The sequence below is a fragment of the Aegilops tauschii genome, chromosome 2, assembly GCF_002575655.3.
Source record: "Aegilops tauschii subsp. strangulata cultivar AL8/78 chromosome 2, Aet v6.0, whole genome shotgun sequence".
In the NCBI taxonomy this organism is placed as follows: Eukaryota; Viridiplantae; Streptophyta; class Magnoliopsida; order Poales; family Poaceae; genus Aegilops; species Aegilops tauschii.
In genome coordinates, this window is record NC_053036.3 from 3,005,408 (window position 1) to 3,576,917 (window position 571,510).

General features: G+C 45.0%; 16 protein-coding genes, 4 long non-coding RNA genes and 6 pseudogenes across 44 annotated transcripts in view; 18 read left to right on the forward strand and 8 right to left on the reverse strand.

Annotated features, from left to right (window-relative positions):
- The window catches only part of LOC109751698 (putative disease resistance protein RGA3), an 11,618-nt gene extending 3,445 nt beyond the window's left edge, over window positions 1–8,173 (forward strand). For 3 of the 9 annotated variants that reach the window (XM_045232415.2, XM_045232410.1, XM_073507640.1), the window contains 14 exons: window positions 1–3,516; window positions 3,610–3,708; window positions 4,005–4,173; window positions 4,257–4,477; window positions 4,595–4,670; window positions 4,768–4,875; window positions 4,961–5,168; window positions 5,275–5,448; window positions 5,523–5,751; window positions 5,861–6,279; window positions 6,370–6,725; window positions 6,807–7,036; window positions 7,130–7,602; window positions 7,702–8,173. The exon at window positions 1–3,516 is cut by the window's left edge and continues 642 nt beyond it. In XM_045232415.2, the coding sequence (XP_045088350.1) occupies window positions 1–3,510 (3,510 nt within the window). In that variant the 3' untranslated portion in view covers window positions 3,511–3,516; window positions 3,610–3,708; window positions 4,005–4,173; ... (9 more) ...; window positions 7,130–7,602; window positions 7,702–8,173. Of the gene's footprint in view, window positions 3,517–3,609; window positions 3,709–4,004; window positions 4,174–4,256; window positions 4,478–4,575; window positions 4,671–4,767; window positions 4,876–4,960; window positions 5,169–5,274; window positions 5,449–5,522; window positions 5,752–5,860; window positions 6,280–6,369; window positions 6,726–6,806; window positions 7,037–7,129; window positions 7,603–7,701 lie in introns of all 9 variants that reach the window. The other 6 variants (XM_073507638.1, XM_073507635.1, XM_073507639.1 and 3 more) reach the window with 6 other exon arrangements.
- Window positions 8,174–21,964: 13,791 nt separating this feature from the next.
- On the forward strand, window positions 21,965–24,887 carry LOC109751706 (noroxomaritidine synthase 1-like). The gene has a single exon (XM_020310597.2). It carries the CDS (start codon window positions 21,965–21,967, stop codon window positions 23,405–23,407), a length of 1,443 nt encoding a protein of 480 aa, XP_020166186.1. The 3' UTR covers window positions 23,408–24,887.
- Window positions 24,888–45,730: 20,843 nt separating this feature from the next.
- LOC109751708 (wall-associated receptor kinase 2) lies at window positions 45,731–56,726 on the forward strand. The gene is made up of 5 exons (XM_020310599.4): window positions 45,731–45,892; window positions 46,003–46,107; window positions 53,071–54,109; window positions 54,214–54,372; window positions 55,534–56,726. Exons 3-5 carry the CDS (start codon window positions 53,107–53,109, stop codon window positions 56,514–56,516), a joined length of 2,145 nt encoding a protein of 714 aa, XP_020166188.1. The 5' UTR covers window positions 45,731–45,892; window positions 46,003–46,107; window positions 53,071–53,106; the 3' UTR covers window positions 56,517–56,726.
- A 38,405-nt stretch (window positions 56,727–95,131) lies between these two features.
- LOC109751700 (uncharacterized) lies at window positions 95,132–97,507 on the forward strand. Of its 3 annotated transcripts, none has more exons than XM_073507643.1 (5): window positions 95,132–95,325; window positions 95,410–95,475; window positions 95,582–95,674; window positions 95,760–95,879; window positions 96,661–97,507. In XM_073507643.1, exons 4-5 carry the CDS (start codon window positions 95,766–95,768, stop codon window positions 97,036–97,038), a joined length of 492 nt encoding a protein of 163 aa, XP_073363744.1. In that variant the 5' UTR covers window positions 95,132–95,325; window positions 95,410–95,475; window positions 95,582–95,674; window positions 95,760–95,765; the 3' UTR covers window positions 97,039–97,507. The 3 variants fall into 3 exon arrangements, with proteins under 3 accessions (XP_073363744.1, XP_073363745.1, XP_073363742.1); XM_073507644.1 differs by having other exon boundaries at window positions 95,132–95,311; XM_073507641.1 differs by having other exon boundaries at window positions 95,148–95,340.
- Window positions 97,508–99,009: 1,502 nt separating this feature from the next.
- Window positions 99,010–454,316, forward strand: LOC141020631 (putative disease resistance protein RGA4; annotated as a pseudogene).
- Window positions 144,449–151,752, reverse strand: LOC109751702 (cytochrome P450 87A3). The gene is made up of 9 exons (XM_020310586.4): window positions 151,486–151,752; window positions 148,586–148,910; window positions 148,280–148,429; window positions 147,693–147,944; window positions 147,083–147,172; window positions 146,857–146,935; window positions 146,127–146,233; window positions 145,436–145,569; window positions 144,449–144,702 (listed from the first exon to the last, which is right to left on the reverse strand). The coding sequence occupies exons 1-9, from the start codon at window positions 151,731–151,733 to the stop codon at window positions 144,612–144,614; spliced, it is 1,476 nt and encodes a 491-aa protein (XP_020166175.1). The 5' UTR covers window positions 151,734–151,752; the 3' UTR covers window positions 144,449–144,611.
- Window positions 176,225–178,572, forward strand: LOC109751705 (uncharacterized). 5 transcript variants are annotated; one of them, XM_073507650.1, is made up of 7 exons: window positions 176,530–176,694; window positions 176,957–177,050; window positions 177,186–177,265; window positions 177,352–177,435; window positions 177,530–177,646; window positions 178,068–178,197; window positions 178,284–178,572. In XM_073507650.1, exons 1-5 carry the CDS (start codon window positions 176,555–176,557, stop codon window positions 177,531–177,533), a joined length of 402 nt encoding a protein of 133 aa, XP_073363751.1. In that variant the 5' UTR covers window positions 176,530–176,554; the 3' UTR covers window positions 177,534–177,646; window positions 178,068–178,197; window positions 178,284–178,572. The 5 variants fall into 5 exon arrangements, 3 of the variants coding, with proteins under 3 accessions (XP_073363752.1, XP_073363751.1, XP_073363750.1); XM_073507649.1 differs by having other exon boundaries at window positions 176,531–176,694; window positions 177,956–178,197; XR_006670955.1 differs by lacking the exon at window positions 176,530–176,694 and adding an exon at window positions 176,225–176,489 and having other exon boundaries at window positions 177,186–177,435; window positions 177,956–178,197.
- LOC109751695 (pentatricopeptide repeat-containing protein At3g24000, mitochondrial-like) lies at window positions 203,142–204,593 on the forward strand (annotated as a pseudogene).
- On the forward strand, window positions 219,516–220,712 carry LOC109751694 (uncharacterized). Its single transcript, XM_040401202.1, has 2 exons — window positions 219,516–219,959; window positions 220,517–220,712. Exons 1-2 carry the CDS (start codon window positions 219,712–219,714, stop codon window positions 220,710–220,712), a joined length of 444 nt encoding a protein of 147 aa, XP_040257136.1. The 5' UTR covers window positions 219,516–219,711.
- LOC120974809 (uncharacterized) lies at window positions 227,897–229,374 on the forward strand. The gene is made up of 2 exons (XR_005770132.2): window positions 227,897–228,990; window positions 229,137–229,374. It is a non-coding gene; the product is annotated as an uncharacterized lncRNA (long non-coding RNA).
- On the forward strand, window positions 242,669–244,181 carry LOC109751693 (noroxomaritidine synthase 2-like; annotated as a pseudogene).
- LOC109751669 (disease resistance protein RGA5) lies at window positions 261,384–267,647 on the forward strand. Of its 3 annotated transcripts, XR_005770133.3 has the most exons (5): window positions 261,384–262,392; window positions 263,615–265,667; window positions 265,966–266,072; window positions 267,054–267,155; window positions 267,260–267,647. XR_005770133.3 is itself a non-coding variant. In XM_045232418.2 (3 exons), exons 1-3 carry the CDS (start codon window positions 261,542–261,544, stop codon window positions 266,056–266,058), a joined length of 2,997 nt encoding a protein of 998 aa, XP_045088353.1. In that variant the 5' UTR covers window positions 261,384–261,541; the 3' UTR covers window positions 266,059–267,647. The 3 variants fall into 3 exon arrangements, 1 of the variants encoding a protein (XP_045088353.1); XR_006669106.2 differs by having other exon boundaries at window positions 265,966–267,155; XM_045232418.2 differs by having other exon boundaries at window positions 265,966–267,647.
- LOC109751712 (uncharacterized) lies at window positions 309,569–310,594 on the forward strand. Its single transcript, XR_006670959.1, has 3 exons — window positions 309,569–309,791; window positions 309,896–309,964; window positions 310,058–310,594. It is a non-coding gene; the product is annotated as an uncharacterized lncRNA (long non-coding RNA).
- On the forward strand, window positions 337,472–342,786 carry LOC109751689 (uncharacterized). The gene is made up of 7 exons (XM_040401222.3): window positions 337,472–339,996; window positions 340,148–340,540; window positions 340,655–340,778; window positions 340,864–341,971; window positions 342,057–342,160; window positions 342,253–342,498; window positions 342,612–342,786. The coding sequence occupies exons 1-2, from the start codon at window positions 337,482–337,484 to the stop codon at window positions 340,498–340,500; spliced, it is 2,868 nt and encodes a 955-aa protein (XP_040257156.2). The 5' UTR covers window positions 337,472–337,481; the 3' UTR covers window positions 340,501–340,540; window positions 340,655–340,778; window positions 340,864–341,971; window positions 342,057–342,160; window positions 342,253–342,498; window positions 342,612–342,786.
- Window positions 350,161–358,191, forward strand: LOC109751678 (uncharacterized). Of its 3 annotated transcripts, XM_045232419.2 has the most exons (4): window positions 350,161–350,336; window positions 351,457–352,829; window positions 352,913–352,989; window positions 353,133–358,191. In XM_045232419.2, exon 4 carries the CDS (start codon window positions 353,160–353,162, stop codon window positions 354,270–354,272), a length of 1,113 nt encoding a protein of 370 aa, XP_045088354.1. In that variant the 5' UTR covers window positions 350,161–350,336; window positions 351,457–352,829; window positions 352,913–352,989; window positions 353,133–353,159; the 3' UTR covers window positions 354,273–358,191. The 3 variants fall into 3 exon arrangements, with proteins under 3 accessions (XP_045088354.1, XP_040257162.1, XP_020166154.1); XM_040401228.3 differs by lacking the exon at window positions 350,161–350,336 and having other exon boundaries at window positions 350,354–352,829; window positions 352,909–352,989; XM_020310565.4 differs by lacking the exon at window positions 350,161–350,336 and having other exon boundaries at window positions 350,354–352,829.
- LOC109751676 (cysteine-rich receptor-like protein kinase 10) lies at window positions 430,274–433,718 on the reverse strand (annotated as a pseudogene).
- Window positions 438,864–443,055, reverse strand: LOC109751675 (cysteine-rich receptor-like protein kinase 10). Of its 5 annotated transcripts, none has more exons than XM_073507648.1 (7): window positions 442,247–443,055; window positions 441,928–442,040; window positions 440,532–440,716; window positions 439,928–440,138; window positions 439,497–439,734; window positions 439,253–439,403; window positions 438,864–439,166 (listed from the first exon to the last, which is right to left on the reverse strand). In XM_073507648.1, the coding sequence occupies exons 1-7, from the start codon at window positions 443,053–443,055 to the stop codon at window positions 438,864–438,866; spliced, it is 2,010 nt and encodes a 669-aa protein (XP_073363749.1). The 5 variants fall into 5 exon arrangements, with proteins under 5 accessions (XP_073363749.1, XP_073363748.1, XP_073363746.1 ...); XM_073507647.1 differs by having other exon boundaries at window positions 442,241–443,055; XM_073507645.1 differs by having other exon boundaries at window positions 441,928–442,041; window positions 442,227–443,055.
- LOC109751674 (uncharacterized) lies at window positions 449,442–459,073 on the forward strand. Of its 2 annotated transcripts, none has more exons than XM_073507652.1 (10): window positions 449,442–449,636; window positions 457,090–457,182; window positions 457,289–457,357; window positions 457,511–457,596; window positions 457,696–457,735; window positions 457,826–457,983; window positions 458,073–458,155; window positions 458,241–458,320; window positions 458,418–458,492; window positions 458,592–459,073. In XM_073507652.1, exons 5-8 carry the CDS (start codon window positions 457,696–457,698, stop codon window positions 458,248–458,250), a joined length of 291 nt encoding a protein of 96 aa, XP_073363753.1. In that variant the 5' UTR covers window positions 449,442–449,636; window positions 457,090–457,182; window positions 457,289–457,357; window positions 457,511–457,596; the 3' UTR covers window positions 458,251–458,320; window positions 458,418–458,492; window positions 458,592–459,073. The 2 variants fall into 2 exon arrangements, with proteins under 2 accessions (XP_073363753.1, XP_073363754.1); XM_073507653.1 differs by lacking the exon at window positions 449,442–449,636 and adding an exon at window positions 454,793–456,909.
- A 1,160-nt stretch (window positions 459,074–460,233) lies between these two features.
- LOC109751677 (uncharacterized) lies at window positions 460,234–464,997 on the reverse strand. Its single transcript, XM_020310563.4, has 13 exons — window positions 464,803–464,997; window positions 464,574–464,677; window positions 464,365–464,482; window positions 464,178–464,259; window positions 464,019–464,089; window positions 462,857–462,898; window positions 462,582–462,706; window positions 462,402–462,495; window positions 461,777–462,021; window positions 461,591–461,696; window positions 461,397–461,502; window positions 461,061–461,147; window positions 460,234–460,670 (listed from the first exon to the last, which is right to left on the reverse strand). The coding sequence occupies exons 1-13, from the start codon at window positions 464,919–464,921 to the stop codon at window positions 460,518–460,520; spliced, it is 1,452 nt and encodes a 483-aa protein (XP_020166152.1). The 5' UTR covers window positions 464,922–464,997; the 3' UTR covers window positions 460,234–460,517.
- A 41-nt stretch (window positions 464,998–465,038) lies between these two features.
- On the forward strand, window positions 465,039–470,632 carry LOC109751679 (uncharacterized). The gene is made up of 7 exons (XM_020310566.3): window positions 465,039–465,164; window positions 465,239–465,509; window positions 468,293–468,447; window positions 468,680–468,823; window positions 468,975–469,084; window positions 469,199–469,349; window positions 470,222–470,632. Exons 1-7 carry the CDS (start codon window positions 465,162–465,164, stop codon window positions 470,306–470,308), a joined length of 921 nt encoding a protein of 306 aa, XP_020166155.1. The 5' UTR covers window positions 465,039–465,161; the 3' UTR covers window positions 470,309–470,632.
- Window positions 470,633–481,936: 11,304 nt separating this feature from the next.
- On the forward strand, window positions 481,937–485,690 carry LOC109751701 (uncharacterized). The gene is made up of 3 exons (XM_020310585.4): window positions 481,937–482,701; window positions 482,806–482,906; window positions 484,789–485,690. The coding sequence occupies exons 1-3, from the start codon at window positions 482,034–482,036 to the stop codon at window positions 485,490–485,492; spliced, it is 1,473 nt and encodes a 490-aa protein (XP_020166174.1). The 5' UTR covers window positions 481,937–482,033; the 3' UTR covers window positions 485,493–485,690.
- Window positions 485,691–499,498: 13,808 nt separating this feature from the next.
- Window positions 499,499–501,049, reverse strand: LOC109751688 (noroxomaritidine synthase 2-like; annotated as a pseudogene).
- Window positions 501,050–504,133: 3,084 nt separating this feature from the next.
- Window positions 504,134–504,753, reverse strand: LOC120974337 (uncharacterized). Its single transcript, XR_005769724.2, has 2 exons — window positions 504,590–504,753; window positions 504,134–504,443 (listed from the first exon to the last, which is right to left on the reverse strand). It is a non-coding gene; the product is annotated as an uncharacterized lncRNA (long non-coding RNA).
- A 20,838-nt stretch (window positions 504,754–525,591) lies between these two features.
- LOC109751707 (disease resistance protein RGA5-like) lies at window positions 525,592–534,004 on the reverse strand. Of its 2 annotated transcripts, XM_045232422.2 has the most exons (8): window positions 532,895–534,004; window positions 528,838–530,811; window positions 527,407–528,727; window positions 527,202–527,320; window positions 526,599–526,747; window positions 526,250–526,492; window positions 526,045–526,161; window positions 525,592–525,938 (listed from the first exon to the last, which is right to left on the reverse strand). In XM_045232422.2, the coding sequence occupies exons 1-3, from the start codon at window positions 533,611–533,613 to the stop codon at window positions 527,413–527,415; spliced, it is 4,008 nt and encodes a 1,335-aa protein (XP_045088357.1). In that variant the 5' UTR covers window positions 533,614–534,004; the 3' UTR covers window positions 525,592–525,938; window positions 526,045–526,161; window positions 526,250–526,492; window positions 526,599–526,747; window positions 527,202–527,320; window positions 527,407–527,412. The 2 variants fall into 2 exon arrangements, with proteins under 2 accessions (XP_045088357.1, XP_073363758.1); XM_073507657.1 differs by having other exon boundaries at window positions 526,045–526,492; window positions 526,579–526,747.
- Window positions 534,005–541,886: 7,882 nt separating this feature from the next.
- LOC123493429 (disease resistance protein RGA4-like) lies at window positions 541,887–545,845 on the forward strand (annotated as a pseudogene).
- Window positions 545,846–546,248: 403 nt separating this feature from the next.
- On the reverse strand, window positions 546,249–547,421 carry LOC120974810 (uncharacterized). The gene is made up of 2 exons (XR_006669108.2): window positions 547,258–547,421; window positions 546,249–546,635 (listed from the first exon to the last, which is right to left on the reverse strand). It is a non-coding gene; the product is annotated as an uncharacterized lncRNA (long non-coding RNA).
- Window positions 547,422–571,510: the final 24,089 nt, after the last annotated feature.

Sequence of the window (571,510 nt, forward strand, 5' to 3'; positions counted from 1 at the left end):
AGGGACACTGTAGAGCAACTAAAGCTTATGCGTAATGATGTTAAGGATATTCTGCAGACTTGTGGCCATAGAACTGTCCTAGACATTGCTCAGCGTCGTGTCACCACCACACCTCAGAGTGCAGAGCCAAAACTGTATGGGAGGGACCATGTCATGAATAATATCATACATGATATCACCGAGGGTCAATACTGTGACAAGGGTCTAACTGTGCTTCCGGTTATTGGTCCGGGGGGAATGGGGAAGACAACTATGATACAACACATATATAACAACCAGCAAGTGCAGAATCATTTTTCAGTCAGGATTTGGATATGTGTGTCGTTCAATTTCAACTTGGGTAAGGTGCTAGAACAGATTAAAGAAGATACCCTTACGGTTGAAGGTGAGAATGGGTGTAGCACAACACAAGAGCTGATTGAACACAGATTGAAACACAAAAGGTTCTTACTTGTATTGGATGATATATGGCAGTTTACTGATGTGGATGACTGGAAAAAACTATTGTTGATACTAGGCAAGTCACAAGAGAAGGGTTCCGTGATTCTAGTCACAACTCGGCAAAAGGAAATAGCAGACCAAGTTAAGAAAAGTGCAGAGCCAAAAGAACTGAATGGTTTAGAACCTGGAGAGTTTAAGAAGTTATTCCTTGTATATGTCTTTGATGCTGAGCAATGTCCAGGGGATAAACGTTTTTTGCTTGACACTGGAGATAAGATAATGGGAAAACTAAAGGGCTCCCCTCTTGCAGCAAAGACCGTTGGTAGATTACTGAGGACAGACCCTAGTTTGGCTCATTGGAAAAGGGTCCTAAACAGCAAACAATGGGCGAAACAGTCCAATGGAATTATGCTTGCCTTGGAGCTTAGCTATGGCTTTCTCCCTTTCCATTTGCAACGGTGTTTTTCCTATTCTGCATTATTTCCTGAAGATTACCGTTTCAGAAGCCGTGAGCTCATCAGCCTATGGATCGGACTAGATATTTTGACACCTTCTGATCAAAACCCAACCTTTGAAGGCATAGGTCTGAGCATTTTGAATGATTTAGTCATCCATGGATTTTTCAGAGAATATAAAACTGATGGTGGTCTGCGGTATGTTATGCATGACCTACTGCATGAGTTGGCATTGAAGGTTGCATCACATGACTGTCTTCGTCTTCGTCTCCCTGATGTTGGATCGGTAGAAATTAAGCCATCCACCCGACACTTGTCTATAAGCATAGAGAACTTGGGTGGATATAATGGTAAAAAATTAAAGAGGGAATTGGAAAAACTGAAGACAAGATTGAAGGTTGAACATTTGCAAACACTGATGTTATTTGGAGCGATGGATGAAGGTTCTGCTAAGATATTTGGTGATTTTCTCGGGGAAGCAAATGCTCTTCGTGTTCTTTATTTGCCCCTCCTAAAGTATCCCGTGGAGTCCATGGTACATAATTTTTCAGGACTTGTCCACCTACGATTCCTATGTCTAGGGTGTTTACCAATTAACATCTCTAAATTTTATCATCTAAGGGTTCTAGATCTTAAGTCATGGTCTAGCAGTGGTGATTTTCCTGAAGACACGAGCAACCTTGCAAAGTTGTGCCATTATTATACCCCAAGAGATGATAAGCTTCATTATGATATTTGTAATGTGGGAAAAATTCAGCTCTTGGAAAAGTTGAAGGTATTTCGGGTCAATAAAAAAAATGAAGGATTTGAACCAAAGCAACTAGAGCCACTGACCAAGCTATGGGAGCTTGGCATCTACAACCTTGAGAAAATACATACAAAAAAAGAAGCAGCTCAAGCAAAACTGATTGAGAAGAAATACTTGAGGAGGTTAACATTGGGTTGGGATAGTAAGCGATCTAGTGATGAGCCTGGTGTGGAAGCAATGGTTCTTGAGTGCCTTCGACCACATGAAAATCTTGAAGTGTTGTGCATTAGAGGGCATAGAGGCCCCACTTGTCCAACATGGCTGGGTGATGAGCTTGCTGTTGAAGCTCTACAATTTCTTCGTCTTGATGGTGTTTCTTGGAAGGTTTTCCCTTCTTTACGGAACATGGGGGATCTTTGTGAGCTTGAGATACAAGATTGTCCAGAATTCTCGTCTGTGATTCCCACCTCCTGGATTGAGAGTTTGCGTCGCATCACGATTGAATGTGTCAAGCTACTAAAGAGATTTGCATACTCAAAATCATCACATGGAGCACAACTGGAAATCATTGGATGGGGTGATCTGCAAAGCTTAGACCAAGTGTTAGTTTTCGATAAAGAAACAGGTCTTGAGAAGCTGACACTCGAGAGATGCCCACCTTTGGAGTTGAAGCACCTTCTGATGCTAACCTCGCTGAAGACACTGATTTTAAAGCATTCAGCTGGTCTGGCTGGTCTGGCTGGACCACTAGGAGGTCAGGGTGATGTGGAATGGCAGCTCCCTGTTGAGCACATCGAGATCTGCCACTTAAATGGTAATAGTTGGAATGAACTGACAGAGCTCTTCCCACACCTCCCAAAGCTCTCCAAATTGGAGATACGGGATTGTAAAAACATAACACAGCTGGTAGTGGGGGTGGATCTGCGACAAACAGCATCAGAGATGGGGGGAGGTGAAATAACAGCAGCAACAGAGGAAGAGGATGATGGAGTGCTGCTCTTCCCAGCTCATCTCTGTGACTCACTACAGAAATTGAAGCTCCTTTCCTACCCAGAGCTGGTCCTGGTGGACTCGCCAACTCTTGTTCCTGGAGGAGGATGGCTCCAATCCTTGCGATCCCTCCAGAGATTAAGCATAAAGTATTGCCCAAAGTTTCTATCCGCCTTCTCATTCTCCAGTCACATTTTCCCTTCCTCCCTGCAATTCCTGGAGCTTACGAAATTAGAAGGGATGGGGACACTAGAGCCTCTCTCAAACCTTTCTTCTCTTACCAGATTAGTACTGGAATTTTGTGGAAAGGACCTGAAATGTCAGGGACTGCAGTCTCTCCTTACCACCGGCAGCCAGCTCAAGGAATTGGAAGTCAGGGGCAGCCATAGATTCTTTGCTAATTGGGATCCAAATCCCAGACGGGCTGTGGAGGATGTTGAAGGAGGAGAAGAGCAGCCAACACAGCTTGTTGCATCCACGCTGCGGAAGCTTTGCACAGATGACGCAGCAGGACTCCTTGCTGCACCCATCTGCAGCTTCCTTTCTTCCTCTCTCACCAAGCTGAAACTTCATGGGTACGGGCCTGAAGGGATGGAGCGCTTCAGCAAGGAGCAAGAGGACGCCCTTCAGCTCCTCTCCTCCCTCCAGAAACTTGAGTTTAGGCATTTCCACCATCTTCAGCAAATCCCTGCAGGGTTGTGCAACCTTACCAGCCTCAAGATGTTATCAATCAACCACTGTCCTGCCGTCTCGTCATTGCCCAGCGATGGCCTCCCCAAATCACTGGAAAAACTAGATGTCTATGACTGCAGCGAGGTGCTAAAACGGCAGTGCAGGTGGATGTTGGGAACCATCCCCAAAACCATAAGAGGATGATCCAAGGTAACAAAAACATACTTTCTCGTGTTCTTCCATGTTGCCCTTTTCTTGCGACCCTGCTTAATAACACTGCATTTATTCCCATCCAATGAGCAGGACAATGCCTTGGAGTTCCCTTGTACATTCTTCTAGCCCTGTAGTGCTCTGCTCTTTCCATACATACACACTTGTCTTCCTTCCTGTACAAATTATCCGGTGAGTATGGAACTTTGCTCCTGCTGTACCATATTATTTATATCCACTTACGGTTATACTCACCGCAAAAAGTTAAAATGAAATCCACTTATACTCCCGCCGTATCAGATTTCCATTTTCTTCTCAGCGATAGTGAAAGTATTTCAGATTTATTCATCAACGCCCTTTATCTTTCCACAATGCGAGAAACCAACGTCACTAGCAGCTAATACCTTCTGCAAGTCTCTTTTCTTTTCTTCCTAGATGTAATTACCAATGTAATTTGTGATCATCACTTGTTTTGGTTCTCTGTGCAGGTGTTCGTTCGATCTTGTAGGCTTCTTCATATTTGCATTTTAAATTTGGGTTATCGTCATTTCATCAAGACGTGGTACGTGGTAGTCTACTTGCGTAATTTGTGTTTCACAATCAGAATAATGGAATAAATGAGAATATGAGTCAAGAACTGAAGAAACTCATATTAAGGTTATAAAATGTTTTCATCCACTATACGTTATTGTCAATACCAGGTGTTGATGCATTCTAATTTCTGATGGCTTGCTGTTCAGGTGTTCTTGTGCTTCTGATGGCTTTCTGCTACTTTGCTATCAGTACCACGTGTGTGTATATTTCTCCAAAGCTCATGAAGTCTTGATGGTGTATCTAGAAAGTTCAGTTTTAATGTTCAGAAGGTCATCATCGCACAATTGTGGAAATCAGTTGGTTTTCAGTGTTTTGCTACTGATAAAGTTTGCAGTTTTTAATCCAGTCCACATTCTACTGATACCAGGTATACTTGCAACCGATAAGGTTTGCAGTTTTTCACTTCAGTCAACATTCTAGTGATACCAGGTATTCTTGTATTCGTTATAACTCTTGTCGTTTAAGGAAATTTAATGGCCTACAGGATGTTGATTAATGTGAGGGATTCATTTGGTGCTCAACTGTTTACATCTGAAACTTGCCTAAGTAGTGATGGAAGTGTAAGTTCCTCACTCTGACTGTTCTATTACATATTTCAGTCAGACAACATGTACTGTTGGTAGCTAGTCTCAGTTATAACGGTGCTTGGTTTTGCAGATCAACCACTCAATAAAGAAGTGGCTGTGGTTCGCCCAATATGCCTCCAAGTCATTCACCCAATATGTCGTGCCTCTCCACGGTGTTGAGTGTTGCCATGGGTGTATGGTATTGTTAAGAATTCTGTCAAGCTCACAACAATATGCTGGAGAGATAGCTTATATCAATTATAACCGCCTTCAAAATGTTTCAGAGTCAGCTGCCAGGGAGGGTGGTGAATTGAGTTGCAACAAGTCCCCGGAATAAGAGTTATGCGGATACAGATGCGGTATGCTTGCTGGATCCATGCTAAGTAAGCAGACACATTGGCTAGGCTAGCAGGAGCGTAGCCTGCAGCTAGGCGGCATGTCTGAAGCCCGTCGCCTGGTAACGTCGCTCAGACTGCCTTAAATTGCTCCATGGTTTGTATTTTCCTTCATTTAGTACAATGTATTGCAAAGTGTTCGGACTCTGGCCGGCAGACCCGTGCCAAGCACTTACACATGTTATTTGCTGATGCTTTGCCAGCCAACATAACATGGAATGGAAGGTACCCTACCCTGCCTGCTGGCGAAATATTCAGCTTGTCCTTGAGCCAGTTTATCCCATAATCATGGTGGTATGCAAGGAGTGCCACACTCGTACTCGATGGCTCCAGCAATGTGTGCACCTGAAACACTGCAGAACATTGATTCATGTGAGGTAAATAGGCCCAAGTGATGTGCAACTCTGCAAGATACTGTAGCTATGGATGAACTGACATCAAAATATTTCAGAATTGGCTTGCAAGAAGTCCATGAAGTAGGAGTTATGCAGATCTATAGAGATGCAATATGCTTGCTGGAGCCATGCGAAGGAAGAAGAAGCAGAGTGACACATTGGCTAGCCTAGCAGAAGCGTAGCCTGCAGCTTGGTACGTATGTGATAGCAGCTTGGTACGTCGCCCAGAATTAAATTTCCGTGATGATTGAGCACATCAATTACTCAATGTGTGCACTACAGATGGTTAGTATTTTGTTCATTCGGTATTAGTAATATGGCAAATTTATTCTGACCCTAGCCGGCAGAACCGTGCCAAAGTAATAATACTCGCATTTCTTCCTTGTCGACGCAGTCATAATAATCCTGGAAGATTTGCCCCCCCAAACAAAAGGATGATTTGTTGGCTTGATGAGTGGACGTGGGAGGTGATCATCTCCCCTGCTTTTCAACCATACAGACCCGATGCTTGCTTGCTTGAGTAGTATCTGCTGGAAGGTTGTCTTCTTCGGCGGGCGGTAGACGGCGGCGGTTAACTGGCTTCAACACATTTCAGAATAGGCTGCCAAGGAGGGTGATGAATTGACTTACAACCAGTCTGTCGAATATCTGAAGCGTCTTCTGAAGAAATCGACGCTTGTCATGTTGCTAACTGAAGAAATCGACACTTGTCATGTCGCTAACTGAAGAAAATCGACACTTGTCATGTTGTTAACTGAAGAAATCGACACCCAGTTGTTCATGCCAAATTGAGCTCATGTTCCTCTACTTGGGGTAAACCCTAGCAGCCATGTCCTGGCTATCCTTAATTCGCTATGTTTCTCTCGTGATCATCCTGTGAATTCACTTACTTGGTCTTTGCAGATGTGAGCATGGAACGGAGGCACGATATTGATCATCGCCAAATTTAGCAATATAGTGAAGTCCCAAGATATCATCATCACTGGAGAAGGAGGAGAAGAGCACCATTTTTGTGCCATCAAGCAGCTCAAGATGCTCGTCAGATGATGGGCTGCTTCTTCCCCACCAGCTACATGATCTTTTGAAGTGTACATAAGTGCACCAATCAAATTCCATCCTAAGCATAAACTGGTCGCTCAGAAATTGCTGCAGTCGTTGCCAACAGCATCCCCCAAGGCACAGATCAAGTAGTTGTTGCAAGAAATATTTCGAAGGTGGCCCGTTCCGTGGCTGCTGCATTGTGCAAGAAAAATAGCACGGTCAGGCCTCAGTAGTTAATATTCAGATAGACGATGCTTTTTGCACTAACTAACTAACTAAGAATCAACTACTCTGTGCAGGTGTTGAGCCCCAAATACCGGAAGATGCAGCTGACAACTCGCAGTGCAAAGGTAAGAAGGAGATTATGCTCTGAGTAATTGGAGAAGGCTTAAATGTTGCTGAAATGTTGAGGGCACTGAAAAGAACCTGATCTATGATGCCATGCTCTCGGCGATATGCAAGCACTGCTATACTTGAAGTCTCCGGCAGCGGGTGTGCCTAAATACTGCACAGAGTTCGATGATCCGAGGTACGAGTAATAATTAAGTCCCCAGTGAAGTGCAAGAAATACACTAGCTAGCTCCATGGTGTTATCAGGTTAACTGAGTTGAAAACGTTTCAGAATTGGCTGCCAAGGATGGGGTCATGAATTGACTTGCGCAACAGGTCCGCGGGGTAGTGGTTATGCAGTTATGTGCTGGCTGGAGCCATGCTAAAGAAGAGGAAGCAGACACATTGGCTAGGCAAGGTGGCATATCTGAAGCCTGACGCCTTTGTGACGTCGCTCAGACTTGAATTGTCAGATTAATGGTCAGTTTGGTTAGTATTTCGTTTATTCAGTAGTATTAGTACATCTCAGACTATTCAGATTAGTACTTACACATTTGGCTTACTCCCACGTCCACTCCCATTCCGTGCGCGCACTCCTGGCGCCTGCTTACCTTACCGGAGCGCGACGGATGTGCCGCACCCGCAGCGCCGAAGATAAACCGTTCTTCCTTATCCACACGGTCAAAATAATCCTGTGACTTTGTAAACCATTCTTCCTTGTCCACGCTGCTAGTGCTAGCAGAGGCGTAGCCTGTGGCTGTCTAGGTAATATCTGAAGTCTGAAGCCTGCCGCCTTGTGGCACATAATATTCTGACCCTGGCCGGCAGAAGCATGCCAATTACTTACATCTCCATCCATGTCAGGAACAACCAGACTGCATCATCTTCTGAAGAAAGAAGTCGACACTTGTCATGCTGTTAGCTGAAGAAACCGACACTTTTCATCTTGTTACCTGAAGAAATCGACACTTGTCGTGCTGTTAACTAAATGAAGAAGTCAACAGCAACCGGGCGGGCTCATCGTCGACCATCTGATCTTCATGTAGCGGCGACTTACGCTTGTACGAGAAAAAGGACTGAAGACTGGAGTCGTCGCTATTTGAATTATTACCTTTGTTACATTATTACTGTCTCCTTGGTCGCCTGCTTTACTTAACCGTTAAAGTTACGTTTTACTGGTTGTATTGGGGGTAAAACCCCGGATCTATCTGAGAGCAGCTCATCTTCCTCTACTTTTGGTAAACCCCCAATATTCCTCTGAATTGACCTGCTGATAAAAGAACATGTAGCACTGCTGATAAGATTCTTGAGGAAGATGTGCTTCTCTGCTGCTCAAGCTCGTGCGTTTGCCTTGTGTATCAGGCGCATCACGCATCTGGGAGTGCCCTGAATTGACCTACCTACTTGGTGTGATCTGAGAATGTTAGAATAAATTCGAGACCACAGTCAATCTACCAAGGATCAAGCAATCACACGAGCACGACACCGAGATTTGTTAACGAGGCTCACCGATATGACTACATCCCCATCCCCAGGGCCTGACTACGGGCGCTCCTCCCTGTGAAACCGTCACAATACCGCACGCCGCCCACCCGAGCGCCGGCACACGCCGCCGGCTCCCCCTGCGTACCTGTGCTATTATGTTGGCATAGGTTACATCGTGTGTCTACCCCCGCTGTATATGAGAGGCCTAGGATATAAGTGTCCTACTTGGACACGACTCCATATTTCATCTAAACACAATACAACTACAAGTCCAACTGTAACCTACCTTGTACAATAATATTCGACACAACTCTAACAAACTCTACCTTGGCGAATATTCTCCACCACCTTGAATTCGTCCGTGCATCGAACCTCCATGTACATTGGACTTGAGATACGCCATGAGCACCACTGCTACTCCCAGACTCCACATGACTCCACCTGCAACTGTAGTCCCTTCTCGTCTTCTTCACAGTCAACACTCGAGCAAAAATTAAATTCCTCATTACTCTACTTTGTGCTCCCAATTTTCGGAGAATCCGTTCAACGCCATCACACACCGACCACTGTCTGCATGAAAATGAACAACTCACATATTGAACGCCACATATAAGAGTTACCTGAACTCAACGTCGCCGCTCTTTCTTGACCGTCTGTCTGAAAGTTGAAGGAATTTCACCGTCACCCTGTGTCACCCTGAGTCAAATTCGCAGTTGTCTCGCCCTTTTTTCCCGGATAGTCTCTGACATGTCCCACAGCTAGAGCACTCTGCCTCCTTCTATATTTGTCATCCGCACTTTGCCATGTGCACTGAACACCACAGAATATACGACCATGTACTTTCTCAGCTTTTGACAATTTCAGACTCTCCGCCACTTTCTCAGATTCTCCATGGTCAACTCCTGTCCATCTTCCGGCACCGATAGACCCAGTCACCAACTTGAATCCAGTACTCGTCAACACTGCTTCAGCACCCCTGCACAAATTGTCTGATCACATGTCTGACCACCAGTGCCTTGGCCTATCACTGTATCCCGTGCTTACAGCACGCCTCGTCGCTATCACCACGTCAAGCCTCTGTTGTCCTGGTCGAGTCTCTCGGGTAGCTAGCCGGAGAACCACCGATCATCACCGACCGATGCCGAGTATCACATCTCCATCAGACCATTGGGCCCCAATCCGATCCACGTGTCTCTCGCTATCCCACTGAAATAGGCTGCGATTCTCCGTGCACTTACGTCGTAGCCCCTCCATCAGCACAGAGTGAAGTCGTCCATCAGACTCCAGCTCCACCTTCAACATGACTCCATGTAGCTGGCCATGCTACCCTTGCGACATTATTAACATCGATCCAAAAACACTTAATGATAATAGATAAGGAGTGGAGTGTACTCACAGAGCCGCTAAATTATTTGGCACCGTGCAATTTCATCCCTCAATTTAGAAAATGTGCGTATAGATCACACCGAATTTGTTTATATGGTGGACATACGGTCCTAAATATGGAGACCACCGTACTCTATCGACAACCCACATATCTAACAGCTAATCATACGTAGGCATTGACATGTTTTGCACAAAACACCTCGCTCTACCTAAAATTCCCATCATCCAGTCTGCCTGACCGGCGAGGTCCATCCACTAGGTCGATACAAAATCATCTGCCATGGTGATGCATACCATGCTCACCGGAACCACCGTGAGAATGACGAACATCAACACTTGATCTGTTCCATACTTCCATACACAAGCCGGAGGAGTATTGGAAACACACCAAGGGATCTACTTCAAGGAGTTACTAACTGGAAACTAAAAGAGATGATGGTGTAAGAACAACAAATTGACAAGCAGGGTTATGACCAGAAGTGGTAAAATGCAGCAGCTATGCAACTAGTAGCGACACGATCACAAGAGTCACTTGCTCGCACGCCAGTGCAGTTTGGCCCACATACAACATATGTCTCACCTCGATATCTCTACGTATACATACACTACGCGCGCATGGAGTAGACAGCAACAGTTTTCGTCCAAAACACAAAAACGGATGTCCAGACACGCACTCAGAGGAGTGAGAGTGCTAGAAACTTGATCCGTGTTAATGCCCTAAATTTGCTCATGCATCAGGTTGCTTGTAACTTCTATCTCTTTTGGTCGGCATGGCAAGAGACATGAAGCACTCACTTTTATGTCTAGATTGGTTTGGGTAGTCCATGTATATATGCAGAGGCTGGGGGTCCGTGCTCACTACGTTTGTATCTTTGATGCTTCACTTTGGGTCAATAAAATCCACCCTTTGACGAAAATCTAGTAATTGATTTCTTTTTTCTATGTACTCTTTCATCACGTTTGCATGTTAGTTTCATCTTAATATAATTTTTTTGTTGCTTGACCAATTTTATGGCTAAAAATAACAACATTCCTTGTACATCATTAATATCATTAGATCCATGATGGGATATTCTTTTCATATTGTATTTATTTAGTATTTTAGGTGTTGATATCTCTGAATATAAAGTTAATCGAACTTTATAAGTTTTGACATAAGACAAAATTAATACAAAACGGCGGGAGTATGTGGTTGCAAACCAATAGGGCTTCCACCTTGTTTTCTCATATGAAATAGGGAATTATGTTGCTCGTGGAGAAACATAAATAATGGGTACACATGCATGGGTGAAGAGGTAATATCAGAAATCCAAAGCATACATAAACTACATGATTGTGTAAGCAACATGCTCACCGAAATACAGGGTGACTGTTCAGGGTGGGATGGACGGGGGTAACGACGGGACGCAAACCTAGCCGTTAGTTAGCCGATGGTGGTGGGCACGATGGCAGTGCATGTAAGGGAAATGAACATCTTGTGGGATCAGGACGGGGAAATGAATACACAAAATTACATTTCTGCCCTCAACTCATTTTTTGAGGGGAGGGGACCTCCCCGCGTGATTGATAAACAATGAAGTACCCCAAATGCCCCTGACTACGAGATATATTGCACAAAATCTGGTGTAGATTGCCTCGTTTGGGCCATCCAATCACAGGAATGACGGCCGACAATTGATTGATTGTACCGTACTCCCTTCAGTTCTTTTTAGTCTGCATATAAGTTTTGTCCTAAGTCAAAGTATCTCTAATTTGACCAAATTCATAGAAAAGAGTATCAACATTCACAATACCAAATCAAAATCATTAGATTCTTTATGGAATGTAGTTCCATTTTCTATATATTTAACATTTGTATATCTATATATTTTTTAAATATAATTAAATTTGATAAAATTTTGTAAAGCTTGACTTGACACGTGGAGTAAAAAGGACTGGAGGGAGTAAAAGAACTCAAATCCAAAGCCTGCATAACACATGCTCGATCGCGTACGCAATGTCCTTTTCATCTTTTTTTTTTTGAGGATGTCCTTTTCATCTCTTGCACCGTACATGCACGTACGAATCAATCGATGGCATACGTGGCTTGCAATTTACTTCAGCCCGCCAGCCACACCGTACTGCCGTACCAATGAGAAAATACAAGTCAGGCCGGACAATTGAGAAAAAAATAAGTTAGAGCCGTAGAGATAAGAGAAAATAAGTCGGCGCCGTACAAATACATTCTAACCTTGGCCATAGACATAAACCATGGCCATAAACCGTGGCCGAGACAGTTGAGTGGCTTGGCTGGCGACCAACGTTAACGTTAACGTTAATAAGTTGGAGTATATATGTGTATAGCATCGATAGATGTCATTCTCCATAGCTGGAGTAGAACCACACAGGCCATGCACATTTCTAGCATCTTCCTAGTTACAAGTGTCTCCACTGAACAAACTATTGCGATAGTGCACCACATTTTGCTAACGATGAGCACATGGCTTGCGAAAAGATGTTTTATTTAACAAAGGGTGAATTTTATTTGCTCAAATGAAGCATCAAGAAGATCTATAACATAATAAGCACACACCTAGCCTCTGCATAATAGGATGCGCACAACCAACTCAACACATACGCAAAAACCACACCGACAACTAGCAAAGTCATACGACCAAAAGCTATGCATTTTCATGAAAAAAAACAAAGTGATCAGATCAGCGATCAACAAATTAGAACTAAGACCATATCCGCACCAACCATAGACACCACATGGATGACGAGGATTTTCAAAAGCAACGCCTTTGAGAAGTGAGTGGCACTCAATCGCCACCATCCCGGACCCAACCACAAAGGCCGGAATCAAGATTTTCGCCCTGAAGAATCAGTCTGAGCATATCCAGGTTGGCTTGCGAAAAGATGTACGCACAACTCTGGGTTGGCTTTCATGTGTCGAGGCAGCGGACCGGGAAGTTTTACGGATCGCGACTATGTACTGCACTGCCAAATCTGCTTATCAGCGCACTGTCAAATCTGCTTCTGGCCAAATCTGCCAACTGCCACCCACTTTTGAACCTAATGAAGTGTAGTTATGTTGACACAAGTGCTAGTATAGTACCAATGGACTGGGATATCATCGAGGGAACTTGTCCATATAAGAAGCCATAGCCACGTCCATTTAAGTATAGATCTACTCCCTTCGTTTCCTAAATATAAGTCTTTGTAGAGATTCTACTATACACCATATACGGATGTATATAGACATACTTTAAAATATAGATTCACTCATTTTGCACCGTATGTAGTCTATAGTGCAATCTCTACAAAGACTTATATTTAGGAACAGAGAGAGTAGTAAGTAGTAGCATATCGCACACTACTGATAACAATGTCAATTCTGTTCATCTCCACATTGCTCCTGCTACTTGTTCCCCTGTACTTGAAACTCAAAGCTAGTTTTAGATCAAAGAACCCAGTAGTGCTTCCTACAAACTGGTCTATACGTACTACACATGTTCCCTTCCTTCATGGCCAACCTCCACAACTCGTATGATTACTTCACATTGGTCCTTGCCGGATCAGGCCACAGCTTCAGGGCACATGGCCCACCTGGGACCGGGATGCGCTACTTTGTAACATGTGACCCTGCCAATGTTCGACATATCTTCACGACCAACTACGCCAACTTTCCCAAGGGCGTGGAGTTCGTCGCTATCTTCGACATCCTGGGTGGCAACCTCTTCACCATTGACAGTGAGCCGTGTCGTCGACAACGCGCCAAAGTCAAAGGCGTGCTCACGAACCCACGGTTGGTTGCCAGTATTGCAACTTACTGCGTCAACAAGGTAAAGAATAACCTCCTCCCGTTGTTTACCCACATGGCGAGGACGGGCACTCCGTTCGACATGCAAGAAATGATGTCGAGGTTTATGTTTGACATGGCTGCTGCCTCTTCGTCCTCTCGATGGACATGCCACCCATGGATGCCGCAGTCGCCATGGACACGACCATGGAGGTGGGATTTTTTCGGCACATGATGCCAACCTCTTGCTGGAAGTCAATGAGGTGGCTAAACATCGGCCTTGAGAGAAAGCTTGATGCGGCACACATGCTGCTACGAGTGTTCGTCCTTGAGATGATGGGGAGGAGGAAGATCAACACATCTATTGGCTTAGAGACTACGAAAAGTTCCTGGTTCTCCGTATCTTCTTTCCTCAATAATAAAATTCCTAGCAAGATTTGGAGATAATGTTTGTCCTCTATTATTACATTATCTCTTCCGTGCTGCCAGCAATTAATGCAACCACAGGGATGCTCGCTTTGTGAGTCAACCACGTCTAGAGATCTCACAGAACCGGATCGGACCGGCCACTTGCACTAGTAAAAACTTTCATATCTTATATATAGTAAAGGGAATATAGTAGTAGTATCGAGGAGATATGAGTTATATATCGTGCCTCCACACCAACTGGAGCCAACCACTGAGACCGCACGAACTGATCAACTAAAGCTACCCTAAATAGACGGGATACCGGCTGATACGCTAGCGCGTTCCTCTGATATGCTAGCTGGACCATATGGTGCATGCATGTAGCTAAGATCACACCTGAGCTCCAGCCCCTCCGCCTGCCTCCTAGAAAATAAGCATATATATAGGGACGACACAAACGCCGAGGCACACAGCAGACGCATAAGCCTCATTGCTACCTAGACTAGTAGTAGAATCATACCAACCTCATCTCGTAACCACGCCCTGCATCTGTGATCGATCTATGGCATCCGTGGCTCGGACCACCGTGCTGCTCCTCCTCCTGGTCGCCGTCGTCATTCTCGTGCCCACTGCATCGGCGGCCGGCAGGATGCTGGCCAATCAGGTGGCCGGTGCCGGGGAACGGGGCGAAGCCACCAACGCGGCCCGCATCCTTGTTGATGCGGACGTCCGCGCCAGTGCCGACATCCTCGGCATCCGCACTGAGAGTGCCGTCCATGCCAAAGGCGGCGGCAAGGCTGATAGCCGCAGCAACATCAACACCGTCGACGCAGGCAGCCTCGGCGTCCACACCCAAATCCGCGGAAAAGCCGACAGCCGTGGCTTCCGCGGGCCATTTAACCCATGAACCTCATCAGCTAGCTAATCTGTTTCCCAAAGGGAGGTGCATGCATTTTGTGTTGGTCGTTGTTCGTTCGTGCATGGATTTGTGGAAGGTTCGTACGTTCTGGATGTGTTGGAAATATTTATTCAACTAGATGATTCCCCACGCGTTGCGGCGGGACCTCTGCTTGTAAACTAATGTAAGAAAACCTATATTTCTTTTACCATTGAAAAATTGACCCAATTGGGAATTAATTTATTTCAAGCAAGTTCTCATGAGAGCTAAATTTTAAGTATATGATTAAAAGTAAGAAAAGCTATATTTGTTTTAGCATTGAAAAACTGACCCGATTAGCAATTAATTTATTTCAAGGAAGTAATTATGAGATCTAAATTTGAAGTGTCTGATTAAAAGTAGAAATCAAGATGATAAGCAATGGCAGGTGCCAAATAAAAATCGACACATAGTAGAAACAATGTACAACATTATTTCCTAGTGAAGAAGCTTTGATCATTCATCTTTAATTTTGTAATTGGATAATGGAATAGACGACACTCATTCATCAAGAGCACACATCACAGAAAGAAAGAAAATATTAATGAGTGTCATGCAATGCATGCAGGTAGATTTAAAAGTCAACCGAATCTCGACTTAATTGTTCCACCGTGCTTGTTTTCTGAAATAGAATTCACTGTTGCATCTCATGCCTAAGTCTCGGTTGATGCCAAAAATACTTGTCACATGGCTCTCAACATAATGCCCTGAACAATGGAGCAATACTACCAAGGCATAACGAATGCTCCAGAACTTCATTGTGTAGCAGCAGAGCAAACATATAATCTACATCAAACATAAAGAGTAGAGGTCAGAGTATGTTAAGTTCTTATTATAAAATAAACCTGTTTAAATCCTCATAATGAAACTACATGAGTAAAAGCTTGAGAAAAAAAGTGATCACTTGTTGGAAATTAAATATCGAGCCAAACAAAGCTAGTACAACTAAAACGACACATTGGGAAGAGGAATAAAAGTAAGATGGGTCACTACGGTAATGTTAGTTATTAGTTCTACTTTTCACTGACTTTATCATATAAAAGGAAAGGAACACACACAGATTGCATCTACAATATTATCTAACTTGAGAAATATAAACTCTTAATGCCGCCTCTTTGGTAAGGAATAGGAGGGATTCTATTCAGATATTAGTTGAAAAATCGAAAGAATATGCCAAGAAAAATAGACAGCATGATTCAACTAACAATTTCTTCTATTTCGTTTCTTGGACCTTTTTTCATAAATGGATTATTTTTGGATGAGAATGGGGAGCAATGTGTCTCTTGATCTTCATCACCACATTCGGCTAATGCCTGAAAGATGAGCCAATTAAGAACACAACAAACACTTTATTTTCTCCCGAAGTGTTTTTGCTAAATCATGACATCATTAATTATATCCGGGGAAAACTGTAAAAGTAATTGAGAGGGAATAATAATATGTTAATGCGAACTGGAAGGTTGCAATTTGCAAGAAGGAATGCCACACCTCCGGCTGCAGCATAAAGAATGAGGATTGTAAGCAAGATATAAAAATATAATATGAGATAAATAGGTACAGCACAAACTGAGTCTTGACGATATCCATTGACTTGTTAACGATGGTGACCGCGCACTCGCTAGAACCTATTAATCCGTGAACAGTAGCAAAAATCATGATGTCCCACCAAGAACGAAATCAATCAATCCTGATGCATAAGAAGCAAACAAACCAGGCAAGCAAGAAACTTCCCGTGCATACTATAGCTAAGAATTATCAGGTCAAAGCAAATTGCCAAGGAAAATAACTTACCAGCCATGTGATATGTCATCTTGTATCCGATGTCACTTGACATGGAAGAGAGGCCGCCGAAGGGATCAATTAAATGTCTATAAGATTCGAAGGAAGATGCATGTACAGATCAGACGTCTTTGCCGCGTTTCTGAGGATCTGCCCTCTGTCTTGGGCCGTTCTCAAGACGACGGATCAAGTGTTTTTTCTTCTTCTGTTTCTTCCGTCCGCTAATGGCGTTGAAGAACATCTCATAGGCTGGCCATGGAATTAACAGCGAGAACAGGAACTCAGCCTATTTGTGGTTGCAATCTCATAGGAATTAACAGCGAGAACAGGAACATCTGACGGATGAATGCTGCCGTTTCTAGATTATTTGTGGTTGCAATCCAGCTCGGGAGACGGGGAGAGCGTCGGTCGCGGCAGAGGAAGAGACCGGCGGCGATCAGAATCCCAGGAGGGAGATGAACCGAGAGCAGGTAATAATACGATATGATAAGAGTCACATGGGCCCAACAATAAGTTCCCAATAGGCCACGTACAAAATATTGGCTGGGTCGGCCCAGGAGGAAAAATTGTAGGCTTTGCATAGCCCAGGCATAAGAAATCTGTAGAGTCGCTCAGGTAGTAAATCCGAGAGCTCCTGTTCGGCGCCTTATGCGCCCTCGCTGGCGCACACGGCCGCACCTTGTTGGGCCGGCCCATGAAGGAGGATCGCAGCGAGGTCGAAAATTGCAAAAATATGCGTTTCCTGGATTCGAACTCAAGTCGGTGCTTTCTTCTCTGAGTTTAGCTAACGACTAGAACCAATGGACATTCGTGACAGAAAACAGCGACAACAGTATAAGAACTGCATGGCCGCGTTATTTATTTGCATAATACCGTCTGTTATATCACTTCGATTTTTGAATTATTCTGAAAAATGTCGTGAATTTGAAAACACTCGCCATTTTTGAAGAAAAGTTCACAAACTCAAAAAAGTTCATCGATTTTGAAAAAATTTCGTGACAAAATTTCATCCATTTTGAAAAAAGACCATCGAATTTGAAGAAAAGTTCATCAAATTGGGAAAAACTTCATAGAATTTGAAAAAAGTTCACCGGATTTTAAAAAAGTTCATCATATTAAAAAAATCATCAAATTTGAAAAAAGTTCATAGAATTTCAAAAAAGTTCATCGAATCTGAAGCAAAAGTTCATCTATTTTGTGAGATGTACAAAAAAAGTTCATCGGATATGAAATTTTTTCATCAAATTTGAAAAAAGTTCATTGATTTTGAAAAAGTTCATCAAATTTGAAAAAAGTTCATCGAAGTTGAAATAAAGTTCATCCAATTTGAAAAAAGTTCATCGTATTTGAAAAAAGTTTATAAATTTTTGTTCAAATTTGAGAAAAAGTTCATCTATTTTAAATTGAATCACGAATTTTCCGAAAGTTTGTAGAACCAGGAGGAAGAAAAAAGAAATACGAAAAAGGGGGAAAAGAAGAAGGAAACGAAGACTACCAAGAAGAAAAGACAGGAATAGAGCAAAGTCCTCATGTGGGGTTGGTTGGCGGAGTGGTTACTGCCTAGTATTGTGAACCAGGACGTCTTCGGTTCGAGTCCCCGCGGCTATAGTGGGGATGAATCTCTTAGGTATATAGGATGTGGTTATTATTTATTTAACTTAATATATATGGGATTATTCATATTATTAATGTTTGTGACGTTGAGTAATTGATGCGGAATTTCACTTGAGGATGTGACAAAAAAAGTAATACTCAAGGTGTTATGGACGACTGTGATGGAATAAAGTAGTGGAATTAATAGGGATCGAGTCTACTGAAATTTTATATGTACGTACGTATTTTTCTCGGGAAATCATACAGTGTAAGAGTTGGGTTTGTTATACAGGATTGGCCCTGCGGGCTGTTGACTTACATGATTATAAGATTGAAAGTTAATCTCACACATACAATATAATCATGATACAAAGGCCGTGGCAAAGCCGACAGCCGAGGTTCCGTGGGCCATCTAACCCATGAAGCTGATCAGCTAGCTAATCTGTTTACCAAAGGCAGGGCCGTTGTTCGTTCGTGCATGCATCCATGCATCTGTGGATAGTTCGTATGTTCTGGACGGAGAGCTTTGCTAATAAGTAGCTAGCAGATAATGTATACAAAGATTTATATTTAGCATTTGGTTGTCAAATCTGCTAATAATATTTTGTTGAAATTTAATTGTGTTTTATCTCTAGAGTTGGGAAAATGCATGTATTTATCAGTTTAAATGTAGCTACTATACTATAAACAACACTAGATGACCCATTGCCTCAATTGGTATAGTGACCAACTGCAGCCTGGAACCTCAATTGTTTGCAAAATGATTATGTTCATACAATGTTTTATTTGCCTCGACAATAATCATTACCCATAGCTTTCTTTTGCGATCTATTTTTGATGACATGAGACTGCAGCCCGGAAATTAAGCGAACTAATTAAAACTGCAGTCAAGAAGTTAAGCAATGCTATGGGAAGCATGTCTAACAAAATTTTGGTCAATAAATTATTCCCTAAAAATCATTGGCATGAATAAGAATACATATGGGGGAGTGATATATATGAACCAGACTTGAATGAATAAATCGGAGTTAAAATATAAGCCAACAAATACCGCAAAGCAATCTATGAACGGATTTGAAGAATGTTTTTCATGAATTACCTGCAAGTGAATACATTCATATTGCATTTACTAATAATCTACAACAATGATCATTGCCCATGTGTTTTTATTAAAATTGTTGCCCATTAAAAAACAGTAAAACAAACTACCTACACACTTCCACAGTAATCCGGCATCCTCAGCCATTCGATCGATCTTACCGACGATCTATATAATCTTGATGTACGTGGTGCCTCTTTGCCCTGTCAAAAGCGTGTTTACTGGCTCGCCCAATGTAACCGGGGCAGCTACTCCGCTAACAATGTTCATTATATCCTACTCCACGAATTTTCTCACTACCAGGATCTGCCCCAAATCCCAGCCCAAGCTATGCCGACGGCCACCGTCGGCATATACGGAGATATCCCGACAGCCTAGGTCAAGCCGTAGGCGTAGAAAGCGTGGGCTCTTCCAACCCATAGATCGTCTAAACCTCACGACATCCCACTCCACCCCCTCTCCCATCCCCAAAACATACCGGGGTGCTCTCCATGACCCTCACTGGCGTCGCGCCATGCTCAAGGAATTTGATGCTCTTGTTGCTAAGCAAACTTGGTCACTTGTTCCTTGACCTTCTCGTGCTCATGTTGTTTCAGGTAAATGGATCTTCAAGCACAAGTTTCATTCCGACGGCTGCCTTGCTCGTTACAAGGCTCGATGGGTGGTCCGTGGCTACTCTCAACAGCCGGGCATCGACTTCGACGAGACATTCAGCCCCGTGGTCAAGCCGGCCACGATACACACCGTCCTCAGCCTTGTCGTTTCACAGGCATGGCCAGTCCACCAGCTTGATGTCAAGAACGCCTTTCTTAATGGCAATCTTGACGAGGAGGTTTACTGTCAGCAACCTCCCGGCTTCGTCGATGCTCGCTGTCCCGACTATGTGTGCCGTCTCCACAAATCGCTCTACAGTCTCAAGCAAGCTCCGCGTGCTTGGTACCAGCGTTTTGCTCATTTTGCACACCGGTTGGGATTCGTCGCATCCAAGTCGGATGTCTCACTGTTCATCTACAAGAATGGACGTGACCTTGCCTACATTCCTCTTTCTTTTATCCATATTGCTCCATAGATAGCAAGTTTTAATTAGTATAAAAAAACTAAATCAATGACTATTCATGATTCCATCCATATTGGATCAATTCTCTATACCACTTTGCAATGAAAAGAGGAATGTTTGTTATGGTAAAACTTCGTTTAAAACGATGTGGTAGAAAACAACGTGCGACTTGAAGGACATGTTCGATTGTGGATTTTGCTATCCATCATTTTCCATAGTAATGAAAATGCTCTTGGCTCGACATAGCCTGCTCTATTCGTTCCGAACCAAATTTGCGCTGGGTTTAAGTAACATATGTGGATGACATTGTTATCACCACCTCCATGGATCAGCTCCTTCGTCGTCTTACTCGGCAGCTTCACTCCGAGTTTGCCTTGACGGATCTTGGTGCCTTATCATTCTTCCTCGGCATTGTTGTCACACGAACAACGTCTGGTATGGTGCTCTCACAGCGACAGTATGCATTGGATCTTCTCCAGCATGCCGGCATGGTTGATTGTAATCCGTCGGCTACTCCCATTGACGCCAAATGCAAGCTCTCGGCCATGCATGAGGAAGTCAAATCGGAAATCCAAAGCATTATATGGCAGACTCGATTTCGTACGCAATGTGCCGATGGTTTATTTCATCTCTTGCCTCGTACATGCACGTACGAACAGATGACGTACGTGCCTTGCAATTTACTTCAGCCAGCCAGCCACACAGTACTGCCGTAGCAATGAGAAAAAATAAGTCAGGCCGGACAATTGAGAAAATTATAAGTCAGCGCCGTACAAATGAGAAAATATGCACGCGGCCAGACGGGTCGATTGCAAATATATTCTAACCTTTGCCATAGGCCTAAACCATTGCAGTCTTATGGTGGCCACATCGCTGGAGTGTGTACTTGACCGAGACTGTGGTGTGGCTTGGCTGGCGATCAACGTTCGACGTCAACCTCTTTCTTCTTTTTCTTGACGCGATGAGCAGCCGGGAGCCCCCGGCATCGTCGGGGCTCAGACGCCGGATGGTGGGCATGGAGAATTCAAGTCGGGAAGGAGACGCCACCACGCTTTCACCACTGGGCTATGAGCCCATCCATCCAAAAGTTTGAGCCAATGCAAAACAAAATCATAAGCATTTCAAATTAACTAAATGTATCAATATAAGTTGGAGTAAATGTATCGATAGATGTCACTCTCCTTAGTTGGAGTAGAATCACACATGCCATGCACACTTCTAGCATCTTCCTAATTACAAGTGTCTCTGCTGAAGAAACTACTCCAACTACTGGAGTATTACGACTGTGCACCACATTTTGCTAACTATGTGCACATGGCTTGCGAAACCATGTAAGCAAAAGATGTGGACAGGAATGACAAGGAAAGGACTGAAGAGCTAGGTTAGGATTGATTTAATCTCGAATGAAACTTAAATACCAACTTGCCAAATCTTCTTATCGCAAAATCTGCCAACTGCCACCTGCTTTTGAGCCCAATGAAGTGTAGTTATGTTGACACTATTAGTACCAATAGACTGGGATATCATCGAGGGAACTTGTATATATATGAAGCCATAGCCACGTCCATTATAAAGGTAGTATATCACACACTACTGCCAACAATGTCAACTATGTTCATTTCCATGCTACTTGTGCTACTTGTTCCCCTATACATGTATCTCAAGGCTAGCAGTAGATCTAAGAACACATCAGTGCTTCCCACAAACTGGCCAATATTGCACATGTTCCCTTCCTTCATGGTCAATGTCTACAACTTGCATGACTATCTCACCTTGGTCCTCGCGGGATTAGGCCACAACTTCAGGGCGCACGGCCCACCCGGGACCGGGATGCGGTTCTTCGTCACTTGCGACCCTGCTAATGTCCGGCACATCTTCACGACCAACTACACCAACTTCCCCAAGAGCGTGCTCAGCAACCCGCGGATGATTGCCAGTACGGAGGCATGCTGCCGCAACAAGGTGGAAAACATCCTTCTCCCATTGCTCGCCTACATGGCGAGCACCGGCACTCCTTTTGACGTGCAAGAATTGATGTCGAGGTTTATGTTTGACTTGGCTACTATGTCTCTCTTTGGTGTGGATCCTGGCCTCCTATCATTAGACAAACCACCCATGGACGCTGTGGTTGCTCTGAACGCAGTCATGGAGGTGGGATTTTTCCAGCACACCATGCCAACTTCTTGCTGGAAATTAATGAGGTGGCTAAACATCGGTCGCGAAAGAAAGCTCTGCACAGCGCACAAAGTGCTACAAAGGTTCCTCGTGGAGATGATGGAGAGGAGGAAGATGGAGATGATGGAGAGGAAGATCAACACATGTCATGTTGGTAGTGACGACGAACAAGATGGTGTGGATATTATGTCTTCCTACCCAGACTATGTTCACGATGACTTGTCCTATGCCAAGAACATTGGCTACATGCTTCCTGCAAGGGACACAATTGGAACGACCCTGACATGGATTTTTTACAACCTCGCCCAGAACGCAAACATTGTGTCAATCATCCGGAGTGAACTATCACCCATTGCATCATGCAAAGGAGCATCCGGTGTGGATGCCATGATGATCTTTGAGCCGAACGAAATCAAATCTCTAGTCTATCTGAGAGCCGTCTTGTACGAGACTCTTAGGTTGTACCCACCGACACCTTTCGAGCGCAAGACGGTGTCCGCCGATGATATTATGCCGAGTGGCCATGAGGTGCACACCAGTGACACCATCCTTATTTCTCTCTACTCCCTGGGGAGAATGGAGGGCGTGTGGGGTAATGACTGTCTCGAGTATAACCCAGATAGGTGGCTCTTGGAAGATGGAAACAATCTGAGGTACGTACCATCTCACAAGTTCTTGGCCTTCAACTTGGGCCCAAGGATATGCCTTGGGAAGGAAATTGCGGTTATGCATATGAAGACCATCATCGCCTCAGTGTTGTGGAACTTTGATGTGGAGGTGATGGAAGGGCAAAGCATCCAGCCCAAGCCATCTTGTATACTGGAGATGAAAAACGGGCTCATAGTTAAGCTAAAGAAGCGAGAGATGTAACATTAGATTTTGGTCTTATGTAAACGTACTTACGGACTACCCGAATTTTTTTATGTTTTCTGTAAAGAGGAAAAACGAGAGAGAGAGGGAACGAACGATTGGAATGAATAGTCTTCTCATTGATTGAAGATTAGGGGTATATATACCTAGTACAAAGGCGGTTTACAAAAAGAGGCAGTTGTCAAAGAGACAACCGACATAGCAGGGATTAACATATTAGTTAACTTAATTAATTAATTCCTAACACTCCCCCTAATCAATGCTTGTCCTTGTGAGTATGCATTATCTTGATAAATAATACTCCTTGTATGTCTTTGTCTTTGAGAATGTTCATCATCTTCATCTTGAGAAATCCATGTATAATCTTTAAAGTCTCCTCCAAAACCCTGTGGGAAAAATATGAGGAGAATAGTGTAGATATGTTGCTAAAACTCCTTTAAGCCCAGTGGGAAAAATAAGAAGGAGAAAACTGATGCAACAATAATGATTATTGTCTCTTGATAACTCATATGAGGAAAACCTTTGAAGAAGGAGAAAACTCATTAGTGAGTTTAGAGAACAATAAATATGCTTTGTATACTTTCCTTTAAAAACCAGATGGGAAAAAAACTTGAAAATATGGCATATAACCTTAAAAAGATATTGCCTCATTAAAAACTGTTATGAGAAACTTTGAGAGAAAACTCATAAAGGAAAAGAGTGCGATCTGATATGTCATTGAAAACTCCTTTAAAACCCAATGGGAAAAATATAAGGAGAAAATGATGTGACATATGTAAACACTTGTATCAATATTGTCTCATTAAAAACCTTTTATGAGAAACCATGAGGGAAAACTCATGAAGGGAAAAAGAGTACAATATATGCAATCTGATGATTGTTAACAGGTTATAGTTTGGGAGATTACTCCCCCTGAACTTTGCAAATCTCGAGGATGTCTCATACCAATTTCATTGACATGATCATGCCATTGTGAATAATCTGTTGGATTTTCACAGTATTTTCTTTGCAAATTGTTTCCTCACTTTTCTATAATTCATGTGGATAAGTGACCTTCGAGCAATGTGCTTTATGATATTGCTATTCATATAACCTGTAGGTAGTGAGTAACACAAGTGGTAGCATCTTGATAAAATCAAGTTATGTGATTGTTATGAATCTCAACCACATGATTTTGAGTGTGGTTAATCATTCTACCGAGACATGCATATTATGCGATTCTTTTAGATAAAGCAATTATGTCAGAATGATAAGTGGAAATAGTCATTAAAGTCTATTTGGATGACTTTCATGAGAAGACTATTACAGTGAATTCAGTCATTGATATGGCATTATTGGGATCAATAAAGAGCTAATATCATTACATCATATCATGGTCATATCTTGATTTTCCTGATGGAAATGCCCAAGATGTATTGTGAGCATGAGATATAAGTTCTTATTTCTTATATCGACCATATACCTTTTGGTGGGGGTTACACTCTGGACAAAGATAGCAAATCTAGTGTCAGGCCTTATGTAGTCTGCAATTATATGAGTGCGTTGGTGTTAGTGAGATGTAGAACTTTAGGTTCTGATATCACTACATTATCAGCCCTAGTTATGAATGGATTTGTAACCTATCAGGGGTAGTATGACCATATTGCATGTCTTTTATTGGTATGATATATCCACATTGAACTTCTCGTATATGTATTGGATATATGTAGACTGATATGTATTCTTGAGAGAATGCTCAAGTTGTAAACGTAAGTTAAATTTGGTTGAATCCAAATTTTCCGTCTTGAGATGATTTTGTGTATGTTTAGGTCTTGTATAGACATTGATGATGAGGTCATCAATATACACTGAGGTGATGAAAGGAAATCAAATTTGAGATTCCTTTATTAAACATGTAACTGATCATCATTATCGAGTAATCCTTTTTGAAGAAGGAACTCATTTAGTCTGTAGTACGATATGATTTCGGACTATTTGAAGTCATAGCGTGACTTATGAGGTTTTACACAAAACTTGTTGCGATTTGCTAATGGATTCAGAAGTATAAGCCCTTCAGGGACTTCAATAGAGATTTCCGAAATGAGTGACTCATGTGAGTATGTAGCCACTTCATCCATCAACTACATGGATAATATTATTATTTTTATTGCCAATGATATTTAGTATCGAAACATAATTCCACTCATACCAAGAGGTTATGTTACATCGTAATCGATGTCAGGTCTCTGCATGAACCCTTTTGCTACAAGCCTCGCTTTCTCACCAACGCATTGACTTGGTCTATGAATGAGAAGTTTTTAGTATTCCATACGAAAGATACTTATGAGGAGTAGGTATTACTGCGGTAAATACCACTCATTTGCAGAGCGAGAGCTATTCTTCATTATTTGCTTCTTTTTATGTGAACCAATATGAGTGCAAGAGGCACTCTACCATGGATTTTGGTTCAGGGCCCAAAAGGTTTTAGCAATTTGAGAAGAAATATATGTCGACAAATGTAGTCTTTAGTTTATATGATTCTAATGGAATCATTGAAGTTTGTGGATAATATATTCATTCCTTTTTAACTCCTTGTGATTTCCTACAACAAAAGGAGTCAAGGTGTTTCGATGTCCCGGCACCAGAACATTTGTGCACATTTATGCCGGGCTTTGGATGATGAGCATCCAGTGAGGTGTCTCACAACTTGATATTGAATTACATTTACTGGTTGAGGATTTGATTCCTCTGTTTCCGCGGAAGCATATGAGAAGTTATATCTCGTTTTATCAGATTTTCTCCCCCTCTTGCTCTCATTTGGGGAGAAGAGTGGTTTATCAGATACCACTCTTTCTGACAGTTTACTGCAGGAATATAGAATTTAGTGACACCTTGTCATTAGTAAATGTACGTGGCAAATTTGCAATGTGTTGCAAATATATGATTCTCTAAACTTCTAGTTCAGATTCTTTGAGAACGTGGATATAAGGATTGAATGTCAATGACATTTCTATTTTATTTCTCAGCATTCTTTGTGGTAATTATCTCCCCCTAATGCCGGAAAATATCCTTATTACTGATGCAATCAGCATACAGGCTATGAATAATTTTGATTGACGGATAAATTGTTATTCCTCACATAGATCCCTAGTTTTCTGTGAGTGCCCATTGATGTATGCTGGATTGGTGATATCGGTATGTAACCGAATTATCGCAGGTGGGAAATACTTTGTTGATTTCCACGTAGTTACTATAAGGGGAAAGTAGTATGATATGTAGTTGGTATGATTTAGATCATACTTACGGTGTGTAAGGCCGTATGTGTCCAGCAAGAGGCTGGTAAATTTACAATTCTTTAAAAGTGGTCAAGTAATTCATTTGACTATGTTTGATAAGAAATTTAGTTAAACCATTCTGGATATGTACATAGAGTACTGAATGCAAACTGAAAATGCTTGTGAAATGACTTCAACGATATTGCGCATTCAAATGGGTATATGCTTTGTTCGGGAGAATTTGCTCCTACTTTGATAATTTAAGCAATTTATTTGGTAAAATCATGGTTGTGTGTGGTAAGAGGCACACTTAAAAACATTTTATGAATGTGTATATGAGTACCATGAAGTATCTAGATTACCCTAGATAATGGTTCAACAATCCACATATATCTTTTGAATGTGTTCAAGGAAGAATAAGTGGCATGCTTAGAATTTTAAGGTGAGAGTGCCTTAGAACTAATTTCCCCTATGTCACATGCGGTGCACATAAAATCTGATGATTTGGGAAATCTGTAACTTGATAAGTTATGACCAACAGAATTGTCAATAATTTTCTAATCATCCCCAAACCAGGATGGTTAAGGCTACCAAACCAAATATTTAATGTATTAAGATCTAGAAAATTATTGTGTACGCAACAATATTGAGTATGAATTGAAACATACATTCAAATTTATCAAATATTGTATCCAAGGGATATGATATTAGACATCCTACCACATGTAGTAGTACAAGTATGGGCTAATATTATTTGGGATTATTAAGAGATTACTTGAGGTCTCCAATATATTGAAAAATTTGTTACGCAAACATATCATCGTTGTGAAGATTTCACCATCCTTTTACTATACTAGATTTTTTGGTTCTCTCCTTCTGCTGAAGATTTGAGAACAATCATTTACCAGAATATTTTCTGGTTGTAAGTTTGCAAAATTTCAAATTTATCCCAAACTTGTGGTGTGGTTTGACCATGTGTTTGAGGGTTTGGTAAAAATAGGTATGATATTTGTATAACCACACATTTGACAAACTTGAGAGTCGTCGTTGTGATCGTTTGAAAATGATATATTCCGTATTAAGAGGCAATTTTGTCTTTGGTTGTCTTCTAGCCTCCATTTTTAATTTGAATTCCTCAAGGTTCTAGCTCGTGACTAATTACTTGCTTAGTATTATCAATACTAGCAAGAATTTAAAATAATGGCGTACCTCCCGTTGGGTGAATTTGATGATTTAAGAAATTCCATGTTCCTCATTATGGAAAATGGTAGTACCATCATAAGAGGATGTAAATTAAGTGTATTGAGAACTTTTCAAGTAGATCCGCATATGAAAATATTTGATCACGAGATCTAAACTTGAAGTTGATTATGTGACAGAGTTGGATGCAATAGACTTGAGGTCTTCAAAAACGAATGGGTGATCATTCGTGATGTGCTCATGGCAGCATGTTTCTCTTAAGGAAAATATTTAAAGTGAATAAATACTCATCTATAATGTACTTAGTTTGAGAACTAAGTGAAGTTTGCGACATATAAAATGACTATGTACATATTTAGCTATCAAGAGACTAGCCATGGCATTTTTCGAACATGGGGTTAGTCACTATAAAATAACAACCAAAAATGTGATGTGGATCTTGTAATAGTGTTTGAGACACTCGATCTTTGCTATAAATTATGGTCTCCACCTCGATGTATGGATGACAATATCATCACAAATAGTAATATTTGTGTAATTTTCCACGGCTTATTCAAGCAAAATGATGCTGAAATAATTGATACTAGAAGAAAAATGCCATTGTAACATGTAAGATCTATATATATATTTTTTACTATGAGAATAAATAATTTTAGTGAACAACAATAATTGCTTCGGAGGAGCAAATTTTATGATAGCTGATGCTATACACTCATATGTGTAGACCTCAATTTATATAGGATAACACTTTGAAGATAATCACCGGATGCGGTGTAGATCTTGCAGTAATAGAAAATATAGTCTGACTTTTGTCAGTAGATGTTCATAATTCTATCACCTTATGTTATGCAAAATGTGTGAAATCACTTTGAAGGTAATCATCTGTCAAAGTGACATGATGTAGACCTTGCAGTAATAGTGGATAGTCTGCAAAATTTGCAGTAGATGCCAATATTACCTTACGATATCTTGAGGTAGTCACATATAATATTAATATTTGGAAGAGCACTTCGAAGGTAGTCATCTTGTTAAAATAACAAGATGTAGACCTCACAGTAGTGGTGGATAATCTGCAAATGGTGCACTAGATACCACCAATACCTTGTGATTCACAAATAACATTTGGAATAGTCACATTAATATTTGGAAGAGCACTTGAAGGTACACTAGTAGAAAACTGGGCTTTGCTCACAGGGCAATATTCACATTAGTCCCGGTTCAGTCACGAACCGGGACTAATGTGAGCATTGGTCCCGGTTCGTGCGGTCAGGGGCCTGCCAGGCCTCGTGGGGGCATTGGTCCCGGTTCGTCCGGACCCTTTGGTCCCGGTTGGTGGGACAAACCGGGACCAATGGGCCACGCTCCTGGCCCACCACCCTTTAGTCCCGGTTCATACCACAAACCGGGACTAAAGGGCTGGTCCTAGTTGCGGCCAGTGTTTAGTCCCACCTCGCCAACCGAAGGGCGCTCACACCAGTTTATAAGCCCGTCCCTCTCTGCCTTGTTGAGCTCCTCTCAAAGTGAAAATAGATGCCCTTATACACGGAATTTGACCTAAATTCACAGTAAATTTCTTTGAATTTCATAGAAATTTATTATGAATTTTCTCTATAGGCGCATATATGTTCATTTTTTATAGTAAATAAATAAATAAACCTAATAAAATAAATAAAAATAAATAAACCTTAATAAAATAAAACAAAATAAACTATAGTAACTAAAATAAATAAACCTTAATAAATTAAATAAAAATAGCAGCAGTAAAATAAATAAAAATAAAATAATTAAAGTAAAATACATAAGTAATTAGAAATAAAATAAATATGTTTTTTGTTGTAAGTAGGAACAAAACAAAACAAATAAAGCAAAGAGAAAACAAAAAACAGAGAAAAAAAATTATGCCACCTATTGGGCCACCACGGCCTGAATACGACTTGAAACCCATCCATGGGCCAGGATTTAGGCCCGCAGAAGGCCCAGTAGGCCCCACAGGCAAAGAGAACGGTTAGGCCCGAAAGCCTGTAGTTGAGAGGAGCTCGAGAGGGTCGGCGCAGCAGCGCTTATAAACCACTCTCGAGCTCTCTCAACTAGCGAGGTGGGACTAAACTTTTGACGCGGGGCAGCACAAGGCCTTTGGTCCCGGTTGGTGCCACCAACCGGGACTAAAGGGGGGCATTGGTCCCGGTTCGTGGCACCAACCGGGACCAAAGGCCTTTAGTCCCGGTTGGTGCCACGAACCGGGACGAAAGAGTTCCCTATATATACCCCATCGCCACAGCAGAGCGCTCGACAGGGCTCTGTTTTTTCTGGCCGGCGAGGGGAGGGCATTTGGGTGCTCTAGCTCACCTCCTATGCACATGAGGTGTTCGATGAAATGTCTGAGCCACACTAGTTAATCTTTCTCCTCTCGAAACTCGACCTCCGAGCTCCATTTTCCCCGAGATTTGTCTAGGTTTAGCGGTCCGTCACGTCCCGTCCCCGTCTTCACCGCCTTCGATCGCCCGCGCCGATCTCGTCGCCAGCACCACCGTGGTGAGCCTCTTGTTCTTATCTTCTTTCTGAAAGGAAAAAAATTCTTACTTTAGATAGTTACTTGTCTAATTTTGTTACTTTTATTATTCCTTCTTAATTACATAGTGCGATGGTTTTGGTATCCGCCCCCGTCGGCCCTCGTCCTGTCTATGATTCGGATGTGGTATATATTATCTTTTTATAACTATTTGGTTCATTTATTGTTTATGACAAATATACCGACCAACGTGACATAGATTTTATTTATCTAGGAGGTGGTTGAACCGGAAATTCTAACCAACCCTATTGTCGAGAGGTTAAATTTAGTTGAAGAAGAAAACAATTACTTGAAGGAAAAAATAAAAAAATTGAGGAGGAGAAGATGATATTGGAGTTGCATGTTGCGGATGTCGTCGATGATCACAAGATCAAGATGGATGCAATGCGCTTGAAGATTAGAAAGTTAGAAAATATGCCATTCATACCGAGGCTTGGTATCATTATGCCGTTGGATCAATTGTTACCTTGGTTGCGATTATGATCGCATTTGTTTTTGCATTGAAATGTTTTACATAGTTTCAATGTATGGTTTAATTAATTAGATGCTCTGGAGAGCTATATATATGTTGTTAGATGAGAACTATGTATGTACTTTGGTTTTAATGTGATGATGGACTTCTATTAATTTGGTCACTTAATTATCTATTCATGATTTTCTGTAATGGTTTTTGACACACTTAATTATATATAATGCACGCAGATGAACCGGCAATGGATGTACGGTGACAGACACACCTCCGAGTACATTAAGGGCGTGCATGATTTTCTCGAAGTGGCTGAGGCAAACAAGCAGAATGGTTTTATGTGTTGTCCATGCCCTATATGTGGGAATACGAAGTCTTACTCTGACCGGAAAATCCTTCACACCCACCTGCTTTACAAGGGTTTCATGCCACACTATAATGTTTGGACGAGGCACGAAGAAATAGGGGTTATGATGGAAGATGGCGAAGAAGAAGAGGACGATGACAACTATGTGCCCCCTGAATACGGTGATGCTGCAACGGGGGAAGCTGCTGAAGATCAAGAGGAACCAGACGATGTGCCCAATGATGCTGCAAGGGGGGAAGCTGCTGAAGATCAAGAGGAACCAGTACCCGATGATGATGGTCTCCGCCGGGTCATTGTCGATGCAAGGACGCAATGCGAAAGTCAAAAGGAGAAGCTGAAGTTCGATCGCATGTTAGAGGATCACAAAAAAAGGGTTGTACCCCAATTGCGAAGATGGCAACACAAAGCTCGGTACCGTACTGGAATTGCTGCAGTGGAAGGCAGAGAATGCTGTGCCTGACAAAGGATTTGAGAAGCTATTGAAAATATTGAAGAAGAAGCTTCCAAAGGATAACGAATTGCCCGACAGTACATACGCAGCAAAGAAGGTCGTATGCCCTCTAGGATTGGAGGTGCAGAAGATACATGCATGCCCTAATGACTGCATCCTCTACCGTGGTGCGTACAAGGATCTGAACGCATGCCCGGTATGCGGTGCATTGCGGTATAAGATCAGACGAGATGACCCTGGTGATGTTGACGGCGAGCCCCCCAGGAAGAGGGTTCCTGCTAAGGTGATGTGGTATGCTCCTATAATACCATGGTTGAAACGTCTGTTCAGAAACGAAGAGCATGCCAAGTTGATGCGATGGCACAGTGAGGACCGTAAGAAAGACGGGAAGTTGAGAGCACCCGCGGACGGGTCGCAGTGGAGAAAAATCGAGAGAAAGTACTGGGCTGAGTTTGCAGCTGACCCAAGGAACGTATGGTTTGGTTTAAGCGTGGATGGCATTAATCCTTTCGGGGAGCAGAGCAGCAATCACAGCAGTTGGCCCGTGACTCTATGTATGTATAACCTTCCTCCTTGGATATGCATGAAGCGGAAGTTCATTATGATGCCAGTTCTCATCCAAGGCCCTAAGCAACCCGGCAACGACATTGATGTGTACCTAAGGCCATTAGTTGAAGAACTTTTACAGCTGTGGAATGGAAACGGTGTACGTACGTGGGATGAGCACAAACAGGAGGAATTTAACCTGCACGCGTTGATGTTTGTAACCATCAACGATTGGCCCGCTCTCATTAACCTTTCAGGACAGACAAACAAGGGATACCACGCATGCATGCACTGTTTAGATGACACTAAAAGTATATACCTGGACAAATGCAGGAAGAATGTGTACCTGGGCCATCGTCGATTTCTTCCGACCAACCATCAATGTCGAAAGAAAGGCAAGCATTTCAAAGGCGAGGCAGATCACCGGAAGAAGCCCGCCATGTGTACCGGTGATCACGTACTTGCTATGGTTAATGATTTACACGTAATCTTTGGAAAGGGTCCCGGCGGACTAGCTGTTCCGAATGACGCTGAGGGACACGCACCCATGTGGAAGAAGAAATCTATATTTTGGGACCTACCCTACTGGAAAGAGCTAGAGGTCCGCTCTTCAATCGACGTGATGCACGTGACGAAGAACCTTTGTGTGAACCTGCTAGGCTTCTTGGGCGTGTATGGGAAGACAAAAGATACACCTGAGGCACGGGAGGACCTGCAACGTTTGCACGAAAAAGACGGCATGCCTCCGAAGCAGTATGAAGGTCCTGCCAGCTACGCTCTTATGAAAGAAGAGAAAGAAATCTTCTTTGAATGCCTGCTCAGTATGAAGGTCCCGACTGGCTTCTCGTCGAATATAAAGGGAATAATAAATATGCCAGAGAAAAAGTTCCAGAACCTAAAGTCTCATGACTGCCACGTGATTATGACGCAACTGCTTCCGGTTGCATTGAGGGGGCTTCTACCGGAAAACGTCCGATTAGCCATTGTGAAGCTATGTGCATTCCTCAATGCAATCTCTCAGAAGGTGATCGATCCAGAAATCATACCAAGGCTAAGGAGTGATGTGGCACAATGTCTTGTCAGTTTCGAGCTGGTGTTCCCACCATCCTTCTTCAATATCATGACGCACGTCCTAGTTCATCTAGTCGACGAGATTGTCATTCTGGGGCCCGTATTTCTACACAATATGTTCCCCTTTGAGAGGTTCATGGGAGTCCTAAAGAAATATGTCCGTAACCGCGCTAGGCCAGAAGGAAGCATCTCCATGGGCCATCAAACAGAGGATGTCATTGGGTTTTGTGTTGACTTCATTCCTGGCCTTAAGAAGATAGGTCTCCCTAAATCGCGGTATGAGGGGAGACTGACTGGAAAAGGCACGCTTGGAGGGGACTCAATAATATGCAGGGACGGATATTCTTGGTCTCAAGCACACTACACAGTTCTACAGAACTCTACCTTGGTGACCCCGTATGTCGATGAACACAAGAACAGTCTGCGCTCCAAACACCCGGAGCAGTGTGACGACTGGATTACATGTGAACATATCAGGACTTTCAGCAGTTGGTTGGAAACACGTCTCAGAGGTGACACCACTGTTTGTGATGAGTTGTACTCGTTGTCCAGGGGACCATCTTCGACTGTATTGATTTACAAAGGATACGAGATAAATGGGAATACATTTTACACGATCGCCCAAGATCAAAAGAGCACCAACCAAAACAGCGGTGTCCGCTTTGATGCAGCAACCGAGAGGGGAAAGGACACATATTATGGTTACATAATGGACATATGGGAACTTGACTACGGACATGATTTTAAGGTCCCTTTGTTTAAGTGCAAATGGGTCAATCTGTCAGGAGGTGGGGTACAGGTAGACCCACAGTACGGAATGACAACAGTGGATCTGAACAATCTTGGGTACACTGACGAACCGTTCGTCCTAGCCAATGATGTGGCACAGGTTATCTATGAGAAGGACATGTCTACAAAACCGAGAAAAAGAAAAGATAAGGAAGCGAATACATCATATGATGAGCCAAAGCGCCACATAGTTCTTTCAGGAAAAAGGGACATTGTGGGAGTGGAGGGCAAGACTGACATGTCTGAAGATTATGAAAAATTTCATGAAATTCCTCCCTTCAAAGTCAAGGCTGACCCAAGCATCCTGATAAACGATGAAGAATATCCATGGTTACGGCGCAATAAGCAAATGACACAAGCGGAGAAAAAGTGAAGACTTTCTCCCGCAACTATTATTATGATACCATGCCAACTTTGTAACAGACGAGTATGATACCATTGTCCGTTTTGTACACGAAGTGCATCCAGTTTTTGTTGTAACCCTCTCAACTTTCTTGCACATGCTATGTGGATGAAATGATGATACCATGCCAACTTTCAACCTTTTCAGAGTTCATTTGAAATGCTTTTTAATTTTAGGGTCTTACAGCTCAAAATAATTAGTAAATGCATGAAAAATAACATGCCAAAAATTAAAAACTATGCCACCTACTGGGCCACCACGGCCTGAATACGATTAGAAACCCATCCATGGGCCAGGATTCAGGCCCGCAGAAGGCCCAGTAGGCCCACAGGCATGTACAGAGAGGTTAGGCCCGTAAGCCTGCTTTAGAGAGGAGCTCGACAGCTCAGGCGCACCGCACCTTATAAACAGGTGCGGCTCTCTCTCAGCTAGCGAGGTGGGACTAAACTCCCACCACCACGCCGCTGTGCAAGGCCATTGGTCCCGGTTGGTGGCACGAACCGGGACCAATTCCACCCTTTGGTCCCGGTTGGTGCCACGAACCGGTACTGATGAGGCTGTGGCCCACGAGCACCTTTAGTACCGGTTCGTGGCAGGAACCGGTACTAGAGTTTCTTACTAAGCAGTTTTTTAGTCCCACCTCGCTAGCTAAGAGGCACTAGGAGCGGTTTATAAGCCCTGAGTGCAGAGACGATGAAGAAGAGGTGCAATGCTCACCTTCACGTTGCTTAGCTTCAAGCCTTGAGGAATAAGGTAGACTGCATGGAGCTATGTGTAGTGCAGTCTACACTATTCCGAAAGGCTTGAAGCAAATCAACGAGCATTGCGCCTCTTTTTTTATTTTTAATAACTTATTACAACTCCGGACTTCTTGTGTTACGACAAAATAAAATAAACTTTAATAAAATTTATGAAAGTAAAATTAACAAAGTATTTTCTGTTCAAAACATTATAAGAAACCTCTAGTATTATTGAAACTAAAATCATATAAAATTGATGCAACTAAAATTATCGAAGTATTTTCTGTTCAAAATCATTAAAAGCAAAAAGAATTTTCATAAAGAACTTTTTTTGATAGAAACTTTAATAGCAAAAAGAATTATCATAAAGTAAAATAAATAAGTAATTAGAAACAAAATAAAATAAAATAAATAAGTTTTTTGTTGTAAGTACAAACAAAACAAAATAAATAAAGCAAAAAAGAAAACAAAAAAACTAAATACAGCAAAAAGAATTTTCATAAAGAACTTTTTTTGATAGAAACTTTAATAGCAAAAAGAATTATCATAAAGTAAAATAAATAAGTAATTAGAAACAAAATAAAATAAAATAAATAGTTTTTTTGTTGTAACTAGAAACAAAACAAAATAAATAAAGTAAAAAGAAAACAAAAAAACTAAATACAGCAAAAAAAAATTGTTGGGGCGCTGCCCGCTGGGCCCTCCAACCCTCGGGTTTGCAAATACAGGCCCAGAAGGGCTAGAGGGCTCAACGGGCAGACCGCCAAAGGTAGGCCCAGAAGCCTTCTAGAGGAGTTCGAGACAGCAGCCGCGCCGGGGCTTTTAAACTGGTACGGGCGCCCCTCGGCTAGCGAGGTGGGACTAAACTTTTGGCCGCGACGCGGGCAGCAAGAGGCCTTTGGTCCCGGTTGGTGGCACCAACCGGGACTAAAGGGGTGCATTGGTACCGGTTCGTGACACCAACCAGGACCAATGCCCCCCCTTTAGTCCCGGTTGGTGCCACCAACCGGGACCAAAGGCCGCCGGTTCCCGCCCTTTGCGCTGCTGAAAATGGCCTTTGGTCCCGGTTGGTGGCACCAACCAGGACTAAAGGGTGGCATTGGTCCCGGTTGGTGCCACGAACCGGGACCAATGCCCTTGCTATATAACCAGGACTTGTGAAAATTTCACATCTCCCTCGCCTCCCTCGCCAGTTGCCCCCGCCGCCAGGCTGCCCAAATCGCTCGCGCGCTCCTCGTCGCCGTCGCCGCCGCCGGCCGCCATCCCCGTCTCCCCGTGCCCCTGCCCCCGCGCCCGAGCCCACGCCGGCCGCCGCTCCGTGCCCCTGCCCCGTCCCCGAGCACACACGGCCGCGCCCCTGCGCCCCGGCCCGCCCCCACCATTGTCGTCATCGCCGGCGCCCGCCCCCACTGCCGCCCCTGCCTCGACGCCGCCCCTCCTCCCCGTTCGGTCCGGCTCCGGCGACCCCCTTTCCTCCCTGTCCCCTCGATCCTCTTCATATAATTTTTTCATATAATTTTTTTTCATATGCATATGTTGATTATATGGATGGATGGATGATGTATGCTTTTTTCATATAATTTTTTTAGGCAGATTTTTAGAATTTTTTGTGTATGTATGTTATGTTTATATGTATGTATGTATCTATGTTCATATGTATGTATGTTTATATGCAAAGCATATGCAAAGAAAATGTATGAATGGTCATATGCAAAGAAAAATGTATGTATGGTCATATGCAAAGAAAATGTATGTATGTATGTTCATATGAAAGAAAAATGTATGTATGTATGTTCATATGCATATGCAAAGAAAATGTATGTTCATATGCATATGCAAAGAAAATGTATGTTCATATATATGATGATATATTCATGTATGAGTATATGTATGTATATATGTTCTCTGTGTATATATATGTTCATGTATATATGCAAAAGATAGATTTTTTAGAAAAGTTAGGATTTTTTTTCTGTTCATAGATTTTTTTGGTGATATTAATTATTGTAGAATATGCAAATGTTTGTATATTCATATGAACAATGCATTAGGCAAAACCTTTACTGTTTTTCGAAATTTTCTATTTGAACATTTTTTTATGAATGAGAGGAAAAAGGAAAATAAGAAGAGGAAGAAAGGAGAAGAAGAGGAGAGGAAGAAGAGGAGAAATAAATAAGGAGAGGAAAAAAGAAGAAAAAGAAGAGGAGAAGAAGAAAGGAATAGAAGAGAAGAAGAAAAAATAGAAAAAAATCTATTTTTTCTTCTTCTCTCCTCTATTCCTTTCTTCTTCTCCTCTTTTTTTCTTCTTTTTTTTCTTCGATCTTCTCCTCTATTCCTTTTCTTCTTCTCCTCTTTTTATTTCTTCTTCGTTTTCTTATGTTTATCGGGTATGTCGTTGTCGATATACCCCTCTCCCGATAACTTCAACACAAGGGGGGGTCGATATACCCCCTCCCCGATAATATTATTTTCCCATGTACGTATGTCGTCATTGTCGATATAACCCCCTCCCGATAACTTCAACACGTGGGGGGGGGGTCGATATACCCCCTCCCCGATAACATTATTTTCCGATGTATGTATGTCGTCGTTGTCGATATATATAACTCCCTCCCAGATAACTTCGACATGATGGACGGTCGATATTTATACCCCCTCTCGACCATGATAACTTATACCACGGGAGCACCCCCCGGCCCTCTCGCTCGACCAAAACTCTCGAGGACACCCAAACCCTAGAAAAAAACGATGTCGGTCTCATACCCCCTCCTGCCGCGCCCCTACCCTTGAAGCGTTGCCGAGGCCACCCCAAACCCGGAATAAGCTAGGTCTACGTTTGCACTAATATATCCACCTGCTGTCATGTTTGTGTAATAATTGCCATGTTGTAATATTTGCAGAAACAATGGAGCACGGACGAGACGAGCAAGCAGAAGAGGTGTTGGGGGACATAATCTTAGCCGGAGGTGATATCTTGTCGTATCTTAACGACAATGATGGTCTGGAAGAACAGGGTGAAGAAGCAGGCTACGGTGATCGAAGATTGGAGGAGGTAAGACATGATTATGATGGCTCCGGTGACCCAATGCTGGTGCAAGAAGGAGCCCGTGGTGACGGCTCCGGTGACCGAACAGAGTCCGGCCAGGTAAATATATTAGTTAAGCCTGTGCTGACTAGCTAATTGATGCATTCATTGTTTTGGTATGTACACATATTAATTAACACTCGTCTTTCTTCTTTTTTCTAGCGCTCCGGATCGAGCACAACTGCGGTAAAGAGACGAGGCCCGAAGAGAAAGTTGCGCTCGGATGAAAGGTTTGAGATCACAGCAATTGCGCGCGACGGCCAACCGATTGAACCCATCCGGACAAAGGATGCATTTGCTGCTCAGTGCGGGGTTCTAGTTAGGGACAAGATCCCGATCAGCATCCACCAATGGTATAAGCCTAAGAAGGAAGACCCTAAGGTGTCTTATGTCAATGATATGCAGAAAGATGATCTTTGGACTGAGTTGAAGGCAAATTTCACCCTACCGCCAGAGGAGGATCCGGAGAAGCCAGTTAAAGAGCAATTAATCAAGTCTCATGCTCTTAAGAAGATGGCATACCTATCCAGGAGGTGGAAAAATGAGCTGAAAACGTTTGTCGACAAAGAAGAGACACCAGAATTCATCGGCCGGTAGGAGAAGATCAGAGATCACTGGCCCGCATTTGTGGCCCACAAGACATCGAAAAAGAGTAAGAAGATGTCAGCGACAAACAAGAAGAATGCTGCGAAGAAGAAGCTTCACCATCGCACGGGGTCAGGTGGCTACCTCAAAGCCCGACCTAAGTGGGCCAAGGCTGAGAATGATCTGCTTGAAAAAGGGATCGAACCACAGACAATGAACTGGACAGACCGTTGCCGGACTTGGTTCTTCGGGGCTGGCGGAACCTTGGACCCTGTATCAGGGAGGTGCGTTTGGACGAACAAGCTTTTGAGAATACCAGTCAAGAAGATTCAGCAATATATCGATGCAGCGCAGGAAGGGATGTTCGTTCCAGACAGAGAGAACAACGAGCTCACAATGGCCCTCGGGAATCCTGAGCACCCTGGACGGACACGAGGCACGCCAGGCTCCGTTCCGTGGAAGGCTGGTTTTCCGGACGCGGGCGGTTACAAAAGCCAGGAGAGGAGGAAAAAAGTGGAGCAGATCCAAATTCAGAAGCTGCACGAAAGGGTTCAAGCGCTAGAGGAACGAGACGGCAATCGACATGCCGAAACTGCCCCCGAAGCTACACCGCCATCTCAGCGGAGAAGCAGCGTGGCTTCCACCGAGCTGCTTTAGCTGGAGCATGCGGCTCCTGCTAGCTACCCTGTGGATGCTATCACGGAGTCTCAACATTGCCACCTTATGGCGGGTGGCAGAACTTCAAAGTCAAGGCGGCTGTTGGCTCTGTTTTACCTCCTGAACCCGGCGCAACCTACCACTGCAGGCCGATTCCAGAAGGATATGCTAGGGTGATGGTGGATGAAATAACGGAGGGATTTGAGGAGCTCCAGCTTGACCACCCTACCGGTGAAGGGGAGACTCGGCTGGGTTCTGCTCTGAAGACTCCATGCCTATGGCGGAAGGAGCTCATCAAGCTTCCGAACTGGACGGCTCCGGCGAGTAGGGGCACTCCGCCTCCTCCTCCGGCGAGTGATCAGGGCACTCAGCCTCCTTCTCCGACGCGTGGCGGCACTCCGCCTCCTTCTCCACCTGCGCCGGCGCGCCAGAGCAGCCAGCCTCCTCCTTCTCCGCCTTGTGAGCAAGGGTGGAAGAGACCCGCCGCCGCTGCGGCTGCTCCGACGCGTCGTAGTCCTTCTCCTCCGCCTCGTAAGCAAGGAAAGAAGACAGCCGCAGCCGCTCCGTCTGCTCTGCCTGTGTCTAGCAGTACAGCTGCCGGAGGCGGGAGGTAATACAAATTCGGTCCTTCACTGAAGACACCAGAGAAGTTACCATACGAGAGGACCGAGGAGGAAACCAGGGAGATCGTGCGAGCCGAAGTGACAAACTTCTTTGAAGGGGTGAAAGCAAAGAAACATCCACCTCCGGAGGAGAAGGTAGATTCGGTGAAAGCAAAGCGCACTCTGGCTGCCCTGACAAAACCACCAAAGTCTCCGCCGAGAGGCAACTATGAGCGCATTCTTGCAAAGACATATGCCGAAGCGGAGTGGTCGGGAAGTACTGTCAGTGATAAGAGGTTAAAAGAACGACGAGCTGGGAAAAAAATTGCCCAGCTCGGCGAACAAGCGAACCAATCGTGCCCACCGCTCAAGGTGTCAAAAGACATCGTCGCTAATGATCCGAGGATGGTGGCCGGTTATAGCAATCTTGGAGATTACCTGCCCGACGATGTACAATATGAAACCATGGAGGTGGACGAACACAAATACCATTACGGGAAGCCTCTCGTCAAAGATGAAAGATCTCTAACAACGATGATGCGAAGATTACATGATTGGTACATGAAAACCTGCAGAGAGTCTGATGGGATGGATACTTTGACGCTGAGAGTTAAACCGGAGCATGACCTCGTTGGAATTGAACTGCTGAATGTTCCATTTGAGGATTTCTTCCAGTTTTACAATCAAAAGGCCCTCGATAAAACAACGATCACTTGCTACTGTCTGTAAGTAGTACTACTTCTGTCATTAAGTCTCTCTATATAGGTCAACTCTTTCATTGCATGTATTTATAATTATCCTCACTATATTATGCAGATTGAAGATCGCCGAATTGAAGAAAAGACAAATCGGTGATATTGGGTTCATTAACACAAATCTCATAGATGCATATACGGTTGAAAAACATCCCAAAGAAGCCGAGGCCAACTTGCTACAATCGTTGGTATTAAATCAAAACAAAGATATAATACTCTTTCCTTACAACTTCAAGTGAGTGTTACTGTCTTGTGCATATTCGGTTTCCCTTATTAGTCCAGGTTATGGTAATGTAATTGATGACTTATGCATGCATGCGCAGCTTCCACTATATTCTCCTAGAGATTAAGCTTGAGCAGGGAGTAGTAACCGTCTTAGACTCGAGACGAAAAGATCCCCAGGACTATGCGAACATGACTCAAATTCTCGAGAAGTAAGTTAAATCGATCATTATCCACCATATCAGCAACTTTGTTCATTTCCTGATATCAAGTAATTGTTTTCTTTGTCTGGCAGGGTTTGGAGAAAATTCACCACAAAAGCTCCGGGACTGCCGAAGAAGCTGCAATTTAAACACCCGAAAGTAAGTACTATAGTAGCATGTTCCGCGCATCTCCTAGTGATTCAAACGCTAGTTTCATCAATACCATTTAGCATGCTTGCTTATCAGTTTGACTGACCTCTATTTCTTGTAAAGTGGTTGTGGCAGGAATCCGGGAATAATTACTGTGGATACTACGTTTGCGAGTCCATCCGCTACACGACTTGTGAGCGGGGCTACACTGAAGAACAATATGAAGTGCGTAAGCAATAATATTCACAATTTTATTTTATTACCATCATTTGTGTTGAGTTTCATTTATTCATATATATGTATTGACCCCCTTCTTCAAATTAGATGTTTCGGAAGCGGGATGAACTCCTAGCACCAGATCGTATGCGAGGAATTCAAGAGGAATTGGCGGCATTCTTCCTTGACCATGTGATCGCTGAAAACGGAGAATACTATGTGGACCCTGTGTTCCTACAATTTAATTAGGAGATTGTATTGTAAGAGATAATTATTGTATATATATGTAGCCGGTAGTGTCGGATAGATATACGAGAACTTGTTGTTCGACCAATCTCTCGGAGAAGGAGAGGTGGTCGATATCACTTCTCTCTGTATGCATATGTTCATGACGATCTTCTGTTTCCTTCATTTGATTACTGGCTAGCGTGTCTAGTCCTCTCCATGCGTATATAGTACGTAGCGTCGACCAAGCACGGAGATAAGAGAGGACACTTCTCTCTATTAATTAGCTAGCTAACACAATATATGAAACACCTAAATTAACCCCCCGAAACACCTAAACCACCCCCTTTCAAAAAAAAACAAAAACCTCAGCTCCTGCCAGCTGCTGACGCGTGGATGCCTATTGGTCCCGGTTGGTGACACCAACCGGGACAAAAGGCCCTGCCTATTGGTCCCGGTTGGTGGCACCAACCGGGACCAAAGGCCCCTCTGCCTGGGCTGGCAGCAGCGGCCACGTGGAGGACCTTCTGTCCCGGTTCGTGTAAGAACCGGGACTAAAGGGTTAGGGCTTTAGTAACGACCCTTTAGTCCCGGTTCGAAAACCGGGACAAAAGGCCCTTACAAACCGGGGTAGAAGCCCTTTTTCCTACTAGTGGTAGTCATCTTATGAAAATGACAAGATGTAGATCTTACAGTATTGGTGGATAATCTGCAAATTGTGTAGTAGATACCACTATTACCTTGTGATTCACAAATAAATGCGGGTAGTCATATTGAGTATGACACTTCATAATTCATGTTCGAATTACATTTAAATTTGCAACAAATTTTTTTTTTGCAAAAATAATAATATATAGTTGTTCTCCTAAAACGTATGCCTTAGGAAATGTTTGCGGCAAAGACGTATATAATGTCTTAAATTCAGAAGGAATAAATTTACGCAAAACATGGTTTTGCATTAGTATTGCTGTGGTAATACATATAGATGCAAAACTTAATGATTTACATATTTCTGTAATATATGAAGACATGAGCTTCAAATGATATCTTACATGATGTAAATGGTGCATAATTATATTTTTATGCCATTTGGAAAGAACTTATGGAGTTATGGTCTAGTCCAAGAAAAGACGAGGCTTAAACACAAGCAAACACTTAGCACTGAAAACAGTAAAGTCAGAAGGCTATACAACAAAACTCAAACAGACTGATGTTTTATATTCGTAAAACACATTAAGCCAGATTGGTACTCCACTTAACGTCCTGTTAAGTCACTGGGCTGAACTGATAACTATACGTACGTGCGCCGGATGAATAGATAATCAAAGGGCTGAATTGAGAAGTCGCTGAAGGGATAAGATTGTCCCGTGCCGCCGTGCGTGCTTTCGTGGTAGCCATGGAAAAACATCGCGGCCGTGCAGTTACGATTCGCCTGTAGGGATTTTTCTTTTCTAGCCGCCGCCACCGTATGCATCGTTCTGATGCAGAGATCGGGGAGTCCCCCTTTTCGAAAAAAAGCCGCCGCCGCCGTTGAAGGTCAGGGCCGTGATCCGACCAGAGGGCTTGGGCGCGCGTGGGGATGCAAGGCTAGGTCGGGCACCGCTGCGCCGTTGTGCCCTTATCAAATATACTCTTATCATTGCTCTTCTCAAATTTAGGTATCAAATATACTCTTATCATTGCTAAATGCTGCTTATCCTTTGTGCTTCTTCACTATATCCCACCAGATAAGCTAGCACGAGTACTAAATATTTACTTGTTATTGCGAGGAACAAAAAGAAGGGATACCAAGACCCTTTTTTTTACTGCAAGGGTTATCAAGACTTGGTATGCTTTGCTAGTTGTTGACAAAACAAAGCACGTCAAGTGAGCGTATAATGAGAAATACGACGATGCCATTTATACATGTTCAATTCGTGTATTTTAATACTCCCTCCGTTCCTTTATGTAAGGTGCATTATTTTTGGCACGGTGATCAAGGCACATAATTATAAACATGTTACGACGAAATTACCCTTGGCAATTTGTTGGTTAATGGTAAGTAAATCAGTTAGTCCAGGAAAGTACGGAGAGATACTTTCCTTCTTTTGCTACAAGGAGAGATACAGATAATCAAGAGAGAAATACTTTTCCTTTTTCGAAGAGCTAACAAGGGAATTATAAGTAGTTAAAAGAAATGCATCTTACATTCTAAAATTTTACCAAAAAACAAACACACCTTATATAAAGGAACGGAGAGAGTATATTAGTGGTCAAAATCATGCATCAAAGACCGTGCAAAGTAAAAAAATGCCTTATATTTTGAAAAGGAGGGAGTATAAACAAAACGGAAGCCCACCGGGCGGGCCCTGTAGCAATTCCAGGCGTACCGGAGTGGGCCACCATTCCTTCCTTCCTTCTCTGCTCTCCTCTACTCCCCGATGATGGATGAGTCCAACAACAGACGGCGGCGACGGCGAGAAGAAACCGAACGGCGGGCAAGGACGGGGACGCGCCTTCTTCCGGTTGCTCTGCTCGCCGGACGGCGGGGTCGCCAGTCCGACCTCTGCTCCGTCCGCTGGAAGTGGAAGGAAGCGCAGTGCCACAGCCCACAGGGTCAGGTCAGCTCTCACCCGCCTGCCCGCCAAGTGTTTTGTGGCCGTGAGACATGCCGGAGATGGCCGACGCCGTGGGGGGCGTGAACTGGTGCCCCACGCCGCCGCGGTCACCGGCGCGGGAGGCCTCGCCACGGGAGGAGGTGGTGCAGGCACCTCCGGCCTTCCAGGCCGCCCCTGTGTACCACGCGCCGCCGTCGCACCTCTGGACGCCGCTGGCCTACGTCGACCTCATCAGCGACGACGACGACACCGGCGGCCACTGAAGATGGCGAGGGCCATGGCATCGACGGGCGCTGCTGGAGCGCGCGGCGGCGTTTTTTTAATGTTAATTATGGCAAGTGAACTGCTAAACTGGGCCGTTTTGTGGCCGTGACCGCCCTAACTAAGTTTTATGTTTATGAAACTGCGCTTATTTACTTTTTGTAGTCATTTCATTTCGTTTTTCTGTTTTTTTAAAATCATGTCCAAAGCGGACGTGATTTGGGGTGCGGCCGCGCGGTGGGCGCACGCACGACCCAACAGATCAGACCGGACACGGGCGAACCCATCGGCGCCCCAAAGGGACAAAATCCGGTCAAACCGGACGTCCGTTTGGGGTCGTGCGATGGAGTTGGCCTTACTACTAAACGCACAAGCTAGACTACATGTAAATGTGAGCACCAGCCAAGCAAATTGTTGAAAATGAAGCAACTCCCACAACACATTATTAATTAATCTGAACAGACAAATCACAGTGCTGCTGCTCCGGTGACCTTGACAAAAAACCTATTCATCTATAGTAAGCTACTCTCCCAATTATTACCGGACAACATCAACAGTGCGTCGTGTCCCATCCGGATCACATCAGATCAGATCGCTTTCAGCGCTTCTTTTTACACCACCACGCTCTGCCCTTTTTGCGCGGCCAATCAGTAGTACTACTACTCTCTCCCAACCGTAAAAACTGTCTCGTACTGTATTTTGGTACAGAGGTAGTAGCTACTCCTACTAGACTTGACCAACCATTCAAATTTGAAAACAAAACTCCTGTACAGTATCAGCCTGGCAGTGCCAAACATATGGAGAGAGCAAAATATTGCTACTCCTACTAGTAGTAGACAAAAAAAGAAAAAATAGTGTGCGTCCAGATCCATTCCAGCACTTATTACACCAACCACTCACTCCCTATTTCTCACTCTCACTCCACTGCTCCCCTGCTCTGCTCCGCTCCACTCCCCGGCAACTGCAAGCCCTGCTGCTCCACTCGCCGCCTCCTCCCCTGCCCAAAGCGCCGTCGCCTCCCGCACTCTTCCCGTCACCGCGGCTCCCGGATCCGGACCAGCACACCAGCAGGTACCCAACACAACCCTCGCCGTCTCTTCTCTCTCTCTCTCTCTCTCTCTCTCTCTCTCTCTCTCTCTCTCTCTCTCTCTGACTGAACCCAACACAACCCTCTTTCGCAGGTCGCAGGCAGCTAGGCGTCAGCGGCACCGGTCACCGACGGCAGAGGCAGGCAGCGTACGTCACCGGCGGACGGACGACCTTGTGCGCGCGCGTCAACGGACGCAGTACGTACTCATCCCCTTTTTTAACTTGTCCATTTCGATATCTCCTCTAGGATTCACTGTACGTACTATTTACTTGTTTTGTCCATTCCATCCCAACATTAGGGCCTACAAACGAAAACCAGAGTTCCAACACAACAGCTCTTCTGAATTACCTAGGAGTAGTATTTACTCTTGATTCATGTTGCTGCAGCCACACAAACCAGGTCATGGCGAGGTCAATAGCAGATTCCGATGTCCATGCACGTCTCACTTGAGGCAGAACCATTATTCCTTTACTGCAAATCTCTACTATTTTCTTTGATCTCCCTTCAGAGCTCTCCATTGCCTTTAATGGCAGGTCTCTCTCTCTCTCTCTCTATATATATATATATATATATATATATATATATATATATATATATATATATACACACACGTAGTTACTCATGGTAGCCGGACAAATTTTTCCTACTACCGGGTGTAGTTACTCCCACTTTTATTTCATACATTATACGTAGTATCTATCATATTGGAGAGTATGTACGCGTAGTATGTAGTATATAAGAATGTTTAGGTAGTATATATACTATTTTTTTGTAGTATATATCATATTTTGTTTATACTTTATTTCACGTACAAATATGTACGTATTTCACAAATATGATAAAACTATGAGCTCACTAGCAATTTTTTCATATAACTCACTTTGGAGTATCTTAGATATAGTATATGAACACACTAAAAATAATAAAGTAGAGTATATACTACCACATGGTAGTATATGAGAAATGAGTGTAGCTACATCCCGTAGTAGGATGCATTTTCCCTATATATATATAAACAAGGAAGGAAGAGATGTTGGGCCCTTCCTTGTGGGGTTCCTTCCATTTATTACAACAAATAACAAATGATTGGAGGACGATGCCAAGTGGACCCTCGAATTCAACGGCGGTAATATATGAGCAAGTCGGCTGTGATTTTTCGTTGCCTTTTTTCGGCGCAAAGTTCCTTCCAAGCTTGGACTCCACGGTCCTTCATATCTACACCGATCGTTTTGCTTCGGGGTTTGTGCAGGAAAGCAGCGTCATGAGCATGCAGCTGTTTGATAGAGTGTCATTTGTAGGCGTTGTCCTTTCCCGGAAACAATAATCAAAAGCATGATAGTCCCCTCGTGGCTCAGTCTCAGTGGGCGTTCAAAGCTGGTCAAGAATTCACAGGCTCACATGCCACAGCTTTGCACTATACTGTTCACACACACTCTCTCTTGTAAACTTTTAGTGATGAACATGCAGCACATGCAGGCCGAAATATGATAGGAGAGAAGAGAGAGGGAGAGATAGAAGAAAGAGAGGAGAATTAGGACTGTGAGAGAGAAGAGAGAGGAAATGTTTGAAGAACGCGGACTTGGGGAGACTGTACAAAATTCTCGGTGTGGGGTAGAAGGATTGTAAGAGATGGCGTAATTGAAGAGGGGAGAAAATAGAGCTCTATTGTCCGTGAACCAGATTCGAAATAAGCTTTCGCCCTCCTTTATAAATAAAGGCACAAACGGCCGAACGATACATGATGGTGAGGAAACCCTCATACAAGCAGGTCGGATTGAAAGAAAAAAGGCCGCGCCGCCAAACATGAAGAACAGGAGAGGCCACCCCTAACACACTACAACCAAGACAACTGAAGAGGGTCAGAGCCGCGCCGCCAAGAGAAACCACCGTGCCACGAGGATCCGGACACACCGAGCCATCTCTGGAGAGGGCTGACTCATCGTCGAGCCGGCCCCCTCGCTCCGGGCCGTGGAGCGCCGCTCCTGCCAAGAGACAGCAAGGACTGAGAACGGACACCACAAGGACACGTCTAAATGATAGACGGTCATCAACACCACCTCGCGCCAGAGGCAAAGATGCACTATGCCAGCGGGAAGGCAAACCTGACGCCATAAGCCATCTACAACCGAGAAGAACCGAGGGTCCACCAACGACGCCCTCAAGAGGGGGATGACACCGAGCGCCACTGTCGTCGAGTCCAAGAGATGGACTAGGATTTTCACCCCGGACCCCTGGCACCTTGAGGGGACCCATAACAACGCCCCCAAGAGGGAAGCGACACCCGTAGGTGCCGTCGTTGCCGGCGCCGGAGCGCAGAGCTTTCCGAGTCGTTGACACCCGAGTTGCGACACACGAAGAACCAGAACCGGCCACCTGCACCCGAGTCGCCCCTCCATGAGAGCCGGAGCTGGCCTTTGGCATAGCTAGTCCCGCCTTTGACCTGCTTCTGATGGGTGACATGTTTGGGGGCTGGGCTGGTGTGAGACGCTGCGCCAGAAAATTTGTGTAAGATGCAATATGTAACTAGGTAGAGGAGGTGAAACAAGGCATCAGCGATATCCTCCCTCCTTCGATGGTGTGTTAATTTGTTGATGCTACTTTCACATGGGTGGGACTGCCCCCCTTGAGTTGTGTGTTCTTAATTTGCTTAGCCGAAAGCATCCACTCCATACGTAGCAACCAGATTAGGTTATTAAAACCAAAAGCTCGCAGAAAAGCATGGCACTGATCGCAAAGTTGAGTGCACAACGAATCTGCATGACAAAGACGACGGATCTGCACGATCATTACCAATATCTCTTCTTTTGACCGCGCAACAGCAATATCTCGATAAACAAGAGATCACTTTATTGATCAAGAGATCAAGAGAGCACTATCTTTCTGCCAATTTGATTTTCGTTTGCCAGTTGTGCCTGGATGTAATCCTAATGGGCTGATGGCTTTGTTAATTCAAAGCTAGGCTCATTTTGAGACCCCATTCTAAAAAGAGACCACTTTATTGATTCTCACATCACATGGCTCTCCGACACCAGTATTTTTTTCTTTCTGTTTCGATGTTTAACCTAGCTAACACCCTTGTTATACAAAGAAAGATCAACAGTGACACGCCAGGATGCACGTTTATCACTGGAGAAACGGGAGTTGCAACTAATCCCCACGCACTTCCGTTATTCCTTTTTTATATATTTTTTGACAGATTTTGTATTTGGTAGAAATGCACAGAGCACTCTACTAGATTGATCGCCGAGTGCTCCATTTTTTTAAACTGATTTTGTGGCTGCTTGAGGCTATATTTTGCGACAACGTTTACTTGGTTGTCACACTGTGTTCCTAATAAGACTTTACAAAATATTTATTAACTCTCCCAATATCCACCATGTTTTTTTTTCACATTTCATTTTTGAATTTGTGCCACTCCATCATGTTTCTTCTCTTTCTAGTATTTGCTGACAGTGACTCATAGAGGCAACTCTGTACAATATTAATATGGATGAACATATTTTTATTTGCGTAAGCGGAAGAGGAATGCATTAGTTTTTTTATTTATACAGGAAAACAATTTATGGGTGCCCTTTTGTTATCTTGTAGGTAATGTGTCTCATGAGTTCAGTTAAATGGTTGTCTTCTTGATTGAACTCACAACTCACAATATGCGTGAGAATGAATCGGTTGACCATCTCCTTTTCAAATGTCGTTTCACCATTCGCCTATGGGGCTTGGTCAAGGCGTGGCTGCAACTCATTCACATTGACACCTCTACTTGGCCCCTGAGGCATTCCACCTTAGAATGGTGGCTTGGGTTGACTGATGCTTCCGTCCCCAACCGGAAGGCCATGGCCTCCTCACCATGCTCACTACATGGACGATCTGGAACGAGCGAAACGCTCGTGTATTCCGCAACATGGCAGCTCCGCCTACGGTTCTTCTCGACAACATCAAAAGGGAGGCATCATTTTGGGTCGCCGCCGGAGCTAAGAAGCTAGGGTCCATCATGCCGGGAGAGTGATTCTTCCGTGTATTGTTAAGGGGTGTTTGTAACACAAACTCTATTCTCTCTTAATTAATATACGTTTTCAAAAAAATATATACCTGCCAATGACAGCGGTGATGGATGGACGGAGGATAGGAAAGGGAGGCATTGACAGCCAGGTATAGCCGGACCATGGCTTTTCTATCTTTGATGAACATGTTCATCGAGAATCCGTAACCACGGGTAGATTAAGAGCATCTAGGAGCACAAGGCAGAGTATGGTATCAATATGAACGGCCTCCAACTCAGAATTATATTAGTTCATTGGACCCTCATATCTGGCGAACGTTCCTCAGGAACGGGTGGCATTTCGAACGATTTTCATGGCATTTTTAGTTGTATGTGGGGTGGCAGTTTCTGCAGAGCGACATGGCATTTTTTGGGATGAAGTCTCAAAACTGACATATTCCCACAAAATGTCATGTCGCTCTGAAGAAACTGATATCCCACACAACTAAAAATGCAATCAAATTTGTTCGAAATGCCATGTGTTCCTAGCGAATGTTCGTAAGGTAACATTGCCGTAGTTCATTTTAATTGGATGCACGTGATTTTCAAGGTATTGTGTAGGGTGGAAAAATCGAGGACGCTTGATTGTGGTTTCGTTCATGAGTGATACTCTACACGGTGGAGGAACGAGGTTGTAGGTTGAGATAAATGTGGCTCTGGCTGTCTAGTATCCAGACCAAGGTTTTTTTCTTTCTTGATTCCGGGTTTTTCCGGGGATGGGCGGGAAGATCCTGTTTCCGATAAATCTCATAAATTTCAGCTTTTTTGTTTGTTTGAAAGTATTCAAACAACTTTGCAATTATCTTTTTTTACATCAAAATATATAATACTTAGAGCATCTACAACCGGACACCCCATATCCGTCCCAAACGTCTGCGATGGCTGCCCGGTCAGTGTCCGAAAAAAAAGCCAGCCAACCGGGCTCCCCATACCCGGCCCAAACGTCCGGACGGACTGGCACTCCCCATATCCAGCCCATATGTGTGGTGGATATGGCCATGCCCGGACGCATCCGCCACGTCGGATCAGCACACTCTGGCCCACCCGACCCCACATAAATTATACCCTATCCGCACTCCGGACGAAACCTTTGCCGCAACCCACTCCAGTCCACTCCCTTCCCACACTACCAAGCTCCTCTCCGGCGAGCTTCGGCATCTCCTCCATGGCGGCCAAGATCTGACCCCGAGATGTTCGACTCTGAGGACTGGGAGCTCGTCCCTTGCATCCTGGAGGAGCAGATGGCCGTCCGCGCTGCTCTTCGACGCTCCCGAGAGGAGTGCGCCCTCCCCAAACCTTCCGCGAGCCGTCGGGCACCCGTCGCCCAAATGGCGCTCGGATCTGGGGCCGGTGGATCTCGACACGGGACCAAGGCCACGCCGGAAGTGGTGACCACGCATAGCACCGTCCTGATGTGCCGCCAAAGCCATTTAGGTGGCACCTCGTCCCCGCGGCGTCGGATAGCTCCAGCAGTGAGCAAATCCACCTCGATCTGTTCTGCTTCTTCGACCGCTCCCGCCACATGGAAGACGGAAATGGCAAAAGCAAGGGCAAGGGTGGCCGTAGATGAAGTTCTCCCATTGTCGCACTGTTTGTAGTTAGTAGAGCGTGTCAATTTTTGGTAGTCCGATGACATGTGTTTAGCTACGTACGTATGTTGCATGAGAATAATATGGATTTGTGGATTCGGTTTGATGTATCCAATTGTGGAGGACAAATTTTGTGTCTTGTCAGGTCACTATCCGCGGACGCTCCCGGGCGCGTCTGCAGGCATTTGGGGAACGGAATTGGTACTTCCAGTTGTAGATGCACTTAATATGATGAACATACATATGATCGGCAGTTCAACTGGGAGGCTCCGTGGGGGTGCGGGTTCGAACCCCTGTTGTAGCAAATTTTTCTACGCGCTGTTTTAAGCTTAAAAACTAGAAAAAAATATCGTATGGGATTTGAAATTCAACTCCCCTGATGATGTATTGTGCACGGTGCAGTTGGGTCATTCACATGTGTGGCCATATGCCGGATGCCCTACATGTCACATGTACACTAAGAAGGTGCACTATAACATCTTTTATTCGCAGCTAGAATGCTATTTATATCCCACTGATTAAAAATAGTACTACATTAGCCTGGTCTACATAATCACACCTCAAGGCAAGTTTGCTTATGTAGTAAGTAGTTAATGGGGAGAGAGGTGTTTGTGATAACATAATATGTGTAACGTAACATAATGCATCCCAAGGCAAAATGTGTCTACAACCTAATAAATGAAAGAATCCATGACACTTTGCACTATGAAGATAGTAAGATTAACAAGTGGCATATACATGACACTAGTCTGAGTTACTCCCCACCATGACTAGCCTTAAAGAAAAAAGGGCAGGCCAGGCTGCGTATCAGGCCTTTTCCAATGCAAAAGTGTTTGCATAGGGTGCTAGGTGCATTAAAACCTTTAACAACTAAAGTCCCCAATGCATAGGTGCTTACTTTGTTGTTGCTAAACTTCCTTCATTTAATTGTTTAGCAGCTAAACTCTTTCTTGTATAGGGCAAACTTCTTTCATTTAAGTATTTTGCATAGGTTCGCGCGCTTGTCATTGATTCTTGCTGGGTCATCCAACTCGTCTCTCTCCTCTTAAACATCTTGCCACATTAGAATTATTTTTTTGCCTATGTGGCATTGCTCAGCACCTGTACACATAGAAGACTGGAAGGGCCTAATACTAAACAATCCATGTAGACCCCACCCCGCCTTCTTTCTAGCCTTATTTCTTCCGATCCTCCGCCCGGCTGTTCTTGTCTGTTCCCCCGCCCTGCCTCCAAGCTCCAGCTCTAGCTACACACCCGCAGTGAGAGTGAGAGTGAGACTGAGAGGAAGAAAGAGAGAGACCACCGCAGCCACCACCGGAGGAGGTATGGGATGGGTGAGATCTTTTACTTCTTTATGTTGTTTCTGTTCTATTTTGCGATGATTTTCTGATAAATTGGATGATATGTAAGTATGGAATGTCGATCATTAAGACTTGAGTACTTATATGCAATGTGGATGATTGTCTTCTGCTCCGTGTTTATCAACTTGAGTGCTAACCAAAGTTTTTTCACGACTCCGTTTGTTGTCCAGCTAATTTCCTGCCTAATAGCAAGAGAAAGAGCAAGCATGACAATCCAGTACTCCTCCTATGTGGTGACAGTGACACTGCTGCTCCTAGTCGTAGCAGCAGCCAGCAGCCGGCAAAAACTTAGCATGGCGGCGCCGACGACACTCCCGGGCTGCCCGGACAAGTGCGGCAACGTGAGCATCCCATACCCCTTCGGCACCCAGGATGGCTGCTTCCTCCCAGGCTTCCAAATCATCTGCAACCACACCTTCCATCCACCCCGCGCCTTCTTTCCTGCTGAGTATTTTCGGTCAGGCCCTGACATGGTGTACAGCAAGCCGCTGATCAGGACCGAACACGTCTACTACAACAACACACAGAACGGTGATGACATGCCTAGAGGAATTTCATCATTCTCCCCAGTGGAGCTCATGGGCGTGTCGGTCGCAGAGGGAAAACTTCAGGTACGTGCCCCGTTTTGCTACAAATGCAAATTGAACGAGACGCACCACTCGTATCGGAATACTGTTCTAATATACTTCCCGGACCGGTCGCCGTTTTTCCTGTCGGAGCAAAGCACCGTGTTGATGGGCATCGGGAAGTACCCCATCACGGCAGAGCAGAGATCCGGGCCGTCTTGCCAGGCATACGTCCAGTCCTTGGACCAATTTGTCAACGGGACGTGCTCGGGGCAGGGCTGCTGCCAGGCCACCATGCTGCCGCAAACCCACTATGATACAGTGACCATGGAGAGCCACGACCATAACGACTGCACCTACGCCATGCTTGTGGACAAGTCCTGGTACAGCTTCACATCGCTGGACCTCGACGGTGATGTTTTCCTGCGGAGGAACAACGCCAGCGGGGTGCCTGTCGCGGTAGACTTTGTGATCACCAACCATTCCTGTCCACGGCATGGGCAGCAGGTGCCCGAGGGGTACGCGTGCACCGGCGACAACACCATTTGCGTCCAACTACCCTTGGACGACGACAATGAAGGGTACTTGTGTAGGTGCTCGCAAGGATACCAAGGCAACCCATACATACAAAATGGCTGCCAAGGTACGTATACCTATCTCCTCTTTTCTTCAGCCGTACGTACATATATACGTGTATGCATCAACTGAACGTATGTGCACGCATATGTCTCGTCATTTTGTCTCTAGACATTAATGAATGTGAGAAGCCGGATTTGTATCCATGCCACGGAACATGCAATAACAGGGAAGGAGAATACGAATGTGCCTGCCCTGCTGGAACAAAGGGTAATGCCAAAGAGGAGCAATGCACGGAAATGTTTCCTCTGCCAGCAAAGGAGGCCGTAGGTAAGTTATATATGCACCACTCCATGATCCACACTCCTTTTATATCATCAGCAATTAAACACATTATATGTATGCTCTAGTTTGGGGCGCGTGTTAGCATATAATCTTGTAAGTCAGGTTAGTTTATGCTGCATGGTAGTACGTACACAACTTGGAAAGCGATGAAATTGAGTCCGGCTAGTTGTCTAGGCCGTGTACGTGTACCTAGCGTGTCCAAGTCATGGTAAGATTTTAGTAGTTAAAGTGTACTTTGTTTAGTTTCTGTCCCGGTACTGATTGGAGTCCAGTCCTTGTAGGCTTTTAGGCTTTGTGTTAGGTCGGTGGCTGCTTATGTATTACATATGTGCACAAGAGCTGCATGAGATTGTTTGGTGGTGAGAAAAGGAGAAAAAAAAGAGAACAAAAGGGATAAAGAGAAAAGGAGTAAAAAAAAAGGCAAGACAAGGGCGCTTTGGCAAAAGTTTTCGTGTGCGCGTGTGTTCGTTGATTTTGATGCGGTCGGTCATGACGGCGAAATCCCAACAACGCGGATCTTTGGAACATGAGACCAATGCACCCGAATTGGAAAACCAGTTTATAAAAATTTATAAGGAGTCAAAAATCTCTGAAACTTTGTTGTAAGAAACATGACCTAGCATAATACTAGTGTGAACAGTTTCACAAAGGAATGACTCCCGTGGTATTCTTGGCAAAGAAAGAATAAAATTGCAAGTCCAACAAGTATGAATAGTACTAGCTCCCTCTGTAAAAAAAAATTAGTGATCTAAACGCTCCTATATTTCTTTACGGAGGGAGTAACTTTTATATATTAAAGATTTTTATTTCTGTCCAGAATACCACAATAGACATTCCTACGCAAAACATTGCACGTGGATATTACCCTAACTCATGTTTGTTACAAAGGAGTTTCAGAAAATTTTGACTATTTTTTGAATTTTTTTTCCTATTCCATGCAATAGGCCCCGAGACCCATTGGCTATTTTCTCTCTAGTTTCCTTCTATCGTTCACAAAAAAAAAATTACTTCTCTTATATCATTAATCAATATGTTTGATCACAACATATGACTCTGGTTTGCACCTAAACATATCCAGCTCAATAGTTTATTCGATATCAATCGACATCCAGTTTATGAGATATATAATGCAGTTTCTTTATGTAGGTGCAATAGGTTGTCTTTTTGTCATGGCACTTGTGGTGTTCTTTCTCCTTCTTCGTAGACAAAAGAGGAAGATGAAACAACTTTATATGAAAAATGGAGGCCCTGCACTAGAAAAGGCAAACAATATAAAGATTTACAGAAGAGAGGAGCTCAAGCCAATTTTGAAAAGTACCAATTTTATTGGAAAAGGATGCTTTGGTGAAGTTTACAAGGGTTATCTTGATAACCGACTAGTTGCAGTAAAGAAGCCTGTTGAAGGCATTGTAGCACATAACGAGCAATTTGCAAATGAAGTCATTATTCAGTCTCAAGTCATCCACAAGAACATTGTTAGGCTCATAGGTTGTTGCCTAGAAGTTGATATCCCAATGTTAGTCTATGAGTTCCTCTCCAAAGGTAGCCTTGATGACATTCTTCACAGCAACAGCAAGGTGCCTCTTGATCTGAATGTACGTTTAAATATTGCTGCTGAATCAGCGGAAGGTCTAGCATACATGCATTCGAAAACCGGCAAAATAATTCTGCATGGTGATGTGAAACCAGCAAATATACTCTTGGATGATGATTATGCACCAAAAGTATCTGACTTTGGTATATCAAGGATGATTGCAAGGGATAAGGAACACACTACATCTGTCATTGGTGATAGGACTTACATGGATCCAGTATATCTACAAACTGGACTACTGACAGAAAAGAGTGATGTCTACAGTTTTGGAGTACTACTCTTGGAACTTGTTAGCAGGAGGAAGGCCACTTTTTCCGACCATAACAGCTTAGTGAGGAATTTTGTTGATGCTCACAAAACAGAGAAGATACCAATTGAACTGTTTGACAAGGAATTTGTAGAACCGGGAGATTTGGAGCTTCTTGGTTGCCTTGCAAGGGTTGCCGTGGAATGCCTTAACCTTGATGTGGATGAAAGACCAGCAATGACAGATGTAGCAGAGCGCCTTCTCATGTTGAAGAGATCACGTAAGTAGTTATAGACATGACTGTATGTTTGCTGCGAGACGATTGACTTCCTTGCATGCTTGTCCCTCTGTTTTTGGGGATGTTTTTGCTGGTTCCCCCCAGCCGTACCTTTGTTAAGTTGGTAATCTCAGCAGCTGTATCCTTGCTCTCTGTTTGCACTCAGGCCTGTTTTAGGGCTTTATTATAAAGTTGCACCATTGTGGCTTTCGTTCCAAAAATGTTTTCTACAATATGTTGTTATACATTTTAGTATGAAGAATATGTATGTTGAACTTGTCCCACCAAATCCTGGGTGTAGAGGGAGGCGGCCACAAGTGCACTTTGGCATGTTTTGGAAGGGTAGCAGCAAAGGGGGCAGTTTGTATCTCTCTCTCTCTCTCTCTCTCTGATTATTCCTCTGTTTTCTTCCAAAACAGAAACAGAGGGAAGAAAGAAAAACAGAGTAAGCAAGAAAATGGGTCTGATCCCAAACTGACATTTCCTTTGAGCAACGGTGGGATGTGTTTGTACAAGTTTGCTGCTGGTGTGGAATAGTTGCAGTAGACTAGTTTAATCGCTGCGCGTGGAAAGACTTGACTTGCTGTCGGAGAGGGATCCCTTCCTTGATGAACAATCAGTGTTTGGCTCCGTCCGTTGATGATCGACTTTGGTACTGAGACATGGCTAATCATCATCACTCCCCTCTTATATACTCCCTCCGTTCCAAAATAGATAACCCAACTTTGTACTAAAGTTAGTACAAAGTTAGGTTATCTATTTTGGAACGGAGGGAGTAAGATAGATGCCCAAAAGCCATATGGAAACACGATAATACTGTAGCCTATAGCAGATTCAGTTTTCTCATGGATGCATGAAGGGGTTCTGTCTTCATTCTGATTGAATTTCTTTTATTCTCCACACATAATGCACCGAAATATGGATGTAGATGCATTGGGTTGTTTGGATTACAGCATATTTATCATCTCAACTTACATCTGAAACAGCAAACTACTACTTTTCATTTGGATAGAGTAGATCACACGAAACACCAGCACGCATACTACTTTGCAATACATACCACTGTAGGTTCTGTCAAACATGCTGTCACGTTATGGTACGTGGTATATGGCGCATCTACAGTTGAGCCGCACCTGGAGGTAGTTAGGATAGATAGAGATGAGTTGTTTCTTTCTCTCCAAGTTCTATCTTCTCCCTTAATATCTCCTGTAATCTAAACCACATTGTATGCGCTGTATGGGAGGTGCGTCCCACTATATTAACACGTACCCGTCGGCCTCAACAGGCAAGACGTTTCCAGCTATCGCACATGGTAGTCAGAGCTATCCTTTTCCCATCTAAGCTCCCTGCAAACTCCATCTAGCCCTAGCCATGTCTTCCTCCTCTGGCGCATCCCAAACCAGCCTCAATGGCCAGTTACCGAGAAGCTAACCCGCACAAACTATGTGCTATGGCGCACGCAAGTCATCCCCCAGCTGCGTGGCGCCGGTCTCTACGGCTACGTCGACGGCACCCAGCCGGAGCCAGCGAAACTCCCCGTCACCACCAAGGACGGCAAGGAGGTCTCATCGCCCAACCCTCTCCACCCAATCTGGGTCCGGGAGGATCAGCAGGTCCTTGGATATCTGCTGAATAACCTGACGCGTGAGGTGCTGCTCACGGTGACCACGGTCACCACCGCGGGCGCGCTCTGGACGACGCTCGCTGGGATGTTCTCGTCCCAGTCTGCCAGCCGCATCAACAACATCCGAACATCCCTCATCAACGCGCAGAAGGGGAACCTCTCCGTCGCCTCCTACTTCGCCGCCATGCGTGGCTACGCCGATGAGCTAGCTGCCGCAGGCAAGGCGATCCCCGACGACGAACTCGCCTCCTACATCATCCACGGGCTCGACGCCGACTATCAGCCTCTGGTCTCCGCCCTCGACGCTCGCGTGGCAGGGGTAACCCTTGATGAACTCTTTGCCATGTTATCCAATTTCGATCAGCGCATGGCTCAATTCCAGGGGGGCGGCGGCGGCTTCTTCAAATCATCCGCGAACGCGGCCACTCGCGGGCGGGGTGGCGGCTCTCGGTCGCGTGGCCCCTCTCGCAACAAGGGCAGGTCCAGCGGCGTTGGCAACCGTGGCGCTACGCCACCCCGATCTGGTGGCCGAGGTCGTCGCAGACGCGGCGCTGGTGGCGGCGGCAGGAACCGCCCGGACACCCCTCGGTGCCAGATCTGCGGCAAGGTCGGGCACACAGCAAAGGATTGCTGGAACAGGTATGAGGAGGACGACTACGACTCTCAAGATGAAGAAAAAGTCGCTGCGGCGGCCGAGGGCTCATATGGCGTCGACACGAACTGGTACGTCGACAGTGCTGCTACCAACCACATCACCAACGAGCTCGAAAAAGGAACCATGAAGGAGAAGTATCATGGCAAGGATCAAATCCACACTGCCAGTGGAGAAGGTATGAGTATAAGTCACTTTGATCACTCAATATTTCGTACCCCTCATCGCAATATCCATCTTAGATTTTTTTTTGCATGTTCCTAGTGCCAACAAGAGTCTTCTTTCTGTCCATAGAATTGCCCTTGATAACCATGTATTTCTCGAATTTCATCCTTACTTCTTTTTGATCAAGGATCAGGCAACGAGGACAATTCTCTATCGAGGTAGATGCGTTGGCGGCCTCTATCCGTTGATTACGGAGTTTAGAAGACCAAATAAATATGCTTTTGGTGCTATCAAGCTTTCGTCCACACGTTGGCATGATCGTTTAGGACATGTATCTTTTTCTTTAGTTAAAAAATTGCTTAGGAAAAGTAATCTCCCGTTTGTTGGTGAGCGTCATAATGAGACAATTTGTGATTCATGTCAGAAAGCTGAAAGTCATCAGTTGCCTTACCCAATTTCCAGCAGTGTTTCTACCAAACCGTTACAATTGATTTTTTTCTGATGTTTGGGGCCCTGCCCCTACTTCTGTTGGCAGACACACCTATTATGTTAGCTTCATCGATGACTTTAGCAAATTTTCTTGGATCTATCTTTTAAAGAAACGATCCGATGTGTTTCAAGTGTTCAAAAACTTTCAAGCGCTTGTTGAGCGAAAATTTGACAGCAAAATCATCGCTGTCCAGTCAGACTGGGGAGGGGAGTACGAAAAGTTGAACTCCTTCTTCCAAACACTTGGTGTCTCACATCAAGTGTCATGTCCTCATGCTCACCAGCAAATCGGGTCAGCTGAACGTAAGCATCGACACATCATCGAGGTTGGCCTTGCTCTTCTAGCAGGCGCCTCCATGCCACTAAAATTCTGGGATGAAGCGTTTTTAACCGCAGTCCATATCATCAACATGCTTCCTAGTCGTGTTATTGATAATGAAACTCCGGTAGAAAGACTTCTCCACACCAAACTAGACTATAAGTCCCTTCGTGTATTTGGGTGTGCATGTTGGCCCAACCTTTCGTCCCTACAACAACCGAAAGCTCATGTTTCGATCAAAACAATGCGTATTCCTTGGCTACAGTGCCCAGCACAAAGGGGTCAAGTGCTTAGATGTCTCCACCGGGCGAGTATAGATCTCCCGTGATGTCGTTTTTCATGAAACCAAGTTTCCATTCGCTGATCTCCACCCCAATGCTGGTGCACTACTTCGAGAAGAAATTCTTCTCCTACCTCCTCATCTCACTAGTTTTGATAAAGGGGGACCAAATATTGATGATCATTCGTTGACTAACTCACCTAATGGCATGCATGAGGTTTGTGTTGATGAAACAGGAAAAAATTGTGAAGAAAACAACCAAAACGGTGCAAAATTTGGGCCATATTTCATGTATCCCGTGGCAGGAGACAATGCGCCAGGGGACAGATCCTCCTCGGGATCAGCAGCGCCGCAGGAGACCAGATCCCCCTCGGGATCAGGAGGTGCAAGGGCGACAGGTGCAGGCGTGTGCACCGCCCCGCTAGATTCACGCGCCTCCACGACCGACACGCGGGCCACGCCTGACATGCGGGTCCCCCCCCAGGCGGCACGCGGTACGGCGCCCGCCCCGTCACGTACCAGCGGCGCGAATCCGCGCGAGCCAGCGCGGACGCGGACCCCGGAGCCGGTCCCACCGGTGTTGATCGACCGACCGGCGCGCGGACCCGAGCCATAGCGCCATCATCGCGCAATGATGAGCGGTCTCCCGCTTCGGGATCTTCTGCGCCAACTCTGGACGAGGCGCTTCAGGCAGCGGCCACAGAAGCTCCGGCCAACCCTGCGCCGACTAGAACTGCTGTTGGGTCCGCGGCAAGATCTCCCTCAGGATCTATTGCTGATCCACCTATGCAGCCCGCTGGATCCTCTGTGGCTGCGGATTCTGCTGCTCCCCCATCACGACGAACACGGCTCCAACAAGGGTTAATTCAGCCTTTAAATTATAAACATGTAACCAAATATGGTTTGGTTTGTTCCACAGGAGAACCAGATGAGCCAACAACCCTTGATGCAGCACTTTGCGATGATAAGTGGAAGAAGGCAATGAATGAAGAATACATGTCATTAAAGAAAAATAAGACTTGGCACTTGGTTCCTACACAGCAAGGTAAAAACTTGATTGATTGCATGTGGGTTTTTAGGATTAAGAGGAGATCTGATGGAACCATTGATTGCTATAAGGCTAGGCTAGTTGCAAAAGGCTTCAAACAGCGATATGGCATAGACTATGAGGATACGTTTAGTCCTGTGGTAAAAGCAGCCACTATTCGTCTTGTTTTGTCCATTGCTGTTTCCAGGGGATGGAGTCTCAGGCAGCTTGACGTACAGAACGTGTTTCTTCATGGTGTTCTGGAAGAGGAAGTGTATATGAAACAACCTCCTGGGTTTGAAAGTAAGAAAACTCCCTCCTATGTGTGCAAACTTGATAAAGCTTTATATGTATTAAAGCAAGCTCCAAGGGCGTGGTACTCACGTCTCTGTCACAAGATGCAAACACTTGGATTTGTTCCCTCTAAGTCAGACACATCATTGTTCATTTATAACAGATCAAATACATGCATATTTGTTCTCATCTATGTTGATGATATAATTGTAACCAGTTCATCTGATGAAGCAATTAGAGGACTGTTGAAAGACTTGAGTACAGATTTTGCGTTAAAGGATCTTGGAGACTTGCACTATTTTCTTGGGATTGAGGTAAAGAAGCATTCGAATGGACTTCACCTTTCTCAAGCTAAGTATGCAACTGATCTGGTTAAAAAGGCAGGACTACAAGGTTGTAAACCCTCTCTCACTCCATTATCCAGCTCAGAAAAGTTGTCACTTATGGAAGGTAAACCTTTGAGTCAGGAAGATAGCACAAAGTATAGAAGTCTAGTAGGAGCTCCTCAGTACCTAACTCTTACCAGGCCTGATCTCTCATTTGCTGTCAACAAAGTTTGCCAATTTTTGCATGCACCTACCACTGTTCACTTGACAGCTGCCAAACGTATCATTAGATATGTTAAACATACTCGGAGTATAGGTCTGAATTTCAGCAAGTCATCCTCTACTCTTGTCAGTGCCTTCTCCGACTCTGATTGGGCAGGCTGCCTGGATGACAGGCGCTCCACAGGAGGTTTTGCAGTATTTTTTGGACCTAACCTGATATCATGGTGTGCACGCAAGCAGGCTACTGTCTGTAGGTCAAGCACTGAGGCAGAGTACAAGGCATTAGCAAATGCCACAGCTGAAATCATATGGGTTCAGTCTATGTTGAAAGAGCTTGGTGTGAAGAGCAAACAAGCTCCATGCTTGTGGTGTGACAACCTTGATGCTACTTATCTTTCTGCTAATCCTGTATTCCATGCTAGAACAAAGCATATAGAGATAGATTTTCATTTTGTTAGAGAGAGAGTTGCTCAAAGACAACTTGACATTCGGTTTGTTCATTCCAAAGATCAAATTGCAGATGGATTCACAAAGCCCCTGCCCACAAAGAGTTTTGAAGACTTCAAGCATAATCTCAACTTGATGAAGTTGTGATTAAGGGAGGGTGTCAAACATGCTGTCACGTTATGGTACGTGGTATATGGCGCATCTACAGTTGAGCCGCACCTGGAGGTAGTTAGGATAGATAGAGATGAGTTGTTTCTTTCTCTCCAAGTTCTATCTTCTCCCTGAATATCTCCTGTAATCTAAACCACATTGTATGCGCTGTATGGGAGGTGCGCCCCACTATATTAACACGTACCCGTCGGCCTCAACAGGCAAGACGTTTCCAGCTATCGCACAGGTTCAACTAGAATTCAGCAATGTGCACGTAAGTACCTTGCCCATTCTAGCACTTGCCTTGTCTTGAGCATCCTGGCTTGGCAGCGGTTCACTACTCTGGCCTGCTTCGTCACCGACTTGATATGTTGGTGTCGGAGATGATATTGATATGGCTTCACATAGTCACGCAGCTTCTACTCGCCCCGTCATGAGCTCGTAGAGCAGCACCCCAGAGCTCCATATGTCTGCCTCTCTTGGTCACATACCAAATGCCTACCGTTAAGTTCGTATTGTTGATCAAACCCAGTCTATAGGGCAGTACACAGCTGCCGTTGCTTGGAAAAGAGCTAAATACTATGGTAGGCTTTCTCGGGTCCAAAAGGCTGATGTGGAGAAGGAGTATTAGGCTTTAGCTAGTAAAAAGACTGAGGTGGAGAAGTAGTGTTGGGCTTTAGCTAGTAAAGATGCTAAACATACTAGGATGCCTCACTGTACTCACATTAATCTATGTGAAGGATGCCACTCCACTCCAAGCAACAACAACGTGTTCCTGAACTTATTAGCTGCTGAACAACACCATATTGTGCAATGCATTCGATCCGTAGCTGGATTTCGTGCTCCCTACTGGAAGGGAAAAACATACTAGTATTTGTGCCCAGAGAGAGACCAGAGTAAATCACAGGACAACACCAGTGAGTGATGGAGCCAGGGATATTAGTTGAGATTTGAGAGCGAGGGGATTGATCCTTGCAAAAACGGACGGACGGGGTTATCGATGCAGTTTGCGCTTGCGGGACGGAGGTGTTTTGCAGAGAGCACAGGACGAAGGCTTGACAATGTCGTGCGCATGTGCTCCATCCATCCATTGGCAAAGGAAGCCACGTGCAGAGGAAGAGAAGAGAGGACGAGCCACCAACGACTTGGGTTTGATAGGATGGGATGTGCGGATGGCATGGTACGCGGATCTCATTTCCTTTTCCCCTGGGACCTCATTTTTTCTTGGCGTTGGAACTGATATATCTCCGTGGCATTTGTTTTTCGTTGCAAAGAAAGCCTTGGCTCAATGGTTGGGTAATGCGGGTATGCAGCCTAACGACCCGAGTTCAATTCCCATAATTAACTGGTGATGCACATGGGTTTTTGCTCGTTTATTGAGGATCAAGATTGGTGTGTGGTGAAACCACACATCAAGAAATATCTTACTACTCATTTAAAATATTCTGAGGAGGCCGATGGGGGCGATGCCCGTCACCTTCGGATGTGATCTGTGAGGCTTTTAATCGCGGATATTCGGAGGAGGAAGTGGCTACGATTGTAGATGACGTCGTGTCGCTCGACGATCCGGCTCGGCAAGGATTGCACCCTGAGGACAAGGTGGAGTTGGTTCGCCGGATTGTTCACTGGAGGACGGCGGCCTCCGCGATCCGGCCATGGAAAGGTCCTATACCCAAGGTATGTGTCAAGCCAATTACTTTGTCAGATTTCATTTTGCCGGATTCTTGGACTCGAGTAACTAGAAAGAAGAAGAGGAAGGTTCGGCCGGCGGCGGCGCCGGCGACCAGCACGACGGCTGAGATCCGGGCGGCCAGGGCATCTCGTTTGAATCACCTTTTGGGCCAAGCTGGGCATGAGGCCGAGCGGGCCGACTTGGGATCATGCATGACTGGGTATGTGGCCGAGCATGCGAGTCGTGAGGCGCTGATCGACGTATCTCGGCGGATCGGACCGGAAGTAGCTGGGTATGAGGCCCAGCCAAAAGCGGTTTCATATACGGGCAATCACGTAGCCGCATCCACGGTTTCGCCCTGTCGTCGTGATCGTAGTCCTGTGCCGCCGCCGCCTAGGGTTTGTCCACGCAGCGCCGTCCGCGGGTTCCCTACGTGTGGACCTGGTCCCGCCGCTCGTATCCCTACTCTCGCAGCCATGGCTGGGCGTGGAGGTGGTCCGCCGGGACTGAGGCCTCCGGTGCCCATGCCGGCCGCTGTGGGTCGCGGCGGTGGTGTGCAGGGGCCTAGGCCGTCGGCGTCTGGGCCGGCTGTGGTGGCGCCCGTGCCAGCCGCTGCGGGTCGTGGCGTGGGAGCGCAGGGGCCGAGGCCTCCGGCGCCCAGGATAGCCGTGCTGGCGTCCCGGAAGCAGCAGTCGCTGGCGCGTGCACAGCAGCCTCGGGCTGCGCTGCCGCCTCACTTCGTCGCGCGGCCGCCGCAGAAACGGGCCGGGCCAGTGCAGACGATGCACGCACCGCCGCCTCAGAATTCGGGGTTGCTGGCTGCGTCTCGAACTGGGCCACCTGTAACACCCTGGGAATCATGCTACAGTAACTCCCTGTGATTAAGCTAATCATGTTGCTAAACAGGGCTTGATCACATTTGAATCACCTTCCTTTCTAACTCCTAGTTCAAACTTCAAATATAATTAAAGTGAAAAATAAAAGTTTTCAAAAACTCAAACAAAAATGTTCAGTGGGTGCCAAATATTACACTGGTAATTATGGTGGAGAGAACACATTTTTATAAAATGCCTAAATGCTTTAAATGAAATAAAACAGAAAAGGGAATAAGCAAATAAAAAGAAAACAGAAACAATCAGAGAAAAAGAAAAAAAGGAGCAGGCCTCCCCCCCACTGACCCCCCCGGCCCAAACCCCGAACCCCCCCCCCCCGGCCCAAGCTGGGCCGCCACCCGCACCCCCGCGCCCCCGGCCCAGCCCACCTCCTCCCTCGCCCCTTCCCTGTTCCCCCGACCGGGTCGGAACAGGGGCGCGCTGCCGCCGCACCCCCTCGCCGGCGGTGAACCCCGCGAGAGGATAAGGGCGCCAGCGGCCCCCGCTCCCTCGGGCCTCTCTCCACTCACCCCGCTCACTCCCTCGGCCTCTGCGCCTCTCCCCCGGATCCGCGCCGCTCTCCTCTTCCCCACGCCCGACGCGCTCGCCGCCGTTCACCGTCGTTCACACGGCCACCGTACCCACCTCGCCGCCCCAAGGTGTCTCCAAGGACCGCCGTCGCCCGCTGCATCGTCTGGTGCATCCCGTTGGAGACCGGAGCCCCTACAACGAGCACACCGAGCTCGTCTTCCCCGCATGGCCGCCGTCGATCGCCGCCCCGTTTCGCCTCCGACGAGCCTCCCCGAGCACGCTGTCGTCCCCCTACAGCCGCGCGGTGAGCTCCTCTACCTCCTCCCCCTCTCCGCTAGCTCGCCCGCGCTCCGTAGCTGCCCCCCCACGCGCGCCCGAACGCCGCGCCGCGAGGCTCGCCGCCGGCGGGTCTCCGGTGACCAAATGGTCACGGGGTCAAGCCCGTTACACTCCCCGCCGTTTGTAGATGCCCCCCAGCCCCTCCGCTTTTTCGATAGCTCGCCGTAGCCATGTCTCCGTCGAGCACCCGTGCGCGCCGCCGCCTCCGCCGCTCGCCGGCGCCGATTCCGGCCAAGTCCGGCGAAGCCCCGGCCACCACTGGATGCGGCGCTGCGAGTTCTTTCGAATGGGCCTAGCCCCGTTCCTCCCCGAGCCCCGTAGCGCGATTCCGGCCAACTCCGGCGAGGGACCGCCGCGGTTTTGGTCGCCGGAGTTGCGCCGGCGCCGGCCGCCGACGTGGCTGGCCTGGTCCCACCCCCAGTGTCCCTGCCAGTGGCCCCCACGGGCCCCAGTTGACTGGGTTGACCCAGTCAACTGCTGACTGGGCAGGCCCAGTCACTGACATGCGGGCCCCGCCGCAAAAATTAAAAAAAAGAAAAGAAAAAGAAAATGTTTTATAAATAAAAATAATTAGTTTAATTAATCTCTCACTGACAGGTGGGCCCAGTAGTTAATTAACTAAAAAACTAATTAGTTAATCCTCTGTTAACCCACTATCTATGACAGGTGGGTCCCCCTTGTCAGTTTGACCAGTCAACCCGGACTGTTAACCGCTGACGTCACTCCTACGTCATGCTGACGTCATATCCCTTTTTCTGTTAATTAAATAATTCCAGAAATTCAAATAAACTTTGAAAATTCATATCTTTTAAACCGTAACTCGGATGAAAATGTTTTCTATATGAAAGTTGCTCAGAACGACGAGACGAATCCGAATACGCAGTCCGTTCGTCCACCGCACCTCCCTAACCTATCGAACTAGCAACTTTCCCCCTCCGGTCCGTCTGTCCGAAAACGCGAAACATCGGGAATACCTCCCGGATGTTCCCCCCCTTCACCGGTACCACCTACTGTCGCGTTAGGACACCCCTAGCACCGCTCATTGACATGTCACGCATCGTCATGCTTATGTTTGCTTTGTATTTACTGTTTCTTCCCCCTCTTCTCTCCGGTAGACTACGAGACCGACACTGCTGCTGCCCAGTTCGACTACGGAGTCGACGACCCCTCCTACTTGCCAGAGCAACCAGGCAAGCCCCCCCCTTGATCACCAGATATCGCCTACTCTACTCTCTACTACTTGAATTAGAGTAGTGTAGCATGTTACTACTTTCGATATCCTATTCTGATGCATAGCCTATCCTTGCTAACTACTGTTGTTACCTTTACCTGCAATCCTATCTGCTTAGTCTAGGATGCTAGATTTCCATCAGTGGCCCTACATTCTTGTCCGTCTGCTGTGCTACACTATCGGGCCGTGATCACCTGGGCGGTGATCGCGGGTATATACTTATACACTATATACATGACACATGTGATGACTAAAGTCGGGTCGGCTCGTAGGAGTACCCGCAAGTGGATCTTTGTGGCGGAGCGACAGAGCAGGTTGAGACCGCCTAGGTAAGAGGTGGGCCTGGCCCTGGTCGGCGTTCGCGGATACTTAACACGCTTAACGAGATCTTGGTATTTGATCTGAGTCTGGCCATTTGGTCTATACGCACTAACCATCTACGTGGGAGTAGTTATGGGTATCCCGACGTCGTGGTATCAGCCGAAGCTCTTTTGACGTCAGCGACTGAGTGGCGCGCGCCGTGTTGGACCACTTTGACGTAACCGCCGTGATCGTGTGGGTTGCTAGGTCTGCTCGCGGCCGCGTTCGCAACGTGCAGGTGTGCATAGGGCGATGGGCCCAGACCCCTGCGCGCATAGGTTTAGACCGGCGTGGTGACCTCTCTGTTGAGCCTAGGTGGGGCTGCGACGTGTTGATCTTACGAGGCCGGGCATGACCCAGAAAAGTGTGTCCGGCCAATTGGGATCGAGCGTGTTGGGTTATGTGGTGCACCCCTGCAGGGAAGTTTATCTATTCGAATAGCCGTGTCCCTCGGTAAAAGGACGACCCGGAGTTGTACCTTGACCTTATGACAACTAGAACTGGATACTGAATAAAATACACCCTTCCAAGTGCCAGATACATCCCGGTGATCGCTCTCTAACAGGGCGACGAGGAGGGGATTGCCGGGTAAGATTATGCTATGCGATGCTACTTGGAGGACTTCAATCTACTCTCTTCTTTATGCTGCAAGATGGAGATGTCCAGAAGCGTAGTCTTCGACAGGACTAGCTATCCCCCTCTTATTCCGGCATTCTGCAGTTCAGTCCACTGATATGCCTCTTTACACATATACCCATGCATATGTAGTGTAGCTCCTTGCTTGCGAGTACTTTGGATGAGTACTCACGGTTGCTTTTCTCCCTCTTTTCCCCTTTCTATACCGGATTGTCGCAATCAGATGTCGGAGTTCAGGAGCCAGACGCCACCGTCGACGACGACACCTACGGCACTGGAGGTGCCTACTACTACGTGCAGGCCGCTGACGACGACCAGGAGTAGTTAGGAGGTCCCAGGCAGGAGGCCTTGCCTTTTCGATCGTTGCTACTTTTGTGCTAGCCTTCTTAAGGCAAACTTGTTTAACTTATGTCTGTACTCAGATATTGTTGCTTCCGCTGACTCGTCTATGATCGAGCACTTGTATTCGAGCCCTCGAGGCCCCTGGCTTGTATTATGATGCTTGTATGACTTATTTATGTTTTAGAGTTGTGTTGTGATATCTTCCCGTGAGTCCCTGATCTTGGTCGTACACATTGCGTGCATGATTAGTGTACGATCAAATCGGGGGCGTCACAAGTTGGTATCAGAGCCGACTGCCTGTAGGAACCCCCCTTCCACACTCCTTGGCCGAAGTCGAGTCTAGTCATTGCAAAACTTTTACTAACATGGCTGTGCGGCTTACGGGCCCACGTCGCCATTGGGTGGTACTAGGATCTTTTACTCCTCGACCTTTACTCTGGGACTCTGAACTCTCTCCTACTCGGGTTAAACGAAATTACTAACTCAAGCACTAGGATCCCGTGACCGCGTTCACCCCTAAGATGGATAAGCCATAGTTGTTTCTTAGAATAGTATTTTGAACAATTCACACACTGTCATTTGACTCCTTTGAAACGTCTTTGCTTTCAGATGGAACCCACGAGGCAGGTTGTTCGCCACACGATGGCCATTGGTGCCTCGGGATCACCTGCGGTGCTAGCTGAGATGATGACCTATCTGGGTTATCGCTGGCACCCTGAGTTCACCGTCTACGAGGAGTACCAGGACTTTAACCAGGAGCAGTACCGTGCCATCGTCCACCTCTACTCTCGGGAGTACGACTCCACTACTGTGCTGCACACCGCACATGGTGTTGGTGTGACCATCGATATGGCTGTCCACGATGCAGCCTATGCTGCTCTGACACGTCTTCGTGGAGAGTATCGGGAGTTGGACACCTCCCCCTTCAGGCACATTGCTATCGCCTCTGATGTTGGTGCGGAGGGATACTACACTGCTGCCTACTCCACTGTCACCCGGGAGCCCTTCTACCATCAGCACCTGGTTCTGCATGCTGATGGGCTGGATCGAGCTAACCGAGCTCTTCGCCACGAGATGTACACCACCCGTCAGCACCTTTACCGTGCTCTGACGCTGCTGCACCCCTTTGTCCGATCTGGACAGGTACCGCGTGCTGCGATCTACCCAGCCAGGACCATGATGCCCCACGGTGTTGGTTGGCCAGAGGTGGGAGGCTACTCTCCCGCACTTGGTTCTCTTCTGCCACCTGAGCGTCGGGCTCTACACCTGAGTATCCGCGGCCCCCAGTCTGCTGACGTGGAGAGCTATCCGTTGCCTCACTACCAGCTGTCGGGCTACGATTACCTCCACAGTACCTCTTGGGACTGATGTAGACTTGCTTGTAGTATTAGTTTCAGTCGCCGCGAGCCTGTGTGCCGCCTATGATGTTTTAGTCTATGTCCTGAACTCTGTGTACTGAACTCTATGCATGACCCCTTTTGTAAACTATGCCGACTACTATGTAGTAGCTATCGTGCTCCTTTCAATTATGCATGTTTCATCATGAATGATTCTTGTCATTGCAAATTTTCTCAATGCTGAACTACCCCTGTTATATATTAGCAGGATGGTTAGACCAGGTGGTCGTGGTCGTGGTGGCGATGCCCCACCACCACCTGAGTACATGGCTGGTATGATCCAACAGTTTGAACTGAACCGCCAATTCATGGAAAATATGATGGCTCAGTTTCCTCGCCCCAATATGAACCAACAGCCAGCTCAAGTGACTCTTCAAGATTTCATACGCCTCAACCCAACCATCTACCGCAGCTCAACTCAGCCTCTGGATGCTGATGACTGGCTCCGTGACATCACCTATGAGATGGAGTCTGCTGATGTAGCCCCTACCAGCTATGTCAATTTTGCTTCCTTCTTCTTGAAGGGACCCGCAGCTCAATGGTGGGACAGCCACAGGCGTACTCTGCCAGCTGGAACAATCATCACCTGGCCAGACTTCCAAGCTGCTTTCCGTGCCCGCTTCATTCCTCAGGGAGTCATGGACCGGAAGAAGCGTGAGTTCCGCAACCTCACCCAAGGCAACAAAACTGTCGAAGCTTATCAGCGGGAGTTTCTGGACTTGTCCCGCTATGCTGAAGAAGACATTGCAACTGATGCACGCAGACAGGAGAAGTTCCGTGATGGCCTTCAAGCTGACATCAAGCTCGCACTTCTAGTGCATGACTTTGCCGATTTCGCCACCTTGGTGAATAAGGCCATCAATGTCGAGACTGGTCTGCAGGAATACCAGAGCTCTCAGAGGCGCAACCGTGACACGGGCTCATCTTCGGGCTCGCCCTCACAGAAGCGTAAGATATGGATCCCGAACAGCATGTATCGTCCAAATGCACCTGCTCCCAGGAAATCTTATGCTGCACCGCGTCTGCCTCCTCCACCATCTAGGCAGTCAAAGCTACCAGCTCCCCCACCTGGGGCTCCTGTTCCCACTCCCGATAATGGTCTGTGCTTCAAGTGTGGTCAACCGGGTCACTTTGCCAGGAACTGCTATCAGAATCAGAATCAACTGGCCCTTCCAGCAGCTGGCTGTGGTAACAACCAGCCCCGCAACAACAATGCTAAGTCTCATGGTCGTGCTCATGCCAACCACGTTGATCTCAGCGAAGCTCAAGACCAGCCTGCTACTGTGATGGGTACACTCCTCGTAAATTCAGTACCAGCATCCGTTTTATTTGATACAGGAGCATCCCACTCATTCATTTCAGCAGAATTTGCATTCCTGCATGGCATTAATCACGAAGAGATAAACACTCCGCTAGTGGTACACACCCCTGCGGGCCAATGTCAAACCTCTATGGTTAGTCGCGATGTTACTGTTGAAATTGAAGGACTGGAATTTCTTGTCTCTCCCATCGTACTGAAGTCCTGTAGCATTGATCTCATTCTGGGAATGAATTGGTTAAAAGCGCATACTGCTTCAATCGTTTGCACCACTAAGACCGTCCATCTGCTACACCCTTCAGATGAGATAGTTACTTACCAAGCCCATCTGGTGCAAAATGCCGAGGCAAGGCTCTATGCATTGAACGCTGCACCACTCGAGGGCATTGAAAACATTCCCGTCGTGCGTGAATTCCTCGACGTCTTTCCTGAAGAACTTCCGGGGATTCCCCCTGCTAGAGCTGTCGAATTCATCATCGACTTGAAACCAGGCACCACTCCTATAGCCAAGCGACCCTACAAAATGCCGCCGCATGAACTCCTTGAGCTTAAGGAGGAAATCGACAAGTCTCTTCGCAAAGGATTCATTCGCCCAAGTTGCTCTCCTTGGGGAGCACCTTCTCTCTTTGTCAAGAAGAAGGATGGGACAAACCGGTTAGTTCAAGACTACCGTCCTATAAACCAAGCTACCATTCAGAATAAATACCCTCTTCCTCGGATCAATGATCTGTATGATCAACTGGCGGGTTCGTCAGTGTTCTCTAAGCTCGACCTGAGGTTGGGCTACCACCAGATCCGTGTTCGCGAAGAGGATATCCCAAAGACCGCCTTCGTGACTCGCTATGGTTCGTACGAGTACACCGTCATGTCTTTCGGTTTAACCAATGCTCCAGCCACCTTCTCTCGTCTGATGAACTACATATTCATGGATTACCTCGACAAGTTCGTCGTGGTTTATCTGGATGATATCCTGATATTTTCCAAGAACGAAGAAGAACATGCTGAGCATCTTCGACTTGTGCTGGAAAAGCTACGAGAACATCAACTATATGCCAAGTTCTCTAAATGTGAATTCTGGCTACCCGAAGTAACCTATCTGGGGCATGTCATCTCTAAGGATGGTATTGCCGTCAACCCCGAGCGAGTTCAGGCTATTCTTGATTGGACTCCTCCCAAGAACGTTAAGCAAGTCAGAAGTTTTCTCGGTCTCGCCACCTATTGCCGTCGATTTGTCGAGAACTTCTCCAAGATCGCCAGGCCTCTGACTAACCTGTTACATAAGGGCGTCAAGTTCCATTGGACAGACAAATGTCAGGAAAGTTTCCAGGCACTCAAAGACAAGTTGACTTCTGCTCCAGTTCTAGCTCCACCTGATACTAAGAAGGACTTTGTCATTTACTGCGACGCTTCCCGTCAAGGATTAGGCTGTGTCCTAATGCAAGACCGCAAAGTGATTGCTTATGCCTCTCGACAATTGCGCCCTCACGAAGAGAACTACCCAGTTCACGACCTCGAACTTGCTGCTGTCATTCATGCGCTGAAGCAGTGGCGACATTACCTTCTCGGTAATCGTTGCGAGATCTTCACCGACCACCAAAGTCTGAAGTATCTGTTTACTCAACCAGATCTGAACCTCCGTCAGCAGAGATGGATGGAGCTTGTTGCAGACTTTGACTTCGGTATTTCCTATACTCCAGGCAAGGCTAATGTAATGGCTGATGCCTTGAGCCGCAAGTCTTACTGCAACCACCTCCAGGTTCATAAAGTTCAGCCCTCGCTTGTTGAAGAATTCAGGAAGCTGAACCTCCATATTGTTCCTCCGGGTGCACTCGCTCCCCCTCCTAAACAATTTGGCAAGGTGAACCTCCACGTTGTTACCCAGGGTTCCCTCAATACCCTAGTTGCTAAACCAGATCTCGAGGACAGCATCAAAAGGCTACAGGGGTATGACTCTGAAGCCCACAAGATTAAGCGCTACCTCGCAGAAGGAAAGCCCTCATTCTTCACCATTTCTGAAGATGGCACCCTATACTTCAAGGGCCGCCTAGTGGTGCCATGTGCAGAGAAAAACCTGGATATGACACAGGAAGTTATGAAAGAAGCTCATGATACGCCTCTATGCATCCATCCTGGTAGTACAAAGATGTACCAAGACATCCGTCAGAGATTCTGGTGGACTAATATGAAGCAAGACATTGCTCGTTATGTTGCTGAGTGTGACGTTTGCCGTCGAATCAAAGCAGAACATCAAAGGCCTGCTGGAACTCTGCAACCTATCTCTATTCCTGAATGGAAATGGGACCATGTTGAAATGGACTTCGTCACTGGATTTCCCAAATCACAGAAAGGTAATGATGCTATTCTTGTCGTCATTGACCGACTTTCCAAAGTTGCACATTTTCTGGCAGTCAAAGAAACGATCACTGCTAGCCAGTTGGCAACGCTCTATATGTCCAGGATTGTTTCACTCCACGGTATTCCATTGGTTATCAGTTCAGACCGTGGTAGCTTATTCACTTCAAGATTCTGGGCAAGTTTCCAAGAAGCAATGGGAACTCATCTGTCATTCAGTACTGCGTTTCATCCTCAATCGCAAGGACAAGTTGAACGCGTCAATCAAGTTCTCGAAGACATGCTTCGAGCTTGCGTTATTTCCTTCGGCAAGAAATGGGAGGAATCTCTCCCGTATGCTGAGTTCTCTTATAATAATAGCTATCAAGCTAGTCTGAAGATGGCCCCCTTCGAAGTGTTATATGGACGAAAGTGCCGAACCCCTCTGAACTGGTCAGAAACTGGGGAACGTCCACTCTTCGGTCCGGATATTATCCAAGATGCCGAAGAACAAGTCCGCATTATTCGCGAGAATCTCAAGACTGCTCAGTCACGTCAGAAGATTCAGTATGACCGTCATCATAAAGACATGGTCTATCAACCTGGCGAAAAGGCTTATCTTCGAGTCACACCTATGAAGGGTGCTCACCGCTTCGGGATCAAGGGCAACCTAGCTCCTCGCTATATTGGCCCATTCACTATTCTCGAAAGGCGTGGAAAAGTGGCATACCAACTGGAGCTACCGCCGAACCTTTCTCAGGTTCACGATGTGTTCCATGTGTCACAGCTCCTCCGTTGCTTCAAGGATCCAATCCGAGCTGTGGATCACGAAGTGCTCGAATTGCAGCAAGACCTCTCCTATAAGGAGCATCCGGTCCGCATTCTCGACCAAGCTGAACGCCGCACACGTCAGAAGGCGATCAAGTTTCTCAAAGTCCAGTGGTCGCACCATTCTGAAGATGAGGCCACTTGGGAACGAGAGGATCGTCTGCGCGAAGAATACCCCGCACTGTTTCCTTCTACCTCCTAAATCTCGGGACGAGATTTCTTGTAGTGGAGGAGATTTGTAACACCCTGGGAATCATGCTACAGTAACTCCCTGTGATTAAGCTAATCATGTTGCTAAACAGGGCTTGATCACATTTGAATCACCTTCCTTTCTAACTCCTAGTTCAAACTTCAAATATAATTAAAGTGAAAAATAAAAGTTTTCAAAAACTCAAACAAAAATGTTCAGTGGGTGCCAAATATTACACTGGTAATTATGGTGGAGAGAACACATTTTTATAAAATGCCTAAATGCTTTAAATGAAATAAAACAGAAAAGGGAATAAGCAAATAAAAAGAAAACAGAAACAGTCAGAGAAAAAGAAAAAAAGGAGCATGCCTCCCCCCCCACTGACCCCCCCGGCCCAAACCCCGAACCCCCCCCCCGGCCCAAGCTGGGCCGCCACCCGCACCCCCGCACCCCCGGCCCAGCCCACCTCCTCCCTCGCCCCTTCCCTGTTCCCCCGACCGGGTCGGAACAGGGGCGCGCTGCCGCCGCACCCCCCCGCCAGCGGTGAACCCCGCGAGAGGATAAGGGCGCCAGCGGCCCCCGCTCCCTCGGGCCTCTCTCCCACTCACCCCGCTCACTCCCTCGGCCTCTGCGCCTCTCCCCCGGATCCGCGCCGCTCTCCTCTTCCTCACGCCCGACGCGCTCGCCGCCGTTCACCGTCGTTCACACGGCCACCGTACCCACCTCGCCGCCCCAAGGTGTCTCCAAGGACCGCCGTCGCCCGCTGCATCGTCTGGTGCATCCCGTTGGAGACCGGAGCCCCTACAACGAGCACACCGAGCTCGTCTTCCCCGCATGGCCGCCGTCGATCGCCGCCTCGTTTCGCCTCCGACGAGCCTCCCCGAGCACGCTGTCGTCCCCCTACAGCCGCGCGGTGAGCTCCTCTACCTCCTCCCCCTCTCCGCTAGCTCGCCCGCGCTCCGTAGCTGCCCCCCCACGCGCGCCCGAACGCCGCGCCGCGAGGCTCGCCGCCGGCGGGTCTCCGGTGACCAAATGGTCACGGGGTCAAGCCCGTTACACTCCCCGCCGTTTGTAGATGCCCCCCAGCCCCTCCGCTTTTTCGATAGCTCGCCGTAGCCATGTCTCCGTCGAGCACCCGTGCGCGCCGCCGCCTCCGCCGCTCGCCGGCGCCGATTCCGGCCAAGTCCGGCGAAGCCCCGGCCACCACTGGATGCGGCGCTGCGAGTTCTTTCGAATGGGCCTAGCCCCGTTCCTCCCCGAGCCCCGTAGCGCGATTCCGGCCAACTCCGGCGAGGGACCGCCGCGGTTTTGGTCGCCGGAGTTGCGCCGGCGCCGGCCGCCGACGTGGCTGGCCTGGCCCCACCCCCAGTGTCCCTGCCAGTGGCCCCCACGGGCCCCAGTTGACTGGGTTGACCCAGTCAACTGCTGACTGGGCAGGCCCAGTCACTGACATGCGGGCCCCGCCGCAAAAATTAAAAAAAAGAAAAGAAAAAGAAAATGTTTTATAAATAAAAATAATTAGTTTAATTAATCTCTCACTGACAGGTGGGCCCAGTAGTTAATTAACTAAAAAACTAATTAGTTAATCCTCTGTTAACCCACTGTCTATGACAGGTGGGTCCCCCTTGTCAGTTTGACCAGTCAACCCGGACTGTTAACCGCTGACGTCACTCCTACGTCATGCTGACGTCATATCCCTTTTTCTGTTAATTAAATAATTCCAGAAATTCAAATAAACTTTGAAAATTCATATCTTTTAAACCGTAACTCGGATGAAAATGTTTTCTATATGAAAGTTGCTCAGAACGACGAGACGAATCCGAATACGCAGTCCGTTCGTCCACCACACCTCCCTAACCTATCGAACTAGCAACTTTCCCCCTCCGGTCCGTCTGTCCGAAAACGCGAAACATCGGGAATACCTCCCGGATGTTCCCCCCCTTCACCGGTACCACCTACTGTCGCGTTAGGACACCCCTAGCACCGCTCATTGACATGTCACGCATCGTCATGCTTATGTTTGCTTTGTATTTACTGTTTCTTCCCCCTCTTCTCTCCGGTAGACTACGAGACCGACACTGCTGCTGCCCAGTTCGACTACGGAGTCGACGACCCCTCCTACTTGCCAGAGCAACCAGGCAAGCCCCCCCCTTGATCACCAGATATCGCCTACTCTACTCTCTACTACTTGAATTAGAGTAGTGTAGCATGTTACTACTTTCGATATCCTATTCTGATGCATAGCCTATCCTTGCTAACTACTGTTGTTACCTTTACCTGCAATCCTATCTGCTTAGTCTAGGATGCTAGATTTCCATCAGTGGCCCTACATTCTTGTCCGTCTGCTGTGCTACACTATCGGGCCGTGATCACCTGGGCGGTGATCGCGGGTATATACTTATACACTATATACATGACACATGTGATGACTAAAGTCGGGTCGGCTCGTAGGAGTACCCGCAAGTGGATCTTTGTGGCGGAGCGACAGAGCAGGTTGAGACCGCCTAGGTAAGAGGTGGGCCTGGCCCTGGTCGGCGTTCGCGGATACTTAACACGCTTAACGAGATCTTGGTATTTGATCTGAGTCTGGCCATTTGGTCTATACGCACTAACCATCTACGTGGGAGTAGTTATGGGTATCCCGACGTCGTGGTATCAGCCGAAGCTCTTTTGACGTCAGCGACTGAGTGGCGCGCGCCGTGTTGGACCACTTTGACGTAACCGCCGTGATCGTGTGGGTTGCTAGGTCTGCTCGCGGCCGCGTTCGCAACGTGCAGGTGTGCATAGGGCGATGGGCCCAGACCCCTGCGCGCATAGGTTTAGACCGGCGTGCTGACCTCTCTGTTGAGCCTAGGTGGGGCTGCGACGTGTTGATCTTACGAGGCCGGGCATGACCCAGAAAAGTGTGTCCGGCCAATTGGGATCGAGCGTGTTGGGTTATGTGGTGCACCCCTGCAGGGAAGTTTATCTATTCGAATAGCCGTGTCCCTCGGTAAAAGGACGACCCGGAGTTGTACCTTGACCTTATGACAACTAGAACTGGATACTGAATAAAATACACCCTTCCAAGTGCCAGATACATCCCGGTGATCGCTCTCTAACAGGGCGACGAGGAGGGGATTGCCGGGTAAGATTATGCTATGCGATGCTACTTGGAGGACTTCAATCTACTCTCTTCTTTATGCTGCAAGATGGAGATGTCCAGAAGCGTAGTCTTCGACAGGACTAGCTATCCCCCTCTTATTCCGGCATTCTGCAGTTCAGTCCACTGATATGCCTCTTTACACATATACCCATGCATATGTAGTGTAGCTCCTTGCTTGCGAGTACTTTGGATGAGTACTCACGGTTGCTTTTCTCCCTCTTTTCCCCTTTCTATACCGGATTGTCGCAATCAGATGTCGGAGTTCAGGAGCCAGACGCCACCGTCGACGACGACACCTACGGCACTGGAGGTGCCTACTACTACGTGCAGGCCGCTGACGACGACCAGGAGTAGTTAGGAGGTCCCAGGCAGGAGGCCTTGCCTTTTCGATCGTTGCTACTTTTGTGCTAGCCTTCTTAAGGCAAACTTGTTTAACTTATGTCTGTACTCAGATATTGTTGCTTCCGCTGACTCGTCTATGATCGAGCACTTGTATTCGAGCCCTCGAGGCCCCTGGCTTGTATTATGATGCTTTTATGACTTATTTATGTTTTAGAGTTGTGTTGTGATATCTTCCCGTGAGTCCCTGATCTTGGTCGTACACATTGCGTGCATGATTAGTGTACGATCAAATCGGGGGCGTCACACCACCTGAGCATGTGGGCGCGGGACATGCTCGATTCCCGGCAAACCGCGGTGGTAATGGACCGCCTCGGGGACAATGGGGTGATGATGGTTACAATGCTTATGGTGATGGCCAACATCGTGGCTCGTCGGCGGCGGGCGGCGGGCGTGGATATGCATGGCAGAGTGATGGAACAACAGAAAGACCTTTTTACGGCCCCCCGGGAGGCTTTGTTGAGGGGGCATCTGGCCCAGATTACCGGCAGAGAGGTGGTTACCGAGGTCATCATGGTGGTCGCAGTGGTAGGAACCGTTGCCGTCAGACTCCACCGCCCGCCGTTGTTGATCCAACAGCCTCCTCGGAGGTGGCTGCTTCCGGACAAACGCCGGAGTTGTCCGGTCAGGTTATGGATGCGGTGACGGCGCTGTCTAATGCTGAGGTGCCTGAGACTAAGCCCATGGTGACGGGCACCGTCGGTGCTGCTGACAAGCCAGACGGTGATAGAGCTTCCAAGTGGGCTCGTAAAAAGGAGAAGATGTTGTGTTATCGTTGTAGTGAGAAGGGCCATTTTATTGCTGAATGCGTGACTGAGTTATGTGATACTTGCCTCATGCCAGCGCATGTGATACGTCTCCAATGTATCTATAATTTTTGATTGTTTCATGCTATTATATTACCTGTTTTGGATGTTTACAGGCTTTACTTTACACTTTTATATCATTTTTGGGACTAACCTACTAACTGGAGGCCCAGCCCAAATTGCTGTTTTTTTGCCTATTTCAGTGTTCCGCAGAAAAGGAATATCAAACGGAGTCCAAAACGGAATGAAACCTTCGGGAGCGATCTTTTTGGAACAAACGTGATCCAGAGGACTTGGAGTGCAAGTCAAGAAACAAACGAGGCGGCCATGAGGGTGGAGGGCCCCCCCTACTGGGCATGCCCCCTGTCTCGTGGGCCCCTCGAGCGTCCACCGACCTACTTCTTCCTCCTATATATGTCCATGGACCCCGAAAACATCAGAAGCGACCACAAAAAACTATTTCCACCGCCGTAACCTTCTGTATCCGCGAGATCCCATCTTGGAGCCTTCGCCGGCGCTCCGCCGGAGGGGGAATCAACCACGAAGGGCTTCTACATCAACACCATAGCCCTTCCGATAAGTTGTGAGTAGTTTACCACAGACCTTCGGGTCCATAGTTATTAGCTAGATGGCTTCTTCTCTCTCTTTGAATCTCAATACAAAGTTCTCCTCGATCTTCTTGGAGATCTATTTGATGTAACTCTTTTTGCGGTGTGTTTGTCGAGATCCGATGAATTGTGGGTTTATGATCAAGTTTATCTATGAGAAATATTTGAATCTCCTCTGGATTCTTTTATGTGTGATTAAGTTATCTTTGCAAGTCTCTTCGAATTATCAGTTTGGTTTGGCCTACTAGATTGATCTTTCTTGCAATGGGAGAAGTGCTTAGCTTTGGGTTCAATCTTGCGGTGTCCTTTCCCAGTGACAGCAGGGGCAGCAAGGCACGTATTGTATTATTGCCATCGAGGATAAAAAGATGGGGTTTATATCATATTGCATGAGTTTATCCCTCTACATCATGTCATCTTTCTTAATGCGTTACTCTGTTCTTTATGAACTTAATACTCTAGATGCATGCTCCATAGCGGTCGATGTGTGGAGTAATAGTAGTAGATGCAGAATCGTTTCGGTCTACTTGTCACGGACATGATGCCTATATACATGATCATGCCTAGATAATCTCATAATTATTCGCTTTTCTATCAATTGCTCGACAGTAATTTGTTCACCCACCGTAATACTTATGCTATCTTGAGAGAAGCCACTAGTGAAACCTATGGTCCCCGGGTCTATCTTTTATCATATAAGCTTTCATATCTACTTTTATTTGCATCTTTTACTTTTCCAATCTATATCACAAAAATACCAAAAATATTATCTTATCATATTATCTCTATCAGATCTCACTCGCAAGTGGCCATGAAGGGATTGACAACCCCTTTATTGCGTTGGTTGTGAGTTCTTGTTTGTTTGTGTAGGTGCGTGGGACTTTTGAGGAGCCTCCTACTGGATTGATACCTTGGTTCTCAAAAACTGAGGGAAATACTTACGCTACTGTGCTGCATCACCCTTTCCTCTTCAAGGAAAACCAACGCAAGCTCAAGACGTAGCAGCATGATAGGGGTGAGTGCCCGATACTGCATGAACATATGCCGAGTATTACCATTTATGGAGTTTGCTGTGCCGAGTTGATGTTCTTTGAGTCTCCTAGTGCGAGGGAGATCCCAGAGGAGCCCCAGAGCACAACCACGGGGGTTGTCAAAGTCACGAAAGGTGATGTGTCTGAGGGTCAGATAATGAGAGGCTTAATGGGTTAGCTCCAGGCAACTTTCAGTGGGAGGTTATCAGACTCGAGGCCAATATGTATAAGGTTGACTTCCCTACAGCAGATGACTTGCAGCGAATTCTGAGTTTTGGGTTGTGCAGAGTGCCTGGCACAGAGTGCATCCTCGAGTTTCATGAGTGGAAGAAGGTAGAGCCATAGGGTAAGCCTCTTACTCAGGTCTGGTTACGATTCTTGGGGGCTCCATCGAAGCCGCTGCAGGATGCTCGGGTCACTGCTAGCTTGGGGATACTGGTCGGGAAAATTGAGAGGGTGGATATGGCCTTTACCCGAGCTAACGGGGTGGCCAGATTGCTGGGTGAGTGTCCTGGACATTGAGTTTGTGCCAGACGTGGTTAAGTGGACACATAGGGGCCAGATATACAACCTTGAGATTGAGTTTGAGGACACCGATCTTTTCGCCAAGGCTCTGGCAGGGACTAATGTGGATATGCATAATAACGATGATGGTTTGGGTAATAAGGAGGCGCGAGTGAAGGATGTTGGGCGAGAGTTGTCCAACGGCCCGGGTTCCGCCTCACAGACGCCCGGGAATGGGGCTGCACCATCATCTACGGTGCCTATGAACACTCTGAGATTTGGTTCGGTTGAGCTTGCTTCTGCTCCTCCCCGACTTTGGAGCGACCGGCTGGAGTGTGAGCGGGCGCCATGTCCTTCGCTGGGGATGACACCTACACGACGGAGTAGTTGGCATACGATTGCCGACGACGGTTCTATGGACACAGATGAGGACTCCATGGCCAAGGCTATGCGGCGCAAGGCAGTGCAGAACCTCGACAACCAAGGTATTACATCGTCTCCCAAATCCTTTTTAGCCTTTTCCAATACTGCCATATTTTCTAAGTTAAATAATGTGGGTGTTAGTCTTGGAAAGAACGAGAAGGATATTTCTATTTCGACGAACGCTTTGAAACATTTGGAATATGACCGATTAAAAGTTACTCCACGTGTTTCTAGCAATTCATATACCTCTCATACCGACGAGGAGGAGCTGCATGCCACATCAGATGGTCAGCTACTCTCTCATTTAGTAGGAGCGGTTTCAGACGTGGGTCTAGATGAACCCGAGCTTAGTTCATTGATTGAACTGACATCATCTGGACGTAAATCAAAGACCGCACGTTCGAAAAAAGATAGTAAGACCCATAAGAGGGCAAAGTGTTCTAAATCTCCCATTGTTTCCTCATGAATGGAATGTTTTTTAATAGCAGAGGTCTTCGTGACTTGGCTAAACATCTATTCATTGCGGAATGTAATAGCGAACACAATTTAGACTTTTTGGCTATTTCTGAAACGGGAAGACGTTACTTGCTTTCAGGCGGGATGGACTTTACTTGGGTTTCACGACCACCTAGAGGTCGTTCTGGGGGCATTTTACTTGGCGTAAATTCAGGCACTATGGATGTTTTGGCTAGTTCGGATGGTGAGTTTCACGTTAAACTCCATATTCGCAACAAGGCCGACAACTTCACATGGACCCTTGTCGCCGTGTATGGGGCAGCCCAGGATGAGTTCAAGGCTGATTTTCTTCGTGAATTGGTTAATCTGGCGAAAGATAATCCATATCCCATTCTTATAGGTGGGGATTTCAATTTGCTTCGATTTCCAAATGAGAAAAGCCGTGGTAGGTTTGATAATCATTGGCCTTTCCTTTTCAACGCTGTCATTGACAGTCTAGATCTGCGAGAAGTGTCCATGATTGGAAGACAGTTCACTTGGGCGAACAGTCTTCCGGAACCGACATATGAGAAACTAGATCGCGTTTTAATGGATACTGACTGGGAATCTAAATTTCCTATGGTGTCTGTTCGTGCTCTACCTAGTATCGAGGCTATATCAGACCACGCACCCATTCTCTTAACTACTGGATTGCCACGACCACAACACAGACGCAAGTTCAAATTCGAACTTGGGTGGTTGCTTCGGGATGGCTTCCATGATATGGTCAAGGAGGTGTGGGAGAAACCGGTGGCCGGGCCTACCCTAATACATAGATGGAATAACAAAATACGTGCATTACGTAAATTCCTTGGTGGTTGGGCTAGGCATGCGGTAGGTTTCCTAAAAAAGGAGAAGCTTCATATTTCATCTATCATTGATGAATTAGAAGCTTTGGCAGAGGTTAGACCCCTATCTGAGCATGAAATCGAGATTAAGAATCATCCGAATGCACAGATAGCTAACATGCTGCGTGAAGAGGAACTTAAATGGTACCAACATGCTAACTCTCAGTTTATCCTGAAAGGTGATTCGAATACTAGATACTTCCATGGAGTTACCAATGGCAGACACAGGAAGAAAATTATTCATTCCCTACAACAGGACGAGGGCACAATTGAGGGGCCTGAACAACTGAAATCTTATATCACTAATTATTATAAAAATCTATTCGGAGCCCCATAGGAAGGAAACTTCTCGATGGATGAGTCCCGTACAGATAACATCCCCCAGGTCTCTGATGAGGAAAACAGCCTTCTAACAGCCTCATACTCGGAGGAGGAAGTTAGAAAGGCAGTTTTTCTAATGGAGCATAACAAAGCCCCATGTCCAGATGGTTTCCCCGCTGAGTTCTATCAGAACTTCTGGGATGTCATCAAACCAGATCTCCTTCTTTTGTTTAGCGACCTTCATGCTGGCCAACTTGAATTGTTTCGCTTAAACTTCGGTGAGATTATTTTACTACCTAAGGTTAATGAGGCCGAAAGGATACAACAATATAGACCTATTTGCCTCCATAATGTTAGTTTTAAAATATTCACGAAGGTTGCGACTATAAGGCTAAATTCAGTTGCTGAACATGTGGTTCGACCTTCACAGACTGCTTTTATGCAAGGCAGACACATCCTAGATGGAGTTGTTATCCTTCACGAAACAGTCCATGAACTACACCGGAAAAAGCTGAATGGGGTGGTACTCAAAATAGACTTTGAAAAAGCTTATGACAAAGTCAAGGGGCCCTTTCTTCAACAGACTCTCAGAATGAAAGGATTTTCTGCAGAGTGGCGCGCCATGGTCCATAACTTCGTTTCTGGAGGTAGTGTTGCCATTAAGGTCAATGATGACGTCGGGCACTATTTCCAAACGAAGAAGGGATTGAGACAAGGTGACTCGTTATCGCCCATGCTATTTAATATAGTGGCAGATATGCTAGCGGTCATGATTGAGCGTGCCAAGGTTGATGGCCAAATTGCTGGGATAGTAAATCACCTAGTTGATGGTGGTCTCTCTATACTTCAATATGCCGACGATACGATTCCCTTCATGGATCATGACCTCGAGAAAGCGAGAAATATGAAACTGATTTTATCAGCATTCGAGCAACTCTCGGGTCTCAGGATCAATTTTCATAAAAGTGAATTGTTTTGCTTTGGCGACGCTCAAAACGAGGCCCACCTTTACGCTGAACTATTCGGATGTAGGTTGGGCGAATTTCCGATCACATATTTGGGGATACCGATACATTATCGGAGACTCACAAATGCTGAATGGAAACACGTCGAGGAGAGACTGCAAAAAAGACTTAGCAGTTGGAAAGGTAAACTGCTGTCTCTGGGTGGAAGATTGGTCCTCATAAATTCAGTACTAAGTAATATGGTACTATATATGATTTCCTTCTTCCAGTTGCCGAAAGGAGTCTTACATAGATTGGATTATTTCCGATCAAGATTCTTTTGGCAAGGAGATAGCGAGAGAAGGAAATATCGACTGGCCAAATGGAGTGTGGTTTGCCGTCCCAAAGACCAAGGCGGGTTGGGCATTCAAGACCTTGAGGTTAAGAATAGGGCCCTCCTCGATAAATGGTTGTTTAAATTACTGACGGAAGATGGTGTACGGCAAACCCTCCTAAGGAGGAAATATGTGGGTTCCAAGGCGGTATCCCAGGTATACTGGAAGCCTGGGAATTCCCATTTTTGGGCGGGTCTAATGGCTACGAAGAAATATTTCTTTGGCTATGGATCCTTCTCGATTAAGGACGGCTCAGAAATTAGATTCTGGGAGGACAAGTGGCTAGGAGATACCACACTCCGGTAACAATATCCAGCTCTATACAACATTGTGCGCCACAAGGGTGATACTATTGCCACGGTAATGGAATCATTTCCGCCAAATGTGACATTCAGAACAGATTTAATTGGACCCAGAGTACAATCGTGAAACATCCTACTCCAGCGGTTGTCCACGGTGCAATTGTCACATGGGTCTGATGTTTTTCGATGGAACCTCCATAGGAATGGCCAATTCTCAGTGGAGTCAATGTATAGAGCGTTAATCCAGTCTGATGTGCCAGTTGATAATAACAAGAAGATCTGGAAGATGAAGATAGCTCTTAAGAATAAAATCTTTGCATGGTATCTTCGTCGCGGAGTCATTCTTACTAAAGACAACCTTATTAAGAGAAATTGGCATGGTAGTCCGCAATGTATCTTTTGTCACCATGACGACACAATAAACATTTGTTCTTCCAATGCAAATTGGCTCGTTCTATATGGTCAGTCATCCAGATAGCTTCTGACTTGTATCCTCCTTGTAGTGTTGCTAATGTATTTGACAACTGGTTACATGGGATTGATCACAGGTTTAGAACTCTTCTTAGGGTGGGAGCGCTTGCGTTATTTGGTCACTTTGACTATATAGGAATGATAAGGTTTTTAATGATAAAAGTACTTCTCCGATGCAGGTTATCTACAGATGTACCAGGACTCTTCGTTTATGGTCCTCTCTACAACATGTGGAGAATCGAGACCTGTTTACGGAGGTGTGTACACGATTGGAGGATACGGCGAGGGTTACTTTTACCCAACATGGGTGGCAGCATGATCTTAGGATTGGCCCACCTCCGTGTTAGGCGTTATACATACTCTACATGTTTCTTTGTATTTCGCCTTTTTATTTTTCGTTTGTGCGAGAAGACTTTATTTGGCTGCATGCATCATAGTATGCAGAGGCCGGGTGTAATGCTTAAACCTTTTAAGTAATAAAGCGTCCCTTTTCGAAAAACACTGAACGTGCTCTATTATTTACACCTCGAATTGTGTCAGGAGATCCTTAACCAATTGCCAACACTAAAACCATTAAGCTACTCGTGAAGGGCGGCCAACCAGCTATGCCACGTGGCGCAAGCTGGTTGGCCGTGGTGCGAAATCTTTTGCAGAAAAATTTAGATGAACATGTGGATTATTTTTTAAATATATTTTTTTAGATGGACATGAGGACCTCTGGTATTTTTTGAATGGAGGGTTATGCAAAGTGGCACTTTCTAGGTAGGTTGTGCTGGTATTTTTTCCTTTTTTTTTCTTTTTTTACCTCTTTTTTAAAAGAGGGTGAGGATCTTTTTAGATGTTTTTTTTGGACGAAAGCGAGGACTCTATGTATTTTTTTAAATGGAAACGTGCGCACATCTTTCTCTCAAGCGGTGCCACCGGGTGGCGCCCCTATCACTAGTCACAACCAATATGTGTTGTGAACGCGTACCATTGCTCACCGTCGGGGAAAACAACATGTACGTAGTCAGCATGCATGTTCATGTTTGTGTGGTTGTCAGTGTGGTTCAGAAATGCCATCATGAACCGTGAAGGTCAATGTTGGCTTTCAGAGCGACGACAACCACCATGGGCATGCCTGTGTGGTGTATGCCATTGCCAAGGGACAGAAGAAGCTCTGTCAGTGCGCAGATGTGGAGGAGCCGGCAAGGGCTTCTGAATTTGGCGATTCACTTCTCTGGAGATTAACAAGCTTTGCCTCGTTTATTCATTATTATTCAAAGTGATGAACAAGACATGTCAAGATGTGGGTTTCCTGACGTGCAAAGACCAGGCCCGAAGAAGGAATTTCTCACAATTTCCTGATTAACACCCCACATACCCGATTAGTGATCCTGCCTTTTTCCTGACGCCTTGTTTTTATTCCGGAGAAATGTTATATATAATCAAAAGTATTTTAAATATTATTAGGAAATTAATAAAGTTCATGAATTTCAAAATAACATTCACAAATTTACAAAAGTGTAAAAACTAACTAAAAACATGTTCCAAAATTAAAAAATATTTGCTCATTTTCAGAGTTCATTTGAAATGCTTTATAAGCCCTGAGTGCAGAGAGGTTAGGCCCGTAAGCCTGCTTTAGAGAGGAGCTCGACAGCTCAGGCGCACCGCACCTTATAAACAGGTGCGGCTCTCTCTTAGCTAGCGAGGTGGGACTAAACTCACCACCACGCCGCTGTGCAAGGCCATTGCTCCCGGTTGGTGGCACGAACCGGGACCAATTCCACCCTTTGGTCCCTGTTGGTGCCACGAACCGGTACTAATGAGGCTGTGGCCCCACGAGCACCTTTAGTATCTGTTCGTGGCACGAACCGGTACTAGAGTTTCTTACTAGCTAAGCAGTTTTTTAGTCCCACCTTGCTAGCTGAGAGGCACTAGGAGCGGTTTATAAGCCCTGAGTGCAGAGACGATGAAGAAGAGGCGCAATGCTCACGTTGCTTAGCTTCAAGCCTTGAGGAATAAGGTAGACTGCATCGAGCTATGTGCAGTGCAGTCTACACTATTCCGAAAGGATTGAAGCAAATCAACGCGCATTGCGCCTCTTTTTTATTTTTAATCATTAAAAGCAAAAAGAATTTTCATAAAAAACTTTTTTTGATAGAAACTTTAATAGCAGAAAGAATTATCATAAAGTAAAATAAATAAGTAATTAGAAACAAAATAAAATAAAATAAATAAGTTTTTTGTTGTAAGTAGAAAGAAAACAAAATAAATAAGTTTTTTGTTGATAGAAACTTTAATGGCACTAATAGAAAGTTTATATGTTTTCTAAAACTAATGGCACTAACAGACAGTTTATAATTTTGCTGACCTAAAAGCAAAAAGAATTAAAAAATAAAGCAAAAAACAAAAGAAAATAAATAATGCAAAAAATAGAACCAAAAAACTGGAAAAAAAATTTAAAAAACTGCCACCTATTGGGCCACCACGGCCTGAATACGACTAGAAACCTAACCTGGGCCAGGATTCAGGCCCGTAGAAGGCCCAATAGGCCAACAGAAAGCACAGTGTGACATTAGGCCCGTAAGCCTACATTTGAGAGGAGCTCGAGAGGGCAGCCGCAGTGGGGCTTATAAACCACTCCGAGCCCCTCTCAACTAGTGAGGTGGGACTAAACTTTTGGCCGCGGGCAGCGCAAGGCCTTTGGTCCCGGTTGGTGCCACCAACCGGGACCAATGCCCCCCTTTAGTCCCGGTTGGTGCCACCAACCGGGACCAAAGGCCGCCGCTTCCCGCCCTTTGGGCTGCGGAAAAGGGGCCTTTGGTCCCGGTTGGTGGCACCAACCGGGACTAATGCCCACCTTTAGTCCCGGTTGGTACCACGAACCGGGACTAAAGGCTTGCTATATAAGTCTACACTTAGGAAATTTTCGAGATACCTCGCCAGTTGCCCCCGACGCCGCCAGGCTGCCGTGCTCGCCGTCGCCGCCCGCTCCTCGTCGCCGTCGCCCCGCGCCCTTGCCTCGACGGGTCGCCGCCCGGTGCTCGTCGCCGTCGCCCCGCCCCGAGCCCCCCTGCCCGGCCCGCGCGTGCTCGCCGGCGCCCTCACCGCCCCCGCCCCGTCCCGGCCCCGCGCGCCGGTGCCCTCGCCGTCCCCGCCCCCGCCGTCGCCATCGTCCTAGCCGCCCCCGCTGTGAGAGCCGCCGCCCCGGCTCTGTTTTTTTATTTTTATTAGTTTAATTTTTTTGTTCATGTGTGATGTATATGTGTATGTGGCTATAATGCATATGTGAAAAAAAAATTGTATGTATGTAGATGTTCAAAATGTATGAATATATATGTCAAAAATGTTTTTTTGTTCATAGAAAGTTTTTTGTTCATATATAGAAAGTTTTTATATATGACGATGGATATATATTCGATATATATGAGAAATGATGATCCACATGGAAAAGTTTTATATATGCAAAAGTTACAATTTTAGAACAGTTTTATATATCTAGCTAGGAAGGGAAGAAGAAGAAAAAGAAGGATAGGAAAGAAGAAAATAAGAAGAGGAAAGAAAGAAGAAGAGGAGAGGAAGAAGAGGAGATATAAATAAGAAGAGGAAAAAAGAAGAAAAAGAAGAGGAGAAGAAGAAAGGAATAGAGGAGAAGAAGAAAAAATAGATCTATTTTTTCTTCTTCTCCTCTATTCCTTTCTTCTTCTCCTCTTTTTTTTCTTCTTTTTTTTTCTTTTTTTTCTTCAATCCTCTCCTCTATTCCTTTCTTCTTCTCTCCTCTTTTTATTTCTTCTTCGTTTTCTTATGTTTTATCGGGTCTGTCGTCGTCGATATATACCCCTCCCGATAACTTCAACACAAGGGGGGATAACTTCAACACGAGGGGGGGGTCGATATACCCCCTCCCCGATAACATTATTTTTCCGTGTATATATGTCGTCGTTGTCGATATAACCCCCTCCTGATAACTTCAACACGTGGGGGGGGGTGTCGATATACCCCCTCCCCGATAACATTATTTTCCTGTGTATGTATGTTGTCGTTGTCGATATTACCCCCTCCCGATAACTTCAACACGAGGGGGGGTCGATATACCCCTCCTCGATAACATTATTTTCCCGTGTATGTTTGTCGTCGTTGTCGATATAAAACCCCCTCCCGATAACTTCAACACGTGGGGGGGGGGTCGATATGTACCCCCTCCCCGATAACATTATTTTCCCGTGTCTGTATGTCGTCGTTGTCGATATATATAACTCCCTCCCAGATAACTTCGACATGATGGACGGTCGATATGTATACCCCCTCTCGACCGTGATAACTTATACCACGGGAGCACCCCCCGGCCCTCTCGCTCGACCAAAACTCTCGAGGACACCCAAATCCTAGAAAAAAACGATGTCGGTCTCCTACCCCCTCCCGCCGCGCCCCTACCCTTGAAGCGTTGCCTAGGCCACCCCAAACCCGGAATAAGCTAGGTCTACGTTTGCACTAATATATCCACCTGCTGTCATGTTTGTGTAATAATTGCCATGTTGTAATATTTGCAGAAACAATGGAGCACGGACGAGATGAGCAAGCAGAAGATGTGTTGGGGGACATAATCTTAGCCGGAGGTGATATCTTGTCGTATCTTAACGACAATGATGGTCTGGAAGAACAGGGTGAAGAAGCAGGCTGCGGTGATCGAAGAGTGGAGGAGGAAAGACATGATTGTGATGGCTCCGGTGACCCAATGCTGGTGCAAGAAGGAGCCTGTGGTGACGGCTCCGGTGACCGAACAGAGTCCGGCCAGGTAAATATATTAGTTAAGCCTGTGCTGACTAGCTAATTGATGCATTCATTGTTTTGGTATGTACACATATTAATTAACACTCGTCTTTCTTCTTTTTTCTAGCCCTCCGGATCGAGCACAACTGCGGTAAAGAGACGAGGCCCGAAGAGAAAGTTGCGCTCGGATGAAAGGTTTGAGATCACAGCAATCGCGCGTGACGGCCAACCGATTGAACCCCTCCGGACAAAGGATGCTTTTGCTGCTCAGTGCGGGGTTCTAGTTAGGGACAAGATCCCGATCAGCATCCACCAATGGTATAAGCCTAAGAAGGAAGACCCTGAGGTGTCTTATGTCAATGATCTTTGGACTGAGCTGAAGGCAAATTTCACCCTACCGCCAGAGGAGGATCCAGAGAAGCCAGTTATAGAGCAATTAATCAAGTCTCATGCTCTTAAGAAGATGGCAGACCTATTCAGGAGGTGGAAGAATGAGCTGAAAACTTTTGCCGACAAAGAAGAGACACCAGAATTCGTCGGCCGGTATGAGAAGATCAGAGATCACTGGCCTGCATTTGTGGCCCACAAGACATCGGAAAAGAGTAAGAAGATGTCAGCGACAAACAAGAAGAATGTTGCGATGAAGAAGCTACACCATCGCACGGGGTCAGGTGGCTATCTCAAAGCCCGGCCTAAGTGGGCCAAGTCTGAGAGGGATCTGCTTGATAAAGGGATCGAACAAGAGACAATGAACTGGCCAGACCGTTGCCGGACTTGGTTCTTCGGGGCTGGCGGAACCTTGGACCCTGTATCAAGGAGGTGTCGTTGGATGGATGAGCAACTTGCAATACCCGTCAAGAAGCTTAAGCACTATATCGATGCAGCGCAGCAAGGGACGTTCATTCCAGACAGAGAGAACGACGAGCTCACAATGGCCCTCGGGAACCCTGAGCACCCTGGACGGACACGAGGCACGCCAGGCTCCGTTTTGTGGAAGGCTGGTTACAAAACCCAGGAGAGGAGGAAAAAAGTGGAGTAGATCCAAATTCAGCGTCTGCACGAAAGGGTTCAAGTGCTAGAGGAACGAGACGGCAATAGAGATGCCGAAACTGCCCCCGAAGCTACACCGCCATCTCAGCGTAGAAGCAGCGTGGCTTCCACCGAGCTGCCTCAGCTGGAGCATGCGGCTACTCCTAGCTACCCCGTGGATGCTATCACGGAGTCTCAACATTGCCACCTTATGGCAGAATGGCTGAACTTGAAAGTCAAGGCGGCTGTTGGCTCTGTTTTACCTACTGAACCCGGCACAACCTACCACTGCCGGCAGATTCCAGAAGGATATGCTAGGGTGATGGTGGATGAAATAACGGAGGGATTTGAGGACCTCCAGCTTGACCACCCTACCGGTGAAGGGGAGACTCGGCTGGGTTTAGCTCTGAAGACTCCATGCCTATGGCGGAAGGAGCTCATCAAGCTTCCGAACTGGACGGCTCCGGCGAGTAAGGGCACTCCGCCTCCTCCTCCGGCAAGTGATCAGGGCACTCAGCCTCCTTCTCAGGCGCGTGGCGGCACTCCGCCTCCTTCTCCGCCAGCGCCGGCGCGCCAGAGCAGCCAGCCTCCTCCTTCTCCGCCTCGTCAGCAAGGGCGGAAGAGACCCGCCGCCGCTGCGGCTGCTCCGGCGCGTCGTAGTCCTTCTCCTCCGCCTCGTAAGCAAGGAAAGAAGACAGCCGCAGCCGCTCCGTCTGCTCTGCCGGCGTCTAGCAGTACAGCTGCCAGAGGCGGGAGGCAATACAGATTCGGTCCTTCTCTGAAGACTCCAGAGAAGTTACCATATGAGAGGACCGAGGAGGAGAACGTGAAGATCGTGTGAGCCGAAGTGAAGAACTTCTTTGAAGGGGTCAAAGCAAAGAAACATCCACCTCCGGAGGAGAAGGTAGATCCGGTGAAAGCAAAGCGCACTCTGGCTGCCCTGACAAAACCACCAAAGTCTCCGCCAAGAGGCCACTATGAGCGCGTTCTTGGAAAGGCATATGCCGAAGCGGAGCGGTCGGGAAGTACTATCAGTGATAAAAGGATGAAAGAACGATGAGCTGGGAAAAAAAATTGCCCATCTCGGCGAACAAGCGAACCAATCGTGCCCCCCGCTCAAGGTGTCAAAAGACATCGTCGCTAATGATCCGGGTATGGTGTCCGGTTATAGCAATCTTGGAGATTACCTGCCCGACGATGTACATTATGAAATCATGGAGGTGGACGAACACAAATACCATTACGGGAAGCCTCTCGTCAAAGATGTCAGATCTCTAAGCACGATGATGCGAAGACTACATGATTGGTACATGAAAACCTGCAGAGAGTCTGATGGGATGAGTACTTTGATGCTGAGAGTTAAACCGGAGCATGACCTCGTTGGAATTGAACTGCTGAATGTTCCATTTGAGGATTTCTTCCAGTTTTACAATCTAAAGTCCCTCGATAAAACAACGATCACTTGCTACTGTCTGTAAGTAGTACTACTTCTGTCATTAAGTCTCTCTATATAGGTCAACTCTTTCATTGCATGTATTTATACTTATCCTCCTATATTATGCAGATTGAAGATCGCCGAATTGAAGAAAAGACAAATCGGTGATATTGGGTTCATCAACACAAATCTCATAGATGCATATACGGTTGAAAAACATCCCAAAGAAGCCGAGGCCAACTTGCTACAATCGTTGGTATTAAATCAAAACAAAGATATAATACTCTTTCCTTACAACTTCAAGTGAGTGTTACTGTCTTCTGCATATTCGGTTTCCCTTATTAGTCCAGGTTATGGTAATGTAATTGATGACTTATGCATGCATGCGCAGCTTCCACTATATTCTCCTAGAGATTAAGCTTGAGCCGGGAGTAGTAACCGTCTTAGACTCGAGACGAAAAGATCCCCAGGACTATGCGAACATGACTCAAATGCTCCAGAAGTAAGTTAAATCGATCATTATCCACCATATCAGCAACTTTGTTCATTTCCTGATATCAAGTAATTGTTTTCTTTGTCTGGCAGGGTTTGGAGAAAATTCACCTCAAAAGCCCCGGGACTGCCGAACCAGCTGCAATTTAGACACCCGAAAGTAAGTACTATAGTAGCATGTTCCGCGCATCTCCTAGTGATTCAAGCGCTAGTTTGATCAATACCATTTAGCATGCTTGCTTATCAGTTTGATTGACCCCTATTTCTTGTAAAGTGTTGTGGCAGCAACCCGGGAATAATTACTGTGGATACTACGTTTGCGAGTCCATCCGCTACCATACCTGTGAGCGGGGCTCCACTGAGGAACAATATGAAGTGCGTAATCAATAATATTCACAATTTTATTTTATTACCATCATTTGTGTTGAGTTTCATTTATTCATATATATATATATATATGTATTGACCCCCTTCTTCAAATTAGATTTTTCGGAAGCGGGATCAACTCCTAGCAGAAGATCGTATGCTAGGAATTCAAGAGGAATTGGCGGTATTCTTCCTTGACCACGTGATCGCTGAAAACGGAGAATACTATGTGGACCCTGTGTTCCTACAATATAATTAGGAGATTGTATTGTAAGAGATAATTATTGTATATATGTAGCAGGTAGTGTCGGATAGATATACGAGAACTTGTTGTTCGACCAATATCTCGGAGAAGGAGAGGTGGTCGATATCACTTCTCTCTATATGCATATGTTCATGACGATCTTCTGTTTCCTTCATTTGATTACTAGCTAGCGTGTCTACTCCTCTCCATACGTATATAGTACGTAGCGTCGACCAAGCACGGAGATAAGAGAGGACACTTCTCTCTATTAATTAGCTAGCTAACACAATATATGAAACACCTAAATTAACCCCCCAAAACCCTTAAACCACCCCCTTTCAAAAAAAACAAAAACCTCAGCTCCTGCCAGGTGCTGACGCGTGGATGCCTATTGGTCCCGGTTGGTGGCACCAACCAGGACCAAAGGCCCTCCTGCCTGGGCTCCCCGCACTGGCCACGTGGACGGCCTTTAGTCCCGGTTCGTGTAAGAACCGGGACTAAAGGTCTAGGGCATTAGTAACGACCCTTTAGTCCCGGTTCCAGAACCGGGACTAAAGGCCCTTATGAACCGGGGTAAAAGCCCCTTTTCCTACTAGTGTTTGCTTTGTGCACCTGACTGGCATGCGGCAAGAATTTAAATTTTTTTTCTGATTAAAAACATGTTCAAGAATTTAAAAACAAATGACAAATTTTAGAAAATGTTGCGAATTTGAAATAAAATAAGGCTCTTTGTCTATATGGGCTCTATCAAATGCGTAAAAGATTTGCGCATGATTACATTGATATAAGGAGAGTTTTAGGAAATTCTCGCACACAAACCATGTTCACAACAAAATGGCGTGTATGTGCGCCTCTCGGGTACATAGGCTACGTCGTAGTAACAATGCGTCGATCCCGGGCGCGCCAGTGCGAAAACAATGATTTTATGGAATGTGTAAGAAGAACCCCATCAGAGTGAGCGTTTAGAATGGGCTACGATTAGGTTGCCCATCTTCAACACGGCAGCTTGTCCTTTTTACAGTTAGATAGATTCTGTGTTCACCCGTCGGTGCTCAGTGACGTACAGTAACTGATTCATACGCCTGCAATTTGGATGCAGCCTGTATTGGATTAGAATCGTCAACATCTCAATGCATGTTGACTTGGCCCCAAGGGTCCACCGGTCTGGCCCTCCTCCACATCCAGCAGTATGTTAGTTGGGAGCCACCCAGCCTCCTCAATGATCGTGATTCCTGGCCGTCAGATCTTTCTCTTGATGCGTTCTTGACCGTCCGATCTTGCTCGGGAGAGATTTTGCCCGTTGGATCAAGCCAGATCACTGCTACAATGAATAGTAACTTCCATCCACTTTTTCTTACTGGTTTTGTTTACTCCAGAATTACTGTCTTAACTCGCTGACGTGTGGGGCCTCTCTCCGGTGGGCCGCGCCTGTCGGTCGCTGTGGCTTGGCGTGGGCTGCGTGCGCCGATCGGCCGCGCGGGCGGTGAAAATATCTCCCCCCTGCCCGTGCCACCGCCTGTTAATTCGTCGCCGCGCGGAGGGTATTTTCAGGATTTCGTCTTCCGTGGCACTGTGTGACGCCAGTGGATTGGTCCCGCGGTGGATGGCATGCCTACTCCTCATCCCATTCGCCTCGTTGCTTCCCCTCCGCCGCACTGCTCCCGATTCACCCTGCTCGCTTCATCTCCGCCGCTCCCCCTTCCTTGCTCCCCCTGTGCTCTTGCTCTGGAGCTCGTCCACCTCCTCTAGCCGCCGTTCGTCCTCCTTGGTGCACCGTTCTCAAGTGATCTTCCTCCTTCTCTCTTTGCCTGTTTTCTTCACCCCTTTTCTGACGTTTCTGCCTGTCTTGCAGCTGGGTCGGTGGCGCGGCGGAGGATCCGTCTTCGGGGCCGGCGGAGAGGCCTTACAGATGGCTCAGGTAGTTATTTGATCCGTCGTTTGCCTGTTCGTTGCATCGTCTTATACATAGGTCAAACTTAGGGATTTACACGCTCTCTCGTCCACATCGTCTTATCCTCCTGCAGCTGCATCGTCTTCTTGGCGCGGCAGCGCCATCTTGAACCAACCTCCGCAGCGCCTCTTCGATTTGCCCTACGCAGCTCAATTCCATCGACCAGGTCAGTCCTCGCTTATGCACGGTCATACATCACGTTTATTTTCCCCTTTGGTCTCTAAATACGTGCCCGCATCTGGGGATTTCAGATCGATATGGCGGCTGAGGAGCTCCCTGTTCAGATCGCGATGGCCGCCGAGGAGCTCCCTGTTCCTGACTCGCCGCCTTCCACCCGTTCCACCGACAGCTGTCTGCGGGCGCTTGCACGGGTGAGACAACACCCATCGCATCCCCTCTCTGATTTTTCTGAACAACTGGAAAAAAACTGATTGAAAGAACATCTCACATCTGTCTCTGAAGAGAAACACATGTCTCATCTAGGGGCTATGCATCCTCGCAGCCAGCAATAAAAATGTAGTGATGCTCACGTTCAAACAGTGTGATGATTTAGAACCTATCTCATTGCCATGTAATTGGTGTAGTTGATAACCTTGTAGGTGTTTCCTCAGTTAATGTAATATTGTCTGGACCTTCTATATAGCTATATTTTCTTTTCGAGAGACCACATACTACGCCAATTACCTTTCCGTCTCTAAATGGTATCTGACTGTTACATGCTCTGTAACATGATCAAAAAACACCAAGTTGAGTTTGCTTCTCCCTTCCTTTTGGTGGTTAGGATGTGAAGTTGGAATAAGAGAGGAAAAGGGAACTGCACTAAATGAATAATTTCATCCTGGTGATGGTCTGTGCCTACCAAACTCAAATAATGCACCAGCACCGAATCGTTAGTTCGGGAGTCTTTTTGTTTCATCACAAGGCCAATTTACTCAGTGGAGCAACATGTTTCTAAACATCCTTCTTTCATGAGTTCAGTTTGCTTTTCATCTTACAGTAGCACTAAGTGTAAAATGTACAATGATACAACTAATCTAGATTTAGTTTGGTCAGCAAAACTTAAACTTATTGTTACCTGCTTTAGAAATCAACGCAATCACTTGTGAGATTATCCCTTTGTAAAACAATTATTTCCTTTTCTTTCCTCTGCAGGAAGATTACTATGTAATACTGATTCCCCATTCCCACATCTTTGCCCTCATGCTGCAAGCTCTCAAGTTGCCCCCTGCGATTTACCATCACAAGACATATCCGGGCAACGAGTCTCGTGTGACGGTTACTTTTAATTCGTCGTTACAGTTGTTCGATGGTTTGCTTGTCCCAACCTCGATAGCTGGTGTGGTCTCAAACAACTATGATGAAGCAGAAGACAGTGCTGCTATCGCAGCCATTAGGTTTATGGAGGAGGCATGTGGCAAAGAAATCAGGGACTATCACTACACCCACGTAAAGAAGCTGGAAAATCAAGTGACACACCTGGTCAAGTTGCTGGTTGCAGCAAACAAGACAATAAAGAAGGTCCGCAAATGATGGTACTATGCTGTCAGATACATGAGCTCGTATTCTACTCAGATACAGAATACGACAGCTGCTCGGCGCCTAAAAGGGCAGGACAACACCAAAGGGGCTATGAAAACAGCACTCGCAAGCACAGGAAAGTTGGCAAAAAGGCTACGTTATATTGGCATGAAATCGGAGCAACGCCTGGAAACCACGGATAGTATCTGGTGAGCTTCGGTCGGTACATCGTACCCAGCATGTTTACGGAGCATTATCTTTACCCTTTTGATGTTCTTCTGAACAAGAAATACATATCCTATGGATTCTTGTTGTTATCTTTGTAATGGAACGTACCCCCTGGTAACATGTTGCTACTCTCGCTTTGCTCTACACAAGACATGTATAGACTTTAAGTTTTAGTTCCTATCTCTATGTCGTAAAAAATGTTCCTGTGTTCTATCAATGATCGTATGAAAGCACTGATCTTGGTTCTGTCTTATTCTCCGATTGTTATCTTCGGTTCAGTTATGTTATATTTCTAACACAAATAGTTGCGTACACATGCGATACCTGGTTTCCTACATACAATTTGTACACGCTTTGTCAAAACGTTGTGACCGGCACCCTCGCGCCAAGGCGCGAATCCGATCTGACGCAGTACTGAATGCTTCCTCTCTATATGTACAAATGACCTGGTCCAATTATTATGGATCCTTTTTATCTGCTCATAATCCTGTGATACATCAAGTATCTATCCTTTGTGTGTACATAACTTGGATTATTGCTTGCTGTTACTACATCTTTGACATGATATGCTTAAAACCCTTTGGTCAGCAGCTCATCAGAATTGAGAGCCATCATAGGTATCTAAATATTCTTCTGGCACCTCATGGGTGTCATGCTATGTTGTATTTTGCTTTGTGCACCTGACTGGCATGCGGCAAGCCACACTTCGTATTTACTGTTTTGAACAAATCATGAGGTCAGATATTTGATGAAAGGCGCCGAACAATGCAATATATATATTGTTTTGGATTTCGCGGCTCAACCGGGCAACGTGCGCCAAGGCGCGATGCCTATCTAGTATATCAGAACTGATGAACATATTGCCGATATTCTCACAAAGGCACTGGGTCGAGTCAAATTCGTAGAAACGCGACAGAGGCTTTGAGGTAATCTCTAGGCACTAGGATTAATTAGGGGGTTAATTGTTGAGCTTATAATCCTGGTGTTGCCAGCTAGCTTAGCCGTGCAGTTCTTCAGTTAGCAAGTATATATAAACGGCCATACAGCATTGTAGGAGGTGTTGAAGGAGTGGCCATTGGTATCAGACCAGGTACGTCTAAGCTAATAACGACCCGTTGCTGTGGGCGACACAACTCTGGCCTACCTTCAATCAACTATAGGATTGGTTCGTTCACAAATCCAGTCTGAATGGAAGCGAGGTGCATGCATGTGTGTGTGTGGCCCAAAGTCCAGTCAACCAACATCAATATCATGATCCCCTTACACAGCAGCCACTGGTCAGAATAGATCTCTCTTTCTCTACATCGGGTGGTTGTTAGCACTCAACAACTTGTGTGTGTCTCGAGTTCATGTCCAGTACATTCTCCTGTGTTGAACACTTACAAGTCCTATGTGTTCACATTCTATCTTCACCTGCCCCCTCCCTCTCCTACTTATTAAGACCATCTCCAGCAGATCCCTTATATCGTGGTACCGTAAAAACATTATAAGGGGAACCTTAAACCTGTTTTGATGTATCGTGTAGGCTGTGGCGGAACAGATTCCGCAAAAAATTACTGTAAAACTGAATATTCCTCGTGGCCTTCTTCTTCCTCTCACCCGTGTCTTCCTGAATCCTTGCCACCACACACCACGCACACCACGCAGTCTGCCTCTGCACACGACAAACCAAGGGCCGCTGCACACCTCGCAGGCCGCCTCGCCCTTGCCCGGCCGTGCGGCGGAGCATCGACCAGAGCCGTGACTGCTCGTGCAATGGCACCACCTCGTCGACGACGCCGACGTACCTCCCGCCCACGACAGCCGCGGCGGCACCAGCTCGCCGCCGTCCCTCCAAAGGAGCAGCTGGTGGAGCTCGCGCCGGCCCGCTGGAATCAACTAGAATCCCTACCAATCAGGCCTGTTCGCCTGAAATTTGGCTGGAATGGAGACCGACACGATGGATCTTGGTCGGAATGGAGACTATTCTGGCGGTTGGACCTGGAACTTCCTCCCGCCAACCTTCTTTTTTTTTGAACCCGTTCTACGGTATTTTCATTAATATAGAGAAAGTACAAAATATGTTACAAATATATTACAAAATAAAGGGCATAGACAACTCAGCCTATCCCAGTTCTAGGCAACAAGGTTAAGCCCATTATAGATTTAAATCAGCCCAATCCTTAATCCTGCTCGCTTTGTCCTCTTTGGCCCTGAGTTGCACAGTCCATAGCAGGAGGCGCTGATCGAAAGATCTTGTCATTTCGTCCCACTCCCACACCGCCACGTCGTCCTGTCGTCCCAGTGTCTCCTCCTATTAACACACATAAAATGACCACTCGCGCCAAGCGCGGGTTTGCCCAGCCACGCCGTCTCTTCACCTTAACCACTTCCCCCGACATATCCCCCATCCCTGTCACAAACAAATCTTCTATTAACGATCCACCTTGGCACGATGCTATGCTCAATGAATTTAATACATTGATCAAGAACAAAACTTGGTGTTTGGTTCCCAGGCCTGCAGGTGTCAAAGTGGTCTCCGGCAAGTGGATTTTTCGGCACAAGTTACACTCTGATGGATCCCTCGCACGCTACAAGGCACGTTGGGTCCTCCGAGGATTTACTCAACGGGAAGGCGTCGACTACACGGAGACGTTCAGTCCTGTGGTGAACTCCTCCCTTGCTCATCTTCCCCGGATCCACATGTTCATGATGAACATGGTGAAAATGCGCAAGAAACTACAAAGTTTGAGTTTAATAGGGTTGATTTCTCTCCAAGGATGAAGGACATTGTAGAGAAACTGCAGCTTATGCGTGGTGAGGTTACCAAGCTTCTGCATGGTTGTGACCCTAGAATTGTCCCAAACATTGCTCAGAGTCGTCCCGTTACCAAAGGTCGGATTGATGAGCCAAAACTATACGGGAGGGACCCTATCATCAATAGAATCATACATGACATCACCAGTGGTCAGTACCGTCACAAGGGTCTAACTGTGATTCCGGCCGGTTGTCAGTCCGGCGGGAATGGGGAAGACTACACTGATACAACACATTTATCGCAGCCCACAAGTGCAGGATCATTTTCCCGTCATGATTTGGATATGTGTGTCACTCGGTTTCAATCTGGATAAGGTGCTAGAGCAGATTAAAAACATGCACCCCTGCAGTTGAAAAGGAAAAAATTGGCAGTACAACTGAAGATTTGATTGAGCAAAGATTAAGATCTAAAAAGTTCTTACTTGTATTGGATGATATATGGAAGATTAGTAATGGAGATGACTGGGGAAAATTATTGTCGACACTCAATAAATCAGAGGAAAAGGGTTCCATGATTCTCGTCACAACTCGATTTCAAGCAATAGCACAGAAGGTTGAAACAACGGGCCACTCAATAAAGCTCAATGGTTTAGAATATGAAGAGTTTAGAAAGTTATTCCTTGCATTTGTCTTTGGTGATGAGCAATATCCAAGGGAGAAACAGTTTTTGCTTGAGACTGCAGATAAGATAATGGAAAAACTAAAGGGCTCCCCTCTTGCAGCAAAAACAGTTGGTAGATTACTAAGTAAAGATCTTAGTTTGGGTCATTGGAAAAGGGTCCTAAAAAGTGAAGGATGGGAGAAGCAGAGTCATGACAATGAAATTATGCCTGCCTTGAAGCTTAGCTATGACTTTCTCCCTTTTCATCTACGACAATGTTTTTCCTATTCTGGATTGTTTCCTGAAGATTACAATTTCAGAAGTGACGAGCTGATCATTCTATGGATCGGACTATATATTGTGATACCCAATGGCCAAAACCAAACATTTGAAAACATAGGTCTGAGCAATTTAAATGAGTTAGTCACCCATGGATTTTTCAGAGAAGAGGAAACTATGTAGAGACCCGCTTCGGTACAACCCCCTACAAAACGTAGAAAGGGTAATATAGTCATTTCACTCTTTATATACATTTTCGTACAAATGTTCCGTTGCCCGCGCCATACATACGAGGAGCCCAATTATGTGCTAGCACCAACCGGGTCGGCCCATTAATATTTTTTAATATTCAAAAATAGATGGGGGTAGTAAGATTCGAATTCGTTACCTCCTTGTATTCATACAATGCCACTAACCAACTGGAAGAACAAATGCTGCTGTACAGACCATAACTTTTGTTCTACTTATTCTAAAAAAGTCGTGAACAACCTATGTACCCTTTTTTTGAGGTGAACAACCTATGTACCCATGCGTCCTCAGACGTGACGTGAACAAAAAAGGCCACGCCTTTTTTTTTTCCGGTTTTGTCTAGCCAATTTTTCTACTGCTTTTTTTTTTCTCAATCTCCTTCTTTATTTCATTTTCATTTTCTTTTCCTTTCTAAAATTCACGAAATTTTTCTACAATCCTGAAATTTTCATAAATTTGTGAATTGTGTTTCAAGTCCGTGTCTAATTTCTTAAACTTGTTAACTTTTCTCAAATCCATGATTTTTTTTCAAATACATGAACGATTTTAAAATCCACGAACTTGTCTCAATTTTTACAAAACTTTTCTAAAACCCATGATTTTTCCCAAATTCATGAACTTTTTCAAATCAGTGATTTTTTCAAAATCGATGACTTTTTTGAAATCCATGTTTTTTAAAATATAAGCATTTTTTCAATTTTCATGATCTTTTTCAAATGTCCTGAACTTTTCAAAATTTTAAACTTTCGAGGAGTTCGTGAACTTATTTTAGATTTTGTGATCTTTTTAAAATTTACGCACTTTTTAAAATTTATGAACTTCATTCAGACTCGTGAACTTTTTTCAAATATGTAATCTTTTCAAATTCATGAACCTCCTTCAAATTTGTCTGTTTACAAATTCGTGAATTTTTTGTCCGATCCGCAAACTATTTTCACATCCACCAAATTTGTCAAATTCATAAACCATATTCTAAACCTGTCAAACTGTTTTGATTTTTGAGTTTCTAAAATCCTTAAACTCTAACACAAAGGGAGCACAAGAATGAAGCAAGAAAAAAACTCGTGCGAACAATCTATGTCCGAGCGAGAGGAAAGACGAACGAGAAGAAAATAGCCAGTTCCTCTGCCAGTCATAAGCATCGGTCTTCAATGTACTCTTTGTTTAGGATATGGACTGCTACCATGAATATTCACCCGTTCCGAACTGGTAAGGTTCATACAAACAGTGCATATTCTTCAAAATGAGAGCATTGATGACTGCTGTATTTTGTAAAATTATTAATTTTTGTATTATTCGTCATGTGACATATTTTTTGTCATGTAGCATTTTTTTTTCAAATCCATCAAGTGGAACCAATTTTTTTCCGTAGTATTCTATCATCATGGCAAGCATCCATGCCATGTTTTATTGATTTTTGATATTTTATGCATTTTCTAGGGGTTCCCCAGTGAAAAATCCCTAAAATACTTACCGGACGTGACACAACGTATGTTTAATGTCCAAATTCGTTCAAATTTTGCGTGGAGTACTAGGATGACCATGCCTAGCTGCCTGCAAATTTTGGTGTATTTTGTGAAAGTCCACAAGTACATCATGTATACCGTAGGGGTTTCGGTTAAGTCAGAAGAGTCCGTCCCATAGCACTTTTTTTTACACATTCATCAAATAGGCCCAAAAATTTTCCACAATATTCTATCATCATGGCAACCATCCATGCCAAGTTTCGCCGACTTTTGACATTTAATGCATTTTTAGGGTTTTCTTGGTGAAAAATCCCTAAAATACTGACCAGACATGACACAACGTGTGTTTGGTGTCTAAATTCGTTCAAATTTTGCCCAAGTACTAGGATGACCATGCCAGCTACCTGCAAAATTTGGATATATTTTATTAAAGTCCACAAGTACATCATAAACAACATAGGGGTTTCAGTTAAGTTGGAAGAGTCCGTTCCATAGCACTTTTTTTTACATATTCATCAAATGGACCCAAACTTTTTCCACAGAATACTATCATCATCATGGCAAGCGTCCATGCCATGTTTCATATATTTTCTAGATTTCATGCATTTTCTATGTTTTTCCGCGTGAAAAATCCCTAAAATACTGACCGGACGTGACGCAATGCGTGTTTGGTGTACAGATTCATCCAAATTTTGTGTGGAGTACTAGGATGACCATGCCGAACTGCCTGAAAAATTTGAGTATATTTTATGAAAGTCCACAAGTACATCATGTACAACGTAGGGGTTTCGGTTAAGTCGGAAGAGTCCGTCTTATAGCACTTTTTTTTACATATTCATCAAATGGATAGTCTTAATACTCTGCGCTGCTCCTTCGTCATGACGGATGGGTGTGTCTAGTGGTTGGCTCATTTCCCTGATAGTGCATGGGTTGTGTGTTCAATACCTGTCGCATGCACAATTTTTTAGTGTTTCAGAGAGACGACTTGCTGTTGGGCCGGCCCATGCTACTCTTAGCCGCTGTTTATTGTCAGGGGCTGTCTCAAAATAAATTTTTGTCGCCGGCGTATTTTGTAAAAGGACCATCCTACCCTTTATTATGAAGGGGTATGGAGAGATCTCCTCCGTTAATGTGTTTAAGGGGGGTTGTACTGAAGCAGAAGTAGTTTGTATGATCTGCGTTATGTTATGCATGACCTACTGCATGATTTGGCATTGAAAATTGCATCTCATGATTGTCTTAGTTTAAGTCTCCCTAGTGTTGGATCAGTAGAGATTCAGCCAACCACCAGTCACTTGTCTATGAGCACATATGGTTTAGGTAAATATGATGCAGTGTCTGGTAAAAAATTGAAGAGTGAATTGGAAGAACTTAAGACAAGATTTAAGGTCGAACATTTGCAAACATGGATGTTATTTGGAAAAATGGATGAAGGTTTTGTCAAGATATTTGGTGATTTTTTTGGGGAAGCAATCACTCTTCGTGTTCTTCATTTGCCCATCATGCTTTGTCCCGTGGAGTCTATGTTACATAACTTTCCAGGATTGGTCCACCTACGATACCTATGTCTAGGGACAAGTAAGAGCCAGATGCATTTACCACCGAACATCTCTAAATTTTATCATTTAAGGGTTCTAGATCTTGAATTGTGGAATGGCAGTCGTGATTTTCCCAAAGACATGAGCAACCTTGCCAAATTGTGCCATTTTTATGTCCCAAGTGATGATCACATGAGCAACCTTGCCAAATTGTGCCATTTTTATGTCCCAAGTGATGATCAACTTCATTCTGAGATTTATAATGTGGGTAAACTTAAACTCTTAGAAGAGTTAAAGGTATTTCAAGTCAATAAAAATAGTGAAGGGTTTGAACCAAAGCAACTAAAGCACTTGACCAAGCTAAGGGAGCTCGAATCCTTGACAGCAACATGAATTTATATGTTTTTTTATCTCCGACTGGGAAAGAGGCATGCAGCTTCTTCCTCTGCTTTCTTTCATAGAAAAGCACTTTGTTTTCAGTGATTCCTGCACATCTGTTCTTCTCCCCTTCGACCGGCTCCGTGGCTCCTCTCCTCGTTGCTCTCCAAGGTATGCATATGTGCTGTTTTTTTACTTGTACATCTGAATTGTTTCAGGTTGCAGATGCATCTGATGGTCTCGGAATTATGTCTGTTTGCATCAACAATGATCTACATATGTTATGTTCGCCTGCTGCATCTTTGTTTATTTCAACAGTTGAATGCACTGGAGGAAGAATGTTGAACTGGACTCTCTCCATGAGGATTTGGAGAGCAGAAAGGAGTCGACATAGCAAAAGACCTGAACAAAAATCAAGAGGCAGAACATGATCACCCACATCCTACTCGACACACTCATGGTAATGACCGCTGTATGGCAATTCGGCGAGGTGTCGTTCCTCCTAGGGTTGCAGAAGAAACTGAGCGATCCTTTCAAGACCTTTGGGGATATGTTCAACCGTACCGTATCCTCAAGAGATGGGAGCAGACGATAAATGAGGCGTCGCCTCTGCCCCCGGTCAGCATCCCGGATGTTACTGATTTGCTGGCGCTAGCCATCGGCGGCGACAGTGATAGCTAGATCCGGGGGGTTGATGAAGGCTGATGGGATGCTAAAGAATGAGTCTGTGAACCAGAAATGCTCATATTGTCCATACAGTTTAAGATCTGTAAGGTCGTCTCCTGGTATCAAGTGGAAAGAAATGCAGTTTTGCCGGACTTGTAAAACACAAGATTCTATTGGTTCTTAACGGATCATGTTTTTAACACAGAGGAAATTTTAATGCGTTCCCCTATCCTTATGCACACTACCACTTTTCAGGTATCGCCCTTCAGCACTCACCACGGGTCTTGTGTAGGACGACTGTATTCCCTTGCTCGTCGTTCTTTGGTTCCGTGCTTTGGAGAGTCCTGGACTATCCCTTTTGGGGTTGTCAGAAGTCTCAGCTGAGAATATGTATGGTTCTTCTACTCGGCTGAAGAACGTGATTGTCTACCAAAAGAATACACTTTTTTTTCTTCTGTTCTGTACTTGGGTTCCGGCCTTTTACTTGTGCAGTTGAGCCGGCACACAAATATACTCCACACGAGTGTGGCTGTTCTTGGCCTGTTGTTCATGGGATTAATCATGTAGATGATTTCGGGCTGTGTCTTGTATCCGTTTTTTATCGAAAAAATGTATCTAGAACATACTCCGTAGTTATACTGAACAAGAGCCATTACTGAAACGGTGCTTGCAGAATGGTTTGATTCAACAACCTGATGAGTATAAACATGGTGATAAGGACTCCAAATCCGCACGCCTGCCTGTTTGCGGATCTGGCGGACGCTGCAGGCTGCAGCCAGAAATGCACGGTGTACGCAGCGGATTGGGCTGGATACTACAAGGGTGGTGATATGCAGACCGTGCACAGCACTGCACACAAATACCCATAACTACTCAGCTTACTACTAGTTAGATGATTTCAGTACATCTGCATTCTTGTATTGAAGATACACAACCTAATGCATTTAGATGACTAATGGGACAGATTGCCTTCAGGGGGGCCGATCCTCCTCTGCTCCGTGGCCGCTCTCTATCGTGTCTTCCTGATGCCTCTGCATCTGTTAACCATCTTGCTGATTACCCTGCACACATTAATGGGAGGTTAGTCGTATCGATCAAAAAATAATACACAAACAGCAGATGGATTGGAGGTCAAATGCAGCAAAACCTGCGTAGGTGAAGATGCAAATGCAGATTGCGACCATGTAGTTAAAGATACTACCACGGAGGATGAACCGTGGGTTCGTGGCGGCAGTGTATGCGAAGACGAGTGAACACATGTCGACCAAGGCTATAAACTTGAGCGCTCGCATTCGAGGGATGGTTCGGTAAAACATCTCCTTTGAAAGCATGAGCATGATCAAGATTGACATAAGGAAGGAAACGTCGGAGGCCAATTTAAACCGGAAATAATTGAGCCCGTAGTTGCGGATCATGACGGGCTCTCCAGCCTCGTGGCCTCCCGGCCCGGCGAGGTCGTCTTGCCAGAGCCCACTGGCGGAGCTATGTTGAGGCCGAGGGGGAGACTTGGACCAAACTCTGAAGGAAAAAAATTAGGAAGAGCTTAGATGAGATTTTTTTTAGCAATTTACAACCTCAAATACTCATGTTTTTGCATTGGCCCCCCAGCAATTTGTACCAAGCTCCGCCAGTGCCAGAGCCCCATGGGGGAGGCAATGCCAGGCGCGATCGCCGCAGTGGCGAACAAGCTTGTCAGAAGGACAAGTTGCGTCTTGCTTTCTTTGATCCACTTCCTTTGCGCGCGCAGTTCTTGGTCGCCGTTGCCGTCATCGTCAGGGACAGGTGATGTAGCGTGCAGCACTGCCGCCGCTGCAGCCTCCACCACCGCAGCCGCACGCTTCACGACATCTTCCGCCGCCGCTGCAGCCTCCACCGCCGCCGCGCGCTGCACGACATCCTCGCCACCGTGGACCGGCATGTCGATGACGATCTCCTCCGTTGCCATGTGCCATGAAGATGGGCGGGATCGTAGGTCGTGGGGGATTGGACGCGCGCGTGCGATGGTCTATATATATGAAAAGACACTAGCTTGACCGGTAGATGAAAAGACACCCTGTGGGCGGTGGCGTAGGTATATGGTCACGGAAATTGACACACATTATCAGTGGAAATTAACAACTGCCTTTTTTTCATGATAATACGTGTCTCATTCATATCTCAAAGAACAAAGTATAAGTCACGTAAATTAAGTAGGAGTACGTAGATTAAGCATGTGTGGCCTGCAGGTAGGCAACTGCCCTGCAGGTAGGCCTGTTACCCTGTGTAGTGAACTCAGGCAACTTTTGACTGGTAGAATAAGCAGGAGTACGTACGTATGTCCTGCGGCTGCCGCGAGTCCCCGAAACCCTCCCCGGCGATCTCGCCAACGGATCAGGCCAATATTTGTACAGATGGAAGGCATGCGCCGATCGAGATGATATACTCTAGCATGCGTAGCATGCATTGGTTAGCAATGCCACCAGGGCGGGCCGCTTAACGTGCACGCTTCCGTTGTTACGGTACGTTCCGCATGAACATAAATAGGAAAACCTCGCCGCCCCATTCTCTCCTTCTCTCTCGACACTAGGATATACACCCATCCCTCCCCAAGAACACGACGACATTGCGTTGCGACGTCGACGCGCCTCACACCCTCTCCTTCGTCGTCTCCACCCTCTCGTATTTCTCAGGTGCGTGCATGCCGTTCGCGCGCGCCATGCATATCCACCGACATCAAGAACATAAATAGGAAAACCTCGCCAGAATACGAACAAGAAGCAGGGCACAATCCAATCCTTCTAGAGCTCACAAAGATGGAATTTAACCTCCTCCAGGCTGTCCACTTGAAGGAGCTCAAAGCTATCTCTGAGTATGCATGGATTTTTTCAGGTGGTATAGTGATCTTAAGGGATACGTGGGGCTAAGTTTTGCTAGTGATCGTGTGGTGGAGTGCTACCTTTGGGGCTACCTTTTGTTCTACGAGGAAGAGCACGCGCTCCCACGAATGATCTTTACCAAGTTATTTTTGTTAGAAGTATAATTATGTTTAAGTTAGAGATTAGGAGTTAGAGGTAATGTTGGTTTAAACCATGTACAACTTGTCCCTTACTTCAAATCTCTCTCTCATATTGTACTTCTATATATACCCCATACACGTACACGGGTCAGATCAATACAACACAATATTCAGCCATCCTACAATTTCTACATGGTATTACAGCGGTTAGTCTCACGACGCCGATTCTAGGACCCTCCACCACTTCCGCAGCGTGCTGCCCCCGGGGAGATTAATCTTCTCTCCCCGGGGGCGCGGCACCCGATCGATCAAAAGATCAGATCGGTTCCATAGTTTAGACAAAATCAATTAGATTAATTCCAATTTTCGAAATTCCAGTAGATTAGATCTTATAGCCATCAATAAATCCCACGACTCCCAAAATCCGGAGAAAATTAGTATAGAAATCAATCGGTAACTCCATCCACTCTCGTCGTCGTCAGCTTCGCGGGCGTGTGCGCCTCCAGGCGCATTTACGGGTGCATCAACGCCAGAGGGCGAACATCGATCCGATCTGCACCAACCCCGCGGGCCTGACGCCCGGCCTCCGGCGCATCCACTCGAAGCAGTTCAGCGCCACGTCTCGTGGACCTCTGAGATCCCGATGGGCGTTCGGCTGCACGTCCCCGACATCGCCTCCAGGATCCAGCAAATCCCCATCGGCTACTCGGGACTTGGTTCGTCCGTCCGTCTCGGCGATTCTGCGCCAAGCCGCCGTCTGTTCCGACTACACACGTGTGTATGAGCAGGGCAGAGACAAGCGACTTGCTAATGCACTCAGGCGAGCTACACAGGTACCGACGGCGAGCGATCGACGCTGACTCCATCAACCTCCAGCGCGCGGGACTACAACGAGCGATCGGTGAACGTGAACCAATCTTGACGCCTCTCAGCCGGGCGTTTCGATCACGGGAGGGATTTAACTCCCATGCTATCTCAGATGCATGTATGCAGGTACTTGCCAAGGTGGGTTCTACACGTGCATGTGGCCAAGACTACGTCAACGTTCAGTCGTACCACGGGTAGAAAAAAGCCCTTTAGTCCCGGTTCGCAAAGGCCTTTAGTCCCGGCTGTGTAACCGGGACTAAATATGCGCGACTAAAGACCCCCCATTTAGTCGCGCCTCTTACGAGCCGCGACTAAAGGCTTTAGTCCCGGTTCTCGTGGCTGACCGGGACTAAAGGCCCGTCCACGTGGCCGCCAGGGGTCCGTCGGGCGGAGGACCTTTAGTCCCGGTTCTCGTGGCTAACCGGGACTAAAGGCCTCGTCCGCAGGTTTAGGGTTTTAGCCCCCTAAACCTGGTTTCTTTTTAATTTGTAGTGTTTTATTTCTTTTATATTTTATTTTGTGTTTTGTTTTAATTTTGATGAAGTTTCAGTACACATATTCTACGATACTATATACATGCATATGAAATTTCAAACAAGAAGAATTCAAGAGGAATATATAATATATATTCAATCTCGGGTGACCATATACAACTTCGAACAAGTTTCCATACACAATTAGGATGGAGGACCATATACAACTTCGAACAAGTTTCAATCTCGGGTATGCATATAAATGTCTGCGTCCTCGGTATAGTGTTCTCCTTTAGGATTGATGACTTCCCTGAAGAAAAATCCTGCTAATTCATCTTGAATTGGTCGGAAGCGAGCTTCTGGACTAAGCCTCCTCCGCAAGTTATCCGTCGCCTTCCGCACGCTATCCGATGCCTTCCGCTCAGAGGTTAGTCTCCGGATGTTCTCACAAACATAGTATCCACATAGATTGGTCCCCGGTGGCTGCTTATCCACATTAACTAACCTTCTGAAATCTAGCTCATGTTTGAATTCACCGACAATTTCTTCTGAGAACCGTCTCCAAACCCTACAGGGCAAAGAAAATTAAATGAACAAGGAAGTTATTAGTTACTTGATATTAGGAAATGAACGAAAGAGACCGATCGATATAGAGCTCAAATGATTGAAAATAATTACTTTTGCAGCATTTTTCTCATGTCGGCCCAACGCTTTGGATCCGAATCCATAGAGTCCATGATTAGAACTTTGGAGGTGTGAAGTTCAATATTTAGCAGAATCCAGTGGAACCTGCGGACACGTTACATGCACAGTCATGCATAACTCATCGATTAGACATACCATGCATGGAGTAAACAAAAGAGAATGGGCACAAGAGAGAAACACTCACCCAAAATGGTAAGGAAATAGAATATGACTTTCGAGTTGATGCTTTCTAAGAAACTTGTACAAGTCTTTCTCCACGTCTTCGGGGTGATATTGTAACACATGTCCATTAACGATATGTGGGTCAATGAACCCAACATCATGGATGTTTCTTATTTTGCATTCCCAAATCTTCAATCTGCATAATAGCGTACGCAACAATATAGTTAGGACAATATATATATATATATATATATATATATATATATATATATATATATATATATATATATATATATATAGTGCAGGCAATGAAGAACGAGATGAGGTAGAAATAAATCACTTACAGAACGTAGCAACTCAGCATAGATTTGTCGAGGTCGCGCAGATTGAACAGCTGGAACAATTCACTCATATGAACTTGTACAGAGTACCGTTTGGTGTGATGCTCCTCTGTAACATCCGCATAAATATATTCTTTGTCGGCCCATGTTATGAATTGCTTGTACCAACGTAGCAGATTTCGCATTTGTGGCGGTAGACTCTTCTCCCGCGCAGGCTCGACGAGAGGCCCATTCCGCACATATTGTAATGCTATCTCACATACTGGCGCATCCTCAAGGCCTAAGAAGGCACGAAGAGTCAAACCCATCTCGGACGCTTGTTTCATGGCACTCGCTACAGTCAATCCAAGTGCTGCCGCAGCTGCTATGATCTCGGGGTCCTCTTCCGGACCGGCTTTCACTATGAGCGGGGGGATCGATTGTTTCTTCTGCATCCCGAGCTGGTCAACTTGTTTCCCGCTTTTTTTACTTTCTTCTTTCTCCTCCTTCAATATTTTTGCTTGCCTACGAAGTTCATGTCCATAGTCGTCAGGCATATTCAGCTCGGCTTGGGACGGTGTCGTCAAAAAATCCTTAGCCCACTTCTTTTGCTTCTCAGTGAATACTTGCTTGGGCTCAGGCTCTTTTATCGCCTTCATATCCGCCTTCCATTTCTCATAATCATCAGACGCGGCCAATTTGGTTTCAGCTTCACTAAGTTCCCCAGGCCTTGGGAGGAGAGGCTTCAGTGATGGCTCCGGTACCCTTGTGGTCTTAGGTACATAAGGGTCCGGGTTAATAGTCCAGGAGCGGGTTTCCTTGCTGTCCCCCTGCTTCTGCTTCTTCGCCGGAGGTGGATTGGGGGGCATTGTACCCGCCGTAGGAGGATTGGGGGGCGTCGTACCCGCCGGAGGTTGTGGATCGGGGGACGGCGTCGAATGGCGTGAAGGAGGTGTAGGTGAACCACCACGACCACCACCACCGCCACCACCGCCACCACCACCATCGGAGGGGGGTGGACTTGCTAGCCTTGGCGCCTCGCCTGGAAACACCATGTACTTCTTTTTCCATAGAATGATCTGGCGCTTGACATCTCCAAGTCTTCTCTCCCCTTCGGGTGTAGGTTTGTCAATCTCCAGGTCCTCAAACCCTTGGACTATGTCTTCCACCGTGACACGAGCATAGCCATATGCAATGGGGTTGTTGTGGTGGAGTGCTCCAGGTGTACAGGGTAAAGCACTGCCGCTAGCTACCTTCGTGGAAACGTTCCCCACGGGATAATGCAGATCACATTCTTTCATCTCCTTTACATCATCCACGGGGTAGTGAGGCTCCGGTGCACGAATCTCGATCATCGGTGCACTAGCACCAGGCGGGGCATCCGTGGAAGCCACGCTGCTTCTCCGCTGCTGGCTTCCGCTTCTCCGCTTATGATTTTAATGCGGCCCTGCAGCCGATTTTTCTTTTACTAGTTCATGCACGGTCTGCTTCACCTCATGGAGTTCCGATGCAAACTTCGTCATAAGATCTGCATCCCGGTCCGTCTTTCTCTTACGGCTTCTGTAACAGTACGGGTCATTGTCCTGGGAAAACCCTACTTTCCACGGAACTTTGCCTTTGCCTCGTACACGTCCTCCGTGTTCATCATTCCCGAGGGCTGTTGTCAGTGCGTCTTTCTCTCTGTTGAACTTGATCAAGCCCTCTTGAGCTTGGGTCATTGCGTCAATAAGGGCTTGGGTGGGAGCAAACTGTCTCTGCCGGTGAACACACACCCCTGTCTCCGGGTCTAGCGATCCCCCATGCCCGTACCACCAGCTTTTGGCCCTTGGGTCCCATCCCTCTGTACCTAGAGGGATTCCTCGCACCCTCAGGTCCTCCTCCATCTTCTGCCACCTAGGCTCCGAAAGGCGGTATCCTCCTGGCCCCATAATATGATGGAACTTTTTCTTACTCGCATTATCCTTATTTTTTTTCGATATTTCCTTGAAATGCTCCGATTGCTTTTGCCTCACAAATTCTGGCCAATCATCTTTCAGTTTCTCATGTTGTCCATTGAAATCCGGAGTCTTGCCCTTGTTGACATAGTCACGGGTTAAATTTTTCTTGAAGTTCCGGAATGCTTCGCCCATCTTCTGAAGAGCGAACTCTTTAACTAGCCTCCTCCTCTGACGTCCACCCGGAACCTCGTTACCGAATTCATCGACTTTGTTGTATTCCGGAGGTAGAATGAAATGTTCCATAAGCTTTCTCCAGCAATCCTTTTTCGTTCTCTTGTCGACAAAACTGAAACCAAGACGTGCCTTCTTTGGCTCCTTCCATTCCTGGACGGTGATCGGGATGTTGTCTCTAACAACGACTCCGCATTGGTTGATAAACTTTGAGGTGTGCTGTAGGGGCTTGCCGGTTTCACTGACAAACTCAATGGCATATGTTTCTCCTGTTTTCATCGCCTTGGATTTGCCACGCTTTGTCGTACTCAATCCGGAGGGCTAAAAAAAGAAAGAGAGTCGCGCGCGTTAATACATATGTATTCACATTTCAGTAAGTTTGTATCACGAGAGGCTCAATGTATATATATACCTCGCCGGAGGTGGTTGCTACTTGCAGTTCGAGATCGTCGTTTGTTGACGGTTGACCTCCGTCGACAATGTCCGTTCCTTCACCTTCTTGATCATCGACAATCTCTGTTCCACCGTCAAGGTTCAGAAAAGAAGAGACTACATCCTCTTCTTGCTCATATTCTGAGCCCGGCACATAAGGAATCTCGTTGTTGATGATGCCCATTAGATAACGTTCAGCCTCCGGATCCCTAAGCGGCTCGGCTTTATCGTCCGCCATATGTCACTCCTGCATGTAGTAAAAATTCTTTAAGTATAAAGGAATTAAAAAATAAGATTAAGGGGACATACAGGAGGAGGAATTAAAAAATTAAGATTATTGAGCACTGCCAAGTATTTTGTTTTGTTTTCTTTGTTTTTCTTTTTGCTTTTCATTTGGTTTCTTTCTTCTTCCTTTTTTCTTCTTTTTTTCTTCTTCTTCCTTTCTTCTTCCTCTTTCTTCTTTCTTTCTTCTTCTTCCTTTTTCTTTCTTCTTTCTTTCTTCTTCTTCCTTTCTTCTTCTTTTTTTCTTCTTCCTTTTTCTTTCTTCTTTCTTTTGGTTTTCATTTGGTTTTCATTTTTTTCTTCTTCCTTTTTCTTTCTTCTTTTTTTCTTCTTCCTTTTTCTTCTGTTTTCTTTTGTTTTCCTTTGTTTTTCTTTTGTTTTTTTCTTCCTTTTTTCCTTTTTCCTTTTTTCTTCTGTTTGTTTTTCTTGTGTTTTCTTTTGTTTTCTTTTTTCTTTCTTCTTCCTTTTTCTTTTGTTTTCTTTTTTTTTCCTTTTTCCTTTTTTCTTCTGTTTTTTTCTTCTGTTTGTTTTTGTTGTGTTTTCTTTTTTCTTTCTTCTTCCTTTTTCTTTTGTTTTCTTTTTTTTCTTCCTTTTTCCTTTTTTCTTCCTTTTTCTTGTTTTTCTTCTGTTTTTCTTTTGTTTTCTTCTTCCTTCTTTCTTCTTCTTCCTTTTTCCTTTTTCTTTCTTCTTCTTCTTCCTTTTTCTTCTTCCTTCTTCTTCTTCTGCCGGCGCGCGGAGGACGGCAGGCAGGGGCAGCGGGCGGCGGGCGGCAGGGCGTCGGGCGGCGGGCAAGGGCAGGGGCTGCGGCGGGCAAGGGCAGGGGCACGCTGCGGCGGCGGCGGAGCGCTAAGGGCAGGGCACGGGCGGCGGCGGCGCTCACTGGGGACGGGGGCGGCGGCGCGCAGGGCTTCGGCGTCGGGGCAGGGCTTCGGCGTCGGCATCGGCGTCGGGGCAGGGCGTCGGGCGGCGATCGGCGTCGGGGCAGGGCTTCGGCGTCGAGAGAGGAGAATGAGAAGTGGCGGAAACTGCTAAGTGTAGTATATATAGACGTACCTTTAGTCCCGGTTGGGGAGGCGGACCGCGACTAAAGGTACCCTTTGACCGACCGCGACTAAAGGGTACCTTTAGTCGCGGTCCGCCTCCCCAACCGGGACTAAAGGGTTTTGGCGCCGCTTTCGTTCCCGCGCAGAAAGAGCCTTTAGTCGCGGTTGGGGACAACAACCGCGACTAAAGGGTACCCTTTAGTCCCGGTCCGCCTCCCCAACCGGGACTAAAGGCATTGTGCTGCTACGCCCGCGTCGAAAGTTTAGTCCCACCTCGCTAGTTGAGAGGGGCGTGCAGTGGTTTATAAGCCCCACTGCCGCTCCCCTCTTGAGCTCCTCTCCATTGCAGGCTTACGGGCCTAATTGTCACTGCTATGCCTGATGGGCCTACTAGGCCTTCTGCGGGCCTGAATCCTGGCCCATCGATGGGTTTCTAGTCGTATTCAGGCCGTGGTGGCCCAGTAGGTGGCATATTTTTTATTTTTTGCCTGTTTTTTGTTTTCTTTTTTGCTTTATTTATTTTGTTTTGTTTCTACTTACAACAAAAAACTTATTTATTTTATTTTATTTTGTTTCTAATTACTTATTTATTTTACTTTATGATAATTATTTTTGTTATTAAAGTTTCTAACAAAAAAGTTCTTTATGAAAAAAAAATTAGCTTTCAATGGTTTTAAAATCTTAAAAATACAATTATATATCAAAAAAATCAGAAAAATAAAACTAATTCATTTTAAAATCTTAAAAATACAAATAATATATCAAAAAAATCAGAAAAATAAAACTAATTCATTTTAAAATCTTAAAAATACAATTATATATCAAAAAATCAGAAAAATAAAACTAATCCATTTTAAAATCTTAAAAATACAAATAATATATCAAAAAATTCAGTTCATCGATCCCTTGAAGGTTTGACAAAAGGTTTGATACATCATTCAGTTCATCGACCAAATACAAAGTTTTGTACTATAAATTATTACACATCAATTCTTCCCTTGTGTCCCTGCTTGCTTACGATTGTGCCGTATCCATGAAGATTATAATATGTCTTGTCCTCCACTCCCACGATGTTTCTTTTCCCTGAAAGAACAATGTGGCGCTTTGGATCATCGCATGATGTACTGATCGTTTTCTTATCTTTCCGTTTCCTCGGTTTGCTACTCATGTCCTTCAAATAAAAAACCTGAGCGACATCTTTGGCAAGGACGAATGGTTCGTCAATGTAACCAAGATTGTTGAAATCCACCATTGTCATTCCGTATTGCTCGTCCACCTTTACCCCACCTCCTGTTAGCTTGAACCATTTGCACCGGAACAAAGGGACCTTAAAGGAGGGTCCATAGTCAAGTTCCCATATCTCCTCTATGTAACCATAATATGTGACCTTTCGCCCATTCTCGGTTGCTGCATCAAAGCGGACACCACTGTTTTGGTTGGTGCTCTTTTTATCTTGGGCGATGGTGTAAAATGTATTCCCATTTATCTCGTACCCTTGGAAAATCGTTATAGTCGAAGATGGTTTCTTGGCCAACATGTACAGCTGATCTCCAACATCATTGTCATTCATTAAATGTTTTCGCAACCAACTGCCGAAAGTCTCCATGTGGGCCTTTCTAATCCAGGATTCAGGCTTCCCCGGGTTGTCCGAGCGTAAAATATTCTTGTGCTGCTCGAAGAACGGAGCCACCAAGCTGGAATTTTGCAGAACTGTGTGGTGTGCTTCAGTCATAGAATGACAGTCCATACATATCGTTGATTTCCTTCCAATCGTGCCTTTTCCACTTAGTCTCCCCTCGTGCCGCGATTGAGGAATACCAATCGGCTTAAGGTCAGGAACATAGTCAATACAGAACTCAATTACCTTCTCATTTCCATAGCCCTTGACGATGCTTCCTTCTGGCCTAGCACGGTTACGAACATATTTCTTTAATACTCCCATGAACCTCTCAAAGGGGAACATATTGTGTAGAAATATAGGACCGAGAATGGAAATCTCTTCGACTAGGTGGAGCAGGAGGTGCGTCATAATATCGAAGAAGGATGGTGGGAACACCAACTCGAAACTGACAAGGCATTGGACCACATCGTTCTGTAACCGTGGTAGATCTTCTGGATTGATTACCTTCTGAGAGATTGCATTGAGGAATGCACATAGCTTCACAATGGCTACTCGAACATTTTCCGGTAGGAGCCCCCTCAAAGCAATCGGAAGCAATTGCGTCATAATCACGTGGCAGTCGTGAGACTTCAGGTTTTGGAACTTTTTCCCCGCCATGTTTATTATTCCCTTTATATTCGACGAGAAGCCAGACGGGAGCTTCATACTGCTCAGGCATTCAAAAAAAATGACCTTCTCTTCTTTGGTAAGAGCGTAGCTGGCACGACCTTGAAACCATTCCGGATGCCGGTCATCTGGGTCTTTCAAAAGTTGCTGGTCCTGCCGTGCTTCCTTTGTATCATTTGTCTTCCCATACATGCCCAAGAAGCTTAGCAGGTTCACGCAAATATTCTTCGTAACATGCATCACGTCGATTGCAGAGCGGACATCTAGGACTTTCCAATATTCTAGCTCCCAAAATATAGATTTCTTCTTCCACATGGGTGCGTGCCCGTCAACTCCCCGCGGAACTGATTGTCCGCCAGGACCCTTTCCAAAGATGACTTTCAAATCCTTGACCATATCAAATATCTCAGCACCAGTACGTTCCGCAGGCTTCGGCCGGTGATCTGCCTTGCCGTTGAAATGCTTGCCTTTCTTTCTTACGTTATGATTTCGGGGAAGAAATCAACGATGACCCAGGTACACGTTCTTCTTACAATTAACCAAACGTACACTTTCAGTCTCATGTAAGCAGTGCGTGCATGCATTGTATCCCTTATTTGTCTGTCCCGAAAGGTTACTGAGAGCAGGCCAATCGTTGATGGTTACAAAAAGCAACGCTCGTAGGTCAAATTCCTCTCCTTTGTGCTCATCCCAGACACGTACACCAGGTTTGGCCCACAACTGTAAGAGTTCTTCAACTAATGGCCTTAGGTACACATCGATGTCGTTGCCGGGTTGCTTAGGGCCTTGGATGAGCACTGGCATCATAATGAACTTCCGCTTCATGCACAACCAAGGAGGAAGGTTGTAGATGCATAGAGTCACGGGCCAGGTGCTATGGCTGGAGCTCTGCTCGCCAAAAGGATTCATGCCATCAGTACTTAGACCAAATCTTATGTTCCTTGCATCAGCTGCAAAATCTTTGAACACTCTGTCGATCTTTCTCCATTGCGTTCCATCAGCGGTGTGCCTCAACTCCCCGTCGGACTTACGGTCCTCTTTGTGCCATCGCAACGACTTGGCATGCTTTTCGTTCCTGAACAGACGTTTCAACCGTGGTATTATAGGAGCATACCACATCACCTTGGCGGGAACCCTCTTCCTGGGTTTCTCGCCCTCAACATCGTCACCAGGGTCATCGCCTCTGATCTTATAACGCAATGCAGTGCATACAGGGCATTCATTCAACCTCTAAACCTAGAGGGCAGACAACCTTCTTTGCTTCGTACGTACTGGCGGGCAACTCGTTATTCTTCGGAAACATATTCTTCAACATTTTCAGCAAATTTTCAAATGATGAGTCACCTACACCTTCCTATGCCTTCCATTTTAGCAAATCCAGTGTGCAGCCCAGCTTTTTCAGACTATTATCGCATCCTGGATACAACGACTTTTTGTGATCCTCTAACATGCGATCCAAATTCTCCCTATCCTTGTCAGTTTCGCAGCGTCTCCGTGCATCAGCAATGGTCCGACCAAGATCATCAGCGGGCTCATCATGTGCCTCTTCTTCACCTTCACCTAACCCTTCCCCACCTTCAGCATCATCCTCCATGAAAGTATCACCGAAATGATCATGATAGTTGTCATCGATATCATCCCCTTCTTCATCTTCTTCCATTCTAACCCCTCTTTCTCCATGCTTGGTCCAACAATTATAGCTTCGCATGAAACCGCGCCGAAGCAGGTGCATGTGAACCTCTCTTGAGGAGGAGTAACCCTTCTGATTCTTACAGACAGCACATGGACAGATAATAAAACCTCGCTGCTTGTTCGCATTTGCCACTACGAGGAAATCTTTCAAACCCGTAGTGAACTCGCCGGAGAGTCGGGGACCGTACATCCATTGCCGATTCATCTGCATTATTATTATATAAAGTATATAATTAACCATCATGCATTTGTTAAACTAACTAGCTAGAAATAATACAAATTAAACAATGAACTACACACATGCATATTTTATCAATGACACATGAAAGGTTCAAGTTGCTAACCGCGATCGCGGAGGAAAAATAAATGAGAAAGCTCAAGTGTGGCTCGGACACTTCATATCATGTTTGTTTCAGGCTCTCGGGCATTTCATCGAACACCTTGTGTGCATAGGAGGAACCAAAAGCAAACCCACCAACCCCTTCTGAATATTGTGAAGCAGTGAGCTGAGTGAAGTGAAGTGAAGTGAGCTGAGTCCTATATATAGGGATGGGCCTTTAGTCCCGGTTGGCCTGGCCAACCGCGACTAAAGGCCTTCGGGGACCTTTAGTCCCGGTTGGCCAGCCCGTCCGCCAGCTGGATGGGCCTTTAGTCCCGGTTGGCCTGGCCAACCGCGACTAAAGGCCTTCGGGGACCTTTAGTCGCGGTTGGCCAGGCCAACCGGGACTAAAGCCCCTCCCGTCCGCCAGCTGTCGACCGAGCGCGCTGGGCCCAGATAGTTGGTCGCGGGTCCCAGATAGTTGGTTGCGGGTCTCCTCCCGAACCGCGACTAAAGACCCCTTTTGTCGCGGTTCGATTATTTTGGGGACTAATGGGGGCGTATGGAAGCCTCTTTTTCTACTAGTGTACGGCTCACCTAGCAATCCTGCATCAACATCGTCCCACGACATCTGCATCAAGCCATCAGCACGGAATCACCTGCACAGAGCGATCTGCACCAAGCCAGCGCCGCGTCATCAAGCTGTATGACTACGCCAGGCTACAAGCCAATATACTTCGTCAAGCACGTCTACGAGAAGCGATCTCAACATGCACCATCCACACGCCAGGCCGGTGTGGAATGAGATGCAATCTTCATCGACTTCTCCGGTGCGACACTGCATCGACACTTGGTCGCCGCGGAGGGACGCCTTCAAGCGACGCATCATCGTCGACACACCGCTGCGACGCCATCGCTGACACTTCATCGCCAAGGTCTTTATCAACGTGGTCTTCATCATCATCATCATCATCATCATCATCATCATCATCACACCGCCGCCACCTCGTTCATAAGATGGACACCTAGCGTCCTCTGACAGACTTTTCTGCAAGACGCGACATCATCATCATCATCATCATCATCATCATCATCATCATCGTCAACACACCGCCGCCACCTCGTTCATAAGATGGACACCTAGCGTCCTCTGACAGACTTTTCTGCAAGACGCGACCTCGATGACGGCAATGACCGCGTCACGACGGCGGCATCGAAAGCGTCATCCACGACTGCAAGACTGCATCGACACGGCGTCACTATAGTGACGACCATACAAGGCCACACGGTTCTGGCAAAACCGGTGTGTGCTCGCTGGGCTTCCTCCGGTCTTGGCAAAACTGGTGGACTCATCGCCGACGACACCCTCTGACATCCGCAAGGTGCATCGTCCACATCTGCAGCTCCGTCATAGCGCATATTTTTGCGTCTCCGGCTTTGTGCGGCTTCATCATCCACGACGACCACATCATCGACCATGACTACCTCGACCACGGCTACACCACCATGATCGGCTACCTCGACATTAATGGCTACGTTTACAGCAACTCATCGGCAACAACTCTAGTCAACAGTGTCCGCCTCGTCACTTGCGTCCACGACACTCCCGCTGTGACTGCGGGAGGGAATAGAGGAGAAGGCAGGAAGGCAATAGAAGGGGACGCAGTCACTGCCCTAGGTGCCGACCCATCAGAGATGCAGTTGATGATGGCGCAACGGAGAAGACGACGGAAGCACAAGAGTTCAAATTCAGTCGTCATCCTCCGCTTCACTCCCGCTACGACTGAGGGGGGATAATATTGGTTTAAACCATGTACGACTTGTCCCCTACTCCAAGTCTCTCTCTCATATTGTACTTCTATATATACCCATACACAGGTCAGATCAATACAACACAATATTCAGCCATCCTACAGTTTCTACAATTTTTTCTACACATACTGTTGGATGACACCAATGATGTTGGTGCCACCCCTGAGGAGTATGGGAAGCTCGACGCAGCCATACAAGGGTTATCTCTCTCGCCAATCTCTATATCTGTGGTGAACAACTATTAATTCTAGCAACAATAGATGAATTTGTGTCACTTGTTTGAACTAATTAATTTGTCACGCAGATGGGAGGAGAGCGCCGTTTCTCTTGTTCCAAGATATCTGAAGAAGTTCTATAATAAACTGCTAATCTTCTTTAAGGAGTTCGATGATGAATTGAGACTCAACGGGAGATATTCGATTGATCACATCAAGAAGGAGGTAAAATTATGTACCTCAATAACATTTTTGATTTAGAAGACATATATTGATTGCCCATGAGGGTAACAAATGTCCCATCACAATCATGTCGTAAAAAGCTTTCTGGTGGCTTTTAAACATGTCTAATTAATTTTAGCCCGCAATGATCGTACATTATATATAATTTTTGTAGTAAAACAAGGTCAGGGTGATTCTTTTTCAACTAGAGAAACTAAAATAGAAAGGACCAAAACACGCCTCACGATTTTAGTTAACAGAGCTCAGAGATTACTCTTTGGCCCCATCCTCCCCTAAATGAGGTACTCGATGAGTTTTTGAGTTAGTACTGCGCGTAGGAGACTAGTAGTCGATGATGCTAAAGAGAAAGAAAATGTCTGTCTGCTTGCCTGACCATTTGCTTTTTCGATTGAACAACTTCTTCAACTAATGTACGTCTTTGGAACATAGAAATTTTATGATCTACTAATGATTCGAGATGTAAGTAGAAAGTGTAGCCGTTGAGAGACTCATTGCTTCGGGCATGAGGATCGTTGGGACATTGTCGTCGGGAAAGCATCTTAGTTAATACAATATTTATGGTTTGTTACCAAACAACAAAACCTTACATGTACCTCACAAAACAGGCAATGTTGTAATAATTGTCCAGTACTAGTTTGTGCAAAAGGCACATGGATTGGCTGTTAATTCGTGTAAAAAAACCTGTCATCTTGTTTATCTTGGGAAATCATTTCTATGTCTATTTATGAAAGAATATTATTATAAAAATAGTTGTGTGTTTAATTAATCGCTACCTTTGCTCGTGCGGATGTATGCAGTTCCAGCAGCTGTCTAGTTGTTATCTCCAGGAAGCTGAATGGTTGCACAAAAACCACAAGCCCAGGTTCGAAGATAGATTGCATTTGGGTGCCATGTCCATAGGTGCGACAGAGCTATGTGTGTATGCGATGGTTTGCATGGGTGATGAAATGCCGGAGGGAGCACTGGAGTGGGTACTTGGATACCCTGATGTCGTCATGGCATGCGCCAAGATTGGGCGCCTAGTGAATGACCTTGCTGCTTCATCCAAAGTACGTTGGTAAACACACATATATGTGCAATTAACCATGTTTATTTGTAATTGGCTAATCTCTAGTAAATATTGAATTAGATAAATTAACGGAAACGTTCATGCAGCCCCGTAACAACAGGGACGTGGCCAACTGCGTGGAGTGCTACGCCAGTGAGCACAAGGTTACAGAGGAGGTCGCCTTTGCTGCCATCGACTCGATGATAGAAGATGAGTGGAAGATCACAAACCAAGCTCGATTCAAACATGGTCGTGAGCTGCTGCCTGCGGTGCAACAGGTCATCAACTTCACTCTCAGCGGGCCGGTGTACTACGGTGATAGGAAAGATGCTTTCACCTTCAGCTCGCATCTTGAAGACATCATCAAGAGCCTCTTTGTCAATCCCATTCCCATCTAGCTACTACTCTGCAAACCTCATGCAGGCATGCATTAAGTATTTGTTTTCTTATGGACCTTCAATTTCTGTTTGTTTTCCATATCCCGTGTTTAATTAGGTCGGTCATGTGTCATGTGTGTACACGTAGGATGCGGAGGTCGGGAAAAAATATAGGCGTACACGAATTTTTGCATGTATGGAGCACGATTAATAGATTAGTAGTGTGTTTGGTTTGGCAAATCCATGGTCCAGTTCTTACTGAATCGTGCGCTCATATTGCTAAATTTATGTGGGAGAGGATGATTGTATCATTTTCTGGCTCTGCTCATATGTGACTCGGATTTTCAGGGACTGGTTGGTACAATATGTAAGCGAGCCCTTCAGTTAATTCGGTTCATCAGTTGATTGTTTTTCAATGGAGAAGTTATATTATATCCTTTCTTGTAATTCCCTGCGCTGTTCTCCCACTGAAACCGGGCCAACACTACTGTGGCTCATGCTCTGGCTTCGCGCGACCTGACCCTGGACCTAACTCCGCGGCTGTCCCACACGGCCGAATGCGAACTTGAGTGAACTACGCAATATTCTGGCAACGGTAAACGTGAATTTGCAGGTGGCTGACTGCAGAACTTCAAGGAAAGCAGGCAAGCCGCTCACCACTAAGCTGGCATACAAGGCTGAAGACAAGACCCACAGACGCCATCACCCCGGCCATCTGGAGAAACTACGCCCCGAACAAATGCAGAGTCTTTATCTGGCTTGCCAACAAAGACCGCCTGTTTACAAACGCAAGGCGCTTCCGGTGAGGTATTATTACTTCCACCGCCTGTCCCTTCTGTACGCAATGCGAAACCATCGAGCACCTAGTGTTCGAGTGCCGACTGCTACGCCCGCTGTGGGCGGAACTGGATAGCCTTTGCCCAGTTGCGCCGCAGGGGCTACTACACGCCTGGGACGGAAACTTCACCAACAAGACAAGATCGACTATTCTCATGGCGTCCTCTGGAATATTTGGCAGAGAAGAAACGCCAAAGTTTTCCGGAATCTTCACCTCGATCTACACACTACTGCTACCTCCGCGGCAAATGACATTCGTCTTTGGTCTCACCGATGTAAGAATGCCCAAAAACAAATTATGCTACGCGACTGGAGCTCTATGTTATTCCACTTAGCTGAGAGAATGTCGCCCACAGCAATATGTTTCTTCTTTTCCTTTTTCTCCTTCTCTAACCCCATGTACTTCCGGTGCTATGCACTTTGTAACACTCTCGATGGTCGCAATAAAGGTTCATGCAGGCGTAAGCCCGCCGCTGACGCGTCAAAGATTTTTTTTTGCCAAAAAATACTTTTCGAGCTCCAAATACTCTTTTACATTTGAGAAGTTTTATTATCACCTTTCTTGTAATTTTCCCAAAAATACTTTTCAACTCCAAATAAATAGTCCAATAACATTTAAACTTTTCTAAATTTTTACAATGGATAAGTTCTATTATCTCCTTTTTTGCAACTTTTCCCAAAAATAAATTTGACAATGGTCAAGCTACTGATATTAAGGTGATCAAATTTTTCCATACCCTGGTACATTCCTATCAGTACCAGGTGTTCCTGCATTTCTAATTTCTGATGGGTTGCTGCCCAGCTACTTGTGCCACTCTCTGATTGATGTTTTATCTACTTCAGTTAGACATGCGTGTACCATTGGTAGCTAATCTCAGTTATGATGTGTCTTTGTTTTGTAGATCAATCTCCTTGGAAAGAAGATATGGAGTTGGGGAAAGATGTAGTTGAAGGGCTACCGTACCAACTTGCCTAGGCTACAAGAAGCGTAGCTGCTGCAGCTAGGTATATCTGAAGCCTGTCGCCTTGTGATGTTGCTCAGAAAATGACTGCGATGGTTATTACTCCCTCCGTTTCATAATGTAGTGCCTATAGATTTTTACAAAAGTCAAACATTATAAACTTTGACCATGCTTATAGAGAAAAGTAGGTACATCTAGAATACCAAATGCACATCATTGAATACATCGTGAGTTATATTTTCGTAATGTACATGTTTGGTATTGTAGATGTAGACAGTTTTCTCTATGCACTTGGTCAAAGTTGGCAAAGTTTGACTTTCACAAAAATCTATAGGCACTACATTGTGGAATGGAAGGAGTAGTATTTTGATCATTCATTATTAGTATATCTCGTTTGCTGCTGCTTTGCCTGGCAGGTGTAACATGGGATGGGACGTGCCAAAATGTTTAGCTTGCTTGAAGTCCTGTCCCTCAGCAGTATTCCAGAAATCCCACTCCATGTGTGCCTGCTTATCGGAGCACGACGCCACTTATCATCACCAAGTTAAGGCGGTGAGGTCCCCAAGATATCATCACCAGAGAGGAGAGGAGCACCATTGGCCACACTTGGCGCCATCGAGCAGCTCAGGATGCTCTTCAAATGACGAGCTGCTTCTTCGCCAGACCATCCAATTCCAATCCAAGTTTGACTTCAGGCCTTCATGCAATTGACCTGTGATGTTGTGCAAACTGAACTTTCTCTTTTCAGGTGAACAACCCTTCATAAAAACGGGAAGATGATTGATGTTCACGACATCTTAGACATGCTATGTATATATATTATCATTGCCAAACATTCTATCACATCCATATTTACTCCTCGAGTTATAACGGCGCAGCGAGGCGCACCTTTCCTTACTAGTCATACTGAACTGTTACCATGTTTATCAGCTCTTACTATCTAGGATGAGAGGGCATGAGTTAAGTCATTAAAATTTTCAACAATTGCTTTCAATGTGTGTTCTGAACGCTTAGGTTCATAAAATTCAGGGGAAGGTGACTTCTCTGGCTCTGCTGGTAATATTCAGACCAACAAATGTAAGAGCTCTAGTCAAACTCTTAAGTAAGGCTGGCTGTATTTTTGTTATGTTAAGTACCCCCTCCGTAAACTAATATAAGAGCGTTTAGATCACTACTTTAATGATCTAAACACTCTTATATTAGTTTACAGACAGAGTAATAAAAAGGGATAGCCCGATTTAATAAAATCTCATTGTGTCACGCGATGTAGCTCGGAACGACATCTAGAACAACGGTGGTTTAGTGTCGTCGGCTGTAAAATCTTTCCCGTGTATGTTGGCGATGGTCTTGTTCTTCAACACATTTTAGGGCTCCTTTGATTCAAAGGGATTTTATTAGAATTTTGGAGGTTTAGAATCTGTATGAATTTTTTTTATGTTTACGTTGGTGATTCATATGACTGATTCAAATGTTTTTTTCTATGAGTACCTTTGCACTACTCACCATAGAATTTCTAGCATCCACTCATACCTATTTTTTTTAAAAGAGGAATATATTAATATCGCGTAGATACCAATTACACCCAGCCTCTGCACCTACAAGATGTCGCAATGACGTCCAGGATGCACAAAGCCAAAAAAGATTAAAAGAGAAAGAAAAAAAACAAAGGTCCCGCCACAATGATCGACTTCTCTCAGCAGCCGCACGCAAACCACCACCAAATACAACACTCAGAAAACATAAAAGGTCTCCAAAATCAGCGCCTCCAAGAAGGAAATAGTGCACAAGCACCATCGTTGCCCGATCCAAGATCTTAGGTTTCCACTCATACTGTCGTGGAATTGTCACGGCAGATGTCCTCGTGAAAGGACTTAGTCGTGGAGCCATCGCAACTAGGAAGCTTAAAGGGGTTAAATCGGGACAAAGGACACGAGGATTATACTGGTTCGGCCCCTTACGGTGAAGGTAAAAGCCTACGATCCAGTTTGGAGTGGGATTGCTTATGTTTCGATAACCAGGGAGCGAATCGCTTGACCTAGCTCTCGATCTAATGTTACCTGCCCTGAGCCGCCGCCGGGTCGTCCCTTTATATACAGAGGTTGACGCCCAGCGGCTCTCGGAGTCCCGGCCGGCTCATAAACAGTGTTCGGCTGGGTTTCTTAACTATTTTTGCCTTACAATACAAGTCATGTACATATGGCGGTTTATCACTACGGGCCTTAAGTCGCCTCTGGGCTTTGGGCCCTTAACTGAACCGCCATCTTCAACCTTGGTCTTGGGCTTTGAGTACACTCATAGGTATAACACGGCCCCTCCTGGGCGGGTCATACCAGTAGTTATATCCCCAACATTAGGCCCCAGATTGATTTGGACTGGTTCATGTCAATCTTCAACACTTAGAAAAAATCTTCTGCTTCTTGCTTATGAATTTTTTTGTAACCCGCCATGACGTCATCCTTAGAACCCGCAGTAACCCGCCATGACGTCACCTGTCATAAATGAACATTTTATCCGATATATCTCAACGGATCTTTTCTTTAATGACTGTCCCGAAAATCGAGGCGTCCTTGTAGGTGGAGAACTTAATTTTTCGGCCTCCTCATTTTTTGCGTCCACTTATCAGTCTTTCCCTTATAAATAGGCACGACTGGTCTTTTTTTATTCTCCCCCTTTCCATCGTCTTCTTCCTTCCGCAACCCCACTACCGCTCGAGCTTCCGCCGCCGCCGCAGCGCACCCCGTCTTCGTCGACCTTGGCCGCTGCATTGACCTGAATCTGTCCAGAGAACGGCGGCGCCCCTCCGCAGAAGATCTGCTGTTGTAAGTTTTCTCCTTCCCGCCCCTTAGATCTGCATTAGGGTTTCGCGGGTTCCTGTGTTCTTCATAGTTCATCACAGTATCTTCGTAGTTCCTCCTCCGCGGCCTCTTTTGATCCAAGAATAATATGGAACCCATGCGGTAGCTGTTTAGCATCCGTTTTTGGCGCTAGCAGATCCTCTTTCTTTGAACAGAACCTTCATTAGAACGCATGAACTCTGTAGTACCATATTTTTAGGTCTAGAAATATTTCTTTTCTGAACGGCCATTTGATCCAAAATAATAACTGTAGTTTGTGAAACCTGTTTATGCCATACTTAAGCAAAAATCTGGACTTGTTAGATCGCTCTAGCCATGGCGACTCTTATCACCGGTTTAAAGAGACAATGCTTATTTGATAACCTTGAACACCCATGACGGTTTAAACAATCTTAACGGCTTATAGAACCTATCGAGGCTTAAATAACCTTGACATAATTATCCTTATACCATTAGGCCCCTTCATAAGCCGCCATCTTGAATATACCTGTCGTATTTTTTCTTTCCGGCTTAAATTTAAACCGGTATTTTATTCTTTCTCAGGCCTTCATCACAATGGCACCCAAAGCTCCCACTTCTTGGAACTGGGTTATATCCATTGTCATAGACAGCACTCTTGATGATTATGTGAAAACCGGCTATCTGCCAAAGAAGGAAACCATGTCTTATCGTGCTCCAAACCCGGAGGAGGAATTCCCTCAACCCAAAGAGGGGGAAGTTATTGTTTTCACGGATCATATGAACCAGGGTTTCTCTCCACCCGGCTCAAAATTCTTCAGAGATGTGTTGCACTTCTTTGACCTTCGCCCACAAGACATCGGACCCAATTCCGTGTCTAACATCTGCAACTTCCAAGTATTCAGTGAAGTTTATCTTGGAGAAGAACCCAATATTTTACTCTTCAGAGAGTTATTCTATTTGAACCACCAGAATGAATGCGCCAGCGGCCAGAGCTTAGAACTTGGTGGTGTCTCGATCCAACGTCGCAGGGACGTAATCTTTCCTTATGCCAACCCGCCAAGTCACCCGAAAGACTGGAATCAGACGTGGTTTTACTGCGAAGACACCTCTCCGGCTAGTGAGAACCGTTTGCCCGGGTTTCGTGCAGTACGTCTTGGGCCCAACCACCCGCTTCCAGACAAAATTATAGCCGCCGAACGCAAAACACTCACCCCCACTTTAGCTAAGATCAAAGCTCTTCTGGGGAATGGTTTAACTGGCATCGACCTGGTCCGGGTCTGGCTTGCCTGGCGAGTTATTCCATTGAGCCGCCGCCCCGGCTTGCTGTGCACCTACACAGGCAAGAAGGATGATCCTATGCCGCACAGCCCTGATGACGTACCTGAAGATGTGATCAATGAGATGACAAAATCCCTTTTGAACGAGAGCTTGGCAGATTGCGGTAAGGTGGGCCCGGCCCCCTTTTGCGAAGCTAACCCGGCTCCAAAGGTAAACCGCCCATCTGAACAAATTACTTGAGTCTTTCAATATTTTACCCGTACTCATGCTTCTGTTACTCTCACAGGCGGGTGATAAATTCTGGAAGGTCAAATATGACCATGAAGCTGCAAAGAGAGCCAGGAAGACCAAGAAAGCCGCTAGGAAAGAGGTTGCCAAAAAGAAGGGCAAGAAAGCTACCGCCTCTGACTTACTTCAGCTAGAAGACTCTTCTGAGACGGAGGTAGCCCTTGATTCTCTTGGCTCCTTTTTTAACTATCTTATTGACACTGATTCTCAGCAGGAGGACACAGGAGCCAACCAAAACAAGGCTGAAGAGGTAACTATCCTTTCCTCCGCCGAGCCTTTGCCAAGACAGAAAATCCGCAGAGTAACCCGGAAAGTAAGATTTTCTCATCCCTTAGCTTATCAAGACCCTCAATTTCTTTTGAAGCAACAGATACACGAGAACCGGAGGCAAACCCGGACCAGCAAGGACGCGGAGCCCTCCTCCGGCTTGCCAAACACCCCAAAGAAGCGTCGGAACGAGGTCATTTCTGACATAAATCTCCTTTATCCTTTGGCGGGTCTCACTCGTCAACCTCTCAATTCCTCTGACTCGGATTATCAGGAAAGTTCCCCTTCTTCAGGCGACTCAATGCAGTCTAACTTGCCGGCTTTCAAGATTGCGCCAGGGTAATAATGACCTGTTTATCCTGTATTCATTGCAATTCATTGCATTTGCACTAACTCTTATGATTTTATGTAGTGGCCAAGCCAAACCCAGTAAATGGGGCAAGAAGAATAAGCCGGCTGAAGATACCATCATGACTGAGCCAGTACTTGGAACAACCGCGCCTGAATCGTCAACTCATGAGCCGCCGCCTGAACCGGCTCAAGACACACTAACTCCAACTGCTGATCCGCCTACTGAACAAGACGTCGATGACTCAGAAAACCCGGAGGCTCCTAGCCCGGTCAGGATGGACGATCCTCAAAATACTGACGTTGAGATCACCAGAACCAGCTTTGTTGAGCCGGGAAGACCAAACATACTGGCCAACTGCTCTGCCTTCTGCAACACCACCGGGTCAAACTTGATGTCACTGACTATAGTCACCTGAGCGTTGACGAGGTGTTTTCCGGCTATATGAGTCAAGTGCACAGCAGCCGTGACACTGAAATTAATCTGGTAAAGCAGATGCACCAGAAATTTGAGGTACAACCCTCTCTCTGCACTTACTTATCTTTACTCATGCCAACCCCCAAGTCTATTGCTTATGATAAATATGTTGTAGACTTAGAAGACAACTTAACAACATTAGCAACATAAATGGATAAAATATGTTAGAAATCCGGCTTACACTGTAGTCCCCAAGGGGCGGCTTAAACAGCATGGTTGAACCGGTCCTTCATATGATTATAAAAATGCTTGTAAGACTTTGAACAGTAATATGCATTAGCCCTCAAGTGCCAAGTATTGTTGCCTGCAAAGTGCTTGGGACTTACTTGTCATGAACCACCATATTAAATAAAACTCTTCAGTAAGCATTAGCCCCCAAGTGCCAAGTGTTGTTGCTTGCAAAAGGCTTGGGACTTAATATTGCATCATGAACGACCTAATTTTTGACCCGGTCTTTGTACAGGTCACCGTAAATTAGCTTGAATCAAAAGTGTCTGATCTGAAGAACCCCCTGGAGGTCCAAGAGACAGAAACTCAAAGAGCCGATTCCAAGTTTAAATTCAAAGTTTCTGAACAAGAAAAACTGAAGAAAGAACTTGAAAAGGAGAAGAAGGCCTGGGCTGATGAAAGAATTGCACTGATGAACCGAGCTGAGAAAGGAGAGGCGGCTCTGAAGGAAGCAACTGATGAACTATCCGGCTTAAAACGCCACATCTCTCAGATGGTCTCAGCGATCTTTGGTAAGTTGCCCTGCAAACGTTAAATTCTTGCAACTTTAAACTTACCATATAAAAGTGGATTTGACTCACCTTATAATGTCTATGCAGGCCCCAGGAGTTCAAATCTGAACCAAGATATGCTGATCAAACTGAAGGCTGTCTATACACTGGTGGAGCAACTGTATACCGGCTCTCAGCATGCCTTAGCCACAGTATCTTTATCAAATGAAGTGCCTACCCTTTTGGCGGATGTACTGAAGAAGCTTTCTGTGCTGCCCGAACGGTTCAATGAACTAAGGCGGTCAGCGGCGAGAGCCGGAGCGGTGAATGCTTTGAGCCGGGCCAAAGCTTGGCTACCAGAGTTAGACTCGGCCGACATTGCTATCGGTTATCCAAGCCTAAAGGAGGATGGTACTTCGTTTGAACAAGAAGACTTTACCGCTTGTGTGAATGAAGTACGCCCCGTGGCCACCCTGATAGCTGATGAAGTGGATCTCACCAAGTACCAGGCGGGCTATGACGAAGAGAACCGGATAATTCCAACGCCGCATTATAAAGTGATCAGCCTGATTCCCCCAATTCGTAACCATACCTTTGCCCATGAAGTTGACTCGGCTGGACTAGTTGATGATGAAGCTGAATTTGAAGCTTTGGACAACATTGACTGGTCATCATCAACCTTCCAGGAAAGGGAACAGGGCAAAGAAGCGGAGAGGGCTAACCCGGATGCTTCAGGCCAACATGAGAGCTAGTCTGCCGTGGCGGCTCATACCAGTGGTGTGCTGAAAAACAATATGAATTTTTGGGACTCGGGGAGTCATGTAATAGAATAGAAATAACTTTGATGTGGCGGTGCCATCGTGCACGTTTTTTACGCTGAGCACTATTAAGCCGCCATATTATATTAACCCGTGTTATACTTGTCATCTGCTTTCCTGATGCTTCGACCAAGTCTTTCAACTGTCCTGCATAGAAAAATAGATCACCAGATCCCTTGACGGCTTAACCGCCAGGCGGGTCATAATAACTTGAAACATTAAGATAGAAAAAAGAAAACACGAATGAGCCTGTTGTAACATATGATGTTGAAACATAGCTGTAATCCTATATCCGTAATCTTTCTAAATTTGTAGTACCGGCCTATATAACCCGGATAATGAGGGTGAAAACCCAAGCTTCAGAAACCCGTATTTCCACAGGTATGATGATTCTTATATTTTGGTGACTTATCAGCCAACATCAAGCCGGGTTAAATTTAACCACACTTGTATTTTTGAAACCTCAAAAAAGTCTCAAGTCAAATAAAAGTAATGTGCAAAGGAAATTTGAAACCAAATAGAACATAGAATAATCAAGGCTTCTGATTCGATACGATCAGTAAACCGCTCCAAAGGGGTTAAGCTAGGATTCGAATACGATCATGTAGCCCCCAGTGGCTTTGGCGTTGCGCCGATCAAGAGGGTACCGACAGCTATGTTCTCTTTGGTTCAAATATGACCTATGTTTGAACAGGAAGCCCCCTAATGACCTTGAGAATTTTTTAACGACTCTGATTCGAATACGATCAAAGTCGGTTCCCAAAAGGGGTTGAGCTATGATTCGAATATGATCAAGAAGCCCCCTAGTGGGCTCGGCAGTGTGCCAATCAAAAGCGTACCGACAGCTATGTTCTCTTTGGTTCGATTACGACCCATGTTTGAACAGGAAGCCCCCAAGTGATCATAATGTTTAACGGCTAGATTCGAATACGATCATAAGCCGGATCAGACGGTCAAGCGAGATTCAAATACGATCAGCCCCCAAGTGATCATGTGAGATGACAATGATAATAACAATGACACATTTACCTTTGAGGAGGAAAAAAGGACAGAGGTCCTGCTTTATTATTTATCATAATATATACATTATCAAAAAATATGTACATTATGAGAGCCGGTGGCTCAAGTATAATAAGGCCGAAGATGAGCGATATTCCATGGCCGGCGGGTCTCCTCCTCCGACTTACGTGAGGCTTTGTGCTCTCGAACATCGATAAGGTAGTATGACCCGTTGTTCAAGTTCTTGCTGACCACAAAGGGCCCTTCCCAAGGTAGGGATAACTTGTGTGCATCAGTTTGATCCTGGATGAGCCGGAGCACCAAATCACCTTCCTGAAAGGTTCTGGACTTAACCCGGCGACTGTGATAGCGGCGCAGGTCTTGTTGGTAAATCGCCGAGCGAGCTGCTGCTACGTCACGCTGTTCATCCAACAAGTCAAGTGCATCCTGACGCGCTTGTTCATTGTCCGCCTCAACATAAGCCGCCACGCGGGGCGAGTCATGACAGATGTCACTAGGGAGAACCGCCTCGGCTCCGTAAACCATGAAGACGGGCGTATAACCCGTAGACCTATTAGGAGTAGTATTGATGCTCCATATCACAGAGGGTAATTCCTCCACCCAACAACCCGGCGTCCGCTGCAAAGGAACCAAAAGCCGGGGCTTGATGCCTTTCAAGATTTCCTAATTGGCTCTCTCAGCTTGACCATTGGATTGGGGGTGAGCCACTGATGAAACATCAAGCCGAATATGCTCTCGTTGAAAAAATTCTTCCATGGCGCCTTTAGACAGATTAGTACCATTGTCAGTTATAATGTTGTGTGGAAAACCAAAGCGAAATATCACCTTTTTCATGAACTGAACCGCCGTGGCTGCATCACACTTACTAACTGGCTCTGCCTCAACCCACTTTGTGAACTTGTCAACCGCCACCAAGAGGTGGGTCTTCATATCTTTGGACCTTTTGAAAGGCCCAACCATATCAAGCCCCCAGACTGCAAACGGCCAAGTAATTGGAAACATCCTTAACTCTTGAGCCGGCACATGAGCACGTCTTGAGAACTTCTGACAACCGTCACATTTACTGACTAAGTCCTCTGCATCAGCATGAGCCGTCAGCCCATAAAAACCATGCCGGAAAGCTTTGGCCACAAGGGATTTTGAGCCAGCATGATGGCCACAATCCCCCTCGTGAATCTCACGTAAATTTTCTTGACCTTCCTCAGGGGAAACACAACGCTGAAAAGCCCAGTGACACTGCGATGATGCAACTCGCCATTGGCAATTGTCATTGACTTAGACCGCCGGGTTATTTGTCTGGCCAAAGTTTCATCCTCAGGCAATTCTCCCCGGGTCATGTAAGCCAAGTATGGCACTGTCCAATCTGGGATGATGTGAAGAGCCGCTACCAACTGTGCTTCTGGGTCAGGAACAGCCAAGTCTTTCTCTGTAGGTAACTTGACAGAAGGGTTATGCAGAATATCCAAGAAAGTATTAGGCGGCACCGGCTTTCGCTGAGAGCCCAGCCGGCTTAAGGCATCAACCGCCTCGTTCTTTCTGCGGTCAATGTGCTCCACTTGGTAACCCTTAAAATGTCCGGCAATGGCATCAACTTCACGGCGATAAGCCGCCATGAGGGGGTCCTTGGAATCCCACTTGCCTGATACTTGTTGAGCCACCAAATCTGAGTCGCCAAAGCACCTTACCCGGCTTAAGCTCATCTCCTTAGCCATCCAAAGACCATGGAGCAAGGCCTCGTACTCAGCTGCATTGTTAGTACAGGGAAACATCAACCGTAGCACATAACAAAATTTGTCACCTCGAGGGGAAGCTAACACGACTCCAGCCCCCGAGCCCTCCAATTGCCTGGACCCGTCGAAGTGAATAGTCCAGTATGTGTTATCCGGCTTCTCTTTAGGCATCTGCAGCTCTGTCCAATCGTTGATGAAATCCACCAATGCTTGAGATTTGATAGCAGTGCGTGGCACATACTTTAGACCATGAGGCCCAAGTTCAATGGCCCACTTAGCGACTCTTCCTGTGGCTTCTCTGTTTTGGATGATATCTCCTAAAGGAGCAGGACTAACCACAGTGATAGGGTGGCCCTGGAAATATTGCTTAAGCTTCCGGCTTGCCATGAACACCCCATAAATGAGCTTCTGCCAATGTGGATACCATTGTTTGGACTCAATAAGTACTTCGCTGACGTAGTAAACCGGCCGCTGAACCGGGTGTTCCTTACCCGCCTCCTTGCGCTCCACCACGATGGCCACGCTGACAGCACGTGTGTTAGCAGCCACATATAACAATAAGGGCTCCTTATCAATGGGAGCAGCAAGAACCGGTGGCCCAGCTAACTGTCTCTTCAAATCTTCAAAAGCAGCATTGGCAGCATCACTCCAGACGAAGTTATCTGTTTTCTTCATCATCTGATACAGTGGTATAGCCTTCTTGCCCAACCGGCTTATGAACCGGCTTAAAGCAGCGATACGACCAGCCAGACGCTGAACATAATTTATGCACGCCAGTTTAGCCAAAGAGGTGATTGCCTTGATCTTCTCCGGGTTAGCTTCAATGCCTCTGTTAGAAACCAGAAAACCCAAGAGCTTGCCTGCAGGAACGCCAAAAACACACTTGGTCGGGTTAAGCATCATCTTGTAGACCCGGAGATTAACAAAGGTCTCCTTCAGATCGTCTATCAAGGTCTCCTTCTCTCTGGGTTTCACCACAATATCATCCACATAGGCATGAATGTTGCGCCCAATCTGATCATGAAGACAATTCTGCACACACCACTGGCAAGTCGCCTGGGCACTCTTGAGCCCAAAAGGCATAGATACATAACAGAAGGCTCCAAACGGAGTAATGAACGCCGTCTTCTCTTGGTCCTTAACTGCCATTTTGATCTGATGATAACCAGAGTAAGCATCCAAAAAACTCAAACGCTCACAACCCGTCGTAGCATCAATAATTTGATCAATACGAGGGAGAGCGAAGGGATCAGCCGAACAAGCTTTGTTTAAATCCGTATAGTCCACACACATACGCCAAGTGCCGTTCTTCTTGAGCACGAGCACCGGAGCCAACAACTCTGGATGAAAGACTTCAACGATGAACTCATCCGCCAAGAGCTGGGCTACTTCCTCACCAATGGCTTTACGCCTCTCCTCGTTAAACCGCCGAAGAAACTGCTTGACTGGCTTAAATTTTGGATCAACATTAAGAGTGTGCTCAGCGAGTTCTCTCGGTATACCCGGCATGTCAGAAGGTTTCCATGCAAAGATGTCCCGGTTCTCACGGATGAACTCGATGAGCGCGCTTTCCTATTTAGGATCCAGATTGACACTGATGCTGAACTGCTTAGATGAATCGCCTAGAACAAAGTCAACAAGCTTAGTCTCATCGGCCGACTTAAATTTCATTACCGGCTCATGCTCTGTGGTCAGTTTTTTCAAAGACGTCATATCTGCTGGGTCAACATTATCCTTGTAAAACTTCAATTCCTCTGCTGCACAAACAGATTCGGCGTAAGCAACCTCACCTTCCTCGCACTCCAAAGCTATCTTTCGGCTGCCATGAACCGTAATGGTCCCTTTGTGACCTGGCATCTTGAGCTGTAAATACACGTAACACGGCCGTGCCATGAACTTGGCATAAGCCGGCCGCCCAAACAGAGCATGGTACGGGCTTCTGATCTTGACCACCTCAAAAGTCAATTTTTTCGCCCTAAAGTTGTACTCATCTCCAAAGGCTACCTCCAGCTCGATCTTGCCAACTAGATACGCCGACTTACCGGGCACCACGCCATGGAAAACAGTATTGGACTGCTTGAGGTTTTTATCAGTTAATCCCATGCGACGAAAGGTCTCATAATAGAGGATGTTGATGCTACTGCCTCCATCCATGAGCACTTTAGTGAATTTATACCCACCAACCTGAGGAGCCACCACCAAGGCCAGGTGACACGGATTATCAACCCGGGGAGGGTGATCTTCCCTACTCCATACAATAGGCTGCTCAGACCATCGCAAGTAACGTGGAACTGCCGGCTCAACAGCGTTCACAGCCCTCACATGAAGTTTCTGGTCTCGCTTGCACAAACTGATAGTAAACACATGATACTGTCCACTATTGAGCTGCTTTGAATGGGTCTGGTATCCCCCCTGCTGCTGCTGCTGATTACCCTGGCCAGATTGCTGGTTAAAACCACCTTGATTACCTTGAGAATTCTGAAAATTGGAATTTGAACCGCCGCCCAGGCCATGAAAGCCGCCGCCCTGCCCATTTTTACCGTCGAACATGTTGGAATTCTTGAAAGCCTTCATGATCGTACAGTCTTCCCATAGATGAGTGGCCAGCTTCTCCCTAGTGCCATGCCTTGGACAGGGCTCATTCAACAACTGCTCAAGCGTTGGGCCTGACCCGCCAGACCGGGGAGGTGGTCTCCCCTTACGTCGTTGATTGTTACCCTGCGCGTTGGTGTTGGCCACAAATTCCAAACTATCATCAGCCTTACGTTTGTTACCTCCTTGATTCGCCGGGTTATGTTGAGGGCCCTTGCCGTTGCCATTCTTCTTTCCCTTCCCTGTCTTTTCATCATCAGGCGCATGATCCTTGGTACTATCAGAGTCGGCGTACTTGACCAGAGCCGCTATCAGCGTACCCATATCATTGCAATCGCGCTTGAGCCGCCCAAGCTTCATCTTCAGAGGCAAAAAACGGCAATTTTTCTCCAAAATTAAGACTGCAGAGCCGGCATCCATCTTATCAGACGAATGTATTATTTCCTTGACCCGGCGCACCCAATGGGTTGTAGACTCGCCTTCTTCCTGCTTGCAACTAGTCAAATCCACAATTGACATAGGCTGCTTGCATGTATCCTTGAAGTTTTGGATGAACCAGGCTTTCAGCTCTGCCCATGACCCGATGGAATTAGGTGGCAGTCCCTTCAACCAAGTGCGGGCAGTCCCATCCAACATCATGGTGAAGTATTTGGCCATCGCAGCGTCACTGACCTCCAGCAACTCCATAGCCATCTCGTAGCTTTCAATCCATGCTCCGGGCTGTAAGTCAGCCGTGTAATTAGGTACCTTCCTAGGTCCTTTGAAATCTTTGGGCAAACGTTCGTTATGGAGAGCCGGCACCAGACAAGGGACACCTCCGGTCCTCGTAGCCACGCCTGCCTTGATAGAAGCCGTCGGGTAAACCAGAAGGGGCTGGTAAGCTGTCAGCTGAGCCGCCTGCTCAGTCTCTTCACGTGCTCTGTCTTGATCTACCGCGTTAAAGGCTCCGTTGTGCGCCGGGCCATACCCACCTGGCTGGTCACGGCGCCGGGCGTTGCTTGAGCCGGCCGCCGAAACCATGTGCCTGTTATAACTCGGACTCCGGCTTGGACGGGGGGTTGAATGAATCCTGTCCCGGCTATATGAATATGCCTCCTATTGCGCCAAAGCCGTCTGAAGAAGTTCTCTGACCCTGCAGGTTTCGACCGCCGTTGGAGAATTGCCCTCGATCGGGAGAGCCGCCAGTCGTGCCGCCGCAGCGATCATGTTTTCCAATGGGTTAGAATAATGACCCGGTGGTGTTGGTACATATTGAGGTGGAGCAGTATTCACACGGGGAGGCCCCATCACTTGTGGCTGAACCAGCGTTCCAACCCCGGGTGCCGTGACCCCATTCATCTCTTGCGGGTTATTGGGCCCTGCACCGGGTGTGTTGAAGAGGTTTCGAGGATCATAAGCCGGAGGGAGCCGAGATTGAGCCTTCTGACATCTCCTTCTCATGACCACATTGGATGCATTCTGATCCATTGTGAGCCGGAAATACTGCGCCTGAATCAGCCGAGTTTGGGCGTCCAGAGCCGCCCGCTCTGCAGCCATCCTGACTCCTTCCGCTGCCAGATCTTCCTTGGCCTGCACTATATCCAGCTTTAACTATGCCACTTCTGCATCATGTTGAGCTTGATCCGCTGGGATGACCGTGGCGGTTAACAGGGTGGTCATCCTATCCGTGAGATCCATCAGCACCTGAGCCGGCGAATGCACAGGGCCTCCTGCCCCGGCTGCTGCTGAGCCAGAGATCATTGCTGCCGCAGCGGTGGAGTCTTGAATAGGTTGCGTGCCGGCCATGAAGATTCCAACCCGGCTCGGCGGCTCAAAGGGGTCCGGAATACTGTTGCCATCGGAACAGCCACCAAGCCCGCCGTCTTGAAGTTGATACAATGAGTCCGTCTCACCTTTGGACGACTCACCATCAGAATAGATGGTTGTCTCACCGCCAGATGCAGATCCTTCAGAGAGTCCTCCGTGGATGCATCCCACGAAGGCACGCTTCAAGGCAGGCAGAGTCCGGGCGGGTCTCGCACGCTGAGCCGTCTCGACGAGGTCGGTGCAGATGTCCGGCTCAGAGCCCGGCTCACCGATCTTGCCAATGAAAACTTGGATTCCGCCGAAGGGGACCCGGTACCTGTACTCAACTGAGTCGGCGTCGGGGCCCCAGCCTGCGTCGTCGATGTAGAGCTTGCCGCGACGACTCTTGGTCATCCGGCCCATAGCGTATCCCTTGAGCCCTTCGAAGTTGCCCTTCAAGAACTCAAATCCATCGTGCGCTGGCCCCATGGTGGGCGCCAACTGTCGTGGAATTGTCATGGCAGATGTCCTCGTGAAAGGACTTAGTCGTGGAGCCATCGCAACTAGGAAGCTTAATAGGGTTAAATCGGGACAAAGGACACGAGGATTATACTGGTTCGGCCCCTTACGGTGAAGGTAAAAGCCTACGATCCAGTTTGGAGTGAGATTGCTTATGTCTCGATAACCAGGGAGCGAATCGCTTGACCTAGCTCTCAATCTGATGTTACCTGCCCTGAGCCGCCGCCGGGTTATCCCTTTATATACAGAGGTTGACGCCCAGTGGCTCTCAGAGTCCCGGCCGGCTCATAAACAGTGTACGGTTGGGTTTCTTAACTATTCTTGCCTTACAATACAAGTCATGTACATATGGCGGTTTATCACTATGGGCCTTAAGTCGCCTCTGGGCTTTGGGCCCTTAACTGAACCACCATCTTCAACCTTGGTCTTGGGCTTCGAGTACACTCATAGTTATAACCCGGCCCCTCCTGGCGGGTCATACCAGTAGTTATATCCCCAACACATACCTCTTTGAAAGAATTCTTAAACCTGTAGGATTAAGATGACATGATATTTCAATTCTATATTTTTCTTCTAACATGTTTTTAGAATCCTGTGAAACCGTTGTCCCAAAACCACATACCCTAAATACACCTTACCCAAGTCTCTGGGTTCTTGAGGCCCGGAAGGGAGAATGGTGGAGCTGTGGGGTTACTCCTTGCCATGATGGGCTAGGGTACGACTCGTTGCTGCCTCTCGGAAGCATTCCAATCACGTCGCCGTGATACACACATATTCACACACAAACAAACACAGAAGGCAATAAGTTATTGAGTTGCGATCGACATGGCTTTTCAACGATTCCCGATGACTAAGCCGTTCGGCAGCCTTTTCCGACGTCACACTCATAGCTAGTGTCAAGAGGAAAAGCCAACATTTTAAAAAAAACACCATTTTTTTGTTTATCTCTCTTACTCTTCGTGAGTTGGTTTTCATTTGGTCTTTCCAGTCGCTTGGTTCCTCTAACTTTGTGCAGGAGCGACTAAGTTTTTACGCGGATGAGAGACGGTGCCCACATGTATGTGTGCTAGTGATGCACCTTTGGCTCAACATCACCACGAGCGCTGAGGGGCATCACCGCCCTTCAAATGTCCTCTTCACCGACAACCTCTACAACGCCCATGGCGGGAGGGCCGGGTGCCAAGGTCCCCATTGCCGAACGGCCTCCTCACATGGCGCCAAGCCATGTCGCCAAGATGTTGGCAACCACACTACTTCAACCTACGTCGCTAACATCGAGGGCGGCGTCGCCCCTCAGTGTTAGCACTTCGCCGCTTCCACTACAACGACAACACCGGGGGCGACGCTAGGGCCTCGATCATTTGCGTTGAAGGTGCCGTCCCCGCATGACAATGTCTTCAACACCACAAGCCATAGGCATCGTCAACAACGGCAACACCCAGCCTCGAGCCGGGCTACTGACACTGAAGGTGGCCTCGCCCCTCAGTCGTCAGCATTACGGCAACTCTACAACAACATCACCGGGGGCAACGCTATGCCCTCAAACATCTTCGGCGACAACAGCGGGCGTGCACAACGCTGTCGTCGCTACACCAGGTCGGCCTTGTCACCGACCCATCACACTCGGCGATAGGGCGAGATATCGATGGTGTTCCGATGTCCCGTCCGCATGGCCACACCGAGCTTAATTGTGGGAACAGTATAGCGCGCCAGCGCGGCCAGCGCGAAGCTGTGAAACCCTTCAGTCTCGTCGGCTGGCACCGTGCAACTAAACGGTCCAGACTTGTCTGATAAAACTTTCAGCATGCGGCATGGTGTTTCGCCGCGAACTAAGGATGATGTGAGGAACGTTTGTTGACAGGCGTCGTGGCAGCAATATGACCCAACAAGGTACCTCAACCACTCTTTTGGCTTCGTCTCTGGCCAGTGCGGTTAGCGCGAAGTAGTTCAGTCTTGTCGGCTGGCACCGTGCAACTAACGATCTTGACGTGTCTGATTTTTTTTGAACAAAAAATCTTGACGCGTCTAATAAAACCTTCAACGCGCGGCATGGCTTTTTGCCGCGCACTGAGGAAGACCCGAGCTTACTTTGTTGCCAGGCGCCATGACAGCAACGTGGCCCAACAAGGTATCCCTCTCTATATTAATTTTTTTTTCTTCTCTTCTCGTTCTTCTCTCTCCCTTCTCAGTATTGGCGAAATCACCCGCCGAGAGCCGGAAGTGTATTTCTTTGGTATATGCATGTGAAGGGTGATCTGTGGCCAAGTATTTTTGCCTACCTGGCTCTGTTGCTTATACAAAGAAAAGAGACGACGTAGAGGCACACGAAGTAATCGGGCAGCACGTTGTCAAGTCATGCCTGGCTGACAGGTGCTACGCTTTGTCATGCCTGTTCGGCAGGTGCTACGCACGACAGATGGACGAGCATAGGGAGGGGGTGCTGTTGGGTGCCATGGTGGCATCGACGGATGGCCGGACTAGCAAGGATGATGCAGATCTCTCTCCTGAAGATGGGCCAGCGGTTCGATGATGATAGCAGCTTCTAAAACGTGTGCATGTGGTGTACGCTCTAGGTCTGCTGCACCGGCTGTTGATTCTGATATGTTATGTGGATGGATCGGCGACGACACTAGTTTTAGATATGAGGAGTGAGAGCACTCCACATTATCGCATTTGTAGGTGTGAGTGGTGGCTTCGGATGGCTTGATGTAAGTTCTTGTCAGACCTTTGTTGAATAAGTAATAAAGATGGCTGCATGCATCGATTGATGCAGAGGCCGGGGAACTTAACCTCCTTTTTAAAAAAAAACATAAAGGCCATTGCTATGAAAGAGCTGCGAGAGAGAAAGCAGTCGCGGGTGGATAATGTCCGAGAAGGATTGGATTGAGCAATGCATCACCCACCTCGCTCAAATTTGTTCTTTTTTTCTTGAGAAATCCTCGCTCAAATTTGTGAGCAACCAGGCCAGGCCACCTACGGCCTCTTCCCTTAGGGTGTGGCCGGCCTGCCCGTGCTCAACAACGGCAGCGTCGTCGGCTTCTTCGGCCGTGCCGGAGACGGGTACCTCCACGTTATTGGCTTCGACGTCCTCCCCGAGGCCAGTCTCGCATCTCTAATAATATTTATATTTAATGAACATTTAAAAAATGTCATGTAACATATTTTTAAATGCATGACTATTTTTTCAATGACATGAATAGTTTTTGTATGGTGCGGACATTATTTACAAACACTCGAACAAAGTTGTACATTTTCATGAGTATTTAAAAAATATGTCATGAACATATTTTTGAACATGTGAACATTTTTAGAGTATAACTAATATTTGTTTGAAAGGTAGTATGAACAGCTTTTTAAATTAAGTGGAAACATTATTACGTTTCATGAATTATTTTAATGCAACGGTTAATTTTCTTGAACATTTAACTAAGTAATTTTTGAAATATCTTTTTTGAGGGGATAAAGGGACAAAAGAAAAAGATAAAAGCAAATGGAACTAACTAACGACAGTTACTTCCCCGCAAAAATTAAAAAAACTAATGACAGTTACTGGATTGCAAGCTACATACCATTGTTAGGGCGAGGCGAACGTCCGTCTCGCAGTAAGCGAGGCGTAGCTGTCTATTGGGCCGGAACAGTACTGGCTCAGCTGTCTATTGGGCAGCGCTTTTTCTCGCGTCAGGGTTGGCCTCACCTCGCTACTATTGGGCCGGCACAGTACTGGCTCAGCTGTCTGTTCGTTCTTTATTCTCTTCTCCTATGTTTCGTTCCTTTTCTCTTTTCTTCTTTGGTTTGTATTTTGGAAATATTCTAGATATATATTCAACACTTCATTAGTTAAGTTTTTAAAAGTGTTCACTGTGCATTGTTAATAAAAATGTTTGTACCATTCAAAAACATGTTTCACATGAATTCAAAAAATGTTCAGCGTATATTTGAAAAATGTTTAACATATATCAAAAAAAAGTTCAAACATGTATTTTGTAAATGCTCATCATGCATTGAAATTTTTTCAGCATATATCAAAAAATGTACAGCATGCAACGTGTATTTGAACAATGTTATTTGCTAAATGTTTCACATTTATTACAAAATGTTCAATGTATATTAAAAAAAATGTTGGTGACATTAAAACAACCACGTGGTGCAAAAATATGTTTTTTGAATTTTTTTTAAATTAATACAATATAAAAAATGCTCACGTAATTTGAAGAAAAACAGCATAGAATAAAATGTTCTCGACATTTCGAAAAAAAATATTCATGAGTTCGAAAATATGTTCATGTCATTGTTTGTAAAAATATATATGTATAATATATTAAATGTTCAGGATTTGTTTTAAAAAAAATCGGTTCATCCACAAAATGATTGTGACATTTAACAATCTATTCATGCATTTAAAATATTATGCTCGTCCCATTTAAAAAAAAAGTTCATACAGTGTAAAATAATGTTGTAGGCCAAGACAAAGAGAATGAGAGGGCCGGTCAAGGCACCCATGGCAAGGGTGCCTGGACCGGCTGTCCCGCGGCATGCGGAGCGTTGTCTAGTGGCCTTGGAGGGCTTATTGTCAATCTGTATCATGTGATTTAGTACATGAGGGGGAGCGCTCGGTAGTCATGTCCCGGGGATGTAGCCACGTTGGTGAACTTTATTATCACTCGGTGTTGCCCTCGGAGTTTCTTTGTATACAAATGTTGGTTTGTCATGGTACCAACTCAGAACGTGCAGGAATATTTATTTATTTAGGTATACAAATTGGAGGGCCATGTAAAAACAGTTAGTCTGTGCGAGCACTGTGTTGGGTTGTAAATTAAGCGTCTGTTTTCCTTTCTTTCTTTCTCATGGCATGCTCCAAAGCAACACATTGACATACTACAAAATGATCATTGGAAAAGGTGGCACCTTTTCTCGTATTATTTGCCAAGTAGAAAATGCTACTGTACTTTCTTGGGGTATTTTACCCAATCGCTTTGACTTGATGATAGGCTCTCTGGGTCAATCAAAAACCGCACGTTGGCATTCTCTTTGGTGACATTTAGCATGTTCTGACTTAATGATAAGATCAACACACTGATTGTCCCCACCAGTGGAGTCAACACACTGGTCAGTACAACAGTTCTGCAAAGCCTCAGCTCACAACGAGTTGAATATACAGAGATAGCGAGGGCACTGTTCGAACTGAATAGGAGAACCTCAGTTCACTAGCACTGTTATCGCCATCACCAGCGTTGCGACCACACTCACCGCTTACACTTGGGAGTATCCAACGCTTCTACGGAAGAGCAAGCAGAAACCGCACATGCACTTCACTATAAATAAGCTTTTGAAACAAATAATGGTTTGACCAATGTTTATACATTATTATTCTAATCCATAGCCACACATGGACATGATAGCATACTAGAGATCTGTATAAACGACTATATTGTGAATCCTCCAGAGGCTAAGAGGTCTTGAACGTATTGAAGCATTGACATCCACGCATCAAGCTTTTGGGACAAGTTGTATGTGAAAACCATCAGGAAACTGTAGTCCAGGAGAAAGCGCCATGGTTCCTCCCTTGACCGCTGTCCAACTGTACAAGGAAAAAACAAGTTTAAAATTCAGAGAGTCAAGATCTATGTACAATATTATACTTTTGTACTATATTGTATTTTTTGTAGTGAACACATTTAAGACGATCCATGTTAATTACATCCATGGATGTAGCACTAATCTTAAAAACTAGTTATCTGCTAATAAACTTGCATGTATAACAATTCGTGCTTAGGATTCTATTGGCGCTAGCAACTTTGATAGTTGATTTCTTACGAACATGCATTTAAATGATTATAAAATTATATTGTTAAACTATGTTATATGAATACTTATCATATGTTTTATTTAATCAAATACAAATGATTTTTACCAATTAGTGTTCAATGATAGAAATTCGACTACACAGTTATGACCAAGCCATAAATTTTGGAGCAAGCGGTGGTAGAAAATGCATTTTACAGAAATAGAAACTTCCATGTAGGATATAATGACAACAAACAAGATCCATCTTCTATTTCTGCAATTGTCAGTCATACAAATAATATAAGCCTATTAAGGAAATATATAAAAATGGGTTTATACAACATAATTGTTCCGTTGAAGTTAAATTCACTCTCCTACTTCTCATGTTACCAACAATAATAAGGATGCTCCATTGGATGCAAGCAGAAATCTAGAACTACATGATTAAGCACTCACATGCCTATTGTTAAATAAGAAGCAATCAATACTAATAATTAATATTTTGAGTAGATGAAAAAGCAATTCACCTATATTTGGTGACTAAGCAATGCAGGAAGATGGCCATTTGTAGCTTAGCAAAGTCGGCACCAACACATAATCGTAGCCCGCCTCCAAAGGCCATGAACTCCTTTGAGGAGCCACCAGCTGGTTCAGTAGTATCCTGTGTACAAAGTTGTCACAAGTTTTAGAGAGAGTTGTTTTTTGCTACAATAAATACTCCCCCTTTTGTTTGAAATTTTCCTAGAACTCTCCTTTTTAACGCTTTGCCAAGAAAAATATTTGGGATAAAAGAACCAAACATTATAACTAGCCATGTATTCTGCAATATTTTAGTTCCTTGTCGAAAAATTGTTTTTTATATTGTAATTCCTTCCTGAAAAATATTTCCAGTACCCTCCATGCCTAAATATTTTTCTTCAAAAGGATAAACTTTACTTAGTTTGAAGGCTACAGGTCATGAGCTACTTTTCCTTTATTAGAAAGGTTTTGAGCTACTATTTTCTCATAATATATAGATTTTCAGCTATGTCGTCGATGCATGTTAACTAAAAAATTAAAATCACATTAATATCTATTACACATTGTGATAAAATATCATATACTTTAGAAAAGTCGTATATCATTCAACCAGATTGTGTTGCTTTATAGTAAAAACATATGCACTGGTTTACTAGAATAACAAGGAATATCCCTTCGAAATTGATAAATTTGACAAACCTTCCACCTCCAGGGATTGAACACAGTGGGATCCTTGTAAACCGTAGGATCCAAATGAATGCTAGAAGGATTAACCATGATCTTTGATCCTTTTGGGAGAGTGTAACCTACAGAAATCATGAGCATATATAGAAGACATATTAAGACATTTAGTTAAAGTGTTATAGCTACAATATATAGTCTCTCTCCCCCAATTTCTGATTACAAGGAGGGTGCACACACTCCCTATACACGCACAAACATATTACATGTGTCTACCATTAGAGAGATGCTCCCATATCTATGGTAAAACTGTGTCTACCATAGCTTGCCACAGAACTAGTTAAGGGTCACTAAACTTTTAACAGTTTAAAAGTTATCAAACAATATGAAATAAATATGGGAGCATCTCTCTAATGTAATAAGATGATCCGACGGAGGGATTGACAAAATATGCATCTATGTGTCCTCGGCAAAAATAATAAGCATTTCAGCTCACTGCGACATAAATATATACTGAACTATTTGTTTTTTTGTCCAGGACACATACAGTCATATTTTTTTAATCCCTCCGTTGGATCATGTTATATTATAGGTGTGTCGGTTCAGTATTTTTTTTCAAAAATTTTGAGAACTTTTGCACCGTTGAAACCCTTAACTAGTTCTGTGGCAAGCACTTGTAGAAAATCCTATTCCTATATAGAATATCCTATTGTCCTACATGTCTCATGTCTTTGAACAATCTTCTCACCTTTAATATGAACTTCCTCTATTGCTTTTCTAAACATTAAGGGAGCAATGTTAGCCAGCCTTAATGCCTCATGTATGACCTACAAATAAGAACGAAGCTGATGAAATAATACAACTTGTAGAAGTGCTCATGTCACTAATTACACAATAAGAATGGTCCAGTTTACATCATGTGTGTATGGTTGATGTCATGAAAAAGATAGGCCAAAGAGAGACAAACTATATACATGAGATGTAAATTTCATGGACTTGTATTCCTCCCATGTGATTTCAGAGTCAGGATCAATCCTTCTTTTCCGAATGTTGTTGTGCTCCTCCTGGAAAATATAAATCTAGCTTAGTTAGTCATTTGTGTACATAAGTTACCTGATTTCATATATAACTATTTTCTTCAATTGTGCCCGACTTAATTAATTGTCTATATATATGGACAAGAAGTCCTATTGGTATTATTAGATGTAGTTATATCCACATATATTTCACATGACCTAAGGATTTTGGACATAACTGGGTATCTAGTGGTAGATTGGTAGTAATAGGAATATACAATACCACTTAGTTGTGACTACTTGTTGGTGGCATATGAGACAGAGGTATAACTACAACCAAGAGTAAGATGGATATTTCATATATGGATAATCATGTATATATGTTTAATAACCATGTACAGAAGTATAAACGCTAAATTAGTATATTGTGTGTAACAGAATGCACATACGTAGGTGTGTGTCTACTAGCGTGGTTGAAGAATTCTACTGTGTATGTCTATAGAGAAATATCCTTTTTAAACTGGTGATAAAAACACTGAAGTGGCGTCTTCTCTTTGTCGACACCTACTATTAGTTCCTGCAACGCCTTAGGATCATCGGCTAGAAACTTGAGTGCCGCAGTTATACCAGATGACGTGGTTTCAAAGCCTGCGAACAATAATAAGAAGAGCAAATCCAATGCAATTTTCTCATTCATTATAGTGTTCTTCTCCTTCATATCGTTGATCAAGAGATCGATAAAGTCAACACTCTCCCGATGTGTTTCCTTCTTCCTCTCATTTAGCATTTCCTGCAAAATCTTCATGACATTCTTCCGGCCCTAGGCAACGAGGAAATCATATATATAAGAAAATGATTTTTAATAGTGTAAAAAATATAGTTTGAATTTCTTGTGTAAAATCACATGCCTAAGCACCATGTGATCCCAATTAGTTAGGCTATATATACACACTATTTCCTTACCACTAGGTGCAATTGTTGTCTTGTGGGAATACTATTGGGTGCAATTGTACCGACATATTGTTTTATACTAGAATGTACTGGGGGATCCAGTCCAAATGGACGAGAGTGTCTATTAGTAGAATTGTTCATATGGATTTATTTATTTATGTTATGATATGAGGAAATATGAGCGTGGTAGTTGTCCCTAATTACCTGCATACATTTGTAGAATGCTGTGCCGGGAACGTAAAGTGGAAATGCTAGTAGTCCTTGAAGAAATGCATCGAATTGCTTCCACAACTTCCCATCCGATCTTGAGGAGTCATAGCTGATTAATCGCCTTGCCGTGATGCTGAATATCATCTACGATAAGGAAATTTTGGAGCTGCTTTAACCCTCATGTATATATAAGCTTTGCTTATTAAACAATAATAACTTGTAGTATATTCTAATTAATCAAGTTGTTTAGCTTAAACCACAACACCATTAACATAGGTAGAGGCTGATACAAGGACATACACTAGAGATTGCCTCTTTCACTTCGATGCTAGGATGATCAAGCCAGGAGAGTAGACTAGCCTGGGCCGTCTGCTGCACTTCATGGAGCAGAACTAGCCTGAGATTTTCTGGGCCAAAGAGCCGAAGTACCAGAGTCCTGAGGTGCTTGTGGAAGGTCCCAAGTGTCGCAATAATGCAGTCGGCTCCCATGATTCTCATGATTGACTCCGGATACCAAATTTGGAATAGCTTCTCCTCCTTTTGGAACACTAAGTTGTTCAACTCTGGATCCATGGAGACAATGAGGTCTTCACCAATCAAATTTGTCCTAAAAATTGGACCGTACCTGAAATTATAGCAGTCGTGAATTTAGTTTGATTGTGCATACATCGCCTGGTCAGTTCGTCCATCTAAATAGATCAACATTCCAATAAGATTGCCTTTATGGAATGATATCATACGACTAGTGACTCTTCTTTGTGTATAAAAAATGACACTTCATTGTATTTCTAAAATTATTTTGTGTTTTATCAACATATAATAATGTTTCTCCTGCCCAGGATAAGCTCATATGCTCTCGTTTCTAGTTTATGGGACTCGACCCATAAATCACTGTGATCAAGGAGAGTCTAATTAAATGCTATACCACGTGTTAAATTACATGTATTAATCACCCTCCTTGATGCATTGGATGTTTTTAGTTAATACCATATTGAGAGCAAGAATTAGATTAAAAACAACAACTTGTAATTGATGATTGCATATTTCCAAAGCAAGTAATTAAATAAAAAAGGGATATGAGTTATTGCTTGCCTTACCACTAGAACTTCCATATTTTTTTGATGAGCCTAATAAACTAGAAAGGAAGGGGTTAAAAAATAGTGCCATTGTATAATCGTCTTCCTGCAATGGATGGTGAGTGATGAGCTTGCAACACCTCCTCGCTATTTGCACATAGTGAAGGGTGGTGAATGCTTTTTTATAGCACATATTCATACTACACTAGCTACATGGCAACTTCATCCTCAAAGAAAGAAAATACTATTGAAACTTACCCCCTGGAATGCAGCTTTATTGTGCTTGACAAAAAATAGGAATGTCCAAACATACCACGAATTGGATAAATTGTTGGAGTAAGAAAATATTCTAAATTTTGGATTCACTAATTAAGTAATTATTGAGTATTTTTTTGCTATATAAGAATTGCTCCAGGTAGAGTTAATATTTGGTAAGAACAAGTTTGGTTCAAAGCCACATCTTGTCAAACTTTGCCAGGTAGAGTGTATGTGTGCACTAATAGGCTATTATTTGTTTCACTATCATAATTGTGGCTTGTTTTGCTTCCTTAACTAATTGTTACACTCTTCATATACTCATTTGCCAAAAAAATAGCTTGGAACTTGTGGCGAGCAATTTCTTGACCATGATTTCTTGACTTGCTAGTCAACTACAGTTTGGCAGAAAAACATTGCCAAATATGGTTATGAAACAATCAGACACGGTCTATATTAAACATGTACCTCTCTTAGTTCATTAATTTGGTGATTTTTCCAAATTACAGACCAAATTCATCACATCTTTAGTTACGATTTTCTGTGTATGGATATTGATATTTTTTAGTCTAAGGTTTGAGATCAAGTACATGTAGGATTTATGAGATATCGCTTGAGTTGCTAGTTTATTGAGGCCAAGACAAGTTGAGCACATTGTATCGATGGAGTATGGCTTTGATGTTATGAATAAACCTAGCTAGAAAAATCAAAATAATTAGTTTTCCAGTCTCTTAATTAGGCTGTGGTGACTTAGTCAATCTGAAGACTTGTCAGCTCAGTCTTTCAGAGATGCTCATAGTCGCAGGGTGTGCATGTGCGTTCATAGGGGTGAGTGTATGTGCGCATATGTGAACGCCTGCGTATGTTCTATGTTTATTTCAAAAAGAAGAAGTTTTGTTCAAAGTATTGTGCAAACATTGCGGAACACTTTTTCTGCGAGTGCACATACTTTTGCGATGGTTAAAGAATCGCCCTTTGATCTTCTGTGTCTATCTATCTTTCTATTTCTTCTACTTGATCCACGAAGACATATGTGAAGATAACCATATACTTCTATGTTTTACTTCATTTTGATGTTGTTTGCTCGATGCATATGTCGAGACATGAGGACCTCATCTAAATCAGGTGTCTCACTGCAACAACTGTACCATGACAGTTAAACCAGTGCCCCCGCACGGTTATGGTGGAGCATCTGGTGCCATGCATTTCGCACATGCTGCTGCTACACCTAGTGCATGTTCTAGGGTTCTGGAAGTGAGAGCAGTCATGATGCATTTCATGTGAAGAGGAATGACATACATGGATGTCAGCCCATGGTGCATTTGACGACATATCATCCAGTGGGGCATGACTTTTCACCCGACCCTCCAAAGAGCCGTGCTAATCCAGGGGTTGTTGGTGTGTTGATTAATTCACAAGGGGTTATTGGGATGTTTTGTCACAAAAACACGGCCACATATTTGTACATCATGTCTTTTATTTATTTATTTTTCTGTAAAAGATTTTTCTTAACGGGAAGGCAATGTTTCTGCGGAGTGCCAAAAGAAAACTTATTACTTTGGAGAACAATAATATCCAATCTAGGCGTGTGCATGCATGGGTCGTCATGGATGAGTAAAATCCGTCAACCATTTAAATAAGTTTTTTTAACACACCCTTTAAATAAGCTAGAGAGGGTATTTACATGGTTCTATTTAACTACACCTAACAGTAACGTACGTGGGAGCATATATATGATGATTACGTACGTAATCCATGCATCCATGCACGCCTAGATTGGATAGTAATTTCCCAGCCAAAGAAGAAGAAGATTGTATAGTACTCCCTCTATAAAGAAATATAAGATCGTTTAGATCACTACTTAAGTACCTATCCAGGCGTCGCTTCAAGAAGGGGCTGAGCTCCAGCGATGGGTTCCGGGCAAAGAACTCGAGCGTCTCCCCGAGGAGCGGGAGACCCCTTGACCCCGGCGGCAGCAGTGCCCCTGCGCTGCATCGTGGACCCATGTTCCATCTCATGACCAAATGGATTAACCACGCAGCTAACATGCCCACGGCCACGGCCACGAGAACAACCCAAGGCATGGCCGGAGCCGCAGGGAGCAGACTGCCCGACATGTGCTGCTTGGGTTTTAGGCTTATGTGTATTGCACTACCACTGCATGCGATGGATCGATTATATATAGAGAGAGAATTGGCATGTCCCTTCTATCTCTATCTACAAGAGAATAAACGTGCAGTTCGTGGGCAAGACTATTCCTTGTCTCAACAAATTAATGTTCCGAAATTTCTAGCATACTTCCTGTTAGTATTACGATGAAAACATATAAGAGGCATTTGGTTCACGACAGGTAACATTTTCTGTAATCAGAATGCATTGTGTTAGGCTGGGGATTGGGTGATTACGTAATGTGTTTGGTTCAACGAAGGGTGTGGTTTCCTAAAACAGAGCATCCGGAAAAGAAATTCGTGGGCAAGACTATTCCTTGTTTGAAGACTATTCCTGACGGCTATATAAACCTGGTCATAGATCCGAAATTAATGTTCCAAAATTTTTATCATACTTCCTGTTAGTATTAAGTATTATTACAACAAAAACATGTAGTGTTACACCGACGTGCACGATGCTTCTCTGCTCTACCATCGAATATATTGCTACCTCCTCCAAATTCTGTAAATTATATGGGCGACGCTACGCGTCCGCCGGTGGATTTATTGAAAACATCCACCGCCTCCTACGCCGCTGGATTGAGCCACAAAATAGCCGCCGGATCTCGACAATGAGGTTTGTCAAGAATTGCAACAAGGTAGATGTTGCAGAGCTCGCGCTACAATAGTTGCTTTGTTGCGAAACCAGCAAAGCATCATTTTCGCCAGAAATTTGATTTTATCTTCACCTTTTTTGCAACATAGATGATGTTGTCGGAGGACTTTTGCAACAGAGGTGGTGTTGAAGAATTATTATTTTTGTCTTCCACCTTTTTTGCAACATAGATGATGCTGCGGGAGGACTTTTGCAATAGAGGTGGTGTTGCAGATTTTTTTGTGTCTTTCACCTTTTTGTGCAACATAAATGATGTTATGGGAGGACTTTTGCAACAGTGGTGGTGTTGCAGAATTACTATTTTTGTCTTTCGGCTTTTTTGCAACATAGATGATGTTGCGGGAGGACATTTCCAACATGAATCATGTTGCAGAAAAAAATTCACTGAAAATGATCATGTTGTCTGCGCTGTATATTGAGGAATTTCTGAAACAGAGATGATGTTGTGGGAGGATTTATGCAACAAGGCCCTTGTTGCGAAAAGTATAAAAATTAAAAGCATCTCCAACTGAAGTGACGACGAAGGGCGAGAGGGGAGGCCGAGGCGGCACAGCTGGACCGATGGTGGCCGGAGTGGAGCTCGAACTTGCATGCTCGAGCGGCGGCCATGACTGCGGGCATAGGGAGCGCTAGGAGAGTAAAAGGAGGAGAGGAGAAAGGACGGCCAGCAGCGTCCTCCGATGATCACCGGGCGGTGGCGGTCCTGGAGCACGGCTGCAGGCGAGAGGGTGTGAGCGAGATTGAGAGAGGAAGTAGAAAATAACAAATGGACAAGAAGCATGAAGAGGGGATAAGGATAAGGACAGGTGGTAAATGTACGAGACAACGGACGCAGTGCCTATAATCTACCGGTTGATGGGAAACTTTTCCCAAATTATATTGCTACATGCTTTCAAAAGACCAACGGTCAGTGGTTCGAATTCTGGCAGATAATAATCATCTAGTGGCACACATAGAGGATCAGATTGAGTGCACACGAGACAAAGGATTTACCAAGCTTCGCGGGTACTCCGTTGCTAGTAATTGGCTCACTTGTTGGTATGGGCGACGAAGCAACCGATGAATCATTTGAGTGGGCCATCGGCTACCCTGATGTTGTAAAGGCTTGTGGTGAGGTGACACGTTTCATGGATGATTTGGCTGCATTCAAGGTATATAATATAGTCTTGATTATATCCAAATGTTTTACAACACCTGCCAGAGTCACTAACCTAATTATGTGGTTGCTCTGGCAGCATTACAAGAACAAGCTGGACGTGTCGAGCTCCCTAGAGAGCTACGTGAACCAGCATCGTGTTACAAGCGAGATGGCCATCGCCGTGCTGGATAACCTGGTCGAAGATGCATGGAAAACCACAAACCAGGCACGATTTGGCCGCCGTGCACTTCTTCCTTTTGTCAACCGGGTCACCAACCTCACCAAGAGCATGACCTTGTTGTTCCGCGACAAGAATGACCTCTACACGTTCAGCCGTGGAAACAAGGACAGGACCCGGCAGCATTTCATCGACCCTATCCCCCACTAGATTGAACTAAATGTGAATGCATGGATGGATCGACTAACTTCTATCCGCCTCCCTCCCATTATTAATTGAGTATTCTTTTTTCAAAACCTTAACTCTTGAGATCAAAGTGTGCTTCTGAATTTCAAGCTAGTAAGAATGCGTTCAAGCATTGTGCGTGTGTTCGTGTAGTAATAATATTTTGTTTCCCTATGGGTCTCCTTTGAGTTACGGGAATTTCGTACAAATTTTACGAGATAGGATTTCTATAGGCAAATTTGTCTTAGAGTCCTCTGGTTTGTAGGACATGAATTTCTTTTCCTATAAAGGACTGGTTTTATCCTTCACATTTCAAAGAGAAAAACATTAGCTACTATCATATGAACCAAATGTCATCTCATTTCCTCTAGGAACTGCGATGCATGACATGTCAGGCCTCCTTTTGCTTATAGGAATTCTGTAGTTACCCTAAAGAATTGGAATTTTATAGGAAAGTTTCATTTGAGACCATTTGTTTCAGAAGAATAGAATCTTAGTCCTTTACAGGATAGGAATCAATCCTTTGTATTTTCAATGGAAAAAAAATCCTAGACCTAATGAAAGAAAAGCATGCATAACATGGCCTATCGCATACGCAACGTCCTGAGGAATGTTACCTTTCATCTCTTGCCTCGTACATGAACGTACGAATCGATGGCATACGTAGTTTGCGATTTACTTCAGCCAGCCAGCACTACAGCACTGCCGTACCAATGAGAAAATATAAGTCAGTCCGTGCAAACGAGAAAAATATAAGTCAGTGCCGTACAAATGAGATAATATATACGTTTTTCGAAAAGGGAGATAATATACACGTGGCCATGAGGATCGATTACAAAGATATTATAACCTTCGCCATAGGCGTAAACGATGGCAGTTTTTTTTTTTCATGGTAATACATGTCTCATTTATATCATAAGGATCATAGTACAAGTCACGTACATACCGACCTGACAAGACTGAAAAGACAATAGAACGCTAGCCTTTGCACACAAGTACAGTAGCCAAGAAGTAAAATTACAAATAAGACTAAAGAATCCTCTGATCTTGACACCAACGCCCGTCACCTGCCTCTGGCACCATCATAGCAGCCACCAAAGGTGAAAATGACGGATCACCTCCACACCCGAGCTCGACGCGGCTCCATCGCTGATATGCAGCTTTGCGGACCTCCAAGGTGGCTCGCCAATAAAGACGAAGTCATTGCCGTTGAACGAATCAGACCGGGGCAACACCCCGGACACGCCATCGAATTTCAGATCTGGCACCCTCGCCCAACTAAGACGTTGGAGGAGGAAACCATACCTGCCTGCCATGAACCCAGATCCACTATCTTCCAGATGCCGTTGATGCAGACCACAATCTGCATCCGCCCCTGGACTACCTCCCAAGCTCCACGCCGGCGCTGGAGCAAACGCCATCGCTACGGCGGAGCCCGAGGACACAGGTCCACCACGAGGATGCCGCCGCCGCCGCACCATCCTTGCTTGAACAGTCTGATTTCTAAATCCACCCCAAAAGCGGATCGCCTCGTCGGGGAAGGATCTGAAGATTTATTAGTCGGCGCCGTCATCATCACCACCGATGCCATGACGTGAACAACCCGAAATCCTTCACCCAAAATCCTAAAAAACTAATGCTTAAAACAATCCACACGCGTGGATCCGGCGACCCCCTACTACCAACGACCGAGGTCGTCAGTGGAGGGGAGCCGCCGGAGGACGACGGCGGAGGAAGGCGCCCTGGTGGCGGGAGGCGAGATCGCCTTTCTTTCTTCTCCTGAAAGAAAGAAAGCGACCCGTTTTTAAACGATGGCAGTCTTTGACGCCATATATATTGTGGCCATCGGTCCAGAGTGTACTTGATCGAGACGTACATAAACATATGGATTCATGGCGTACTTCCCCTGCAATTTACTTCAGCCAGCCAGCCAGCCAGCCATACAGTACTCCGTGCAAATGAGAGAATATAAGGCAGGCCGTACGAATGAGGAAATATACACGTGGGTCCATTGCAAAGATATTCTAACCTTGAACGCATAGAACCAAGGCATTTCTTATGGCCACACATACTGTGGTGATCGCTTGAGAGTGTATTTGATAGAGACTGTTGTATGTCTTGGCTGGTGATCAACTTTAACGTTAACGTGGAGCTCTTTCTTCTTTTCTTGACGAGACGAGCAGCAGGGAGCCCTCTGGCATCGTCGGATCTTGGAAGCCTGGTGATGGGCATGGATGTGTGCCGGTCCACCTCATATCCGGGGGACGTGGTGGATCCTGGCACTTGCCAGCGGGAGAGCTCTGTTTTTAGATGTTTCTTTTGGTTTTGTTAGGGTTTGTGTCCTACTCAGAAAGACGACATGGCAACTGCTCCCTAAGGATGGAATAACGGTCTCCTTGCCTAACCCCTGTTTTGGTGGTGCGTTTAGCTTCGTCGGATGGCGTGTGTAGTCTGTGTCTGCGGCAGATCTCGCAAGATTCAGTCGGTGGTTATCTTTGGTGAATCTACTCGGATCGGTCTTTGTTCGTCATTGTTCCTGTGTCTTCAAGTTTGATCCTTCCCATATATGCGTCTCTGTCCTATGGGGCCTTAGTATGACGACTTCCCGACTGTCTATTACAACAAGTTTTGCCTGGCTCCAACGAGGAAGGAGCGATAAAGGTTGGGTCCACGCTCACTATGTTTATATCTTCGATGCTTCAATTTGAGCCAATAAAATCCACTATTTGTCGAAAATGTAGTAATTGATTTCTTTTAGCTATGCACTCTTTCATCTGGTTTGCATACTAGTTTCATCTTAATATAATGTTTCTGAGGTTTGACCAAGTTTATGGTTTAAAATATCAACTTCACTGACATCATTAACATCATTCGCCCTGATATTCTTTTAATATTTTATTTATTTGGCATTGTAGGTGTTGATATTTCTGAATATAAAGTTAATCAAAATTTATAAATTCTGATTTAAGAAAATTTAATACAAAACGGTGGGATTATGTGGTTGCAAACCAATAGGGCTTCCAACTTTTTTTCTCCTACGAAATATGGAATTTGTGTGCTCGTAGAGAAACATGAGTAACAAGCACGTATGCATGGGTGAAGAAGTAAAATCAGAAATCCAAAGCATACATAAACTAAGCAATGTGCTCAGGGTGGGATGGACGGGGGTGAAGACGGGACGCAGACCTAGCCGGCCGCGAGGTAGCCTATGGTAGCGGGCTATAGTGGTGGTGCAACGAAATTGCTCTGCATACGATGAAAAGTGCGTACGATTTATGTACCATGTGATCTCACTCGTATGTGGAATTTAATCAACGGCTGCTGATGGCTGTCGTACAAAAATCGTACAAAGGTTGTCGTACGTGTAGCAGGTCTCGTGGTGCAACTAGGGGAAACGAATGTGAAATGTCGTACATGCACGTACGAATAGATGGCGTACGTGCCTTGCAATTTACTTCAGCCAGCCAGCCACACAGTACTGCCGTACCAATGAGAAAATATAAATCTGGCCGTATAAATGAGAAAAAATAAGCCAGTGTCGTACAAATAAGAAAATGTAAGCCCGCGCCGTACAAATGAGGAAATGTACACTTGGCCACGTGGGTTGATTGCAAAGATATTCTAATCTTGGCCATAGGCGTAAACCATGGCAGTCTCATGGCCACATATATTGTGGAGATCGCTCGAGGATGTACATGACTGAGACTGTTTTGTGGCTTGCCTGGCGATGAACGTTAACGTTAACATTAACATTAACGTCGACGTAGACCTTTATCTTCTTATTCTTGACGTGATGAGCTGCTGGGAGACCCCGGCATCGTCAGAGCCATGGAGAATATAAGTCGGCGAGGAGACACCATCCACTACTAGGGAAAACCTTATAGGTAGATGCTTACTAGTAGCGCGCACTAGTAGAAAACAGGGCTTTGGTCACAGCTTAATGTACACATTAGTCACGGTTGCATTACGAACCGGGACTAATGTGTGCATTAGTCCCGATTCGAGCGGCTAGGGCGTCGGGAAGGCATTAGTCCCGGTTTAAATGAGACTTTTAGTCCCGGTTTGAGACACGAACCGGGACTAAAGGGTGCGATGTCCTTTGGTCCCGGTTCGTGTCTCAAACCGGGACTAAAGGCGTTCGTGGTTCAAACTCTACCCCCTCCCCCCCGTGTATCGCCATTTCAAATTTGAAAAAAACAAAAGAAAATGATAAAAACTTCAAAAATTAAAATCCTTCGAGATGTATTTATGTTACTACATCTACTAGTTAGGAAAATGAAAAACTTAAATTTGGACATGTTTTGCAAAAAAGTGTTATGAAAAAGTAAAACGACTATATCTTTTGCATACCATGTCAGAAAAAACGTATAATATATCAAAATGTCCAGCACAAAAATCGGCATCCAATTTTGACAAATTTTTATAATCCTCAAATTCTAAAAGGAAAAAAAGATATGCTCAAATTTCAGTTTTTTTGAATTTTGGTTTAATCTGGTCAAACTACTTATTCAAGTATTAGTGTTACTAAATAATTATTCATGAGTATTAGTGTTACTAAATAATTATTTCCCTTTTTTGAGTTTTGGTCAAATCTGGTAAAACTATGGTCAAACTACTTATTCAAGAAATATTAGTGTTACTAAATAATTATTCTTTTTTTAAATAATAGTTTCAAACTCAAACATGTGAAACGTGTGACTTCATGATTAAGCTAAACTCCTGAGGATTAATAGGATTGACATCTTATTATTGTCAGGAAAACAACAAGTGCAGACTTGGAAACTAGGGGGAATAAAACTCGGAAGTTAAGCGTGTTGGGGAACGTAGTAATTTAAAAAAATCCTACGCACATGCAAGATCATGGTGATGCATACCAACGAGAGGGGAGAGTGTTTTCTACGTACCCTCGCAGACCGTAAGCGGAAGTGTTTTGTCAACGTGGTTGATGTAGTCGTAAGTCTTCAAGATCCGACCGATCCAAGTACCGAACGCACGGCACCTCCGAGTTCAGCACACGTTCAGCTCGGTGACGTCCCACGAACTCATGATCCAGCAGAGTGTCGAGGGAGAGTTTCGTCAGCACGACAGCGTGATGACGGTGATGATGAAGCTACCGGCGCAGGGCTTCGCCTAAGCACTGCAACGATGTGACCAAGGTGGATTATGGTGGAGGGGGGCACCGCACACGGCTAAGAGATCAATGATCAACTTGTGTGTCCATGGGGTTCCCCCCTCCCCCGTATATAAAGGAGTGGAGGAGGGGAGGGGCCGGCCCTCTCTATGGCGCGCCCTAGGGGAGTCCTACTCTCACCGGGAGTAGGATTCCCCCCCTTTCCTAGTTGGAGTAGGAGAGGAAGGGAAGGAGGAGTAGGAGAGAAGGAAAGCCCCCCCCCCCCCCCAAACCTATTCCAATTTGGCCTCCTGCCCAAGGGGGGCGCACCAGCCCCTTGTGGGCTGGTGTGCTTCCTTCTTATGGCCCATAAGGCCCATAACTTCTCCCGGGAGGTTTCGGTAACCTGCCGGTACTCCGGTAAAAGCCCGAACTCACCCGGAACCATTCCGATGTCCGAACATAGCCTTCCAATATATCGATCTTTACGTCTCGACCATTTTGAGACTCCTGTCATGTCCGTGATCTCATCCGGGACTCCGAACAACCTTTGATACATCAAATCACATAAACTCATAATACCGATCGTCACCAAACGTTAAGCGTGCGGACCCTACGGGTTCGAGAACTATGTAGACATGACCGAGACTCATCTCCGGTCAATAACCAATAGCGGAACCTAGATGCTCATATTGGTTCGTACATATTCTACGATCTTTATCGGTCAAACCGCATAACAACATACGTTGTTCCCTTTGTCATCGGTATGTTACTTGCCCGAGATTCGATCGTCGGTATCTCAATACCTAGTTCAATCTCGTTACCGGCAAGTCTCTTTACTCGTTCCGTAATGCATCGTTCCGTAACTAACTTACACTAGTAGAAAAAGGGTCAAATGTGAGACACATTAGTCCCGATTTGAATTTGAGCCGGCACTAGTGTGTCCATTAGTGCCGGTTCAAACGGCTAGGCGGGAGGAGATCTTTAGTATCGGTTCGGAGCGAACCTTTGGTACCGGTTCATGCCACGAACCGGTACTAAAGAGGCAGTGGCTGGATGTTGTCAGGCTGGGGCCCGGCCACCCCCTTTAGTACCGGTTCGTGGCATGAACCGGTAGTAAAGAGGTTGTGGCAGGCTATTTTTAGTCCCACCTGGCTCCCCTAGCAAGATTTTTACCATCGTAAATATGTTACTTCTCAAACTATCACAAGCACTTGGTCTTCATTGCACTCTATGTGTAGATTTTGTGGTCGCAATATGAGTCTTCACCGGTTTCTAAACCGTTGAGGACTCATGTTGACAATTCAGATTGTACACAAAAAGATCATTGATAATCAATGTATTTTTTATATATATTTTTACATGTTTACGCCCTCACTCCCTCCACTCACTCGGTCTCCCCCTCAATCCCCTCGCACCGGTCCTCCCCCGCCGGCCGCCCCTCATTCTCTGCAGACTTAGCATCTGTTACACGGGCACTTCCTTTTTTTAACTTATTTGAACTCCAGACTTTTTTGTGTTTTGTATGCACCATTCAAAGTGAAGTCATAAATTTTCAACACGCTCTGACATCATTTGCTATTTTTCAGTCATTTACTGATTTGTTTAGAGAGCTAAATGACTGTGAAATTGAAAATCACTACAAAATCAACTCTGAAAATGTTGAAACTTTGCATGGTATCATAATTTCACCCACATAGCATGTGCAAAAGAGTAGAGAGGGTTACGGCAAAAACTGGACGCACTTCGTGTACAAACTGGACAATCTCTTTCGGAGTATCAGGGTTTCGGACGAGAACTCATCTGTTACACGGGCACTTCATTTTTTAAACTTATTTGAACTCCAGACTTTTTTTGCGTTCCGTATGCACCATTCAAAGCGAAGTCATCAATTTTCAACATGTTCTGACATCATTTGCTGTTTTTCATTCATATACCAATTTGTTTAGAGAGCTAAATGACTGTCAAATTAAAAATCACTACAAAATGAACTCTGAAAATGTTGAAACTTGGCATGGTATCATCCTTTCACCCACATAGCATGTGCAAAAGATTAGAGAGGGTTACGGCAAAAACTGGACGCACTTCGTGTACAAACTGGACAATCTCTTTCGGAGTATCAGAGTTTCGGACAAAAACTCATCTGTTACACGGTTACTTCATTTTTTTAAATTTATTTGAACTCCAGACTTTTTTTGCGTTCAGTATGCAGCATTCAAAGCGACGCAATCAATTTTCAACCCTTTCTGACATCATTTGCTGTTTTTCATTCATTTACCGATTTGTTTAGAGAGCTAAATGACCGTGAAATTGAAAATCACTACAAAATGAACTCTGAAAATGTTGAAACTTGGCATGGTATCATCATTTCACCCACATAGCATGTGCAAAAGAGTAGAGAGGGTTACGGCAAAAACTGGACGCACTTCATGTACAAACTGGACAATCTCTTTCGGATTATCAGGGTTTCGGAGGAGAACTCATCTGTTACATGCACGGGTACTTCATTTTATTAAACTTATTTGAACTCCAGACTCTTTTGCATTCAGTATGCAGCATTCAAAGCGGAGTCATCAATTTTCAACACGTTCTGACATCATTTGCTGTTTTTCATTCATTTACCGATTTGTTTAGAGAGCTAAATGACCATGAAATTGAAAATCACTACAAAATGAACTCTGAAAATGTTGAAACTTGCCATGGTATCATCATTTCACCCACATAGCATGTGCAAAAACGTAGAGAGGGCTACGGCAAAAACTGGACGCACTTCGTGTACAAACTGGACAATCTCTTTCGGAGTATCAGGGTTTCGGACGAAAACTCATCTGTTACACGGTTACTTCATTTTTTTTAACTTATTTGAACTCCAGACCTTTTTTGCGTTCAGTATGCAGCATTCAAAGCGACGTCATCAATTTTCCACCCTTTCTGATATCATTTGCTATTTTTCATTCATTTACCGATTTGTTTAGAGAGCTAAATGACCGTGAAATTGAAAATCACTACAAAATGAACTCTGAAAATGTTGAAACTTGGCATGGTATCATCATTTCACACACATAGCATGTGCAAAAGAGTAGAGAGGGTTACGGCAAAAACTGGGCGCACTTCATGTACAAACTGGACAATCTCTTTCGGAGTATCAGGGTTTGGGACCAGAACTCATCTGTTACATGCACGGGCACTTCATTTTATTAAACTTATTTGAACACCAGACTCTTTTGCGTTCAGTATGCAGCATTCAAAGTGACGTCATCAATTTTCAACCCTTTCTGACATCATTTGCTGTTTTTCATTCATTTACCGATTTGTTTAGAGAGCTAAATGACTGTGAAATTGAAAATCACTACAAAATGAACTCTGAAAATGTTAAAACTTTGCATGGTATCATCATTTCACCGAAATAGTATGTGCAAAAGAGTAGAGAGGGTTACGGCAAAAACTGGACACACTTCATGTACAAACTGGACAATCTCTTTCGGAGTATCAGGATTTCGGACGACAATTCATCTGTTACATGCACGGGAACTTCATTTTATTAAACTTATTTGAAATCCAGACTTTTTTGCGTTTCGTATGCACCATTCAAAGCGAAGTCATCATTTTTCAACACATTCTGACATCATTTGCTCTTTTGCATTCATTTACCGATTTGTTTAGAGAGCTAAATGACCGTGAAATTGAAAATCACTTCAAAATGAACTCTGAAAATGTTGAAACTTGCCATGGTATCATCATTTCACCCACATAGCTTGTGCAAAAAAGTAGAGAGGGTTACGGCACAAACTGGACGCACTTCGTGTACAAACTGGACAATCTCTTTCGGAGTATCAGGGTTTCGGACGAAAACTCATCTGTTACACGGTTACTTCATTTTTTTAAACTTATTTGAACTCCAGACTTTTTTTGCGTTCAGTATGCAGCATTCAAAGCGACGTCATCAATTTTCCACCCTTTCTGATATCATTTGCTATTTTTCATTCATTTACCGATTTGTTTAGAGAGCTAAATGACCGTGAAATTGAAAATCACTACAAAATGAACTCTGAAAATGTTGAAACTTGGCATGGTATCATCATTTCACCCACATAGCATGTGCAAAAGAGTAGAGAGGGTTACGGCAAAAACTGGACGCACTTCATGTACAAACTGGACAATCTCTTTCGGAGTATTAGGGTTTCGGACCAGAACTCATCTGTTACATGCACGGGCACTTCATTTTATTAAACTTATCTGAACACCAGACTCTTTTGCATTCAGTATGCAGTATTCAAAGTGACGTCATCAATTTTCAATCCTTTCTGACATCATTTGCTGTTTTTCATTCATTTACCGATTTGTTTAGAGAGCTAAATGACTGTGAAATTGAAAATCACTACAAAATGAACTCTGAAAATGTTAAAACTTTGCATGGTATCATCATTTCACCCAAATAGTATGTGCAAAAGAGTAGAGAGGGTTACGGCAAAAACTGGACACACTTCATGTACAAACTGGACAATCTCTTTCGGAGTATCAGGATTTCGGACGACAATTCATCTGTTACATGCACGGGAACTTCATTTTATTAAACTTATTTGAAATCCAGACTTTTTTGCGTTCCGTATGCACCATTCAAAGCGAAGTCATCATTTTTCAACACGTTCTGACATCATTTGCTCTTTTTCATTCATTTACCGATTTGTTTAGAGAGCTAAATGACCGTGAAATTGAAAATCACTACAAAATGAACTCTGAAAATGTTGAAACTTGGCATGGTATCATCATTTCACCACATAGCATGTGCAAAAGATTAGAGAGGGTTACGGAAAAAACTGGACGCACTTCGTGTACAAACTGGACAATCTCTTTCAGAGTATCAGGGGTTCGGACGAAAACTCATCTGTTACACGGTTACTTCATTTTTAATACTTATTTGAACTCCAGACTTTTTTTGCGTTCAGTTTGCAGCATTCAAAGCGACGTCATCAATTTTCAACCCTTTCTGACATCACTTGCTATTTTCATTCATATACCGATTTGTTTAGAGAGCTAAATGACCGTGAAATTGAAAATCACTACAAAATTTAAACTATTCAAATTTGAAAACTACTGGCACTAACAGAAAGTTTGTACCTAAAGCAAAAATATTCACAAAGAAACTAAATACAACAAAGAAAAACTACTCCGAAATAAATAAAAGAAAATACTATATAAAAAATATATTTGCACGCTACCCTGTGGGCCTGCTCGGACTTGGGCGTGGATATGCAGGTCCATAAAGCCAGGCAGGCTCACAGGGCAGCACGGCAAAGTTAGGCCTAGAAGCCTACTTTAGAGAGGAGCTCAAAGCAGCAGCCGCTGCTAGGTTTATAAACCAATGCGGCTGCCCTTCGCTCGGCGAGGTGGGACTAAACTTTGCACACCGCAGCGCGCACCTTTAGTACCGGTTCGTGGATACAACCGGAACTAAAGGGTGGCCTTTAGTACCGGTTGGATCCACGAACCGGTACTAAAGGGGGCCGCTTCCCGCCGCTTGGCCTGGCCAAAATTGGCCTTTACTATCGGTTGGTGGCTCCAACCGGTACTAAAGGCCCCTCCTATATATATAGCACTTACGAAAAATTCAGTTTCATCTCCCATTTCTTCTTCAACTGCTTTCGCGTGACATCGCCGCCGCCGCTGCGCCATCGCCCATCGCGCCCGTCGTCGCCGTCTCGCGCCGCCGCCCCGTACGACCTCGCCGTCTCGCGCTGTCGTCGCCCCCGGCCCGCCGCTCGTTGCGCCGTCGCCCCCGGCCCGCCGCCCGTCCCACCGTCCCCGTCGCGTCACCGTCTCGCGCCGCCGCCCGTACGCCGCCGCCCCCCGCTCGTACACACACACACACACATACAAACACACATGCACACACAGACACACACACACACACACATTTTTTTACTTATTTTCTGTTTTCTGTTGTTTAGATTAATGCATGTCAAATTGTTAATTAGATGATCGAATTAGATGAATTATGTAGAATGTTAGAATGTTAATGTTAGATGAATTAGGTATATGAGATTTGAATTAGTTGAATTAATATAACTAGTTTATTTTTAGTAAGAAAATTAGTAGAACTAGTTTATTTTTACTAAGAAAATTAATAGAACTAGTTTACTTTTACTAAGAAAATTTAGGTATATGAGATTATTTGAACTAGTTGAATTAATATAACTAGTTTATTTTTAGTAAATGCTTAGTTGAACTATTTGAATTATTAGAACTAGTTTATTTTTAGTAAGAAAATGTAGGTATATGAGATTTGATGATCTAATTAAAATATTACTATATATAGCTACTTTATATATTTTAGTAAGAAAATTAATAGAACTAGTTTATTTTTAGTAAATTCTTAGTTGAATTAATAAATCTAGTTTATTTTTAGTAAGAAAATTTAGGTATCTCAGATTTGATGATCTAATTAAAATATTACTATATAGAACTAGCTACTTTATTTTAGTAAGAAAATTAATAGAACTAGTTTATTTTTAGTAAATGCTTAGTTGAATTAGTTGAATTAATAGAACTAGTTGAGTTAATAAAAGTAGTTGAATTAGTTGAATTAATAGAACTAGTAAGTGTCAATGTTTCACCTATATGAACATAGGAAATGTCGTCTGACGATGAAAAAGATTTCATTATGTGCGAATACTGTGAAGACCAGCGCGGCCTGTGCGACAGAAATTACCTTCTTGATGATAGGCGCTTCAGCATCAAGCTGGATGAGACCTTCAAAGTGGATACAGTAAGTCACAATGACAAGTCTTTTTTCGTAATTAAGCATGACTTATGCTTCATTTGCTTCAACTTATAATTTTAAATTTTCAGTATTCTACTAGCGCATCCCCTGCCATGCAAGAATTTTTGTCTTGGATAAGATAGGTTTCAGTGCTATGGAAACTATGGAGGTAAAGAGAGTTTACCTGAAGACCGAGCATGGTTATACTTTCAACGTCAAATTATACAATGCAGACACATACACCTATTTTGAATGCAAAACTTGGCAAGCACTATGCAAGACTTATGCATTTGAGCCTGATATGGTTATCACCTTTGATATTCGTCCGGAAGATGATATTGAAGGTAATAGAGACATCTGGGTCGATGTGCAGACGCCTCCAGTTCTACCATTATGTGAGTTTCTCAACCATATTTATGTCTTCGATATTGTTTATTCAAAAATAGTTGACAACTAATTTCTATTGACAGCTTATTTCCATGACCGTCCACTGTCCCAGGGCTGAACTAAACTGCGAGGAGATATGTCATTATGTTTCATGGCTTGAGGATCTTGAAGCTGTCAAGAGAAATTATTTTCCTGAATTTGAAAATCTCAGTACTCAAAACGTGCAACCAATAGTGATCGTATTGAACTACGGTCAGATCTATTTAGGAAAGATGGTAAGATTTTTACTATTTGTCCTCAGTGCATCTTTTGCATACATTATTTTTGAAGCTAAACTTTCATTGCTAAGTATATTAATTACTATACGATGTTCTTCGACAGGGACTCCCGATGACAGTTGTGCCTCAGTGGATCGAGACTAAAGGTCGCATGTCAATGGTTAGCTTACGACCAAGATATCCTACATTGCACATGAGTGCATTCAGGATTTCTAAAAGCGATGAATGCTTAATAGTGAAAGATTGGAGCAAAATTGTTAACGATCGCAGATAAGTACTAGGGGGCAGCAATCAGAAGCGCAGCCCACGATTAGGAGACAGGTTTATCTGCATGCTCCAATATGATGAATCAGGAGAGCTATACATGTTCTGTGCTATTTTAGCTGAGAGAGAGCAGCAGGAGTGATTTAGCTAGTTCATGCTCTTAGTACTTGTCCTCTCATGTCCGTGTTCTTCGTCCTGAACTTAATTTTAATGAGTGATTTGCTTTTGTGGTGTTATGAACGCTTATAATATCATGACCATGTTGAACTCGATGATATCTTTGCTTCTGGTACAAGTGAATGTTTCTTCTTTAAGCTAGTGTTGGTGGTGATTAGATAGCGGTAATGACTATGATGATTAAATAGTGGTAATGACGACTATGATGATTTTTAGCTAGCTAGTATACTGTTGTTGGTGATGATATGATGCAAGAGTTTTTATATTAATATGATGATGATGATGATGAGTTATTATATCATTTATGAAAGAAACCGCAGATTAGTTTCAACTGGATGGATCCTAGGTAAGTGATCAAGTATATGCCATATCCATATTATACTTGATCACCTAAGTGATCAAGTAATATGGATATGGCATATACTTGATCACTTAGCTAGGATCCACATGCATTGAGTCGAAACTAATCTGCGGTACTTTCACCTAATGATTTAACAACTCATTATAATGTAAAACAATCACTAAATTAAATTGAAAACACAAAATTAAAGGAAAAATAAAAAATAAAACCAAAACACCATTAAACATTTAGTACCGGTTGGTGTTACCAACCGGTACTAATGTCCTACACGCACCCGGGCCTGGCTCGTGCTACGTGGTGGCACGTTAGCGTCGGTTCGTGCCGAACCGGTACTAAAGGGGGGGCCTTTAGTCCCCAACCTTTAGTGTCGGTTACGTAACCGACACTAAAGGCCATTACAAACCGGGACTAAAGCCCGGTTCTGCACTACTGTTATTAGTCACATTGCTTGCAAGGCTTATAGTGATGTGCATTACCGAGAGGGCCTAGAGATACCTCTCCGAGAATCGGAGTGACAAATCGTAATCTCGATCTATGCCAACTCAACAAACACCATCGGAGACACCTGTAGAGCACCTTTATAATCACCCAGTTACGTTGTGACGTTTGGTAGCACACAAAGTGTCCCTTCGGTATTCGGGAGTTGCATAATCTCATAGTCATAGGAACATGTATAAGTCATGAAGAAAGCAATAGCAACATACTAAACGATCAAGTGCTAAGCTAACGGAATGGGTCAAGTCAATCACATCATTCTCTAATGATGTGACCCCGTTCATCAAATGACAACTCATGTCTATGGCTAGGAAACTTAACCATCTTTGATTAACGAGCTAGTCAAGTAGAGGCATACTAGTGACACTATGTTTGTCTATGTATTCACACATGTACTAAGTTTCAGGTTAATACAATTCTAGCATGAATAATAAACATTTATCATGATATAAGGAAATATAAATAACAACTTTATTATTGCCTCTAGGGCATATTTCCTTCAAAGCGTGCTCAGGCTGGAGTAGTGACAGGATGGGTGACCGGCCGGGAAGTTAGATGATTGGGAATGATGAGGGGTGATTAGAGAATAGAGATTATAAATTAAATTGAGCAGTGATGAGGGGTGATTAGAGATTAAATTGTAAAATAATTCAAAAAATTGAAAATCAGGAAAAATTTCGAAAAAAAAAATCCGAAAATTTCCTGTAGTCCCGGTTGGGTGGAGCTCCAGACAGCGGCCACGTGGAGGGCCTTTAGTCCCGGTTCGTGATACGTCTCCAACGTATCTATAAATTTTTTATTGTTCCATGCTATTATATTATCTATTTTGGATGTTTAATTGGCTTTATTATACACTTTTATATTATTTTTGGACTAACCTACTAACCGGAGGCCCAGACCAAATTGTTGTTTTTTTGCCTATTTCAGTGTTTCGCAGAAAAGGAATATCAAACAGAATCCAAATGGAATGAAACCTTTGGGAGAGTTATTTTTGGAACAAACGCAATCCAGGGGACTTGGAGTGGACGTCAAGAAAGAAACGAGGCGGCCACGAGGCAGGGAGGCGCGCCTGCCCCCCTGGGCGAGCCCCCTCCTTGTGGGCCCCTCGTGGCTCCCCTGACCGACTTCCTTCGCCTATATATACTCTTATACCCCGAAAACATCAGAGAGCACCACGAAACCCTATTTCCACCGCCGCAACTTTCTGTACCCGTGAGATCCCATCTTGGGGCCTTTTCCGGAGCTCCGCCGGAGGGGGAATCGATCATGGAGGACTTCTACATCAACACCATAGCCTCTCCGATGATGTGTGAGTAGTTTACCTCACACATTCGGGTCCATAGTTATTAGCTAGATGGCTTCTTCTCTTTCTTTGGATCTCAACACAAAGTTCTCATCGATCATCTTGGAGATCTATTCGATGTAATTCTTTTTGCGGTGTGTTTGTCGAGATCCGATGAATTGTGGGTTTATGATCAAGATTATCTATGAACAGTATTTGAATCTCCTCTGAATTCTTTTATGTATGATTTGTTATCTTTGCAAGTCTCTTCGAATTAAGAGTTTGGTCTGGCCTACTAGATTGATCTTTCTTGCAATGGGGGAAGTGCTTAGCTTTGGGTTCAATCTTGCATTGTTCGATCCTAGTGACAGAAGGGGAACCGATGCGTATTGTATTGTTGCCATCGAGGATAAAAAGATGGGGTTTATATCATATTGCTTGAGTTTATCCCTCTACATCATGTCATCTTTCCTAATGCGTTACTCTGTTCTTATGAACTTAATACTCTAGATGCATGCTGAATAGCGGTCGATGTGTGGAGTAATAGTAGTAGATGCAGAATCGTTTCGGTCTACTTGTCGCGGACGTGATGCCTATATACATGATCATGCCTAGATATTCTTATAACTATGCACTTTTCTATCAATTGCTTGACAGTAATTTGTTCACCCACCGTAATAATTATGCTATCTTGAGAGAAGCCACTAGTGAAACCTATGGTCCCCGGGTCTATTTTCCATCATATAAGTTTCCGATCTATTTTATCTTGCAATCTTTACTTTACAATCTATACAACAAAAATTACCAAAAATATTTATCTTACTATCTCTATCAGATCTCACTTTTGCAAGTCGCCGTGAAGGGATTGACAACCCCTTTATCGCGTTGGTTGCAAGGTTCTTATTTGTTTGTGTAGGTACGAGGGACTTGCGTGTGTCCTCCTACTGGATTGATACCTTGGTTCTCAAAAATTGAGGGAAATACTTACGCTACTTTGCTGCATCACCCTTTCTTCTTCAAGGGAAAACCAACGCAGTGCTCAAGAGGTAGCAGTTCGTAACAGAACCGGGACTAAAGGGGGGGCCTTTAGTCCCGACCCATTAGTCTGGGTTCCAGAACCGGGACTAAAGGCCTATTTTGTACTAGTGGCGGCTTTATACCCCTCGCCAAGGTTTGGGTTACCGAATACCAAAAAATTACTGAGGGGGGCCAAAATAAGCGGTTACCATGGTTACCACGAAATACCGACCAAATACCGTTCGAGATTTTCAAATTTAATTCGAATTCAAATATTTAGAGCAACTCAACTGCTAAGGTACTATTATTTCACAACAGCATGCTCATAGCGCAGTGGTTTTTACTAGCAGCCCTACGTCCTCGTTGCCTTGGTGGTCTCGAGTTCGAACCCCGACGTCCAAACTTTTTTGAAACTCCGTTTATATCAATAGAATGAGGCAAAAAAACTTGCAGAGACAGGATTCGAACACAAGATGTTGTGCGGAAGGGCGAGACGCCGAACCACTAGGGCATCCTTTCACACGTGTACTTACTCAGTTTCGCTGCTAATTGACTAGGCATTGGTCGTTTAAATTCAAAAAATTTGAAAAATTTCGGTTTTTTTTGCTCGAAACTACCATTTACCAAGGGGGGTCGAAAACCTCGGTAGCCTTGTGGTAACTCGAAATTTCGAGCGGTAACCAAACCCTTGCCCCTCGCCACTGCTATTTTCTAGTAGTGTGGGTTTATACCCCTCGCTACTACTAAGTTGATAGTACTAGTACCGATTCATACCACTCGCTACTACTAAGTGGTCTCTACCGTGCCCATCCGGGACATGCCATAGTAGTAGCGAGGTATAAACCCGCGCTACTACTATCCACCCGCGCTACTACTAAGTGGATAGTAGTAGCACGGGTTTATACCCCTTGCTACTACTAAGTGGTCCCTACCGTGCCTCTGGGACATGTAGTAGTAGTCAGATTTTGGCATAGTCAAAAACATGATAATGCCTCAAATGGAAAAGTGCTCAAAAACATAATTAAGAAGGCCTCAAATGGAAAAGTACTCAAAGTGAGAAAGTTATGTATCGTCAAAAGGAGAAACTTTGATATTTGGGCTATAGCCATCCGATCTCATTTCTAAAGCCGAAGTTGTGTTCGAAATACTGAGATTTAGTGTCTAGAACACTGTTCGGCTGGTTACGCCCCCGAGACGGCCTCATATGGAAAACTGATATACACGAATTGTCTTCATATCGTCGAAACGTTCGATTTTGATATAAAAATCGTATCAATCCAAGATCGTATGTAAAAGTTATAGCCACCTGAGTGCGGCCCTGTCACGGGGCAAAAGTGGCGCGCCCCATCCGACACGGTGTCTGATAGGTAGCGCGAGAATAGTCTGTTTTACGAGAGCGATTCGGCCCTGAAGATAGCCTGGAATCGAAAAACGTTCAACACGACAGTTGTTCGTCTCATCCAAATGGTCAAATTTGTTTTTAGGCTCATCTTCATCCGAGGTCGTTTGTGGCCTATGGGACCTAAAAACCAAACTGATGTTCCAGACTTACCTAAATCTGAGTTCGGTTAACTTTGGAAAGATTTGGACGTGATTTGGAGTCATTTTCTTGTACGGGAAGTCCATCCGCCTCTTATATATCTAAGGGGTGGCAGCCGATTGAACAACACACAATCGATCAATTCATCTGCCACTTTTTTATCTTTATCCTTTTTTCTTAACCTTAGTTCTTCATCTTCTCGTTCTTCGTTTGCAGGGCGGCGATCCACGAGGCCCTAGGGCGATTAGGTCGACCTAGGGCAGCCCATAGCCGCCACACGCCCTAACGGGTCCCTCCCGGACGTGTGGGGTTTCGGGTCTACAAAAGCATCCGCCGGCTGTCTTGTGTATCGCGCTGCCGGTCGGGTCTCCTTTGACGTGAGCTGCGGTGTATCACCCCCGGCGTCGAGGGCACATGGTGCCGTGAGTGGGTTAAGGTGGGAAACGGTAGTCTGAAACAAGTAATCCCTTAGATAGTTTGGCTGCCTGCGCGCGCCACCCGGAACAAATCTTGTAACTTTGTGACTTTTTCTCTTTCTTAATATATAGGCACGTAGATATATTGCATGTTCTTGAAAAAGCTCTCCTTAGTTGGAGTAGAACCACACAGGCCATGCACATTTCTAGCATCTCTCTAATTACAAGTGTCTCTTCTGAACAAACTATTACGACTATGCACCACATTTTGCTAACTATGTGCACATGGCTTGCGAAAAGATGTATGCAAAAGATGTCAACAAGAATCACAGCAAAAGGACTGAAGAGCTAGGTTAGGATTGATCTAATCTTGAATGAAACTACCAGGCCCGTGGCCCCACAGGCCCAGCCGACCGCTCGACAGCCCGGACAGCTCCCGCCTTCACGCTGCAGCCGGCACGCCGTCGGCGTCGCCGCCACTGCCCAAGCCGCTCCCCTGCCTCGCCCGCACAGAGGGCGTCAAGGTCGCGCTGGAGCCGGCCCGCGAGGACCCAGATGGGGCCCTACGGGCCCAGATCTGGGCCGGGGTCGCGCTGCCAACCGCCCAGCACCACCGGACCGCCCCGCCGCCAAGTGGAGGCACCACCACTGCGCGTGCCGCCTGCCGCCGCCACCAGGACGCCGGACCGCCACCGGCCGAGCACCACCGCCGCCTCCCCCCGCCCCGGGAAGTAGGAGGACGCGCGGGAATGGGAGGACCCGCCACCGCCGACACCACCCGGCCAGATTCAGGGGCGACTGCCGGCGGCGGCAGGGAGGAAGGAAGGAGGGGGTGGACGAGGGGAAATGGGGGGCGCCACCCCGGCCGCCTTCCGGGGAGATGGCGGAGGCGGCGGGAAGGGGAGGAGGGGGGAGGGTGAGGGAGTCCTGGACTTAGGGGTCCTCGGACTATTTTTTGGTTGGTAAATACCATTTGATTGGTAAATACCAAACTATTTTTTGGTATGGTTGCAGTGAATATCATATTAATCTTATTTTTTACGTGAATTTTAGGATGACTCAGCGACCATAAATGCAAAATGCACACCTTGAATTGATCATATGAAATTAAGTATTTGACGTCAATACTCATAAGAGTGGAAGACCAACATCAAACAAGAGCTTAAATTTGAACATGGTTTTAAGAACCGGACCGACAGTCTGACCGAAAAAAGGAACCAAGGCCTTGTCCAGGTTTTTAAGTATGTCGGCCTTTTAGGGGAAAACTAGTAAATTATATACAAAAATTGTGTTCTTCTAGAAAAATAAAAAATCGTGTGAAACTAGGAATAGGACCATTGACCTTGAGACGCCGCATGCCCAACAACCCAATACCAATTGGGCTTGCAATTTGTGATTACGAGGGGGCGAACTAGAAAGAGGCAGATCCTATCTGACGCCCACATGCGTCAAATAGCCGTGGCTTCACTGAAGCTTTGGGAACTCTTATTCGGCACTATAAGCGCTAGTTGGTGCTAACCTAAATGAAGACTAAACAACGACAGAACCACCACACCAAGCTGCCAAGCTAGTCCACTTTAAGAAACGAGGCCTATTTGACACTTCTCCAAGAGATATATTATAAACCGTTACCGCAAAAAAGATAATTATAAACCCAGAATTAATTATTTGAAACAAAATTCCCAAAAAAACTATGATTTTTGAAAAAAGTTCAAAAAAGGAAAAAGTTCATGAATTTCAAAAAACATTCGTCCACTTGCAAAAAGTGCACCGAATTTAAAAAAGGTTCGTTGAATTTGAAAAATAGTTCATCGAAATTCAAAAAAGGTTCATGGATTTTGTAAGAATCTCATAATTTTTAAAAAGTTCATCAAAATTGAATAAAAAATATCAAAATTAAAAAAAAGGTTTAAAAAAAATGGTATTCAATTTATAAAATGTTAATCAAATTTTGGAAAAGTTCGTCAATTTAAAGAAACGTTCACGTATTTGAGAAAAATCATCGAACCAGGAAAAAGACAAAAAAAATCAAACCCTTTATTTTCAAAAAAAAGAAAAAAAAATGAAAAACCGTATTAAAGAGATGAAAAATTAAATGTTGCTAGGTCCGAACGGGGTGGCCTGGTGGTTACACCGGCGTACCCTTAGGAGGGAAGTCGCTTGATCGATTCTCAAACGTGGCACTTTTTTGTGAATTAAGACACATGAAAACAAATGTTAGATGGGCCGGCCCATCACGGGGGCGCTTCAGGCGGCTGTTAGCAAAAACACTTGTAACGGGCGCCTGAAGCGTCTAATAGGGTGGGTCTTCCTGAAGCTTGAGCTGCCGACGCCACAATTTGGGCCGGCCTACGGTCGCTATGCGCTTCACTTCTTTTCTGTTTATTTTGTTTTGTTTCGGTTTCTATTTATTTTATTCTCCTTTTTTTATTTCCTTTTTCGTGTCTTATACAATGTTCATTGTGTGTATTAGAAATTGTTCAACGTATATACAAATGTTCACTGTGTTTTTTGAATTTTTTCTGTGTATATTACCACAAACAAATTCCAATGTGTATTCGAGAATTGTTCAACATATTTTTTTTAAATGTTCAATGTGTATTAAAAAATTATTCAATGCATATACTCATTTTTTTTCAAATATGTTCACCCTGTATTAAAAAAAGTTCATCGTGTGTTATTAAAAATGTTCATCGTACATTAATAAAATGTTCAAGGATTTTTACAAGTTGTTCAATTTCTATTTTTTGATAATTTCCAAAATAAGTTCGATACTTTCAACTATCTAGTTGTGACTCTATCAATAGAACTCATCAGCTGGGCCGCCCCATTTGCCCCTCCATTTTGGTTTGACTGCAAGTACAGTCGGTTTTTTAAACCATGAGTGTTACTGAGATACCTTCCCCTTATTCTCTATCGCCATGGAGGTTGAAGGAAGGAGGAAACTAGATTGATGTGCCAGCCTCTCAGATTTGTCGTTAGAACACTGTCGGTGGTTGGTCCTACCTGACGCATCTCTTTGTCGCCACTTTGTACCACCACGGCATGCGGTCTCAACACCAATCAGAAGTTGCCGACCTTGCTGGTCACAACATGCTCCCGGGCCGGTCGCAGCTTCTATCATTGTCAGTTGTAGCTTTCTCCCACACCGGTCGAAGTTTTCCTGGGCAATCGTGTGGGAATGACGCGATCTTGGTCGAGGTGATCGATCAGGAGCGAGATCAGTCGGTCGAATTACAATGTGTTTCTTTAACCAACCATCGAGGTCATAGGTTTACTTTTTCTGGTACAACTGCTAGTACGGTCGGTATATTTAAACCCTGAGTGTAGTTGGGATACCCTCCCCTTATTCTGTCATCATGGAGGTGGAAGGAAGGAGGAGACTAGATTAATGTGCCAGCCTCTCGGATATGTCGTTACAACACCGTCGGAAGTTGGTTGCAGCTGACGCATATCGTCGTCACCACTTTGTAGCACCACCGTTTGCGCTCTTAGTATTGATCAAAAGTCGCCGGCCTCACTGGTCGCAACATGTTCCGGGACCGGTCGCAGCTTCTAGCATTGTCGGTCGTAGCTTTCATGGGAAGTCGTGTGGGAATGACGTAATCTTGGTCGAGACGATCGATGAGGAGCGAGATCTATCAACTGATTGCCGATGTTCATGACAACACCAGCACGTCCATCGTCCCAACATCAGGGATCTCCCGATCACAACATCCTCCAAGGCCCGTCGAAGCTTCAAGCTCAATGATTTTTTTATATCAACTAGTTAGCCTAGGAAAACCGTGTTATAGGTTATTTAGCACATGTTACATATATAAATTTTATAAAGTCCTTACTATTTAGATGTATCCAATTTCCCTTTCAATCATTAATAAATAAAATATAAAATATACTCTAATTTTCCATGCCAAAAACACTTTTTTGGAAAATTTCCATGCCAAACAAATAAATATATGTAACAATGTCGCAGTTCTTCAAAAACAATTGTCGTCCATGTTTCCTTGGATAAAAAATTAGATCCAAATTTCCCTCTAGTTCTCGATGGTGAAAAATTAATTCTGACGTAAAAGCTCTAATTTTCGCGCTTACTTTTCCCTCCAGTTAACTAGAAAACGCTAAATAAATTGGGTCTGAAACGCATCTACATCCAGCCCAGCCCCCATTCGGCGGCTACCTTGCCGCACTCCAACGCCCAGCATGCCGCCCTTTAAGCGCCCAGCGCGGCCGCCACCTGCAACCCCCCTACCTCCACCCCATATCGATCTGCCGCTTCCTCGACCTGCCTCGGCGCCGCTTCCTCGATCTGCCACGCCGCCGCTTCCTTGATCCACCTCGCCGCCGTTTGGATAGTTGTGGCGACGGCTTCGTCGGTCTTCAGCTCCGGCACCTACATCCTCAAGGAGTACGATCTCTTGGCTGGTATGGATCTGAACGCCCACCCCTTCCCTGATCTCACTGCTACGAACACCACTATACAGATACAGATGCAGGGGCGGAGACGAAGGGCCGATCAGGGGTCAGACCCCTGCCAATCGCTAGCCCCCCTAGCGATTCGTAGCAGACAGTGTGTACTGTATATGCTAATGGGGGCAGCTAATTGCACAATTAGCCCATACGTAGACAAGTAAGTAAACTTTCACTGATGTAGAAAAGCCCATAAACAATGTACGGTTGTGGCATACTGCTCAGTTTGCATAATCTGTACAGTTTTCAACTTAAACCTGTCCTGAATCCATATGTCGACAGTGTTATATCTGAGTGTGGGTGTGGCTGGACCCATGCTCTTGTACCTCCTCTCTCTATTTTGAGTTATGATAAGCTGATAGTGCATTGACATGCTACTGTGTACTTCTCTGCCCTCTACATTCACATGTTTCTTTTGGTAGGTTTCATCTGTTCTGGGACCAAAATTGCCGAGGGGACTTCCACAACTTGTATTGCTTGATTTCCCTGTCTGAGACTACAATCTTGTTGTCCAAGGTGGATTCTCCTTTCTCCTTCCCTCATTTATCTGCTACGAATTCATGTCTATTGGCAAATAAAATTGTCCCTGTTATGTCATTAGTTAATTTGTCTTTATTTGTAATGGTTCAATTGACATATATATATATGTAGGTGATGGACATGCTGACCATATACCTGCACTATGAAGATGCAAATCAGGAAGCCAAAATTTTACAAAGATCCATGATGAGGTTATGCCTATAGTTACTCTTACTCATGTCACAATGATAGAATATAAAATAGTTGCTTGCTTACCATTGTTGTGTCATGTAACTAGGTTGGCAACCATGATGTCAACCAATTACAAATTCAACAAAATTCATCATCACCACAAGACCTTGTTATTGATTCTGTGCCAGAGGTACTTTTTATGTGCTTTTGGGTTTTGAAGTTGTAGCTTTCTGTAGCTTCCAGATATGAATATCATTCCATCTAATATTATTGTCTCTTGGTAGGTGAGGGAAACGAGGGATCTTACAGGTGAATCTGTTTCAAGATAGAACCAGCAGGGGAATAGAACTGAACACCCACACCCAGCTAGCACAAAAAGAAGGCGTACTTCTTCCATCAAGGTAAAGATTCACCAAGGGGCATGGTTTACTGCACCCAAATTCCCAACCCAGACCACATTATCATGCCTGCTCGAAAAATGGATTTTGTTACAAATTTTGCTCAATCTGTTGTATGCAAGTAAATGATATATTTAACCAAGCATGAGCAAGCGAGGTGACCTTGGGCATTAGACATTGATGCCGGGTCCAGTTTATTTAGTTTTTTTGGGGTACCTTACTGGGATGACATTCTAAAGATCTCATATTGCTCATGCAAATTACAAATTATATTATCATTGTCGTTGAATGCTAATATTGATCGTAATATAGGCTGCTTCCAAAGTAGTTTTAAAGACTTCAACATATACCAACAAGCGAAATGTTGCATATGGAACTATTCGGAGTACTGATCCAAGAACTAAGGCTGGTGGCATTGAATTAGGTGTTGAATTTGCCATTGTGCGCATAGATCAACCTATTCTTTATAATGAGGAGTTGGTAAGGGATTGAGTTGCAAGAAAATTGGTGAGACTTTCACTTTAGGATACTTAATTGCCTGGCCTTCAGCTTTTGTAAGTTAAATCTTCTCTTCCACATTCTGAAATCATATTTGTGTACATTTAATCATATATATATAAGGTGCAATTTTCTTTTACAGATTCGAGAGAAGGATAATTGAGTTGCAGCTGAATTCTTGGATCAAGAAGCAAATAAAGTTTGAGGATTTTAGCTCCCAATAGTCGTAGTTTACATTGATAGATTGAAAAATGTAATATAATCCACAAGATCTTTTTCTTTCTTTGAATTGATGCAAATGCTATGGTGTAATATTCTCGATAGTTGTGTTTTCTTTGCTCAAAATGATATGACTGATATATTTATTGTAATGCATATGTATCATACACTCTTGTGTATTTGTAATAAATATCTTCATATGAATTTCCAGATGTGTTGTGCTTCAGTTTCTATATCATTTTGATGCTGCCAAGCATAATAATAAAATGATTGACTATTTACGCAATTGCATCTATTTTATTAAATAAATTGATATTCCATAAATGGGTATCAAATTTTGTGGGTAATAATAAAAAAATACATTAATTATGTTACCATATTGATATAGTAGTGTTACCGATGGTGTTACTATAGTTATAAAATTTGTTACTAGAGTAGTTGACAACTAACTATAGTATTACGGTATTTGGATATTATGTTACTGATTGTGTTCCGATGCTAGAAAAATGTGTTACCAGTTGTGTTACTATTTGTACAGAAACATGTTACCACCAATGTTCTACGTCTATGCAAATATGTTACTAACTGTGTTACTATAAGTACAAAAATGTGTTACCAGTGTGTTTGGTAACACATAATACACATGTTACTGCAATGTCATTGTAACACACTTTTTGATATATGGTAACAATTATTATGTGTGACAGTTGACACCACGTAGTAACACGGTCTAATGGAACACATTTCAAACTGTATTACTATATGGCCTATTAACATAGTTTTGGGTCTGTAGCAACACAAGCCGGTGTTAGAAAAGCTCTGTCCTCTTGTAGTGTTTTGACACCGACATTGGTGCTTTCATTGAGAGTTCCACTGTGCCATCGACAAAAGGTTTGATGGCCCCTTCAATCGTCGATGATGACGTTGTCCAGGGACAAACCTTTCTCCTCGGGCAGATCTTCGTGTTCGGCGGCTTCGTACTGCTGGCCAACTCGCTTGGCCATCTGGAGCAGATCGACAGCTACGCCCCTGGCCCTCAGGTCAGATTCGGAAACTTGAACTACGTTGCGGACATCCGTGGAGACTTGATCTTCGACGGATTCGAGACCGCGGCAATCGCTCCCCGCCGCCCCGATGGACATGGCTTAAACCTGTCATTGGGCCGCATCCAGGAGATAGGTCCCGCAGCAACTCTGGCCTTTGATCCGGAGCAGATCAAGTCGTCCCAGGATGGGAAGCTCAACCCCATCACGGGGGCTACCGATTCCGCAGCCTTGGAGCCGCACACAGACTCTACTGCGTATGATATCCGCATCAGCGGAACCCCGAACTCGTCCCCGGCGACAGGTTTCGAACCCTGCGAGTCCGCAGATACCGAACTCGATCGGTTATCGATCTTCAAGTTCAGCGCCACAGACGTCTTCCAACACTCGCCCACGGGCGATGTACTAAACTCACTAAAAAACCTATCTCTGGCAGGCGACTCACCACCGAACTATGTTCGGTTCGAACTTACGACTGATGATGGAGAATTTTGCTTCCCACCCGCCACCCACTTCATAGCCACTATCGAAGACCCAACCAACACGCTCGACCTCGGCCCCGAAGACATCGACGGTATGGACGACGATGAGGGGCAAGGCCAGAACTCACTACCCGCTAGACACGGGATGGCCACTTCATGGTACGACGTGTGTATGATAGACACACCCAACGACGCTTTCGACAATGACAAGGAGGACCCAGTTGAGGATAAATCTCCTGGTACACAGTCCGAACACCGGCGCGCCCTGCGCCGCTCTAAGACATGACGCTCAAGAGAAAATAATACCAGCACCGGAGAAGACAACACTCCGGACGATGAAGACCCTGTTGAGGAAGGATCCGAACAGGAGGAACAAGAAGGCGGGCGAGACAACCTTGATGAACAGGCAACATATGGAGACTCGGAGGATAGCAATTATCTCCCACTCTCCGAGGAAGAGGAGATCCTCGACAACGAGGATTTTATCGTGCCTAAGGAACCTCTCGACCAGGAGCGCATTAAACGCCAGCTCGTAGCCACTGCAAGGAGCCTAAGAAAGAAGAAGCTGCAGCTTCAAGCGAGCCAAGATTTGCTCAATGATAGATGGACCGAGGTCTTGGTCGCCGAAGAATACGACCCTATTGGCCCAGACAAGAGCCACCCCAAGAGTAGGTGGCCCCCTCAATACGATGGCAGGGCGATGAAGCCCACACCACCATCGAATACGACTGTAGGCCGACCACAGTTTGGTCCGAATAAAGCAGCAGCCCAAGCAGAGCACCATACCAACCCATCTGGCCATCAAAACAAGAACAAAACAGCTCGGGGGAACACTCGCGACATCCAACAGGACCTGGAGGGTAGAACAGGACACACGAAGTCAATACACAGATTGAGGGGATATGCCCCGACCGGTGATGATGGTCACCTATTCGGACACAACAGAGCCGACCACGCTCGGTCCGAACTCCGTAAACAGAGTCCGCCGGAGGTGCTTCATAGTGTGGCTCAACATAGAGGAGCCGCACACCCTCTCTGCTTTACCGATGAGGTAATGGAGCATGAATTTCCAGACGGGTTTAAACCCATTAACATACAATCATACGATGGAACAACACATCCCGCGGTATGGATTGAGGATTACCTCCTCCATATCCACATGGCCCGCGGAGACGACCTTCATGCCATTAAATACATACCTCTCAAGCTTAAAGGGCCAGCTCGGTACTGGCTAAACAGTTTGCCAGAAAATTATATTGGTAGCTGGAAAGACTTGGAAGACGCCTTTCGAGACAACTTCCAAGAAACATATGTCCGACCATAAGATGCCGATGACTTAAGTCATATTGTCCAGCAGCCCGGCGAGTCATCCAGGGAGCTTTGGACTAGGTTCTTAGTCAAAAAGAACCAAATTGTCGACTGTCCGGACGCAGAAGCCCTCACGGCCTTCAAACATGGCGTCCGGGATGAATGGCTAGTGCGTCACCTCGGCCAGGAAGGACCCAAATACATGACAGCCCTTACCGCTCTAGTGACTCGCTTTTGTGCGGGAGAAGAAAACTGGCTCGCTCGTAAAAGCAACACCGCCAGCGACCCGGGCACTTTCGAAATTCGAGACGGCAACGGTAAGCCACGACGAACTGAACACAAAAGTCACAACAATACTGAAAGATTAGGCGACACAACGGTCAACGCCGGATTTGACAATCCGAAACCCGGTCAAGGGAAGAAGCCACTAAAGGCAAACCAGGATGGATCATCCACCCTTGACAGAATATTGGACCGACCTTGTTAGATTCACGGTCATCCTGATAAGCCAGCTAACCATACCAACATAAACTGTTGGGTCCTCAAGCAGGCAGGTAAGCTTAACGCCGATAGCAAGGGGAGGAGGCCACCAGGCGATAAGGACGACGGAGCGGCTCGCCAGCCGAACATCAGGGGCCAAAAGCAGTTTCCCTCCGAAGTTCGGCCACTCCCTGAATGGAAATAGCAGTTCGGCTTCCGCCACCCACCTGCCATACTGACGAGATCTACACCACGCGTACATCACTACACACTCAAGATACCATGGGCATCGGCGGAAGCACAATATGGACAACCCTGCAAGAATCCTCGTAATGTTTTTTTATACGTTTTTCTTATTTTTCTGTACCATTTCTCAAGAACAGGTGACCAACACGACAGCATCTACAATGGACTCTATCGGAGTTCAGATCCGTACACTCACCTAAGGGGCTACTTCCGTTAAGGTCCCCCCCCCCGAGGACGGGCGGCGCAGACGTGCGACAGGAGGTCCAAAATAACTTTTTGTAGACCGCACTCTTTATTCCGAGCCTGTACTATGCCCTTTTTCCTCTGTTCTCAACCCCGAGCATGTCAAATAGCTGGGCTTGTGGTTTCTTTTTTATTATTTTATATATACATAAATTCGTCATTGGCGTATTGCTCCGCTTCCAGTAAACCTCGTCCGAACTAATTTTCATACTCTTTCAACAATGTGTACGGCCTCAATGGCTGCGTTACAGATGCACCTCGGCATACCCTGCCAGGGGCTCGGTATCGGAGCGAAAGAGTCGCCAGTAAAAGTCTGAACAACTCTATAGCGTACTTCGGCGTCGCAAGTTTGGCCTTATATGGATCAGCTCCGAATCATTGTCCTGGGTCAATAGTTGGGTTGCCCGGCTCCTGTGCTTGCTACCCTACGTTCCGCTTCATCGGCTAGGGTAGTAAAGGGAGAACTACTGCGATTGTGCCCTGGTCTAAACCGGACGAGCACCTCAGTAGAGAAAGCCGAAAACTGACTGTCATGATGCGGCGAGAGCTGGTCAACCACTTGACGATTTCTTGAAATCCTTAGCGATTCTCCGTGTCACACGAGGAATCTTTTTCAGATCAAATATGCAAGGCATTATACGCCGCATACATACCAGGGGCATTATCACCTCCTTTATGGACCAAGACGTTGGATAAAGAGTGATTAAATGCTTTTCCGAACACGCCCGTACTTCCTACGAGGGGGCTGAAGCCGACGACTGGAAAAGTTTCCGATTATATTAAAACGGCCGCACAGGAGGAATTCAAGTTTTGGAGCAAAAATATAAAATAGATCAAGTATAAAATTGTCTTTTACAATTCTAATACACCTCACTCAAACATTACGTTGTTCGAGCACTGACCCTTGATACGTCTCCGTCGTATCTACTTTTCCAAACACTTTTGCCCTTGTTTTGGACTCTAACTTGCATGATTTGAATGGAACTAACCCGGACTGACGTTGTTTTCAGCAGACTTTCCATGGTGTTATTTATGTGCAGAAACAGAAGTTCTCGGAATGACCGGAAACTCCACGGAACATCTATTTGGTAAATAAGAAAAATATTGGAAGAAAAATCCACGTCAGGGGGCCCACACCCTGTCCACGAGGGTGGGGGCGTGCCTACCCCCCTAGGGCGCGCCCCCTACCTCATGGGCCCCCTGACGCTCCACCGACCTCAACTCCATATATTCACTTTCGGGGAGAAAAAATCAGAGAGAAGGATTCATCGCATTTTACGATACGGAGCCGTCGCCAAGCCCTAAAACCTCTTGGGAGGGCTGATCTGGAGTCCGTTCGGGGCTCCGAAGAGGGGAATCCGTCGCCGTCGTCATCATCAACCATCCTCCATCACCAATTCCATGATGCTCACCGTCGTGCGTGAGTAATTCCATCGTAGGCTTGCTGGACGGTGATGGGTTGGATGAGATCTATCATGTAATCGAGTTAGTTTTGTTAGGGATTGATCCCTAGTATCCACTATGTTCTGAGATTGATGTTGCTATGACTTTGCTATGCTTAATGCTTTCACTAGGGCCCGAGCCATGATTTCATATCTGAACCTATTATGTTTTCATGAATATATGTGAGTTCTTGATCCTATCTTGCAAGTCTATAGTCACCTACTATGTGTTATGATCCGGCAACCCCGAAGTGACAATAATCCGGACCACTCCCGGTGATGACCATAGTTTGAGGAGTTCATGTATTCACTATGTGTTAATGCTTTGGTCCGGTACTCTATTAAAAGGAGGCCTTAATATCCCTTAGTTTCCATTAGGACCCCGCTGCCACGGGAGGGTAGGACAAAAGATGTCATGCAAGTTCTTTTCCATAAGCACGTATGACTATATTCGGAATACATGCCTACATTACATTGATGAATTGGTGCTAGTTCTGTGTCACCTATGTTATGATTGTTACATGATGAACCGCATCCGGCATAATTCTCCATCACCGATCCAATGCCTACGAGCTTTTCACATATTGTTCTTCGCTTATTTACTTTTCCGTTGCTACTGTTACAATCACTACAAAACCCAAAAATATTACTTTTGCTACCGTTACCACTACTATCATATTGCTTTGCTACTAAATACTTTGCTGCAGATACTATGTTATCCAGGTGTGGTTGAATTGACAACTCAACTGCTAATACTTGAGAATATTCTTTGGCTCCCCTTGTGTCGAATCAATAAATTTGGGTTGAATACTCTACCCTCGAAAACTGTTGCGATCCCCTATACTTGTGGGTTATAAAGACTATTTTCTGGCGCCGTTGCCGGGGAGCATAGCTCTATTCTTTGAGTCACTTGGGATTTATATCTACTGGTCACTATGAAGAACTTGAAAGACGCTAAGACAACAATTTATCCCTCAACTACGAGGGGAGGTAAGGAACTGCCATCTAGCTCTGCACTTGATTCACCTTCTGTTTTGAGTAAGCTTGCGACACCTAAACCTGCTTCTGCTATTCGTTCTGATATGTCGCATGTTATTGATGATGCCACTTCTGCTATGCATGATACTTATGATGAAACTACTTCTACGGTTGATACTACTGTGCCACTTAGTGAATTTCTTGATGAACAAATTGCTAGGGTTAGAGAGAAAGAAATTATTGAAACTGATTATATAGATGAAAGTGATGATGAAGACTCGCGTGTTATTCCTGAGGGTTATGTTTTTGAAAAAGAAGCTGCTTTAGCTATTTTAGCTTGCAAAGATAGATATGAACTCAAGAGGTTATTAGCTAAATGGAGGCAACAATCTCTTAATGCTAGAATGAAACCTGACCCTGCTTTTGCCACTTCACCTATCTGTGTTACTGATAAGGATTATGAATTCTCTGTTGATCCTGATATAATTACTTTGGTTGAATCTGATCCTTTTCATGGCTATGAGTCTGAAACTGTTGTGGCACATCTTACTAAATTAAATGATATAGCCACCCTGTTCACTAATGATGAGAGAACACGCTACCTTTATATTCTTAAAATATTTCCGTTCTCATTAAAGGGTGATGCTAAGATATGGTTTAATTCTCTTGATCCTGGTTGTGTGCGTAGTCCCCAGGATATGATTTATTACTTTCTCTGCTAAATATTTCCCTGCTCATAAGAAACAAGCTGCTTTGAGGGAAATATACAATTTTGTAAAAATTGAAGAAGAGATTCTCCCACAAGCTTGGGGGAGGCTTCTCAAGTTACTTAATGCTTTTCCTGATCATCCTCTCAAGAAAAATGAAATACTTGATATCTATTATAATGGACTAACCGATGCTTCCAGAGATTACCTGGATAGTCGTGCTGGTTCTGTTTTCAGGGAAAGAACACCCGATGAAGCTGAAATTCTATTGAATAATATGTTGACAAATGAAAATAATTGGACACCTCCTGAGCCAATTCCTGAGCCTATTCCTAAACCAACTTCGAAGAAGAGAGGTGTTCTATTTCTTAGTGCTGAAGATATGCAAGAGGCAAAGAAAACTATGAAAGAAAAAGGTATTAAAGCTGAAGACGTTAAGAATTTACCTCCTATTGAAGAAATAGATGGTCTTAATATACCGCCTGTTGAAGAAACATATGATCTTAATCCATTACCTATTGAAGAAATTCATGGTCTTGATAACCCGACACAGGTAGTAAAGGTAAATTCTCTCTATAGATTTGATAAAGCTGAAATCCCTCCTACTAAAATTGCTAGCCAATGCTTGGATGAGTTTGATAACTTTATGGTTAAGCAAGAAGATTTCAATGCTTATTTTGGTAGACAATTAAAACAAAATGCTTATATGATTGAACACTTGGGTGATTATATGTCTAGAGTTAATGGTGAACTTAAACTCATTACTAAACATGCTTCTATGGTTACCACTCAAGTAGAACAAGTACTTAAAGCTCAAAATGATTTGTTCAATGAAATGAATAGTAAGAAAAATGATTATGATGTTAGAGTGGCTACTAGAACTGGTAGAATGACTCAGGAACCTTTGTATCTTGAGGGCCACCCTAAGAGAATTGAGCAAGATTCTCAGAGAAATAATATTGATGCACCTAGTCCTTCTAAAAGGAAGAAAAAGAAAAATGATAGGACTTTGCATGCTTCTAGTGAACCTATTGCTGAAACACCTGAGAATCCAAATGATATCTCTATTTCTGATGCTCAAACACAATATGGTAATGAACATGAACCTAATGAAAATGCTATTGATGATGTTCATGATGATGCTCAACCTAGTAATGATAATGACATAGAAATTGAACCTGCTGTTGATCTTGATAACCCACAATCAAAGAATCAACATTATGATAAGAGAGACTTTGTTGCTAGGAAACATGGTAAAGAAAGGGAACCATGGGTTCAGAAACCCATGCCTTTTCCTCCCAAACCATCCAAGAAAAAGGATGATGAGGATTTTGAGCGCTTTGCTGAAATGATTAGACCTATCTTTTTGCGCATGCGATTAACTGATATGGTTAAAATGAATCCTTATGCTAAGTATGTGAAAGAAATTGTTACTAATAAAAGAAAGATACCGAAAGCTGAAATTTCCACCATGCTTGCTAATTACACTTTTAAGGGTGGAATACCAAAGAAACTTGGAGATCCAGGAATACCCACCATACCATGCTCCATTAAAAAAAACTATGTTAAAACTGCTTTATGTGATTTTGGAGCCGGTGTTAGTGTTATGCCTCTCTCTTTATATCGTAGACTTGATTTGAATAAGTTGACACCTACTGAAATATCTTTGCAAATGGCTGATAAATCAACTGCTATACCTGTCGGTATTTGTGAGGATGTGCCTGTTGTGGTTGCAAACATTACTATTTTAACGGACTTTGTTATTCTTGATATTCCAGAGGATGATAGTATGTCTATTATTCTTGGAAGACCCTCTTTGAATACTGCAGGGGCTGTTATTGATTGCAACAAAGGCAATGTCACTTTTCATGTTAATGGTAATGAGCATACGGTACACTTTCCAAGGAAACAACCTCAAGTTCATAGTATCAATTCTATTGGAAAAATTCCATCGATTATTATGGGAGGTTTTGAATTTCCTCTACCTATTGTCAAGAAGAAATATGATATTCTTATTATAGGGGATGTGCATATCCCCGTTGAGGTAACATAGTGTTATTCGAAATTTCTCCGGTTCCATGTTATTCGGAATGAGTTTGTTAACAAGACCTGATCAACCTTGTTAGTGGATTCCTTTTGATGAGCATGAGATGGATGAAACTAGAAGGCACAACCTTCTGTACCCTCTTTCTACTTTCTAATATTTAGAGGAAATAAAGTAAAAATAGTATTTTTCTGTTTGTTTTCTGATTTATCCGTGCAATATAAAAATACCCCGAAAATAAAAGTTCTCCAAATGCCCTGAAAATGGAATATGATTTTTTTCTGGAATATTTGAGAATATCTGGCACTGAGAACACAGCAGGAGGGGCAAGCATCTGGCCACGAGGGTGGAGGGCGCGCCCTACCCCCCAGGGCGCGCCCCCTGCCTCGTGGGCCCATGGTGGCCCCCCTCCACTTATTCCTGCACCCACACACTTCTTCTTCCTCCCACAAACATCAATATCTAGCTCAAGCACGAGTTCTAGCTCATTTTGCTGCGATTTTCGATCTCCTTGCTCAAAGCACCTCTCGCAAAACTGCTTGGGGGGATTGTTCCTTGGTATGTGACTCCTCCATTGGTCCAATTAGTTTTTGTTCTAGTGCTTTATTCATTGCAAATTTGTGCTGCCTAGGTGACCATGTTCTTGAGCTTGCATGTTAAATTTATATGGTTCCAAGCAGTTCTAATGCTTGATATAGGCTTTAGTCACTTGTAGGAGTAGTTTCTACCAATTTTATTGAGCTTAGTTCACTTTTATTTGAAATTACTAAAAATTTCAGAATTTTTCAGAAAATAATGAAGAGATTTTTGAGGGGCTCATCGAGCCGAAGCTCGAAGGAAAAGCAGAATGAAGAAGCATAGAGGCCCAAATATAATTTGCCTCGCACTGCGGAGGTTCGGCCGTGTGAATGGCCTTCCGATGATTTCTTGAGAGAAGCCGGGATTTATGAAGATTTCTATTCATTGGCTGTGAATGCAGGCCTCACCGACTTCCTCCGCGACCAACGTCATCAGTATCTCTTACTCACCAATACTTTTGTGCAAAACTTTTACTATTTTCCTAAGGAAACACCTCCTTCAGTAGAGTTTCATTTATATGATGTTGTTAAGAAGATGCCACTAGATGAATTTTGCAAGGTTTGCAAAATACCCTTCGAGGGTACCTTAGATGAACCACATCGTAAAGATGTGGACGGGTTTATTGACACCATTACTGTGGGGGAAACCAGGAAGGTTTCCGATGCAATAATCACTAGCATACATTTTCCTGTTTTACGCTACTTTGCCATATTTGCTAGTCGTTGCTTGATTGGTCGCGGAAACTGAACCTTAGTGTTCCTGATATTATCATTTTGTTCCATGGTTTATTTTCCGATAACACTGTTAGTATGGGCGGTATTATTGCTAAACGGTTAAGTCTGAACCGGACTAAGGGTCCCATCTTTTGAAGGTATTTATGCTTCACGCCTTGCTGCATATTATAATATACCTATTACGCATTATGAAAAAGAAGAAAAATTGCTGCCCACTACTTATTTAGATTATAAGAGTATGGTAGCTCATGATTTCATTGTTAAGAACAAGGAAGGGGAGCTTAAATACAAATTGTTCTTTGATAAACATCACCCTGAGACTATTATCCTGCCTGCTCCTTCCTTGTTTAATTTATCTGCAGGCCCGTATCTTGTTCCGTCGGCGGCCATTTACTCTTACCGGAATCCTACACCAGCCCCGGAGCCAGAACCACAATTTGAGCCTCCACGACAGTCTGATTACTTTTGGGGTCCGGAGATGCCTGCCAGCCAGTGGCAATCAGAGTCTTCTTCATCTCAGTACGACCCCGACTCAACTATGGATATTCGCCAGGCCATCCGTGGCAATAAACCAACTTAGGCCAAAAGCCTAAGCTAGATGTCGGTGCTCATACTTTTTCACTGTAATATCCATGCTAGTTTATTTTCCTTTTCTTGCTGTAGTAGTAATAATTAAAAAGAAAATCCCAAAAAGATTTCCCGTTCTTCTTTTTGCTTGTTGGGAGCTTTCCCGCGTAAATAGTTTTTATTTCTTTTCTTTTCTTTGGAGGTCGCTAGGAGAAGACCATGATTAAATTGTTGAATTGGTTCTTATATGCATTATTGTTGATTTAACCAAGAGCCCATATTGCCTTGTCTTCTCCTGTTTCTTAAATGCTCGCAGATTCCAACTTAGTCCAATGCACGTGCACTCTTATTATTTTCACTTTGTTCGGTCGTGCAAGTGAAAGGCAATTATGACGATATATGATGGACTGACTGAGATGAGAAAAGCTGGTATGAACTCGACCTCTCTTGTTCTTTTAAATATGATTAGTTCATCGTTCCTGATTCAGCCTATTATGAATAAACATGTTTGCAATGACAATTAGAGATCATAGTTGCTCGTGCCATGCTTTATTAGCTATGAATTATAATGGTTTACCTTCCGTGCCAACATGCTATTAAAATGGTTGTGATGTGGTATAGTGGGGTGGTATCCTCCTTTGAATGATTTAAGTGACTTGACTTGGCACATGTTCACACATGTAGTTGAAACAAATCAACATAGCCTTCACGATATTTATGTTCATGGTGGATTATATCCTACTCACGCTTGCACTCAATGTTTATCAATTTTAATGCATGTTCATCACTGTTGTCGCTCTCTAGTTGGTCGCTTCCCAGTCTTTTGCTAGCCTTCACTTGTACTAAGCGGGAATACTGCTTGTGCATCCAATCCCTTAAACCCCAAAGTTATTCCATATGATTCCACTATACCTTCCTATATGCGGTATCTACCTGTCGTTCCAAGTAAATTTGTATGTGCCAAACTCTAAACCTTCAAATGAACATTCTGTTTTGTATGCTCGAATAGCTCATGTATCAACTAGGGCTGTCCGTATCTTCCATGCTAGGCGGGTTATTCTCAAGAGGGCTGGACTCCGCTCCTCATTCATGAGAAAATGGCTGGTCTCCGGGATGCCCAGTCCCATGCTTTATGCAAACTAAATCAAATTAATTGCAAACAAAACTCCCCCTGGGACTGTTGCTAGTTGGAGACACTCGTTGTTTCGAGCAAGTCATGGATTGATGCTTGTTGGTGGAGGGGGAGTATAAACTTTACCATTCTGTTTGGCAACCGCCTATAATGTGTGTAGCATGGAATATATCGCCATCTCTTGGTTGCTATGTTGACAATGAAAGTATGCCGCTCAAAATATTATTTATCTCTATTTCAAAACAGAGCTCTCGCACCTCTACAAATCCCTGCTTCCCTCTGCGAAGGGCCTATCTATTTACTTTTATGTTGAGTCATCACCCTCTTATTAAAAAGCACTAGTTGGAGAGCGCAGCTGTCATTTGCATCCATTACTATTAATTTATATTGGGTATGACTATGAATGGATCTCTTGTACCATGAATTATAATGTTTAGTAAGTCCTTGATCTTTAAAGGTGCTCTGCATTTATGTTTTGCGGTCTCAGAAAGGGCTAGCGAGATACCATCTTATTATGTCATATCATGATTGTTTTGAGAAAGTGTTGTCATCCGAGATTTATTATTATGGCTCGCTAGTTGATTATGCTATTGATATGAGTAAACATGAGACTTAACAGTTATTGCAAATGTGGTTAGTCATAATCTTTGCTGAAAACTTGAATGCTGGCTTTACATATTTACAACAACAAGAGCAAACAGAGTTTGTAAAAGTTTTTCCTTATCACTTTCAGTTTATCAACTAAATTGCTTGAGGACAAGCAAAGGTTTAAGCTTGGGGGAGTTGATACGTCTCCGTCGTATCTACTTTTCCAAACACTTTTGCCCTTGTTTTGGACTCTAACTTGCATGATTTGAATGGAACTAACCCGGAATGACGCTGTTTTCAGCAGACTTTCCATGGTGTTATTTATGTGCAGAAACAAAAGTTCTCGGAATGACCTGAAACTCCACGGAACATCTATTTGGAAAATAAGAAAAATACTGGAAGAAAAATCCACATCAGGGGGCCCACACCCTGTCCACGAGGGTGGGGGCGCGCCCCCTACCTCGTGAGCCCCTTGACGCTCCACCGACCTCAACTCCAACTCCATATATTCACTTTCCGGGAGAAAAAATCAGAGAGAAGGATTCATCGCATTTTACGATACGGAGCCGTCGCCAAGCCCTAAAACCTCTCGGGAGGGCTGATCTGGAGTCTGTTCGGGGCTCCGGAGAGGGGAATCCGTTGCCGTCGTCATCATCAACCATCCTCCATCACCAATTTCAAGATGTTCACCGCCGTGCGTGAGTAATTCCATCGTAGGCTTGCTGGACGGTGATGGGTTGGATGAGATCTATCATGTAATCGAGTTAGTTTTGTTAGGGTTTGATCCCTAGTATCCACTATGTTCTGAGATTGATGTTGCTATGACTTTGCTATGCTTAATGCTTGTCACTAGGGCCCGAGTGCCATGATTTCAGATCTGAACCTATTATGTTTTCATGAATATATGTGAGTTCTTGATCCTATCTTGCAAGTCTATAGTAACCTACTATGTGTTATGATCCGGCTACCCCAAAGTGACAATAATCGGGACCACTCCCGGTGATGACCATAGTTTGAGGAGTTCATGTATTCACTATGTGTTAATGCTTTGGTCCAGTACTCTATTAAAAGGAGGCCTTATTATCCCTTAGTTTCCATTAGGACCCCGCTGCTACGGGAGGTAGGACAAAAGATGTCATGCAAGTTCTTTTCCATAAGCACGTATGACTATATTCGGAATACATGCCTACATTACATTGATGAATTGGAGCTAGTTCTGTGTCACCCTATGTTATGATTGTTACATGATGAACCACATCCAGCATAACTCTCCATCACCGATCCAATGCCTACGAGCTTTTCACATATTGTTCTTCGCTTATTTACTTTTCCGTTGCTACTGTTACAATCACTACACAAAACCCAAAAATATTACTTTAGCTACCGTTACCACTACTATCATATTACTCTGCTACTAAATACTTTGCTGCGGATACTAAGTTATCCAGGTGTGTGGTTGAATTGACAACTCAACTGCTAATACTTGAGAATATTCTTTGGCTCCTCTTGTGTCGAATCAATAAATTTGGGTTGAATACTCTACCCTCGAAAACTGTTGCGATTCCCTATACTTGTGGGTTATCAACCCTCTATCAGGCGGGCGGCTTCCAGGACGTCTTCAAAATAATGCTCCGGCTCATTACGGTCCTCGCCCTTGGGCGGACCCTTCGCCGCAACATCGACGGCCTTCATCTTCCCCCAGAACGTGTTGACTCGGGCAAAGGCCATCCGTGCACCCTTAGTGCATGCCGACCGCTTCGCAGCATCGATACGCGGCACCGCATCAACTAGACGCTGCACCAGGCCAAAATAGCTCTTGGGAACAGGCTCACTCGGCCACAACCGGATTATGACGTTCTTCATGGCGTCGCCGGATATCCTATGAAGCTCGGCCCACTAGGACAACTGTTCATTTAGCAACAGAGGGCGCTTTGATGCGCCAAATTGTGACCAGAAAAGCTTCTCCGTTGCATACCCCTCTTGCGCTTGGTAAAATTGCGCCGCATCGGAAGAACTCTTCGGCAAGTCCAAAAATTCAGCCGGAGAACTCCAGACCTGGTTTAGCTGAGCATAGTCCGGATCGCCAAACTTAGTCTGAAGCAAAAAGGGCTTACTGGCCGCTATCTCCTTAGCCTGCCGAATCTCTTCACGAGCTGCCCTAGATTCAGACCGAGCTTCACTCTCCTCTCGTACGGCCTTATCAAGTTCAGCCATTTTGGCTTTATTCTCCTTCTCAAGGAATTCATAGCGGCTGGCAGTATTCTTTAATTCAAGCGCCAGTGCGGATATTTTCTCCTCACTTCGGCGCCGAGCTGCCTGTTCGGCTCTTAGATCAGCCGATGCCTTCTCGGCAGCCGCATCACTACACCGGGCCTGCTCCTTGGCCCGGGCTAGCTCCGCCAGAAGAGCTTCAACGGTGGCAGCTCCATCTGCAATCATGCACATTTCATATAAAACCCTTTTCGGCGTTAGGCCTACATTACAAGAACATTGGTGTAAGGAATGCTCGAACTATATACCTTGCGAGTCGTCAAGACGCCTGTTGATCAATGCAAATATCACCTTCTGCAATATCCAGCTTTCGCTGCAGTTCGGCCACTTCCGTATTTCGGGTAGCCGCAGGAGGGGAGGCAGCCTGTATTCCAAGTTAAATCAAGGTTAGTAACTGAGCATATCTTTTTGATGCTCCGATCGCTTCCTTCGGAAGGCAATCCGAGTCTCAGGGGCTATAGCATATACAACAGTTGCATTCTGTCAATATCATTCAATTGGCAAAACTACATCACAAACCTCAAAACCTCTTAGAAGGCTCGAGAAGGCCTCGTTCAATCCGCTTTTCGCCGATAGAACCTTTTCGACCACCGTAACCATCAAGGCACGGTGCTTCTCTGAAATGGACGCTCGCCGCAGCATGTCCGTCAGCATTTCCGGCGCTCCGGGGTCTTCGGAAACCGCCGCTGGAGTACGACATTCCTTTGAAGGAATCTGCTTACTCTCCCCAAGAATCGTCTTTGGATGTAAACCGGACGGTTCGGGGCCGTCATTCTTGATTCCCGAACCCTGGGTGACAGAGGCACCACCTCTGGGTAATGCCTTCTTCGTTTCCTGCACCGCTTGACGATGGGGAGGAGCCCTTCGGGACGATACCTCCGTATCATCCCCCCTGTTGGGTGAAGAAGCCGGAGATGGCGTGTCACTCTTCGTCATCTCCGGAAGAAGGTCTCCCGAGGAGGAGGACGATTGAGAAACACCAGGCGTTAATCTGCGTGGATGTGCATATGTCGGATGATTACTTCACCAATAGGAAAAGAATGAGGTACGTTTAAAGTGCCCCAACCTCACTTACGGTTTGGCCAGAGGTTCGTCCTCGCCAGAAAGCCTTACGGCAGCGTCGCTCGCCCGGCCCAAACTGCCCGACGATGGCATTTTCCCCCTCTTGGAAGGCTTCCCCTCCTGATCTTCGGAAGCAGCCCTCTTTTTGCCATAGAAGCTTCCTCCGCACCTTTGCCCTTGGGCAAAAGAGTTTTGGTTTCCCCGAACACAGCGTCTAATTCGTCCTCAGGGCGGGTATCACCTTAGGGCTCCCCGCTCTCGCCCCCCTCTGCAGACACCTGGTACGGTGTGGGAATCAGCATTCTCATCAGCAGGGCGGTCGCAGAGTCTTCGGGAAGGGGCGCCGGACACCAGATTAACACAACTTTCTTTATCCAGTCCTGTATAGGGACGGATTGTTCCGTACCTTGTCAAGAGGTGCTTGAGTGGAAGGTGTTCAGAGTTTGAGTACTTACTGCAGTGTCCAGATGATTGCAGTCAAGCCCGACATCTTCCGTGGTGTCCGGCCATTGCTCTTGTTCCCCGAAATATATTCCACATTCCTTCATGCGTGGTGCCAAAGAAGTGCTGAAGAGGCCATCGCCCTTCTGGATTAAACTCCCACATACGGAGAGGCCGCCGCTGACATGGCAGGGTCCGGCGGACTAGCATTACTTGAACGATGTTCACAAGACCGATGCCCTTCTCGGTAAGTCTTCGGATGTGACCTTGCAGAGTCCGCACTTCATTGACGGATCCCCAGTCCAGTCCCTTATTGATCCATGAAGCAAGCTGAATTGGAGGGCCGGGTCAGAACGCAGGCGTAGCCTCCCACTTGGAGCCCCGCGGCTTGTTGATATAAAACCACCCCTGTTGCCATAGGTTGGAAGACTTGGCGAAAGATCCTTCAAACCAAACCGCGCTGGCAAGCTTGCCTATTGTGACGCTGCCGCACTCTGCCTGCTCCTCCTCTGTCACCTGCGGCCTCATGTCAAAGGTCTTGAGCCACAAACCAAAGTGCGGAGGAGTCCGGAGGAAGGCCTCACACGTGACGATAAATGTCGAGATGAGGAGAATAGAGTCCGGGGCCAGATCGTGAAAGTCTAGCCCATAGTAGAACATGAGCCCCCGGATGAAGGGGTTAAGCGCGAACCCTAACCCATAGAGGAAGTGGGACACAAACACTACCCTCTCGCTGGATTTGGGGGTAGGAACGACCTGCCCCTGTGCAGGAAGCCGATAAAGGATTTCCGGGGTCAGATACCTCGCTGTGAGGAGCTTCGCAATATCCTCCTCTGTGACAGAAGAAGCCACCCACCAGCCTTGACGGCTGGATCTGGACATGATTAGGGCTGGTGGCGATGGGAACCCGAGGGTTTGAACTTGGGGTGGCTAGGGTTGAGGAAGAAGCAAGCGCAAAGGAAGAAGACGAGTCTGGGACCCTATATAAAGACCCCAAATAATAAGCGTATCCACCTGGGTCTCGAAACTTACCTATCCCCAGAGAGTTGTACCCAGGGGAAGGTTGGGTTACCCACGCTTGCATTAATGAAAATCCCATGAATAAGGGAACACGATCTCTGCCTTGGCAAGACGTGCCAGTAAAACCGCGTCCTGAGACGTGGGGCGACGTGCCAGCCGATGGTTGGAAATTGTAACCGGGCAGGCGTGATGCGATGTCATAAACAGTTATCAACAGATTAGACTCGTGGAATATTGTATTTTCTGCAATTATATACACAGGTCCGGATATATCTACTACATCCGAAGACTATTCCGGAGTTCGGAAGGAGGGAACCCGCCTTGCAATGCCGAAGACAATCTGCACGCCGGACTCCTCGTCATTGAAGCCAGGTTCAGGGGCTACTGAGGGAGTCCTGGACTTAGGGGTCCTCGGGCGTCCGGCCTGTTATTCATTGGGCCGGACTGATGGGCTGTGAAGATACGAAGTCCGAAGACTATACCCGTGTCCGGATTGGACTTTCCTTGGCGTAGAAGGCAAGCTAGGCGACCAGCTGTGAAGATTCCTTCTTATGTAACCGACTCCATGTAACCCTAGATTTCTCCGGTGTTTATATAAACCGGAGAGCATAGTCCAGATAGGGGACATTCATTACCATATACACATAGGCTGGACTTCTAGGGTTTAGCCATTACGATCTCATGTTAGATCAACTCTTGTAACACTCATATTCATCAAGATCAATCAAGCAGGAAGTAGGGTATTACCTCCATAGAGAGGGCCCGAACCTGGGTAAACATCGTGTTCCCCGTCTCCTGTTACCATCGATCCCAGACGCACAGTTCGGGACCACCTACCCGAGATCCGCCGGTTTTGACACCGACAGAGGGGGCGGGGTGGGCCGGTGCGAGCGCGTCGGGCGGCCGGCGGCAGCGGGAAGGGGCTAGAGCACCGGCGTCGGCGGGAAAACCCTAGCAGGAGGAGGGCTAGGAGTAGCAAATCAAGACTAGTAAGGGTAAACCAAAATGAGAGGGATTCATGCCATGTCCTGGATTGCTCAACACCATCTCCAATGTGTGTTCTGAACGCAGGGGCGGAGCTTTTTTTCGTAGTAATACGTGTCTCGTTAATAAAATAAAGGTTCACTTACAAGCCACGTAAACATCGACATTACATGACTAAAAAGATATGATAATCCTATGCAAAAAACCAGCGCCTGTCCCTCTCCACTAAGGAAAAGGAGACATATCACCTCTTCACCCGAGCTCGACGCAGCTCCATGATGTCTACTACACAACTTTATTCTTGTAGACTCGTGTTGGGCCTCCAAGCGCAGAGTTTTGTAGGACAGTAGCAATTTTCCATCGAGTGGATGACCTAAGGTTTATGAATCCGTGGGAGGTGTAGGATGAATATGGTCTCCCTCGAACGACCCTGCAACCAAATACAAGAAATCTCTTGTGTCCCCAACACACCCAATACAATGGAAAATTGTATAGGTGCACTAGTTCGGCGAAGAGATGATAATAAAAGTGTAATATGGATAGTAGATATGAGTTTTTGTAGTGCGAACAATAAAAAACAGCAAGGTAGCAAGTAACAAAAGTGAGCACAAACGGTATTGCAATGCTTAAAAATGAGGTCTAGGGTCAGTACTTTCGCTAGTGCAACCTCTCAACAATGCTAACATAGTTGGATCATATGATTATTCCTCAAAGTGCAGTAAAGAGTCACTCCCGAGTTCCTATTAGCGGAGAACAAAAGATAGAAATTGTTTGTAGGGTATAAGACCACCTCAAAGCTATTCTTTCCGATCAATGTATCCAAGAGTTCGTACTAGAATAACGCAAGCTATTCTTCCCGATCGATCTAATCAAGAGTTCGTACTAGAATAACACCAAAGCAAATTCATATTCATAATACTCAATCCACACAAACAACTATAAGGAGACCCCAAAGTTTCCGTCGGAGAAAAACGTGCATCAACCCCTATGCATAGATTACCACAATATCACCGCGGGAATCCACGAGTTGAATGCCAAGACACATATCAAGTGAATCGATATGATACCCCAATTGTCACCTCAAGTATTCATATTGCAAGACATATATCATTTTGGGTACACCTTCTATCACAGATCCGAAGGCAAGATATTCATTGCTAAAAATGGATCCTTTCTAGAGTAGGAGTTTCTCTCGAAAGAAGTGAGTGGGAGGAAAGTAGAACTTGATGAGGTAATTGTACCTGCTCCCAAATTGGAAAGTAGTTCATCACAGAAATCAGTTCCAGTGATTCCTACATCAATTAGTGAGGAAGCTAATGATAGTGATCATGAAACTTCAGATCAAGTTACTGCTGAACCTCGTAGGTCAACCAGAGTAAGATCCGCACCAGAGTGGTACGGTAATCCTGTTCTGGACGTTATGTTACTAGACCATAACGAACCTACGAACTATGAGGAAGCAATGATGAGCCCAGATTCCGCGAAATGGCCTGAGGCCATGAAATCTGAGATGGGATCCATGTATGAGAACAAAGTGTGGACTTTGGTTGACTTGCCCGATGATCAGCAAGCCATCGAGAATAAATGGATCTTCAAGAAGAAGACTGACGCTGACGGTAATGTTACTGCCTTCAAAGCTCGACTTGTTGCGAAAGGTTTTCGTCAAGTTCAAGGAATTGACTACGATAAGACTTTCTCACCCATAGCGATGCTTAAGTCTGTCCGAATCATGTTAGCAATTGCCGAATTTTATGATTATGAAATTTGGTAAATGGATGTCAAAACTGCATTCCTGAATGGATTTTTGGAAGAAGAGTTGTATATGATGCAACTAGAAGGTTTTATCGATCCAAAGGATGCTAACAAAGTGTGCAAGCTCCAGCGATCCATTTATGGACTGGTGCAAGCCTCTCGGAGTTGGAATAAATGTTTTGATGGTGTGATCAAAGCATACGTGATGAAGGGGGTGCAATAGTACTGGCTGATGTAATCGGTCCTGTAGAACAGAGAATGGATGATGAGACGGAGGTCGACCCAATGGGTTTCCTCAATACAAACGCGTATGAGTGTGACTTAGATATGATGAGTCAACCATATGACAAATCGGGGTATCAGCATGCTAATGAGGATATGGATGATCTGCCCGGGCAGGAAGGTCGTAGCAGGGATTGCAAAAAGTCTCTCTTCATGAAATCCTCACAGGACACGCCTGAAGATGCCGCCTCAACACAGGCTCAACTAGCCGGGGGTCGTACAGTGCTTAGCCTGGGAACACTGGGGCAGGGGTTAAGGAAGGGTCTGGAAGGTGTGCCCAAGAAAAAGGAGAGCAATAGATCGGGGAAGATAGCTGCCTCCAAACAAGCCAGAGCACATAGTAGCCAGACGATGGATTCTGAAGAGCGTGTACCCGTGAAAGGTGTGGCCATGTTCCATCTCACGGGCGAGCCGATGCTACCGCCGAATACGCTGGAGGCACTATCAGGGGATCTCAGGAGACTGCACGACCATGTGTTGTCGACTGAGAAAAGCCTACTAGCCTCGAAGGATCCAGGATATCCAACATACGCGGCTCGTGTGCCCGAGGGGAAGTGCTACGTCGACACACGGCCCGCAGAGGTGTTCTTCCTGCGGTTTGACCATATCTTTGAGATGTTTCTGACAAGGCGGCTCAATTTTACATCATCCGCCTTCTTGCGCTACATATGAGCTCCGTCATGAAGAGAGAAGAAGTCTCACAAATCTGTGTGGCGGATCCGTACTACATGCACGAGTCTTTCTTGAGTCTCGGCAACTTTGAGCATGAAACTGCTAGGGACTACCTCCAAAACTTCATGGTGCATAATAAGGACCAGGAAATTGTCCTCCTGCCTTATCATCCAAAGTAAGTCAGTTCCGGACAACCCTTTCGTACATTTCAATCATTCCTTCTCGCTCATATGGAGAATAATTTGAGGTGTCTTTTCCCCGCAACAACAGGCGCGCCGTCCTTATCGTTCTTTACCCGCGAGTCTCCCACGCCGTGTATTTCGACCATTCCAGAATCTACGAGAAGACGGTCTACACCCACATAATGAAAATTCTAGATGATGCTCTCCAAGGCTTCAGCATTAGATTTGGCCACATGCAGATCAGCAAACAAAGGAACAAGAAGATGGGTTTCACGCATAAAACTAACTTCTGCTGCATCCATGTCCCAAAACCAGGCAAGAAAAAATGGCTTCTACATCCTCCATCTCATGATTGAGTTCAGTACGGATCACCAAAAGCTTCGCATGACAAGCAGGAATGATGATCATATCCACAAATGGGTAGAATCTCATGGAGAAGCGGATTATAAACTTAGAGATGACTTCTTTCGCATCCAAAGGGACATTGCGACAATCATCATGAAAGAAGTCATCGATGAGAAGGGGATGTTCCACCACGGCCCTATATTGCGAGCTGACTTCCGAACTCGCATAGGCATGCAACGTCATGACCTCACGCTGTTCAAGAAGCTAGGGTCCATCCTCGATGATATGGAAGGATGAAACTTCTAGTGATTTACGATGCCGATGATGATGATATGTGTCGGTTGAACTTGTATACTTTCTGTAGCGATGAAACTTTGTGATGTCCACGGTCCCTGCCGAACTTGTGTAACGCTACTTTGTTAGTTTGGGTACGATGACCTGCGTACCTCTAGTTAATTAGTTTGCGTACTGTATGTTGCATCTAGTTGCTAACCCTTTCTTTTTCATGTTGCTCTAGTATATTTTGTTGCATATGATTGTACATCCGCTTGATGAAGATGCATCTCTAACAGGTACCTAGTTTCTTGATGGCGAGATGGCAGTGCTATGTCGTGTACAAATGGAAGGTTCCGGGGGTGTACAACGAGTGGCCTGAGTGTCAGGCGCAAGTGAATGGGTTCGCGGGCGCTAGCCTTAAAGGCTTCAAAAGCAGACAAGAAGGAGAAGCTAGTTACTTGAGGTTCACGCTAGCGCGAGAGAGGACTCGTAACCGCCGCCTCATGTACTGCATAGTTCCGCTCTCACTCATAGTGATAGCTCTTCTCGCGTATACCATTGTTTAGATGGATGATGTTGTAGTTGCAAGTATTCGAGACTTGCATGTATCGCTATTTTCGAGATGATGACGAGATACCACTTTGTGTTGGATGATGATTATGATGAGACTATTTGTATGTATATGCTATGATTACATTTGTGTCTCACAGCCATTTGTATGTGTATCATGATGACATTTGTATCTGCTAAAGATTCTTGTATAAAGCCTGTTCAAATACAAAACAAATATGCAGAAAAATAAATATCAAAAACTACAAAAATTAGCAGTAGCGAGTGGAGAAAAGTTAGCAGCAGCGTGACAGTAGCAGTAGCGCGTCCAGCCAAAGCGCGCTAGAGCTATTAGCAGTAGCGAGTTTCCATGCAGCACGTTGCTGCTACACTTGTATAGCAGTAGCGCGGGCGTGCACGCGCTGCTGCTACTGGTTAGCTGTAGCGCCTTATTAGTAGCGCCGGTCCCCGCGATACTGATATACCTAGTACCCGCGCTGCTGCTAGGCTTTTCCCTAGTAGTGCTCCTAGCTGGATACTTTGTAACTAGCGTTGGATGGCTCCCTTCCATGTCATATCCGCGGACCACGTCCGAACACAAAAACGAACATATACCCGAGGAATTTGCGGGTCAGCGCTGGAGATGCGCATTTCAAGCGATAATAGTCTATGTTAGCAGTTTACTAGTTTTTAAGAGCTTTTTTTATTCTTTTGTTGCTGAATGCTATGAGTTTTTGTTGAATAGAGTGGCATTTCATTGTCTTCCATCATAACCCCTCTCTCTCCGTGCTTGGTCCAAACATTATAGTGGGGCATGAAACTGGACTCAAACAGGTGGACGTGAATGGTTCTTGACTTAGAGTAATTGTGATCATTCTTACAGCCAGCACATGGACAAGGCATAAAACCATCCGTCCGCTTGTTTGCCTCAGCCGTAAGCAGAAAAGTGTGCACGCCATTAAAGAACTCCGGAGAGCATTGATCATCGTACATCCATTGTCGGCTCATCTTCATTGCACAACACCGAAAAGACCAAATTAATACAAGTTCATACATAAAGTTCATAGAACACTTAAATGCAACAAACAAATAACTCTCTAGCTAAAGCATTTAATGCAACAACAAATGCGATCAAGATCGCAACTAAGGTAACAATTGATCCAACAGCATAATGATACCAAGCATCACTATCAATGACATATTTTCTAATCTTTCTAATCTTCGAGCGCATTTTCTCCATCTTGATCTTGTGATCATCGACATCGGCAACATGCAAATCCAATTCCATCTTCTCCCCCTCAATTCTTTTCAATTTTTCTTTCAAATACTCGTTTTCTCTTTCAACTAACTTTAACCTCTCGACAATAGGGTCGGTTGGAATTTCCGGTTCACATACCTCCTAGATAAAAATATCTATGTCAATTTGATGGACATAATTTGTCATAAACACGAAATGCAACAAATAGTTTTAAAAAAGAATATACCACATCCGAATCATAACAAGGACGAGGGCCGATGGGGACGGATATCAAAACCATGTCACTATGTATAACAAACAACGTACGGGTAAGATAATTATACGAGTAACTATATATCCAAATCACACAAACATCAATTTTTTATATAAAACATTCATGAACAAGAGGCTCACCACAAGGTGGTGCCGGCGACGGGACGGTGCGGGCGATCGATGGTGGTTACAACAGAGATTTAGAAGGCACTAAGTAAACCACACTTACATATGCAAACTAAGTGTTATTTTGACCTCAGATTGCATATAAATCAAATACTAGCACATATAATTCCTTCCAAATTACTAAACTCACAAATTAATCACTATATAAAGCATTGCAAGAGCTAATCTAGCAATGAGAGATGAAAGGACAAAGTTGCTAACCTTTGTGATCATTTGAATGGATGGGGGCCTTCAAATCTTGACAAATTTTGAGAAAAATGTGTGATGAGCTCGAGAGGAAGAGGGGAAGAACAGAGAGGAGAGGGAAAAGGGGAAGAACAGAGCGAGCTCAGATGGACGAAGGGTTTATGTAGGACGACCTTTAGTGCCGGTTCGTGACACGAACCGGTACTAAAAGTGCTGGAGGGGCCCAGACTGACAACTCCTACCACCACTGTCATTAGTATCAGTTCGTGGCACGAACCGGTGCTAAAGGTTCGCCATGAACCGGTACTAATGAGAGCGGCCTGGCTAGCTGTTAGAACCGGTACTAATGGACACATTAGTGCCGGCTCAAATTCAAACCGGCACTATTGTGCTTCAAATTTGACCCTTTTTCTACTAGTGTTTGTACCCAAAAAAAATTAGACATTAAATGTTCGGCCCAGCTAACTTCAATTCCTGGGTCCGCCACTGACTCTACCCCTCGCCCGCCAACCTCACCACCACCGCCGCGGCCAACCCCGTCGCGGCCGCCTCCGCCGTCCTCCGTGGCCTCGATCCCCTGGACGCCGGCGAGCTCGCCCCGCACGACCCCGCGCGTTTACCACGCGTTCATCACCGCCTGCGCGCAGTCCAGGAACCTCGAGGATGCCAGCAGGAAAGTCCACGCTCACCTGGCCAGCTCACGGTTCGCGGGCGACGCCTTCCTCGACAACTCACTCATTCACATGTAGTGCAAGGGCGGAAGCGTGCTCGAAGCGCAGAACGAAATGCGGAGGAAAGACATGGTTTCCTGGACCTCGCTCATCGCCGGGTACGCGCAGAACGACATGCCGGAGGAGGCCATTGCGCTGCTACCCAGCATGCTCAAGGGGAGCTTCAAGCCTAACGTACGGGTTCACGTTCGCCAGCGTCCTTAAGGCCGCTGGTGCTTACGCGGACAGTGGCGTCGGGGGACAGATCCATGCTCTCGCCATGAAGTGTGATTGGAATGAGGATGTCTACGTTGGGAGCGCACTTGTTGACATGTACGCGCGGTGTGGGAGGAAGAACGGGGTTTCCCTGGAACGCTCTGATTTCTTGGTTTTCAAGGAAGGGCGACGGAGAAACAGCTTTAAAGGTGTTGGCCGAGATGCAAAGAAATGGGTTTGAGGCGACACATTTTACTTACTCCAGCCTGTTCACTGCCATTGCTAGTTTAGGTGCTCTTGAGCAGGGGAAGTGGGTGCATGCACATATGATTAAGTCTCGGCAGAAACTGACCGCGGTTCCTTGGGAACACAATTCTTGACATATATGTATGCAAAATCGGGGAGTATGGTTGACGCGAAAAAGGTGTTTGACCGTGTGGAGAGTAAAGATCTAGTTACTTGGAACTCCGAAGCGAAGCAATCTCCCATTTTGAGGAGATGAGGAAATCCGGCATTTACCTGAATCAGGTCTCCTTCCTTTGCATTTTGACCGCCTGTACCCATGGAGGCCTGGTGAAGGAGGGAAAGCACTACTTTAACATGACGCAGGAGTATAATTTAGAGCCCGAGATTGACCATTATGTTACGGTTGTTGATCTATAAGCGGAAGAAGTAGGTAAGCGGAAGAGATATATAAGATGTGGGATGAGATAACCATGAAGATTAGGAAAGAAGGATATGTTCCTGATATGGATTATGTCCTTGTGCGTGTAGATGATCAAGAGAGGGAGACAAACTTACAGTACCACAGCAAGAAGATCGCGCTCGCATTTGCACTGATCCAGATGCCTACAGGGGCAACAATTCGGATCATGAAGAATATTAGGATATGTGGGGATTGCCACTCTGCATTCAAATACGTCTCCAAAGTTTTTAAAAGGGAGATTGTTGTGAGGGACACTAATAGATTTCACCATTTCAGTAATGGGTCTTGTTCCTGTGGAGATTACTGGTGATTCTGCTAATATTTAGTGTGTTTATGAATCTACACGGCCATGGGTTGATTCAGTAACAGACAACAAGAACTTGTTCATGCACAGGTCGAGCCATATCTGCTTGATTTTCTGTCGGCAGAACAAACAGCATGCTGCAGCCCTCAAGATCATTCAGCATTCATTTCGTTCATGAGGGAGGGAGGGAAATTAAGAGCTACTCTTGAAGACATGTGCTTTCGCTCTTATAGCACAATCACTAAAATTTCGCAGGTTGCAGAAGCAGCATTATTGTGTGTGTGTGTGGCTTATGGGTTTCTGAGAGGAACTTAGACCACCTGCATTTGGAGGTGCAATGTCCGAATAGAAGCATGCTTCGGATGTCTTTATTTCAGGTAAAAATTCCCAACAATATATCTTGCGGATATTTGCAAATGATGGTGGGTTGACTTCCAAAACCTAATTACCACATCGGATGAATTCCACAGAGAAATAGTGTTAGGCGTAATTAATTCTAGAAATATAAGGCTGGGTGATTTGCTACTTATGCACACTACCACCTCATACATTTCAGGTATCGCCCTCCGGCACTGACCACGGGTCTTCTGTAGTCACTTAATCATCGTTCTTTTGATCGGTGCTTTCACAAGTCCTCACAAACAGAAGGTATTATCCCTTTTGGGAGTCAGAAACTCTGAGAATCTGCATGGTTGTTGTACTCGGCTGAAGGAGGTGATTGTCCACCAAAAGAATGCAGTTCCGTACTTACCTACTTAATTACCTTCCAGCCTTGATTTGTGCAGTTCAGCCTTGTACAAAAATATACGTACTCCACATAAGTGTTGGCTGTTCTTGGTCTGTTGATGATAACAGGGAGGTTTTTACTTTGTCTTCAATCTCTTTCTGTCGCTATCTAGAACATATTAAATAGTTGTACTTGCTCCACAGGAACAAGAGCCATTACTGAAATGTTGCCTGTTGAATCTAGATGGTTAGATTTAAGTCATGATTTTTTGATTTTGTTTGTTTGAGAAAAGATTCAAATCCTGATTGTACAATGGGCGGACCTAGCGGGTGGGCCAGATATTTTTTGAAAAAAAAAAACTTGTATATGTCAACTACGGACCTAGCGGGTGGACCAATTTGGCTTCTTTCTACTTCTGTCCTGTACACGAGTGAGCGGCTGAGCGCACGCACCCAATCGATCCAACAGCGGCTGCTCTGCCCGCCCTCCCCTCCCCGGCCCCTCCGCCGGCCACTCGCCGCTCAGCCCTGCGGCCGCAGAACCACAGCAGCTGAGAAGAGCAGCCAGCCGGTAAGTCTGCCTCAGTGTTATTGCCTGCTTATTCATGTCGTGCTTGGTTAAAATCAAAATCTGTAGCTGCCCCCAAACAGCCAATTATCCCTAAATCCCCAGTACCGATGTTCCCAAGTGCTTTCGGAGTCTGTTCCTCCTGATGTGGAGGCTGTGGCTACCAAAGATCTCTATGGTTTCTGTAACCAAACCTTTTCATCATAATCAACACACACCCATTTTCATAAAAAAAAAAAGTGCTACACTGCTGCTTGTGCTAATTGTTATTGTGTATTGGTACATTCGTTTCTTTCCCAATTCGAAATCAGGTAGTATCATTATGGTGTCTCAACTTCTGTCTAAGACATTTTTAGAATTTTTGTTCTCCATCTATTTGCTTGCCAACATCGTGTGTTCTAAATTTCTATCTCTCAGCAAGATTTTTTACCTATAGCCAAAATTTTCACATTAATGCACTGCAACTTAGTCCAATGTTTAGCCCATAACAGCTCGCTGTGCAGATCGTTCTGATCTTGAAACCAAACATAGTTTGGGCATAGGCTCTTTGTATTCAATAAAATTGCTTTTGTGTCCTCCCATACAGTTTCAGTTTTTTTTTATTAAGACAGTCTCTAGGTTCACACCATGGATACCCACATAAACTTTTGTCAAGAGATGGCAGTGTAGAATTATATATTTTGTGTAACTCTTTTGCAAAATTCTCACAAAAGGGAAACAAACCATACCTGCCCCCTGTGCAGATTATGTTAGATTAGAAACCAAACTTTGCTTGGGGATAAGGTCTTTTACCCCTAGATTAGCAAGGCTTGATATTGACTTTTGTAGACTTATCAAATATTAGTGATGTAATTTTCTATTTGTGCTATATTTCATCCTGCAAGAGTTTGTTCATATTTTAAACTATTTGTAATGGAACCATGCACATTTGAAACATATGTTGTGAATCAATTGGTTCTTTATATTAGTCACTTGACAAATTTTTATCGCACATGGGTAGTGTGGAAAAACAGATATAGAGTGTGGTTCTTTATATTATTCATTTGACAATTTTTTATCGCACATGGGTAGTGTGGAAAAACAAATATGGAGTGTGCCCACCCACCAGTTTTTTCCTGGGTCCGCCAGCGACTGCTACCCCTGTTGACATGGAAACCACCGGCCAAGCGCTGGTGCGCCGTTTTTGGATCCCCGGTCCTCACGACCTTCACTATCTCATCTTCTTTCCGAATCCTTGACAGCAACATGAATTTATATGTTTTTTTTATCTCCGACTGGGAAAGAGGCATGCAGCTTCTTCCTCTGCTTTCTTTCATAGAAAAGCACTTCGTTTTCAGTGATTCCTGCACATCTGTTCTTCTCCCCTTCGACCGGCTCCGTGGTCCCATGTAGTTAAAGATACTACCACGGAGGATGTACCGTGGGTTCGTGGCGGCAGTCCATGCGAAGACGAGTGAACACATGTCGACAAAGGCTATAAACTTGAGCGCGCGCATTTGAAAGCATGAGCATGATCAAGATTGAGACAAGGAAGGAAACGTCGGAGGCCAATTTAAACCGGAAATAATTGGGCCCGTAGTTGCGGATCATGACGGGCTCTCCAGCCTCCTGGCCTCCCGGCCCGGCGAGGTCGTCTTGCCAGAGCCCACTGGCGGAGCTATGTTGAGGCCGAGGGGGGCCGCTGCCCCCCCCCCCCCCCCCCCCCCCCCCCCAAATCTTGGACCAAAAATTTAGGGTAAACTTAGATGAGATTTTTTTAGCAATTTACAACCTCAAATACTCATTTTTTGCATTGCCCCCCTCCCCCCAGCAATTTGTACCAAGCTCCACCAGTGCCAGAGCCCCATGGGGGAGGCAATGCCCAGCGCGATCGCCGCAGTGGCGAACAAGCTTGTCAGAACGACAAGTTGCGTCTTGCTTTCTTTGATCCACTTCCTTTGCGCGCGCAGTTCTTGGTTGTCGTCGCCGTCGTCGTCAGCAACAGGTGATGCAGCGTGCAGCGCCGCCGTCGCTGCAGCCTCCACCGCCGCAGCCGCACGCTTCACAACATCTTCTGCCGCCGTTGCAGCCTCCACAGCCGCCGCCGTGCACTGCACGACATCCTCACCACCGTGGACCGGCATGTCGATGACGATCTCCTCCGTTGCCATGTGCCACGAAGATGGGCGGGATCATAGGTCGTGGTGGATTGGACGCGCGCGTGCGGATGTGTGTGATGGTCTTGATACTGTTGCACTTCTGACGTACGAAAGGGAGCATATATATATATATATATATATATATATATATACATATATATATATACATATATATATACATATATATATATATACATATATAGATGAAAAGACACCCTTTGGGCGGTGGCGTAGGTATATGGTCACGGAAATTGACACACATTATCAGTGAAAATTAACAACTGCCCTGCAGGTAGGCCTGTTACCCTGTGTTGTGAACTCAGGCAACTTTTGACTGGTGTACGTATGTCCTGCGGCTGCCGCGAAACCCTCCCCGGCGATCTCGCCAACGGATCAGGCCAATATTTGTACAAATGGGAGGCATGCGCCGATCGAGATGATATACTTTAGCATGCATAGCATGCATTGGTTAGCAATGCCACCGTTCCGCATGAACATAAATAGGAAAACCTCGCCGCCCCATTCTCTCCTCTCTCGACACTGGAATATACACCCATCCCTCCCCAAGAACACAACGACATTGCGTTGCGACGTCGACGCGGCCCTCTCCTTCGCCGTCTCCACCCTCTCGTACGTCTCAGGTGCGTGCATGCCGTTCGCGCGCGCCATGCATATCCACCGACATCAAGAACATAAAGTTATCTTTGCGAAAAGGCCCAACGCCATGTATTATCTTTAAACAAAATTTACAAGAACATAAAGTTACAAACAAGTTTTTTAAAAGAACAAACACCATCCACCGACATCACGCCGTGAGAACACCTCGTTTTTTCGCAGTCTCTGGGGACCTTCAAAAAACCCAGTAGTTTGTATAAGGGTGACTTCTTTTGTGGCTTCTAGCCTGCTTACGGGTGGATTTACGGGAATTGGACATGTCGTTGCACGAAATTATGGGTGCATTGCCACCGCACGAACGCTCTCTGCTTCCCCACTCGCGAGTCAACCGAACGTGAAAAAAAAATGCATCGCACCTCGGGCCGCACCATTAAGAAGGGAACATGCATGTTTTTTGTGTGGCTAAATTCGTGTTTATTTTTTCAGTCAAGTTCATTGTAATGTGGTCGACTCACATTGTCTACAGAATTTTATCTAGCATCCTTGGTTTGGTGTTCTTACTAATGTGAAGGCTATGAAATATTATTGTTATCCAAAAAGACCATTAAGAAATCAGGGGTATTATAGATATTGCACAAGTCAGGAGCCCAACTTCTATAAGCCAAAAGAAGTCTCCCAATAGTTTCTCCCCGCAGGAGTTTATTCCCACCGAATCCGAGAAGCCTGCTTATGCATAAGCATAAGCACAAAAGAAGTCACCCTAAGTAGTGGTCGGAGAGTCGTTGATGTAGGCCAGAACACAGCAACGGCCGCAATCTAGAAAGACCACTAGTGGAGAACACCCCTTTTGTTCAGCCCAAAACACCCCTTTAGCCTCGGCCCCGGCTCGAACTGGGGCTAAAGGCTGCAGAACTGGGGGCGGGGCAAGCAGAGCAGCTCATGGGGGGCCTTTAGCCCCGGCTGGAGACACGAACCGGGGCTAAAGGGTGCCGCACTTGCCCGCAACACCTTTAGCCCCGGTTCGTGGTTCCAACCGGGGCTAAAGGCCCCCCACTATATAAAAGCGGCCAGCCACCCTCCACCCATCAGCCACTCACTTTGGAGGACATACAGAAGGTGTGAGGGTGTGTGCTGATTTGTTTTTCCCTCCTATGCACAAGAGGTGTTCGATGAAATCCCCGGGAGCATAACGCCACTTCAGGTCGCAGAAAACAAACATGATTTAAGTTGTCCGAGCCACACTTAATTAATTAAGCTTTCTCCTCGTTCTTTCCTCCTCGGTCGAGGTACCAACTTTATCCTTTCATCTGTCGATGTACATTGGTCATTTCTCTATTCACGATGTTCTGTAATGGTTCTTGATAATTATATAATGCAGATGAACCGGCAATGGATGTACGCTGACCGACGCTCTGCCGAGTTCATGAAAGGCGTGGGTTATTTTCTCGATGTAGCCCAGGCAAACAAGCAGAATAATTTTATGTGTTGTCCATGTGCTGTATGTCGGAATCAGAAGGAATACTCTTCCCACATAGTCATCCACAGCCACCTGTTTCAGTCCGGTTTCATGTCCGGCTATAATTGTTGGACCAAGTGTTGGGGAACGTAGTATTTCAAAGAAATTCCTACGATCACGCAAGATCTATCTAGGAGAAGCATAGCAACGAGCGGGGAGAGTGTGGCCACGTACCCTCGTAGACCGAAAACGGAAGCGTTTAGTAACGCGGTTGATGTAGTCAAACATCTTCACGATCCAACCGATCCAAGTACCGAACGTATGGCACCTCCGTGTTCAGCACACGTTCAGCACGATGACGTCCCTCGAGATCTTGATCCAGTTGAGGACGAGGGAGAGTTTCGTTAGCACGACGGCGTGGTGACGGTGATGATGAAGTTGCCGGCGCAGGGCTTCGCCTAAGCACTACGACGATATGACCGAGGTGTGTAACTGTGGAGGGGGGCACCGCACACGGCTAAGACAAATCTTGATTGCCTTTGGGGTGCCCCCTACCCACGTATATAAAGGAGGGAGGGAGAGAGGCCGCCCCCCTAGGGCGCGCCAAGAGTATGGAGTCCTACTAGGACTTCCAAGTCCTAGTAGGAATCCTTTTCCTTTTCGGAGTAGGAGAGAAGGAAAGAGGGAAAGAGAGAGAGGGAGTAGGAAAGGGCAAGGGGGGCGCCACCCCTTCCCCTGGTCCTCTTCGGACCCATGGGGGGGCACCTCCCCTTTGGCCTGCCTCCTCCTTTCCCGTATGGCCCAATAAGGCCCATTACTTCTCCCGGTGAATTCCCGTAACTCTCCGGTACTCCGAAAAATACCCGAATCACTCGGAACCTTTCCGATGTCTGAATATAGCCTTCCAATATATGAATCTTTACCTCTTGACCATTTCGAGACTCCTCGTCATGTCCGTGATCTCATCCAGGACTCCGAACAAACTTCGGTCATCAAATCACATAACTCATAATACAAATCGTCATTGAACATTAAGCGTGCGGACCCTACGGGTTCGTGAACTATGTAGACATGACCGAGACACATCTCCGGTCAATAACCAATAGCGGAACCTAGATGCTCATATTGGCTCCTACATATTCTACGAAGATCTTTATCGGTCAAACCACATAACAACATACGTTGTTCCATTTGTCATCGGTATGTTACTTGCCCGAGATTCGATCGTCGGTATCATCATACCTAGTTCAATCTCGTTACCGGCAAGTCTCTTTACTCGTTCCGTAATGCATCATCCCGTAACTAACTCATTAGTCACATTGCTTGCAAGGCTTGTAGTGATGAGCATTATCGAGAGGGCCCAGAGATACCTCTCCGAAACTCGGAGTGACAAATCCTAATCTCGATCTATGCCAACCCAACAAACTCCTTCAGAGACACCTGTAGAGCATCTTCATAATCACCCAGTTACGTTGTGATGTTTGATAACACACAAGGTGTTCCTCCGGTATTCGGGAGTTGCATAATCTCATAGTCAGAGGAACATGTATAAGTCATGAAGAAAGCAATAGCAATAAAACTAAACGATCATTATGCCAAGCTAACGGATGGGTCTTGTCCATCACATCATTCTCGAATTATGTGATCCCGTTCATCAAATGACAACACATGTCTATGGTCAGGAAACATAACCATCTTTAATTAACGAGCTAGTCAAGTAGAGGCATACTAGGGACACTCTGTTTGTCTATGTATTCACACATGTACTAAGTTCCCGGGTAATACAATTCTAGCATGAATAATAAACATTTATCACGAATTAAGGAAATATAAATAACAACTTTATTATTGCCTCTAGGGCATATTTCCTTCAGTCTCCCACTTGCACTAGAGTCAATAATCCAGATTACATTGTAATGATTCTAACACTCATGGAGTCTTGGTGCTGATTATGTTTTGCTCGTGGAAGAGGCTTAGTCAACGGGTCTGCAACATTTAGATCCGTATGTATCTTGCAAATCTCTATGTCTCCGTCCTTGACTTGTTCACGGATGGAGTTGAAGCGTCTCTTGATGTGTTTGGTTCTTTTGTGAAATCTAGATTCCTTCGCTAAGGCAATTGCTCCAGTATTGTCACAAAAGATTTTCATTGGACCCGATGCACTAGGTATAACACCTAGATCGGATATGAACTCCTTCATCCAGACTCCTTCATTTGCTGCTTCCGAAACAGCGATGTACTCCGCTTCGCATGTAGATCCCGCCACGACTCTTTTCTTGGAACTGCACCAACTAACAACTCCTCCATTCAATAAAAATGCATATCCGGTTTGTGACTTAGAGTCATCCGGATCAGTGTCAAAGTTAGCATCGATGTAACTGTTTACGACGAGCTCTTTGTCACCTCCATAAACGAGAAACATATCCTTTGTCCTTTTCAGGTACTTCAGGATATTCTTGACCGCTGTCCAGTGATCCACTCCGGGATTACTTTGGTACCTCCCTGCCAAACTTATAGCAAGGCACACATCAGGTCTGGTACACAGCATAGCATAAATGATAGAACCTATTGCTGAGGCATAGGGAATGACTTTCATTTTCTCTCTATCTTCTGCAGTGGTCGGGCATTGAGTCTGACTCAACTTCACACCTTGTAACACAGGCAAGAACCCTTTCTTTGACTGATCCATTTTGAACTTCTTCAAAACTTTATCAAGTATGTGCTTTGTGAAAGTCCTATCAAGCTTCTTGATCTATCTCTATAGATCTTGATGCCCAATATATAAGCAACTTCACCGAGATCTTTCATTGAAAAATTCTTATTCAAGTATCCTTTTATGCTATCCAGAAATTCTGTATTATTTCCAATCAATAATATGTCATCCACATATAATATCAGAAATGCTACAGAGCTCCCACTCACTTTCTTGTAAATACAGGCTTCTCTGAAAGTCTGTATAAAATCATATGCTTTGATCACTTCATCAAAGCGTATATTCCAACTCCGAGATGCTTGCACCAGTCCATAGATGGATCGCTGGAACTTGCACACTTTGTTAGCACCTTTAGGATCGACAAAACCTTCTGGTTGCATCATATACAACTCTTCTTTAAGATATCCATTAAGGAATGCAGTTTTGACGTCCATTTGCCAGATTTCATAATCATAAAATGCGGCAATTGCTAACATGATCCGGACGGACTTAAGCATCGCTATTGGTGAGAAGGTCTCATCGTAGTCAACTCCTTGAACTTGTCGAAAACCTTTTGCGACAAGTTGAGCTTTGTAGACAGTAACATTACCATCATCGTCAGTCTTCTTCTTCAAGATCCATTTATTTTCTATGGCTTGCCGATCATCGGGCAAATCCACCAAAGTCCACACTTTGTTTTAATACATGGATCCTATCTCAGATTTCATGGCCTCAACCATTTGTCGGAATCTGGGCTCATCATCGCTTCCTCATAGTTCGTAGGTTCATCATGGTCTAGCAACATGACTTCCAGTACAGGATTACCGTACCACTCTGGTGCGGATTGTGCTCTGGTTGACCTACGAAGTTCTGTAGTAACTTGATCCGAAGTTTCATGATCATCATCATTAACTTCCTCTCTACTTAGTAAACATATGACTTAGTGACATGTGTAGAAATATTCATGTGTTGTCATTAATAGAATTTTATTATTGAAGTATTTCATTTTTAGAACTATTTGACTTACTAATGTATTTTATCTTCCATTTGTATTAGTTGAGCTATGGACGGCAGAGAGGGTGAAGAAGAGGTGTTCGAGATAATAGAAGAAAGTACACTCCCCGTTGGACCCAATGACGATGGAGATCATGACGACGGCTCGCAGTACCTGAACGATTCAGGTCAGGGAATGGAGGAAGAAGAGCAATTGCAAGGATCAGATGTGGAAGCGGAAAAAAGCAACGATGAACAAGCCTTAGTGAAGGTCGTGGAACCTACTGCTTCCAAGAAGACCTCTGCATCGACATCGTCTAGCAAGAAGTCGAAACAAGGCCCGGCTGGAGAGATGGCCTCTGGACAACATATGATAATCAACGCAGTCTATCCTTCCGGCGAACCTGCTCATCCCGATAAGGCTTCAACTAAGTTTAGAAATCAATGTGGAGTTATTGTTAGAGACCTCATCCCAATAAGTGTTCAAGAATGGAATGAGCCAGCAAAGGAAGACGATCGTCCTGGAGTTTCTTTTGTCTCTGATAGGTCCAAAAAGACTCTTTTCGACAAGCTCATGACACATTTCACCCTACCAGACCTTGATACAGAGGCGGAAGCAAAGGAAATGCGCGAGAAAGTCAAGCACTGGGCTCTTAAGAAGATGTCCGAGGCTTTCAATACTTACAAGAAAAGATTATGGAAAGAATATCAAAAGAAAGAAAGAGTCCCAATATTCGAGGGGCCGCTAGAGAAGCAGAGGCGACACTGGCCATCATTTCTAGCGTACAAGCAATCAGAAGAGGGTAAGTTAAGGTCAGCAAAGAATAAGGCAAATGCGGTGAAGAAGGTATATCACCATACTATGGGTCCAGGTGGCTACAGGATTGCATTGCCTAAGTTTGAGAAACTTGAGGCAGATCTGCGAGCTAAGGGGATCACTCCAGCTACAGCGGATTTTCCCCTGAGGTCAAGAAATTGGTTACTTGGGCATGGGGCAAAGTTTGACGCAAATGGGAACCTTATTATGGATAAAAATATTGCGGCCCCCTTTGCAGCACTTGAAAAAGTGTTCAAAGAGGTTAAAGCGGGACAGTTCAAGCCGGATCGAGAGAATGACGAGCCGACGAAGGCCCTCGGGAATCCGGAACATACCGGCTGGACACGAGGCTGGGGAGGATATTCGTGGTGTACTGGGTTTACCAAGGAAGAGTGCGTATATCCATATAGAAGCCGAGCGAGAGGAAAGAAGCGGAAGGAGGCGGAGGTCGCAGACCGGCTTGGTGAAATGGAAGCCAGATTTCAGGCGCAGCAGCACCAGATTAACGAGCTTAGAGGACTGCGCTCCCAGGAGCAAGACCCTACATTCAACGTAGGCCCATCTCAACGCCGGAGCAGCGTGGCTTCAACGGAGGTCCCGGCTGGCGATGCAGCGGTGATGGATACTACACGGATGATACATGATGCCGCTGCACAGACGGAGGCCGTGATGCAATCAAGGAGAAGACAAGCTGTGAGCTACATGTGTCGATTTCGAACGTATCCATCAAGGTGGCAGACGGCTATGCTTTACCTTGTGTAGATGGAGCGACCTGCCATAGCCTTCCGATTCCACCTGGTTATGCTCGTGTCGGTGTGGATGATGTTAAGCAGGCTTGGAGGGTACTGCGGCTTGACATCCCCGGAGGTGATGGGGTAGAGACACTGGGAGAAGCCGTCAATAACATCATAGTATGGAAAAAGAAAGGCATTGTGTTTCCGATGAGTAGTCCGCCGCCACCACCACCACCTCCTTCTCCCAGACGCGGTCCACCGCCACCTCCTTCTCCGAGACGCAGTCCACCGCCACCACAACCACCTACAACGAGTCCACACCTCGACGCCATGGACCTCAGCAGCTCGAGTCTGGCTCGATCTTCGCTGCCTCAGCCGACTCCGCCGCCCACTAAGTCCCGCGGGGAAAAGCAGAAGGGTGGTACCTCTAAGTCTTCCCCAAAGAAGAAAGCTGCTCCGAAGAAGAAACCCAAGCCGCCGCCAGAGGTGTTGCCTTACCATATGACTGACGAGCAGAACGATGCGTGGGTGGCTGCGGACATGCAACGTCAGATGTCTATGTGGGGAAAGAAACCCTTGGAGCCGCCAAAGGAGCCAATAGATTCGGCAGTACGGAAACACTTCAAGGATATGCTGGAAATGCCATCCCAAGTTCAGCTGAATCTGCCATCGGACTATGAGCACGGTTTATCAAAGACTTATTCCAAAGCCCTGAAGAAGGGGAACACAATTCCCCAGCACGGGGAGCAGGAAAAACAAGCGGCCTCCCCGCTCAAGGTGTTGCCCGCTGCACATAATCCCTCCGAGCAAATTGATATGGAAGAAGTTAGGAGGCTTGCCAGAGATTATGGTATGACTGTTGAGCAAGTGCTAAGCGGTCGCGACGGGTCCTTCACAATTGCTGATCCCCTCGCAGCATGGAAATATGAGCCAGGGAAGTCTCTCGTCAGACCTAATCTGCTCGGCTCTCTATCAACACTGAAGCGTCAACTGCATCAGTGGTACTTGAAAGCCTCAAAAAATGGGCTGGATACACTCATGGTGAAAGTTACAGAGGAGCATTTCTTCCGCGACGACTCGGTCTGTATTTATCTTCAAGATCTTTTTGACCTCTATAATCTAGACGCCCTCGACAAATCGATCATCAGCACCTATTGTCTGTAAGTGATTAATTTATTTATGTAATTAAGTCTCTAACTCAGCTTTTTCGATCACTGCTTCTTATTATCCTCACTGTACGATATATTATATGCAGAATGAAGATTCGGGGATGTAAAGGAACCGGTGGCATTGGGTTCATTGACCCACGTGTCCTCAATGATGCAATGCTAGGGCAATACCCCAAGGACACGGAGGATAACATCCATATGTTTTTGAATAAACAATTTTACTGTAGTGAAATATTATTTCCTTACAGACATGATTTTTCGAAAACCTTTGAGATAGAGTGCGATGCAAGTGGCATAGGAATTGGTGGTGTACTCATGCAACAAGGTCGCCCCGTTGCATACTTTAGTGAGAAACTTGATGGAGCACGATTGAACTACCCAATCTATGACAAGGAACTATTTGCTTTGATTCGTGTTTTGGAAGTTTCGCAACACTACCTTTGGCCAAAAGAATTCATTATTCATTCCGATCATGAGTCCTTGAAGTATTTGAAAAGTCAAACGAATTTCAACAAAAGACATGCTAAGTGGGTAGAGTTAGTCTTTCCCTTATGTGATCAAATACAAAAAGGATAAAGACAATGTTGTTGCAGATGCTTTATCTCGCAAGGAATGCCTACTTACACGTCTCGAAATAAGTGTTCTTGGTTTAGATGACATTAAGGATTCATATCATTCCGATGCTTTCTTTGGCCCCATCTTTGAGCAATGTTCCCCACATCGAGGATTTCAAGATTTCCATTTGCACAAAGGGTTCCTTTTCAAAGCTAACAAATTGTGCATCCCCGAGTCCTCGCTTCGTCTCTTATTATTGAAGGAATCGCATGGAGGTGGACTCATGGGACACTTTGGAAGAGACAAGACCTACGCCATGCTCTCAACGCACTACTATTGGCCCAAGATGAAAACTCATGTGGAGCGCCTCGTCAAGCGATGTCCTACATGTCTCCAAGCTAAGTCCACTTTGCATTCTCATGGTCTTTACACACCTTTACATACACCGCAACTCTCATGGAGTGACATTAGCATGGACTTTGTGTTAGGACTTCCACGCACTAAGCACAATATGGATTCTATCTTCGTTGTGGTTGACCGTTTCTCAAAAATGACACACTTCATACCATGTAATAGAACGAACGATGCTTCACACATTGCGAATTTGTTTTTCAGGGAAATGGTCCGTCTTCGTGGAGTGCCAAGGACCATCATCTCCGACCGTGATGTCAAGTTCACCTCATATTTTTGGAAGACCCTCATGGCCAAGCTCGGCATCAAGTTACTCTTCTCCACGGCATACCACCCACAAACGGATGGGCAAACGAAAGTGGTGAACCGAACCCTCTCCTCACTCCTTCGAGCATTGATCAAGCCGAACCTTGAGGATTGGGACGAGTGCATCCCACATGCCGAGCTCGCCTACAACCGTGCTCATCACCAAACAACCAAGAAAACATAGTTCGAGACCGTCTACGCCTTCAACCCCAACACCGCCCTCGACATACTCCCACAATCTCTTCAAGAGAGAGTAAACATGGACTTCGACAAGCGAATCTCCTACATGAAGAAGCTCCATGAGTCAGCAAGAGCTACACTCGAAAAGCACAATGAACACCAAGCCTCCAAGATGAACAAGGGCAAGAAGCCATTGGTGTTTCAAGAAGGAGACCTAGTTTGGCTACATCTACGCAAAGATCGCTTCCCCAACGAACGCAACTCCAAGCTCGACCCCTTCAAGATCCTCAAGCGCATCAACGACAACGCATACAAGCTCGACCTTCCCAAGGCCAAGTACTTGGTGCATGACACCTTCCCTAGGCCGGCTCCCCTGCGCACTCAGGCCGGCGCGCTCGGGCACTTGTCCGGCCTCCAGCCAGGCCTCAGCCGGCTCCTCAGGCCGGCCGCCTCAGGCACCTGCCCGGCGTCCAGCCAGGCCTCTCTGCGACCCCTCAGGCCGGAGCGCTCGGCCACCAGCCCGGCCCATCCGGCCTCCCTGCGCACCTCCATAGGCGTTGACTCCAGCCCGGCCCGGCCGGCTCCCCTGCGTGGGAAAAAGGAATATTCCCCTGTAATCCCTCTACCTACCCCCTCCTCTATAAATAGAAACCCCCACTTCAGATCTGAGATTGGGAAAGAATAGACTTGAGCTTAGCTCTTTTGGTTCCTCTTAGAGGCTACTCCTTGGGTGATCCCCTGGACCGTATCAAGGCTACTCCATCTACTTGCTTGTATTTAGATCGAATCAAGGCTACAACAAGAATACCTATCCTTCTCCCTTGGAGTTCAGTTAGGGTTCTTTCAATCTACCACAACTAACCATTGTTGCTTCTATTGACACGGTGAACCTACCGTGGTGTTGAAACGGTTGCACACAAGGTGAGTTGGGTTCGATTCTTGAGTCGCCGGAGGCAGCCTCGGGTGTAGTTGCCGGTCTCTCTTGGAGTTGTTCACTTCCCGCTAGTTATCCCGGCTACCCCCGTCTCCCCAACGGGCATATATCTTACTTTGCGTTCTTGAGTGTTCATCGTTGTGTTCTTCGTGTTCTTCGTCTTCCCTCCTCTCCCCTTTGGCCAATCCGTGAAGATCGGGCCACAACGAGCGGCTAGCCGCATCAAAGACGCTTATTGACAAAGCTTGCAGCCCGATCCGCCAAGGCCATCTTCCACCTCGGAAGTTTTTCGGAATCGGCTAGCCACATCTGCTCCACGTGGCGCCCAAAGCCGCGAGCATCGAAGCTTTGAAGAACGACCTTATTCATGGAGATCCTCCACCCCAGCTCCGCCGCCTGCCACAACTCCTGCCACCGGAGTCGAACAACAATGGAAACCAGCAAAGAGCCGCCCTAGATCTGTCCGCAAGAGCGTGGGACTCTACTCCTATTCGCCATATGGGACAGGCTAGCAGAAATCATAACTAAGGTATATACAACGGGACCTCCGGCGCTTCTCCTCCGCCATCGCCGGCCGGCAACGCCGCCGGGAAAGGCTCGGGATCGCCTCGGCCGCTTAGGAGGGACTCTCAAGGGTACTCTAACGAGACGAGAGAGGAAAAGGGGAAGGTACATCTAATCATTCGAAAGTTGCACCTAACTCTACCAAAAGCTCCCTAGATCTCTTCGTGACATAGACTGCAACTTCTTCTTTTCTTTTCTTTTTTGACTTGTAGACTGCAACTTCTTGATCCACCCTCAATAGTCAATACTCTCCTCGCCGCAGAAGAATGCCACATCCTCCGTTACAAGAATTCCCTTCCATGGCCCGTTACGGCCCTGCAACGACATTCACTAGGCCCGTTAGGAAGTGGCGTAAGGAGTGGGTCCCCATCGCCGCCGCCACGGCCACGGCAACCTCCGCTGCTGCCTCCTCCACCGGGACCGTATCTTTAGCTTCTTTTGGGTTTCCTGCTTGCCTAAAGATTCATTTTTCTGCCGATTCAGTTTTCTGTATGTTGGTCGAATTGAACTCTTGAAATATCAATTGATCTCTTATATTATGCAAAAGATCAGAGACCATATGGTTGAAACATATTTGAATATCTGTGGATTTGCAACTTTGTACAGCTGTGGTGTCCCCCCTGTACTGAACTTGTATTGGTTATTTCTACAGTTCTAGTTGTTCATAAGAATTACTGGTGCTGTCAAACTGTAATTTGCACAATTACACTAGTAAGCTATATCACCTTAATTGTCACTTGGCGAATAATCAGCAAGTTTCTTTAACCATTTACATTAGTCTTTTATTCTGAAATCTGAATAGTAATATTAATTCAGCGTAGCAACGCCCTGAGAATTATTGTTTAGCTTAGTTCAAATATTATACGTAATCTTCAAGTGATCATGGTTGTAAACACATTTTATATCAGGTTCAAACTTGGGTCATGTAGAAGTACATGCTCACAGTGTTTGCTTGCCTTGTCCCCCTTCTCGTCATATGTTTGTACTGACAAGTTGACTCACTGTTGGCGACAACATTTACCTCCACACTCTTGGTATTTTCACTTGCTTGCTTTTCTGATACCTTGTTAGTGTGTATTTACTGAGTCTGGACACACGACAGGTTTCTGTAGTCCAAGGTCAAAGACAAGAATCTGCCAAATCTGATAATGAGAACAAGGCCAATGATGGAGAACCTTCATCTGCTGAAACCGAGCAATCTAATGGAAAGGCCAATATTGGTGATACACTTATGGATGAATCTCAGGTAACATTTTTCAGTAATTAGCTGTAGAATTAGTAAGTGATGGTCATGTTCGGCGTTACTAATGTTCAACAGCTAATAGACAGAAATATGCTTGTTTTACTACGAACAAATGTCATTTGCAACATGTGGCAACATTCTTATTCTTCTCGATTCATACAAAAAGTATCTACCATTACATGATGACACAAATAATTTTGCCAGCAAATCATTTAGTTTAGTGTTTGAATTTTTTTGCCATCTAACATCCAATTCTTTTAAATATAAGTATTTACTACATATGAGAATACCAGTGCCAATCATTATTCGTGATTATTCGCACTAGCAATGCTATATGGTTCTATGCAAATAGTCGGTAATAGTGTCACACTTCATATGACTTATGCCTTGGTAGCTCTGGTTCACTAAAGTTTAACTTTTTCCTTGTAAAATGAAAATGTATATTAAATCTCTATCACGTCCAGATGGGTTGACATATATCGACATATACACACTTTGGTCATCTCTGCTTGTATATCTACATTTTGACATTGAAAATAATGTTGTCCATTATGCAGTCTTTTTCCAAGAGCACTGTTTTGAACTTTATGTACACTAGTTTAATGCCTGTGCGTTGCCACGGTCAGTCAAAAATAAAAAATTTACATGTAAACATAATACTTAAGAAAAACTAACCTTATTTAAGATGCAATTCCATAAAAACCTATAACTCGACTTCCTACGCATATATAAAGAAAAAACCCATCTAATCATCTCATTTTTAGATTAGTTATCCGTGTGTTGATATGTGATAAACCAACATTATGATCAGAATACAGTACCGTGCAGGACTAAACCAAGCAGGATCATATAGCTGCAAACCCCTTGTGATAAACAACAACAAAAAATGGCAACATTCAACATTTCCTAACTTGGAGCATTTGGAGATAAACAAAAAAAAACTGAGTGCCAGAATTATTTATTGGTCCTTTCAAATCAATTGTATGCAGCTAGATAAGATCATGTGACTTCACAACTGCATCTCAATTAAATCATATCATTTGTGCATCCAGAAGAGATAAATGAGCAATACTCCATTCCATTTAAGAGCTATATTTTAGTTATTCTAACGTAAGCACAGTGCCCATGGCTTGTTGTCCATGAAAATGGCTAAACCGTTGATAATTTGGGAATGAAGGGTGGCCACAGTTCACTTAGCTGATATGATATAGGTCAAGATTTAACATCTTGATCAATTACTTTCACAAGCGTACTGTATATGTCTGTTACAGAAAAAGCAATTGCTAAAATCATCCTTTGCAACCGACAACAACAGAATATATGTATTTGGTGCACTTACAAAAGAGATGAAAAAGATCAGAAAAATGTATTCCCCATGTATAAGTCACAAAGCTGCAACAGACTGTGAAACGTACTCATATTTGAAAACGTTCTTGCATCTACACAACAATTTTTATGGAGGACACTATCTTAGTTGCTTCAAGGGCAACGACAGCTCCAGCAGGCCTTTGCAAATTGGCAATTGAAGGAAAGATGATCTCTTGGCTCAGGAGCCTGGAGTCCACACATCACACAGAAGTTTAATTGCAGGAAGAAAATCTTTGTCAGTAGCAGCCTAGCAGGGCTCTAGTATTCAGCCTGACTACCAGGACACACCACCACCCTTGATCGCGCATTAAAAAAATACAGCTATGAAGACTGGATCTGTGGCTGTTTGAATCACCTTTAATTACTGTCTCTTTGTTCTCCTACTCTACTTTAGCGTTTTAAAATTACCTTTCACTGGTTGTAATGGGTATAAAACTCAAGATCTATCTGAGAGCCCTAGAGCTCATCTTCTTGTGCTTGGGGTATCTATCCCTAGCCGCCATGTCCTGGTTGGCGTAAATGTGTATACTTAATTCGCTATATTTAGCTTCTCTCCTGATCATCCTCTGAATTCACATAGCTACTCTACTTGGTATGATCTGCCAGTGATTTAGCTTTCTGAACCAGTTGGGCCTTGTCACTCCTTTGCTGCTGCTTTGCTTGCAGGTGAGATAAATGGCCAGCTTCTTCTTCTTCTTCTCAGCAGAAGAAAGAATGCTGCTCATCTCGTCTGGCTTGCTTCAAGTCCTGGCCTTCAGTTGTATTCCAGAAATCATATTCCGTGTGCGTCTGCTTAATGGAGCATGCGCCGTTGATCATCACCGAAGGTAATGGAGTCCCAAGATATCATCATCACCAGAGTGGGTCATCACAAAATTTACTGCAGTTGGCGCATCGAGCAGCTCAAGATGCTCTTCAGATGAGTAGCTTCTTCTTGTCCATCAACTGCATCATCTTAATTGTGCTCCAGACTTGGTAGCAGCAGTATGTGTTGATCGCTTTTGGGAAGATGATCAAGGTGGTAGGACCTTAACTCATGGCGAGATGGTAAGTTGCCGTCGGATCTTGATCTGACTGTGCTGAGCCATCGAGAAAGGCGCGAAGTTGGTGGGTGTCGATTTCTTCAGACAAAACAGAGCAGGTGTCGAAAACTTCAGGTCAGGGCCTGAAACTGGGACCTTCATTGAATGGGGTATGGAATGGGTGCAGATTAGAAGCAGAACCATCCAATATTAATCCAGTTTCGCCGTCAGGCCTTCATGCAGCTCTTAAATCTGTGATGTTGTACAGAGCCAAGTTTCTCTTTGAAGTGTGCATTCATTCATAAAAAAGGACAAGGCAGTCGATGTTCGACACATCTTAGACACCTCCAGAGCTGCGAGCGAGCGCGGATGCCGTGACCCGAATTCCAAAACCACCATGGCAGTGTGGCGTGCTGCAAATGTGGGCATCTCTCAGGCTCATTCTCTCAAGACCACTTCGTCAACAACATTTCGCTGGACTGCAGCCAGGCTTTGGGAAGGGAGGCACATTTTTCGGGTAAAGAAGAAATCTTACAAATTACACACAAAAAACGTTGACCATGTTGGACAGGCCCCAACATTTTTCAGGTGAAGACATCTTACAAATTACACACAAAAAAACTTTTAAAAAAGTAATAAGAAAATATCCACCGGCTCATTGTCCATTGGATGGACACGCTAAAGACGTTAAACCTGTTTACGTAAGCAGCCACTTCTTTGCAACAAGAGTGATGTTGCGGAAGGCTCTCTGCAACAACCAGCTTGTTGCAATCGCCCAAGCCTATGCTTTTTTTATTTTTTTGCAACACATGACTTATTGCAGAAATTTTTTGCAACATATATCCTGTTGCATAATTTATTTATTTATTTGCAACAGAAATCTTGTTGCAGATTTTTTTTCGCAACGGAGGTCTTGTTGCAAAAATTTAAAAGACCGATTACAGAATCTTTATGCAACAGGGGTCATGTTACAGAATTTTTTGCAACAAAGGACTTATTATGGAAATTTAAATCCATAGAGGACACACGTCATGTGTGGGAACGATGTGATCCGCCGGTTGATTAGAAGAGTTCTCCTTTAAAAAAAATCATGGATACGAGTGGACACATACAAGTTTCCACGGAGTTGTTTTTGAAATTTATGAATTTTAAATATTGTTTTTTTTTTAAAGCAATGGCCTCCATGGTGCCCGGGCATCATAAGCCCGCACTCTGGCACACACATCGATGTAGAGAAAACGAAAAAGCATTGGGGTGGGCTGCTGAGGCCCTTGTACCCGGCCCTGTAACATTATAGCACTGGAGAGGCCCACCATTCCTTCCTCTCCTCCTCTCCTCTGCTCTGCTTCCGACGAGTCCATCAGCAGCAAACGGCGGGGAGGAGACGAACGGCGGGTTGCCCATCTTCGATGGCGCAAAATATCATGATCCCCTTACACAGCAGCCACTGGTCAGATCTCTCATTCTACTCGCTCGCGTGGTACAGCAACTCGCCGCTCCAAGCTAACTCGTAGAGGAGTGGCCAGTTGCTCCACGCCCACACACGAGGGAGCACGGTGGCACGGACACCGTGGCTGCTGTGGATGACGACGTGTAGTCCCGCTCCTGTGGTCTGGTCACGCCATCTGCCACAAACGTTGATGGAACCACGCCTTGCCGGCGGAGGCGGCCAGCACGTTCGCGGCCGCTATCGACATCGAGGAAAAGTAGACGATCGGAGGCCGGTGCACGTGTTGAACGGGATGTTGGCCATGATTTGCTTCCTGTCAGTAGTGAATATGCTTTGCGCTGTCAACACTCGCGTGCGTGTGCTCGCGCTGAAGCTCCTACGACTGGTGAACCTGCTCTGTGTCCACTAGCTTCACGTGCTGGAGTTGGCCCTCCGTGTTGTGTACTACGGCCGAGGCGGTGACGCCAGATGGGGATGTCGGCCGTAGAGACGACGATGCATGTGGATGCGGAGGGCAAGACGTCGACCATGAACACGGAGGTGGCACATCAGTGGGAAAAGCTACGAGGCGAAGAGATAAGGAAGAGAGAGAGGGGCGAGCAAAGCGGTGGGCTGGGGGAGGGCATTTTGGTCCGAAATCGCTTGGAAGGGAGATACGCACTGTACTGTGAGATACATATATCTCTAAAAAGATTAAGCGCACTGCAATAGTGTGCGCATTATATTTAAGAACAAAGAGAGTAGTACGTGTCAAAAAAATGTTGTTATATTATTATGTGATGTAGTACTGTGCGCGTACTCAATTATTAGCAGACAAGACAATTATTAGACATTATTAGAGGAGCGATGTAGATGTGGCAAGAGCAGTGTGACAACTGACAACTGGCTCACTCATTCACTCGCTGTGCTGCCTGTCTTTCTTCTCTTCTCCACGGCCGGCCCTGCTCTTCACATCTCTCTGCCTCACCGTGCTGTAATGCAGCTTCGTTCGCCTCTCTCCGGTAACGCACCTCGCCCTCTCACCACGGCGACGCCGGTTCCCGGATCTGAACCAGCCACACCCTACCGACCGCAGCAGGTCAGTAGCCTCTCTCTCTCTCTCTCTCTCTCTCTCTCTCTCTCTCTCTCCCTATCTCTCTTTCCTGCTCTGTTTCGTTGCCTCCATTTCTGTACCCTCCCCTGGCTCGGTGTAACTCCATCACCGGCAAACTTCCCAAGTACAGCAGCAGGTCAGATCTCCCCCCACCCCTCTCTGGCCGACTGTTGGATCTGTTCGGCTGCTGGATTCATGTACCTGAGTTAGCACTCGATTTAATAGAAAGTGCCGAATCATGAACCGAGCCAACTGCGAATATGGTAACTACCTTCCAGCACAATAGTAGGGCAAAAAGATGGTCGTGCTTTACATGTAGATTATGCAGTTTCAACTTGTTCATGTTTCAATCATCTTCCGACCATTTTCAACACTTTACATGTAGATTATGTATGCACTTGTGTATATGCACTCAGATTGATTTATCATCTTCGGTGCAGGGCTCTCTGTTGGACACTTCCGGTCTTCTGTTGCAGCCACGATTTATTATATTATAATAAAGTTATAAGAGTATACCGTAGGTACTTTTTAAGAAAATAGAAGTGAAAAACACAATCATTATGTTCATAGTTTGCATTGGCTCATAATAATCATTACTGCCTTCACATGTTGCATGGTGCTAGCTCATCATTTTGTCTTGTCGATGTCATGAATTACTCTCTGTGGTTTAATCCGGGTACACCCTAATCTGACCATTTTGTTCTAAAATACAAGTCTGATATTATGTGTTTCATGGTTCTCGATTCATTCAGATGCTGAGTCTAGCTAGTAGCCTAAACGATAATGGGCTTGCTCTTGTTTTTCACTTTCAAGGATACCGTGGAATTTAACTGCAAATGGATTGCTTATCAAGTACAGCAAAAAGTGACCTGGAGCGCATGCTATTTGATGAAACCGAACACCCCAAGGCCCTGCCATTATCACTTTTGGCAGAAATCACAAATGGCTTCTCTGATAAGCAGATAATTGGCCAAGGTGGCTTTGCAGTGGTCTACCAGGTATGTCACAGCTCTCAACTGTCCGGGTCTTGATGAAAGTTGACATTAAAACTCAAGTTGACCCTGTCAACTCTCCCTCACTGATTTTTTGACTGTCACGTATGGAGCCCCAACAGACTTAAAGTCAACTCAAAATGTCATTTAATTCTTTTTCTAGCAAATCCGGGGCACTCGATATTTCCTACATATTCTAAGAAGTCATGCTTAAATTCATGAAAAAATCCGACATGACCTTTGCTAAAATAGGACATATCGAGCGCCTAAAATTTGCTGGAATGGAAATGAATCAACACTCCGGCAAAACATAGGCCACTGTGAGGTGTTCCCTGCAAACATAGGCCACTTGGGCAAGCACTAGTACTACAGAACACTACATATCACATGTCTAAATCTCCATCATATTTGAAAGACCTACATTGAAAATTTACTATTCCATGAAAATTGTCACATCTACTCATGTAGGTACTACTCTACTACAACTATCAAAACATCTACATTATCATCGACATGGGGATTTGGCTGGTCTCACCTCGAGGTCTGAGGTGGTCGGTGACGGGGACGATGGCGGGGATGATGCAGGGGCTCCTTGATTTCTGCAAAAACAAAATATAAACAAAAACATTATTATCCTCATCTTAGGACTTAGTGAAACCCTATGTCTAAAACATCCTAGTTCTAGCCCTAACATTTACTAAAAATACCTTGTTCTAACCCTAAAAATTGAAAAGAACTATACATTTACTAAAAATACCCTAGTTCTAGCCCTAACATTTGTCCATCCATCCATCTATCTATATATCCTTATAAACCCTAGTTCTAATCATCAACATGGGCATTTTCATATTTTATTTGATACCGACATCGAACGAAATCTATTGTATTCAAAAACCTACATTTACTAAAAAAATCTCATATAGCATAATACATTTCTGTACCTAAAAATTTCTATGATTAATTTCTTTTACTAAAAAAATTATTACTAAATTCTGTTACTAAAAAACTTTCTATTACAGAAAGGAGGAGGAGGAGGTGGGAGGAGGAGGGAGGAGGAGAAAGCAGGAGGAGGGAGGGGGAGGAGAGAGTAGGAGGAGGGAGGGGGAGGAGGTGGGAGGAGGAGGGAGGAGGAGAGAGCAGGAGGAGGGAGGGGGAGGAGAGAGCAGGAGGAGGGAGGGGGAGGAGGAGGGAGGAGAAGGGGGGCCGCCGGAGGGAGGAGGAGGAGGAGGGAGGAGGAGGAGGGAGGGACCTTGGGGGCGACGGTGGGCGACGGTGGGCGACGGCGGCGACGGCGCGTGGCGGAGTGAGTGAGAGTGTGAGGGGGAGAGTGAGGACGCGCGCGAGCCGTGTACGGATAAGGTGCCCCGTAGTAGTAGCGCTGGTTCTTAACCACCGCTACTGCTAAGTACAATAGCAGTAGCGCTTTAGATGAACAACCGCTACTGCTATTCTCATTAGTAGTAGCATTTTTGCAGAACCAGCGCTACTACTAAGGCTACTGCTATTGATCATTAGCATGTAAAAAAAACATTGGTCATCATTGATTTTTTTGTGTAGAATCTAAATTGTCAGTGTGAATCTTCGCCGGTTTAGGAACCGGCGAAGATTCATATTGCCACAGATCCTACACATAGAGTACAATGAAGACCAAGTGATTGTGATAGTTTAAGAAGCACCATATTTAAGGTGGTAAACATTCTGTTCGCGGAGCGAGGTGGGACTAAAGTTTGGTCTTATTAGGAGGGGACTGAATTTAGCAGTAGCGCTGGTTAGAGGAAAGCGCTATTGCTAAGTTCAATAGCAGTAGCGCTTTTAATGTATGAGCGCTACTAGTATACCTAGCCTACCTGCAACGGTCTGACAATTATAGTAGTAACGTGTTTTCTATCTACAGCGCTACTGCTATGTGCATAGTAGCAGCGCTCGTTTTGCCCAAGAACTACTGCTGAGCTCCTGTGTATAAGCATTTCCCTAATAGTGTTTCTATGCGATCTAGATTGGATATTGGATAGATAGAGCAAACGCGCCAAAAAAGTAAACGAACCAATTCATGCTATTAAGTCAGTGAGGCGATAAGTACTCAAGGATGTGCAATAATTGTTCCATTAATTCCCTAATATTAGGATGGTATTTAATTACCACCATAAAACTCAGGATGACTTAGCGTGCTCGCCCTATATAAACGCCTGCAAATCGGTTTACTCATCAACACATTTGGTAGATCAGATCAAACGGTAAAAAGAAGAGGGTACCAGTACATAGCTAGCATTGTATTTTGTGATGGCGATTAGTAAGAGCAATGCAAGCTTTGTATGCTGGGCGGCCCTGATGTTGGTGATGGCCACTCTGATGTTGTCATGTGATGCTGATCCAAAAGGTTAACATCCTTTTTTCCCTATTGTGTACATATACTTAAATTTTTCCTTGCACCTATGTTTGTAGCTAATAGCAACCATCAACAATGATTGATGAAGGAGCCCATATTATATTTAAGATTGTAATTCATTTAATCTTTTTGTGTAGAATCATGCGATTTGATTGAAGATGGATGCAACGAAGCCCAGTGTAGGGACTATTGTAGGATCATTGGTCACACCAAGGGATCTTGCCGGGAAGCCGAGTATTGTTGTTGTTTGATTGCCGCAAAGCCCAAGGTGCATCATCGTGATTGAGCTTCTATGAACATTATTTTATTAGATATATAGCAAAAGAGCCCTTGTAACGGGTACAAAATAAATAAATTTTATGCAGAAACATTTAATTAGCGCCTCCCATCACAGTTGCATAAGCTGAGTCATCAACATGCCACTTTGACCCGGATTTGGGACAGCCCCTCCTTTTATCTTCTGCCATGATTGCTCCCCATTTTCATAAACCATGGTTCCGCCTCTTGGGTCATGACGGTGGAACCTTGGCACCATGGATCATGTGTTGTCTCGCCTCTGACTCAGCTCATTATATGACAAGAAGTGGTAGAAAAAAAATTAAATATGCTTAAGTTGCACCTAATTCTTAAGTACCTATCACAGGAAAAATGAGCTTTCTAACCCTACAAGCATGTCAAGAAGTTAAGTGCTAAAGCTCCACACTGCAGCTTGAGGACAATACTATTTAAATCCAATCTAAGCAGCTTAGTTGTCATATGTGCACTTGAAAAACTATGTAACTTATCAAAGAAACAAAATATACAACATGGAATGGGCCTTGCATTGTTATCAGACGCAATGGCAGTGTGCATATATATACATACATCGCTATGTGTATGATCAAACTAAAATATATATCTTTTGAAGCCATGCATTGCTACAGGGAATAGTGCACCAAAGATCAAACGAAAATAACAAAATTAAAAAGTTTTATCATGGATTAATCAATTGAGAAAGAATCCAGCTACAATAGTTAGTTAACAAAGAATAATATCCCTGCCAAAAGAATAGCAATTGGCCGCTCGCATTAGGAAATTATACTCCTATAAAGGATGGTGGAGTACCCTCCACCCTGGGCGCCTCACGGGCAAAGAGCGCCTCCGAGCCATCTGTTGCTCGGTGGCTACTCGGGGGCGTCGCGAGCCGATCCGATTTGCTCGTATGGCTCAGATCAGGGCGACCTAATTGGGATATCCATGACAGGTGGATCACCCGCGAGCCGGCCACCGTCATTGGGCGGCGTCGGGAACACCCGCAAGTGAGCCACCGCATGCTTTCTTGCATGCGAAGCCGTGCCCTGAACCGCCTGGCGGCGTCCTCGCCCCATGCCAGGAAGGGTCGGTTGCGACAGGCACGCTAGTGGCTAGAGAGCGCCTCCGAGCAATCCATCCGGCGATTGCTTGCCATGGGGGCCTCTCGGGGGCTCTCCGAGCGTCTGATATGCGCGGATGGCTCGGATCGCCAGGCATCCCAGGGGCACCCGTCATTGGGCGGTGGCGGACGCTCTCCCAATGGCCCTGTCGTTGCCCTGTCGCACGATGTTCAACGTCGTCACGACGGGCCGGGATGGTCCAGTTGCAACAGGCGGGTTGTGCGCCACGACCGTCTGGCTGGCTCGCTCGTGTGTCGCGCCCGGTTAGAGTGCTTGCTACTCCCGGTCTCTCCAAACACCCCCACCCCAGAACTTATTTCAGCACCGTCGACACACACCCTCGACTCTAACCGTCAACCCTTTTATAGCCTCGTCGTCGCGGATGTTTTAGGCCAACGATGTCTTCCCCGTCTCGTGAGACTTCGCAATTGCATGCATTCCCTCAATGAGCCAGAGAAGGTTGGGCATACGTAAACAAATAGATAAAGAGGTTCACCTACGACCGAACAAGAGATTCTACGAAAGACTATCATGAATTTCTTATTATCTTATGGTTTGCGAACTGATCGCTTTGTTTCCTTGATTTATCCAGGCGGATAAAGTATGAAAATTAACAGAACAACCAACAACGGTATGAATAAGGAACGCTACGATACGGTTGTTAACACTAATTTTTATATTTCATATCCGCATATTTAGTTTGCTTTCGTTATGCATGTAGCATAGGTTAGGGAGTAGCTAGTCCCGTGAATCTTCGACGGATGCGTGTAGAGGAGGTGAGATGGTAAGCCACCGTGCGATACTGCAAGCACGGTGAGATGACGATGGCGGCGTGAAGCTGCGGTGGTGCGCTAGGCGACAAGGTCGTGTGATGCAGCAAACGTGCGGGGGGTTGAATTCTGACAGGCTAAGCAAGCTGAAGCCATGAGAACTGGTGTGCTGGTTAGTTAGTTTGTTAGCTGCATGCAAGTCTGTTTGGCGTGCATGTGCAAGTGATGGACGGGTCATGCGTTGGTGGCCGGTGTGGTGTGCATGCATGGAGTTAGTGTGTGCGTCGGTTAGTTAGCTAGTGAAGCAGTAAAAAATATGTGTAGAGGCTCGATTAGATTTCACTGGTAGAAAAAAGCCCTTTAGTCCCGGTTCGCAAAGGCCTTTAGTCCCGGCTGTGCAACCGGGACTAAATATGCGCGACTAAAGACCCCCCCTTTAGTCGCGCCTCTTACGAACCGCGACTAAAGGCTTTAGTCCCGGTTCTCGTGACTGACCGGGACTAAAGGCCCGTCCCATGGCCGCCAGGGGTCTGTCGGGGCGGAGGACCTTTAGTCCCGGTTCTCGTGGCTAACCGGGACTAAAGGCCTCGTCCGCAGGTTTAGGGTTTTAGCCCCCCTAAACCTGGTTTCTTTTTAATTTGTAGTGTTTTATTTCTTTTATATTTTATTTTGTGTTTTGTTTTAATTTTGATGAAGTTTCAGTACACATATTCTACGATACTATATACATGCATATGAAATTTCAAACAAGAAGAATTCAAGAGGAATATATAATATATATTCAATCTCGGGTGACCATATACAACTTCGAACAAGTTTCCATACACAATTAGGATGGAGGACCATATACAACTTCGAACAAGTTTCAATCTCGGGTATGCATATAAATGTCTGCGTCCTCGGTATAGTGTTCTCCTTTAGGATTGATGACTTCCCTCAAGAAAAATCCTGCTAATTCATCTTGAATTGGTCGGAAGCGAGCTTCTGGACTAAGCCTCCTCCGCAAGTTATCCGTCGCCTTCCGCACGCTATCCGATGCCTTCCGTTCAGAGGTTAGTCTCCGGATGTTCTCACAAACATAGTATCCACATAGATTGGTCCCCGGTGGCTGCTTATCCACATTAACTAACCTTCTAAAATCTAGCTCATGTTTGAATTCACCGACAATTTCTTCTGAGAACCGTCTCCAAACCCTACAGGGCAAAGAAAATTAAATGAACAAGGGAGTTATTAGTTACTTGATATTAGGAAATGAACGAAAGAGACCGATCGATATAGAGCTCAAATGATTGAAAATAATTACTTTTGCAGCATTTTTCTCATGTCGGCCCAACGCTTTGGATCCGAATCCATAGAGTCCATGATTAGAACTCTGGAGGTGTGAAGTTCAATATTTAGCAGAATCCAGTGAAACCTGCGGACACGTTACATGCACAGTCATGCATAACTCATCAATTAGACATACCATGCATGGAGTAAACAAAAGAGAATGGGCACAAGAGAGAAACACTCACCCAAAATGGTAAGGAAATAGAATATGACTTTTGAGTTGATGCTTTCTAAGAAACTTGTACAAGTCTTTCTCCACGTCTTCGTGGTGATATTGTAACACATGTCCATTAACGATATGTGGGTCAATGAACCCAACATCATGGATGTTTCTTATTTTGCATTCCCAAATCTTCAATCATATATATATATATATATATATATATATATATATATATATATATATATATATATAGTGCAGGCAATGAAGAATGAGATGAGGTAGAAATAAATCACTTACAGAACGTAGCAACTCAGCATAGATTTGTCGAGGTCGCGCAGATTGAACAGCTGGAACAATTCACTCATATGAACTTGTACAGAGTACCGTTTGGTGTGATGCTCCTCTGTAACATCCTCATAAATATATTCTTTGTCGGCCCATGTTATGAATTGTTTGTACCAACGTAGCAGATTTCGCATTTGTGGCGGTAGACTCTTCTCCCGCGCAGGCTCGACGAGAGGCTCATTCCGCACATATTGTAATGCTATCTCACATACTGGCGCATCCTCAAGGCCTAAGAAGGTACGAAGAGTCAAACCCATCTCGGACGCTTGTTTCATGGCACTCGCTACAGTCAATCCAAGTGCTGCCGCAGCTGCTATGATCTCGGGGTCCTCTTCCGGACCGGCTTTCACTATGAGCGGGGGGATCGATTGTTTCTTCTGCATCCCGAGCTGGTCAACTTGTTTCCCGCTTTTTTACTTTCTTCTTTCTCCTCCTTCAATATTTTTGCTTGCCTATGAAGTTCATGTCCATAGTCGACAGGCATATTCAGCTCGGCTTGGGACGGTGTCGTCAAAAAATCCTTAGCCCACTTCTTTTGCTTCTCAGTGAATACTTGCTTGGGCTCAGGCTCTTTTATCGCCTTCATATCTGCCTTCCATTTCTCATAATCAGCAGACGCGACCAATTTGGTTTCAGCTTCACTAAGTTCCCCAGGCCTTGGGAGGAGAGGCTTCAGTGATGGCTCCGGTACCCTTGTGGTCTTAGGTACATAAGGGTCCGGGTTAATAGTCCAGGAGCGGGTTTCCTTGCTGTCCGCCTGCTTCTGCTTCTTCGCCGGAGGTGAATTGGGGGGCGTCGTACCCGCCAGAGGAGGATTGGGGGGCGTCGTACCCGCCGGAGGTTGTGGATCGGGGGACGGCGTCGAATGGCGTGAAGGAGGTGTAGGTGAACCACCACGACCACCACCACCGCCACCACCGCCACCACCACCACCATCGGAGGGGGGTGGACTTGCTAGCCTTGGCGCGTCGCCTGGAAACACTATGTACTTCTTTTTCCATAGAATGATCTGGCGCTTGACATCTCCAAGTCTTCTCTCCCCTTCGGGTGTAGGTTTGTCAATCTCCAGGTCCTCAAACCCTTGGACTATGTCTTCCACCGTGACACGAGCATAGCCATATGCAATGGGGTTGTTGTGGTGGAGTGCTCCAGGTGTACAGGGTAAAGCACTGCCACTAGCTACCTTCGTGGAAACGTTCCCCACGGGATAATGCAGATCACATTCTTTCATCTCCTTTACATCATCCACGGGGTAGTGAGGCTCCGGTGCACGAATCTCGATCATCGGTGCACTAGCACCAGGCGGGGCATCCGTGGAAGCCACGCTGCTTCTCCGTTGCTGGCTTCCGCGATCCGCTTCATGATCTTCATGCGGCCCTGCAGCCGATTTTTCTTTTACTAGTTCATGCACGGTCTGCTTCAACTCATGGAGTTCCGATGCAAACTTCGTCATAAGATCTGCATCCCGGTCCGTCTTTCTCTTACGGCTTCTGTAACAGTACGGGTCATTGTCCTGGGAAAACCCTACTTTCCACGGAACTTTGCCTTTGCCTCGTACACGTCCTCCATGTTCATCATTCCCGAGGGCTGTTGTCAGTGCGTCTTTCTCTCTGTTGAACTTGATCAAGCCCTCTTGAGCTTGGGTCATTGCGTCAATAAGGGCTTGGGTGGGAGCAAACTGTCTCTGCCGGTGAACACACACCCCTGTCTCCGGGTCTACCGATCCCCCATGCCCGTACCACCAGCTTTTGGCCCTTGGGTCCCATCCCTCTGTACCTAGAGGGATTCCTCGCACCCTCAGGTCCTCCTCCATCTTCTGCCACCTAGGCTCCGAAAGGCGGTATCCTCCTGGCCCCATAATATGATGGAACTTTTTCTTACTCGCATTATCCTTATTTTTTTTCGATATTTCCTTGAAATGCTCCGATTGCTTTTGCCTCACAAATTCTGGCCAATCATCTTTAAGTTTCTCATGTTGTCCATTGAAATCCGGAGTCTTGCCCTTCTTGACATAGTCACGGGTTAAATTTTTCTTGAAGTTCCGGAATGCTTCGCCCATCTTCTGAAGAGCGAACTCTTTAACTAGCCTCCTCCTCTGACGTCCACCCGGAACCTCGTTACCGAATTCATCGACTTTGTTGTATTCCAGAGGTAGAATGAAATGTTCCATAAGCTTTCTCCAGCAATCCTTTTTCGTTCTCTTGTCGACAAAACTGAAACCAAGACGTGCCTTCTTTGGCTCCTTCCATTCCTGGACGGTGATCGGGACGTTGTCTCTAACAACGACTCCGCATTGGTTGATAAACTTTGAGGTGTGCTGTAGGGGCTTGCCGGTTTCACTGACAAACTCAATGGCATATGTTTCTCCTGTTTTCATCGCCTTGGATTTGCCACGCTTTGTCGTACTCGATCCGGAGGGCTAAAAAAAGAAAGAGAGTCGCGCGCGTTAATACATATGTATTCACATTTCAGTAAGTTTGTATCACGAGAGGCTCAATGTATATATATACCTCGCCGGAGGTGGTTGCTACTTGCAATTCGAGATCGTCGTTTGTTGACGGTTGACCTCCGTCGACAATGTCCGTTCCTTCACCTTCTTGATCATCGACAATCTCTGTTCCACCATCAAGGTTCAGAAAAGAAGAGACTACATCCTCTTCTTGCTCATATTCTGAGCCCGGCACATAAGGAATCTCGTTGTTGATGATGCCCATTAAATAACGTTCAGCCTCCGGATCCCTAAGTGGCTCGGCTCTATCGTCCGCCATATGTCACTCCTGCATGTAGTAAAAATTCTTTAAGTATAAAGGAATTAAAAAATAAGATTAAGGGGACATAGAGGAGGAGGAATTAAAAAATAAGATTATCCAGCAATCCTTTTTCTTTCTTCTTTTTTTCTTCTTCCTTTTTCTTTCTTCTTTCTTTTTTTCTTCTTCCTTTTTTTCTTCTTCCTTTCTTCTTCTTCCTTTTTTTTCTTCTTCCTTTTTTTTCTTCTTCCTTTTTTTTCTTCTTTCTTTTGGTTTTCATTTGGTTTTCTTTCTTCTTTCTTTTTGGTTTTCATTTGGTTTCTTTTGTTTTCTTTCCTTTTTTTCTTCTTCCTTTTTCTTTCTTCTTCCTTTTTTCTTTCTTCTTTTTTTCTTCTTCCTTTTTCTTTCTTCTTTCTTTCTTCTTTCTTTTTTTCTTCTTCCTTTTTTTCTTCTTCCTTTTTTTTCTTCTTCCTTTTTTCTTCTTCTTTCTTTTGGTTTTCATTTGGTTTTCTTTCTTCTTTCTTTTTGGTTTTCATTTGGTTTCTTTTGTTTTCTTTCCTTTTTTTCTTCTTCCTTTTTCTTTCTTCTTCCTTTTTTCTTTCTTCTTTTTTTCTTCTTCCTTTTTCTTTCTTCTTTCTTTCTTCTTTCTTTTTTTCTTCTTCCTTTTTTTCTTCTTCATTTTTTTTCCTTTTTTCTTTCTTCTTCCTTTTTCTTCTGTTTTCTTTTGTTTTCTTTTGTTTTTCTTCTGTTTTTTTCTTCCTTTTTTCCTTTTTCCTTTTTTCTTCTGTTTTTTTCTTTTTTTTTTTCTTCTGTTTGTTTTCTTCTGTTTTCTTTTGTTTTCTTTTTTCTTTCTTCTTCCTTTTTCTTTTGTTTTCTTTTTTTTCTTCCTTTTTCCTTTTTTCTTCCTTTTTCTTGTTTTTCTTCTGTTTTTCTTTTGTTTTCTTCTTCCTTTTTTCTTCTTCTTCTTCCTTTTTCTTTCTTCTTCTTCCTTTTTCTTTCTTCTTCTTCCTTTTTCTTTCTTCTTTTCCTTTTCTGGCGGCGGGAGGCGCGCGGAGGACGGCAGGCAGGGGCAGCGGGCGGCGGGCGGCAGGGCGTCGGGCGGCGGGCGGCGGGCGGCGGGCAAGGGCAGGGGCTGCGGCGGGCAAGGGCAGGGGCACGCTGCGGCGGCGGCGGAGCGCTAAGGGCAGGGCACGGGCGGCGGCGGCGCTCACTGGGGCAGGGCTTCGGCGTCGGCGTCGGCGTCGGGGCAGGGCTTCGGCGTCGATCGGCGTCGGGGCAGGGCTTCGGCGTCGAGAGAGGAGAATGGGAAGTGGCAGAAACTGCTAAGTGCAGTATATATAGACATACCTTTAGTCCCGGTTGGGGAGGCGGACTGCGACTAAAGGTACCCTTTAGTCGCGGTTGGCCATACCAACCGCGAATAAAGGGTACCTTTAGTCGCGGTCCGCCTCCCCAACCGGGACTAAAGGGTTTTGGCGCCGCTTTCGTTCCCGCGCACAAAGAGCCTTTAGTCGCGGTTGGGGACAACAACCGAGACTAAAGGGTACCTTTAGTCCCGGTCCGCCTCCCCAACCGGGACTAAAGGCATTGTGCTGCTACGCCCGCGTCGAAAGTTTAGTCCCACCTTGCTAGTTGAGAAGGGCGCGCAGTGGTTTATAAGCCCCACTGCCGCTCCCCTCTTGAGCTCCTCTCCATTGCAGGCTTACGGGCCTAATTGTCACTGCTATGCCTGATGGGCCTACTAGGCCTTCTGCGGGCCTGAATCCTGGCCCATCGATGGGTTTCTAGTCGTATTCAGGCCGTGGTGGCCCAGTAGGTGGCATATTTTTTATTTTTTGCCTGTTTTTTGTTTTCTTTTTTGCTTTATTTATTTTGTTTTGTTTCTACTTACAACAAAAAACTTATTTATTTTATTTTATTTTGTTTCTAATTACTTATTTATTTTACTTTATGATAATTATTTTTGCTATTAAAGTTTCTAACAAAAAAAGTTCTTTATGAAAATTCTTTTAGCTTTCAATGATTTTAAAATCTTAAAAATACAATTATATATCAAAAAAATCAGAAAAATAAAACTAATTCATTTTAAAATCTTAAAAATACAAATAATATATCAAAAAAATCAGAAAAATAAAACTAATTCATTTTAAAAATACAATTATATATCTAAAAATCAGAAAAATAAAACTAATTCACTTTAAAATCTTAAAAATACAAATAATATATCAAAAACTTCAGTTCATCGATCCCTTGAAGGTTTGACAAAAGGTTTGATACATCATTCAGTTCATCGACCAAATACAAAGTTTGGTACAATAAATTATTACACATCAATTCTTCCCTTGTGTCCCTGCTTGCTTACGATTGTGCCGTATCCATGGAGCATCCTCATCATTTAACTTAATGCTTGGGTCAGTGTTCACTTTGAAGGGCGGAATTTCACCAAACATATTATAATCTTCTGACATGTCTGTCTTGTCCTCCACTCCCACGATGTTTCTTTTCCCTGAAAGAACAATGTGGCGCTTTGGATCATCGCATGATGTACTGATCGTTTTCTTATCTTTCCGTTTCCTCGGTTTGCTACTCATGTCCTTCAAATAAAAAACCTGAGCGACATCTTTGGCAAGGACGAATGGTTCGTCAAGGTAACCAAGATTGTTGAAATCCACCATTGTCATTCCGTATTGCTCGTCCACCTTTACCCCACCTCCTGTTAGCTTGAACCATTTGCACCGGAACAAAGGGACCTTAAAGGAGGGTCCATAGTCAAGTTCCCATATCTCCTCTATGTAACCATAATATGTGACCTTTCGCCCATTCTCGGTTGCTGCATCAAAGCGGACACCACTGTTTTGGTTGGTGCTCTTTTTATCTTGGGCGATGGTGTAAAATGTATTCCCATTTATCTCGTACCCTTGGAAAATCGTTATAGTCGAAGATGGTTTCTTGGCCAACATGTACAGCTGATCTCCAACATCATTGTCATTCATTAAATGTTTTCGCAACCAACTGCCGAAAGTCTCCATGTGGGCCTTTCTAATCCAGGATTCAGGCTTCCCCGGGTTGTCCGAGCATAAAATATTCTTGTGCTGCTCGAAGAACGGAGCCACCAAGCTGGAATTTTGCAGAACTGTGTGGTGTGCTTCAGTCATAGAATGACCGTCCATACATATCGTTGATTTCCTTCCGATGGTGCCTTTTCCACTTAGTCTCCCCTCGTGCCGCGATTGAGGAATACCAATCGGCTTAAGGTCAGGAACATAGTCAATACATAACTCAATTACCTCCTCATTTCCATAGCCCTTGACGATGCTTCCTTCTGGCCTAGCACGGTTACGAACATATTTCTTTAATACTCCCATGAACCTCTCAAAGGGGAACATATTGTGTAGAAATACAGGACCGAAAATGGAAATCTCTTCGACTAGGTGGAGCAGGAGGTGCGTCATAATATCGAAGAAGGATGGTGGGAACACCAACTCGAAACTGACAAGGCATTGGACCACATCGTTCTGTAACCGTGGTAGATCTTCTGGATTGATTACCTTCTGAGAGATTGCATTGAGGAATGCACATAGCTTCACAATGGCTACTCGAACATTTTCCGGTAGGAGCCCCCTCAAAGCAATCGGAAGCAATTGCGTCATAATCACGTGGCAGTCGTGAGACTTCAGGTTTTGGAACTTTTTCTCCGCCATGTTTATTATTCCCTTTATATTCGACGAGAAGCCAGACGGGACCTTCATACTGCTCAGGCATTCAAAAAAAATGACCTTCTCTTCTTTGGTAAGAGCGTAGCTGGCACGACCTTGAAACCATTCCGGATGCCGGTCATCTGGGGCTTTCAAAAGTTGCTGGTCCTGCCGTGCTTCCTTTGTATCATTTGTCTTCCCATACACGCCCAAGAAGCTTAGCAGGTTCACGCAAATATTCTTCGTAACATGCATCACGTCGATTGCAGAGCGGACATCTAGGACTTTCCAATATTCTAGCTCCCAAAATATAGATTTCTTCTTCCACATGGGTGCGTGCCCGTCAACTCCCTGCGGAACTGATTGTCCGCCAGGACCCTTTCCAAAGATGACTTTCAAATCCTTGACCATATCAAATATCTCAGCACCAGTACGTTCCGCAGGCTTCGGCCGGTGATCTGCCTTGCCGTTGAAATGCTTGCCTTTCTTTCTTACGTTATGATTTCGGGGAAGAAATCGACGATGACCCAGGTACACGTTCTTCTTACAATTAACCAAACGTACACTTTCAGTCTCATGTAAGCAGTGCGTGCATGCATTGTATCCCTTATTTGTCTGTCCCGAAAGGTTACTGAGAGCAGGCCAATCGTTGATGGTTACAAAAAGCAACGCTCGTAGGTCAAATTCCTCTCCTTTGTGCTCATCCCAGACACGTACACCAGGTCTGGCCCACAACTGTAAGAGTTCTTCAACTAATGGCCTTAGGTACACATCGATGTCGTTGCCGGGTTGCTTAGGGCCTTGGATGAGCACTGGCATCATAATGAATTTCCGCTTCATGCACAACCAAGGAGGAAGGTTGTAGATGCATAGAGTCACGGGCCAGGTGCTATGGCTGGAGCTCTGCTCGCCAAAAGGATTCATGCCATCAGTACTTAGACCAAATCTTATGTTCCTTGCGTCAGCTGCAAAATCTTTGAACACTCTGTCGATCTTTCTCCATTGCGTTCCATCAGCGGTGTGCCTCAACTCCCCGTCGGACTTACGGTCCTCTTTGTGCCATCGCAACGACTTGGCATGCTTTTCGTTCCTGAACAGACGTTTCAACCGTGGTATTATAGGAGCATACCACATCACCTTGGCGGGAACCCTCTTCCTGGGTTTCTCGCCCTCAACATCGTCACCAGGGTCATCGCCTCTGATCTTATAACGCAATGCAGTGCATACAGGGCATTCATTCAAATTCTCGTATTCACCGCGGTAGAGGATGCAGTCGTTAATGCATGCATGTATCTTCAGAACCTCTAAACCTAGAGGGCAGACAACCTTCTTTGCTTCATACGTACTGGCGGGCAACTCGTTATTCTTCGGAAACATATTCTTCAACATTTTCAGCAAATTTTCAAATGATGAGTCACCTACACCTTCCTGTGCCTTCCATTTTAGCAAATCCAGTGTACAGCCTAGCTTTTCAGACTATTATCGCATCCTGGATACAACGACTTTTTGTGATCCTCTAACATGCGATCCAAATTCTCCCTATCCTTGTCAGTTTCGCAGCGTCTTCGTGCATCAGCAATGGTCCGACCAAGATCATCAGCGGGCTCATCATGTGCCTCTTCTTCACCTTCACCTAACCCTTCCCCACCTTCAGCATCATCCTCCATGAAAGTATCACCGAAATGATCATGATAGTTGTCATCGATATCATCCCCTTCTTCATCTTCTTCCATTCTAACCCCCCTTTCTCCATGCTTGGTCCAACAATTATAGCTTCGCATGAAACCGCGCCGAAGCAGGTGCATGTGAACCTCTCTTGAGGAGGAGTAACCCTTCTGATTCTTACAGACAGCACATGGACAGATAATAAAACCTCGCTGCTTGTTCGCATTTGCCACTACGAGGAAATCTTTCAAACCCGTAGTGAACTCGCCAGAGAGTCGGGGACCGTACATCCATTGCCGATTCATCTGCATTATTATTATATAAAGTATATAATTAACCATCATGCATTTGTTAAACTAACTAGCTAGAAATAATACAAATTAAACAATGAACTACACACATGCATATTTTATCAATGACACATGAAAGGTTCAAGTTGCTAACCGCGATCGCGGAGGAAAAATAAATGAGAAAGCTCAAGTGTGGCTCGGACACTTCATATCATGTTTGTTTCAAGCTCTCGGGCATTTCATCGAACACCTTGTGTGCATAGGAGGAACCAAAAGCAAACCCACCACCCCCTTCTGAATATTGTGAAGCAGTGAGCTGAGTGAAGTGAAGTGAAGTGAGCTGAGTCCTATATATAGGGATGGGCCTTTAGTCCCGGTTGGCCTGGCCAACCGCGACTAAAGGCCTTCGGGGACCTTTAGTCCCGGTTGGCCAGGCCAACCGGGACTAAAGCCCCTCCCGTCCGCCAGCTGGATGGGCCTTTAGTCCCGGTTGGCCTGGCCAACCGCGAATAAAGGCCTTCGGGGACCTTTAGTAAGGCCTTTAGTCGCGGTTGGCCAGGCCAACCGGGACTAAAGCCCCTCCCGTCCGCCAGCTGTCGACCGAGCGCGCTGGGCCCAGATAGTTGGTCGCGGGTCCCAGATAGTTGGTCGCGGGTCTCCTCCCGAACCGCGACTAAAGACCCCTTTTGTCGCGGTTCGATTATTTTAGGGACTAATGGGGGCGTATGGAAGCCTCTTTTTCTACTAGTGTTTCTCTCTCTTTTTCTCTGTTCTTTTAAAATTATTATTGTTAATGCACAAAATACACATTATATTTTTCTAAAGACCGTCCTCGTTTCAAAAAAAAAAAGAATTGACGGTTGGGCAGAGTATTTGCATTGGCTTAGAGCTAACCCTATAGTAGTGCAACTTAATCACAATCAACGATTTATTTTTGCGGGACATCACAATTAATATATAAAAAGGTTCGTGTTGCTCAACAAAAACCAACAGCAACTTAGAAGTAAACAGTACTAGGCTTTGGGCTCATTCAATCACAGCCAACCCAATCAAATCAAATGCAGTTAAGTTAACACTAACAGGCCCCCGCAAAAAAAAGACACTAACAGGGGATGCTTGACCGCTGGACTGAGATATCACATGGAGATACCAAACTTGTCTTTATATATATATGAACCCGGCCATAGCCATGTCCATTGAAGAATACATCTTAGTAGCTGCTAGCATATCCCACACTACTATCGACGCTAACAATGCCAATTATGTTCTCGCAAGAGCTGCCCATCTACACAGCACTCGTGCTACTTGCTCTTCCCCAGTACTACTTGTACTCCAAGGCTACTTGTAGATCAAAGAACCCTGCAGTGCTCCCCACAAACTGGCCAATACTGCACATGTTCCCTTCCTTCGTGGCCAACCTCCACAAGATGAATGACTATTTCACCCTGGTCCTCGTCGGATCAGGCCACAACTTCAGGGCGCACGGCCCACCCGGGACCGGGATGCGGTTATTCGTCACATGCGATCCTGCCAACATCCAGCACATCTTCACGACGAACTACACCAACTTTCCCAAGGGCGCGGAGTTTGCCGCAATCTTCGACATCATGAGCGGTGGCATCTTCACCATCGAGGGTGAGCCGGCTCGTCAGCAGCGCATGAAAATCAAGAGCGTGCTCAGCAGCCCGCGGTTGGTTGCAAGGATGGAGGCTTGGTGCCGTGACAAGGTGGAGAACAACCTCCTCCTGTTGTTTACGCAAATGGCGAGCACCGGCACTTCGTTCAACATGCAAGAACTGATGTCAAGGTTAATGTTTGACCTTGCTGCTACGCCTCTCTTCGGCGTGGACCCCGACCTTCTATCTTTGGACATGCCTCCCATGGAAGCCGCAATCGCCATGGACACAGTCATGGAGGTGGCATTTTTTCAGGTCGTGATGCCGGCTTCTTGTTGGAAGTTGATGAGGCGGCTGAACATCGGCCCTGAGAGGAAGCTCAAGGCAGTGCACAAGGTGCTGCGTGTGTTTGTCATGGAGATGACGGAGAGGAGGGTGATTAACGCATCTTCCGTTGGTAATGGCAAGCAACATGAGGGTGTTGATATATTATACCGAAGATGTCATGTTCCATGCAATGACCATTAGCTACATGATCGCTGCGAGGGACACAGTTGCAACGGCCCTGACATGGATTTTCTACAACCTTGCACAGAACCCTAATATTGTGTCAATCATGCGCAATGAACTCTCACTGATTGCATCACACAAAGTAGCGGCCCATCCAGATGCCATGGTGATCTTTAAGCCAGACGAGACCAAATCTCTCGTTTATCTGAGAGCTGTCTTGTACGAGACTCTCAGGTTGTACCCACCGGCCCCTCTCGAGCGCAAGATGGTGGCCGCTAATGATATCATGCCGAGTGGTCATGAGGTGCATGCCGGCGACACTATCCTTATTTCTCTCCACTCCATGGGAAGAATGGAGGGTATATGGGGTAAAGACTGCCTCAACTACAATCCAGATAGGTGGCTCTCGGAGGATGGCAACAAGCTAAGGTACGTACCATCTCACAAGTTCATGGCCTTCAACTCGGGTCCGAGGATGTGCCTCGGCAAGGACATCGCGGTTATGCAGATGAAGACCGTCATCGCCTCAATGTTGTGGAACTTCGATGTGGAGGTAATGAAAGGGCAATGCATCGAGCCTAAGTCATCTTGTATACTGGAGATGAAAAAGGGGCCCACAATCACATTAGTTATGGAATAATAAATGTTTGACAAGATTTTGTCACTTATTTATCTGGCCCATATGTCATATAGAAAACATAAACAATAATATGAAGCACTAGTGTATACATTCAAGAGCACAAGTGAATGTGCCCTACGTGCATATTCCCCCCCTCAAATACTTGTGCTATTTTCCTTGGCTTAATTAGGTGGGCTTGACATGATACAGCCCATGCCCTGATCGATGGATGCATGGCCGGAGGGACACTATTTATCAATCTTTTATAGCATTACTAAAATAGTTTGATGGTGCAACCAAAGGATTAACACGTACGTGCATAAAAATAGGGCACAATACCTACCAAACGTACGCATGCATGGCCGAACGGCCTGGTTGTTATCCTCCGTGAGTGAGTTAGCTATAAAGTCATACTTATCCATTAGATCAAGACGTACAGCTTGACATGCAACGGAGATGGCCTAGCATGCAGGAACAGCCACGGACGAGTCGCTCACTGGTTAACACCTCGCGGCGGCGCTCCGTAGATTTCTCATCATCTACCGGCTGCCCTAGCTCGTGGCTATGTAAAGGAGCGCATTTTCACATCGACGGGGAGAGGCGCACACGCACACCCGCAAGGGAACACACGCATGCGCAGAGGAGATGAAGGCCACGATGGCTAGCTAAGCTCTGTACAACCTCATCTTACCCCTATCCTATGCAAACACCATACCAGGTTTCTTTTCCACCAATCGATATACGCCCAATCCCAGGTGCATGTATACGCAGAGGAGAACCATCTTTCCCGGGTCACTCTGCGGAGTTGGTCGACCGGCCGGTACTCGTTTACGCGGCCGCAGGTATACAAGGTGAGGTCATGATTATTTGCGCTGGTGCTTTGAACACTAATGTTCTGTTGAGTTGGCTTGCAGGCCGTGCATCCCATGGCCGCACAGGTTTTTTTTTATGAAGATGGTCTATGTTGATAGATGCACACTCAAGATCATATGACGATCGAGTGACGCGATAATCCTAGCTCCATCATCTTAATGGTGTCGATCAATCACAGGATCATTCACATAGATAGTTGCACACTCAAGATCATTTGGCGATCGAGTGATGCATTTATAATTCCATGTTGTGCAAGGATCCAATTTTTGGTGAAGTCCCGTATGTCAATAGCACACTCATGATCATGTGGCGATCGAGTGATGCATGGAGAAGTAATTCCATGTTTTATATGGATCCGATCTATGACGAGCCCCGTATATAATGGCATACTCAAGATCATTTGGCGATCGGGTGATGCATTCAGGAGCTTGGCTTCATGATTTAAATTGACACTCAGAGAGATCCATTGTCTCGTAACATTGCCAAATACTTAATAGTGCCAACGCACTTAGTTTGAGCATTCGGTACCGATGAGGCCGGATATTTTATAGAAAGTCTTGGCACATATTCCTTTTCCGTGACCGACGAGGCCGGAATTATCCATCTCTGTCTAGGCCGACGAGGATAGACATACTTCTCCTTGGCCGACGAGGCCAGGAGATCTTTCCCCTTTCCACGACCGACGAGGCTGGAAATCATTCATGTCCTGACCGACGAGGCTGGACTCGCTTTGTTTGTGACTGACGAGGCCGAACACATTTTTTGAGACTTTACTATGAACCCGATGCCGACGAGGCCGGACGTTTCATACCAAGGGCTGACGAGGCCTTGGAACATTCACTTCTGCCACTTTTACTTCCCAACACATATTATGAGAATATTTCAGGTCCAAGACGACCATCAGCGCAGCTTAATCGGAGGTGTTCTGCGGGATCTACTGGCAGATGCAATTAACCGGATGGTCTTACGAGGCTCCGGGAACTAGAACTCCCACAATCGCTGGCTATTAGTCAGATGTACTTGTCCATGGCGCAACATATGTAATCATGTGGGAAACCGCACTTTGCAATTCTCAAGAGAATTAATAAAGCAGTATTTCCCTATGTGTGATTGTCTTTTATTTATTCATATACGAATGTATACTGGCACGCCCGCATTTTTACTGCCGTTCCGCATTAGAAAGTACCCCTACCCGGGGGACGTTTCTTTTTCACGAAACAATAAAAGCATCCATGAATCAAAATTTATCTTTCTTTACTGAACAACTAACGTGCTGCCATTTATTACTCCATTGTATGAGACGTGGCACACATCTACACATTCTCTAAAAAGATTGATCTGGGCCATGTCAGGCGGATTGGGAACAAATTGTTCCTCCAGTCTTATTACCTCACTAAAGTCCAAAAATGCCTTTTGGTGGCCGAGCTACCTGGAGGCCGGTATCTGTGCCGTCGCTCGTTCTGCTGATCAGCGCCACGCATGCATGTATCTGCCGTATTTCAGCGACAAGCCTTTTCCAGTCTCTCGTATTGCTATTAAATCAACAGTGACAGCTCATGCAGAGGGCTCGGCACAGTGGAAAGCGCACAGTTGCCATCAAACAGTCACACATGTTCCTTCTGGACCCTTCCCCTTGTTCAGAAAAAAAAAAAGGCCTGAGCACACGAGCCCTGCTCGAGCCTTTTTCCTCTCATCTGCTGCCTTACCGACCCTAATTCTGCAGTTCATCAACATGTTGCACATGCATTCAGTCAGTTCTATCAGAAAACAGTCTGTTTCTGGCTGCACACTCTAGTAAACTATATTCAAACCACACTCAAACACAATTTTGGATGGCTGGCTAAATATTTCCAAAACAAGCCATCTACGAGCCAGAAAAATACATTTATATGAAAAGTTGTCAACTTGATTACCTTCTAGTCCAGCAGGACCCTTTTGAGTTGGATACGAACACGCCCTCTGCTATGCATCTCCATCCTCTCTGACGGTTGCATCGCTGATAACTTGAGGAGGCATATCGTTTGAATCGGCAACCTCATTAGCATCGTTGTATGAGTTAATCTCGTCTCCATCCAGCACTGCATCCTCAAGGTAGTGCTCTGCATCCATGACGCCAGTTGTGGGTTCTGGGTTATGAGGAAATGAAATCCTGCGGTCCCGGCGAGCTTCATGGATTGAAACAACGACCAATTCCACAACAGGCAACAACGATATCTCCCCCTAAAAGATCACCGGCAACCACCCTGGGAATAAATCACTCATAAATCTGCAACGAATCACAGGAAATCACCTTTTTCAGATCTAACACAATGGGGCAGTGGCAACATGCTCTACACGCACAACTTGTTCCCAGCTCTAGAACAGAATACCCTAAAGTGTAAGATCAGATGGAGCTTACCCTGATAAGGCTTCCTCGAAGAACTCCAGCCCATGCATGGTGATCCGTCGTACACCCTGCCGCGAGAAGGCGATGAATGGTCTAGCCAGGCAGAAAAGCTGCTCACCGTCGAAGTAAATTGGGCCCATCGAAAACATTATTAATCACCCAACAGCCAAACTACTCGTGCGACATTTAAAGCGGCCAGTAGGTACATAACGTCCGTGCACAAGCCACTGGACATCAGGCCCATGTACAAACGCAGCACCGATGTACTTCAACTTAATGGCGATTGTATAAGAAAACGGAAACAAGCCAGCACACATCATAGCGCGATACGCCACGGCCGAGATACCGGCCTCCAGGTAGCTCGGCCACCAAAACGCTCCTCTCCAAAGTCTCCAATACATAACAACCGGAGATCATAGTTGGCCTTCAAAAATCGCATCATGTCCCATGTTTTATACTGCAAGCTCCTATTTGCTTGACCATACCAGCATGCCCACCTCCAAGGTTCTTTTCCTTCCTTCTTCACAATCATATTAATGTCGTACTTAGAGAAAATTCTCAATTCCAGCACAAGGGGCTTTTTTCCAATAAACACATAGCCCACCTCTTCTTCCACTACTCCCCGCTCCATAAGCATGATCATAACCCAAAAGTTCCGGCCAATCCTTCCATGCAATATTTTACAAGCCGAGTTTCCACCACACATAATATCGCCGAAGCACACTCCCGCGCTAGACCGTGCAACTCATGAACTGTCGCGGGATCGCCTAACCCGCGACAATTCCAGCATAGAGTATCCATTGTTCCCGGCGATCCTCCCCTAGGAGGTTGCCAATTCAACTTCAAAAACGATGGACTTACATGGGGAGGATCCCATCTTTACTTTCTTCCTACGGTGCCATTCATCCCCAAGCTTAGTCGTTTCCTACCTTGATCTTATGGCCTCCATGGCATCACTCGTGACGGATAGGACCAGATCACGTGTGAACTCCCCTAGGGTACCCTCACAGTAGAGACCTGGGCCAGGAAGCCTTTGGGACTGCGCTTCAGGTACCCGGCTAGGGAGGGCAACGGTAAGGAAGACCCAACACTGTGAGATCTGAGATGTTGCCGGCGGAGTATGTAAACCCTCATCGCCTCAGGCGGCGCTAGGGTAGGTCATGTTCGCCGTCCTAGTAGCAGATGTATCAGAGGTCACGGCGCAACTACCCACACCCAGTACGATTGCTGCTTGTGAGCTCTTGTTCCACGTTGAAACCGTGGAATTATTGTTATAACACTCACATAGGTCGCCGGGAGCAGAACCGGTTTTTGTAGCTCGTCATGCCACCAGCTCCTACTCAGATTTTGTTGTACCAACGCCGATATCACTATTTCTATGATGTGCTATTTATGAACATTTTTCAAAGTAGATGAATTTGAGTAAGTCATGAACATTTTTTAAATTCACAAGTATATTTTAAACATGTGAACATTTTCGCATACATATATTCTCGTTTGCATTTTTGTTCTAAAATCATGAACAATTTATAAATTCTAAACCACTCTAAATTTGAGAACATTTTAAACATTCACGAATACTTTAATCTTTGCAAAAGAGAAAATAAAACCATAAACAATTTATAAATTCTAAAACATTCTAAATTTGTGAACATTTTAAACATTCGTGAATACTTTAATTTTTACAAAAAATAAAATAAAATCATGAACAATTTATAAATTCTAAAACATTCTAAATTTGTGAACATTTTAAAAATTCGTGAATACTTTAATTTTTACAATAAAATAAAATAAAATCATGAACAATTTATAAATTCTAAAACATCCTAAATTTGTGAACGTTTTAAAAATTCGTGAACACTTTAAGTTTTACAAACACAAATTAAAATCATGAACATTTTTCAACCTGCGACTAATTTCAAAATTTTGTGAATATTTTTCTGATTTTTACGAATACTTTCACAAACATATTTGAATCTATAAAGTCTTTTTAAATCTGTCAAAAAACTGAGCTTCCTTTTTCTAAAGAACTGTTGTGCATTACAGCGCCCCCATGCTAGTAAACCAAACAAAAAAAAAAACCCCAGAAAAGGGACTGTGACTCCCAGGTTGCCGGTGTGGATTTTAGCGACGGCTTGCCACTTGAAGCGCAGCATAGGACCTCCCATGCGAGAGTGGATTTTTGGAACCCGGGTGTATTGAAGGACTTTATTTTAAATACTTTGAAAATCACATTTAAGATTAAAAAAATTCCGAAAACAAATCTACGTGATCATATGGATGTATATTACACATGTGTAAAGTTTGATGATGAAATAAGTAAATATGCGATCTATACAAAAATGACAAAATGGTGATTTCCAAATAGTGAATAATGCATGCAATGTTCATCTTTCCAAAATCATGATTTTGTCATTTTTGTGTAACTCACATGGTTACTTATTTCAACATCAAAATTTACACATGTGTAATATACATTCATATAAACATGTTGATTTGTTTTCAGAATTTTTTGAAACTTCAAAATAGCATTTTGGCACAGTTCAAAAAATAGGGCTCCAATGCACCCTGGTTCCAAAGTGACTTTTTGCTCCCATGTCGACTAATGTAAGAAAAAGAAAAACAGTCATTCCTTCCTTCGCTCTGCTTCCGACGAGTTCAACAGGCGACGACAACGGTGAGGAGGCACGAACATCAGCAAGGACGAAAACTTTAGCCATTTATCAACCTTTTTTGACCGAGAAAACTTTAGAAAATGCAAAATTTGTCGAAAACCCAACCAACTTGATTGGCGCCTTGAATTGGTCATACAAGACCATGGAAAAAATATTGGGGGCATGGATGCCTACCATGGGCATTCCATCTGCTGGCAAATGTTGGGGTCATTTCAAGAATGTCCAAAAAAACACCATGTTCAACATAGCGTGTCCGAGTAGTCATCCATGCCAGTTTTGAAGGAAAATGTATTTAAAATCATAATTTACATAGATACTTAAAGCTGTCATTTTAAGTTTCTAACATACCTAATAAATACAAAATGATAGAATTGAAAACAACAAATGCTTTTTTAAAGCATTTAATAAATATATAAATGAAAAAATTAATTTTTAACCATAATTTAAAATAGTAACTTAAAATTGTTATTTTGGTATTTCAATTTTTTGAACAGGTTTCAAAAAAATAATAAAGTTTTAAAAGGACTAAAAGATAAATTAACGAAAAAATGAGAAAAACCAAAAAATAGAAAAGAAAAAAATCTTAGGCCTTGCCCATCTAAGCGACGGCATCGCTCCTGTCGGGCGACTATTGGAATTTATTCAGAATTTTAAAAATGTTCTCATTTTCAAAATAATTTTTCACAAATTGAAAAAATGTTCGGGGAAATTTAGAACACTTTTTTGATATCATTTATTTAGTCTCATTTCTGAAAAAAATGTAATTTTAATTTTTTGTCCATGCTCTCAGAAAATGCTTGTTTTCACAATTTTGTTTGTGCTTTTCGAAAAATTATTCACATTTTGACATTTTGAACAATTTTTTAAAGACACAAACATTTTTTGAAATTACCTTACAATTTCTGAAAATGCAAATATTTTTTAATTTATGAAGAAAATTTGGAAATAACGAACCTTTTGTACTTTTGAACAACATTTTGAAAGTGTGACCATTTTTTGAAAAGGAAAGAAGAAACGTAACATGGAAAGGAAAATAAACAAATAAAAAGATATTATGGAAAAAGGACCAGTTCACAAAGTGTTGCTGCAATCTTTAATAAAATTCCCAGCCCGTGCATTACTTAAGGTGTCTAGCTTTAGATCATTCACCAGATGCTTGCTGTCGCAGTGGTTGTGGACGCACTGAAAGGTCCATATTACCCTTTATACGTATTGCAGGTCGCCGGTGACTACTCCGGTTAACGCTCCACCTTCAAAGCATCGACTCAAAACATATTTATGCATGACCAAGTGTGCCCAGCATGCAAGAAAGACCCGACGATAGATTAATTAATTACCCAGAGCGAAGAGGCCAGAGATGAAGCCGGCGATCAGCCTGGAGGAGTAGACGGCATGCACGCCCGCCGGCGCCGGCTCTCCCGCTGCGGAACCCTCCATCGATCGCCAGGTCTCCACGGGGATCGGAGGAGACGCACGAGGTTATGTTTGGCGCCTCGGCCTCGTCGGAGAAGAGTGGCTCTTTCTCACCTTGCGCCCAAACATGTCTCTGTGCACATAGATGTCCAAAGTAGACAAAGTAAACCAGATCGATGTTGAAAGAAAACAAAGGAGTGGATACGATAGCAAACAGTCACTTGCAAGGCTGCAACTCTTCCAATCGATAGCGGGTTACGTGTCGGTTTTTGTGTGAGGTTGGTGTGTTTTGTTGCATTAGTGATACCAATGTAAAAGCATTTACAGCCGGACTTAGCAAATCTGACCCTTAAATGTCCACGGACGCGCCTACTCAGTGACCGGGTGTGTCCATTTTAAACACCTATTTATCCGTTCATGCAACAACACTTCATATTTTCTCCCTCATATGTCCAATCACTTGCACGTGATTGTGGAGAAGAAGAGAGAGAAATAAAAGAATGGATAAAGAATGAAAAAGGTGGTCCGGAGTGGGCCCGTCCTACATGGCGGTCTGACCGGGCGTGTCCGCGAGCCCTCGTATCCTCCCTATATTTGTCCTCAATATGAGGGTTCACATATCATTTCTATATTTGTCCACAATATGAGGGTTCACGAACAGTCCGGGACGTATAGGGATGATACGAGGGGTTCGGTTGGGTCACTTTTTTACTTCTCTCTCCTGTCCGGTCACTGACCGGTCATGTCCGTGGACGTTTGAAGAGGATTTGAGAATGCCGACTGTAGATGCTGTAAGAGCTAGCAGATACTTGAAAATGGTGTACCCTAAAATCGTTTTAGTGTGCACCCTAAAACAGTTTACGATAAAATTGTGCCCTCACAGAATAGGCACCGGAAAAAACCATCAAAATCACATGGGACCCATAAATCACTATTTTTTCATCTTTCCTTTTCCTATCGTCTTCCGCACCACCACCGAATCGGTCATAAGCCCTCCCCGTGCACCGGCCCGACGAGCTTTCCCTAGTGTGTGCCGGCCCCGCTACGGGCGAAGATGGATTGAGCGAGAGGCGCGGTTGGCGAGGAAGTAGTGTTAGAGACGCGTCTAGACCTCGAGGGTGGTGGCATCATCGGTCAAGACGACGTCGAGGAGGTTGTCAACGACAGTGGCATGAAACCACAGGAGGACAGGATGTTCGTCCAGTGCCATTCCGGGTCGGTCGTGTCGGGGTTGGCGCTCTCGTCGATATGAGCAGGCCCGACCCTGGAGGGGGGGGGGGGGCGCGCCCCGGGCACCTGAAGCCAAGGAGGCCCTAGGTCGTGATGTGCATCCCAGTAATATCATGGAGAAGGGCCTCGTCCAAAACAGTACGCACATAGAAACAGCCCTGGTCGAGGGAAACACGTACGCACGTGAAAGTACGAAATCACGAATTAAGGAGTACTCCTTCCAAAGATCACTCCCACCTTCCTAGATTGCGATAAGTGGTGCACTACATACGCGCCACTTGTCGCAACCTGAGAATTTTTCCTTTTTTCGTAGATCCGTTTATTCAAAACGTTTTATCTCTCAAACCGTACGTCCAAATTTTGAAACGTTTTCACCCTTGGATTCCTCGCATCAAGATCTTCAATACTAGATCCGATGTTGATAAGTTTTGACAAACTTTTTTTCATGAAAAAAACCAGTCGAAAAAACCCAACCGGAAGCATTTTTTTTCCTTTCCGAAAGAGGCATGGTTGTGCCTTTGGCGGAAGCAAAACCGTGCCTCTCGCGGAAGAAAAAAACAGAAAACATGTTTTTTCCGGTTTCAGAGAGGCACGGCCGGGCCTCACGCGAAAGCAAAACCGTGCCTCTCTCGCGCGGAAGCAAAACCGTGTCTCTCGCGGAAGGAAAAAAATGCGTTTTTTTTCGTTTTTGAGAGGCACAGGCGTGCCTCTCGCGAAAACACGCGGAAGCAAAACCGTGCCTCTCACGGAAAAAAATGCGTTTTTTTTCCGTTTCCGAGAGGCAAAGCCGTGCCTCTCGTGCAAGAAAAAAAAACGTGTTTTTTCCGTATCCGAGTGGCACGGCCGTGCCACTCGCGAAAGCAAGACCGTGCCTCTCGCGGAAGCAAGACCGTGCCTCTCGCGGAAGCAAAACTGTGCCTCTCACGAAAAAAAGTGTTTTTTCCCGCCCGCCCTCCCTCAAATTCTAGGTTACCTTCAAGTAGACAGTAGGAATTTTTTTCCTGTTGAATGTAAATTCAACTAGTTATCAAATTCTAGTGCTGCTGCCATTTATTTAAATTCAGTTAATTTTTTGAAATTTGCATGCTATATGTTTATTGAAATTCAGTTATTTCAAAGAAGATGGTGGCCAGTGAGAGCATGCATGATCATATCTTTTTTTGGAGAGGAGTGGCCTATATTAATTGTCTGTAGGGAAAATGATCCGAGTGGCCTATGTTTTGCCGGAATGTTGATTCATTTCTGTTCCGGTGAGTTTCAGACGCTCGATATGTCCACTTTTTAGCAAAGGTCATGCCGAAATTTCCCGTGAATTTCGGCATGACTTGTGCTAGAAAGTTTGCATATCGAGTGCCCGGGATTTGTTGGGACCGGAATGAAACGGCATTTCGGCAAACCATAGGTCTTTTTTTATGTCATTACTCATTTTATTATAGTTTAAGAATTAAACGAGTAGACTTAATCGTACGAAACATGTCGAACAACGACGAAACCGGGGCTTCTGACCACGCCGCCGCCAACATACAATATGACCGTGAACATGATTAGCTTGACTTTTTGTCTAGTCAGCAAACACAAGGTTTGCAGGGCGCCCTGGTCATAGCGGACGATGGTACTACCGCTGACATCGATACCGATGGCACCGACGGCGGCGCCGAGACCGGCGCGGAAGGTACCGGTGCCGAAGCCGGTAACGAAAAGAAGAAGCAGAGGACACGACGCCCTAACAAACTCGGCATCGGAAGACTGCTGGTCACAAAGACTCACCCCGGCAAATTCGAGCCAATAGCACCGGTTGAATCTCGCATGTGCTAGGGCAACCAAGTCGGATGCATCCTACAGGAAATCGCGAGCATCAACGACAATGACTTAAGGATTAAACCACATATGGGCACTTGCTCCTAATGAAGCTGCACAAGAGATTCTAGTTCCCCGGCCGGGATGACCGAATACACCCGTGGGATGATCCTGCCATGAAAAAGATTAACAACCACGCCATGGGCACGTTCAGCATCGATTTGGCCGCCTGGAAAGGGAGGGTGAAATGAGCGATTGATGCTAAAGAACCCCTGTCCAAGATTTTGGCGGACAATCCGACACTTACGGAAGAGGAGTTCAAAAAGTTCAAGGACACTTTCGCTACCAAGGCAGCCAAGGTTAAGTCTGAGAAATACAAGGGGCTTCAGCAAAGGAACACGGGAACCAATGCCTCGGAAGACGTGGCTACCTTGGCAAGAGGCCCATATGGGATAAGGAGGACGCGGAACGTGAAGCCGCAGGGATCCCAGACCCCTTCGCGGAGTTCACCGACCAGCAAGAGCGTGACTTCATCAGGGCCCGGTACAAGTGGGACAAGGAAAAGAAGGTTTGGTACACGGACACGATCACGAGGAAATTGATTAGATTACCGGTAATTATTCTTTTACCACCTTACATTTAGCTTCTGATCAAGTCGACTACACATTGTAGTAACATTCGTAAACGGTTCACGTTCCTTTTGCAGAAGGAGCAACACAGGCTTGCGGCCGAAAGCGACTCGTCGTCTCAGTCGTCGATGAGGCCCAAGTGGGACACCCCTCTCAACCGGGCCTTGAACCAACCGAAGGGATTCCCTTTGGACTAGCGGCCGCAATATGGACGTGTGCATGGCGTCGGAGACGATGCCACGTGGAAGTACTACTACGACGAGGGCCCGGAGGCCAAAAAGCAAAAAAAGAAATTCAGTCAGTTGAACATCAACGAGAAGGTGAAGCTTGCGGTAGAGAAAAATGCAGCTGAGGCCAAGAAAAAAGCAGCTGAGGCCACAGAAGCGACCAGAAATGAGTTGGTCCAGCAGGCAGTCAATATAGCTTTAGCTGCCTGCAGAAATGATTTTGCTACTAACTTGATTCCGGCTATTATCAACTAGACGAAGCAAAATCCAGACAAGACGTCACAGGATTTTCCCATGCCCAGCTTTGTCGGGAGCAACTCGGTGAACATCACACCACCACCACCTGCTGCCGCTACCGCACAAGGTCCCGCACCCCGCACCTGCTCCCACACCTGCTCATAGCAGCCTGTCCTCTATCTCTGGCGTGCTAGGTGGGCCTTCGTCTTTGGCTGACCTCGACTCCCTCATGGTAATTACACGTCGCACCAACATATCTATAATCTTCCGTTTTTCGTTGCCTTTCGGATGTCTTACGCCGTACGTAGACATGTCTTCGTAAGCCGAGGAAACCCCGTGCACCGTACTCTACATGATCAATGGCCAGAAGGTGGACGTGGGAAAGGCAGTGATAACACACCACCCCGCCTACGCAATTACCAGCACCTCTCGTGCCGGGTGCGAGCAGCGGACGACGCAAGGAAGGGGGTCCAATAGTGGATTATGTAGTCGCCCCCGGCAAACAAGGAATGGATGATGAGATGGAGGAGAAGGACCCTCTCCGGTTCCTCAATACCGATGCCTATGACGACAGACAAGTGATGACTCAGCAATGTGACTCGGGCTATGAGCATGTGGATGAGGGGTTGGATGATGTGCCGGAGCAGGAACGTCGTAGGGTTGATTGCAAGAAGTCTCTCTTCATGCAATCCTCACAGGAGACGCCTCCAGATGCCGCCTCAAACCACGTTCAAGTAGCCGAGGGTCGTGCATTTCTTAGCCCGAACACATTGGGTGCGGGGGTCAGACAGGGCCTGGAAGGCTCACTACCTCAACCCAAGAAGAAGCAGAGGAAGAGACCGCCAAAGCTTCTAGCAGCCAGTCGGCTCCGCCGACCGAATTTGAAGACCATGTACCGGTCAAAGGTGCGGTGATGATACATGTCGCGGGCCAGCCGATCCTACCGCCGAAACCGCTAGAGGGCATATCAGGGGATCTCAGGAGAATGCACGACCATGTGCTGTCAACAGAGAAAAGCCTTCTCACCTCGAAGGCTCCAGGATACCCGCTTTATGCGGTTCGTGTGCCTCAGGCCAAGTGCTACGTCGACATACTCCCCGCGGATGTGTTCTTCCTGCGATTTGATCACATATTTGACATGTTTCTCATGAGGCGGCTCGATTTTACGATCATCCGCCTTTTTGCCCTACATATGAACTTCATCATCAGGAGAGGCCAAATCGATCAAATCTCGGTTGCGGATCCATACTACATGCACGAGTTCTTCTTGAGTCTCGGCGACTTTGAACGTCAAGCTGCTAGGAAGTACATTGAAGAGTTCATGATAATGAATAAGGACAAGGATACGGTTCTCCTGCCTTATCATCCAATGTAAGTCATTACCAGCAAACCCTTTCGTACATTTCAATCATTCCTTCGCTCATATGGTGGCTAATTTGAGGTGTCTTTATTTTCCGCAGCAACGGGCGCGCCGTCCTTATCGTTCTTTTCCCGCGAGTCTCCCACGCCATGTATATCGACTCGTCCAGAAACTGTTGGGGAACGCAGTAATTTCAAAAAAATTCCTATGATCACGCAAGATCTGTCTAGGAGATGCATAGCAACGAGAGGGGAGAGTGTTGTCCACGTACCCTCGTAGACCGAAAGCGGAAGTGTTATATCAACGCGGTTGATGTAGTCGTACGTCTTCACAATCCGACCGATCTTAGTACCGAACGCACGGCACCTCCACGATTTGCACACGTTCAGCTCGGTGACGTCCCTCGAACTCTAGATCCAGGTGAGGCCGAGGGAGAGTTCCATCAGCACGACGGCGTGGTGACGGTGATGATGAAGTTATCGGCGCAGGGCTTCGCCTAAGCATTACGACGATATGATCGAGGTGTAAAACTGTGGAGGGGGGCACCGCACACGGCTAAGAGGATAACTTGTGTCTATGGGGTGCCCCCCTCCCCCGTATATAAAGGAGGGGGGAGGGGGCCGGCCAGCCTCATGGGGCGCGCCCCAAGGGGGAGAATCCTACTCCTACTAGGAGTAGGTTCCCCCCTTTCCTAGTCCAACAAGGAGGGGAAGGAAAGAGGAAGAGGGAGAGAAGGAAAGCCCCCCCCCCCCCAATTCGGATTGGGCTTGGGGGGGTGCGCGCCTCCACCTGGACGCCTCCTCCTCTCTTCCACTAAAGCCCATGAATGCCCATTAACCCCCCGGGGGGTTCCGGTAACCCCCCGGTACTCCGGAAAAAATGCCCGAACCTATCCGAAACCTTTCCGGTGTCCAAACATAACCTTCCAATATATCAATCTTTATGTCTCGACCATTTTGAGACTCCTCGTCATGTCGGTGATCACATCCGAGACTCCGAACAACCTTCGGTACATCAAATCACATAAACTCATAATGCAAATCGTCATCGAACGTTATGCGTGCGGACCCTACGGGTTTGAGAACTATGTAGACATGACCGAGACTCATCTCCGGTCAATAACCAACAGCGGAACCTGGATGCTCATATTGGCTCCCACATATTCTATGAAGATCTTTATCGGTCAAACCGCATAACAACATACGTTGTTCCCTTTGTCATCGGTATGTTGCTTGCCCGAGATTCGATCGTCGGTATCACCATACCTAGTTCAATCTCGTTACCAGCAAGTCTATTTACTCGTTCCGTAACGCTTCATCCCGCAACTAACTCATTAGTCACATTGCTTGCAAGGCTTATAGTGATGAGCATTACCGAGAGGGCCCAGAGATACCTCTCCGAAATATGGAGTGACAAATCCTAATCTTGATATATGCCAACCCAACAAACACCTTTGGAGACACCTGTAGAGCATCTTTATAATCACCCATTTACGTTGTGACGTTTGATTGCACACAAAGTGTTCCTCCGGATATTCGGGAGTTGCACAATCTCATAGTCTGAGGAACATGTATAAGTCATGAAGAAAGCAGTAGCAATAAAACTGTAACGATCATAATGCTAAGCTAACAAATGGGTCTTGTCCATCACATCATTCTCCTAATGATGTGATCCCGTTCATCAGATGACAACACATGTCTATGGCTAGGAAACATAACCATCTTTGAAAAACGAGCTAATCAAGTAGAGGCATACTAGGGACACTCTGTTTGTCTATGTGTTCACACATGTACTATGTTTCCGGTTAATACAATTCTAGCATGAATAATGAACATTTATCATGAATTAAGGAAATAAATAATAACTTTATTATTGCCTCTAGGGCATATTTTCTTGAGAAACTTCGAGAAGAAAGACTTCAACCACATAATGAATATTATGGATAGTGCTCTCAACGGCTTCAACATGATGGGTGGCCACATCGAGATCAGGAAACAAAGGAAGGGCGCGCCGGGTTTCTCGCATAAAACTACGTTCTGCTCGGTCCATCATCCGGCAGGAAGCCACAACGATGGATTCTATGTCCTCCAGCTCATGATGGATTTCAGAAGGGACCGCCAACGTCTTCGCACGACAACCAGAAACGATTACCATATCCGTCAATGTGCACAAGACTTAGGAGCCGAACTGGACTATAAGCTCAAAGATGACTTCTTTCGCATCCGGAGGGACATTGCATCGATCATCATTAAAGATGTCGTCAAAGAGGAGGGGGTGTTCTACCACGGCCCTATATCGCGAGCTGACGTCAGAACTCGCATAGGCATGAAATGTTAGGACCTGACGCCGTTCACCAAGCTAGGGTGCATCCTCCCGGATATGGATGGATGGAACTTGTAGTGATTCACGATGTCGATGATGATGTGTCGGTTGAATTAGTACTTTATTTAAACGGACCCGCTGAACTTGCATAACGGTAGTTAATTAGTTTGGGTACAATGAGCCTGCGTACATCTAGTTAATTACTTTGGGTACGATGAACCTGCGCTGATTATGTTTACTATATGTTGCATATTTTTGCAAACTCTTTCTCTTCGTGATGCTCAAGTATATTATGTTGCATATTATTGTTGAATTCGCTTGATGAAGATGCATCTCTAACAGGTACATAGATCTTTGATGGCGAAGAAGTGCTATGTCGTGTACATAGGGAGGGTTCCGGAAGTGTACGACGAGTGGCCCGAATGTCAGGCTCAAGTGTCACGGTTCTCGGGCAGCAGCCATAAAGGGTTCGATAGCAGACAAGAAGCAGAAGCTAGTTACTTTAGGTTCATGCTAGCGCGAGAGAGGAATCAGAACCGGCGCCTCATGTATTGCATAGTTCCGCTCTTACTCATAGTGATAGCTCTTCTCTTCTATATCATTGTTTAGATGGATGATGAAACATGTGTATGGGATGACGATGTAGTTGCATGTATTCGAGACATATCATAACTTGTATCGCTATTTCGAGATTGATGATGATGAGAGACATCATTTGTGTTGGATGATGATGACATGATTTGATGAGAATATTTGCATGTGTATGATATGATGAGACTATTTTGTGTATGATATGTCAGAGGCTATTGTATAAAACCTATTAAAAATAGAGTAAATACGTAGCAGAAAAAAATACAAAAAATAGTAACAGTAGCGCGGGGTATGTGTGTAGCAGCAGCGCTGCATTAGCAGTAGCGCATGGTAAACAGGCACGCTGCAGCTTTTAGAAGTAGCGAGGTCCTCTAAAACGCGCTATTGCTAATCTCGCATAGTAGTAGCGTGGGTGAGAACCGCGCTGCTGCTACAAGTTAGCTGTAACGTCGTAACAGTAGCACGGTTGGGCGCTCTACTGCTATTCCAAAATCCTGCGCTACCTAGCAGTGGAACGCGTTGCTATGAAACAAAGCGGAAGCGGAGTCGTCTCGTCTACTAATCACTCTCACGGTTGTCACTAACCGGAGCACTGTGGTGGTGACTCGTCACTTGACTTGTGTTTTTACGGCGAAAGCTCCATGTTTTAAAGGGTGAACAGTGGTGTGCGGATATACGTAACCATCGGTGACGAGCGCGCGGTCTGAGCTGGAATGTGCGTGGAAACTACTACATGCATGTCTACCGTGTAACGTTTGCCCGATTAGTTGTAGTAACGACGGTGTGTACATTACCCGCCAAACAAATATACTTACTGTAGTAACTCATCTTCGCATCATGTATGATTGTACTGCTAGTAGTACCTTCCACGTGAACTTGCCCGGCTGGGTTCAATAAAAAGGAAGCACCGCTGCAGCAACCGGAGCACTGTGGTGGTGACTCATCACTTGACTTGTGTTTTTATGACGAAAGCTCTGTGTCTTAAAGGTGAACAGTGGTTTGCGGATACATGTAGCCATCGGCGACGAGCGGTCTGAGCTGGAATGTGTGTGGAAACTACATGCTTGTCGGCCGTGAATAACGTTGGCTGGATTAGAGCGTGGTTAATGGTTAATAGTATAGCCGGCTGCTTGCTACAAGCCAATGCTATGTCATCTACAGCCCATCTTATAGCCATCATGTATGATAGTAGATCAAATAAATGTATTATTTTTTTATTATGTGGCCCATCTTTCATTCTCACAAAGTGTCTAGGAGCACGTGCTAGAGCTGGCTCTTCATGAAGAGCCCGCTTACCTTCTCTCTCCTCTTCTTTCTCCTCTTCTCTTTTCTCCAACTAAGCAGAAATATACTAGTTTATTCCTTATAGCCCGCTGAGTCAGCTCTATTATACTTGCTCTCTTAGTGGTAGTAACGACGGCGCATTCTCAGTGGACATTACCGCGCGAAACAAATTTACTTACTGTAGTAATTCATCTTCGCATCCTGATCCTATTGTACTACTACTACCTTTCCTGTGAACTTGCCCGGCTGGGTTCTATATAAAGCGAGCAGCGCTGCAGCAGCCAAACTCACAATAACCAAACAGCAAACAAATTGGACTCCCTACTCCCCAAGCTGCTCGAATCTGGCAAGGGAGCCATGAATCTGGCAACGGGCGCCATGGACTCCCTACTCCCCAAGCTGCTCGAGCTCCTCAAAGGCGAGTACAAGCTCAAGAAGGACGTCAAGGAAGGCGTCAAGTCACTCGAGACGGAGATGCAGAGGATGCACACTGTCCTCCGCGAGGTGGCGGAGGTGCCGCGGGACCAACTCGACGAGCAGTTCAAGCTCTGGGCAGGGGAGGTGAGGGAGCTCTCCTTCAACATAGAGGACGTTGTCGACAAGTTCCTGCTGCGTGTCGATGACGGCTCTGAGACCGCCGGCAATTCAAACATGCTCAAACGGCTCACGGAGAAGATGGTTGGCCTGTTTACCAAGGGGATGGTTGGCCTGTTTACCAAGGTGATGGCTCGCCATGAGATTGCCGGTGCGATCAAGGAGATCAATAAGCAAGTCCAAGAGGTTGCTAACAGGCGTGCTAGGTACACTACCGACGGTATTGTAGCTAAGTCTGCAGCTGCGACGTCCATCGATCCTCGCCTCCGAGCTCTGTACACGGAAGTGACAGAGCTAATTGGCATTGTTGGGAAAAGGGATCAAGAGCTAATGAAGTTGCTCTCAGAGGGAGACAACGTGTCCAAGAAAAAACTGAAGATTATCTCTGTTGTCGGATTTGGAGGATTGGGCAAGACCACTCTTGTCAAAACGGTGTATGACAAGATCAAAGGAGATTTTAAGTATAAGGCTTTTGTTCCCGTCGGTCAAAATGCCACCGTGAAGAAGGTTTCAAGAGACATCCTCCTTGATATTGGCATGTATCCAAGTCAGTTAACCATGTTGGATGAAAGACAGCTCATCAACAAACTTCGGCAAATACTCGAGAACAAGAGGTACGTGTACATCATCTGTCACTCACTTAATTAATGATGGCAACCAGATTATTATACTAGAAGAGTCCGTAGGTATAATTTGAGCTGTATTGCTTGACACAAAATAGCATAATTTAGAGGAGTCTTTTACTACTACTGGGTGTAGTTACACCCATGTGCATTTAATACAAATGTGAAGTATCTGGCGATAAATGTAAGTATGTAGCGGTCGTATGGGGAATTATATAAGACAACCAAGGTATTATACAATTTTTCGATGGCATGTGCAGTTTTTTCACATACTCTCTTTTTATGTCAAAATATGAAGGTGTTAGAAATAGTATGCAAACATACTCGGAATGATAAAGTATTATGCGTACTATCCCATGGTAGTATATGAGACGTGGGCTATTATTTGTGGTAGTTACGCGCACGTGTATTTCATACAATCTAGGGATTATATATCACTGATAACTGGTAGGTTATTTATATATGTAAGTTAATCCTTATTTTTCATCAATTCTATTATTTAGAAGAAAAATACAATAATCTAAACATCATTGTTGTTTGATAAGTTTGTAACTTTGTGTATTAATCGGGTATGATATACTACGACCATACTTGGGGTGTCCATGTTTTATCTCTCGTAGATTTTATCATAGTTGTCATATTCAAAGATATGTACTTTTTTAACCGTGAAAGACAGGCACTATGTCCATTCATATAGATAGATAGAAAATGTATAACTAAATGGACTATGACCGAAACATGACCGTTAATCCAGAAATTTGCATGTCCTTTTTTTTGTCCCTTGCATCTTCGTCATCCTTAATTGTTTCTTCCAGAATCTTATCTCCGCTTAATAATGTTAGATTTTCTTTAACTCTCCCCTCTTAGAGCATGGCTAATAATATAGCCTAAGCTGGCTATATATGATTGCCATGTCATTAAGATGTAGCATTATTAATCACTCATATAGCAGGGTTGACTATAAGGTTGGCTATTAGGTTAGTCATCATTTTTACTTTCTCTCTTTCTCTTTCTTCTGTATTTATTCTTTTTGCCTAGGAGCACGTGTAGAGGTTGGCTCTTGCATGAAAGTCCACTTCTTCCATTTCTTCTTGTCTCTCTCCTCCACACTGGCAAAAGTGTCATGTAAGAAGGCTAATAGACCCTTATTATACTTGCTCTTAGGCTTACCATGTGTACATGCATTCCATTACTGATCTCATAATTGATATAGGTACCTCATTGTAATTGATGATATATGGGATGAAAACCTATGGGAATATATCAAATTGGCATTCTCCGACAGTAATGTTGGCAGTCGACTAATCACGACAACTCGTAAAGTTAGCATGTCTAAATTATGTTGCCCATCTACTAATGATTCAATTTATCAAATGGAACCTCTTAGTTTTGATGATTCAAAAAGACTCTTCTATAAAAGGGTATTTTCCGACGAGAGTGGATGTCCTCGTGAATTTGAAAAAGTGTCTATAGATATATTGAAGAAATGTGGTGGAGTGCCATTAGCGATCATCACTATGGCTAGTCTTTTGGCTATTGATCAACGGGTAAAACCAGAGGATGAATGGAATGTTTTGCTTCAGTCAATTGGTCGTGGACTTACAGAAGTCCCCAGTGTAGAGGAAATGCGGAGGATATTGTCATTTAGCTATTATGATCTACCCTCCCATTCGAAGACATGCTTATTATATCTAAGCATGTTTCCGGAACAACACGAGATTAGAAGAGATCGGTTGATATGGATGTGGATTTGTGAAAGTTTTATCCAATGTGAAAAAGCAAACACTAGTCTCTTTGAGACCGGAGAAAAATACTTCAATGAGCTAGTGAATAGAAACTTGATCCAGCCGGTATATGGTGACGAAGGCATGGTATATGCTTGTCGAGTACACGTTATGGTGCTCGATCTAATTTCGTCCTTGTCAAGCAAAGAGAACTTTGTTACCATATTAAATGGTACTGGTGATGGCATGTCTTCTAAGAGCAACGTCCGCAGGTTGTCTATCCAAAATGCTAGTAAAGAAGAACATCATTCCAAAAAAAGAAAAAGGAGAGAAGAACATCATTCGAAAAAAGGAAAAAGAAAAGAAGAACATCAAACCACACCTCTCAAATCTGTGAGTATGTTGCAAGTGAGGTCCATTGCTTTATTTGAACCTGCTATTGGTCTAATGCTGCCTTTCTCGAGATTTGTTGTTTTACGTGTATTGGATTTGACTGGATGTGATCTTCGTGATCAGAATCATCTTAACATTCGAGAGTTGGGGGGTTTATTTCACCTAAGGTATCTAGGTTTAGGCCAAACAGGAATTTCTGAGCTCCCGGAAGAACTTGGAAAGTTGAAGTTTTTGCTGGTGCTGGATTTGAGTGGAGATTTTATTAAAGAACTGTCAACGGTTATTAAGCTGAGAAGATTGATGTGCCTACTTGTTTACTTCAAATACAAGAGGCTTCCAGATGGGTTGGGAAACCTGACATCAATGGAAGTGCTGCGTACGATCCGTGGCAATTCTATAAGCATTGTGAAAGAGCTGGGCAACATGGAAAGATTAAGGGAGCTCGGAATTTTGTTTGATGATTTGAGCTTGGAGATGGAGGAAGCTTTTGTGGAGTCACTAGGGAAAATGTCCAACATCCAGAGTCTATACATTACCGTCCGGGATGATGATTATGTACCCATGGATGTCTTGGGGGGAAGTTGGGTGGCCCCTCAACGTCTCCGGGAATTTCTCATAGCGAGATCTGCCAAATTCTCTACACTGCCAACGTGGATAAAGAGGGGTCCATCGCATCTGTTACAACTCTCCATCTTAAGGATCTTTGTCAGGGATGTGCGGCAGGAGGATCTGGAAATCCTTGCAAGGTTACCAGCTCTTCGTTGTCTCAGCTTGCGAATGGAGGATCCGGAAATCCAAAGGCAGCTAGTTGTCGGTGATGATGGGTTTCGTTGTCTGACATCATTCGAGCTGTTTACCGAGTTTCTGGGCCATATCGTGTTTCAACCAGGAGCTCTGCCCAAGGCTAAACAAGTGAGGTTCAGTATCGGTCTGCGGGCCGCAAAAGAGCCAGCAGCTGGTAATGGTGGTGATTGTTTTGACCTGGGTCTGGGGAACCTGCGGTCCCTTCGGGAGGTTCTTGTTGCAGCCATCCGTTGGGGAGAGGACACCGAGCAAGTGGAGGATGCGCTGGAGGATGCCCTGATGCACGCAATCTGGGCCCATCCTAACTGTCCTAGCCATCAACTGATCACGGTCCCGGACATGAAGGTACGTGATTAAAAACCATGCATGATACTTCCTCCGTTCCTAAATATAAGTCTTTGGAGAGATTTCACTATGGAGCACATACGGAGCAAAATGAGTGAATCTATACTCTAAAATGCATCTAGATACATCCGTATGTTGTCCATAGTGAAATCTCTACAAAGACTTACATTTAGGAACGGAGGGAGTACTTGTCAATTTCCTTTCCCTAATGCTTTTATGCATGCATGCCTTCTTTATATATATACTTACTGATCGACCTGCTGATTACTCTTTCTTTCTTTCTTTTTTTCTTCCGAAGCGGCTCATGATAAGCCTGCCGGCTGCTATTCCAAACTATGGACGTATGTCTGAGCGCTGGAGCATGGCGGGCGACCTCTTGAGCGACGAGTGAGCGCGCGGCAAAGAGTACCGTGCCATTTTATTTTCCTTAATTATTACTGATTATTTCTCAAAAAACATGTGGTCATTTTACAAGAAAAAAAAAGTTTACATTTTTTGTGCTCTCAAGTAGTGTCTAGTGGTGTGTTGCCTCATGAAAAAAAAAACAAAAAAAAAATATGGGCGTTAGGTTTTATGGCATTTACTAGTTCTATATATTATGCGTGCGTTGGTTTTCTTTTGGTTTTGGTGGGTGGATTTTTCGGGATGTGGGGAGTGGGGAACTCCGCCTATGATATTTATTTTAAGCATATGCTAAATATTATTCATAGCCGGTCCCAAGCCCGGAAAAAAGAGGAGGGTCCAACCCCAAAAATTATCCGTGACCCCAAAAATTCATGATTTGGTTTTTGAGAATTGTCCTTTTTCTCCTTTCTACTATTTTTCTGTTATATGGGGTTTACATTATCCGTCACTAGTAAAAGAGCCCGTGCGTTGCAACGGTAACATGCATGTTAGCTCTATATCGAAATGCATTGTCTACTTTTTTTTTATAGTTATAAAACTTTTCTTCATCTTATATACGCTCTTGCTATAAGGAAAAAACTCATCCATCATGTATGATGTTGCGAAACCCAACTAATAGTAGTTATTAATTATTATAATTAATAAGAAAAATACATCTCTTTTAGGTAAAAAGGGCAGTTCTAGATCATCTCTTCTTCTTTTTTTTGCGAAAGAGTTCTAGATCATCTCAATACGATATCTCTAAGTTTACATAGATAGATGTCCAATAAATAGTTCACATATATGGATTAACCTCCGGTGCGTGCAAAAATCTATTGGATCACAAAATTGCAAATTGACATCAAGATTAATATTGCATCCATGTTAAAAAGAATAAGCTCACGTCCATATTGGAAAATCATACAGCTTCATTTTTTTCATGGGACAAACCTGACAATGTATGTATACAGATTAACAAATATATATTCTATATACTTTCAGTTCCATGGTTCAAAACCTGAAGGCTCAAATCAAATCACACGAAGTGCTTTGCTCAACTTGTGCGGTCGTTTGCTCGCTCGATTGCTGGGCCCTCCCGCAGAAGTGATGCTCTCTCTCATTATATCACACAATTTTATGCTTTTTACAACTAATCAGCAACTACTGTACAATTGCGGATGACAAACTATTGTATGCCACTACTGCAGGATGGTTCAAATGCAACACTACGATCAGAGACCCTTCGACGAAACTGTGTGCGATGCCATAATCGCAAACGATGGTGTAAAAAACCGTCAAAAAAGGTGCAAAACGTTTGCGATGCAAATGCATCAAACACGGTTCAGAATTTAGTTGCGTGTGCGATGCAGGGCATACGGTTCAGCTCAATTAACTGTTTGGGATGAGGAGGAACAAAATAAACGGGCAGCCAGATGAAGGCGTGTGCGATATACAGCATATGGTTCAATGGGATGAACTGTGTGTGATTAGGCAACACAATGAAAACGGTTCAACTGAACAAGATGTGTGTGATACGCGGCAAACATGTCCGTAATCAGAAATGTGTGCGAAGACCAATAATAACACAGACGATTGCTGCTAATAAGCCGTGTGAATTGCTCTGTCTACAGTAGAATAACATGTATATATATATATATACATGTTAACTGAAATAAACATCCAATTACATAAGTGACTATACAGATCATTCGCGCACACCTCAATAAACAATTGCATGCATTCTAAAATAGGAGAAACGATCGTCTAGTCATCTACTTTTTGTGACGCTCCCGTCACTGCTATGTGGCTCGATCCCTCGTCTGGGTCAGGAAGAAGACATTTCCTCATGTCAACGATCCACCTGTACATCCCGTAGCTTGTGTACGCGTCCATGGCCGCGTACTTGACATGTTGTTCATCCAGTCTCTCATGCCACACACTGTGCCAGGCGTTCTTGTCCTTATTGCTCTCTTCCTTCATCTTCGCGTCGTAGGGATCGATGATGGCCGAGGCGAGGTCAACCAGGAAGTTCAGTTTGTTTTTGTCGCTGCCCCAGACCTTGTAGTGGTGCTGGATGTTGACAAGATTCGGGCATTTCAAATCCGAAACCTTGAGCGCTTTTAGATCGTTGGTGGTGTCCACCGTAGCGAAACTGTAGGCGGAGCTGTTGATAAACCTGGAGAAACGCTCGCAAGGCCTTGTGCCAAGGTGGTAGTGGTAGACGAGGACGTCATGTCGCACACACAACTGGGCGACGGCAACCTTCTGATCGTGCCCAGCACGACCGATGGTGTACTCGAGGTCGAAGCCGACCACTCGGTACTTGTCCTCAGCAAGGAACTGCTTCATAGTTTAGATGGAGCTCTCCATCGAGACCGGATGGTTCGTGTACACCACCGAGAGGGCCTTCACCCTCACGTGGGTGTTCACTACGTGATGCGTGGTGAACTGCCCGCCGTTGTCGTCGTCGGCCGCTGGGAGCGCCATTGGAGCCACAGGGAGCGCCATTGGAACCGCCAGATGTCCTCTCTGTATGTGTCCTCGTGGGTGTGCTTATTCTGTCGTGTGAGACGAGAGATGAAGGTAAATGGCCGCAGGAATAAAAGGGGGCCGGGCGGCGTGGATTCTCGGCGCGTCCGCATGGCAGTTTTTGCAGCGGGTAACTGCATTGACGCGCCGCGCCCGGCGCAACCGCTTGCACACGAACGTGCGTGATCGTGCGCCGGCCCCAAACACTGGCAGCGCGCGTGGAGGGACGAGGGCAGAGCACCTGGAGGGACGCGAGAGCAGAGCGCACGCGGCGGGACGCGAGCAGAGCGCGTCGCGACCGCCTGAACCGCAAGCAACCACACGCATAGAGCAGTTGAACACGCAGGAAATGGTCGTCTACAAGCCGGCCAACAGTTGCGTCGCTGCGTAGAGAGCGGCCGTGTGCTACCACCTCCATCTAGTCTATAGTCTCCTTTATATTCCGTGCCATACTTTGCCCTCAAATTTAACCAACAAAATGTTAATGCATGTTTTACAAATTATATAATTGAAAACTATGTTCAAATACAACTATATAATCTTTGGCAACATGCATTCGTATTTTATTAGTTACATCATACTTATAAACGAGGACCCGCGGTGGTATAGGTAATTAAATCGCAAACGTTTTTTTATTAACCGTATGTGTACGTGGCCTTTCGTCCTCCTCTCGCACGTCTTGTCTGTAGGAGATATGCCCTAGAGGCAATAATAAATGTTATTGATTATCTCCTTGTTCATAATTATGTTTATGTTCCATGCTATAACTGCTGTGGTTCCCGAGCCCGTATATCCATAAAGGCTCTGGGGAGAACCCATATGCACGTGTGGAATAATAAACGGTAAAATGTATTCCTAGTCGTGCCTCTAAGACTAGCTCAAGTGTTGCATGATGATTATGTTTTCCCAATCATGGGCATGTCTATGCCAAGCAACTTTGAGGGCACAATGTCAGGAAGGACATTTGTGTTGAATCGACCCGAATTGATGTTAAGCTATGAGATTCATTCGTCACAAGTTTATTGGTACATAACACAGAGATGGTTAACGTTTGCATGATTCCTTAGACCATGAGAGTATCGAGTTTCTTCATGCTTGCTTCATGAACTTTGGGGTTTGTTAAACGTCATCCGTAAATGGGTGGCTATTACGGCGGCTTACGGGTTCATGGAAAAGTGTGTCAAGTAACTTGATAGCTCAAGATTGGGATTTGCTCCTCCGACGATGGAGAGATATCTCTGGGCCCTCTCGGTGTTACGGTATCCATCATCGTCTGGCCAGACACTTTGTGATTTGATCACGGGGATGCCGGAATACGATAACGAGAAAAGAGAACAATACCGGTAACGAGGTAACTAGTATAGTGGACAAGTTGTTGATCCACGGGAATGCCAACATGTCTCACCTCGGGTATTTGTAACATATCGCGAAGCAACAGGAATAGCACACGGCAACTGGAGGTTCACTCGAATATTTATTCGTGTGGGTATAGGGGTCAATATGGGTGTCCACGGCTCCGATGTTGATCATTGATCGGAAGGGGTTCCGGGTCATGTCTATACTTCACCGAACCTATAGGGTCACACGCTTAAGGGTCATCTATCTGCTGAATACTAGACAGGGAGTCTGAGAGAAAATCACCGAAAAAGTTTCGGACACCGAAAAGTTTCGGACAGCGGAATCGTACCGCAGAGAGAGGTCATCGGATAAGTTTCGATGATACCGAAAAGTTGTTTCGGGATACACCATTAAGTCAAATTGGTTTCGGCACATGCCTGATAATTCTTGGAGGATGCCAGAATCATTCTGGAAGCTTTTTGGAATTTTCTGAGATAAAAACCGGAAATGTTCCGGAGCTGCCGGAGCCACTTCAGATGCGTTTCGCAGATGAAAATCACTAAAACCGGAATTGTTTCGGAACGCGTTGAAAATCATTTTAGTGGGTACTGGAAATGTTCTTAGCCCACATAAATATTTTCAGTTCGATCAGACGCTGAAAAATGTCGTCGTGAATAGTGAAAATCAGCTTTATGGTTACTTTATGGAAAGCCACCTTTTGGGGCTTTGCTCCAAAAGATCTTGGGGATGACATGGATGGATAGGAGCCATTTTTTGGGCCCCTCATGGGGGTGTGGCCGGCCACATGGGGTATCCCCCCTTGGGGACCCTCTTGTTCTTGGTTTCACTCCTAGGTCCTTGTGGAAGGACTTCATTCATGTGCATTTTGGGTTTTTTGTGAAACTACCCTACCCCCTTGGGATTTCCTATAAATAGAGGTGGAGGGGCAGCCCTCCACACTCATCCCTTGCTCTCATACACATGCCATGCATTATCTGGCTTCTTCTCTCCCTCCCACGAAAAGAGTTTCGTAGAGCCGTAAGGCTGTCTGGGTTCCGGCAGGAACTAGTTCTGGACGGCGAAGCCCTGCCGGATAGATGACACCGTATGTGTGCAACTCTGTAGAGATATCGTAGTTTCGGTCTTAGTTCGTGAGTGCCTCCCGAAGGGCTGTCCGTGTGACCGTCCGAGTTTCGAAGGTCCTCCCGAAGGGCTGTCCGAGTGACCGTTCGAGTTTCGAAGGTCCTCCCGAAGGGCTGTCCGCGACACCGTCCGGGGGGGCTGTTCGACCGCCTCCCGGAGGGTTGTCTGAGGAGCAGATGAGGGTATACATCCTCGCGGTTGGGAGGTTGTAAATCCTAGCTGCGGGGATCTGCACCGCCGATCGTCATCGACTCTACTTCCCGCTGCGCTACGAGTCGGTAACGAAAAAGATCAAACCATGTATGCAGTCTCCATAGTGGTCCTGGGCTGGTGCGTAGGTCAGAAATTTTTTGTTTTCTGTCGCGTTCCCCTACAGTGGCATCAAGAGCCATGCTATGCGTAGATGCAGGTTTCGATCTAGAATACATGGAGATGTATGGGTATTGCATAATATAATTAGGTAGTAGATGAGATCTATTGCTGAAAATTATTTATGTGGGTGACAGATGAAATCTGTTACCCGAGGTTCGTGTTGCTTCCCTACAATTTGCGTTTGCTCAATCTCGAGACAGCATGGTGGAATTTGACAAAGTTCTGGCAATCCGTGATCCTGATTGATCATGGAAGTGCTATCAGTTCTTTGGGTTATGCCGTAGTCAAAAGAAAGATGAAATTCGCAGATGAAAGGGCATTGCAGATATGATCTGCACGGGGGTCATGCGTATGACGAAGTTTAGTATGGGGCCCGAGATTTAATTATCCCGTGTTTCATACACCCCGAGATGTTAATCTAGCAACTTGAATAATCATACTTGATGATAAAACGTTGGTCGCTGCGGTTTAAGTCAAAACCTTAGAAGCCACGTAAAATAAATTTTGCATAAACCGATTAGAGGCGTCTAACTTGGTTTTGCAGGATGTGCATATGATGTGGTATAGCAGTGCTCATACTAATTCGATTATGTATGAGATGACTATATGATGTAATTTGATTAACATGACCTGCGTGTCATGATTCGGCATGATGGTTGGAGCCATATGATTGCACTTTAATGACCTGCGTGTCAACCTTGTTGTAATGCATTATTTTGTTAGCTATAGAGATAGCAATATTATCTTGTGCATCGACAAGGTGGTGGCAATCCTCGCGAAGGTGAACACCGACGCGAATGCCGAAGACGAAGAAATGAAAGACTTCTCCGTCAGAAAGGGCTATACCATATCATGCTATTATGAATTGCCTGAGATGTTTATCCCTTATGATGCACCCTTCTTGATTGCGCGGTAGTCGCTTTTATTAGGGTGATCTATCACTTAAAATACCAAGTAGTTAGTGTTCTCCCAAGTGTAGCACCGTCACGGCACCTATCTTTTCGGGGTGCGCCGTGTCACACGGGTACGAACGATTAGAGAAGTGTGAGGCGGGTGAGTTGAGACCTCGCAGCGAGATCACTTGGTTGTCTTGACGTTCAGGCATGACCGTCATGAGCTCGGAACACACGCATCGAAAGATGAACAAGAGTCACATAGAGATGTGATTGGCTAGTTGGCCTACCGGTTGAGATTTTTCGTCATCAGTGGTGTTACACCAATGGCGAACAATTGAAATGTGGGTCTTGTATCACTCACAATCAATTTTGAGAGATATTGATTTGAGTGGGAGCGCACTGTTGAATTAACATGTTTAATTCTTAGTGCAATTAATTATGAACATTGTCTAAGTGTTATATGCAAAATAGTTGTAGAATAATGGCTCGCGTTTCCACCTTCCCTGTTAAAATTGAATAGCTGTTAAATATTTGGTTAAAACTTTACGATTGGTACCGTAATATGAGGATTGTCCTCAAAAGTGCCGAGAAGGACTTTGTCCTATCGCATGCTTTCCGTATCCTCCCGCTAATGCTATGGATCATGTGACTCTTGTCCTTTGATCCAAAAGCTATAATTCCGTTTCAGTCAAGTGCAATATGTTTGCTTCCATGAAACCCAAACTTCGAAAGTTGGGATAGTTATATGATATTCATGGAACTGAAAATTATTTTCAGATACAAACAAAGCAATGTTTGTTTGCAAGTATTAGTAAAAGTGTTTACTATGCATTTGACTGTTGGTAAAGGGATCCAGAAGAACGCCTGTCATATAATGAAAGGAGAATAAAACAACAACTTAAAGAGAAAGGAAGTGTCCAAAGGGTGTTAGTATGACTTACATGCCTAGGAAGTCCGGGGCTAACGCCACTCTTAAGTTGGGTGCTTGTTTTGCGAGTAGGAGAAATACTAAAAGTTAAACTGTTAGAAGTATAAAGGCAGAAAGAAAGATGACTGGAATATCCAGCTCATGTATGAATGTCATACAAGTTTTTGATGTATAGTAGGCTGTTCAAAGATATAGTTCTTGGGAATTATGGTTAAACATGTTAATCACTAATTCTTGGGTATTGTGAGTTAATCACAAAGATACCCGCTCGATTGCATTCAATTGCGAATCACTGTAAGAGCTACTGTGGCCTAAAAAGACTAGCCAGAAATGAGGTTAAGGTATACACAGGGAACATAGTAAATGTTACTATACCTTCCATTGGTGTATTGCCATCTGTATTTATTTTCATAATTCATTTAGAGTTTTACAAACTCTAGCCCATTGCATAAGGTATCTTGCAAGAAGGTTGTTCATAAGAGAACCTTTTATGTTCGATGTTATGAATAACACAAGGGCCATACTTTCATTATGAATGAGATGTATGTTATGAATATTGATAATAATACAATACCTCTGGGTTTACTTTCATAATTCATTTTAGAGTTTGATACACTCTAGCCCATTGCACAATGTTTGTTGCAAAAGAGTTGTTCATAAAAACAACAATTGTTGTTAAGTATTATGAATAACATGAAGGGCCATGCTTCCATCCAAGATGGGACGTATGTTATGAATATTGAGGGTAATATGATACATCCATAACACTGACGCTAAATGTCGCAAGACTAAAAGAATACCACACAAGTGTGGCACTACATTTGGTCACATTGGAGAAACCCGCATGGAAAATTCCATTATGATGGATTTTGAAGTCTTTTTGATTTTGAATCATCTGACACTTGCAACTTTCCTCCGAAAAGTGAAGTGACTAAAATACCGTTCACAGGCCATAAGGAACGAACAACAAACTTATTAGTGATCATACATTTGATGTGTGTAGTCCGATAAGTGTTGTTAGTGGTGGATTTATTTATCTTCAGAAATGACTCAAGTAGATATATGGATATTTACTTGATGAGACGTAAGTCTGGATCTTTTGAAATCATTCGAAAGGTTTTCAAAAATGAAGTAGAAGTTATTGTAACAAGAAAATTATGTTTCTGCAATTTGATTGCACAAAGGAATATTTGAGTTACATGTTTAGCGAATGTCTGATGAGTTGTGAAAGGGGTTTCATAACTTGCACCTCCCGGAACACCACTGCAAGTGAAAAGTCCGTGGAGATGTAATCTAACCATTTATGACATGGTAAGGTCAAAGATGACATAAATAAATTTGCCATTATCCTTTTTAAAGTGATGCTTTAGAGACTGCGGCTTTTACACTGAAAAGAGCTACATCGGGTCTGTTGAAATGAAGCCATGGTATGGTACGCCCAACCATGTTGTATCTTTTCTTAACATTTGGAATATGGGGCTTGTGTAAAAGGTTACAAACCTATTCCAAATCAGACAAGTGCTACTTTGTAGGTTATCCCAAGTCATTGGGTATTCCTCCCTCACTATACCGAGGCAAATAGGTTTGCCACAAAGAACGGTATGCTTTTAAAGAGAATGGTTCTTTCTAAAAGGTGAGTGGGAGAATAGTGCAACTTGACGAGATAAACAGTATCTTCATCAGATCAAAGGAAAGAGACCTTGGATGTAATTCCAGAGTTTCCTACTGCGACTGATACGGAAGTCTCTACAATAAAATGTATGAACTTCGGTCGAACTTGCAGCTGAACCACGTAGGCAAGGCTCGTGCAAACCTCTCAGGTGCGCAAACGAGATATTGTTGTTAGACAACATTATACCTACGATACACAAGGAAGCGTTGATGGGCCCTGACTCCAGAATTGGCTAAATGCCAATACAATCCGAGTTAGTTTCAACATAAGTGATTCAAGATTAAAACCTTGATACACCTTTCGGAAGACTTAGAGTCTAACGAATATTTATGGAACTTAAAACTGATACGGATAAAAATGTTTTATCCATAAAGCTCGACTTGTTGAAATAACAAGTTCAAGAGTTGACTACGATGAGGTTGTTTTCATCGTAGCGATGCTTAAAGTCGGTTCGGGTTGAACTAGCAATTAATACATATTTCAATCATGAGATATGAAACATGGATGATAAAAGGATTTCCATCTGATGGAAATGAAAGCTAGGACTTGTATATGATACAGTCCAAAGTAATTTGTCGATCCAGAGGATGTTAGTAGGTATGCAAACTTCAGAGTTCCAGCAATGGACAGAAGAGAGCAAAATGGAGTTGGAATCTTCGTGTTTTGATGAAATGGTCAAAGGGGTTTTGACTTCATCAATGGGTAACGAAGATGCTTGTAATTCAAGAAAGTAAGTGGGAGCGTAATAATATTTCTAAAAACCTTATGTGCTTGGCACATTGGTAATTGGAAATAAATTTCTTGACACAAATTAGGACTTCATTTGAAAATAGTTTTTCGATGAAGTGCTTAGGCTAAATAGCCTCAATATTAGGCATGATGATCTATGGAGATAGATTTACCTAATGGGGCTAAGCAATGAATACATATTGACAAGATGCTAAAACCTTTTAGCATTTAAAACACCAAGGAGTGATTCTTGCCAAAGTCACATGGAAAGAGTTTTTGCAAGACTCGGTGTCCCAAAACACTGATGAGTAAAATACATGATGCAGATTCCACACACTTTTGTGTTTGGATTAATCATGTATTCCATGGTATGTAAAACAACCAGATATGTCCGATACTCCCAAGGTGTTGCGAGTATGGATACCAAAGTGATCAAATTACTGATCATGGGACAACAGTGAAAGATGTCACAGAGTACTAGAGTAAGTACTGATGACATGGTTTTCTCGCAAGCAGGGATCATGAAGAGTTCGTTGTAAAATGTTACATCGATACAGTCTTCATCTTTTCTCCATGCGATTTTCGATTTAAATTAAGGGTTTTGTGTAACACACAATGTGGTGGCACAGTTAGTTGGAATTTGTTCAAGCTAGTTACTGTGGCGAATTCTATAACAAGGGCTAAGTATGTTGACGCTTTAGAAGCGACAAAGAAGATGTTGAATCATATAGTTCATTCATGAACTTAGTATAGTTCCAAGATGGCTTTTGACAATGGGACACTACTGCAGGTAGTTGCTCCATAACTCAGTCTGAGGAATCCAGGTTCGACCTGTGATTCACATACATACAAAGCCAAGTCCACACAAAATATGAATTTTGTGAAAACGCGAGGACATGCAAAGATACACACGGAACTGAAGTCGTCAGATCCATTGGACATCAGGCTATACCACAAGCGAAGCATATTTACACCGGTGTGCCACAGGTGTGAAGTGCATTAGCATAAGCTAGATTATTGTCTCTAGTGCAAGTGGGAGTCTGTAGGAGATATGCCCTAGAGGCAATAATAAATGTTATTGATTATCTCCTTGTTAATAATTATGTTTATGTTCCATGCTATAACTGCTGTGGTTCCCGAGCCCGTATATCCATAAAGGCTCTGGGGAGAACCCATATGCACGTGTGGAATAATAAACGGTAAAATGTATTCCTAGTCGTGCCTCTAAGACTAGCTCAAGTGTTGCATGATGATTATGTTTTCCCAATCATGGGCATGTCTATGCCAAGCAACTTTGAGGGCACAATGTCAGGAAGGACATTTGTGTTGAATCGACCCGAATTGATGTTAAGCTATGAGATTCATTCGTCACAAGTTTATTGGTACATAACACAGAGATGGTTAACGTTTGCATGATTCCTTAGACCATGAGAGTATCGAGTTTCTTCATGCTTGCTTCATGAACTTTGGGGTTTGTTAAACGTCATCCGTAAATGGGTGGCTATTACGGCGGCTTACGGGTTCATGGAAAAGTGTGTCAAGTAACTTGATAGCTCAAGATTGGGATTTGCTCCTCCGACGATGGAGAGATATCTCTGGGCCCTCTCGGTGTTACGGTATCCATCATCATCTGGCCAGACACTTTGTGATTTGATCACGGGGATGCCGGAATACGATAACGAGAAAAGAGAACAATACCGGTAACGAGGTAACTAGCATAGTGGACAAGTTGTTGATCCACGGGAATGCCAACATGTCTCACCTCGGGTATTTGTAACATATCGCGAAGCAACAGGAATAGCACACGGCAACTGGAGGTTCACTCGAATATTTATTCGTGTGGGTATAGGGGTCAATATGGGTGTCCACGGCTCCGATGTTGATCATTGATCGGAAGGGGTTCCGGGTCATGTCTATACTTCACCGAACCTATAGGGTCACACGCTTAAGGGTCATCTATCTGCTGAATACTAGATAGGGAGTCTGAGAGAAAATCACCGAAAAAGTTTCGGACACCGAAAAGTTTCGGACAGCGGAATCGTACCGCAGAGAGAGGTCATCGGATAAGTTTCGATGATACCGAAAAGTTGTTTCGGGATACACCATTAAGTCAAATTGGTTTCGGCACATGCCTGATAATTCTTGGAGGATGCCAGAATCATTCTGGAAGCTTTTTGGAATTTTCTGAGATAAAAACCGGAAATGTTCCGGAGCTGCCGGAGCCACTTCAGATGCGTTTCGCAGATGAAAATCACTAAAACCGGAATTGTTTCGGAACGCGTTGAAAATCATTTTAGTGGGTACTGGAAATGTTCTTAGCCCACATAAATATTTTCAGTTCGATCAGACGCTGAAAAATGTCGTCGTGAATAGTGAAAATCAGCTTTATGGTTACTTTATGGAAAGCCACCTTTTGGGGCTTTGCTCCAAAAGATCTTGGGGATGACATGGATGGATAGGAGCCATTTTTTGGGCCCCTCATGGGGGTGTGGCCGGCCACATGGGGTATCCCCCCTTGGGGACCCTCTTGTTCTTGGTTTCACTCCTAGGTCCTTGTGGAAGGACTTCATTCATGTGCATTTTGGGTTTTTTGTGAAACTACCCTACCCCCTTGGGATTTCCTATAAATAGAGGTGGAGGGGCAGCCCTCCACACTCATCCCTTGCTCTCATACACATGCCATGCATTATCTGGCTTCTTCTCTCCCTCCCACGAAAAGAGTTTCGTAGAGCCGTAAGGCTGTCTGGGTTCCGGCAGGAACTAGTTCTGGACGGCGAAGCCCTACCGGATAGATGACACCGTATGTGTGCAACTCTGTAGAGAGATCGTAGTTTCGGTCTTAGTTCGTGAGTGCCTCCCGAAGGGCTGTCCGTGTGACCGTCCGAGTTTCGAAGGTCCTCCCGAAGGGCTGTCCGAGTGACCGTTCGAGTTTCGAAGGTCCTCCCGAAGGGCTGTCCGCGACACCGTCCGGGGGGCTGTTCGACCGCCTCCCGGAGGGCTGTCTGAGGAGCAGATGAGGGTATACATCCTCGCGGTTGGGAGGTTGTAAATCCTAGCTGCGGGGATCTGCACCGCCGATCGTCATCGACTCTACTTCCCGCTGCGCTACGAGTCGGTAACGAAAAAGATCAAACCATGTATGCAGTCTCCATAGTGGTCCTGGGCTGGTGCGTAGGTCGGAAAATTTTTGTTTTCTGTCGCGTTCCCCTACATTGTCACCCCGCTGCCGCAGACAGCTTACAGCGCAAGCTTGCGCAGCACGCGGGGGCGTTCTTTTGGCCAAACGGTGGAGCCAATGAATCATCGGTGAGCCCGTTCCCGCGCAACCTCACAGGTTCCCGCGCAAGCTTCCCGCCCGACTCGGTGAAATCCCCCAAAATCCCAATGCTTACCGGCCTGCTATAAAAACCCTCACGGGCGGCGAGTCCTGCGTCGTATTTTCCCCTCCCTCCCTGTAGCTTATCTCTTCTACTTCTCCCACAATCGCCAATGGCACCGGTCCGTCGTCGTCGCTCAGCCACTCCGCCGTCATCAGAGGACAGCTCCAGCTGGGAGGCTACACCGCGGCGGCGGCGCAGTCCCTGGTGTAGTGTAGTGCGCGTGGCGTCCCTATTTGGTGTGCGCGGAACACCCACCACACGCTCCGCCGCCGCTGCCCGTCGGCAGCTGTTGCCGGCCGCCGTTGCCGCCACACCATCGTCGAAAGCCAGGGCCATCGCCCGCTCCGCCGCCGCGGCCCAAGGCGGGAGGTGGCCGTCTTGGCCGCCACCCCACTGCCGGCCACTGTGGCCATCACCCGCTCCGCCACCGCGGCCCGAAGGCGGGAGGTGGTGGTCGTGGCCGCTACACCGAGTTCCTGCGGGAGGAGGAGGGGCGCCTCGTCGAGCATGCAAAGAGCCTTACCGCCGCCGTGGCCGCGGCACACGCTGCCTTAGAGGCGAGGAATCAGGAGATCTACGAGGAAAACCACCGCTTCGAGAGGGGTCGTCTGGAGCGGCAGAGGGCGTTCGAGGTGAGCGTCGCTGAAGCTACAACAGCGGCAGGCACCGTATTGCGGTTGCTCAGCTCGTCGGTAGGCTCCTCCTCCTCCGCCTCTTACTGAGCGCGCTCGACAGAGGAGAGGCAGCCGGAACTAGCACAAAGCCCCTCCGCAGTAGTAGTAGTAGTAGTAGTAGTAGTAGTAGTACTATTACTACTACTAGTAGTAGTATTTAGGGGCTATTTTGTTCAGTTCATCTGACTATAGATGTGGTGGAACTGTACAACGTACTTAAAATTAGTTAGTATATATAGTTGAACTAGCTATTTCAGTACGTCGTTGACAACAATTGAGGAATCGTTTGGTCGGTTCAGCTGTCGAGTTGAACTCTTTGTATAAATTAAGAACGACTGCTTAATCTATGAGTGAAATCTATGCTTAATTACTGAATTTTAGTTGCAAAAATTAGATACTGCTAGTGATTTTTAGCTTCATATTTTGACAAATCACAGTGTTATAAGGATTGACAAATCTTACCAAATTGTTTGTACGTGGTTACACATGGGTCATCCAAAACAACCGTTTGCGTTGAAGGGATGCACAAATGCTGCGCTGCTCTCACTTTGTATGGAGTGTTCTATCTAAAACGTTTGCGATCAAGAGCTGCAGAAATCCTGCTCGGCACATTTTCTCTTGGCTTTCTGGGGAAGCTGTCAGTTTGCATACGGGTGTTCTAACTAAGGGACGACTGGAAGAACCTCTCTAGTCCACTGGATGGAAGTGGTTGGGTCGAGTCCCTCCTTCTCATGTTTTATGCGATTACGTTGAGTGCCATATGGACCACATGATGGTAATAATCTCTGTTCTTTCCGTGTCCAAGAACCTCGGATCACAAAGAATGTCCCTTTCCCACGAGCTAGGGTGTAGCTCGGGTAACCGAAGATCAAACCACTCATATGCTTCCTCATGTGAGCATGAAATCAAAGCGTGTCGAAGATCCTCTTCCATTGCACAACAGATATTACATCTGCTAATTTCGGCTATGTGGTGCCGTTTCAGACTGTTCTCATCAGGGAGGATTCCACGAAGGACTCTCCACCAAAACACCCGTACTTTCGGTACCACGTTGAGCTTCCAAAGAGCCTTCCACATCCGTTGATTATTCCTTGAGGTCTCGGTAGCCATCCTTCCTCTAGAGCTTCTCACTCTTTTTGAGTCGTAAGAGCACGGTATGCCGTCTTTATAGAGTAGTTGCCCAATCGGTCAAACGCGCAAGCGAAAAAATCACCACCACCACCATGACGTAGTGGGATATTTAAAATGGCTTCAGTACCCAGTGCAATAAAAGTGTCATGGATCACTTGCTGTCGCCATGTCCAGTTGCCCTCATCAATTAAATCAGAGACAGTTTCTATAGTTGTTTGTGCCGGCTTCAATAAAGGAGTCATCGATATAGTCCCCGCTATCCACTTATTTGTCCAAACTAAGATGGTAGATCCATTTCCAACTCGTTTCAACAATCCGATCTTGAGTGCTTCTCTCCTCGCGATAATCGAACGCCAAGTGGCTGAGGCCGTCTTTGGTGCAGTAGCTTGCATGGAATCAACATCTGGGAAGTATCATCCTTTGAGGACTCGAGGACTCGACCACAAAGAGAGTTCGGCTTGGTCATCAATCTCCAACCATGATTACCCAAAAGAGCAAGGTTAAACTAGTGCATATCCCGAAATCCCATACCTCCATTGCACTTGGGTGTGGTGAGATCATTCCATGAAGCCCAGTGCATAGATTTTTTGTCAAGAGAACTTGTTTCCTCCTGTCTTGCAATGACCAATTTAGCTTGACACCCAACACGAGGCTTCCCCTTTCTATCTTCCATCCTCCTCTTTATGTGCTTCTCTTCGTGAACCCCTTCACGGCTACACACAATTTTCCCTAAAATTATATGATTGTAGGATCCATCCCACTTAACATAGCTTCTCCTCACACTAAAGCCTTTCTCCTCACTATGAAACATCCTGCTGGCAATATGATAGAACTCGAACATACACTCATCACATACATCCGCCATGTCTTCCTGCATGTGAGGCCAACCGATCATCATCATTTATCCATTTAGCACATCAAAAATTGCTCACTAGCAAAGACAAATGCATGCAAAAGCCAGTATGAAATCTTTTGTGCAATATTAAACTTTGCTAGTTGTACATGTGAGACCAACCAATCATCAACATAGACGAACTACTGAAGTAAGCATCAATGATGAAAAACCTAAACTAAATTGCATGCACTACGGAAACCTAAATCGATGAAGACTAAACTAAACTAAGTAGGAAGTGGAGGCTATGAATCCAAGTCAAGTCAGATTCATACCTTAGGATGGCACCCGGGAAGAGATGGGATCGTCCGGCATCGAGTTCCTCCAGATTATAGCGCCGCCCACGTCGCCGCCGATTCAGCTTCCGCAATATGGTGTCTTATTCTTGTTCTTGTCGTCGGGCATGTCGAGGACAGTGAAGGGGAGGAGGACGAGGACGAGGACAGTGAATTGATTCTTCTTCTCGCCGGATGTGGATTGACGAGGACAGTGAAGGGAACGAGGGCGAGGATAGCCTCGATCTGATCTGGATCTATTAGACATGGTTCTGTCGTGGAGGTGATCGGTTGAATTTTTTTTGTCCTGGACCATTATGCCCTTCTTGGAATAAACATATTAAATTTAATCGTTTTTAACCCCCATTAGATAGGATGGCTAATATAAATCATACGGGTAAGTATTGGGTAGTACTCCCAGTACTACACCAATCACCGTAAAAGAGCTCTTATTTTTTTACTTCATTTTGTCTAGTGCGGATAAGACAAGAATTTTTTCACATTTTTTCAGCATATATTTTAGACTTTTTTTATTAATATATAATATATAGAAGGGTTTCTCATTTAAATCTATGTGGTTGAATAATACAAAACAACGAAGAAAATCGCCATTGGGACTGAGCTGACATATTGCTGCTACTGCTCCTCATGGTACACAGAAGGCAACCAGCCCTGGCATCAATGCAAATAAAAGGAAAATGTAAGAAAAGTAAGTACCTTGAGAAACAGTAACCGATGTGTCCCTATTTATAAGTTGCTTCCTCTAAATCCCTATCTATGAGCTTCTTCCATTGACAATAACACCGGGTACATGAACCTTAGATGTAAGCACACAAACAATCATGCAACAACTTTTCAGGATAAAGGGTGAAAACAAATGTGCATCAATTACCAGGTCATTTAAGTTAAAATAGCCATTAGACAAACACCAAAGTTAACTATATGGAAACCATTTAACTAAACACAGTGACATTTGGCAATTCCCAGGTCCAGGTAAATATTGAAGAATTTGGTCTCGCTATTGGAGAACAACAAAGTAATGCAAAAAACAAAACATGCATGGGACTATACCTATTCTACAAAAACACACCATTAGCCCATCCACACCCCACTAAAAGAGAAGCACACATACGTTTGGCCCTTACCAGAATCAAGACAAATAAGAAAAGAGTACACAAAAGCACATGGCCATACATGTATACATCCAACCCTAGAACAAAAGAAGAGTGGAAAGGAGGAGGAGAAGGGTTGAACTGCTGATCCGTGAATGGAGACGCAAAACAAGGAGGAGGAGAATCAGCTACCAGAGAGGCATGGTAGGTGAGGTGGTGTTGGGCGCTCGCACACCAACCAGATGAACGGTCTCCCTCCTGTGCAGCTGCGTGTGGAACAGAAACAAACCGACCACATCAGGTGAAGAGGAGCAAATGGATGGAATCGAAGCAATCAAGCCATAGAGAGAAGAAGAGGGATGGTGGACCTTGGCATCGTCAAGGCCTCTTGTGACAGAGTGCAAGAAGAAGCATGCGGCCGGAGGCTCCTCTCCCAGCGTGCGGCCCAAGTTGGAGAAGCACTTGACCACAACCCGGTTTCGAAAGCACCGCACAGGCACTGCAGCGGGCGCCATGGCCTAGATCCGCAAGATGGACACTGCGTTCTCCATCCCCTCCCTTGTCCCGACTGGTCCTAGTGGAGGCTGCCATTGGTTCCTTCCCTTGTCTCGACGTCCAGGGGCACGGGCTGGTTTATCACCATCAAGGCTGCCCCGGTTGGCCATCGACGACGAGTTGGTGGTGGGAGAGCACTGGCGGCAGCGAGCTCACCGACGGGAGATGTATGGGGAGGAGAGGAGAGGAAAGGAGGACAAGAGCGCGGCGGCAGCTGCAGTAGAGAATGGGAGGGGCGCGGCGGCGGCTGCAGGAGAGAAGGGGAGGGGCGGGGAAGAGGGGAGAGTGGGAGAGAGCAGGGCGGCTAGGGTTCCAGCCGCTGCTCACTGCCTCACTCTCAGTCTCACCCCTATCTCTACTGGGTCTTTTTCCAACCATGTGAAGTGACGAAAATGCCCTCGGCGGGGGCAGTTTAATTAGACGCGGTGGCACACTAGAGGGCGCACTATTCATTGTAGCAGTTTCAGGTTCGATCCGACGGCCAAGGTCCTCTAGTTGCTTGATCCGACAGCTGAAAACGCATCAAGAAATCGATCCGATGGCCAGGAATCACTGAGGTCTTATGAGGAGGCTGGGTTTCTCCCAGTTTGTATCTTATGTGATTACTTTGGCCACTAGTTTATATTCCAATACATGCACCACTATAGACATATTCAAGTCGGCACAGGAAGATTCTTTTGAATATTCGGTATTTCATTTAGGTATTACAAACATTAGAGAAGTGTGGGATGGAGAAACCCTTATGCTTACTTTCAGAAGGAATTTTGATGACAAGCTTATGGAACAATGGTACCAAAATGTGGAAATTGCCAAAGGATTGTCTTTGACAATGACCCAGATTCTCTTATTTGGCAGTTAGAAAATAAGGGAGTCTATTCTTCTAGTTCCTTATACAATGTGATTAACTTTAGAGGTGTGCAACCGCTGTTTATCCCTGCTGTGTGGAAACTTGCTGTGCCACCAAGAATACATGCCTTCCTCTGGTTGTTTTCACATAACAAACTGATGACTAGAGATAACCTTAGGAAGAGGCACAACATAAAGCCTCTAGACTGTGTATAGTAGCCAGGAATATTTGGTTTTTTGTTGGTGAATTCTTCCACAAACTGATGAAGCTTTAAGAAGACACGTGTTGATGTGGTTACTCGCTGCCTTTTTTGTCCCACCCCTTCCTGACGCTTGTGTAATGAAAATAAGGGTTTTAGTTTTCTCTCTAAGTTCGTTTGGACCTAGTTAATTTTCTGAACCCCACATGTTGGGTGTGGGTTCCTTCTTTTAGGTACGTAATGGAAACGTTGAATACTGTATGTGGTTTCATTCGCAGGGAGAGACTTCTCTGTTCTTCTAAAAACTATTCCTCTCAGTGTGCTGCTTCTGGAGGTCCCATCCCGACGACAGCATGCACGGACGATTGGGAGAGTAGGTGCCTCCGGAACCCCGTCCTCCGAGATCCTGCCCGGGAGAAGGGCGTTAAAGTTTTTGGGGAGGGTCTCGGCTCGACTGCTCCCGATCCGTCACCATCTTCGTACTCCTCTGCTTCGACTACTTCCCCTGCATCGACCCCATGGCCGACGACGAAGCCATCAAGAAGAAGGCCTCGGACGACACAGAGGTTGTTGTTGCCACCACCGCATTGGTCTGGCCAACCGGAGGGCATGACTCGTTCATCCCCTATTCACTCGTTCATGTACTAGCCGTATATATTGTGTTTATAGATATTTCGTTTCTATGTATTATATGTGCTCACATGCTTAGGTATCAGTATGATTTGCATACTATGATTGCCATGTTTATGATCTACTCATGGATTAGATTAAGCGAAGAAGTGCTAATATATCCAGCACTCACCTCCTTGGTTTGTTTTCAGAAATAAATGTCTCGATTGTCACTCCATGACTTCTCTATTATTTGGAACCGTTTTAGTCAATGACATGGTGTTCATACATATTACTTTGGCCACATGTTTCTATTCCAATACATGCGCCAGTATAGACATATTCAAGTCAGCGCAGGAAGATTCCTTTGAATATTCGGTATTTCATTTAGGTGTTACAAACATTTTTTTTTATTTTGAGAAAAAGTATTTCAGATATAGTTGAATCAACAAAAAAAATATTCTCAAATTTTGGACATTCAAAAAGATTGCGCTGGTATTTTAAAGTTTATTACAATATGATTGATATCTTGGAATTTTCTATGCTAGGCCGTACGCCCACTTGCAACACCACATGATCTGAGTGTGAGTGCAATAGAATATTCTTAGTTGATGTAGTACGGACATTTCTGCATGAAAATAAATTACCGTGTGTTTAAATAAATTAGTAACACGGGTTATGCAAATACTACTACACTACATACGTATAGTAGAGAAGATAAAACAAAAACAGATGTTTTAAGAAGAAGCAGATGGGTGAATCAACCTGTGGTTGGATAGTTAGAGGGACAGTCGTATCCTTAGCCCATCAGAGCTCAAGTCCTGATGTTCGCATTTATTCTTGGATCAGTCTTTCGGAGGTGCTCATAGGGATAGGGTGTGCGTGTGTGTTCATAGGGATGACTACATGCGCGTGTATATAAGCGCTTGCGTCTGTTCAAAGAGAGAAGAAGAAGAAGAAGAAGAAGATGGGCCAAGGCGGTGAGGCCCATGTACCCGGCGGCCGTGGAAAAAAAAAGGTAGAGCACGGGACGGGAGTAGCCCAGCAATCTCCATGCCTTCCATGCTCCTCTGCTCTGTTCCCGGTGAGAAGAGTTAAACAGCAAAGCAGACGATGGAGACGGTGTCGGCGAGGGGACGAACGGAGGGCAAGGACGGGACGGTGTTCGCCCAGCCTCTCCTCAGCCCCGCTTGGGTCACAGGATCGGGTCAGGTCAGTTCTCATCTCATCCACCTGCCTGGCCTGCCCGCCATGTGCTTGTGTTTATGCCTGCCCACAACACAACGTTCTCTGTCACTGCGACCTATACTTGATAGCTCGAGTAGCTGTCAACCCACGAGGTTCCTTCCTGTAGCTGTCTGCCCACGACCACGAGCTTGCTTCAGTTCAGTGGAATGAATGATCACCCTCCCTCCCTCCCTAGCTTGGCTGGCTGGATCGCCGCGCTGGCTGTTCTCAGTCTCAGTGGGTACTGGCTAGGACTAGGACTAGGAGGATACTACGGTGTGTGGTCTCTCTCTTCTCCCCGTTTAATGCTCACCAACAAACAAACACCCAACGCAAGAGTGGCCAGTGAGGCAAAATTTCGTGTTTTGACCCTTTTAGCATATAAATTCGGGATCTGATCCCTGTTTGAATTTTTTTGACATTTGACCCTTTTGCTATCGCCGCTCTCTACGGCGGTAGGGTTGCATAGCCTACCGCCAGAACGTTCGGCGGTAGGGAAACGGCAGCTGCCGTCACACAAACGGTCAGGCGCTGACCTGGCAGACATGCTACCGCCCAGAGCCAACGGCGGTAGGGAATGCAGTCCTACCGCCAGCGTCCCTGGCGGTAGGCTGTGCAACCCTACCACTCTTTAACTGCCACTTCTGGTCACCGATCACATATTTGACATGTTTCTCATGAGGCGGCTCTATTTTATGATCGCCCGCCTTTTTGCGCTACATATGAACTTCATCATCAGGAGAGACCAAATCGATCAAATCTCAGTTGCGGATCCATACTACATGCATGAGTTCTTCTTGAGTCTCGGCGACTTTGAACGTCAAGCTGCTAGGAAGTACATCGAAGAGTTCATGATAATGAATAAGGACAAGGATACGGTTCTCCTGCCTTATCATCCAATGTAAGTCATTACCGGAAAACCCTTTCGTACATTTCAATCATTCCTTCGCTCATATGGTGGCTAATTTGAGGTGTCTTTATTTTTCGCAGCAACGGGCGCGCCGTCCTTATCATTATTTTCCCACGAGTCTCCCACGCCATGTATTTCGACTCGCCCAGAAATTGTTGGGGAACGCAGTAATTTCAAAAAAATTCCTACGATCACGCAAGATCTATCTAGGAGATGCATAGCAACGAGAGGGGAGAGTGTTGTCCACGTACCCTCGTAGACCGAAAGCGGAAGCGTCATATCAACGCGGTTGATGTAGTCGTACGTCTTCACGATCCGACCGATCTTAGTACCGAACGCACGGCACCTTCGCGATCTGCACATGTTCAGCTCGGTGACGTCCCTCGAACTCTAGATCCAGCTGAGGCCGAGGGAGAGTTCCATCAGCACCATGGCGTGGTGATGGTGATGATGAAGTTATCGGCGCAGGGCTTCGCCTAAGCATTACGGCGATATGACCGAGGTGTAAAACTGTGGAGGGGGGCACCGCACACGGCTAAGAGAATAACTTGTGTCTATGGGGTGCCCCCCTCCCCCGTATATAAAGGAGGGGAGGAGGGGGCCGGCCAGCCTCATGGGGTGCGCCCCAAGGGGGAGAATCCTACTCCTACTAGGAGTAGGTTCCCCCCTTTCCTAGTCCAACTAGGAGGGGAAGGAAAGAGGAAGAGGGAGAGAAGGAAAGGCCCCCCCCCCCCAATTCGGATTGGGCTTGGGGGGCGCGCGCCTCCACCTGGCCGCCTCGTCCTCTCTTCCACTAAAGCCCATGAAGGCACATTAATCCCCCGGGGGTTCCGGTAACCCCCCGTACTCCGAAAAAATGCCCGAACCTATCCGAAACCTTTCCGGTGTCCAAACATAACCTTTCAATATATCAATCTTTATGTCTCGACCATTTCGAGACTCCTCGTCATGTCCGTGATCACATCCGGGACTCCGAACAACCTTCGGTACATCAAATCACATAAACTCATAATACAAATCGACATCGAACATTAAGCGTGCGGACCCTACGGGTTCGAGAACTATTTAGACATGACCGAGACTCATCTCTGGTCAATAACCAACAGCAGAACCTTGATGCTCATATTGGCTCCCACATATTCTACGAAGATCTTTATCGGTCAAACCGCATAACAACATACGTTGTTCCCATTGTCATCGGTATGTTGCTTGCCCGAGATTCGATCGTCGGTATCACCATACCTAATTCAATCTCGTTACCGGCAAGTCTCTTTACTCGTTCCGTAATGCTTCATCCCGCAACTAACTCATTACTCACATTGCTTACAAGGCTTATAGTGATGAGCATTACCGAGAGGGCCCAGAGATACCTCTCCGAAACACGGAGTGACAAATCCTAATCTTGATATATGCCAACCCAACAAACACCTTCGGAGACACCTGTAGAGCATGTTTATAATCACCCATTTACGTTGTGACGTTTGATTGCACACAAAGTGTTCCTCCGGATATTCGGGAGTTGCACAATCTCATAGTCTGAGGAACATGTATAAGTCATGAAGAAAGCAGTAGCAATAAAACTGTAACGATCATAATGCTAAGCTACCAAATGGGTCTTGTCCATCACATCATTCTCCTAATGATGTGATCTCGTTCATCAAATGACAACACATGTCTATGACTAGGAAACATAACCATCTTTGATAAACGAGCTAGTCAAGTAGAGGCATACTAGGGACACTCTGTTTGTCTATGTATGCACACATGTACTATGTTTCCGGTTAATACAATTCTAGCATGAATAATAAACATTTTTCATGAATTAAGGAAATAAATAATAACTTTATTATTGCCTCTAGGGCATATTTCCTTCAGTCTCTCACTTGCACTAGAGTCAATAATCTAGATTACATTGTAATGATTCTAGCACCCATGGAGTCTTGGTGCTGATCCTGTTTTGCTCGTGGAAGAGGCTTAGTCAACGGGTCTACAACATTCAGATCCGTATGTATCTTGCAAATCTCTATGTCCCCCTCCGATACTTGATGACGGATGGAATTCAAGCATCTCTTGATGTGCTTGGTCCTCTTGTGAAATCTGGATTCCTTTGCCAAGGCAATTCCACCAGTATTGTCACAAAAGATTTTCATTGGACCCGATGCACTAGGTATGACACCTAGATCGGATATGAACTCCTTCATCCAAACTCCTTCATTTGCTGCTTTCGAAGTAGCTATGTACTCCGCTTCACACGTAGATCCCGCCACGACGCTTTGCTTGGAACTGCACTAACTGACAGCTCCACCATTCAACAAAAATACGTATCCGGTTTGCGACTTAGAGTCATCCGGATCAGTGTCAAAGCTTGCATCGACGTAACCGTTTACGACGAGCTCTTTGTCACCTTCATAAACGAGAAACATATCCTTAGTTCTTTTCAGGTATTTCAGGATGTTCTTGACCGATGTCCAATGATCCACTCCTGGATTACTTTGGTACCTCCCTGCTAGACTTATAGCAAGGCACACATCAGGTCTGGTACACAGCATAGCATACATGATAGAACCTATGGCTGAAGCATAGGGAATGACTTTCATTTTCTCTCTATCTTCTGCAGTGGTCGGGCATTGAGTCTGACTCAAGTTCACACCTTGTAACACAAGTAAGAACCCTTTCTTTGACTGATCCATTTTGAACTTCTTCAAAACTTTATCAAGGTATGTGCTTTGTGAAAGTCCAATTAAGCGTCTTGATCTATCTCTATAGATCTTGATGCCCAATATGTAAGCAGCTTCACCGAGGTCTTTCATAGAAAAACTTCTATTCAAGTATCCTTTTATGCTATCCAGAAATTCTATATTATTTCCAATCAACAATATGTCATCCACATATAATATTAGAAATGCTACAGAGCTCCCACTCACTTTCTTGGAAATACAGGCTTCTCCAAAAGTCTGTATAAAACCATATGCTTTGATCACACTATCAAAACGTTTATTCCAACTCCGAGAGGCTTGCACCAGTCCATAAATGGATCGCTGGAGCTTGCACACTTTGTTAGCATCCTTTGGATCGACAAAACCTTCCGGTTGCATCATATACAACTCTTCTTCCAGAAATCCATTCAGGAATGCAGTTTTGACATCCATTTGCAAAATTTCATAATCATAAAATGCAGCAATTGCTAACATGATTCAGACAGACTTAAGCATCGCTACGGGTGAGAAAGTCTCATCGTAGTCAACTCCTTGAACTTGTCGAAAACCTTTCGCAACAAGTCGAGCTTTGTAGACAGTAACATTACCGTCAGCGTCGGTCTTCTTCTTGAAGATCCATTTATTTTCTATGGCTTGCCGTTTATCGGGAATATCCACCAAAGTCCACACTTTGTTCTCATACATGGATCCCATCTCAGATTTCATGGCCTCAAGCCATTTCGCGGAATCTGGGCTCATAGTTCGTAGGTTCACCATGGTCTAGTAACATGACTTCCAGAACAGGATTACCGTACGACTCTGGTGCGGATCGTGCTCTGGTTGATCTACGAAGTTCTGTAGTAACTTAATCTGAAGCTTCATGATCATCATCATTAGCTTCCTCGCTAATTGGTATAGGCATCACTGGAACAGATTTCTGTGATGAACTACCTTCCAATTCGGGAGCAGGTACAATTACCTCATCAAGTTCTACTTTCCTCCCACTCACTTCTTTCGAGAGAAACTCCTTCTCTAGAAAGGATCCATTCTTAGCAACAGATATTTTGCCTCCGGATCTGTGATAGAAGGTGTACCCAACAGTCTCCTTTGGGTATCCTATGAAGACGCACTTCTCCGATTTGGGTTCGAGCTTATCAGGTTGAAGCTTTTTCACATAAGTATCGCAGCCCCAAACTTTAAGAAATGACAGCTTTGGTTTCTTGCCAAACCACAGTTCATAAGGAGTCGTCTCAACGGATTTTGATGGTGCCCTATTTGAAGTGAATGCAGCCGTCTCTAAAGCATAACCCCAAAACGATAGCGGTAAATCAGTAAGAGACATCATAGACCGCGTAAAGTACAGTTACGACATTCAGACACACCATTACACTGTGGTGTTCCAGGTGGCGTAAGTTGTGAAACTATTCCACATTATTTCAAATGAAGACCAAACTCGTAACTCAAATATTCTCCTCCACGATCAGATCGTAGAAACTTTATTTTCCTGTTACGATGATTTTCCACTTCACTCTGAAATTCCTTGAACTTTCAAATGTTTCAGACTTATGTTTCATCAAGTAGATATACCCATATCTGCTCAAATCATATGTGAAGGTCAAAAAATAACGATACCCGCCGCGAGCATCAACACTCATTGGACCGCATACAACAGTATGTATTATTTCCAATAAGTCAGTTGGTCGCTCCATAGTTCCGGAGAACGGAGTTTTAGTCATCTTGCCCATGAGGCATGGTTCGCAAGCACCAAGTGATTCATAATCAAGTGATTCCAAAAGTCCATCAGTATGGAGTTTCTTCATGCGCTTTACACCAATATGACCTAAACGGCAGTGCCACAAATAAGTTGCACTATCATTATCAACTTTGCATCTTTTGGTTTCAATACTATGAACATGTGTATCATCACGATCGAGATTCAATAAGTATAGACCACTCATCAAGGGTGCATGACCATAAAAGATATTACTCATATAAATAGAACAACCATTATTCTCCGATTTAAATGAATAACCGTCTCGCATCAAATAAGATCCAGATATAATGTTCATGCTTAACGCTTGCACCAAATAACAATTATTCAGGCCTAAAACTAATCCTGAAGGTAGATGTAGAGGTAGCATGCCGACGGCGATCACATCGACTTTGGAACCATTTCCCACGCGCATCGTCACCTCATCCTTAGCCAATCTTTGTTTAATCCGTAGTCCTTGTTTTGAGTTGCAAATATGAGCAACAGAACCAGTATCAAATACCCAGGTGGTACTACGAGTATTAGCACGGTACACATCAATAACATGTATATCAAATATACCATGGCCGTGGGGTGAGGCACCCTACCGCCTTAGAACCCGGCGGTAGGCTGGGTAAACCTACCGCCACACTCCTCGGCAGTAGGGTCCCATCATAGTGCATTTTTTGCACAACTTGTATTTTGTTGTTGAAGAAACTATGCTCTTTTTTGACATGAAAGTATACTTATTTTTTTGACCATGAAAGTATACTCATATTGACAAGAACAATTGGCATGAAGTTAACTTAATGTTCAAACTGAATTTGATAGCACATAGTTTCATATTCATTGAGAACATAATTGAAAGGCACAAGGCATTACAAGAGGCACATAGTTTCATTATTCATCGAGAACATAATTGAAAGGCACACGACAAACTAATAGGACGATATTCAGACAAGTTCAGAGAGCGGGCAGACATCATCATCCTCAGAGCTCCTCGAATGTTAGCCCTGGCCGTGGAGACAGAAACGACAGCGGATCCACCGGTTCAGGCAGAGGCGGAACGCTGGTCGACATCCGACCATTCAAGCACTCTTACCTTGCCCTACCCGCTGGAGTTTTCGCCTCCGCCCTTCCCCAGTTGATGATATCGAACGCCGATGAACTTGGGGGCGGCATCCTGGCTCTCTCCTCCGCATTGCTCTCGAAGTAGATTCTCCGGCCCAAATTGCGCAGCTCCCAGTCGGCGTGCTGCTTGGCAGCTTTAATGCACCCTTCCCGGCGGACACGGGAGATAGTTGGATCTGCCTCCATCTCTGCCTTCACTTTCTTCCACTCCTTCACGCTCAGCAACCAACAATTTACATCGTCGAGGATCCGCTCTGCCCTCTCGTGCCACCGCATTGCCCTCGTCGCCTCTAGGACCTCGTCTGAGACAGATCCCACCGGCTGCAGCAGCTCGGGGAAGGCCTCGTACACGTACGGGAGCGGCATCTCTGACGGAATGTGCTGGAGAGGAGTGGGAGGAGCGGGCAGTGATGGAGTGGGCGGTGCTTTCTCCACGGTTCCGTACCTAAACATATAGATGCATCACACAAAGATTCATCACCTTCAAAAAAAATAAACCTAGGGTTCATCATGTGGTCAAAAATTCTAAACCTAACTTGTATTATCTAGAAATATCAATTAGGGTTCATTACCTTCAAAAAAAATCTAAACCTAGGAAATATGAATTAGGGTTCATCATGTGGTCAGAAAATATCTATTAGGGTTCATCATGATTCATCACCAAGGATCATCACCTAACTTGTATTATCTAGATGCAATCACCTAGGTGTAGGAGATATGCCCAAGAGGCAATAATAAATGATATTATTTATCTCCGAGTTCATAATTATGTTTATGTTCCATGCTATAACTGCAATGATTCTCGAGTCTGCAATATCCACGAGGCTCGGAGGAAGACTCATATGCACGTGTGGAATAATAAACGGTAAGAAGTATTCCTAGTCTGGCTTCTAAGACTAGCTCAAGTGTTGCATGATGGTTCTGTTTTCCCAATCATGGGCATGTCTATGCCAAGCAATTTTGAGGGCACAATGTCAGGAAGGACATTTGTGTTGAATCGACCCGAATTGATGTTATGCTATGAGATACATTTGTCACAAGTTAATGGTTTATAACACAGAGATAGTTAATGTTTGCATAATTCCTTAGACCATGAGAGTATCGAGTTTCTTCATGCTTGCTTCATGAACTTTGGGGTTTGTTAAACGTCATCCGTAACTGGATGGCTATTACGGCGGCTTACGGGTTCATGGGAAAGTATGTTAAGTAACTTGATAGCTCGAGATTGGGATTTGCTCCTCCGACGATGGAGAGATATACTCGGGCCCACTCGGTGTTACGGTGTCCATCATCGTCTGGCCACACACTTTGTGATTTGATCACGGGGATGCCGGAACATGAAACAAGAAACGAGAACAAAACCGGTAACGAGGTAACTTGCATAGTGGACAAAGTGTTAGCCCACGGGGATGCAATAAATCTCACCTCAGGTGTTTGTGATATATCGTGAAGCAACAGGAATAGCTCACCTCAACTGGAGGTTCACTCGAATATTCATTCGTGTGGGTATAGGGATCAATATGGGTGTCCACGGCTCCGATGTTGATCATTGATCGGAAGGGGTTCCATGTCATGTCTATACTTCACCGAACCTATAGGGTCACTCGCTTAAGGGTCATCTATCTGCTGAATACTAGACAGGGAGTCTGAGAGAAAATCACCGAAAAAGTTTCGGACACCGAAAAGTTTCGGACAGCGGAATCGTACCGCAGAGAGAGGTCACCGGATGAGTTTCGGTGAAACCGAAAAAGTTGTTTCGGGGTATGCCATTAAGTCAAAATGGTTTCGGCACATGCCTGATAATTCTTGGAGGGTGCCAGAATCATTCTGGAAACTTTTTGGAATTTTCAGAAATAAAAACCGAAAATGTTTCGGAGCTGCCGGTACCGCTTTGGCTGTTTTTCGCAGATGAAATTCACTAATCTGAAATTGTTTCTGAACGAATCCAAAATCATTTTAGTGGGTACTGGAATTATTCTAAGACCCACAGAAATATTTTCGGATTTAGTGGACGCGAAAAATTGTCTTCATGAATAGTGAAAACGCATTCTTGTTTGCTTTTCGCAGATGAAAATCACTAAACCGAAATTGTTTCGGAACGCGTTGAAAATTAGTTTAGTGGGTACTGAAAATGTTCTGAGCCCACATAAATATTTTCAGTTCGAACAGACGCTGAAAATTGTCGTCATGAATAGTGAAAGTGCTTTTTGCTTGGCTTCTTGGAGAAGCCACCTTGAGGGCCTTTTTGGTATTTCCCCCCTTGGCTTCTTGGAGAAGCCACCCTTGGGCTTGGCCTATAAATAGGGGTGGAGGGGGCTGCCTAAAGGATCATCCCTTCTCACATACAAGTGCCATGCATGATCTGGCTTCTCTCTCCCTCCCAGCGAAATAGTTTCGTAGAGCCGAAAGGCTGTCTGGGTTCCGGTTGGAACTAGTTCTGGACGGCGAAGCCCTGCCGGATAGATGACACCGTATGTGTGCAACTCTGTAGAGAGATCGTAGTTTCGGTCTTAGTTCGTGAGTGCCTCCCGAAGGGCTGTCCGTGTGACCGTCCGAGTTTCGAAGGTCCTCCCGAAGGGCTGTCCGAGTGACCGTTCGAGTTTCGAAGGTCCTCCCGAAGGGCTGTCCGCGACACCGTCCGGGGGGGCTGTTCGACCGCCTCCCGGAGAGCTGTCTGAGAAGCAGATGAGGGTATACATCCTCGCGGTTGGGAGGTTGTAAATCCTAGCTGCGGGGATCTGCACCGCCGATCGTCATCGACTCTACTTCCCGCTGCGCTACGAGTCGGTAACGAAAAAGATCAAACCTTGTATGCAGTCTCCATAGTGGTCCTGGGCTGGTGCGTAGGTCGGAATTTTTTGTTTTCTGCTGCATTCCCCTACAGTGGCATCATGAGCCGTGCTATGCGTAGATGCAGGTTGCGATCTAGAATACATAGAGATGTATGGGTATTGCATAATATAATTTTGGAGTGGATGAGATCTATTGCTGAAAATTATTTATGCGGGTGACGGATGAAATCTGTTACCCGACGTTCTTGTTGCTTCCCTAGAATTTGCGTTTGCTCAATCTCGAGACAGCATCGTGGAATTTGACAAAGTTCTGGCAATCCATGATCCTGATTGATCATGGAAGTGCTATCAGTTCTTTGGGTTCTCCCGTAGTCAAAAGAAAGATGAAATTCGTAGATGAAAGGGCATTGCAGATATGATCTGCACGGGGGTCATGCGTATGATGAAGTTTAGTATGGGGCTCGGGATTTAATTATCCCGTGTTTCATACACCCCGAGATGTTAATCTAGCAACCTGAATAATCATACTTGATGATAAAATGTTGGTAGCTGCGGTTTGAGTCAAAACCTTAGAAGCCACGTAAAATAAATTTTGCATAAACCGATTAGAGGCGTCTAACTTGGTTTTGCAGGATGTGCATGTGATGTGGTATAGCAGTGCTCATACTAATTCGATTATGTATGAGATGATTATATGATGTAATTTGATTAACATGACCTGCGTGTCATGATTCAGCATGATGGCTGGAGCCATATGATTGCACTTTAATGACCTGCGTGTCAACCTTGTTGTAATGCATTATTTTGTTAGCTATAGAGATAGCAATATTATCTGGTGCATCGACAAGGTGGTGGCAATCTTCGCGAAGGTGAACACCGTCGCGAATGCCGAAGACGAAGAAATGAAATACTTCTCCGTCAGAAAGGGCTATACCATATCATGCTATTATGAATTGCCTGAGATGTTTATCCCTTATGATGCACCCTTCTTGATTGCGCGGTAGTCGCTTTTATTAGGGTGATCTCTCACTTAAAATATCAAGTAGTTAGTGTTCTCCCAAGTGTAGCACCGTCACGGCACCTATCTTTTCGGGGTGCGCCATGGATGCATGGGTACGAACGATTAGAGAAGTGTGAGGCGGGTGAGGTCAGACCTCGCAGCAAGATCACTTGGTTGTCTTGACGTTCATGGCAGGATCGTCCTGAGCTCGGAACACACGCATCGAAAGATGAGCAAGAGTCACATAGAGATGTGATCGGCAAGTTGGCCTACCGATTAAAATTCCCGTTATGAGATGATGATTCTATGGCGATGAATTGAAGTCTGGATCTTGTATCACTCAAAATTAATTGTGAGAGATATTGATTTGAGTGGGAGCACACTGTTGAATTAACATGTTTAATTCTCAGTGCAATTAATTATGAACACTGTCTAAGTGTTTCTTGCATAATAGTTGTAGAATAATGGCTCGCATTTCCACCTTCCCTATTAAAATTGAATAGCTGTTAAATATCTGGTTAAAACTTTACGATTGGTAACGTAATATGAGGATTGTCCTCAAAAGTGCTGAGAAGGACTTTGTCCTATCGCTTGCTTTCCGTATCCTCCCGCTAATGCTATGGATCATGTGACTCTCGTCCTTCGATCCAAAAGATAGAATTCTGTTACGGTCAAGTGGAATATGGTTGCTTCCATGAAACCCAAACTTCGAAAGTTGGGATAGTTATATGATATTCATGGAACTGAAAATTATTTTCAGATACAAACAAAGCAATGTTTGTTTGCAAGTATTAGTAAACGTGTTTACTATGCATTTGACTGTTGGGAAAGGGATCCAGAAGAACGCCTGTCATATAATGAAAGGTGAATAAAACAACAACTTAAAGAGAAAGGAAGTGTCCAAAGGGTGTTAGTATGACTTACACGCCTAGGAAGTCCGGGGCTAATGCCACTCTTAAGTTGGGTGCTTCTTCTGAGAGTAGGAGAAATACTAAAAGTTAAACTGTTAGAAGTATAAAGGCAAAAGGAAAGAAGACTGGAATATCCAGCTCATGTATGAATGTCATACAAGTTTTTGATGTATAGAAGGCTGGTCAAAGATATAGTTCTTGCGAATTATGGTTAAACATGTTAATCACTAATTCTTGGGTATTGTGAGTTCATCACAAAATTGCCCGCTCGATTGCATTCTGTTGCAACTCGATGTAAGAACTACTATGGCCTGAAAGACTAGCTAGAAATGAGGTTAAGGTATACACAGGGAACATAGTAAATGTTACTATACCTTCCATCGGTGTATTGCCGTCTGTATTTATTTTCATAATTCATTTAGAGTTTTACAAACTCTATCCCATTGCATAAGGTATCTTGCAAGAAGGTTGTTCATAAGAGAACTTTTTATGTTCGATGTTATGAATAACACAAGGGCCATACTTTCATTATGAATGAGATGTATGTTATGAATATTGATAATAATACAATACCTCTGGGTTTACTTTCATAATTCATTTTAGAGTTTCATACACTCTAGCCCATTGCACAATGTTTGTTGCAAAAGAGTTGTTCATAAAAACAACAATTGTTGTTAAGTATTATGAATAACATGAAGGGCCATGCTTCCATCCAAGATGGCATGTATGTTATGAATATTGATGGTAATATGATACATCCATAACACTGACGCTAAATGTCGCAAGACTAAAAGAATACCACACAAGTGTGGCACTACATTTGGTCACATTGGAGAAACCGCATGGAAAATTCCATTATGATGGATTTTGAAGTCTTCTTGATTTTGAATCATCTGACACTTGCAACTTTCCTCCGAAAAGTGAAGTGACTAAAATACCGTTCACAGGCCATAAGGAACGAACAACAAACTTATTAGTGATCATACATTTGATGTGTGTAGTCCGATAAGTGTTGTTAGTGGTGGATTTATTTATCTTCAGAAATGACTCAAGTAGATATATGGATATTTACTTGATGAGACGTAAGTCTGGATCTTTTGAAATCATTCGAAAGGTTCTCAAAAATGAATTAGAAGTTATTGTAACAAGAAAATTATGTTTCTGCAATTTGATTGCACAAAGGAATATTTGAGTTACATGTTTAGCGAATGTCTGATGAGTTATGAAAGGGGTTTCATAACTTGCACCTCCCGGAACACCACTGCAAGTGGAAAGTCTGTGGAGATGTAATCAAACCATTTATGACATGGTAAGGTCAAAGATGACATAAATAAATTTGCCATTATCCCTTTTAAAGTGATGCTTTAGAGACTGCGGCTTTTACACTGAAAAGAGCTACATCGGGTCTGTTGAAATGAAGCCATGGTATGGTACGCCCAACCATGTTATATCTTTTCTTAACATTTGGAATATGGGGCTTGTGTAAAAGGTTACAAACCTATTCCAAATCAGACAAGTGCTACTTTGTAGGTTATACCAAAATGTTGGGTATTCCTCCCTCACTATACCGAGGCAAATAGTTTTGCCGCGAAACGGTGTGCTTTTAAAGAGAATGGTTCTTTCAAAAAGGTGAGTGGGAGAATAGTGCAACTCGACGAGATAAACAGTATCTACGTCATCAGATCAAAGGAAAGAGACCTTGGAAGTAATTCCAGAGTTTCCTACTGCGACTGATACGGAAGTCTCTACAATAAAATGTATGAACTTCGGTCGAACTTGCAGCTGGACCACGTAGGCAAGGCTCGTGCAAACCTCTCAGGTGCGCAAACGAGATATTGTTGTTAGACAACATTATACCTACGATACACAAGGAAGCGTTGATGGGCCCTGACTCCGGAATTGGCTAAATGCCAATGCAACCCGAGTTAGTTTCCATATAAGTGATTCAAGATTAAAACCTTGATACACCTTTCGGAAGACTTAGAGTCTAACGAATATTTATGGAACTTAAAACTGATACGGATAAAATGTTTTATCCATAAAGCTCAACTTGTTGAAATAACAAGTTCAAGAGTTGACTACGATGAGGTTGTTTTCATCGTAGCGATGCTTAAAGTCGGTTCGGGTTGAACTAGCAATTAATACATATTTCAATCATGAGATATGAAACATGGATGATAAAAGGATTTCCATCTAATGGAAATGAAAGCTAGGACTTGTATATGATACAGTCCAAAGTAATTTGTCAATCCAGAGGATGCTAGTAGTATGCAAACTTCAGAGTTCCAGCAATGGACAGAAGAGAGCAAAATGGAGTTGGAATCTTCGTGTTTTGATGAAATGGTCAAAGGGGTTTTGACTTCATCAATGGGTAACGAAGATGCTTGTAATTCAAGAAAGTAAGTGGGAGCGTAATAATATTTCTAAAAACCTTATGTGCTTGGCACATTGGTAATTGGAAATAAATTTCTTGACACAAATTAGGACTTCATTTGAAAATAGTTTTTCGATGAAGTGCTTAGGCTAAATAGCCTCAATATTAGGCATGATGATCTATGGAGATAGATTTACCTAATGGGGCTAAGCAATGAATACATATTGACAAGATGCTAAAACCTTTTAGCATTTAAAACGCCAAGGAGTGATTCTTGCCAAAGTCACATGGAAAGAGTTTTTGCAAGACTCGGTGTCCCAAAACACTGATGAGTAAAATACATGATGCAGATTCCACACACTTTTGTGTTTGGATTAATCATGTATTCCATGGTATGTAAAACAACCAGATATGTCCGATACTCCCAAGGTATTGCGAGTATGGATACCAAAGTGATCAAATTACTGATCATGGGACAACAGTGAAAGATGTCACAGAGTACTAGAGTAAGTACTGATGACATGGTTTTCTCGCAAGCAGAGATCATGAAGAGTTCGTTGTAAAATGTTACATCGATACAGTCTTCATCTTTTCTCCATGTGACTTTCGATTTAAATTAAGGGTTTTGTGTAACACACAATATGGTGGCACAGTTAGTTGGAATTTGTTCAAACTAGTTACTGTGGCGAATTCTATAACAAGGGCTAAGTATGTTGACGCTTTAGAAGTGACAAAGAAGATGTTGAATCATATAGTTCATTCATGAACTTAGTATAGTTCCAAGATGGCTTTTGACAATGGGACACTACTGCAGGTAGTTGCTCCATAACTCAGTCTGAGGAATCCAGGTTCGACCTGTGATTCACATACGTACAAAGCCAAGTCCACACAAAATATGAATTTTGTGAAAACGTGAAAACGCGAGGACATGCAAAGATACACACGGAACTGAAGTCGTCAGATCCGTTGGACATCAGGCTATACCACAAGCGAAGCATATTTACACCGGTGTGCCACAGGTGTGAAGTGCATTAGCATAAGCTAGATTATTGACTCTAGTGCAAGTGGGAGTCTGTAGGAGATATGCCCTAGAGGCAATAATAAATGATATTATTTATCTCCGAGTTCATAATTATGTTTATGTTCCATGCTATAACTGCAATGATTCTCGAGTCTGCAATATCCACGAGGCTCGGAGGAAGACTCATATGCACGTGTGGAATAATAAACGGTAAGAAGTATTCCTAGTCTGGCCTCTAAGACTATCTCAAGTGTTGCATGATGGTTCTGTTTTCCCAATCATGGGCATGTCTATGCCAAGCAATTTTGAGGGCACAATGTCAGGAAGGACATTTGTGTTGAATCGACCCGAATTGATGTTATGCTATGAGATACATTCGTCACAAGTTAATGGTTTATAACACAGAGATAGTTAATGTTTGCATAATTCCTTAGACCATGAGAGTATCGAGTTTCTTCATGCTTGCTTCATGAACTTTGGGGTTTGTTAAACGTAATACGTAACTGGATGGCTATTACGGCGGCTTACAGGTTCATGGGAAAGTATGTTAAGTAACTTGATAGCTCGAGATTGGGATTTGCTCCTCCGACGATGGAGAGATATACTCGGGCCCACTCGGTGTTACGGTGTCCATCATCGTCTGGCCAGAAACTTTGTGATTTGATCACGGGGATGCCGGAACACGAAACGAGAAAAGAGAACAAAACCGGTAACGAGGTAACTTGCATAGTGGACAAAGTGTTGGCCCACGGGGATGCAATAAATCTCACCTCAGGTGTTTGTGATATATCGTGAAGCAACAGGAATAGCTCACCTCAACTGGAGGTTCACTCGAATATTCATTCGTGTGGGTATAGGGATCAATATGGGTGTCCACGGCTCCGATGTTGATCATTGATCGGAAGGGGTTCCAGGTCATGTCTATACTTCACCGAACCTATAGGGTCACTCGCTTAAGGGTCGTCTATCTGCTGAATACTAGACAGGGAGTCTGAGAGAAAATCACCGAAAAAGTTTCGGACACCGAAAAGTTTCGGACAGCGGAATTGTACCGCAGAGAGAGGTCACCGGATGAGTTTCGGTGAAACCGAAAAAGTTGTTTCAGGGTATGCCATTAAGTCAAAATGGTTTCGGCACATGCCTGATAATTCCTGGAGGGTGCCAGAATCATTCTGGAAACTTTTTGGAATTTTCAGAAATAAAAACCGAAAATGTTTCGGAGCTGCCGGTACCGCTTTGGCTGTTTTTCGCAGATGAAATTCACTAATCTGAAATTGTTTCAGAACGAATCCAAAATCATTTTAGTGGGTACTGGAATTATTCTAAGACCCACAGAAATATTTTCGGATTTAGTGGACGCGAAAAATTGTCTTCATGAATAGTGAAAACGCATTCTTGTTTGCTTTTCGCAGATGAAAATCACTAAACCGAAATTGTTTCGGAACGCGTTGAAAATTATTTTAGTGGGTACTGGAAATGTTCTGAGCCCACATAAATATTTTCAGTTTGAACGGACGCTGAAAAATGTCGTCATGAATAGTGAAAGTGCTTTTTGCTTGGCTTCTTGGAGAAGCCACCTTGAGGGCCTTTTTGGTATTTCCCCCCTTGGCTTCTTGGAGAAGCCACCCTTGGGCTTGGCCTATAAATAGGGGTGGAGGGGGCTGCCTAAAGGATCATCCCTTCTCACATACAAGTGCCATGCATGATCTGACTTCTCTCTCCCTCCCAGCGAAATAGTTTCGTAGAGCCGAAAGGCTGTCTGGGTTCCGGTTGGAACTAGTTCTGGACGGCGAAGCCCTGCCGGATAGATGACACCGTATGTGTGCAACTCTGTAGAGAGATCGTAGTTTCGGTCTTAGTTCATGAGTGCCTCCCGAAGGGCTGTCCGTGTGACCGTCTGAGTTTCGAAGGTCCTCCCGAAGGGCTGTCCGAGTGACCGTTCGAGTTTCGAAGGTCCTCCCGAAGGGCTGTCCGCGACACCGTCCGGGGGGCTGTTCGACCGCCTCCCGGAGGGCTGTCTGAGAAGCAGATGAGGGTATACATCCTCGCGGTTGGGAGGTTGTAAATCCTAGCTGCGGGGATCTGCACCGCCGATCGTCATCGACTCTACTTCCCGCTGCGCTACGAGTCGGTAACGAAAAAGATCAAACCTTGTATGCAGTCTCCATAGTGGTCCTGGGCTGATGCGTAGGTCGGAATTTTTTGTTTTCTGCTGCGTTCCCCTACACTAGGTTCATCATATCAACTAGGGTTCATCATATCAAGTAGGGTTCATCGCGCCAGTGAATGAATGCTCCATCAGTGAGCAGAGTAGAAATTAACTACTACTGTACTCGAGAGCATAGCAGAGCAGGGCATCCAACGTGTTTCTTCCCTGGTTCATGCATCTTTCTCAAGCAACACTGTTCATGCATTGAATTGCTACGTCAGACAGAATCCCGCAATAAGTTCGGTGAGAGTGTATGTATTGTGTCTTCAACAAACAAACCCACATCTCCAACATAACTACACAAATTCAACTTCACAACAGAAGCACACACCACAATTTTTTGGACAACCAATTCAAACCAAACGAATAGTTACCGGCCGCGTTGTGGTGTGGACTCCATCCATGTTAATCACAAAATAGTAACTCAAATGAGTTCGATTTATGTTTGTGATGAATAAAAATAAAATATGTTTTCGGCCAATAGGTAGTACATTCTTTCACGGATCCTTCATTATACTTTGTGACATTTTAATAAATTCATAGTTTATTCCAATTTCAATTATTTTTTCACCAATGTTAATAAATTCTCCATAAAAAATATACTTCATCACTAATAAAGTTTTCATTATTCAAGTGACATTTCATTCAAGAAATATTCAGTGATTAAAAAAACATTAATTTTTTTAGTCAGTTCCAGAAGCATTTCATACAAGTACCAATTTTCTACTGGTTCAAAAAATGTGCAAATATAATTCATATTTTTTCACACATTTTAATTACTTTTTATATTTAATCAGTTGTACATACATTTCACATGCATTTCATTTATTCACTTATTAAAATAATAAGTGAATAAAGTATTTCATTTCATTTATTCAAGACACATTTCATTCTGATAACTGAATTAACATTTTTTATTAAAATAATATGAAGATTTATTTCAAAATGTTGAAACTATTTTGAATTTTCTAAAGTATTTGATTTTTATATATTGTGGAAAATAAATATATTTGAAACTATTTTGAGTCACCGTGTTTAATTGAGAGGTTGCCAAGTAGGTTGGTCGCACGGGGATACGATGGTAATGTTAATCTTGGTGGATCCTTGGTAATGCGAAGAGCATCATCGTGTAGGGTCGCATTAACGGTAAAAATAAGGACCCAGACCGAACCCCCCCCCCCCCCCCCCCCAACCCCCTTTCATCCTTCCATAATTGTCACTGAGAGAAATATTGTACCGCGGGGTTGCCTTTTTTTCTATTTCAATTGATTCGTCGATTTAATGACTAAGGCTTCCTCTTCCTCCTCCACGGATTTCTTCTTCCTCATGGAACCGCCTTGCCCGATGCTGCCCGGACCGCCTGCTGTCGCAAGCTAAGTCATTTACATCGTGCTCCTGTCGCTCCCAGCCATCTTGTTATCCATCAGTACGATCTCCATTGCCAATGACCTCCCCGTACCCCTCCTCTCTCCTGAACCCGTCAACCTCCAACTCCCCTTCATCAACGACGTTGTTGCCGTGTCGTTCCTGGTTCAATCTCGCCGACGACCGCACACCCCGTTGTCGCTCACCACAACACTCCTTCTTGGCCTCATGGCTTCACGCAAAATCGACCGACGTAAATAGAATTTTCAGTCAATTGATGAATAGCAAATGCGATATAAATTACTATGCTTTGTGGTAAGGATGGAAAAAGAATATGCTTTATGGTAAGGATGGAAAAAGAATCATAAGCAAAGTCTTTGGTAGGTCAAGTGAAGCAAAATATTGATACTCTAGTACTAGACAAACAGTGTGCGTCGAGATCCATTTGAGCACTGCCAACTCCAACGCACGACCCCATCCGGTCTGTGTCTATCCGTTTGGGCCCAAATGGACAGATGCCACGACCCAACGCGCTACCGCATCCGTATTTTTTGTCTGCTTGACGTCCGGCCCGCCCCATTCCTGGCGCAAACTTGCACCCGGTTTGTGTCCACACGGACGGCGAACGGACGCCCACACGCCCGCTCCGTGTCCGCCTTGAGCCCGCGTGGGAGCTGCCCACCTACCTCCGACGACGCACCCGCTCCGATGACAGCCGAGGAGGAGGAGCTGGTGAGGCGGATCATGAAAGACTCCCTCCACACCCACGACGAGGCCCAGTGGCAGGGCCTCGAACATATGGCAGCCCTCCCCACGGTCGGCGACGTCGCGGTGAAGGAGGAGGCCATGGAGGACGTGCAACAACAGAAAGAGGAGGAGCCCGTGCTGTGGAACCCGGCGCTAGTCCGCCACGCCTCCCCCCACCACCCCCACCACCCCGGCGCGCGCGCATGCCTCCCGCCTGGCACGGGCCGCCATCCCACCTTTGGACGTCGCCACCCTACATCAACGTCACGGGCGACGAGGACGACGGCGGCAACGGCGGTGATGTGCTTCTAGTTTTATTTATGTCGTTTTAATTTTAAGTTTATTTAAGAATGTGCTGGACTAGACTTGGGCTGTTTATGTTAATATTTAAGATTTTTTAATTATTTTCCAATGTCTATTTGGGTTCATTTTGGGTGAAATTTGCTAGTTCACTTCAAGGACAATTTGGGATGCGGCGGCCCAACCGGGCACACCGACAGCCGAATAACTGCATCTGAACGCGTGTGTCCATTTTGCCGACCCAAACGGACGAAATTCAAAACAAACGAACGTCGGTTTAGGATCGTGCATCGGAGTTGGCCTTATTACACCAACTACTCACTCTGTGTCTCTGTTTTCTCACTGTCACTCCACTGTCCCCTGGTCTGCTCTCCACTCCCCGGCAACTGCAAAGCATACATGGGGGTCTTGGCAGCACTTGTTTTGGCATTCAAATAATCCACGGAAAATAATTCACGGTACTTCATAGAATAATCCATACATCACTATTTCATGTGGCGCACATCAAGTGCACGACGACTTCATCAAATTAGTTTACAAACACAATGATGCTAGGCCTCGAAAATACAACTTTGAACGCTAGAAACTATTCCCATCAGATTACTGAAAATTGCCGTTCTAGTTTTTTTTTTTGAATTAGAACCTTTTTACGCATTGCACGGCGTTCATAAAATATTAATTTTTTTAACACAGTACAGACACAAGCGTTCATACATACGCGCATACACTTACTCGTATGAACGCGCACACACACCCTACCCCTGTGAGCACCTTCGAAAGACTGAGCCGGCATATCATCTTGAGATTTATAAAGTCGCCGTAGGCGCCTCGTCGCCGACGGGAACGTCTCCTCCCACTGAAAGCACATCGTCAAAAATACTGAAACAAATTCAGAAATAATGCGTGCACCAGGACTTGAACCTATTGGGCTGGGATATCACTGTCCCTCTAACCATCCAACCACAGGTAGGTTCGCCATAAAATATTATTTTTCTGACCACTAGTTCTATCCAATATAAGGCACCACTATATAGACATATTCAAATCAGCACGTGAAGATATTTTTGAACATTCGGTGTTACATTGGTATTACAAACATTCGATTTTTCTTTTAAATAAGTACTCCCTCCGTCTCAAAATAAGTGTCTCAACTTTATAGTAACTTTAGTACAAAGTTGTATTAAGCTTGAGACACTTATTTTGAGACGGAGGGAGTATGTTCAATATAGTGAAAAGAACAACAAAAAGGGTCATCTTTTAAGACTTGGTACTCGAACAGTTTGCATTGTTATTTTAAGGTTTACAATATGATGATATCCCACAATTTTTTATGTTAGGCAGTACGATCACCTGCAACACCACATGATCAGGTGTAAGTGGAAAATTCTTAATTAATCTAAGTACAGTTATTTTTGGATGAAAATAATTTACCATGTGTTAAAATTAGTTGTTGTTTTTTTGCCGGAAGAAATTAGTTGTTTTTAGCAGAGTATGTTTTAAATTGGTTTTCTTTGAGCGAAATACGTTTAAATTAGTAACACGGGTTGTGTGCAAATTGAAAAAAAAAACAGATGGGCCAAGGCGGTGAGGCGCATGTACCACCCGGCGGCCGTGCAACAATTCATCATCGACCAAGCCACCATGCGCTCTGTTCCCGGCGACGCGAGTTGGAGTTGGACGGGCAGACGATGTCCGCGCCGGCGAGGGGACGAATGGAGGGCAAGGACGAAGACGCATGCGTCGTCTTCCAGGCCGGCCGGCCTCTCGTCAGCCGCACTGGAACTGGAACTGGAAGCAAGCCGCCGGGTCTCTTCAGGTCAGCTCAGCTCTCATCCAGCTGCGCATCATGTGCTTGTGCTTGTGCTTATGCCACTGCGACCGAGTAGGAGTAGCTGTCACGCACGAGCTTGCTTCAGTTCATTCATTGAAATGATCCACCAATTGAAATGATCGCCGCGCTGGTTTGGAGTACGTACCTCAGTTCATTCATTGCTCACCAATAAACGCACAAGAGTGCGCAGTCAGTCATAAAAATTGCTGGGCGAGAGAGAGTGTAGAAATTATCACGCCCAACTACTCGAGGGCAGAGCAGGCATCCAATGCGTTTCTTTCCACCATCCCCATCCCTGCTTCATGCATCTTTCATCCAACCTACTCCTACAATTCAATTGTACTGTACGTCAGTATCCGGCAATAACTTGTTTGCTTGCTTGCCTCTCACAAAGTCTCTATTTTTTTCGATTTTACTGTTCATACAGGTGCATTTGAGCTCGGGAGCAGAATAGTACTTTCGCTCACAAAGTCTCTATTGTGTTCTGCCCAAGCTTTCCAAACCCCCTTCTCCAACATCAACATAGCTACACAAATTCAAATTTCAAAACAGACAGCCACACCACAATATTTTGGCCACGTCCAATTCAAACCAAACCTAATAGTCGCCGGGGGGTTGTGGACTCATCCATGCTAATCACAAAACAGTATTATTTGAAATGAGGTTGCTTTATGTTGTTATTGTCAAGAAAAGAAATTAAAACAAAATATGTCTTCGTCCAATGGGTATATTCTTACACAAATCCTTCAATATTTTTGTGTCATTTAAAAAAATCCATACTGTTTATATTATTCAAATTTCAATTGTTTTCTTGCCAATTACATTATTTTCCCCAAAATATAAAATCATAGTTATAAATATTTAAAAATTTAATTATTCAAGTGACATTTCAATCGATTTCAGAAATATTCATGGACATTTCTAACAAACTTCAATTGTTTTTTAATCAATCGGTTTCAGAAGCATTTCATACAACCATCAAATTTTTATTCGTTCAAAACAATGTACAAATATAATTCGTATATTCCACACATTTCTATTGTTTTTATATTTAGTCAGTTCTAGAAACATTTCACACAAATTTCTTTTTATTCAAGACACATGTCAATCTGATAACTGAAGTTATATTTTTATGAAAAAATGTGAAGTTTTTTTTTCAAAATTTGAAACTATCTTAAATTTTGTATATTATGAGAAATAAACATATTTGAAACTATTGTGAGTCACCGTGTTTAATTAAGAGGTTGCCTGGTAGGCTAGTCGCACAGGTGCGCGACGGCCATGTTAACCTTGGTGGGTAATGCAAGGCACACCATCTTGCGGGGCTGCATTCACTCTTGACCCACGGCAAAATTCCCCCTCTCCTTCTCATCTTTTGATGAAATGGGACCAAGACAAATATTACCATAGGGCTGCCTTAGTTTTTTCTGTTTCCGTTGATTTGTCAATTCAACAACTAAGGCTTCATCTTTCTCCTCCTTCATTTTCTTCTTCCTCCTTGAACCGGCTTGCCCAACGCCGCCCGAACCGCCCGCTACCACAAGGCTAGTCACTTGCTCCATGCCGCCGCTGCTCCCAACCATCTTCATATCCATCGATACAATCTCCCCGCATCCCTCCTCTGTTATGAACCTGTCAATCTCCAACTGATCTCCATCGGCTCCATGCCGTTGCCCCGTCGTCCCTGGCTCCATGTCGTGCCTGGTTCGACCTCGCCAGCCGCCCCACGCCTCGTTTGTCGCTCATCGCAACACTCCGTCTCGGCCTCATGGCTTCACACAAAATCGACCGACACAAATGCAATATAAATTACTGCCATGCCAGGAGTAGTATATGGTAAGGATGAAAAAGAAAACATTAAGCAAAGACTTTGGCTGGTCAAGTCAAGCAAAATATTGATACTCCTACTACTACTACTAGTAGTACTAGACAACAGTGTGCCTCCAGAGCCATTCGAGCATCCACTTATTACACCAACAACTCACTCTCACTCCACTGCTCCCCGGGCGGCGCTCCCTTGCTCTGCTCTGCTCTCCACTCCCCGGCAACTGCAAGCCCTGTTGCTCCTCATCTCCGCCTCGCCGGCCGGCAGCGCAGCGCAGCCCCCGCCGCCTCCCCCCACTCTCCCGTCAGCACGGTCCACGGCTCCCGGATCTGAAGCAGCCGCACCGTGCTGCCGCCGCCCACAGCAACAGGTACCCAACACAACCCTCGCCGTCTCTGCTCTCTCTCTCTCTCTCTCTCTCTCTCTCTCTCTCTCTCTCTCTCTGACTCAACCCAACGCAACCCTCATTCGCAGGTGGCAGCTAGCTAGGCGTCAGCGGCACCGGTCACCGGCGGCAAAGTCAGGCAGCGTACATCACCGGCGGTACGCACTCATCTCCTCTAGGATTTACAGTAGTATTTACTTCTTTTTTCCTTCGATCCAACATTAAGACTTACTTGATTCGTGTTCCTGCAGAGATTCAACCCAAGACAATCCACAAGGGAAAGCTTTTGCAGCTACAGCAACCAAGATTTACCTACAATCACATTTGATTGGTTCCTTCCTGGATATGTAAGCTTTTCCATTTGAAGCTAACCTATACAAGCACTTCTATCCTCAAGGATTTAGTATTTACTGAGTCCTGCGCTGCCGTACGAAGCAACCAGCAGCTGCATCGAGAGGTTGAGAGATGAGGGGGCTGAGTAGGAGGGACAGAGAAGAGCCTATTAACGGAGAGCGGATTTTCAGCGGACGAGCACCTTGGGAGTCCAAACAGTGTGAGCAATTACTGATAGGATGCCGTCCACTCGTCCCACATCCTTTCTCTTTCATACTACTTCGTTCAAATCTTCTGATGTTTCTCAGTAAGTACTTCGTTCAAAGCTTAAAATGGAGTTAAGTTAGTGGATTTTGTTCACCCGCAAAAAAAAAAGTCTGCGGATTTTGTTGTTGTGGCAATGATGCTAATCTCAGTACTACATATTGGTTAATGAACATATTTAAATGTGGAGAGAGAGAGAGAGCATAACTATGAAAATATTTGTGGGCAATGGAGGTATATTTTCCTAAACATAAAATATTTGTGTTTCTAGAGTAATTACAATCTTAACAAACTATACTTAATTGAGTATCTGATGTACCAAAACCTGTGTTGGTACTCCGGCGGAAATGCATAGCCCACACGAGACATGAGTCAAGCAGCGAAAACGCATCGTGTGCATTAACTACGGTGGCCCAGATGTCGCTTTCCGTGGATGAAATACATCATAAATACAACAAACTCACCTACGTGTACCCTGCACTAATACATCGATATAGGCCATCCCAAAGCATCTTCTGCGGACGCGATACCGAGCTATTAGGTGCTCGTCCACCAAAACGACTATTTGTTATTAACGGGACAATGAGTCCTAGGAAAACAAGGGGGATGGCCACTTCGTCGATGCTCTTCCTGTCGTTCTGGGTTTTGGGCGTCGGCATCGCCGTGGCCGTGAGGGGCAACTCCACGGTTTGCATAGCCGCCCTTCGCTGGCCCACACTCTACGTCGGCATCGCCTTCGTGGTCGTCTCTCTCTTCGGTTGCTTCTGCTGCTGCGCCGCCATGCGTATCGGTTGCTGCCCCAAGAACTTCTTCCTCGTCGGCCTCTTCTTCGTCCTCAGCGTCGTGGTCGTCTTCAGCCACGTCGCCGTTAGTAGCAAGTACTGGGGCACAATCAGCGTGTGCCTCGGCCACAGGAACACCTGCGATGGCATGAGCCTCCTCACAAACTCTCCAGTCCAGGTAATACTAGCAATTACTTACTAAGCATTATTCTTCCTTCCTTAGAGTACGTACTTGCTATTGCATCTTGTGTTGTTGTGACTGGACTTACGTTGCAGTCTGGATGCTGCAAGCCACCATCATCGTGTGCATTCACATACGTGAATGGCACGACGTGGTCACCACCAACAGCTGCCGTGGACCAAGACTGCAGCAGGTGGAGCAACGATCAGCGAACGCTTTGCTTCCAGTGTGACTCGTGCAAGGCAAGCGTCGTGGGCCGAGTAAATTGCACAGAAGTACCACAATTGGGGCATTGGAAGCAGATTGGTACCAAGATTGGTAATTTTTACGTGTCAGTACGAAGATTGGGGCTAGCCGTTGCAAAAAAGACTAAAAGCTCGTTTTGTACGTATTGACACTTAAGCTGACCGATTGGGCCCGCCCGTCAGGCGCCACGCTGGCCAGTGCGCGCGTCGCCTGCGCTGGCTGCGCGCTGACTCGGACGAGGCCGGCCCGTTGGTGCGACCGAGCCAGACCCCGACCCCGCTCTGCCCTGTTCCTTTTCCTCGCACCCTCGCCGGCGGCTGCCTCCCCGCCCGCCCCACCGCCGCCGCACCACGCCGCCGTAGCCATGGATCGAACTGCTTAGGCGCTGTCACCTCCCTCCTCTCCCCCGCGGCTGCTGTGCCCTCCTCTCCCCCGCGGCCGCTGTGCCCTCCTCTCCCCCGCGGCTGCTGTGCCCTAGGCGACGATGGCCTCGGCGACTCCGGCAGGCGGCGATGGCCTGGGCGATGCGAGCGGCGGCGACCTCCCCCGCTTCGATGGCAGTGGCGGCTACTCCATCTCGGAGTACAGTAGCGCGGAGGAAGATTTTGCAGAGCCGGCGTTGTCGATGGAGCAGAGGCTGCGGATGGCGCGAATTTGGGTGGACAACCCTAGCACTGCCCATCACTGGACTCATGGCTTCGGTGGTGTTCTGTAAGTGCTCCACTGTTCCATTCTTGCTCTATTCTTGCTCACTGAAATTGGGGATTAGGGTTAGAGTTTACTGCCTGCATGTTTAGCACTCTAATTGCTAGGCCTAACTAGAGCAGAGTAGTATAGTGGATTACATGAGTCCTAAGTAGAGCAGAGTAGCATTATGTGTTACCTAACTGGAGCAGAGCAGAGCAGCATCAGTGGATTACATTGTTATTTCTTAGTCCAAATTGTCAGAGCAGCATTAGGTGTTACCTAGCTAGGGTAAATAAAAGCTTTGCTTATATGTTAACTTAAACAAAGCTCTGTTTATATGTTAACTTGTGTATATGTTAACTTAAACAAAACTCTGTTTATATGTTAACTTGTTTATATGTTAACTGAAACAAATCTTTGTTTATATGTTAGACAATATGTTAAGTAAAATTGTTTATTAACCAATTTTGTCTGTTATTTCATTTTGCAGTTTGTATGATGACATTTTGGATGTTAGGTTCTTTTTTTATGCTTCAGAAATGTTAGAGCTGAAGCTCTGCAGTTCAGATGTAACATACCTGAATATGATTGCAGTGATGGAAACCCAAGGATTTAGTGAATATGATCTGCTGTTTCACATTGAAAATCCAGATTTAGGGGAGAAAGGATTGGAGATGGTAGAGAGTAATGCTGAGTTGCAACTAGTAAAGAGGCAGGTTGAGGAGTGTAAGGTTTTAAATTTGCTAGTGAGGGCATGTCCACCTCCTTGCAGCAAGTTTGAGAGGCAAGAATTATCCACTGTTGTGTATGAAGAGCCTGTGTTATATGATCTCAGTGAGCCACCCATCTATGCTGTTGATGAAGAAGGAGTTGCCTTTGAAAGTCAGAGTAGCAGCTGCAGTTTAGTAGCTCATGGTACTGGTGTTTGCACACAAGAGAGCAAGAATGTAAAAGGAAAACTGAAAGCTGTTTTGGAAATAGAAGAAGAAGAGGGATATGATGGCAGTGGTGGTTCTGATTGTGAAGGTGAAGATGACAGTGATGTAAACCCTTTTTATATGGGTGATGCTGATGACATAGAGATGGATGAGGGAAAGAAACAGAGAGAGTATGATGAAGTAGAAGAGGAAGAAACAGATGATGAAGAATCTGAGGAGGAAGAAATGGTGCATTACTCTGGTGACACAGAGGTTGAGGAACCTTTTGAAATGGATGAAGATGACAAGGTTGTTTCACAGGATGAAGAAACTGTAATTGTACATGAAGAGAAGAAGAAGAAGAAACAGAAGCTTCCAGTTAGGAAAGGGCCTACAACAAGGACACATTCAAGTGTAGTTCAAGAGGAGGAACCTGATTCCCAACCTTCATCTGATGAAGAAGAGAAAGGATTGTTGAAGGAGGCTGATGATGATGGTTATGAGCCATTGTCATTTGTGCTGCCAAAGGAAAGGAAGAGCAGGGCAAAGCAGAGGCCTCCTAGAAAATGGTACAATGAGAAAATGGAGGCACCACATGAGCAATTATGTCTACAGATGTGTTTCAAGGATCAACATCAATTCAGAGAGGCTTTGTTGAACTTACACATCACTCAAGGCAGAAACTTCAAATATCATAGGAACTCAGATCAAAGAATAATTGTAGAATGCAACCAAAAACATTGCAACTTCTTTATGGTGGCAGCAGTTATAAAAGGTGAAACTACTTTTGTAATTAAGAAGATGAGAATTAAGCACACTTGCCCTATTAGTACAGAGACAACAAGGGTAAGTGCCAAGTGGCTTGCACAGAAGTATGAGTCACTGTTCAGATCTGATCTAACAACTGGCATTCAGACTTTGATTGATGCCTGCATGGAGAAGTATGGTGTGGATGTGCCCAAGTCAATGGCATATAGGGCAAAGAACCTAGCTATTGATGATGTGCTAGGAGACCACAAGAAGCAATACCCTAGGTTGAAAGACTATGCTCAGACAGTGATGGATACAAACCCTGGGCGTAGAGTAGTAGTCACTACTGTAACTCCAACACCCACTGAAAAAATCCCCCATCCAGGTCCAAGATTCCATGCTATGTTCTATTGCATCAATGGAGCAAGGGAGGGGTTTCTCAAGGGGTGCAGACCATTCATTGGTTAGTTTGTTCACCTTGTGCATTAGTTACATATTGTTTCATCTTGAAATGCATTTGAATGTTTTTAATACTGAATTTGCTTGCTCAGGTGTTGATGGGTGCTTCATTAAGTTAACTACTGGTGCTCAACTACTTGATGCCACTGGTAGAGATGGCAACAACAATATATACCCACTAGCATTTGGTATTGTTGGGCAAGAGGACACACCTAACTGGTGTTGGTTTCTACACCAACTTAAAATCTGCCTAGGAGGAGAAGTGGGAAGGTTTGGTCCATATACAATAATGTTAGATAGACAAAAGGTATGTGCTTGCATCTTATGTCATTGTTCCTATATGGTTGTTTTGTGCTAGATAGTAGCTTAGCTAGTTTAATTGTGTGTCCCAGGGCCTACTAAATGCAGTGAATGATGTCTTTCCTAAGTGCAACCAAAGGTTCTGCCTTAGGCATATCTATGCAAACTTCCAAAATGCTGGGTTTAGGGGGGAAGATCTGAAAAAGTGTATGGATAATGCTGCCTATGCATATAGTGAACACAAATTTAACATTGCAATGAATGACCTTAGAGATGAGTGTGAGCAAGCTTGGGAGTGGCTTTGTTAAATACCCAAGAAAACATGGGCAAGGCATGCATTTGACACAAACTGCAAGACTGACCTTGTAGTTAACAATTTATCTGAGGTGTTCAACAAGTATGTCCTAGATGTTAGGAAGAAACCAATTAGGACAATGTGTGATGGAATAAAGGATAAGCAGATGGTGAGGTGGCATAGGAATAGGGAGAGTGGAAAGAAAGCTAGATGGGACATAACACCCCATTATAGTGAGAAGCTAGAGGTTGAGAAGGAGAGGGCCAAATATTGCAAACCAATTCATGCTGGTGTGGACTTGTGGCAAGTTACAAGTGGGCAGCAAACCCATGCTGTTAACTTGCAAATGCACACATGTGGGTGCAGAAAATGGGACCTAAGTGGCATCCCATGTAACCATGCCATCTCAGCAATAAACAAGGCCAAAAGAAAACCAGAGGATTATGTCAGCAAGTTCTTCAAGAAAGAAATTTATCTGGCAGCTTATGAACCAATGATCTATCCAGTTCCTGGTGAGCATGACTGGACAAGGACCCCTGGTCCAGACATTGACCCACCTGCATTTAAAGTGAAGAGAGGAAGAAAGAAAGAGAAGAGGATCAAGGGGAAATTTGAAGTTCCAAAGCCTAAGGAGACATCAAGAATGGGGACTATAACATGTGGCAATTGTGGACTGCAAGGACATAGGTACACAAGCTGCAACAAGCAGTTGAAGCCTGAGCTGGCTTTGAGGAAGAACAAACATGTGGTAATCCTCTAATAAGTAGTAACAGGTTTTCCTTCTTGTACATTCTATTTTTTTAAGTACTAACTCATTTTCCTTCTTTGTTTATGCAAGCCTCTTGCAAGGAATTCCAATGCTGGTGCTGCTGCTACTACACAAGCATCAAGAACTTCTCATCCAACTCCTACAACAACACCAACAGCTGGAACAGGAGCTGGGAGAGGAGCTGGGAGAGGGGCTGCAGCTGCAGCTGCTGGGAGTGGTGCTGCTAGAGGTGCTGGTAGAGGTGCTGGTAGAGGTGCTGCACCAGGTGCTGGGAGAGGTGCTGGGAGAGGGAGAGGTACATTCTCTGCCCCAAGGCAATCTGGTCCCTCCACATCTACTGCTCCCTCTACATCTACTGCTACTCCACCTTCTGGTGGTAGAAACAGAGGATGGAGAGCCTACTTCTATGCAAGTGGTAACCACTAAATGGCACATGTGCCATGTAATGTTCAAAACTAGATACTTCATGTGTGTTCTTGCATCCTATGGTACAATGTGATCTTGCTGGTGCTCTCAGTGTACTTTGTTGGTGCTCTTATTGTACTTTGCTGGTGTACTTTAAGAATCAATGCCATATATGGCTTTTGTTCATGTGAATGGATGGATTTATTTATTAGTTAATGCCATTTCTGGAGCTGGCTTTTGTTCATGTGGATGGATGTGATCTTGCTATTTATTAGTTAATCAATGCCTGGAATGGACTATGTTCATGTGGATGGTTCTTTTTATATCTTTTTATGATTGATATGTTCATGACAATGGTGCATACTATTGGATAGAGTAACTCTGTTGCTGGATATATTGCCGGATATATTGTTGTATACATTGTTGGATATGTTGTTAAGGTCTAGGCTAAAAAAGAAGCACCTAAAGGCATCAACTAGGGTCTAGGGTGGCTCGGGGTCGACGGAACCACCTAAAGGCATCAACTAGGGTTTTGGTGGCTCGGAGTCGACGGAACCACCTAAAGGCATCAACTAGGGTCTAGGGTGGCTCGGGGTCGACGGAACCACCTAAAGACATCAACTAGGGTTTTGGTGGCTCGGGGTTGACGGAACCACCTAAAGGCATCATTTAGGGTCTAGGGTGGCTCGGGGTCGACGGAACCACCTAAAGGCATCAACTAGGGTTTTGGTGGCTCGGGGTCGACGGAACCACCTAAAGGCATCAACTAGGGTCTAGGGTGGCTCGGGGTCGACGGAACCACCTAAAGGCATCAACTAGGGTTTTGGTGGCTCGGGGTCGACGGAACCACCTAAAGGCATCATTTAGGGTCTAGGGTGGCTCGGGGTCGACGGAACCACCTAAAGGCATCAACTAGGGTTTTGGTGGCTCGGGGTCGACGGAACCACCTAAAGGCATCATTTAGGGTCTAGGGTGGCTCGGGGTCGACGGAACCACCTAAACCTATCAATTAGGCTCTAGGGTGGCTCGGGGTCGACGGAACCACCTAAAGGCATCAACTAGGGTTTTGGTGGCTCGGGGTCGACGGAACCACCTAAAGGCATCATCTAGGGTTTTGGTGGCTCGGGGTCGACGGAACCACCTAAAGGCATCATTTAGGGTCTAGGGTGGCTCGGGGTCGACGGAACCACCTAAACCTATCAATTAGGCTCTAGGGTGGCTCGGGGTCGACGGAACCACCTAAAGGCATCAACTAGGGTTTTGGTGGCTCGGGGTCGACGGAACCACCTAAAGGCATCAACTAGGGTCTAGGGTGGCTCGGGGTCGACGGAACCACCTAAAGGCATCAACTAGGGTTTTGGTGGCTCGGGGTCGACGGAACCACCTAAAGGCATCATTTAGGGTCTAGGGTGGCTCGGGGTCGACGAAACCACCTAAAGGCATCAACTAGGGTTTTGGTGGCTAGGGGTCGACGAAACCACCTAAAGGCATCAACTAGGGTTTTGGTGGCTCGGGGTCGACGAAAACACATAAACCTATCATCTAGGCTCTAGGGTGGCTCGGGGTCGACGGAACCACCTAAAGGCATCAACTAGGGTTTTGGTGGCTCGGGGTCGACGAAAACACCTAAACCTATCATCTAGGCTCTAGGGTGGCTCGGGGTCGACGGAACCACCTAAAGGCATCAACTAGGGTCTAGGGTGGCTCGGGGTCGACGGAACCACCTAAACCTATCATCTAGGCTCTAGGGTGGCTCGGGGTCAAGGAAAACACCTAAACCTATCAATTAGGGTTTTGGTGGCTCGGGGTCGACGAAAACACCTAAAGGCATCAACTAGGCTCTAGGGTGGCTCGGGGACGACGGAAACACCTAAAGGCATCAACTAGGGTCTAGGGTGGCTCGGGGTCGACGGAACCACCTAAAGGCATCAACTAGGGTTTTGGTGGCTCGGGGTCGACGGAACCACCTAAAGCATTCAACTAGGGTCTAGGGTGGCTCGGGGTCGACGGAACCACCTAAAGCATCACTGTAACATAACATATGTAACTATTCCTTTTGCAAATGCATTTAAACCATCAATATAACATAAGCATTACTTTTGCAAATGCATTTAAGCATTTAAGCATCACTATAACATAAGTAACACTGGAGTTCAACACATTATAGAATACACATCCATTGTTCACATTACATAGTGGAGTTCAAATGCACAATCCATCCTTTTCTCACAAAAGGATGAATAGCATAACTACTAGGTACATAAACAACCAGAGTTCACAATTAGTACTAGAACCATACATTACACAACCATAATTCTAAGTTACTAGGTCATTGCACAACCATCATTCCCAAAAGGTCTGCAATGCCCACTAATCTCAAGTCATCTTGTTCAGTTCTGCAAGATGGCCTGGATCCCCTTGATCTTCTCCTTCAGCTTCTCCTCTGCCTTGATGAGCTCAGTAATCTTAAACTCTTGCATCTGCTTCTCTTCATTATGGTTTTCCTTGAGCTTCAGCAGATCAGCAACCTGGAGCTTCAACTCTAGCTTCTCTTGGGTGAGCTTCTTCTCAAACTTTGTGAACTCTGCATTCTTCAACTCCAAATTCATCCTAGCCTCACTCAACAATTCCTTCTCTTTCATATTCTTCAACTTCAAGTTTTGGATGACAGTTGCTTGAGCACTCACTACTAGAAAAAGGGCTATAGATGGGATTGACACTAATGGCGCACCAGACAAGCGGTGCGCCATTAGTATATACTAATGGCGCACCACCTTCTGATACGCCATTAGAGTTGAAACTACTAATGGCGCACCAGGCGGAGGGTGCGCCATTAGTATCAAAAAAAATTTAACTAGTGCGCCTGTCCAAACATACTAATGGCGCATCCAGACACAGTGCGCCATTACTAGTTGTAACTAGTAATGGCGCACCTGGCCCAGGGTGCGCCATTAGTATCAAAATTTTTTTTAACTAGTGCGCCTGTCCAAACATACTAATGGCGCATCCAGACACAGTGCGCCATTAGTATCAAAAAAAAAAATTTAACTAGTGCGCCTGTCCAAACATACTAATGGCGCATCCAGACACAGTGCGCCATTACTAGTTGTAACTAGTAATGGCGCACCTGGCCCAGGGTGCGCCATTAGTATCAATTTTTTTTAACTAGTGCGCATGTCCAAACATACTAATGGCGCACCACCTGAAGGTGCGCCATTAGTAACTAGTGCGCCTTTCCTCTATCCTCTTCTCCCCTAAATAACCCCGCCGTACCACTCTGCCATGGCCGCCGCCACACTCCGCTCCGCCCTCCTCTCCTCCTGCGCCCTCCGCCGGCTCGCCTCCGCCTCCGCGCCGCGCGCCCCCCGCCTCGCCCAGCCCAAGGTCTCCGGGCGAACTGATATACTAGATCGTCGCGCTTCTCGCACTCGCGCTCACGGTTTCTGATCGGGGTTCTGCAGGTGCAGGGGTTCGCCCGGGCTCGCCGGTCCTACCCGGCCGCGTTCGCCGCCTCCGCCATGTCGACGTCGTCGGGGGCCAAGGAGGCGCCGGCCAACAACCCGGGCCTGCAGGCCGAGGTCGACCCCGCCACCAAGGGCTACTTCATGCAGCAGACAGTAAGCCGATCCTTCCCGTTTCCTGCTTCGTTTTAGCTGCCAATTGAGCGGGCATGCGTGGTATTGGATTCGAGTTTGCGCCTCCGTGGGTTTGATCTGTGGAGTGGAAGGGAGTTTTGTGGCTGGATTTGGCCGAAGCAATCTGTCGAACAGTTGGTGGTCCGTACGTGCTTGCTGTGGCAGGTTATAGAATTGGGAGAAAACAACACTTACCGAGGACTAAGTGATGGGTGTTGTTAGTTCCATGTGATAATTTCGAGCAGCGTTGTTGGTTTTGCAGCTGCAGTGTCAACTTAGCATCCCACTCTGTTTGGCCCAGTATTGCCGCTGTGCATTTGTTTTATTACTGCACCACGTATGGTATGGAGTTGTTTCTGTGGAATGCTGGAAACTGTGTGTATGTGTAGGATATGCAATTCATCGTAGGCTTTCATGGGGTTACATTTTCGACAGGGCTGCTTTCAATGCTTTGCAATAGGCTCAGGAAATTCTTAGTGTTAATGCACCAGGCCATGAAACTTCATTTGTTCTGCAATTGGTCGAACAGTCGGTGGACCAGCTTGTTACTAGCAGTATTTCAGGTTGTCCCAGTCGGTTGCTGTTGCCATAATGAATTATTTTCTCTCTTCTTCTTTTTTTGTCCCAGCTTGTACACTAAATCCACTTTACTAAAGATTTTTTTGGCCAATTCTTTAGGCTTCCTTGGTAGTGTAGATTCAAGAAAATTTTATAAAATTTATTCATTCTTTCTTCACTTTTTTTTTATTTGTATGTTCTCTACTGTTGAGTTAATTTAGTTGCAACCATAACAAGTATGCTCTGTATTCAGTTCAGCTAACAGTTTTTGTAGTTATTGTTAAAATAAACTGCTTTTTTAAGTAAGGGAAAATGTTCCCATTGTTTTATTTCATTAACCATATATATATAGAAAATTTATTCTGATTTGTTGTCCTTAATTGCCGAAGGAGCCTTTTTTGGGTACATGCTACGCAATTTTCATATGTATAACTGTAATGAACATACAGTACTGGAAAATTTTATCTGTGAGTTGCATGACGACAATGTTAGATCCCTTACCATTTTTAACTTTGTATGCATGAACAGATGAACACTCAATACAGTAATTTTCATATTTGGGAGGTGTAATTTTTAAAACTAGTGACAATGGGAAATCCTTATCGGTGTTCTTTTATGTCTTATCTAGTTAACATAATCATAGTGTTAGTTGGAGAACCCATGATGGGAACAATTACGTTCCCTTGAATTACTGGGCTAAATATGCTCCTTTTTTGCAATTGCCAGCTTGAAAAGCTCATAAATGCTAATTCAACTGAGGTTGATTGGGAACGTTCCTTCTATTTGAATTTAGTCGCTCACACGTCATATACTGTCACAGTGGCATTGTGCAGGTATGTTTCTGTGGCACTTCTGCTAAGATCTTACAAGCTTTGTATGCTCTGAACAATTAGCTATAACTATGCATAAGAACAACTGCAAACCTTTTTGGGTGATCTATTGAGGTGTTATGGCTGGTGTGCGAGACACTGGAGTTGAGACATATATTCAGGAGGCGCCACCGTATAGAAGAGGTGTAATAACGGTGGTGCAGAGTATGTGTGTGTGTGTTCAGCATCGATGTGGCCTTGTGTTGAGCTGTAGGCTATATAAGCCAGTCTGTACCTAGAGAATGGTTAAGCTGAACAAATTGAGAGAAATCTACCAATTAGCCTCCTACTCTCAGTTATTCCTCTTCTTCTCCAAGCCTTCGTGTTTACTATCTTCATCGCGTCTTGGCAGATCGCCAATGGCAACGGGGTGCTAAATGAAGTAAATCCTTATATTAATACAACACTTTTGGTCTGTTAGCTATAGTCAGTTAAAGAACTCCCCAGATTTTTGGTTCATAGTTTCTCACCCTTTATCAAAATCTGAGACGGTTGGCAAATAATGATTGTCATGTCATCTAATTCTGTATTGAAACAGCATTCTCTGTTTCAACTAAATGTTGCGAAACGGGTCTGGGTTGTTGGTACAATCACACTTTTTTCATTAGCTGGCTGAACAATTTGTGACCACAAATTTATCTTTCAGCTTGAGTTTGCCCTGGAATGTTAAGGGACTCACAAATCTTAGAGTGCCAGTAGTATCAATTGTCATGCACAACAAAACCTTTTTTTTTCATAACTCCCCTCAGTAATATTTAATGGTTGGTTATGTGCTTCTTCTAATCTACTTCCACAGTATCAGCAATCTTCGCAATCGTGCAGACAAAAGCAAGCGGTTGCCTCCAATTTACAAGGTTTCAAAAACTGTATATGCATCCCCTAGCCGTGTAAATTTCCGCCTTGATCAAAGAAAGGTAATTTTTTTTCTGGCATCATCTTTTCAGAGAGACTGCCTTTCAATATAAATAATATGTCGTAACTCACATCCCTTTAATAGGCTGTAGAGACAGTACCTGCATATCCGAACATTTATTTCTCAGTTGATGACTTCGATGATCCTTTTGATGCTGTGGTGAGTTCTGATTTACTTCTCCCAAAAATTACATAACATTGTGTTCTGGCAATACTTTGCAAATATTATAGATGCCTGCGGTTTAATCACTGATGTTCCGTGGTTTTCCTTCAGATGGCTTTGACCATATACTTTCTAAGTTAACCATAAAGAGTAAAGTGATCTTGTAAATTTGAGCAGGTTTTGTCAGACCCAGAACACTGCTATTGTGTGATTCTCAATGCGCATGATGGGGCAGCATTTCCTGAAGAAAGCGAATCAAGCAATGTCGGTTCAAATACAATCTGGGATCAACTCTGGGAGCAGTGGAGAGAACCCACCAAAGGTTCACTCTCTTCCTAAATGAAGGTTTCATCGTGATGACCGCAGCTCTCTTCTATGTGATGGTAGTTTAGATGATCGATATCGACTTGTAATGTGAAGACAAACTCGCGGTCTCGAGACTTGTAATATAATGTTCTATCTTTGTTCGGTCTTTTCAATTCGGAGACTAATATGATGAATTATATTCGGAGACTAAAATGATGAATTGTATTCAGAGACTAATCTTCTATTGTATTCGATGAATCTGTTGTTGATGTGTGCTATCTATATTTTGTCCAATTATACATTTTGTAACCTGTGCAAAAAACAGAAAATTAAAAAATAAAAAAAAAACCTAATATTCATACTAATGGCGCATCACATCATAGTGCGCCATTAGTATGCCAGAGGATACTAATGGCGCATCACTAAACAGTGCGCCATTAGTATGCCGAAGTTACTAATGGCGCATCCAGTTGTTGTGCGCCATTAGTATGCCAAAGCACCTGGGTATAGATGGCCCCCTGGGAGGCATACTAATGTCGCACTGTTGTATATACTAATGGCACATCTGGGGTGCGCCATTAGTATACCAGATACTAATGGCGCACCAGTGGTGCGCCATTAGTAAAATATACTAATGGTGTGCTACTAATGGCGCACCACTAATGCGCCATTAATAGCCAAATTAGGTGCGCCATTAGTAGGCCTTTTCCTAGTAGTGACTTGTCAGGTTGCACAGGAGTTCATACTTTTGTTGAAGCTTCTGTGCAGCTGCATCTTTCTTTGCCATTTCTGCATTCATACCAGCCACCAATTCAGCTCTGCATTGGTGCTGATATGTGACAGCAGACTGCAGATAACTGAAATCCACAACCCTATCCTGCTGAAAGTCCACAAGTTGATGCACATCTTTCACTAACTTGTCATAGTCTGCATCCAGCTTGTTCTTTTCTTCTGTCAACTGATGAATAGTTAGAGCACTTCGAAGATTATCATTCACCCTAGCAGACTTGCTCTCTTCAACCATTGATCAAAGCTTCAGCAATGCATTCTCCATTGTTGGGGGCCACTGCTCATCAACCCACTGAACAAACCCACAATTCTGACCTTCCTGGAAAAATTAGAAGGGCAAAATTTAGTACAATACAACTACTAAGAGTACTAAGCAACAGTTAGTTCATGGCAGTACCTAATGTTGGCACTGACATTAACTGGATTTGCACAGCCATTTTCTAAGCAACAGGACCACATTGTAAAATAAATTAATGTAATCCTACAATGGATGATCAACTCATATATTTACCAGGCACCAGAGTAACACTCCATTCAACTTAGAAGTTGCTAAGCAGCCATGTGCTAAGCAACAGCAGTTGCTAAGAATTGACCATTAATATAATGAAATCCTAACAGTAATAAGCAACACAATGTGAACTACTTTGCCCACCTAAATACACTACACTAGCCTGCAGCAACAAACTAGCTAATGAGACTACCTACTGTCAGCAGTAAGCAATTGTTACTAACTGGCTCCACTGAACTTAATATTGAGCAACACTGCATTTGGAAAGAAGTGTAAATAAATAGCATGTGCACACAACAGGAGCATATATTTTAGCAGAAATGCATTCCACTGAACTTAATAATGATCATTCCTAACAAATTTAGCGTGCACATAACTGAATCACAGGTGGCAAACAAGACTCTGCCACTTTCAATGAACACATCCAGTGCTTAATCACCAAGGCAAGAAAATTACCGGCTCTGCACATGCTAAGAACCTTCTCCCAGTCATTGTTCCTTCAAACGCAACAAGCCTCTCTGATGGCTTCCCATGCTTCTCGCACAACACTATCAGATCTAGCTCAAGACCCTTGTAATCCGGGTCCTCAAGAGAGAAAGGCACCTGCCCAAGCAAAATCCAAGTTACCATCATGTGCAGAGGACGAGGACAAATCTAATCAAACGAAATCCTAACAACAAAGACCACCTACACACAAAAATCCCCAAATTTCCTAAACCTAACCCTAATCCTAGCTCCAATGGAGTAACTTACCTGGTTCAGCCCATCGGTGGAGGTTTCGGAGGGCATGTACGGGAGGCTTGAGTTGTCGTCGCTGCTCTCGTCCTCCAGAACCATGGCTGCGGCGGCGTGCTGTGGCGGCCGGCGGTGGCGGGCGCAGGCGACGGCGAGGCAGAGAGCAGGAAGAAAGAAAGAAGAAGGCGAGCGGGGTCGGGGTCGGGGTCTGGCTCGGTCGCACATAAACGGTCCGAGCCGGCCTCGTCCGAGTCAGCGCGCAGCCAGCGCAGGCGACGCGCGCACTGGCCAGCGTGGCGCCTGACGGGCGGGCCCAATCGGTCAGCTTTAGTGTCAATACGTACAAAACGAGCTTTTAGTCTTTTTTGCAACGGCTAGCCCCAATCTTGGTACTGACACGTAAAAATTACCAATCTTGGTACCAATCTGCTTCCAATGCCCCAATTGTGGTACTTCTGTGCAATTTACTCTCGTGGGCCACATCAAGGGAGTATGGCATTTGTTTCCTGGCATGTGGACGACTGTGCAGACGGTACTCTCCGTTCTTCTTTACTATCCTACAGTGCATGCTTATAGAGAATGCGAAAGATGCCGCCAATAATTAAGGCTTGTAGTATTTGTTACATATGTTCCTTATTACTGAATCTCATTTAGGAGAGTGTGTTGGTTTAATTAGTGCTTGCTTTGGCTCTTTGGGTTAGCTGTGTGTTGCTTTAATTAAGGCTTGTATTTGTTACATATGTTCCTTATTACTGAGTGTATGTTTTTAGTTTCTATTTCTTTTGTACGCCCCTGTGTTGTAACCTCGTTCCAATGAATCAAATGCGCTTCAGTTACATCTTATTGTCCTTGGCCAAACTGAAAAATCAAATGCGCTTCGCTTACATCTTGTTGTCGTGGAATACGTACCCGTGGCCTTGGCCAAACTGAAAAATGTGATGCGGTGCGCGATGCTATCTCAATTTCACGCTCTCACATTGTCTGACTACAAGAATCGAAAGTTGACTCCGTAAGCCCCAGAAAATGCAAGAGGAACCCTTCAAAAAAAACTTTGCAAAGTGGTAACACACATGCACATGGGTGATACACAATTTATGGTTAGCATCTTGGAAACAAGGGTGGAGTGGTTCAAGTGTTAGAAATTGAAAGGAGGAGATTTCTTGGACCGGACCCTGTCGGCCTAGGTGGTTCCGACTATGGCTAAGTCCGGTCCGGAGGTTAACCCTAGGCCAAGGGCCCTGGCCTCTGCTCCGGACCCAGCGCAGGACTGTGTTCACTGGGTCCGGGTGGAGTAGGCAGAGCGCAGCACAACTGCAGGGTGGCTTCGGACCCAGGCTGATATTTCCAAGAGATTTGCCGTATTTTCTTTCCATTTAATATGAGTCATTCAAATTTGAACTACAAGTACATAAATTAGTGGAGAAAATTGGTTAGAAAAATATGGCCTATGATCTTCTCCACATGTGGATGCCTTATGCAGGAAAATTCAGCAGGGCGATATGCAAAATAATTGTGTGGAAATTTTTTACAGTGCAATATTTCCAGGCACATCGCACACGGTTGAAGAACAGTGCGGATGATGACATGTGGGCCGACTTCATACGTTAAGTCCCGGAAACCCTCCTCACATTGCAGCCGTCGCGAAGTGCCACCACCCGTCGCCTATTGTCAATGCCCGTCAAAGCCGTATCGAACGGCAAATTCATAAACATTTAAATATAACAACTCACAATTCATATCCACCAACACACAAGACATATCACTCATTTCATACTACTTGCACAACCATCATAATTAATTAGGCAGAATTCATACTCTAAAATATATCTAAACAAGAGGTCAACATATAAAAAGAAAAATTCTCACTTAATTAGATGCGGGCTGAGGGCGCTGTCGTCGATTGGCCCGGCGGTAGGAGGACACCGACAGGGAGGAGGGCCGAATGCAGCCGGCGGGAGGAGGACGGGGGTGGGTGCGGCGGGAGAAGGGGGCGACAAAGGTCGGCGGCACGACGCCGGTCGAGGACGGGAGCGGCCTCAGCGGTAGAAGGGGGCGACGAAGGTCGTCGGCACCGCGCCGGCCGGGCACGGGGGCGGCTGCAGCTGCGGCGGGAGAAGGGGCCGACGCCATGGGGCGAGAAATCGGCGGCGCTGGGTGAAGTGTAAATAGCAAATCTTAGCCCTTCACAAGTATTTTGCTATATTTAAGTGATTTACAGCAATTTTTTGCATTTAATGCAAGTAATTCAGATTTGAATTACAAGTACATAAATTAGAGCATAAAAATGGTTAAAAAATATCTCGTATGATCTTCTCCGCATGTGGTGCCTTGTTCGAGAAAAATAAGCAGGGTAATATGCAAAATAATTGTGTGGAACCACATAAAAAATGCACTTTTTCGTTGTCGAAATTTTTGAAAATGTAAAAGAAGTCAAAAAAAGTTGAAACTAGGCATGGTGCCATGAATTGACTTCACAATGCAATGGTAAAAATCTGAGATGGCTCGGAGATTATTGCCATGTAGAGTCTTCACAAATCGAGCCATCTCCGATGAAGTTTCGTCGTTTCGTGAGGGAACCACTTAAATTTTGAGAGATAGTGGAGGTATCTCCTTTGTTTGAACATGATTTTTTTTTTGTATGCTCAACATACGCTATGAAATCATAATTGTGCAAGTTTGGCATTTTTCGTGGTTCATTTGCTATATTTAAGTGATTTACAGCTTTTTTTGCATTTAATTCAAGTAAGTCAGATTTGAACTACAAGTACAGAAATTAGTGGATAAAAATGGTTAGAAAATTCTCTATTATGATCTTCTCCACATGTGGATGCCTTGTTCAAGATAAATGAGCAGGGCAATATGCCAAATAATTGTGTGCAACCACATCCAAAAAGGACTTTTTTGTTGTCGAAAAATTTGAAAATGCAAATGAAGTCAAAAAAAAGTTGAAACTTGGCATGGTGCCATGGATTGACTTCATAATGCAGAGATAAAAATCTTAGATGGGTTGGAGATTGTTGCCATGTAGAGTCTTCACAAATCGAGCCATCTCCGATGAAGATTCGTGGTTTCGAGAGGGAACCACTTAAATTTTGAGAGATGGTTGAGGTATCTTCTTTGTTTGAATGTGATTTTTTTGTATGCTCAACATACGCTATGAAATCAGTGGGTGAAATGATCGTGGATTAGATTCATGATGAGTTATTTATTATTATGATGATGCATGATGCTAAGTTGTTATATGAGCATGATGATTTACTATATATATCAGTGGTGAAATGAACGTGGATTAGATTCAAGTGAAGGTAACATGTGGTGCACAGCGAAAGTACTACTAATCCAAATTTGATATAATCCACGTTTATTTCACCCACTGATATATATAATAACTAATCATGGTCATAAAATCATATGATGAAAGTACTATATATAAAACCTATACAAATACAGCGACAATAAGTTGCATTTTTAAACATACAGGAAAATTTAGCAGTAGTGCTTTTTATAAGAAACGCTACTGCTACTTACTATTATCAGTAGCGCTGGTTTCATTCGAGCACTACTGCTAATTAGGTATATCAACCAGCGCTACTACTACCAGTTAGTTGTAGCGCCTTAGTGGTAGCGCTTGTACCAGCACCACTGATAGCTATAAATTAAGCACCACTGCTAGGGTTATCCCTATTAGTGTTCTCATGGATGTACATATTTGCTTCCGCGACAAGCACACCTGTGCTTCTTAGAAAGGAAAAAATACGTGCTTCCAGTAGAACCATAGATTTACTTCTCGTGGAGGGCAAATATTTGCTTTCACGAACTGTGCTTCTCGAAAAAGAAAAAAATTATGTACTTCCACGCGAACCACATATTTGCTTCTCGTGGAGGCGAATATTTGCTTTCGCAAACTGTGCTCCTCAAAAAAGGAAAAAAAAATGCTTCCACAAGAGTTGAGTTGCTTCTCATGGAGGCAAATATTTGCTTTTGTGAATTGTGCTTCTCAAAAAAGGAAACAAATTGTACTTCCATGATAAACACAGATTTGCTTCTCGTGGAGGCATAGATTTGCTTTCGCGGAAAAAAAGCCTATGCTTCTCGGAAAGTAAAAAAGGTGAAAAACCACACCCGTGCTTCCGGCTATTTTTTTCTGCAATGTTTTTTTGTAGGTTTTCCTATATTTGTTTATTCTCGTGGTATTTTTTTAAAAGTTTTTCAAAACCTATTTACATGGGATCTAGTTTAAAAGATCTTGAAGGGGGAAATTCAACAGTGAAAATGGTTCAGCATTTGGACGCACCGTTCAAGAGATAAAACATTTTAAATAAACGAATCTTTGTTAAAAAGGAAAACTCTCAGCTTGAGACAAGTGATGCACATGTAGTGCCCCATTTGTTAGTGCCTGAGAAGGTGTGGAGAGTGGTCTTTGCAACGGGTAATCTCCCCTCAAAATAAATGCAACGGGTAATCTTTAACTAGTGACACACCCATCATTTACAGAAAAGGAAAAAAATGGGGCGGGTTGGTGAAGCCCATGTACCGGCCCTTCAACATTACACACCGGAGTGGCCCACCATTGATCAATCCACCTTACCTTTCCCTACCTCGGCCTCGTGTAATCTGTGTGGAGTTCATGACTCTTGGCGACATGCACTTTTTGATTGCCCCATGTCTAGGAGCACCAGGGCTTTGTCTTCGGAAATGTCTTGGATCATCTTAGTTCAAACAGTTTGGACTGTGCAAGGAAGTGGATCTTTGAAGCGCAAAAAGTACTATCTGGAGAGGAGTTTATCAGATTGGTGGTTTCACTTTGGGCCATATGGGAGCCCACCGGAAAGCTATCTATGAAGATATTCATAAGAGCCCTTATGCAATTCATAGCTTCATCAACTCCTATCTGGATGAAATAAAATCTAGGGTGCCAGTCAGAGGGAGTAGAAGCAGCACAAGTGTGCGTCCAACTGGTTGGATTGCACCGCCGGAAAACTTCTCAAAGCTCAACGTAGATACTACAGTACATCATCAAGGGCATGTTGGAGCTGTGGGGGCTATCTGTCGAGACCGAAGAGGGGTATTCCTTGGAGCATCTGCTATGGTTTATAACAATGGAGATCCGGCTACTTTGGAGGCGGTGGCCATTCGTTTCCTTGGAGCTGTGGGGGCTATCTGTCGTTGGCTATGATCTTATTCTTTTTTTTAAAACATTGAGGTGCAAGCTTTTGCAATATCACCTTCGTTTGGAAATACATGACGTTCATGTGTTCGGAAAATACATGACGTGGTTTGAATTAAAACTACATTGATGCCTGTGAACCTGAACCTTAATGATATTTGAAGCATGTAATCTGTATTTTAAGTACATATCAAATTTAGAAGCAAATCACCTTTATTCAGTTTTCATTTTCTTTCCTCACTAAAGTAAACACCCGTCAGAACTGTATTTATTCGTCTCAAAAGAATGCTTTGTCCCCTAGCCAATGACATTGTCTTTTAGGAACTATTGATAATCAACACTATCTTACTGTGTTGTCCATGGCATCTCGGTATAACATTAACTGGAATTGCGTTTGTCAAGTTTGTCATTTTCTCTTGTCAGTCTAGTACGCACTGTCGGATAATGATTTTGCTCTGCAAGCAGTCATTTTTGAAGCACTACTTTGTTCTATCTTTATTCTGAGTTCTGTGATTACTCTTTTTATGTCCCCATCGCTGTTTAATAGAAGTAAGTCAATATCTTCTGACCAGTCGACAGTGAATCAGGATGTCAATTAATGCATGCCGGGAATTTACTTGGTGACCCCAATTACATGTGAAACTTTGCTAGCCAGTGATGGAACTGTAATTGCCTCTCTCTGATCGATGTTTTATCTACTTCAGTCAGACATGCATGTACTGTTGGTAGCTAATCTGAGTTATGATATTGCCTTGTTTTGTAGATCAATCTCCTAGGGAAGCAGCAGATTGAGTTACAAATAACAAGGTACTCCTATCTATATTTAACCCAACAGGCCAAGACTAAAGCTGCCAAGGAGGGTGATGAGCGTGTGGCGCATCACGGGGATGGAAAGATCACGAGTGCCAAGACACGTCGCCAGACATGGACACAAGTTTTGGTCTGTTGCAATTCTGCATGGGTTCCGCCCCGCTGCTGAACCTTGAAGAGTTACGCAGATACAGATGTGATATGCTCGCTGGGGCCATGCATGCTAAGCAAGAAGCAGGTCGACACATTGAATAGCACAAGCCTGTTGCCTTGCGACGTTGCTCAGAAATTGCTGCGATGAATACGTGCATACATCCAGTCTGGCCAATCCTACTGTGCGCCGCTATATATACGACGGTTAATAGTTCGTCCATTCGGTATATGGCAAAGGTATTTTGACCCCGGCCTGCAGGACCGTGCACAAATACTTGCACATCTCCTTTGCAGATGTGACATGGAATCGAGAGGGTACCTGCCTGTTGGGGAAATAAATGCTCAGCTTCATTCTTCTTCTTCTCGGCAGAGGAATGCTGCTCACCCGATTTGCTTCAAGACCTGGCCTTCATTTGTGTGTTCCAGAAATGCTACTTCATGCGCCTGCTTACTGGAGCACGCGCCATTGATCAGGAACAACCAGACTGCATTATCTTCTGAAAAAATCGACACATGTTAACTGAAGAAACCCATACCTATCGGTTGGCGTCACACCTGGCTGGCTCATCTTCGGCCGCAGGATCTTCATCTAACGCCAACTTACCGCTTCACCCCAAGTTATGACCGTGCATCAAGCGGCTCTGATGAGTGATGGCTGGAAATGTCGCTATTTGAATTACTACCTTTTACTATCCCCTTGTTCACATGCTTTACTTTGGCGTTAATTAAAGTTACCTTTAGCGTTAATTAAAGTTACCTTTGGATGCATACGGCCATCTTTAGTTATTATTCAACACAGGTCTAACAGGAACATATATCAAGCCACTCAAAGCCACCACTCACACCTACAAAACTTGATAATGTGGAGTGCTCTCACTCCCCATATCCAAAACCGGTGCCGTCGCCGATCCATTCACATAACGTATCGGAACCCACAACCGATGCAACAAATCTAAAGTGTACACCACATGCACATGTTTTAGACGCCGCCATCATCATCAAACCGCTGACCCATCTTCAGGAGAGAGATCTACATCATCCTTGCCAGTCCGTCCACCTGTCAACGGCGCCACCGCCCGCGCTCGTCCGTCCAAATGCGAAAATTCCGGAAGATCTATCGTGCGTAGCACCTGCCGACCATGCATGACACAACGTAGCACCTGTCCGCCAGGCATGACTTGACATCTCCACCGAAAGCTCCGTGCAAGACGAAGGCGCTCGACCTCCTGCCTCTGTCTTCCAGCTCTGCTCCACACACGATGCTCCCAAGAGAGAAAAGGACACCGCAGTACCGCCATCGTCCGATCTGGAAGACCAGATCCCAGGGTTTCCCCCGGAGCAACACGAGTGGGTTGATAGTAGTTACACGACAATGCCTTCATCAAGGTAACGACGCAGAACGCCGCCATCGCCTGCCATTGGCTCGGTTTTCACCGGCAACTATGTCTTCTCGACTCGCAGCCGGAACTAGATGGCGGATCCCGAGATCTGACCATCCAGCCTCATGCCGACCACCTCCGATGGAGGAGATAGCCACCACCGCCAGCGGCACCGGCCAGATCAGATCTGACCGGAGGCGCCGCCGACCAGTCAACCATGGCCACATCCCCTCCTGATACGCCCTCCCCACAAAGCCGCTGGAGCAGCGCCGAACCGTCAGGAAAGACGAAGACTGAAGGGCGATCTCACGCCGCCGGTCCTTCCAGACCGCGGGGTTGCAACCTAGATCCGCGCCGTCCCCATCACCGGCGGCGCCCGGGCTTAGCCGACGCACGGGACGATGAGGTGGAGGAGAGGGGGAGGGGGCGGCGATCGAGGCGCTGGGGTTGGCCCCCTGATCGCCCTGGAGGGAGCGATCGAGGGAGCCCTGGAGCGATATGAGGGGAAGGGAGGGAGGCCGTGAACGGAGGGTACCTGCCTGCTGGTGAAATTTAGAAGAGAAGGAAAACTCGTATCTAGCCGTTTTTAAACAAACCGCTTATCTACTTAGAATCATGAATAGTTTTTAAATTCATGAACTTTTTCCAATTTTGTCAAAAAAAATCAGATCTCCGAACATTTTTAAATTTTGTGAGAAAAAACCAAATTCATGATCATTTTTTTAAATTCGTGAACAATCTATCAATTTCGTGAACATTTATGAAATTCTGGAATATCATTCAAATTCATTGTTTCTTTCAAATTTTGAACATCTTTAAAAATCCACAGACCTCTTTAAATTTATTAAAATATTCAAATCCCCAAACATTTTATTTAAATTCGTAAAGTTTTTCTAAAATAATATTTTTCAAAGTTAACGGTCGACCGGTCAACTATTGACCGAGCGAACGAAGCGTGGAGCTGTGACCAGTAAAGCGTTGCATATGCATTCTCCTCTGCGTGTCCAGAAAATGTACGACACTACGAGGCTCCTGAGAGAGCCCGTGATTTCCTTTTTATCCGATTTTCCCCTTCAATTTTTATTTCCGATAATGTAGTTTTAGTAAAAAGATATTCACTATTTCTAAAAGTTCAACCTTTTGAAAATTAATCATGAATTTGGAATTGTATGCAAATTACAAAAATGTTCATGAATTCCAAAAAAGTTTGTGATTCAAAATATGATTGTGGTGAACTAAAAAAAACGTTTGCCAAATCAAGAAAATGCTTGTTAATTAAAAAAACTTTGATGTATTCAAAAACTGTTCGTCGATTCAAAATATGTTGATCCCCAAGTAAAAAAATGTTCATGTATTTGAAATATGATTGGGGCGAACTCAAAAAATGTTCATGCATTCAAAAAAATTGTGAATTCGAGAAATGTTTATGAATCGTAAAATAATTTGGAGATTCAAAAATATTTGTAAATTCAAAATAATTGTGAATAAAAAATGATTGCTACAAATTCAAAACATATTTGTGGCAAATTAAAAAAATCACGAATTGAAAATATTTTTGTGGATAATTAAGACAATCATGAATACAAAATATGTTTGCGGGAAATTTGAAAAGTATTGGGGAATTCCAAATATGTTTGGGCTAATTCAAAAAATATTGACAAATTCAATATAAATTTGTGGCGAATTCACAAAAATGGTCCACTAATTTAAAATATTATCGGGGTGAATTCAAATCTGTTCACAAATTCAAAACAATCTCGAATGCAAGAAATGTTAGTGTATTCATAAAATGTTCATGAAATAAAAAATCTTTGGGAACTCGAAAAATGTTTGTGAAGAATTTCAGAAAAAAAGTTGATAAACTTCAAAAATAATCATGAATTTAAAAGCGTGTACATTTCTAAAGTTTATAATGAATTTAGAAAAAAATAAAATAAAATAAAATAAAGCAAAATGAAAAGAAGAAGAACTAAAGAAAACTAGAGATTAACCGATCAAGGAAGCAGAAAACCGATTGAGAAAACTCGAAAGAAAAAAAAAACAGAAAAAGCCATCTAGAAGCATCCCAAAACCAGTGGTGGAAGCTTCCTAAGAAACAATCAGTCGCTCGGAAGTGCTTCACCCTCCAACGCTTCGGCAGAAATAATAATTTTCATTGTTGGATTTCCCGCGTTGAGATTTTCAAAACTAGATATTATGTTAATAGGTTTCGACAAACTTTTTTTTCATGAAAAAACCGAAAGAAAAAAATGATCCAGAAGCACAGTTTTTCCCACCTTTTTACCGTTTTCGAAGGCACAATTGTGTGTCTCACAGAAGAAAATCCGTGCCTCCACAAGAAGCAAATTTGTGCCCCTCGCGCAAGCAAAAAATTGCGTTTTTCCCTTTCCGTGCCTCTCGTGAAAGCAAACTTGTGCCTCCACTTGAAGCAAATCTATGCCTCTCACAAAAGCAAAAACAACATGTTTGTGCCCCCTGATTATGAATGGTTTTAGAAAGTTGCCATGGCAAATTATGAACTTTCAACCTTTTTGTCATACAACCATGGAAATTTTACTACACCGCCATGGCAGATTCTTCACTTTTTTGCCGTGGCAGAAATGTACCTTTTCATTTTGTAATGGAAAATTTACATTAGTTACCACGACAATTTTACCTTTGTTGACATGGCAATTTTATCTGCACCGCCACGGAAATTCTTCACTTTTTTGTCACGAGAAATTTACCTTCCGTTACCATGGCAAAATTAACTTTTTGCCATGGCCAATTCTCTGTTCATAAATTGTTCTTTTATTTACACACACGGCAAATTTCTCAAACAAACATGGAAACTTTAATTAACATACCATTGCAAATTTTAATATGAAACTGTTATGGCAATTCGTTGTTCATAACTTATTCTTTTCTTACACACACGACAAATTTCTCTTACAAACATGGAAATTTTAATTAAAATACCATGGCAAATTTTATTATGAATCTGTCATGGCAATTCGTTGTTCATAACTTGTTCTTTTCTTACACACACAGAAATTTCTCAGTCGCACATGGATTTTTTAATTAAAATAGCATGGCAAATTTTATATGAATCTGCCATGGCAATTATTTGTTCAAAATTTGTTATTTTTTGACACGCACAGCAAATTTCTCAACCAAACATCAAACTTTTAATTAAAATAGGTTGGCATTTTTTATTATGAATCTGCCATGGCAATTCTTTGTTCATAATTTGATATTTTTTTACATGCACGACAAGTTTCTCATACAAACATGATAGTTCTTATTTTGTCTATGTACCATGCCATTTTTTTTGGAAAACAACATTCCTAATTGGTTTGCGATGGCAACTTCCTAAATTTGCCATCTTTTTCCAAAAAAATGACAAAACCCTTAAATTTGCCATGATGTGTGATTTATAAGAGCATAATGGCACTCATCTGCGTAAGCATCATGGTAATTTTTATACACAATTGCCATGTTCTTTGTAATAACATCATGACAACTTAGTGTCATGGTAATTCTTGCACACAACTTGTTCTCACTTAAGAATGGCAAATTTAGTTTATGGATCATGGGAAAATTGTTTTTTTTCTGGACTATAGCAAATTTAGTTTATGGATCATGCCAACATTAATTCTTTCCTCCTCAAGCAAGCAAATAGTCATGGCACCGGAGTGGCCCAACCCAACATTCCTTCCTCCTCTGCTCTCTTCTCTTCTCTGCTCCGCTCCCGACGACGGCGGGGACGGTGCGGAGACACCGGATGGCGGTCAAGGGCGAATGCGCGTCGCCTTCAAGTTGGGGCTGCTGTGCTCCACGGCCGGCATGGCCTCTCCTCCGTCGCTGGAACTGGAAGCAAGCGTCGCAGGCTCAGGTCAGCTTCCACCCACCCCGCCTGCCCGCCAGGTGCTTGCGTTTATGCCCACAGGATTCGTTCCGCCTAGCTTGAGTACTGTACTATAGACAATGGCCAGCCAACCACTCAGTTTGCGAGCCCTGTCATGTCACGCTCTTGGCTTTGCTTCAGTGGCTCCCGCTGGTTTGGGATGCAAACACCCCATGAATCACAGGCCTAGCTAGATTGTCAATCCAGACATCCAAGTCCAGTCGCTTTCGACTCGGGCCGGCAGCACCCACACTCCTCCTTGCTACGGATGCCAACCTATCGATCTAGTTCTAGTGTGAATACTTTGGGACCGAGCCGAGCTAATGTGCCACCTCTTAATTTCCTCTTGCTTGCTGCCATCAGCCCAGCAAGACATGACGCAGCAGAAAAGCTGCCCAATCAACCAATGCATCTATCTGTTCCGGTTCCAATTCGAATCCGGTGAGAGTAATCAACGCCGCCAACTACTCCCTCTACCCATGTAGTTGTAGACTCATTCTAGTAGACTCCCACGGGGGATTTGTCTCCCTGATTCTGTCCTTTAATGATGAGTGAAATGTATAATTACATTTGGATAACACAATTGCCCCGCATTCTCACAGTTGATTTTGTACACCAACTATAAAGTTTTTTTCCCCTCTAGGGAACAACTATCACCAGGGTGTGAATGCTATAGTGGTTTAGATCAAAATTATGTACGAATTAAGTATTGTACTCTATATGGTTTACATCATAGTTTTTTAGGAGCAGCATGGATTATGCTTATCCTAAAATCAATGTCCAATCTATATAATTTACGTGGATACAGTTTGTTTTCGGTACATTAGCGGTTCAGAGTTCAGAGTAATAGAATTTCCACGTGCATCAACCATATATCACTCACTAGTCTGGCACGGCAGTGTAAAATCAAACGGAGAGAGGCCTATCTGCCCGGGTGACTTTTCAGCACGGCACAGCAGTGTAAAATCAAACGGAGAGAGACCTATCTGCCCGGGTGACTTTTCAGCACGACTTGTCCGCCTCGATCGGGGTTTACCAGTCCAAAAATCTACCCCCCCCCCCCCAGTTCAAAATAAATAAATATATTTTACGTGGACACAGTTTGTTTCGTTCTGTTTCGATCGGGTTTTGCTAGATATTGTTTTGGAAATCAAACTGTGGACATGACCAGTCCCGTATGATTACCATTCCACGCAGCATATGACGATCAACACACGGATGGAATCTCGTCATCGTCTTCCTCCGACGACGACTCCATGGGAATGCTAGTCCCTCTAGTCGTACGCGGAGCTGTCTCTCGCATCACCTCCGGGCCCCATGGTGAGAGGTACGCCAATATAGATGAACCTCTATAAGAAGAGACTTCCCATTAATTGAGCTCCACCGGCACAAAACAATATAACCTACTTCAGTTGCCATGCGACTAGCCATGGAGACCTCACCTCACCTAAAGCTTGTCTCGCTCGTTCTCCTGCTAGCCTTGTTTTCTCATGCCATCGCAGCACCACCCCCATCCCTCCTGGAAGAACAGGCCGGAGCCCTTCTCACCTGGAAAGCCACCATACACAGCCCCCCAGCCCAGCTGCAGTCCTGGGGAAGCAACACCACATGGCCATGCACCTGGTATGGCATCAAGTGCGGCGAGAACCAAGCAGGGCACCAGGAGGTCATGATCACCGAGATATCTCTGCGGGGTTTGCGGCTGAGAGCGGCGTTGGAATCCCTCAACTTCACGGCGTTGCATACTCTCACGAGTATCCGACTCCCGTACAATCAGATAAGGGGCCCCTTTCCACCCACTTTAGCATCATCTTTGCCAAACCTGCGACACCTAATGCTTCCAGGAAATAAAATCTTTGGTGAAATACCAAGGCAAATTAAACACCTAGAGAGCCTAGTGGGGCTGAACTTGTCAAAGAACCACCTATCCGGTCCCATCCCTAGTGAACTAAGCTATCTAAAGAAGCTTGCCAAGTTAGATTTTTCCAACAACCACCTCACAGGCCCCATTCCAAAAAATCTATGGAATTGTACTCAACTCACTATCTTGTACCTATGGGATAACCAACTTTCCGGGAGCATCCCACAAGAACTAAGTTACCTAGTGAATCTAGAATTATTGGATCTTGGCACAAACAAACTCACAGGTTCCATCTCCAATACCTTTGGAAATTTGACCAAGCTCACTGCCTTATACCTTGATGGTAATTGGTTCTCTGGTCATGTTCCACGAGAAATTGGCACCTTAATGGATCTCGGATATCTACAATTTTATGATAACAATCTCTCTGGCCCCTTACCACCTGAATTGTGTGCTGGAGGTATGCTCAAGAGATTAATTGCATTTGACAACAATCTCAATGGACCTCTTCCATCAAGTTTGGTGAACTGTAGAAGCCTAGAAAGAGTCCGCCTTGAAAGGAATCAAATAGAAGGAGATATTTCTGAGATGGGGGTTTATCCAAATCTGGTCTACATGGATATGAGCTCAAATAATTTGTTTGGTCAGTTATCTTGTCACTGGGGGGAATGTCATAATCTTACGATGCTACGCATCTCAAACAACAACCTTACCGGGGAAATACCCGCAAGTATGGGGCAGCTATCTCAACTAGGGTGGCTTGATCTTTCATCAAACAAGCTTGAAGGAGAGCTTCCAAGTGCACTAGGCAATCTAAAAAAATTGTTCAACCTGAGCCTCGGGGACAATTTGCTCCATGGAAGCATTCCACTAGAAATTGGAGCACTATCCAATATAGAGTTGCTGGATTTGTCATCAAATAACCTAGATGGGTTGATACAAAATTCAATTGAGCATTGTTTGAAGCTTCGCCTTTTGAAGTTGAATCACAATAACTTCGGAGGAAACATCCCTCCTGAGCTAGGGTTATTACGTAGCTTACATGACCTATTGGATTTGAGTGATAATTCATTTACTGGGGCAATACCAAGCCAACTTAGTGATCTGATCATGCTAGATACTCTGAATCTTTCACACAATAAACTTAATGGCTCCATTCCGCCATCATTTCAGAGTATGGAAAGCTTGACATCCATTGATGTATCTTATAATGAACTGGAAGGGTTGGTCCCGGACAGTAAACTCTTCCAAGGAGCTCCAATGCAGCGATTCATGCATAATAAGATGCTATGTGGTGTGGTGAAAGGATTGCTCCCTTGTCATAGTGCAAATCAGAGCAGAGGGGAAAGGAAAGGATACAAAATACTTGTATTAGCCATTGTTCCTGCTCTGCTATCTCTTGTTCTTGCTGTGGTGACATTGATGTTCTGGCATGAAAGGAAGAAAACCAATGCAACTAACGACGATAAAGTAACAAAAGAAAAAGTCTTCTCTATCTGGGGTTTTGATGGGGCAAATGTGTTCATGCAAATCGTTGAAGCAACCAACAATTTTAGCGAGATGCATTGCTTAGCAACCGGTGGGTATGGATCTGTCTACAAAGCTAGACTTCCAACATGCGAAATATTTGCAGTGAAGAGGATACACGTGATAGAAGATGAGCATTGTGTGAATGAGACAATGTTCAATCGTGAAATTGAGGCATTGGTGCAGATCCGTCATCGAAACATCGTAAAACTATTTGGGTATTGCTCCTCTAACCAAGGCAGGTTCCTTATCTATGAATATATGGAGCGAGGAGACTTGGCGAAAACACTGAAGGATAATGAAAGGGCAATTGAATTGGATTGGAGAAGGCGGATACATATTGTGTTGGATGTGATTCATGCTTTGGCATACATGCATCATGATTGTTCGTCACCAATAGTCCATAGAGATATAACAAGCAACAACATTTTGATTGATTATGAATTTAGAGCTTGCATCTCTGACTTTGGTACGGCAAAAATTCTCAATCTTTATGGGTGGAATCTTACAAGGCTTGCTGGGACCAAAGGCTATCTCGCCCCAGGTAAAGAAAAATAAAACCTTAACTGCTAGTTTTGCAGTTTTGGCAATACATATGTACGTAGATGTAAAGTTTGATGTAATCTACTAATTATGATGAACTTTCGAACCGTTTAGTTGCAACAGATACACTAATTAATTTTTATTAATTGCAGAGCTAGCATATACAGAAAACGTGACGGAGAAATGTGATGTATACAGCTTCGGAGTGCTTGTTTTGGAGCTATTTATGGGATCTCATCCAGGCGATTTGCTCTCATCCCTCTCGTTGGCCACCACGAATAATGAGCTGTGCCTGCAGGATCTGCTGGACTCTAGGCTTATGCTCCCGGATGCTGAAACCGCCAGAGATATATACCGCGTGCTTACTGTCGCAGCCCGGTGCCTGGAGCCGAGTCCATCGCGCAGGCTAACCGCACGACGTGTCGGTGATGAGCTATTTACGATTAAAGCTCGTGAAGATCATGTCGATTATTTGCACGCCGGCATCACATTTCCTGCACTGTAGTGCCTAGCTATAGCTATGGATGGGGAACTCGTATGATGTGGTTTGTTCTCTGCTACCTACCTATTTGCTCAAAAAGTGTCATTTTCTCTTTAACATTGGAACTAGCAAACCTGTAGTAAACCGCTCTGATTTGACTTTAACATTGTATGGAAAGGCAATTCACTCCTGCAAAACAATGCTGCAATGATGGATCAGAACAAGCTCCGCCGACAGCTTTTGCGCCACCTGACCAGTCCTCATCCGCCCGCCCGGCAGGTGCTTGTGTTTTTTCCCATGAGGTTCGTTCCACTGCTATCTTGATATACCAATTATTCTTGTATTCATCATAACTGCTATTGTTTAATGATATTTATTGGCATATAGGATCTTCACAGCAAACCTGTAGTAAACCGCTTTGATTTGACTTTAACATTGTATGAAGAGGCAATTCACTCCCGTAAAACAACGCTGCAATGACGAATCAGAACAAGCTCCGCGGAGGGGTTTCGCGTCACCTGGCCAGTCCTCATCCGCCTGCACGCTAGGCCGCCCGCCAGGTGCTTGTGTTTTTTCCCATGAGATTCGTTGCACTGCGACCTAGCTAGCTCGACCAATTGCTCAATGTCACCAATATATGTTTCTGAACGTGCAGTAGTGCTCACTGTAGAAAAAGAAAACATGTAGTAGTAGTGCTGATAAAGTTGGGGGCGAGATATTTCTTCATTGCCGGTGTGCCTCTCTGGTGCTCATTCATGTTTATGTGTTTCTTGCTACGGTGTCAGTGTGTGTGCCACCATGTTCTCTTTGCTCTTTGATTCCCCCGAGTGTTGTTGCTCGATCACAGAAACAGAGCTTGATTAATTTCATCGATGCAAATGTTGGCTGGAGATTTATTTTCTTTCTTTGCATGCAGAGGGATTTGTAACTAAGTAGTACAAATAAATTATTATATGTTTTTGTATCAGGCTCAGAGTTTGCAGTCCACCTGATGATGAAATATGAGTTGCAGTGCACCGGGCCTGACAGGCTTGTATCTATATGTTGCTGACTCTCATCCTAGTGTGTGGCGGCGTTAGTGGCATCAGGAATGATTGTAGTATTGCCACGTCAGTTAACTTGTTGCAGAGCTATGCTTTGTACAAACATGCATTGGATGGGAGTGCTCTGCCCACCCAAGTGAAAGAAACCTGCCCCTTTGCGCCAAGTGAGTCCAGTTCAGAATGGCCATCATGAGCCGAGCTGTCAAGTTCAATGTTGATGCCGTGCGCTTTCAGAGCAGCGACGAGTGTAGGTGCCATGATGCGCGACCACCGTGGCCATGATACTATTAGCTACTGCAGCAGTTCAAATTCTTGCATTTTCACAACCAAGAGACATACAGAAGAAGATGCAAGGGGTCTTTAGCATACTCTGGTTGCTCAAGAATTGCTGCAGTAGCTAATAGTATCCCTGAAGGCACAGATCAAGCTTTGTTGCAGGAGATATTCTGAAGGTCTAAACATTCAGATCTGCTTTCATTTTAATCACATGTAGAGATGATGCTTATTGTCTAACTAGCAAGCAACTCCTCTGTGCAGGTCATAATGACAAACTAACAAGCAAGATTGTCATTTTCCTTATGCCCCAAAGGCCACAAGATGCAAATGATGACCTTTTATTATCGAAAACCGGCACTGCAAAGGTAACAAGGGGATTATGCATGTGTACCCTGAGTAGAGGGACGTTATGTATGATGTATAATCAGCTAATGGAATTTCTGGTTGAATTTTGCAGGTGTGTGCAACAGCAACTGCACAAGGTCTAGATGCCACTGAACAATTGAGAGCAGAAGGTAACAAGGGGATTATGCATGTTAACCGACGGACTTGAAAACGTTTCAGAATCGGCTACCAAGCTCGTTGGAGCCATGCTAAGGAAGAAGAAGCAAACGCATCGGCAAGTCTAGCAGAAGCTTAGCCTGCACTTAGAAATTGCTGTGATGAGTACATCCAGTGAGGCCTTATTCACCTTCATACCATGGTTAGTATTTTGTTCATTTGGTATTAGTATATGACAAGTTATTTTGACCGTGACAGCCAGAACCGTGCCAGGCAGTACTTAGACGTCTCATTTGCTGCTGCTTTGCCTGGCAGATAGATGTAACATGGAGTGGAGCCATGGAGGGTACCTGTCTGTTGGCAAAATAAATGGCAGCTTCTTCTTCTTAGCAAAGGGATGCTGCTCGTACGGCTTGCTTGAAGCCCTGGCCTTCATTTTGTTTTTTTGTTTTTTTAAGGAGGTTAAACCCCCGGCTCTGGGTCATCGATGCATGCATCCATCTTTATTAATTATTCCATAAAGGTCTGACAAGAACATACATCAATCCACCATAAGCCACCACTCATACGTACAAACTCAATAATGTGGAGTGCTCTAATTTCCCATATCTAAAACCAGTGTCGTCGCCAATCTATCCACATAACGTATCAGGACCAACAGTCGGTGCAACCTACCTAATGCGCACACCACATGCACACGTTTTAGAAGCCGCCATCATCATTGGACCATTGACCCATCTTCAGGAAAGATATCCGCATCATCCTTGCCAGTCCGGACATCCGTTGACGCCACCATGGCGCCCAACGGCTCCACTGCCCTGCACCCATCCACCTAGATGCGAAGACTCTGGAAGATCTGTCGTGCGTAGCACCTGTCGGCCAGGTATGACTTGACAGCTCCACCGAAGCTCCGTGTAAGACGAAACCGCTCCAACTCCTGCCTCTGTCTTCCACAAACGATGCTCCCAAGAAAGAAACGGCATCGTAGTATCGCCATCATCCGATCTAGAAGACCAGACCCTAGGGTTTTCCCTGAAGCAGCACGAGTGGGTCGTCAACAGTTACATGACGATGTCTTCATCAAGGTAATGGCGCAAAACGCCGCCAATGGCCCGGTTTTCACCGGCAACTATGTCTCCTCGAACTCGAATCCGGGACTAGATGACGAATTTTGAGATCCGACCACCGAGCCGCCGGCCGACCACCTCTGACGGAAGAGATGACCACCACCGCCGACTGCACCGGTCAGAACAGATGAGACCGGAGGTGCGGTCGACGCGACCACCAGGCCCTCCATGCTGCCGCCGCCGCCGATACAAAGGCAGATGGCGCGACGCAACCCCTGATTCGCGGAAGAGAGGCGATGTCCTCCGCCACTGCCGTCGGCCCCTGGGCTTAGACCGGCGGCGGCGGAGGGAGGGGAGGAGAGAGGATGCGCCCCCGGCGGCTGGGGCTAGGGCGCCGCCCGAGTCGCCCGACGCGGGGGCCTGATTTGTTTTAGCCTTAAAAATCGGCCTTCATTTCGTTTATGTTCAAGAAATGTTATTCCGTCGGTCATCGCCGAAGGCAGCACTCGTGGCGCCTGCCTGCTCGAGCGCGCCTGATGTGCCAAACAAATCTATAGCTGACTATACTGTGTGATTTTGTTGCTGAATGTAAGCAGCTATCTCTCGATTTCTCAGCAAATACTGTGTGATGTTGCATCAGACGCAGAGTTTAGATTTTACCTGATTGTGAAAATGTGAGTTGCAGTACACTGGCATAGTTTGTTTCAGACAGACCCAGCCATAGTTGGCCTGGCTGGCTTCTTCTATTGCTGCTAGCCAAAAATCTCCATGGACGGACCAGCGTGGCCTATTTCTCCACCTACCGAGGTGTTGGTGGCATCTCAGAAATGGAAGTGTCATGGACGTGAAGGGACTGCGGCGTCGGGCAATTTGTTACAGATAGACATAGATAGATAGAGCTATGTAAATGTGCTGCTGAACTTTCTGAACATGGATGGGATGGGCGCCAAGTCCGGTTCAGAAAGTTCATGTTGATGCCGCGGGCTTTCAGTTGAGAGCGGCAGAGTGTGGGTGACCACCATGGCGGCGTGGTGTATGCCTTTGCCAAGAGACGCACACATGGAAGCTCTTTCAGGCTTGTGTCCAGTCCTGGGTATTTTTTTTGTCCAGTTCAGTTCTCTCAAGACTACTTTTTATCTTTGATGATAGCTATTCGGCCAATATATGTCATCTCTGAAGAATATTCACTCAGCTACAACGAACCTCCCGGTAATATAAAGATGGTCGTATCTGGGGAAGAAGCTTTGCGTAGAGAGGCAGTTTATTATTCAGGTCAACAAGACATGGAGAAAAATAGCAACACAAATTTTTATTTTATTTTTGCGGGATTGCGCACGTAGAGATAGCAAAATCTTCCCAACTCAGGACTCTACCTTTTCACCAGTTCTCGGAAGCTTCTAGAATCTTCTACATGTTTTTTTTTCATTTTTCTTTTCTATGTTTCTTTTTGCTTTACTGGTTATGTTTTAGGCTTTTTCCCGTGTTCCTTTTTTATTCTTCACCTTTGTATTTTTCTTGTTTTATATTCATGAGCATTTCTGAATTTGTGAACATTTGTAAATTCTTTAGTATTTTTTCAAACTCATGAACTTTTCAAAAATCGCAATAATATTCAAAATCTTGGACATTTTTTTCAAATGTGTTAACATTTTAAATATTCATGACAATTTTAAAATTTAAGAAATTTTTTAAAATTTTATAAATATCTTAGGTCAGTGAACTTTTCAAATCTATCAAACAACCGATAATATCTTTTTTGGATCTGTTTTTTTTACATATTCATGCACATTTTTTTCAATTCACGAGTGGGGCAGGCGCTGAGATAGCGCTACTGGCCTAAGACCCACCAAGCTAGCAATTGCACCGCTAAAGGAGGCACTAAATATACATATATTTTTCTTTGTTTTTTTTCTCTTTTTTTGTACTTTTTATTTTTAACAAAATTTATAAAAAGTTGCCGGATTTAATTTTTCTGTTAATTGAAAAATATTAGCAAATATAATAAATTTTCAATAATTTTAAAACGTTCCAAAATTTTATAAATGTTCCTAAATTTTAAAATAATGTTCATAAATTTAGTACTAGCATTTCAAAAAAAATATCGAAATAAAAAAATGTCTGTGGATTTAAAAATATCATTAATTAAAAAATGTTCCCAAATTCCAAAAATGTTGTTCCACTCACAATATACTCCTGAATTCCTAAAGTGTTCTTGAAGCTCAAACATATTTCCAGAATTCAAAAAATATTCATGAATTTGAAAAAATATGCATGGACTTTCGAAAATTCTCTCATGATTCAAAAAATGCATGGATTTAAAAATAAAATGAGAAAATATAAAAGTATAAAATAAAATAAAATAGGAAACTGAAAATAAACCGGTAAAACCGAGAAAAAACACACACAAAAAAAACTGATCGGGGAGATTGGTGAAAACAAACACAGAAAAGACAGGAACAACGTCATATGCGAGGCCCAATAACAGGAGAGGGATGAGCAATTGTTTTCGAGGTTCATATTGGGTATTTTCTTTATCTTTTCGCAATTAAATATACTATGTCCACCAGATTATATTCATCTGCTTGTGTAGTGGTTTTGTTTATCTATAGCTGTGAAATTGATATGTATTCTTCAAAATGGGCCAGATATATTTCAGGTTTTGGGTAAGTTAGAGAAATCCATGTTTATAAAAAACTAGTGCGGCTACAGCTCCAAGGCGAGAAATGTGTCCCTGTTTTGACTGTTAGTCTTAGTTTCCCTTACCTACATATTTTGCTGCTAAATTTGCATATACACATAGAACTATTGGTATATAGCTTGTATAAACATAATGTGGATCGTCAGAGTGATCATAGTTTTAAATATGCATGAATAAGTTAGTGGTTCACGACATAAAGACATGCTCTTTAAGACGATCAATTAGTTCCGAATTTTAACTCGGAAGTTGATAGTTTGGTGGTTCTGTAGAATTCAGTAATGAATTGAAGGTTAGAAAATTAGCAATGCAATTGGAACATAAATGCTTAAGTCGGTCGTAAATGGACCCACAAAGTAGAAAATAAATTTCTGAACAAAAATGTGAAAGTTGCATTACCTATTTGGTGAGGTCTTCTGTGTAGACAATACTTTTTGTGTATGTCTCGTTTGTGTTGGTATTCCTTTTCTTCTTTTTTCCTTTTTCTTATCTTGTTTGTGTTTGTCTTGCTTATACGTATCTTCTTATTCTTCTCCTAGTTCTCATCATGTGTACCTATTAGTACCATTATGTTTGATGTGTGGTCGCTCTAGAAAGCGTGACATATAGTTGGCCATGTGAGAAAACTGGTTCAACAGTTAGACATTGATATTTGGTATTGTCTGGCCTTGTGATTTGTTTATTATTGTCACTGTGAAGTTGAACCTTACTGGAAACTATTTTCTTCTTAAACTGATTTAGTTATCACTAGTTTCAGTTTTGACTATAGGAAACTAGTTTTTCCACACCTTCGTTACCAACTTTTGTACTGATGTGGACACTTGCATTAAGGTTGAGTCTTTCGATATTGTCAAATCAAATGTTTTATGGACTTAGTGGGTTACAATGAACCAACATGCCATTTTGATACTAAATATTTTTACTTTGTGATATAGTTTTCATTGAATGCATTGTTTTCAATTCGTTACTTCACATACAATGTTAAATAATATATTCCAATATCCGCAAAGAATATATTTCAAAAATAACTAGAACAATTAACAATGCCATAAGACTCTGTTTCCTTTTAGTTTTAGTTTGGGACATTTAAGAAAGTCTTTTCTTAAGATGGATCTCACTCCACCAAATTAATTTATGTTATTTATCTAATCAAAGTGAAGGTGTTGTCCTACTCAACAAAACTAATTTAGGTCATTAATGAATTGGAATGCATCTGTCTTTATCCATACCACACCTAAGTATTTACTGAACTTTCAAACTTGGTAGAGTCCTTTGTACTATACGAAACTAGCAAATAACTTTATAAATGTTTCTAAATTTACAAAGACTGATATTTTTAGATTTAACAAAAAAATAATTCAAGAATGTATGATGTGGCAACGATTATTTTGTCATAGATCCCCGTGTATACCATTGGTTGCGGTGCTGCTTTCTTGGTCTGAGAACTTGCTATCAAATCATAACATTTAGAATTCAAGTGGCCCAAGGCTAAACCTTATTCATTTGACTGTTATAGTAGTTCTCACAACGATTAGATGATCAAACTCACAAGTTATGGTACTAGTTTTAACAACGACGATATGTCCACGATTTAATCGTTGAGACAAAAAGTTATGGCCAGCAATGGTAACGGGATGGCTACGCCCAACGGTAACATAAAAAAGTTCATTAATGAAACTTCTGACATTATACTATTGTTGTATATTGAATTACTGACACAAGTGGTGATATTTAACTGAAGTTCTTAATGTAGCATTAACCTGCTACATATTTGTTCACCTGCCTTCTAATCGAGTGTGTCATTTTGCGAACTAGCTGTATGAAAATTAATGTGTCACGAATGGTAATAACTTCATAAGTTACAATGAAATTTCCAATTTTTATATTCGCCTGAGATGCCTCAGTTCCATACTATGCTTACTCTATACTGACTTGCTAACTTATATCCGTCCTTATGAGAACTTTGTAGGGTCTCTGTAGTGAAATCTACTTATTTGAGCTTGTCGGTCCTGTACATAAGGCTTCTTACCTTCAAGTTAGCATTTGATAATTGGTGTTGTACTTAAGGCTTCTTACCTTCAAATTAGCATTTGAAATTCTACTGTTGTTGTATATTGACACAAGTGGTGATGCATAGAAATAATTATATAGAAATATTTAACTGAGTGCTTAACGCAGCATTGCTGTCTCGCTACTTGCATGTACACTTCTCTCTAATCAAGTGAGGACAATGAATGATATAATAACTTCAGTAAGTTATAGTTCGTACCATGAGCCAGCTCTGCCTGAAAAACAAACACGAGCAATCGTTGCTTCATTTTTTGTTTTGTAGTCATACATCAATAGCTTTTGTGTGTGAGATGATTTTCCTTGCCGACAGCTGCCACACCGGTCGGAGTTAGTCAACCATCACGTTTTGTGTCCTACTATTTGCTTGCGCATTCGATGTCAAAAACTTTGCATAAATATCACCTTTGTTGTTCTAATAAAAAATTATATCAGGCATAATTTAATATGACGAAGAGACTATTTTTGCAAATGTTTTTTTTTTGTCAACCATGATCACCATGTCTAGTCTTAGCCGCTCACCGAAGCTGTCGCCATGCCTGGAGCCAAGGGAGCGGATGTGGCGAGGATCGGTGCCAAATGGAGGTGCCCGCCAATGAGAGACGTCACCGACAATGATCACCTTGTTGAACAGTATAAGGCAGAAAAATCATGGACCACCACCAGAGTCGGATCACAGGTAGACTCAGCAGCTCTGTTCTATGACTTCCAAATATTTATGCCATACATCTTGGAGTTGTGTCATGAGGAATTTTTTGAAGATTGGAACAGTTAGGTTGATCTATCTGTCCGTCTATTGTTTTCTAGGCTTTACTGTACAATCAAGACTGCGGTCTTTTAATAGACCACTCTGGTAGACTTACAACAGCTGTGTTTTTGTGGCTCTATTGTTGCAAGGAAATTTAAAAATTTTATTGCCGCGATGCCTCCGTTTCATATTATGCTTACTCTAGTGTAAATGGCTTACCATGCTTATGCTGACGTCTAGGATCATTGTGGTGAAATGTTTCTATTGGAGCATGTTGGTCCTATAGATAAGACCTCTTGCCTTCTAGTTAGCATTTTAAATTATAATGTTTTCTATATTATATGGCATTATTGTCTTGCTGCTTATCTGTACACATTTAAATTGTAATGTTTTCTATATTATATGGCATTATTGTCTTGCTGCTTATCTGTACACGTGCCCCCTAACGTTAAGTGTCTCTAGGTATTTTTCTCCCTGGCTCAACGGAGTATGACAATGTACTAGGTCCTTCTTGATTTTTTGTAAATGACACGCTGAATCTACTAGTTTTGGACGAGTCTCACGGTCTGAATCTATTGACACGGAGTATGACAATTTTCTAGGTTCTTCTTGATTTTTGGAAAAGGAAAACCAGCAGCTGCTTAATTTAGGAAGCGCCCAGTTATTTAGTTTTTTCGTTAGCGTTACTTGCTTTTCTGTCCAGAACTTCGTGGTTGCTGTAATTTCTACAGCAGTTTTGCTGGACATGCACATGGCAGAAATTATACTATTGTTAGCATGAGACGTTGGTCGCGCAAATCCTATGGCAAATAGTCTGTTTTTCCGGTTTTAGAAAAGTTCTAGAAGGTTCTTCCCGCCCGGTTTTTCAAAAAAAAAATTCTTCTATTGTTTCTCTACAAGTTTAATTTTTTATATTTGCATTTTTGGTATTTATTTTCTTTTAAAAATTGTTCATGCTATTTAAATGTCCATAATTCTAGAAGATGCTCATGAAATTATTAGAAAATGTTCATTTTTTTAAAAAAGTTCATATTTATAGAAAAATGTTCGCATCTTTAAAAAGGTAATGGTTTCTTTCAAATGTTCTTTTTTAAAGAATGTTCACAAAAGTTTCTAAAAAAATGATGGGTTTTTTCACATAAACATAATTGACGTTTTTTTAGAGATCCTGAACATAATTTACGTTGTGACGCATAAATAAACAAAATAGAGGCCACCCGGGCGGGGCCATGTATGTACCCGGCGGCCCTGCAGCAACTACAGCACCGAAGTGGGCCACCATTCCTTTCCTTCCTCCCTGCTGCTCTGCTTCCGACGAGTCCAACAGACGGCGGCGACGGCGACGGCGAGGAGACACCTGTGGGACGGCGGGCAAGGACGAGGACGCGTCGTCTTCCAGCTGCTAGCGGCCGGCCTGACCTCTCTCCCGTTCAGCTGGAGCCACCGCCACCGGGTCAGGTCAGGTCAGCTTTCGTCCACCTGCCCGCCCGCCCGCCCGCCATGTGTTTGTGTTTATTCCCGTGACGTTCGTTTCTCGCGCTGCTTTGGGTTTGGGGTCTTGGCTGTTGTCTTCATCCAATAAACACTGACCGGCGATTACATTGCAGTAGCCAAGGAGTATACATCGTCTGCCTTGCTCTTTTGTTTAATGATCTCAAAAACCAACACTGGCGCAGTCAATCAAAATGCATCAAAGCATCTTTCTGAAGAAGATCCAGATACTCCTGGAGTGGACCCTACGCTCTGAATTACTAGCTAGTACGGCTGGCCGGCTGGATCCCGCAATTAGGCACACAGGCAAACACCTTCTTCCTCCTCTAGTAGAGTTAAGTTTGCTTGCTTGCTTAATGCTCTGGTTGTGTTCATCACAAACTAGTGGAGTGCTGCTGCACACACTCTGCAGCACTCTAGTCTAGTGACCAACCAACAACCCCAACGGAGACACATACATGCCAAAGCACACCCACTCTCATTGCCAGACAGTGATAACAACAACCGGCGAGCTGAGCTCAATACATTCTTCTTACTACTAAACGCACCAGCTACATGTAAATGTGAGCACGACATCTATCTTTTTATATGTCCATGGATCTATTCTTGCAAGCAAACTGTGTAAAATGAAGGAGGTCTGCAGCACATTAATTTGAACACACAATCAGAGTCCTGCTGCTCTGGTGACCACGACAAATTAAAGCCTGTGTCTATGTGTAACACAGATTCTATCACCTAGTGCTTGGTATGAGGTGTTACCTGTAGCAAATCCAATGCTCCTCCCAAAGACGTCTCTTGGTCTGAATCACAAGCTCATCGAGCTGTGTGCCATAAGCTCCTTAATTCCCACTGTTGAAGTTTCCAGAATCACAAGCTGATCGGGCTGCAGTTCTGAATATTTTATACAAGTGCATTTCCTGAATTCCATATACTTTTCAGAGAACAAATGAGTTTCCGTCAAAGCATTTCTCAAGGCGGCCAGGCACCTGGAGTGTGCTACGCAACACCTTCTATCCAGGATGCCGTTATGTCATCTGATGATGAACAGCTGTTTCTTTATTGATGAAAGTGCTTATTGCTTCCATTTTTCAGTAACTGTTGATGACCGCCTACATTTCGTGTTGGAAAGGCCTTCCCATACAAGCTCTCGGTCAGGCAAGAATGATTTTGTTTTCATTCTAATTATTTCACAGTAACTAGCTAGAGATTCATGTGTTAGTAAAATAGCATGCAATTGAGGTGCCGGCTTCTCGGTTAGTTCATCCATCATCCATCATGCTACATGTGTGTTTGCCAGGCAATTGATTTTCAACTTGGGTTGGCAATTGGAACTCCTCTCTTTTTTTTAAAGATAAAGATCTCTCTACCTATTTCTGGCTATTGTTCTTCCATTAGGTCAGTTATATATGCCAGTGATTCACTGGCTTATGTTTGCAAATGTTAGTTATCTATACTGTTCATCTCGACATAAAATAATTCCAGAAACAAATAAATGGTCAAGCTTTCTGTCATATCTCCCGTTTAGTCTGTGTGTGTACAATCCTGTTGATTTCATTTGCATGAAATCATTGCAGACCTACCACTCCTTGATGGCGTGTGTGTGAGAATTGACAAAGCTAACCCTTGTTTGAAAGTTCAAAATAACCTTACTCTAAAAATCGAACCAAATCTGACCCTTGCTCAGCGCCACCCTCCGGGCGCTCAACTTGGCTGTGTCAACGCACTTCCTCGTTCCAGGCACAAAAAAGGAAAAAAAAAGAGTGCTGGCTTGAGCACTAGTATAGCAGGGTGCCATCTCTAGCCTTGATCTAAGTTGAACAGGGTACTAAAGGAAGAAATAATGGTGGAAAGATACTTTCTTAGTCTGTAGCAGCATTGATCCCTTTTCTTTTCTTTTTCTCCTTCCATTATTCCGTTATTACGTGAAAGGCACCGGTTCTTCTAATCTTGTTCCAAGCTCCTGCCCCACAAGGACAAGCACTGATGCCTTGCTGCCCTTTCACCTTTAGGCTCCAGCCGAAACTCCAAAGAATGCACGCATTTGTTTCTCGTGTCTCTGAAACTCCAAACAAGCCCAAACACCAAACAAGGTGTTCCTGCAACGACTCCACCCTTGGCAGTACATTTGGAAGTGCTTACGCCTCACACTTGTGCTTTGCAAGCAAGCAGTTGTAGCACGTTAATTAGTTTTGTTTGATCGCTGATTAATTATCAAGTGCTGCCAAATACTTTTGTGACCCACCGGCACAATTCTCATAGTATCATATTCTTCCTCATTTTTAGAGCCTTTTTCTACAGCACCGTATTCTCTTTTTTGTGTGGCTGGAGAAGTTGTGATATCTCAGTGTGAATGGTATGGCATCTTATCTTGCCATCTTTTGAGCTGTCATCCACCCACACCACTTTCAATTCCTTTTTGGCTTGCAACAGAGGAGACTAAGACTCCGTGTTTACCCAGCTTACAGGTTAGAGAGATTGTATATCAATATCAGTTCTCTCTCGCTCTCTCTCTCTCAACGGCTTAACCCTCCCTTTTGCAACTAGCTAGACCTCCACAGCAGGCAAGCACGAAGGCAGGCGGCGTCCGTCACTGGCAAACCAGCAACTCGTGCACGTGTGCACATCGTAAGTACCTACTCCTCTCCTTTAATTTGCAGATAGGCTATACAAGTACTACTATCCTTCTCCACCAGGATTGGTGACGGCAAACCAATTCATGCATATATCCACGAATGACTGGATTCCCTTTGGTTCCTGAATCGTTGTAGGTCATCCATCTCTGCATCAGGGGGAGGATGTACGCGGCCCTCAGTGCGGCGCAATGGGTGGTGGGCAAGGCGCTAGCCCCTGTTGCGGATGGGGTGCTGGAGGCATGGGCGGCCACCAGGAACTTCGGTTTCAACATCGAGGCCCTCAGCATGGAACTAATGCTGGTGAAGGCCACGCTCGAACAAGCTGGCCGCAAGGAGCTCGGCGGGCCGGCCATGGAGATGTTGTTGCAGAAGCTGCGTGACTCGGCGCAAAATGCTGAAGACTTGCTAGATGAGCTCGACTACTTCCGCATCCACGATGAGCTCCACGGCACCCACGATGCTGCAGGCGAGCACGACAAGGGTTGCTTCCACAACCTTGCCTTCAATGCTCGCCACACCGCCAAAGCTTTTGGCAAACTGGTCAACTGTGCTAAGCATCGGCAGAGGTCACACAGCGACTCCTCGGCCCCAGACACCAATCAGGAGCTTAGCGGATGCATGCCCAAGATCGGTAAACTCCTCACTTGCTCATCTTCCCCGCATCCACATGTTCGTGATGATGACTATGATAGTGATGATGACTGTGGCAATGTGCAAGAAACACCAAAGCTTGAGTTTAATAGGGTTTATTTCTCTCAAAGGATGAAGGACATTGTAGAGAAATTGCAACTTATGCGCAATGAGGTTAGCAAGATTCTGATACATTGTGGCCCTAGAACTGTCCCAGACATTGCCCTGAGTCGTCCTATCACCAAAAGTAGAATTGATGAGCCAAAACTGTATGGAAGGGACCATGTCATGAATAGCATCATACATGATATCACCAAGGGTCAATACTATGACAAGGGTCTAACTGTGCTGCCGGTAGTGGGTCCAGGGGGAATGGGGAAGACAACTCTTATACAACACATATATCGCAACCAGCAAGTGCAGAATCATTTTCCAGCGAGCCCTGATGGCGGTGGTTGGAGCAGTGTGGTGGGGACTGCTCGTGAGGAACGCGGGTGGTGCCCGCTGGTGCTTGCGGTAGCCTCGTCAACATGCTTATTGGCAGCCTCGCCAGTGTGCTTGCAGGCGGTGGCGGCCGTGCTTGTCGGCGGCCTCGTTGGCGTGTTTGCTAGAGGCGGCGGTCAGAGCAGTGCGCAGAGGTTGTAGCTTGACTGGGAGCTCAAGAGCAGCACGGTAGGTGATTGCTCTCAAGGGGATCCAGATCCCGCAACACACCGGTTGTTGCGGTGGCGAGATTGCAATAACTACTTAGTTGCAAGACTTAGTTTAGGTAATACGTTGCTCCTGAGCCATCTGATTAAAATAAGATCTGACGGCCACAAAGGTGACGGACGCTCGCGTCGTTATCAGTCTGATGATTTGGATCATTTCCCTAAAATATATTTATTGAAAAAGGCTTTCACTCTGCTTTATATATAAAGCAACGACCAGAGATACAAACCCGGATACAACACGCCACCGACAAACACAACACACACACCCAAGACAAGATACAAGGATACCGATGCACCGCAACACTACCCAATCGACCGCCAAGAAAACTATAGATGAGCCAAAAAGAACCACTTGGGGCCAACGAGGAGCTCCTGAGAACTAGCCACCGAGAAGATGTGAAGCGAGACAATGACGGAGCATGGACTCCAAGGCGGTGCCTTCAAGAAGGGCACGACTGAATTGTTACCACCACCCAATCCCGATCAAGTTTTCATCTAGAGCAATGTGAAGAAGGGAACACCACGACGGAGCCTTCATGAAGGAAAACGGCGCCCGCCGCCGCCGCCACCATCGACCGGAAAGAACCGGGCAAGTTATGCACTATGGTGTTAACCTTCCCTCTGCCAAACGACCATGCTAGACCAAACATTACCAACCATGCCACCCCGCGTGACCATGGCTGCCCGACTGCACCCAAGACGTGCGCTCCGCCCATGAATATTGTGTCTCCCACCGCCAGGGCGGCTGCCCTATATCCAAGCACCTTCGTGAACACCCAAAGTCCTTGACTTTGGCCTGATTGGCAGACCCCAACCGATGGAGCAGCCAGCAACCGTCCTTCCTCGAACATCGACAGAGCTCGCCAGAAGGCACACGGCCGAGGAAATGGGGAGGAGGAGCAGGCGCATTTGGACCGGTGCACCCCCGCACCGGCGACGGGTGGCCCGACATCGGGGCCTCCCATCCCTCCTAAGAAGTCCCCACGGGACACACCCCGTGTCGCCTCACCATGGCGGCCGATGCAGCTCAACGCGAGGCCACCAACGACTGCCCGCCCATTACCACAGAGAGCCAAGCCACCCTTCACCAGCTGAAGAAGAAATGGAGAAGAGTAGTTTATTCTGGTGAAGAAGAAATGGAGAAGTAGCAACAAAGGTTACTCGCCAGATAGAAAAACTCAATGGTGTGGATGCTACCTGCCATGTTTTCTCGACAGATAGCAGAACTCAACAAGGTTGCCCACCAGATAGCACAATGAGCTAGGGAATTGGCGGCAATCTCCCAGTTGGAACCACCGTATTAGGTGTCTACAAGTTTGCTCATGGGGCTCAGCACCTCCGAGGTTCTTCTGCTCATTGTAGGTGCATCCTCGCCCTCCGGTGAACGCGTCATGCATCTATCATCATGTTACTCCTGCTATTCTATCTATCAATGAAATGATACGTAGCTTGCGTATTCACGAAAAGAAAAAGATAGCACAACGAGGTTCTCTGAACTCACTACGCCATGTTTTTTGGTTTTTGATGAAATATCTGGTCTGTGCCCCGGATTACAATATGAACATGCCATGTTTCTTCATTTTCGAGGGCCCATCACTTTCCTGGTTTGTGCCCCAGATTACGTCAGCAAGTAATGGTCTATGTACGTAGATGAGATGACCTCACCTCCACGAATCAACACTTTGGCTCTTTCCACGAACAATCCCTCCAGCACGTTAGACAACCTACCTCATCATATGGAAGACAATAAACTTGTCCAACTCTGACGTTGATTCCAATTATTAGGTGCCACCCAGTAGATCAAGAATATGGACTCGGTCCCTAAGTGCCACTAGTAGACCACTTGTCCAACTAGGCCCTGCCTCCCCTTAATTAATTCTTCTCTAATTTTCTACTCTAACGGTGAGAATATGTGGTGTTTGGTGGTTATGTGCGACTCAAGCTCCATAATCATATGCACTGCTGCACATTACTACGTACTCCAACGGTGAGTAGTTTTCATCATCAAACAAGAAAAACCAAAACCTTACCTATCTTGTCTCTGCCACCTCCAGGACATTGTATTCCTATGCCAGGGCTAGCTACCTGCATTAATTCATCCCTGGTCATGAGGGGCCAAATTATTATTCTACACATCTTCGATTACTGATTAATAAAACATTGTTCGAATGTGCTAATTCACATATAACACTTTGAATTTGTGTCATAAGTTTTTTCATAGAACAGAATGGAGTCATAATACAAAGACTCTATAATGAGCTAGGTATATAAACTTAATGGTCAAAAAGTCACATTGGAGACTATATGCACACGTAATCATTTTCTTGAACATATTTAGGAATCAGTAGTTGGCGTACATATTACTGGTCAAGAGAGGTGAATAGGATTGAGAATCGGGATAATATTTCCATTGTTCTCATCATGTAGTAATCACAAACTAGTGTTTGGACAAACGAACCTATCTTGATTGTATTGACGAGCACCAACTGTACTCAATTGTTTGCCAAGGCAGTGCAAACAATGTAAAAGTTGATCTCAACAATAATGCAAACGCTATATACAAAGCTAGTCTACAAGAAAAAATGCGCTCATGAAAAGTTGTGCATATAATTTACTTAAGCGGCTTACGACTCGGCGACGTTGGAGAATATCGAGGCTTGTTCACATGTCATAACTAGTTTCAATAACGTGCATGCACACACATCACAGTGGAAGTAACTTAGCTAGTAACATAACACACCCTGAGACAAATTCACTTGCGGTAAAATAATATGTTACCGTAACATAGCGCACCCCAAGAAAAAAATGAGTCTACTTCTAAATAAATGAAGGCTTGCATGATATCACACATATGTTACTACCCGTATGCATGTTACTAGTCTAAGTCTAAGGTACTCCCCAATATGATCAGCCTTATTCTTGTGACCACATGATTGAGGAAGAAAGGCTCTAAGCGCAAGCAAGAAAAACTCTTTGCCCCATCCATGTACGTATATGGCGGCATAGCCCACACGAATGGTGGTTGAAACTTGAAAACCGTGTGTCAACCCGCCGCGGCCTGGCCTATATATAGAGAGGAGAGGACCCGTCTATACTCCTACTACACACAGCCCCCCGACACACACACGCGCGCGCGCGTACAACACTCGGCTAGACCTCACTAGCTTGTTGATCAGTATTGGTCCAATGGTGAAGAGTGTTAGCTTCCTCGTCGCGGTGCTTACCATGGCCGTCTCCCTTCACTCGACGCATGCGGTCTCTGCCGCATTATTCAATCCCAAAGCCATTGCTCAGCACCTTCCTAAGGTGGATGGCTGGACCAAAGAAAACCTCAAGTCGATGAAAAAGCTGAAGGAAATTGTAGATGCAGCCAAAGACGGTGTCGAGAAAGGCATTAAGTTTCATGATAAGGACGCGCAAGGCCGCAGCATCCAGTACTCCAGGGTCACCGGCATAATAGTCGGCGATCACAAGCTTGAGGACGGCCAGCACGGTGTGATCCTGATCGTCACGGCCTTTCCTTTCCCGTTCCTCAACGAGAAGGCGTTCGGGCTACTCAAGGATGAGTTCAGTACGGCCAAGGAGCTCCACCGTCAATTCGGCCCGCTGTGCACGACGGACCTGTACCCGCCGGTCACGCTGGTCTACGCCGACGACGGTGCCGAGAAGAAGCAGGAGTGCCCCTGGCACAAGCAGAGCGACGGGTCCATGTGCTTGGGCATCCTCACGTTCCAGAAATAGCTAGCATCGCTTTGCCAGCTGCCAAGCTCCATGTGCTATCTTTATTATCACAATTATTGTAATCGTTCACCATGTAAGCATACATACATTAAATAAAGGCTCCGTTCCATTGAATGTACGTGTACTCTACTGATGCGTGCATTTTATTTGTGCCAATTGGATATTTGTAATCATCTTCGCGCGTACGACTTCTTCCATTCCACGTCGATCCTGACCCAACCCACCAGCTTTGAATTTTATATATCTACAATTTATCTATTCCATTCTATCTTTTTTTTTTCTGCGGGGATCTATTCTGTTCTATCTATTCTACACGAAAATCAAAATACTCAGAAGCAGAAAAATTAGTCGAATAAACCATGGAGATCTTGAGCCCATGTATGGTGCACAATACTCGTCCAGAGTCTTCCCCTCCTTCGGTGTGATCGGCATATCTGCAGACAAAGTGTTTAGCTCAGAAGTTTGTTCGTTGGTATTTTCAATTAATGAAACTTGTAGATCCTGGGAAAAATGCAGAATATAATCCGGTAGGTAAGTTCTTCCAGAACAAGTAGGGCCTCTATCGGTGACAGCTAGCATCTACAATAAAAACACCTAGAAATCAGTTACGTAAATAGTACTCCGCGCTTAGCTCCTCGGCAACAGCGTTAGAAAATGCTTGATGGCATGCAAGCAGAGACACAAGGTAGTGTAGCACCATCGTGTAAGAGCATCTCCATAGTTATTGTCCCAACAAAGAGCGGAGGTGAGTATTATGAGTGGTGTTTCAGTCACGCATAATTTGTCACGAGTCTCGTGTGAAGTAACTGCTAACATAGTTGTGACCATTGAGGAAACGCCCAACAAACCAAACTACACAAGATCTATCAAACTTCACAGTGAAATGAGCATCGCAGTAGCACCGAGTCTCCGGTGTTAGACTACGGCTGTGGCCATCCATGGTTAAAAACTTGCTCCGCCATTTCCTAGCCTTGGAACAAACAAATCTCCTCGAGCGTATAATTCCCAAAGCACCTTTTCCTCCCTTCACCCTATCACTTCTTATGTTGAAGCCATGTTCCTTCACATAGTTGTTGTAGAATACGTACGCCTCCGCTTCTAAACCAAATGGCATTGCCATTACCTCTCAATGTCTACCCAGTGTCTCTTGCTAATATTCATCATGCCCAATGTCCATGTCTAATTTATCATCATCACCATGATCATCCACCTACAAAATTAGACTTAAAGACATGTAAGTTGTCGTCACTCAGTTGTTATATCATTCCTTGCCGTAAATTTTTTTCAACGTACTTGACATCAGCATAAGATTCCTCGAAGTCATTGTGCTCATTGTCAACAGCGACATCTACCTATAGAATTTTAGAAGTAAGACATGTAAGTTCTCATGTTGTCGCTTGTCATAAAAAAATTGACAACTTACACGTCACTTAGCACTGTCGGCTCCATCCTCACTGATATGGTTGTCCCGGGAGGTAGGGTTTCATATGACGACCAAGATCTATTCTCGCTACAAGATTCATCGCCGGCATATCCAGTTTCATGGTCTATCCAAGCACCTTCAATTGGAGTTCATGCTTAATCCGAACACTACACAACATCATCAGGGACATATTCAATTCAAATGCGAAATCAATGGTGTTGTGTAATGCACACAAAAAACATGTACAGAAGCAAAGCAGATGATAGCATTCACGGTTCACATGAATTTTTTCCGCACCATTTCAATATGCACAAAGGCACTGTCAAATGGTTCAAGTATAGCAACAAAGCAGTGAATCATTTTTCGCACCATTTCAATGTGCAAAAAATAACTAGTATGGCAAGAGCAAACCTTATGTTGATCCAACGCAGGCCGGGCGTCGACATCGTCCTTGTCTTGGTTAGCAGTGTGGGGGAGGCGGAAGTGCGTCGCTGGTTGGAAGGTCTTCTACGAGGGGCGGCGACGCATGCGGGAGGAGCGCTGATGACGGCATGCTTGGCGCTGCCAATTGCAAGGAGGGTGACGACAACGGTGCCGTGTGCGAGGAGGGGGCGTGGACGGCGCAGCGTCCAATGATGCCGATGAGCCCAACACCAACGTCGACTCACGAGCGGGGTCCAAGCGGGGTCGGCGACGACTGGAGATGGCCACTGGTCAGAGTCGCGACAACGGTTGTGGATCGGGAGGGTCCAACGGTTTTCTTTTCTTTTCCTTTTTCTGTGAGGGCCCGGCGGGTAGGGTAGCCAAACTGGATATGGCGTATACGTTCTGCCGGTCCAACATACGAAAGTGGGTACGTTCTGGCAAAGGTACATATTGCCCGTTATACCTTTTTGGGGTAGAGGTGTACCGAAGCAGGGCTTATTACTACTCATTACTAACATAACCTGTGATAAAAAATATGGTTTGGTTCTTTGTGCAGGTGTTCTTTTGATCTTATGGGCTTCATCTTTTGCATTTAAATTTGGGTTATTGTCATTCATCAAGACGTGCCTATTTTGATTGTCACAATCAAAATGTCAGTACAGCATCAGTATGGAATAAATAAGACTTTGGGTCAAGCTACAGATATTTAGGTGATCATTTTTTTAAACATACTGCTATGTTCCTATCAGTACCAGCTGTTCCTGCATTCCTAATTTCTGATTGCTTGCTTTTCACGTGTTATTGTGTTTCTCTTGTAGGCTTGTAGCTACTTGTGTTTACATTTTGTCAAAAGCTCTTGAAGACTTGATTAAAGGAACAAACGACTTAAGTTTTTGTTGTTGGGAAAGTAGTGGTTGAACCTCAGCTCGGTGCACCTGATTAAAAGTGATGTTGTTTCAGACGGGGAGTGTGGGTTTTACCTGATTAAAAGATGAAATATGTGTTGCAGCACACCCAAAATCTCCTCTTACTGGCTGGCTTCTATAGATATAGATTGCAGCTACATACCCAAAATCTCCTCTTACTGTGTGGTGGCGTTGGTGGCGGCATCTGAGGAATGATAGATATTTTGCACAGGAAGAGCTATGCCCTGCTGAACATGGATGGGAATGCTCTGCTCACGTTGATCTGAAAGGAAAGAAACTTGGCCCTTTGCTGAGCATGGACGAAGTTGTTTTCAAGGGATGTTGATGCTGTTGATGCCGTGCGCTTTCAGTGTGGCCGTGATCCGTTACCACCATGGCGGTGTGGTGTACACCAATGACAAGGGACGGAAGCTTTTTCAGATGTGGAGGAGAAGCTGCGGAGCCGAGGGTTTTCGCGGATCTGAATTTGGTGGTTTACTTCTCTCAAGACTACTACTTTTATCTTTGATGAGAGCCATTCGGCAACTGTACCAGATGAAGAAGCTTTCATATAGTAAGCAGCCTGTGTGCAAGTTGATTGCAATGAACATGTCATGCTAATTGAGTGAATGCTGTTTTCCCATTTATACTACTCAAAGAGTATAATTTTATTAGATAGAAAAGACTAAAGCCAGGGATTCTGAGACACTACTACTCAAAGCGAATGCTGTTTTGTCTTCTCATCGACATTCTCTGGAAGTTGAGGCATCAGAGTGATGTCCCCTGTGAGAAGATTTACGAGTTTTGGTTGGGTACTCCATGTGAAGAACCAGGAGGCCGTGCCGTCTGTGCTAGCCACCTACTTTCTATCGTCGGCGGATGATGCACCGGGCGGCTCCGCGAGGACCACATCGTCGCAGTCATGGCATAGGCCTTGCAGAGAGAGAGAGAGGGGGGGGGGGGGGGGGGGGGGAGAAGCGCATGCAGAGAGACACAGAGAGACTAGTGCGCACAGGAATTGAGGCGTAAAACCTGCTGCGCCAATGGGTTGCATGCAGATCATAATTACTCAGTTTTTTTTATCTATGGCAAACCAGGGGCAGTTTGGTCCGGATTTAACCTAAAGATCTTTTCCTTGGTATATGCGAGCTCGGTCTTAGGCGCAAAGAAAAAAGAATCCGAGGGAGTACATGTGGGGGAGAGAGACTTGGAGTAGAGGGCAAGTCATGCATGATTTAATATATTGTATCTCTAACTCCTATCTCTATCTTAAACACAATATACTTCTAACATTCCCCCTCAGTCATAGCGAGAGTGAAGCAGACGATTACGACTGAATTTGAAGTCTTGCACTTTCGTTGTCTTCTCCACTGCGTCATCATCAACTGCGTCTCTGATGGGTCGACACTTAGGGCGGTGACTGTGTCCCCTTCTGGTGCCTCCCTTGACTCTCCTCTATTCCCTCCCGCGGTCATAGCGGGAATGGAGTGGACGCTAGTGACGACGCGGACGATGTTGACTAGAGTTATTGCCGATGTGTTACTGTAGGCGTAGTCCTGGTCGATGTCGAGGTTGCCGGTTGTGATGTAGCGTGGTCGAACTAGTCGTGGTCGATGTGGAATTCATCGTAAATGATGAAGCTACACAAATCCGGAGGCACAAAAAAATGCGCTATGACGGAGCTGCAGATGTAGACGATGCGCCTTGCGGATGTCAGAGGGTGCGTCGGCGATGAGTCTACCGGTTTGCCAAGACCGGCGGAAGCCCATCGAGCACACATCGGTTTTGCCAGAACTTTGTGGCCATCTAGGGTCATCACTGTAGTGACGCCGTGTCGATGCATTCATGTCGTCGTGCATGACACGGTCGATGTCATCATCGTGACGCGGTCATTGCCGTCGTCGAGGTTGCGTCTTGCAAAAAAGTCTATCAGAGGATGCTAGATTTCCATCTTGTGGACGAGGCGGTGGTGGTGTGTTGACGAAGTTGTTGGTGAAGACCATGTTGATGAAGACCTTGGCGATGAAGTGTCGGCAATGACGTTGCAGCGGCATGTCAACGATGATGTCGCTTTAAGGCGTCCCTCGCGGCGACGATGTGTCGATGCCGTGTCGTGCCGGAGAAGTCGATGAAGACTTGCATCTCTTTCCACAGTGGCCTAGCGTGTGGACGGTGGATGTCATGGTCGCTTCTTGTAGATGTGCTCGACGAAGATTTTTTTTCTTGGGTGTGATGTAGTCGTACACCTCGATGATGTAGCACACAGGGTCGATGCAGAGGTACCGATCGGTGGTGTAGATATCCATGCAGTTGCATCAGGCCGGCTCGGTGTGGATGTGTTCGGCTGGCTGCACCTCTGTGTGTTGGAGTAGATGTGTCGATGAGATGCCAATGCTGGAGATCGGGTCGATGAAGCTGGAGACGCGTTGAGCCGGGTCCCAATGAAGCTCGATGCCGATGCTAATCTGGTTGGAGCTCGATCGTAGCATGCCCATGGACTTGGTCGCTGTGCATGTATGTGAAGCTGTTGCATCTGCGTGATGTAGTTTCGGCGTCGCGGTCGGCGTAGTAGGATGCGCGGTGAAGTCGTGACGGAGCTTGCCTGCTCCCGCTCCATGCTCCCCGCTCTCTCTTTTTAAACCAACGGACATAGCTTCTCCGTCTCTTTTCTAGCCAGAAAAATGAGGCAAACAATTATTGTAATTTTTATCTCTCCCGTACTTATTCAGTTATTCTATGTATACGGAAATTGAGACGCTCGCCCTCTTTCCTGCAGGCTCATCCCCGCAGCTCGCCGACGAGCCCTGCTGCCGTCGCGCCGCAAAAGCACCTTGTCAGCTTTCAGCCTTGCTTCACCGTCTTCTTGAGGTCCACCCTCCAGGCCGGCACACGCTTGGTCACCGATGCAGCGGCGCACGCGCACACGGCCAAAACCGGGGGCAGCAGGCTCCAACAGCGCCAGAGAGGCGAGCACATGTACTGCAGGGTGTCACACGTGAGCACCACGAAGGTCCACAGGTTCAGCGCCTTGTCCACAACGTCCGCCTCGCCGCCGGCGACGCACACACAATCGATCAAGCTTCTTAAAGTCCAGTCAACTTCTTACGGCAAGCTTAGCACGTGTGTGTTGCTTCTTACAAAACCTAAAATCGGTGTAGTTTCAAGCTCGGTGAACTGCGTAGCTCTAGACGTGAGGCCTATAGAGATAAAAGCACCTTCCATCGAGTCACCGACGAACATGAGATGGTCAGGGTGAGCGACTGCAGCAATGGTTTCGGACGCGCATGAACTCTCGGCGCGCGACATGTATTGCCCTGGATCCCGAGTAAGATGGCGCTGCCTCGAGTGCGGGCAGCTCCGACGGTGTCGTTGGTGTCGACTGATGCAACCGAAGCCAGTCCTGCACGACGTTGGCCGTCATAGCTCATAGGGGCCGGAGGAGAGGGCGTACGTGTCCATGCGCTGGCCGATCAGCTTGAAAGCGTGGAGTGGGAAACTCTAGAGGCCCTCACGTCCGCTCCATGCCGAAGGTGACGCCGGCCGCTGTGCGTGCTACGCCGCCGACCGTAGAGGCTGCACTGGACTCGGCATGGATGGCACCACCTGCACCATCACGTCTTGCACAGCACCATCGCCAGACGGCTTCTCAACAGGAATCCTCGGCGAAGGAGACACCATCGTGAACCGCGATCCTGGCAAAGCCAGCAAAACCGAGCTCGCAGTTAGCCGGGCTCCGCATGGTGAGGCCGTGGTTCTTCCGGTGCAGGGCGCGGCACAGCACCGCAGACCTGGTTTCCGCAGCGGGAGGAGTACTCGAGCGAAGGGACAGCGGTGGGAAGAGATTGGGGCGGCGGGGCGGTGGCTCGTTAGGCCGTGCTGCCTTCCCGCGTTGTCTCGGGCGACTAGAAAGTGGAGAGCTGGAGATACGGTGGTTAGACGAGGAAGACGGACGGGAATACAGGCTTTTTTGTTCCATTTTATCTGGATAAAAAGGTCGTGGGGGAGGAGAATTGCGTGGCCATCAGATGCAAAATGGGTGGTGGCTTGCACAGATGGGAGCACGCCGAGGGGAGCAGCAGGCAAGCCTCGTCCTCTCTCACAGCCCATATTAACTCCTTCCTGCCCAATCGATTTCACGACCAAATCACTAATTAAGGAGTACTCGTTGCAAAGAACCCTCCAACTTCCCAGGTCGCAACAAATGGCGCACATGCAGCGCCACTTGTCGCAACCTGAGAGTTTTCTTTTTTTAGATCCGTTTATTTAAAATGTTTTATCTCTTAAATCGTGCGTCCAAATCTAGAACCGTTTTCACCGTTGGATTCCTCGCGTCGAGATCTTCAAAACTAGATCCTATGTTGATAGGTTTTGACGAACTTTTTTTTCACGAAAAAAACCGGACGAAAAATCCGAACCGGGAGCACGGGTTTTTTCCCTTTACGAAAGAGGCATACCTGTGCCTCTCGTGAAATCACAACCGTGCCTCTCGTGGAAGCAAAACCGTGACTCTTGTGGAAGGAAAAAGAAACAGAAAACACAATTTTTTTCCGTTTCCGAGAGGCACGGCCGTGACTCTCGTGAAAGCACAACCGTGCCTCTCGCGGAAGCAAAACCGTAACTCTCGCGAAAGAAAAAAAAACAAAAAACGCGTATTTTTTCCCTTTCCGAGAGGCATGGTCGTGACTCTCGCGAAAGCACAACCGTGCCTCTCGCGGAAGCAAAACCGTGACTCTCGCAAAAGAAAAAAAACAGAAAATGCGTTTTGTTTTTCCCTTTCCGAGAGGCACGGCCGTGACTCTCACGAAAGCACAACCGTGCCTCTCGCGGAAGCAAAACCGTAACTCTCGCGAAAGAAAAAAAACAGAAAACGCGTATTTTTTTCCTTTCCGAGAGGCATGGTCGTGACTCTCGCGAAAGCACAACCGTGCCTCTCGCGGAAGCAAAACCGTGACTCTCGCGAAAGAAAAAAAAACAGAAAATGCGTTTGTTTTTCCCTTTCCGAGAGGCACGGCCGTGACTCTCACGAAAGCACAACTGTGCCTCTCGCGTAAGCAAAACCGTGACTCTCGCGAAAGAAAAAAAAAACAAAAGACACGTTTTTTTTCCGTTTCCGAAAGGCACGGCCGTGACTCTCGCTAAAGCACAACCGTGCCTCTCGCGGAAGAAAAACCGTGACTCTCGCGAAAGAAAAAAAAACGCGTTTTTTCGCGATTTTTTTTTTCAAAATTTTAATTTTGATCAAAAACTAAGAAAGACCGGGGGAAAACCAAAACGTCAAAAAAACCGTTTAAAAAGCCGAAAACGCGTGCGGAAAAATAAAAATAAAAAACAAAATCCGGAAGGAGCGTCCAGAACGCGACACGTGACGAATGGCTGAGAGCGCGCCAAGTGACGCTAATCGTTGCGAGACTTACGAAGGAGCGCTCGTTAACTAGTTGCTCTCATTTCACGAGGCCGATTGCTTTTTTTTTTGAGAACATGACGATGCCGATTTCTCGCTGTTTGGTTTGGGATCACTACGGAGAAAATGCACGGGAGCCTATACATGGGCCTGCCCATATAGCTTCACATTTTTTATCCGGAAACAATTTTTAATTAAATATTTCTGTTCTGAAATGCATATACATTTATAGATAAATGTTCATACATGTGCAAAATTGTTTGCCACGTCTCGAAAAAACTCCATACGTTTTACAAAAGTGTATGTATTTTTAAATGTGTGTGTATTTCAATGAAATGCTAATGGGTTCAAAAAGTTAATAGTTTTTTTTAAAATATACTTCTTCCGTTCCTAAATATAAGATCTTCTAGATATTTCAATACAGACTACATAGGGAGCAACATGAGTGAATCTACACTCCAGAATGTGTATGTATACATCTGTATATAGTCCGCATTGAAATCTCAAAAAGGTCTTATATTTAGAAATGGAGGGAGTATAATATTCAGATTTTCGAAAATATTCCCTCTGACAAGTAATGACATAAAATGTTTTGGATTTTCCAAAATTGTTTATGTAAAAGAGGCATGTGTTTTTCAAAGAAAAAGATGAATTTTCATAATTTCCTTGAGTTGTTCAAACAATTGTCAGATTTTCAAACATTACTTGCTTTTTAAAAAATTCTTCGGAATTTCCAATAAAAGATCGAAAATATATATCAAAAAACTGTCCGGATACTGTGTTTTACTTAGTTCTTAAAGATTTCTTAGGTCGATTAGTTAGCAGCTCTTCCTTGCAACCTATGTGTCTGGAGTTTGGATCCTTGTGAGGGCGCTATTTGTTATTTTTTTAGACATGTACTGTGCGATCCCTATTGCGGCCACCTTCATAGGCCGGCCCAATCGGGTGTATATGTTCCTGAGAGAAGTCCATACTGGCCTTCATACATATACATTTAGTGGGGGTTGTACCGAAACGTGACTCACAGTTTAAACCATGAGCCAGCTCTGTGCCTGAATAAACAAACACGAGCAATCGTTGATTCATTTTTTGTTTTATAGTTGTCATTATACGATAGCTTTTGTGCTGAGATGATTTTCCTTGCTGGCCGCTGCCACACCTGTCTGAGTTAGTCAACCATCACATTTTGTATGTCAAAAACTTTGCATAACTACCACCTTTGTTTTTCTAACAGAAAAGTATATCGGGCAGAATTCAATTTGCTGAATAGACTATTGTTCCAAACGCTTTCTATCAGCCATGGTCACCATGTCTAGTCTCTTAGCCGCTCACCAGAGTCGTCGCCATGCCTGAAGCCAAGGGAGCGGACTCGGCGAGGATCGGTGCCAAACGAAGGTGTCCCGCCAATGAGAGACGTTGCGGAGGATGATCACCCTGTTGAACAGTATAGGGCAGAACAATCATGGACCACCAGCAGAGTCGGATCCAGGTAGACTCAGCAGCTCTGTTACGTGACATCCGATATTTATGCCACACGGCTTGAGTTGTGTCATGAGGAATTTTTTGAAGATTGGAACGGTTAGGTTGATCTACCCATCTGTCTGTTGTTTTCTAGGTTTTATTGTACAATCAAGACTTCAACAGCTCCTGTTTTGTGGCTCTATTGTTGCGAGGAAATTTACTAGATTCTTCTTCATTTTTGTAAATGACACGCTGAATCTACTAGTTTTGGACGAGTCTCACGGTCTGAATCTATTGACACGGAGTATGCCAATTTCCTAGGTTCTTGTTGATTTTGGAAAAGAGAACCAGCAGTTACTTAATTTAGGAAGCACCCATTTATTTAGTTTTTCTTTAGCGTTACTTGCTTTTCAATCCAGATGTTTGTGGTCGCTGTAATTTCTACACCATTTTTGTTGGGCATGCACGTGGCAGAAATTATACTATGATTAGCATGATAAATACTATGTTTTCCGGTTTTAGAAACGCCCGGTGTTTCTAAGAAAAAAAAATCTTCTATTGTTCTTCTACCAGTTTTCATTTATTTATTTTAATCTTTTCATTTTGTTTTTTGTTCTTTATTTTCTTTTAAAAGTTGCTTATGTTTTTTAAAAGTTGTTTATTGTTTCTCTACCAACAGCAGACGGGCGAGGACGCGTGGTCTTCCGGCTGCTCTGCTCGCCGGCCGGCTCCGTCCGCTGGAACTGCTGCTTGCTTAGGAGCAGTCACTTTCAGCAGCACGATCGCGACAGCTCTTCTAGCAATGGGGGAGGTGCTTCCATGCGAAGCAGAGCTCGCGGCAGAGGCGGAGACCGAGCCCAGAGCGGCGGCGGCAACCGCAGTTGCAAGCCAGGTCAGCAACAGGGCGGGCCTGTGCAATATGCCGGCAATGTCGAGCTCAACACAAGTGCCACTATTGCAGCTGGGTGGGTCACTTGAAACGGCAAACCTCGTGTAGGCAGACGTGGACGGTGGGCCGTCAATGATCCTGGTAAGGATCGAGTCCATGTAGGATGGCTCTCGTGTGACCTCGGCCCCGACAACCACCCAGTTCGCATGAGAGGCATGGAGCTCGTCCATGGGCACCGTCCCTTTGGTGACAGGCCCCACCTTGAGAACGACGTTCTCATGGCCTATCGACTGAGAGGTGATGAAGGTCCGGGTGAGGGGGAACCACACCCTACGACAACGGACGACAGCGGCAGTGGCGTCACCGACAAGCTCGGGACCGGACAAGGCAACAACTTCCCCGACAACCTCGTGCCCCAACAAGTCCATGCGAGTTGGCACAACAACGGCGCATCTGGCGGACCACGCTCCGACCTTGATGCTAGCGGCCATGGAGTCCTGCAGGAGCGCACGGTGACTCATGTCACACACACTCCGACAACGAGCTGTTTAGGGTCTACTGCGCTGATGGGAGATGGCTTCTCGACAACAACATGTGTGTGGTTTCATCGTCTTCAACGAGGAAAGAGCCGTGACCACACCCGCACTTGCAGGTGGCAAGCAAAGCGAGGATTTGTTCCTCGACACCTGCGCCACGAACCACATTCGCGGATTGGACAGCTCAATCACCGGAAAGGTACGGTCCGTGGATTTACATGCCATTAGTTTAACCATTTTTGAGCAAATGCAACACAGCCGTCTTCCTATTTAAGAGACAAAGCAACAGTTCACTAGCAGAAAGTGAACATCATCTAGTGATTTTTTTTTCTACCACTATCATACAATTGGCAGTTCAGTAGCAGAAAGAGAATCTTTTACCAATGTACTATATGGCAAAACATATGCTTCAACATCGAACAAAACTCGATAGAGAAAGCAGATCCAGGTGTATGTGTCCAACATATGGGGATTTGGAGTTTTGATCGAGCTCGCCCCCCCCCCCCTCCCCCACCGCTCCTGCGAGCGGACGGGGGAACCCTAGCCGCCGCCTCCGTCCCATCCCCTCTAGCTCCCCCACTCCCTCGCCGCCGCCTGGAGGCGACGTCGGGCGAATCCGGACGGCGTAGCGGGTGGCGGGGTCTCTTCTTCCGCTCTGCGCAGATCCCCCAGCTAGTGCGGGACGACAGCCACCGGAGGTGCCAAGCTATCGCGGGGCTTGGCGGCGCGGCTCCAGGCGCGCTCGGCTGCGGCAGTGGCGGCTTGGAGGTGGCACGGCGGCTGCCGGTGCTCTGCTTCGATGAAGGTGAGGTGGCCAGATCTGGCGCGGGGGCTGGTGGTAGCTGTGTGCGCGCGGTGCGACCTGGTCGGCGGCAGGCGGCACGGGAAGGCTTCTCCGAGGCTCCTTGGCTACCGGTGGTGGCGGCTCTGTCTCTCCACTCGGCGGGCCGGCGGCGGTTCGTGGTCCGTCGGTGGTCCGAGGCAGCGTCCATGGTGGGGAGGCACAAAGGTATTTGGTGGGGGGCTGGTCAGGAGAGATGGGGGGCTAGTGGTGGCCCTTCGTCGCCGGCAGGGGTGCCGGTCATGGATTCCTTCCGCTCCTCCCCTCCCCCTCTCCCTAGCCTAGTGTTGCATGGTCTCCGGTCTGCCATTCTTCGCATCTGGGCTGTGGACTTGTCGGATGGTAGGGTACGGCCAAAGCCGGTGCCTTGGTTGGTCGTGGACTTGCCGTATGGTAGGGTGGCGGCCCTGGTGGTGGGAGGCCCGGCGTTCATGGGCGGAGCGTGCGTCTCAGGAGCGGCGGGCAATCATGGTTACACGGGTGGTGTGGTTGCAGGTGGTTGACGATGCTAGGATGTGGTGTCGGGGTGTGAGCATCGGGGTACACCTCCTGCCCAGTTTTATTGATCGGCGGTGGCGGCGACCATTGCTGTCGTAGCCCTTCTTGAAGGGACCGTTGCGGTGTTCTCACTCCTCATCTTGCTCCGGGTGAAAACCTGATTTTCGTGATCGAACGGTGGCGGCTATCCTTGGTCGTTCGCTTCTTGGCGGCAACATTTTGGAGTCTAGGCTTCATTGTTGTCCGTCTCACCTCTCTGTTGTGGATGCCCATGATGGAGGTCTCTGCAGACTCCAAGCGGTCTTCCTCCTCGTCATCTTTAATTTGCTTGGTAGTCGGTGGGGTGGTGCATCGGTGTCCGGCACCGTTGTATCTTGCCTTTGGGTGTGTGGTGTGTGTTTGTGTCGGCTTCGGTTGTAATCGGTGATGTTTGCTTTATAATATAAAGCGGGGAAACCCTTTTTCGTCTATGTGTCCAACATATGAAGAATCAACATGTGTCCATAATATGCAAAAGACCAACATGTGTATTTGTCATGTTTCAAGATCATTTCTTGACCTCTTCTTGGTCCAAAGGAAGTTCTTGGCCAGTGTTTCAGGTCCCGGCAAGCTAGCCTTCTTCCTTTAAGTAAGACAAGTTATGACATGAAACATAAAAAATAATCCATTATATGGGTTGCATGTCCACTAATAGATATGGAACGGCACGATTGCAAGCGTTGTAACATGTGCAACTTGCACGAGCCACATTGCAACTGCAACTGGGAATGGGTTGCATGTCCACTAATAGATATGGAACGGCAAGCATTGTAACCCGACTGCAGGTGCAAGTAGGGATGAAAACAAAGCGGAAACGGACGGAACTGAGTGCTATCATATTTGTTTTCACATTTTTTTGCAGAAGCGGAAACGAATACAGAAACCATGGAAATGAATACGGAAACAGATATTGCCGAAAACGGACACGGAGCGAATACAAAGCGGAGACGGAAACAGAAATAGGCATTGATCGGAACTTAAAACCCCCTTGAATCATAGAGAAATACACACAAAAACAAACAAATTTAATGAGTTGTTAACATGGCTACAAAATAATATCATTATGTTAGCAGCTTAGCATAGTCTTGTAGTAGTACCGGACAATTGCGTATAGGGTCAAGCTGAATACATGTGTGGTAGTAGAAGTTGGGCCTTAGATCCATTCTACTAATTGTGTCATTGTGTTCTCTTTGGTGGTTAGGCTACAAAGCAACTATAGGACTATAGTAAAAACAGAAATTCCATATTCACGGAAACGGAAAGTTCCATTTCCATGCATGTTCCACCAGAAAACACCGTTCCGTTTTTGTTTCTGTTTCCACATAAAAAATTCCATTTCCACTTCCGTTTTGCAAATTTCCGTTTCCGTTTTCATATTTCCTCTCCGTTTCCATTTTTTCTCCGGAAAAACGGAAAGTTTCCACTCCATTTTCATCCCTAGGTGCAAGATATGTCCTACAAACATATCCCTACCTGTAATAGAAATAACAGAGACAATCAATAATGATTGTAACTAACATATGAATTAAACGATGATGCAACACACAAGAATCATATATACATTACACATTATAAATATGAGCAAACACATCAAGCTGGCAATGGCGGGTGAGGCTTAGCTTTCATTTCTCATGAATGTATATTGTTGTTTGATGGAAACAAGTAGCACGACTTGTGAGAATTAGTGATTGCATGCCACAACATCTCTATCGCACATACCAAGTAAAAGATTGAAATGTACCAACTTCTCACTGAACCCAAGGTGATTTGTAACAAACAACTAGGTTCAAATAGTGTCTTTTGACCGAAAATATTAGTGTCTTTTAACAAAAATATATTAAATGGAGCACAATCAGCATAAAGCTAAACTCCATTTGGTTGGGAGATTTAATTTAATACCAAATAATGTCCAGTACCACAAAAAAGGTCATAGTTTACCTCCTAAGTGTTCAGCTACAGCTCCAACAACTTAGCCCCCAACCATATCAACGGCAAGCACATCTGAATATGCAGCAAAATTTGCTATAGACAATAAGAGAGAGAGCACACCTACTCACACAAACCTAGGAAACACAGAAAAGACAACATGACATAACTAAGTGCTATAGCTACACACTTGAGTTGTTTCTAGGCAACAAGATCAAGAAACTGACTATGATGATTGACAAGGTAAAAACAGATTGGCTCTAGCAAGTAATGACCAAGAAATAATTACTCTATTAGATTTGGGTACGTACTTGAAATATGTCTCACAAATATAAAAAATCACATCCGAAACTTATGTATTCCAGATTTTCCTATTTGCGTGTTCATGACATTACACAAGGAAATTTTTTCAAGATATTTCTTAGAGCAAACACTTTAAAGATCTCTATCAGGATATTTTAAGATATTAAAATATACAAAAACAAGAACACATTACTATACATACACTATATTTGCAAATGGTAATACACATTCTATGATTTATTGAAGTGTCACAAATTAACGATGTTGAGGCTTTGGATATTGTCTTGTCTTTTTGTTCTCACATTTAGAAGGTTATGTTTAAAGTTAGTATGATGAATTTGTATCTTTTTATGATGGAAGCTACAATAATATAACAAATAACATCATAGTTATTATTGAACAATATTTTACATGGTTAATCATTGATGATTAATTTATAGAAAAATTGAACTAGTTAAACTTATGGCTCGATAAGATTATTAAATTATGAAAAGTATAAAAGTTTAGTATAACCATTATTTACTTTAACCCCATGCCCCTCCAATGTGTTATGTAAAGTTTAGTCGATTGCACTTGTGGTGCAAACCCACCTCAAGGGAAAGGACCGTCATCTGATGACAAGCCAAACTACTCTATACGCTCAATTAGGGCAATGGACGAGATTTAAAAAAAAATGCAATGCGCCATGTTTCGCTGACAAAGTGTGGAAAAGATTAAGGCTTGGTCCAATAACACGTACACTATCGTTCAAAAATAGTTGAGATGTGGGACAAGTTTTGTGACACCCAAAATTTTTGGCCTTGTTTTATTTATTAAAATATTGCCAGGAAATAAAACTTTTCCAATTGTCAAGTTTTACCTTTTGTGATTTTGGATTTTGCCTCTAGTGGGAGAAAACTTCAAGGGTGTTGTTGGAATTGATTTCTCTCTATGATAAAACCATTATTTATCAGTGGATTCAAATGTTGCAAGATTTATTTATTCAAAAAGCTTTCTTTCTTTAAAATGATTCCTTTTGCATTTGGGGCCTATTTGCACTACAACCACTTGACAAATGCTTTTAAAAATCCCACCAAAATTTGGGGATGTCATGTGATGTTTCCACATCACTTTTATGCAAAAATATCTTCTGGCCATTGGAGATTTTGAGCTCTACACCAATTTTTCCAATCTGGTCCAGTAGGCACTTTTTGCACTGCAACCCATTTAAATATTTCTTCAAAAATTCTTCCAAGTGTTTGGAGATGACAGTGGATGCATACAATTCATCTTCAAGCAAAAACCCAATGATGTTCTTTGGAAAATTTGAGTGGATCAACCTCTTTTGCATTCTGGTCCAAGTTGATGATTTGTACTGCAACCATATTTTTCCTTGCTCTAGTGACCCTGAGCTTTCTCCTACTTGTAGCCCTCCCTACCAAACTCTTAAGTCCAGGAGATTGGGCTCATTGGAGGTTTTGAAGTGCATGCTCTAAACCCTTCTGTTTTCTGTCCAGAACTGGAGTTTTGTAAAACTTGCACTATCAACTTTCTGTGTTTGCCAAACTGATCTCACCATCATCTCCTGCATCTAAAGAGACACTGATCTGGAGATTTTGGCCACTCCAAGAGTTGCCTAAGTGCACTTGGCATTCTGTCGAACACCTGGTGTGCACAGTCATTTTTGGCAAGCTCTCTGGTTTGCATTGTGGACTTGTACCCCATCCCCAGCAACCTTTTCCACTGAGCTCCTAGCCACCCCTACCCTTGATCTGTGCAGTGCCAGCTCCACCCTCGAGCTCTAGAGCGCGCTGGCACGCGCGCGCACTACGCCGACACGCCGCACTGCCGCGCTCGACGTGACCCGACCCTGGCCCCCTCTGCATCGCTGAGTCGCGCACTAGCCGCCCCCTGCTCCACGATGGCTCTGGCACCCTGCTGCGCCGCTGGCCGCGCCCTTGGCGGCACGCCGGCGTCGGCAGTGGCCTCTGCCATGTTCGGCACCGCCCAAACCACGCCAGCGCGCCAGTTGCCCCGGAGCACAGGTCGTGCTTATCCTCCCGCTCGTCGGCACGCGTTCGTCGCCGCCGCGATGCCCTGCAACTACAGCAACGGCTGTCGCCGACGAGCTTATCTTCTGCCGCCACGGAGCTTGCCTCGTCACGCTATATAAAGGAACCCCGAGCCCCTCCGAGCGTTCAGGCGACATCAGACTTCCCCCGTAGAGCTCCCCACGCAGTAGATCGACCGGAGAGGACCGTTTCCCCCAACTCCGGCCAGCTCGGCCGCCGCCAAGCCCCGGCGCGATTCGTCGCAACCAGCCACCCTTTCGCCAGTCCAACGCCACCAGAAGCTTCCCCGTAGTCTTGCGGAGCTGCCCAGCTACCCAACTTCGGTCGGAGACCACCGGAGCACAATAGTCACTTCACCACCGTAGCTTCCCTCCGCCGCGGAGCTCGCCGCCGGCGTTATCCTCCACCTCCGACGACCCTTCAACCACCCAGAGGACCGCCTCGGTCTAGCCAACCCATCCCTGCCCGCAGATCCCCGCGAGGAGCCGCTGTTCGTCGCCGGCGATCGCCGGAGCCCCGCCACCGTTCGGGCGCAGAAAAAGGAGGGAGAGGGAGAACGGTCAAACCTGACCAGTGGGCCCTCTGGACCCACTGTCAGTGACCCGCGCAGCCGCCCTCTCTCTGCTCAAGTAGAGGCGCAAAACCCCGCGTACGTCTCTCTGCTGCGAAAGCGTATTTCCGTCGAAGCGTTTTCCCTTCTTCTGGTTTTATTTAAATACAGAGTTGACCAAACTTTGACTGGCTATAACTTTTAAAATAAAACTCCAAATGAGTCGATTCTTTTTCCTACCTCTCTCAAATTTCATCTAGTTTATTTTAAGATTTATTTCAAAAATATTTGAGACAGGTTTTGGTACTGTGTTTGAGATATTTGTATTTGTGTATTTTGCAAAATAGGATTTTTGGAGGAAAAAGGAAAGCTTCCAATAAGTGCATCCTTTGCATACTCTTGAAGGCAAGCATTTCTGAACTTTGGCATAATATTTGTTGTGGTGTTTTGATGCGATCACAGCACCTTTTGACTTGGAGTATATGTGACAGTTTATGTATCGATGTAGTCTCGTGCATGAGTGCACTTTGGAGTTGTTTGTGGCCAGCAATGGATACTCTAAGGATTTGGATCGCCCTCGTGAGCTTCTCTTGCACACCGGTAGGAAGCGGGAAAGTCGTGGTCTTGGGTAGACACGAGCTTGTCCCTAATCCCTCGTTGAGACGAGTATGCCCGGCATAGCATGGTGAGACTCGAGGAGTGGTGATTTATTTCACTAGTGGTAATATTGTTGGTGGATACTTGGATCACCTGAGTCGGTTGTAGACCGAGTCTTGTTCAGTAGCTTCCTTTTGTCGGTACCACCACTTGTCCCTGCAGGGGACAGGGTATGGTTCAGTAGGTTGCCAACCCCTTTCCAAGCACACACCGTACAGAGAGGCTGTGATGAAGGTCCCGTGGCCACGGATTAAAGCCTGTCATTCGGTCCGGGGGCATGGGTGTTTCGGTTGTAGCCGAAGGGGATAGCTTCCCCAGTTTGCGCGCGGTATAAATTTTGTGATCCCATGCTACGTCGAGGTTGTAGCCTCCCCACTTAGAGTTTTGCTTGGCAGGTGTCATGGGTGATTCCAGACACTGGTGAGTTAAGCTGGTGTGTGCAGGTCAGGCGTGTTTTCAGTCAAAAGACCGTAGACGGAATTAGTCCCGAGGGACTGAGTAATCCCGTTACTCGTGGAAAATGGTACTCCCTCTGCAGAGGATATATCCTGTCGGATAGTCATGTTCTTGAGTAGAGACCACAGTCTGAGTTGAATATCTGTAGCGGTATTCGGATGGAGAACGATTTAACTAGGACTCTGTAACGGTATTCGGATGGAGAACGATTTAACTAGGACTCTGTAACGGTATTCGGATGGAGAATGATTTAACTAGGGCTCTGTAACGGTATTCGGATGGAGAACGATTTCACTAGAACTCTGTCGCGGTATTCGGATGGAGATACGGCTTGACTAAGTTATCGGTTTTTCGGATGGAGAAACGACTGTATTAAATTTTGTTTATGATTATGGCACCTTTGGATTATGATCTTTATTGTTTTGGACTAACCATTTATATTACGCATATTATTGAGTATCCCTGGGATGGTTCTACCTCCCGGATATTCACTGTGATTATTTTCTTATAAGCCCTTTCTGTGGCGTCGCTCAGACGCCCGACTGCGGCATGCTCGTTGTTCATTTACCTTGTATAAGCCCTTTTTGTGGTGTCGCTCAGACGCCCGACTGCGGCATTATTATTTCTGCATTTTCCGCTCGAGGAGTCATTCAGACACTCGTTTGGCACCAGTATTACTATTCTGCATTTTCCGCTCGAGGAGTCATTCAGACACTCGTTTGGCACCAGTATTACTATTCCGCAGTTTCCGCTCGAGGAGTCATTCAGACACTCGTTTGGCACCCAGTATTTTATTTTGGTATATTTTTATCCATATGTGTGCATCATGGTTTTTCGTATATTTTTGTGACGGATGTATGATCGTCTATTAAATCTGGAGTATGTTGGATATATTATACCCGTGTTCTTAATGTTTGCGAGTACATTCAAACGTACTCACTGGCTTGTCCCTGGCTATTGTCTTGGCCAGATTCCCTTGCGTGGAGGTATGCATCGCGGTGACAACCTCGGAACCTACGCTGTCGACGTTTGCAGCCTCGCGAAGATAGGAGTTATCCTGGTCAGCTGTTCTTGTGGGAAATGGAGTCCCATAGACGCAGATGTTTCCAACCGCTTCCGCCCTCAACCTTTAGAAACCAAATGTTGTACTCCTAGGCCTAAATGGTCTTGTACTACATATTTTGTTCCTTGCTTGGAATTCTTGTATCAAGTTGGTACCTCATCAGCTAACAGTAATCCTGGGGCTGGTGAGCACACAGACCGTTTTTCTGGGAACTTATATCCCAAAATCCGGTCGTGACAAGTTTCATCCAAAATATTAATTGCAGTCAATTACAAAGTAAAACCTTGGGTAACAATATACCGTAGACAGTAATTTGAAGCAAATGGTCGCGCTCACACTCAACCTCCTCGCGTCCGGGCAGTGGAAGCACTCCAAAGGCCGGCTGGCCCTCGCAGCACTCGTGATCGTGTTGAGTGGCGCAATGCAAGTTGTTCTGGGCGAGATGCTCGGGGGGGCCTAGGACGGCACTGCTTGGGATCAGACTCTGGAAATCGGCATCGTCACCGCAGTAGCAGGCATTCACGTGATCGTCGCATGCAGTGCTACACTGTGCTTGGAGTACCTTCATGGCGACGAGGATGGCCTAAACCAGTGATGGAGCTTCATGGGGGCCAAAGGGGGCCATTCCCCCCCCCCCCCCCCCCCCCCCCCCCCCCCCGACTCTAGGAAAACTGTTAAGTGTGGCTTAGCGAGCTTGTGTTCTGCTTAGTGAGCTACTACTATTCCGTCAGTACTAATCTTTGAATATTAGAACAGAGCAGAAAAGGAAAGAGAGAGAGCGCACACAGAGCAGAGGAGGAGCATGGCCAAAGGATCCACAGCGGCGGTGGCGGAGGCGGCCGGGTATGTAGTTCATCAGTTCCCTTCCCTTCCCTTCAGTTCATCAGTTGCCACCAGTCACCACTTACTGTTTCGCCCCTTTCATGCTTCGTACGTACCAACCAGGCGCATGGCGGCCAAAGGATCCACCAAGCGCAGGACGATGCGCCTCCTCGTCGTCCTCCTCCTCGTCCTCCTCTTGGCGCCTCCAGTTGCACAAGGTGAGGGATTCATTCCTCTAGCAGGGCTGGGTGCGGCATTTCTCATTCTCAATTTCAATTCCTCCCCGCAGAGGCAGGAAGCCGCCTCGACTCCGCCGGCGTCGGCCACCCGGACAACTGCCTCTACTCCCCGCAGTAGCTTGTGTTCTTTCTACCAAGCCTCAGTTTCTTGCAAGTCTCTAACTAGGCTCTGCTGAAGTGCAACTCTGCAAGATAGCTACATGTTCTTATCAATTTAACCGACTTGAAAACATTTCAGAACCGACTGCCGAGGAGGTGGAGAATGGACTTGCAACCACTCTGCGGAAGATCTGAAGCCATGCGAAGGAAGAAGCAATGAAAACACTGCATAGGCTAGCAGAAACGTAGTCTGCAGCAAGGTGGTATATCTGAAGCTTGTTAGCCTTGTGATGTCACTCAGAAATTTCCATGACGAGTAGGTACATTCATACCATGTAGTACAAAATATTCTGAACCCTGTCCGGCAGAAGCAGAACCATGCCATTTACTTGCACATCTCCCTCCTTGTCAGGAACAAGCATACTGCATCATCCTCTGAAGAAGTCGACACTTGTCATGTTGTTAACTGAAGAAACCGACACCTGTCATGCTGTTGACTGAAGAAATCGACACCCAGCAGTCAATTGGCGCCAAACCATGCGGGCTCAACGTTGATCATCCGATCTTCATTTAATGGCAACTTACAGCTTTGTCTAGAGTTATGGCACACCGCCACCCTTGATCGGACATCCAACGGTTCTGAAGACGGGTGCTCTCGCTGTTTGAATCACCTTTACTGTCTCCTTGTTCACCTGCTTTACTTTTTTAGAGTTAAACTTGGTTACATTTCACTGGTTGCAATTTGTACAAAACCCCGGATGTAGCTGAGAGCCCTGGAGCTCATCTTGCTGTACTTAGTTCATTATATATTTCTCTTGTGATCATCCTCTGAAAATATTCACCTAGCTAAAACTTGGTGTGATGTGTGAGTGATTTAGTTTTCTCAACTAGTTGTACATTGTTAATCCAATGTTGTTGTTGTGGCTGGCAGATGTACGGAGGGTACGTACCTGCCTCCGCCTGTTGGTGAAATAAATGGCCAGCTTCTTCTTCTCATGTGAGGTAATAAGGCCGGCCCCAATGAGCTGCAACAAGTACACTAGCTAGCTAACATGTTCTTTAATTATTATGTTATCTGACTCGAAAACATGTCAGCAAACGGAGGGTGATGAATTGACTTCAACTGCTGCGATGGTTAGTATCGGTATATGGCAAATGGAGGGTGATGAATTGACTTCAACTTACGCACCTTGTTTGATGCTGCTTTGCCTCAACAAAGGAATACTGCTCATCTCATCTCATCTGGGTTGCTTGCTTGCTTGTAGTAGTATCTGCTGGAAGGTGTCTGTGTTGATTGTTACTGCAAGTCTATGAGTTTGAACATCTGCCAAAGGTCGTGCTGTTTTCTGTCTTTGATTTCCCGACTGTTTTTCTTTTCCTTTTTTTGAACTATTTCTCCGAGTGTTCTTATAGGTTAACCGACTAAAAACATTTCAGAATTGGCTGCCAAGGAGGGTGATGAATTGACTTGCAGCCAGTCTGTAGAATATATGAAGCCATGCCATGGAACCAGACTGCATCATCTTCTAAAGAAATCAACACTTGTCATGCTGTAACTGAAGAAATCGACAGCCAGCGGTTGGTTGGTGCCAAACCGCATGGGCTTGTCGTCGAGAGCCCTGGAGCTCATCTTCCTGTACTTGGGGTAACCCTTAGCCGCCATGTCCTGGATATCCTTAATTCACTATATTTCTCTCGCGGTCATCCTGTGACTTCACCTACTTGGTCTCTGCAGATGTAACAAATGGCTAGCTTGTGTTCTTCTCAGCAAAAGAAAGAATGCTGCTCATCGCATCTGGCTTGCTTCAAGTCCTGGCCTTGAGTTGTATTCCAGAAATAATATCACGTGCGCCTGCTTACTAGAGCACACGCCGTTGATCAGGCAGTAAAATCCAAGCACCATTGACTGCACTTTGCGCGATCGAGCAGCTGAAGATGCTCATCAAATGAGGAGCGTTCCTTCTCCGCCACCAGCTGCAGGATCTTGTTCCCCAAACTTGGTAGCAGAATTATCTGTCGATTATTCGCCTCTGGGAAGGCGACTGAAAGAATCGGTATAGTTGACTAGAGGGGGGTGAATAGGCAACTAACAATTTTTAGCTTTTCTTTATCAATTTAAACTTTGCATCAAAGTAGGTTGTCTAGGTATGTAACTAGGTGAGCAACCTATATGATGCAACAACAACAAGTACACAAGCAAGCAAGGGATATAACACAAATAAGCTTGCACAAGTAAAGGCACGAGATAACCAAGAGTGGAGCTGGTGAAGACGAGGATGTGTTACCGAAGTTCCTTCCTTTTGAAGGGAAGTACGTCTCCGTTGGAGCGGTGTGGAGGCACAATGCTCCCCAAGAAGCCACTAGGGCCACCGTATTCTCCTCACGCCCTCACATAAATGCGAGATGCCGTGATTCCACTATTGGTGCCCTTGGAGGCGGCGACTGGACCTTTACAAACAAGGTTGGGGCAATCTCCACAACTTAATTGGAGGCTCCAAACGACACCACGAAGCTTCACCACAATGGAATATGGCTCCGCGGTGACCTCAACCGTCTAGGGTGCTCAAACACCCAAGAGTAACAGGATCCGCAAGGGATTAGTGGGGGGAATCAAATTTCTCTTGGTGGAAGTGTAGATCGGGGCCTTCTCAACCAATCCCTAGAAAACCAACAAGTTTGATTGTCTAGGGAGAGAGATCGGGCGAAAATGGAGCTTGGAGCAACAATGGAGTTTAGGGATGGAAGAGGAAGTCAACTCGGAGAAGAAGACACACCTTATATAGTAAAAGAACAAATCCAACTGTTATCCACCAACTCAGCCTGCGAAGCACGGTACTACCGCGCCGGGGCCGCGGTACTACCGCAAGGGCACACGGTACTACCGCAAGGCACTGCGGTAGTACTGCCCATGCAGCAGTATCTGAACTAGCGCTGAAGCGATGCGGCAAAGCGCGGTAGAACCGCTGGCGCGGTACTACCGCAAGGCAGGGATAGACTAGATTTGGGAAGGCACGGACATATAAAAATACATCCGTGGCAACTTCCGCTAAGTTGGGATCTATGCAAAAATCTGACACGGTAGCAAGCCAGGAGCGGTACTACCGCGCGGGGCGCGGATGTAAAAAATTACATCCGCCCCTAGTACCGCAAACGCAGCAGCACCTGGCCTGAGGCCACAGTACTACCACTCCAAGGATGTGGTACTACCGTGGGCACTTCCGGTACTACCGCGCGCCAGAGGCCGGTACTACCGCAAGGGCCTGCGGTACTACCGCTCCGAGGAGCAGTACTACCGCATGCCCCAGTTCAGCAACACAATATTTTGCATAGACAAGGAAAGATGGAGGACGCTCCAAAGGGCCAAAGGAAAGATGGTGCAAAAGGAGTAGACGTGTACGTGATGATTCCACAGAAACCTTTCCAAAGTGGACCCCCTCTTAATAGTACGGCTTTCCTACGACTCAAATCCACCGAAAAGAAACGTAGAGAAATGCCGTCTTCAATAGTCTTCGAGGGGCACCAAATCGTCTTGTGCCTAGTCATGATATGTCTAAAATACTAAATGCACACGATTAGTCCACAAAAGCATTGTCATCAATCACCAAAACAACTAAGGGATAAAAATGTCCTTACAATCTTCCCCTTTTTGGTGGATTGATGACAATACGGGATTTGCACAAAGGGAGATAACATAGAACATGAGCAAACCGCACATCTCTACAATATAAACGGGCTCCCCCTAGATGTGTGCTATCTAGATAAGTGCTTTGGACTGCACGGCACACATACTAGGATCAACACTCCCCCTATATTTTATAATCAAGGCATATCTTGCAACAATAAGGCTAACACTAAGCAAGATAATAATTAAGAGCATGAAGTAAAGATCACAAGATAGCATAGGCTCAATAAGGTACTCTAGAGTGCATATGTCTTACACCATATGATAGAAAGGTCTCACAAGCACAAACCAAAGCAAACGATGTTCAAAGGAACGAAAGCAAAGCGACAAGACGAAAACATGACACACGACTCGCAAATCCTACACTCTCTCCCCCTTTGGCATCGAGACACCAAAAAGACAAAGAGGACACCTACGACACAAGCGGTGGCTAAAGCTGAAGTGATCACTCGTCACGCTCCTTGTCAGACTCGGCAGCGGGAATAGGCTCCTCCTCAAACTTAGTCCACTGATACCCTGCTTCACCATCCATTCGGCCTCTGGAGTGATGTGCTTCTCGGAACCACTGGATATGTCCTCGCCAAACGTCCTCAAGATCCTCTTGTCGCGGCGGCGACTCTCCTTGGAAGCAACATGAGTCCTGTATTGCCCCTTGGCTTGCATGCAGAACAAGGCCTTCATCTTGGCCTCCAGCTTCTTAGCCCATGATGGCTCAGTAGAGGGAGGGGCATACCCAGCAGAGCTGTCCTCATCTGCGTCCTTGATATGTCTCCAACGTATCTATAATTTATGAAGTATTCATGCTATTATATTATCCATCTTGGATGTTTAATGGGCTTTACTATGCACTTTTATATTATTTTTGGGACTAACTTATTAACCCAGAGCCCAGTGCCAGTTTCTGTTTTTTCCCTTGTATCAGTGTTTCACAGGAAAGGAATATCAAACGGAGTCCAAACGGAATGAAACTTTCGGGAAAGTTATTTTTGGAACGGAAGCAATCCAGGGGACTTGGAGTGCACGTCAGGGAATCAACGAGGAAGGCACGAGGCGGGGGGCGCACCCACCCCCTGGGCGCGCCCTCCTGTTGGAAATATGCCCTAGAGGCAATAATAAATGGTTATTATTATATTTCTTTGTTCATGGTAATTGTCTATTATTCATGCTATAATTGTATTGTCCGGAAATCGTAATACATGTGTGAATACATAGACCACAACGTGTCCCTAGTAAGCCTCTAGTTGACTAGCTCGTTGATCAACAGATAGTCATGGTTTCCTGACTATGGACATTGGATGTCATTGATAACGGGATCACATCATTAGGAGAATGATGTGATGGACAAGACCCAATCCTAAGCATAGCATAAAAGATCGTGTAGTTTCGTTTGCTAGAGCTTTTCCAATGTCAAGTATCTTTTCCTTAGACCATGAGATCGTGCAAATCCCGGATACCGTAGGAGTGCTTTGGGTGTGCCAAACGTCACAACGTAACTGGGTGACTATAAAGGTGCACTACGGGTATCTCCGAAAGTATCTGTTGGGTTGGCACGGATCGAGACTGGTATTTGTCACTCCGTGTGACGGAGAGGTATCTCTGGGCCCACTCGGTAATGCATCATCATAATGAGCTCTATGTGGCTAAGGCGTTAGTCACGGGATCATGCATTGCGGTACGAGTAAAGAGACCTGCCGGTAACGAGATTGAACAAGGTATTGGGATACCGACGATCGAATCTCGGGCAAGTAACATACCGATTGACAAAGGGAATTGCATACGGGATTGATTGAATCCTCGACACCGTGGTTCATCCGATGAGATCATCGTGGAACATGTGGGAGCCAACATGGGTATCCAGATCCCGCTGTTGGTTATTGACCGGAGAGGCATCTCGGTCATGTCTGCATGTCTCCCGAACCCGTAGGGTCTACACACTTAAGGTTCGGTGACGCTAGGGTTGTAGAGATATGTGTATGCGGAAACCCGAAAGTTGTTCGGAGTCCCGGATGAGATCCCGGACGTCACGAGAGGTTCCGGAATGGTCCGGAGGTGAAGAATTATATATAGGAAGTCAAGTTTCGGCCACCGGGAAAGTTTCGGGGGTTACCGGTATTGTACCGGGACCACCGGAAGGGTCCCGGGGGTCCATCGGGTGGGGCCACCTATCCCGGAGGGCCCCGTGGGCTGAAGTGGGAAGGGAACCAGCCCCTAGTGGGCTGGGCGCCCCCCCATGGGCCTCCCCCCATGCGCCTAGGGTTGGGAACCCTAGGGTGGGGGGGCTTCCCACTTGCCGCTACTAGTCTTTTCTTGTTTCGGCGGCATTGTAGGATGAAGCGGCCCGGACCGACCTTACACGTACGCTTACGTGAGACAGGTTCCACCGACTGACATTCACTAGTTGCATAAGGTGGCTAGCGGGTGTCTGTCTCTCCTACTTTAGTCGGAACGGATTCGATGAAAAGGGTCCTTATGAAGGGTAAATAGAAATTGGCAAATCACGTTGTGGTCGTACGTAGGTAAGAAAACGTTCTTGCTAGAAACCTACAAACCACGTAAAAACTTGCAACAACAATTAGAGGACGTCTAACTTGTTTTTGCAGCAAGTGCTATGTGATGTGATATGGCCAAAAGATGTGATGAATGATATATGTGATGTATGAGATTGATCATATTCTTGTAATAGGAATCACGACTTGCATGTCGATGAGTATGACAACCGGCAGGAGCCATAGGAGTTGTCTTTATTATTTTGCATGACCTGCGTGTCATTGAATAACGCCATATAAATTACTTTACTTTGTTGCTAAACGCGTTAGCCATAGAAGTAGAAGTAATCATTGGCGTGACGACTTCATGAAGACACAATGATGGAGATCATGGTGTCATGCCGGTGACGAAGATGATCATGGTGCCCCGAAGATGGAGATCAAAGGAGCATAATGATATTGGCCATATCATGTCACTATTTGATTGCATGTGATGTTTATCATGTTTTTGCATCTTATTTGCTTAGAACGACGGTAGTAAGTAAGATGATCCCTTATAATAATTTCAAGAAAATGTTCACCCTAACTGTGCACCGTTGCGAAGGTTCGTTGTTTCGAAGCACCACGTGATGATCGGGTGTGATAGATTCTAACGTTCGAATACAACGGGTGTTGACGAGCCTAGCATGTACAGACATGGCCTCGGAACACACGCAATACACTTAGGTTGACTTGACGAGTCTAGCATGTACAGACATGGCCTCGGAACACGGAGGACCGAAAGGTCGAGCATGAGTCGTATAGAAGATACGATCAACATGGAGATGTTCACCGATCTTGACTAGTCCGTCTCACGTGATGATCGGACACGGCCTAGTTAAACTCGGATCATGTTTCACTTAGATGACTAGAGGGATGTCTATCTGAGTGGGAGTTCATTAAATAATTTGATTAGATGAACTTAAATTATCATGAACTTAGTCTAAAATCTTTACACTATGTCTTGTAGATCAAATGGCCAACGTTGTCCTCAATTTCAACGCGTTCCTAGAGAAAACCAAGCTGAAAGATGATGGCAGCAACTATACGGACTGGGTCCGGAACCTGAGGATTATCCTCATAGTAGCCAAGAAAGATTATGTCTTAGAAGCACCGCTAGGTGATGCACCATTCCCAGAGAACCAAGACGTTATGAACGCTTGGCAGCAGCGTGCTGATGATTACTCCCTCGTTCAGTGCGGCATGCTTTACAACCTAGAACCGGGTCTCCAAAAGCGTTTTGAGAAACATGGAGCATATGAGATGTTCGAGGAGCTGAAATTGGTTTTGAAAGCTCATGCCCGGGTCGAGAGATATGATGTCTCCGACAAGTTCTCAGCTGTAAAATGGAGGAGAACAGTTCTGTTAGTGAGCACATACTCAGAATGTCTGGGTTGCACAACCGCTTGACTCAGCTGGGAGTTAATCTCCCGGATGACGCGGTCATTGACAGAATCCTTCAGTCGCTTCCACCTAGCTTCAAGAGCTTTGTGATGAACTACAATATGCAGGGGATGGAAAAGACCATTCCTGAGGTATATTCGATGCTGAAATCAGCGGAGGTGGAAATCAGAAAAGAACATCAAGTGTTGATGGTGAATAAAACCACTAAGTTCAAGAAGGGCAAGGGTAAGAAGAACTTCAAGAAGGACGGCAAGGGAGTTGCCGCGCCCGGTAAGCCAGTTGCCGGGAAGAAGTCAAAGAATGGACCCAAGCCCGAGACTGAGTGCTTTTATTGCAAGGGAAGTGGTCACTGGAAGCGGAACTGCCCCAAATACTTAGCGGACAAGAAGAAGGCCGGCAACACCAAAGGTATATGTGATATACATGTAATTGATGTGTACCTTACCAGTACTCGTAGTAGCTCCTGGGTATTTGATACCGGTGCGGTTGCTCATATTTGTAACTCAAAACAGGAACTACGGAATAAACGGAGACTGGCGAAGGACGAGGTGACGATGCGCGTCGGGAATGGTTCCAAGGTCGATGTGATCGCCGTCGGCACGCTACCTCTGCATCTACCCACGGGATTAGTTTTAAACCTCAATAATTGTTATTTAGTGCCAGCTTTGAGCATGAACATTGTATCTGGATCTCGTTTAATTCGAGATGGCTACTCATTTAAATCCGAGAATAATGGTTGTTCTATTTATTTGAGAGATATGTTTTATGGTCATGCCCCGCTGGTCAATGGTTTATTTTTGATGAATCTCGAACGTGATGTTACACATGTTCATAGTGTGAATACCAAAAGATGTAAAGTTGATAATGATAGTCCCACATACTTGTGGCACTACCGCCTTGGTCACATTGGTGTCAAGCGCATGAAGAAGCTCCATGCAGATGGACTTTTGGAGTCTCTTGATTACGAATCATTTGACACGTGCGAACCATGCCTCATGGGTAAGATGACCAAGACTCCGTTCTCCGGAACAATGGAGCGAGCAACCAACTTATTGGAAATCATACATACCGATGTGTGCGGTCCAATGAGTGTTGAGGCTCGCGGAGGATATCGTTATGTTCTCACTCTCACTGATGACTTAAGTAGATATGGGTATGTCTACCTATGAAACACAAGTCTGAAACTTTTGAAAAGTTCAAGGAATTTCAGAGTGAAGTTGAGAATCAACGTGACAGAAAAATAAAATTCTTACGGTCAGATCGTGGTGGAGAATATTTAAGTCACGAGTTTGGTGCACACTTAAGGAAATGTGGAATAGTTTCACAACTCACGCCGCCTGGAACACCTCAGAGAAATGGTGTGTCCGAACGTCGTAATCGCACTCTATTGGATATGGTGCGATCTATGATGTCTCTTACCGATTTACCGCTCTCATTTTGGGGCTATGCTTTAGAGACTGCCGCATTCACTTTAAATAGGGCTCCGTCGAAATCCGTTGAGATGACACCGTATGAATTATGGTTTGGGAAGAAACCTAAGCTGTCGTTTCTAAAAGTTTGGGGATGCGATGCTTATGTCAAGAAACTTCAACCTGAAAAGCTCGAACCCAAGTCGGAAAAATGCGTCTTCATAGGATACCCTAAGGAAACTATTGGGTATACTTTCTACCTCAGATCCGAAGGCAAGATCTTCGTTGCCAAGAATGGGTCCTTTCTGGAGAAGGAGTTTCTCTCGAAAGAATTGAGTGGGAGGAAAGTGGAACTTGATGAGGTGATAGTCACCCCTTCCGAACCGGAAAGTAGCGCAGCGCGGGAAAATGTTCCTGTGGTGCCTACACCGACTGGGGAGGAAGTTAATGATGATGATCATGAAGCTTCGGATCAAGTTACTGAACTTCGTAGGTCCACAAGGACATGTTCCGCACCAGAGTGGTACGACAACCCTGTCCTGGAAATCATGTTGTTAGACAACGGTGAACCTTCGAACTATGAAGAAGCGATGGCGGGCCCGGATTCCGATAAATGGCTAGAAGCCATGAAATCCGAGATAGAATCCATGTATGAAAACAAAGTATGGACTTTGACTGACTTGCCCGATGAGCGGCGAGCCATAGAAAACAAATGGATCTTTAAGAAGAAGACGGACGCAGATGGTAATGTGACCATCTACAAAGCTTGACTTGTCGCTAAGGGTTATCGACAAGTTCAAGGGGTTGACTACGATGAGACTTTCTCACCCGTAGCGAAGCTGAAGTCCGTCCGAATCATGTTAGCAATTGCCGCATACTATGATTATGAGATATGGCAGATGGACGTCAAAACGGCATTCCTTAACGGCTTCCTTAAGGAAGAGTTGTATATGATGCAGCCGGAAGGCTTTGTCGATCCTAAGAATGCTAACAAAGTATGCAAGCTCCAGCGCTCAATCTATGGGCTGGTGCAAGCATCTCGGAGTTGGAACATTCGCTTTGATGAGATGATCAAAGCGTTTGGGTTTACACAGACTTATGGAGAAGCCTGTGTTTACAAGAAAGTGAGTGGGAGCTCTGTAGCACTTCTCATATTATATGTGGATGACATATTATTGATGGGAAATGATATAGAATTCTTGGAAAGTATAAAGGCCTATTTGAATAATTGTTTTTCAATGAAGGACCTTGGAGAAGCTGCTTATATATTAGGCATCAAGATCTATAGAGATAGATCAAGACGCCTCGTTGGTCTTTCACAGAGTACATACCTTGACAAGATATTGAAGAAGTTCAATATGGATCAGTCCAAGAAGGGGTTCTTGCCTGTATTGCAAGGTGTGCAATTGAGCACGGCTCAATGCCCGACCACGACAGAAGATATAGAAAAGATGAGTGTCATCCCCTATGCCTCGGGCATAGGGTCTACTATGTATGCCATGCTGTGTACCAGACCTGATGTAAACCTTGCCGTAATTTTGGTAGGAAGGTACCGAAGTAATCCCGGCATGGAACACTGGACAGCGGTCAAGAATATCCTGAAGTACCTGAAAAGGACTAAGGATATGTTTCTCGTTTATGGAGGTGACGAAGAGCTCGTCGTAAAGGGTTACGTCGACGCTAGCTTTGACACAGATCTGGATGACTCGAAGTCACAAACCGGATACGTGTATATTTTGAATGGAGGAGCAGTAAGCTGGTGCAGTTGCAAGGAAAGCGTCGTGGCGGGATCTACATGTGAAGCGGAGTACATGGCAGCCTCGGAGGCAGCACAGGAAGCAGTCTGGATGAAGGAGTTCATTACCGACCTAGGGGTGATTCCCAATGCGTCGGGCCCGATGACTCTCTTCTGTGACAACACTGGAGCTATTGCCCTTGCGAAGGAGCCCAGGTTTCACAGGAAGACCAGGCATATCAAGCGTCGCTTCAACTCCATTCGTGAAAGTGTTCAAAATGGAGACATAGATATTTGTAAAGTACATACGGACCTGAATGTAGCAGATCCGTTGACTAAACCTCTCCCTAGGGCAAAACATGATCAACACCAGGACGCAATGGGTGTTCGATTCATCACAATGTAACTAGATTATCTAGTGCAAGTGGGAGACTGTTGGAAATATGCCCTAGAGGCAATAATAAATGGTTATTATTATATTTCTTTGTTCATGGTAATTGTCTATTATTCATGCTATAATTGTATTGTCCGGAAATCGTAATACATGTGTGAATACATAGACCACAACGTGTCCCTAGTAAGCCTCTAGTTGACTAGCTCGTTGATCAACAGATAGTCATGGTTTCCTGACTATGGACATTGGATGTCATTGATAACGGGATCACATCATTAGGAGAATGATGTGATGGACAAGACCCAATCCTAAGCATAGCATAAAAGATCGTGTAGTTTCGTTTGCTAGAGCTTTTCCAATGTCAAGTATCTTTTCCTTAGACCATGAGATCGTGCAAATCCCGGATACCGTAGGAGTGCTTTGGGTGTGCCAAACGTCACAACGTAACTGGGTGACTATAAAGGTGCACTACGGGTATCTCCGAAAGTATCTGTTGGGTTGGCACGGATCGAGACTGGTATTTGTCACTCCGTGTGACGGAGAGGTATCTCTGGGCCCACTCGGTAATGCATCATCATAATGAGCTCTATGTGGCTAAGGCGTTAGTCACGGGATCATGCATTGCGGTACGAGTAAAGAGACCTGCCGGTAACGAGATTGAACAAGGTATTGGGATACCGACGATCGAATCTCGGGCAAGTAACATACCGATTGACAAAGGGAATTGCATACGGGATTGATTGAATCCTCGACACCGTGGTTCATCCGATGAGATCATCGTGGAACATGTGGGAGCCAACATGGGTATCCAGATCCCGCTGTTGGTTATTGACCGGAGAGGCATCTCGGTCATGTCTGCATGTCTCCCGAACCCGTAGGGTCTACACACTTAAGGTTCGGTGACGCTAGGGTTGTAGAGATATGTGTATGCGGAAACCCGAAAGTTGTTCGGAGTCCCGGATGAGATCCCGGACGTCACGAGAGGTTCCGGAATGGTCCGGAGGTGAAGAATTATATATAGGAAGTCAAGTTTCGGCCACCGGGAAAGTTTCGGGGGTTACCGGTATTGTACCGGGACCACCGGAAGGGTCCCGGGGGTCCACTGGGTGGGGCCACCTATCCCGGAGGGCCCCGTGGGCTGAAGTGGGAAGGGAACCAGCCCCTAGTGGGCTGGGCGCCCCCCCATGGGCCTCCCCCCATGCGCCTAGGGTTGGGAACCCTAGGGTGGGGGGGGGGGCTTCCCACTTGCCTTGGGGGGCAAGGCAACCCCTTCCCCCCCTTTGGCCGCCGCCCCCTTCTTGAGATCCCATCTCCAGGGCCGGCGCCCCCCCAGGGGGCCTATATAAAGGGGGGAGGGAGGGCAGCTACCTACAGCCTTGGGCGCCTCCCTCCTCCCCTGCTACACCTCTCCGTCTTGCAGAAGCTCGGCGAAGCCCTGCCGAGACCCGCTACATCCACCACCACGCCGTTGTGCTGCTGGATCTCCATCAACCTCTCCTTCCCATTGCTGGATCAAGAAGGAGGAGACGTCGCTGCACCGTACGTGTGTTGAACACGGAGGTGCCGTCCGTTCGGCACTCAGTCATCGGTGATTTGGATCACGGCGAGTACGACTCCTTCATCCACGTTCATTGGAACGCTTCCGCTCGCGATCTACAAGGGTATGTAGATGCACTCCTTTCCCCTCGTTGCTAGTACACTTCATAGATGCATCTTGGTGAGCGTAGGAAAATTTTAAAATTATGCTACGATTCCCAACACCTCCACCCTCGTGGGCCCCTCGTGGCTCCCCTAACGTATTTCTTCCTCCTATATATACCAATATACCCTAAAACCTCCGGGAAACAGAAGAGATCGGGAGTTCTGCCGCCGCAAGCCTCTGTAGCCACCAAAAATCAATCGGGACACTGTTCCGGCACCCTGCCGGAGGGGGGGATCCCTCACCGGTGGCCATCTTGATCATCCCGGCGCTCTCCATGACGAGGAGGGAGTAGTTCACCCTCGGGGCTGAGGGTGTGTACCAGTAGCTATGTGTTTGATCTCTCTCTCTCTCTCTCTCGTGTTCTTGATTTGGCATGATCTTGATGTATCGCGAGCTTTGCTGTTATAGTTGAATCTTATGATGTTTCTCCCCCTCTACTCTCTTGTAATGGATTGAGTTTTCCCTTTGAAGTTATCTTATCGGATTGAGTCTTTAATGATTTGAGAACACTTGATGTATGTCTTGCGTGGGATAACCGTGGTGACAACGGGTTATTCTATTGATTCACTTGATGTATGTTTTGATGATCAACTTGCGGGTTCCACCCATGAACCTATGCATAGGGGTTGGCACACATTTTCGTCTTGACTCTCCGGTAGAAACTTTGGGGCACTCTTTGAGGTTCTATGTGTTTGTTGAATAGATGAATCTGAGATTGTGTGATGCATATCGTATAATCATACCCACGGATACTTGAGGTGACATTGGAATATCTAGGGGACATTAGGGTTTTGGTTGATGTGTGTCTTAAGGTGTTATTTTACTACGAACTCTAGGGCTGTTTGTGACACTTATAGGAATAGCCCAATGGATTGATCGGAAAGAATAACTTTGAGGTGGTTTCGTACCCTACCATAATCTCTTCGTTTGTTCTCCGCTATTAGTGACTTTGGAGTGACTCTTTGTTGCATGTTGAGGGATAGTTATATGATCCACTATGTTATTATTGTTGAGAGAACTTGCACTAGTGAAAGTATGAACCCTAGGCCTTATTTCCTAGCATTGCAATACCGTTTACGCTCACTTCTACCATTAGTTTCCGTGCTGTTTTTATATTTTCATATTACAAAAACCTATATTTAACATCTATATTGCACTTGTATCACCATATCTTCGCCGAACTAGTGCACCTATACAATTTACCATTGTATTGGGTGTGTTGGGGACACAAGAGACTCATTTTTATTTGGTTGCAGGGTTGCTTGAGAGAGACCATCTTCATCCTACGCCTCCCACGGATTGATAAACCTTAGGTCATCCACTTGAGGGAAATTTGCTACTGTCCTACAAACCTCTGCACTTGGAGGCCCAACAACGTCTAAAAGAAGAAGGTTGTGTAGTAGACATCAAGCAGTTTCTAGCGCCGTTGCCGGGGAGGTGAGTGCTTGAAGGTATATCTTTAGATCTTGAAATCGAATCTTTTAGTTTCTTGTTTTATCACTAGTTTAGTTTATAAAAGAAAACTACAAAAAAATGGAATTGAGTTTGCCTCATACGCTTCATCTTTTTAATATCTTTCGTGAGTATGATGGAAAGGAAAATTGTGCCAAAGTGTTAGAAGAAGAATGCATTAAAATATTTGGCACTGAATATTTGAATGATGAGCATGATTGCAATGTTGTTAGTATGAAGTCCGAATATAGTCGTCCAATATATCGATCTTTACGTCTCGGCCATTTCGAGACTCCTCGTCATGTCCCCGATCTCATCCGGGACTCCGAACTCCTTCGGTACATCAACATACATAAACTCATAATAAAACTGCCATCGTAACGTTAAGCGTGCGGACCCTACGGGTTCGAGAACTATGTAGACATGACCGAGACACCTCTCCGGTCAATAACCAATAGCGGGACCTGGATGCCCATATTGGCTCCCACATATTCTACGAAGATCTTTATCGGTCAGACCGCATAACAACATACGTTGTTCCCTTTGTCATCGGTATGTTACTTGCCCGAGATTCGATCGTCGGTATCTCGATACCTAGTTCAATCTCGTTACCGGCAAGTCTCTTTACTCGTTCCGTAATACATCATCCCGCAACTAACTCATTAGTCACAATGCTTGCAAGGCTTATAGTGATGTGCATTACCAAGTGGGCCCAGAGATACCTCTCCGACAATCGGAGTGACAAATCCTAATCTCGAAATACGCCAACCCAACAAGTACGTTTGGAGACACCTGTAGAGCACCTTTATAATCACCCATTTACGTTGTGACGTTTGGTAGCACACAAAGTGTTCCTCCGGTAAACGGGACTTGCATAATCTCATAGTCATAGGAACATGTATAAGTCATGAAGAAAGCAATAGCAACATACTAAACGATCGAGTGCTAAGCTAACGGAATGGGTCAAGTCAATCACATCATTCTCCTAATGAGGTGATCCCGTTAATCAAATGACAACTCATGTCTATGGCTAGGAAACATAACCATCTTTGATTAACGAGCTAGTCAAGTAGAGGCATACTAGTGACACTCTTGTTTGTCTATGTATTCACACATGTATTATGTTTCCGATTAATACAATTCTAGCATGAATAATAAACATTTATCATGATATAAGGAAATATATAATACTTTATTATTGCCTCTAGGGCATATTTCCTTCAGTCTCCCACTTGCACTAGAGTCAATAATCTAGTTCACATCGCCATGTGATTTAACATCAATAATTCACATCACCATGTGATTAACACCCATAGTTCACATCTCTATGTGACCAACACTCAAAGGGTTTACTAGAGTCAATAATCTAGTTCACATCGCTATGTGATTAACACCCAAAGAGTACTAAGGCGTGATCATGTTTTGATTGTGAGATAATTTTAGTCAACGGGTCTTTCACATTCAGATCCGTAAGTATTTTGCAAATTTCTATGTCTACAATGCTCTGCACGGAGCTACTCTAGCTAATTGCTCCCACTTTCAATATGTATCTAGACAGAGACTTAGAGTCATCTAGATTTAGTGTCAAAACTTGCATCGACGTAACCCTTTACGACGATCCTTTTGTCACTTCCATAATCGAGAAACATATCCTTATTCCACTAAGGATAATTTTGACCGCTGTCCAGTGATCTACTCCTAGATCACTATTGCACTCCCTTGCCAAAATCAGTGTAGGGTATACAATAGATCTGGTAAACAGCATGGCATACTTTATAGAACCTATGGCCAAGGCATAGGGAATGACTTTCATTTTCTTTCTATCTTCTGCCGTGGTCGGGCTTTGAGTCTTACTCAATTTCACACCTTGTAACACAGGCAAGAACTCTTTCTTTGACTGTTCTATTTTGAACTACTTCAAAAATCTTGTTAAGGTATGTACTCATTGAAAAAACTTATCAAGCATCTTGATCTATCTCTATAGATCTTGATGCTCAATATGCAAGCAGCTTCACCGAGGTCTTTCTTTGAAAAACTCCTTTCAAACACTCCTTTATGCTTTGCAGAATAATTCTACATTATTTCCGATCAACAATATGTCATTCACATATACTTATCAGAAATGCTGTAGTGCTCCCACTCACTTTCTTGTAAATACAGGCTTCACCGCAAGTCTGTATAACACTATATCCTTTGATCAACTTATCAAAGTGTATATTCCAACTCCGAGATGCTTGCACCAGTCCATAGATGGATCGCTGGAGCTTGCATATTTTTTTAGCACCTTTAGGATTGACAAAACCTTCTGGTTGCATCATATACAACTCTTCTTTAATAAATCCATTAAGGAATGCAGTTTTGTTTATCCATTTGCCAGATTTCATAAAATGCGGCAATTTCTAACATGATTCGGATAGACTTAAGCATAGATACGAGTGAGAAACTCTCATCGTAGTCAACATCTTGAACTTGTCGAAAACCTTTTTGCGACAATTCTAGCTTTGTAGACAGTAACACTACTATCACTATCTGTCTTCCTCTTGAAGATCCATTTAATCTCAATGGCTCGCCGATCATTGGGCAAGTCAATCAAAGTCCATACTTTCTTCTCATATATGGATCTTATCTCAGATTTCATGGCCTCAAGCCATTTCGCGGAATCTGGGCTCACCATCATTTCTTCATAGTTCGTAGGTTCGTCATGGTCTAGTAACATAACCTCCAGAACAGGATTACCGTACCACTCTGGTGCGGATCTTACTCTGGTTGACCTACGAGGTTCAGTAATAACTTGATCTGAAGTTCCATGATCATCATCATTAACTTCCTCACTAATTGGTGTAGGAGTCACAGGAACAGATTTCTGTGATGAACTACTTTCCAATAAGGGAGCAGGTACAGTTACCTCATCAAGTTCCACTTTCCTCCCACTCACTTCTTTCGAGAGAAACTCCTTCTCTAGAAAGGATCCATACTAAGCAACGAATGTCTTGCCTTCGGATCTGTGATAGAAGGTGTACCAAACTGTCTCCTTTGGGTATCCTATGAAGACACATTTCTCCGATTTGGGTTTGAGCTTATCAGGATGAAACTTTTTCACATAAGCATCGCAACCCCAAACTTTAAGAAACGACAACTTTGGTTTCTTGCCAAACCACAGTTCATAAGGCGTCGTCTCAACGGATTTTGATGGTGCCCTATTTAACGTAAATGTAGCTGTCTCTAATGCATAACCCCAAAACGATAGTGGTAAATTGGTAAGAGACATCATAGATTGCACTATATCCAATAAAGTACGGTTATGACGTTCGGACACACCATTATGCTGTGGTGTTCCAAGTGGCACGAATTTGTGAAACTATTCCACATTGTTTTAATTGAAGACCAAACTCGCAACTCAAATATTTGTCTCCGCGATCAGATCGTAGAAACTTTATTTTCTTGTTACGATGATTTTCTACTTCACTCTGAAATTATATGAACTTTTCAAATGTTTCAGACTTCTGTTTCATTAAGTAGATATACCCATATCTGCTCAAATCATCTGTGAAGGTCAGAAAATAATGATACCTGCTACGAGCCTCAATATTCATCGGGCCACATACATCTGTATGTATGATTTCCAACAAATCTGTTGCTCTCTCCATAGTTCCGGAGAGCGACATTTTAGTCATCTTGCCCATGAGGCACGGATCGCAAGCATCAAGTGATTCCAAAATCCCATCAGTATGGAGTTTCTTCATGCGCTTTACACCAATATGACCTAAACGGCAGTGCCACAAATAAGTTGCACTATCATTATTAACTTTGCATCTTTTGGCTTCAATATTATGATTATGTGTATCACTACGATCGAGATCCAACAAACCATTTTTGTTGGTGTGTATGACCATAGAAGGTTTTTATTCATGTAAACAGAACAACAATTGTTCTCTAACTTAAATGAATAACCGTATTGCAAAAAACATGATCAAATCATATTCATGCTCAACGCAAACACCAAATAACACTTATTTAGTTTCAACACTAATCCCGAAAGTACAGGGAGTGTGCGATGATGATCATATCAATCTTGGAACTACTTCCAACACACATCGTCACCTCGCCTTTTACTAGTCTCTGTTTACTCTGCAACTCCCATTTCGAGTTACTACTCTTAGCAACTAAACCAGTATCAAATACCGAGGGGTTGCTATAAACACTAGTAAAGTACACATCAATAACATGTATATCCAATATACCTTTGTTCACTTTGCCATCCTTCTTATCCACCAAATAGTTGGGGTAGTTCCGCTTCCAGTGACCAGTCCCTTTGCAGTAGAAGCACTTAGTCTCAGGCTTAGGACCAGACTTAGGCTTCTTCACTTGAGCAGCAACTTGCTTACCATTCTTCTTGAAGTTCCCCTTCTTCCCTTTGCCCTTTTCTTGAAACTAGTGGTCTCGTCAACCATCAACACTTGATGTTTTTCTTGATTTCTACCTTCGTCGATTTCAACATCACGAAGAGCTCGGGAATTACTTTCGTCATCCCTTGCATACTATAGTTCATCACGAAGTTCTACTAACTTGGTGATGGTAACTAGAGAATTCTGTCAATCACTATTTTATCTGGAAGATTAACTCCCACTTGATTCAAGTGATTGTAGTACCCAGACAATCTGAGCAGATGCTCACTAGTTGAGCGATTCTCCTCCATCTTTTAGCTATAGAACCTGTTGGAGACTTCATATCTCTCAACTCAGGTATTTGCTTGAAATATTAACTTCAACTCCTGGAACATCTTATATGGTCCATGACGTTCAAAACGTCTTTGAAGTCCCGATTCTAAGCCGTTAAGCATGGTGCACTAAACTATCAAGTAGTCATCATATTGAGCTAGCCAAACGTTCATAACGTCTGCATCTGCTCCTGCAATAGGTCTGTCACCTAGCGGTGCATCAAGGACATAATTTTTCTGTGCAGCAATGAGGATAATCCTCAGATCACGGATCCAATCCGCATCTTTGCTACTAACATCTTTCAACATAATTTTTTTCTAGGAACATATCAAAAATAAACACAGGGAAGCAACAACGCGAGCTATTGATCTACAACATAATTTGCAAAATACTATCAGGACTAAGTTCATGATAAATTTAAGTTCAATTAATCATATTACTTAAGAACTCCCACTTAGATAGACATCCCTCTAATCATCTAAGTGATTACGTGATCCAAATCAACTAAACCATGTCCGATTAACACGTGAGATGGAGTAGTTTCAATGGTGAACATCACTATGTTGATCATATCTACTATATGATTCACGCTCGACCTTTCGGTCTCCGTGTTCCGAGGCCATATCTGTATATGCTAGGCTCGTCAAGTTTAACCTGAGTATTCCGCGTGTGCAACTGTTTTGCACCCGTTGTATTTGAACGTAGAGCCTATCACACCCGATTAACACGTGGTGTCTCAGCACGAAGAACTTTCGCAACGGTGCATACTCAGGGAGAACACTTTATCTTGAAATTTTAGTGAGAGATCATCTTATAATGCTACCGTCAATCAAAGCAAGATAAGATGCATACAGGATTAACATCACATGCAATCAATATAAGTGATATGATATGGCCATCATCATCTTGTGCTTGTGATCTCCATCTCCGAAGCACCGTGCTTGTGATCTCCATCTCCGAAGCACCGTCATGATCACCATCGTCACCGGCGCGACACTTTGATCTCCATCGTAGTATCGTTGTCGTCTCGCCAACTAATTGCTTTTACGACTATCGCTACCGCTTAGTGATAAAGTAAAACAATTACATGGCGATTGCATTGCATACTATAAAGCGACAACCATATGGCTCCTGCCAGTTGCCGATAACTCGGTTACAAAACATGATCATCTCATACAATAAAATATAGCATCATGTCTTGACCATATCACATCACAACATGACCTGCAAAAACAAGTTAGACGTCCTCTACTTTGTTGTTGCAAGTTTTACGTGGCTGCTACGGGCTTAGCAAGAACCGTACTTACCTACGCATCAAAACCACAACGATAGTTTGTCAAGTTGGTGCTGTTTTAACCTTCGCAAGGACCGGGCGTAGCCACACTCGGTTCAACTAAAGTGAGAGAGACAGACACCCGCCAGTCACCTTTAAGCAACGAGTGCTCCGAACGGTGAAACCAGTCTCGCGTAAGCGTACGCGTAATGTCGGTCCGGGCCGCTTCATCTCACAATACCGCTGAACCAAAGTATGACATGCTGGTAAGCAGTATGACTTATATCGCCCACAACTCACTTGTGTTCTACTCGTGCATAGCATCAACGCATAAAACCAGGCTCGGATGCCACTGTTGGGGAACGTAGTAATTTCAAAAAAATTCCTACGCACACGCAAGATCATGGTGATGCATAGCAACGAGAGGGGAGAGTGTTGTCCACGTACCCTCGTAGACCGAAAGCGGAAGCGTTATCACAACGCGGTTGATGTAGTCGTACGTCTTCACGATCCGACCGATCAAGTACCGAACGCACGGCACCTCCGAGTTCAGCACACGTTCAGCTCGATGACGTCCCTCGAACTCCGATCCAGCCGAGTGTTGAGGGAGAGTTTCGTCAGCACGACGGCGTGGTGACAATGATGATGTTCCACCGACGCAGGGCTTCGCCTAAGCTCCGCAACGGTATTATCGGGGTGTAATATGGTGGAGGGGGGCACCGCACATGGCTAAAATATCGTATATCAAGTGTTGTGTCTATGGGGTGCCCCCCTGCCCCCGTATATAAAGGAGCAAGGGGGAGGCCGCTGGCCTAGGAGGTGTGGCGCGCCAGGAGGAGTCCTACTCCTACCGGGAGTAGGACTTCCCCCCTTTCCTTGTTGGACTAGGAGTGGAAGAAGGGAAAGGAGAAGGAGAAAGAAGGAAGGGGGCGCCCCCCCTCCCTAGTCCAATTCTGACTAGTCCATGGGGAGGGGTGCGGCCTCCCCCTTTGGGGTCTTTCTCTCCTTTCCCGTATGGCCCATTAAGGCCCAATACGAATTCCCGTAACTCTCCGGTACTCCGAAAAATACCCGAATCACTCGGAACCTTTCCGAAGTCCGAATATAGTCGTCCAATATATCGATCTTTACATCTCGGCCATTTCGAGACTCCTCGTCATGTCCCCGATCTCATCCGGGACTCCGAACTCCTTCGGTACATCAACATACATAAACTCATAATAAAACTGTCATCGTAACGTTAAGCGTGCGGACCCTACGGGTTCGAGAACTATGTAGACATGACCGAGACACCTCTCCGGTCAATAACCAATAGCGGGACCTGGATGCCCATATTGGCTCCCACATATTCTACAAAGATCTTTATCGGTCAGACCGCATAACAACATACATTGTTCCCTTTGTCATCGGTATGTTACTTGCCCGAGATTCGATCGTCGGTATCTCGATACCTAGTTCAATCTCGTTACCGGCAAGTCTCTTTACTCGTTCTGTAATACATCATCCCACAACTAACTCGTTAGTCACAATGCTTGCAAGGCTTATAGTGATGTGCATTACCGAGTGGGCCCAGAGATACCTCTCCGACAATCGGAGTGACAAATCCTAATATCGAAATACGCCAACCCAACAAGTACCTTTGGAGACACCTGTAGAGCACCTTTATAATCACCCATTTACGTTGTGACGTTTGGTAGCACACAAAGTGTTCCTCCGGTAAACGGAAGTTGCATAATCTCATAGTCATAGGAACATGTATAAGTCATGAAGAAAGCAATAGCAACATACTAAACGATCGAGTGCTAAGCTAACGGAATGGGTCAAGTCAATCACGTCATTCTCCTAATGAGGTGATCCCGTTAATCAAATGACAACTCATGTCTATGGCTAGGAAACATAACCATCTTTGATTAACGAGCTAGTCAAGTAGAGGCATACTAGTGACACTCTTGTTTGTCTATGTATTCACACATGTATTATGTTTCCGGTTAATACAATTCTAGCATGAATAATAAACATTTATCATGATATAAGGAAATATATAATACTTTATTATTGCCTCTAGGGCATATTTCCTTCAGAGAGGTCATGACTTTATTTAGTGATGAGTCCACTATCTTGGAAGAGGTTTCAATCGATTATGATGAGAACAAAGTTGCTACTTATGATGATTATTGTGATGAAACTTATGCTATAAAAAGTAGTGATGATTATATTTATAAAACTTGTCATGATTATGATTACCCTTTTTCTGAACATTACTCTTTTAATGTGGAAACAATTTATAGTATTCAAGTCTCTTATGAAACTCCCACTATTCCGAATGAGAAGAATTTTGCTTATGTGGAGAGTAGTAAAAATTCTATGCTTGTAGATCATGAAAAGAATGCTTTAGGTGCTGGTTATATTGTTGAATTCATTCATGATGCTACTGAAAATTGTTATGAGGGAGGAATTTGTGCTTGTAGGAATTGCAATAATATCAAGTGTCCTCTCTATGTGCTTAAAGTTTTGAAGTTATGCTTGTTTTGCCTTCCTATGCTAGTTGATTATTACTCCCATAAGTTGTTTGCTCACAAAATCCCTATGCATAGGAAGTGGGTTAGACTTAAATGTGCTAGTCATATTATTCATGACGCTCTCTTTATGTTTCAATTCTTATCTTTTATGTGAGCATCATTGAAATCATCATGCCTAGCTAGGGGCGTTAAACGTTAGCGTTGTTGGGAGGCAACCCAATTATATTTTAGTTTCTTGCTTTTTGGTTCTGTTTAGTAATTAATAATCCATATAGCATCTGTTTAGATGTGGTTTTATGTTTTAATTAGTGTTTGTGACAAGTAGAACCTTTGGGAAGACTTGGGTGAAGTCTTTATGATCTTGCTGTAAAAAACAGAAACTTTAGCGCTCACGAGATTAGCTAAAACTTTTTACTGCAGAGTGCTATTTAGTTGATTAGTTTTGCAGATGATTACTAGACAAATTCCTCAGGTCCACCAATTTAGTTTAGAATTTTTTGAGTTCCAGAAGTTTGCGTTAGTTACAGATTACTACAAACTGTTCTGTTTTTGACACATTCTGTTTTTCGTGTGTTGTTTGCTTATTTTGATGAATCTATGGCTAGTAAAATAGTTTATAAACCATAGAGAAGTTTGAATACAGTAGGTTTAACGCCAATATAAATAAAGAAAGAGTTCATTACAGTACCTTGAAGTAGTGTTTTGTTTTCTTTCGCTAACGGAGCTTACGAGTTTTCTGTTGAGTTTCGTGTTGTGATGTTTTCAAGTTTTGGGTAAAGATTCGATGGACTATGGAATAAGGAGTCGCAAGAGCCTAATCTTGGGGATGATCAAGGCACCCCAAGGTAATATTCAAGGATAACCAAGAGCCTAAGATTGGGGATGCCCCGGAAGGCATCCCCTCTTTCGTCTTCGTTCATCGGTAACTTTACTTGGAGCTATATTTTTATTCACCACATGATATGTGTTTTGCTTGGAGCGTCGTTTTATTTTCTTTAGCTTTGCTTGCTGTTTGAATAAAATACCAAGATCTGAAATTCTTAAATGAGAGAGAGTCTTCACATAGCTACATAATTATTTAACTACTCATTGATCTTCACTTATATCTTTTTGGAGTAGTTTGTCATTTACTCGTGTGCTTCACTTATATCCTATGAGTAAATGGTTGAATGATTTGAATGTCATAAATCTGATATTATATATGTTTCATATGCCTTTCCCATGGGGAGTAATGACTTTACATATAAGAAGTAGAGGTGGTAAATTTATTGAAGGTTAGCAAACATTGTATTGGTCACTTGAACAATTCATGAAAGAATATTGAAGGAAGAGAGATTTCACGTATAAATATACTATCTTGGACATCTTTTGTAATTGTGAGCACTCATTAAAATATGACATGATAAAAGGTTGATGTTGGACAAGGAAGACAACGTAATGGGTTATGTTTTCTTATATCCAAAATAAAGTATATTGTCATGGATCGCCCAACACGTTGAGCTGGCCTTTCCCCCCTCATGCTAGCCAAATTCCTTGCACCAAGTAGAGATACTACTTGTGCTTCCAAACATCCCTTAAACCAGTATTGTCATGAGAGTCCACCATACCTACCTATGGATTGAGTAAGATCCTTCAAGTAAGTTGTCATTGGTGCATGCAATAAAATTGCTCTAAATATGTATGATCTTTTAGTGTGGAGAAAATAAGCTTTATACGATCTTGTGATATGGAAGCAATAAAAGCGACAGACTGCATAATAAAGGTCCCTATCACAAGTGGCAATATAAAGTGACGTTCCCTCGCATTAAGATTTTGTGCATCCAACTATAAAAGCGCATGGCAACCTCTGCTTCCCTCTGTGAGGGGCCTATCTTTTACTCTTATGCAAGAGTCATGGTGATCTTCACCTTTCCTTTTTTTTATTTTATCCTTTGGCAAGAACCTCATGTTGGAAAGATTCTGATATATATATCCAATTGGATGTAAGGCATCATGAGCTATTATTGTTGACATTACCCTTGAGGTAAAAGGTTGGGAGGCGAATCTATAAGCCCCTATCTTTCTCTGTGTCTGATTAACACTTTGAACCCATAAATATCGCGTGAGTGTTAGCAATTGTGAAAGACTAAATGATAGTTGAGTATGTGGAGTTTGCTAAATCAAAGCTCTGACATAGACTCTTCCTGAAAATAAGATAAATTGTAATTGTTTGATGACTAATAACACGGTTTGTTAGTTTTCGAGAAGGTTTATGATCTATACTTTAACATGTGAATAGGTTGTTACTTGATCATGAGAAGCTTTATGAGTTGAGCTACTGTTATGACATATAATGATGCTAGAACAAGTGATTGAAATTATCATTGATCAAACTTGTGCACCTGCCAGCATTCACACTTCATAAATTCTTTCTTTTATCATTTACCTACTCGAGGACGAGCAGGAATTAAGCTTGGGGATGCTGATACGTCTCCAACGTATCTATAATTTATGAAGTATCCATGTTATTATATTATCCATCTTGGATGTTTAATGGGCTTTACTATGCACTTTTATATTATTTTTGGGACTAATTTATTAACCCAGAGCCCAGTGCCAGTTTCTGTTTTTCCCTTGTTTCAGTGTTTCGCAGAAAAGGAATATCAAACGGAGTCCAAACGGAATGAAACCTTCGGGAAAGTTATTTTTGGAACGGAAGCAATCCAGGGGACTTGGAGTGCACGTCAGGGAATCAACGAGGAAGGCACGAGGCAGGGGGGCGCGCCCTCCACCCTCGTGGCTCCCCTGACGTATTTCTTCCTCCTATATATACAAATATACCCTAAAACCTTCGGGAAACAGAAGAGATCGGGAGTTCCGCCGCCGCAAGCCTCTGTAGCCACCAAAAACCAATCGGGACCCTGTTCCGGCACCCTGCCGGAGGGGGGGGATCCCTCACCGGTGGCCATCTTTATCATCCCGGCGCTGTCCATGACGAGGAGGGAGTAGTTCACTCTCGAGGCTGAGGGTATGTACCAGTAGCTATGTGTTTGATCTCTCTCTCTCTCTCGTGTTCTTGATTTGGCACGATCTTGATGTATCGCGAGCTTTTCTATTATAGTTGGATCTTATGATGTTTCTCCCCCTCTACTCTCTTATAATGGATTGAGTTTTCCCTCTGAAGTTATCTTACCGGATTGAGTCTTTAATGATTTGAGAACACTTGATGTATGTCTTGCGTGGGATAACCGTGGTGACAATGGGTTATTATATTGATTCACTTGATGTATGTTTTGGTGATCAACTTGCGGGTTCCGCCCATGAACCTATGCATAGGGGTTGGCACACGTTTTCATCTTGACTCTCCGGTAGAAACTTTGGGGCACTCTTTGAGGTTCTATGTGTTGGTTGAATAGATGAATCTGAGATTGTGTGATGCATATCGTATAATCATACCCACGGATACTTCAGGTAACATTGGAGTATCTAGGCGACATTAGGGTTTTAGTTGATGTGTGTCTTAAGGTGTTATTTTACTACGAACTCTAGGGCTGTTTGTGACACTTATAGGAATAGCCCAATGGATTGATCGGAAAGAATAACTTTGAGGTGGTTTCGTACCCTACCATAATCTCTTCGTTTGTTCTCCGCTATTAGTGACTTTGGAGTGACTCTTTGTTGCATGTTGAGGGATAGTTATATGATCCAACTATGTTATTATTGTTGAGAGAACTTGCACTAGTGAAAGTATGAACCCTAGGCCTTGTTTCCTAGCATTGCAATACCGTTTACGCTCATTTCTATCATTAGTTACCTTGCTGTTTTTATATTTTCAGATTACAAAAACCTATATCTACCATCTATATTGCACTTGTATCACCATCTCTTCGCCGAACTAGTGCACCTATACAATTTACCATTGTATTGGGTGTGTTGGGGACACAAGAGACTCTTTGTTATTTGGTTGCAGGGTTGCTTGAGAGAGACCATCTTCATCCTACGCCTCCCACGGATTGATAAACCTTAGGTCATCCACTTGAGGGAAATTTGTTACTGTCCTACAAACCTCTGCACTTGGAGGCCCAACAACGTCTACAAGAAGAAGGTTGTGTAGTAGACATCAGTCCTCCTCCTCATCAACATCCATCCTAGCAGCCTCTGCCTCAGCACGAGTAGTAGTGTTAGCCCACTGAGGCTTGATGCGTAGCTCGATGGGTTCGTGACGGATCCAGTCAGTGGCAACAAACTCCTCATCGAGATAGAGCTTCTCCTAAGTCTTCGTGATCAAGAGAAACAAATAAGGTCCATAGATGGGTACCTTACGGTTGAACACCGCAAACTGAAGCTCGCACCACATGATGTGTGAGACGTCAAGTGGTTGAGTCTGAGTGCGACGTGCCTCCTCACAAATGAGCATCATATCCACAAGATAGGCATGCACCTTGTCCTTGTCACCAATGCGTGGAAAGAGGGAGTTGCGGAAGATCCGGTGCATGCTGTCAAGGAAGGAGTTCAGCACCCACGCCTTCTGGTCATTGGGAAGCTTCTTCTCAACATAGTACTGCTGGAGCTTGTTCTTGCTAGCGGACTCGGGGTTGGCATGAGGGCGAACGCCAACGGGCGTGTTGAGCCCCTCATCAGGCACCTGAAGCAAAGCCATGAATTCCTTCCACTTAGCAGTCAGCTGATGTCCATTGGTCATCCAAGTCATGGACCGTTCCTTATCAGTATGAAAGTGGACCGAAGCGAAGAACTGGGCTATGATCTCAGGGTCATAATCTAGATGGAAAGAGATCATGTCCTCAATGCCAAACTGCTCCACAAGGTCCAAAGCCTCTCCAAAGTAGTCACGGTGCTTGTCCTGCCTCGTATGATTCATGTCAATCCAGTGCACGTCCACGTAGGTGTTCTGCTTGGCCTTGATCACATCCAGATAGATAAGGTTCTGCTGCTTGGTCCAGAACAGATCATTCCTTCTGAAGTTAGCACGGGGATTCACATAAGGGTTGATCTTCTTTCGAGTGACAATTGGAATAATGATGGATCGGTGTGCGGAATTGTCCTAGGCAATTGTTAACAAGACCGGTAGTTGTCATTGCAATTTCATATGAGGGAGAGGCATAAGCTAACATACTTTCTTTTCTTGGATCATATGCACTTATGATTGGAGCTCTATCAAGCATCCGCAACTACTAAAGTTCATTAAGGTAAAATCCAACCATAGCATTAAAGCATCAAGTCCTCTTTATTCCCATACGCAACAACCCCCTTACTCGGGTTTGTGTTTCCGTCACTCACCAAGCCACTATAAGCGAATCATGAACGTATTGCAACACCCTACAACGGGAATCCCTCACACTTGCGCGACACGGAGAGCACCATAGGACAGCGCCAATAATAAAACATACAACTCATACCAATCTAGATCATCAATCAACCCAAAGACAAAGGATATCTACTCAAAACATCATAGGATGGCAACACATCATTGGATCATAATATGTGGCATAAAGCACCATGCTCAAGTAGGGATTACAGTGGGGTGCGGGAGAGTGGACCGCGTAAAAGAGATGAGGATGGTGATGGTGGTGGTGATGTTGATGAAGACGATCACCGCAACAATGATTCCCCTCCCGATGGCACTCCGGCACCACCAAGAGAGAGAAGGAGAGGTTCTCCCCCTTGTGCTTCCTCCTCCATGGCCTCCCCCTAGATGGGGAGAGGTTCTCCCTCTGGTCCTTGGCCTTCATGGCGATGATGGCCCCTCCGGGATCCTCCTCCATGGCCTCCGGTGATGATGGCCCCCTCCGGCAGGGTGCCAGAGAGGGCCTAGATTGATTTCTCGTGGCTACAGAGGCTTGCGGCGGCGGAACATTCGATCTTGGTTATTTCCTGGGAGTTTCTGTATTTATAGGAATTTTTGGCGTTGGTTTCACGTCAGGGGGTCTCCGGGCTGTCCACGAGGTAGGGGGCGCGCCCAGGGGGGTGGGCGCGCCTCTCACCCTCGTGGGCAGCCCGGGACTCTTCTGGCCCAACTCTTTTACTCCATGGCCTTCTTCTGGTCCAAAAATAAGCTCCGTCAAGTTTCAGGTCAATTGGACTCCGTTTGGTTTTCCTTTTCTGCGATATTCTAAAACACGGAAAAATAGAAACTGGCACTGGGCTCTAGGTTAACAGGTTAGTCCCAAAAACCATATAAAATAGCATATAAATGCATATAAAACATCCAAGGTTGATAAAATGATAGCATGAATACTTCATAAATTATAGATACGTTGGAGACGTATCAAGCCACCACCTATGACACAAAACACATGAACACGCAAGAAAGGCAAGAAGGATCAATGCAAAGACCACAACAAAACAGGTGAAACAAGTAGAATTCGCACTTGGTAATTGCCACTTGGGAGATTTGACAACAACGGTAGTACCGCATGGGTGCGCGGTACTAAAATTTTAGTGCTGCTCCTAGCCACGGTAGTACCGTGCCAGGGTGGCACGGTAGTACCGTGTCTCGGGGCGGCAGTAAAATTTTAGTGCCGCACCTCGCGTGGTAGTACCGCTCCTGAGGAGCGGTAGTACCACACCAGAGATGCGGTAGTACCGCACGGTGTTAGATCTGAATCCTCAACTGGATCTTAGCACAACCGTGACAACGAAGCGGTGCTACGGTTGATCAAATCTACCACGGGGCAACATATCAAGTACAATCTCTACGCATTACTACTCTCCTACATCCTACTCTTGCGAAGATTTGGCCTAAAATCTCAAGAACAACATGCATCTCCCCAAAAACCTAGAAGCGAAAGAATGAACCAAAGAGAGAGGGATTTGGGGAGAAACCTTGTTCCATGGCAAGAGGAAGTGGTGGGGAACGATCCCACCAGACATAATGCGAGGAGAGCGGCCGGAGATGGAGATCCGGCGAGGGTCTCCGGCGCCGTTCTTGAGCAGGAGACAGAGAGACGGTGTGGGGAGAAAGAGTTGAATGGGTATGGGGGAGTTGGAACTCCCCCTGTCCGCTCTTAACCCCCACGCGCTCTCGACTGCGCGGTAGTACCGCGTGTCATCGCGGTAGTACCGCCTGGGCAGAAGTACCGCACCTTGGGCGGTAGTACCGCTCCCCCAGGCGGCAGTAAAAAATTACTGCCGTGCTGGGTGCGGTAGTACCATGCGCAGCTCCCATGGTAGTACCGTGGCAGGCCGTGGTAGTACCGTGTGCTCAAGAAATTGCCAGTTTCAAAAACAGAGAAGACCAAAAAGGCCTTTGCAAAACAACCTTCAAGTGAATGGACGCACTAAAATGCTGACACACAAGACAACACACACAAGCTCGGCATGAAGAAAGGGAGACAAGAGACAACAAGGACTAAAACATGCAACACAACCTCTATAAAGAGAGAGTGGTGGCCGGAGCCACCTATGTTTGAGTCAATCGGTATGGCACTGCGAAGAATTATCCTTGGGCCCATGACCAAAACTCGTCTTTGAGGCACAAGTACCATCAACAATGGCTAATGTGGAAGAGTTGATCAATTTATGCATAATGGAGGGAGGGAGAGTTCATTGAGAGAACAACACTCCCCCTATGTCCATGCCTACACCTAAACAAGATAACAAGTTGAGTATGGTGGGGTGTGCAAGGGTTCAAGTAACATTGCTTGAATCAATGATATTTAGCTCATGCCTTAACTCACAAAATCTTGCTTCATCCAAGGGCTTCGTGAAGATATCTGCAAGGTTACCAAGAGTGTTGACATAGTTGAGCTCGATCTCCCCTCGCCTAGTATGATCCCGGATGAAGTGATACCGAATCTCAATATGCTTTGTCTTGAAGTGTTGCACCGGGTTGAGAGAAATCTTGATGGCACTTTCATTGTCACGCCAAAGAGGCACTTTGTCACAAATGACACCGTAATCCTTTAAAGTTTGCCTCATCCATAGGAGTTGTGCACAACAACTACCGGCGGCCACATACTCCGCTTCGATGGACAAGAGAGACACACAACTCTGCTTCTTGGAAGACCAACTTACCAAAGAGCAACCAAGAAATTGGCACCCTCCGGAAGTGGACTTCCTATCCACTTTGTCTCCTGCCCAATTGGAATCCGAATATCCTGCAAGCTTGAAGTTTGCACCTCTTGGATACCATAAGCCAAAGTTTGGGGTACGAGCCAAATATCGAAAGATTCGCTTGACCGCCACAAAGTGGCTTCCCTTAGGTGCGGCTTGAAACCGTGCACAAATTCCCACACTCAACATGATATCCGGTCTAGATGCACAAAGGTAAAGCAAGGAGCCAATCATGGAGCGATATACCTTTTGATCCACTGCTTTACCATTGGGATCTATGTCAAGTTGGCATTTGACGGGCATTGGAGTGGTGGCCGGCTTGACATCACTTAGCTTGAATCTCTTGAGCATGTCTTGAGTATATTTGGCTTGGTTGATGAAGGTTCCTTCTCTTCTTTGCTTGACTTCGAACCCGAGAAAGAACTTCAACTCTCCCATCGATGACATCTTGAACTTTGAGGCCATCACTACTAGAATCTGCTACTTTGCCATCTGCCAGCTCTTTGCCGTCTGCTAACTGATGGCAAAGAGGCTCTTTGCCGTCTGCCTTGGGATAGCGGACAGCAAAGAGCTGGCAGATGGCAAAGAGACTGTTTGCCATCAGTTGGCTCTTTGCCGTCTGCTGGCTGACGACAAAGAGGGAAAAGGCAGACAACAAAGAGCCTAGTGGCCCCATGGGGCACGGCGTGGCTAGGTCAACTTCTTTGCCGTCTGCCAGCAGACGGCAAAGAGGTTAACTTTTTTGCCGTCTGCTAGCGGACGGCAATGTCCAACCTTTGCCGTCTGCTAGCGGACGGCAAAGATCAAATAGCAGACGGCAAAGCCGGGGCGGACGGCAAAGAAGAAGCACAACACCTGGATCGATCATGCGGATCGATGACATGGCATCCCCACCCACACCCCATCGGACGCACACCCACGCACGCACCCACGACGCACACCCACACACGCACCCACCACGTCCCACCTCACCCCACCATGTCTCTCTCTCTCTCTGTCCCTTATCCCCACCTCACCCCACCACATCTCTCTCCTTTCTCTCCCTCTCGATCCAAATCGGCACACCGGACGGCCGGCGCCCGCCACCGCCTTGACCCCCGGCCTTGCCGGCCAACACCTCGCCCGCCGGATCCAACCTCGCCGGCCACCACCTCTTCCGCCGGCCGCGGCCACTTCCCCCTTCACCGCCGGCCCCGGCCACTTCACCCGTCGCCCCCGCCGGCCTCCATCGGCCAGCCGGCGCCCTCCACCACCTCGTTGGCCGCCATCTCGCCTGCCAGCCCCGACCTCACTGGCCGCCTTCTCGTCCGCCGGCCCCGGCCCCGTCGCCCGTCGCCCCCGCGTGCCTCCGCGTCTCGTCGCTCGTCGACCGCGGCGGCCTCCGCGCCCCGTCTCCCCTGCCGGCCTCCATTGGCCCCGGCTCCGTCGGCCCTGGCTCCGTCAGCCCCGCCGGCCTCCGCCGACCTCGAGGAGAAGTGAGAGGGCGCGGCTGCTATTTTCTCCGGCGACCACGGGCACAGAGGAGTCCGTTCGTTCTTGGAACAAAGTGTGGATGGATAATGTCGTGTTCGTATTGTGAAATTTGTCCGTTCGTGGATGATGTATTCTTGGAACAAAGTGTGGATGATGTATTCTGTGTAAATATTGTAATTTTGCATTGTGAAATTTGTCCGTTCGTCTTCGATTCTTGGAACAAAGTGCGGATGGATAATGTTGTGTTTATTTATAGCCTCTGCACTTGGACTGTTTATTTATTTTAATAAACAGACAAACTTCTTTGCCGTCTGTGATTGTAGGAGGCTGACGGCAAAGCCTCCCGTTAGCGGCTAACAGAGCTAACCCTATCCAGTTGCTTTGCCGTCTGCTGCTGATGGCAAAGGTCCCTTTCCCGTCAGCCGCCGAAAGCAGACGGCAAAGTAGCTCTTTGCCGATCCTTACTTTGCCGGAGCCTTTTGCCGTCCGCGGCAGACGGCAAAGACCTTTGCCGTCCGCCGTTCCTGCCTTTGCCGTCTGCCGTGGCAGATGGCAAAGTAGCTGATTTCTGTAGTGCATGAGAGCTGCAAATTCCTCATTGAAAGCTTTGTTAGCGGAACCAAAGATAATATCATCAACATATAGTTGGCAGACAAACAACTCCCCTTTGACCTTCTTAGTAAAAAGAGTGGGGTCAATTTTCCCAACTTCAAATCCATGATCTTGCAAGAACTCGGTAAGGTGGTCATACCATGCACGTGGGGCTTGTTTAAGGCCATAGAGTGCCTTATCGAGTTGATACACATGATCGGGGAAGTAGGGATCCTCGAACCCGGGGGGTTGTTTGACATACACCAACTCATTAATAGGACCATTAAGAAAAGCACTCTTCACATCCATTTGTTGCAACTTAAATTTATGATGAGATGCATAAGCAATCAACAAACGAATGGATTCAAGGCGAGCAACGGGAGCAAAGGTTTCACCGTAGTCGATACCCTCGACTTGGGAGTAGCCTTGTGCTACCAATCTTGCCTTGTTGCGAACGATGGTCCCATGAGCATCTTGCTTGTTCTTGAATATCCACTTGGTTCCAATGACATTGAGGTTCCCCATTGGCCTTGGCACCAATCTCCACACCTTGTTGTACTCGAAGTTGTTGAGTTCTTCATGCATGGCATTGAGCCAATCCGGATCTTCGAGCGCCTCATAGACCTTTTGGGGTTCAACACAAGAGACAAACGCATGATGTACACAATAGTTTGCCAATTGTCTACGAGTGTTTACCCCCTTTTGAATGCTTCCAAGCACATTCTTCATGAGATGACCCTTGGTAGAGAGCTTGGATGCAATCTTGGCGGCACGACGCTCCAATTCCTCCTCGGGGGTGAGTTGAGGAGCGGTCACTTGATCATCTTGAGCGCCGTCTTGAGCTTGTTCTTGATCTTGAGGTCGCTCTTGATCTTGAACTTGCCGGAGGAGAAAACTTGACCTTGGGCATCACTTGGTGATTCAACACCGTCTTGAGATTGATCTTGCCCTTGGTCTTGTTCATGATGTTGAGGGCCTTCACTTTGTTCTTCGGAAGCGTGTGGGCCTTGGGTTGGTGATGGCTCCACTTGAGTGGAGCATTGTCCTTCTCCTTTGGCCACAAGGGGTTCCTCAATAAGTAGGATAAAACCAACTCCCATTCTTCTTATGGCTTGCGGAGGAATTTCATCACCTACATCACAAGTGCCACTTTGCTCCACTTGGGAGTCGTCATTCTCATCAAACTCCACGTTACACGTCTCCTCAATAAGTCTTGTGGATTTCTTGAGGACACGGTAAGCATGAGAGTTTGTAGCATAACCAACAAATATGCCCTCTTGAGCTCTAGCCTCAAATTTATACAAACTAACACCTTTCTTGAGAATGAAACACTTACACCCGAACACCCGAAAGTACTTGAGGTTGGGCTTGTTACCGGTGAGTATCTCATATGGAGTCTTGTTCAAGCCTTTGTGGAGATAAAGCCGATTTGATGCATGACACGCGGTGTTGATGGCTTCGGCCCAAAAGTTGTATGGAGACTTGAACTCCGCCATCATGGTCCTCGCCGCATCCATCAACGTCCGGTTCTTCCTCTCCGCTACACCATTTTGTTGGGCGGTGTATGGTGCGAAATATTGATGCTTGATCCCCTCATCACTAAGAAACTCATCCAAGGTGTAGTTCTTGAACTGGTGTCGTTGTCAATTCTTACAGTAAAGATCTTTGCATTGTGTTGACGTTGGACTTCATTTTCAAAGTCAATGACGGTTTGTTGGGTCTCGCTCTTCCTCTTGAAGAAGTATACCCAAGTATATCTTGAATAATCATCCACAATCACCAAGCAATACTTTCTACCCCCAAGACTATCAAAGGATGGAGGCCCAAAGAGATACATGTGGAGGATCTCCAAAGGCCTCTTCGAGTAAATGATAGTCGTGGGAGGGTGAGCCTTCTCATGTAGCTTTGCTTCGATACAAGCACTGCAAGCACGATCTTTAGCAAAACTAACATTTGTTAGTCCACGAACATGGTCCCCTTGAGAAGACTTTGCAAAGATCTCATATTGACATGGGCTAAATGGCGATACCAAAGCCATCCCACATCAACTTTAGCCATTAGGCATGTCGCGGTCTTAGTGGGTCGCTCCGAAAAGTTAATCACATAGAGACCGTTCTCGACATGCCCAACAAAGGCTACTTTAAGAGTCTTGCTCCACAAGAGGGCCACGGTATCAATATCAAAGAGCTTGAAGACAAGCAACTGACATCTCGGATCTTGCCATTGCTGATAACCCACAAGTACAAGGGATCGCAACAGTTTTCGAGGGTAGAGTATTCAACCCAAATTTATTGATTCGACACAAGGGGAGCCAAAGAATATTCTCAAGTATTAGCAGTTGAGTTGTCAATTCAACCACACCTGGATAACTTAGTATCTGCAGCAAAGTATTTAGTAGCAAAGTAATATGATAGTAGTGCTAACAGTAACAGAAGTAACGGTAACAAAAGTAACGGTAGCAAAAGTAATATTTTTGGTGTTTTGTAGTGATTGTAACAGTAGCAACGGAAAAGTAAATAAGCAAAGAACAATATGTGAAAAGCTCGTAGGCATTGGATCGGTGATGGAGAATTATGCCGGATGCGGTTCATCATGTAACAGTCATAACATAGGGTGACACAGAACTAGCTCCAATTCATCAATGTAATGTAGGCATGTATTCCGAATATAGTCATACGTGCTTATGGAAAAGAACTTGCATGACATCTTTTTTCCTACCCTCCCGTGGCAGCGGGGTCCTAATGGAAACTAAGGGATATTAAGGCCTCCTTTTAATAGAGAACCGGAACAAAGCATTAACACATAGTGAATACATGAACTCCTCAAACTACGGTCATCACCGGGAGTGGTCCCGATTATTGTCACTTCGGGGTTGCCGGATCATAACACATAGTAGGTGACTATAGACTTGCAAGATAGGATCAAGAACTCACATATATTCATGAAAACATAATAGGTTCAGATCTGAAATCATGGCACTCGGGCCCTAGTGACAAGCATTAAGCATAGCAAAGTCATAGCAACATCAATCTCAGAACATAGTGGATACTAGGGATCAAACCCTAACAAAACTAACTCGATTACATGATAGATCTCATCCAACCCATCACCGTGCAGCAAGCCTACGATGGAATTACTCACGCACGGCGGTGAGCATCATGAAATTGGTGATGGAGGATGGTTGATGATGACGATGGCGACGAATCCCCCTCTCCGGAGCCCTGAACGGACTCCATATCAGCCCTCCCGAGAGGTTTTAGGGCTTGGCGGCGGCTTCGTATCGTAAAATGCGATGAATCCTTCTCTCTGATTTTTTTTCTCCCCGAAAGTGAATATATGGAGTTGGAGTTGAGGTCGGTGGAGCGTCAGGGGGCCCACGAGGTAGGGGGGCGCGCCCCCCACCCTCGTGGACAGGGTGTGGGCCCCCTGACGGGGATTTTTCTTCCAGTATTTTTCTTATTTTCCAAATAGATGTTCCGTGGAGTTTCAGGTCATTCCGAGAACTTTTGTTTCTGCACATAAATAACACCATGGAAAGTCTGCTGAAAACAGCATCAGTCCGGGTTAGTTCCATTCAAATCATGCAAGTTAGAGTCCAAAACAAGGGCAAAAGTGTTTGGAAAAGTACATACGACGGAGACGTATCAACTCCCCCAAGCTTAAACCTTTGCTTGTCCTCAAGCAATTCAGTTGACAAACTGAAAGTGATAAATAAAAACTTTTACAAACTCTGTTTGCTCTTGTTGTTGTAAATATGTAAAGCCAGCATTCAAGTTTTCAGCAAAGATTATGACTAACCACATTTGCAATAACTCTTAGGTCTCATGTTTACTCATATCAATAGCATAATCAACTAGCGAGCAATAATAATAAATCTCGGATGACAACACTTTCTCAAAATAATCATGATATGATATAATAAGATGGTATCTCGCTAGCTCTTTCTAAGACCGCAAAATGTAAATGCAGAGCACCTTTAAAGATCAAGGACTGACTAGACATTGTAATTGATCGTAAAAGAGATCCAGTCATAGTCATACCCAATATAAATTAATAGTAATGAATGCAAATGACAGCGGTGCTCTCCAGCTGGTGCTTTTTAATAAGAGGGTGATGACTCAACATAAAAGTAAATAGATAGGCCCTTCGCAGAGGGAAACAGGGATTTGTAGAGGTGCCAAAGCTCGGTTTTAAAGCAGAGATAAATAATATTTTGAGCGGTATACTTTCATTGTCAACATAACAACCAAGAGATGGCGATATCTTCCATCCTACACACATTATAGGCGGTTCCCAAACAGAATGGTAAAGTTTATACTCCCCCTCCACCAACAAGCATCAATCCATGGCTTGGTCGAAACAACGAGTGCCTCCAACAAGCAACAGTCCCAGGGGAGTTTTGTTTGCAATTATTTTGATTTAGTTTGCATAAAGCATGGGACTGGGCATCCCGGCGACCAGCCATTTTCTCGTGAATGAGGAGCGGAGTCCACTCCTCTTGAGAATAACCCGCCTAGCATGGAAGATACGGGCAGCCCTAGTTGATACATGAGCTATTCGAGCATACACAACAGAATGTTTATTTGAAGGTTTAGAGTTTGGCACATACAAATTTACTTGGAACGGCAGGTAGATACCGCATATAGGAAGGTATAGTGGACTCATATGGAATGACTTTGGGGTTTAAGGGATTGGATGCACAAGCAGTATTCCCGCTTAGTACAAGTGAAGGCTAGCAAAAGACTGGGAAGCAACCAACTAGAGAGCGACAACAGTCATGAACATGCATTAAAATTAATAAACATTGAGTGCAAGCATGAGTAGGATATAATCCACCATGAACATAAATATCGTGAAGGGTATGTTGATTTGTTTCAACTACATGTGTGAACATGCGCCAAGTCGAGTCACTTAAATCATTCAAAGGAGGATACCACCCCACTATACCACATCACAACCATTTTAATAGCATGTTGGCACGCAAGGTGAACCATTATAACTCATAGCTAATCAAGCATGTCACAAGCAACTATGATCTCTAATTGTCATTACAAACATGTTTATTCATAATAGGCTGAATCAGGAACGATGAACTAATCATATTTACAAAAACAAGAGAGATCGAGTTCATACCAGCTTTTCTCATCTCAGTCGGTCCATCATATATCATAATAATTTCCTTTCACTTGCACGACCGAATGATGTGAAAATAATAAGAGTGCACGTGCATTGGACTAAGCTGGAATCTACGAGCATTCAATAAACAGGAGAAGACAAGGCAATATGGGCTATTGGTTAAATCAACAATAATGCATATAAGAGCCACTTCAACAATTTAATCATGGTCTTATCCTATCGACCCCCAAAGAAAAGAAAAGAAATAAAACTATTTACACGGGAAAGCTCCCAACAAGCAAAAGGAAGAACAGGAAATCTTTTTGGGGTTTCTTTTTAATTATTACTACTACAGCAAGAAAGTAAACTAACTAAAAGCTATACTAATTTTTTTTTGGATTTTCTTAAGGTTTTTCAAACACACAAGAAGAAAGCAAGAAAAAGAAAATAAACTAGCATGGATATTACAGTGAAAGAGTATGAGCACCGGCATCTAGCAATGAGTGTGTGTAAACATAAATGTAATGTCGGTGGGAAATACGTACTCCCCCAAGCTTAGGCTTTTGGCCTAAGTTGGTTCATTACCATGGATGGCCTCGCGGATATCCGTAGTTGTAGCCGGGGTCGTACTGAGATGCAGCGGCTATCGCCTCCTGAGCTGCAGCGTGGCGGCGAGCTGCCTCCGCCCTCCTCTCGTACTCATCTGCCTCCTCTCTGGTAATAACATATCTTCCTTTTGCCTGATAATCAAAGAAGGCAGGAGCAGGGAGAGTAATACGGACAGCATGACATCTGTCAAAGATTAAGCGATACCGGAGAGGTGATTCATTCCTCTCGACAAACTGGTGGTGGACCATAGCATTATAGTCTAAATAAGTAGGAGGCAACTCAATATCATCCTCACGAACGTCCACATCAAGAAAATCAGCTAAGCGGGTTGCATAAATTCCTCCAAAGAAATCTCCATTAAATCTATTATGATACAACCTACGTGCAACAATGGCTCCCAAATTATAAGATTTGTCTCCTAACACAGCACTCCTAAGAATACTGAGATCAGGGACACACATGTGACATGCTTCATCTTTATCATTTATGCACCTACCTATGAAGAGAGCAAAATAATGTATAGCAGGAAAATGAATGCTCCCTATGGTAGCTTGTGCTATATCTCTAGATTCCCCCACAGTTATACTAGCAAGAAAATTTCTAAATTCAGATTTGCGAGGTTCACTAGCACTACCCCATTGTGGAAGTTTGCAAGCAGTGGTAAAATCCTCTAAGTCCATAGTATAAGATTTTTCATAAAGATCAAACAGGACAGTTGGGGAATTACGTGAAGATGAAAATTCAAACCTCCTCACAAATGAACTAGTGAGATAGTGGTATTGGCTGCACTTCTCTGCCTCGAAGCTCACAAGATCAGCGTTACCCAAATATGCGTTAAATTCTTCCTTGATTCCCGCTCGATCCATAAAGTTCTCTGAAGGCCCTTCACAAGGCCGCACTGGAGCGTCCCTTGGTGGCTCATCGTCAGCATCACGCATTGCAAGCCTGGGTCCTTGCTTCCTTGAAGAACCACCTTGGAACATTTTCCTAAGCATATTTCTTCCTCTGAAAAATTTCTGAAATTTTTAGTAACTTCAAATAAAAGTAAACCAAACTCAACAAAATTGATAGCAACTACTCCTACAAGTGCCTAGAGCCTATATCATGCATTAGAACTACTTGAAACCATATAAATTTGACATGCAAGCTCAAGAACATGGTCACCTAGGCAGCACAAATTTGCAATGAATAGAGCACTAGAACAAAAACTAATTGGACCAATGGAGGAGTCACATACCAAGGAACAATCTCCCCAAGCAGTTTTGTGAGAGGTGCTTTGAGCAAGGAGATCGAAAATCACAGCAAAATGAGCTAGAACTCGTGCTTGAGCTGGATATTGGTGTTTGTGGGAGGAAGAATAAGTGTGTGGGTGCAGGAATAAGTGGAGGGGAGCCACCATGGGCCCACAAGGCAGGGGCGCGCCCAGGGGGTAGGGTGCGCCCTCCACCCTCGTGGCTAGGTGCTTGCCCCTCCTGTTGTGTTCTCAGTGCCAGATATTCTCAAATATTCCAGAAAAAATCATATTCCATTTTTAGGGCATTTGGAGAACTTTTATTTTCGAGGTATTTTTATATTGCACAGATAAATCAGAAAACAGACAGGAAAATACTATTTTTACTTTATTTCAACTAAATAACAGAAAGTAGAGAGAGGGTACAGAAGGTTGTGCCTTCTAACTTCATCCATCTCATGCTCATCAAAAGGAATCCACTAACAAGGTTGATCAAGTCTTGTTAACAAACTCATTCCGAATAACATGGAACCGGAGAAATTTTGAATAACACTATGTTACCTCAACGGGGATATGCACATCCCCTATAATAAGAATATCATATTTCTTCTTGACAGTAGGAAGAGGAAATTCAAAACCTCCAAAAATAATCGATGGAATTTTTCCAATAGAATTGATATTGTGGACTTGAGGTTGTTTCCTCGGAAAGTGTACCGTATGCTCATTACCATTAACATGAAAAGTGACATTGCCTTTGTTGCAATCAATAACAGCTCCTGTGGTATTCAAAAAGGGTCTTCCAAGAATAATAGACATACTATCGTCCTCGGGAATATCAAGAATAACAAAGTCCGTTAAAATAGTAACGTATGCAACCACAACAGGCACATCCTCACAAATACTGACAGGTATAGCAGTTGATTTATCAGCCATTTGCAAAGATATTTCAGTAGGTGTCAACTTATTCAAGTCAAGTCTATGATATAAAGAGAGAGGCATAACACTAACACCGGATCCAAGATCACATAAAGCAGTTTTAACATAATATCTTTTAATGAAGCATGGTATAGTTGGTACTCCTGGATCTCCAAGTTTCTTTGGTATTCCACCCTTAAAAGTATAATTAGCAAGCATGGTGGAAATTTCAGCTTCCGGTATCTTTCTTTTGTTAGTAACAATATCTTTCATATACTTAGCATAAGGATTCATTTTGAGCATATCAGTTAATCGCATACGCAAAAAGATAGGTCTAATCATTTCAGCAAAGCGCTCAAAATCCTCATCATCCTTTTTCTTGGATGGTTTGGGAGGAAAAGGCATGGGTTTCTGAACCCAAGGTTCCCTTTCTTTACCATGTTTCCTAGCAACAAAGTCTCTCTTATCATAACGTTGATTCTTTGATTGTGGGTTATCAAGATCAACAGCAGGTTCAATTTCTACATCATTATCATTACTAGGTTGAGCATCATCATGAACATCATCATTAACCTTTTCACTAGGTTCATGTTCATTACCAGATTGTGTTTCAGCATCAGAAATAGAAATATCATTAGGATTCTCAGGTGGTTCAGCAATAGGTTCACTAGAAGCATGCAAAGTCCTATCATTTTTCTTTTTCTTCTTTTTAGAAGGACTAGGTGCATCAATATTATTTCTCTGAGAATCTTCCTCAATTCTCTTAGGGTGGCCTTCAGTATACAAAGGTTCCTGAGTCATTCTACCAGTTCTAGTAGCCACTCTAACAGCATAATCATTTTTCTTACTATTCATTTCATTGAGCGAATTATTTTGAGCTTTAAGTACTTGTTCTACTTGAGTGGTAACCATAGAAGCATGTTTAGTAATGAGTTTAAGTTCACCTTTAACTCTAGACATATAATCTCCCAAGTGTTCAAGCGTATCGGAATTGTATTTCAATTGTCTACCAAAATAAGCATTGAAGTTTTCTTGTTTGACAATAAAATTATCAAACGCTTCTAAGCATTGTCTAGCAGACTTATAGTCAGGAATATCACCTTCATCAAATCTATAGAGAGAATTTACCTTTACTACCTGTGTCGGGTTATCAAGACCATGAGTTTCTTCAATAGGTAATGGATTAAGATCATATGTTTCTTCAACAGGCGGTAAATTAAGACCATGTATTTCTTCAATAGGAGGTAAATTCTTAACATCTTCAGCTTTAATACCTTTTTCTTTCATAGATTTCTTTGCCTCTTGCATATCTTCAGGACTGAGAAATAAAACACCCCTCTTCTTCGGAGTTGGTTTAGGAATAGGCTCAAGAATCGGCTCAGGAGCTGGCTCAGGAAGTGTCCAATTATTTTCATTTGTCAACATATTATTCAATAGAATTTTAGCTTCATCTGGTGTTCTTTCCCTGAAAACAGAACCAACACAACTATCCAGGTAATCTTTGGAAGCTTCGGTTAGTCCATTATAAAAGATATCAAGTATTTCATTTTTCTTGAGAGGATGATCAGGCAAAGCATTAAGTAACTTGAGAAGCCTCCCCCAATCTTGTGGGAGACTCTCTTCTTCAATTTGCACAAAATTATATATTTCCCTCAAAGCAGCTTGTTTCTTATGAGCAGGGAAATATTTAGCAGAGAAGTAATAAATCATATCCTGGGGACTACGCACACAACCAGGATCAAGAGAATTAAACCATATCTTAGCATCACCCTTTAATGAGAACGGAAATATTTTAAGGATATAAAGGTAGCGAGATTTCTCATCATTAGTGAACAGGGTGGCTATATCATTTAATTTAGTAAGATGTGCCACAACAATTTCAGATTCATAGCCATGAAAAGGATCAGATTCAACCAAAGTAATTATATCAGGATCAACAGAGAATTCATAATCCTTATCAGTAACACAGATAGGTGAAGTAGCAAAAGCAGGGTCATGTTTCATTCTAGCATTAAGAGATTGCTGCTTCCATTTAGCTAATAACCTCTTGAGCTCGTATCTATCTTTGCAAGCTAAAATAGCTAAAGCAGCTTCTTTTTCAAAAACATAACCCTCAGGAATAACAGGCAAGTCTTCATCATCACTTTCATCAATATAATCAGTTTCAATAATTTCTTTCTCTCTAACCCTAGCAATTTGTTTATCAAGAAATTCACTAAGTGGCACAGTAGTATCAAGCATAGAAGTAGTTTCATCATAAGTATCATGCATAGCAGAAGTGGCATCATCAATAACATGCGACATATCAGAACGAATAGCAGAAGCAGGTTTAGGTGTCGCAAGCTTACTCAAAACAGAAGGTGAATCAAGTGCAGAGCTAGATGGCAGTTCCTTACCTCCCCTCGTAGTTGAGGGATAAATTGTTGTTTTAGCGTCTTTCAAGTTCTTCATAGTGACCAGCAGATATAAATCCCAAGTGACTCAAAGAATAGAGCTATGCTCCCCGGCAACGGCGCCAGAAAATAGTCTTGATAACCCACAAGTATAGGGGATCGCAACAGTTTTCGAGGGTAGAGTATTCAACCCAAATTTATTGATTCGACACAAGGGGAGCCAAAGAATATTCTCAAGTATTAGCAGTTGAGTTGTCAATTCAACCACACCTGGATAACTTAGTATCTGCAGCAAAGTATTTAGTAGCAAAGTAATATGATAGTAGTGCTAACGGTAACAAAAGTAACGGTAGCAAAAGTAATATTTTTGGTGGTTTGTAGTGATTGTAACAGTAGCAACGGAAAAGTAAATAAGCAAAGAACAATATGTGAAAAGCTTGTAGGCATTGGATCGGTGATGGAGAATTATTCCGGATGCGGTTCATCATGTAACAGTCATAACATAGGGTGACACAGAACCAGCTCCAATTCATCAATGTAATGTAGGCATGTATTCCGAATATAGTCATACGTGCTTATGGAAAAGAACTTGCATGACATCTTTTGTCCTACCCTCCCGTGGCAGCGGGGTCCTAATGGAAACTAAGGGATATTAAGGCATCCTTTTAATAGAGAACCGGAACAAAGCATTAACACATAGTGAATACATGAACTCCTCAAACTACGGTCATCACCGGGAGTGGTCCCGATTATTGTCACTTCGGGGTTGCCAGATCATAACACATAGTAGGTGACTATAGACTTGCAAGATAGGATCAAGAACTCACATATATTCATGAAAACATAATAGGTTCAGATCTGAAATCATGGCACTCGGGCCCTAGTGACAAGCATTAAGCATAGCAAAGTCATAGCAACATCAATCTCCGAACATAGTGGATACTAGGGATCAAACCCTAACAAAACTAACTCGATTACATGATAGATCTCATCCAACCCATCACCGTCCAGCAAGCCTACGATGGAATTACTCACGCACGGTGGTGAGCATCATGAAATTGGTGATGGAGGATGGTTGATGATGACGACGGCGACGAATCCCCCTCTCTGGAGCCCCGAACGGACTCCAGATCAGCCCTCCCGAGAGGTTTTAGGGCTTAGCAGCGGCTCCGTATCGTAAAACGCGATGAATCCTTCTCTCTGATTTTTTTTCTCCCCGAAAGTGAATATATGGAGTTGGAGTTGAGGTCGGTGGAGCGTCAGGGGGCCCACGAGGTAGGGGGCACGCCCCCCACCCTCGTGGACAGGGTGTGGGCCCCCTGACATGGATTTTTCTTCCAGTATTTTTCTTATTTTCCAAATAGATGTTCCGTGGAGTTTCAGGTCATTCCGAGAACTTTTGTTTCTGCACATAAATAACACCATGGAAAGTCTGCTGAAAACAGCGTCAGTCCGGGTTAGTTCCATTCAAATCATGCAAGTTAGAGTCCAAAACAAGGCAAAAGTGTTTGGAAAAGTAGATACGACGGAGACGTATCAATTGCCAGGAGCATGGATGCCCAGAATGCCCTCAGTCTATGTCTGTCTATATAGGCTTTAAGGAAAAAGGCTAGTAAGTCGTAAGCCACAAATCAAGGCAAGTGGCAAAGCCCATGAGCGCAAGTTGACGAACAGAAACTAAATTGTATGCAAGGGACTCAACAAGCATGACCTTCTCGATCGTGAGATCCTGAGAAATGACAACCTTGCCGAGTCCCAATACCTTAGAGGACGAGGCATCACCCCACTCGGCATTGGTGGGCATAGATGGAATCTTGTGCACGTCCACCACCAAGTCCTTGCTTCTGTTCATATGATTTGTAGCTCCACTATCGAGCAACCATGATCCCCCACCGGAAGCAAATACCTACAAGAGATCAATGCTTGGTTTTAGGTACCCATTTTGTAATGGGTCCTTTGATGTTAGTGACAAGGGTCTTAGGAACCCAAATAGACCATTCAATGTACTCATAAGGAGAACCAACAAATTTGGCATAAACATGCCCATCACTAGCACGGCACAACACATAAGAAGGGTTAAAGTCGTCGGCTTTGTTGGAAGGGGTGGCATTGCCCTTCTTGACACCACCACCCTTCACATTGTTCTTATTCTCCTTGGAAGCACCCTCTCCCTCCTTCACAAAATTTTGCTTGAGAGGAGGAGGTCGTTTGGTCTTGTCATTCTTCTTCTTGTTCTTGGACACGGGTGCGAACCCAATCCCTTCCTTGGCCACAACTTCCTTTTGATTACTCAAAAGGTTGTTGAGGTTCTTCTCACCTTGTATGCACGACACAAGGCCTTTCTCAAGTTGCTTCTTCAACTTTGCGTTCTCCTCAACAAGATGCACATGCTCACAACATTGGTTAGTAGCATTTGCATTATCAATTAAAATCATGTGAGGAAAAGTGGCTTTCTCCTTGGTTAGCTTCTCTTGGAGTTGATCATGAGACTCCTTGAGGTTATGCATGAACACCTTTCAAGGCCTTGTGAGCCTTGTCAAGTATATCAAACTCCTCCTTGAGTCTAGCAAGATCAACCCCAAGCTTGGCCTTCTCGGAGTTTAGCACACGAGATACAACAAGTGCATGATCAAGATCTTTCTTTAATTTAGCATGGTCATCGTTGTATGACTCCTCAAGAGCCAAACGAAGACCTCGCTCTTCCTCAAGAGCATTGGAAAGATTCAAAATCTCATCGGCATAGTCACGACTATGCCCCTCCATCTTAGAGATGGTATCTTCGTGAGCCTCGATCATGTCATTGGCTTCACCAAGTTGTTCCAAGAGAGCAACGAAGTGCTTCTTCGATTTACCCTTGAGTTTACTCATAAAAGACTCAAACTCATTCTCCTCCACATTATACCCCTCATGTTCATCAATGCAATCCGTCAAAGAAGGATTATTGATGATGGTAGTTTTGATGTTGGGGGTTACCTTGTTGGTGGCTTTAGCCATGAGGCACTTGGCGGTGATGTTCTCATTGGGTGAGTCGAAGAGAGACACCCGTGGAGTTGTCGCAATGGCAACAGAGGCCATGGAAACCGACTCACTGTCTTCATCATCATCATCATCCTCATGGTACTCTGTGCCACCAACCCCTTGGGAGGAGTCTTCTTGGTGAAGTTGCTCTTGTTGGGGAAAGACTTGGCCTTGTCCTTTCGGATGAGCTTGCCACCATTGTCTTCCCTCTTCTCATAAGGACATTCCGCAACAAAATGGCTCACATTGCCACAATTATAGCAAGTCCTCACTCGTTGCTTGACCTTCGTGCCACTTGAGTTGTTCTTGTTGAAGTTGGGCCTTGTGTTCTTCTTGCTCCAAAATTGCCTTGAAGCAAGAGACATGTGTTCATGATAAGCATACTTCGTATCTTCGGGGTTGCTCTCCTCTTCTTCCTCTTCGTCCTCTTCTTCCACACTAACCTTGGACTTCAAGGCAAGGTTGGGCTTATTTGCTCTTTGAGAACGTAACACCGCATTGTCGGCGGTCTTGTCCAAGATGCTCATAGCCACAAACTCATCCAACACTTCACTTGAGGACAAGGTGTGGAAGTCCGGCCTTTGACGAATGACGGAGGACATGGCCTTGTGGTAAGGCATCATGGCCTTGAGGAATTTGCGCTTGATCCAATTGTCATCTGTATCCTTGCTCCCATGATCTCGGAGTGAGACCGCGAGTGTAGTTAATCTCCGATAAAGCTCACGAGGTTCTTCATCTTCTTTCATTGCAAACTCATCGGCTTCGTCTTGCACCACTTCATAGTTGGAGCATTGAATGCTTGCGCTTCCCCTGTAGAGGGAAACAATATGGCGCCAAGCATCCTTGGCCATGGTGAAGGGCCGGAGATGAGCAAGATCATCGGGTGGAATAGCATCTTGGATGATGAAGGGAGCATTCTCATTGAATTGATTATCCGCGGCTTCTCTAGGGGTGAAGTTGCTTCGGTCATGCGGATAAAAACCTTCTTCAATGATTCTCCAAAGATTAGTATTAACATGGTTTAAATGACGCTTAAAGCGATAAACCCAAGAATCAAAATCTTCATTTTTCACAATCTTAGGGGGAGGACCGGCATGATTCAAATGAGTGGAAGGAATCGGTCCACCATAAGTAAGCGGAGGTTCCACATGGGCAAAGATGTCGTTGACATTTTTACCACTAGAAGAAGGGGCCTTTTCACTAGTAGCTCCCCCCTTGTCGGAGTTAGCATCCGTCACCTTGTTAGTGGGATCACCCACTTTCATCGGTGCGGTGGATAATTTAAGCCCTTCTAAGAATTTGTAAAACATGCTTTCAACCTCGGTCGTCATGGAGGTTTTCAATGTGTCCAAAGCCACATTGAATTCCTCACGAGAGACCATGGTTCCCCCATCGGCCGTAGACGAGATTGGATTGACACCGGAGTGCTCCTCACCACTGTCTACGGTGTCAACCATACTCTTCGGACGGTAAAGTCCTTAATAAAGAGACGAGGCTCTGATACCAATTGAAAGGATCAATATAGTTGACTAGAGGGGGGGTGAATAGGCAACTAACAATTTTTAGCTTTTCTTTACCAATTTAAACTTTGCATCAAAGTAGGTTGTCTAGATATGCAACTAGGTGAGCAACCTATATGATGCAACAACAACAAGCACACAAGCAAGCAAGGGATATGACACAAATAAGCTTGCACAAGTAAAGGCACGAGATAACCAAGAGTGGACCCGGTGAAGACAAGGATGTGTTACCGAAGTTCCTTCCTTTTGAAGGAAGTACGTCTCCGTTGGAGCGGTGTGGAGGCACAATGCTCCCCAAGAAGCCACTAGGGCTACCATAGTCTCCTCACGCCCTCACACAATGCGAGATGCCGTGATTCCATTATTGGTGCCCTTGGAGGCGGCGACCGGACCTTTACAAACAAGGTTGGGGCAATCTCCACAACTTAATTGGAGGCTCCAAACGACACCACGAAGCTTCACCACAATGGAATATGGCTCCGCGGTGACCTCAACCATCTAGGGTGCTCAAACACCCAAGAGTAACAAGATCTGCAAGGGATTAGTGGGGGGAATCAAATTTCTCTTGGTGGAAGTGTAGATCGGGGCCTTCTCAACCCATCCCTAGAAAATCAACAAGTTTGATTGGCTAGGGAGAGAGATCGGGCGAAAATGGAGCTTGGAGAAACAATGGAGTTTAGGGATGGAAGAGGTAGTCAACTCGGAGAAGAAGACACACCTTATATAGTAAAAGAACAAATCCAACCGTTATCCACCAACTCAGCCTGCGAAGCACGGTACTACCGCGCCGGGGGCGCGGTACTACCGCAAGGGCACACGGTACTACCGCAAGGCACTGCGGTAGTACCGCCCATGCAGCAGTATCTGAACTAGCCCAGAAGGGATGCGGCAGAGGGCGGTAGAACCACTGGCGCGGTACTACCGCTCCCCCTTGCGGTACTACCGCAAGGCAGGGTTTGACTAGATTTGGGAAGGCATGGACATATCAAAATACATCCGTGGCAACTTCCGCTGAGTTGGGATCTATGCAAAAATCCGACACGATAGTACAGCAAGCCAAGAGCGGTACTACCGCGCGGGGCGCGGATGTAAAAAATTACATCCGCCCCTAGTACCGCAAACGCAGCAGCGCCTGGCCTGAGGCCATAGTACTACAGCTCCAAGGATGCGGTACTACCGTGGGCACTTGCGGTACTACCGCGCCAGAGGCCGGTACTACCGCAAGGGCCTGCGGTACTACCACTCCGAGGAGCAGTACTACTGCATGCCCCAGTTCAGCAACACGACATTTTGCATAGACAAGGAAAGACGGAGGACGCTCCAAAGGGCCAAAGGAAAGATGGTGCAAAAGGAATAGACGTGTACGTGATGATTCCACCAAAACCTTTCCAAAGCGGACCCCCTCTTAATAGTACTGCTTTCCTACGACTCAAATCCACCGAAAAGAAACGTAGAGAAACGTCGTCTTCAATAGTCTTCGAGGGACACCAAATCGTCTTGTGCCTAGTCATGATATGTCTGAAATACTCAATGCACACGATTAGTCCACAAAAGCATTGTCATCAATCATCAAAACAACTAAGGGATAAAAATGTCCTTACAGCAACCAAGGTTGTAGGACTGGGGCAGACAGGAGCAGAGCCATCTCAATTCCAATCCAATTTTGCCATCAGGCATACTAATAAGGTTTGCAGTTTTCCAAGTTAGTCAACTGATTCCAGGTATCCTTATATTTGTCATTACTGTTGTAAATTAATTTAATTGTCATTTTGTCCTTTTTGGAATCATGTTCACTCTAAAGCACTCAGATGCTTTGGCGGTTAGTGCTGCATCTGGTGGACCCAGAGGCAAAGAAAACAGGAGACGGTTTCATTGGGCCTTCACTTTGTTTCGTGGGCTGAAACTAGTGAGCCTACATAAAGAAAAATAATTGTCAGAAAAAAAGGAGAACACCGAACATGACCTCTTCCTCTTCGAGAGAGATCCCCACCCAAATCACAGGGAACGCCGGCCAGATGCCTGCGCATTCCTCCATCCCGTGTCTCTTATCTGATGCCTTGTTTCACCACGCCGGCGGCGCGTGCAGCAGGGAAGGGCTTGGCCTGAGCGGGGGGAGGCACCAGCACTAGATGGACTGTTTATAAGTCCCATACAGCTTAGTGATTCAGCTAGATTATAAGTGTGGATCGGTCCACGCACAGTCCTTGCCTGCATTCACGTCAGCTGATCGATCTTGTGCAAGCAGGCTCTCGGCGTCTGATCCTCTAATTCACGGGCTAGAAGTAGTTGATCAGGCGGCGGCACTGAAACCTCATATGGCCGCTCATGCGAGCGGGCACGGTCATATGGAATGGCGTCTTTCGGTCTGGAGACGCGGTGATGATTCCTCCTTTGGCCTCATTGCTTGATTCTTTTACGGTAGGTGATTATTACTTGAAGTATGTGATTTCATTGTTATTTCTGAGAATTTTCTCCATGTTGTGCTAAGTAGTCAAAAAAACATTACCTAAGAGATTATCAACAAAAAGAGGTGCGCTAACGTCGTAAAATTCCACAAAGCCTACCGTGTAGGCACAAAATGTCTAGCAAAATTAGCACATAAATTGGTCTCATCAAGCCCCTTGTCAAACTTTTCGATGAACATGTAAGTTGTCGTTATGATCACCGTGTTACAAATAATGTTTGAGCAACCCAAAGTTTGTCGTACTGACTACGATACTCTCGTGGTCTAAGAAACTAAATCACACATTAACACTCTGTGTTATAATAATTGACTTCTAACGATTGTATCTCAAATTATAAAAAAAACAAGTTTGGGTCGATTCAATACGATCATTTTTCTAACGCCATATTCTCAAAGTTGTTTTATGACTATTATTACAATTAACGATATCTTAAAATCAGGAAAACGTTATCACTAGCAACACTTGAGCTAATTTTAGAGGCGGGACTAAGAATTAAATTTTACCGTTTATCACTCCACACGTGCATATGAGTTTCCACTGAACCGCATATTTCAGGATCATAGCAGTTATAGCATAGATATAATTTTAATTTATGAACTTGAAAATGTAATAATACAATATTATTGCCTCTAGGGCATATTTCCAACACAATGCACTGTCGATGCAACGCAAATAATGCCATGATGAATGTAATGAACAAGTAATTATCACGGTATAGTAATTATAACACGAAAGAATCTAGAGAGCTGTTACACACTAAAACATCATGTACTTTTGCTTATTGTCATCTGTAACACAAGGTTTGGTTGGCAAGCAAATAGTTATGTAAAGAATTTGTTGGAAATAAAAGGATTGTCCGTTAGTGGTGATACTTTTCCAACAAATTCCATAAGTGCGACCAATTGTGTTACAAACATGATTAAACAAAATTACAGGAAACCCCCGGTATTGCATTAAGTTAGCATCACATCTCTTTATTTCTACATCAACCAAGGCATAACTTATTAGGGGGGGCGGGTCACTTGTAATTTCCTCTTAATAGGTTGGAGTCTTGATAATTGTTTTGTTTACACAATTGAAATTTATGGATAAAATAATCATTGTTTAGAAGCACAACATTCACTCACACCATTCATAATTGTTATTTGTTTTTGTACGTGCACCATGAAAAGAGTTACAAAATTACTATGCAAACAACTAAATCATGGTAAAAAATGCAAAAAGGAAGTAAGAAAACAAATGTAAAATAAAAAATAACTAATTCTATTCTCCAACTCGAAACCCTCCTTTTCTTCATTTGGTAGGATATAATGTCACATTATTAACACCACTTAAACTTAATCATTATACAACAATTATGGTATAGTGCATACTAAAATGGGACAATGAAAACCACATGACATAAGAAAATACTATTTAGGAACTGTGACCGATATGGTAATATCATTAATGCTGCATGACTCGGGAGCACAAGATGTCCCGTGATTTTCCACCCTTACATTGAAATATGCTGGTTGTTTAGGCTCGGCCATGATCATTCTCTCATTGCTTAGCATCGCAACAACATCTGCCGTGGTTGGTCGATCAGATGCATTATCTTGTACACACAATAATGCTATGTTAATGCATCTCATCATCTCTATCGGGTTACTCTTAGTAACCAATGATGCATCAGCGAGATCAATCCATCTTCCCTCTTTCCATAATTGCCATGCCTATTTGCAAATTCATCACATAATGAATGTTATATATCGAATAAAAATATGACATGATTAAGTTTGTGTTTGTTTGCTCACATATCCAAGGAGATTGATGAAATCTCCACATTGTCGGCCACCAGAATTTCGCTTTCCACTAATGATCTCAAAAATAATAACACCAAAGCTGAAGACGTCGGATTTAATAGAGAAGATGCCTTCCGAAGCATACTCAGGGGGCATGTAGCCGCTAAAATGTTATATGATACATATGAAGAGTTATTGTATATAGTTGAATTTTATTATAAATATTCATGGGTAGATTTATTCCTATGGAACTTACTATGTACCAAACACTCTTCTTGTAGTGTTTTGTTCACTGCCATTTGAGTTGAATATTTTTGCTAGCCCGAAATCCGAAATTTTCGGCTTCATTTCGCTATCCAAGAGAATGTTGCTCGGTTTAAGATCTCGATGTACGACGCGCAATTGGGAGTGCTTATGTAGGTAAAGAAGTCCATGAGCTATTCCTTGAATTATTGCTACAAGTGTGGACCAATCTAGCAAAGCTCTTTTATTTTCATCTGCGAATCATTTAGATATTAGTATAACAAGGGAAAAAAGATATGAAAATGACCAAAAGTTGTACTATGGAATGGAACTAAGAAATCCAAATGCATCTCAGTTAGCTAGGGAATGGAACTATAATCATGGGGGCAGACAAAAACAAAATTGCAATTTTTAGTCATTTTCATGAGTGAAGAAACAATATTTAAACTAAATTAAAAAAAAACTCAAAATGCATACCAAAGATGAACGAGTCCAAGCTTGTGTTTGGCAAATATTCATAGACCAATATCTTCTCCTCTTCATGAGAGCAACAACCTAAGAGCCTAATAACAAATTCTTATGCTTGAGTTTGGCTATGAGCTGGACTTCATTTTTGAACTCTGTGAAACCTTGACCCGAATGTGGAGCAAGTCTCTTAAGTGCTATCTCTGATCCCTCGGGTAACTGGCCCTGGGAAAAAATATATTCAAAATGTTAGTCTGTTTCTAGTATACACTGTAGTACACCACTCCCAGTTACGAATTATCAGTTAGGTTGGTCACAGGAACGTTGCCTCGGCCTCATCAATTATATGTGTCAGTCATATAATAATAATTCTAATTTATGCAATCATGTTATTAATTTGGCAAATATATATAATTTACCTTGTAGACAGTGCCAAAGCCACATTGTCCAAGTTTGTTTTCTTCTGAAAAGTTATTTGTGGCCACTAGTACCTGTTCAAACTCAAACATGGAGAACTCTGAATTCTTCCCTTGCCAAACTAGTTGTTCCTCTCCCGCTTTACCTGAGTTTTAATAGTACATATGTGGTTGAGAGCAGGTGTAATCTCTCTTGAAGTAATGATAGATGCTATGTGCGGAGCATCTAATTAACATTGACATTAATTGGAACTAATTTAAACAATAGCGCAATGGAAATTGTTTCAGTAAGTAATAACTATATAATACCTCTTCTTTTCCTTGTAATCCGACGGGAGCAAAAGATGAAGCAGAGAAATGCTGCTGCCGCTAGAAGAAGTATAACTATGGGAATTGCCCACAGTTTGCTCATACTCCTCCCTAACATACCAATTAAATACAGTAATTAATAACCGGGTACATACGTGATAATGTTAGCTTTGACTCATAATCTCTTGTATATATGATCGTGTAGGCAGAAATCACTAGTAACCTGCACCAATAAAATGGCTGCATGCAGCGGCGAGTCTACTGGACGGGCTTAAACAGGCTCAAGCCTGCCCTCCAAGAAACAATATATTCATCCCAGCTCAATGGTACATCTACGATCGAGAGCAAACACACAACACCACACATGCACAGCGAACATGCACCACAAACGAATGCCCAGCATCCATCTACTGTGTAATTACTAGTTCATGTACAATTAACTAATTTAGTGTCCAATACAACTTATTTGTGAAAAAAGAAGAGTACAAAAATGAGTATGCATGCACGTACTCCTCACGCTGAACGTTATTTTGCAAGGTAAATTCAAATTTTGATTCAAAATTTCATATATATTTTCAAAAATCCTAGAAAAAATCCAGTTAATGCTGCATGTTTTAAGTAGTAATTTGGAAATTCCGAGCTTATTTTGACAACAAGACATCATGGTTAATTTTTTTCCAAAAGAGAGCTTAGTTTTCTCGCCGTTGATTTGAGCCTACCCTTCATTTTCTTTCTAGATTCGCTACTGGCTGCATACATCACTCTGATGCAGAGGCCGGGGGCATTCCCCCTTTTCAAAAAAAAAAAGAAGAAGAAGAAATCACTAGCAACCACGGGAACTTACTCTTGCGTTTTGCCGGAGTCGGGGCTAGCGACGGCGCCGGCGGTGGCGTGAGGCGCAGCGTTGCTTCACCGCCATAGAACCGATACGCCTCGTACCTGAAATAACACCGTATGGCGTTGATCTGTGCTCCCATGCGTAGGGACATGGTGGCGTTGACCACGCCGAGGAGACGACGCAGGCACGCCAAGCAGTCGACGGTGGACGCGTCTGGTCTGCACTGTGCCAGGGAGCGCACCATCGGGAAGGTCGTGCCGCTGTCCATGATGCCGGTGGCAAATCGCCGCGGCGCCGCGCTGGCCGCCTTCTCCACCGTCTGCACCAGAAGCTCGCGGGTGAGGCTGGTGATGAGGCGGACGTCATCCACATCGCCGGTGACGTTCTTGTCGTTCCATCTCTCGGCTGGCGTGTCATCGCCGCCGTTTTCGCCAGACGGCGGCGCGATGATGTCGTCTCTGGAGTAGACGAGGATACAGCGGTCGCCGTAGTCGTGGTAGGTGTCCTTGTAGCACTGCTCCCGCGGCGCAGCGTTCAGCACCTTGTCAGTCATGTTGCGGACGCACTCGCGGCAGTAGGACTCGTTGAAGACGACGCCGACGATGTCGCCGCGGCATAGCGCGAATGCGTAGACGATGTCGGGGGCTTGGCCGAAGGCGGCAGTGGCGAAGCGTACCGGGGAGGAGGAGGTGTTATTTGGGAGGGTGACCAAGACGGTCTTAAGGTTGTCGCAGAACACATCGGCAGCCGCGAGGAACCGTGTGAGTACGAGGAGCAGGAGGACGACGCCGACGGTGGCCATGGCTAGGCTAGCCCGACTGGCTAGACTGCTTCTTGTTTTTCTTCTGCAAGATTATATCAACTTAGTTCCTTTATATATTTGCAGTTCACCGTCAGTTACTTGGACTGGAATCCTTTTTTCAGCTTTTAGTTCTTGAAAAAGAGAATATATAATTCTCGGCCTCAGCACCGAATTGGATGTTCGAACTCAGTGCCCTTATATATTTGCAATTCACTGTCAGTTACTTGGACTAGAATCCTTTGCTTCGATTAATGCAGACTGGGTCTTGTTATTTCAGTTGATTCGCACCGGCCGGCCAGTTGTTTTCAGTCAACAGATACCTTATATGTGATTCCAGTCTCACTAAGTATATGTGTTTTTCAAGTTAACCTGACTAGCTAGACTGCTTCTCGTTCTTCTTTCCAGATGATCAACTTAGTGCCATTATATATTGGCAATTCACCGTCAGTTACTTAGACCGGGCCCTTTTTCAGCTCCTTTTCTAAAAAAAGAGAGTGGAAAACCCTGATCTTAGCATCGATTGTTTAATCACCGTGAATTACTATGTCTTGTTTTGCACCGGCAGTCGGGCTTTCAGTCCACACGTACCTTGTAGACCTATATGGTTTGAGACTCACCAAATGTCGATTGTTTAAGTGGTCTCTGTCATCGTCCTGATTTCATCTGTGGGAATACATGAATGTCGTGTCATCGGTAACCCACAAATACACCATCAACAACGATTTCCACTTAACACATACTCCCTTCGTTCCAAAATAGATGACTCAACTTTGTACTAACTTTAGATGTAAAGTTAGTACAAAGTTGAGTCATCTATTTTGGAACGGAGGGAGTATGACTCAAACACCCATGATAAGAAAACTACTACTAAAGGCCATAGAAGGGAAACAACTAGGTAATGCAGTACCACCAACTAGGGAAGGTTTTAGACCAGATTTACATCCCGATTCAAAGTGCACGCAGGCAACAACCAGGTGTAGTTAGATTCAGCATTGAGAAATCAACAGAGGCTTCCTCAGGTATTCTGACAGGAAGACAGATAACTCCTTCAGATTCTGTTTGATTTGGTCCTGTGACAGAACTAACCAGTACGTGATGGTTCTCAAGATGTACGTGATAGTTCACAAGATGTTCCACCGCACCAGTTTGACAGAAATCCACTGGAAATTATTAAATATCATGGAGTTTCTAAATTTCCAAATATTCAACAACACAACAGAGCAAACAGTGTTTGAACCAGAGAACCTATTATTTGCAAACCAGTTCCTAGCAACTGAAATAGAATCGTAACCTACTGGAGACCAAAAGAGTTCCCTGATGACACGCCAGATTACTATGGCCACCACACAGTCAAAACAAAGATGTTGTGTGGTTTCCTGTTCACAGCAAAAACACATTCCAGATGTTTGAGTATATGCCTTTTTCTAAGATTATCTCTGGTCATAAGTTTATTATGTGAGAACAGCCAAAGAAAAATATGAATTTTAGGGGGAACTTTGAGCTTCCAGACTTCAAGATGTGTGTTGGCTGCACTCCCCTGAAATTGATTATATGATACGGGAGCTAGTGGAGCATCTACCATTGTTCACCAGCTGCCAAATCAGCGAGTCTGTGTCATCAGATAAAAGTAATGCTACGGGCAATATCAAGCAGTTAATACCATAGCTCCACGAGCCAATCGTCAAAATCCTCCTAAAAGTTAGTTTGAGCTGGGTACCATCCCTCTAAACGACACACTTGCTGAGATGGAAAGCTGCATGTTGTGATAATTAGACATAATGGGGATCAACTATTTAGGTATACTAGATGATATCTCACACGTTGCCGTGGGAATAGGTGGCACTATATTCTGATGAGATTGGTTGTATGGAGCATAAATATTTGTATTAATAACATTCCAAGCTAATATAATTATTGTATAGTGCAAAATATTTATCTAATATAAGTAGTATGATATACATTTTCAGTTTGTCTAATTCACATCTAGATATTTTTTAAGGATGCCACATCTAAGCTCCCACAAACATATAATGCAGCAACAAGAAACAGAAAAAACTAGGACAAGAAAATAGACCGCAAACAGAGTTGACATCAGCTTAGATGTGACATAACTATGTCACATCTAGATGTGTCCTAGACAGACCCATACATTTTCCCATGCATGGTTGTATATTGAGGTGGACCTTTTGCCATACATGCATAGTTGCATGTTGAGGTGGCAAGTTTGCATTAAAGATGCTAGTTGGGTGGAGCACGCAATTGAAAAATGAGAAAAAAGAAAATAATTGATGAGGTGGCAATGTGTTGTGACCTTATATGTTTTTTCCAAATCCCTAGATAGTTGCTTGTTTTTTCTTCTCAGATAATCAACTCAGTGTGAAGTGGTGTTTTGGCTCTCGGGTGCATCTGCACCCGTGGGTGCAACGGCGATGGCTAGGGTTTTGGATCGGGATTAGGCCGATACCATGTATAAGAATAGAGATGTGTTTGGTGGAATTGATGTTTATTGCTTGAGCCTTGTGGGCATAAATATATGAGTACATGATCTTCTTGGAGTACAAGACAAGATATAATAAATTCTACTCTATCCTATAATTCTTAAATAATCACGATGCTCAACAAACCTGACTAGCTAGACTGCTTCTTGTTGTTCTTCCGCCAGATGATCAACTCAGTGCAATTATATAGTTGCGATTCACTGCTAGTTACCTAGATCAGGCCCTTTTTCAACTTTATTTTTAAAACAGTGGAAAACCCCGATCTTAGCATCGATTGTTTAATCACCGTCAGTTACTATGTCTTGTTTCGCACCGGCAGTTAGGCTTTCAGTCCACACGTAGCTTGTATATGGTTTCAAACTCACCAAATATCGATTATTTAAGTGGTCTCTGTCATCTTCCTGATTTAATATTTGGGAATACATGAATATGTCGTCATCAATCACCCACAAATATACCAGCAACGACGATTTCCACTTAACATCTTGACTCAAGCACCCATGAATTGTAAACAAACTTAAAAAAGATTTGTAACAAGGGGGAGCTCCCCGGTTACATTTTATAAACCAAATTACCTGTTGCATCAATTGACGCAGAGACCAACTACATGCCGGAACTTAAACGAATTATTTGATAGATTTTTTTCCTCGGCGGGTAGATTATGTCTGGATGTCCTCGAGTCGCATCAGTTCTTTCGAGTGGGAGTCCTTGGTTCGGATGGTTTAGGTCATGTACCATGGCGGGTGTGGTCGGCGTTTCTATCGACCCGGCTACTGGGTTGTCCGTTCATAACAATCCAACCATGGTGCATGAGCGAAACATTTCTGGATTCCACTCGGTTTTCCCACTCAGAGGCCGGCTTTTGATAGACCCCGTGACGATGGCAATGAATGAGGAGTAGTATATTTCTTAGCACTCATTACGTAATAATAATTAGCAACACGGGTTTGTTCAGGTTCGTCCCATAATCAGCATGGATAAGTGATGTCTCCGGTGACTAACCCTCTCGGTGATAGCAACCGTTTGGTTGTGCTAGTCACACTTAGACAAAGTTCCGACTTTCTTGCGGGTTATCTTTAGGCTACCAGTTGGATCCATATGTGGTCTTACTTCGTCGGGGGGAGGAGCGGGCGCCTCCGGCCTTTGGTGCAACGAATGGGAGGTAGTCGCTCGGGGTTTATTCAACCGATTTGGTTGGCCTGCTAGTAGGATTTGTGATGCATGAGAACTCATATACTTCTACCTCTTGTGGCTTTATTGCAATTTGAGCTGCCCATTGGGGCCTTTATGTTTAAACTACTTTTGTACTGGATCACGTAAACGTTAAAATAATGTTGTGTGCACCACTCGGTTCAGAAGCCGAGGGCATTTCCCTCTTTTCAAAAAAGAGAAGAGAAAATTTGAGAGCTCTACTCAAAAGCCAAATGCCTTTGATCCATATAGACCCTTTGGGGGTGCAAATCTGTCTCTAGTTGACCACACGGATTCATCCATGAGCTTCCTTGTCCATCACCCAAAGAAATTTTCTATGCATGTTATCAGTCTTCTTAGTTGCCAATTAGTTCTTGGTGAAAATAATGACAGAATATGTGGCCAGCAGTTTTGTGAGAACGGAGTTAACAAGCACAAATCTTCCATGATGGTTCAACAGGTTCCCTTTCCAGAGTTAACAAGGATCGGTTTCCCCCTCTGTATTATGTATTACTTCAATTTTGTTTGGGGGTTAATTTAGGTAGCCAGATAAGAATTCCAGTAATGATTCGGAAAGCTAATGATTGTGCGCATCAACCGATGGAGAGGTAGGGGCATAACCTCCTTTTTGAGAAAATAAATCAGAAAGCTAAGAAAGCCAGGATGATAATTTTGATTTGTGGTATAGTAGCTAGACTAATTCATGTGTTCCATGTGCTAGTCCAAATCTAGTCTAGTGCATTAATTGAACTATGAACTATTACTATGAAAATTATGGTTAGAAAACAAATCCGTGTGCCAATAGCAATAGAATGTCTTTTGGTAATAGCGTACTACTACACACCGGTCCAATTATAAATCAACCCGTTTTCAAAGCAGATGAGACTTCTAAGTCCTACGGGAGGCCACCTATATCTCATCTCATGCGCTGGTAGTGACTAGCATAAAATTATCGGTTCAATGCTGCAACAGAACAACCAGGAAGCAACATCATATCATCTTCCTATCCATGCATGGTCATCACTCACTAGATCATGATGATCATGCCTTCCCCACATGCATGCATTTACCAAGATGATATATGAACAATACCTAGCACTCTTCAATCATTAACTTATTGTCTTAGCTAGAAAAAGCATTTAGCTTTGTACATGGATAATTTATTAATGTAACATCTTGTTTCTACCATCATGGATCAATCTGCCATATTCCAGAGAAAGCTTAAGAGAATCAAAACTCCAACTGCCACCAAAAGTATGTATTGTTTTGAAAATTTGTACAAGCATAACTGTGGTTCTGGTTGTCTATGTCCATCGTACAAAAAACATTCCAAGTATGGTATAGAGAAAAAGTTATACACTACATATTACACTTCCACGTATGGAATGCATAAAACAACATCTATGATATCACTGAATCAACATTGACTCGGTAATAATTAGATGACACAAAAGATCTACCTAGGAGTTGTGGCAGATATGGTTACATCATTAACACTACATGGTACAGTAGTTTTAGATGACTCTCCGTTGCCCACCATTAAATTGAAATACGCTGGATGCTTAGGCTCAGGTAGATTCATAGTCATGCTGCTTAGCATCGCAACAACATCCAACATGGTTGGACGATCAACTGCATTCTCTTGTACACACAACAGTGCGATGTTAACGCACCTCATCATTACTGTCGAGTGACAATTGGGAAGCAATGAGGTTTCAACAAGTTCGATCCATCTTCTCTCTTTCCATAATTGCCAAGCCTATTTTAAGTTTCATCACATACTTAGTAGGACACCACATAAAGAAAGCTTTTTTTTTCAAGTTATAAGGATTTCTATGAACTCACATATCCAAGGAGATAGATGAAATCTCCACATTGATGGCTTCCAGAATTCCTTTTCCCACTAAGGATCTCGAGAGTTAAAACACCAAAGCTGAATACATCGGATTTGATGGAAAAGATGCCCTGAGAAGCATACTCGGGAGCCATGTAGCCACTAAAATGATAAAACAATGTTATATGTGCAATTACTATATGGTTGACCTGTAATATAAATGTTCAAAAATGGACTAACTGATACAAAACTTACTATGTACCAGCCACTCTTCTTGTAATGATTCCTTCGGCGTTAGAGCTAAATATTTTTGCTAGTCCAAAGTCTGAAATTTTAGGATTCATTTCGTTGTCCAGGAGAATGTTGCTTGGTTTAAGGTCTCGATGTATGACACACAACCGAGAGTGCATATGTAGGTAAAGAAGTCCTTCTGCAATTCCTTCAATTATTTCAAGACGTTTGTTCAAATCAATTAAAACTTTTCTATTATTATCTGCACATGAACGAAATGTTAGTATGATAGAGATAAAAAATGTAAAAATAACAATGAAAAGTTGGAAAGCACAATCATAAATGAAGTGCAACTATACACACAGGGCTTCTCAAAACAATATAGTTATATTGTTAGCCATTCCTTATGCATCAATATCTAGCCTATGAACCTAGAAGTGCAAATTAATATGTACCAAAGATGAAGAAGTCCAAGCTTTTGTTTGGCAAGTATTCATAGACCAATATTTTCTCCTCTGCTTGAGAGCAGCATCCCAAGAGCCTAACCAAATTCATGTGTTGAAGTTTGGCTATGAGCTCAACTTCATTTTTGAACTCCATCAAACCTTGTCCGGAATGTGAATCAAGTCTCTTTACTGCAATTTCAATTCCATCGGGAAAGTGGCCCTAGGAAACAAATATAAGTTTAGATATTGGTATTATAAAAAAGCCGCAATCAGGTTGCTTTTATGATAGGGATGCATGCATCATTCTGATGCAGAGGCTGGGGGTAATCCTTCTTTTCTAAAAAAAAGTTGCTTTATGATGCACAAGTTATTGCATACCAGTTCCACGATAATGGGTAAAAGCAAATTAACCCAACTTTGGGTCAATATTGTATCTTAATTATAGTTCATATACTAACAAGGCTATCTTGGGATGCTAGTATTTTTCTTCCTTTGATCCATCCGAATGTATGTTGAAAATGTGATAGACATAACCTACGTTTGCATTGGTTACAAAACGAGGGCTATAGAAGGGCGTTACAAATGCACCTTATACCCCTAAAAACAAATGTACCTTATAAACAGGGCCAAATCCACCTTTGCCAAGTTTATTTTCTTCAGAAAAGTTATTTGTGGCCTCTAATATTTGATGAAATTCGAAGATAGAAAACTCAGAGAACTCTGCTTCCATTTCCCAAACATGTTCATCTCCTCCTTGCAACTCGTGGGTATGCCGCTTTTCTCGCAATCTCACTTGACCTGAAAAATTGAGAGTCGGCGCAATCAATTTCTTATGACTCTTTACCGCCGTCGATCTAGATCGTACCATGCGCGCCACCTAACGGGTAGCAACCAGTAAACCCGCTTAGCTATTAAATTAACGGATTGATTTTTTTTACGGGCCTTGGATTTGAAAACCAAATAGCTCGCAGGCGTGTCTTTCCTGGGATTTCATCTGAAACGACGCTCACCCCTCAAAAAAAAAACTGAAACGACGCTCTCGTCTATACCCGGCACAACGACCTAGAAATAGAGCACCGGCGAACCGCCGGCCGCGGCGGCTGACGGGCAGACGCGGTCATGGCCGATTACGTCTCCCATGCTGGCGGCCGGCTTCAACCAGCAACCAGCACGTAATTAGTTGACCTGATCCGATTCTTTGGGGCAAATCGTTGGCGACACTTCCTCTCCTGCCATCGAGATGACGAGTTGACGACAGCGGATAGTGACACGTGAAGCACGAGATTGGGATCGTAGCGTCCGAGCTCCGATGCAGCTCGTCCGTGGGCGATGCAGCGGCCGACGGCGAGGATGCATGGTGGTGGCGGCGAGCTGTTTCCTTCCCAATCTCATCCCCAACTACAAGTATTTCGGTACAGAGGTAGTATATATGAGCAGATGCACCCAATCCCTGTTGGCGCCGGCCATCGCTGTCAAGCCACACAAGCACAATCGTGGAGGACAGCCCAGGCCATGGTAGGTCGTATGTATCAGTTTATTACTTTTCTGCCTAATGGCTACTAGTAGGAATTCCCTACTACTCCCGCCGTCCCATAATGTAAAATATTTTTGGACGTTAGAGTAGCTAGTAATCCTATGCGTGCAATCAGCCGATGTGCACATCTAAATTCATCTACTGCTATTAATTTGCAGATTCAGATAACTTTTGTTGGAGGCGCTGGTATGTTGTGGAAAGATTCAACTAGTAAATTTTGTTGGAGGCACTTGTATCAATCTATCTACACAACTCATCTGAATCGGATTATACACGACGAGGTGGAAGTAGATCAGCTTTTCCCCCGCATCGGCTATGCCTGCATGCATCTCTCAGATGCAGAGGTCGGGGGTCATCCTTCTTTTCAGAAAAAAAAATCAGCTACACCTGAGGCACGAGGGAGACGTGACACTGCGATCTAGATATATAGCTTCTTCTGATGAGCAGCGTTCCAGTAACTAGTTTAATTACTAACCTTTCATGTACCTTCTTCTGAGCCGAGGATAGCAAACGATGAAGCAGAATGCGACCAGTGCTACTGGAGCAGCAACAGATATGGCGATTACCCAAGGTTTGATTCCATGTCCTTCAAAATTAAAAATCAAGAATTCTTCAGAGGGGAAATAAACATCAATAAATTATGATAAGAGAAGCCATAATAATATGTCAACCAAATTAATGAAGAGCCCAATCGTAACTTTAATTGTTTGAACACCCAAATTGAAGTGAATTGGTGGTGGATCACTGATCACATACTCTTTCCTGTAGCAGCAGTAGTGGTAGTAGTAGTTGGGACTGGCGGCACCGGAGTGATGGATGATGGAGTGACCCGCCGCATGGGTTGGCCTTGGTAGAACATATTCACCTCGAACCTGATGTTGCAGCGCAGCACGAGGATCTGCCCTCCCAGGCGCACCGCCGTGGTGGTGTTGACCATGCTGATGATCCGCTGGAGGCACGCCAGGCAGTCGTCAGTGGACAGATCCGGCGTGCACTGAGCCAGAGAGTAGAGCGTTCGGGTTACAGTGCTAACGGAGTCCATGACCGCGGTGGCGAACCGCCTCTCTGCAGCGGCCGCGTCCTGGGCCGTCCGTGTGAGCAGGTCGTGGACGTCCGGAGTGACGGTGCCAGGGTCACCGAAGAAGCTGTCATTTTGGAATGACTGGAAGAGCGTGTCGTTCTCGGTGATGCTGGGGACGAGGAGGTCGTCGCTGGAGAAGCCGAGGACGCACGTCTGCTGCTGCTGCTGCTCGCCGTCGTCGTAGTAGACGGTGGCGCCCAGGTAGTACGGGCACGACCGCTGAGCTTCCTGGAACGATGCGGCGACGCAGTCCCTGCACGCCGTGGCGTTCACGGTGTCGCCACGGCAGAGCGCGAGCGCGTACACCACATCGGTGACTTGGCCGGCGGTTGCGGTGGCAAACAGTTGCGAGGAGGAAGACGCCTTGTTGGGGAGGGTGGCGGCGACGACGGCGAGGTTGGACTGGTAGGTGCTGTTGGCCGTGTAGTTGCCGCCGCTGCCACAGAGCTGCGCCGTTGCCGCTGCCGACGGCAGCGGCATAAGGAGGATGCTAAGCCTTAGGAGGAGCAGGACGACCGCCATGAGATGCTAGTCCTAAAGCTTCTGTGCTGAAGCTCGACCGCTTGGCCTTATTTCATTTGCATGATCACTTGCAAAAATGAAACGAAAGTGCATTCAGTGGCCTGTCTGTACGTTGCTTTCAGTCAAACTCTTTGAAGCGTCGTCAGTTTCTTGCATAAAATACTCATTTCAAAACAAATTAGATTTTCATTATAATAGACTTATTTTGAGTCCAATTAAGTTAAAGTGCTTTGACTCCCATGCCATATTTAATTTATAGAATGAGAGAGAGAAGTAATGGTCATGCATCTTATTTTACGTACATGCACCGTACAAGTCCAAGTAGAGAGAGGGTGCTGCACTTATGCTTTGGAAGCCGAATATATGAAAAATATTTTGTTGGACAGTTTTTTATCTATAAAGCTAGTGTCATCCAATCACAATAATAATAACTTGATTGATGAGATTTTAGATTTGACCCCTCTAAATCAAAATGAAGGGAGTAATTATTTATTCACTCAGTCTTCTAGATCCCGATCGACCGGCCGGCCGATCTAGTCCGCCAGTCAGCAACTTTGAATGGTCTCGTATTATAAGAGTGTCATAAACTACATTGTAAACGTATTCGTTAAAGGCAAATGATTTGATCTGGCTGACTGGTCAAGTTTTCGGCTGGACGTGCGCGAGCCATCACATGAGATGAGATGAGATCGCATGGCCACCCGTACACACAAGGCCCATCCAACCTTATTTTCTTTCCCGTTCCACCCAAAGCTTTCTCTGGATCTCTCTCACTCTCGCGACTGCTTTTCCCTGCACCATCAAGCTCGCAATCGTCAACGGCTCCGCTGCCGCTGTTGCAAGCCCTTTCCTAGAGAACCCAAATAATTCTCAGACCATGCTGGTTACATGGTCGCCGGGTGCGGACCTGGCGGTGCGTCGTTTGCAAGCTCCAGACCGCTATGTTAGAACCGGGGAAGTGCCTATGCTGGCTTCGAGGCAGATGATGCACTATGCTGGTACCCGGCAATGGAAGTTTTGTTGGAACCTCCTGACCTGACCCGCGGTGAGCTGCGACAGGGAGCACACATGGATGTTGTCACCGGTCACCACGGGTGCTGGAACCGGCGGCAACCACGTTCTTTTGTTGGCACCAGCGCCGCAAGCGCCACGAGATGCTGCAACGAGCTCCTATAATTGCTAGGACCGGTCTCTTCGTTTGCTAGAACAGACTTCCTTCGTCAAGACGGCGCTAGTGTTTTCAAAGGACACTATTGGTAGCTAGTCAAGTTAGCGGCAGCGTCTTGTTCTGCTGGAACGCGGCTAGTACAAAAAATCCTATAAGGCATTCTTGCACTAGTAATCCGACTTTGGCCCTTCGAACGGTACAAAGCGTGTCTAGGCATCCTGACTGGAGTCGGCGGGTACACCAACCAGGCAGGACTAGTGTCAGCCAACATACCGGCAAAACAAGGTTGTGGGCATATGGACCGGATTCCGGAGGCACACCAAACCGGGTAGACCATGCGTCGGGTAGGACGACTCAGCCGACGGTCTATGGAACCCACAGAATGTGTGTTCTACCTTGGTAGACCACGCATAGTATAATGCCATCCACACACACGACAATGGGACACAACGTTCATTGGCATAGAAGATAGAACCCAACACCCACGTCTTGCATAAGGTGCAAGACTCAACGACAACAATGGGGCTGCTGAGCTATGAAACCGCATTAACCACAGCAATCGCCACCGTACAGCACTGTGCCGACCAACAGCAACCCAAATAGATTGGGAGGATCGGTCAACAACCGACTTCACCCGGGTGAACGCATGCCATTCCAAACGCCGGCTGTAACTTCACCAAGGCGTGCCACCTTTCGTGGTTTTAGGACTCGATTGCCACCAAGGTACAATGGGGCACACGGCCTACTCGGGGCTGGACAACAAAGATGTGTTGCACAAGTTCACCTACACGGCAAATATCCACACTACACTTGTAATCAACTTTGAGGACATCTTCAACCAACAAGTAAGCAGCAAAATAATACAGAAAAACATGCACATGTGGCACAAGATTTAACGTGAAAAAACCTCCAGAGTGATAACATTGGATTATATCTAGTCGGCTAAGAATTTGGCAGATCCCTTTACTAAATGGCTATCACGTGTTATGATAGAAAAACATCGAGGGGGTGGGTATGAGACCCACATGAGTTGCCATGGTGGTAACTCAACCTATCTGATCGGAGACCCCGTGAAGTAGAACCTGGCTCGTAAACAAGTAGTAGTTAACTAAGGAGAGTAACTGTGTTGGCAATTGGTGCTACTATGATCATCTCCCCTGCTTCCCAATCATACATACTCGATGAATGCTTGCTTAATTACTTGGACTACTAAAGTATCTCTGCCTGTGTTGATTGTTTTTTTTGTGTGTGTGTGTGTGTGGGGGGGGGGGGGGGGGGGGAGGGGGGGCTGTGTTGATTGCTGTAGCCACCCTATGCATCTCAACATTTGCCAAAGGTGGTGCTTATGTTCTCCTTGATTTGGCCTACTAGTTTTTTCTTCTAGGTAACCCTTTTGACGGGTGTGCTGTTGCTCCATCACAAAATTGAGCTTAATTTCGACGACGCACCAGAACGCTGGTTGGACGTTTCTTTCTTTCCTTATTTGCATTTAGAGAAATTTCTAACTACTTTCTCCATTTTAAAATAAGTTTCTTGATTTTAGTTCAAATTTAAACTGAAATCATGACACTTATTTTTGGAACGAAGTTAGTATATGGACCTTCTACCAGACAGAAGAAATTTGTAGCTATTCAAATTACTTTCTTTGAATTAAAACCCCACACCACTTCCGAACTCGCCGTAGGCTTTCTACTTTTCTTTTTCGTTTTTTATGATTCTCTTTTTTCTTTTCTTTTTGGTTTTTTGATTTATTTGGTTTTATTAATTTTTCCAAAACAATTAATAATAATTTCAAAAATTATTCACTTAAAAAAGGGATTTACGTTTTTTGAAAATGGTCACAAATTTCAAAACGTGTTCACAAATTAAAAAATGTCGTAATTTTTTCAAAAAAGTTGGGCTTAAAAATTCTTTGGTTTTTCAAAACAATCAAGATTCTGAAAATTGTTCATCTTTTCAAAATAAATTCGTATTTTAAAAAACTATTCGCCCATTTAATTGTTTTGTGGCGGAACAAAAATTGTCCACAACATTCAAAACTTGTTCGAGTTTTTCAAAAAGTTGTTCAAGGTAGTTCTGTGCAGTGGGGATGTGGGCTGCAGGGCTGTGACATGCAGTGGTTGTGCGATCCGTCGAGCGTTGGATAGTTCTGTGACTTCCAGGCTGGGCTGGGCCTTTAAGGTTTTTTCCTTTTCGTTTTAGTTTTCTACTTTTGAGTTTAGAATATGATTTTGGACATTTACTTCAAACCAAATTTGGAAATGTACCAGCAATTTTTTTAAAACCAACTGAAATATTTAGAGTCTAGGAATAATTTTCCAACGCTAAATAGAATACAAAAAATACCGCGTTAAAAATAGTCTAGTTTTTATATACTCTGGAAAATATTTTTGAACTCCAAATAAATAATCCGATAATATTGAAATCATTTTCAACTTTTTAAGCCTTGTAATTTGTTCTAAATTAGAAAATGGCTGTAAATATTTAAAAAGGCACCAAAGAAAATCCAAATAAATATGAAAGCGTCCAAGTATTATTATTTGATTAAAGTCATGTTATCTTCTCTCATTTCTATTTTGGGTTGGTTTGAATACGTGAAGAAGAAACTTTAATTTAAATTTAATAGTTGAGGAGGTCCTTTTATTCTCTCTTTTTTATATATAATTTTCATACTCCAAGAGCTTAAAATCCTGAAAAATAATAAAAAAATCAAGAAATTTTAAATACTTATCTTTATTTATTAACATTCCAAATTTTAGATTTTTTTTCTTGAGATGCTACAGGCGTGCTGTGTCCAACAAGATTGATGCCATCCTATGCATGGTACGGAATATATGTGTCCGCTTGCCTACCTGCCCAATGAGCTGCTTGTGTTTATGTCATTATGGTTCTCCCTGGTCAGTGACACCCCTGCGCCAGTCCAACAGTGTCTGCCTATTAGATTTGTGGAAGCGTCTCAACCCCCAACATTTTTCTAAGTTTGTTTGGTGGAGGTCCGGTTTACAGTTTTCCAGAGTTTTTTTAGTTTTCATTTCCTTCTATAATGGTTTTTTTATTTTTGTTTACTTTCAAGTTTTATTCTAAAAAATGTTTACGAAGTTTGTAAAATATTCTCAAGTTTTAAAGATTGTTCACTATTTTTTTAAGTTGCAAATTTCTAAAAAATGTTCAAAACTTATTCAATACGTTCACTCAAAAAAATAGAGAAAACAATAAAACCCAAAGAAAATAAAGAAACCCGCAGAGAAAATCAGGAAAGCTCCTGTAACGAGCGCAGACGCTGAACTGGTGCGGCCCACCTATGCAATTCGTCGACACTTTGACGCATGAGCGTCGTCCAGAACTTCTCCATGAAGCCAGCCAGACTCCACTTAAAAACGCAAGGACTGTGGACCTTTTGGGCAAAACCTAACTTTTATAATTTTACAAAATGTTAATCAAGTTTTAAAAAAATGTATGCATTTTCTTAAAACTATCATATTTTCCTAATGCTCACAGAAGTTTTGGGAAATACTCATATCTTGTCAAACATGTTAGCATTTTTGTAGAAAAATATTCACACATTTTAAATTTGTTCATAATTGATAAAAAACAAAAAGGTTTTACATCATACATGTATTGATGCATCCAAATACTAATTACTACTTCGATGTACGACAAAAACATGAGAGGAGGGGGGGGGGGGGGGGGTTCAGACAGCGTCTGTACATGATCGGCCATGCAACACAGTAACAACACCGAAGTGGCCCACCATCGATGGAATCCACCATTTCTTGTCAGGGATGTAAATGACAAATAAACGACGCCTGGAAATCCCGTTCGGTTAGCTTTATCTAGCTTGATAGTTTATTTTTCCAAAGAAAAACTTTATTAAAATGTTAGACAATAGTGGAATCAACAAGAAGCTGCCCATGAGCTCGCAGCGACTGCAAGAAGAAGTGGTGACTTTGTGTTGATCGACAACGTCCCCTCTGAGACGAGACATGTAATGCTAGTGGCGGCAGCACCTGCTTGCGGCGATAGCCGCATGGCGGTAGCAGCACCAGCAGCTTGGATGCGGCAGCAGTAGTAGCTTGGATGCGGCAGCAGTAGTAGCTTGGATGCGGCAGCAGCTGCTTGTGGCTGATGTCCGCCAGCCCAGACGACGGCAACGCGCCTGGGTCGAATTGGTCGGAGGTCTCCTCCCCTTCCTGAGCTGGCAGGAATGGCCGGAATCAAGATCGGACTATGGTGGCGGTGGCAAGGAAGGAAGGTGCGGGAGCTGAAAGTTCCCCATCGCCAATTATTTTTTGTTTTTTATAGGTCCCTGCAAAAACTGCCTCCAATCCTAGTTATCTACGGGACAAGATGCCTTATTTAGTGGAGCTGTATAACTTTTATAGGACGAGGACGTTTTGCGGTATCTAATATGGACCCCTTTTCATCTTGCTGACGTTTTTTACGGGTCTGCTAGAGATGATCTAAGGACATCTCCGATGTTGACCCCTAAACTAAACACCATATCCGTACGGGGGTGCTGTATACACATAGTGAGATTTTACAGCTTGGTATACTAGTTTTTCAGTGACAACGCGCGGGGTGTTATCTAAGCCCTTCGTTTTTAAATATAATCCTTTTTAGATATTTCGTACAAACTACATACAGACATACATACGCATATTCTAGATTATAGATTTCCTCATTTTGCTCCGTATGTAGTTCATATTAAAACCTCGAAAATGGCATATGTTTAGGATCGGAGGGAGTAGTTTATTTAACTAGCACCTACAAATACAAATGGATGCACTAGTTTTTTGAGATTTTTTTTTCCTGAGAGAATGCAACTATGCACCTGGTTAGAGAAAAAATCGTAAAAAATTTAAAACAAATTCAAAAAATTCCATTTTTTTATGTGGTAGACAATTTGATGCGTGAGGCCCGCTCCGAATTTCAAGTCATTTGGACATCCGAGCAGCTCTCAGCAAAAAAGACAAATCGGACCAAAACAGTACATGAACAATATACATTTGTACAGACCTCCAATTTGTCTTTCTTCATCAGTGCGGGTGCAGATGAGCTCGAGTGCAGAAATGAATTTTCGCTATACAAGGCACTAGTGTTACATTTTTTTTGTTTTAGTTCTGATGAGGATACCCTTGAACAGTGACAGCACCGCCCTGGCCCACCTTCGACCAACCCAACCCACCCACCACCATTCCCATTCCTCAAAAAAAAAATTCCTCCAAAAAAAAACCCACCACCATTCCCTCCTCCCTGCTCTGTCCCGACCACGGTGGCGACGGCGAGGAGACGCCCAACGGCGCCTCGTCTTCCAGTCCTGCTGTTCTGCTCCCCGCTGTCGGCATGGTCGCCCGCCTGCCCTCTCCTCCATCCGCTGGGACTGGAACTGGAAGCAAGCGCCACCAACAAGGAGGTCAGCTCTCACCGCTCTGCCCGCGCCCTGCAGGTGCTTGCGTTTATTCCCACAAGGTTCCTTCCGCTAGCTCGAGCACAAGGGTCATCAACCAACCACCCAATTGCCTCCAGTGGAATACAGCACGTACCCATAAATTAAGTACTAATGGCCACCATACATCAAAGAGACGAGCTTGAGCTTGAAACGAATAGAGCTGGGCCTTGTGGGAACCAATTCAAGTACTATAATATCATCAACTCGAGTCTAGCTGCCTGTCTTTTAACACTTGCTTACCAAGCTCGTTCAGATGGCATGTGCTTGTGCCTTGAAGACCGCAACACCACCAGCGCCAGACCCAGAGCCTAGTCTTTATTTTACTCTTAGAGTTGCAATTAGTTTTGTTGATCAGATCAGGTGGGAGCAATGTGTAGATGGACATACACATCTTTGGCTCAAGCATATCGCTGGCCCGCCTGGCCTGAGCTTGATCACTTCTTCAGGGGCACCACAACTGAGGCTCCTTCAGTTCAGTGGCACTAGTACTATATCACTAGAGACTTCAATACTGAATGAGCCCATTCGCTTGCCAAGTCCAGCAGCCAAACCAAATGTAATCCTTTGATCCCACCCTCACTCCTATCAACTCCAGACATAGCTGCAGAGGTCGAATGGATGTCCAGTGTTGTTAGCACTCTCAAACTTGCCTGTCGTACAGCCTTGCACGCTGCTCTCTCTACTCTGTTTTTAATGGAGTGGTAAAATCTATCTTTAACATATAGAGCACATGTTAGTAGAACAACTGTTTAGCAGAGCCTTGGGCTAATGTATCAAAATACATGTTGTATTCCTCTTAAAAAGACCAGCGAGCCTCTCCCCGATAGGTACAGAGTATATTATGGGGCGACAGGAGTTACTTTTCCTATTGGTTATTATTACTAGTTATTTGTAGCTGTCCATTTTTTGAGTCTGTGTGACAAGTGGAGCTAATAGCCTGATTATTATTACTGCAGAACTACTTTTGGCTTTGTGCAGCTGCCTAGTGCTTTCGCCTCACACTTGTGCTTTTCAAGCAAAGCAGATATACCGCGTTAGCTTTGTCTAATCGCTGATTAATTAACACTCGCTTACCAAGCTCATTCACATGGCATGTCCTTGTGCCGGCCATCTGGCCTTGAAGACCGCAACGCCACCAGCATGAGACCCGCAGCTGGCCCAGTCTTGTTTTAACTATTGCTTAATTTGCTTGGGTAGCGATTAGTTCAGTTGATGATTTGTACCTGCTGATCACCAATACAAATTGGGAGACATCATATAGCATAGCAAGTAAAGGTAGTAGCTCATATCTAGATACACACACACACACACACATCTCTCTTGTTTATATGGACCAACGCCTACATGCCACTAAATAGCTCGCACCTTTTACTAATTACTCCCTCTGTCCCACAATATTAGATGTTTTTGCAAGCTAACACCTCCGTCCCACAATATTAGATGTTTTTGCAAGCTATGTTAGCTTGCAAAAATGTCTTATATTGTGGGACGGAGGGAGTACATGTTAGTAGAGCAGTTGTTGACCAAAGTCTTGGCTTAACACATCGGCGGTTTACATGACATTTTCATATTTTGTGATTCAACCTTATCCAATAGTTTGACCAATAACACATGAGCCATATGTCATAATAATTATAGCATTGGAAACTTTATTCGAGTACAAATTCAGTGACATGTTTGTTGTGGCGGATACCCTGCATTTTGTTGGCCAAACCAATTTCGAATCTCAAAATACGTGAAGGCCAAGTACACTGGATGGAGGGAGAAGTTTATCTGTAGCACATGACAGCCACTAGCCTATCTTTTTAAATCCATGTGACAAGTGCAGCTATCCCGCTAATACTTAATTAGTATACTACTTACTCCCTCCATTCCAAAATAGATGATCCAAGTTTGTACTAAAGTTAGTACAAAGTTGAGTCATCTATTTTGGAACGGAGGGAGTACTAGATAACAATGAGCATCCAATGTACATCAGATCCGTTTGAGGACGAAACACTCACTAACTCGCCCTCTCTCTGCCGCTTGCTCTCTTCTCCCTGCCTTCGCCCCCTGCTGCTTTGCTTCATCTCCTCCCCCTTGCCTGCATCTCCGTCGCCGAGAGACTCTCGGCGACGGCAGCACCTGGATCTGGACCGCCGCACATCACAAGGTATCAAGGTAGACTCTCTCTCTTGTGCCACTAGATATTTTGGTATCTAGTGGTCAAAACCAAACATTTGAAGACATAGGTTTGAGCAATTTAAATGAGTTAGTCATCCATGGATTTTTCAGAGAGGAGAAACCTAATTATGGTATGCGTTATGTTATGCATGACCTACTGCATGATTTGGCATTGAAGGTTGCATCTTATGATTGTCTTAGTTTACGTCTCCCTAGTGTTGGATCAATGGAGATTCAGCCAACCACCTGTCACTTGTCTATAAGCACAGATGACTTAGGGAAATATGATGAAGTGTCTGGTGAAAAATTAAAGAGTGAATTGGAAGAACTGAAGACAAGATTTAAGGTTGAACATTTACATACATTGATGTTATTTGGAAAATTGGATGAAGGTTTTGTCAAGATATTTGGTGATTTTTTTGGGAAAGTGAATGTTCTTCATGTTCTTCGTTTGCCCAGCATGCTTTGTTCAGTGGAGTCAATGTTACATAACTTTTCAGGACTAGTCCACCTACGATACCTATGTTTAGGGACAGATGAGAGTCAGATGCATTTACCACTTAGCATCTCAAAATTTTATCATTTAAGAATTTTAGATCTTCGATTGTGGGGTGGCAGTCATGATTTGCCCGAAAACATGAGCAACCTTGCCAAATTATGCCATTTTTATGTCCCATATAATGGGCTTCATTCTGATATTTATTGTGTGGGAAAACTTAAACTCTTAGAAGAGTTAAAGGTATTTGAAGTTAACAAAAAAAGCGAAGGGTTTGAACCACAGCAACTAGAGCACTTGACAAAGCTAAGGGAGCTTGGCATCTACAACCTTGAGAAGATAGATACTGTAGAAGAAGCAGGTCAAGCAAAACTGATGGAGAAAAAATATTTGAGGAAGTTAACATTGGAATGGGATAGTGGGCGGACAAGTGTTGAGCCTGGTGTGGAAGCAGTGGTTCTTGAGAGACTTCAACCACATGGAGATATTCAAGTGTTGTGCATTAGAGGGCACGGAGGCCCTTCTTGTCCAACATGGCTGGGTGATGACTTCACTGTTGAGGCTCTACAATTTCTTTATCTTGATGGTGTTTCTTGGGATGTTTTCCCTTCTTTAGGGAAGGCGTGGGATCTTCGTGAACTGAGGTTGGAGGACATTACTGGACCGAAGGAGTTTATTATAGAGGAGAGCTTTTGCATGCTAATAAAGCTTGAACTCATTAGCCTAGGAAGTTTTCGAAAATGGCTTTACCCAGCCAAAGAAGGCTCTTCCCTGGGTGGAGACTTGTTGCCACTGGATACTCATATGTTCCCTCTTTTGCAAGTGCTGATTATTAGAGATTGCTCAAAACTCTTGGGGTTTCCTTTCTCAAACCACATTGTTTCCCCAGATTGGTTTCCGAAACTACAAGAGCTTGAGGTACTATACTGTCCAGAATTCTCGTCAGTGATTCCCATCTCCTGGATTGAAAGTTTGTGTTCTGTCACGATGAAATCTGTAAAGCAACTAGAGAAGTTTGCATACTCAAAATCATCTGATGGAGCAGAATTGGAAATTATTGGAAAGGGTGATCTGCGTAGCTTAGACCAAGTGTTAGTTTTTGATAAAGACACAGGTCTTGGGGAACTGACACTGGAGATGTGCCCACCTCTGGAGTTGAAGCACCTTCTGATGCTAACGTCACTGAAGAAATTGATTGTAAAAAGCTCAGATGATCTGGTTGGACTACTAGGAGGCCAGGGTGATGTGGAAAGGCAGCTCCCACTTTGGTTTCCCAAACTACAAAAGCTTGAGATATGGGACTGTCCAGAATTCTCGTCAGTGATTCCCATCTCTTGGATTGAACGTCTACGCTGTGTCACGATACGATGTGCAAAGATGCTAAAGGAGTTTACGTACTCAAAATCATCCAATGGAGCAGAAGTGGAAATTATTGGAGAGAGTGATTTGCATAGCATAGACCAAGTGTTAATTTTTGATAAAGAAACATGTCTTGAGAAGCTCACACTCAACAGGTGCCCACGTCTGGAGTTGAAGCACCTTCTGATGCTAACCTCCTTGAAGACATTGTTTGTATTTCATTCAGATGCTCTGGTTGGGCCACTAGGAGGTCAGGGTGATGTGGAATGGCAGCTCCCTATTGAGCATATGCGGATCTGGGACTTAAATGGTAATAGTGGGGAGGAATTGACAGATCTCCTCCCCCACCTCCCAAAGCTCTCCAAATTGGAAATAGATGAGTGTAAAACATAAAGGAACGCCCTTTCAACATAAAGGAGCACCCGTCTGCAGCTTCTTCTCTTCTGCCCTCACCAAGCTGGAACTTTATGGGTGGGACTACAAAGGGATGAAGCGCTTCAGCAGGGAGCAAGAGAACGCCCTTCTGCTCCTCCTCCCTGCAGGGCTGCGCAACTTTACCGGCCTCAAGGAATTATCAATCAACCACTGTCCAAGCATCTCGTCATTACCCAACGATGGCCTCCCCAAATTACTGCAAGAGCTAAATGTCAGATGGTGCTCCAACCAGGAGCTAAAACAGCAGTGGAGGGGGTTAATGGGAACCATCCCCAAAGTCATGATAGACTTCTGATCCAAGGTAATACAAACATACTTTCTTGTGTTTTCCACTTTGCCCTTTTCCTGAGATCCTGCCCAATAACACTGTGTTTTCTCCCATCCATCCTGCCCGTTTGGCACAGCTGAGATTCGTGCAGTCTGTTGTCATACCACTACAAAAAAATACACTTCCGTGATGATACGTGTTTGTCAAAGTAGGTCGCGTTTTTTGTCATGCATGTACATCCATGACAAATTTATGACAGAATCAAGATAGTCATACCTGTGCTGTCGTAGAAGTGTTCCATGACATTACCAAAATTATCATCACGGAAGTGTCCACTTCCATGACGATAAATCGCGCGTCACAGAAGTGCTTTCGTCAAGGGTGACCGACACGTGGCATCCACCGTAACGGAACGCCGTTAAGCTATCGGGTCGGGTTTTGGATCCGATAACCCGTTAACAGCCGCGACCAATGGGGATTTTCCACGTGTAAAATCATCATTGGCTGGAGGAAACACGTGTCGGCTCATCGTTGGGACAGATGTCATCCACTCATTGGACAGAAGGCGCCTATGATACGTCGACACGTGGCACGGCCCATCAAGTTTAAATGGGCCGGCCCAACTAAAGGCCCACAAGATTTTGCGGACCATAATGGGCTGGCCCAGCTAAAGGCCCACGAGATTTTGCGGACCATAATGGGCTGACCCAGCTAAAGGCCCACAAGATTTCGCGGGCCATAATGGGCCGGCCCAGGTAAAGGCCCACAAGATTTTTGTGGGCCCGTTAATTGTTCGCCGAATATTTGGGCCCAACTACAGCCCAGTGACTTTCGGCCTGTTAGAGGCCTGATGTAGACATGGGCCCATTTCAGCCCGGTGTGACTTTCGGCCTGGGAATGGCCCGTGCTGCCCATGGGCCATATATGGTCCGACGGGACATCGGGCCCACTAACGGCCCGTGCTAAAGGTGGCAACAGTTAAGCCCAACGTGACTTTGGGCCTGTTAAAGGCATGTCGCGTAATTCGGCCCGTTGATGCCTGTGCTAAGCTTTCGGCCTCTTAAAGGCCCATGATATCAGTGGGCCAACTAAGGCCCGAGATATGTTTCGGCCTGGTAACGGCCCGTGAGCTAACTGGGCCCAAAACGGCCCGGTCTACATTTCAGCCTGCTGAAGGCCCGTCGACGACTAGTGAAAATTGAGGCCCAACATGCATTTTGGCCTGCTAAAGGCCCGTGGTTTCATCTCGGCCGTAACAGGCCAGTACAATATTCAGCCTGTTAATGGCCCAACGCTACCTGGGCCAAACTAAGCGCTGGGTCAACAAAAGGCCCAACTAAAATATAGGCCGGTGTAAGTTTGGGCCTGGCGCAATGTGTGAAGGCCCCAATCATTCGGGCCCAAGAAAGACGCAGGCCGGCCCAATTGTGGCCCGCTAAAACCTGGCCCGTTAGAGTCGAATGTTTCGGTCCGGTCGACTACATCTGATTTTTTTTTCAGATAGCGAATGATGGCAGTAACTAGTAGGAGTTAAGAACAAACCTACTCTATACAATAAAGAAATTACGGCATAGTAACTAAGAATAAACCTACACTATACAATAAAGGATTTAAGGTATATTACATCCACTGGGCATCGAATTTCGCCACCAGTGATCATAAAGCGCAACGAAGAAGCAGATTACAAAAACTGGGCACCATTGCGGCGTAACAAAATAATACTGAACTGAGACCACTTCCAAGACAGGTCAAGAAAGGTTAGCCTTGCGGGGGAACTGTTGCGCAAGCTGCTGAGCAAGGCTGTGAGACCGGCCTAGCATGTCGGTCATAGCTTCCAGGTGTAGCTGTTTAGCGATGAGGTTCTCATTGGTGTTCTCCGCAATCTTTCTTAGAGATAGGACTTCAAGTCGAAGTTGAGTTGCAGAATGTCTTTCTGCTAGAACTTGGGACTGAAGAAGTCGAACTGATTCAGACAACGAATTCGGTGAGCTTGTCTGACTGTTAGTCTCAAGTAACTTGAACACTGCATCAAGACAAGACTTTAGGGTTGTCTCGCTATCTTCAAGATGTTTTGCCTTCTTTGCTGCAATATATGTTGGGTTTGTCTCACAGCCTTCAGCAGACTTATGCATGCCATCAGGCATATCACCCTGAAACAAAGCAGAGAGATGACAGGTTTTGCACGTGTATAAACAAAGATGATAACTGTTCTGTCAATTCTATCCAATTTCAAATTAGAAAATAAAGAGTAAGTTCAAAATATCAATAGCATAATTTGGCATTGTTCATAATGCGGGGAGCTTCACCACACTACTGGATTACCATGTCAACATAACAAGCATAGATGAAGGGCAAAGAAAATCATTGTATCTATTTTGGATAATGTGCATGGCATGTTGTTCATATCATCAGCAGTAAGGAATAATTATGGAATAAATGAGACAGCAAGTTTCAAAATAGCAGTAGGACATCAGTAAGGAATAAATGAGACTTCGGGTCAAGCTACTGATATTAAGGTGATTTTTTCTTTTCATATACTGCTATGTTGCTGTCAGTACCAGGTGTTCTTGCATTTCTAGTTTCTGTTGGCTTGCTGTTCAGGTGTTCTTATGTTTATTTGGTGGGATTTCAAGCCACTTATGTTACATTTTGTCCAAAACTCATGAAGACTGAAGGTATGCCTGTAAAATCTTCAGTGTTAGGGACCAATGGATCATCTGGCATAATTTTGGAAAACAACGGATTGTCAGTGTTTTGCTGCTGATCATGTTTGAAGTTTTGCCATCCAGGTATACTTGCAGCTGATAGGTTTGCAGTTTTTCAATTCAGTCTACATTCTAATAATACAAGGTATTCTTGCATCTGTCATAACTGTTGTTGTTTAATGGCATATAGGATCTTCAGAAGAATATCAGTGCATGTGTGGAGCCAGTTTAGAGCATAGGCAGCAGTAGCACTCTCAAGGTAATGCATTGCAGGTCATGTATAATTTTGAAACTGTAAAATTCCACTATGGCACTAAGGTGCATGATCGTAGCCTATATTTATAAATAACACTAGTTTATTACGTGTTCCATCTTGGTATAACATTAATATGTAAATTACCTTTATTAACAGTGAATCAGGATGTCGATTAATGCCGGGAATTTACTTGGTGCCCCCAACTATTTACATGCGAAACCTGCCTATCTACTGATGGGACTGTAAGTACCTTGCCCTGATATATTTTTACCTATTTCAGTCAGACATTCATGTACTGTTGGTTAGCTAATCTCAGTTATGATGTTTGCTCCGTTTTGTAGATGAATCTCCTCGGAAGAAAAAGATTGAGTTCGGGGAAAGGTGTGGATGCAGTTTTAAGTTTTAACTGTCAACTGTTCCTTGTGACATCTTTGATACCTTGCCCCTTATTCTATTCTTTCTCTGATGCAGTGTGCCAAATCCATCTTAAGCGCATGCTGGTCGCTGTGGAGTTGCTGCAGCCATTGCCAATAGCATCCCCCAAAGCGCATTGTCAAGCTGTTGTTGCATATGATATTTTCGAAGGTATCCCCGTGTTTGCTGCTGCATTGTGCAAGAAAAGGATCAAGGTCAGGTCTAAATATTCAGATCTGCTTCATTTTAATCACACGGAGGGATGATGCTTTTGTACTAACTAACAAGCAACTCATCTGGGCAGGCCATAATGGCAAACAAGAAAGATTACCATTTCCTTAATGTGCAGATGACAGCCTTTCATCACGAAAAACTGACACTGCAAAGGTAAGAAGGAGGCTATGTATGTCTGCTCTGTGTAGAGGGGCGCTATGAATAATCAGCTGATCGAATGGCTGGTCGAATTTTGCAGGTGTGAGTAATTGGTGAAGGTTTTGTACTCACGGTTCTCGCCAAGAACTGCAACTCCAGCAGAACGTTTATTCATGTGAGGTAATTAGGCCACAATGAAATGCAACTCTGCAAGAAGTACACTAGCTTAGCTGACATGTTCTCGTTAGTAGCTTAACCAACTTGGAAAACGTTTCAGAATTGGAGTGCTGCCAAGGAATTGAATTGCGAGTCTACGGAATAAGAATGCTAATGAAGAAGAAGCCTTTCCTAGGTTAGTATCTCGGTCATTCAGTATTAGTGTGGTACAATATAAAATAATCTGACCCTGACCGGCAGAACCATGCCAATTACTTACACATCTCCTTTTCAGAAACAACCAGACTGCATCTTCTGAAGAAATCGACACTTCTCATGTTATCTGAAGAAATCGACACCCAACGGTTATCTTCAATCAAATCTAACAGCAACGTACCACCACTTTCCACGGAGTTCCGACACACTGCCACACCCTTGATCGTGCATCCAACGGCTCTGAAGACTAGAGCTGCCACTATTTGAATTACTTTTACTGTCTCCTTGTTCAGCAGCTTTTACATTATTAGCATTATAAAAGCTACCTTTCACTAGCTCAAAAAAGAAGTTACCTTTCACTGGTTGTAACGGGTACAAAACGCCAGATCGATCTGATAGCCCTGGAGCTCAACTTCCTGTACTTGGGGTAAATCCCAGCCGCCATGTCCTGGCTGGCGTGAACGTGTATCCTTAATTCACTATATATTCTCTGTCACGGCCATCCTCTGAATTCACCTGGCTGCTAGGTGTGATCTGAGAGTAATTTAGTTTTGTCAACTAGTTGGGTCTTGTCACTCCTTTGCTGCTACTTGTTCCTCTCAGGAGAAGAATGCTGCTGATCTCATCTGGCTTGCTTGAAGCCATGACCTTCAGTTGTGTTCTGGAAATCCTGTAGATCATCGCCAAATTAGGGCCCAAGATATCATCATCACCATAGGAGAGGAGAGGAGTACCATTTTACTGCATTTTGTGCATCGAGCGGCTCAAGATGCTCGTCAAATATATGAGCTTCTTTTCTTCTCCATGAACTGCATGGTCTTGTGCTTCAGAACTGGTAGCAGCTGTTAACTTTGTGATGTTGTACACAATGAAGTTTCTCTTTTGAAGTGATGAAACATCTTAGACATGCTACATATAAATTATCATTGTCATCATCTGATGAGACATTCTATCAGCATCCATATTTACTTCTCGAGTCGTGACGGCACAGCAAGGCGCCTTTCCTTCTAGTTACACTGAACTGTTACTTGGCTTGTCAGCTCTAACTAGCATGAAATCCTTCCTTCACCAACTACTTAGCATCATCAGAATGTGTTCTCTGCTTAGCATCACCAGTATGTAGGGAAAAACATGTAGTACTTCTGACAAAATTCAGGAGAGGATCCTTTTCACCTCCAAATTCTTAGCGGAGCGATAACCCTCAAATATATAAAACCAGATATTCACACCCATATGTAGTTTTCGAACTAATGGGCGAGAGTTAGCAATGGCGGGATAATTTCCATGGCCTTGACTCTTACCTCAAGTGTTGTCAAAGCTACAAAAAAGAGTTCACCATTTCATTGGTAGTTTCAGTGGGTATCAAAAGAAAATTGATATGAAATCTTTTGACACGCTTGAAATCAAATTCAAATATAGCAGATATTTTTTCTCAAAATTTAATAAGAAATCTCAGAACAATTCTGAGTAGTTTTTGAAATTTCAGATATTTGAGTTCCTAGTACCGAAAACCCAAACCTTGCCCACTGGAAAGAAGTCAAAATTTTACTACCAAAGCTTTTACATTGAAATATGCTTTTGCAGACTAACTAAATGTGTGCTTCATATTAGTTTTTCCAAATTCGTTTTCTCATTCAAAGAGGGTTGACTCTGATGAACAGCAAAACGGATCAAGTTTCTTCGGACAACAGAACAAGTTGGCTAGGCAAAGTCACTAGGTATGATTCAGCATTCATGGTGGTAAATTTCTTAGAGGAAGCGGTAAACGGGCGGTGCGGAAAACCATGTCCATGGCCTATCAATGTTCCACTGGTACGAGAGTGAACTAATCAAAACTGGGATGTGAAATGACCACAGTTACAACACAGGCGAATGCCGGCCGGCATATGTTACATGTCCTTCCCACAGGGGAAGGATGCAAGACATACTTGTTTACAAGTATACTCCTCCGACCTAGCTAGGCCGCAACGCAAACCGTATCGCTGCAACCCGTAGAAAAAAGAAGTTACAACGAGACAAGCATGCTCTCCGTTGCGCCAGATGACTTCTCTTGCACTCGTGCTCCCAAGGGGTCTGGCTTGTGTACCCGGATGCCGCTCAAGATATACCCACCAAATGCGTTCATCTGCATGTGTGGGTGGCTGCGCGATGGAAGGACCTGCATCCAGAAGCAAGGGAGATTGAAAAAAACAAGGAAATCACCACAGTTTCTGGTTTTTATAGATGATTTACCTGCATAATTCGTGACACTAGTCACAGACCCTTGTTGAATTTATAAGTAACATTTATAATTCAGATGCCATTTTTTCGCATTTATAAACCAATTTTGTTGCTCATCACACACCACACAACCCAGCAGTTATTAGTACTCAAGTAGGGTGGCAACAAAATTGGTTTATAAACAGCCATGCTTTGGTAATTTAGGCTTCAGACAGGTATCCATATATGGACCTTTAAACATTTTATTACTCTACATTCCTTATTGGCAAGAGGTATTATTAAGCAGGCTTATAAAAACAAGAAGAAGAAAACTGCCCAGCATACTGACCTGATACTCTCGAAGCCAGGGTTCAGTTATCTGTAACCCAATAGCCATTTTCGATACTTGCAAACTATGCATGCAAGTCGCAAGAGGCTGCATGTAGACACCAGAAAGCAAAAGATAAGTAACAGCAAAACCACATTTTACAAAATGAGCAAACAGAAACAAGGATAAAACAAAGAAAGGGTCAATTTAACACATAAGCTAATGTTTCAGGGAAGCGACAGGATATTCTTTAAAAGAAAACTCAACCTATAAAGGAAAGTAATCTGCAGAAATGCCGCAAGACAAACATTTTGTAGGAACTGGCATCTGTATCAATTGTAAAGAACAATGATTTACCTGAAGATACTGGTGATAAATGGCAAATGGGGCCGAATAAGACAAGAGTGGAAGCAAATCAGCAACCACACTCTCCACCTCATGTCCCGGAGCAGCAACAATCAAACTACATTAACAAAAAACCAGTATATTAATGAAAATATTTAGACGCATACGGCAGCTGTTTTCTACTGATGGAGTATATTTCACGTTACCTGCTAAAGCCATGTTCTCCCCAATATTTCATCCTCTCCGGTGAGGGTGCTTTTCCTGCTCTCGGCGCTTTGGGAGCTATTGAATTGCCATTACTTCCTTTGCAATCTACAGATCAAAATAGCATCAGTAGATCGAACATCCCACTCTCATGGAAAGTTCTTCGTAATAGATTGATCACTGCTTACCCGGCATAGAAATGTCACCTTGATTAAGGTGCTCATCCGTTGCAGGCTCAGGGGCCTCTATATCAATTGGCTGCGCTGTCGTTGACTGCGCATTCCCATCTGATACTTCTGTATCAGATGGTTTTTCCAGGGATGACTGAAAACTCTCGTCTGGTACTACACCAGGTTCATCACCTTGAATGCTACCAGGAGCATCGCCAGATGTTTTCAAGGAGCACAGGTCGCTAAGTGGTGCCTGGAAAATCCTGAATGGAGGGTGTTTATGATCATTATAATTGCAACTCTTAAGAATTATATGAATTATATACTGAAGTATTGGATTGGGCACTTGCTACTTCAGTTATAATTTTCAACTGCTTCATACAGTTCCATGTTCATAGTGATAAAAATAATAGATGACACTTCAAGATATAATACATAATGATAAGAATGGTACTGAAAATCTGTATTTACCAACATTCATAGTATGCTCTTATAGACACTTTAAGGGTAAGAAGTAGTGTTTCAGATTGATGTATGAATTTATACTCCTGCTTGCAATCCAAAGGTTCTCTAACTGATTATCTCCTTAAATGAGAAACATCTTCAAATGAGAAGCCATATAGTGCTAAAGAAATGGATTTACCTGCTGGTCATCTCACTGTTCAAATTATACATTCTTATTATGTCTATGGAGCTGGGCGCTGATCCAAGATATGTGCTACAAACATATCCTGTACCTATAATAGAAATAACAGATACAATCAATAATTATTGTAACTAACATTTGTTTGCATTAAAATGGTGATGCACAAGCATAATTTACCTCCTAAGCGTTCAGCTACAGCTCCAACAACTAAACCCCCAACCATATCAACGGCAAGCACATCTGAATATGCACCAACATTTGCCATTGACAACAAGAGCGAGAGCGTATCAACTCGCATAAACCTGAGGAACACAGAAAAGACAGTGTTATGTAACTAAGTGCTATAGCTATACACTTCCGTTGTTTCTAGGAAACAAGATCAAGAAATTGACTGATGATGAAAAGGAAAAAAATAGATTGGCTCCAGCAAGAAATGAAAGGGAATTAATTACCCTATTCGAGCTGGATACTTCTTGAAATATGTCTCACAAATGCTGTAGCATAAAAGGGAACAGAAATATTAGATAATTTTGCACACCTTCCACTTCTAGTAGTATATGCTAAATCCAATGAGCATAATTTAAAAGGCAATTATTTGTTCAAGTGCCAAACACTTGCAAATATAAGTTACAACAATATTATTTCAAAATTATGCCAACTTTCCAAATAACTGAGTTAAATCCAGTTCACCTGGTAATCTTTCAAGTCAAAAGCTGGAAAACTTACATGCTCTATTAAGAGAAAATTAAAACCCTCCCATCCCCATCCCAACCAACAACATATCCATATGTCAACTTAACAAATTAATTTGCATTGCGACTTTTATGCAGCCACAAGCTATTTCTTGTTCTGAATACCCTATACCACCACTTTTAATGAAACTGAGGATACAAAAATATTCAAAAGAGCAGCTGTGCGACTCAAATTCCACAGGCTATAAGTTCACAAACATTTCGTTTTAGTCTTGTTATTTTCCCTCTCTACGCACTTTATCAATTGATACACCATGTTCCATGTCATATTGAGATTAAGAAGCACACATTCGGTTGTATTGATGAATGATGATAGCATATATAATCATTATGTTCCTGCATCTCTTGATGAAAAACACAGAGGAAGCGTGTATTCAAATGCCTTCAAATTGCACATTGTAGCCCACTACCTGGTAGAAGTTGGTGTGACCTAAGGTTGGCTGGGCTATGTAAAATTAAGCACAACAGACTGGATTACTGCCATAGAGAGATGGTGGTGATGTGGAAATAGAGAGCAACAGCCTATACGCTAGATGTGTTTTCGTCAATTGTTGTACGAAATTATAAATTAATCAATGATTTTTTCCTACTTCTCCTACTTCATTCATACAGTACAACAATCTTCAAACTTCAGTTAAGAAGATACTTGAGAGTTCAGAGATATTGGTTCACTAGTTTGGACCAAACATCCACTACAAAGGGCTCATCAGAAGATGTATCTTTGTATTCACATAAACACTACATATGCTCCCATACGTGATTGCCACGCTCATGACTCATACAGCACAACAGGTTTGACAGTATTCGCTTTCAAAAAGATATTGATATTTTTCCTGGCACGAAAAAGGGCGGCATGAGATACCTTCGGGTAGAGGGGCGTCGCAAGAGCACTTTAGGCGCATATTTCTTTTGTTTCTTGAGCTTGTATTTCTCCTGCAGCCAGAACGATCAAACGAAATCAGCCCTCAGCGTCCTCCAAAACAGCAAGGAATCAGCTAGCCAATAAGTAAGCCGTACTCACTTGTGAGAACACGGTCTTATTTCCAAATGTGGAGCTATTCGCTATCAACGCCTCCACGATCGCGTCGCCGCTCGCACCCTCCCTATTAAAACCGCACGACGCCAAGATCTCATTAAATGACAGAGAACAGACAGATAAATATGCTGGTGAGCCAGGACACATGGAAAACGGTCGGTCGGGTCCTCACCGCTTCATCGCCTCTATGTCCTCGCTGGACAGCGTCTGCGCGGTGTTGTTGTCGACCAGGGACCTATTGTCCCTGGTCTCATCCTGCGCGGCGCCGGCGTCTCGCGGCTTACCATCGTCTGCACCAATCAAGCAGTGCCAGCCATTGTTATTAACTAGTAGAGTGAAGAGATGAAGTGGAAGGGAAAAGACTAACATACTCATCCTTGCCTTGGCAGGGGAGGAGGCCGTCGGGGCCGACCCGGAAGAGGGAGCCGAAGGGGCGGCCGAGCAGCGGCTGCAGCGAGCAGCTCTTGTCCCCTATCTTCACCGTCCTGCGCCGCCACACCACACAACACAACAGCAGAGAGAAACACGTCAGCGCGGCCGCACGGACAGCTAGCTAGGGTTTCGTCCGGAGCAGGAAGCTAAAGAGGGGAAGGAGGGGAGAGGTGCATACGCGCCGGGGGTGAGGCGGAAGAAGGCGAGGCGGTCGCCGTCGTTGACGTCGAGGAGCACGCTGCACCCCTCCCACGCCTCCCGCGGTATCACCGCCGTCGGCGGCGGCGGCTGCGCCATTGGTGTCGGCGGAGGGGGGAGGGAGACGGGACCAGACGAGGGTTTAACACGCGGGCCGGGTCGCTAACAAACCTCGTCCCAGATACAAGACTGGGCTGGGCCGAACCGGGCCCATCCAGACCACTTCCGGGCCGGGCCCGCCAACGATTCTTCTTATCTTAGAAGGGAAAGAGAGAGGAGGGAGCCCATCGTCAAAGCCAATCCCCACACCCTCGTCGCCGGCGAAGACCCTAGCGAGCCATGGTGAGTGCTTTGCTTTCCTCTGACCGACTCGCGCTGCGGATCCGCCGCCGTCTCATCTGACTCGCGCTGCGCAGGAGAATCGGTCTTACCACGGCGGCATCGGCAGCGGCAGCAAGAACCCGCCGCCCTCTGGGAAGGAGGGCGAGTACGGGGGAGGGTACGACCGGCTGGACGAGGAGGTGGAGTTCCGGCTGCCGAGGGGCCACCGGCCGGTGGAGAACCTGGACACGGAGGGGCTGGAGCAGGCCTCCGTCGACACGCGGCTCGCCGCCTCCAACGTCGGCTTCAGGCTGCTGCAGAAGATGGGATGGAAGTCCGGCAAGGGCCTCGGCAAGAACGAGCAAGGTTTCTTTCCTCTGCTCTCACCTCTTTCTTGTTTACCCTCCCTCTAGATTCACTTCAGTGATGCAAACCTGTAGCTCTGTCATGTGTCGTCACTCATCCTACTTGCTTGTTTCAGACTCCGTCGCCATCGTGTTCGACCTCATCGCTTAGTAATTCCAAGTCACATATTTGGTACAATGAGTAGCCCAACAAGTATAGCAAGACGCAGCAGGCATACGGCGTATTGTCGATTGACCTGGTTTTATTAGCTGGCAGGCTGACCACCATGTTAGTTTCCTTGCTTGTGGTTTTGATGGATTTTATAAGCTTGTCGAGGGACATGTTTAGGCGAGCCAAGCGTCGAGAGTTTTGGGGTTTGGAGAAAGGGGGTTGTCATTTGTCAATGCAATAGTAGTCCACAGTTTCTGCTATACTAGCCGGTTGTCCTGTTTGAGAGCTGTGTGGCCTAGTCTGACTGTTGTTAACAAATGAAAACAAACTTAGGTGAAAGCAACAAGTTTTTGTTAGGATTCAGCTTCAGTCATTGAACCTGCTGTAGTTTTGTGTTGGTCAACCATCATCATCGTTCTTTCAGACTCCATCGTCATTGTATTCCAACTCATGGGTTAGTAATTATAGTTGCAAATGGCATAATTGGTAGGATCAGCAACGCAAGACGTATATCAGAGGTTGTTATTGATGCTGAAGCCGCAGGACAGACAGCGTAATGTCAATTGATCTGGTTTTTGTTAGCTGACGGCCACCATGTTCATTTCCTTGGTTGTGGTTTCCATGGATTTTAAGCCTGTATAGGGCACGTTTAGGCGAGCTAAGTGTCAGAGAGTTTTGGGTTTGGAGATAGGGTGTTGTCATTCGTCGGCACAATAGTCCACACTTGCTGCCATAGAAGTCAGTTTCCCTGTTTAAGAGCTGTGTGGCCTAGTTTGACTGCTGTTAACAAATGAAAACAAGCTTAGTGTAAATCAACAAGTTGCGGTTAGAATTTAGCCTCTGACTCTTTTAATAATGCTCTAAAGGATATAAGTCTGCTACCACCATCCCAGCACACACTGTAGATTTAATGCTTTGTTCTACTATAAAAGATCCAGAGAGGATTAATCTGCAGTAGCTTGCTCGTTGACTCAGGTAACAGGAGCATATCTGGTACTCCCTCTGATCCATAATAAGTGTAGCAGTTTTGGACTAAGGTTGAACTAACCTTAGTTCAAAACTGTGACACTTATTTTGGATCAGAGGGAGTACCTCATATGACCGAAAATTGAACGTTCTCTGTCGTTCCTGCATCATCTTTTGTTCTAAACTCACTGCTGTAGTTTTTCATCTGAGATGCTATTTTGTTCTTTTCCACGACATAGCATCATTGACCAAAGAAGAAGGCTCACAATTTAGCATTGCCTTCTAGTTCCTGCACCTCAACAATACATTTCGTTGTCCCGATGCAGCTAGAGCCAATAATTAGTAGAATCAGTAGCTGAAGGCATAGCAGAGGCTGTTGTTGACATCCCAGCAGCCCAGCTGCATGACCTACGGCATAATGTCGATGCTGGTTTTGTTAGCTGACTGACACCATGTTAGTTCCCATAGCTGTGGTTTTGCTGAATTTTAAGCTTGTCTAGGGAAGCTTTTGGGCAAGTGTCGAGAGTTTTGTGTTTGGAGAAAGGTGGTATCATTCATCAATGCAATAGTAGTCCACAATTGCTGCCATGCATGCACTACTATATAGTTTGCCAATTTGACATTTTCAATCCTAGGATCGAAGTGTAGTACTCCCTCCGTAAAGAAAATTGTGCTCTTATATTTCTTTACGGAGGGAGTATCAACCATTGATTGGTGTCATCATGTTGGTCCAGTGGTCTAGGTTTCAGGGGCCATCGGTGTACAATCTTCTGGACCCGTTGAGTCTCGACGATGCTTAAAACAAGTCATGCATGAAAGCGAGTTTGCGGCAGGTGGCAAGCGCTTATGTCATCTCAGAGAGCGTGGCATCCCTTGTCGTCATTGATCCCCATGGAAAGTGCACCAACTCTTTGCTGACCCCTGTGAAACCCCATCAATGTAGGCTCTCTGCCTCCTAAGCCTTCAGATCAAATCAATCACTAAACCTGGAACCGGACAGTAGAATGAGAGAGGAACTAAAGGAAACAAAGATGAGGATACTGCAATGTACAACAAGTCCATATTGATTGATCCGGAAGGGCGGAGTGCTTGATGCAGAGGCTCTGGCCATGCCATTGGAACTTGGGACTTATCGATGTTGATGTTCTTTGGCACATTTGTATGTGTTTCTATAAAGTTCTGGTGTATCGAATGAGTGCACTTGGACTTTGAATCGGAGTACTAGTAGTCTAGTAGAAGTCAGTTGCACTGTTTGAGAGCTGCCCCGACTGAATTCGAGTGCTGTTGACAAATGATTACGACCTTAACGTAAAGCAAGTTCCAGTTAGAATTTAGTCTCTGGCTCCTTTAATGCTCTGAAGGACATTAGTACGCTACCACCGTCACAGGCTCACAGCACACACTGTAGCTTTTATTCTACTCTAAAAAAACCCGGAGAAGATTAATCTGCAGTAGTTTTCTCGCCAACTTTGGTAACCATAGTATATCTAGTGCTTCATATTACTGAAAATCTGAATATTTTCTTTTATTTCTGTCTCATGTTTTGTTCTAAACTTACGCTATAGTTTCATCTGAGATGATATTTTGTTCTTCCAAAGACGTTTTACAATCTAGCATTGCCTTCTAGTTCCTGCACCTCAACAATACATTACTTTGTTTCGATGCAGGTATACTAGAGCCAATAAAAGCTGGTATCAGGGATGCAAAATTAGGAGTGGGGAAGCAAGAGCAGGATGACTTCTTCACAGCTGAGGACAATGTACAAAGAAAGAGATTAAATGTTGAACTTGAGGAGACTGAAGAGCATATTAAGAAGCGTGAGGTGCGCAATCACACACTGAGTGCTAATTTCTGTATTTTCTTTTGAGATTCTTCCGGGTTGATGCTTCAGCTGTGAGAACCGCTATCTGATTGTCGGCGCTGCATAGCACCTATGCTGGTGTGCCATTTGGATATGGAGTTGTAGCATCAACCCTCATGAATTTTTTAGCATCCTGTGCACTTTTTATTTGGTGGCTTCTTTTCCCTGCTTGGTGCGAATCATGACAATCCAGGTCACAGCAGAACGTGAGCAGAAAATCCGCAGTGAGGTTAAGGAGATACAGAAGACATTCTTTTGCAACCTATGTAATAAGCAGTACAAGCTGGCATATGAATTTGAGAGCCATCTAAGCTCATATGACCATAATCATAGGAAGGTAATGCATTTGCAACACTAAGTCCGTTGCATTTCCTTTTAAATGATTTTTATTTTCTGATTGTTTTGATTTTTGGGCCATACGTTTGTTGCTGTTGATACCTTATGTATCCTTTCCCTAACATGACACTTTGTATATTCTGGTTCTGCAGAGGTTCAAGGAAATGAAAGAGATGCAAAGCGGCGGCAGTGGCAACCGTGATGATAGGCAGAAACGTGAGCAGCAGCGAGAAGAGAAGGAGCTGGCAAAATTTGCCCAACTGTATGAATTCTGTACTTCATCCTCAATTAATAAAACATGATGACTGTTTGTTTTTTCCTGAGGAATTCATTGAATCTGTATTGAACTTGTAATTTTCCTTAATGGAACTCACAGGGCAGATGCTCATAGAAAACAGCAGAAAGAGAAACAAGAACAACCAGAGATCTCAGGAGAGCAAGCTACGCCAAAGAACATGCCTACCCCGGGCAATCAGGATCAGCGTCGAACGTTGAAATTTGGCTTCTCCAAAATGACCCCTTCCAAGGTATCCCACATCAACACCACATCTGTTCAGCTGATATGACTCTATGGAAAGTAAAGGGTATTGTTCTTGCATTCTGGTAACTCTAAACTGAGCTTGAGCATGTTCTGCGCCTGCTTCAGAAACAGCATTTTTTTTGTCACAGTGCAAAGAATACCACATGTACTTGTTGCAAATATGCGGGTACTTTGTAAATTTCATGCAATTGTGTGCTGTGCAAAGAAAATAAATTCGTTGCTCAAACAGTCACCATTTGTGCAGACCAGAGAAAAATACTCCCTCCGTCCGGAAATACTTGTCAGAAAAATGGATGTATCTAGACGTATTTTAGTTCTAAATACATCCATTTTTATCTATTTCTCCGACAAGTATTTTCAGACGGAGGGAGTACTCACTTCTATATGAGTTTACTTTGGAAAAAAATATAACTTGAAATACACTTTTCTATTTTTTTCAAACTAAAGAGAGCAGATTAGCTCATGAGTAAAAAAAATCAAGTTGCGGATGAACAAGCAAAGAATTCTTTTACCAATAGATCTTCTAGTTCTTGGGAGGCTTTAATTCCCGATTTTATTTCAAAACTTGTTGTAAATGATATGTCTATTATTTGAGAAATAAAGTTTTTCTACCCATAAAAAAAAAGAGCAGATTAGCTCATGAGTAAAAAAAACAAATGGTGTCTGCTTGCGTTCAGGCATTCATGTTTTTGAACATGAATGGGTTGGTCTTACTTATACGGTTATACCTCCTGTTCACTAATTCCACATATGTCTCCTGCTTGTTCCAAATGGTTAAATTATTTGCATTGCACTTTTTTTAGTTTTTAAAATTTTGTTGATCAATCTAACTGAGCTATTCCTTCTATGAATGCACAGGCACCTGTTGGCAACATGAGCAAGAAGCCAAAGATTGCCACGAAAGTCCCTTCCGTCTTCGGAAACGACAGCGACGAGGAGGCATGATCTTCCTTTGCCGTCAGATGATACCTCACACAGGAGGGGAATGCCGGCTTTCTCAGCAGATTCCAGTGAGTCATCCCTGAGAAGACGCCATGCATGTAATGTGCCGCTGGTTTGACCAGATGCGGATAGCGGCATCTTTGACAACCCCATGAACAAACAGGGACTTGGACGTTGTGGTGTCAATTGTATTGAACTGATGGTACACTGTAAGAGCAACTCTGTCTGTACTTCCACATTGATCAGAGTCTGGAAACTGGCTTGAGCCATGGCAAGCTGGCAACTAGAAGAACATGGCCCCCCTTTTGTTGGGGCACATTTGTATCACCCTTGTTGGATTCTTGCGAGATTCCTCGGCGGTCGGTGGGTGGTGAAGTGTTTTTTGCTCACTTTTTCACAAAGCAGGTAAAAAAGGAGGGTGATTGATCAACTCAAAGTGCAAATAAATGGCTTGTTGTTGATGGAGCCCCTGGGAGAGGCAGTTGGCTTGACCTGTCTCCGGTGCTGTGGTCCATCATGGTGAACATGGTTGCATTGACATGTAAACAGTCTCGAGAGATCATTCAGATCACCTACATGCATACATGTGGATCACCTTTTTACCCCCACATCTCAGTATGAAGTTATTGCGTCCACGGATCTGCAGGCTGCAGCAGGGCAAGTGAGTGCGTGCAACGCAGGCATGTCAGAAACACTGATGATAATGATGATCATCAGGCACACATAAACATGCATGCATCCATCAGCGCCCATCCATTGTTGAAACCAATAGTCCTCCCAATTATTGGTTGTTTTGTTCATCTTCTCCCTCTGGACTGCAAAGTAAAGTACAGGCCCTGAACCCAGTTGCACTTGGGGTTATCTATCTATCATCTAGATGGATAAGCTGATGAGCCCCATGTTTCACTTTTCTTCCTCCTCTGCTGTGGCCTTGATCTTTTGGTGAGAGAGAGAGAGAGAACATGCATTGCATTGCAGGGTCCAGCTCCAGCACTGTGGCTGGGGTTTTGTTGCATGGGGATGGAGCCTTGCAGGGCAGCTGCTAGCTCGGCGCTGCAGATGCCTCGCACCTAACATATGCATGGATTCCTCTTCACTGCTCTGAATAATGCATGCACACACACATGGCTGCCATGTGGCTTCTCGGTATCGCACGAATCTCGACGCGCATTTGTCCGGCTTCTCTTTTACCAGTTTTGCCTCTCCTTTTTTTTGCAAATACAGCTGCATATAGTGTATAATATGTCCATGTCAGTGTGAGTACCAATCCGCATCCATGTGCCCTGCTACTGCTGCTATAGCATCTCAACCCAAGTTATTGGCAAGAAACCGAAATTCCTCTCCCCACAGAAATAATAAATCTTATAATAAATAATCAAATAAATAACACCATACGACTCGAAGATGTAGGTCAATTGGTATTGGTGTTGTTTTTGGTTGGAGATTCAAGTTTGATCAACACATCATGGTGGATGCCAGGGACCGGCGTGGGTTCTCCGTCGTACCGCCCGAATCTCGACGCGCGTTCATCTGGATTCTCTTCTATCAGTTGTGCCAAATACAGAGGCTCATGAGCATATGTTATGTCCATGTCAGTGTGAGTGGTGTGGTACATACACCAATCTGCCTCCATGTGCCCCGCTACGTACCATCCCAATCCAAGCTATGGGCAAGAAACCAAAATCCATGTTCCCCGGCCCGCAGAAATTATCTTAGATAATAATAGCAATGCCGTACGACACGTCGATGAGCATGACGTTAACATTAATTGATTAAGAGAGAGGGACAAGGGAACCAAGGATGAACTGGGGCCTAGGGCAGTTAAGCTACTGGGGCAGGTGAGCAACTGGGATCAGCATGTATATTTGTTTAACTGGTCTACATCTACTTAGCAACTCTGGCACTGGCTCATGATGCATCATCCTCTCAGGGACTGAGCAACATGCCAACATGAGATGGAAAATTGCTTAGTAATTGGTTCCATCCATTCTATTGTACTGCTAGATACTCTCACGCCGTACCCACAACAAGCAACAGTTTGGATCTACTTGGGATATGCATGAACTGAGCATCATTTCCTCGAAGATTGCCGCCACCCGTGATCTTGCCGATGGTCTGTCTTTTCATGGCTTTTATTATCAATCCCGTGTGCTAACGTAATTGTTCATATGACCTCATTTTTTATGTATTAAGGTGTATGGAACTAGTCCCTGCCAAAAAATGTGTATGGAAATATTCCCTGCTAATGATATGTGTAACCACAACTTGCAACAATTTGGATCTATATATCTTGGGGACAAACTCTGGACGATTCGGGACGCATGAACTGAGCACCATTTTCTCACCGATAGCCACCACCCATGATCTCCGTTGATGATCTATCTTTTCATGGCTTTATCAAACCCCCATGCTAACATATTTGTCATGTAAATTATTTTGTCATGCATTAATGTCTATGCCCCACCCCCCAAAAAAGGTGCACGTCAACATTAACATGAGAGTAACATTGCCAATTGACTATCATTAGCACACATTTCACTATGTGAGCATCTCCAACCGAACTGGGTTATTTTGACACCCCCCCCCCTCCCCCCCATTGTTCGTTCACAAGAGCCGGCCGACCCCCATTTGTCCATACGGGCAACAATGCTCTTCTTTTCGAAAACCTCAAATCCATACAAACACATGCACATAGAGCATACATAAGATAGATAAACATAGGAAAACCAAATGTGAAATTTACTAGACATACCAAAAGAAAAATGCATAAAACAAACTGAAAACTATCCCTACTCCTCGTCGGAGGAGAGCTGAATAACCCCCTTGCCAGAGTCGCCAGTAGGGCTGGAAAAAAAAGCTCGAAGCTCGCGAGCTAAACGAGTAGCTCGTGACTCGGCTCGAATCGACTCGAACTCGAAGAATAATGAGTCGAGCCGAGCTTTAGTTTAAGATCGTTTATAGACCAAGTTAAACGAGCCAATCTCACGAGTACTTGTGTAACTCATTAGGCTCGGTACAAAAGATCAGCCACTCCCAATACAGAAAAAGATCAGCCACTCGGCACCCTATGTCCCAGGCGCACAACACAAGGCCTAGCCGTTGAAGGCACAGCCGCCTAGGAGACTCATGCGTTACAAGGAAATTACTATTGTTTAGTGATATATGTGTTTAATATATACATAATCATTTTTATAATATTTGAGGGTTTTATGTTCATATCTTTAACGAGCTTAACAAGCTAAACGAGTCAGCTCGCGAGTTATATGAGTCGAGCCAATCTTGGATTTGAGCTCGTTATAATAGTGAGTCGAGTCGAGCTAGCTCGTTAACGAAACGAGCTCTAGCGAGTCGAGCCGAGCTGGCTCGACTCGGCTCGAATTCCAGCCCTAGTCGCCAGCCTCGTGGGTGTTGGTGGTTGGATGAACCAAGGGCATCTCCTCATCATTCGCGTCCTCCGCGAAGAATTTCTCCCGCTCGGCGTGGATGCCATCACCCCCCCGTTCGTGCCAGCTTGCTCCATGAGGGCCGCCGTGCCATGAATGCAAGCATGTAAACCAGATGGATCGGACGGTCCATCATTGTTGGTCTTGTTCATGTTCTCCTCTATAAAGCAAGTGCATGCCTTAAACCCAGATTCACTTGGGGTTATCAAGCAGCTATATGGATCACCCTCATGCATGTTTCACTTTTGACCTCTTTTGAGAGAAATATATGGTCCAGCATTGTTGGTTGGGGTTCTGTTGTGAGGGCATATGCATGGAGATGGAGCCATGCACGCCAGCTTCTAGCTTGGCCATGCAGATGCTTCACACCTAACATGCATACATTTCTCTTCACTTCTCCATGAAAAAATAATGCATGCACACATGGTCAGAAAACTAACCCAAGTATCATGTGGCTCTGACCGCCACTAGCTTCAGTTTCATGCTACCCTAGCTAGCAAGGTCAAACTCACACTTGTGTGGCTTCTCCTTTTTGACATCCATTGACTAGCTAGCTAGAGGTGAGGTTACTACTTGTAGCTGTGGGTCAATTGGTTGCTAAAGTTTGAAGTTTCATCAACACATCATCATCACATCATGCATGTCGGATCGACGTGGTTTCTCAGTTCGTAGCGCACATATCTCGACACACATTTGTGTGGCCTCTCTTCTATGAGTTGTTCCATTTGTAAATTCAGATGCGTACTGTAAGTTATGTCACTAGTCCATGTCAGTATGAGAGGCACACACACCAATCTGCCTTCATGTGCCTCAAACATCCCAATCGAAGTTGCTAAGCATTCTCCATAGGCAGCTAGGACAAATTTCTCCTCTTCAAGCTCCTCCAGCTAGCCCGTGGATTCGCATCCCCGCTGCCTGCCATCCAGCGGCTCATGGCGGGAGGGGAATCTCGGTACCTTGGCTCTGAATAGTAGTTCGGGTCAGGGTTTATTAGTCCTCACAGGGAGGCTTTCGTGTAGATGGCGGCGCTTCATCTTCGAGCTGGTCTTCTGGACTTTGATCCTCGTTGAATCCGTCCTCGACAGAGCTCGTATGTAGATTTTTGTCGGCTCGTTGGGGCGATGTTAGGGTTTCTGTACATGCGACACGGTGAGATCTAGTGTCGAAGACTTCACATCGATTTAAGGGTTCAACATGATGACTGTGGCTCCAGGGTGCTGGTCCTTAGGGGCATATGCACGAAGATTTATCGGCCGTGACAAGGCCAGGCCGGTTCCATTATGGGAGTGGCAACAGCGGCACATCAATGACTCGTTATGACAGCGGTAGTAGTCCTTTGGTGGTTCAGCGAACTCAATATAATTTTTATTATATTTGGGGCGCTTTGTACTTCTGGTGAAATTTTATAATAGATTTGTCTTTAAAAAAATCCCAATCAAAGTTATTTCCAAGAAACCAAATTTTATGCTCCACTCAGAGACTATAATAATAATAATAATAATAATAATAATAATAATAATAATAATAATAATAATAATAATAATAATAATATATGACACGTTGGTGAGCGTGACATTAACATTAATTAATGAAGAGGATGAACTGGGACCAAGGGATGTTAAGCTACTGGATGGAGGCAGGTAAACAATCGAGATTAGCTTATATGTTTGTTTAGTAGTCTATATCTACTTGGCAACTCTGGCCCTCATGATGTGTCCTCTACTGGACAATTGACTCAGCTCAACTCCTCCTCTCAGGAGACTGAGCAACATGCCAACATGAGATGGAAAATTGCTTAATAGTTAATTGGTTCTAGCCATTCTATTGTACTCTAGATACTCTCAAACTGTGCCCACAACAAGCAACAATTTGGATCTATTTGGGATATGCATGAATTAAGCATCATTTCCTCGACGGTTGCTACCACCCGTGATCTTGCCGATGGTCTATCTTTTCATGGCTTCATTATCAATCCTGTGTGCTAACCGTAATTGTTCAGGTTCCTTAATTTATTATGTATTAAGGTGTACGGAAATAGTGCCCACAAAAGAAAGATGTATAGAGATGTTCCCTGCTAAAAAAATAGCGTACCCACAACTTGCAACAATTTGGAGCTATATCTATCTTGGGCAAACACTCTCGTCGATTCGTGACACATGAATTGAGCACCATTTTCTCACCGATCGCCGATGGTTTATCTTTTCATGGCAACCCCATGCTAACATATTTGCTCACGTAAATTATTCTATCATCCATTAATATGTATGCAAATAACCCCACCCCCAACCAAAGGTGCATGTCAACATTAATAGGAGAATAACATTGGTAGTTGACCATCATTAGCATACATTTCACTGTAAGCGCATCTCAACTGAGCTAAGCTGTTTTGCCCCCCCCCCCCCCTCATTCACGGATAGAAGCCGACCGGCCCCCATTTATTCGTCCAGGCAACAGTGTCCTCCTTTTCCGAAACTTTAAATCCATACAAGGATAAATATAAATATAAACATAGGAGAACCAAATGTGACATTTACTAGACATACCAAAGGAAAAATGAATAAAACAAATTAAAAACTACCCTTACTCCTCGTTGGAGGAGAGTTCGATGACCCCCTTACTGGAGCCGCCAACATCGTGATCGTTGGCGGCTGGACGAACAGAGGGCATATCCTCATCGTTCACGTCCTCCGCGAAGAATTTCTCTCAGGCGGCGTCATGGAAGCACATCTTGTGGAGGTTCGATGTAAGCATGTGCTCGTCTTCAAAGGACTAGCGCGTCCTCAGTGATGACGGCTGGGTCGGCGATGAGCTCGGCCATGGCGGCTGCAGCGGTGCGCTTGGCCTCGATCTGTGCCTCGGCTGCCAGATGCTCGGGCTCGTCGACGAGTGTGGGGTGGTATTGTGTCTTCGCCACCTCCTTCCGTCCTCCGGTGGATGCCGTCACCCCCGCTCTTGTCATGCAAGGTTGCTCCTTGCGGGCCACCGCGTCATGAATGTGAGAATGCAAACCTGATGGATCAAATGGTCCACAATTGTTGGTTTTGTTCATCTTCTCCTGTGTAAAGTAAGTACAAGCCTTGATCCCAGTTGCACATGGGGGGTTATTGAGCAGCTAGATGGATCGGATGGATCACCCTCATGCATGTTTCACTGTTGTTGATGTCTTTTGGCGAGAAAAAATATGAGTTGGTCCAGCGTTGTTGGTTGGGGTTTTGTGTGAGGGCATATGCATGAAGATGGAGCCATGCAGACCAGATGCTAGCTTGGCCCTGCCGATGCTTCACACCTAACATGCATGCATTCCTCTTCACTTCTCCATGAAAACCAAAATAATGTATGGTTAGTTGGTTAGAAAAATAACTAACCCAGGTCTCATGTGGCTCTCACTAGCACACTCACTGTCAGCACTAGTACATGCCTTGCTTTCCTCTCATGTTTGACATCCATTTGAGTAGCTGCTAGCTAAAGCTGAGGTTACTACTTGTAGTTGTACTATGTCAATAGGTACCTAAAGTTTGAAGCTCGATCATCGCATCATCATGCATGCCAGGATCGACTTGCATTCTCGGTGTCGCACGGATCTCGATATCAGTTTCATTTTTTGCAAATACAGCTGATAGTGTGTATTCCCTCCATTCCCAGATATTTGTCTTTCTAGACATTTCAAATGGACTACAACATACGGATGTATGTCGACATATTTTAGAGTGTAGATTCTCTCATTTTGCTCCGTATGTAGTTACTTGTTGAAATCTCTAGAAAGACAAATATTTGAGAATGGAGGGAGTAATATTTTCATACCAGTGTGCGTGGAGTGCATACACCAATCTGCCTCCATCTGTTCCTGCTAGCATCTCAATCCAAGTTATTGGCAAGAAACCAAAATTTTTGTTCCCCACAAAATTTATCTTAAATAATATTAATGCCGTACGACACGTAGAAGAGCGTGATGTTAACATTAATTAATTAAGAGAAAGGGACAAGGAAACAGGGATGAACTGGGACCTAGGGCAGCTAAGCTACTAGACGATGGAGGCAGGTGAGCAACTGGGATTAGCTTATATGTTTGTTTAGTGGTCTATATCTACTTAGCAACTCCGGCCCTCCCATGATGTATCCTCTGCTCTGCTGGGGAATTGAATTAGCTCAACTCCTCCTCTCATGGGACTGAGCAACATGCCAGCATGAGATGAAAATTGCTTAACTACTGGCTAAATGGGGGGCATGGAGTTGATATGTCACTCTATAATTTGATGAATAAATTGGGGGCCTGCACTTGATATTTTCACAGCAAGCTGCACGCATGCATGGTCCCTCTCGTTGAGGAGGTCGATCACAGTTAATGCAAACCCCACACACGCTGCCATTGGAGTATTTGACAAAAAACTACCACATTAGGGGTTACCGTCCCACAGAACTACCACTTTCAAAAAAATGACCAATAACTACCAATTTTTTTTAATTTTGTGACTAAAAACTACCACTTTTGAAAAATGATCCGTTTAGACGATTTAAACACGTTTATGACATGTGGGGCCCACCCATCAGGGCTGACGTGGCGGCAAAGTCAATTATGTTTACTTTGACCGTTACGTTGACTGTTATTACAAGTGGGGCCCACCTGTCAGCATCACTCTTCTTCTTCCTCCTCCTCCTTTCTCTCTTTGCCGTTTCCTCAAACACCTTGTGTGCACCCGCGAGCTACCTCCGCCGTCCTCCACTGCCGGCGCTCACCTCTCCCCATGCCTCGATCCTGTCTGGAAAGGGAGAGCCCGAGCTGCCCAACCACTCCGGCGACCACCTCTCTCCCTCGCGTCACTCCGACGAGGTTACCTCTGCCGGCGACAACCGCCACCGGCATGCACGAACCAACCTAGCTAATACTCGCCTTGGTTCGAGCTCCCACATGAGCTCCTGGGGCGCTTCGTCGCCCACCTCCTGCTCCTCCGTGCAGGTGCAGCCGGCCCGCACGACGGTGCCGGACGCCGCCGAACTCGTGCGCCTCGTCGAGGAGCTGGAGGAGGCTTTGCCTTGGTCCGAGCTCCCACATGAGCTCCTGGGGCTCCTCGTCGCCCACCTCTTGTACTCCGTGCAGGTGTAGCCGGCGCGCGCGGCCACGGCGCCGGGTGCCGCCAAGCTTGCGCGCCTCGTCGAGGAGCTGCAGGAGCGTGAGTCCCGCCTGCGCACCGAGTTTGCTCGAGCACAAGATCCTCAAGGAGGCCGTCGTCGAGGAGCTGCGTCCGGTGGTGGCGCCGACGGCCTCGGAGGAAATTCCGTCAGCTTCGGCGGCCGCTTCCATAGTTCCAGCCGCCGTGGTTGCGCCGCCGTTCCAGTCCCCAACCAACGCCAGGGAGGTGCTGCGCCGGGGCGTCGTCATGGAGGAGTTCGGAGCTCAAGCCCGGGTGCACAGCAAGTGTTCAACGAAATGCCAAAGTGAGAGAGGAAGAGGAGGAAGAAGAAGATTGATGCTGACAGGTGGGCCCCACTTGTAATAACAGTCAACGTAACGGTCAAAATAAACGGAGTTGACTTTGCCGCCACATCAGCTCTGACGGGTGGGCCCCGCATGTCATAAACGTGTTTAAATCGTCTAAACTGGCCTTTTTTCAAAAGTGGTAGTTTTTAGTCACAAAATTAGAAATTTTTGGTAGTTATCAGTCACCTTTTTGAAAGTGGTAGTTCTGTGGGACGGTAACCCCTAATGTGGTAGTTTTTTGTCAAATACTCCTGCCATTGGCCTCAGGTTGCATTTGGTAATGCCCTCCTCTCCATTTTCAGATCCAAGCTTTTTCATGCATGCATGTACCTACTTTTCACATCCATCGTTTCAACATAACTAGTTAGGGATCCCAAAAAGTGGAAATAGTTAGAACTGAATTTTAGAGCAAGATCCCTTTCTCCCGGTAGAGTCATTTAATTCCTTACACAATAGAAGATGGTTGTGGTGGCTTCATCCATATTCACGCTCCGCAGGACTAGTCTTTGCTAGATTCTGTATGAGTGTGGTCATGTGCGTATATATGTGTCTATGTTTGTAAGATAAAAACCGACATATATGTTAGGTATCGTGCGTTCTTATAATGGTGCCATGGGATGTGCTCATAGCCACATCAAACCACCCACGTTGTAACGGCTAATATTTGTCTACTCAAATGACATTTGTGGTGTGGTTTTAATGATATTCACGCTCAGCAACTTTAGTCTTTACTAGGTTTTGTATCAGTGCGGTTGTGGCATTGTGCGGTTTTGTATGAGTCTGGCATGTTTACCCTTGCGCGCCACATCAACTACCCATGATGTAACAATTTATATTTGTCTACTCATATGACGTGTGTGGTGATTTTGTCGATATTCATGCTCTACGACTTCAGTCTTTACTAGATTTTGTATGAGTGTCGTTGTGCAGTTTTGTATGAGTCCGGCGTGCTTACGCTTCTGTGTCACATCACCTAGTCATGATGTAACAGTTAATATTTGTCTACTCAAACCCAATTCATGCTTACATGGTATTATTCAAGCACTTCTACATTTTAAAAGCCTATTTCAATCATCGGCTCCATGCACGTATCTTTTTCTCATTGGGGAGGTCAAACGAACGCCTTTCTTAATTTATCGCCCGTCTTCTTGATCCAGTTAAGGCAACAAATTCCCTCTAAATTTCTCAAAAACATTCAGACATAACCTGTTGAAATTTATTACATGTCCTTACTTCCAACACGATTTTCACTTGCATAATATCCAGATATCTTGCTAAGAATCAAAAAAGGCTTCTATGCCTCGGTTTGATTGGAAATTAAATAATTTCCAGCAATTTCATAGATATTCTTTTTGCAAAAATTGATTTTATAGATTTGTTCATAGAAATCTAAGAAAATGTCCACTATGATAAAAAAATCGTTCATGTAATAAATAAATATATAATCCCAGACGCCTAAAAGTCAACTAAATCTTAGTCGATTTTACAGATATGTTCATGCAAAACTAAACATAAATCATTGTGATGTAATAATTTATTGATATACTGCACTGAATTGTATTGTCTGTTTAGTTATTCCCTGAGTTTAGAAAGATATGAAATCTTGCACAGGTTTCAAATGTGAGACTCAGTGTCAAACACGATTTTGTACTAATTCCTACCTAGTTCGATATTAGCGAATCCGTTTAATGCTTTCCTCTCCATTTTCAAATCCAAGTTTTTCATGCATGTGCCTGCTTTTCATGTATTTGTCGTTTTGACTTGAAAGAAATAGTTAGAGCTCCTAGAAGGGGGAAATAGTAGGTTTGAATTCTAGAGGTAGATTATTTTGCTCGTAGAGTCATTTAATTTCATAATACAAGATGGTTCTGGTGCATCAATATTCACGCTCCGTGTCTTGGGCCTTTACTAGGTTTTGTATGAGTTTGGATGTGTGGTGCAATGGGATCTGCTTACAGCAACATCAACCACCCGTGATGTAACGATTAATATTTATCTACTCAAATAATGTTTTTGGTGGTTTCGTCGTTATTCATGATCCATGACTTTAGTCTTTACTATGTTTTGTATGAGTTTGCCGTGCTTACGCACGATCGCCACATTAACTGCCCATGATGTAGCAAATAATATTTGTCTGCACAAGTCAAGCTCATGCTTGTCTGGTTTTATTCAAACACCTCTACATTTCCTAAATGGATTTCAGCCACTGGTTCAATGCTTGTATCTTTTTCCCCTTGGAGGAGTCAAAAGTAAAAGCTCTCTTAATTTATCTCTCACCTTCTCGATCCGATGAAGGAAAAAATGCCTTGGAAATTTCTCAAGAACATCCCAGCATCACCATTTTGAAATTTATCATGTGCATACTTATCTCCTACACGATTTTCACTGGGCGCCATATCGTGTGACGGAAGAAGTAGTGGTTGTTGGTTTGTTCGGAGGGTGTGAACTCTTACATGGATCTTAATCAACGCCAATACGCCATACCGACGATGCTGGCTTGATTTCGACATCGATTTTACCAATTCTTCCGACGACCGAGAACTTTGCACATCCGTTTAATTATTTATTGAAAAGGGGATTTAGAACCCATTTCCACAAATTTGTTGTTATTCAGTCAAGTCATTTCCTGGGGGTTTTAGCCGGGCCCACACCCAGAGAGAGTGAGGGAGAGGTAGCTGGAGTAGAGCCTTCATATACACACCAGGTCTCAGGTCAGCCCTCCCCTCCCTCCCCCGCCTTGTTTAAATCCGAGACGCCATACGGACAGAGAGCACACGGATACTGGCAGTAGCTCGCCTCCATTTCATTAATGGCGCTCTCCGCGCTCCTCCTGCCCTCCTCCACCACCACCGCCGACACCTCCGACCGCCGCCGCGGCCAGCAGCCGCAGCCGCCGCAGCAGCAGCAGAACCACCACAGCAAGCGCAAGAAGAAGCCGCCGTCGTTGCCGCCCCCGCTCTCCCCCGCGCCCAGGACTCCTGGCCGTCGCCATCTTGCCGCCACCGGGACGCCTTCCAGGAAGAGCCCCGCCCTCGCCGCCCCCACCGCCGGCGCCAAGGCCAGGCTCGTGGCCGGCAAGGACCACCGTCAACGCCGCAGTGGCTCGAAGAAGGCGGCTGCGCAGAAGCCCGCGCGGCCGGCGTCGTCGTGGGAGCAGCTGAAGAGCCTGCTGAGCTGCCGGAGCGCCACGGCGGCCGCGCGCGTGCACGACCCGGCCGCACTGGCGCGGGGCCCCGGCGCCGGGGGGTACTGGGGGACGTCGCTCTGCTCCATGCGCGACGTGGCGACCGTCGACGGCGCCTCCTCCGCCGCGTCCGTCGTAGTCGACCACCGCGACACCGCCCCGCTCAACCGCTCCTCCCGCCGCGCCCACCACTCCTCGTCGTCGTCTGCTGGCGGCGGCGGGCACCCTTCCTCCCTCCGCGGCCTCTCCGGCTGCTACGAGTGCCGCGCCATCAACGTCGAGCCCGTCTCAAGGTCCGCTCCTCATGCCGCTGCCTAATCCCCTTCCATTAGCTAGCTTACTACTAATCGCCATTTGATTGGCAACTAATCGCCATTATTGGTTGGTGATAATTCAGGAGGTACCCTCGGCCGAGGGAGCTGTGCCCGTGCTCGCAGTGCGGCGAGGTGTTCACCAAGGCCGACAGCTTGGAGCAGCACCAAGCCGTCCGCCATGCCGGTAAATTCTCGAAACCCCGAACCCCGCCTGCATCGATCGATGCACACAGCCATACCGACCGCGAGAATTGATATTTTGTGGGATTTTATAGATTTTTGCAAAATATATATAGAAGATCAACATTATGCATGTGGTGAAGATTTTTCTGGTGCAAATTAATCATGTGTGATAGTGGAGTACAACTACTACTAACCAGAACCATTAGTGAGGAGGAGGAGGCCTTAGAAAGCTACTCCTACTAGCTAGATGGAGATCTGTGCTCTGCTGTGGCATACACTAATTAATTAACCAAAACTAATCTTTGGTCAAAATGATGGGCTAATCATGATTAAATGATGGAGAGGGATGCATGGCACCCATTTGAGCCATATATACAAAGTTATAAAAAGATTATACATAGTAGTGATCTAGTGCTTTAGTGGTTGGATTAGTTTAGTAATTTCTTCACACACCCTTTGTGGTTTGCCATGTGTACATGTGTGTGAGAGGGAGAGGAGACAAGAAGAAGGGGTTAGGAAGATGCTGCCTGCTCATCAAAGCTAACCATCTCCCCCTTTTCACCCCTTTTCTGTTGTCTTTTGTGGGTTGCAAGGAAGCTACTGTCTTAGCTAGCTTGTGCACAAATCCACTGCCACTCTCTGATTAAATTATCTTAGATGATAACGATAACTAATTGTCGATCCGTATCTATCTGTATCTCTATCATATCAGTTGCTTGTACTTGGTAAAGGTGGATGCATGGCATGGCAGGCTAGATCATTTGCTTAGTACTCCTGATCAATGGTGGTGGCCTGGTGGGGTATCTTTAACTTAATTTAATTTTAATTAAGCAGTCGGTGTTGGCATGCACGCAGGAGTAGGATACTCCACATGACTGGCTAGTATTAAATCTGTTAAGACCAGCACAGCACATACTAGTCAATCAAGCAAGCAACTAATCCCACTGTTACAAGCTACTCCCTTCGTTCCTAAATATAAGTCTTTGTAGAGATTTCATTAGATGAACTACATACGAAGCAAAATGAATGAATCTACACTTAAAATGCATCTATATACATTCATATGTGGTTCATAATAAAATTTCTACAAAGACTTATATTTAGGAACGGAGGGAGTAGAAAATTAGCCTGCAAGATGAGGTCCCATGCATGCTGTACCACTGCATCATGCTACAGCGCCTTCAATTTATAGCGGTTGGTAGCACGTTAACTGGGGCTGCATGCATGCATGTCCATGTCCATGTGTGCTTGTTGTGTATGTATTTATGCATCTACACTTATATGAGAGAAAGAAAACGAAATGAAGGACAAGAAAAGATGAAGTTTTGCATCTACATGTTGAAAGTGAGACATGAACACACACACACACACTCATGCAATGCATCTGCATGGGACCATCATCTTGCATTGCATGCTTGTCTCATGAACGTGGTTAATGCCCGCTGCTGACACTGTTGCGGCATGCATGCATGCAGCTGAGTCATGCAGTTGAACGTTTACATGTACCAGTGTACCTTCTCCCTTAAAGTCTTGATGTCCATGTACTGCTGGTAGGTGTACTGGTGTACGTACATACTTTTCACCTGTTTAGGTTGGCGGACTGATTGAAAAGCGCCATGCATCACAGGCAGCACAACCCCCCACTGCCTTAATCAATACGGATACAGCCTGATTAATTTAGTTGCCGATGATGCATGATGCTTTCAAGGATCTCAGTCGTGCTTTCATGGCACTGTCGGTGTGACCTGCCCGCCCTGAGATCATGCATGTGATTGCAGTGATTAATTTACTACTGATTACATTATTGGTTGGGCGGTTAGTCAGTTTATTGTACTTTCTACGAGTAAATAATTGAGGTTCTGCATGGTGTTCATGGTGGGCAGTGTCGGAGCTGGGGCCGGAGGACTCCGGGCGGAACATCGTGGAGATCATCTTCAAGTCGAGCTGGCAGAAGCGGGACCGCCCCATCTGCCACATCGACCGCATCCTCAAGGTGCGCAACCCGCCGCGCACCGTCGCCCGCTTCGAGGCCTACCGCGACGCCGTGCGTGCCAGATGCCGCGCCGACGCCGCCGGTGCTGGTGGCGCCACGCGCGCTGCGGCCGACGGCAACGAGCTGCTCCGGTTCCATCCGGCAGCGCTGGCCTGCGAGCTCGGCGCCGACGGCTCCACCTCGCTGTGTGCGTCCTGTGACGATGGTGACGCCGACGGCAAATCGGCGGCCGCGGCGTGCGGGGTGTGCGCGGCTATCCGGCATGGGTTTGCGCCATGGGCCGGCGCGCACCCGCTGGGCGTGCGCACCACGGCGAGCAGCGGCCGCGCGCACGACGTCTGCGGTGCCGAGGGTCCGAGCGCGGCAGCACCGGGATGGCGGGCCATGCTGGTGTGCCGGGTGATCGCCGGGCAGGTGCGGCGGCGTGACGGGGACGGGGAGGAAGGGAAGGAGGAGGCGGGGCCGTTCGACTCGGTGGCCGGCGACGACGCTGGCGGCGCGTACGGGGTGCTGGAGGAGCTGTTCGTGGCCAACCCCAGGGCCATCCTGCCGTGCTTCGTCGTGGTCTACCGCGTCGACGTCGACGCCCAGTGACATGCATGCGCCGCAGCAGCTATATTTCCCTGTGCACCTACCTACATACACATGTATGTATGTATATTAATTTGTACGTACTACTTGTCTACTTGTATCGATCAATTGTGTCGGCTTGAAGATATATAGAGTAGTATGTGGGTGCCAACGTGTGTACCCAAAAACACAACAGTAATATTGTGTACAAGTTGTTGCTTACATGCATGGATGCACACCTGGTCGAGTATGTACGTACGTGCGTAGACTGATTTTGATGGGATTGATGGCTTCCATGTACTATTAACAGATTTGCATAATGCATGATCGGTTCCGTGCATGTATGGTGATGGATTATTTGTAGTACGATTGGGACACTGGCCTCATGCATGATTAGCTGTGCAACTTGGGGTTGATGTTTGTTTGGAAAGTAGATAGGGCCTGATCTGATCCATTGCTCAACATAGTAGCTGAACCTTCTATGGATGATGTGCATGGTCAACTAGATGTACATATATTGGTTGTCACCAGATCCATGCATGCATGCAAGCACAGTTAGTCAGTCTCAGAGAGATAGAATCCTTCCCACCTTTGTAAGTTGTTGGGTTTTGGTTGTTGGCACCCTTTTTGATCAGTTCTCTGTCAGCCACCCAAGTCCATTCACATGGTCAACTGCACATGCATGCATGCATGAGTCTGCCAGCAAATATATAACTCCAACCCCTTTTCCTATATTTAGACAACACACAAGAGGAAATGTTTCTTGCACTGCACATTTTATACTTTCCTATATTGGTTTAATGAACTAAGCACACTTAATACATATATTCGACGTATGTTTAACTTCTTCCTTTTTTTTGCAGGAAACACATGTTTAACTTTGGCTGCTATTGTTTTATAAACATGCTACCCTTGCAAAATATATGAGTTGACAATATTTTTACCAATTTAGCTACATGTCAGTCAGCTGAATTTCGAATTCGGGTCAGCCAATTTTGAATGAAGGAAGGGGCGCGCCATCATCACCCCATTATCTATCTTAGGGTTCAGGATGGGGGCGGTGGTTGGGCTTCGCATGCATGCGAAACCGATCCTAGGATAATCGGATCACGCGAAATGCATGCATGCAACTACGCTATGGGCAAAGAACACGGGAAGAACTGAGGTGGATGGTACACACCAGACCATCATGAGAGATATAGACGTAGATGGTTTTGTGACGTGCCATTTACAATTTTCAGTCAATATAGCATAAGTGCAATAGCTGGATTGGTTTGTCCGGTTGCGTCGACCATGTTGCCTGGGGGCCCGAGATTCGTCCCGAGTGAGCTAGCTAGCAGCTGAGACCAATGCGAGGGTGGAGCCCCAGAAGAAGAAGCAGGAGATCGTGGACGCACCATCATGTGCAACTGTTGCTACTTACTATTACCTATATATAAATAATTGCTTGCTATTATTTATCATGCATGCATGTGTCCATGTCAAGCCCCTGTTTGTTTGCTCACAAGAGAGAAGAAAACCATGCATGTCGGTGTCTATAGAGTACTGTAGATGATTACAAATTTACAATGGTGTCTGGTCTCATCTAATTAATGTGGCACAGTGACCAACTTGGATTGGTCACTTGGGTCAGACACGTACGACAAGTCAACTCCGAGATCCACAGCATATATAGGAACACGTGCCCCTAGTAGCTGCCTGGCTAGACTAGCTTCCAATTCCTCCGGGCATTATTTTTACCCGGTTGACCCAGTTGTGCTTGTGCATGATCCAAGAAGAAGGGATTCGCCTGTCCCCGTCCCTAGAAACGCATCCTAGATTAGCTTCTAGCAACAGCAACAAAAAGGAGAAATCCTAGCTAGCTTCCTGGAAAAATATCACAACCAAATTCCTGGTAAAAGAAAGAAAGAAAGAAAGATCACTGTCCTTTAGTGCTCTCTCCGTTTGGGTTTATTGGGCCCCTTTTCTTTTGGATCAACTTTTTGCCATTTATATGACTCACAAGATATAAACTACTACTCCGTATGCAGATATACGACGTTTTAGATCATTAAAATAGTGACCTGAAACGTCTTATATATATTTACAGAGGGAGTATATGCTAAAATGTATATTGCTGGATTTGGATTCGAAGAGATTTTTTCCCATAGTATAATTTTTGTGACATATAGTTTACATATTACTATTTACTTAATCTATGCTTAAACTTAATATTTGTGATAAAAACTACACTTCATCGGATCTTGTGTTAGTAGTGGGGCCAAAGGCGGAGATGTGTGTTTCTTCAGAAAGATCGGGGGGGGGGGGGGGGGGGGGGCAGTAGCCCCCAGCCTTGATATAATCGCTGAAGAAAAAATATTTTTAGGCTCTTAAATAGAAGAAAGTGTAGCCATTTTTGTGAAGCTCTTCTACTGGTGGGGCATACTGACCTCCACATCAACAAGCGGACGAGCACCAAAAATGGCGAACGTCCGTGTAGCCTGTTGGCTAGCACGCGTCACCTGCGCTTGGCAGGTCACACGTTCGAAACCTGCCCTGCCGCGATTTTTCGTTTATTTATTTTATTTGTCCATTTCGACGGAAACTTTCAAACAAGTCTGAACGAAAAAAAAAGACACTCACGGAAACTGTTTACCCGCAAAAAATAATGTGCCTTTACGTGATTACATATATAGTAAGGGGGTTTTCTGCAAAAATTATGCCACATCGGCACCTGACATATGGGCCCCGTTGGCCAGATACGCTGCAATACGTAATTTAGCCCGATTTGCAACGGCTTGCCTGAAACTTGATACTGACACGTAAAAATTATCTAACTTGATACCAATTAGCCACCGCTGCCAAATGTGGTACTATGGTGTAATTATCTCCACACACACGAATTTGATCGTGTGCGATTTAACTGGACTGCAACGGTGGGCCCATGCACCCATGGCTCTCGTCCAGCGGCGGTGGTGTTGTCTGGTGTAGTCTGGCCATTAAGAAGAATATACACACATCCCACACACATTCATTCTTTTACTAAGCTTCTCATTGTTCATATCAGAATTGAGAGGACAACAATATACACACATCCCACAAAGAAGAAGAAGAAGAAGAAGAAGAAGAAGAAGAAGAAGAAGAAGAAGAAGAAAGCAGTCGCCCAACGGTTGTCCTAAAATAAGTAGAAATCAGGTAGGGTGGAGGCACAATTCCTATTTGGCGCCTTAAGCATCACTTATTTTCGTTACATGGCGCGCACCCCTCCCCAACACTACATAGCAAATGGCCCAACCCATGTAGGGTTTTCTTTCAATGGGTTTTTGAGAATCTTGCCATGAATGTGCTGCTAGTTTTTCTTTTGGTTTTCCCAGCACGGGTTTTGCTCGATTTCCCATTTCCCCTTTTTTGTTTTATTTTTTCCTTTTGTGTTTACTTTTTTTTTCCTTCCTTTTCTCTTTTCCATTTTTTTTCAAATGGATGAACTTTTTCAAATTCATGATTTTTTTTTCAAATTTTGTGATTTTTCTTTCATATTTACGAGCTTCTTTCAAATCTGTCAACATTTTTTCATTTTCAAGAACTTTTTTCAAATGGCGAACATTTCCAACTCATGAACTTTTTTCAAATTCTTGAATATTTTCTTGAACATTCAAGATTTCAAAGAAGGTTGATGAACTCCAAATATGTTCATGAACTAGGGAAAACTTCACGAATTGAAAAAGTTTCACAACATGTTAGCGAACTCAGAAAAGTTCGCAAAATCAAAAATAGTTCACTGATTCAAAAAAAATTCAAGATTTCGAAAAAGGTTCAGAAAGTCAAAATATGTTCATGAACTCGAGAAAAATTCACGAATTTGAAAAAATTCATGAATTGGGAAAAAGTTCATGAATTAAAAAAGGTTCACAAAATGTTCGCGAAATCGAGAAAAGTTGACTAACTCGAATGAATTGCAAGAACTCGAGAAAAGTTCGCGAAATTAAAAATGCTTGGATTCTGACAGGCCGTCACAAGATCATATCACACTCGGCGATTGCAATACATATCATTGATCATCTGCAGATGGAGATGAGCCTGGGCTAGTAGTTGTATTTGTCTTATCGCATTTGTATGCATGTGTAAATAATTGCTTGCTAGCCTATTATATCACGCATGCATGTGTCCATGTCAAGCCCTTGTTTGTTTGCTCACAAGAGAAAAGAGAACCGTGTTTGTGTCTATAGATGATTACAAATTTACAATGGTAAACCAGGAGTTGAGCGGCCGTGCGTTGGCTACGACACATCATGCGCCCAGTGTGTTTGCTATCTCGGGCCAGTTGATATAACACGGAGGCGACGAGATGACCCGGACATGACTGACTTGGGCTTTGGTGGCAATGGACAAACCGCGATGCGAGTTGTGGTGGGAGATGCCCCACACATCTTGTAGCGCCACTCCCTCTGCTCATCGCCAACAACGGTGGCGAGGCCGTTAACTAGGTGGCATGTTTGGGCCACACCATTCGACCGGTGCATGCATGATCAATTACCAGGAGTTCTAGGAGAGGCGTGCGGCTATCTCTAGTAGAAACCACAATGGTTTTGGACGTAGTTACTTTTTTTTTGGAAGACCCATTGTTGTTAAGATAGTGATTGGAACACCGCTTTTTTCCTCTTGGGGGTGAAAACTCTTTGCTAGCAGCATTTCTTGGTCGGGCTCATGAGCGACGAACTTGCATCGTAATCTTATTTGTTGAGGATGATGTCTTGGACAAACTTGTTGAATTCGGTTTGCAGTTGCTGAGCTGCGATGACATGCGCGCCGGTGAAAATTAGCCATGAAAATTGGAACAAACGAGCATTTAGGAAAGACAAACAAGAAAAAAGTCTCTCCTCCAGGATAGAAAATGACAGTTTCCCCTCTGTCGACGTCGGCGGCATGGCCTACAGACAGAGGGGGACTGGATGGTGGGCCCAACACACTGATGGCTCAGCAGCTCTGTGTGTGTGATGCCTGACTGGCTCTTTCCCGGCCGTACCGTACGCATCAGCACAAATCACTAGTGACTCTGTCTGAACGCATACGTATGCTGATCCCCAGGTAATTAAGTTGACGGTCCTCCTTGCTGCACCCATGGCTCTCGTCCGGCGGCGGCTCGGCTGCTGCTGCTGCTGGTGTTGTCTAGCCAGCCATTACACTCCGGCCGGCTCTGAACGCATGCATGCATATATGCACGCAGATCCCCAAGTTATTAATAAGCTCATGCATGGTACTTGTGGCTTATCGTTTCAACGTCGTGACGGACGCCAATGACCTCGCCGTGAGGCGTGAGCTATCCATGCGACACGGCCGTACGTCGACGACGGTGAGGAAGAAGGCTTCACCATAGGAGCCGTCAGGAGTGCACATGCGTGGGGGGTTACAATTACTTCTTCTTCTTTTTTTTCTTATGGTTTCGACAATTTTGACAATTTCATTTTTTACTAAGCTTCTCATTGTTCATATCAGAAATGAGAGAACAACAATATACACACATCCCACGAAGAAGAAGAAGGAGAAGAAGGAGAAGAAGAAGAAAGCAGTGGCTCAACGATTGTCCTAAAATAAACAAAATCACGTAGGGTCGAGGCCCAATTCCTATTTGACGCCTTAAGCATCACTCACATGCATTTTCGTTACATGGCGCGCACCCCTCCCCAACACTACATAGCAAATGTGCCGACCCATGTACGGTTTTCTTTCACCAGTTTTTGAGAACCTTCCCATGAATGTTCCGCTGGTTTTTCTTTTAGTTTTCCCAGCACGGGTTTTGCTAGATTTCCCTTTTTCCTTTTTTTGGTTTTCATTTTTTGCGTTTTATTTTTATTTTTTACCTCCTTTTCTCTTTTTCAATTTTTCAAATTCATGATTGTTTTTTTCAATTTGTAATTTTTTTGTCATATTTACGTGCTTCTTTCAAACTTGCGAACATTTTTTTATTGTCAAGAACATACTTCAAATGACGAATATTTCCAAGTCGTGAACTTTATTCAAATTCTTGAACTTTTTCTTTTTCATGATATTTTTTTATATTACGAACTTTTTCAAGTTGTGAACTTTTTTTCAAATTTTGTGAAGTCTTTTTAAATATGTGTTTTTTCAAAAAGTCATCGGTCAATGTTTGGTGGTCAGCGGTCAAACAATCAACGGTCAAGTGCTCACATGGGCCATGGCCCATCTAGCGCGATAGCTTTTTTTCAAATAATGGGCAGCGACCCGACAGCAGCTCAACCAATCGCCGAAATCACTAATTAAAAGTACTCGTTGCAAAGAACACTCCACTTTCCCAGGTCGCGACAAGTGACGCACATGCAGCGTGCCACTTGTCGCAACCTGGGTGGTTTCCTTTTTTTAGATCCGTTTATTCAAAACGTTCTATCTTTTAAACCGTGCGTTCAAATTTCGAACAGTTTTCACCATTGGATTCGTCGCGTCGAGATCTTCAAAACTAGATCTCATGTTGATAGGTTTTGACGAACTTTTTTTTTCACGAAAAAAACTGGACGAAAAAAATCAGGCGAAAAAACCGAACCGGGAGCACGGTTCTTTTGCTTTCCGAAAGAGGCACGCCCGTGCCTCTCGTGAAATCACAATCGTGCCTCTCGTGGAAGCAAAACCGTGACTCTCGTGGAAGGAAAAAAAAAAGAAAACGCGTTTTTTTCGTTTCCGAGAGGCACGGCCGTGACTCTCGCGAAAGCACAACCGTGCCTCTCGCGAAAGCAAACCGTGACTCTGGCGAAAGAAAAAAAACAGAAAACACGTATTTTTCCCCTTTCCTAGAGGCACGGCCGTGACTTTCGCGAAAGCACAACCGTGCCTCTCGCGGAAGCAAAACCGTGACTCTCATGAAAGAAAAAAAAACAGAAAACGCGTTTTGTTTTTCCCTTTCCGAGAGGCACGGCTGTGACTCTCGCGAAAGCACAACCGTGCCTCTCGCTGAAGCAAAACCGTGACTCTCGCGAAAGAAAAAAAAGACAAAAAACGCGTTTTTTTTTCGTTTTTGAAAGGCACGGCCGTGATTCTCGCTAAAGCACAACCGTGACTTTCGCGAAAGGGAAAAAAAAAAGAAAACACGTTTTTTCGCGAATTTCTTTTTTTGATTTTTTTAATCGAAAAGCTAAGAAAGACCAGGGGAAAACCAAAACGTCGAAAAAATCCGGAAAAAAACTGTTTAAAAAGCCAAAAACGCATGCGGAAAAATAAAAAACAAAATCCGAAGGGAGCATCCAGAGCGCGACACGTGACGAATGGTTGAGAGCGTTTCAAGTGGCGCTGATCGTTGCGAGGCTCCCGAAGGAGCGCTAGTTAACTAGTTGCTCCCACCAATTGCTCTGCGCTCATCTGGCTGGGCACTGTTGGTCGCTCCACAGGAAACTCGATCGATCGTTCCCCACGTTCAGGAAAAAAGGAAACTCGATCGATCGCTCAGCTCGTATGACCAGTTGATGGATCGGTCAACCATTGACTGGCTGGCTTTTTCAAATAAGGTCACAGGATTGCAAAAGAAGTTAAAATTTCAAAAAAACAATCGCCAAATATTTAAAAAGTTCATGAAGTCAACAAAGTTCACGAACACATAAAATGTTCACGAATTCGTAAAAAGTCCGTGAAAACAGAAAACGTTCGCATATTTGAAAAAAAGTTCACAGATTCGAAAAAGTTCATGAATTTATAAAAAGTTCACCAATTCAAAAAGGTTCACAAAATGTTTGCAAACTCAAGAAAATTTTGCGAAATCAAAAAAAGTACGCCCATTCAAATAAAAATTCAGGGTTCCAAAAGGTTCACGAACTTGAGAAAAGTTTGCGAATTTGGAAAAAAATCATGAACTAAAAAATGTTGTGAAGTTGAGAAAAGTTTGCGAAATCGAAAATTTTCACTGATTCAAAAAAATCAAGATTTCTAAAAAGGTTCACAGATTCAAAATATGTTCACGAACTCGAGAAAATTCACGAATTTAACTTTTTCAGAAATCTGAAAAAGTTCAGGAATTACAAAAGGTTCACAAAATGTTCGCGAGCTCGAGAAAAATTCACGAAGTCAAAAGAATTTCAGGAACTCGAGAAAATTACATGAAATTGAAAAGAGGAAAAAAAAGAGAGTAAAACAGCAGAAAACCGGCCAAAACAAAAAACTAAAAAAACAAACAAACAGGTTCACATTCATTATTTGAAGAAGTATAAACAGAAGAAAACCTCAATTTTGTCCTTTTTTTTATTTTGATTAGAAAATTCCATAAATATAAAATATGTACGTGAATTTAGTAATGTTCACGAATTTAAACTATTCGCAAATTAAAAAATCATGAATTTGGAAAGTATGTACGTAATTTATTTATTTGTGAATTTAAAAGAATCCGAATTGAAAATTTCCATCAAACTTAAATGCTCATGGATTTGAAATTTTCAGGAATTTTAAAATATTCACAATTTCTTTTAAAGATGTGAGTATGAAATTTTTTGCGCAGTTAGAAACAATTGCAAAATTTAGAATTCTCAAAAAAAATCATAAATAGGTCATGAGTTTTACTTACAGAATTCAAAATAAATAATTTTGTTAATAAAAAAAGAGGAAAATCAGTGAGGAAACAAACAAGAAAATATTAAAAAAAGGGAAAAGGTGAAAAAAGGAAACCATTTCCCGCTGATCACTCCCGAACGCTTGGATTCTGACAGGCCGTCCCAAGATCATATCGTAGTCGGTGATTGCAATACAGATCATTTATCATCTACAAATGGAGACAAGCCTCGGCTAGTAGTTGTACGGGTCTTATTGCATTTGTATTTGTCTTATATCTCTTTCTCCTGGACCGTTTCTTGACGTATTAATTTCTATGCTCACAGGTGAAAAAGGGCAAGATTGTTGAGTCTGCTTCCGGAAAGGGCAAACTTGTTAGCAACAAAACTGCACAGACACGCTTGGTCAAATACAAGGATATCAGTTCAAGCACGCGAGGACATTGTACCGAGTGAATAGGGCAGTGCAAAAATTCTACCCCCACAGTGCTTTTCACGACATTGTCCTACCAACACAACATACCTAGTATTGAGGATATGGTCGACAACTTCCTAGTCCGCGTCGAGCCTCATTCCAATAGGAGTGGTTTCAAGGAGCTTCTGCGCGAGGGGCTAATGTTCTTGGCGAATGACATGGCGGTTCACCATCAGATTGATGGTGTGATCAGAGACAACAAGAGCCAAGTTGAGGTTGTGGCCGGCAAGGGGAAATAAGTACAACAACTATGTCAAAAATGGTGTAGCTAATGCATCTGCCAAAGCTACCATTGACCTTCGGTTTATAGCTATATACGTAGATAAAGACCAGCTCATTGGCATCAAAACACCAAGAGATGTGCTAATAAGGATATTTGAGAAGGATGGCGATGTATCAAAGCTCAAGATAGTTTCAATCCTCAGAATGGGAGGATTAAGCAAGACCACGCTTGCCAAGGCAGTATATGACAAGTTTCAAGCACAACACCATCATAGAGCATTTGTTTCAATGGCGGAGCTTCACGAGGGCCAAAGGGGGCCAGTGCCCCCCTATTGTAGGAAAAACTCCCAAGTGTACCCCTAATTATTAGGCTTGAATATAAAAAAATTCTCAGAGTTCATGCGTAACTTATCTTCTTCGCCCCCTCAAAAATCTTCATCAAGCTCTGCCAATGGTTGCATCTAGATATTGGGATTCTGAGGCATATGGGATCTTATTACATCTACATTTCAAAGAAACGACCATGGCAATAGAGTGATAAGAACAACAAGGATTGAACGTGTTGCTCGAGCCTGTTGCAAACATGAAAGCAAATATGTTTATAGGATGGAACCACTCAGTGAAGAAGACTATTTTTTAGAAGAATATTTGGTCCCGAAAAAGATTTCCTGGATGCACCCAGAAAAGAAGAGATCTCAAAATATATTCTGAAAAAATGTGATGGTATGCCACTTGCTATTAATAATATAGCAAGCCTTCTAGCTGGTGAGGAAAAAATCAGCCTGGGGGTATATATGAAAATCTTTGGATTATGTGACTAAAAGAGATGATCTTGAAAAGATGAAGTGCATATTGGATCTTAGCTACATACATCTTCCCGATTATCTCAAGATATGTCTGCTTTATGTTTGTATGTATCCAAAGGATCGCGAGATAGATAAAAATGATTTGCTGAGGTTGTGGGTCACCGAAGGTTTCGTGCACGTGAGTTGAACCAGTGGCTTGGAAGCAGAGGATGTTGCACAAAAGTACTTCAAAGAGCTCATGAGCATGTGTATGATCCAACCTGGTAAGATAGATGACTACAACAATGAAGTGTTGTCTTGCAGAGTACATGATATAATTCTTGATCTGATCTGATCCAAGTCAGGTAAAGAGAATTTTATTCATGTAATTGATGATTCAAAAGATGAGACATGGGAGATCAATCGAGTCTCTGTCCAATACAACGATGAAGAGGATGCGAGAATTTCAGAGACAGTGAACAAAGGGTCACTATCACATGTTTGACCAGTCTTATTTTGCCGGAGCTCACTTGTGCTTTATTTTTTGGAGTTCAAATATGTTTGAGTGCTACACATTGAACATAAGTATTATTTCTTTAACTATGGCCTTGACCTGACCAATATCAGTAGGTTGTTTCTTCTAAGGTATTTAATGGTTGCATCTAGTGGCGGAGTTTCACGAGGGCCAAAGGGGGCCAGTGCCCCCCCCCCCCCCCCCCCTACTCTAGAAAAAACTCTTAAGTGTACCCGTAATTTCTCGAGTAGAACGCGTACTTTACCCGGCTCTGCCTAGTATAATCGTCAGCAGTGGCCCAAGTATTCGGTATATACTATGCTTATGCATATGTGCGTTAGAAACATGCAAATGGGGATTCCGGACTCCCTGAGAGCGCCCTTTTATTCTGTTGTTTCACTAGTCAACACAATTCTCGCACATCATTTATTTTTATGTTGTTTAGTTACAAGTTACAAACATTACTCAACAAACCTCCCCCCACAAGAAAAGAAAATACTCAACAATCCTTTTTATCCGCCTCGCTCTGCTTTAAGTCTATAATTATTTGCAGGCACAAACATATATAATTCTCTACAAGTTCAGTACTGAGGCGAGGGAGCGAGGTGGCTGATGGTGTGAGTATTGTGGCACGGCTCCCTTCTCTTGCCTAACTTGTACTCTCTCTCGAAACAGGTTTTTGCCCCGCTTTATAAATAAAGCAACATTGGAAGAAGTACACGGTCGAACGATACAAGGTGATGAGGTAACTCTCTTATAAAGCCGATCCTAAGATAAACGGCACACGCAAGACGCACGCGACTACGCTACTGACAAAGACCACCGAGAGAACTAAACACACTCCACGCTATGACCTAGCACACCTAAACTCCACGACAACGCCCGCAAGAGGGAAAACGGCGCAGAGCGTCGCCGTTGCCGAGTCCACACGGGACAAAGGTCTTCACCCGGAGCTTTGACACGAAGAGAAGAACCACGACGACGTCTTCAGGAAGAATGCATCGCTGTTGCCTAACTTGTACTCCCTCCACTCCTAAATATAATGTGTTTTAGAGATTTCAATGCCGACTACATTTAAACTCAAATAAGTGAATCCACACAATAAAATATGTTTATATACATACGTATTTAGCCAATATTAAAATCTCTAAAATGTCATATACTTAGAAACGGAGGGAGTATTTTTGGTTTTTGTGACGAAGAAAAGGAAAAAAGTGTAGACATCCCTTACACTGGAAGCGGGGCATTTAGAGCACTCAAGCACCTGCTCTTCCGCTGTAAAAAGACGCCAGTGACTTTTCGAGCGGGGGCTATGCCCAAGCTAGAGAAGCTTGACATGTTGTTCCGTCATCCTTAAACTAATGAAGAGAGAGAAGAAAAGAATGAATAAAAAAAAAAAAGATGGTCCAGGATGGGCTGCGTCCTACACGGCGAGCTGACCGGGCGCGTATGCGAGCCCTCATATCTTCTATACAATTGTCTTCAATATAAATGCTCGCAGACAGACCGGACGTATAGGATAGGGATGATATGTGGGGTCCGAGTGTGTGACTTTTTTCCTTCTCTCTCCTGTCCAGTCACTGACCGGACATGTCCGCGGACGTTTGAGAAGGATTTGAGGTGGCCGATTGTAGATGCTCTACCCATGTACCCACCGGTGGTTGTTAGCTATCCGGTGTCTGTTGTCGATACGCAACAACGTAGTTCAGGTTCCTGCTAAAACAATAATAAAAATATCTTTCTTTTGCATGGCAATACGTGTCTTACTTATATCCTAAGAGACATAGTACATGGCACATACAAACTGATCTGGCAACTGAAAAGAGAGCAGAACGCTAGCCTTTGCACAAAAGAACAACAACTAAAAAGTAAAATTACAATCAAGATCGAAGAAACCTTTGAACTTGATACCATCGCTCGTCACCCGCCTCTAGAACCACCACAGCGACACCAAAGGAAAAATGACGGATCGCCTTCACACTCGAGCTCGAAGCGGCTCCATCGCTGATATGCAGTTTTGCGGATCTCTATGGTAGCTCACCAAAGGCGAAACCATTACCGCTGAACGAATCAGACCAGGACAATACTCCGGCTACGCCATCGAACTCTAAATCTGGCACCCCCAGACGACTAAGACGTTGGACGAGTAAACCACACCTGTCATCCACGAACCACAAACCTAGCACACGATTCGATATATATTAGGATTACTTGACGGGTTGACTGACTAGAAAACGTTCATCTCCTCCATTTCAAGTTATTTTGTTTCGTCCAGGCACGAAGGGTGGTTAATATATACTTGTAATCATACGCGTGCAACCCAAGGACTTACTTCCTTGAATCTGCGACCAGATGACTTGGTTTGTGCAAATGAATTAACGTGAAAGATGAAACTATTTCTTGAGATGAGACGCAGAGCACGCACTCGAACGCAACATGACACACTCTTCCCTTATAGGATGCTGAGGCCGCTTGCATGGCAGGACTGCAGGGCATTGGCAGAGCTGCGGCCGGTCGAGGCGGGGCACACGCGGGCAGGGGCGGCAAATTTCGTGAGCGTAGCGGGAGCTGGCGCGTCGGTATGTCGGGCACAGGTCAGCCGGAGATGGATAGTGGGGCGAGGCGAAGCGCAATTTTGACATTCGGATGAGTGTTTTTTAAACATCCTAATTATGTTGTTTTTGATGTGATACATGATCTAGCTGGAGGATCTGATGTGTTGGTTTTTGTGGATGATTCACATGATTTGTTGGATTCAGTGAACTTTGTGGCGAATCTACGTGGGTCAGCTGACCCCAGAGTTCTTTTTTTGAAAAACAGCCGCAAAACACTGTATGGTTACTGTTTATCATGAAGAAAACAAAAAACAAAAATTACCACTGACCCCACAGATTGTTGGGGCTGGCTTCGCCGCTAAAACTTGCACTCTGACAGTAATGGGACATATAGCTAGTCTCATAGAACCGAGGAAAATACCATGCATATCTCGATGCCTTTATTCCATGTCTCATACAATGGGGTAATAAATGGCAGCACGTTGGTTGTTCAGTAAAGAAAGATAAATTTTGATTCATGGATGCTTCTATTATTCGATAAGTAATGTGATTGTGGGCAACATAAACTGTTCTCGTAGTCCTTAAGCATGTTTATATAAAGATCAGAGTCTAAGAGCATGGCTAATAAGAAAGCCCGCTGCCGGTTCTATACATATGCCATGTCACCTACAACCTTTGTGAAAAAAACTCATATGGCTGTAGATTGACTAGTACTAAAGTTGGCTATAGCATTTAATTCTTGCACATGAAGAAGGCAGAAAAACACACATGATTGGATGAGAAGACTAATCTAGCGCTTGCACATGCTGCAAGCTAGCTCTTCTGCCTCGTAGCTTGTGCTACACCCTGGCTACATATTTAGCATCCACTTCACTCTCTCTCCTTTCTCTCCCTTGCACCTAGGATTTAAATGACATGGCGCTTGCTATAGTCGGTTGAGTATGCCTTATTAGACTTGCTCTAATGTAACATTTCTCGCTTCTTTAGCTTAACTATGAGTCCATTTTTCATCTCCAGTATACAAGATGACTTGGGCTCGATGCATTGCCCTTTCATTACCTCAACATCGAAGTTCCACAACGTTGAGGCGATGACGGTCTTCATCTGCATAACCGCGATGTCCTTGCCGAGGCACATCCTCGGACCCGAGCTGAAGGCCAAGAACTTGTGAGATGGTACGTACCTCAGCTCGTTGCCATCCTCCGAGAGCCACCTATTTGGATTGTAGTTGAGGCAGTCTTTACCCCATATGCCTTCCATTCTTCCCATGGAATGGAGAGAAATAAGGATGGTGTCGCCGGCATGCACCTCATGACCACTCGGCATGATATCACTGGCGGCCACCATCTTGCGCTCGAGAGGGGCCGGTGGGTACAACCTGAGAGTCTCGTACAAGACAGCTCTCAGATAGACTAGAGATTTGGTCTCGTCCGGCTCAAAGATCACCATGGCATCTGGATTGGCCGCTACTTTGCGTGATGCAATCGGTGAGAGTTCATTGCGGATGATTGACACAATATTAGGGTTCTGGGAAAGGTTGTAGAAAATCCATGTCAGCGCCGTTCCAACTGTGTCCCTCGCAGCGATCATGTAGCTAATGGTCAATGCATTGAACATGTCATCCTAGGTATAATAGGGGTCGTCGAGGAAGGAAGACATTATATCAACACCCTCATGCTGCTTGCCATTACCAACGGAAGATGGGTTAATCTTCCTCCTCTCCATCATCTCCATGACAAACCCACACAACACCTTGTGCGCTGCCTTGAGCTTCCTCTCAGGGCCGATGTTCAGCCGTCTCATCAACTTCCAACAAGAAGCCGGTACCACAACCCGAAAATATGCCACCTCCATGACTGTGTCCATGGCGACTGCGGCTTCCATGGGAGGCATGTCCAATGATAGAAGGCCGGGGTCCACGCCGAAGAGAGGCATAGCAGCAAGGTCAAACATTAACCTCGACATCAGTTCCTGCATGTTGAACGAAGTGCTGGTGCTCGCCATGTGCGTAAAGAACAGGAGGAGGTTGTTCTCCACCTTGTCGCGGGACCAAGCCTCAATCCTTGCAACCAAGCACGGGCTGCTGAGCACGCTCTTGATTTTCGTGCGCTGCCGACGAGCTGGCTCGCCGTCGATGGTGAAGATGCCGCCACTCATGATGTCGAAGATTGCGGCGAACTCCACACCCTTGGGAAAGTTGGTGTAGTTCGTCGTGAAGATGTGCCGGATGTTGGCAGGATCGCATGTGACGAAAAACCGCATCCCGGTCCCGGGTGGGCCGTGTGCCCTGAAGTTGTGGCCTGATCTGGCGAGGACCAGGGTGAAATAGTCATTCATCTTGTGGAGGTTGGCCACGAAGGAAGGGAACATGTGCAGTATTGGCCAGTTTGTGGGGAGCACTGCTGTGTTCTTTGATCTACAACTAGCCTTGGAGTACAAGTAGTACAGGGGAAGAACAAGTAGCACGAGTGCTGCGTAGATGGGAAGCTCTTGCGAGAACATAATTGACATTGTTAGCGTGAGTAGTGTGGGATATGCTAGCAGCTACTAAGATGTATTCTTCAATGGACATGGCTATGGCCGGGTCCATATATATAAAGACAAGTTTGGTACCTCCATGTGATATCTCAGTCCATTGGTCAAGCAAGTATCCCCTGTTAGTGTTAATTTAACTGCACCTGATTGGGTTGGCTATGACTGAATGAGCCCAAAGCCTAGTACTACGAATCCAGGTATCTCTCCTTTAATTGTTGATTGTGATTTCCGGCAAAAAAACAAATGGTTGATTGTGATTAAGTTGCACTGCTACAGGTTAGCTCTAAGCCAATGCAAATAATCTGCCCAATTCTTTTATTTTTCTTATTGAAACGAGGTTGGCCTTTAAAAAAAAATCAATGTGTATTTTGTGCAGTCACAATAATTTTAAAAGAACGGAGAAAGAGGGAGAGAAATCTAATCGCCTCTACACATATTTTTACTGCTCCACCAGCTAACTAATCATGCCCTCCTGCTTTTCGGTGGCCTATTTCGGTCTTAAGCTTGATCGGAAATTACAAGAAAACTTTACTACAAACGCAAGAGCAGCGAGATCATAAATGGAGGAAGCCGGAGGCAAGGTATATTAAGCTAAATGTAGATGCCTCTTTTGTTGCAGAGATGAGGGTTCCGGCGCCACAACGGCTGTCCTACGGGATGAGAAAGGGAGATTAATTGCAGCTCAGTGCAAATTTATTCAGTTCGCAGCAGATATCGTTACAACTGAGGCCATGGCAATGCGAGATGACCTAAATTTGGCAAACATATTGGGTTTTAACAGGGTTGAAGCGGAGTCTGATTCCTTGAGTGTGGTGAACTGTTGCCAAGGACAAAACCAGTGGTGGGATGCAGGAGCGGCAGTCTTCGCCGAAGGCATTGATACGGCAACTTTGATAGGAAAGGTTATCTTTTCTCATTGTTTCCGTAAAGAAAATTCGTTAGCTTATGAGCTAGCTAAATTCAGTTTTTGTAATAAGTGTGAGACCAGTTGTACTGATGAACCTCCTAAAACTAGTCATGATGCGCCCCCACCCCCACCCCCCCCCGCCAAAAAAAAACTGATGCACACACTAACTCCATGCATGCACACCACACCGGCCACCAACGCATGACCCGTCCATCACTTGCACATGCACGCCAAACAGACTTGCATGCAGCTAACAAACTAACTAACCAGCACACCAGTTCTCATGGCTTCAGCTTGCTTAGCCTGTCAGAATTCAACCCCCCGCACGCTTGCTGCATCACACGACCTTGTCGCGTAGCGCAGCACCGCAGCTTCATGTCGCCATCGTCATCTCACCGTGCTTGCAGTATCGCACGGTGGCTTAGCATCTCACCTTCTCTGCAGGCATCCATTGAAGCTTCACCAAACTAACTACTCCCTAACCTATGCTACATGCATAACGAAAGCAAACTAGATATGCAGATATAAAATATAAAAATTAGTGTTAACAACTGTACCATAGTTCCTTATTCATACCATCGTCGGTTGTTCTGTTAATTTTCATACTTTATATGCCTGGATAAATCAAGGAAACAAAGCGATTAGTTCACAAATCACAAACCATAAGACAATTAGAAATTCATGATAGTCTTTCGTAGAATCTCTTGTTCAGTCGTAGGTGAACCTCTTTATCTACTTGTTTACGTATGCCCAACCTTCTCTGGCTCATTGAGGAAATGCATGCAATTGCGATGTCCCACGAGACGGGGAAGACATTGTTGGCCTACAACATCCGCGACGGCGAGGCCACAAAAGGGTTGACGGTTAGAGTCGAGGGTGTGTGTCGACGGCGCTGAAATAAGTTCTGGGTCAGGGTGTTTGGAGAGACCAGGACTAGCAAGCACTCTAACCGCGTGGCCCACGAGCGAGCCAGCCAGACGGTCGTGGCGCACAACCCGCCTGTTGCAACTGGACCATCCTAGCCCATGGCGACGATGTTGAACACCGCGACAAGGCAACAGCAGGGCCATTGGGCGAGCGCCCGTCGTCGCCCAATGACGGGTGCCCTTGGGGCGCCCGGTGATCCAAGCCGTCCGCGCATATCAGACGCTCAGAGAGCCCCCCATGGCAAGCAACCGCCGGATGGATTGCTCGGAGGCGCTCTCTACCCACTAGCGTGCTTGTCGCGACCGACCCTTCCCGGCATGGGGCGAGGACGCCGCCAGGTGGTTCAGGGCACGGTTTCGCATGCAAGAAAGCATGTGGTGGCTCACCTACGGGCGTTCCCGATGCCGCCCAATGATGGTGGCCCTAGGCTCGTCTGGCAATCCACCTGTCACGGACATCCTAGTCGGGTCGCCCTGATCTGAGCCTAGCCACCGAGCAACAGACGGCTTGGAGGCACTCTTTGCCCGCGAGGCGCCCAGGGTGGGGGGAGGGGGGGGGGGTATTCCACCGTCCTTTATAGGAGTAATTTCCTAATGCAAGCAGCCAATTGCTATTCTTTTGGCAGGGAAATTATTCTTTGTTAACTAAATATTGTAGCTGGATTCTTTCTCAATTGATTAATCCATTGATAAAACTTTTTAATTTTGTTATTTTTGTTTGATCTTTGGTGCACTATTCCCTGTTGCAATGCATGGCTTCAAAAAATATATATTTTAGTTTGATCATACACATAGCGATGTATGTATATATATGCACACTGCCATTGCGTCTGATAACAATGCAAGGCCCATTCCATGTTGTATATTTTGTTTCTTTGATAAGTTACATAGTTTTTCAAGTGCACGTATGACAACTAAGCTGCTTAGATTGGATTTAAATTGTATTGTCCTCAAGCTGCAGTGTGGAGTTTTAGCACTTAACTTCTTGACATGCTTGTAGGGTTAGAAAGCCCATTTTTCCTGTGATAGCTACTTAAGAATTAGGTGCAACTTAAGCATATTTAATTTTCTTTCTACCATTTCTTGTCATATAATGAGCTGAGTCAGAGGCTAGGCAACACATGATCCATGGTGCCAAGGTTCCACAGTCATGACCCAAGAGGCGGAACCATGGTTTGAGAAAATGGGGAGCAATCATGGCAGAAGATAAAAGGAGGGGCTGTCCCAAATCCGGGCCAAAGTGGCATGTTGATGACTCAGCTTATAAAAGGAGGGGCTGTCCTCGAGTTGCTAAATGTTTCTGCATAAAATCTATTTATTGTGTACCCGTTACAAGGGCTCTTTTGCTATATATCTAATAAAGTAATGTTCATAGAAGCTCAATCACGATGATGCCCAACGTCCACCTTGGGCTTTGCGGCAATCAAACAACAACAATACTCGGCTTCCCGACAAGATCCCTTGGTGTGACCAATGATCCTACAATAGTCCCTACACTGGGCTTCGTTGCATCCATCTTCAATCAAATCACATGATTCTACACAAAAAGATTAAATGAATTACGACCGTAAATAAAATATGGGCTCCTTCATCAATCATTGTTGATGGGTGCTACTAGCTACAAACATAGGTGCAAGGAATAATTTAAGTATATGTACACAATAGGAAACAAAGGATGTGAACCTTTTGGATCAGCTTCACATGACAACATCAGAGTGGCCATCACCAACATCAGGGCCGCCCAGCATGCAAAGCTTGCATTGCTCTTCCTAATCGCCATCACAAAATACAATGCTAGCTATGTACTGGCACTCTCTTATTTTTACCGTTTGATCTGATCTACCAAATGTGTTGATGAGTAAATCGATTTGCTAGCGTTTATATAGGGCGAGCATGCTAAGTCATCCTGAGTTTCTGGTGGTAATTAAATACCACCCTAATATTAGGGAATTAATGGAACAATTATTGCACACCCTTCAGTACTTATCGCCTCACTGACTTTATAGCATGAATTGATTCGTTTCCTTTTCTGGCGCGTCTGCTCTATCTATCCAATATCCAATCTAGATCGCATAAAAACATATCTGTCTCTATATCTTAAATAGAGATTCACTAGTATAGAAACCCTTTATAGGATTTTCCTATCAGCAGCGACCTGGAAAAACGAACGCATCAGCTAATTTGGACAAGTAGCAGCAGCGCTTGCCGATTAAGCTCGAAAGCTTGCTGCTAGTAGCGCTCATACTGGCGGAACGTGCAAGTTCATTTACTACTAGCAGCAAGCTTTCGAGCTTGGACGCTGCAAATGTGGTGGATGTAAATAGCGGGTCGTCCGTCTGATCCGGCGGCATTTCGTACGACATGGGCTCCTTTGCGGCTGCAGAAGCCCAGTTGCGAAGAGAATCTCGTACGCTTGAAGAAATGAAAGCCAACAATTTCTGATGTGTGCACACAAAGGAACCAAGGTATAACCAAACATCTCTATCTTTCCATTAGTTAATTAGAGTATTTGGAACTCTCGTTTCATTGCATTAATCCGTACGCACACATGCATGCAACAGCCTTTCTCTTGCCACGCATGTAAATTAGTTGGTCGCGTACCGCAGTCGATTACTCACAACCCAGTTGGACGATGCATTGATAGATGCACGAGAGAAGAAGTCAAGATGGATGGGAAGCAAGTGAAGATGGATGAGAAGCAAGCACAAATTAATGTTCTGCACATCCAAAATAGCGAGCTGCGAGCGCAGTTAGAGAACTTTAAAAAGCTTCGATATGCACTCCTAGTTGTTTTCTTTTTTCTTTTTTGAATGAAGGCTCCAGGGGAGCCCGACTTTGAATTAATAAAGCCATCAACCGGCCAGGGGTTACACAAGGCCATCGTTACAACCACGAGACAACTGCGAAAAGCAGCTAACAAGAATAGAAAAACAACAACAGATACATAGTGTTGCCGACGCAGCTTACAAGCACCAAAGACTACAAGCCCTCGAGGGATAAGCAAACTAAGCACTAGCTAGAAGTAGATGGAGTCCACCAATTGAAGTAGATCAAGCAGAGCACAATGGAGGGGTTCTTCAAACGGAGACAAAGTCCAGCGATGGTCGCGCCCTCATCTACCCCGAAGGGTGACACCTTGTTCGATCATCTCCTCTCCAAATCCAGAGGGGACCCCTGCCCCTCGCCTTGGCTCGAAAGGCGTTGGACCGCTGGAAGATGGAGAAGCTCACCCTAGAGCCAGGATTGGACACGACGCCGGGCACCATGGGAGATTCTCAACCCGACGCAACACTACACGAGGATAACCAGCTGAATGGCCACACCGCAGGTCGCCGCTACAACCACCAAGGGGAAAAACTGCACAAAGGCACTGACACTGAACAAACGAACAACAAGCAGGATGAAGCAACCTGATAGGATGCAGATCAAACCCGTATGGATAGGCTCCGTGCCCAAGCCACCGTATCAAGTTGCTGCTAGCAAAAGAGGGGAGCCATATCCCCTTTCTGCCCAAGAATGGCGCCAAACGGCGAGCAAGCAAGCAAGGATCCGGCGAGCAATCCAAAGCAGAGCAACACTGCTACATCAACAGAGCACCAAGCTTCATCTCCCTCGCTGCCTGCTGACGCAGCCAACCCGACACCCACCTCACAACACTCTGCACACTCCTACCATGCCCAAGACGACACCTTCAAGAAGGTGGCAACGCACGTTGCGCCGTTGCCGTCCAGTCTTGAAAAGACAAGGGTGTTCACCCGGGTCATGGAGCAGGAGGGAGAGGAAACGAACCTCGACGAAGCCTCCAAGGAGGAGAACGACACCTGCCCGTGTCGTCGACGCCGTGGCCGGAGAACCAGCCAGGGATTTCTCCCGGTCCAGTTCCGCTGCTCTAGGCAACCCCACCAACCACGGATCCGGCGTCCAGAGGCCGCCGGCGACCAGATCCGGCGAGGAGGAGCGCTCTGAGGGGAAGTGGAAGCCGCCTTCAGATCCAGACGCGAACAGTGAGGCCGCGCCCCCGCTGCGACCGGCGCCAGCGCCCGCCGTCACTTGCCTCCCTCGCGACCAAGGAGACGGGGGACAACACCCGCAACGCCGCTCGCCGCAGAAAACGACGCCGCCGCGCCACCCGAGGCCGCTGCCTCGGCGCCCAAAGCCCTCCGCGAAGAGCGAAGCAGCCAGATCCTCGCCGCCGCCGTCCTGGGCGACCACGCGGGCTTCGCCGGAGGCCTCCTCGGGCGGCGGCGAGAGGGGGAGGACGGGGGGAAGGGGGGCCGGCGGCTAGGGTTTTCGTCGCCTCCCGTGTCGCCCCGAGCGGAGCGAGGCGGGGGCCAGAGGAGGGGGATCTGACCAGTTGTTGTGATGATTTGTTTCGTACTCCACTTGGATGAGTAGCAGGATTTCTTCTAGTGGCATCCATTGCATTAATGATGTTTTTCACTTGGGCTTTTACCTATAGAGGAGTTGTTAGCCAAGTTGTTCTTAGTTAATCTCGCTAAGAATTTGTGGTTACTTCATGGGGAACATACCAAGAATTTTTGTTAGTTAATTTCGAACTATTACTACGTTTCTTTTACCGTTGTGCATCTACAGAATATCAGCACAGGAATGCAAGCAGTAGTTCCTCATATACATATAAACTTTTCAATAATATATATATATCTACAAATTTGTTAACACCCTCTAAAAAAATAACAACCACAAATTTAAACAACCTAAACAACTACTAGCGCGTCCAACTGACTCCTAAACGCCCCAAAACGGTGACCTAGCAGCGTGTGCTGAGCAGTGAACGCTGCTAAACATTTTAGTCTGTAAATTCCTTAAATACATGAAATCATGCCCAATATAACTAGAATAGATTAGGCATGTAACCAAATATGTTCTAAAACACGATGACAGACTTTTTAGGTCACCAAAATATAACATTACCATGATCTCTGTTATATAGCTATAGTGTGGACAAACTCTCCTTCGAAAAACTTGATTGCCTCCATTCGATATGTAAGCAACGTACGTCGAAAATTTTGTGTAACAGTTTAAAAATTCAGGAGCAGCATCAAGTTGTAAGATAATGATACCATGGAAAAATTCATCCAAATTAACTGTATATTTAATCATACTTATCATACTCTAATATCTATTATCTTATTACATAACTAAAACAGAAGTCAAACAACCCACCACAATCATCCACATATGTCAAAAAATTATACTCCATTGATTCTAAGTATAATGGTTGAGATTAAAAGACCCAAATGTTACGTAAAATATAAAGTGTGTACAAAGAATCCATCATTCACGCATGTATGTTGAGTCTAACAAGGGTGCATGCAAAACTAGATCAAGTACTACATGAAGGTCTATTCGGAAGAAAAAAACAAGCACATGTACAGGCCCAGTCCAACTTGGATGCATACAAAATTGGATGACGTACATACTAGGAAAAAGGCTTATATTGGAAAAAGTTTCAGACAAATAAGAAACATGCACGTGTAAATCTGTAAAATCCAAAAGGTCACATAGTCTAACATGTGTGTGCAAAACTAGATCAAGGAAAAATAATTAGAAAAGGAAACTTACCGGAAGGTGGGAAGGTTTATCCGGAGGGACACACATAACATGTATAGGCCGAGTCCAACATGGAGCATACAAAATTGGATAAAATGCGTATTAGGAAAAGGAGTTATATGGGAAGGATTTTCGGACAAATAAAAACATGCGCATGTAAATCTGCAGCAAGCCTAGGCTCCTAGCTAACATGCATCGCTACACTTTTTCTCATGGCCCTAGCTTAAAAAAAAAACCCAGCTCTCTGTGTTTTTTGGAAGATTTAAAATATTTAACAAAATCAGAGAACATTAAAAACATTTAAAAGATATTATTCAATTTTAAAAAATGTTCATATGTTAATATTCACAATTTTAAAAAAATCATGAATTATGAAAAATGTTCACTATTCTAAAAAGGTTTCGTGGATTTTACAGATATTCATGCATTTGAAAAAATATTTATGAATGTGAAAACTATTGAAGAAATTTAAAATGCTCATTAATTTTTGAAAAGAAAGTAAAGGAAGAGTGAACAAATGAAAAAAAGAACATGGAAAAAACCAAAAAGAAAACTAGAAAGAAACACACAAAAGGAAAAGAAATAGCGAAACGCTTCCAAAAGGTGGTGAAAAGGGAGCCATCCTCAAAGATTTTGCAAACAACATAGAGGAAGATTGAAATGAAAGTCCAAGGGATGTGGTTCTGCGGGCATGGATGAGATGTGGGTTTGAATTTGTAACGCGCTTGCAAAGAAAGGGACGTGAATCTGCATACACCACACCCCCATGGACGCGGATCACGGCCACCTGCAGCCGTAGTTGCCGTCCTGAAAGCACGTGACATGCATCAAGCTTTTTCTGAAGCGGACTTGTTGCAAAAGTAGGTTTCTTTCCTTGCACATCATGGCTAGCACACCCTAGCCGTGCACAATGCTTTCATTCCTTCCTGGGATGATGCCAGTCAGGCCCCGTCTACTGCACCCACTCACATTTCATCGACAGGGTATATTCCAAACTCGGGCCCGGTGAACGTACAGTTTTCCCTCTGCTTAATTAAAAAGCAGAGCTCCTGCTAAGTTTTAGTCAAAAATATATCTATAAACATCCGTATATAGTTGTTATTGAAATCTCTAAAAAAAGACTTATATTTAGGATTGGAGGGAGTATATACCATGTCTAACATGTGGTGAACACCAATATCTTCTACATGCCTTTTTTATGAATGAATGTACACTTCAAAAGAAAAAAAATTCACTTTGTACAACATCACACAGGTTCACCAACTGCATCAAGGCCTGATGGTAAACCTGGATTAGAATTGGATGGTTCTGCGCCCATTGCATGCACCACTACCACCTTGGTCATCTTCCCAAGGCGATCGACTGATAGAGTGATAGTGCCGCTATCAAATCCGGTAACGAAAAAGCACCTCATTCTTTCGCTCAGAGCCGTTAATTTTTATGCCCTAGTGATTATAAGATACATGTACTCAACTATAAATAACAACTGAATAATTACAACATCGTGAAGTGCACTGAGGGGGTGGGGGGGGGGGGTGCTATTGCCCCCTGTTCATGTTGATTTTATGTTCTACAAATAATTTTGTACCTCCTATAGTTAAAGTGTTTGCTTGGAAACAGGCTTTAGACTCACTTGGTGTTCAAGCGCATCCGCATAGGAGGAGAGGGGTTACAGGGTTAGTGTTCAAGTGCAACTTGGTGTTCAAGCGCATCGGCATAGGAGGACCCATTTTCAAAAAGAATATGCTGATTCAAAATATGCTACGCGTATGAACAGGGTCAGTGGAGGGAGATTCAAAATATGCTGATGAGTATGGGCGGGGGCCGGAGCCCGCCTACAGCTCCAACGCCGAGGTGACTTCCATCAAGTCCGGCCGGAAACATGGTGAAGAAGGGGCCGGCGCCGATGCCGTCGTGGCCGCCAATGGCGCCGAAGCCGCGATCACGGCCATCCAGGCCAGCTGGAAACAGCTTGAAGAACATGCTGGCGGCGGCGGATGACGGCGACGGCGGCGGCAGCAGGTGCGGCACGAGAGGGGAACGAGCAGAGGAGAACTGTAGCGCTGTAGATGCTGTAGGTAGGTACTGTATCATGTGCGGTAGGTACTGCACCTGGCTACTTTTGCATCATGTTTCATCAGCCATGCTTCGGTTCCTCTCTCTGTGCCTGTGGTTGCTGTGGTGGGCGCAGAAGGGAGAACGCTTTATATATCCCGTGGTTGCTGAGGGAGGAAGGAGAGCGACATACGCTTTATCAGAGCATTACTCATCGACATGTGTGAACGCTTTATCAGAGCTGCTGCTGCTCTGCGTCGGCCATCGATCACCCTCGTTTACTTTTTTCTATATAACGATAAGGATCACCCGAGTACAGATGTAGATATGTTTATGTATATATGCAGCTACCTGGTTAGGGTTTGATTTAGTTTTTCGTACGTATATAGTTGGTTGCTCTACAAGATTCTTTAGGGCATCTCTAACGCTGACTCAAACTGGACATCTTGGTGTGTGGACCAACAGAATCAGTAAATGCGGGAGCCAGCATTACAACTATAGCCACAGCAAACCGGATGATTTTCACGTAAATCGAAGCAATTTCATTACATTTTTGACATTTTTCAATAAAAAAAAGACCGGACCTAAACCTAGCCTACGACGGCGCCCATCCTACACGTCCTTATTGTTCCTTCCATCTCGCCATCTCCATGAGTGCCGAGAATAACACCCGTGAAGTAAGGTGATGTAGCCGGGAGGAAGAGTAGGAGATGGAAGATGGACCGGCCCACTTGGGAAACTAGGCCCGCCGCTTCTGATGCACTACTCCTTCTCGTCGGAGCCTGCGACCTATCCGTCACTGGTGGACGTGAGGTCCATGATGGACGTGGACGGGTCGACACAATCCTCGTGCCACTGGTGTGCTCGAAAGTTTGTTGGAGTGTGTAGTACACTTAACTGACGGTGGTCCCGTCCGCGATCGCTTGCGCCGTCAGCGTCGCCTTTCCGTTACTAGCGGCGGCGTGCGGGCTGCCTCGTAGAGCGTCCGCTACTCGATGACGAAGTTGGGATTAGCCATGGCCATGACCACCATGGCATCCTCGCTCGCGTGCTCGTCATAGATTTGGCTCTCCACCAACGGGTGTTGCTCGAGGAAGAGGGTGTAACACTGCTCCTATTGCGCTTGTTGAAACGCTGACATAGGGGCCGGTGTTGGCTGCTCCTCCGTCATCGCGACATTGAGGCCAGTCAAGACGGCGCATGCGCCTTGAAAGCGGCGGAGGCCACAAGCACTTTTTTTTTTTGAAAAAATGTTTGACATTTGCAGGAAAGGTTCACTTTTTCCTAAACATATTCCAAATTTTGAAAAAAGTTTTGCACTTTAAAAATGTTTACTTTCCTCAAAATTGTTATTTAAAAAATATATTTGTTTGTGCATTTGTCGAAAAAATGAATGAAAAAATACTAGAAAAAAAAATCTGCCACAATAGTAACCCAAGACGGTACAGAGTCGTCTCGAACTAAGTCGCTGCAGTGCCGCTTCCCAAGTGTCATCTCGCTACATTGCGTTGCAATGGACCGGCACAATTGGTGGCTGCCGATGCGAAACAGCAGCAAATTGATGCAGAGAGCATTACATTAGCGCTCATATCCTTCTCATATATGAGAGGTATCCACATTCTGCCACTGTGTTATAGGACCGTCAAGGCAGTTAGGCATTTGCGATTTATTTATGTACCGAACGGTTTACTTTGCCTTTTCTGAACCGGACTTGTTGCAGATGCAGGTTTCTATCGTTGCAACATCATCAACGCTAGCACTCCCTAGCCGTACTACTGTATCATTCCTTCATGGCACCACAAATCATCTTCTCCTTGCCTTTTTATGACTGTACGTACACTTGAATCAAAAGAGAAATTTCACTGCCTTCACTGCCTTCTGGGGTACAACTGAAGGCCAGGACTTGAAGCAAGCAAGCGAGGCAGGTACGTACCCTCCGCTCCATGTTACATCTGCCAGGCAAATCAGCAGCAAAGGAGTGGACAGACGCAACTTATCGTGAAATTGTGACGGCAGATGTCCTCGAGCTAGGACTTAGTCGTGGAGCCATCACAACTAGGAAGCTTGAAGGGGTTATGTGGGACAAGGAACACGAGGGTTTATACTGGTTCGGCCCCTTACGGTGAAGGTAAAAGCCTACGTCCAGTTTGAGGTGTTATTGATTAGGGTTACAATCGCCAGGGAGCTAAACAGCTATGCCCGGCTCTCGATGAGATTGTTGTCGCCCTTAAACTGCTGCCGGGTCCTCCCTTTATATAGGGAGGCTGACCCCCAGCGGCCCTTAGAGTCCCGGCCGGCTCATAAGAGCGTCCGGCTCGGACTCTAAACAATACTTGCCTTACACTACAAGTTTACTATAACAATGATTGTAACTACAGGCTTTAAGCCATATCCGGGTCTCAGCCCATCTCTGGCCCATCATCTTGAAACTTGGCCCCGGGCTTCTGGCAATGATCATCCGAAGAGTAACCCGGCCCCTCCTGGCGGGTGACTCTAAGGTCTATATCCTCAACATTAGGCCCCAGATTGACTTGAGCCGGCTCATGTCAATCTTCAACTCTGCCGACAGAGAAAATCTCCGGCTCACCATTCATGTGGAGGCCATAACCCGGAGTGACGTCATCCTCTGGACTCCGGGTAATCCGCCGTGACGTCATCCTCCATTAAGTCCGTTTTTTTACTCCGCCAGATCCGCAACGGATCTTCGCTTTTACTGTCTTTCCGAAAATCGAGGCGTCGTGAGGGGGAGATAACCACACCGTGGTCTCCTTGAATCTCGTGCCCACTTATGACTCTGCCTTATAAATAGGCCGGCCCAACACTTCTCTTCTCATGCTCTCCTTCTTCCTCCTCGCGCCGTCGCTCCTCTGCCCGAGCTCCGCCACTGCCGCCGCCGTCGCGCCCCTGGTCTTCATCAACCCGGCCGCTGCATCACCCTGATTCGGACCAGATTCACGGCAGCGATCTCCGCTCCTTCCAACTCCGGTGAGTCTCCTTGACCCTGTCAGATAGATCTACGGTAGGGTTCATCTTGTGTTCTTCGCGTTCATCACCATTGCCGCAAACCTCAGTAGCTCTTGTAGTCACCACACTCGGTTGATCTTTTACCTTGCATAAAGTCAGTGCGGTAGATGTTTGGGATCCATTTCACCTGCAAAAACCCTCTTTTTACTGCATAAGAACCATGTTCAATCCTCAAGAACTTCTCCTGTCTCTGTTTTTTAGGTCTAGAAATTTTTCATTTCACCCGACCATTTTGATCCAGAAAAGTTACTGCAATATGTGAAATCTGTTTTACCATACTTAGTAAAAACTGCAGCCCTTGAATCTTGACGGCTTATATTTCCGACTTAAAGAAAACACGCGCCGTAGAACTTTCCGGTTTAAAGAGAACCATGCTACGTAGAATCCTCCGGCTTAACTGCGGTAAGCCGTAGATGACCAACTTATTCTGAATGTTTCTCCGGCTTAGATAACTCACCGTATGTGAATATATATCATCAGTCCCCTTTTTGAGCCGCCACCTTAGTTTGAACAATAGCTCTCCGGCTTATAATTAACCCGGATACCTTTCTCTTTATCATAGACCACCAACCGTCACCATGCCTCCCAAGGCTCCCATGACTTGCAACTGGATGAGATCCAACGTCACTGATGAGACCCTGGCCAACTTTGTTAAGTCCGGATATCTGCCCAAGAAGGAAGTGATGTCCTACCGTGCCCCTGATCCGTCAGAAGAAAAACCACAGCCGAGGGACGGGGAGGTAGTGATCTTTGCGGACCATATGAGCCGGGGCTTCGCACCGCCCGGCTCAAAATTCTTCAGGGACGTGCTCAACTTCTTTGACTTACGGCCCCAGGATATAGGACCCAACTCCGTATCCAACATCTGCAACTTCCAAGTCTTTTGCGAAGTGTATCTTGGAGAAGAGCCGAGTCTGCTGCTCTTCAGAGAGCTGTTTTATTTGAACCGCCAAAATGAGTGTGCCAACGGGCCAAGTCTAGAGTTAGGCGGCATCTCCATCCAGCGACGTAGGGACTGTCTGTTCCCTTACGCAGAGCCGCCGAGCCACCCTAAGGACTGGAATATGACTTGGTTCTACTGCCAAGACACGTCCCCGGCTGACGAGAATCCACTGCCCGGCTTTCGCCCAACACGCCTGGAACCGACTCACCCGTTATCCGACAAACTTACTGCCGCGGAACGCCAGCCTCTGCTTCCAACGATCAACAAGATCAAGGCCCTGCTAGGCAACGGTCTGAACGGAATTGATCTAGTCCGGGTCTGGATCTCATGGCGGGTGATCCCATTGAGCCGCCGCCCCGGCTTAATGTGTGAATACACCGGGCGAAAGGATGACCCGCAGAGGCACAGTCGCAACGATCTTCCGGAAGACGTTGCTGAAGAAGAGACCAAGGCTCTGTTAAACGAGAGCCTGGCAGACTGTGGAAGAACCGGGCTAGCCCCGTTCTGCAAGACCAATCCAGCCCCAGCGGTAAGCCGCTGACTTTAATCTTTCCACTTCTTTTGCATGTCACCTTGATCTGGACCGTTTTAAGAATTCATTACTGTACTTCTCAGGCTGATGACAAATTCTGGCAGGTCAAATATGACCATGAGGCGGCCAAGAAGGCCAGGAAGGCGAAGAAAGCCGCCCCTCGCAAAAAGGGAAGCAGACCCACCGCTTCGGAGCTGCTGCAATTAAGCGACAACTCCGAGTCAGAGGTAACCCTTAAACCTTTAAACTCTTGCCATATTTTTTGTTTGCTGCTGTCCGCCTTATCAATATTTTGCTTATTGACAGGATGACACCGGCGCCAGTAACCCGGTGATTGAAGAGGTAACATCACTTTCCTCCGACTCGGAGCCTTTGCCACAGCTGAAAGTCCGAAAAGTAACCCGGAAAGTAAGCTTTTCTCATCCGTTAGCTCATCAAGACCCTCAATTTCTTTTGAAGCAGCAGGTTCACGAAAGCCGGCGTCACACCCGGGCCCGCAAGGACACTGACCTCTCCGCCGGGTTACCCGACGCAACAAGGAAGCGTTGTACTGAGGTTTTTTCTCACCTGTACCCTTTTCATCCGTTGGCGGGTGTCATCCGTCAGCCACTCAACTCTTCTGACTCTAATTACCAGGAGACCTCCCCCTCTTCGGGTGACTCCATGCAGTCAAGTCTGCCGGCCTTCAAAACTGCACCCGGTTAATAACAATCTCCTTACATTATCTGTCTGTACTTACTCTTTGTACGCCTAACACTTCTGTCTTTTCAGTGCCTAGGCAAAGCTCACCAAAAGAGCAAAGAAGACCAGGTCAGCCGGAGTGCCAGACTTGCCTGAGCCGGAGACGACGGCTCAAGAGCCGCCAGCTGCCGCCGCCCCCGAAGCCACCATTCCTATGGACACGACACCTGAAGCCCCTGCCCCAACTACCAAGACAACAACCGAAGCGTCGGTTAACCCGGAGGCCTCCGGCTCCGCCCCATCAACTGACGACCCGGACGTGGTAATTACCCGGACGGAGTATGTTGAGCCGAGGAGACCGACCGTGCTGGCCAAATGCTCCGCGAAGGGGGAGTTGCTGCAGCCCCACCGGGTGAATCTGGACCTCTCCAACTACACCGACTTGAGCATTGGAGAGCTCGTCTCTGGCTACATCAGCCAAGTTCACAAGAGCCGGGACGCCGAAATTGCCATGGTCAACCAGATCCAACAAAAATCTGAGGTAACCTTCTGCTGTCTTCTTATTTTCTGCATAGTGACCCTTGTCATGCTAGCCCCCAAGTCTATAACTTATACTTGAATATGTTGTAGACTTAGATTCCGGCTTACTTAACTGAACCGGCAGTACGTAGATAGATACGTTCAATATGCATTAGCCCCCAAGTGCCAAGTGTCTTTGCTTGGAAAGTGCTTGGGACTTATATAATGGCTGTTAACCACCCGGAAATATATGCAGGCTGTTGGCAAAAAATTAGAGTCGGACCTTGCGGATCTCAAGAGCCGGCTAAAGACACAAGAGATGGAGACCCGGAAGGCAAACGCCAAGTTTGTCTCCAGCATCGCCGCTCAAGAGAAGCTGAAGACTGAATTCGATGCTGAGCGGAAGGCCTGGGCTGAGGAGAAAACCGCACTGGTGACCCGGGCCGAACAGGCGGAGAAGGCTCTCACCGAGAAGACCGCTAAGCTCTCTGGCCTAAAGCGCCAGGTTTCCCAAATGGTGGCTGCTATCTTCGGTAAGTCACCTCGCCGGCTTTCATCAAGTCTATAAATGTTATGATTCATTCTTGTCACCGGCTTATCTGATCTTTATTAAACAGGCTCCAGAAGCGCCAACCTGAACCAGAGCGTGGTCACCAAGCTAAAGGCCGTGTACACCCTGGTGGAGCAGCTCTATACCGGGTCACAGCGGGCCTTAGCTGTGGTGGCCCTGTCGAATGAGGTGCCAACACACCTGGCCGAAGTCCTGCGCCGGCTCGCAGTTCTGCCACAGCGGATCCAGGAGCTACGACGAGCATCCGCGAGAGCCGGAGCAATCGCCGCGCTGAGCCGGGCTAAAGCATTCTTGCCAGAGCTAGACCCAGCAGACATCGCCCTGGTTTACCCCAGCCTGAAAGAAGACGGCTCAGCCTTCGACCAAAAGGACTTCGCGGCATGTGTGAAGGCTATACGCCCGGTGGCTACCCTCATCGGGAACGACACCGACTTGACCAAGTACCAGCCGGGTTTTGACGCGGAGAATCAGAGGATTCCAACCCCACGCTATGAAGCCCTCAACCTGATCCCTCCGGCTCGTCAGCACACCTTCGCCCCGAAGATTGACCCGGCCGGGTTAATCGACGAAGAAGCCCAGTTCGAATCTCTCAGCGGCATCGACTGGAAGTCGTCAACCTTCGAGGTCTTGGGATCAGCCGGAGCAGAAGACGAGCCGGGGAGACTCAGCAGGCGTCATAAAGCGGCCGGCGGTTCACCGAGCAACGCTCCACCCTTGAGACTTTGAAGGATATTTGTAATAGAATAAGTGCAACAATTTATCTCTGCCGTGCCATCGTGCACGTAATGAATGCTGAAACCCCTTGAAGTTATTCTTTTGGTGTTCTTCCGGGTCATAATTATCCCTTTGTCCTTCTCAACCTTAAAAAGTACCTTCAAGTATCTGCATAGAAAGGCAAATCACAAGTCTCAAGGCGGCTTACCGCCCTGAGAATTAGGTATTTAAAATGGATAACCCGGAATACGAACCAAAAAAGACTGGTCGTTAACTATACTCTGAACATAGCCGTGATAACACACTTAACGGCCTGTAGCATACTTCCGGTTTAAATAACCCGGGTAGCTTGGTTGGTACCTTAACTCGAATTTACCTGTCTTGATGACATCCCTAATGCTCAACTAACAAGATAAACCAAAATTAAGTCGGCAAGTGAGACCCGGCAGTACATACTTTGACATGATCAGAGTAGACTTATGATAAAATATAAAAACTTAGGGGCTTCCGGTTCGAATACGACCAGAAACCCGGTCCAAAGGGGTTAAGCTAAGATTCGGATGCGATCATATAGCCCCCAGTGGGTGTGGCGATGCCAATCAAGAGGGTATCGACAGCTATGTTCTCTTTGGTTCGAATACGACCCATGTTTGAACAGGAAGCCCCTAAGTGATTCTGAAAATTGTTTAACAACGCTGATTCGAATACGATCCACGTCGGTTCTCAGAGGGGTTGCACTACGATTCAAATATGACCAAAGGCAACCTCCCAATGAGCTCGGCACTTTGCCAATCAAATGGGTATCGACAGCTATGTTCTCTTTGGTTCGAATACGACCCATGTTTGAACAGGAAGCCCCCAAGTGACCTTACTGCTTACGGCTAGATTCGAATACGATCATAAGCCGGATCCTCCTTTCAAATTAGCATGTAAAAAATGACACACACATAATTGGAGGAGAAAAATGACAGAGGTCCTGCTTTATTACTTATCATAATATATACATGGCTGAGATAAGTATGTACACCACGAGAGCCGGTAGCTCAAGTGTAGTAATGCCGAAGCTGAGCTATGTTCCACGGCCGACGGGTCTCTTCCTCAGACTTACGTGAATCTTTATGCTCCCGAATGTCAATGAGGTAATATGATCCGTTGTACAAGTTCTTACTGACCACAAAGGGCCCTTCCCAAGGTGGGGATAACTTGTGTGCATCTGTTTGATCCTGGATGAGCCGGAGCACAAGGTCGCCTTCCTGGAAGACCCGGGACTTGACCCGGCGGCTATGATAACGGCGCAGGTCCTGTTGGTAAATCGCTGAACGGGCTGCTGCCACATCACGCCGTTCGTCCAACAAGTCCAGAGCATCTTGGCGCGCCTGTTCATTATCCGTCTCAACATAAGCCGCCACACGAGGTGAATCGTGACAGATGTCGCTGGGGAGGACTGCTTCTGCTCCATAAACCATGAAGAAAGGCGTGAAGCCTGTAGACCTGTTAGGAGTAGTGTTGATGCTCCATAAGACGGAGGGCAACTCCTCCACCCAACAACCCGGCGTCCGTTGTAAAGGGACCAAAAGCCGGGGTTTGATGCCCTTCAGAATCTCCTGGTTAGCTCTCTCAGCTTGACCATTGGATTGGGGATGAGCCACTGAGGAAACATCAAGTCGGATATGCTCTCGTTGACAAAACTCTTCCATAGCGCCCTTGGATAGATTGGTGCCATTGTCAGTTATGATGCTGTGCGGAAAGCCGAAGCGGAAAATCACCTTTTTCATAAATCGAACTGCCGTGGCTGCATCACACTTGCTAACTGGCTCAGCCTCCACCCACTTCGTGAATTTGTCAACTGCCACCAAGAGGTGGGTCTTCTTATCCTTGGACCGTTTAAAAGGCCCAACCATATCAAGCCCCCAGACCGCAAATGGCCAAGTGATTGGGATCATCCTCAACTCCTGAGCCGGCACATGAGCCCGTCGTGAGAACCTTTGGCAGCCATCACATTTACTGACCAAGTCCTCTGCATCAGCGTGAGCCGTCAGCCAATAAAAACCATGACGGAAAGCCTTGGCCACAAGAGATTTTGAACCAGCATGATGGCCACAATCCCCTTCATGGATCTCGCGCAAGATCTCTTGACCTTCCTCAGGGGAGATACAACGCTGAAACGCCCCTGAAACACTGCGATGATGCAACTCGCCGTTGATAACAATCATTGACTTGGCCCGCCGGGTTATTTGCCTGGCCAAAGTTTCATCCTCAGGCAACTCTCCCCGGGTTATATAAGCCAGATATGGCATTGTCCAGTCTGGTATGACATGAAGAGCCGCCACTAGTCGTGCCTCCGGGTCAGGGATAGCCAAGTCCTCCTCTGTAGGCAACTTAACCGAAGGGTTGTACAGAACATCCAGGAAAGTGTTAGGCGGCATCGGCTTTCGCTGAGAGCCTAACCGGCTTAAAGCATCAGCCGCCTCGTTCTTCCTGCGATCAATGTGCTTCACTTGATATCCCTGAAAGTGCCCAGCAATGGCATCAACCTCGCGGCGATAAGCCGCCATGAGAGGATCCTTAGAATCCCAGGTGCCTGATACTTGTTGAGCCACCAAATCTGAGTCCCCGAAGCACCTTACCCGGCTTAAGCTCATCTCCTTAGCCACCCGAAGACCGTGGAGTAAAGCCTCGTATTCAGCCGCATTGTTAGTGCAAGGAAACATCAATTGTAGCACATACTGGAACTTGTCACCCCTAGGGGAAGCCAATACAACGCCAGCCCCCGAGCCCTCCAACTGCCTGGACCCGTCAAAGTGAATAGTCCAATACGTATTATCCGGCTTCTGCTCGGGCACTTGTGACTCTGTCCAATCGTTGATGAAGTCCACCAAAGCCTGAGATTTAATAGCAGTGCGTGGCACATATTTGAGGCCATGAGGTCCAAGTTCTATAGCCCACTTAGCAATTCTCCCTGTAGCCTCTCTGTTCTGGATAATATCCCCAAGAGGGGCAGAACTGACCACAGTGATGGGATGACCCTGAAAATAATGTTTGAGTTTCCGGCTCGCCATGAACACACCATATACGAGCTTCTGCCAATGCGGGTACCGCTGCTTGGACTCAATAAGCACCTCACTGACATAATAAACCGGCCGCTGAACCGGATGCTCCTTACCCGTCTCCTTACGCTCCACCACAATAGCCACACTGACGGCTCGTGTGTTTGCCGCCACATACAGTAGCAAGGGCTCCTTATCAACCGGAGCAGCAAGGACGGGGGGCTCTGCCAGTTGCTTTTTCAAATCCTCAAAGGCGGTATTAGCTGCATCATTCCAGACAAAGTTATCAGTTTTCTTCAGCAACTGATATAAGGGCATAGCCTTCTCACCCAAGCGGCTTATGAACCGGCTTAAAGCAGCGATGCGACCCGCCAAGCGCTGAACGTCATTTATACACGCCGGCTTAGCCAGGGAGGTGATGGCCTTGATCTTCTCCGGGTTAGCCTCAATGCCTCTGTCAGAAACCAAGAAACCCAAGAGCTTGCCTGCAGGAACACCAAAGACACACTTGGCCGGGTTAAGCATCATCTTATAGACCCGGAGATTATCAAAGGTTTCTCTTAAATCATCTATCAGGGTTTCCTCTTTGATGGATTTAACCACAATATCATCCACATAAGCATGAACATTGCGCCCGATCTGTTTATGGAGACAATTCTGCACACAACGCTGGTAAGTCGCCTGCGCACACTTGAGCCCAAAGGGCATAGACACATAGCAGAAGGCTCCAAAGGGAGTGATGAACGCCGTCTTCTCCTGGTCCTTAACTGCCATCTTAATCTGATGATACCCGGAATAAGCATCCAAGAAACTTAAGCATGCACAACCTGCCGTAGCATCAATGATTTGATCAATACGGGGGAGAGCAAAAGGATCAACCGGACACGCCTTGTTCAAGTCCGTGTAGTCCACACACATTCGCCAGGTGCCGTTCTTCTTGAGTACGAGCACCGGGTTAGCCAACCACTCTGGGTGAAAAACCTCAACAATGAACCCGGCCGCCAAGAGCCGGGCCACTTCTTCACCGATAGCTTTCCGCCTCTCTTCGTTAAACCGTCGAAGGAACTGTCTGACCGGCTTAAATTTTGGATCAACATTGAGAGTGTGCTCAGCGAGTTCTCTAGGTACACCTGGCATGTCAGAAGGTTTCCACGCGGAGATGTCCCTATTCTCACGGATGAACTCGATGAGCGCGCTTTCCTATTTTGGATCCAGATTGGCACTGATGCTAAACTGCTGAGATGAATCTCCTGGAACAAAATCAACAAGCTTAGTTTCATCAGCCGACTTAAATTTCATTGCCGGCTCAGCCTCCGTAGTTGGCTTCTTCAGAGAGGTCATGTCTGTTGGGTCAACATTGTCTTTATAAAATTTTAACTCCTCTGTAGCACAAACAGACTCTGCATAAGCTGCATCACCTTCCTCACACTCCAGAGCCACCTTCCGGCTGCCGTGAACCGTAATGGTCCCATTGTGCCCTGGCATCTTGAGCTGTAAGTACACATAACACGGCCGTGCCATGAACTTGGCGTAAGCCGGCCGCCCAAATATAGCGTGGTATGGACTTCTTATCTTGACCACCTCAAAGGTCAACTTCTCCACCCTGTAGTTGTTCTCATCGCCAAAAGCCACTTCCAGTTCGATCTTGCCGACTGGATAAGCCGACTTACCGGGTACTACGCCATGGAAGATAGTGTTTGACTGGCTGAGGTTCTTATCGACCAGCCCCATACGACGGAAAGTCTCATAATAGAGGATATTGATGCTGCTGCCTCCATCCATGAGCACCTTTGTGAACTTATAGCCTCCCACCTGAGGAGCCACCACTAAGGCCAAGTGGCCCGGGTTATCCACCCGGAGAGGGTGATCCTCCCTACTCCACACTATAGGCTGCTCAGACCACCGCAAGTAGCGTGGAACCGCCGGCTCAACAGCATTAACAGCTCTCTTTTGAATCTTCTCGTCTCGTTTACACAAACTAGTGGTGAACACGTGATACTGTCCACCGCTAAGCTGCTTCGGGTTGGTCTGATAACCCCCCTGCTGCTGTTGATGACCCTGACCAGACTGTTGATTAAAGCCTCCTTGACCGTTCTGAGGACCGGAATTGGAGCCGCCGCTCGGGCCATGAAAGCCGTCGGCGCCTGAGCCGCCGGCACCTGAGCCGCCACCCGGACCATTGTAGTTTTTAAAGGCCTTCATGATAGCACAATCCTTCCACAGATGAGTTGCTGGCTTCTCTCTAGAACCGTGCCTCGGACAAGGTTCATTCAATAGCTGCTCCAGAGAAGGTCCTGACCCGCCGCCTCGGGGAGGGGGCCTCCCCTTGCGTCGCTGGTTATTACCTTGAGAGTTGGTGTTGGCTACAAACTCTAAGCTGCCATCGGCCTTACGCTTGCCTCCTCCTTGGTTCCCCGGGTTAAACTGAGGACCCTTGCCGTTGCCATTCTTCTTTCCCTTCCCTGCCCTTTCATCGTCTGAAGGGGGATCCTTGGTACCATCGGAATCGGCGTACTTGACAAGAGCCGCCATTAGGGTACCCATATCGGTGCAGTCGCGCTTGAGCCGCCCAAGCTTCATCTTAAGGGGCACAAAGCGACAGTTCTGTTCCAACATTAAGACTGCAGAGCCGGCATCCATCTTATCTGATGAATGGATGATTTCCTTGACCCGGCGAACCCAATGGGTCGTGGACTCACCCTCCTGCTGCTTACAGTTAGTCAAATCCACAATTGACATAGACTGCCTGCAGGTATCCTTGAAATTTTGAATGAACCGGGCTTTCAGCTCCGTCCAAGACCCAATGGAGTTCGGCGGTAACCCTTTCAACCACATGCGGGCAGTTCCATCTAACATCATGGTGAAATATTTGGCCATGGCCGCCTCACTGACCTCCAGCAATTCCATAGCCATCTCATAACTCTCAATCCAGGCTGCAGGCTGTAAGTCCGCTGTGTAGTTAGGCACCTTCCTAGGGCCCTTGAAGTCCTTAGGTAGACGTTCATTGCGGATGGCTGGTACCAAACAAGGGACTCCCCCGGTCCTGGTAGAAATTCCCACATCAACGGACGTCGTCGGATAAGCCGGGGGGGTCTGATAAGCCGTCAATTGAGGCGCCTGCTCCGCCTCTTGCCGCGCTTGGTCTGTTGCGTAGAAGGCTCCATTATGAGCCGGGCCATGGCCAGGGGGCGGGTCATGGCGTCGCACATTACTTGAACCGGTTGCTGAGACCATGTTCCGGCTGTAACTCGGGCTCTGGCCTGGACGAGGGGTCGAGTGGATCCTGTCACGGCTATAGGAGTACGCCTCTTGCTGTGCTAGTGCCGTCTGCAGGAGTTCCCTGACCCGGCGAGTTTCGATGGCCGCCGGAGAATCGTCGTCAACAGGGAGAGCCGCCAGCCGTGCTACCGCAGCCACCATGTTCTCTAGCGGGTTATCATAATGACCCGGGGGTACTGGCACATACTGAGGCGGAGCAGGGGGCACCTGGGGAGGCCCCATCACTCGTGGCTGAATAAGGGGTCCAGACCCGGGCGCAATGACCCCTGGCGGGTTACTAGACCCTGCACCCGGCGTGTTGAAGAGATTGCGTGGATCGTAAACCGGCGGGAGTCGAGACTGGGCCTTCTGATGCCTCCTCCTCATGACCTCGTTGGCCGCGTTCGGATCCATCGTGAGCTGGAAGGACTGCGCCTGAATTAGCTGAGTCTGGGCATCGAGAGCCGCCCGCTCCGCAGCCAACCTGATCCCTTCCGCTGCAAGATCCTCTTTAGCTTTTATCAGATCCAATTTTAACTGTGCCACCTCCGCATCATGCTGAGCTTGATCTGTCGGGTCAACCGCGGCAGTTAACAGGGCCGTCATCTTGTCCGTGAGATCCATCAGCACCTGAGCTGGGGAAGGCACCGGGTTTCCCGATCCGGCAGCGGGGTTCTGAACAGGCTGCGCACCGGCCATAAAAACTCCAACCTGACTTGGCGGTTCAAAAAGGTCCGGAATACTGTCGCCGTCGGAACAGCCCATGAACCTGCCATCTTGAAGTTGGTACAACGAGTTTGATTCATCAGTGGCCGACTCGCCGTCAGAGCCGTCGGCCGCCTCATCACCAGACCCGGATGGATCAGAGCGCCCTCCATGGATGCATCCCACAAAAGCGCGCCTTAAGGCAGGCCGGGCCCGGGCGGGTCGTGCGCGCTGAGCCGTTTCGATGAGATCGGCGCAGAGATCCGGCTCGGGGCCCGGCTCACCAATCTTGCCGATGAAGACATGAATTCCGCCAAAGGGGACCCGGTACCCGTGCTCAATTGAGCCGCCGTCGGGGCCCCAGTCCTCGTCGTCGATGTAGAGCTTGCCGCGACGACTCTTGGTCATCCGGCCCACAGTGTATCCCTTGAGCCCTTCGAAGCTGCCCTTCAAGAACTCAAATCCACCGTGCGCGAGCCCCACGGTGGGCGCCAACTGTCGTGGAATTGTCACGGCAGATGTCCTCGAGCTAGGACTTAGTCGTGGAGCCATCGCAACTAGGAAGCTTGAAGGGGTTATGTGGGACAAGGAACACGAGGGTTTATACTGGTTCGGCCCCTTACGGTGAAGGTAAAAGCCTACGTCCAGTTTGAGGTGTTATTGATTAGGGTTACAATCGCCAGGGAGCTAAACAGCTATGCCCGGCTCTCGATGAGATTGTTGTCGCCCTTAAACTGCTGCCGGGTCCTCCCTTTATATAGGGAGGCTGACCCCCAGCGGCCCTTAGAGTCCCGGCCGGCTCATAAAAGCGTCCGGCTCGGACTCTAAACAATACTTGCCTTACACTACAAGTTTACTATAACAATGATTGTAACTACAGGCTTTAAGCCATATCTGGGTCTCAGCCCATCTCTGGCCCATCATCTTGAAACTTGGCCCCGGGCTTCTGGCAATGATCATCCGAAGAGTAACCCGGCCCCTCCTGGCGGGTGACTCTAAGGTCTATATCCTCAACACACTAGTCTAGTTCAGAAAACTACATCACTCACAGATCACACCAGTAACTAGGCGAATTCAGATAACTTTAACACTGAAGTGAAGCATGTGAACAAGGAGTCAGTAAAAGGTAATTCAAGCAGCTACAGCTGCAGTCTTCAGAGTTGTTGGATGCACGGTCAAGGGTGGTGGCATGTCACGATAAACGCTGGGTGTCAATTTTTTCAGTTATAACAACATAACAAGTGTCAACTTCTTCACAAGATGATGCAGCCTGGTTCTTCTCCTGACAAGATTATGTCCCTCTTCTGGTACTCAGAGCAGACATGAATAATCCCTTCTTACCTTTGCAGTGCAAGCTTTCGATAATTAGCTGCATCTATCTTCGGGTATTCGGGTACTCATGGCTTGTTTGCCTGCACAGAGGAGTCACTTGTCACTTGCCTGTACAGGAAGCGACTAAAATGAAGCAGATCTGAATATTTAAACCTGACCCTGATAATTTTCTTGCACAAACCTGACCTTGGAAAAATCTTTCTGCAACAACAACTTGACAATGTGCCTTGGGGGGTGCTATTGGCAACGACTGCAGCAATTCCTGGGCGGCCAGTGTGCGCTTGGATGGATTTGGTTGGTACACTGCCCCCGAGGAAGAATAGATTAGCTACTGACGTTACATGCATGTCTGACTGAAATATGTAAAAATATATCAGGGCAAGGTACTTACAGTCCCATCACTAGAACGTAGACTGAATTGAAAAACCGCAAACCTATCAGTTGCAAGTATACCTGGATGGCAAAACTGCAAACATGATCAGCAGCAAAACATTAAATTATAGACATAATTATGCCAGATGATCCTTTGATCACTAAGTCTGAAGATTTTCCAGGCACACCTTCACTCTTCATCGTTTTGGACAAAATGTAAACACAAGTGGCTTGAAAGCCCACCAAACAAACATAAGAACACCTGAAGAGCAAGCCAACAGAAATTAGAAATGCAAGAACACCTGGTACTGACAGCAAAATAGCAGTATATGAAAAGAAAAAAAATACCTTAATATCAGTAGCTTGACCCGAAGTCTCATTTATTCCATAATGATGTTCTACTGCTATTTTGACCGCGACACCCAAAATAGGTGAGTAGACTGCCATGTCTTGATGAATAACAATAACCCAAATTTAAATGCAAAATATGAAGAAGCCTATAAGATCGAACAAACACCTGCACACATAACAAAAACAAATGGTGATCACAGGTTTTGTTGGAAGGAAAGAAGATGGACTTGCAGAAGGCATTGTCTGATAATGATGTCGATTTTATCGATCTGTGGAAAGAAAAGGGGCATCGAGAAACAAATCTTAAATAGTTTCACTACCATTGAGAAGAAAATGGAAATCTGATATGGCAGGAGTAAAAGTGGATTATTTTTTGCGGTGAATATAAGTTGAAGTGTGTATAACTGATATTGGTGTGCACACCCATCCACCATGTGCTTCCACCAAATTATCAATTCTATCTAATTTCTGGTTTCTAGACAGATCAACTTCTCCACCAAAAAACCACCAAATATTGATGTTATTAGTGTGTAGTGAAAGATCAGGGCCAATCAGCACACCTTGTGTCTTATCAGATATATAGTACAGCAGGAGTAAAGTTCCAGTTTAGATGTACTTACCAGATTGAAGTACAGGAAGGAAGACCACAGCCACAAGGCCCTTGTGTCATGCATGTGTTTGTATGGGAAGGTCCAAGGCTAAAAGAATGTACAAGGGAACTCCAAGGCAGAGTCCCTCCCTGGATGGGAACAAACACAGAGTTATTAAGCAGGATTGCAGGAAAAGAGCAAAGTGGGAAGACACAAGAAATGATGTTTGTGTTACCTTGGATCAGACTATTTGGACTGTTGGGATGGTTCCCTCCAACCCCCTGCCCTGCTGTTTTAGCTTCTCGCTGCAGTGGTAGACAGCTAGCTTTTGTAGTGATTTGGGGAGGCCATCGTTAGGCAATGAAGAAATGACTGGGCAATCGTAGGCTACTAAATTCTTGAGGTTGCTAAGGTTGTGCAGCCCTGCAGGGAATTGTTGAAGGCCCTTGAAATCCCAAAACTCTAGTTCCCGGAGGGAGGAGAGGAGTTGAAGGGCGTCCTCTTGCTCCTTGCTGAACCGCTGCATCCCTTCACACCAATCCCCCCAAAGTCTCAGCTTGGTGAGGGAGGAAGAGAGGAATCTGCAGACGGGTGCAGCAAGAAGTCCTGCTATGTCATCTGTCCAGAGCCCACGCAGTGTGGATGAAACAAGCTGTGTCTGCTGCTCTTCACCTCCCTCAGCATCCTCCAAAGCCCGTCTGGGATTGGGATCCCAATCAGCAAAGAATCGAGGGCTGCCCCTGACCACTAATTCGTTGAGCTGGCCTCCGGTGGTAAGGAGAGACCACAAGCCATGACATTTCAGATCCTCTCCGCACCGAAGCAATACTAATTTGGTGAGAGAGGAGAGGTTTGAGAGGGGCTCCAGTGTCCCCATGCCTTTCACACTCATAAGCTCCAGGAAGTGCAGGGAGGAAGGGAAAATGTGAGAGGAAAAGGAGAAGGTGGATAGAAACTTTGGGGACCACCGTATTGTTAAACTCTGGAGGGATCGCAAGGCTTGGAGCCATTCTCCACCAGGAACAAGAGTTGGCGGGCCCACCAGGACCAGCTCTGGGCAGAAAGAGAACTCCAATTCCCGTAGTGAGTCACAGAGATGAGCAGGGAAGAGCAACACTCCATCATCCTCTTCCTCTGCTGCTGCTGCTGTTATTTCACCTCCCGCCATCTCTGATGCTTCTGATGTTTTTTGTTGCACATCCAGCCCCACTACCAGCCTTTTTATCTTTTTACAGTCGTAGATTACCAGTTTGGAGAGTTTTGGGAGGTGGGGGAGGAGCTCTGTCAGTTCCTCCCCACTGTTACCACTTAAGTAATTTATCTTGATATGCTCAACAGGGAGCTGCCATTCCACATCACCCTGGCCTCCTAGTGGTCCAACCAGACCATCTGAATGTTCTACAACCAATGTCTTCAGCGAGGTTAGCATCAGAAGGTGCTTCAACTCCAGAGGTGGGCAACGCACGAGTGTCAGCTTCTCAAGACCTGTTTCTTTATTGGAAACTAACAGTTGGTCTAGACCATCCTTTCCAGAAATTCTCAATGGTGCTGGTGATCTGGGAGCAACGTAGAGGAGGAAGGATGGTCAGAGCACAAAGGCGATAATGTAGTGAGTCAAAGAGATGAGCTGGGAAAGAATACGTAGAATCAGGAGGAAGAACCGTACCTTTTAATGAGTTGAGAGTCGCTGCTGGAATGTTGTTTTATTTCTGTCTGGTAATGTAGCTCTTCACCTGATGCTGGTGTGTGTTTCCCTGGGATCGGGTGCTGTTTTTCTGCCCAACCACGCACATCCTGAGACTCCTTGCTTGGACTTTCAGTTTGTTCACTTGATGTTGACGGGTGGATCTCGTGCTGTTTTTCTGCGTCAGCATACAATTCCTCTCTCTCTACGCTCAGGTTAGGGTGCCTGCCCATGGCTTTCCTGAATTCAGACTCTGCAGCCATGAAGTGACTTTCCACAGCACCGGCGGTTAGCCCGATTACTCCAGAAATCTCCTTGACGCTTAACAGATCTTCAACGCCGACAAGAAAAAATCCATCTCTTGGGTAGGCATTGAAACCTAGTTTAAGCCTCTCAAGATTGGGCATTGTTCCTTCCTGAAACAGCAGGCGCAGTACACCACACCTGAACTCAAAATACTCTAGAGCAGAAAACGCTCCCGGTGCGAAGCCGATGAGTCCTGTAGTTGGTTGCTGGACATGCAACGAGAGAACACCGAGAAATGACAATTGTTGCAGGTTACTGATATCATCTCTTTGGAGTTCTCGCACTACAAATTTCAAAATGCATAGGTTGGTAAGCTGTCCAATCCACTTGGGGACTCTGCAGATGGGTGACAGCAACTCCAGTGTCTTCACTGATTTGCAAGAACAGATGGGTGACAGAAACTCCGTTGTCTTCCCTGATTTGCAAGAACAGCTTGGATCGTCCAATGAAATAGGAGGATTCAGGGTGGTGACAATTTTCAGGGTACCCGTCAAATCGGGCACTTCTGTGCCAACTCCGAGACGCAGATGCAACCAGCTTCGAAGATGAACAATATTCGCTGGAATAGCTGCCACCCTTGCATCTATCTCTAGTGTTTCCAAGTGTTTCGGACCTTGCATCAGATCTGGAAGATGTACGGTGTCGTTGCATGTGACCTGCAATGATCGCAGTAGAGCCAATTCAGAGGTAGGCTTGAGGTCCACACCGGTGCTTGGTTCATCAGCCCACATATGAAGGATCAGGACTCGTAGAACCTTAAACTCCAAAATGGAAGAGTAACAGCTCTTTAGTCCAATAAAGGCAAGTGATCGAACTTGCGACAGTCCGATGCTCTCTGGTCTAGTTGCATATGTTGCACTGCCAAACTGGAGGGACAGACGACTAACCTTGTTAGCAAACCCCATTGTCCTTTCGGAATAATCTATTACCGTCATAAAATTCTCTTCTCTGGACTTCGATGTAATAAGATTGTGTGCCATGGGGTGCACTGCATAGTAATATACGTCATTACTATAGCCCACATCTATACATTGGATCAGGCCCATATTTACAAGCTTATCGAAATAGTTCCCGCCAACCTTCAATTTGTCCTCCTCTCTTGGTGCAAGGATGAAACCTTCAGCTACCCATTGCTTTACTATATCTTCTTTCAAGATTATATAATTCTCTGGGTATAAACTGAGATACAACAGACATGTCTGCAAATGACTGGGAAGACAATTGTAGCAAAAATTGAGTACTTGTTTGAGTACCTCCACATGAGTTGTATCTGTTGGTAAAATGTTCTGTATTTGCTCCCTTTCTTGTACTGTATTTGCTTCCCCTTGGCTTGCTAGAATACCGGATATGCTGATAATTGCCAGTGGTAAACCAGCACATCTTCTTATTATCTTCTCCCACACTTTATCCAATTGGCGAGATTTTTCTTCTCCAGAGGCAAACACTCCTCTGATGAACAATTCTTCTGAGTGATTGACGCTAAGAGGTTCCATCTTATAGATGGATTTTGACTGGTAACGACAGCACGCCAGTGCAACATCCTTAATTTCAGTCGTTATTATTATCCTACTTAGATTACCCTCCGGGAAAGCCCGTCTAGCAACATCCCATACAGAGGTAGCCCATAAATCATCGATTATAAGAAAGTACCTGCAAGATGAAAGTTTGTAGTATATATTAAACATACATTTCAGACAAAATAGAGAAATAATCATCAATTATAAGAAAGTGCGCATGTCATCGATCTGTAGCTGTCACGCACCAAAGCCTTTTCATACAAATCAAACACTTAGGAAGTGTTTGGTTCCAGATTGGTAACGCAAACGTAAACGCAATGGGTTTACGGTGTTAATGTAAACGGAATGGACAAAACTTCAAATTTATTTGGTTACTTACTATAACGTAAATCAATACCGGGATTGCTCAGGAATTCACGACAGCGAACATGGATAGGCAAGCCGGGACGGCAGTGGCTGGCCACCGCTGGATATGGCGGCGTAGTATAAGGCTGCCCGTAATAGGGAATATCATGTACTAGTATCATATATATGATATTAGTGTATGATACCAGATTCGTAATGCATATTATCATAAGATATTATCTTAGATTGCCTTATTAATTGCCATGCCTGACCGAAAGTAGTACACCATTTAATATGATATGGTATCATGATACCAGATTTGTAATGCTTATTATCATAAGATATTATCTTAGATTGCCTTGTTAATTGCCACGCATGACCGAAAGTAGTACAACATTTAATATAATATGCTATCATGATATGATACCACACCCTCTCATTTCAAATTTAATTGTGTGCCACATAATAAAAAAAGTCTAGTTGACATACATGATACCACTTATGATACTTCCATTACAACCAGCCTAAGGGCCTGGACGTTAAGAGTGTGAGTGAGCGCCACGGCGGCCGCTACTACCGCCGGACCTGGCGAGTAGCAACCTGCCGCCAAGGCTGAAGGCGGAGGTGAGGCGCCGCAGGCATGCTGAGGAGTGACACGCTGGCAAAGTCTAAATCATGTATTCTAGGAAGTGTATTTTATATATCAAATCCGACGGAGCAAGTGAAGTAACAATTCCTTTTGGAGGGGGGGAGGGTGGTCGGATCGCAATTTTAGTTGTAAAAACGGTCAGGGCGGTGTAACTTCGTGTCACATGTGTGGCACTTATCATTTGGGAAGATAAGAGTAAATAACCATGCACGTAAAAGCGCACGTCACTCAACCATGGGAAAAATAGCTCGCCGCAACAAAATAGGGCCGGCATCAAAATACGCTATTAGCCTACTATATCGTGCTATAGCAGCTATTAGCAAGGCGTTATACATTGATTTATTTAGCGAGCCAATTTTCAATATGCTAGCACACTATAGTGCGCTATTTTTTTCCAGTGACTCAACTAGTTAATTATGAAGCTAGATTCGGAGAAACAAAAAGAAAAGAGATTAGAGAGAGGAGGCGTTAAAAGAGGGCATCACCAAGCACGAAGCAAAAGCCGCCGCCTCCTGTCTCAAGAAAACTTAGGATTCCTCTGCCTCCCGCTGGCGTCGCCGTTGGTCCGCCTTGTCTTTGGTGGCCTTAGGGCCATGGGGGCGCAGTGGATCCCAACACTAATCGGTGGGAGGGCCCTGTTTTTAGACGTTTCTTTGAGTTTTGTTTGGGTTTGTATCCTGCTTAGAAATGCGAGATTGTTGCGTCTCCTTGAAGGTCAAATAAGGTTCTCCTCGTCTAGCCCCCGTCTTGGTGGTGCGTCTAGCACTGTCAATGGGTGTGTGAAGGTATATCTCCGGTGGATCTGACTTTGGTGCATCTGCTCGGATCTGGTCCTCGTTCGTGTGTCTTTAGGCGGATTCCTGTCGATCTATGCTACTCTTCTACGACGGCGGTTGTTGTTGTGGTGTGTTGGTTTATTGGGGTCTTAGCACGAAGACTTCCCGACTTTTTACTACAATAAGGTTTGCCTGGCTCCGGCGAGGGAGGGGAGATGCTTCGGCGCTTGTAGTCATCGTTTGGTGGTCTATTGGATGTAGCTTTTATTATTTCTGATTTTCGTTGTACTGCCATGATTGAAGATGAATAGATCGGAAGTTTATTCGAAAAGAAAAAAGATTATTCCCCTTTCTAAGAGTGATAAAAATTTGATAATTAGATAGAATAGTTATTAGATACTAAGTATATATATATTATAAAGAGTGCAAAGGGCTAAGAAAAAAACCTTTTCCCTTGTAGATGCTGCTTGATGTCGTGAATCAGCTCGTGCACCTCATTAGTGGCGGGTGGTTGGTGCGGACGAACTTGTGCGAGTATGCTCCTGAGCAGCCTCCTCATGTCAGGCTTCTTGGCCGTCCGCACAAATGCGCAGCAGCCAAAGTAGTCCCTGGGTTTGTGCTCACGCCATAGCTGTTTGGCAAGCGTGGTCTTGCCGATTCCCCCAACACCGACAACGGATGCCACCTTGAGCTCCTTGTCATCATCGGTCAGCCACTGGTAGAGGGCATTGAACGGGCCATCATAAAGACCGACGACTGGCAGGTCTGGCGTCCTCCTCCGGCCGTCCACCATCAGGAACTGGAAATCAGTTGCAGGATTTGAACAGACGGGGATGCTTCCAAGCATACATCTATCGTACCGCTCGTTGGCCTCCTTCACGCGGGCCTTGAATCCAGACATCCTGCCGACCCAGGTATCCGGGTAGGCGAGATCCGGGTCGGCGAGGTCGACGCAGTTTTCCATGTCATAGGATAGCTCGCGCACATCCTTCATCCAGATCCTGGCTTCTACGGAAGGGTCTCGTGCCTCCGAGAGCAGCAGCAGCCCGTTTGTGAGTTTCCCCAGCTCAACCTTGAGTTCCGCATCAAGGAGTGGATCCAGTTCCAGCTTCCCTGGGAGGGAGCCCATGGCACCCAGGGAAGCGCTAACCGGAGGCAGCTCCATGCCTCTCGGCCAGTGGTGGTAGCGTGTGTGCGGGGTGTCAGACTTGGAAAGAGGAAGAGGGAGAGGGAGAGGGGTGCGGAGGAACACCGGAGAGCAGAGAGAGAGAGAGAGAACGCTTCAATGAAGAGACGAAGTGGTCGACGAAGACCTTTTCCTGGAATTTTCTCTCGGCGGCATCTCCCATTCTCATTAGAGCATCTTCGGACCCTCAAATCCTCCCTGTTAGAGTTACAATATAAGTCATGTACCCCTTTATATTTATCCCGTTGTATAAGGGGTTTCCTGCATATGTTCCCACCTGTACATGTATATATATCGGCCTATGGCCTCATGGAATACAAGTTGCTTATTCCTAACATGGTATTAGAGCTAGGTCAATTTTTTGCACGCTGCAACTCGTGCTATTGATCCGTCCCGATCGAGTCCGGCTCGTCTTCCTCCCGCTCGAAGCCGCCGTCCCCGTGGCTGCTCCCGCTCGAAGTCAACCGCCCTCCCGCTCGAAGCCGGCCGCCGCGCCTGCGGGACTGCTCCCGTGGTCTTCCGCCGAAGCTCTCCCCGCCGAAGCTCCCTCCCGTCGAAGCTCTCCCGCCACGCCCGCGGGACTGCTCCCGTGGTCTTCCGCCGAAGCTCCCTCCCGTCGACGCTCTCCCCGTGCTCGGCCATCGCGCCCGCGGGACTTCGTGCTCTTCCTCGTGCGCCCCCGCACCGCGCTCTCTCTGCCCAGATCTGCCAGGAGCCCGGACTCGTGGTCACGCATCCACTTTCGGCGGCCGCCGTTCGCGCGTGGTCTCCCGTGGTCTTCCGCCTGTCGTCCGGTGTTCCACTGATTACGGGTCTCTCCTAAAAAAAATGTCTGCTGCATCGGGCTATGTTTCTGTCCCTCGCTGTCCGGTGATCTTCGATGGTACTAACTACACTGAGTTCGCTGGCTTCATGCGCATTCACATGCGTGGCATCCGTCTCTGGGGTGTTCTTTTTGGCGAGGTCTGTTGTCCGCCACGTCCGGTTCCTCCGGTGGCCCCTACTCCGCCGACTCCACTGGTTCTTCCTACGGATGCTAATCAGGCCGCCGAGGATGCGGCTAAGATTGCTGATGAGGCTACTGATCGTGCCTATGATGAGAGGGCTTTGGCTTATGAGGAGGCTCTTCAGACGTATCATGGTGCTTTGTCTGTTTACACTCAGTGGCTTGATGATGATGCTCGTGCTGCAGCTGTTCTCACTGCTAGTGTTCTGCCTCAGTTTGCTTCTGAGTTTCTGGGTCTTCCTACTGTCTTCCAGATGTGGACCTGCCTTCGTCAGCGCTATGAGCCCTCTGGTGATGCCTTATATCTTTCTGTGGTTCATCAGGAGCATGCTCTTCAGCAGGGTGACTCTATTGTTGATGACTTTTATGCACAGAGTTCTGCTATCTGACGCCAGCTTGATTCTCTCCGCAGTGCTGGTTGTCGTACTTGCCCCTGCTGCCAGGCTGTCCAGGCCGATTTGGAGTTTCATCGTGTCTATGAGTTCCTGTCTCGGCTCCGTAAGGAGTTTGAGCCCCGGCGTGCTCAGTTGTTTGCTCGTGGCCGTATTTCTCTCATGGAGGCGCTTTCAGAGATTCTTGCTGAGGAGACTCGCCTACGTGGTGCTGGTTTGCTGGAGGTTCCCTCTGTGCTCGCTACTCGGGTTTCTTCCACTCCACCTGCTGCACCGCCCCATTCTCGCTCGAGTGCTCCGCCGCTCTTGCCCACTCCTTCTGGAGGCTCAGGTCGGCCCCGTTCACATTGTGACTACTGCAACAATGATGGTCATATTGAGTCCCAGTGCTACACAAAGCGGAAACACCTGCGCAAGGCGCGATCATCCTCCTCAGGGACTTCGTCATCTCCCTCGCCAGCTTCCGCCATTGCTTTGACTGAGCAGGATATTCTGAGACTTAAGCGTCTGCTCGCGGCTTCAGGTTCTTCCTCGACGGGTACTGCTGGTTCTGTGACTGATGCTTCCCGCACTGAGCACCCGCCCTCTACACAGTCAGGTACATCCCCATGGGTTCTGGATTCTGGAGCTTCTTTTCATATGTCTTCTCATTCTTCTGCTTTGTCTTCTCTTCGCTCGCTGGATTCTCCTGTTCATGTCTTCACTGTTGATGGTACTCCACTTTCTGTTGCTAGTAGAGGCCATCTTTCCACTCCTTATTCTATTCCTGATGTTGCTCATGTTCCTCGACTTACCATGAATCTGTTTTCTGCCGGTCAACTTACTGATTCTGGTTGTCGTGTCATCCTTGATGTTGATTCTTGTTCTGTCCAGGATCGTCGCATGCACACTCTGGTTGGGGCTGGCCCTCGCCGCCGTGATTCTCAGGGTCTTTGGGAGTTGGACTGGCTTCATGTTCCTTCCGCTGCCACCACCATCGCCAGTTCCTCCGCTGCTGTCGCTTCTGTTACTGGTTCCTTCAAGCAGTGGCATCATTGACTTGGTCATCTGTGTGGTTCTCGATTATCGTCTTTAGTTCGTCGAGGCCTTCTGGGGTCTGTCTCAGGAGATGTCTCTTTAGAGTGTCAGGGTTGTCGTCTTGGCAAGCAGATTCAGCTACCATATTCTCATAGTGAGTCAGTGTCTCAGCGTCCTTTCGATTTAGTCCATTCTGATGTATGGGGTCCGGCTCCTTTCACTTCGAAAGGTGGTCATAAATACTATATTATTTTCATCGATGATTTTTCTCGTTACACATGGCTTTATTTCATGACTTCACGTAGTGAGGTGTTGTCTATTTATAAGCGTTTTGCTGCCATGGTTCATACTCAGTTCTCTTCACCCATTCGTGTTTTTCGTGCTGACTCCGCTGGTGAGTATATCTCCAAGATGTTGCGTGGTGTCCTTGCTGAGCAGGGTACTCTTGCCTAGTTCTCTTGTCCTGGTGCTCATGCTCAGAATGGTGTGTCTGAGCGCAAGCATCGTCACCTTCTTGAGACGGCTCGTGCTATGATGATCGCCGCCTCTCTTCCGCCTCATTTTTGGGCCGAGGCTATCTCCACTTCTGTCTATCTCATCAACCTTCAGCCATCTGCTGCTTTGCAGGGTGGTGTTCCTTTTGAGCGTCTGTTTGATCGCTCTCCCGATTATTCGATGCTTCGTTTGTTTGGTTGTGTTTGCTATGTTCTTCTTGCCCCTCGCGAACGCACCAAACTGACCGCTCAGTCTGTTGAGTGTGTCTTCTTAGGCTACAGTGATGAGCATAAGGGCTATCGTTGTTGGGATCCTGTCGGTCGTCGGATGCGTATCTCTCGAGATGTGACTTTTGATGAGTCTCGTCCTTTTTACCCACGACCATCTTCCTCGGTCTTTTCAGTGGAGGATATCTCTTTTCTCACTTTTCCTGACTCCCCTATCACTCCCATCGCGCCTGTGCCTATTCGTCCCACTCCCTCTGCTTCTCCACCCCTCGTCGAGTCACCGCCACCATCTTCCCCGGTCTCCTCACCTAGCATGTCACCGGATTCTACACCTTCATCTCCGGTGACTTCTTCGTCGCCACCCCCTGATTCTACCTTGGCGATTCCTCCTTCTCTTGTTCCATCTCTTCCGCAGCATTACACTCGTCGTTCACGACCTGTGGATGCTTCCTTGGATGAGTCGTCCTCTTCCTCTCAGCCTACTTATGGCTTGCGTTCTCATCCTCGTCCGCCTATTGATCGCTTTGGATTTCCCACCGCTGGTGCTGCTGTTCTTGAGCCGACTTCTTACCGTCAGGCTGTTGTTCATCCTGAATGGCAGTTTGCGATGGCAGAGGAGATTGCTGCTCTTGAACGCACTGGTACCTGGGATCTTGTTTCTCTTCCTCCCGGAGTCCGTCCCATCACTTGTAAGTGGGTCTACAAGGTTAAGACTCGCTCCGATGGTTCTCTTGAGCGTCACAAAGCTCGTCTCGTGGCTCGTGGTTTTCAGCAGGAGCATGGTCGTGATTATGACGAGACTTTTGCTCCTGTGGCCCATATGACCACTATTCGTACACTTCTTGCTGTTGCCTCTGCACGCCACTGGTCTATATCTCAGCTTGATGTTAAGAATGCCTTTCTTAATGGTGAGCTGCGTGAGGAGGTGTACATGCAGCCACCACCTGGGTATTCTGTTCCTGATGGCATGGTGTGTCGTCTTCGTCGCTCTCTCTATGGCCTTAAGCAAGCCCCTCGCGCCTGGTTTGAGTGTTTTGCTTCTGTGGTCACCACTGCTGGTTTTTCAGCAAGTGCTCATGATCCCGCCTTGTTTATTCACCTTTCTCCTCGTGGTCGGACTCTTCTTCTTCTCTATGTTGATGATATGGTCATCACTGGGGATGACCCCGAGTATATTGCCTTTGTAAAGGCCCGTCTTAGTGAGCAGTTTCTTATGTCTGATCTTGGACCTCTTCGCTATTTTCTTGGGATTGAAGTCTCTTCTACCTCTGATGGCTTTTTTATATCCCAGGAAAAGTATATCCAGGATCTTCTTGCTCGTGCTGCTCTTTCTGACGAGCGCACTGTTCATACTCCTATGGAGCTCAATGTTCACCTCCGTGCTACTGATGGTGATCCTCTCCCTGACCCGACGCGTTATCGTCATCTCGTTGGCAGTCTTGTCTATCTAGCTGTCACTCGTCCGGACATCTCTTATCCGGTTCATATTCTGAGTCAGTTTGTTTCTGCTCCCACATCGGTTCACTACGGTCATCTCCTTCGTGTTCTCCGATATCTTCGGGGCACGATCTCTCACCGTCTATTCTTTCCTACCTCCAGTTCTTTACAGCTTCAGGCCTATTCGGATGCTACGTGGGCTAGTGATCCTTCTGATCGCCGTTCACTTTCTGCTTACTGTGTTTTTCTTGGTGGTTCTCTCATTGCCTGGAAGACGAAGAAACAGATTGCAGTTTCCCGTTCAAGTGCTGAGGCTGAGTTGCGAGCCATGGCTCTTTTGACGGCAGAGGTGACTTGGTTACGGTGGTTACTTCAGGATTTTGGTGTTTCTGTCACTACACCGACTCTGCTCTTATCTGACAGTACAGGTGCTATTAGCATTGCGCGCGATCCTGTGAAGCATGAGCTCACCAAGCATATTGGTGTTGATGCTTTCTATGTGCGCGCTGCTGTGCAGGATCAGGTTATTGCTCTTCAGTATGTGCCTTCCGAGTTACAGTTGGCAGATTTCCTGACGAAGGCCCAGACTAGAGCACAACATGGCTTTTATCTCTCCAAACTCAGTGTTGTTCATCCACCATGAGTTTGAGGGGGGGGGGGGTGTTAGAGTTATAATATAAGTCATGTACCCCTTTGTATTTATCCCGTTGTATAAGGGGTTTCCTGCATATGTTCCCCACCTGTACATGTATATATATCGGCCTATGGCCTCATGGGAATACATTGCTTATTCCTAACACTCCCAGACAAATAAGGACAGACAGTCGGCCGGTCACTGCTCGGACCGAGAATAGCCGCCCATCGTATAGCAAACCCAAACATCTAGTTTGACGACATCACCAAAACCCAACCCTAGATTTGAGGCGCGCGCGAACACGCTCGGCCGCGTCCGCCACGTCGGATCGGCCCACCCAACAACACATATATCTTGTCCCTATCCACATCCCCGACCAAACCCTAACCATTCCACTTCACTTTCGGTCCGCTTCGCTCAACTTTTTCTGGCCATTTCTGGCATGGCGGACAACGGATCTGAGTCCGGCAACCATATGGGTGGTAATGTGATAAATCGCCTATGAGGTGAGAACAGGCTTGACAAGGGTTGCCCGGCCAATGATGGTGATATTTCTTCCGTCCCAAATGGTGAGCTTGGAAGCAATATTATCTTCAAGATGCTGGAAGTCGACCCTTTTGAGTTGCCATACCGAAAGTGGTAGCCCCAAGTACTTGGTTGGGAAGGCCGCCCGAGCCGGCAGCAACCTGTAAAGTATTGTTGCAAGGATGGGAACAACCACACTTTCCTGGAAATTTGTGGCCAGCCCTGTTACTCCCTCAAAATTGCTCAAACTCACAAGATTTTTTATGTCTGTCTTGATAGGAGCCATAAAGACTGTCGCATCCTCTGCATAGAGGGAAGTGTGAATGGTGACCCCTCTACAACGTATCTTGTGGGAATACCACATTGAGTGGACAACTCAAGGATTTTTTGTAAGGGGTCAATTGCAATGACGAAAAGGAGCCGCGATAGGGGATCTCCTTGCGGGAGGATGATGTGTGAAGCAAGGCGACAATCCAATCCCTAAATTAGTCAGGAAGCCACAACGTTGTAGAAGATCAAGCAAGTACTCCCATTTCACCGAGTCGAAAGCCTTTCGAATGTCGAGCTTGAAGAGGAGGGACGGTACTTTCAATTTGTGCAGGCGGCGTGCAAGATTTCGCAGATTCATGAAGTTGTCATGGATGCTTCTGCTTTTGATGAATGCGCTTTGAGCATTGGAGACGATGTCGTTCATATGAGGTCCAGGCGGATAGCGAGGATCTTGGCGATAATTTTTTTCACCACGTGAATGTGGCCAATGGGACAATAGCAGTCATGTGTTTGTTTAAAGGCTCACCAGCCTGAGCGTGCTATCTGTTTATAACATTCATGTGTTTGTTCAAAGGTTCATCACCCGGTGACTGCACCACTCATATACAACCCTCTGCTCTACCACCCCCCGCATCAATCCCGCGAGCGATGGGAGGAAACCCTAGCCGTCGGCCACCAGTGCCTCCACTCCCCCCCTCCTCCCTTACCGCCAAAGCCCGGCAGGCTTCAACGGCGGCGGGGCCTCATTTTCCCCTATGATTGCCCTTCAGTGTGAAGCGCGGGGCAGTCCGGGTGCATGGAGGTGCTGTGCTCGCGCAGGGCACAGCAGCGCGGCAGCGGACATCCGGGGCGTCGGCATCGCGATGCGACGGCCTAGGCATGCGATGGCACGTGGCAGCTGTGGGCCCGACAACTCTGAGTTGATGTGTGCCCGGCCAGATCTGATGTTGTGATTGCGGCAGGCGGCGCAGGTAGGGCCAGCGGCCCGATGTGGCGGCTGCTCCGGCCTTGGGCAGCAATTGCGAGGTGTGGTCCTGCTCCCTAGGTGCGGTGGCTTCCCTTTGGTGTGCTGGCGCCACGGTGACTTGGCGGGCCAGGTTGCGGCGACGAACGTCCGCGGCATTGGCATCGCGCTGCGACGGCCTAGGCATGCGACGGTGCGTGGCGGCTGCGGGCCCGACAACTCTGAGTTGATGCATGCTCGGCCAGATCTGATGATGTGATTTTGGCAGGCAGCACGGGTAGGGCCAGTGGCCCGACGTAGCTGCTGCTCTAGCCTTGGGCGACGATAGCGAGGTGTGGTCCTGCTCCCTGGGTACGGTGGCTTCCCTTTGGTGTGCTGGCGCCATGGTGGCTTGAAGGGCCCGGTTGCGGCGATGGCTGGAATCTATACCGGCGTCGGCTCGTCTGCAGGCGGCCCACCTTTGATCCTTCTCCTTGTGTTGCATATGCTACTATCGCCGAAGGGCTGGTCTGCTCCCGGTTGTCGTCCATCATTGAGAATGATACTGTCGCCAGAAGGGCCACGGAGTCATCCTTGCCTCCCATCTGGTGGTGGTGCCACCTGGGACCTCACCCGTTGCTCGAGATAGGCTGGGCGGGGAGGATGGCGGCCAGATCTAGTCGGCCTAGGGGGTCTCGACTCTGGGGGACGCCCAGGGTTGGAAAGGAGGGACCTTTCCGCTCGTTTCTTTGGTCGCCGTAGCTACGCGTCTCGGGTGTGGTGGTGTCGGGGTCTTGGATGCCTGCGCGACGGCCTTGGTGGTAGGAGCCGCGGTGCTTGTGGGCGGAGCTCGGGTGTTGACGGGTTGGCATGGTCGTGTGGGTGGCATGTAGTCTGTGTGCTATGGCCGGTGGCGGTGGTGGCTTCGTGTCCTCTGTCTCGGCGTTGAAGAGGGCTTGCCGGGGTGAAAACCCAGTCTAAGTGTTTTAGGTTTCCTGTTCCTGCTAGCTGCAACCAAATCACAACCCCAAGATTATTTGTGATTGTAAAATCCTATCCATCAGGACCATCGGTATTACTCTCTCTGTAATTAGTTTTAGATACATCCATTTCCGAGACAAGTAATTCCGAACGGAGGGAGTACATGGCAGGCCTCACGGCACATTCTGCCGCTGCGGCTAACAGAGAGTCGTTCCACATCCAGCCATCCCTCTAGCGCGCGGGTGTACCAAGGCTTTCAGCACCAAAGGAGTTGTAGTTGCCAAAAACATTTACAGGCGGGTTTGATCTGCCAGGCGGCAGGGGGATGGAAGTGGCGGTGGTGGGTGCCGTGGTGGGCGCCGTGGTGACCAGCCTGGTGCCCAAGCTCTCGGCGGTGATAGACAAGAGATTCAGCGAGTTCAGCGACCTTGACGACGACATCAGGTACCTGAAAACCGAGCTCGCCATTATTGCTGCTAAAATGGACGAGCAGCACAAGGGGCAGCAGCCTAGTGTCTTGCAGAACATATCCACCGCAGACATGCGCGATTTGGCATTCGACATGGAGGATTGCCTGGACCAGTTCCTTCCCTGCGCTGCGTGCAGGCGAGGGGCTGTGTCAAAAGGCGACTTACTGGACTTTGCCAATCAGGTTGGGAAACTCAAGAAGCGGTTGGAGAGGGCCAAGCAGCAGAGAACCGATACTGATGCCAACGGCAGCCAGCAAGCCGTCCACCTCCCTGACCAATTGCTCGGTACACCAGCTGAGCCTGCAGATCAGGTGGGTATCGAGGAACCCAAGCAGGAGATCTTGGGTTTGCTCGGTAGTGAGGAGCTCCTGGTGATATCCATCGCCGGGTTTGGGGGCTCAGGCAAGACCCAACTCGCAAGGGCGGTGTTCGATTGCGATGAAGCCAAAGAGAAGTTTGGTGTCCGTGCCTGGCATACGGCGTCGGACCACAAAGATGGAGATGAGCTCTTGCTCGCGATACTGCATAAACTTTTTCCAGAAGAAACTCTACTATCCATGTCAGAAATGCAAAGTCAAGTCTCGAGGTTGCAACAACGTATCAGATTTCAGCAAAAGACCAGGTGTGTCCGCTAATTTCTGAAAACAATTCCTCAGTACCATCAGTAACCTCAAGTATATTTATGCAGACATCTGTTTAAATGAGAATATCAAAATTTGATGGATAACTTGATTTCTGAAAGGTTGCTCACTTTAACATAGGCCGAAGTGTAAAAATCACATCACTGATCAAGATCTACATTTGTTTGTTGGCGGGCTTGTAACTATACGATTTTTTTTCTTTTAGGAAATACTAGTAACTATAGCATTTGTTTAGTTTTTTCTGTAAAGTTTCCCAAAAGATAGAAGAGTTTGACTGTTTGAGAACTGATACAACTTACAGAAAAGAACCTAGGGAGTTTCTCCTATTCATGAACAAAAGGTTCAACCGGCAGCTGGTGACGGTTTAGTAGTGGGATGGTTGTTACTCACATAGCAATTCTAATCCATCACCATGAATTTCGAATCATGCAAATATTTAAATTCAAACAAGTGCTAGCCTATGGACATAAGTGCAGCTATGCAATTTCACATAGTAATTAACGTTCTGTCAATTTACCTGGCTGCAGGTGTTTAATTGTAGTTGATGATATCGAGAAGTATCATTGGGAAGCAATAAAGAGTTTCTTTTCTGAGCTAAGGATAATCAGAATACTAGTGACCACAACTGTGCAGACAGTAGCCAAAGCATGCACCAAAGATCACGGTTATATTTACAATATGAGAACTCTTAGTGTAGGAGACTCTAGGGATTTACTAAAGAAGAGGGTTGGTGATTTCAATAGAAATTCAACTGACTTGGAGGATGGTTCAGCTGCAATTGTGCGCAAATGCCATGGCCATCCACTAGCTCTCATCAGTGTGGCCAACTATTTGTTACAACAAGAGCAGATCACAGGACCAGTCTGCCAAAATACCAGCAGGCTCCTATGTACTCATATGGACGAGAACAAGCATGGAGACTTCACAAAACTTCGACAGATTCTGGTGAATAATTACATCAATTTGCCTTTCCATCTCAAGACATGTTTGCTGTACACAAGTTTATTCCCAAATGATCGTCCCGTCAGCAGGAAAACTCTTACCAGCTGATGGTTAGCCGAAGGATACATAAAGCGTGAGACTGAACGCACTTACCAGGAGTCTGCCGATGAAAAGTTGGAGCAACTGATGGACCGGAATATCATTCAGCCTATCGATACAAGCAACCGTGGAGAAAAGAAGACGTGCAAACCTCACGGTATCATGCACCAGTTCATGCTGTACAAGTCCATCTCTTCGAATTTCATTGCCCCATCCCTTGAGAACCGAGGCAATTTCCGTCACATCATGATGGAGAACCAAAGAAATAGAAGAGAAGACGACATGGATCATGGTGCCACCGGTCCAGCTGCAAGTCGCCCAAACCTCCTGAATAACTTACTTAGGTTCTTCAAACCATCTAACAGTACAGGACCCGACGAGGACCTGCGTCCCCGGTCTCTAACAGTCTTTGGAAGTGCAGAAGAAGCTGTTTATTCGGATTTGATCAACTGTAAGCTGCTGAAAGTGTTGGATCTAAAAGAGTGCAATAATTTGGAGGACAAACATATCAACAACATATACAAGCTGTTGCATCTCAAATATCTGACCCTCGGGAGCTCTGTTAGGGGACTTTCAGATAAAATGGGAAATCTACATTGTTTAGAGACACTCGACTTGAGGAAGACCAAGGTAAACACAGTGCCTGTGGAAGTCATCAGTCTGCCCCATCTAGCACACCTGTTCGGAAAGGTCAAGCTTAACAAGTTGAGTAGCAAGAAGCTTGACAAGTTCCTGTCAGGAGAATGTAACTTGGAGACTCTATCAGGAGTTGTTGTGGAAAGGAACTCCCAGTTCCCTGAACTGATGGAACATATGAAAAAACTGACAAAGGTGAAGATATGGTGCGTGATTACTAGCACAGATGGGAATTACACCAAACTCTCAGATGCCATTCGCAAGTTTGCTCAGGCTGGCACGGATACTTCACAAGGCGCCCGTTCTCTGTCACTTCATCTTAATGCTTCTTCCAATGAGATGGTTCATCTCAGCGCGACATCAAGAAAGGCTGGGTTAGCTCCCCCGGTTTTTTATCTTAGCTCACTGAAACTGCAAGGCAGGCTGACTCACTTCAAAGAGTTTGCTAAGGCCCTGTCTGGTCTCAGGGAATTGTGCCTTACATGTACTAATCTGGAGGGGCCGATTCTTCTAGCATGTCTACGTGAGCTATGGTGCCTGGTTTATCTCAAACTGGTTGAAGACCGTATTGATGATTTAGACATAAATCTTGATGGTGATCTCGCAAGCCTGCAACGCCTATGCATTGTGGTGAAACAACCCAGATTCCCCACAATTGCACAAGGAGCTTTGCCAGGTCTCGTTTCACTTCACATGCTCTGCAAAGATCTAGAGGGTGTTTGTGATGGCATCAAAGTGGAACATTTCAAACACCTTCGCGAAGTCGCTCTGGACTCTGAGGTCAATCAAGAAACCATTGAACTCTGGGAAAATGAAGCTAAGGAACACCCTAAGAGGCCAAAGGTTCTGTTGCTCAAAAGGGTTGAGGCAGCCGACACCTGGTCTGCAGCGAAATATGTTGCCACTGATCAGAGATCCTCGGAGCTTCTGGTGGAGGGGACACCCTGATCCCTTCTTCTGTGTGCCAAGGTCGGGATCCTGATCCTATGTTTAGGTTGCATGTTCATTTTGCTTCCCTTTATGCTAAATAGAAGAGAAAAATGCAAAAGAAAAAAAAGTGCTTATGAAGCAATATTACTGTTTGCTGTATTAACAATTGGTACAATTGATGGTCATACTCGTAGTCCAGAGGGGGTAACGTCATCTATCCAGTTTGATTGTGCAGAACATGCTGAAGGGAAGATTGATATGTGGTGCTACTTCTAAGTTGATGATTTGAAGATAAAATAGGAGGATGACGAAGACCTGATGTTGATGTGTTGTCCATGCTGCTACTGCTTCCTCTACAAACCATATCTCCTTTCTGTTTTAGTTGTTGTAAAGTTTATTGTGTTTTTTTAGGGTGTAAAGTTCATTGTATTGTCCTATTTGCTTTCTCAAAATCGCTCCAGTACAGGAATAAGCTTATGGTGAAATTCGTCGTGCTTTCTCTATGGTTATGCCGTACAGGATAATATACCTCCCTGTAATTGTACCATATTTATACATCAGTACTACTATGTAATTTGCCAGTTTAAAAAATTCAAAAAAAAAAATTGCCGGTCGAGTATTCTGTGTGACAACACTTAAAAGTAGGAGTGCTTTGAGTGTAGAGAAGATTTCAAAGTTGAACTGTACTGCATGAAGTTATTTGTACCGAAGTATAATTCGATAATGAACAACTTAGTGAAAGCTTCATCTTCGGCTATTTTGTTTTTAGGCAACTAATTCTAATGTAAGTTTGCTGTAGGTACCTGGCTAGGCAGGCGGAAATGAGTGAGCCAATGGACCCAATCAGCCCCATATTTAGCTAATTATATTCCGTACTGAACTGTCGGCCTTCGTTAGTTTCCATGTCAATGCATGAATCTATACCTACACCACATGATACCGCCACCTAATGACATCATTTATTTAACATTTGGTTTCACTCTAATCAAGTGGGCCTCATATATAATATACATAACAAAAGATAAAGTAAAATAACACAAGATAAATTAAGACAAAGGTACCAAGACTCGGTCTGGTACATAGTCCTATGTTTGTGTTGTTGCTAGCTGCAACAATGACATTGTTTGTCGTCGCAGCGGACGCCAAGTTGGCATCTTAACTTAGCTACCTGCCGTTTGGCCAAGTTAAATAACGCCAGCTAAACAAGCGTTGAAAGGGTGGGCTGTCCCTCTGAAGGTACGCAGAAGGAAACACAAAGAGATTAACCAGCTCATTTCTTCGCTTCATAGAAACGCAGAGAGATAGCTTTTGCTACCTGGATACATCTTTGAGCGCAGAGAATGTTTCAAAGTTGAACTGTATTGTCATTTGTGCAAAATTACATTAGGATGAAGAACACCAACATAGTGAAGATTTTATATTCATCTATTTTTATTTCGAAGGAACTAACTGAAGTTACCTAGGTGAGTGTGGGTGTGTGTGGAGGATTAATGGACTGAATTTGGCCTGTATTGCTGCCGGCCTTCATTTGATTTGCAGTCACCTAATCACTGACATCATTATTTAGCATTTAGCGTATGGTTTCACTGTCACCAAGTTGGCAACATATATAATACTTCGAAGATAAGGTAAAATAACAATAGATAAATTAAGACAAGGGTACCAAGGCATTGGTCCATCTGCGCATTGGTTGGCCCATATAAATAAGAGAAAGTTGTTAATCAGTAGTTTGTTGCTAGCTGACACAATGACACTGAAATTTTTGTCTTCACAAATCTGTATTGATTTTAAGCCAGCACCTTGGCGTGTTAGGTCAAGTTGGTTTGTTTTTGTATGTACAGACGCACATCAACTTGTGAATACAAATGACGCGGCGTGGAATGATGGTACCTTGTCGAAATTAAGCGAATCTGGCCCTAATTTCCCCAGAAACAAACGATTGGGAACTACTAACAGAGTGTTGATGGAAGAAACGTACCCGCGGCAGCGAAGAGGGCGACGGAGAAGCGGGATTGGCCGGCGGCGGCGGAGATCCGGCCTCTCGGCACCGGGTGCTGCGAGGGAGGGGGCGCCGGCGCTCGTCCCCGGCCATGGGCGCCGGCGTGGAGACCTGAGACCTTGCACAGTTCTTTCAGAGAAAGAATTGGGACGGGAGACTAGAGCAGAGAACCGGGACCCTTTTTTTCTTCCCCTTTTCTATTTCTTTTATTAGAGAAAAAATAGAATTGTAATGGGAGTTGCCAAATCATATCCCATTTTGGTCATCATCATTTGAATATCAATCGAAAATTTTGTGTAGACATTTTGAGAGAACAAAATTATTTATTTGTTTGATTAGTCCTATGATTTTTTTAGGGCCGTTAGTACTATGATGAATTGGTGGGGGCTTAGAGCATCTCTAGTTCATCCCGTGATTTAGTTTCCCATCCTACCGCATATCTTCTATTCCCGAAGAACCGGATTCTTTTTGGTACCCAGCAAAAAAAACTGAACTTTTCTGCATCTGGCCCATTCCCGAAAACTTAATCCCTCTTAAATTTTGTTTTGCCCATTCATCCAAATGTTTGCACACAAGCTCCATTAGAACGTATATTTTCACAATATATTATTTCATAACTTGAGAATTCAATTAATATTTACAAACTTAACCATTCAAATTTAAACATAACAAACGGTCCAAATGAACCAATGATCCTAATAAAACATGATAAAAGTAAAACAATCAAGTGATATGGAGTTGCCAATGGTGCTCAACAAGATCTTTTGGGAGTTGGTCGTGAATTTCTCGACCTTCCGTGTGCTTGGAGGAATGGCTGGGTGACGTTTCGGCTCCACCACGACACCATTGTAGAGAAATTGCAAGCTCCAACTAGGGTCGAACGGTGGCGGAGGACCCCGACAATGGTGCCTGGCACTCCGCAGAGGCGACGCACCCAATCGAGATGCAAGGCAACCAGGGGGGTAGCTGTTGTCAACTGGTCAGTTCTGGGGTCGTCACCGGCTAGGGTTCGCGCGTGAGCCTCTTACGCCATCTCTGGGATAGGGTTGTTCGGTTCCCAGCCAAACACTACTAGGGAAAACCCTAGTAGTAGCGCGGGTTTTGAGGCTATCAGTGTAACACCCCGGATGTAACTTTCCATATTTATAACTCCAACTCTTGCCATTTTCGGCTTTGTGTTATGATATTCCCTTCGTGGTCGGGTTTTGTTTTCCGTTTTGCATTTTGTTCATATCATGCATCTCATATCATGTCATCATGTGCATTGCATTTGCATACGTGTTCGTCTCATGCATCCGAGCATTTTTCCCGTTGTCCGTTTTGCAATCCGGCACTCCCACCTCCTCCGGCGCACCCCTCTTGTTTCGTTTCGTGAGCGGGTGTTGAATGCTCTCGGAATGGACCGAGTCTTGTCAAGTGGCCTTGGTATACCACCGGGAGACCACCGGTCAAGTTTCGTTCCATTTGGAGGTCGTTTGGTATTCCAACGGTTAACCGGGTAACCGCAAAGTCCGTTTGTGTGTTGCAGCAAAACCCCTCTCTAAACAGCCCAAAACTCCTGTAAGTCTCTTCCATGCTCTAGGTCGTTCGATCACGATCGTGTGGGCGAAAACCGCACCTTATTTGGAGCCTCCTAGCTCCCTCTACCTATATATATATATATATATGCATCCCTCCCGAAATACATTCGCGGTGCAACCCTAGTCTTCTTCCACCCCGCGCCGCCGGACACGTCCGGTCCGGCCGGACGAAAACCCGCCGCCGCGCCTGACCAACCAGAACGTGCCACGTCACCCCGCCGGCCACCCTCTCTCTCTCCTCCACCGCGCGGCCCGCCGAAGCCCGTCCCCGGCCCCCGCGGCCCGAGGCCGCCCGCGCCCCCGCGCGCGCCTCCCTCCGTCCGCGCGGCTCCCCGCGCGCCGGCCGGCGCCGAGCGCCTCCGCCGCTGCCGCCCGCGCCCGAGGGCGACGGCGCCGCCCGCGCCGCCGCCTCCTCCGCCGCCGTTCCCCGACGCCTCCTCTTCTCCCTCCGACGCCGGCCGTCGTCTCCCTCTCCTCTCCGGTCGCCGGCGTACGAGCTCGGCCCGATCGGATCTGAGAACTGGAGGTTGACTTTTTCTCCTCTCCCCCGTTTTTTTCCTCCAAGTCTTGAAGATTTTCCATATTATATGCCCCTGTTCATCGCATCATAACTCTCTGCATATAGCTCTTTTTCGCGCGTGTAATATATCGAAATGTTCGTCTCGTGATGCTTTACATTTTGTTCCATTGCACCATGTTCACTAGAGGCAATATTGATGCCCAAATCTCTGGTGCAAGAGTGCTAGTTGCTGTTATCTGCTGTTACTTAGCAGAACTTGGAGATTTGTTTTTTTGTTGCATTTAATCTGTGCATCTTATGGGCATGAGCTCTACATGTGTTTTGTTGTATGCCATGCCATCTTTCCAGTGGTGTATTCCATGTATTTTTGTGATCTCTGTGGTGACTAGCACAAGCATGCAAACTAGGCTCTGTAATGTTTCTGATTTCAGAGACTTAGTAATTTCTGTCTTTGTCTGCTGTTATTTTGTTGCTATGTATCCATGTGGCTACAGAGAGATCCATGCTTATTTTTGTGAAGTTCAGTAAGGATTTTTTGTAGATATTGTTGTAGTTCAATTATGGAGTGCCATAGCATGACTCATTCTTGCTCTACTTTTGCTATAAAATATTTCTGGCAGATTGTTAACATGATATCCAATTTTGCCAAGCTTGTTGTAATTGATCCATTCATGCTGTGTATTTGTTCTTGCCATGGATAGCTTCATAAACATGCCATCTTGCTGTAGGTATGCTTGTTTTGTCATGCATTTCTTTATGGTGAGTGCATCAAGCTCACAAAGATGCCTTCATATTATTGTTTCTGCCATGCTCTGTTTTCTGCCAAGTCTGAAACCTGTTAACGAAACTTGCTATGTTTACATGGTTTCCATCGTATCTTCTGGTCCTTTTTGGCTTATGGTCAGTAAGGGACTTTTGTCATATTCATTTAGTAGAATAATTCCATGCCTTGTTTTGCCATGTTAAGATCCTGTAGCATGTTGATTTCGTGCTCTGAACATTGCTACCTGATGTTGTTTCAGTCATGTCCAGTAATTTCACCAAGTCTGTAAACCTGATGTCTTTTGCACTTTTGCCATGCTTGTTTGAACCTGCTGTGGTGTGATCTAGCCGTAGCTCAGTGTTCATCTTTTGTCAAGCATCTCCTGTAGATTACTTCCATATGCTTTCTTGCTATGTTGGAGTGCTGTAGCATTGTTACTTGTTGCATTCTTAGTGCTATCATGCTGTTAATCACAGATTCGTGTCATTCTTGTTTTGCTTGCCATTTGCAAACCGTGCATCCGTTTCCGGTGATCTTTATATCGATTTCAATCGAAATCATCTCATCTTTCCAGTGGAATGCTTGGTTTGCCAATTTACTGCCTTGTTCATCATTTTTCTTCCGGAGCACGCATATGCATCGCATATCATATCTCGCATATCATTCATGTATTGCATCATGTTGTTTGTGATTTTCCCGTGATTGATTGTGGTTCCGTTGCTTGTGTTCTTGTGTTGGGTAGAGCCGGGAGACGAGTTCGTGAACGAGGAACCTGTTGAGTACGCTTACGAGGATCAAGCTTTCGACAACTCTGAGAACCTTGCAGGCAAGATGACCATACCCTCGAAATCACTTCTATCTTTGCTTTGCTAGTTGTTCGTTCTATTGCCATGCTGCGCTACCTACCACTTGCTATATCATGCCTCCCATATTGCCATGTCAGACTCTAATCATCCTTTCCTAGCAAACCGTTGTTTGGCTAAGTTACCGCTTTTGCTCAGCCCTTCTTATAGCGTTGCTAGTTGCAGGGGAAGTTGAAGTTTGTTCCATGTTGGAACATGGATATGTTGGGATATCACAATATCTCTTATTTAATTAATGCATCTATATATTATGGTAAAGGGTGGAAGGCTCGGCCTTATGCCAGGTGTTTTGTTCCACTCTTGCCGCCCTAGTTTCCGTCATACCGGTATTATGTTCCTTGAGTTTGCGTTCCTTACGCGGTTGGGTGATTTATGGGACCCCCTTGACAGTTCGCCTTGAATAAAACTCCTCCAGCAAGGCCCAACTTTGGTTTTACCATTTGCCACCTAAGCCTTTTCCCCCGGGTTTTCGCGAGCCCGAGGGTCATCTTTATTTAAACCCCCGGACCAGTGCTCCTTCGAGTGCTGGCCCAAACTAGGCGATGTCCGGCGCCCCCTGGGCAACCAGGGTCTATGCCAACCCGACGTCTTGCCCATCCGTTGTGCCCTGAGAACGAGATATGTGCAGCTCCTATCGGGATTTGTCGGCACATTCGGGTGGCTTTGCTGGTCTTGTTTTACCATTGTCGAAATGTCTTGTAAACCGGGATTCCGAGAATGATCGGGTCTTTCCGGGAGAAGGTTTATCCTTCGTTGACCGTGAGAGCTTATGATGGGCTAAGTTGGGACACCCCTGCAGGGTATTATTTTTCGAAAGCCGTGCCCGCAGTTATGAGGCAGATGGGAATTTGTTAATGTCCGGTTGTAGAGAACTTGTCACTTGACCCAAGTAAAATACATCAACTGAGTGTGTAGCCGTGATGGTCTCTTCTCGGCGGAGTCCGAAAAGTGAACACGGTTTGAGTTATGCATTGACGTAAGTAGGAGTTTGTAGGGGAACGCGACAGAAAACGAAAATTTTCGGTATAGCGAGCACGCCCAGGACCACTATGGAGACTGCATACAAGGTTTGATCTGATCCGTACCGACTCGAAGCGCAGCGGAAGAAGAGTCGGTGTAGATCGTCGGTGCAGATCCCCGCAGCTAGGATTTACAACCTCCCAACCGCTAGGATGTACTCCCTCTCCGGACAGCCCTTCGGGAGGCGGTCGGACAGTCCCCCGGACAATGTCGCGGACAGCCCTTCGGGAGGACCCTCGAAACTCGGATGGAGACTCGGACAGCCCTTCGGGAGGACACTCGAACAGCCCCTCGGGCAAAAGATCGAAACTACAATCTCTCTACGGGGTTGCACACATACGGTGTCAGCTATCCGGCAGGGCTTCGCCGTCCAGAACTAGTTCCTGCCGGAACCCAGACAGCCTTACGGCTCTACGAAACTCTTTTCGTGGGAGGGAGAGAAGAAGCCAGATAATGCATGGCATGTGTATGAGAGCAAGGGATGAGCTTTGGGCTGCCCACTCCTCCTCTATTTATAGGAAAGCCAAGGGGTAGGGATGGCTCACAAAAACCCAAAATGCCCATGCAAATGTCACACATGAAGGGCATAATGGGGAGTGAAGTGGAGCTCCATGGAGCCCCACACATGTGGCCGGCCAACCCCCTTGGGGGACCCCCATGAGGAGCATGCTTGGCCCCCAAGCCCTTCTAGAAGCCTTTTGGAGATATCCCAAAAGGTGACTCACCATAAAATATCCCAAAAAGCACTTTCACTATTCACGACGACATTTTTCAGCGTCTGTTCGAACTGAAAATATTTATGTGGGCTTAGAACATTTCCAGTACCCACCAAAATTATTTTCAACGCGTTCCGAAACAATTCCGGTTTAGTGATTTTCATCTGCGAAAAAGCATCTGAAGTGGCTCCGGCAGCTCCGGAACATTTCCGGTTTTTATCTCAGAAAATTCCAAAAAGCTTCCAGAATGATTCTGGCATCCTCCAAGAATTATCAGGCATGTGCCGAAACTAATTTGACTTAATGGTGTATCCCGAAACAACTTTTCGGTATCATCGAAACTTATCCGATGACCTCTCTCTGCGGTACGATTCCGCTGTCCGAAACTTTTCGGTGTCCGAAACTTTTTCGGTGATTTTCTCTCAGACTCCCTGTCTAGTATTCAGCAGATAAATGACCCTTAAGCGTGTGACCCTATAGGTTCGGTGAAGTATAGACATGACCTGGAACCCCTTCCGATCAATGATCAACATCGGAGCCGTGGGCACCCATATTGACCCCTATACCCACACGAATGAATATTCGAGTGAACCTCCAGTTGCAGTGAGCTATTCCTGTTGCTTCGCGATATGTCACAAACACCCGAGGTGAGATTTATTGCATGCCCATGGACGAACAATTTGTCCACCATGCAAGTTACCTCGTTACCGGTTTTGTTCTCTTTTCTCGTTTCCGTGTTCCGGCATCCCAGTGATCAAATCACAATGTGTCTGGCCAGACGATGATGGATACCGTTACACCGAGAGGGCCCGAGTATATCTCTCCATCGTCGGAGGAGCAAATCCCAATCTTGAGCTATCTTGTTACTTCCTATACTTTTCCGTGAACCCGAAAGCTGCCGTAATAGCCACCCAGTTACGGATGACGTTTAACAAACCCCAAAGTTCACGAAGCAAGCACGAAGGAACTTGATACTCTCATGGTCTAAGGAATTATGCAAACATTAACTATCTCAATGATATTAACCATAAACTTGTGACGAAGGTATCTCATAGCATAACATCAATCCGGGTTGATTCAACACAAGCGTTCTACCAAACTTGTGCCCTCAAAATTGCCGGCATAGTCATGCCCATGATCAGGAAACAGGATCATCATGCAATACTTGAGCTAGTCTTAGAGGCAAGACTAGGAATATATTTTACCGTTTATTATACCACACGTGCATATGAGTTCCCTCCGAGCCTCGTGGATATTGTAGACTCGAGAATCATTGCAGTTATAGCATGGATCATAAACATTCATTACAAACTTGGAGATACAAAATAACTGTTATTACTGCCTCTAGGGCATATCTCCTACAGACTCCCACTTGCACTAGAGTCATAATCCAGTTACATGGCTTCCCTAACACCAATGGCTATCCGGTGCTGCTCATGTTTTGCTTGTGGTAGAGGCTTTGTCATCGGGTCTGACACGTTCAGATCCGTGTGAACTTTGCGTACTTTCACTAAACCCTCTTCGACATGATGTCGAATGAGTTTATATTTGCGTTGAATATGTCTTGTCTTATGGTGCGAACTTGGCTCCCTTGCCTGAGCCACGGCGCCACTATTATCACAATAGATCTCCACCGGGTCCTGGGCACTAGGAACCACACCAAGGTCTTCAAGAAATTGTTTGATCCATACCGCCTCCTTGGAGGCTTCTGAAGCAGCAACATATTCCGCCTCCGTCGTAGAATCCGCCACCGTCTTTTGTTTGGAACTTTTCCAATCAACTGCGCCGCCGTTCAATATGAAAACGTAGCCTGATTGAGATTTGAAGTCATCTGGGTCAGTCATGAAGCCTGCATCACTGTAACCACTTACAATGAGCTCTTCATCACCTCCGTACACAAGGAGTAAATCCTTGGTCCTTCTGAGGTACTTAAGAATACCCTTGACTGCGGCCCAGTGTTCCAACCCTGGATCACTTTGGTACCGGCTGCTAACACTTAGCGCATAGGAAACATCTGGTCTTGTACATAGCTAAGAAGTGCTCTTTCCGGAGAAAAATGAGTTGGAGGGCTGAGCTATGCAGGTAAAAACTAAAAATAATAATAAGCTGGAAAAGTACTGTAGTAATTCATCAGCGCTTAGATAAAGTATTAGATCATCTCAAGAAAAGATGAAGTATTGTAGCATGATTTTTTTTTATTTAGCCCCAAGAGGGGTTTTGCTTTTCATTTGGTTTTCCGAAAAGCAGAAAATTTTGGGAAAATGTGATTTTTTTTAACCTTCTAAACATATATTTTAACATTTGGGCATTTGTCAAAAATCTCCTTTTAAAAATGAAAAAAATATCATAAATTATGACTATTTTATAAAAAAGAAAAAATAGGAAAAGGCCGAAACCTGGTAAAGAAAACAACTGAAAATTTAAAATCAACCAAAAGATTCTAAAAGGTTCCAAAAAAGGGATTCACATGACCATTTAGCTCGTTGTGTGCGGCATTTTGAGGGAGCTCCTTTTTTTAGAGGTTTTTGAGAGAGCTGTTAAACAGTGTGTTCAGCGCCCATCGCTCCCACAAATTAGGAGAAAAAAGTTCACGAAATTTGTTTTTTGCCCGCGCTCGCTCTTTCGCCGATCTCTCTGGCCGATCACTAATTTTGTTTTTTGTCAATTTGTACAAGTTTGTGGGTTTAAAAATTATTTCGATTTTGATTTTTTTTTTGGATTAGAAAAAAATGTTTGTGGATTTGAAAAAAAAAAGTTTCATGGATTGAATAAAGTCCATGAATTTGCAAAAGTTCAGGGCTTTGAATAAAGTTCATGAATTTGAAAAAAGTCCACGAATTAGGAGAAAAAAGTTCAGGAATTTGAAAAACAAATTGTGAACTTGGTTTGCGGATCTGACTAACTTTCATGAATTTGAAAAACTTTATGAAGTTGAAATATTTCACAAATTCATGAACTGTTGGCATTTATTGGGATAGTTTTGGATTTAAAAATATTCACGAAATTTTAAAAAAATCACGTATTTGATTTTTTTTAAAAATATACAATAATTAATATAAAATTTAATAAGAAAGTACCAAACATTTCGTGTCCTAGAAAAAACCAAAGAAACTGGTGGATAAAAAACAGAAAAGGTCGGACAAAGGAAAATTCTAGGACGGTGCTCAAAAGCGGAAAGACCCATTTCATGGGCCACCCGTTAGTGATCTCAGGGTGTGCGAAGGCTAAATCCTATTTGTCGCCTTTAGCGCCTGCTACAGGAAAATCATATTCGCCGCTCGCTGCGGCAAACTGTCGAGCGATTGCACAGAGCAGCGCAGCGAGCGACGGACATGGGCCGGCCCACTTATACAAAGTGCGCCCAACCGGTTTTTGGAACCTTCTAGAAGGTTCCCTGAACCGGGTTTTTTCCTGTGTCGTTTTTTCCTGGTTCTTTTCGGCTTTCTATTGTTTTTTTATTTCTTTTTTTCCTTTTCTGTTTCTTTTCTTTTTTAGTTTCTGTTTCTTTTCTTTAAGTTTTTCTTAATTTCACAACTTTGCAAAATTTGTTCGCAAATTTAAGAAAAATGTTTGTTTTTCAATTTTTGTTCGTGAGTTTCAATAAATGTTCCTATTTCAAAGTTGTCCATGTTTTCAAAAAAAAATTGCATTCGAAAAATGTTTAGGAAATTCAAAAAGTGTTCCAGCTTTCCAAATTTGTTCACAAATTTATAAAATGTTCATATTTTCAAGTTTTGTTCACAAATTGAAAAAATGTTCGTAAATTCCACAAATTTGTTTGGGAGTTCGAAAAAATGTTCCCGTTCAAAAACATTTCATATTGACAAGTTTTATTTGGTGTTTCGAAAAATGTTCCGTTTCCAAAAAAATTTGCAAATTTAAAAAATGTTCGTTTTTTCAAATTTTGTTCTAGAGTTTCAAAAAATGTTCGCGTGCAAAAGTTGTTCTTGTTTCCAAATTTTGTTTTGAAATTTGAAAAATTGTTCCTGTTCAGTTTGTTGGGTAGTTTAAAAAATGTTTCCGTTCTAAAAAATATGTTCGCGTCTCCAAAATTCGTTTGTGTGTTGAAAAATGTTTGTTTTCTCAAAATTTGTCAAAAAATAATAATGTTCACGTTTGATAAAACATTCACGTTTTATTTTTGAAAAAAGAAGTTTCGTGTTCGAATTTTTTAAAAACGTTCGGATCGGCGTTTGAGTTTTCTTAAGGTTTTGTAATGGTCTGTGATCTAAAACCTAGCTAGCTCAACTGGTTTGAATCGTGTGCTCGGAATCAACGGGTCTAGCGTTCGATTCCTGGCATTGCATCTTTCATTTTTATTCCAGCGTGTTCGCGAGAGAGATGGGTCGGCCCAGTCTATCAAGGCCCTATGCGATCGCTCGACTGCTTGACGCAGAGAGCGTCGAACAGGAGCTCCCCCCGCTATAGGTCTTTCCACTAACGGGCGCATACCCCCATCACCACGTTGGACCGGCCCAGTTTTTACTTCTTTTTCTGTTTACTAAAACTGCAAAAATTATTTGCTTGTTTTCCCTTCTTTTACTTTTTTCTTTTCCTTTTTTCTTTCCTTTTTTTTTAAATTCGAGAAACTTTTTTCCTTCACGAATATTTCTGCAAATCGATGAACTTTTCTTGAATTTTGATGATTTTTTCAAAAATTTGATGAACGTTTTTAAATCCGATAAACTTTTTTCAAATTGATGAACTTTTTTTTGAATTTAGTGAACTTTTTCCGAATTCGGTGAACTTTTCCCGAATTCTGTGAATTTTTTTTAATTCGCTGAACTTTTTTCTGAATTCGGTGAACTTTTTCCGAATTCGATGAACTTTTTTCGAATTCGGTGAACTTTTTCGGAATTCGATGATCTTTTTTCAAAGGACCAGAGTACATACTGTAGCAAACCAGTTCGTTTTTCCAAGAAAACCAGTACGCGTACTGTAGCATTTTTTGAGCGAAGAAAAAAAAGGTGATCGAGCAGACAGCTTTTTTTTTGAGCAAGCAACGCAGCTAGCGAACGGCAGGAGCCCACGATCGAACGACGACAGCAGCCAGCGAACGAGCAGCAGCAGCCAGCAAACGAGCAGCGGCAGCCAGCGAGCGTTGCTGGGCCAGGCCCATGCAAGCGACTCAGCGGGCGCTGGCTTGGGTAACGGGCACTAAAGGCGCCAAGGAGGAGCTCTCTATGCGAAGAGCTAGCTATGCAGGTGAGGAAAATATATAAATGGGCCGAGCCCAAAGGTCAATGGGGTGTGCGCTAGTTGGCAGAAATTATTAAATCTAGTGCCATAAGCGCGAAATAGGGATTGCGGGGCGTTCTGCTTCCCGTCGTCAATAGACTACAAAAACTAGTAGAATGCCCGTGCGTTGCTACGGCCTACAATGGATAGAGAAATTAGACTACAATGATTAAGGTCATCTCTTAGGTCAAAGCATATTTCTCATTCATATGTCCATGCGTGTTCGGACATTAAACAGGCTCCCAAAATTCAACTGTTTGGATAGTTTGGCTCTTCAAATCCAGACCATATGTGGAGGAGAAAAATGGTCTTCCGGACTATCTGCCATGTCACGTAGGTCCAACAAAAAACACCACCCCACAATGTAGCCTTCACTTTTCCTGTTGGATCCTCCCATTCCCTTTCGGTTTCCATCATAGCGGAACATTTCACGTTGGAGCCCTCTCCTTTAAAACTGGATGACACCCATCTCACATTCGCCGTGCCGTCCTCGCTCCTTTACACTGTACTTTCCCATGGACCGCCAAGGATGAGTCCCCCGCCAACCACCCGCTGTCCACCCAGATCCCCACTTCCCGTGTTCGTGCTGATCTGCCACCACTGTAAAGGGGAACGAGGCGTGCATCGCCCGTGATGAACCCGAGCCAAGAAGGCAGATCCAAGGTCTCCCAAGACATTACCACATTGTAACACAATGTTCGTTATTATTAATTCTTGAACCAACCAACCAATGCATTTACCCTTCTATCCTAACCAAAAAATTATATGAGTGGATAAAAAATATGAACCACTCGCTCATTAATTTGCATAAAATTCATCTCTAATGAAATGCAATTTGCCACATTTTCTAAAGCAGAGAAATTATTCCAGACAGAACGTAAACATGCAACGATGACATGAATTGATTAATTGCCGATATGTCTACAGTAAAGATAAGTTTACTCAAAACAAAGACATTTTTTTCTAAGAAGGGAGGATAATTGGTATTAGGAAAAATAAAGATTTGGGTTCATCCCAAATTATCACATATAGGGAAGCTTTTTATGAACTAAGCATCTAAACGAAATGACATCTTTAACACACAAATCACATTAAAGGGTAAAATAATGTTTGTTATGCAGATCTATCTTCCATCTCTTGTGCTTCGTAGCCATTTAAAATAAGCATGTGTGCATCAAATTATGAAATAGTGTGTGAGTCAATTACCTATTTTTCTAGAAGAGAGAGGCCCACAGTTCTCAATATTCATATATAATTTCAAGATAGAAAAACTTTGCACGCACAAATGGTCCCATCCAAATTCAATAATTATATATACGACAAACCAGTGGCGGAGGCAAGGGGGGGGGGGGGGGGGGGGGGCGAGCAGGGGCCTGGCCCCCCCTAACGATCGAGGGAATAGTTGTACGCAGCGGTTAATTAGCGATATGATTTATGAATTCTGGAGAAAGGAAAAAAGGCCCACGTACAAGCCCATTAGTTAGTTGTTTCTCAAGTCCATGCCAAGGCAGATTAGACTTCCCCTAAAAAAAAAAGAAAAAAAAAGAGGCAGATTAGACGATTGGCCTCCGCCAAGTCTCCTGGCACTACACATTATCTCCATGATTAGCGTGAGGATGGATAAGCGATGCGCGCCGTTGCTGTCCTATGCTTTCGCCGCCAGCCTGCCTCTTGCCTTCCTTATTATCTATCCTATTTTTACAGTGCGATGGCTGGCTATTCACGGACTAGCTGTAATAAGATCTGATTCATATGACCACGGCGACGCAGGCTGCTTCACTCACAATTATTCCTGCTGCAGCCAACGAACTAGCCGAGGTAAACACATCACTCCATCTGCTAATCTTTCTCAATTCTCATCTTGTTTCATGTTGAACTTCTACATTAGATTTTAGTTATTTTGGCCGATCTACTTCGACCTAGCGGTATAGGGGATACAGAGGGGCTGGATTTAATTCTATGTATGTGTTCTCCCTACATTGATCAATTTTTGCTAACTAAACAATAAAATTTCCTAATACAATCAGCGATGATTTGCCATTCAAACCTATATAAACGCAAACTAAAAGCCAACCGTTTGATAATACTCCCTCCGTTCCTAAATATAAGTCTTTCTAGTGATTCCACTAGATGGACTACATACGGAGTAAAATGAATGAATCTACACTTTACTCACAAATAAACTTCAGTTCATGACAGCCTGATCCTCCCAGACTTGCTCCTAGGGTTTCCACCCTTCACCACGTACGCCTTCCTCTCCCCTCTCTGATCTTTTTTTTGGTTTTCTCCCCTTATTTTATGCAAAGGAAATCATTTCAACGCATGCATGCTCACTGAACATGCGGGAAATAAGCCCAACTCACACATGCACACACACAAGGAAGCCCCCGACTGACCCGGGGAAAGGAAATCTTGCCCATGTTGCCCACACTCTAAAGGCAATCTCTTCCAATCTCGGCACCGCTCTGTCTCCCCTGACTGTCATTCTTTGCCTTCCCATCTTTTGCCAGCCCACCTCCCCCATCCTCATGTCGTTTTCGTCGGTAGCCACCCATCATCGCCGCCTTTGTCGATGAACTCCTCACCGCGACCAAGCACGATGCCTCACCATCATCTCCATGCCACCCCTGGTTGGGTCCACTAATCAAATAGTATGAACTACAAACCGATTATACTGGTGAGGAGTAACAAAACTGGTGAGACACAACTGCCAACTCCCCTTTAATAGTACAGATAATCTAGCAAACAAAATCAAGAAAAAAAACGGAAGCTCAATCTACCCACACGTAGCAGAGAATGCACATTTTTAGAGAGAAACCATGCACCACCTCGACCTCATCTATAGCACATATGATTTCTCATTTTTTTAATATATAGATTAGGTTTTTACATGGATTAGAAAGAAATGGTATATAGACAATACCTACAGAATTGGTGGTTGTAGTTGTACCTGCAAGAGCAAAAGCAATTTCAGGGTGACAAATAGTTGCCATACTGAACCTAGCAGCAAAATACACCGATCATAAGACCGTAAGAACCGATCATATCACCAAAAGAGGCAAACAACATACCGTAAGAACCGGACACCCCCCTCAGCAAGTCAAGTGCAGCATAATTAATAAAGTGGCTGCATGCATCGCCTAGATGCAGAGGCCGGGGGTCTTTCTCCTTTAAAAAAAGTGCAACATGCATTACAAATGTAAGACAAGGGGAGGTGGACTGGTGGATGAACATACGACAAAACACGGAACGCTACTCATATTTTAGATAGGAGAGATAAAACTGCATTTGCACAAAAAAGTAAGGTGTTCCGATGCACCTTTTCATCCGTACTATTCAAAAAGGAGCTCTACTGAAATTACTTGGCCAAAGTAAAAAATACTAATATGAACTAAAAGCTGCACTTTATGAAATGGAAAGTATGACTATTAGGAGAATAATAATAAAGATGCTAAAATCTTTTTGGCAGATGGTTTCTTTAGTGGAAACAACGAGGAGGCTTGCTGCTTTTTCTTACAGAAGGAAAAAAATTGGCAGGAGAGAAGAGAAGCTTGCCCGCATATTTTTTTTCAGTTTGTCTAATTCATATCTAGATGTATTTTAAGGATGTCACATCTAAGCTCCCACATATATATAATGCAGCAACAACAAAAAACTAGGAAAAAAAATAAACCACAAACAGAGTGGACATCAGCTTAGATATGACATAACTATGTCACATCTAGATGTGTCCTAGACAGACCCACTTTTTTCCCCATCTTCCTCAGATTGTATACAATGTGAATAGGTAAGAATCATCTCACACCTTTACATCCTTAAATGAACAACATTCGGTTTCCAGCTCTACTGTGAAGATCGGCTACGATAGAAAATCTATGAGCATGGGCACCACACAACTAATTTTTTGGGATTAAAAGGAATGTCGTTCAAGAAAGTATTAATGGAAAAATACTAATGATCAAAAGTGAAAAAGGGTAAGAATACGGTAGGAAAAGGTAAGAACAAGTTTACATACGGAGATGATGTTGTGCTAGCGGAGGCATACGAGTAGGGCGATATCGGAGGCAAACTGGGATTGAAGCTCAGCGGCGAGGGCAGCATCCTCCTTGGACACGCTGACATCTTTGATGGAGACCTCATGGCCGGTGTAGCTGTCGCAGTGGACGTTGATGTGCTTCCCTGATCTTCCATATCACTGTAGAGTCTCTTTATGCGCGTGTGCCTTCTAAAAAAGCTCCTTGGTTTGCTCAACGACTCGGCTGAGCACATACAACCACAATGTCATTGCCGAGCAGACCACCAGTACACCATGGTCGCCCACATGATGTCGTCCTTGACCGAAATTTTATCATCTTAATTATGTTATTACATTTTTATGTTTATCTCCGGACCTATCGGGCAAGCAAGTATCAGTGTCTATCATTCAAGTACTATGCACCAAAAGTGCATTTAAGCGGTACATAAGGATGCAAAGTACTGACACTCTAGTGAATTCACCCATATTAAGTGTAACTACGTGTAAAAGGTACTCGCCCCGTAAAGAAAGATAAGAGCGCTTAGATCACTAAAGTAGTGATCTAAACGCTCTTATATTTATTTACATATGAAGTACATTAGAATTACACAAAGAGGTTGTGCACATGACATGCTTAAGATGAAGAACAAAGAACAAGAGGCCATCGGCCATGCTTTGAGCTGAAAGCCCATCGACCGCTTGAGCGAACAGTCAAAAGAGTATAAAACAGAGGGCCAAATACATATTTCCTTGTCCTAATTCAGGGGAGGAGGATCCAAGGACACATACCAACTAATCGAGGCGAGGATAGTTGCACCGGAGAAGCGGGTAGAGGTTGTGACACACGGCGACGCGCACCAGCTTCTTGGTGGGGATTTTTGCGGCCGAATCTTTGAGAGTGCGCCGGGGCTGCGGGTGGGTTGGTGAGTTAGAGGTAGTTGGAGAAGGTGAGGCCGAGTGCTGCTTCCCCGACGAACTCGAGCCTCTACTACAAGGCGGCAGCGTTGCCGGCAAAGGACTTGCGAGTGAGCGTCTCCTCGAGCAGTGAGTGGTCGTAGAACTGGTAATGAAGAAGCCACTCCGCGCGGGTTTCTGCCCCTGCCCTGTTAGCCACGAAACCTTGCGGTGGCGATGTGACAGGACCCGGCAGCGAAGCGCGCTTGCCGGACCATGTTAGTCCTTGTTGGGGGACCCCGGCGGCGGCACAAGGGCGATCGAAGGCGGCCCGTGGGCAGTTTTGGGCATGGAGGGCGTGGAAAGAACGATTTGCGGGAAGGATCTCTGATAAGTTTACTTGAGAGGTTGGCTGCCGTGTTTGATTGATGATTGTATATGGCAGTGAATGGTAATAATAATAAGAAAGGAAATATATCATTAATGCTTGATTGATTGTGATTCATTGTACTATATGGTAACCAATCTTTGATGAGGCCACACCTCAGTAAAGAATCAATAGGAAAATTAGGATTTAATCCTAAAAAAAGGAAAGTTTGGATTTGAAATTAATTGCTACGAAACTGCATTTTATTGTTGAGTAACGTGCTCGTTTGCAACATGACTGGTTAGGAAAGTTTGGAAAGATCAGGTAAGTTTTTATTCCCCTAAAAAAGAAATGAAATTCTTTATTGAGAGGGTGAAAAAACCAACATGAAAGGGTGATGGTGAGATACGAGACGAAATAAACCAGATAAAAAAACCCAGACAAAAATGGTGGGACTATTCAACCAACTCGTCCATTAGGAGTGGAGACTATAGCATACCAGAAACGGGGAGTTGAGGTGGTTAGACCTATACCCTGAAAAGAGAACCAGTTTCAATAGACTTATGAAACGTCCCGTTCATGTGCACCAGCAGGAATTGAATTTCTATATGTGTACATCGGAACTTGAACCTGATTCTAGTTTTATTTTAGGAATTTTTGGAACAGAACTCAAGGATAACTACAAGTCACATTATATTTATGCTTTGAGCATTAATATCAAATTCTCCTTTTTAACGACTTTTATTAAAAAATATTATATTGTATGAGCCAACAAATACCTGCTTTCTTTTCTCTTTTATTGTGTAATTCTTTTATTGTAATTAATTGAGGGTTCAATATTTATCTTTCGATAATTTTATGGTATATTCGGCGCATGGACTCCGACGAGAACACATGCTGCAGAGCGTGGTGCCAAGCGGATAAGACGATCCAGTCGGTCGAGCTCGAGCCTGCCGTGCGGCCGGTCCAGCGGCGCCGCTGTGGTCTGCGAGTCGGTGAAACTTGCAGCGCGTGCGTGCTGCATTCACCTACAACTAGCTAGCTTACGAGTGTGGGCATGTACTACGTAGATGACGGTCGGTGCGTGGAACGGTGCAAGCCGCCCATGTTGATCTGCTGGTTGGACCAGCTAGGCAGCCAACCATCCACCACCCACCTACTGATACCACAGTGACAGGTGCACGCGGTGGCGAAGGTGCAGAGAAGCACCACGTCGCCCCAGGAGGCCATGGTCGTAGCCAACTGAGCGACGCCGCCAGCACTCGAGCCTCGAGCTCGTTGCCGAGTGTCATCCATGGCGGCTTCATCGGGACTGGTGGGGCTCAGGCGAGTTCATCTTCCGAATGGCGACAAATTAATCTACAAAAGTATCTCTAAAACTGGTTCTATAATACAGATTTTTGCATACCACATTGGAGGGTCCCAGGCGATTTAAAGTAAATAATGGTTATACTAAACTTTTATGCTTTTGTAATTTGTTTTTATAGAACCACAAGTTTAACTATTAAAAAATTCTATAAATTAATTATCAATGATTAAGCATGTAGAACATTTATAAATAATACCTATGATGTTCTTTGTTATATTATTCTAGCTTCCATCATAACGAAATACAAATGCATCATGCTAACTTTAAACTACATTAAAGTTTGTACAAAAAACAATTTTTCTCTTACATAGGTTTGGTCTGCGCACCCTCGCACCATGCATGCAGGCCCAAGTGGTCAATTTTACTTGTTTCAACTATTCCATAGTTAGAGACTTGCAAGAAACTGGGGCCTGGTAGAGCGCAGGCGATGCTTGCGAACAATTTTAATTCATGATTTGTTTTTCATAATTCACAAAAACTATTTTCGGAATATTTTGAATTTCATGAAATATTGTACATTTTAGCGGTTAGTTTTTAAATTCGAGAGCATTTTAAAAATTTGTGATTTAAAAAAATCATGAACATATTTTAACTGGAAGATATTTTAAACTGTTTTTTATATTCCCTAAATTCGTTAATATTTCTTATTTTTTAGAAATATAATTTAAGTATTTTTTTATTAAACATAACGTTTCCCAGAAAAATAAAAAAACCGGGCCAAATTCCGTCGGAAGAAATGCAGGATCACTAATTGGGCTGGCCGACAACGCGCAAGGTGGATGTCTCATTTTTCTTCTGCGTGGATGTGGGTTGTGAGTTGTGACGTTGTTTGAGATGTGGGTCTGAATTTATAAGACCACCGCAAAGAAAGAAATTAGAATACTTAAAATAAAAATTGAGGGGAAATCAATCAACCTGGTATGTTCATTTCCCCCTCTCCCCCTAAAAAAAGGCATGCCATGTTCATTTCTCCAGGTATCTACTGTATTTCTCTCCGCCTTGTTCACCATTTGAATAAACTAGGCAAACGCAAAGCTTGTTGATCATCCCACGAGACCAGTGTCGATTTCTTGTTGGGAGCAGTAGAGGGAATCTTGTTGATCACGCACAGTCGCCGAAGCACTCTCTCAAGGACGGTTGATAAAATGGGTCTTGAGAGAACCGAGCCGCCAAATTCAGACCCCAGGACACCAGGCCCTTGTGCAGACTGACACTGACAGAGCTTCTTCTGTCTGTGTGTCCCTTGGCAATGGCATACACCACACCACACCACACCGCCCCGCCATGGTCTCTGCATCGACATGGAACTTGATGGCTCATGATGGCCTTTCTGAACCGGATTGGTCGCAAAGGGGCAGGGTTATTTCCTTTTCGGATCAAGGTCCATGTTCAGCAGGACATGCACATAGCTCTGTCTGTCTGTCTGTCTGTCTGTAATGCAACTCATACTTTATCATCAGGTAAATTCCAAACTCTGCGTCTCATACATTTCTCTGGATGCAAAGAAAGAAAATCTGCAGCCAACCTTTACATCAACCGCTGAAACAGTGAAACTAATTAAGCTCTGTTTTTTGTGATCGACCAAGATCACTCAAATCCATTCTTCCGCACACCGACACCGTAACAAGAAACACACCTACGTACATGAATGAGCAGCAGAGAACGTACACTGGTACACAAACTGGCACAACCGGCGTGCTCCAGCAAGCAGCCGTCACGAGTGCGCGCACGGAATTCAACAACTCAAGGCCAGATGAGATGAGATGAGATGAGCAGCGTTCCTTTGCTGAGAAGAACAAGCCCCCCATTTCGCCCCCTGAGTACGTATATGACAAATCACCAGCAAACGAGAAGACACGGTTCAGAATACAAATGCTAACCAGGCAGATTTAACTGATGGACATTCTCCTGCTGAGAAGCACAAGCTGGCCATTTACGCGTTTTAGGTGAATTCAAAGGATGATCGCAGAACAACATAGCGAATTAAGGATGCACGTTTAGCAAAATAAATATACCCCAAGTACAGGAAGACAAGCTCCAGGGCTCTCAGATACATTCAGGGTTGGTTTTATACCCATCACCACCAGTGAAAGGTAATCTTAACTTCAACAATAATAAAGTAAAGCAGGTGAACAAGTAGACAGTAAAAGGTAAATTCTAGCGAAAACTCCGGTCTATTTGTATGCATGATGACGGAGGGTGGTGGTGTGTCGCAGCTCCGGGCGAAGCGGTAAGTTGCAGTTGGATGATGATCAGACGGGTGGCGATGAGCCCAGTTTGGCGCCAACCAGCCGCTGGGTGTCGATTTCTTGAGTTGTTAACAGCATGACAAGTGTGAATGATGTGCTCACCGCAGCAATTTCTGAGTGACATCACAAGGCGACAGGCCAATGCTGCTTCTTCCTTGGCATGCCTGGTTGCAAGTCAATTCATCCATTAATAAGAGTACGTAACTATCTTGTGGAGTTACATGCACAGTTCTCAAGTGAATAATAGCAGAGTTAACCTAATAAAAGCATGCACAAACACTCTCTGAAGTCTGAACTGTTACCTCACATGAATAAACACTCTCTGGTGTTTTAAGCACCCATTAAATGCTGGAGTCATCGATACAGCCGAGCGATTGGATAAACCGTGCTCTGAACTGTTCAGAAGGATCTAAACATTCTCCAATTACTGACACGGTCACACCTGCAAAATTCGACCAGCCATTTTAATTCAGATTTTTTTACAGAGGTGGGTATTATGATCCAATGCAGGTATAATTAAGGAGTGGTTAAAAAAGGGACTCAAATGAAGAATTTCAATGGAAGAGCACCTTGAGCTGCAGAAAATGGCGCCCATCTCTGATGATGATGATATCTTGCTGACGATCAGTAAGCACGCGGCAAGAACTGAAGATCAACACTTCAAGAGTTCTTTTGCCGAGAAGAACAAGCTGACTATTTCTTCCAGGCAGTGAGGCAGGTACTCCATTCCATGTTACATCTGCTGGCAAACAGCAGCAAAAGAAACATGTGTAAGTATACTGCATGGTTCTGCAGACAGGGTAAAAATACTTGGCGATACACTGATACGGAATGGGCACAATACTAACCATCATGTAGAGCGCAGAGTGTGACGACGTACCAGGATGTCCATCTTAGGTATACTTCATCCAAGGAAGTGGAAGAACCAAATGAGATTGGTCATTCTTAAGTATTCAGTGTGAGGCATCACGAGGAACAGTTGAAACCACATCCACCGATTGGTCATTCTTATGTGCACTATACCTTCGGACTGCTACTATTCCCCATGGTCTGAATTGGCTCCACCCCTGAACTGCTACACATTATGTAGGCTATTCTTGTGAATACCTAGCTATAGGCCATTAAATTCATTGGCAACAGTTATGAAAAATGTAAGGATACCTGGAATCAGTTGACTAACTTGGAAAACTGCAAACCTTATCAGTATGCCTGATGGCAAAAATGGATTGGAATTGAGATGGCTCTGCTCCTGTCTGCCCCAGCCGTACAACCTTGGTCGCCTTCCCAGAGGCGAATAATCGACAGATAATTCTGCTACCAAGTCTGGGGAACAAGATGCTGCAGCTGATGGCGAAGAAGGAATGCTGCTCATTTGATGAGCATCTTCAGCTGCTCGATCGCGTAAAGTGCAGTCAATGGTGCTTGGATTTTACTGCCTGATCAACGGCGTGTGCTCCAGTAAGCAGGCGCACGGGATATTATTTCTGGAATACAACTCAAGGCCAGGACTTGAAGCAAGCCAGGTGAGATGAGCAGCTAACATTCTTTCTTTTGCTGAGAAGAACACAAGCTGGACATTTGTTACATCTGCAGAGACCAAGTAGGTGAAGTCACAGGATGACCGCGAGAGAAATATAGCGAAAATTAAGGATATCCAGGACATGACGGCTAAGGCTTACCCTAAGTACAGGAAGATGAGCTCCAGGGCTCTCGACGACAAGACCATGCGGTTTGGCACCAACCAACCGCTGCCTGTCGATTTCTTCAGTTACAGCATGACAAGTGTTGATTTTTTCAGAAGATGATGCAGTCTGGTTCCTTGGCATGGCTTCATATATTCCACGGACTGGCTGCAAGTCAATTCATCACCCTCCTTGGCAGCCAAATTCTGAAATGTTTTTAGTCGGTTAACCTATAAGAACACTCGGAGAAACAGTTCAAAAAAAGGAAAAGAAAAACAGTCGGGAAAATCAAAGACAGAAAACAGCACGACCTTTGGCAGATGTTCAAACTCATAGACTTGCAGCAACAATCAACACAGACACCTTCCAACAGATACTACTCCAAGCAAGCAAGCAACCCAGATGAGATGAGATGAGATGAGATGAGCAGTATTCCTATGTTGAGGCAAAGCAGCAGCAAACAAGGTGCATAAGTTGAAGGCAATTCATCACCCTCCGTTTGCCATATACCGATACTAGCCATCGCAGCAGTTGAAGTCAATTCATCACCCTCCGTTTGCTGACATGTTTTCGAGTCAGATAACATAATAATTAAAGAACATGTTAGCTAGCTAGTGTACTTGTTGCAGCTCACTGGGGCCGGCCTTATTACCTCACATGAGAGGAAGAAGCTGGCCATTTATTTCACCAACAGGCGGAGGCAGGTAAGTACCCTCCGTACATCTGCCAGCCACAGCAACAGCAGAGGAGTGACAAGGTACAACTAGTTGAGAGAACTAAATCACTCACACATCACACCAAGTTTTAGCTAGGTGAATATTTTCAGAGGATGATCACGAGAGAAATATATAATGAACTAAGTACAGCAAGATGAGCTCCAGGGCTCTCAGCTACATCCGGGGTTTTGTACGAATTACAACCAGTGAAATGTAACCAAGTTGAACTCTAACAAAGTAAAGCAGGTGAACAAGGAGACAGTAAAGGTGATTCAAACAGCGAGAGCACCCGTCTTCAGAACCGTTGGATGTCCGATCAAGGGTGGCGGTGTGCCATAACTCTAGACAAAGCTGTAAGTTGCCATTAAATGAAGATCGGATGATCAACGTTGAGCCCGCATGGTTTGGCGCCAATTGACTGCTGGGTGTCGATTTCTTCAGTCAACAGCATGACAGGTGTCGGTTTCTTCAGTTAACAACATGACAAGTGTCGACTTCTTCAGAGGATGATGCAGTATGCTTGTTCCTGACAAGGAGGGAGATGTGCAAGTAAATGGCATGGTTCTGCTTCTGCCGGCCAGGGTTCAGAATATTTTGTACTACACGGTATGAATGTACCTACTCGTCGTGGAAATTTCTGAGTGACATCACAAAGCTAACAAGCTTTAGATATACCACCTAGCTGCAGACTACGTTTCTGCTAGCCTATGCAGTGTTTCCGTTGCTTCTTCCTTCGCATGGCTTCAGATCTTCCGCCGAGTGGTTGCAAGTCCATTCGCCACATCCTCAGCAGCCGGTTCTGAAATGTTTTCAAGTCGGTTAAATTGATAAGAACATGTAGCTATCTTGCAGAGTTGCACTTCAGCAGAGCCTAGTTAGAGACTTGCAAGAAACTGAGGCTTGGTAGAAAGAACACAAGCTACTGCGGGGAGTCGAGGCAGTTGTCCGGGTGGCCGACGCCGGCGGAGTCGAGGCGGCTTCCTGCCTCTGCGGGGAGGAATTGAAATTGAGAATGAGAAATGATGCACATCCTGCACCCATCCCAGCTCGAGGAACGAATCTCTCACCTTGTGCAACTTCAACACAAGGAGGAGGCGCACCGCCCTGCGCCTGGTGGATCCTTTGGCCGCCATGCGCCTGGTTGGTACGAACGAAGCACGAAAGGGGTGAAACAGTAAGTGGTGACTGGTGGCAACTGATGAACTGAAGGGAAGGGAAGGGAACTGATGAACTACATACCCGCCACCTCCGCCACCGCCGCCGTGGATCCTTTGGCCATGCTCCTCCTCTGCTCTGCGCGCGCTCTCTCTCTCCCCTTTTCTGCTCTGTTCTAATATTCAAAAAATTACTACTGACGGAATAGTAGTAGCTCACTAAGCAGAACACAAGCTCATTAAGGCACACTTAACAGTTTTCCTAGAGTCGGGGGGGGGGGGGGGGGGGGGGGGGGGCAATGGCCCCCTTTGGCCCCATGAAGCTCCATCACTGGTTATGCCATCCTCGTCGCCATGAAGGTACTCCAAGCACAGTGTAGCGCTGCATGCGACGATCACGTGAATGCCTGCTACTGCGGCAACGATGCCGATTTCCAGAGTCTGATCCCAACCCGTGCCGTCCTAGGGCCCCCCGAGCATCTTGCCCAGAATCACTTGCATTGGGCCACTCAACACGATCGTGAGTGCTGCGAGGGCCAGCCGGCCTTTGGAGTGCTTCCACTGCCCGGATGCGAGGAGGTTGAGTGTGAGTGCAACCATTTGCTCCAAATTATTGTTTACGGTATATTGTTACCCAAGGTTTTACTTCGTAATTGACTGCAATTAATATTTTGGATGAAACTTGTCCCACATCTCAACTATCTTTTGAATGATAGTGGACATGATGATTTAATAATAATAATAATAATAATAATAATAGGAATTTTTTTGTAAAAGAAGTTAACAATCAATTTTGTAGTTTCTAATAACAAATGAATATTAAGCTAAGAAACAAAATGAATATACTAAAATAGGAAGATGGAAAATAGTAAAACAATGTTCTACTAAATACAGTAAAATGAGAAGAAAAAACAAAAACATCAATTAATCATGAGAAAAAATGTAAAAGAAAGTCATTACACAAATCTGACCTTGGAAGCTACGGTGAACAAGTGACAAAACATGCAACAAGGAATACAAAAAGCTAGCAGCATTCACATATCCTTCGTATCCCTTATTTTGGCCGGGAAAAAATAGAAAATTAAC

Coding starts and splice junctions, on each gene's coding strand:
- LOC109751706 (XM_020310597.2), top strand. CDS start 21,965: ATGTCAACTATGTTCATTTCCATGCTACTTGTGCTACTTGTTCCCCTA.
- LOC109751708 (XM_020310599.4), top strand. CDS start 53,107: ATGACAATCCAGTACTCCTCCTATGTGGTGACAGTGACACTGCTGCTC. Junction 54,110..54,213: donor CATACAAAATGGCTGCCAAG/GTACGTATACCT, acceptor TTTTGTCTCTAG/ACATTAATGAATGTGAGAAG. Junction 54,373..55,533: donor GCCAGCAAAGGAGGCCGTAG/GTAAGTTATATA, acceptor TTCTTTATGTAG/GTGCAATAGGTTGTCTTTTT.
- LOC109751700 (XM_073507643.1), top strand. CDS start 95,766: ATGGCGGCTGAGGAGCTCCCTGTTCAGATCGCGATGGCCGCCGAGGAG. Junction 95,880..96,660: donor GTCTGCGGGCGCTTGCACGG/GTGAGACAACAC, acceptor TTTCCTCTGCAG/GAAGATTACTATGTAATACT.
- LOC109751702 (XM_020310586.4), bottom strand. CDS start 151,733: ATGTCGGGCAGTCTGCTCCCTGCGGCTCCGGCCATGCCTTGGGTTGTT. Junction 147,173..147,692: donor AGGCGTTGCAGGAACTAATA/GTAGGTGTCGAC, acceptor TATATTTTCCAG/GAGGAGCACAACAACATTCG. Junction 146,234..146,856: donor AGAGGAAGTTCATATTAAAG/GTGAGAAGATTG, acceptor TGATTTCTGTAG/GTTACACTCTCCCAAAAGGA.
- LOC109751705 (XM_073507651.1), top strand. CDS start 176,555: ATGCAGGGGCGGAGACGAAGGGCCGATCAGGGGTCAGACCCCTGCCAA. Junction 177,051..177,185: donor CTACAATCTTGTTGTCCAAG/GTGGATTCTCCT, acceptor ATATATATGTAG/GTGATGGACATGCTGACCAT. Junction 177,266..177,351: donor TTACAAAGATCCATGATGAG/GTTATGCCTATA, acceptor TCATGTAACTAG/GTTGGCAACCATGATGTCAA.
- LOC109751694 (XM_040401202.1), top strand. CDS start 219,712: ATGCCACATCCTCCGTTACAAGAATTCCCTTCCATGGCCCGTTACGGC. Junction 219,960..220,516: donor TTGGTCGAATTGAACTCTTG/AAATATCAATTG, acceptor ATACCTTGTTAG/TGTGTATTTACTGAGTCTGG.
- LOC109751669 (XM_045232418.2), top strand. CDS start 261,542: ATGAATCTGGCAACGGGCGCCATGGACTCCCTACTCCCCAAGCTGCTC. Junction 262,393..263,614: donor CAAATACTCGAGAACAAGAG/GTACGTGTACAT, acceptor TAATTGATATAG/GTACCTCATTGTAATTGATG. Junction 265,668..265,965: donor TCACGGTCCCGGACATGAAG/GTACGTGATTAA, acceptor TTTCTTCCGAAG/CGGCTCATGATAAGCCTGCC.
- LOC109751689 (XM_040401222.3), top strand. CDS start 337,482: ATGCGACTAGCCATGGAGACCTCACCTCACCTAAAGCTTGTCTCGCTC. Junction 339,997..340,147: donor CAAAGGCTATCTCGCCCCAG/GTAAAGAAAAAT, acceptor TATTAATTGCAG/AGCTAGCATATACAGAAAAC.
- LOC109751678 (XM_045232419.2), top strand. CDS start 353,160: ATGTACGCGGCCCTCAGTGCGGCGCAATGGGTGGTGGGCAAGGCGCTA.
- LOC109751675 (XM_020310562.1), bottom strand. CDS start 443,055: ATGGCGGTCGTCCTGCTCCTCCTAAGGCTTAGCATCCTCCTTATGCCG. Junction 442,039..442,208: donor TACTGCTGCTACAGGAAAGA/GTATGTGATCAG, acceptor TTAATTTTGAAG/GACATGGAATCAAACCTTGG. Junction 439,167..439,252: donor TCATCTATCTCCTTGGATAT/GTGAGTTCATAG, acceptor AACTTAAAATAG/GCTTGGCAATTATGGAAAGA.
- LOC109751674 (XM_073507652.1), top strand. CDS start 457,696: ATGAATCTCCTCGGAAGAAAAAGATTGAGTTCGGGGAAAG. Junction 457,736..457,825: donor AAGATTGAGTTCGGGGAAAG/GTGTGGATGCAG, acceptor TCTCTGATGCAG/TGTGCCAAATCCATCTTAAG. Junction 457,984..458,072: donor TGTGCAAGAAAAGGATCAAG/GTCAGGTCTAAA, acceptor TCATCTGGGCAG/GCCATAATGGCAAACAAGAA.
- LOC109751677 (XM_020310563.4), bottom strand. CDS start 464,921: ATGGCGCAGCCGCCGCCGCCGACGGCGGTGATACCGCGGGAGGCGTGG. Junction 464,483..464,573: donor CGGCCTCCTCCCCTGCCAAG/GCAAGGATGAGT, acceptor TGATTGGTGCAG/ACGATGGTAAGCCGCGAGAC. Junction 462,899..464,018: donor CGACGCCCCTCTACCCGAAG/GTATCTCATGCC, acceptor TTTATGCTACAG/CATTTGTGAGACATATTTCA.
- LOC109751679 (XM_020310566.3), top strand. Junction 468,448..468,679: donor AGCATATTAAGAAGCGTGAG/GTGCGCAATCAC, acceptor ATGACAATCCAG/GTCACAGCAGAACGTGAGCA. Junction 469,085..469,198: donor CTGGCAAAATTTGCCCAACT/GTATGAATTCTG, acceptor TGGAACTCACAG/GGCAGATGCTCATAGAAAAC.
- LOC109751701 (XM_020310585.4), top strand. CDS start 482,034: ATGGCGCTCTCCGCGCTCCTCCTGCCCTCCTCCACCACCACCGCCGAC. Junction 482,702..482,805: donor AACGTCGAGCCCGTCTCAAG/GTCCGCTCCTCA, acceptor GTGATAATTCAG/GAGGTACCCTCGGCCGAGGG. Junction 482,907..484,788: donor CCAAGCCGTCCGCCATGCCG/GTAAATTCTCGA, acceptor CATGGTGGGCAG/TGTCGGAGCTGGGGCCGGAG.
- LOC109751707 (XM_045232422.2), bottom strand. CDS start 533,613: ATGGAGCTGCCTCCGGTTAGCGCTTCCCTGGGTGCCATGGGCTCCCTC. Junction 530,812..532,894: donor CAGCATCTACAAGGGAAAAG/GTTTTTTTCTTA, acceptor TTCATCTTGCAG/GTACTTTCTTATAATCGATG. Junction 528,728..528,837: donor GACTCTCAACTCATTAAAAG/GTACGGTTCTTC, acceptor CGTTGCTCCCAG/ATCACCAGCACCATTGAGAA.